This window comes from Loxodonta africana, chromosome 2 (assembly GCF_030014295.1).
Source record: "Loxodonta africana isolate mLoxAfr1 chromosome 2, mLoxAfr1.hap2, whole genome shotgun sequence".
In the NCBI taxonomy this organism is placed as follows: Eukaryota; Metazoa; Chordata; class Mammalia; order Proboscidea; family Elephantidae; genus Loxodonta; species Loxodonta africana.
Window position 1 is genome coordinate 169525512 of NC_087343.1, and position 576716 is coordinate 170102227.

At 43.8% G+C, this 576716-nt stretch overlaps 3 protein-coding genes, 2 long non-coding RNA genes and 1 pseudogene across 8 annotated transcripts; 5 read left to right on the plus strand and 1 right to left on the minus strand.

Moving 5' to 3' along the window:
- The first annotated feature begins 65719 nt into the window (after window positions 1–65719).
- Window positions 65720–335772, plus strand: GALNT10 (polypeptide N-acetylgalactosaminyltransferase 10). The gene is made up of 12 exons (XM_064278619.1): window positions 65720–65893; window positions 186722–186824; window positions 189736–189874; window positions 220878–221044; window positions 284552–284737; window positions 289452–289635; window positions 295622–295739; window positions 313623–313730; window positions 323123–323344; window positions 324937–325053; window positions 330777–330926; window positions 331660–335772. The coding sequence occupies exons 1-12, from the start codon at window positions 65735–65737 to the stop codon at window positions 331816–331818; spliced, it is 1812 nt and encodes a 603-aa protein (XP_064134689.1). The 5' UTR covers window positions 65720–65734; the 3' UTR covers window positions 331819–335772.
- Window positions 66343–146212, plus strand: LOC111751236 (uncharacterized). Of its 3 annotated transcripts, XR_002786333.2 has the most exons (4): window positions 66352–69572; window positions 133997–134099; window positions 134404–134571; window positions 136049–146212. It is a non-coding gene; the product is annotated as an uncharacterized LOC111751236 (long non-coding RNA). The 3 variants fall into 3 exon arrangements; XR_002786335.2 differs by lacking the exon at window positions 134404–134571 and having other exon boundaries at window positions 66343–69572; window positions 135775–146212; XR_002786334.2 differs by lacking the exon at window positions 134404–134571 and having other exon boundaries at window positions 66350–69572.
- LOC135228970 (uncharacterized) lies at window positions 229789–252863 on the plus strand. Its single transcript, XR_010319819.1, has 2 exons — window positions 229789–229884; window positions 230486–252863. It is a non-coding gene; the product is annotated as an uncharacterized LOC135228970 (long non-coding RNA).
- Window positions 335773–367942: 32170 nt separating the features above from the next.
- Window positions 367943–381852, plus strand: SAP30L (SAP30 like). The gene is made up of 4 exons (XM_003404619.4): window positions 367943–368589; window positions 372624–372746; window positions 374954–375052; window positions 376571–381852. Exons 1-4 carry the CDS (start codon window positions 368392–368394, stop codon window positions 376697–376699), a joined length of 549 nt encoding a protein of 182 aa, XP_003404667.1. The 5' UTR covers window positions 367943–368391; the 3' UTR covers window positions 376700–381852.
- Window positions 381853–395291: 13439 nt separating this feature from the next.
- HAND1 (heart and neural crest derivatives expressed 1) lies at window positions 395292–398527 on the minus strand. 2 transcript variants are annotated; one of them, XM_003404621.2, is made up of 2 exons: window positions 397830–398527; window positions 395292–396209 (listed from the first exon to the last, which is right to left on the minus strand). In XM_003404621.2, exons 1-2 carry the CDS (start codon window positions 398382–398384, stop codon window positions 396105–396107), a joined length of 660 nt encoding a protein of 219 aa, XP_003404669.1. In that variant the 5' UTR covers window positions 398385–398527; the 3' UTR covers window positions 395292–396104. The 2 variants fall into 2 exon arrangements, with proteins under 2 accessions (XP_003404669.1, XP_064134703.1); XM_064278633.1 differs by having other exon boundaries at window positions 395292–396212.
- A 70525-nt stretch (window positions 398528–469052) lies between these two features.
- Window positions 469053–470033, plus strand: LOC100672577 (small ribosomal subunit protein eS24-like; annotated as a pseudogene).
- Window positions 470034–576716: the final 106683 nt, after the last annotated feature.

Genomic DNA, 576716 nt, shown 5'->3' on the forward strand with positions numbered 1-576716 from the left:
CTCTCAGGTAATAGCTATCTCAGCTTCCCTAATGACTCTCATTTCACAGGCTCAGTTTTCCTGAGGGGGAGAGATTAGAGCAAAGCAGAGAGATTCCCCAGGTAAGTCATTAGCAGACAGCTGGAATCTCCAGTGAGCGTTTTGATGACTAAATCTGCGCTGTAAGGCCAGACCTCAGCAAGACCTGTCACGAATCTCACCCAGTGTGTGCTGCAGAGCCTGGCCTGGCCTGAAAGGAGGGGACAGGGAGTGAAACCAGAGGAACGCCCCAGCAAGGCAACCCTGGCTCACAATAAAAAAAATGGCTCTTGCAGGAAAGCTCAGTCCAAGCTAGAATGTCATGTCACCATTGATGCTTCTGCAGCCAATCTGGGCTTTTAAGGTCTGACATAGGGCAAAGAATCTTGGCCCACAGAAGACCACTCTTCCAGACCCTGCCGTGCCACTCATGGGCTGTGCGTCCCTGGGAAAGTCACTTTACCTCTCTGGGCTTCCATTTCCCTATCTGTTGAGGAGACATTGGACTAGTTCAGGGATAGCAAATGGGTTTAATTTCCCCTTCCCAACTCTTATCAGTTGTTAGTGACTGCCACGTGCATTATGTTAGGAATGATTCTAAGGCTACATTCAGAAAAGAATTCAGCATCCTATCAGGTTCTCTGGAAGAGGGAGTAGCAGATTATATTAGTTTCCTATTGTTGCTATAAAAAATTATGACAAATTTAGTAGCTTAAAACCACTTAAATTCAGTCCTTTTTAGAGCTGGAGATCAGAGGTTGAAATCATTTTCACTGGGCTAAAGTCATGTCCTTGGTGGAGCTGGTTCCTTCTGGGGGCCCAGAGGGGAGAATGTTTCCTTGTCTTTTTCAGTTTCTAGGGCCACCTGTATTTTCTTGCTTGTGGCCCCTTCCTCCATCTTCAAAGCACGTCATTCTTTTTTTTTTTTTTTTAATTTTTATTTTGCTTTAAGTGAAAGTTTACAAATCAGGTCAGTCTCATACAAAAGTTTACATACATCTTGCTATACACTCCTAATTGATCACCATCTAATGAGATAGCACAGTTCTTCCCTCTACTCTCTCTCCTTTTGTCCATTTGGGTAGCTTCTGGCCCCCTCTGCCTTCTCACCTCCCTCCAGACAGGAGATGCCAACATAGTCTCATGTGTCTACTTGATCCAATAAGCTTGTTCCTCACCAGTATCATTTTCCAATGCCATATTCCAGACCAATCCCTATCTAAAGAGTTGGCTTTGGGAATGGTTCCTGTCTTGGGCTAACAGAAGGTCTGGGGACCATGGCCTCCATGGTCCTAGTACCGGTCTGACCATTAAGTCTGGTCTTTTTACGAGAATTTGAGGCCTGCATCCTTCTGCTCTCCTGCTCCCTCAGGTGTTCTCTGTTGTGTTCCCTGTCAGGGCAGTCATCAGTTGTGGCTGGACACCATCTAGTTCTACGGGTCTCAGGCTGATGTAGTCTCTGATTTATGTGGTCCTTTCTGTCTCCTAGGCTCATAATTACCTTGTGTCCTTGGTGTTCTTCATTCTCCTTTGGTCCAGATGGGTTGAGACCAATTGATGTATCTTAGGTGGCCACTTGCTAGCATTTAAGAACCCAGATGCCACTCTCCAACGTGGGATGCAGAATGTTTTCTTTCTTTTTTTAAATAATTTTTATTGTGCTTTAAGTGAAAGTTTACAAATCAAGTCAGTCTGTCACATATAAACTTTTGTACACCTTACTACATACTCCCATTTACTCTCCCCCTAATGAGTCAGTCCGCTCTCTCCTTCCAGTCTCTCCTTTGGTGACTGTTTTGCCAGTTTCTAACCCTCTCTACCCTCCTATCTCCCCTCCAGACAGGAGATGCCAATACAGTTTCAAGTGTCCACCTGATACAAGTAGCTCACTCTTCATCAGCATCTCTCTCCAACCCATTGTCCAGTCCCTTCCATGTCTGATGAGTTGTCTTCGGGAATGGTTCCTGTCCTGGGCCAACAGAAGGTTTGGGGACCATGACCACCAGGATTCTTCTAGTCTCAGTCAGACCATTAAGTCTGGTCTTTTTATGAGAATTTGGGGTCTGCATCCCACTGATCTCCTGCTCCCTCAGAGGTTCTCTGTTGTGCTCCCTGTCAGGGCAGTCATCGGTTGTGGCCAGGCACCATCTAGTTCTTCTGGTCTCAGGATGATGTAAGTCTCTAGTTCCTGTGGCCCTTTCTGTCTCTTGGGCTCATAATTATCTTGTGAGCTTGGTGTTCTTCATTCTCCTTTGCTCCAGGTGGGTTGAGACCAATTGACGCATCTTAGATGGCCACTTGTTAGCATTTAAGACTCCAGACACCACACTTCAAAGTGGGACGCAGAATGTTTTCTTAATAGAATTTATTTTGCCAATTGACTTAGATGTCCCCTGAAGCCATAGTCCCCAAATCCCCGCCCTTGCTCCGCTGACCTTCGAAGCATTCAGTTTATCCCGGAAACTTCTTTGCTTTTGGTCCAGTCCAGTTGAGCTGACTTTCCGTGTATTGAGTATTATCCTTCCCTTCACCTAAAGTAGTTCTTATCTACTATCTAATCAGTAAATAACCCTCTCCCACCCTCTCTCCCTCCCCCCTCTTGTAACCACAAAAGAATGTGTTCTTCTCAGTTTATACTATTTCTCAAGATCTTATAATAGCGGTCTTATACAATATTTGTCCTTTTGCATCTGACTAATTTCACTCAGCATAATGCCTTCCAGGTTATGAAATGTTTCATGGATTCATCACTGTTCTTTATCGATGCGTAGTATTCCGCTGTGTGAATATACCATAATTTATTTATCCATTCATCTGTTGATGGACACCTTGGTTGCTTCCAGCTTTTTGCTATTGTAAGCAGTGCTGCAATAAACGTGGGTGTGCATATATCTGTTCATGTAAAGGCTCATATTTCTCTAGGATATATTCCGAGGAGTGGGCTTTCTGGGTTGTATGGTAGTTCTATTTCTAACTTTTTAAGGAAACGCCAAATAGATTTCCAAAGCGGTTGTACCATTTTACTTTCCCACCAGCAGTGTATAAGAGTTCCATTCTCTCTGCAGCTTCTCCATCATTTATTATTTTGTGTTTTCTGGATTAATGCCAGCCTTGTTGGAGTGAGATGGAATCTCATCGTAGTTTTAATTTGCATTTCTCTAACAGCTAATGATTGAGAGCATTTTCTCATGTATGTGTTAGCTGCCTGAATATCTTCTTTAGTGAAGTGTGTGTTCATATCCTTTGCCCACTTCTTGATTGGGTTGTTTGTCTTTTTGTGGTTGAGTTTTGACAGAATCATATAGATTTTAGAGATCAGGCCCTGGTCGGAGATGTCATAGCTGAAAATTCTTTCCCAGTCTGTAGGTGGTCTTTTTACTCTTTTGGTGAAGTCTTTAGATGAGCATAGGTGTTTGATTTTTAGGAGCTCCCAGTTATCTGGTTTCTCTTCGTCATTTTTGGTAATGTTTTGTATTCTGTTTATGCCTTGTATTAGGGCTCTTAATGTTGTCCCTATTTTTTCTTCCATGATCTTTATCATTTTAGTCTTTATGTTTAGGTCTTTGATCCACGTGGAGTTAGTTTTTGAAAGCACATCATTCTAATCTCTGCTTCCATCAACATGTAATCTTCTTTTCTGTAGTCAAACCTCCCTCTGCCTCTTATACTCAGGGCCCACCTGAATTATCCAGGATCATCTTCCCATCTCAAAAGCCTTAACTTTGTCACATCTGCAAAGCCCATTTTGCCTTATAAGGTAACATTCACAAGTTCCAAGGATTAGGGCATGGCTACATTTTGGGGGACCATTATCCAGCCTACCGCACCTGACATGTGGCAGTAATTTGCAGTCCCTACAATCAGTCCCTAGAATTCTCCTTTCAAATAAGGATAGCAAGGCTTCATCTCACATACGTTGGACATGTTATCAGGAGGGACCAGTCCCTGGAGAAGGACATCATGCTTGGTAAAGTAGAGAGTCAGCAAAAGAGAGGAAGACCCTCAAAGAGATGGATTGACACAGTGGTTGCAAGCATGGGCATAGCAATGATTGTGAGGATGACACATGACCGGACAGTGTTTTCTTCCTTTGTACATACAATTGCTGTGAGTCAGAACCGATGGCATCTAACAACAACAGCAGAATCAGCCTGGAATTAGAACTGGAGTGGAATAATGGAATAATTCTAAGTTAGTGTCTGAAGCCTGGTGTATGGGAGCTGTAACAGAGAAAAAGATTGCACGTGGCATTTTCTCTGTTTCAAGAACCATGCCAGCCTCATTGAAATTCCACATCCCACTGCCTTCTCCTGACACTGTATCATTTACAATGCTCCCGAGGCTAGTACAGTGACTCATTATTATTAGTTAATGAAGCATCTAAGACCTAAACCCACTGTCAGCAGCAGGCATAAGGAGCAAGGATGAAGCTGGACTGCAGGGAGGGCTGTAACTGGAAGGTAGCCCAAAAGGGAGACAAAGGCCATACTGCCCTCAGGCATTCATTCACAAACATTTACTGAGCACTTAGTATGTGCCAGGAACTACGGGTACAACAGGAATAAGGACCACATGGGTGGTCCTTGCCCCCAAAGAGCTCACAGACAAATGGGAGATACAGACATGAACATGAATATACCAGGACACCCGTGAAAAATGCGCAGAAGGAGGTGGGTGTTGGGGGAGTCATGGAGGATAATCCCTGCCAAAGAGAACTGGGGAAGGGCCTTCCCAGAGGAGGGGAGTCAGACTGGGTCTTGAAGGATGACTGGATGTTCCGAGATCAGAAAAGAGGAGGGAAGGGTATGTTGGCAGAAGGCACAACAGGTGCTAAGAGGAATAGTGAAAAAGCATGTTTTTTCACAGTATCTCTGAGCGAAATGGAGAGATATCCTGACAAGAGGAACAGATAATCTGGAAAGTTTACAGATGGCGGTGGCAAGGCAGTGACATTTGGCTGGGTAACAGGAACATGGGCATACACATCAGAGGAGCCTGGCTATGGGAATAAAGAACCGAACAAAGCCACCCTCTGAGTAGATTTATGGGGCTGCGGGGAGAGGCTGAATGCTGGAGTGGTAAAGACAGACTTGGGTTCAAATCTCAGCTCTACCACTTACTAGTTCTGCAACGCTGATAGTTCCTTAAACGCTCTGGGCCTCAGTTTCCTCATCTGTAAAATGGGAAAAATAGTAACCACCTAGTGAGATGGTTGTGAGGTGAGGGCCTTGTCTGTCTGGTTTTCTGCTGCATACCAGTATCTGGTACATGTTTGTAAACTTGAATGAATAATGCCTGAAAAATCCTGGGCATAATATCTGACAAATTATAAGCTTTTAAGGGATTAATTAATTAATTATAGAAAAAATACTCAATAATCATTTGGCCCAGCCCTCATGTCACATTTGGGTGCTCTGTAATAGTCGTAATAGGTGGTCATCTCCCACGGGGTCATTGCAGCCTAGAATCACGGAAAAGAACCACAAATCTGGTTGAGAGAGGGTGTGGGCTTTGGTTCCAGTCCTGACTAGGTCATTCATTAACTGAGGCTCTGGGGACACACATATTCTGGTCCTTGCCCTGTGGTTTCCTCCAAACCACACCCCAAAGCCCAACTCTGCCTCATTCCCAGGCAGGGTCGCTGAGAGCTGCGAAAGGACACCAGGACATTTGGGCTTCTTGATAAGCTCCATGCCCTTCCCTTCCTTCTCAATCAGTAGCTCAGTTGAACCTCCAGAACCTTCATGAGTTTGCACCATAGAAAGAGCATAGTCTTTGGAGCTATGCTACCACCCACAAACCATGTCACCTTGGGCACATTTAATCTCTCTAGTCTCAGTTTCTTTATAGCATAGTAACTGCCTCGATTTGAATCCTAGTTCCATCACTTTTTAGCTGTGTAACTTCAGGAACTTACTTAGCTTCCCTTAACTTCCTCATCTGAACACTCATATACACGCTTGCATTTATTTTTTCTTACAAGTGAACCCCTCCACTAGTTGTATCTGACCTTGATCCTAAACCAGAATAATATACTGGTTAAGGGTACAGGCTCTAAGTATCACTGCCCAGGGTTGGAATCCCAGCTCTGCTGCTTCCTACCTGGAAAACCTTGGGCAAGGTTCTGAACCCTCTATGAGCTTCAGGTTCCTCATCTGTAAAAGGGAAAAATAATAGTACCTACACGATAAGGTTGTTTCGAGGATGACATGAAACAAGGCTATGTAAATAGAGCACTGAGCATGGTGCCTGCACAGGGAAAATGCTTGTCAAACAGAAAAAAAAAACGTTGCTGTCAAGTCAATTCCTACTCATAGTGACCCTATAGGACAGAGTAGAACTGCCCCCTAGGGTTTCCTAGGAGTGGCTGGTGGATTTGAACTGCTGACCTTATGGTTAAGCCATTATTATTGTTGTCCTTGTAATTAGTATTAGTATTCTTTCCACAAGAAGGTAAGCTCTGTAAAGATAGAGACACCCTGTTCACCACTGTAACCCCATAACCTACAACACTGCCTGGTATATAGTCACTGCTCAGTAAGTATTTGGAAGATCAATTAATGATCATCCTTCTTGAAAGCTGGCTTAACTTTTCCCTCATGTGATCTAAATAGCCCTCCTCTAAGCTCCCATCACACTGGACACAATAATTATGACAAGAATGTCCCATGTTTCAGACACTGAGCTAAAGGCCTTATCCTATATTGATTTTCTTGCCTCTGTTCTTCCCATTCCCAGCCCCCCGATTGTGAATTCCTTGAGAAGAAAGACAGGGGATTGTAACTCAGAGTAAGTGCTCTGCAAATATTTTCTGAAAAAGTGAATAATGGAGCAGCCTCATTATTATCCCCATGGAACACGTGAAGAAAAAGCCCCACGGGGGTTAGCACACTCCTCCAGAGCTGGAAGGGACTCCTTGTCCTGAGAGGACTGGGCCAGTGCTGTTTCTGCCCCACTGTGCTGTCTCTTCCTCACTGATAACTCAGTGCAGTCAGACAGGTCCACCGACACCAGCAGTGAGTTAATTTAGCCAGAGGAGGAGAAAACTGAATCCTCCAATATTAATTCCACAGCCACCTTCCTCATCACGTAAACGTTACCTGTGCCACCATGAAGTGCTTTTCATTAAAACAGGACTCCCTCACAGATAGTCTTTGAAATGTCAGTTTTAATTAAAACCCTAATCCTAATAAAAAACACACATAGATTAAACCCAGCAAGAGCAGCTTTCTTCTGGTTGAACTTCTCACATGCTTCAGTAGACAAAATTGTTTCCAGGGAAAGGGCATGTTTGAAAACATCTAGTCCACCAGGCAGCCTCACTCAGAGAAGGGCCTTGGCCACAGGTCCCAAAGACACAAGCTTCCAAAGACACAACCCAGGGTGGAGGCACAGCCCAGGGTGGAGGGCACAGCCCAGGGTGGAGGGCACAGCCCAGGGTGGAGGGCACAGCCCAGGGTGGAGGGCACAGCCCAGGGTGGAGGGCACAGCCCAGGGTAGAGGGCACAGCCCAGGGTGGAGGGCACAGCCCAGGGTAGAGGCACAGCCCAGGGTGGAGGGCACAGCCCAGGGTGGAGGGCACAGCCCAGGGTAGAGGCACAGCCCAGGGTGGAGGGCACAGCCCAGGGTAGAGGCACAGCCCAGGGTGGAGGGCACAGCCCAGGGTAGAGGCACAGCCCAGGGTGGAGACACAGCCCAGGGTAGAGGCACAGCCCAGGGTGGAGGGCACAGCCCAGGGTGGAGACACAGCCCAGGGTGGAGACTAGTTGCTTAACCATAATGAATCAGAGAATTTTCAGTATTAGAGGGGACTCTGGAGATCATCTGGTCCATGTCATTTTACAGATGGGTAAATTGAGTCCTGGAAACCCTGGTGGTATAGTGGTTAAAACCAAAAGGTGCTCCTTGGAAACTCTATGGTGCAGTTCTACTCTGTCCTATAGGGTCACTATGAGTCGGAATTGACTTGACAGCAATGGGTTTGGTTGTTTTTTGTTTGTTTGTTTTTTTATTGAGTCCTAGAGGCAGAAAGGGACAGAGACTTGTTAGTAGCAGGAAATCCAGGTCTCTTATCTCCTAACCTGGTGCCTTCCCCCACTCAACACCCTGGCTTTGCCAACTACTAGCTGTGTGTCCTTGGGCAAATGTGCTTCATTTCTGAGCTTCAAATTCCTTATCTGTAAAATAGAAGGCGTTGGGCTAAAACAGTGGTTCTCAACCTTGGTCACACGTTAAACCACCTGGGAGGTTTTGATAATCCCAGTGCCTGGGCCCCACCTCAAATAAATCCATCAGCCTCTGGGGTAGGACCAGGATATTAGTGTTTTATAAAGCTCTTCAGATGATTCCAACGTGCATCTGAGACTGAGAACCAGGAGACTAGATAATCACTAAGTCTCTTTGCTGGTCTAACATTTTATAAATTTAGAATTCCTCTGCCTGGAACCCTTTTTCTAGGTCTCCATTCTCCTAAACTCACCTACCCCACAATTGATTTAAGTAATTCCTTCCCGTACTTCAAGTCCCAGCTTAAATATCCCTTGATTAAACTGGGTTAGAAAGCAATTAACTGAGTTCTCTCTCATAGTCTGAATCACACTGCACAGTAGTTTTAGTTTATGCCTGTCAGAGACAGCAAAGGCTGAGTTTAGTGAGCAGACTATAAAACTAAACCCACTGCTGTCGAGTCAGTTCTGACTCATGGCAAACCCATGTGTCACAGAGTAGAATGGAGCACCACATGATTTTCTAGGCTGTAATCTTTATGGAAGTAGTTCACCAGACCTTTCTTCCACAGCACCACTTGGTGGGCTCGAACCACCAATGTTTATGTTAGTAATTGAGTGCAAACCGTTTACACCACCCAGAAACCTTCAGACTATAAGATAGCCCCAGTTATCCCCAACTCCTAGTACTCACACCCTTGTGTAACTCCCACCGCATCTTGAGTGTAGGTGGGACTTGTGACTTGCTTCTAACTTATACAATATGGCAAAGATGACGAGATGTCAGTTCTGAGATTACATTACATATGATCGTAATGTCCGTCTTGCTAGAAGATCCCCTCCCTTTCTGGCTTTGATGAAGCAAGTGGCCATGTAGAGGGAGCCCACATGGCAAGGAACTGAGGGAGGCCTCCAGCCAACAACCAGCTAGGAAGTAGGGCCCTTAGTCCAACAGCCTGCAAGGACCCAATCCTGCCAACAACCACATGAGCTTAGAAGCAGATCCTTCCCCAGCCAAGCCTTCAGATGAGAAGCCAGTCCCGGCTGACACCTTGATTACAGCCTTGTAGAAAATCCAGTTAAGGCATTCCCAGACTCCTGACCCACAGAAACTCTGAGATCACAAATGTGTGTTGTTTCAAGGTGCCAAGTTTGTGGTAATATTATTACACAATAGATAACTAATACACTGAGCCTGTCTTATTCAACTACTACATCCTTAGCATCTAGCATGGGGCATGGTGCATAGTAGGTACTCAAAAATGTTGGATGAATAAATAAATTCACTAATTAATCAGAGTAATGTATTACGTTTTTCTAATCTAATATTTGCCCAGCTATTTTTTCTCCTTCCTCTTAGTGACAAGGTAATAGGTCCAAATCCAATATTGACCCATTAAGTGAGGGCTGTCCTTGAAAACGTTTTACTCTTAGGGGGGAAAGTGGGAAGCATACACTGTTATTACGATGATAACTGTGATCCAGCCTTAATGAAATCAATGTGTGGTTAAATAACAGTGTGCTGAGTGTAAATCGTTATTGTTATTGAGAGACCATTTCCTTTACCAAATAAATGCAGTGCGATGCTCCAGGTGAGGGAGCAATCTTGGCTTTACAGATCTGTAATCATCTCAAAGACACAGAGGATGCCATTACCTGCTGTGGTTTGGCCTTTGGGTGGTACAAGTACAGCCCCACCTGGACTCTTCTACAGAGGCAGCGCTGGCTTTTGGACTCACTTAAGTCAAACCCACTTAAGTCAGTTGCTCAGAGCCATAGTGGTGCTATGGTTAAGAGACTGGCTGCTAACCAAAAAGTCAGCAGTTTGAATCTACCAGCCAGCCGCTCCTTGGAAACCCTATGGGACGCTATGAGTTGGAATTGAAAGGAACGGGTTTTGTTTTGTTTCGGTAAGTCAGTTGCTCAAAGCAAGCTGCCATAGGCAGAGTTCCCTCTGGGCATTTACTATTGCTTTTTGCAGGTTAAACAGTAACAGAAACTTTCAAAAGTAAAGAAGCAGAAAATATCTGCTCTTCCTGCTAAGGCTACTGCCAGACTCGTGCTGCTTTGGCTAGTCTCACAGTGTCTTGATAGGACTCTGCCAGTTCCAGAATGGCCCTAGGAGGTTGTTATCCGATGTTTCAAGGCCATTTAGGGAGTCACCAGTAGAAAGGGAGACAGGATCACAGGGCAAGTCCTCACTGGCTTATACTTGGTTTCAGGACATTTTATCTAAAACACTGCTGACTGGCACTCTGGTAAAATTCAAGTAAATTTAATATTATTAGGTCTTCAGAATTAGCTAAAATACTCAATAGGGCCTGCTGAAAGCATGTTGGAGGCCCATAGGGAAAGAGGTAGAGGCTTCTTCTCTTCCCCTCACCCTGCACCGTTGTCTCTCTCTCTTTTCCTAACTCCCAATTTCCTCATCTTCCCCTGTTACCCTTCAGGTCAGTCATTGCTCCCACCTACCCAAACTCAAACCAAACCAAACCCATTGCTGTCAAGTAGATTTTGACTCATAGTGACCCTACAGGGCAAAGTAGAACTGCCCCATAGGGTTTCCAAAGAATGACTTGTAGATTCGAACTGCCTCCCCAAAGCGCACTGTTAACGGCTCTGGATCCAAGTGTCTCTTGTTCCTTCCTCTCAACAGCTGGGCCTACTGAAGGAGTCCTCTAATGGGGGCAGAAACTACTTACAGCAATAATAATAGCAAACAGGAGTTACCATTTTTTGACCATTTACTGTGTACAATGTGCCAGATTTCTTATGCACGTGATCTCACTTAACACTCATGACACATGCAATAAGATAGGGTTCATTCTCATTTTATAGATGAGGAAATCAAGCCTTTAAGAGGCCTAAAAACTTGCTTCGTGTCACACAAAATGCAGAGTAAGAACACATAAGTCTCTATACACTGACGTCTAACTTAAAACTCATCAGTTCTCCCATTTCTCACCTGAAAATAAGGATGATAATACAGGGTATCAGGATTGACATATTCATTCATTCTTCACACAGGAAATATTTTTATTAAAAACTAGGCACTAGGTGCTGGAGACACAGTGTTGATAAATGCAGACAAGCATCTTCCCTCATACAGCTTACAATGAAATTATTACACAAATATATGTAAAATTTAAACTATAATAAGTATGATGAATGATATGCATATAGTCCTGTGGAAGCATAATAGTAGTAACTGACCAAGAAAGAGAGGTCTGGGATGGATTCCCTGACAATTTATGTTTGAATTGAGGAGTTAAGTAAGTGAAGTAAGAAGGGAAGTATTTTCCAAGTAGATGTAATAGCATGTGCAAAGGCTCTGTTGTGGGCAGGTAGGGAGAGAGCACAAGGGTTAGAAGAAGACCAGTGAGGACAAGAAGCTGAGATTGAGAAGAATATCAGATAAGATGACATTGAAGAGAGGCCTAATCTCTTCAGGGTTCAATCTGGTCGGGGCTAGGAGGTGGGGCCTCACTAGTGAGCAACACAAAGTCTCTACTCTTATGGGACTTATAACCTGTTGTTAATTGTTAAGTACTTTCGAGTCTTTTCCAACTCATAGTGACCCTATGTGCAACAGAATAAAACACTGCCTGGTCCTGTACCATCCTCACAATTGTTGCTATGTTTGAGCCCATTGCTGCAGCCTCTATGTCAATCCATCACATTGAGGGTTTAACTGTTTTTTGGAGACCCTCTACCTTACCAAATATGATGTCCTTCTCCAGGAACTGGTCCTTTCTGATAATATGTCCAAAGTACTTGAGACAAAGTTTCACCATCCTCATTTCCAAGGAGCAATCTGGCTGTACTTCTTCCAAAATAGACTTGTTTGTTCTTCTGGTAGTCCATGGTATATTCAATAATTTTCACCAACACCATAATTCAAAGGCATCAATTCTTCAGTCTTCCTTATTCATAGTTCAGCTTTCGCATTGCTATTGAAAATATCATGACTTGGGTCAGGAACACCTTAGTCCTCAAAGTGATATCTTTGCTTTTCAACACTTTAAAGAGGTATTTTGCAGCAGATTACACAATGTAATATGTCATTTGATTTCTTGACTATTGCCTCTGTGGGCATTGATCATGGATCTAAGTAAAATGAAATCCTTGACAACTTCAATCTTTTCTCCATTTGTTATGATGTTGCTTATTGGTCCAGGGTGAGGATTTTGGTTTTCTTTATGTTAAGGTGTAATCCATACTGAAGGCTGTGGTCTTTGATCTTCATTAGTAAGTGCTTCAAGTCGTCTTCACTTTCAGCAAGCAAGGTTGTGTCATCTGCATATTGCAGGTTGTTAATGAGCCTTCCACAAATCCTGATGCTGTGTTCTTCATATAGCCCAACTTCTCAGATTATTTGCTCAGCATACAGATTGAATAAGCATGGTGAAAGGATACAATCCTGACAAACACCTTTCCTGATTTTGAACCATACAATATCAGCTTGTTCTGTTCAAATGACTGTCTCTTGTTCTATGTACAGGTTCCTCATGAGCACAATTAAGTGTTCTGGAATTCCCATTCTTCACAATGATATCCATAATTTGTTATAATCCACACAATCAAATGCCTTTGCATAGTCAATAAAACACAGGTAAACATCTTTCTGGTATTCTCTCTTTTCAGCCAACATCCATCTACATCAGCAAGGAATCCCTCATTCCATGTCCTCTTCTGAATCTAGCTTGAAATTTTTTCTGACAGTTCCCTGTCAATGTACTACTGCAATCACTTTTGAATGATCTTCAGCAAAATTTTACTTGTGTGTGGTATTAATGATATTGTTCAATAATTTTCATATTCCATTGAACTGTTTTTCTATGGAACGGGCCCAAATATGGATCCCTTCTGGTCAGTTGGCCAGGAAGCTGTCTTCCAAATTTCTTAATGCAGACAAGTGAGCACCTCTAGCACTGTATCCCTTTGTTGAAGCATACCAATTGGTATTCTGTCAATTCCTGGGCCCTTGTTTTTTGGCTTTCCCTTCAGTGCAGCTTGGACTCCTTGCTTCAGTATCATCGATTCTTGATCATACGCTACCTCCTAAAATAGTTGAATGTTAACTAATTCCTTTTGGTAAGTGACTCTGTGTATTCCTTCCAACTTCTTTTGATGCTTCCTGCATCATTCAATATTTTGCCCAATGAATCCTTCAAAATTGCAACTCAAGTCTTGAGTTTTTTCTTCAGGTCTTCCAGTTTGAGAAATGCTAAGCGTGTTCTTCCCTTTTGGTTTTCTAACTCCAGGATTTTGTACATTTTCTTATAATACTTTACTTTGTCTTCTTGAGCCACCCTTTGAAATCTTCCATTCAGCTATTTTACTTCATCATGGGATATACTCAAGGTCATATTTTGGTTCTTGTAGACTTCTTTCAATTTTCTTCAGCTTCAACTTGAAATTGCATATGAGCAAGTGATGGCCTGTTCTGAGTCAGCCACTGACCTTGTTCTGGCTAATGATATTGAGCTTTTCCATCGTCTCTTTCCACAGATGTAGTCGATTTCATTCCTGTGTATTTCATCTGGTAACGTACACGTGTACAGTCACCATTTATGTTTTTGAAAAAAGATATTTGCAATGAATAAGTTGTTGGTCTTACAAAATTCTATCATGTGATATCCAGTGTCATTTGTATCACCAAGGCCATATTTTCCAACTACAGATCTTTCTTCTGTTTCCAACTTTTCCATTCCAATCACCAGTAATTATCAGTGCACCTTGATTGCACTTTCGATCAATTTCAGACTGCGGAAGTTGATAAAAAAAAATCTTCATTTTCCTCATCTTTGGCATTAGTGGTTGGTACGTAAATTTGAACAATAGTCATATTAACTGGTCTTCCTTGTAGGCATATGGATATTATCCTATCACTGACAGCATTGTATGTCAGGATAGATCTTGAAATGTTCACTTTGACAATGACTGTGATGCCATTCCTTTTCCATTTGTCATTTCTGGCATAGTAGACTATATGATTGTCTTATCCAGAATGGCCTATACCATTCCATTTCAGCTCACTAATGCCTAGGTATCAATCTTTACGTGTTCCATTTCATTTTGACGACTTCCAATTTTCCTAGATTCATATTTCGTACATTCCACATTCCAATTACTAATGGATGCTTGCAGTTGTTTGTTCTCATTTTGAGTCATGCCACACCGGCAAATGTAGATCCCAGAAGCTTTACTCCTTCCACTCATTAAGGTCAACTCTGCTGTGAGGAGGCAGCCCCAACCTGAGGGCCTCATCTTATGGCACTATAATGGACAATGTTCCACTGCTCTTCATAAGGTTTTCACTGGCCACATTTTTCAGAAGTAGACTGGCATGTCCTTCTTCCTAGCCTGTCTTAGTCTGGAAGCTCCACTGAAACCTGTCTACCATGAGTGACCCTGCTGGTATTTGAAGTACTGGTGGCATAGCTTTCAGTATCACGGCAACGTGCAAACCACCATAGTACAGCAAACTGACAGAAGTGTGGGGATTTATAACCTAGTGAGACAATAAAAAACACACAAATGAATATACAAGAACATTTTAGATGGCAGTAAAAGCTATAAAGATAGTAAAATGATGTGATATGATACAGTCAGTAATGCCAAACTCCAGACCAAACTCCAGCTGAGAACAATGAGATAATCTGCACAATGTTTTTCTTTTTTAATGTGCTTTAGAGTATCGAAGAGCTAACAAAGGTGGTGAAGGATACTGCACCAAGATCCTGGAGAGGGTAGAAATTCAGAGATGTGCGTTCAGAATTGTTTCCTGGAGGACTTTGGTGATCCAAATGAGGTAACTGAGAGGTTGAGGAAAATGACATATTACTTTCAAAGGAGCAAAAACTAGCCCAACAGCTCACTTCTCAAGGGAAACAATGAAAGACAGGAGATAATGGGATAATGTCTTTTAAAATGGTTAAAAAAAAATCTAAGCCTAGGAAAGTATCCTTCAAAAATGAATATAAAATAAAGGCATTTCATAAAAACTAAATTTTGTCTGAAACAGTTTATCACCATCAGACCTATACTAAAAAAAGGAAATACTAAATGGTGTTTTTTCAAGCAGAAGGAAAATGTCCCATATAGAGCTCATAGAAACCCTATAAAAAAAAAAAAAAAAAAACCCTCTAGAACAGAGTAAAACTGCCCCATAGGGTTTCCTAGGTTGTAATCTTTATGACCGCCAGGTCTTTTCTCCCATAGAGTGGCTGGTGGGTTCAAACCACTGATCTTTAGCTTAGCAGCCAAGTGCTGCCAAGAACTCGGAAAACTTTAGTTCCATGTCTCTTGTTCCAACTTATATGCTATTATTACTCTGTATTTTAATTCTATGTATATTTTCTATGTATCTACAAATAAATACATAGAAATCTATAAATGGAGAAGGACATTATGCTTGGTAAAGTAGGGTCTGCAAAAATGAGGAAGACCCTCGATGAGATAGATTGACACAGTGACTAAAAAATGGGCTCAAACATAGCAACAATTGTGAGGATGGTGCAGGACTGGGCAATGCTTCATTCTGTTGAACATAGGGTAGCTATGAGTTGGAACCAACTCAGTGGCACCTAACAACAATTATAATAAATATATCTGTATTTATAAATATATACTTATATAAATATTGACATTGGAAACACTGGTGGTGTAGTGGTTAAGAGCTATGCCTGCCAGCCAAAAGGTCAGCTGTTCGAATCTACCAGGTGCTCCTTGGAAACTCTATGGGGCAGTTCTACTCTGTCCTATAGGGTCACTATGAGTCAGAATCGACTCGATGGCAATGGGTTTTTTTTTAATATTGACATTATATATAAATGTACTAAATATTCCAATTCAAACAGTGATTGTCAGCATGGATTAAAAAGGCAAGAAAAAAGACATGTAGTTTACAAGAGACACACCTGAAACCTAAGAACACAGAAAGGTCAAAAGTAAAAAGACTAGAAAAAATAAAGATACACCATGTAAGCACTAACAGAAAGAAAGACGGTATGCTATATACTAACAGCAAAGTAGACTGTAAAACAAAAAACACTACAGAGATTAAAGAGGGACTTTTCATAATGATAAAAGGCTCAATTCGTGAGGGAAAAGATAAGAAATTAAAATTCATATCTACTTAATATATATATTATATATATACACACACACACATTTTTTTTTTCTTAAACAAACCTTAATCATAGTGGAAGATTTTAGATCAGTAACTGATTTTTTTAAAAAACAGACAAAGAATCAGCATGACTATAGAAAATTTAGCAATACAATTAGCAATGTATACCTAATGGGAATAAATAAAACATTTCACTGAGCAACTGCAGGATACACATCTTTTCAAGCACACAGAATAGTTACAAAAATTGGCTGTATATTATGCTCCATAAAGCAAGTCTTACCTAATCTCAAAGACTAGAAATCATACAGAGTATATTCTGTGATTATAATTGCAAATAATCTATAAATCAATAACATAAAATATAACTAGAAATCTTCATATATTTGGAAAATTAAAATATATGTCTAACATTCCATAGATTCCAGAAGTAATCACAATGAAAATTAGAAAATATTTTGAACTGAATATTAATGAAAACATGAACTACCAGGACATTGATATACATTTAAAAAGTGCTTAGAGAGAAATAGCCCCAAACACACATATTAGAAGGAATAAAGGGTTAAAATAAATTAGTGAAGTATTTATCGTAAATCAATAGAAAAGGAAAAACAGATTAATTTCAAATAAAGTAGAAATAATAAAAAAGGAAAATAAATTAATGAAATAGAAAACAATCATACAATAGATAGAATCAATGAAGCCAAAAGTTGGTCCCTTAAAAGGACTAATAACATTGGTAAACCCTTGGAATGGCTAATCAAAGAAAAAGGAGAGTAGGGAAAAATGAACAATTGCAATGGGAGATATAACCACGTACTCTACAGAGTTAAAAATATAATGAAATCATAGTATAAACAATTTTAGACTAATAAATTAGGTAAAATGAACACTTTTCTAGTAAAGCACAACTTACCAAAATGAACACAAGAATAAATAGAAAATCTAAACAGGGCTACTCATAATACATAATTAAAACTCTCCTTCAAAAAAAATTCTAGGCTCAGATGGCTACAGAGGCAAATCCTAGCAAATCATATTATACAAACGCTTGCAGAGAACAGAGAAAGAAGTACTTCTCAGCTCACTTTATGAGACCCATTGTAATCTTGATACCAAACGTGGGCAAGGATAATACAAGAAAGGAAAATTACAAACCAATCTCACTCAGGAATGTAAATGCAAAAATCCTAATCAAAATATTGGCAAAATGAATCCAGTAATAATTAGGATATAAATGCTAGCCAAATTGAGTTTATTGCTGATCACAAGTTTAGTTTATTCCTGATCACAAGTTTAGTTTAACATTAAAAAATTAGTTAGTATAACGTACTACCTTAACGGAATAAAAGGGAAAAATCAGATGATTATCTCAATAGGTACAGAAAACATGTTATAAAATTCAATATTCAGTCATGATATAAAACTTTAGAAAACAGGAATAGATGGGAATGCCTTTAATTTGATAAAAGGTACCTGAAAAAAAATCTCAAAGCAAACATTCCACTTGCTGGTGAAATGCTGAGAGCTCTCTCTTTTAGAGCAGAATATAAAGAAGAAGCTGCTATCCCTTTACTAGTCAACATTATATTGAAAGATCTTGGCCAGCGTGGTGAGATAAGAATAAATTAAAGGCAAGAGGACTCAAAAAAAAAGAAAGAAAATTATCATTATTTGCATTTGAAGTGATTGTATACATAAGGATTTCATAAGAATTCACGGATAAACCATCCATACATAAAAATCAGTATCAGATTAAATAACTAAATTTGAAAGGCAAAACAACAGAGCTTCAAAAAGATAATACGGAAGAATTTCCTGTGATTAAAAGATTTCTTTAAAAACAGTACATTAAAAGCACTAATCTCAAAGGGAAAAAAATTTAATTTGACCACATTAAAATTTAGAACCTCTGTTCCGCAGTTGATATGATTAAGAAAGTAAGAAGACAAGCCACAGAGTGGAAGAAGATATTTGCAAAAAGTGTAACTGAACAAGGAGTCATAAGCCAAAGATATAAGGAACAGTAAAAGACAGTTCAGTAGAAATGCAGACAAGAGACTTGAACAAGCAACTCAACGAAACCCACCACCGTGGCATTGATTCCAGCTCATAATAACCGTATAGGACAGAGTGGAACTGCCCCATAGGGCTTCCAAGGTTGTAATCTTTACGGAAGCAGACTGCCACATCTTTGTCCCACAGAGCGGCTGGTGGGTTCAAATAGCTGACCTTTCAGTTAGCAACCCAGCACTTAACCACCGTGCCACCAGGGTTCCTAGGTTATCCAAATGACCGATAAACGTAAGAAAAGTTCATCAGCCTCATTAGTTATCAGGAAACACAATTAAAACCATAATGTGATACCACTACTACTATGTATGTGATACCCCTACATACCTACCAGAATCGCTAATACTAAGAAGACCTACAACAGTAAGAGTTGGTGAGAGTTTGGAGTAACAGGAACTCTCGTATACCACTGATAAGAGTATAAATTTCTGAAACCAATTTGGAAAACTTTTATTTGTATGTCCTATGACCTAGCAATTCGTTTCCTAAATATATGTCCACGTTTGTACCAATAAATACGTACACAAATGTTGATTGTAGTATTTATCAATAATAGTTAAAAACTACTAACAACCCAAATGTCTGTGAACAAGTAGAAGGGATAAATTGTGACCTGTTCACACAATGGAGTATTACACAGCAATGGAAATGGATAAACCACAGCATGGGCAACAAACACCATGTTAAATGAAAGATGCTGAGCACCATTTATGTGAAGTTCAGTATTAGATAAAACCACATTTTAGTGTTTAGGAATGCATCTTTAGATTGTAAAAGTATAAAGAAAAGCAAGAAAATTGTATCATCTAGGGTTTAATCTCAAAACAGAAACTACCACACTAGTTACATTAACAGAGAATTTAATACAAAGAATCATTAATCAGGTAATGAGGAACTGAAAAGGCCAAAGGGTCGACAGCAGTCTTAACTGTAGGAAGCCATTGCTTCCTACTTGTGGGGACAGAGATTGAAAATTACTGAAACTTAGAAGGTTGGGCTGAGACCAAGACCTCTGAGGAGGGGTTGCTGGCCAGCTGGCAGGTGCTGGTGTCTCAGAGGGGGCACAATCAGATTGTTTCTGAGAGTACAAATTGGAATCAACTTCTGCTACTGTAACAAACTGCCTGCTGTCAGATAACAGTAAATAGGAAAGAGTATGTCCCTTCTCCCTCCTGCAGGCTCACAGTCTCCCTCTAGAGCCCCGCTTTTGGTAGACTCTAAGAGCAGGCCAGCTGCTAACTGAAAGGTCAAAAATTTGAGTCTACACAGAGGAAGAAAGGAAGAAAGGCCTGGCAATCTACTTCTGAAAAATAAGCCTATGGAGCTCAGTTCTGCTCTGACACACATGCAGTCACCATGAGCCGGAGTCGACCTGATAGCAACCGGAGCCTAAGCATCACAAAACAGAGGACAGTCTGGTGGGCTTAAAGCCAGAAAACTTCAATAACTAGCACAGAAGTGATTACCAAAAGGACAAGATAATGTTTCCCCACAGGAAAGAGGAAGGGATGTGTCTGGGAAAAGTCATTTAGGTGTGGTGGAGGGTCTTTTTCTAGGGTGCTAGCATGAAAAAAAAAAAAATTTTTTTTTTTTTTTAGCATGATTCTAGTTCTTAACGGAAACACCTTACATGGGTGTTTGTGCAACTATAGTGGATGTACTTTTCTGAATGTCTGTTATTTTTCACAAGTGTTTAAAAATAAAATTTTTAATGGAGTAGCTAGAAATAGAGAGCCTGTTATTGCAGACTGGAGAGTCAGAGAAGATCTCTCTGAGGGGGTGATATTTGAGCCCAGCCCTGAATAATCAGGAAGGGGTGACTGTGCCCAGAGCTGGGCCTGCAGTCTTCTGGGCAAAGAGAGTGGGGTGGGGGACTCCTTACATCTCAGAAATGCAAGCCTAGTGGTGGCAGAGTGTAGGGCGGTGGGGGTGGGGGTGGGGGGTAAGGTATAAGGGGCTTGGGGGATGGGGGAGGTGAGGGGTTAGTGAGAGGGCCCAGAGGCAGGGGGGTAGCAGGAGGCTGCTGAGGTGGAAATTGTGGGGAGCAATAAGAGGTAGGCCTCGCTTCAGGGGTGGTACAGGTGGTCAAGCACAGATAAGATGAAGCACCCAGAGACTACGCAGCCTCTTGCCCATTGGAGGACCAAGAAAATGCACCTTGCTACTTTGTACACAGCCCTCTTCAGTCCCAGCCACCTGGCAAGCGTCACTAAGTGCTGAGAGGTGATTCCAGGTCAGAGGAGCCAGCAGAGGAACTGGCTCCAGAGAGAGTCCCTGAGGTTTCTGAACCAATTCCAGTCTCCGTTCCTGGAGCTGGCAGAAGCTTCTGCAGAGAAGAACATGGACTGGGATCATCCTGTCTCATTCCCATCTCGCCTCTTCCTTCCTAACAACTTCTTTCCCCCGGTCTTCCCTTTCCTACTAGTTCCTTACTCCTTCCTTACTCTTCTTCCCTCCCCCTTCCTTCCTTTCTCCCTCTCTCCCTCTCACATATTCGCAAACCCATAATCAGACATAGCACCCATGTATATAACCATACACACCCACATATGCACCTACCATGCACACATTATTCACATCCTTCTCCACACACACACACACACACACACACACACACACACACACGTGTACACAAGCAGCACACATAGGCTCATTCATACAACTTGGATGTATCCATCTTATATTTGTGGAGCACTCTAAGTTCAGCTTTCAAGTTCATAGCCTCTTTGCAAGTCACAGCAGCCCCATTTTTTTTCTAATATTTCAAAATTATTTTTATTGTAGTAATGTAGGTTTTTTAAAATAATTTTTATTGAGCTTTAAGTGAACGTTTACAAATCAAGTCAGTCTGTCACATATAAGTTTATATACACCTTACTCCATACTCCCACTTACTTTCCGCCTAATGAGTCAGCCTGCTCCCTCCTTCCAGTCTCTCCTTTCCTGACAATTTTGCCAGTTTCTAACCCTCTCTACCCTCCTATCTCCCCTCCAGACAGGAGATGCCAACACAGTCTCAAGTGTCCACCTAATACAAGTAGCTCACTCTTCATCAGCATCTCTCTCCAACCCATTGCCCAGTCCCTTCCATGTCTGATGAGTTGGCTTCGGGAATGGTTCCTGTCCTGGGCCAACAGAAGGTTTGGGGACCATGACCGCCGGGATTCCTCTAGTCTCAGTCAGACCATTAAGTCTGGTCTTTTTATCAGCAGCCCCATTTTACAGGTAAAGAGCTTGAGACTCAGAGATGTTGAGGAACTCCTTCAAGGTCACAGAGCTGGGACGGGACAGAGTGGGGACTAACTCTCTGCTTGACTCTGATTGACTCTCTATTCCCCCGTGTGCAAACACAGAGGCACACAGATGCACACTGCAAACATGCACACATATGTGGTCACACTTACCTCACGTATACTCTCACATTACATTTCTATCCACATAGGCATTTACACACACACACATACACAAATAAACATGAAAAGGAAGTTCATTGACGTGTGGCCAATGGGTCTAAGGGAGGATCTGTCTGAAATTCTGGAAATTTTCTGGTTGTCTTGTAGTCTAGGCTTGTAAATTATGCATACTGGCTCCTCAGAGACACCCAGAGGACTTGAATCAATAGAATTTGCTCTGACAGGTAGAGAAGAGCATTTATGTTGTATTTGAGTTCCACAGCCTTTTCTACCTTACTTCAGATCATAGTTTATTCTCATAATAACCCCCACAAGCAGGCAGTTAAGAACTACCACACCCATTTTGCTGGTTGGGAAACTGGGAGTCAGGGTGTTCAAGGTAATCCAGATGTCCCCAACTCCTTAAACATCAGAGATCTCACTTCCCATCAATGCCCAAATAACAACAGTCCAAGCTCCCCTTTCTGCCTACACCCTGCCCCCCATGTGATGCAATGGGTAAAAAAAAAAAAAAAATTGAAAATGGGTACCCCCTACCTTGAATAGATTCTTTCCTCTGCTAGTCACCTCTGACTTTCTCACAACCTCTACTCCAGGTTTCTGACTTTCTTCTTTCAAAAGCAAGGACATAACCATACCCATTGCCATCAAGTCGATTCCAACTCTTAGTGACCAAGTAGGACAGAGTAGAACTGCCCCGTAGGGTTTCCAAAGCTATAATCTTTAAGGAAGCAGACTGCTGCATCTTTCTCTGGTGGAACAGCTGGTAGGTTCAAACTGCTGACCTTGCAGTTAGTAGCCAAGCTCTTAACCACTGCGCCACTAGGGCTCCTTCTCCAAACACATCTCTTTGAATGGTTTTGGCTACAAGTAACAGAAAACCCAATTCGACTTGGCTTAAACAATTGGAAAGTATTATTTTATCCTATAACCAGAAGTTCCAAACTAGGATAGTTCCAAACCACCCCCCCTCCAAAAAAAAAAAAAAAAAAACCCATAGTCATCGAGTCAATTCAGACTCATTATGACCCTATAGGACAGAGTAGAACTGCTCCATAGGTTTCCAAGGAGCAGCTGGTGGATTCAAACTGTTGACCTTTTGGTTAGCAGAATAACTCCAGGACTGGTTAATTTATTTAGTGGCTCAACAATGTTATCGAGGACCAGGTTCTTTCTACTTCTTCCCTTGCCTTCCTCATAAGTGCAGACTTTGTTCCAAAACTAGCTCTTTTTTCCCCCAGGTCGCAAGATGGCTGACCTTATGCCAAGCATCACTTGTAGAAGCAACACACAGCAAAAGAAGAGTTCTTGTCTTCCTGTGTATCTCTTTGTGAGACCTTTTCCAGAAACCCCCAGCAGACTTACCTCCCGCATTTCACTAAACAGAATTTTGTCATGATGTGATGGATGAATGCAGTGAAAGCTTCACATGTGCACACATGTCACAATTTATCAAATTGTAAGCTTTCACATATGTGCAATTAATTGCATGTCAATCATATCTCAACAGAGCTGTTTCAAAAAATTTACGCAACTAATGAATAGTTATTAAGATATTGGGGCCTTGGTGGCGCACTGGTTAAGTGTTTGGCTGCTAACCAAAAGGTCAGCAGTTCGAATCCACCAACCACTCCTTGAAAACCCTATGGAGCAGCTCTACTCTGTCCTATAGGGTCGTTACGAGTTAGAATTGACTGGGTGGCGATGGGTTTTTTTTTTGTAAAACATTGCTATAAAGCTAACAGAGCCAATTCTGCTATTCCCAGTCCCTTCCAGTTATTAAATTAGTGCGTATCTTTCAAGATCTTTCTATACATTTATAGACATAATTGTACCCATAAAATACATATAGTATTGCCTGTTGTTGTTACAGAAAAGTCACATTTTATGTGTTACACTGCAACTGGCTTTTTCAAATGCAGTATTTCTTGGAGCGGTTTCTAAATCAGTATTTAGAGATCTACCTCATTGTTTTTAACTGCGTAATACTGAAAGGTACAGGTGTGTGGCATAGTTCATTCAGACATTCCTCTCTGATGCATAGTTTGTTCCCAACGTTTCACTATTTCAAATAGCCCTACAACAAGTATCCTTGGACATGCTTCATTGTACAAAGTCCCATGACATGGATCCTAGGGCAATAGGGTTTGTACAATTCTAATTACAACCCAAAAGTAGCAGTACCCACTAGCAGTGGGTGAGAGCACTCATTTCCCCATCCTCTTGCCGACATTTGATATTATCAAACTTTTCTTCATTATCTGATAGATGAAAATGGTGTATCATTGCTTCAATTCGCATTTATTGGGGAGCTTTCTCAAAAGAACAGGTTCCCGGTCTCAGCCATTCTGACCGGAGGCTCAAGAACTTGCATGATTTACAAACTTCCCAGATGATGCACGACCAAATCTGGGAACTAGTGGACTTTGTCCCTTCCAGTTCTGATGCTCTAAGATTCTGGAACTCCTGCCTCCTCCTAGGCCCTGGGCTTGTCCTAGGCCCAAGACCTATACCGTCTTTGCCACTTATAATTCTGTTTTCTTCACAGGGGAAGGTTTTCAAGACAGAGGTAGTTCCAGTGACTGTGGCCACTAAGTGTAGCTCCTGGAGCCATATTTTAGGCATCACACTGAGGAAATCCTAGAAGGAACTAACGTGCTGCGGATCCAATATGTGCTGGGCACCAGGCTGGGCTTGCTGGGCACCAGGCTGGGCTTGCTGGGCACTTGACTTTCACTAGGTGATTTAAACCTTGCAACCACCTTGGGAATATTATTGTCCCCATTTTAAAGATGAGGGAACTAAAGCTCAGAGAGACTTGATAATTTGCCCCAAGTCCCACAGCTACCAAGGAACCCCATTCCCAGGTCTGTCTGGCTTCAAAGCTTGAGCTCTTTTCACTTGTCAACTTCATACAAACTAGGCTTTCTTAGGAGAGGAAGTTCGTAAGTGGCCACAAAGGGTTCTGCTCACTTGGCTTCCAACTTTCACCCCCTTCCTGCCAAAATTACTTATGTCTCCAACTCCTGGGGATCACTGGAACAGCCTATTTTGTTAAAACAGTAATTTTTTTTTTTTTCACTTAGCATGGAGTTACTTATTTGATTCAATCCTGGAGGATTTATTCCTAAAAATATGGACTGGAGGATGGATGGACTGGGGGTATGGGAGAGGATGATTTAGTCCTATCGTCTGATCATCACTACAGCGTCCATCTTTTGGGAGTAATGTAGAGGAAAAGAAGTACAAAAGTGATCTGTCTCACTGAGCTATAATTAATTGTTCAATTTCTTGAGACTTTTGTTTGTTTAATTCTGAGAAATATTAAAAGAACAGCATATGACAAATAACCAAATATCCAAAAACACCAAACCCATTGCCATTGAGTCGATTCCGATTTATAGCAACTCTACAAAACAGAGGAGAACTGCACCACAGGGTTTCTAAGGAGTGGCTGGTGGATTCAAACTGTCAACCTTTTTTGGTTAGCAGCTGAACTCTTAACAACTGCACCACCAGGGCTTCAACCAAGTTTCCACCATCTAAAAATGGCCATTTAAAAATATTTGTCAAATTTCTTCAATTTTTTTAAATCAAAGAAGTGGTGTGCTGTTCACTTAAAGTTGAAATCCCCTCGGTTCCTTTCCTCTTCACCTCATTCCCCAGCAACCTCAGTAGATTATTTCAGTCTAATTCATTGTTATATCTATATCCATTAATGACATGTATCATGAACAAAGAAAAATAAAAATTTTAATTTATATAATGGTGTCATATTGTACCTATTATTCTGCTGCTTGCTATTTTTCTCTTTACACTGTGCCACTGAGCACTCTTTAAAAGTTAAGAATAATGTCTTATTTAATCTCTGCACCCCTAGTGGCCTTGTACCTTCTGAATGCTCAATATATCAGGAAGGAAGGAAGAAAGAAAGAGAAGAAGGAAGGAAGGGGAGGGAGGGAGGAAGGGAGGAAAGTGGGAAAGAAGGGACGGAGAGAGGGAGGGAGGATGACCAATAGAGGCAGTCTTTTGAGTCTAAACTTCTTTTGTGGTTTCCAATTAGAAATGAGGGTAATTGCAAAGGCATTATAGTCCTCCATACCATGGTTTCCCTGACTCTGAGAACTGTGCACGTCCCATTAGAGCAGTACAGACCCTCCATCCTGTGATCTGCTCACCACCCCTGTTCTCTGAGGCAGTCCCAGGCATGACTGCGAAAAGTTCCAGGCTACACAGCCGCCTAATGTGCTTAGCTCAACTGTGGCTCAACTCTCGCTGGTCATAAATCAACCAGCCAAGGCTGAAGCCTGCATTACTCTCTCTCTGAAAACTCCTCAAGGATTTCGGGAATTAGCTGCCAGTTCAAACACTTGTCTTCCCTGCATCTCTTCTCCCACTTCATCTTTGTCTCCATCAGCCAGAGAGTGCCTCTCTCAATGTCTCTCTGTCTCTGCCTCTCTGAGTGTCTTTCTCTCTGAGTATCTGTCTCCCCCCTCTCTGATTCAAAATTATGCCTCTGTCTTCCTTCTTCCCTCTCCTGAGTCTAGCTGCAGCCATGGATCCAGGATCCCAGCTGGGCCATAGATCTCTCTGTTCCTGCTGTTCTCTCCCTCTCACTTTTAAGAATGCTTTTTATGGTGGCTTCTAGCACAAACAGCTGTTGGAGCTTTTTTGAAAAAACCTCCGGGAGCAGATGCTCTCGCAGCCCTTAAGATTCTTCTTGCCCCTGCAATCTGAGATAGATTTGGGAAGAAATTCATTCATTCACCCATTAAACAAATATTATTGAGCATCTATCACTTACCAGTCACTGAGGTGGGTGCTGGAGGGTTATGTTGTTGTGTGCTGTTCAGTCAATTCAACTCATAGTGACCCTACCCAAACCAAAGCCGTTGCCTCGAAGTCATAGCAACCCTATAGGAAGGAGTACAACTGCTCCATAGAGTTTCCAAGGAGTGACTGGTGGATTTGAACCACTGACCTTTTGGTTAGCAGCCGTAGCCCTTAACCACTTGACCACTTGGGCTTCAGTGACCCTATCCAAAAAAACCAAACCTATTGCCATTGAGTCAATTCCAACTCATAGCAACCCTATACAGCAGTGGGTAAAACAGCCTCTATGGAGTTTACAGTCTAGTGGAAGAGGCAGACATAAATCTAATAACCACTCAAATATATAATAACAAATGGTGATAAATACTGTGAAAAAATGATCTGTGGAACTCTAATAATAGTAATAGTTGATATAGTTCATATATGTATAGAATACACCATTCCAATCATTTCACCTTTATCATAACAAAAACTTCCATTATCCTTATTTTATATATGATGAAACTGAAGGATAGAGTGATTAAGCAACTTGCTCATGGGCACACATCTTGTGATTGAGGGAGCCAAGATTTGACTATAAGAGAGGGGTTGGGAAAGTAATAGGAGAAAAACCCTCCCCAAGGCTCAGTTTCCTCTCAAGTATTAATAGAATTTTCTTTTCCAAGATCACATAGGGAATAGGAGGCAGAAGCAGGATTACAATCCAGCCTCCTGATTCCCAAATGAATCCAATTCTAAAGTCAAATAGGCTGACTGTGCTACTAAAACAATTAAGCTTGGTGGGAGTTTCCAGAAAAATAAAGTGGAGTATGGGGGTGGGGCAGAGCCCTGGTGGCACAGTGGTTAAGAGTTGAGCTGTTAACCAAAGAGTCAGCAGTTAGAACCCACCAGCTGCTCCTTGGAAACTTTATGGAGCAGTTCTACTCTGTCTGATAGGGTCACTACGAGTCAAAATTAACTTAATGGCAGTGTGTTGTTTTGTTTATGAGGGTGGGGAGATGGTAGGAATAGATGCTTCCTCCTAAGACGGGCAAGTGCAGCACGGTAAGACCCTAAGGTAAGGACTATGTCCGCCATGTTCTCCATTGTATCCCCGTCACTTAACACAGTGTCTGGAGTGTTGTTACAGCTCTGACTCATGACAACCCCATGTACAAGAGGACAAAACATTGCCCAGTCCTACACCATCTTCATGATCTTTGGTATGCTCCAATCCATTGCTGCAGCTGCTATGCATTTTGAGTGCCTTCCAGGGTAGGAGGCTTACTTCCAGCACTATATCTGATAATATTCTATAGTGATTCATAGGATTTTCATTGGCTAATTTTCAGAAGTAGATCATCAGGCCTTTCTTCCCAGTCTGTCTTAGTCTAGAAGCTCCACTGAAACCTGTCCACCATGGATGACCCTGCTGGTATCTGAAATACCAGTGACATAGCTTCCAGCATCATAGCAACACAAGAGCCACTGCAGTAAGACAAAGTGACAGCTGAGTGGTTGTGGCCTGGCACATAGTAGATGCTTAATTGTTATTGGTTGGAAAATGAATGAATGGGTAAGTTGAATTAAATGTCAGTCAATTCAAAAGGGCCACATATATTAGAGGCTCCATCAGCCTGAGACCAGAAGAACTGGATGGTGACCAGCTACCACTAATGATCACCCCAACAGGGAACACAACAAAGAGTCCCTGACCAGGTGGGAGAAAAGTGTGAAATAGAGCTCAGATTTGTTAATGGCCTGAGACTAAAGGAACCCCTGAAGCTGTGGCCCCCAGGTGCTCTGTTAACCCAGAACTAAAACCATTCCCAAAGACCACTCTTCAAACAAAGATTAAACTGGACTATAAAACATAAAACAATACTCCCGAAGAGTGTGCTTCTTAGTTCAAGCAGATAAACGAGACCAGATGGACAGCTCCTGTCCAGAGGCAGGATGAGAAGGCAAGAAGGGACAGGAGCTGGTTGGATGGACACAGGAAATGGGGGGTGGAAATGGGGAGTGTGCTGTCACTTTATAGGGATTGCAACTAGTGTCACATGACGATATGTGTATAAATTTTTGTATGAGAGATTAACTTGAACTGCAAACTTTCACCTAAAGTACAATCAAAAAAAAAAAAAGAAAGAGAAAGAAAAAAATAAATGTAAGTCAATTTCTTTTTTACTTTCACTAATGCCAGCCAGCAGTGCAGAGATATTCTGGCAGGTATGTGGGTCAGTTCTCTCCTTCCATTTCAATCAGCATATCCAAAGTGTTTTCCTTCTGTTCCACACAACTCCCTTTCTATTTTTTTTTATTTTTCGCTGATTCAGTTAAGAGCTGAGCTTGATCTCGAAACTTTACCTCTTCTTAAAGCCCCCAGAGTACCTATCTCTTTATGAGCTTTGAAACTTACTAAAATGCTAACCATTTCAGGATAACTACATTTGAGCAGGCACATTGTTCCTGGAATCTGTTTCCCAATCTGAGTAAACAGAGTCTGGTTCTTTTTAGATTCAAACTGCCCCATAGTGTTTCCAAGGGAGTAATCTTTTCGGAAGCAGACTGCCCCATCTCTCTCCCTCAGAGGAGCTGGTGGGTTCGAACCGCCAACTCTTTGGTTAACAGCCAAGCACTTAACTACTGTGCCATGAGGGCTCCTCGTGGTGCAGCCGTTAAAGGGCTCAGCTGCTAACCAAAAGGTTGGCGCTCTGAACCCACCAGCCAACTTGCGGGAGAAAGATGTGGCAGTTTGCTTCCATAAACTTCCCATAGCCTTGGAAACCCTACAGGGCAGTTCTACTCTGTCCTATAGAGTCGCTAGGAGTCGAAACTGACTTGACAGCATTGGGTTTGTTTTTTGGGGGGAGTCTTTTTTTATGTTCTTATAATATGCACATTTTCTCCTTCATTTCCCTCTCTCTCTGGAGAGCTGCCTATGAGTTATTTCATCTCTGGGCCAAGAAAGAGGGAAGGAATTGTTTGGGAGAACATCTTTCACAGGAAATTCGGCTAAGAGGGGGACTTTGCCTGGATGCTGACTCTGCTGATTGTGGCATATTCAATGGCTCTCTCTACCCTACAAAGAGGAGGGAAGGCAAGAACTGCTCTGCGACCTCAGAAAAGAGTGAGGAGCCAAACGTACCCACCAACTCAACTCAAGAAGCTTTAGGCTGAAACATTTCATTAAAGCAACGTCTGCCTTTGTATCTGCTTGTAGGTAATGTTTTGAATAAGGACACACTTGGGAATCCAGTCGACTGGGCTCCAGTCTCCAATTTGCCACTTAAATCAGTTATGTGACCTGGGACTTAAGCTCTCTGAGCATCAGTTTTCTCATCGGTGTAATGGGACTAATAATAGTATTTATCTCAAATGCTTGTTACAAGACTAATTAGATAATACCGTTAGAACAGTGTCTGGCATATAGTAGTAAGAGCTTGACAAATTATCATTATTATTATCTGTGACATGCAAACATATTCACACTCATACTTAACATTTGATCATATATTCCTTACTCTCCCAGTAGAGGACTGAATCAGAATCTAGTTCTTCTGACTTTTTCTGACTTGTTCTCTATGATTCCAAAAACAAATGGGTAGAATGTATAGGTAGACAGATTTGGGCTCAGATCAGGGATATTTATTTTTAGTGGTCAGAGGTATTTGGAAATGACCACCTCTAAAGGAATCTGTTTCCTGTCCCTAGGGGCACACAGGCAGAGACTGGCCAGCCTACCTAGTGACAATGTTGTAAAAGGAATAGAGAAGTCAAACTTGGTGGCCTTCTAATTCTGAGATCCTTGTATTAGCAGGAAGTGTCTACTTCTGCCATCCCTCCAACCCATACTCCTTTTTATTTTTCTAGGATATTCCATGGGGCTTAATATTTTTATTAGCATAGCCAGCCTTCACACTCCAGCCTACTTGACTTAAGAACCAGATTGGTTTGAGATTCAGGAGGCTGGACTCCAGTTCTGTTTCTGCCTCCTATTCTCTATGTGGTCTTGGGAAAGAAACTTCTGTAATTTGTCCCTGCCCAGCATCTCCTTCCACTCTTTGGTAATAGCTTCTCCATTTCATTGGAGACAACTTCTCCCCTACTTTCATTCCAAGTGGCTCTAGTGAAAGGGTCTCATCTCTGTGGGTCAGCAAATGACCCAGGTCTGATCAGTCAGGGTGTTCCAGCTCCCTGGTTACAGTGATAGGTTCAAGGACGGGCTTCTGCTTCAAGATGGACCAATCAGAATCCATCCCAAGACTTTTGTTGGAGCTGTTGAGAAAGACATGCTCTTTCCCTAAAGGGTGCCGGGCTGCAATATGCAAGCCTGGATTTTCTGAGGTCTACCGCAAAAAAAAAAAAAAAAAAAAAATTTTTTTTTTTTTTTTTCCACATGGGCAGGAGCCCTGATGGCATAGTGGTTAAGTACTTGGCTGCTAACTGAAAAGTTAATGGTTTGAACCCAACAGCTGCTTCACAGGAGAAAGATGTGGCAGTCTGCTTTTGTAAAGATTACAGCCTTGGAAACACTATGGGGCAGTTCTACCCTGTCCTATAGAGTCACTATGAGTCAGAATGAACTCGAAGGAATGGGTTTTTTTAGCCACATGGGCAGCGCCTACCTGAGAATCAAGCCAACATGAGGGAAAACAGAGCTTAAATCTGTAGAGAGAACAAGTCCTAATGACATCATTTGAACGCCTGAATTTAACAGTACCTGAAGTTAGGCCTACAGCTATGTTTTTTCGCTTAAGCTAACCAATATATCCTGGTTGGGCTCGGTTTTTAAATTTGAGGTTATTGCCTTTTTTTGTTTGGTTTTTTCGCTTAAGTGCATTTGAGTTGGATTCCTGCCCCCTTGCAGTCAAGACTACCACATATCATTCTGCACTGAAATGAGGAAGGAAAACTCCTACAGAAGGTAGGATTGAGCTGCACTCCTGTCTATGCCAGAGCACACCTAATAAAATTCTTGGTAAAGACTGTTAGTGACTTAATGTGTCATTCCGTGCAGAGAACCATTAGGTCTTAACCAGGACCATCAATACCTTAACTATTGTGAGACTGGGACCACTTTAGTTATGGTCATAGTTATCTCTTGCACTCCATATGCCTAACTCCAGATCTTACTATCATTTTTAGGGATTTCTGCCCTTTTCTTTATTTAGTGAATGAACTTATCATTCAGCCACTAAATATTGATAGCTTTTGTGCGTGTGTGTGTGGTTTTATATATATATGTGTGTGTGTGTGTATAACATCAAATTGGTCATTTTAGTCAATATAATGTGGCAGTAATTATATTCAGCGGCTACAATGATGGGCTCAAGCACAGCGATTGTAAGGATGGCACAGGACTGGGCAGTGTTTCATTCTGTTGTACATAGGGTTGCTACAAGTTGGAACTGATTTGATGGCACCTAACAACAACAACAGTTATAATGTTATGCAACCATCACCACTGTTTATTTTCAAAACTTTGTCATCACCTCAAACAGAAACTCCACACTCATTAAGCGGTAACCCCCCCACTCCCTCCTCCCCCAGCCTCTGGAAACCACCGATCTACTTTCTGTCTCTGTGCATTTGGCTATTCTAGATATCCCATATGAGTGAAATCATACAATATTTGTCCCGTTGTGTCTGGCTAATCTTACTCAGCATAATGTTCTCAAGGTCCATCCATATTGTAGCATGTAGCAGTCCTTCATTTCTCTTTATGGATGAAGAATATTCCATTGTATGGATATACCACGTTTTGTTCTGCCATTCATCTGTTAATGGACATTTGGATTGTTTCCACCTTTTGGCCATTGTGAATTATGCTGCAATGAGCATTGATGTACAAGTATCTGTCTGAGTTCCTACTTTTCGATTTTTGGGGGTAAATACCTAGGAGTGGTCTGCTGGCTTTGGTACACATGAGAAGACACCTAGCTAGGTTGAAACGTTTGTGTCAGCCAGAGACTGCTATGGTGTGGGGTCCTCAATGCTGATTGGTGGAAAAATGAGCAGGTAAAAAAGACACCCCTCTCCTTGACTACTTTCTCATATCTTAGCAAATGGCATGTCAATCCTTCCAGTCAGAACAAACGATTGGCCAGCCCCACTTCTAGTGAATACAGTTGGGAACAACTGCACACTCCAGCCCTCCCCCTTGTGCCCCTGCTGAGCAGGTTTGCTGCAGGGGGCATCTGACAACAGAAGACAGCAGGATTTATTCCTGCCCTAAATTATCAGTTTGTTTCCGGCCCAGAGGGTCCTGGAAGGGGGAGTTTCCCAGGACTGCTCTAAAGCATACATGAGTTCTTGACAGAGACACATGGCGGTGATTACACGCAGCGTTAGGCACGGTTACTGCAAGACGTGGCATCTCCAAGGCCTCTCCTGAGCACAGTCTCAAAATGACTCTACAGCCTCTTTTGCTACCAACTCCTTTTATAAATTACACATGGGAGGTTGGGGGAGGAGTAGGTGAAGCAGATGGCAACGAAGTCCTGGAGGGCAGGACTTCTCTTTCACAGAGGCCGAGTTGGGGGTCCCTTCTGTTGCAGCAATTGCATGAGACAGTCTGAAATGATCTTCATCCCCAGCTTCCTGTCCAAGGACACAAAAGCATTTGTTCCATTCTCAAAGGTGAGACTTGAACCAAGAATCTCCCTGGGAAGAGGATCATGGTGATGCAGGTGTAAAGGACTGAGAGAGGATATCCTAACAGGTAAGGGTGGAAGAAAAAGAAGGTGGAATCTCAGAGATCTTCATGAACTCCAACTCCTGAGTTAAGTTTCGAATCCTCTCCTAAAGCATCTCTGTCAGGTATTTATCTGGCATTTGCTTGCACATCTTCAGTGACAAGGAGTTCGCTACTTCTTAAAAGAGATTATTCCACTCTTGGGCAGCTTTGACTCCTCAGAAAGTTATTCTCAATTGAGTGGGAATCTACTTTCCTGTGGCTGACTACTCCTGGTTCTGCCTTTTATTTGGCTTATTGAACCACAGTGTTTCTTCAAGAGTTGCCTCTTGTATAAGAATCATCTTGAGTGTGTATTAAAATGTAGATTCCTGAGCCCAACCCAGACCCGGTGAATCAGACTCTCTGAAGCAGGGCCCATGAATCTGCGTTTACAGATCTATAAGATGAGTGTCCTAGGCCCCTGAAATGAGTTAGAAGAGTGTCCACGACACGGCAGGAACATCCGCAGAGAAAATCAGGAATCAGGAGGACAAACTTCTCCTACTTGTCGATTTCTGGCAAGAGTGAGGACTGACTGGGGGGGAAGCCACATCAGAGAGGGATGAACTAACCAGGACATCACAAATAACAGATACCACCTACCAAGTAGCCACCTGCACAGATACTAAAGGCTTTAGCGTAACCCCTCTGTCTTAGTCATCTAGTGCTGCTGTAACAGAAATACCACAAGTAGATGGCTTTAACCAAGAGAAATTTGTTCTTGCACAGTGCCATAGGCTAGAAGTTTGAAATCAGGGTGCCGGCTCCAGGGGAAGGCTTTCTATCTCTGCCAGCTCTAGAGGAAGGTCCTTGTCATCACTCTTTCCTTGGTCTGGGAGCATGTCAGCACAGGAACCTCAGGTTCAAAGTACCCACTCTGCTCCTCGCTCTGCTTTCTTCGTGTTATGAGATCCCTATGTCTCTCTGCTTACTTCTCTCTTTTATATCTCAAAAGAGATTGGCTTAAGATGTTACCTAATCTTGTAGACCTCATCAATATAACTGCGCTAATCCATCTCATTACCTCATAGTGATAGAATTTACAACATACAGGGAAATCACATCAAAATATAAAATGGTAGACAATCATGCAATCATACAAGGGAATCGTGACCTAGCCAAGCTGACAGATATTTTGGGGGGACACAATTCAATCCACGATACCTTCTTTATGTAGGTACCACAAATATCTCCGTTTAACAAATGAGAAAACTGAGGTTCAGAGAGCTGATGTGACTTGCCCAAAGAAACACTTTTGGTAAATGGCAGTTCTGAGGTCTCTCTGTCCCCATAATCCTGACTACTGCCTGACAACTTAATGGGAACCCCAGATCTAAGCCTCTCTGAAATCCAGGCCTCTTCCTTTATCCAGCAAGCAGGCACAAAGTTGCTGTAATTTAACTGTGGAATCCATGTTTCCATCCTTATCTCCCAGGAGGAGAGAACTCCCTCCAGGCATTCCTGAGGGGTACCAGCCCTGTACCCACGGCAACAGGGTCACCTGGAGTCTCCATATAGTGATTCTTACCCTGGGGTGCAACCCAGACCCTCAGGGAGCAGGTTGGCTTTCCTAGGCTCCTTGCTTCACTGTCAGTCCAGCAGGCAGGTCCACCCCAAATATTTGTGGGGACTGAACAGTAATACATATGGAGGCCCACACACCGCATGTCTAAGTTGTTAAGGGTTATAAATTAAGGAGAAAGACTGTTCAATAATATATGCAGGGACCTATCTATAGTACCTACTGCAATTGGTTTTAAGTTGCTGAAAGATCCCTCACAGTTTAATGATGGAAACTGCAATGGCCAATAGAAACTGCTCCTTAATGCCCTCATCAAGCTGCACCCAGGGTGCATGCCATACCTGCCATACTTTAGTTACACCTCTGATACCTGTTCTGTTTTCCAGCTCAACATATATTACTTCTTCTAGGACTGAAAGGCCAGGCTCAAATTTAGAAATTTCCATGCACCTTCCTGGGACATAGCAGTGCAGGGAGTGCAGGTCCTGGTCCCGGCTCCCAGCAGGCCCCCTTCTTTCTACCCCCAGCTCCACCTCACACCTTGAAGACTCATGCACACCTGTGCAGACACCGCGTCTTGCACATTCCAGCTCCGTCTGCAGGCCCTGCAAATAGCTGCCACCACCCCCCCCATCCCCAGCCACCCTTGGGCAAAGCAGACCCATTTGTGGAGTTCTGCCTTGCCCTGCCTGCAGGGCCATGGCCTCTGTCCTGATATTGCTGCTCCTTAAATCTATCTGGAAACCCTGGTGGTATAGTGGTTAAGAGCTATAGCTTCTAACCAAAAAGTCAGAAGTTCAAATCCACCAGGCGCTTCTTGGATACCCTACGGGGCAGTTCTACTCTGTCCTATAGGGTAGCTATGTGTCGGAATCGACTCCTCTGCAATAGGTTTGTTGCTTTTGTTTTTTGGTGAATGTATTTAATGTAGTCGCTAATCATGGGACCTGAGATGGGAGAGGGCCCAGAACACTGTCGCTCCTCAGGCCACTTGCATTAGTATGCAGAGAAGCCACCTGGGGGCCCCAGTCTCTGCTCCCAGCCTGGCACCAGGCCTGGCAGAGGGGGCTGGCAGGCGGCCCCTCTTACAGCAAGTGAAACACAAGAGAAAAAAAAAACAACAACAAAAAATGAAGTCCTCAGCAGTTGCTCCAACCTGCAAACAAAGGAGAGAGAATCTTGTACTTTAAGCAGGGAAGGATTTCACCTAAATCATGAGATCAGATCTGCTTCACTATCTCAGGGCAGGAGGTTCCAGCAGTACATCAACAGGGAACTGCCAGAAATTCAAGCTGGATTCAGTATATCATTCAGGGGTATCATTGCTGATGTTAGATGGATCTTGGCTGAAAGCAGAGAATACCAGAAAGATGTTTACCTGTGTTTTCTTGACTATGTGAAGGCATTTGACCATATGGATAATAACAAATTATAGATAACATTGAGAAGAATGGGAATTCCAGAACATTTAGTTGTGCTCATGAGATACCTGTACATATACCAAGAGGGAGTTGTTCAAACAGAACAAGGGGATACCGCGTGGTTTAAAATCAGGAAAGGTGTGTGCCAGGATTGTATCTTTTCACCATACTTATTCCATTCGAGAAGTTGGACTATATGAAGAAGAAAGCAGCATCAGGATTTTTGGAAGGCTCATTAACAACCTGTTATATGCAGATGACACAACCTTGCTTTGCTGAAAACAAAGAGGACCTGAAGCACTTACTAATGAAGATCAAAGTCTACAGCCATCAGTATGGATTACACCTCAACATAAGGAAAACAAAAACCCTTACAACAGACCGATAAGAAACCCCATGATAAAAGGGAAAAAAAAAAAAAAAAAACAACGAAATTGTTAAGGAATTCATTTTACTTGGATCCACGATCAACACCCATTGAAGCAGCAGTCAAGAAATCAAATGACGCATTGCATTGGGCAAATCTGCTGCCAAAGACCTCTTTAAAGTGTTGAAAAGCAAAGATGTCACTTTAAGGACTAAGGCACCCCTGACCTAAGCCATGATGTTTTCAGTCACCTCATATGCATGCGAAAACTGGGCAATGAATAAGGAAGGCAGAAGAAGAATTGATGCCTTTGAATTATGGTGTTGATGGAGAATACTGAATATGCCATGGACTGCCAGAAGAACAAACAAATCTGTCTTGAAAGAAGTATAGCCAGAATGCTTCTTAGAAGCAAGGATGGTGAGACTTTGTCTCAAGTACTTTGGACACGTTATCAGGAGGAACCAGTCCCTGGAGAAGGACATCATCCTTGGTAGAGTCAGGGAAAAAGAGGAAGACCCTCAGTGAGATGGATTGACACAGTGGCTGAAACGATGGGCTCAAACATAACGATGATTGTGAGGATGGCACAGGACCAGGCAGTGTTTTGTTCTGTTGTACATAGGAACGCTATGAATTGGAACCAACTTGACAGCACCTAACAACAACAGCAATCTCACCTGAAATTTGCCTATTAAATCTTATCATCTTTGGATTTTAAAGATATTATGATGCATATCATTTGAGGATGACGTCGGCTGCAATCCTGTAGGCCAGCGAATCCCAAAGTGTGGCCCCTGGACCAGTAGCATCAGCGTCAAATGCACTTGTTACAAACGCAGATTCTCACTCCCCACCCCAATGTATTGAATCAGTCACTTTGGGGGTGGGGCCCAGCACTAGCCGTTTAACAAGGCCTTCAGGTGAGCCTGATGCGCAGAAGCCTGAGAACCACTGACGTAGATAATGCAGAGTCATTGTTTCAGAGCAGAGAAGTGGCTCCATGAAAGCCACATTCATCAATATGTTTTTAGTCAACAAGTACTTATTGAGAGTCAAACACTGTGTTAGGCACTGGGGGTTCAAGATATTCAAAGTTCAGTCTCTGCCCTCAAGCTGCTCACAGTCAAGCACAGAGGCTGGGCTTGACTAGCAAACAGACTATGATAGGATGCAACAAATGCTAGCACAGAACAGCGAAGGGCACTGTGGGGTGGAGGAGTGTCAGACAAGACTTCCCAGAGACCTCCATGGAAACTTGGGGAAGAAGGCGTTGTCAGAGGGAGGAGGAACACAGGGAAATGTTCCTGAACAAAGGCAAGAGGCTCAAAGGAAGGAAAGAACTCAACCCGTTCAAGTCCTGAGTGCAGTTCTCATGTTAGTGGTGGAGGGTGAAAGAGGTGGCTGAGGAGCAACCAGGAGATGAGCCTGGAGAGGTAAAAACGGGGCTTTGTGAGGCTTTGGGAGTTTGGGGTTTATCCTGAAAGCAGTGGGGTGCAGAGGAAAGTGTTAAACAAAAGAATGACGTGATCAGGCTTTCATCCTAGAAAGATTGCTCTGGCAGGCTGCTGTGTGGTGGTGAATGGATAGAGGGGCCAAAGCCTGGAGCCCCGAGAGGCCAGGAGACTGTTGTTCCCAAGGGAATGAGGTGGTGGAGAGAATTGGGGTAGCGCAATTACCAGGAGGAGACATCTTCGAGGTCATTTTAGAGATCTGGTCTCAACCCTGGCTGCACATCTGAATCACCCAAGAGCCTGGGACCTCTCAGAACTCCTGAATCAGAAGCTCAAGCATCTGATGTTTTAAAACCTTTCCTGGTCTCCTGGTCGTTCAGCTGCAGCCAGGGTTGAGAATCATGGAGGTGGAAGGCAAAAAGACAGGGCCGTGTGGTGACAGATGGACAGAAGAAGAGGAGAGGGGAGGAGAGAAAGGAGTTTGTGAGGTGGGGGAGTGTTCCCCAGCTGTCTGGCAGAGATTCATCAGTGATGCTATGAGACTGGCCTGGGAGGTTAGAGACTAATAGCTTCAGACCTCCTTTATAGATGCAAAGGAGATGCCATGTTTTGAGGAAGATGGGCCTCACACAGTTGAACAACTTTCCACTTTAATCACGAGTCACTCCTTCATTTCATTCAAGAAATGTTTACCGATACTGAGTGAAATTAGTCAGTTGCAAAAGGACAAATATTGTATGCGACCACTATTACAAGAGCTTGAGAAATAGTTTAAACACAGAAGAAAATATTCTTTGATGGTTACAAGAGTGGGGAGGGAGGGAGGGAGAGGGGTATTCACTAATTAGATAGTAGGCAAGAGCTATTTTAGGTGAAGGGAAAGATAACACACAATACAGGAGAGGTGAGCACAACTGGACTAAACCAAAAGCAAAGAAGTTTCCTGAATAAACTGAACGCTTTGAAGGCCAACATAGCAATGGCGGGGGTTTGGGGACCATGGTTTCAGGGGACATCTAGGTCAATTGGCATAATAAAATCTATTAAGAAAACATTCTGCATCCCACCTTGGAGAGTGGTGTCTGGGGTCTTAAACGCTAGAAAGCGGCCACCTAAGATGCATCAATTGGTCTCAACCCACCTGGAATGAAGACGAATGAAGAACACCAAAGATACAAGGTAATTATGAGCCCAAGAGACAGAAAGGGCCACATAAACCAGAGACTATGTCAGCCTGAGACCAGAAGAACTAGATGGTGCCCAGCTACCAACGATGACTGCCCTGACAGGGAACACAACAGAGAACCCCTGAAGGAGCAGGAGAGCAGTGGGATGCAGACCTCAAATTTTCGTAAAAAGACCAGACTTAAAGCTCTGACTGAGACTAGAAGGACCTCAGAGGTCATGGCCCCCAGACCTTCTGTTAGCCCAAGGCAGGAACCATTCCCAAAGCCAACTCTTCAGACAGGAATTGGACTGGAGTACAGGATAGAAAATGATACTGGTGAGGAGTGAGCTTCTTGGATCAAGTAGACACATGAGACTATGTGGGCAGCTCTTGTCTGGAGGGGAGATGAGAAGGCAGAGGAGGTCAGAAGCTGGCTGAATGGACACGGAAATAGAGTGTGGAGAGAAAGAGTGTGCTGTCTCATTAGGGGGAGAGCAACTAGGAGTATATAGCAAGATGTATATAAATTTTTGCATGAGAAATTGACTTTATTTTTAAACTTTCACTTAAAGCTCAATAAAAAAAAAAAAGGAAAGAAATGTTTACTGAGCACCTGCTATGTGCTGGGTGCTGCACTAGATGCTGGGTGGCATAGTGGTAAGCAACATCAGAGATGGTCCCTACCCACATAGGGGTTCCAGTCTAGTGGGTGAACCCAACTTTAACAAGTAGTGATGCAATAATGTAAAATTACAACAGTGCTAAGTGTAACGAAGGAAAAATATTTCTCAAACGTATCGTAGGGGGAAATGACCTAGCTTGGGGGGAGGGGATTCAGAAGCCTTCCCTGAGGCAATGTCACCTGACTGGAGGTCAAAAGGGTGAGCAAGAATCAATGAGGCTAAAACCTTCCCAGTTGCTACATATGATGCTGAACAGATTTCAGCAGACATTCCAGACTAAGAGGAACTAGGAAGAAAAGTCTGGTGATCTACTTCTGAAAATCCGTCACTGAAAACACTATGGGTCACAACAGTCCAATCCACAACTGATCACAGGGACAGCACAGAGTTGGGCAGCATTTTGTTCTGTTGTGTATGGGGTCACCATGAGTCCAGAGCCAGTTCAATGGCAGCTAACAACAACAAGAAGATAGGAGGATATTACAGTCAGAGAGACAGCACACACAAAAGCCATATGGCAGGTGGCCTTCATCTTAAAATGCTGGGCTCTTCACAGATGTGTGGGTCCAGATTCTCCAGCCTGTGGGAGAAGCCTCTCCAGGTGGCAGCACCTGGCACCTCTTTCTGAAGAGCCTACCTTGGAACCCATGCTAGCAGACGACTCCAAGTTTCCCACGGTGGGCAGAGATGGCCAGAGTCCCGTGTGGGATATCCTGGTGGCCATCTGTCAGGCAGGAGGGGCCGGCCCAGGTATGTGAGCCAAGACAACCTTGCAGAGAGGTCATTCCTCACATCCACGGTCTCCACTGGGGAAAGTGCTTCTTGACAGCTGCTTGAAGCGATTCTCCTTCAATTTCCATTTTATAGCTCCTCATTCCCTCCTCAGCAGGAAGCTGTGTTTCAGAAGGAGTCAGGCTGACATTGCCAGCTGCAATGACTATGCCCTTCGCCCAGCTAAGGCTTCCTGGCCATCTCTCACCTTCGATGCTAAGTGTTTCTGCATTTATTCTATCACGCAGATATTTATCAAGAACCTGCTGCATGCCCACCACAGAGTTGGGCACTAACGTGGGTGGGGATGGATAGGAAAAAAAATTGTAGGGGGTCTTGCCACCACCCAACTCACAAGTGATCCCACACAGCTAACCAACAAACTTTCGTTGGGTAGGAACACGGAATTGAGGTTTAAGTGTTGCTTAAATCCCCAAAGATACTCATTACAGAGCTACATACTGAAATATATGTGTTGAAAATTGGTGGGCAAGAGGCAGGGGGTTAAGTGACCTAAATTCTCACCAATCATACTAAAAAGACAATAAATAATGTCTACAGTTGACCAATCAAGAAGCAGTGGCAATCAAGTTTTGGCTGGAACCACTAGAATGTGATGATTAAGAGCTCTCGGGTGTCCGGAGTCACACCTCCTGTGTTGAAATCCCCTTTCTGCTGCTCACCAGCTGGGTAACCTTGGGCAGATTACCTAATCTTGTTAAGCCTTATTTTTCCCATCTGCAATACGGGCATAATACCTCACGGGGTTAGCACGCAAGGAAACAATGTACATAAAGGGCTTAACACAGGATTTGGCACATGGCAAGCACTCAATAAATGTTTGCCAAGGCTAAAAGCAGAAAGTTGTTTCTTTTTTTTAAATGGTGTTCTCTGGCGCAACAGGACATAAAAGGGGCAGTTACTTTTTATTATAAGCCTCTCTGAATTATTTAATTTTGTAACCATATGTACATATCATGTTGTTAAAAAAAAAAAAAACAAAAAACCTGTTGCCGTGGAGTCAACTCCAACTCATACTGACCCTAGGACAGAGTAGAACTGCCCATAGGGTTTCCAAGGAGTGAGTGGATTCAAACTGCCGACCTTTTAGTCAGCAGCCAAGCTCTTAAACCAATTGTGCCACCACGTCTCAATATATATGTGTGTGTGTGTGTATGTATGCGTGTGTGTATATATATATATGGAAACCCTATGGGGCAGTTCTACTCTGTCGTATAACTTGGCTGCAACAGGTACGGGCCAAATATCAGACACATGTCTGGGGTAGATGGTATTAATTGGGCTTGAAGGCTGTGGCATTTGCCACAAGGCAAGTAATCCCAGGGGTTCTTGGAAAAGTTCACATCCTTCCCCAAGGCCTCCTTGCCCTCTTCAACTAAGTAACACTCACTGCCTGAGGGTCCTGGGATTCAGGGCACTAGGACTCCTCTTGAACTCTGCCTAACCAGGTATTGTGAGCTTGGACAAGTCATTTCCCCTTTCTGAACTTTAACTGCCTGCTCGATAAAATGAAGAAGTTGTTAGTCCTAAAAGACTTCACTTCTAATCCTTTCCCTTTCTTCCCCAGTCTTTGACCCCATGGAAATCTCAAGCTCTTGTCTTCTGGTCTCAGAAATAGCAGTGTGTGTTGTTGTTGTTGTTGTTAGGTGCCGTTGAGTCGGTTCCGACTCATAGCAACCCTATGCAGAACAGAATGAAACACTGCCCAGTCCTGTGCCATCCTTACAATCATTGTTACGCTTGAGCTCGTTGTTGCAGCCACTGTGTCAATCCACCTCGTTGAGGGTCTTCCTCTTTTCTGCTGACCCGGTACTCTGCCAAGCATGATGTCCTTCTCCAGGGACTGATCCCTCCTGAAAACATGTCCAAAGTATGTAAGACGCAGTCTCGCCATCCTTGCCTCTAAGGAGCATTCTGGTTGTACTTCTTCTATGACAGATTTGTTCGTTCTTTTGGCAGTCCCTGGTATATTCAATATTCTTCACCAACACCACAATTCAAAGGCGTCAACTCTTCTTCGGTCTTCCTTATTCATTGTCCAGCTTTCACATGCATATGATGTGATTGAAAATACCATGGCTTGGGTCAGGCGCACCTTAGTCTTCAGGGTGATATCTTTGCTCTTCAACACTTTGAAGAGGTCCTTTGCAGCAGAATTTACCCAGTGCAATGCATCTTTCGATTTCTTGACTGCTGCTTCCATGGCTGTTGATTGTGGATCCAAGTAAAATGAAATCCTTGACACCTTCAATCTTTTCTCTGTTTATCATAATGTTGCTCATTGGTCCAGTTGTGAGGATTTTTGTTTTCTTTATGTTGAGGTGTAATCCATATTGAAGGCTGTGGTCTTTGATCTTCATTAGTAAGTGCTTCAAGTCCTCTTCACTTTCAGCAAGCAAGGTTGTGTCATCTGCATAACGCAGGTTGTTAATGAGTCTTCCTCCAATCTTGATGCCGCGTTCTTCTTCATATAGGCCAGCTTCTCGTATTATTTGCTCAGCATACAGATTGAATAGGTATGGTGAAAGGATACAACCCTGACACACACCTTTCCTGACTTTAAACCACACAGCATCCCCTTGTTCTGTCCGAACAACTGCCTCTTGATCCATGTAAAGGTTCCTCATGAGCACAATTAAGTGTTCTGGAATTCCCATTTTTAGCAGTGTTATCCATAGTTTGTTATGATCCACACAGTCAAATGCCTTTGCATAATCAATAAAACACAGGTAAACATCCTTCTGGTATTCTCTGCTTTCAGCCAGGATCCATCTGACATCAGCAATGATATCCCTGGTTCCATGTCCTCTTCTGAAACCAGCCTGAATTTCTGGCAGTTCCCTGTCGATATACTGCTGCAGCCGTTTTTGAACGATCTTCAGCAAAATTTTGCTTGCGTGTGATATTAATGATATTGTTCTATAATTTCCACATTCGGTTGGATCACCTTTCTTAGGAATAGGCATAAATATGGATCTCTTCCAGTCAGTTGGCCAGGAAGCTGTCTTCCATATTGGCATAGACAAGTGAGCACCTCCAGTGCTGCATCTGTTTGTCGAAACATCTCAATTGATATTCCATCAATTCCTGGAGCCTTTTCACCAATGTCTTCAGAGCAACTTGGACTTCTTCCTTCAGTACCATTGGTTCCTGATCATATGCCACCTCTTGAAATGGTTGAATGTTGACTAATTCTTTTTGGTATAATGACTCTGTGTATTCCTTCCATCTTCTTTTGATGCTTCCTGCATCATTTAATATTTTCCCCATGGAATTCTTCACTATTGCAACTCGAGGCTTGAATTTTTTCTTCGGTTCTTTCAGCTTGAGAAACGCTGAGGGTATTCTTCCCTTTTGGTTTTCCATCTCCAGCTCTTTGCACATGTCATTATAATATTTTATTTTGTCTTCTCAAGAGGCCCTTTGAAATCTTCTGTTCAGTTCTTTTACTTCATGAATTCTTCCTTTTGCTTTAGCTGCTCGACGCTCAAGACCAAGTTTCAGAGTCTTCTCTGACATCCACCTTGGTCTTTTCTTTCTTTCCCGTGTTTTCAGTGACCTCTTGCTTTCTTCATGGATGATGTCCTTGATGTCATTCCACAACTCGTCCAGTCTTCAGTCACTAGTGTTCAATGCATCAAATCTATTCTTGAGACGATCTCTAAATTCAGGTGGGATATACTCAAGGTCATATTTTGGCTCTTGTGGACTTGCTCTGATTTTCTTCAGTTTCAGCTTGAACTTGCATATGAGCAATTGATGGTCTGTTCCACAGTCAACCCCTGGCCTTGTTCTGACTGATGATATTGAGCTTTTCCATCGTCTCTCTCCACAGATGTAGTCAATTTGATTTCTGTGCGTTCCATCTGGCGAGGTCCATGTGTACAGTCGCCGTTTATGTTGGTGAAAGAAGGTATTTGCAATGAAGAAGTCATTGGTCTTGCAAAATTCTATCATTTGATCTCTGGCATTGTTTCTATTACCAAGGCCATATTTTCCAACTACTGATCCTTCTTCGTTTCCTACTTTCACATTCCAATCGCCAGCAATTATCAATGCATCTTGATTGCATGTTCGATCAATTTCAGACTGTAGCAGCTGATAAAAATCTTCTATTTCTTCATCTTTGACCCTAGTGGTTGGTGCATAAATTTGAATAATAGTTGTATTAACTGATCTTCCTTGTAGTTGTATGGATATTATCCTATCACTGACAGCGTTGTACTTCAGGATAGATCTTGAAATGTTTTTTTTGACGATGAATGCAACACCAATCCTCTTCGAGTTGTTATTCCCAGCATAGTAGACTATATGATTGTCCGATTCAAAATAGCCAATACCAGTCCTTTTCAGCTCACTAATGCCTAGGATATCTATGTTTGTGGGTTCCATTTCATTTTTGACGATTTCCAATTTTCCTAGATTCATACTTCGTACACTCCAGGTTCCAATTATTAATGGATGTTTGCAGCTGTTTCTTCTAACTTTGAGTCCTGCCACATCAGCAAATGAAGGTCCAGAAAGCTTTACTCCATCCACATCATTAAGGTCGACTCTACTTTGAGGGGGCTGTTCTTCCCCAGTCATCTCTTGAGTGCCTTCCAACCTGGGGGGTTCATCTTCCAGCACTGTATCAGACAATGTTCCGCTGTTATTCATAAGGTTTTCACTGGCTAATACTTTTCGGAAGTAGACTGCTGGGTCCTTCTTCCTAGCCTGTCTTAGTGTGGAAGCTCAGCTGAAACCTATCCTCCATGGGTGACCCTGCTGGTATCTGAATACTGGTGGCATAGCTTCCAGCATCACAGCAACACACAAGCCTCCACAGTATGACAAACTGACAGACACATGGGGGAGCAGTGTGTATATAGTCCAATTATATAGAGACTCCTCCGCCCTTGGTGAGGCAGATGTACTCTCTGCTTTGGGATCTGGTGGTTTTGCTCTCCCAGCATCCTCTGCCCCTCCTCTGGACATAGGACTCTGATTTTCTTTGGGGCCTGTGGCTCCGCACTCTCTAACCTCTAGGACTGAAATGGTGCTAACTTCTCGCTCTAGGGGTGAGCAAATGACCACGACCTGGCCAGTGAGACTCAGTCCTGGGATTTTTAGTGAAACTATTGGGAAGGAAAAGTCAGTTTACCCTCGCATTAATAATGTAAACCTGCAGCTGCTGGTAGGTACTCTATCATCGGAAGAGGGCAGCAAGTTTGAGTGCAAAGAACATTAAGAGGAAGTAGAGTTGAGAGAGAGTTTTTGTGGCCTAATGAAATAGTTTGAACACCTGGATCTTGCTGTGCCTGAAGGCATACTTCCCTGGACTTTTTAAATAAATAAAGCAGTAAATTTCTTTCCTTCTTTTTTCCCTCCCTCCATTTATTTATTTATTTATTTTAAGGTCTGTTTTCTGTCACTTTCTGGGAAAAAAATGTTGTCCTTGAACATTGTTTATCTTAGAGAAATTCTTTCCCATGTCCCTTGTTTTTCCTAGCAACCCCCTCCACATCCTTCAGGACCCACCAAAAATATCACCTCCACTATGGCCTTTCCCATGTGTCCCTCAGCGGAATTTGAAGTTCCCTCCTCTGGGCTCTCATGGCAGTCTGTATATTCCTCCAATAAAGCACTTATCACATCATATTGAGTGTCTTCATACTTGTCCGTTAAGATGCCTATGTTTAGTGGCTTGTCCATCTTTGCATCCCCTGGTGTCTAGATCAGGGGCTGGCACACAGTTTGTGTTGGGTGAACAAGGGAGTGAATGAAATACGTAACCTGAATACCTTCTGCTGTGGCACAAATCCTCCTTTTGGTTGCTCAGAAGGAATAGAAACCAATTTGTCACTCTGCTGTATACAGATTAGTCACAGTTTAATCAACTACTGGGTGGTATGATGTATTTTTTGAGCTAAGTAAATGCTGAAAAACAATTCCAGTTTTAATGCAGAATTGTCAGTGATTCTACACTTACCCTCCCTCTCTACCCACTCCTTTTGTACTTACTCCGGTATGGTGGACTGGGAGTTAGGAGACCAGGGTTCTAGTCCCTACTCAGCTTCCTGTACGAACTAGTGGAGTCTCTTCCCCCTCAGGCTCCTCATCTTGATAACGAAGGGGCTGGGCCAGATCAGGAGTTGAAACTTCTAATATCCTCTAGGACCGTAGGACCAGTGCCCACTCAGCCCCCAGCTTTTTACAGCCAGGCAGGAAAACAGGTCCAGTGTTGCCAGGTCTTGCAATTTTTTAAGGGACGCTGGAAATTAGATTTCTATACAAAATGCTTACTTTTGAAAGTTATCGTTTGGGCCTAGGCTGTGAAGAATCAGGCCAGTTTTCTACATAGATGATTAAAAAAAAAAAAAGTTGCCACCAGGTAGATTCTGATCCTAACAACCCTATAGGACAGAGTAGAACTGCCCCACAGGGTTTCCAAGGCTGTAAATCTTTACAGAAGCAGACTGCCACATCTTCCTGCAGAGTGGCTGGTAGGTTCGAACTGCCGACTTTTCAGTTAGCAGCCAAGCACTTTAACCACTGTGCCACCAGGGCTCCTTTACATTGATAATAGGAGTACAAAATGATTCATCCCCTCTGATTGGGAATTTGTTGGTGTCTTTAAAAACTACCGACTGATTTACTATTTAACCCAGCAAATCCCACCTGTAGGAATCTCCCTGAAGATTCACCTCTGCAATACAGAACGGCTTGTGAACAAGACTTTTCATTATGCCATTTTTTAATAGCCCAAAATGGAAAACAATTCCAAATGTCCATCTACAGGGTCTAGTTTGAACCTTGATTCACTCACACAGTGGAGTACTACACAACTGGAAAAAAGGATGGGACAATCTTTGAGTATTTTTATGGAGAGATCTTCAAGATCCTTCACATGAGAAAAGTGTGGTGCAGCCCAGTGTATAGAGAAGTGCTCCTCAAACTGGAATCCCCGAGCTGAGGACAGAGGGCATTTGCAAAGCCAGCCACATTGGCTATCTCCTGAACAAGCTCTGAAGCTGGGGCACAGGGCAGTGAAGTTCCTACAAGTAGATGTGTGTGTATGTGCACACATGTACATGTACACACGGGCTTCCCACAATAAGTGGCAGGGACTCGTTTACTGTGAACCTCTTACAGGGGCAGACACAGCCCAGAGGGCACAGACCAAATGACCCACTGGAGGAAAAACAACCTAGGGGAGTCATGCTAGTGTGACTGCAGAAACAGTGGATTGGATTCCAAAAGCACTGGATTCTAATACCAGATCTGCCCCTAGCAGCCAAGAGGACCTTTCTCCTTCCTCCCACCTAATACAATTGTTATTAGTGCAATCATTTTTTTAAAATAATTTTTATTGTGCTTTAAGTGAAAGTTTACAAGTCAAGTCAGTCTGTCACATATAAGCTTATACACACCTTACTACATACTCCCATTTACTCTCCCCCTAATGAGTCAGCCCGCTCCCTCCTTCCAGTCTCTCCTTTCATGACAGTTTTGCCAGTTACTAACCCTCTCTACCCTCCCATCACCCCTCCAGACAGGAGATGCCAACACAGTCTCAAGTGTCCACCTGATACAAGTAGCTCATTCTTCATCAGCATCTCTCTTCATCCCATTGTCCAGTCCCTTCCATGTCTGATGAGTTGTCTTTGGGAATGGTTCCTGTCCTGGGCCAACAGAAGGTTTGGGGACCATGACCACCAGGATTCTTCTAGTCTCAGTCAGACCATTAAGTCTGGTCTTTTTATGAGAATTTGGGGTCTGCATCCCACTGTTCTCCTGCTCCCTCAGGGGTTCTCTGTTGTGCTCCCTGTCAGGGCAGTCATTGGTTGTGGCCGGGCACCATCTAGTTCTTCTGGTCTCAGGATGATGTAAGTCTTTGGTTCACGTGGTCCTTTCTGTCTCTTGGGCTCATAGTTATCGTGTGAGCTTGGTGTTCTTCATTCTCCTTTGATCCAGGTGGGTTGAGACCGATTGATGCATCTTAGATGGCCGCTTGTTAGCATTTAAGATCCCAGACGCCACACTTCAAAGTGGGATGCAGAATGTTTTCATAATAGAATTATTTGCAATCATTTTTATAATGCCTTTTTTCTACCACTAGACTATGAACCCTGTGAAACTACTACTGAGTCCCTAGCACCTGCCATAGTGCCTGGCACGTAACAGGTTCTCAAAAATATATTAAATGAATGGCTGGAATGAACAAATAAATGAGGAAATGTACACAAATAACTTAGCACAGGGCTTGTTGTTGTTGCTGTTAGGTGTCATTGAGTTGGTTCTGACTCATGGTGACCCTATGTACAACAGAACAAAACACTGCTCGGTCCTACTCCATCATCACAATTGTTGCTATGTTTGAGCCTATGGTTGCAGCCACTGTGTCAATCCATCTCTTTGAGGGTCTTTCTCTCTTTCGCTGGCCCTCCACTTTACCAAGCATGATGTCTTTTCTCCAGGGGCTGGTCCCTCCTGATAACATGTTCAAACCAATGAGACTAAGTCTCACCTTCTTCGCTTCTAAGGAGCATTCTGGTTGTACATCTTCCAAAACAGATTTTTTCATTCTTCTGGCAGTCCATGGTATATTCAATATTCCTCACCAACATTATAATTCAAAGGCACCAATTCTTCTTCAGTCTTCCTTATTCATTGCCCAACTTCCACATGCATATGAGGTGATTGAAAATACTGTGACTTGAGTCAGGCACACTTTAGTCCTCAAGCGAAATCTTTGCTTTTGAACACTTTAAGGAGGTATTTTTGCAGCAGATTTGCCCAATGCAATATGTCGTTTGATTTCTTGACTGCTCCTTCCATGGGTGTTGATTGTGGGTCCAAGTAAAATGAAATCCTTGATGACCTCAATTTTTTTCCTTTTATTAGGATGTTGCTTATTGGCCCGGTTGTGACAATTTTTGTTTTCTTTATACTGAAGGCTGTGGTCTTTGATCTTCATCAGTAAGTGCTTCAAAGGTTGTGTTATTTGCATATCATATGTTGTTGATGAGTCTTCCTCCAATCCTGATGCTGTGTTCTTCTTTATATGGTCCAGCTTCTTGGATTATTTGCTCAGCATACAAATTGAACAAGTATGATGAAAGGCTACAACCCTGACACACATCTTTCCTGATTTTAAACCATGCAGTATCCCCTTGTTCTGTTCGAATAACTGCCTATTGATCTGTGTCCAGATTCTGCAGAAGCACAGTTAATTGTTCTGGAATTCCCATTCTTCGCAATGTTATTCATAATTTGTTATGATCCACACAGTAAAAAGCCTTTGCATAGTTCATAAAACACAAGCAAACATCTTTCTGGTATTCTCTGCTTCCAGCTGTGATCCACCTGCCATCAGCAATGATATCCCTTGTTCCATATCCTCTTCTGTATCTGGCTCAGTGCTTAAAAATTAATTGTTCAATTAAAGGCAGTAGTAGTAGTAGTACTTTACCTAGTATTGGGATGATATTAATGATTACTAGTCGTATGACTTTAGACAAGTTAGTGTCACTCTCTGAACTTCAGTTTCCTAGTCTATATTATGAGTGCAATAATATCTAACTCTTCTAGGTGGTGTTGTGATCATTAATGAGACACTATATGCAAATCACTCAGTGTAGGGTTTGGATCATAAAACATAATAAGTGGTTACTACTACTAGAGGGAAATAGTGTAAAATAAATAAACAGAAGAATTAGAGAAATTCTTTGATTGGTGTTGAAGCGTGAAGAGCATTGCATGAAGAAGCTCTCTCTTGCACCTTCCCCTGTCCTCCAATGTAGAGAGACAGCCATTCTTCTGCAAGTGCCTGATGAGCAGATACTATGTGCTGGGCATCTTGCGAGCTGCTGAGAGCTCATGAAAGAAATGAGCAATTGATTTGAATCTGCTCCTTTCTACCTGTGTGTCTTTGAGCAAGTTACTTTACCTCTCTTTGCTTTAGTTCCTCTTTTGAGATGTGGGGCTAATAATACAACCTACCTCATGAGGTTTCAGTGAGGATTGAAGGAGATGATATTTTTAAAGTGCTATCTTAAAACTTGGTATGTAATAAACCAGTTGACATCGAGTCAATTCCAACTCATGGCAACCCCACAATTGGACAGTATAGCTCTGTTCCATAAGGTTTTTTTTTTTATTAACTTTTATTGAGCTTCAAGTGAACGTTTACAAATCAAGTCAGTCTGTCACATATAAGTTAATATACATCTTACTCCTTACTCCCACTTGCTCTCCCCCTAATGAGTCAGCCCTTCCAGTCTCTCCTTTCGTGACAATTTTGCCAGCTTCCTACTCTCTCTATCCTCCCATCCCCCCTCCAGACAGGAGATGCCAACACAGTCTCAAGTGTCCACCTGATATAATTAGCTCACTCTTCATCAGCATCTCTCTCCTACCCACTGTCCAGTCCCTTTCATGTCTGATGAATTGTCTTCGGGGATGGTTCCTGTCCTGGGCCAACAGAAGGTTTGGGGACCATGACTGCCGGGATTCCTCTAGTCACAGTCAGACCATTAAGTATGGTCTTTTTATGAGAATTTGGGGTCTGCATCCCACTGATCTTCTGCTCCCTCAGGGGTTCTCTATTGTGCTCCCTGTCAGGGCAGTCATTGATTGTGGCCGGGCACCAACTAGTTCTTCTGGTCTCAGGATAATGTAGGTCTCTGGTTCATGTGGCCCTTTCTGTCTTTTGGGCTCTTAGTTGTCGTGTGACCTTGGTGTTCTTCATTCTCCTTTGATCCAGGTGGGTTGAGACCAATTGATGCATCTTAGACGGCCGCTTGTTAGCATTTAAGACCCCAGACGCCACATTTCAAAGTGGGATGCAGAATGTTTTCATAATAGAATTATTTTGCCAATTGATTTAGAAGTCCCCTTAAACCATGGTTCCCAAACCCTCGCCTTTGCTCCGCTGACCTTTGAAGTATTCAGTTTATCCCGAAAACTTCTTTGCTTTTGGTCCAGTCCAGTCCAGTTGAGCTGACCTTCCATGTATTGAGTGTTGTCCTTCCCTTCATCTAAAGCAGTTCTTATCTGCTAATTAATCAGTAAAAAACCCTCTCCCTCCCTCCCTCCCTCCCCTCCTCGTAACCACAAAAGTATGTGTTCTTCTCAGTTTATACTATTTCTCAAGATCTTATAATAGTGGTCTTATACAATATTTGTCCTTTTGCCTCTGACTGATTTCGCTCAGCATAATGCCTTCCAGGTTCCTCCACGTTATGAAATGTTTCACAGCTTCGTCACTGTTGTTTATCGATGCTTAGTATTCCATTGTGTGAATATACCACAATTTATTTACCCATTCATCCGTTGATGGACACCTTGGTTGCTTCCAGCTTTTTGCTATTGTAAACAGAGCTGCAATAAACATGGGTGTGCATATATCTGTTTGTGTGAAGGCTCTTGTTTCTCTAGGGTATATTCCGAAGAGTGGGATTTCTGGGTTGTATGGTAGTTCTATTTCTAACTATTTAAGATAACGCCAGATAGATTTCCAAAGTGGTTGTACCATTTTACATTCCCACCAGCAGTGTATAAGAGTTCCAATCTCTCCGCAGCCTCTCCAACAGTTATTATTTTGTGTTTTCTGGATTAATGCCAGCCTTGTTGGAGTGAGATGGAATCTCATCGTAGTTTTAATTTGCATTTCTCTAATGGCTAATGATCGAGAGCATTTTCTCATGTATGTGTTAGCTGCCTGAATATCTTCTTTAGTGAAGTGTGTGTTCATATCCTTTGCCCACTTCTTGATTGGGTTGTTTGTCTTTTTGTGGTTGAGTTTTGACAGAATCATGTAGATTTTAGAGATCAGGCGCTGGTCGGAGATGTCATAGCTGAAAATTCTTTCCCAGTCTGTAGGTGGTCTTTTTACTCTTTTGGTGAAGTCTTTAGATGAGCACAGGTGTTTGATTTTTAGGAGGTCCCAGTTATCTGGTTTCTCTTCGTCATTTTTGGTAATGTTTTGTATTCTGTTTATGCCTTGTATTAGGGCTCCTAGGGTTGTCCCTATTTTTTCTTCCATGATCTTTATCGTTTTAGTCTTTATGTTTAGGTCTTTGATCCACCTGGAGTTAGTTTTTGTGCTTGGTGTGAGGTATGGGTCCTGTTTCATTTTTTTGCAAATGGATATCCAGTTATGCCAGCACCATTTGTTAAAAAGGCTATCTTTTCCCCAATTAACTGACACTGGGCCTTTGTCAAATATCAGCTGCTCATATGTGGATGGATTTATATCTGGGTTCTCAATTCTCTTCCATTGGTCTATGTGTCTGTTGTTGTACCAGTACCAGGCTGTTTTGACTACTGTGGCTATATAATAGCTTCTGAAATCAGGTAGAGTGAGGCCTCCCACTTTCTTCTTCTTTTTCAGTAATGCTTCCATAGGGTTTTCAATGAATAATTTTTCACAAATAGATCACCAGGACTTTCTTCCAAGGAACCTCTGGGTGCACTTGAACTTCCAACTTTTAGGTTGGCGGCTGAGTATATTAACAGTTTGTACCACCCAAAGACATAGTGGGCACTCTATAAATGTTAGCTAATGTCATCATTTCATCTTTATTAAAATATAAATGCTAAAATAGAAATATGTATAAGTAAAATGGGAAAAACAAGGAAGAGGCTCTTAGCCAACTGGGTGAGAGGAAGAAACAGTCAGTGAAGAAGGAGGAGATGCCATCTGAGCTGGGTAAGAATTTATCAATGCAGAAAGATGTAAAGGCTGTATGTGGGAGGGGAAAGAGCAAGAACCAAGGCATGGAGGTGAGAAACGACATGGTTAAGGTAAGAGACTGCTAGTAGTTTTGTGTAAAGTATAAAGCCAACAACTTGAACTTTATTGTGAGAATGGGGAGTCCACCAGCAGGGACCAACATGGCAAGTTTGCATACCAGAATTGTCATTACAGAGAGGAAGATGAATTTAAGGGATGCAATTGCAACAATTCAAGTGAGAAGTGATAAAAGTTTCAACTTGGACTTGAGATTAGGGTATAAAGGTCAGGGCACCTTTGGATATAAGGGACAGAGAATCGCTCATGATTTCAGGGGAGTAGAATATAGCAGGAGACCTCCCAGAAGCCCTAAGGCAAAGGCTTCAGGCCAACCTGGTATCCCAGAAACTAGAACCAGAACTAGAAAGCCAGGAGCCAAGGTGGTTATCTTTCATGGTTTTCTTTCTCAGCACCTCTGTTCCACTGTCCTCTCTTAACTGATGCACTTCTTCTGTGACTCTTGATTTCTACTTTCCCATAACATGTCCTTGTGTGTAGCCCAGGGGTAATCTCAAGTCTGATACTACCTGAAGTTCCACCTTCAGGGATCACCTCCAGCTGCCGTCTTCCCTCCGCATCACTTGGATCCAATTTCTATGACAGAATCTGAATGGCTCAGCTCAGCTCATCTTTTTGGTCCAGGTCAGGCAAGTCAGAGGTCAAGGACCTGCCTATAGATGGGGGATGAGAGAAGGATACACAAGGTAGAGAATTTGGCTGTTTGAGGTAGCACGGTTCTGGGCAGGAATTCTTCTCCTGGTCACCAGAAATTTGTCCAATGTAGTAGGGATAAGGAGGAGGAGATAAATTTCAAATTTATTAGGTTATAAAATCTGGATTATCAGGTAGTCATTTGAATGTGGAAGGTGAGTTGGAGTGGAGGCAAGGATGATGCCAGGGGCTGACTTGGGTAACTGAGGGGTCTCTGAGCTCTACTTTCTGGTATTGGTGCCACGCTCAGGCAACCTCTCAGCTTGCTTAATTCAGTCAGGGTCTCAGCAGGGAGAGATGGCACATCCTCACTGGATAATTTGAAAGGAGTTTAACAAGACAATGGGGCAGGGTACATGGAAGCCAGAGGGGCAGTGCAGTACCCTGGGGCTGGAAACAGCGGTGTGCTGCCCAGCCCCAGGCCTGAAGGCAGAGGGGAGGGGCTGTTACTGGAAGCCAGAGGAGGGCTGTTTCTAAAAGCCTGCCTGACAGGAGTTGGGGCTTTCAGCCATGGACAGTGGCAATGTCCCACTAAGGGAGCTGGGGCAAGAAACACCCTGACTTTGCCCTCCTCCTTCCTTCTGAAATCCTGCCGTGGCTTCCCAATGGCTAATACAGAGGGCTAACCCACAGGAAAACAGAGAGCAAGGAAGTCCATTAATGCACTCTATATAGTTGAGCCTTTCTGGGGCAAGGAGGAGAAGGGTGGAGGGTAAATCTGGAAGGTAAATTTGGAGAAGGGTGAAGGGTGAAACCCCTTTATTTCACAGAGGTGGCCAAATGTAAGATGCTCAGTAATCTCCTCATGGTGACAAGATGGCTGCTGGGGTTATACCCAATCCTTTCAGCTATCCCAGCTCCGAGAGGACACTACTTTCTTGATTGTTGCTAGTTACTCTGATTCGTGGTGACCTTATATATAACAGAGAGCTTGGCTGCTAACCAAAAAGTCAGCAGTTAGAATCCATTAGCCACTCCTTGGAAACCCTGTGGGGCAGTTCTACTGTGTCCTATAGTGTCTGTAAGAGTCGAAATCGACTCTACGGTAACGGGATTGGTTTTTGGTTTAGTGGCATCTTCATGATCGTTGGTATGTTTGGGTCCATTTTTTTGGTTACTGTGTCAGTCCATCTCACTGAGAGTTTCCCTCATTTTAGTTGGCCCTCTACTTTACCAAACATTTTGTCCTTTTCTAGTACTTGTTCTTTCCTGATGACGTGTCCAGAGTAAGCCTCTACAAAAAAGCAGAGTTGAGCCTCCATTGTTCTGATTTGCCTTGCTTAGATCAGCCATCTATACCTGCACCAATCACTGTAGCTGAAGGGGAAAGAGTGCTTTGATTGGCTAAGCCAGCAGCTAAGGGTGGAGTCAGCTTTGACCCAGTCTCCTGGCTAAGATGCGAGAAGATAAATCCTCAAGGAAAATCGGGGTGTTGTTAACTGACCAGATGAAAAGAGCAGTTTCTATTGTTACACTTAACAAGGGCTCCTTGAGGACTTTTGAGGTGGGAGGTTTTGGAACTGGACCAAGTAGGGCCAGAGCGCACTTTAAATAGGTGAGCCCAGCTATGCGGGATGGGGCCACCCCTCTCCATGCCTCAGTTTCCCAGTATGGGCAAATCTTAACATCTTGTCGCTCCAGCACTCACCAGCAAGCTGTTAGCCAACAAGTTCAGTCTTCTCATCAAGAATATAGACCCCTTGCTGCCCATGAAAACCATCAAGCCCTGTTTTCTGAATTTACAATTTGAAGTGAGACCTAGTAGAGACCTTTCTAGACCCAATGAAGTTTGCTGGAAGGTGCCACCTAGTGGAACATCAGATGACCTGCCGCTTAGGCAAAAAGTAACCTTACAAGGGTTTTAGACCCCAAGAGCCACTGAGCAGAGGTTCTCAACCTTGGCTGCATATTGGAATCACCGGGGAATGGCAGATTCCCACCCCCAGAGATTCTAACTTAATTGGTCTGGGATATGGGGTGGGCATCCAGGTTTGTGAAAGATGACTTGTGCACAAGATGATTCTAATGTGTAACCAGGGTTGAGACCACTGAGTTATAGAATGACTTTTTCCTTTGTGCAAAAATGAAAGTAATTAACCAGAAAGCACTCTCATTTCCCAAGCCTTGAAATTTATTTTAGTGGCAGTGCCAGGAGGTGGATTGCTCTCCATACACCTGATATTTGCAGCTGACCCTTCTGGCTAATGCTCTGTTTGAGATGTGCCCATCCCTTGATGTAGTATATTTACTCTTTGTTTGAGATTTCTGGCCTTCTCTGTTTGCTCTTTCATACATATCCTGCTTGAGGCATCTTCCCTGTCTATCGTCTTGCTTCAATAGCATTCCTGTACAGTTGGCTGGATTGGTTTAATTGGCATCTCACTGTGGATATGACAAAGTAGGTTCCAAGAGACAGGCAATTCCCTGTCTAGAGGTCATTTCAAATCGGCATCTGCAAACTCTTTCTTTTTATTCAAACCAGGAGCTGAAATGCCACTAAATGCACACACTGGATTGAACTACCTGAGTGGTGTCATGTTTCTGGTTCCTCCTCCCCCTTTCAATTCTGCAAGATTGAGTCCTAGAATTTTAGAAATGAAAAAGACCTCAAAAAGCATCCGATTCAACTGCTTTATTTAATATATTCATATTTTTTGTTTATTTAGACATCTCAGTTCCTGCTACCACATACACACATGGGTCCATACATGATAAACTTGAGGCCCAGAGAATTTAAGTGATCTGTCTGAAGTCACACAGGAAGTTAGGGGCAAAACCTGGACTGATCCAGGCTGATTAGATCCAAGCGGGGAAATTTCAGCTCCAGGTTTTTTTTTTTTTTTTCTCTTCCTCTGTCTTATAAGTTTGAGTCATGTAAAATGACCAGCCTGGTTGTTAGTTGCTGTTGAGTTGATCTTGACTCATGACGACCCCATGTGTGCAGAGTAGGGTTTTCAAGGCTGTGACCTTTCAGAAACAGATCACCAAGCCTGCCTTCCAAGGCACCTCTGGGTGTGTTCGAACCACCAACTTTTTGGCTAGTAGTCAAGTATTTAATCGTTTGTGCCATCCAGGGACTACTAACCTGGTAGAGATAGCTATTTGGGTCACTGACACCAGTGTTAAGTAGTTTCCTGAATGCAGGTTTTAAAGAGGTGGATGCTTGCTTGATTCATTCATTTATTCCCCACATATTTGTTGAGCACCTATCTTTGCCCAGGTACTGTGCTAGGCATGGGGGATATGCATCAAGAGCAAAAACAAACAAGGTGTCTCTCAGATCAGTGTAGGAGGCATTTCAAACAAATAATCACCCAGTAAATGTAAACAGAATTGTACAACAAGAACGCTCCTTAAAAGCGAGGATGGTGAGACTTCAGTTCACTTACTTTGGATACATCATCAGGGAAGGCCAATCGCTAGAAAAGGACATCATATGTGGTAAAGTAGAGGATTAATGAAAATGAGGGAAACCCTCAGTGAGATGAATTGAAACCATAGCCAAAACAAACATAGCAATGATCATGAAAATGATGCAGGACAGGACAATGATTCATTCTATTCCATTATACATAAAGTCACAATGAGTTTGAGAGGATTGGACACCACAACAAAATGTAAACATTGTACCTGTCAAGGAAAGACACATGTTGCTAAAAGTTCACATGACTGGAGAGATTATTCTGGTCAGGGAGATCAGGCAGGCTTTTCTGAGGATTCATCAGGTGAGTTTAATGACTCCCAAGGAAAAGGGGAGAGCAAGAGGGTTTTAGGTTTGGAGGAGACACACAAGTCTAACTCCTGCAGCTCCTCAGGTTTTGCTCAGGGTCAAACAGACCTCTGTGGCCTGGAAATTATATCATTACCGAGTCACGATTATCCCCATTTTGCTGGTGAGAAAACCAAAGCTCTGAGAAGCTAATGGACTTGGTCAAGGTTAGAGAGGAAGTTAGAGACAGCCCGACATGCAGACCAACACCTTCTGACTCACAGATTCCTTCTGTTTCACACACCACTTCAGCCCACGACTATGCCAGACTAGCCTGCGGATACAGTTCTTGACAAATGGGTTCAGCACCAAGAGACTCTGAGGAAGACAAGGTGAGGACATCTAGTAGGAAAGGTTTTAATACCCTCATCAAGAAGGTTGAAGGCCTGTGCATTTCACTTCTCCTCTGCCTGACCCTTCCTGACAAAGTATATCCTGAAGGAGATACTGAAAGATCTGCCTGCTACTGATGACAAGATGGAAAACTGAAGAAGAGTGACAAGAGAATAAGCACTCATTAAAAAAAAAAAAAAAAAGTGATGAAGATGGGTAGATGAAGAAAGAGAGGAGATGCTCATCCTTCATCAAGCATGTTTTAAGTCCTTGTCTGTGCCAGGCAGATATACTCTAGGATCTGAGGATACATCAGGGAATGAGCAGACAAGGTTTCTGCCCCATATAGTTGACATTCTATTTGGAGGAGCCCAACAATAAACCATTAAAGAAGCAAATACTAAGGCTATAGCAAAGAGGGATATGCACTATCATACAGCAAGGTGTAAAGTACAGAAGAGACTACTTCAGGTAGGATGGTCAGGGAGGACCTCTGTGAGAAGGTGACTTTTTTTTATTGTGGTTCTGTAAAAAAGGCAGTGTGGTGGCATTGTCCAACCTTTACAAGGGAGAGGGAGAATCATCATCAACATCAGCCCAAGGATGATTCTCATGAGGTGGAGGTCAGACATACCTCCTCTCTCCAACTTTTTTCCAATTCTGACACCAGCCGTCTCGCCACAGCACTCTCTACTTCCCTTCTGGGTTCAATAATTCATTGCAATGGCCACACAGAACTCACAGCTTATACTCACAGTTATGGGATTTATTAGGGAAGTAACAATTCAGGATCAGGAATGACTCAGGATAGAGTTCTTTGATCAGGACAGCTTCTTCTCCTGCTGTGCCTGCACAAAGTCCTTTGCCACTAGGCCAGCAGGGCCTGGCCCCTTGCCCTTGGCCTGGGGCAAAGCATTACAAAGCTCTTCAGCTCTGCCGATAAGAGCCCGGAGGCACCCCACTCCACCAGGAAGCCTCCCATCCAAAAGTGCTCAGCTCTCTCACTCACTCTGTGGGTTAGCATGCCCACTGTAGCTGCCTCACTTTGTGAGCCAGGAAGCCCACTGCACTGTCTCGCACCAATCTTCTGGTACTGCTGCTGCCATTTCTCTGCCACTTGTTTTTGCCAGGCTTACTGCTGCTTCTTGCCGTCTCTGGTGTTATAACTCTCTCTTTCTCTGGGGTCTAGGAAGTTCTTTGCACAGGTCCCCCAAGTTCAAAGGACCACTCTGCTCCTGGCTCTTCTTTCTTGATGGTAGTGAGGTCCCTGCTTCCTGCTTCTGGGATGGCTCATTTTAAGCCTAGTGGAATGGCAAAACGACCAGTCCCTTCATTAGGGTTCCAAACATCTTATTTACATGGTCCTACATCTGAAAGGGTTCCACGTACCTTATTTGTATTGTTAGCAAGCTGTCCAAACCCCTTAGTGGGCCACAAGGACCTTATTTACATAGTCCCACCCAATCATTTTGTGGGAGTCACAACACCCTGAATGGCTAAAGCCCGTTGCCATTGGGTCGATTCCGACTCATAGTGACCCTATAGAACAGAGTAGAACTGTTGCATCGAGTTTCCAAGGAGCACTTGGTGGATTCGAGCTGCACTTAACCACAACCCCACCAAGGTTTCCAATGAATGGCTAGAGGGGCCATATTAGTAATTCACTGCACCACAGGTACCAATATACATAACAAAACAAACACCAATGCAACAATTTCTACATGTACAATTCAGTGACATTGATTGTGTTCTTCAAGTTGTGCAACCATTCTTGCTATCATTTTCCAAATCACTTCACCATCATTAACATAAACGCAATGTCCCCAGAGCAAAAACTTCCCTTTACCCCTCCCCTGGTAACCACTAATAATCTCTGGTTTCTATAAAGGAGAAAAAAAAAAAAACCCATTGCTGTCGTGTCGATTCCGACTCATAGAGACCCTACAGGACACAGGGTTTCCAAGAAGCAGCTGGTGGATTTGAACTGCTGACCCTTTGGTTGGTTAGCAGCCGAACGCTTAACCACTAAGTCACCAGGGCTCCTTGGTTTCTATATATTTGCTTATTTCATGTGAGATCATACAGTGATCTTATTTCACTTACCATAATGTTTTCAAGGCTCATCCATATTGTGGTATTCATCACGGCTTCATTTCTCACTATGGCTGAGTAGTATTTCATTGTATGTATGAACCACATTTTATTTATCCATTCTTCTCTGAATGGGCATTTAGGTTGTTTCCAGCTTTTGGCTATTGTGAAAAGTGCTGCAATGAACATTGATGTACAGATTTCTGTTTGTGTTCCTTCCTTCACTTCTTCTGGGTGTATAGCTAGGCTTAGGATTGCTGTGTCATATGGTAGTTCTATATTCAACTTTTTGAGGAACCACCTAAATGTACCATTTTACTTTCCCACCAGCAATGGATGAGGGTTCCAGTTTCTCCACAACCTCGCCAATACCTGTTGTTTTCTGTTTTTGTTTTTTTTTTCATTGCCATTCTGATAGGGATGAGGTGGCAACTCATTGTGGTTTTGATTTGTATCTCTCGAATGGCTAATGATGTTGAGCATCTTCTCATAGGCATGTTGGCCATTTTGATATGCTCTTTGGTTAACTGTCTGTTCAAGTTTTTTGCCCACTTTTTGATTGGGTTGTCTTTTTGTTCTCAAGTTGTAGAAGTTGTAAAATATATTTTGAATATTAGATCTGCAGAATAGATGTTTGAGCTGAGACCTGAAGGATGAGAAGGAGCCATAATGGGGGAAGATCTGAGGGAACAGCGCTCCTGGCAGAAGCATTGGCTAATGCAAAGACCTTGGCGCTGGCATGAGTATAGTGCATTCAAGGACCTGAAAGGAGAATGAGAGATGAGATCAGAGAGGCACAGACCAGAGAAGAGGGGTTTTGCTAGGCAGCTGAAATTCTGTTCATGCCTCCTCAGTCTTCCTGTTGGGCTTTTATTTTGCCCACAGTGACTAAGCACTTACATTAGAACAGGCTCTGCAGTAAACCCTTATACACATTATCTCATTTAATGCCCACAATAGGTCTAACAGGGCTCAGTCTGAAAGTAACACTTCTTGTTCAGTTTCAGTCGATGACCAGATCAGTTTTCTCCCAAAACCAGCCAGAGCGAATGGGCTGCCCATGTGTCTCAAATGGTATTGTCTTAATGAGTAAGATAAAATCCTAGGAGCTCTCCCACCACCCGGGTACATCCAACATTGTAGAAGGTGATCAAAGAATCCTGGCATTAAAGCTGGGTTTGTGGCCTAGAGCCCACTGGGGGCAGACCAGGCCTGTGTGCAGCTTCGATCAAGTGACTCCAGTAAGAAGAGAAAAAGCTCAAACTCAATTTTGCACAGAATCTTCTAGGGAGCTGGAAGTGGGAGTGGAGAGGAGAGAGACACTGAAGGTTTTCCCGAACATGGGCTCAGCTGCTATACTTCACTCAGCCATTAATTCTTGAGTACCTACTGTGTGCCAGGCTGGTAAAGGGACACAGCTTTGCTTCATGTGGTTAAGCAGAAGTATGAACTCACACCCGAGGTATCTTTTTCGAATAAGTCTGCCTCCAAAGGGGACCTTTTTGCAAATTCCTCTGCCTAGAAGGGACACTGGTTTTCTAACTGGCAAAAAGGGGGAAGTATGTGCTAGCAGAGGCCCTGGCAGGGGATACTGTAAAGGGCAAAAAGGTATATATAAACTTCCTGCTTGCTTGAAGCTCACATCTAGACAGGGAGACCAAAAATAATACCTGCTCTGAAGAAAAATCAAGCAAATACAGATAATGAGGGCGGCATTTTATATTTTAGATCAGCTGGTCAAGGGAAGATCTCTCTGAGGCAAGATATTTGACCAGGTCCCTGAGAGAAGGAAGGGGTGGAGCCATGCCAGTGTGTCAAGGAAGAAAGTTCTAGGCCTGGGCACACCCAACAAATTTGCAAAGACCCTAAGGTGATAAGCAACTTGGTGTGTTTGAGTAAGATAGCAAGGAGACTAGTGTAACTGGAAGGGAAGGAGACAGGGGAAAAACTAGAAGTAGGGTCAGATCATGTATGAGTTCATGGGCTGTGGTAAGGATTCTCAGATTATTCTAATGTGAAGGGAAGCCACAGCTGAGTTCTCAGGAGTAGAGTGAGCCTTATGTTTGTAAAAGGATCATGTTTGCTGCTGTGTGTCCAGCTTTGTGCTAGGTGCTGTCAAAACATTAAAGACTTTTGCAACATTGTCTTCCTCTCTAGGAATTTCCACTTTTCTCAAGGGCAGGATGACCATCCAACTTCATAAATACTGTGTATCAACCTCAGTATAAAAGATATATATAAAAAACAGTTTAGGGGCCAGCATCTGACCTCCTCCAACCCCACAAGTGGGATGGAGAAACAAGACCAACAGTGCAAGGCTGACTCCCATGAGGTGGAGGCCAGACAAGCCTCCTCTCTCTGCTGTCTTTACCAATTCTGACACTAGCCGTCCCTTCCACAGCACTGTGTTCGGTAATTCATTGCAATGGCCACGAAGAATTCACAGAACATACTCAGATTATGGGATTTATTAGGGAAGTAACTGTTACAATTCAGGCTCAGGAAGACGTAAGGATACAGTTCTTCCATCAGGACAGCCCCTTCCCGGCTGTGCTCCCAGGCATGCCTCTCCTTGGCCCTTGCCCTCTGACCAAAGGCACTCAGCTTTCTTGCTCCGTGGGCCAGGAAGCCCAACTGTGCTGTGTCCTGTGGGTCTCTCCTTCCTTGACGGTGGTGGGCTCTTCTCTTTCCTGCTTCTGGGGTGGCTCATTCCTAATGGGATGGTAAAGCTGACCAATCCCTTTGGTGGGCCAAAATTACCCTATCACACAGTGCCACTCAATCACCTGGGTGGGAGTTATAAAACCGTGGCTAGAAAGGCGACACAAAAGTAATCAACTGCACTGCAACATAGGGCTAGGATCTAGGGATAGAAGAGTAGGCAGTCTAAACTAAACCTGTTACCATCGAGTTGCTTCTAACTCACAGCAACCCTACAGGACAGAGTAGAACTGCCCCATAGGGTTTCCAAGAAGTGGCTGATAGATTTGAGCTGCTAACCTCTTGGTTAGCAGCCTTAGCTCTTAACCACTGCACCACCAGGGCTCTGTAGGCCGTCTAGGCAGGGGCAAAAGTAAGTGCCAAGGCCCTGAGGCAGGAATGCACCTGGAGTGTTCTGAGGGACAGCAAGGGGCCAATGTGGCTGGAGCACAATGAATGAGGAAAGAATCAAGAATGAGGGCGAATCATATGGCCTTGTAGTTTTTGTAGGAACTCAATGAGATGTGGAAAGCCACTGGGGGTATTTGAGCAGAGGGGTGATGTGATCTGACCTTTGTTAAAAGAGGATCATTCTGGCTACCACATTCCTTAATCTGAGTCTTACTTTTAATTGCAGATAAGAAAAGCACCTACCTCATAGGGTAACCGTAAGCATTAAAAGAGATGATGCATGTTTACCATGGTGCCTGGCACAGAATAAACATTTGCTAAAAGGTAAGGATTACCATGACAGAAATCCAAAGAAAGGCAGCAGCTCCCTGAGGAGGAGTCTTGGAGGACTTCTTGGAGGAGGTGGCAGTTCAGCTGGACATGGAAAGATGAAGATTTCCATCAACAGAGTCGGGGAAGAGGAGAGGGAAACTGTGTGGTCAATAGCACATGAAGGAAAACAGGAAGGCAGCAACTGAGCTGAGTGAAGCACAGGCAAAGGAGGGGGTGAGGAGGAGAAGGTCTGAACAACCCTAGCAGGTCAGCCCCAGGGGTGTGGACTCTAGACTCGAGGTGGCGGAAACCTTGAAGATTTTGTAGCAGATATCAAAATCCGAGCTGCGATTTCAGAAAACTGAACCCCCATGCTTAGCCTAGAGCTGGAAGAATTGGGAGGCAGGAGTTGTAAGCACGTGAGTCTGAGGATGGAGGGTCTATAGGCACAGGCGTCAGTGGCTGGTTCAGAGGCTCAGAGACGAAGGCACTGAAGAGGGCGTCTCGTCTCTCCGAACCAAGAAGAAAGCAGTTACATGAAGAGCAGTGAGTTCCCGGGGGAGGAGCCACAGGCGTCATCATCAGCGTCTGGCCCCTGGCCCCTCGCAGTACCCGAATGATCGACTTCTCCTTCATAGACCTGAACCCGTTCCCTCGTCTAATGGGATTACGTATTTAATGTGTCAACTCCAAAACGTCAGGCCTTAGAGCCTATTTTCCTTCACCCTGGTGCCTGGCACAGTGTCTGGCACACAGTAGGCGTTCGCTAATGGTTTGCCGAATGACTGAATTGGTGCTAGAAATGGACAAGAAGATTTGGGAAAAGGCTTCTTGCGCTGAGCGCCTAGAAGCACACGTGGGACTGGAAGGCGCTGCAACTCCACGGAGGTTGGGCTTGCATGAGAAAAGGTCCTGCAGAGAAGCTCCGGTCACCTCCCTGCGGATTTGCAGGAACAGCAGACAGGTGGCCGGCGGGCACCGTACTTTACAGTTCATTTGCAACGCCAGGGGCCTCGGAGAGGTAGAAAGACTGGGCCCTCCCGCAGAACAGTGCGCGTGGAGAGCAGCTGTGGCCCCATTTCACGGCTGGGAGCACCGAGTTCCCCGGGATCAGCGTTAAATCCTCAGGTCATCGCAGCCGAGTCACAAAGGGGTGAGAAGCGACAGTCCAAGGGGCTGCAGGCGCAGAGTGTGAGGCCGGGCTCCGTCGTATTTGCATATCCCCATGGAGCTCGCAAACACTCGGATGGAGCAGGGAGCAGAGGTTTCCTGGCCAGGCATAGGTCGGCGGGCGCGACCTAGCGCGCGAAGGCGCACCCCGCCCTTCCGTGCTCAGCCCGCACCAGTTTGCGCCGAACTCCCCAACTCCAGGACTTTCGCAAAGCTCCTGCGGGCGGGGGAGCTGCCAAACAGCGGGCCACACCATCGCGGCCCGAAAAGGGGTAGCGCGCCAGTTCCGGACTCTGTCGCGTCCGGGCCGACGAGGACGAGCCGCCAGAAGGCCTAGATCGACGGCCAACCGTGCGCGGTGGCTGCCCTGAAGGAGGGCTGGCCCTGATTCGCGGCGCCGCGGGGCCCGAAGCCAGAGCTGGCGGCGGCGTTGACCCCCCGGCGGCGGCTGCGCGGTGGCGGCGCTCGGCTCCCCGGCCGGCGAGCGGCGGAAGTGCCGCGGAGTTGGAGCGGGGCCGGCGCCGCTGCCGCTTCTCTTCGCTGAGCTGCTGGCGCCGCGGGGCGGACGGGCGGACGCGTGGAGCTGGGGGCGACGCGGCGGGGCCGGAGGGGCGCGGTGGGGCTGACCCGCCCCGATGAGGCGGAAGGAGAAGCGGCTCCTGCAGGCGGTGGCGCTGGTGCTGGCGGCCCTGGTCCTCTTACCCAACGTGGGGCTCTGGGCGCTGTACCGCGAGCGGCAGCCCGACGGCACCCCAGGGGCAGCGGGGGCGGCGGTGGCCCGGGCGGCCGAACAGGTGAGTCCCCAGTTGCCATGGAAACCCGCGGGGATGGTACCAGTTCCCCGAATTTACCTCTCGTCTGCGGTTCCTTTTACCTTCCACTGTCTGCCTCCTTAGAGTCAGCGCCGGACACTCTACTGGCCTTCCCATTTTCCAGATGGGAATATTGAGTTTCAAAGAACAAGATCCCATGCCAGTCAGAGACAGAGTCGGAACTAGAACCCAGAACTCCTGGTGCTCAGTCCGGAGCTCTTTCACTTACTGTACATTGCCATCGTCCTTTCTGCCCCTGTCTGGTATCCACGCATCTCTTCCAACATCTCTCTTTTGGTTGCCCTCTGTAGTCCCTCTGGATAACTCATTCTGCCAATAGGAATGGAGATGGTGTCTAGGTCTTCTCTGCACACTCCCCCCCCCACCCCGCCCCCTCTCCTCCCCCCACCTGCTGATTCGGTGTTCTCTACTCAGGTCAGCCTTTTTTCTGGTTTCCTACCTGCTCAGCGAGACACCTGGGTCCTCTTCTCACCATTTGCTCACTACCCCCCCCCCGCCCCGCCCCAGTCTTATTCCTTCCTAAGAGCCTGCCCATTCACTGGAAGGATGCAAATATCTAGCTCCCCTTGGAGCTTCAGGCTCCCCAGGGGTGGGGAAAGGGGTTGAGCACCTCCTCTTTGAGGAGGTTGCTGCCTTTGATTTTCTAGGAGTTCAGAAGGTGGAGAGACCCCCAGATTTTCCCAGAGGCTGTTAGTGCCCAGTGCCCTGAGGCTGAAACATCACATTCCTTCCCAACCCTTCTCAGAGCACCCATGACCCCTTCTGAACTTGTCCAGTCTGATTAGGTGTGGTGTTTCTGGCAGCCGAAACTGAGATCTTAATTGTTTCTGCCTCCTCTGAACTCACCCGTGTTTGGTTTTTTTGTGTGCATGCATTTAAACTAGCAGCTCCCTGAGAGCAGAAGCTGTGTCAGATCCCTCCCACTCTCTCAGCTTCTCTCTGGGGCCTTGCACCGGGTAGGTGCCAATCAACATATGCATGCTTGAACTGTTTCATACAGTGGGACGTTCCAGGTTTTCTTACGGGATTTCCCTGGTCCCGTGGGAAGTAGATAATTTGTGCATCAGAATCAGACATGACTGATTGTTGGCCGGTCTCAAAGGAAGAGGCTGACTTTTTGAGGCTGATGGTTTTCTTTTCCTCTTCCCAGTCTCAGGCTGCTTGTCTAGGCTGTCTGGCATCTTGAGCATAGAGGACTCTTTGCGACAGAAATGACCAGTTTTGAGGGCAGCTTGTCACTCTGGTAATTGCTGCAGATCATCCAGAGGGCCTTGTAGATGTTTCTGGTAGATTTTACTGTTTGGAAACCGAGGGCTCCACCTTTCCCAAACCCCTGGCTCAAACCCTGATGGCCAGGGTTTCTCTCTCTTAAATTCAGTATCTACATGGGTTTTTTTCCTTCATGAAATCTCCTTCCTCTTTGTTCCTCTGCCCTCATGCTATACCACCATCAGGGGCAGGAGGCCAGGGTTCTAGCAGCTCTACCATTACCTTGCTGTATGTGTCGTTGACTACTTCCCATCTCCCTCTCTGAACCTCCCTTTCTCCATGTGTAAAAGATGGTTATTGGTCTAGCTTCAGCAATCTGTGATACCATCATCGAATCGATGAGGAGTAGAATGGCCACTTTTCTTTCCTGGACAGGTCTCCCTTGTAGCATCCCTAGTTGCGTGGGCTCCATACTGGACACAGCCCCAGGTCAAGGGGGAGCATGCCCTGCCAAATGCATATTCTCCTTTGGAAGAACTGTAGCCAGTTTTAAAATAGCTCCTGACATTCTGCCTCTGCCTAGAGAAAGCCCTCGTATTTCATTTGCTGTGGATCCCAGAGACTTTCTGATTTTCATTTTCTGTAGACCCAGATGTGTAGAAAGAAGGTCAAGGTTAACTGCCAGTTTGGCCTGAGCTTTCAAAGTAAATTACTCACTTATGCAAGAGGGGATTGATGGAGGAAGGCAGCCTTTTGGGCAGACAGGAGAGCAACAGCTGGGCGCTGCTCAGAGCCCCTAACTGAAATGGACAGACAGACTCACCTGGGAAGTTCTAGTTCTTGTTTATTTCTTTTCCTCTGGAATCACTTGATGAGGAGGAACAAGAAGTGGTGAAGGGGTTTGGTGGTGGTAGTGGTGGGGGTTGCCTACGGGTTATCCTTGCTCTAAAGAAAATCTCTTTGCTTCCTGGGAGCAGCAGAATGGAGCTGTTTTCCCAAGGATAAGCTCTTCTAGGTGTTACAGGATTCAGCATTCATCTGCTGCCTTTATTAGCAACACCCTGCCAAATTTCCACACAGCCCCTTTTTGTTTCGCTTTCCTGCAGATGCTGAGCACTGGGCTTGGCCCCCAGTCCCTTGTTTGAATGTCAGCTGGCCTTGAGGGAAGAGGCTGACTTCTCAAAGAGATGGTGTTCCATCCCTCATTCCACTGTACTGGAACGTGCACGCAACACATCGGGTTGCTATCTGGGAAATCTGGCATCTTGAACGCACAGAGCTTCTTTCAACAAGGCTGGCCAGTTCTGAGCTCAGCCTGTCACTCTTATAATTATTGAAAATCATCCCAGAGCACCTCTTTGATCTTTCTGGTAGAAATAACTGCAGAGGCTCTGGGGAAAAGTCTGGCAGGACTTTATCCAAATGAAAAATATATTCCTTGTGGGTTTGAGAGAAGTTTCTTTGAGGGTAAGATACCCACTGTTTGAGCAGTTCTCTAATGCCTTGATTTTTCTATTGGGTTGAAGAATAAGGAGTTTCAAAATAAGAACGTTTACTGTTGCTAGGAAGTCTACATAACTGTCAGGCTAGCTCAGCCTGGGTGTACCTCTGGAGCTCGGAAGGGCAGCTGATTGATAAAGGAAACATAATGCTTCTAGGATTTCAGCATGTATCTGGTCCGATAGCTGACTTCTCGGAAAGCTGCAAAACCAAGCAAGAAAAGCCAGTCTTGAAGCCATCTTCATTTTAATTTGGGGGTCCCTCTCACTTCCAGCTCCAGTGTGCTAACGTCTTGGTTTAATTCCACAGCCCGTTTCATATTTCAGACTTGGGAACTGGTTATTAAAACCCCATGTTATGAAATGTGATTCAGCCTCTTCCCATCTCTGAGCCATAAGCTCTTGTGAGAAATGACTTCATTGGATAATAGCGTCCATGGAATAGAAATTGGTGGGATAATGGAATACAAATGATTTTAATTTTCACGTCTCAGGAGTTTTTCTCATTGTGTCAGAGCTGAACTTTATTCTTAGAGCATCCAGAAATCAATATTTTTTTTCCCTTTTTTTTTTCAGTCTTCCGGGTGCCAGAGCCTTGCCCATTAGAAAGTTAAGTACCACAGAAATGTAGCCTTGGAACGATTTATTTTCTGCAGAGGGGCTGAGAACTTTTAGATTGCTAATCACTTCTCTGTCTGTATGCCCAGGTGAAATCTGATGCCACTGGAGAAGGGTTGTTGATTTACTGGATCAAGTCTGGCTCCCTGTATTCTTCCTCATATCCTGAACTTGCTGTGCCCCAAGGGACCCAGCAGAGAGAAGGCTTAGGAACAGAAGGCCTGGGTTCTGGTCCTCTCTCCAGCTCTAAACCTACTGTGTGACTTCAGGGAAGTGGTTTAACCTCTCTGGACCTTGGATTCCTCATCTGTGAAGTGAGGACTTAGATTCAGAAGGGGAAAGACAAATGTGTTGTTAGGTCAATGCTTCCACTCCCTGGGCCAGGGCAAAAAAAAAAAAAAAAAAAATACTCCAAGCCCCCATTGCTGTCAGATTAATTCTGACTCATAGTGACCCTGTAAGACAGAGTAGAACTGCCCCATTGGGTTTCCAAGACTGAAATCTCTACGAAAACAGACTGCTACATCTTTCTCTGTGGAGCAGCTCGTGGCTTCGAACTGCTGACCTTTTAGTTGGCAGCCGAGTTTAACCATTGCGCCACAGGGCAGATAGTACAAATCAGTGTTTTTCCCACTAAGCCCAGGCTTGGTCTCAGACTTTTTCTCAAAACTGCTGCTCAAGTGGAGCTAATGACATGTTGAAACTAAATTGCGATGTAGGAAATACTTTTTTTTTAGGTCTTTTCCATTCTGGGGTTCTGTGAGTTTCTTAAGCAGGTTTTGGAAGGGTCTGGTTAATGGGAGGAGCCCTGGTGGTGCAGTGGTTAAGAGCTTTGCTGCTAACCAAGGGGTTGGCAGTTGGAATCCGCCAGCCACTCCTTGGAAACCCTGGCAGTTCTCCTCTGTCCTGTTAGGGCCACGACGAGCCGGAATCGACTTGACGCCAACAGGTTTGGTTTTGGTTTTGGATAATAGGAGTGTATTCAAACAGACCTCCTTATTTAACTGATGATGAGGCCACAAATTAGAAACGTATTCATACTCCAAGTCTGTGGTCTAAGGATGTTCTGTGGGCTCCAGTGACACAATAACATATATTGGAATCAGGAATGAAAAAGCAAAGACCTGTTTATAAGATAACCATCTAGCTTGCTAATTGTACCTTGTCCACAGTCAGCTCTTAAACAGAGATGGCGCCACTGTATAAAAAGCACCTCAAGGCAAACTTAGCAGTACGTCCTGTGGCAGCTAAATGCTTCTAACGGTGTTTGCTGTGGGCTCTGTATTTTACATATGGCTGACCCTCTGCGACCCAGGTATTAGGACAGTCAAGGGAAGGATGTTTTAAGAGTCTTGCTTCTCCAAAGAACCACTGTCCTCATGCCTGTTAGAGTGAGGAAAGAAGGTAGTTTACACATGCCTGCCTGATGCCTGAGTTCCTGTGGTCAAGGAGTACCTTGTGCGTACCCTGTCACCCTTGAAATGTCTTGAGGTAGGAACCACATCCTCTTCTAGCATATAGCACAACGCTTGGCACTTACAAGGTGGTCAGGATGTGTTTGCTGAATGATGCGTATATGCCAGAGCAGTAAGGGGGCATCAGAAGTCATCTTGTCCAGCCTCTTAATTTTGTAGGTAGGGAAACTGAGGCCCAGAAGAGGAGAAGTCAGTTAAACAAATTCTTACAGGGAGGATTGCAGACCAGAATGCAGTTCTTCTCCAAGCTCTTACCTGTTTCACCATAAAGATTTTTTCCCCACATACTAATATTTGATCCTTTTCTATCATTCTTTTCTCATGAGCCAAGATTATCATCCCAAGTTTTAGAGACCAGTACTTAGTGAGACCAATTATTTGCTGAAACCTGTGTGGCTTTTTTTGTAGATTCATTTTGGTAAATTTTCGTCCCAAAGTTTCATAGATTTTAAGCAAGAAGATGGGTTAAATTTTCAGGCAGCAAAGGGACCTGGATAGAGAGTAGACGAGTTAAAAGGAGGAGTTATACAGGGATGGCAGATAATAATACCAAACACATGGCACCATTACCGTTGTCCATGGCAGACAACCGATCTGAGCCAATCACCTCAGATTCTCTATCAGTTGCAGGTGACAGAGTGAATTAAACCACATAGGCTGTAATGGAGTGTATTGGCTCCTATAACTGTGATTGGCTTCGGGTATGATATGATCTAGAAGTTCATGGTGTTGTCAGGATTCTGATTCTCTTTTTTTGGATTTTTCGGTTTTGACATTCTCTGTATGTTGGTTTTGTCCTAGGCTGAGCTCCCCATGGTAACAAAATATGGCTGCAGCTCTTCCAGACTTCATATCCACACCCAGATCCTAGAGGAGAGAGTCTGTCTTTTCTGGTACCTTCCAAATGAGAGGGGAAACTTTTTTCCTATAATCTCTATCAAGATCTCCTTAGGTGTTACTGACCCGCTTTGGATCTAATATAGTCCCTGAAGCATTCACAGTTGCCAGGAGTTGAGCTGTGCTGATTGACTTAACCCACCTTGGAGCTAGGGGTGAGGTCAGCCCACCCAAATAACAAGAATAGCAGTTCCACAGAGGAAAATCTGGATGCTCTTGTGGGGAGGAGAGAAATGCAATCTAGGGAAAAGACCAACAAATATTCACTCCAAAATCCCGCTGACAGTGTCCCAGACTACCCCTACCCAGAATCAGTCTTGATCTTTGCAGTAAAACCTCTTTGCCATCCTGGACTCTTAGAAAGAGCACAGGACCAAGAGTCTAGAGGTTTGTGTTCTTGTTCCAGGTCTGCTATCCCTTGGCTGAGATGATGAGCTGTGGGCCTCAGTTTCCTCCTGGGTAAAACTCTGGTGCCAATGCTTGCTGGCATACAGCAGACAGTTGCTAGGAGGAACAACTGAAAGCTGTCTTTATTTCATCTTACTTATGACTTCTGCTACCGCCTTCCTTTCCCCTCAGAGATGCCCTGAGAACTGAGCTGCAGTTCCTCCCCCTGCCCTCCAGTTAAAAGTTAATTCATTGAAAATTTCTCTCAAGCTGAAAAAGAACTTCTGTCTCTTCAGCTTAGACTTTTTTTCTGCCTGGCCCTCTTTAGCTGGAGGAGGCGGAGTGTTCATACTTTCAAAGCTAGAGGAAGCTAAACAATTCCGCTTGCTGCGGTGGGTGGGTGTGTATTTATGAGTGTGTCTCTTTTTCTCCATGTGTCTCTCTTCTCCCTCTCTTATCTTTGAATGGTTCCTGTTTGCTGCCCTCTGCTGAGTGCAGATAGGAGAGGGAAGGAAAAAAAGCAGGCCCATTTTTTCCATCCCTTTGATTTCAGGATATGCGCTTCAGATGCTGAAGTTTTTTCAGCTTTCTCAGGTGAATGATAAGCTTATCAATGATACTGATAAGAATGATGATGATGTGGGTGATAATGACAATGTTAATAATAATGGCAGCTGCCATTTATTTAGCACTTACTCTGTCAGGCATTGGACTAATAAGCCCTTAACACTTAAATCTTGTTAAATACTCACTGTTACAGGCAGGTAGGTGTGAATGAGGTAACTGAGGCTCACAGAGGTGCAGTTACTGCCTGGGGACACACAGACTGCAGTGGTGGAGCAGGGAGTCTCTGACCCAGCGCTTGAGCTTTTAGCCTCTGTACCTCCACCATATGTGAGCTGGGCAAAGGATCTGCCCTCACCCCCGCCCCTCCGCCCGTGCCCCTCCGCCCGTGCCCCTCCGCCCGTGCCCCTCCGCCCCTGCCCCTCCGCCCCTGCCCCTCCGCCCCTGCCCCTCCAAGGCCTTCTGCAAGGCTGCACTGGGAGCCCGGATGTCTGAGCAGAGGAGACAGACCATTGCTCTAAGACTGAACTTCTTCCAACAGTCGAGGAAGAGTCCTTGAGGTCACTCGGTAGTGGTGTGACTTTGAAGAGGAACCTTCACCACCACTGCCCACCTCCCCCTTACTGAGGCCCTGTTGATGAAGCAGTTCCATGTCCCTCTTGGGGCATTGTGTAGGTCTCTAGCTTTGGAGGTCCACTGCCTCATTCAAATCTCTGGCCTTGGTCAAGTCACTTCATCTCTCTGTACCTGGAATTCTAGGTCTATATAACGGGAGTGATGTTAACTGGGTTGGGGGTTCCTTTGAGGGTTGAATGAGTGGGTATAGGTAAAGGCTAAGCACAGCACCTGATGCAGTATAAGTGCCCATTAAATGTGATTGTGCCGCTGCTTGTGGGGGAGTGCTTGCCTTGGAGTAGGGACCAAATTTGTTTTGGTTTCCCTGGATAAGATAGAGAGGGGGTGACATTATGGAGACCTTGTGACCTCACCTTTGAGTTGAGAGAGCAGAGGAGAGACCATAAAATTGGGAACTACCCTGATTTCCGGTCCTAGCTCTGCCACTCTGTAGCTCTGTGTCTGACTTCTGAGACTTCAGGATCCTTATGCTAAAATGCCACTACCTGTCTGTTGGTTGGTCATAGTGTGGTGGCTTGTGTGATGCTATGATGCTGGAAGCTATGCCTCCGATATTTCAAATACCAGCAGGGTCACGTATGGTGAACAGGTTTCAGCAAAGTTTCCAGACTGAGTAGAAAGAAAGACCTGGCAATCTATTTCCGAATATTATTGTTGTTATTATTAGGTGCTGTCGAGTCAGTTCTGACTCCTAGTGACCCTATGTACAACAGAACAAAACACTGCCCAGTCCTGTGTCAACCTCACAATCGTTGCTGTGTTTGAGCCCATTGTTGCAGCTGCTGTGTCAGTCCATCTCATTGAGGGTCTTCCTTTTTTTCTCTGACCCTTTACTTTATCAAGTGTGATGTCGTTTTCCAGGGACTGGCCCCTCCTGGTAACATGTCCAAAGTAAGTGAGACAAAGTCTCGCCATCCTTGCTTCTAAGGAGCATTCTGGCTGTACTTCTTCCAAGACAGTTTTGTTTTCTGGCAGCCCATAGTCTATTCAATATTCTTTGCCAATACCATAATTCAAAGGCATCAGTTCTACTTCTTTTTTATTCATTGTTCAAATATTAGCCAATGTAAACCTTATGGATCACAATAACACATTGTCCGACTTGCTTGCCTTGAACACCTCATCAGGAGGGATTAATCACTAGAGGAAGACATCACGTTTGGTGAAAATAGAGGGCTTGCGAAGGCATGGAAGACCCTCGGTGAGATGGATTGGCACGGTAGCTGCAACTATGGACTCGAACATGCTGGTGATTGTGAGGATGATGCAGGACTGGACAGCATTACATTCTATTGTATGTAAGGCCACCATGAGTTGGAGTCGACGGCAGCTAAGAGCAACAATCCTAAAATGAACACAGCGATCACAACTTCATAGTGTTATGATGATGATTGAATTAAAGATGAGAAAATTGAGATGTAGAGAGGTTGAGTAACTTATCCAGGACCACACAACTAGGAAGTGATGAAAACAGGATTCCAACCCAGATGTCTGACTCCATAGAGCATAGCTGTGATGTTTCCTCTTGCTGCCTGCTCTACCCACTGGCCATATGACGTTGACCGAGACCACTCCCTCCTCTCTGGGATACGAGGAATCTGCAGCCCTCTTTGAGAAATACCGGGAGGTTATGACTGGGGGCCCCAATGAGCCAGGTTCTTGGTTTTGTTGTTGTTGGCTCTGGAGAGCTCTCCTTTTAGCTGACTGCCGGGCAGCAGTACCAGGGCGGGGATTACAACAGGTGTCACGTGCCGTCAGGAGCCTCACTCGGGCAGCCTCCCAAGAGCCCAGTTAGCCAGGGTTGTGTGTGTCTGTTTGGTTCTCCCCTGTGTGTTACAAGTTCAGCCGCCTCTGAGAGGCCACTGTTGAGTGAGGGGGCTGGCAGGGTCTTCTGGTGCAAGGAGTTTTCTTAAAGGGAGTAGGTTGGAAACATCTGGCGGGTGTGTCTGTGAAAATTACTTCCTGGTGCTAAAGCACATTGCATGTTCTCAACTGAAAACTGTTATTTTTGTGTGTTTACTCCTGAGTATTGATCAGAGTCAGCTGCTGATGGTTAAAATGTGTATGTGTGTGCATGTCTATTCGTGAAATAACCAGTTTCTAAATATGGCAGCTAACTTTAGTGAAAAGTTGATGGTTCTGTTCTTGGGGCATCAGTGTCTGTAGTTTGGATTTCTGGATTATTTTATTGATAATAAGCCTCAGTGGCCATTTACTTAAGTGGGCTTGTTTGAATAGCTTATCTGATCTTTATATTATTATTGTTTTTTAAAAATCTTACATGTATACTTTAACAGAGGTAGCAAATTGGTGGCCTGTGGGCCAGATGTAGCCCAGAGATAGTGTTTTGTGGGGTGGACTCAGTGATGACCTATAGACGGTTGAGTGAATTTGTTTTTAAATGTTAGTTTAGGTAAGTTGCCGGTACCTAAACCCTAGGATATTTAACATTAAAAAAAAATTGTCATTTCTGAATAGTGAAAAAATTAGAAGGTCCGGCAGCTGGGCTTGAGTTCCACTATCACAAAAAGTGGTTGGATGGAGTAGCGGCTGCCCGTTCTAGATGGGCCTGAGTTCTCCAGTTGGCCACGGCTCTTGCCACACTGTGTGGTCTCAAACTTGGCTGCTTCGCCCTTTAACAACAAAAAAAAAAAAAAAAAGGGAAAGAGAAGTATGTAAATCATAGGCTCTTGAATAAACTCACTTATTTACAACCAGATGGTTCCACTTTATCTCAGCCCAAGAAACTATTTACCTTGCTTCCTTCTGTGTCTTGATATTCTGAGTTCGAGGTCCACCCTGTCTAGTAGTGTGTTCCTGCTGTGTCAGGGGCTGCTGTAGGTTTGTTAGCAACGATGTAAGCACAGGGACTGCTTTGCTTTCCGCTGAGTGCTTCCTGGCATGCCAGGAGATCACCGAACGTGCATTACCATGGCTAGAGGAGCGTTGGGATTCTGTGAAAGGAGAGGAAAGACGGCTTTTCCAACAGAAACAGCGCATGCCGCCTTCCCTTGTCTGCGGGGCCCTCAAAAACAACCAGACGCATTTCTGAAAAAGAGACTGTGCGAAGGGAGTTTGGGGCCCACCGGAGTTAACTGGGTGAGGCAGTTCACCTGAACACAGCCACCTGTGTTCCAGTACAGAGAGAGCATTCTGCCAGGCAGGGGTGGCTGCAGCTGTACCTGCCATCCAGGAAGCTTCCCTTAGAGCTTCAAGGTGACTCCTTGCTTGACAGTGGGGTATGGGGTGTGGGGTGCACTCAGTTTGGCAGGCAGTCCTGGACTGAGAGTTACTCCTGTCTTGGTGCCCGGATCCACAGTGACAACAATGATTCTTAATTTATTGAGCTGTTAGTGTGTGCCATGCACTGTGCCACATCTCCTTTTGTCAGTGTAGTAACCCCAGGAGATAAGCTCTTATTGTTGTCATTTTATAGATGGGGAAACTGCAGCTCAGAAAGCTTAAGTAACTTCCCAGGCCTGCACAGGAAACGAGAAGTGGGATTCAAACTCAGATCTCTGACTCCCAAACCGGTGTTCTTAGCTACCATGCTGTGCTGACTCCTATGGGCAAGTCATTTAAGCTCTCTTGGCCTCTGTTTCCTCCATTGTAAAGTGGGAATAATCCCATCTCATGTGCAGGTAGCCTGTAGATAAGGGGAAGTTGTCTCTTTTCAGACCCTGAACTCTTCTTGCCACCCCTACCTTTGGGCAGTTATCTGGCACAACCATATGGCATGAATCACCCCTCCCACTGGGACAGAACAATCAGGGGTAGGCTCCTTTGATAGCGGTGGGTGGGTAGGGACAGAGTCAGCCCCTGGGTGGCCAGGGAGCACCGCCCCTTCTCCAGTGTGGCAGTTCCCTCCCCTCCCCAGCCTGGAAGCAGGAGAGGCAGCTGAGGGCTCCCGCACCAAAGCCCTGCCTGGGAACAATGGGGCATGCTAAGAATGCTGCCAGGTGCCAAGTCAGAGGTATTAAAGGGATATTTGATTAGTTTTAGACCTAATTGTCAGGCTTCGGCTTACTCCTTTTTCCTCTGCAGCACTTTAAGTTGGTGGGGGGCGGGGGGAAACCCTGGGTGCATTTCTTCCCTTCGTGCTGTGCTTGGGCTTTCTTTGACTTTGGGTGTGAGTAAGCCTCTTTTCAGCTCCCTCATATTCTCAACTCTCATCTGTCTCTCTGTATCTACTCCCCTTCCCAACTGTCTTCATGCTATGTGTGTGTCTCTCAGCAAATATGATGGGAATGAAACTGAAGAATTCATAAGCCAACCACTGTGGCATCCATGATTTCAAAGGACTTGAGCATCTTTCATCTTGTCTAGTCTCCCTCAACCTCCTCCCTGCCAAATGGTCACCATCTTTGGCTTGAACACCCTAGCTAGAGGAACTTTAGCTCAGCAGAGTCGTAGGTTGTCTGCCATGTCAGGGTGACAGAGGGTTTCTTGGGTGCCCTCTCACCTTCTTTCCAGGTACCTCTCAAATGTTTCCTTTCCTAGGAAGTCTTCCCTGATCTTTCCTGTTAGAATGAATATCTGTCTCTTATATGTACTTAGTACAGTGTAGTTTATACAACATTGATAGCACGAATGTTAGTCTGTGTTTTGCCATTTCCTAGGCAGCAGGAAATAGCGTTTAAGGATCCTTCCCGGTCACTCAGCCCCTTGACGAGACAGTGGGGTTCCAGCAGGAGAGAAGGATCTCAGAGAGCTGCCGAGTGAGCCTAAGCTTCCTCCTGTCTCTAGGAGTTCCATTCCCAAACTTGGCCACTGTGTTTTATATGTTCCCTTAGTTCAGAGAATATTTTAGGCTTTGTAGGCCATATAGTCCCAGTTGCAGCTACTCAGCTCTACTGTTGCGTTATGAAAGCAGCCATAGACAGTATGTAAATGAATGGGTGAGCTGTGTTTCAATAAAACTTTTTTGCAAAAAATAGGTAGTGGGCTGGTTTTGGCCCATGGACTTCAAGTCTGTAATTTGCCAACCCCTGTCCTAGTTCTTCCTGGTGAAAGAGTGCTGGGTTGTGAGGCAGGAGCCTGAGCTGAGATCAGAGCTGCCCTGAGTTGCTGTGTGACCTTGGGCAAGTTCCTGTCCTGGCAGTGCCTCAGTTTCCTCATATGTGAATTGTTTAGTTGAGGGAATGAACGTAAAGGGTCCTTCTAATTCTTGACACTCAGCAAAGCCCTGGGTCTCACACACCATTGGCTCCACCTCTGTAACAGATTCTAAATGCACACAGCAAGCACGTTCCTACCTCAGGGCCTTTTGTACATGCTATTTTCACTACCTGGAATGCTCTTCCTACAGATTGTTGCTCTCCTGGCTTTCCATCTTTTAGCTCTCGGTTCCAGCGTCACCTCCTCAAAAAGGCCTTCCTTGAACATGCCTTCTGAAGTACCTCTTCCCTAGTCACTCTGAAACATGTCTAACTGTTTAATTATCTTCATAGGACTTAGTACTGTCTGGAATCACCTTGCTTATTATTTACTTGTTTTTTTCTCTACCCCACTAGATAATAAGTGCCTTGAGGGCAGAGACTTTGTCTTGTTTACCACTGTATCCACAGTGCTGACCCATAGAATAGGTGCTCAACAAGTATCTGTTGAATGAATGAATACCTGTGTTCCCAAGTCCCCAGCCAGGTAGGACTCTGGCTAATCCAGGCTACTTCTTGCTGTCCCAGTGTGTTTCATTTGAACACCTGTTCTTGATGTTGGGAGGAATAGCATTCTAATAGTGTGTGTGGAAGCCGATCTTCTTCTTTCCAGCTGAGATCCAAACACCCAGAATGTTACTTCCCTAGAGCGACGGCCAAGGGATTATTGGCTAGGGCTTTCAGCAGGAACTTTCTCAGTATTAGTCTTAGAACCAGTATTGGCATTACCGGGGACATGGGGGTAATTTTAATAGTACCAGGAAAACTTTCCCGACCATTCTTCCTTCCACTCCACCCCACCCCACTGCCCATCCCACCGAGAATCCTGTGTGCGTGCACATGTGCGTGTACACTCTCACTCACACAGACACGTATATAGATATGCATATATACACACATACCCTTTTAAGCAAGGAACAAGATGATTTTTAAGTCTTTTTTTTTTTTTACATCAAATAACATGTACAAACAGTACTGCACAAACTTGTAATAAAAACCATCAGTTCCCTGTCAAGTTCCTCTCTCCAGAGCCAGCCAGTCTCACTGTTTTAGCTGTTTCTAATAGTATGCTTATCCAGCTCTTTCTTGATTGATCAGTATTAGACATTATTGCATGACTTTCTTCTAAGGGAGATGAGGGACTTAAATGTCTTATGCTTCTGCTTTTTCCTGCCCACCATCCCTCACACATACCTTTCTTCATTCTGTATCTTCCCAATATGGTTATATTACAGGTTTGGCTTAACTCAATATTCATTGTCTTTATTATTCTGGCTATTTAAATATTGTTCATAGCTGTATAATGATTGAATTTCCTTTCTTATACAACTTTTAGTTTTTCCTGTAGCCTTCCCAGTCAATCAGCCCCTTGACGAGACAGTGGGGTTCCAGCAAGAGAGAAGGATCTTGCCTTGACTTTTCATTTCCTTAGGTTTCTATTTATTCATCACTAATCCTTCCCCCCAAACTCACCAGCAGAACTCAAACTCCTCTAGTACAAATATATCGTATAGCTTATGATTTTCAATTTTTTCCATTCCTGTGGTCACCACCTGGAACATAGCGCCCCCCTCAGATTCAAGGCTGGTTGCCCTGTTGGCCCCCTGCACAGCTCTGGTCCCTTTGCCCTCAGTCCAGGATGCCCCTGTCTCTCTCTTGTGTTGCCTTGTCTCTTTTTGCCATCCTGTGTTGTGGTCTTTTCACTTTACCCCCTCATTTTGGAGAAGCATATCCTCCAGGAGCTTCTCAAGAAAGGATTCATTGGACATACATTTTTTCAGATTGTACCTGTCCGAAAATGTTTTTATGCCACCTGGTATCTGATAGAGTTTAACTGAGTGTAGAATTCTAAGTTTGAAAATTTTCCCTCTGATTTCAAGGCATCATTCTCTTGTCTTTAAGCTCTGGGCATAAATTTTGAGAAGCTGATATCATTTGATTCCAGGACTTTGTATATGACCTGTATTTTGTTTTGTTTGTTTGTTTTCCCCTCTGGAAATTTGTTTTTTTCTTTATGATTGATGTTCTGAAGTTTCACGAAAATGCATGTCTTAGTCACCTAGTTCTGCTATAACAGAAATATCACAACTGGGTGGCTTTAACAAACAGAAGTTTATTTCTTCACAGTAAAGTAGGCTAAAAGTCCAAATTCAGGGTGTCAGCTCCAGGGGAAGGCTTTCTCTCTCTGTGAGCCTTCTCATCAATGTTTCTCTGGCCTAGGAGCTTCTCCATGCAGGGACCCTGGGTCCAAAGGATACGCTCTGCTCCTGGCACTGCTTTCTTGGAGGTATGAAGTCCCCCTGTCTCTTTGCTTGCTTCTCTCTTTTATATCTCAAGGGATTACTTCAAGACACAATCCAATCTTGTAGGTTGAGTCCTACCTCACTAACACAACTGCCACCCATCCTCCCTCATTAACATCATCGAGGCAGGATTTACAACATATAGGAAAATGACACTATACTGGGAATCATGGCCCAGCCAAATTGATACACACATTTTTGGGGGGACATAACTCAGTGCATGACAATGCACTTGGTGTGTGTCTTTTTAAATTTGTTGTGTCAGGTACCTTTTGAGCCCTTTTCAAACTAGAAACTTATGCCCTTTGGTTCTTGAAATTTTTTTGTTTTGTTTTAATAATTTCTTGCTATCTGTTTTCTCTGTTCTTTCTTTATGGACCTCCTGTTAATCAAATACTGACTCTCTTTGATTGATCCTCTGATTTTCTTGCTTTTGTATTTTTCTCCCTCTGAATTTATTATTTTTTTCTGGAAGAATTTCTCAGCTTTGTCTTCTAACCTTCCTTTTGAATTCTAAAAACCTATTATAGTTTTTATTTCCAAGCTTGTTCTCAGATTTTTTTTTTTTTTAAATAGAATGTTCTTATTTAATGGATAAAACATCGTCTCACATTTCTCTGAGGATATCAATACTTATTTTAGCTTTCTTCTTTCCATTTGTGGTCTCTCTCTCTCTGGTTTATTGAATCACTACCATTCATGTTGGAAGCTTTTCTCAGACATCTAGTGATCCGGACTGTCCGTTGTATTTGGAACTAAGCCCTGCCATGCCAGACCTCCCCACTCTACTGCCAGATAGATGCTCCCTACAACTCCCAGATAAACTACTTGCACTTAAAGTCTTGCCTAGTGGTTTGTTTCTGGGGAAACCAGAACTGAGAAAAGTCTCTGGAGAATCATCCTTCCATCTCTTGCCAGGGAGAAGGGTATAAAAACGGCTTGGGAGCAATGTCTGACCTCCTTTAATATCACAAGGGGGCAGGAGAACCAAGATCAGTAGCGCAAGGCTGACTCCCATAAGGTGAAGGCCAGACAAGCCTCCTGTCTCTGCCATCTTTACTAATTCTGACGCCAACTGTCTTTGCACAGCACTCTCTACTTCTCTACTAGATTTGATAATTCATTTCAATGGCCACATAGAACTCATAGACCATACTCATGATTATGGGGTTTACTAGAGAAGTAACAGTTACAATTCAGGCTCAGGAACACTCGGGATACAGTTCCTTCATCAGGACAGCCTCTTCCCAACCATGCTTGCATGCATGCCTCTCCCTGGCCCCAGGCCTCTCCCCAGTGGCACTGAGCTTCCTCTCCTTGGGCCAGGAAGCTCACCACGCCGTCTTCTACTGCCACATCTGTGCTGCCAGGTCTCTCCTGTTACCGCTTCTCACTGTTTTCAGGGTTACAACTCAGTCTCTCTCTGTCCCCTGGTCCCACGAGCCTCCCAGTGCAGGGATCCCAGGTCCAAAGGACATACTGACTCCTGGCTGTTCCTTCTTGGTCGTGGTAGGATCTTCCTCTCTGCTCTGGAATTGGCTCTTTTTTAAGGCAAAATCCACCAGTTCCCTTGGTGGGCCATGATTACGTTATTACACAGTCCTGCCCAGTCACCTGAGTAGGAGTTAGAAGAGCATGGCCAGAAAGGCCACACACAAAAGTAATTAATTGCACCTCGGGGGGTAATAACAGAACCTATTTCACAGGGTAGGGTTCTTCTGAAGATTAAATGACTTAATACATGTAAGGCACTTAGAACAGTGCTCAGTATGTGGTAAATACTCAAAAAGCGTAAAATATTACTGTTGTAAGGTGGGCATAATGACAATACCTCCCTCATAGGATTGTCATGAAAATTAAATGGGTTAATATAATTGAACAGTGCCTGATACATAATAAAACCAGGTGCCGTCAAGTTGATTCCAACTCATGGCGATTCCATGTGTGTCAGAGTAGAACTGTGCTCCATAGGTTTTCAATGGCTGTCACTCATTAGAAGAAAATCATCAGGCCTTTCTTCTGAGGTGCCTCTGGGTGGACTCGAACAGCTAACCCTTTGGTTAGTAGCCAAGCTCTTAACCATTTGTGCCACCCAGGTGGCCTAACACATAAACGTTAAATATAGATTACTTTCCTCTTTCCCCTCCTCCCCCTCCTCTTCATCAGGATCTCAAGGATCCTTCCATCTCTACATATGTGTTAATTTTTTCAGCAAGTATTTTTTGGGTGCCTACTCTGTACCGTTCTGAGTGCCAGGGATACAGTGGTGAGCAAAATAGGCATGGTCCTTGTCTTAATGGTGCTTGTAGTCTCTGAGGGAGAACCAAGGGCAGATGTTAAATAAATAATGAATTACCACAAGGGTAAGTGCCCAGGAGAAGAACAGGGTACTGTGAGAGTGCTGAACAGAGGGAGGGGCCGGGGTATTTCCTCTGGTCTCAGTTCTGCTAAGCTATGGGCGGGCTCTTCCACCAGACACAGGCTCTCTCACTTGCCATTGGTTCCACATGGCTTTGTGAGTGGTGGCTCTGGATGAGAACTCACTTAGTTCTGTCCCTCCAGATCGCTGTGAGAACATGAATTAAGTGACTTCTCTGGGATTTTATTTTTCCCTTGTTTCTTAGGTGTGTGGACCCCTGCTTCCTTCTTTATGGGGGATGGGGTGTTTGCTGGAGATAGAATCGAGTGTCCCTCTAGTCCAGGAGGTCTCCTGTTTTGAGGAGAATTGCTGTTCACGCATGTCCCCAGTCTTTCTCCAAGAGCATGCATGTCTCCTGTTACATCATTAAATGGACCATTTTCCGTTTTCTCATTGGATTGTTGTACATGCACGAGTATGTTTGTGTTTGGGGGAGATGGATAAAACTGGTCTTCACAGAGGCAGGCATAATTGCCTTAATCTCTTCCAGATACTTCCATTTCTTTTTAATTTGTAGAAAAATCCTCTCTTCCTATGGAGGATTAGCATATTACCCAGCACCTATGTATTCTTTAACTCAGGCTACTGTCCTTATTAAGAGATTAGCCACTTTTAAAAAACAACTACCACAACAGAAACTCAGCCATTAACCTTGAATACCAGTGAGTGAACAAATGGCACATACTACCTTTTACTTAACTGTGTTCTCTTTCTTTTTGTTCTGGGTCCCAACCACATTGATTTTGGGGGTTACTAAGAGCTTGGCTGCTAACCAAAAGTTTGGCAATTTGAATCCACCAGCCACTCCTTGGAAACTCTATGGGGCAGTTCTACTCTGTCCTATACGGTTGGTCGCTGTGAGTCAGAATCGACTCCATGGCAGTGGGTTTGGGTTTTTTTTTTTTTTTTTTTGGTATGTGATAGGCACAGAAAAACAGTCCCTGCCTTCAGAGTGCTCCTTGTCTAGAAGGGGGGTGTCTTAGTTATCTAGTGCTGCTATAAGAGAAATATCACAAGTGGATGGCTTCAGCAAAGAGAAACTTATTCTCTCACAGTCTAGTAGACTACAAGCCCAAATTCAGGGCATCAGCTCCAGGGGAAGGCTTTCTCTCTCTGTCAGCTCTGGAGGAAGGTCCTTGTCATCAATCTTCTCTTGGTCTAGGAGCTTTTCTACACAAGAACCCTGGGTCCAAAGGATGTGCTTTGCTCCCAGCACCGCTTTCCTGGTGGTATGAGGTCCCCCACTCTCTGCTTGCTTCCCTCTCCTTTTATCTCTTGTAAGATAGAAGGTGGAAACCCTGGTGGCGTAGTGGTTAAGTGCTACAGCTCCTAACCAAAAGGTCGGCAGTTCAAGTCCACCAGGCGCTCCTTGGAAACTGTATGGGGCAGTTCTACTCTGTCTTATAGGGTCGCTATGAGTCGGAATCGACTCAACAGCAGTGGGTTTGGTTTGGTTTGTTTTAAGATAGAAGGTGGTTCAGGGGATACCCCAGGGAATCTCCCCTTACATTGGATCAGGGATACAACCTGAGCAAGGGTGTTACATCTCACCTTAATCCTCCTTAACATAATTTAATCTTGTTTCATTACCCACAGGCAGAGATTAGGATTTACAACACATAGGAAAATCACGATCACAAAATGGAGGACAGCCACATAATACTGGGAATCATGCCCTAAGCAAGCTGACACATATTTTGGGGGACACAATTGAATCCAAGACAGAGTACATAGACAAGTTCATGGTGATGTAGCACACCTAAACCAAGCCAAACACATTGCCATCGAGTTGATTCTGACTCACAGTAACCCTATAGGACAGAGTCAAACTGCCCCATAGGATTTCCTAGGCTATATATCTTTATGGAAGCAGACTGCCACAACTTTATTCTGCGGTGCGGCCAGTGGGTTTGAACTGCCAAGCTTTTGGTTAGCAGCCGAGCTGCTTAGCCACTGTGCTACCAGGGCTCCCTAATGTAGCACACAGGCAGGGCATAATATTTACCACAGGGGTAGCGGGGAACCAATCAAGTGTATGGGGTGCCAAGAGGAGGAGATCATACTGATTACGATGAAGAAAAGAATAGTAGTGGTTTTTTAGTTGGTCCTGAGGAAGGTTAGGAATTTAGCAAGTGTGTACACTAGTCTTGGGGCCTCTCAGGTGGCAGGAACAGTAAAACATGGTCACTGAAACTTCAGATGTCTGTTAGAGCATAACTGGAGGCCTAGCTGTAAGGGCAGGTGAGAGTGGGATCACATGAGCTAGACTCTACCTGGGGACAGGTAGAAAAGTCATGTAACCAAATTTGCTTCCTAGATGGACCCTGGAGTTCAAAAGTTGAAAGAGACCCAAGAGATTATTTTGTCCATCATGGTCAGATGCTTGCCAGTCCAGAGCTTTTTCCACAGCATGGAAGCTGACACAGAAGGGCTTGGGCTATTGCTTAGCTAGGGTTTGGGTCTGTAGTTCTACTTCATTCGACATGTCATTTATCTAGCAGGTTTTGACTGAATACGGAATGTGCCCCAGGCCAGCTCTCTGCTAAGCACTTGACATTCCAGGAGACAAGGACATGGTCTTTGCCTTTGAGGACTGGCCAAACTGTTAGAGACCTAATTCCAGAGCAGTGGGATGTGTGCAGTTAGTGGAGTGAGCACAGGGCCCCAAGAGCTCAGAAGAGGACACGCAACACCCTTGAAGCCGATTTCCCTGCCACCACCTCTCTCCATGCCCTTTCCCCACCTCGCCCCAGCTCGTCAGGCCACAGGTTTCCATGGGTGTGAATCTCGGCTCTGTGTGACTTTGGGAAAGTCACTTAATCTCTTTGTTTTCTTATTTCCTCTGTTTTAAAATGTTCATGGTTATGGTACCTGCCTCATAGGATGGTTGTCAGCCTTGAGCAAGTTCATATCCACAAAGCATTTAAACTAGTACCTGGCGTATAATAGGTGGAACTTGGATGCTCTTGTTATTACAGACCCAGGATCCCTTAGCCCAGACATTCTGTTTAGGCACATTTTAGGATTTAGAATTAACATTAGTCAGGGTTCAATCAGGACAGAGAAACCACACGGTAAATTGAACAGGGAAGTTTAATATCAAGAATTAACGACTACAGCAGGGGATTGTAGTAACAAGGCACCGGCTAGTAAGAAGTAAAGAGAGCTCTGAAGAATATAGAAATATTCAACATAAGGAGCAGCCACTACCCCTAGGGCTGAGATAGAGCACCCAAGGAAGAGCTCATCCCAAGCTGAAATAGAGGGCCCAAGGAAGAGCTCATTCCAAGCTGAAATAGAGGACCCAAGGAAGAGCTCATCCCAAGCTGAAATAGAGGACCCAAGGAAGAGCTCATCCCAAGCTGAAATAGAGGACCCAAGGAAGAGCTCATCCCAAGCTGAAATAGAGGACCCAAGGAAGAGCTCATCCCAAGCTGAAATAGAGGACCCAAGGAAGAGCTCATCCCAAGCTGAAATAGAGGACCCAAGGAAGAGCTCATCCCAAGCTGAAATAGAGGACCCAAGGAAGAGCTCATCCCAAGCTGAAATAGAGGACCCAAGGAAGAGCTCATTCCAAGCTGAAATAGAGGGCCCAAGGAAGAGCTCATCCCAAGTTGAAATAGAGGACCCAAGGAAGAGCTCATCCCAAGCTGAAATAGAGGACCCAAGGAAGAGCTCATCCCAAGCTGAAATAGAGGGCCCAAGGAAGAACGCTCCTCACTGAAATAGAGCACCCAAGGAAGAACCCCTACAAACTAAAATAGAGCACCCAAGAAAGAGCCCCTACAAACTGAAATAGATCACTCAAGAAAGAGCACCCACAAGCTGAAATAGAATGCCCCTCCTAGGAATGAGATCGGGCCCTCAAGAAGAGCCACACCCAGAATGAGATCTTGGCTTTGTTGGAGAGGGCACGGCTGTGGTTCCTGAATGACAGAGAAGTTGCTGTAGTGCTGTACCAGTGGAATTTGCTGAAAATCCTCCTGTTAGGGTGTCAGGGTGGAGCAGCCCTGGTGGCACAGATGGCTGCTAACCAAAAGATAGGCAGTTCAAATCCACCACCCGCTCCTTGGAAACCCTATGGGGCAGTTCTACTCTGTCCTATAAGGCTGCTATGAGTTGGAATCAGCTTGATGGCAGTGGGCGGCGATGTGGTGGTAGGGTACCAGGGAAAGCTGTTCTCAGTAAGGAGTCTTACTGAAGGCATTCTGCTACAAAGCCACATGGGGTGAGTGCTAGGGGAAGCTGCTGGCCACTGGATGTTGCTGGTTGGGGTATAGCGCAGGCTCCAGGCACTGGAAAAGCCAACTGCACTGCAGGAGCTGGACACTGGAGAAACTGCCATGCTGCCTGCCCAGTGAGTGCACTGGAACCGAAAAAAAACATGTTGCCTTCTAGTCGATCCTGACTCACAATGACCCTATAAGACGGAGTAGAACTGCCCCATAGGGTTTCCAAGGAGCAGCTGGTGGATTCGAGCTGCCAACCTTTTGGTTAGCAGCCAAATTCTTAACCACTGCACCACCAGGGCTCCACACTGGAGCCAGGAAGGAAAAAAACCTTCCTCCTGCAAAATCTCTCTAGCACCTTCTACTGACCACTCTTAATATGTTAGCTGGCAAGGGAAAAATGTGTAATGGCCCTGATGCGTTTTTTGCAGAGCAGGCATGAAGGTAAATTTGGAGCTCAGAGACAATAAGTTGATAACTGGTACAAGAACCTTTGTGATTTAAGAAATAATACAGTACATATGTTTTATCAATGTCATAACCCCAGTGGGTCTATGGTAGCAGCCCAAAGTCAAACACATTGATTTTTCTGTGGCAAAAAGGTAAGAATATTCACGTTAGGTGGATAAATGATGACTACCAATAGCCTCTCCAACAAAGACCCTATAGGGTCGCTATGAGTTGAAATCGACTTGACGGCAATGGGTTTTGGGTTTTGGTATCAATAGCCTCACGTCCATTCAGGTCAGGTTTTCTCACTGAATGAATTACGAAGAAAACTTCCTGTTTTTAGAGCTTTTTGAATTTTAGAATTTTGGTTAAGGGATTGTTGATCTGTGTTATTTTCCTTAGCCTTCTATGAGTCAGAATCGACTCGGCAGCAACGGGTTTGGTTTGGGTTTGGTCTCCACACAGCAGTTGGAATGATTTTTTGGAAATGTAAATTATACCACTGGGTCTCGTTGGAACCCATCAGTGGCTTCCCCTTGTTCTAGGATAAAAACTTCACTCCACTCCAGGCCCCTCACCACCGTGTTCCTTCACCTCTGCCTTCCAGCCGCACCGATCTGGACCAGCCATTAGTCCTCCTGCAGCCTGTGGTTCTCAGTACATGGAATGCTGTTCTATTGCCCGCCCCCCCATCCTTTTTGCTTGGCTAACGCTATCCCTGGATGGAGCAAACAGTTATGCCCTCGACTACTAGTCAAAAGGTTGGCAGTTCAAACCCACCCAGAGGCGCCTCAGAAGACAGGCCTGGCAATCTGCTTTCGAAAGGTCACGGCCTTGAAAACCTTATGAAGAGTTCTACTCTGCACACATGGGGTCACTATGAGTTGAAATTGACTAAACAACAACAAGAACAACACTGCCTAACTGTTAGCTCAGGTATCCCTGCCTCCAGGAAACCTTCCTCTGTGACTCCCCCTGCACTAGCCATTACCTCCCAGTTGAAGTTGGGTTTCTTTTCTTTAAAGCACATGTCGTAGATGGTGATTTTCACACTCATAATTGGTGTGATTATATGATTAATGTGTCTCCCTACTAGACTACAGAGTGCCATGAGGACACAGTGGCTGTTTGTCTCTCACACACACCGCCCCCCACCCAGTGTTTTATTCCCCGCGCTTTATACAATGCCTGGCATGTGACATATTTGTTGAATAAAAAAACGAGTGAACAATCTTGGATTGAATTGTGAGCCAGAAAGAAAAAAATTAGCCATAAAGGGCATTTTTGGAATAATTGGCAAAATTTGGATATAGAGTGTAGGTTAGATAATAGTACCGGATCAGTGTTAAATTTCCTGATTTTCATGTTCTTATTCTTAGGAAATTCACGCTGAAGAATTTAGGGATAAAGGGGCATTGTGTCTATAACTTTAAAATGGCTTAGAAAAAAATTATTTGTACATGGACATACAGATAGGGCAGAGGGGAGAAAGAATGAAAAAATAAATGTGGAAAAAGGTAACAATTGGTGAGTGTGATGAAGGCTGTCTAAGAGTACTTAGTGGTATTCTTGCGTCTTGTTCTTAAGTTTGAAATGTGGCAGTCCTGAGGCTAATCACTTAAGTTATCTCAAAATGCTTATGGCCTCCTTTTGGAGTTACTATTGTTATCGCCATTTTACAGATAAAGAAAATAAAGCTTAGGGAAATTAAGTTGTTGTTGTTAGGTTCCGTTGAGTCGGTTCCAGTTCCGACTCATAGTGACCCTATGCCCAACAGAACGAAACACTGCCCGGTCCCGCACCATCCTTACAATCGTTGTTATGCTTGAGCTCATTGTTGCAGCCACTGTGTCAATCCACCTCGTTGAGGGTCTTCCTCTTTTCCGCTGACCCTGTACTCTGCCAAGCATGATGTCCTTCTCCAGGGACTGATCCCTCCTGAAAACATGTCCAAAGTATGTAAGACGCAGTCTTGCCATCCTTGCCTCTAAGGAGCATTCTGGCCGCACGTCTTCCAAGACAGATTTGTTTGTTCTTTTGGCAGTCCATGGTATATTCAATATTCTTTGCCAACACCACAATTCAAAGGCGTCAACTCTTCTTCGGTCTTCCTTATTCATTGTCCAGCTTTCACATGCATATGATGTGATTGAAAATACCATGGCTTGGGTCAGGTGCACCTTAGTCTTCAGGGTGACATCTTTGCTCTTCAGCACTTTAAAGAGGTCCTTTGCAGCAGATTTACCCAATGCAATGCGCCTTTTGATTTCTTGACTGCTGCTTCCATGGCTGTTGATTGTGGATCCAAGTAAAATGAAATCCTTGACAACTTCGATCTTTTCTCCGTTTATCATGATGTTGCTCATTGGTCCAGTTGTGAGGACTTTTGTTTTCTTTATGTTAAGGTGTAATCCATATTGAAGTCTGTGGTCTTCGATCTTCATTAGTAAGTGCTTCAAGTCCTCTTCACTTTCAGCAAGCAAGGTTGTGTCATCTGCATAACGCAGGTTGTTAATGAGTCTTCCTCCAATCCTGATCCCCCGTTCTTCTTCTTATAGTCCAGCTTCTTGGATTATTTGCTCAGCATAAAGATTAAATAGGTATGGTGAAAGAATACAACCCTGACGCACACCTTTCCTGACTTTAAACCAATCAGTATTCCCTTTTCTGTCCAAACAACTGCCTCTTGATCTATGTAAAGGTTCCTCATGAGCACAATTAAGTGTTCTGGAATTCGCATTTTTCGCAGTGTTATCCATAGTTTGTTATGATCCACACAGTCGAATGCCTTTGCATAGTCAATAAAACACAGGTAAACATCCTTCTGGCATTCTCTGCTTTCAGCCAGGATCCATCTGACATCAGCAATGATACCCCTGGTTCCACGTCTTCTGAATCCAGCCTGAATTTCTGGCAGTTCCCTGTCGATACATTGCTGCAGCCATTTTTGAATGATCTTCAGCAGAATTTTGCTTGCATGCGATATTAATGATATTGTTCTATAATTTCCACATTCAGTTGGATCACTGGGAAATTAAGTAACTTGCCCATAATCACATGGCTAGCAAGTGGCAGGCCATGGAGTCAGATGTCTAGGTTTAAATTCCAGCTTCTTAATAGCATTAGAAACTTGAGCAAGTGACTTTAACCTCTCTTTACCTTGGTTTCCTTATCTGTAATATGTGTATAAAATGGTTTAACATTCTCATCACAGTGCGTGGTATATGGTAAGCATTAGCTACTGTTGTTATTGCTGTGAGCTGAATCAAACTCACAACTCTGCTCTCCTCATGTTTTTTGCATTAGTTTGTTATAAATAGTTGAGGCGAGAGAAGTAAACAGTAACTACAGTCACTCTCTCCTCACGTGTAGGGATTAAGACTTGGAAAGGAGAAAGAGTTTGCCCAGGATGAACGTGCTAGCAGGTCTTAAATGACAAATGCCACCATACTGAGTTTGTCTCTCTTATTTCCATGAGGATGTGAATGCTCCCAGGGATGCCTGCCCCACTCCCTTCTCTGTGTAGGTCAGAACTGAGTTTTAGAAAGCTAAACTTTCTTTAGAAGTGCTTTCCCTGTTGAGGAGCAAGAAGCATTCAGATATAAGTCAGGATATATATGTCTGTGCTGTGTGTCCTTGAGCCAGTTACTAAACCTTTCTGGGCTCCAGGGTCTCCCTTTTCAAGATGGGTTTGGCAGCCTTCCTCTCTAGGATTCACAGCAGTATGATGGGGATATAGAAAGAGGATAGAGAGGGCATTTTTAAAAAAGCATAAAACTCTAGTGCAAGGCATCAGTACTCTTCATTCCCGCCCAACAGTTTGAGAAATTGTAGCTTCTTCAAGCAATTGGAATACAGAAAGCCTGTTTGATGAGATTCGCTCCTCCCTACCCACTGTCACCCACATCTTTGCTGAAACATTTTTGAGAAAAATCAATTTTGATATGAATTCTGAGCATCAAAACAGCCGCCCCACCAAAAAAAAAAAAAAAACCAAGTGGTTTTCCTTTTGAAAATTCAAACCCGATCAACCTGGGACCTTTATCTTTTAGAATTAATCTTTTTTTCTTCCTTAATGAATTGACATTTGTCTTCTGTGCCCGTTCATTGTGGAATTCATCCGAACGTCTTATTCACTGTGATCTTGGAAGCAACACTCACCACTGGTGGGAGTGACAGAGCCTACTTTGAAAAAAAAAAAAAAATCTGGAGCCTATTTTGAAAAAAAATCTTCCTTTCATTTCCTCACTGTAGACTAAAAATTTTTTTTTTTTCAACTTAAAAAAGGGACTCATTTTGTCTTTTTAAAATTGGTTCGGATATGCATGAACCCATTTTTTTTCACAGCTCAGTGTATTCATTGCACACCGGGGTTATGAGTAAGCCTTTCCCGAATCATCTTGTGGCACAAAGTGACGGGAGGGGATCCTGCCAGCTACCTGTGCAGGAGGCTCAGGCTTAGCGCCTCTCCTCCCTTTCCGACTGTTAAATTGTACTTACCAGAAGACAAAGAGGAGAGATGATGAGGGAAGAAGAGGAGGAAGAGAAATGCCAGAGAGAAGCCTAGAGCTGTCAGTGATTTCTCCTTTCCAGCTGTCTGACCCCAGAGCAATTACTTAAACTCGGGGCCCCTGTCTCACCTCTGAAATGGGGACAGTGACAGTAGTAGCTGGGCTGCAGGGCTGTGGCAGTGATTATCTGAGAAAATGCATGTGGGATAAATGCTTTGTCAATACCTTTTTGCGGTTGTTGGTGCTGAGATATGATTGTATAGATGCGTAACTTGTGCGATTTTTAAAAAATAATTTTAAAAAGGTGGTTTTTATTTTTAGACCTAGAGTTTGAGTTGGAAGAGATCCTTGGGAGCCCTGCAGCAGAACGCTTCACCCAGGGGAGGAATTCTTTGTGGAGTAGCCTTCAAGGGAGTCCTCTGGTCTCAGCCTAAATAGCCCTAAAGACACGGAGGTCACCACCATTATCTTTTCTCCTTTGTCCTTACCACTCCAGTCCTTTAATTCTTCTACATATAGGATAAACTAGTGGTTTTTTTCCTCCCTAGGATAGACAGCAAGAGAATAATGCCATAGTTAAACGAGAATAAATGTGCCATGGCACGCATTGTGCATATCGGCCGTCCACGCACCTTGCTGCTGGAGGTATGCTAGCCGGTCTCCAAAGTGTCTGAATTCCTTATTCGGAGAGATCTTGTGTTCTCTGTACCAGAAGCTACTGAATTACTAGGGCTAAGAATTCAGCCTCGGGGCAGGGGGAGGACCTGGCAGGGCACTCTTAGCTCTGTACAGCTGAACAAATACCTTTCTGTTTTTTCAGCTGGTGGTTTTTCTAGCTCTAGGTATGTATGAATTTGTCCAAGGAGGTACATTCTGTGGCAGTAATTGTTACCTTCTCTCCTTCCCCACCCTCTTTCTCCTCTGAAGCAGGTGTGGTGGGTGGGAAGGGGAAGGGAATGGGTTTGGGTGGAAGCCTGTTTGCTTCAGGCCTGCTTCTGCTACTGGGGTTTTCATTTCTTCCTGTTCAAGACATAATGGGGAGGGAGAGAGGAGGCAGACACCAAGAGCTGGAAAACCTCAGAGAGCCTCCAAGCAGCACTTTACAAACTTGTGTAAATTACAACCTTTGTAAATTACCGAACTGCCTGTGGAGGTCCAGTGGCAGCTTCAGGGATTGTGTAAACACTGATTCAGATTTTGTTACTGCTTTTGAAAGCTATAGTAGTAGTAAAAATAAACCACTTTATGTGCTGTATACCACATTTTTACATGTCAAAGGTCACAGATGTATTCTTCCAGCATCTGTTTAATTGAAAAGAATCCTGTGATTATAGGGTAGGGTGTATTTTTTAAAAATGCATCTACTTATTCAGTAAATCAGAAATATTTTCTCAACATGGGACAACTAAAGTAAAATAGATAAGCTGTAGATATAAGGGGAAAGTTGTTATCTCCAACTCCTGAGTTCAAATCATTTGTATTAAAATAACCTCAATGTTCTCATTAGTTATCAATTTGAAAATTAAAAACTTTTGATAATAAAATGCAACTTCCTGGTCTTATTAAATGAAAAACTTTACTCACTGAAAACCTACTGGCCTTTCAGAGAACATAGAACTGGTATCCCTCGTAATAGTTTGGGAGACACTCTCTAGTCCATCATCACTTACTGAATTGTGTCCCAGGTAAACTGTGTAATAGCATATTTGCACAAGAACGCCTCTAGGCAACTACATTTATATTTTCATATTCATGTCCCAGCAGTTGCTTTTTACTTGTGAGTGAACCCTGGCAGATTTTTTCCTTTTAAATTTTATTGGTCTGTGAATGAAAAAATTTCCCTCTCCTCATGAGTGAGAAATTCTCCCCTCTGTCCATCCCCAATTGGCCGTGTATTAGTCATAGGACCACAACCCTTCACCTCCTGTTCAGTTTGTTACCCAGGTGCTCAGAGGCTTGTTAGGCAGTGTGCCCATACAGATCACTCCAGTAGCTATCAAGTGCCTAAGATCATAATTGGATCAACCTCTACCTCTTTTTTCCTCCGCTTACTGGATCTCTTTTCTACACTTGGTCTGTCTGGCTAGATCTCTCTGACCCCACTCCTGTCTCTCCCAGCCCTTTGTAAATTACAGTGGCCCCTACTTAAAGCCCTATTCTCCATCCAGGTGATGCTGATGGAGCCTCAAGACTTGCATGCTCTGTGATCTCTGGCAGGTCAGACCTGTCTGTGGAAAATGGGAATATATACCTCACCCTTCCTGCCTCACAGGGATTATTGTGAGGGACAAAGAAGGCAGTGGGTGGTGGGGGGCACTTGAGCACTACCGGAATTGGAGGTTCTGGTGCCTCTTCCTATGCTGAGTTGTTATCTGAACTCCTTAACCCTTCAGTACCCCAGCCCTGTCTGCTGGTATAACCTTGGGCAGTGGTAAATTTGTTCCTCCTTTCTCATCCCAAGGAATCAAATAGTAGAGGAGCGAGAGCTCCAGCTTGTCTTTCAAATAAAACCCATAAAAGTTCGTACATAAGCAGAGTCAGGCGCTTCCGTCTTCTCCCCTGTCACTGAAACAAATGTGCAGAGGCCCTCAACCATACTCACCTCCACCTTACACACTAAGTCCTCCTCAAGCAGAGCAACAACGGAGCTCAGCAAGAAAGACCTGCGTTGGGATCTTAGCACTGTCGTTTGTAATAGCTGTGTGAACCTGAAGAAGGATGCTTAACCTTTTTTAAACCTCAGTTTTTCCACCTGTAAAAGAGAGAAAATAGTTACCAACTCCATAGGCTTATGCTAAGGGTTAATTGTGAGACTGCATAACAGGGCTTTTGCCTCCACATTGTAAGGGCTCAATAACAGTTATTTTTGTGATAGTGGCTTTTGGAGGCTTTTCGTATCTACAAATAAACTGTACAGTTTAACTTGACCTGATTTGACCCAGATAAAAATGTGGGAGTCGGGGTAGGAGAAAGGGAAGCATTCCGTGAGATTTGTCCCCTGCATTTTTCCTGTCAACTCTTCCCACTCCACTTGACCCCAGGCTTGACACTCCTGTTTGATTGGGGTCAGGATTATTCCCACCTCCCAAGAGCAGAGAAGGGTCTCAGATGCATAGGCTCAGCGCTCTTGGAGGGGGTGTTTTATTTGGCCAGGAATGAACTTCCCTAACAGGCCTGTGGCATTTCCTGCCTGCCCACCTCCTTGGGCCCACCCTCATTCCCAGGACTTCAACATGAAACACTTCCAAACTGGGCAGATCATTTTCGCTGAATTATCTTGCTCGCTGTCTCCAGTGCTGAGGAGACATTTTAATTAATTACATTCCCCATGGGCTCGGGAATCAATAGCAAGAAAGAGCCGGGGAATGAATTCCTAGCCTCTGCTCTGTTGCTAGCTCTCTCTGTGACCTTGTACCAGCCACTCACACCCTCTGGGCCTCAGTTTTCTCCTCTTTAAGATAAATCAAAACCAAACCCACTACCATCGAGTTGACTCCAACTCATAGCGACCCTGTAGGACAGAGTAGAGCTGCCCCAAAGGGTTTCCAAGGCTGTAATCTTTATGGTTGGTTGGGAGCCAGTATGGTAATTGAAAGTACTTTTAAACTGTTGAGTGCAGGCCCACATGTAAGTTATTAAGACATTTAAATATACTACATATATTTCCAAAAAGGAGCCCTGGTGGCACAGTGGTTAAGCGCTGGAACCTACCAGCTGCTCCATAGGAGAAAAATGTGGCAGTTTATTTCCGTAAAGATTACAGCCTTAGAAATCTTATGGTGCAATTCTGATCTGTCTGTAGAGTTGTTATGAAGCAGAATCAACTTGGTGGCAACAGGGATATTCCTAGAAAGGAGCCACGGTGGAGCAGTGGTTAAGCACTCGGCTGCTAATCAAAAGGTTGGTGGTTCAAGCCCACTCAGCTGTTCCGCAGAAGAGACCTGGCGATTTGCTCCCAGAAAGATTACAGCCTAGAAAACTCTATGGGGCACTTCTACTTTGTCACATTGGGTCAGTATGAGTCGAAAATTGACTTGATGGCACCTGACAATAACGACATATTCCCCAAAAGAGGCATTGGTGGTTTAGTGGTAGAATTCTCACCTTCCATATGGGAAACCTGAGTTCCTGTGCAGCTATCACCTGTCTGTCATTGGAGGCTTGTGTGTTGCTGTGATGCTGAGATGTTACTTCCCTGACCACTCTGTGTCCTTGAGTCGGGGTAGGTTCCCCTGGCCCCTTGTGCTTGTTGGTATAATGGGCCTGACCACATCCAGGAGAGTCATCCAGTTCCTTGGCTCCTTCTCTTGCCTACCCCACTGTTGCAGCCCTAGCCTGTAGCGTGCCTCTTGCCATGAAGAGCATACCAAATGATGGAATGGAGGGAGGGACAGAGAATGTTACCAGGAGACTGAGACGTCTTGGGGCATCAGAACCACCTGGGCATGCTTTAAGCATTCAGCTTCCTGGCCCACCCCAACCCTACAGATTCAGGATTCCTGTAGGTGGGCTGGGGAATCTGCTTATTTCGCAAAGTACACAGGTGATTCTGACCCAAATGTAAGGACTGCTCAGTGATCTGGTCCAAGCCTAGCATTTTACAGAACAGGAAACTGAGATCTAGCGACAGACAGTGACTTCTGCCAAGATCTCAATCTCTCTTCCTCTCTCAGACACACACACACACACACACGCACACACACACACACACACACACCCGCTTCCATGAGATGAAATAGAAGCCCAGTGCTTTTTCCAAGAATCGATCTTCAAGAAAGCCACGGGAAGCATGGGAGAGAGTTTTGTCCCTGTTCTACCCTTAGATCTGAATGGGGGAATTTTGGCATATTGTTTATTCCCTTTCCATGAAAAGCACTTAACCTCAGAATACAGGGCTACTTATTTTTAAAATTCTGAACAATTATGGTACTTTCACTCCAAGATGTATGTAATTGTTTAAAGTGTGGGAAATTCCTGATGTTTCATTTTTCTGTTTCGGAAATCATTTATAAAGTGTGCCATGAAGTCTATTTTTATCAAGACTAAAACTGACCAATCATATTTACTGTAGCTTATAGTGCTCGGTGACATTGCTTCTTTTCTGAACCTGACAGAGGAGAGATACCATGCAGGAATGTGTGTTCATAATCAATTCGCCCTGCTACTGGGACAAAATGAGAGGGAAGAACCCACCAGCTCCACATTTGACATAGATAAAGTGGAGCATGTTCAAAGGAAAGCACTTGGGAACCCCAAGGAGTCAGGAAGTTGTGTCTAACAGGAAGGGTTAAAGAAATTGGTCATTTAGAGAGAACTCCCACCACCCATCTGTCAGTTTGTTGTACTGTGGTGACTTGTGTGTTGCTATGATGCTGGAAGCTATGCCACCAGTATTGCCAATACCAACAAGGGTCACCTAGGGTGGACAGATTTCTTTGGAGCTTCCAGACTAAGACAGACTTGAAGAAAAGGCCTGGCAATCTACTTCCTAAAGTTAGCCAAGGAAAATGCTATGGATCACAACAGGAAATTGACCAAATTCGTGCTAGAAGATGAGCCCCCTAAGTTGGATTAAAAAAAAAAAAAAAAATTATTTTTTTTTAAGTTGGAAGGCACTAAAAATACGCAGTGGCTCCAACAATGGACTTGAACATACCAACGATCCTGAAGATGGCACAGGACTGGGCAACGTTTTGTTCCGTTGTACATGGGATCACCATTAGGAGCCAACTCAGCGGCAACTAACAACAACAAAAAAGAACTCAGTGGTCGTAAGTGCCTAAAGGGTTGAGATGGTGGAGAGAGAGGCGTTAAAGGAAAGCAGAACCCTAACCTGCGTGTGGACATTACTGGAAAGGACTTCTTTTGAATATAAAGAACTTTTTAGCAAATGGAATCCTGCCAATGAGATTCTTCCAAAGATAGTGAGTTCCTACATTAAGAGAAAGGCTCGAGGCTGGGACCATGTTATGGGCCTGTCACAGAATGTTTTGGGTGAGGGGCAGTCTGGACTATCATGTCCAGGTACCCTTCTGACTGACCCTAGGGAGGCAAACCCAAACGCCCACAGGGCCAAACCAATGACCTAAGTGAGTCAAGGGTTCTCTGATGGGATTGTTACCAGAACAAGGTTCTTGCCTCTCACTGGTCAAGAATGAGCAGGTAAGGCACGTAGTTTTCTCCACACGAGCAAAGCTTTATTGAAGAGGCTTGCAAGCGAAGACAAGGAGGGCCTAGAGCAACACTTACCCTCATTTCACAGAACAAAAGATGGGCATGAGTTTTTAAAAGTTCTTGGGTGGGAAAAGATTCATGTTTATTCATACGCACAGGTGGGAATATGTTAACTGAGGTATGCACGCAGCAGCTTTCCAAGATGGCTCTAGAGGCCACTGGGATGCATAGCAGGACTTATTATGGGGTGTCGCGCCTGTGCAGTCTCTCGCTCCCTGGGTTCGATTCCCTGGCTGGTGCTATAGCCCCTACTGCCCCTGGTGGAAGGTCACATAGCAGTTACAGGTGGATGTTCTGCACTGTCCCTGGGGCTGGTTTTCTCCAGCTGCTTCTGAAAGGCAACTTTAAAGAAGTTTGTGGGCTAATTTTAGATATCCTGCCCCATTGTTCTGGGAAATGGCTTTGTTTCTGTGCCCTGGCCCATTTCTTGTTACTTTGTTTGCAGATTTGGGGGCCCCTCTGTTCCCTGTCTTACTAAGTCTCTAGGTTCCACACTCAACCCCCTATTACCTCCCTGATAGTATTGTCTGTTTCTCTTTTACTTGCTTCTCCTCTAACCACACCAGTCTCTTCCCTATTCCTCAAACAGGCACCCTCCGATCTCAGGGCCTTAGGATGTGGCCAGGTGAGGGAAAAAAACAAAAAACCCCATTGCCATCAAGTTCATTCTGACTCATGGTGACCCCATGTATTACAGAGTAGAACTTTTTCATAGGGTTTTCTTGGCCATAATCTTTATGGAAGCAGATCACCAGGCCTTTCATCTGTGGTGCTGGCATGTGGATTCAAACTGCCAACCTTTAGGTTAGTAGTTGAGCACAACCATTTGCACCATCCTGGTTCTTTGGCCAAGACTGCTGTGGGTCTATGGATCCAGTGTGGCCAGGTCTTTGGTTTTTTTGAGAAAAATTAGACTTTTGGATTTTTTTAATATAAACTCCTGATTTTTAAATATTGCATGGACCAAATAAAACCATCTGTGCTGATGGGCTCTTGGTCATGGCCTGCCAGTATGACCACTCTGTTCCAGCATTCTCAGGGTTGTGTGTGCCGCAGTCCCTCAGATGGTGAAATGAACATAGTGGGTAGGACAGGGATTGTCTCTCTGTCCAACAGATGGGGAAACCAGGACGCCTAGAGGTTAAGGGGCTTTCAGAGAGACCTATAGCAAGGTAGTAACAGAAGAGGGCTAGAAACAGGGTAAGTTAGGATGAACAGACAAGGTAAGGAATGCAGTTACCTCCTTTCCTGGTTCATTGACATTTACTTTTAAGCCCTTTTTAGGGAGAGAATGGAGCCCTGGTGGCACACTGGCTAAGAACTTGGCTGGTAACCAAAAGATTGGCAGTTCGAATCTACCTGCTGCTCCTTGGAAACCCTATGGGGGCAATTCTACTCTGTCCTATAGGGTCGCTATGAGTACGAATCAAATCATAGGCAACGGGTAATGGTAATGAGGTAGAAACCGGTAGGGCTGGAGCAGGGAATGCTGCCTCCAGGGTGCCATGTGCTCCATGGTGATGTGAATGGCGCCCCCTGGAGTTGTGTGGTGCTCAGCCTACACATCCCTGTCCAGCACTCTTGCCTGAAGCTATTCTACATCTCTGCCACCGCTTTCCCCCATGAATCTGTGTCTTTTGGCCTCCAGCCATGCCTGAAATCTCCCCATTAGAACACTGCTTTTGGGTGAAGTCCTCACAGTCACGCAAGTACCTCTTTCAAAATGCACAGAAGAAGAGAAAAAAAAAAAAAGGCCACAGGAATGCAACCTGACATCTGTCTCAGACTTGAAGTAGTGCATTGTCAGTAACTTGGGCACTGAGTAAATTAGCTTTGCCAAGAAGGAAACCTCACAAAGCCAGTCATATCCAAACCACATTGACATCACTCTCAGCTGTGATTTGAGCCTGTCTGCCTAGCTTCCTGCTTCTTGGCTTTCCTGCCACACTCTATGCTGAAACTGCTTCCAAAAGCAGCTTTCAGACCAATTTTAGGCTTTGCTAAAATTGCCTTCTGTTTTGTTTTTCTTTTAAAGTCTTTTTAAAAAAGTATTAGTTTTATTTTTTTAATATAACTTCATTGAGCTATAATTGAAGTACAGTAAACTGCACATTTAAAAAAGTATGTAACTTGATCCATTTTAACATGTATACCCATGAAAGTATCACCACAATCAAGATAAAGAACATTTCTGTCACTTACAAGGAGTTCCTTGTGCTCCTTTATAATCCATCCCTCTCTTTATCCCCCAAAACTGCCAGCCTGCATTCTGTCACTATAGATTAGTTCACATTTTCTGGAAGTTTATATAAAAGAAATTATACAGTATGTGTTCTTTTTTTGCCTGGCTTTTTTTGCTCTGTGTGATGATTTCGAAACTCATTCATGTACTTGTGTGTATCAATAGTTCATTCTTTATTGCTGAGTAAGTCCACTACATGGATATACTATAATTTGTTTATCCATTCACTTATTGATGGGTATTTGGATTGTTTCTAGTTTTGGGCTTTTACAAATAAAGCTGCTGTAAACATTTTGTGTACGAGTCTTTTTGTGCATATGTATTTTTGCTTTTCTTGGGTAAATACCATTAGTAGTAAAATGGCTAGGTTTTATGGTAAATGGATATTTAACTCTTTAAGAAACTGCCAAAATTATTTTTCAAAGTGGTTGTATTATTTTGCACTCCCACCATCAGTGTATGAGTGTTCCAGTTACTCTTCACCCTTGGCAGCGCTTGATATGGTCAGTCTTTAATCTTAGCCCTTCTAGCGGGTGTAAAGAAATGAAATTTGCATTTCCCTGATGATTAATGATGTTAAGCATTCCTTCATGTGTTTACTGCCCATGCATATATCTTTTGTGAAGTATCTATTCAAATCTTTTGACAGTTTCTTTGGGTTGTTTGTCATCTTCTTGTTGAGTTTTAAGAGTTCTTTATATAGTCTGGATATAAGTCTTTTGTCTTACTGTTTTACAGATATATCCTCCCAGTTTATGGCTTGCCTTTTTGTTTTCCTAATAAGATGTCAGTATCATTTGGTGAAACTTGAACATATGGGGTTCCAGGGATAAGAAAGGACATTGATTATTGAATAAATATACACCTGTAAAAATCCTGTAGAAACTGAATGTGAGACAGATGTGAATGAGAGCATATTTAATATCATATTAACTCTTCCTTTGGAAATCACCTTTCAGAAGTTGAGAAAACACCATGTGGAGCACCATAGCAGGGTGCTAGAGGAGATGGAAAGAAAGGTAAAAACATGACCAGATGTGGACATGGTTCTCAGGGATTCACGTTCTCTGGGGGGACGCGTGCATTCTGATAACAAGAATTTTGCCATATGCTCTATGCTTTACTGGCCTGATCTCATTTAATCCTCAGAACAACCCTCTGGAGTAGGTTTTCCCTGTTTTGTAGGTGAAGAAACTGAGATTTAGAGGAGTTAATTAATTTCTCCACTTCATACAGCTAGGACGTGGAGGTTGTTGCTGTTATTAGGTGCTGTCGAGTCAGTTCTGACTCATAGCGACCCCATGCACAACTGAACAAACACTCCCCGGTCCTGTGCCATCCTCACAGTTGTTGCTAGGCTTGAGCCCATTGTTGCAGCCACTGCATTAATCCATCCTGTTGTAGGTCTTTCTCTTTTTCGCTGACCCTCTACCCAGCATGATGTCCTCCAGGGATTGATCCCTCTTGATGACATGTCCACAGTATGTGAGACATAGTCTTGCCATCCTTGCTTCTTAGGAGAGGACATGCAGGACCTGGATTCATTCCCAAGTCTGTCTGCCTCCAACTTTTGGGCTAAACTGCCACCCAAGTAGAGCACAAAGTAGGGCTTGTTAAGGGCTATAAGAGAGTTATAGACAGCATGTAATGGAATAAAAAGAAATGAAAATTGATTTTTGACTCTGCATCAGAAACCACCACGGAGGAGGTAATATTTGAGAGGGGCCTTGAAGGTTGTATACAACCTCAGTATCAAAGATGGTTGAAGGGAAGAGTATAAGCAAGGACACAGAGGTAGAAATGGTCATGGAATCTATTGGCCAAAGCCTAATATTTCCAGGGGGAATGATGAGAGAAAAGAAGATTAAAATCAGTTCTCAAAGGGCCTTGAAAATTGGGGTAAGACATTTGAATTTTATTCAGACAGCAGTGGTGATCCATTAAAGCATTTGAGCCGGAGGAAGGTGGGTAGTGATACTATGAGGGCTGCATATGTGGGACTCAGCATATTAACTTGGAGGAACTAGAAGAGGGCCAAAAAGCAGCTGGGGACCTTGTGGCCCCTGCTGTGCATATTGAGAGGCCTAGCTAGGGTATTAGCTGTGGAAATGGACAGTAAGGGATGAACACTTAATTCAAAAGTGGAAGCTACCTTCCGTGCATCATTTTTATTCTATCAACTTTTCCATAATCTGGGACTAATTTGGCCTAGTCTCTTGCTGCCCCCTTCTTCCTTGACCATCTGTGCTTTGCTTACTTCATTGCTCCCAGACAGTGGCCAGGGTGAAGAGAGAAACTCAATTTGTCCAGCCTGTAATTTGCTGGCTAATCCTAATAAATGAGGTGGTGCCTGAAGAAGACTTAAAACTTTTGGCAAATGAAGTTTTATATTATTCATACATTGATTTATTCATTCAGCTACCAAATTCATTCATTTACCATCCATTCATCCACATGTTTACTGATTTGTTCAGTAAACACTCAGTCTTTTGGTGTTTTTCAAGTATCTAATATATGCCAGAACAGCGGGCAACAGAACAGAGTTCTCTGTGCAGAAGAATTTCACACTTTAGTGGAGAATTGTTTTTGCCATCTTCTTTTGGTCTCACCTTTTTGGTATTTCTTTTCTTTTTTACCTTCTTTTGGATTTGGATTTTTTTTTCTCTCACTGTACTTTTTTCCTCTCTTCTGCGAAGAAAGTTAAATGCTCTCTTCCTACATTTTCAGTACTTAAGCAGGAAATTTTTAACATGAATTCTTCAGCCTAAAAATCAGTATTTTTATTCTGTTGTTGTTAGGTGCTGTTGAGCTGGTGTTGACTCATAGTGACCCCATGTGACGGAGTAGAACTGCTCATAGGGTGTCCTCAGTTATACTTGATGGAAGCAGACGACCAGGCCTTTCCTCCTGTGGACCTGCTGGGTGGGTTCCAACTACCAGCCTTTCAGTGAGCAGCCCAGCACTTAACTGTTGTGCCACCAGGGCTCCTTTATTTTTACACTAAATCTATTCCCAGGCAATTCAAGAAACTTAGTGAACACTTCAACTTTGATCACCCCTCTAGCATGACTTATATGCTGTGTTGTCTTATATTTGTTATTTTTTTTTAATTCCATAGGACAGTACTGATATTGTTTTATACAAGCCTTCTACGTGGAATCACTTTCCTTCTGCCTGAAGCATATCCTTTTAAATTTCTTTTAGTGAGGGTTTCTTTTCCTTTTTTTTTAGTGAGGGTTTCTTGATAGCAGACTCTCAGTTTTTGCTTGAGAATACATTTCACTCCTGCTTTTTCTGGGTATACAATTCTAGTTTGATGGTTGTTTACTGCCAGTACATTCTATATATTTTTCTGCTGCCCTCTGGATTTCATCATAGTTGTTGAGAAGTCAGGGGTGATATAATTATCATTCTTTTAAATCTGTCTTTTCTCTGGCTACTTTTATGATATTCCCTCTGTTTTTGGTGTTCTGCAGTTTCATTATGATGTAAATTTTTTGAAAATTTTATTGAGATATAGTTGCCATGCAGTAAACTACATATATTTAAAATGTACAACTTGATATACCTTAGAAACCATCCCACCATCAGGGTTATGAATTTATCTATCATCCCCCAAAGTATCCTTGTCTCCTTTTGTAACTCCTTCCTCCCACCTCCCTTCCCACTCCCTCTCAGTCTCCAGGCAACTATTGATCTGCTTTCTGTCACTATAGATTAATTCGTATTTTCTAAAGTTTTATACAAATGGAATCATACAGTATTTACTCTTTTTAAAAATCTGACTTCTTTTACTCAGTGTAATCCATGTGGTAGCATGTATCAGTAGTTCATTCCTTTTTTATTGGTAGGTAGTATTCCTTTGTATGGTTATGCCACAATTTATTTATTCTCCTATTGATGGACATTTGGGTTGTTCCCAGTTTTTGATTATTGGAAAAAAAATGCTGCTATGAATGTTCATGTTCAAGTCTTTGTATGGGCATATGCTTTTATTTCTCTTTGGTAAGTACTTAAGTAGAATGGCCAGATTATATGGTGGGTGTATATTTAACTTTTTAAAAACTGGCCGTTTTCCAAAGTGGTGGCGCCATGTTACCTTTCTGCCAGCGTTCTATGAGAGTTCCTCCACATCCTCACCAGTACTTGGTATGGTCAGGCTTTTTAATTTTGCCCATTCTAATAGGTATGCAGTGCTATCTCATTATGGTTTTAATTTATATTTTTCTAAGGTTTGGAAGGACTAATGTTGAACATCTTTTCATGTGCCTGTATGTCTTCTTTAGGGAAGTGTTCAAATCTTTTGCTCATTTTTAAAAATTGGATTGTTTGATTTGATTTCTAATTATTGAGTTTTGAGAGTTGTTTATATTTCAGATACAAATCCTTTATTAGATATATGCTTTGTCGTATTTTCTCCTAGTCTGTGGCTCATCTTTTATTGTTTTAACAGTGTTTTTTGAAGAGCAGAAGTTTTAAATTTTGATGGAGGTGAATTTGTCAATTTGTTCTTTTTATGTATTGTACTTTTGGTGTTGTATCTAAGAAATCTTTGCCCAGCTGGAAGTCACAATTTTTTATTCATGTGTTTCCCTCAGAGAGTTTAATAACTTAGGTTTACATTTAGATCTATGATTCATTTATATATCTCCAGTTGTTCTATCACCTTTAGTTGAGAAAACTGTCACTTCTCTACTGAATTGCCTTTGTCAAAAAATGAGTTGCCCATATATGTGTGGATCTGTTATCTGAACCCTTTTATTCCGTCGATAATGTATCTGTCTTTATGCTAATACCACACTGTCTTAATTACTATGACTTTATAATATGTCTTGAAATCTTCAATTTTGTTCTTTTTCAAACTTGTTTTGGCCATTACTTTGCATTTCCATATAGGTTTTAGAGTCAGTTTTTCAATTTCTACAAAAAAGTCTGCTGGAATTTTGATTGGTATTACATCAAATCCATAGGTCAGTTTTGGGAGGATTGACATCAATATTGAGTCTTTTGACCCATGGGCACATATATCACTTTATTTAGTTAGTTTTTGTTAATTTATCTCAGCAATGTTTTGTAGTTTCATTCTTGACAGTTTTTGTCAGATTTATCCATAAGGATTTGATTATTTTTAGTGTTATTGCAAGTGGTATTTTTTAAAAATTACAATTTCCAATTGTTCATTGCTAGTATACAGAAATGCACTTGATTTTTTTTGCATATTGATCTTGTCTCCTGTAATCTTGCTGAACTTACTTATTAGTTCTAGTAGTCTTTTGTTGATGCCTTTTATTTCTTTTCTTGGCTTATTCCACTGGCTAGAATTTATAGGACAGTTTTCAGTAGAAGTGATGAGAACGAGCATCCTTGTCTTATTCCTGACATTAGAAGGAAAACATTCATTCCTAATGGTGACATTAAGTATGACGATAGCTGTAGGTTTTTTTTTATGGATGCCCTTCATCAGATTGAGTAAGTTCCCTTCTATTTCTAGTTTGCTAATAGTTTTTATTAGGAATGGATGTTCAATTTTGTCAGAGCTTTTTCTGCATTTATTGAGATCATCATTTGGTATTTATTTTTTAATTGGTTAATGTGGTGGATTATATTAATAGACTTTTGAATGTTAAACTAGCCTTGCATTCCTGACATAAACTTCACTTGGTCATGACATATTATCCTTTTTCAATATTGTTGGATTTTGTTTTCTGATTATTTAGAATTTTTATTATCTGTTCAAGAGGGATATTGGTCTGCAGTTTTAATGTGTTTGTCTGTTTCTTTTAATCAGGGTGTTTTTGTTTTAAGTCTAGTTTGGGGTTAGTCTTCTAGAATATGGATTATTGTCTTTTATTACTTCAGAAGCATTCTCAGCCATTATTTCTTCAAATACTTATCTTGCTCCATTTTTTCTTTCCTTTCCTTCTGGAGCTTTAGATATTTTTTTAGACCTTTGCACTCTATCTTCCGTGTCTTTCAAATCTTCCTTTTTCTCGCAGTGCTGCATTCTGCTCCACAGACTCTAGTTGAAATTTTCACCAGTTTAAGGTACAGTGGGAGTCCTCAAGGCTCAGTGGTTAAGTGTTCGACTGCTGACCACGGTCGGCCATCTGAATCCCGCAGCTGCTCCTTGGAAACCCCGTGGGGCAGTTCTACTCTGCCCTATGCGGTCGCTGTGAGTCGTAATTGACTCTGTGGCAATGGGTTTGGTTTTTGGTTTTGAAAGGTGCAATGACACAGAAGAATGAGGACAGAGTGGTGTCTTTTTCACAAAACTCGGTGTGCTGCTTATCCTGAGTGACTTAGTAAAACATGTCCTTTCATTGATGGTAATAGCAGATGGTAGGTTATTTGTTGTCTTGGTTGGTTCGAATGTACTTAGTGAACAGAAGACAAAGTTGACAATACTATGTTTATTCCCAGTACTTTTTTGGAGGAAAATCTTTGCAAGTCCATCGAATCTATTGAATTCAGAAGTCAGGGAACCACCAAATTAGATGACTTTGGACAATTTCAGTGTTTATGGTGTGTGGATTATGGGGCAAGGAAGCGACAAGTTTTCCTGTCTCCTTATTAGCTGTATTGTAAAGTTCAGTTTTTTTGTAGTAAAAATACATTTAATGATATAAAGAGATTTCATAAGTGACACAGATATATTGAAATTTTAAATATTTGTTAAGTGAAACAAATGTTACAAATTAGTATACACAATTTCATACAATTTTTTTTGTAAAAAAAGTTTACATATGTATTAAAAAAGATTAAAAAAATATAAATCTAAATGTTAACAGTGGTTATCTCTGAATGGTGGCATTCTGTATGTTTTGTTTTTTTTTTTGTACATTTTATTGTAGTTTGGGTGAAAGTTTACAATGCAAATTAGTTTCCCATCAACAACTTATACTTATTTTCTTTCGTGATATTAGTTGCAATCCCCTCAGTGTGACAGCGCTCTACCCATTTCCTCCTTGGGTTTCTCATTTCCATTCTCCCATCTTTCCTGCGTCTTCCTGCCTTCTCAGCTTTGTTTTTAGGCAAATGGTGACATTTTGATCTCGTATAGTTGATTGTTCTGAGGAGCACGTTCCTCACAGATGGTGGTGTTCACTTCATAGGGTTGTCTATTGTTTGGCTTGGCTGAAAGGTATTCTCCAGGAGTGGGTTCTGTACCAGGTTTGAAGGGCGTCTAAGGGCTTTAGTCTCGAAGGTTCCACCAGTCTCTATCAGACCAGTAAGTCTGATCTTTTTTATGAATTTGAATTTTATCTACATTTTTCTCCCACTCTGTCCAGAACATTCTATTGTGATGCCTATCAAAGTGATCAGTAGTGGTAGCCCAGCATCATCTAGTTCTTCTGGTCTCAGGCTAGTGGAGGCTGTGGTTCATGTGGTTCATTAGTCCTTTGGACTAATTGCTTCCTTGAGTCTTTGATTTTCTTCCCTCTTCTTTGCTGTGGATGGGAAGAGACCAATAGTTGTACCTTTAGGTGGCCTCTCACAATCTTTTAAGACCTCAGTCACTAGTGATCAAAGTAGGATGTAGGACATTGGCTTTACAGACTATGTTATGCCAGTTGACCTAGATGTGCCCTGAGACTATGGTCCTAAGCCCTCAAGCCCAGTGACCAAGTCCCTCAAGGTGTTTGGTTATGGCTAAGAAGTTTTCATAACTTTGCCCCCTGTGTGCTCTACTGTATTGTCATTGTTGTTAGGTTCCATTGAGTCTGTTTTAACTCACAGCAACCCTATAGACAACAGAATGAAATACTGCCCGGATCTACACCATCCTCATAATGGTTGTTTTGTTTGAGCCATTGTTGCAGCCATTGTGTCAGTCCATTTTGTTGAGGGTCTTCCTCTTTTTCGCTGACCCTCTACCAAGCATGATATCCTTCTCCAGGGACTGGTCCCTTCTGGTAGCATGTCCAGAGTACTTAAGATGAAGTCTCACCATCCTTGCTTCTAAGGAGCCTTCTGGCTGTACTTATTCCAAGACAGGTTTGTTTGTTCTTCTGGCAGTCCATGGTATATTTACTATTCTTCGCCAGCACCATCCCATCATTCAAATGCATCAATTCTTTTCCATCTTCTGTATTCATTGCCCAGCTTTCACATGCATATGAGCGGTTGAAAATATCATGGCTTGGGTCAGGCACACCTTAGTCCTCAGACTGACATCTTTGCTTTTCAGCACTTGAAAGAAAGAGGTCTTTTGCAGCAGATTTGCTCAATGCAATGTGTCATTTCATTTCTTGACTGCTGTTTCCATGGTTGTTGATTGTGGATCCAGGTCAAATGAAATCCTTGACAACTTCAGTCTTTTCCCATTTATCATGATGTTGCTTATTGGTCCAGTTGTGAGGATTTTTGTTTTCTTTGTGTTGAGGCATAATCCATACTGAAGGCTATAGCTTTGATCTTCATTAATAAGTGCTTCAAGTCCTCTTCATTTTCAGCAAGCAACATTGTGTCATCTGCATATCACAGATTGTTAATGAGTCTTCCTTCAATCCTGATGCCATGTTCTTCTTCATGTACTCCAGCTTCTTGAATTATCGGATTATTTGCTCAGCATACAGATTGAATAAATACGGTGAAAGGATACAACTCTGATGCACAGCTTTTCTGACTTTAAGCTATTTGAACAACTGCCTCTTGGTCTGTGTACAGGTTCTGCATGAGCCCAATAAGTGTTCTGGAATTCCTATTCACAGTGTTATTCATAATTTGTTAGGATCCACACATTTGAATGCCTTTTTGTAGTCAATGAAACACAGGTAAACATCTTTCTGGTATTCTCTGTTTTTAGCCAACATCTGTCTTATATCAGCAATGATATCCCTCATTCCACATCTCCTCTGAATCCAGCTTGAATTTCTGGCGGTTCCCTGTTGATGTACTGCTGCAACCATTTTTGAATTATCTTCAGCAAAATTTTACTTGCATGTGATATTAATGATACGCCATTGCTGTCGAGTCAATTCTGACTCATAGCCACTGTGATGTTTAAGATTGTGTGTCAACTTGGCTGGGCCACGATTCTCAGTGGTTTGGCAGTCGTATGATGTTTTGATTTCTTCTGGGGTGAGATTTGATGTGATCGCTTCCATGATGGCATCTGCTGTGAGTAGCCGATCAGTTGAAAGGGAGTTTCCTTGGGTGTGTGGCCTGCATCATATATAAGTGGACATGCTGGCAGGGCTGTGGGCTTTTGCTCACTCTAAATCCTGCTGCTGGCTCCTGTTCATCTGACCTCTGGTTCTTGGAACCTGAGCTAGCAGCTTACCTGCGTTCTTGCCTGCCGATCCTGGGACTTGTCTATTTTTGCAGCCTATGAGCAGGAGCCCTGCTCTCTGACCTGCCAATCTTGGGTTTGCCAGCCCTTGCGGCTATGTGAATAAGGAGGAGCCTCTATCTTGACTCATGGGCTTGGGATGTTCTAGCCTCTACAGCTGCATGAACTGTTTCCTTGGTATTAATCTCTCTATGTATGTATTTATATGCTTTATTGGTTTTGCTTCTCTAGAGAACCCAGCTGAAGACATTTGGTACCGAGAGTGGTTCTAGAGAAACAAAATATAAGGATGAGTTTTCTAAATTGGTTTTCAAGTCTGGTTAGCCTCAAAGATGTTGATGACTCTGCTTCCGGTTGTAAAGAGGGCACTGTTAATACATGGCATGAGGTGGCAGTACAAATACACAAAATATCACCACCAGTAGATCAGGCATTGGTGAAAGGCGAGGCTCTGGGTATTGCATGTTTGATACCTTTCTATAGTTTTTGTCATAATGAGAAGATTAAGGAAGCTGGTTGGTTGGTCCTACTTTGCTAGACAAACTGGTACAAGAAAAAGATGAGCTTAGGGCTTCAGAGTCAAAGCTCAAGTGCTGCATAAATGACCTCAAAATTTCTACTTGTGTACTAAAAGAAAGCCTTATTTCTTGTAGTAACAAAGCTGATGTTGCTGAAAACCAAACCAGAGTCTTATTGTAAGATTTGCTGAATTACAATGCCATCTCAATTGCCAACCTCAAGAGGTGTCTGAAGTTAAAATAAGGGCATCGATTGGGAAGAAACGGAATCCTGAAACTTGGGATAGGGACATATGGGCAATAATCAGGAAGCTGAAGACACTGAGCCCTAAATTCTGTTGAATCACTCCTGCCAATAGAACTGCTAGCTTTCTCACTCCCATCTGAAGAGATAATGCCATGTTTGTATGCTAAACTACCCTCCCCAGTAAAACCGTTAACCCCTTCACCCCCATCTGATGAGATTAACCCTGCTGCAGCTAAAGAGCCATTGCCTGGGGCATCACCTGAGGCAGATGCTTTATAAGATGTTCTCAGAACAATTCTCCACAGCTGATTTTGGCTTCTAGACCTATAACTAGACTTAAGTGCCATCAAGCCCCAATAGGTAAAATACAAAGTGTGACCCATGTGGAGGTATACTACACTTCAAAAGAACTGCTTGACTTTTTTAATATGTACAAACAGAAACCTGGGAAATATATATGGGAATGGCTATTAAGGGTGTGGGATAATGGTGCGAGGAACAAAGATGGATCAGCCTGAGTTTATTGATATGGACCCACTAAGCAAGATTCTTCATTCAATGTTTCAGCCTTAAGAAGTTAGGAAAGGATCTAATAGTTTATTTGGTTGGTTCACTGAAGCATGGATTATGCGGTGGCCGACACTAAATCAAGTTGAAGTACCAAACCTGACTTGATGTATGCTGTAGAAGAAGATATCCAAAGGCTTAGGGAAATTGGCACGCTAGAGTGGATTTATCAGGTTAGACCCACAAACCCACACATGGAGTGCCCAGAGGACACACCTTTTTCCACAACGTCGAGGAACAGATTTGTGAGGCGCCCCCCAGCATCCTTGAAAACTGCTGTGATTGCTATTTTGTATAAGTCAGATTTGACAGTGGGAACTGCCCTAACTGAATAAAGACACCTAACTACAATGGGGTTGATTGGACCCCCTGGTGGTAGGGGCCAAGTGGCGGCACTCAGTCGACAAAGACAAGTTGGGCATGGTTACCATAATGGACAGTGGAGCCAAAGCAGTAATCAGAACAGTCTGACTCATATGGACTTATGGCGTTGGCTACTTAGTCATGGTGTCCCTAGGAGTAAAATAGGTAGGAAATGTACTAAATATTTACCTGACCTGTGCAAGTGGATGAATTCTAGGACAAGTGAATAGCAGTCTGATTTGAATCACAAGAATAGAGAGTCACGGTCCCTCAGCCAATTCCCACACTTGAGCAAGTTTAAAAACTCACAACCCCTTTAATGAAGAGGAGGCCGGGTCCCAAGGAAGGTCCAGTATACTGCCAAAAACTTACACTGTAAATCTTTCTCCCAGCCTTCCCCAAAGGGACCTGCGGCCTTTTTGAGAGTGACTGTTCATTGGGGAAGAGGAAATAATCAGACTTTTTGGGACTACTGGATACTGGCTCTGAACTTACACTAATTCCAGGAGACCCAAAACGTCACTGTGGCCCACCAGTTAGAGTGGGGGCATGTGGAGGTCAAGTTATTAATGGAGTCTTAGCTCATGTCTGTCTCACGGTAGGTCCGGTGGGTCCCCGAACCCATTCTGTAGTGATTTCCCCAGTTCCAGAATGCATGGTTGGAATAGATAAACTCAGCAACTGGCAGAACCCCCACATTGGATACTTGACAAATGGAATAAAGGGTATTATGGTAGGAAAAGCCAAGTGGAAGCCATTAGAACTGCCCCTACCTAGGATAATAGTAAACCAAAAGCAATACCACACTCCTGGAGGGATTGTAGAGATTACTCCCACCGGCAAGGACTTGAAGGATGCAGGGGCGGTGATTCCCACCATATCCTCATTCAACTCACCTAATTGGCCTGGGCAAAAAACAGATGGATCTTGGAGAATGACAGTGGATTATTGAAAATTTAACCAGGTGGTGATTCCAATTTCAGCTGCTGTTCCAGGTGGGGTTTCATTTTGCTTGAGCAAATTAATGTATCTGCAGGCACCTGGTATGCAGCTATTGATCTGGCTAATGCCTTTTTCTCCATATTTGTTTCAAAGGACCACCAGAAGCAGTTTGCCTTCAGCTGGCAAGGCCAGCAATATACTTTAAGTTCCTATCTCAGTTCTATAGCCCTATGCCATAATTTAGTCTGCAGAGACCTTGATCACCTCTTCCTTCCATAAGATGTCATACTGGTCCATTATATTGATGGCATTATGCTGACTGGACCTAGTAAGGAAGAAGTATCAATGAGTCTGGACTTATTGGTAAAACATTTGCATGCTAGAGGGTGGGAAATTATAATCCTGCAAAAATTCAGGTGCATTCCACCTCAGTGAAATTTCTAGGGGTCCAGTGGTGTGGGGCATGTCAAGATATTCCTTCTAAAGTGAAGGATAAGTTATTGCATCTGGCCCCTCCCACAATTAGAAAGGAGGTACAACACTTAGTGGGCCTCTAGATTTTGGAGGCAGCATATTCTTCATTTGGACTCCAGCCTGTTTATCAAGTGACTTGAAAAGCTGTTAGTTTTGAGGGGGGCCTAGAACAAGAGAAGGCTATGCAACAGGTTCAGGCTGCTGTGAAAGCCACTCTGCCTCTTGGGCCATATTACCCGGCTGATCCAATGGTGCTTCAAGTGCTAGTGGTAGACAGAGATGCTGTTTGGAGTCTTTGGCAGGCCCCTATTGGTGAATCACAGCACCAACCCTTAGGATTTTGGAGTAAAGCCCTGTGATTCTCTGCAGATAACTGCTGTCCTTTTGAGAAACAGCTTTTGGCTTATTACTGGGCCTTAGTAGAGGCTGAACACTTAACCATGGGACACCAAGTCACGATGCAGCCTGAGCTGCCCATCATGAACTGGGCGTTGTCTGACCCACAGAGTCATAAAGTTGGACGTGCACAGCAGCACTCCATCATTAAATGGAAGTGGTATATACAAGATTGAGCCTGAGTAGGACCTGAAGGCACAAGTAAGTTGCATGAGAAAGTGGCCCAAATGCCCATGGTCTCCACTTCGGTCACATTACCTTCCATCTCCCAGTCTGTACCTATGGCCTCATGGGAGTTCTTTATAATCAATTGACTGAGGAAGAGAAAACTGGTGCCTGGTTTGCAGATGGCTCTGCACGACACCATGCACCACTTAAAAGTGAACAGCGGTAGCACTACAGCCTCTTTCTGGGACCTCCCTAAAGGACAGTGAGGAGGGGAAAAACCTCTCAATGGGCAGAGCTTTGAGCAGTGCACTTGGTTGTTCACTTTGCTTGGAAGGGAGAAATGGCCAGATGTGGGATGGTATACTGATTCATGGGCCATGGCCAATGGTTTGGCAGAATGGTCCGGGACTTGGAAGGAACAACTTGACTGGAAAATTGGAGACAAGGAGATATGGGGAAGAGGTGTGTGGATAAACCTCTCTGAATGGATCAAAGAAGTGAAGATATTTGTGTTTCACGTGAATGCTCACTAAAGGGTGACCTCAGCAGAGAAGGATTTTAACAATCAAGTGAATAGAATGATGCGTGCTGTGGAAACCAGTCAGCCTCTGTCCCCAGCTACTCTGTTATTGCTCAGTGGGCTCTTGAACAAAGTGGCTATGGTGGCAGGGATGGAGGTTATGCAAGGGCTCAGCAGCGTGGACTTCCACCCACCAAGGCTGACTTGGCTACAGCTACTGCTGCCCAATATGCCAGCAGTAGAGACTTAACACTGAATCTCTGAAATGGCGCCATACCTCAAGGTGATCAGGCAGCATCCTGGTGGCAAGTTGATTACGTTGGACCACTTCCGTCATGGAAAGGGCAGTATTTTGTTCTTGGAATAGACATTTACTCTGGATATGGATTTGTCTTCTCTGAATGCAGCGCATCTATTGGCTAGAATTTTATTGAGAATTATTGCATCTATATCTATGAGAGATATTGGTCTTTTTTTTTTTCTTTCACGTGGTCTCTTTGCCTGATTTTGGTATTGGGGTTATGCTGGCTTCATAGAATGAATTTGGAAGTATCCCTTCCTTTTCTGTGTTCTGAAATAGTTTGAGTAGTACTGGTGTGATCTCTTCTCTGAATGTTTGGGAGGATTCTCCAGTGAAGCCATCTGGGTCAGGAATTTTTTTGTTGGGAATTTTTTTTTACTTTTCCAACCTCTTCTCTTGTTATGGATCTGTTCAGATTTTCTACCTCAGTTTTTGTTAGTTTTGGTAGGTAATGTGTTTCTAGAAATTTGTCTGTTTACTCTAGGTTTTCAAATTTGTTGGAGTATCGTTTTTCATAATATTCTGTTATGATTCTTTTTATTTCAGTTGGGTCTGCTGTAATGTCCCCCATTTCATTTCTTATAGGGGTTGTTTGCTTCCTCTTGTGTTTTTCTTTTGTCAGTGGCCAGTGGTTTTCTATTTTGTTGGTCCTTTCAAAGAACCAACTTTTGGTTTTGTTGATTCTTTGAATTTTTTTCTAGTCTCTTATTTTTTTCTGCTCTAATCTTTATTATTTCCTTTCTTCTAGTGGCTGTGAGCTTCTTTTGCTGTTCTCTATTTGTTCAAGTTGTATAGGTAACATTTTGATTTTGTCCCTTTCTTCTTTTTTGATGTGTGCATGTATTGCTATAAATTGATCTCTGAGCACTGCCTTTGCTCTGTCCCACAGGTTTTGGTTTGATGTGTTTTCATTCTCATTTGGTTCCGGGAATTTTTTTGAATCCATCTTTGATTTCTTCTATTGCCCAGTGGTTTTTTTTTTTTTTTTTTAGCAAAATGTTATTCAGTTTCCATGTATTTGATTTTTTTTTTCTTTGCTCCTCCTGTTATTAATTTCTGCTTTTTTTGTTTTACCTCAGTGTTTTGGATTTTGTTGAGGGCTGCTTTGTGGCCTAAGATATGGTCTATTCTGCAGAATGTTCCATGTGCATTGGAAAAAAACATATTTTGCTGCTGTTGGGTGGAGTGTTCTATATATGTCTATGAGGTCAGGTTGTTTTATTGTGGCCTTTAGATCTGTGTCTTTGTTGAGTTTCTTTCTAGATGTTCTGTCCTTTGCTGAGAGTGGTGTGTTGAAGTCTCCTACTATTATTGTGGAACTGTTAATTTCTCTTTTCGGTGCTGTTAGAGTTTGATTTATGTATTTTGGAGCCTTGTCAGTGGGTGCATACATATTTATTAATGTTAATGTCTTTTTGGTGGAGTGTCCCTTTAATCATTATATAATGACCTTCCTTGTCTTTTATGGTGGATTTTGTTTTAAAGTCAGTTTTACCTAGATTAGGATTGCCACTCCTGCGCTTTCTTGGTTGTCGTTTGCTTGATATGTTTTTTACCCTCCTTTGGCTTTTAACTTATTTTTATCTTGATGTCTAAGGTCTGTCTCTTTTGGGCAGTATATTGATGGGCTGTGTTTTCTTATCCATTCCGCCACTCTGTTTCTTGACTGGTGCATTTAATCCATTTACATTCAGTGTAATTATCAGTAGGTATGAATTTACTGCTGGCATTTTGTTGTGCTTTTCTCTGTGGTGCTGATGAGTTCTTTGTACTGTATACTTTGCTGAGTTCTTTTTGTTTATGGATTTTCTTTTCATTTCCTCTGTTGCTGTTGATTTTGTGTTTACTGAGTCTTTATGATTTTCTTCTTTTTTATTTTGATGAAAAGATTTATTAGTTTTCTTTGTGGTTATCCTGAAATTTATATTTACCTTCCTAAGTTTAAAACAGTCTGTCCTTTCTTGATATCACCTAGACTTCATCTCTAGATGGAAGTTCTGTAACTATGCCATTTATTCTCTTAAAGTTGAGTTTTAAATTAATATTTAATTGGGGGATTTGTATTTTACCATGGCATATTAGAATAAGAGTGAACTCCCACTCTTACAGAGAGTGAGGCCATTATGGGCAGCATCTTGGTCTGTTGTCTCAAGCTTGTGCACATGTTTTTTAGGTCATGGGTTTGACAGGGGCCTTTCTCTTGGTACATTACTGTCTTTAGATACCTTTCTAGCTCTCTAGGATACAGAGTCACCCCTTGACACTTGCATACCTGCCTGTACTGAATATCCTAGGAATTCAGGTATTTGCGCTCATCAGCTTTTCTGCACTGGATTCTGAGTATGTTGAAGTTATAGATTAGCTTCACCCCAGAAAACAAAACAAAAAAAAACCCCGTTGTCTTTGAGTCAATTCCGACTCATAGCGACCCTATCCTGTTAATTCACATTCCCTTGTAGTATGTTGCCTCAAAGAAATGCTGCAGGCATGGGTGACTCTGCCCTCTGGGAGGGAGAGCCAGAGGGCTCAGCAAACAATGCAGTGACCTGTGAGAATCTTTAAAGCAGCTGCAGGAAGGGAAGGGGGAAACTGATGGAAAGAGACTTTAGGCAGATTTTTATAAAACTTGACAGTATTAGAAAGCTAAGTCATGGGTGGGTTCAAGGCCCAGCTCAGTTTCTCAGTGCTTTGTGGCTTCAGGCAAGCTACTTCACCTCTCTGGCGCTCCTATTTTTATCCTTAATAAAAATAGAAGGCTACTATCTGGCTTCTACCTTTATTTGGTTATTGTAAGGTTATTTGGTCACTATATGTGTTACTTGGTTATTGTAAATGGTACTGTGGACTTTGACAATGGTCAAATGAGAATCAGATTTTTGTATTCATCCAGCACACTTATACTAAGTGCCTGCTATGTGCCAGGCATAGTTCTATGTACTGGGCATATAAGGGTGAGAAAAGTAGACCCAGCCTTCAAGAAGGCCATATCCTAGTGAAAGAAACAGGCAGTAAGCAAGCAAACAAATAAATACGGCAACGATGATGGGTACCTGTGAAGGAAATAAACAGGCTGGTGTAAGAGTCAGGAATGGGGGAGTCCCAGGAGGTCTCTCTGAGGAAATGATGGTCCAGCTGTGACATGAAGGCTGGGGACAAATCAGGAGAAGAGTGTTCAGGGAGGAGGAACAGCAAGTTCAAGTGCCCTGTCTTAGTTATCTAGTACTGCTATAACAGGAATACCACAAGTGGATGAATTTAATAAACAGAAGTTTATTCTCTCACGGTCTAGTAGGCTAGAAGTTCAAATTTAGGGCATCAGTTCCAGGGGAAGCCTCTCTCTCTGTCGGCTCTGGGGGAAGGTCCTTGTCATCAATCTTCCCCTGGACTAGGAGCTTCTCAGTGCAGGGACCCCGGGTCCAAGGAATGCACTCTTCTGGCATTACTTTCTTGGGGGTATCAGGTTCCCCTGTCTCTCTGCTTACTTCTCTATTTTATGTCTCAAAAGAGATGGGTTTAAAACAATCTAATCTTTTATTTTGTGAGTCCTGCCTCATTAATGTAACTGCTGATAATCCCATCTTGTCAACATCCTTGAAGTAGAATTTACAACACATAGGAAAATCACATCAGATGACAAAATGGTGGATAATCACATAGTACTGGGAATCATGGCCTAGCCAAATTGATACACATATTTTTGGGGGACACAGTTCAATCCATAACAGGCCCTGAGGCAGAGCTGACTTGCTTGAAGAATAGAAAGAAAGTAGTATAGCGTGGCTGGAGAACAGTGACATATAACAAACATATAGTTAATTTCACTGAGTTTGTTTATTTATAGTTAATTTCATGTGATGTTGAGTAGCTTCAACTTCCTTTATGCTTTTCTTCCTATTTTTCAAGCTCATTTGTCTTGGGGAGAAAAAGTATTTTACAGATATGTTCTGAATATTAAAATTATTCTTAAAAATATTTTTAGACTGTAGAAAGGAGAATACTGAATAGCATTACAGCATATGGGCTGTAGAGTCAGTTGTACCTGGGTTCACATCACTTAGGAATTCTCTGACCTTGGACAAGTTATTCAGCCTTTATAAGCCTCAGTTTTCTCATCTGTCAAATGGGGATAATAACCCCTGAGCTCCATCTCTCAGAGAATTGCTATAAAAATAAAAAATTTTAAAGGAAATGATAATTATGAAAATACTTTGAGTATTTAAAAGGCATTATTAATGGGGAAGAGAATGTCTGGACTCCAGTTTGGCTCATGGGGCCCCAGGCATATTTGATTGTCAGTAATTGGATAGTCTCAGACAAGATTTTCTGTGGTCGGGTTGAACCCGTATTAGCTTGCAGGTGAGAAGCCTGTTCCAGGGCAGTGTCCTTCAAGTGCAGCTGAAATGGCAAAGAAACAAATGATTAATAAATGAAGGGCTCGGAAGCCTGGCTGCTGCTGTAAGGTTTCTGTGCATAGGAAACTCAGAAAAAAGGAGGTGGTCCCATTGTGCTGTCTCTGCAAGAAGTGATTTTGTGCTGGCAGCACTGTGTTACAAGCCAAGGCTGAGTTCTCTGAAAACAGCCTGTGTGGCACCAAGGGGTGGAGGCCGGGTCTCGGGTTGACCAGCGAGTAAGTGAAGGAGCTGGCATGAGATTGTGGCTCTTGGGGATGCCACCAAGTGCTTTTTGTGTCCCAGCCCTCTGCCCTTTGGCATTCTGAAACAATCGCAGCCACACTGCTTGTTGAGCACCTACCATGTTTCCGATGCTGTGCTAGGCCCTGCCTAGCTGAGAGACAGACTATTAATAAGGGCCGTAATGTCAAGGAAATTCCTGGGTTTTGCAAATGGTTAATACACTTGGCTGCTAACCAAGAGCTTGGCGGTTCAAGCCCACCCAGAGGTACCTCGGAAGAAGGCCTGGAGATCGATCTACTTCCAAAAAATCAGCCAGTGAAAATCCTATGGAGCACAGTTCTGCTGTGACACACATGAGTTCGGCATGAGTTGGAATTGTCTCAGTAGTGGCTTTTTTTTTTTAACTGGTAATGGCAAGAAGGGGTCTGAAGTGCTTTCCTGGGGCAAGTAGAGAATGCAGTGGGAGCATACAGCAGGTACGGAACCCAGTGGCTTTGTTTCATATTTTTTGTTTGTTTTGGTTTTTTTTGTGGAGGGTTAGGAGGGTGTCAGAGAAAGCTTCCTGGAGGAAGTGCAATTTAAGCAAACATCTGAAGGTTGAATAAGCCAGGTTGGAGTCTAGGATGAAGTGGTAGGGTGAGGAGAGGGTTCTAGGCAGAGGATCTGACAGAGTTGTGGCTTCTCTGACTGGGGCTTGGCTTTGAAGGCAAGCAGCGAGGGCTAGGTCCAGAAAGGGTGGCAGGAGGTGTCTTAGAAGAAGTCTTGATCCATGGTAAGGTAGAGTTTGTATTTTATCCCAACAGCAGTGGAAAGCCATTGGAGGGTGTTAAGCAGGGAGTATACGGTCAAGTTTGCGTTCTACAAGGATCACTATGGCCATTGTATGGCTACTGGACTGCAGGGGGCAGGGTGCTGGCAGGGCGGCCAGCAGGGAGGCTGGGAGGCCCAGGCAGGGGACAATGGAGAGAAGTAGACACATGCCACAGACATTTAAGGGTTAAAATCAACAGGACCTGGTGACTGTGACCATCACCTCAGACATTTTGAGCAGTGACAGTGGCCAGCAGCAGAGTTACCATGAAGTTTTGGGGTCTTTCCCTTCCAGGGCTCTGGGAGGAGCCCCAGCAATATGTTCCATGGTCATATGTTCTCTTAAAATTTACAAAAGTGAGGTCATTTAACCGTGGTCAGTTAAGACTGCTGTCTCTCTCTACTCCCCCTCTTGTCAGGTGGCCAACGCTTGACTGCAAGCATTTTTAGGATCCTATGGCCTATGGCTCCATAGGGTTTTCGGTGACTGTCACCTTTCAGAAGTAGATCATTAGGCCTTTCCTCCAAGACACCTTAGGATGGAATCAAACTGTCAACCTTTTGGTTGGTAGCTGAGCACTTAACTGTTTGTGCCACCCAGCGACTCCTTAGAAGGGAGGATGGTGAGACTTTGTCTCACTTTGGGCATGTTATCAAGAGGGTTCAATCCATGGGGAAGAACATCATGCTTGGTAAAGTAGAGGGTCTGTGAAACTGAGGAAGACCCTCAATGAGATGGGTTGACACAGTGGCTTCAACAAGGGGCTCAAACATTGCAACAATTGTGAGAATCGTGCAGGACGGGACAGTGTTTCGTTCTATTGTGCATGGAGTCCTTGTGAGTCAGAACCGACTTGACAGCACATAACGACAGCAACAGCATGGCAGGAAAGTTGAGTTGGGACTACATCTTTTTGTTGTTGTTAGTTGCTGTCAGTCAATTCCTACTCATGATGACCCCATGTAGCAGCATTTAAAATATACATTTTGTATATTCCTTAATTTCATATTTTTTAAAAAAGCCTTCCCACCCCCAAATACATAAACATTGGGCCCCACAAACTGGATCTACCATGGTGGTGACATGATTTTTCCTACCTGTGGCCATCGTGGCTATCAGCAGTAACAGGAGCTAGAACTTTACTCCAGGTAAAGAGAAGGCCGAGCCAGGCTGTAAGAGCTATCCGCAGATATCAAAGCTGCTGGCATGGAGATTACAAAGTGTACTTCATTTCTGTGCCTATAGTATGCATCTCTGACACAAAAATGATAGTGTTTACTCTGTGTCAGGTATATTACATAGTAACTCGTCTAATGCTTAGAAACACATTTATGAAATAGATATTATTACCTCCATTTTATATATAAGGAAAGTAAGGTACAATGAGGTAATTTGCTAGTCCTGGTTAGTAAGTGGGATTCAACGCATGGAATCTGGCATCATCATCAGGCTACACGGATGTTCAACCAGTGTGGCTACACAGGGCCCCCAGCTTAGAAGGGCCCCACACTTGGTTTAATGCTCTGCTGTCACTGTCTTGAAATTCTTAATAGGTTTTTTTTTTTTTTTTAACAAGGGCTCTCAATTTCATTTTGCACTGAGCCCCGTGAATTATATATTCAGTCCTGATCTGGGTCCATACTGTTAACCAACCACTACACTATTCTGACCATGGGTAGAAGGTGGAACAAGCTGCCTGAGGAAGTAGTAAGTTCCTCATCTTTGGAGGTGTTCAAGCAGAGGGTAGACAACTCATTGGCAAGAATACTTTACAGGGGTCTAAGTGCCAGGTGAGAGGAAAGGGTAGGGGTAAGGGGTTGGATTAGACAACCTTTAGCATCTAAGATCCTCTGAGCCCTGAGAGTCTATGATTCTGTAACTGTCCTTTCCACAACTTTTTGGAAGTCAGAAAATAGAGAAAACAAGGCCTTAGGGAATAGTCTGGTGCACAGAATTTTATGAGAAAATGGGGCAGTTCTCAAAGGAAAGAAATCTGTGGAAGGACACGGAACCTGGAGACATTTCCTTAGACAGCTAGCAGTGGTGCTGGGCTGTGGTCCCTTGCAGTCCAGCACTAACCTGTTTCTCTCCCTGCTAGCATCAAAAATGCTCCTGACCAGCTACAAACAAATAAAATGAGATTAAATTGGTGGTGTGGGGAAGCCCTCTTGGTCTGATTAGTGAGCCCACAAGTTTCACCCACGGTCACTGGCCACGGCAGTGGCTATAAACACTGCTTAGAGCAGCGTAGATGAGGCACGTTCTCAGACTGTGAGGTCACTTGTCCTCTGAGGCTGCTGCAGTCTTTGCAGAGTCTCCTACCACCTGACACATGAACACAGACTTGGAGCTTCAGTGCTGGGAAGGGACCTTAGGGGGTGATTACCCAAGGAGTTCCCAAACTGTGTTCCCTGGAACCCTGGGTCTCATGTGGATCCCTTAAATGTTGTGTGTGTGTGTGGTGGACCAAGGGTGGAATTGGGGACAGGGGGAACAAATGACCTTCCAGACCCCCTATCACAGCTGTGCCACTTACTCTCAACCTTGTGACAGTGGGCCAGTTATTTAATCTCTCTGACCTCAGATTCTGCTTCTGTAAAGGGGACGTAAAGGTGGTCTAATCGTAGGATTATGTGAGGATTACCTGAGAGAGTGCATGTTGCCCCTCAACTTGATAACTTTTATCTAAGTGTTTTCATCAATAACACAATTTTACAGTCCTTTGGGGTTTTCAAAGAGCTTTTCACGTACATGACTTCACCAAATTGTCTTAATAGCCAAAGGCGGTATGGCCTTCATTTTATTAATAAAGGAACTGAGGCTAAAAAGATTTAGGAGGTAACGAAGTCTACAAATCCACAATTTCATAATAACAGTGATTCTTCATATTTTTTAAAAGCTTGTCCTTTTGTTCACCGTGCTGATTACAGATTCCTACAACTTGACTTTTGTGTAAATGACAGTGCTCACTGAGTGCACAGTGATGTTTAGCCAAGGTTTGGAGAGCCCTTGATGTGTGCCATCTTAAGTCTGGGTTGACTGGGAAGGGGACTAGCAGGATGAGCCACATCCCCAGTACTGAAGTTAGAATGCTGAGTTGACAGCTCCGACCTGTCCCTCACCAGCTGTGTGACCTGGCGCAAATGACTTAATCCCTTGAAACCTGAATTTTCTCAAGGACAGTCCGTATCTACCACATGGAATTGTCCGAGAATTCAGTGAAGCAATCCATGTAAAATGCTTAACCCACTGCCTGACCCAATACATCTTAGCTGACATCGTTACCGTTTATTATAATTATTAGCACGTTTCAGACTAAATGTATCCATCTTCAAATGGGCCGCTTTCCATATTTGGCCATTACATATTAAACACATTTTTAACAAACTCATCAGCTTGAAATTGTAGGTTCCTCTGGTTTTCTTTTTAGCATCTGCTAGAAGTATTTTTAAATGCTCTTCCTGAATTCACAGGGAGCCCCTGTAAATCCACTTGAAAGCAGATCTCATCACTAAAAACCCACAAAACACCTCAGTAAGAATGGAGGAGTCAGGCTGTAATTTACGGCATCCACTTCTCGCAGCCATTTGGCATTTTGCAAACCGCCATTGCCATTAGCCGTCACTTTTGAGTATTTATGATCTTGCGGTTGGAGCACTTTGATTCTCATAACAGAAACGGGGTCACATTTAGAAAATGTACCCTACACGGAGCTAGAAAATTAGATCCCCTAGGGTGGCTGATGGATGGGGGTGACAGGGGAGTGTGGCCTGCCAGCCCGATTGAGGAGTGCCCTTTCCACACATCCCAGTTGGAAGCTGTCTTTGTGTCTCCAACCTCAGACTACTAGGCCTGAGCTTTCCACTTGGCAGTGGCTGCAGACTGGGGTAGAAAGACATGTATCTCAATACCAAACTGTTCTTCCACATGGATACCGTTTACTGCCACAAGGATGGTAAAGGCAGAGCTAGGATTTGGCAGGAATTCTTCCCTGATCTTATACAGATTCTTTGTGTCCCAGGCAGCAGAGGGAGTTTTGGATATGGCAAGTCAGAAGCGTGACTTAAGCGTGGCACTGACACGCTAAACTGGCAGTAGGAGAGACACCTGAGGACCACTCTTCCAGCCCATTCAATCTCTCAATTCCATGAGGTACTTGGCTGCCAAATTATATGGAATTTTTTTTCTTTTTTGGTCAAGAGAAGTTGGGGGTTTTTAGAGGAAGAAATTGCATTTAAATGGCAATTAAAAAAAAAATCAAAGACATTCACTGTGTGTGAAAAGAAATACCATCTTCTCTGTTCTGCAGTGTATCAGCATGCTTGTAAGAATCTGCGCCCCAGGAGAGTCGAGGGTGAGGACGACAGTCTAGTTCTGCTGTCGCTGGGAGACCTGGGGCAGCTCCCCTCCCCTCTTAAAGCTTCTTCTCCCTCTAGGATATTACATTACATTTAGTCGTCATGTCCCCCTAGGCTTCTCTTGCCTATGACATTTTCTCAGACTTTCCTTGTTTTTCGTGACCGTGACCATTTTGAATGAGTTCCAGTCAAATATTTTGTAGAATGTTCCTCAACTGGGATTTGTCTGAGGTCTTTCTCATAGTTAGACTGGGGTTATGGGCTCTTAGGAGGTTGTCATCACATCATATCAAGGGCACATACCATCAACATGACTTTACCACTGTTGGTGGTGTTGACCTTGCTCACCTGGCTGAGATTTGTTGGGTTTCTCCAGTGTAGCTACTCCTTCCCTCCTTTTCATACTGAACTCTTTGAGTTTGTGCAGCCCTCATCTTTCTCTTTTGACAAGGGCTTTTGGGGTCATTCATTTGTTTCATTAAACATTATCGGGGTCACCCTACATGACTGGCATAGTATTGGGTATTAGGGATATGGAGATCTGTAAGACCTGGCCTCTGCCCTCGAGGAATTCATTTGAGGTCGTGAAGGAGTAAAGACAAATGCCCCAGCAGTCACACCACCATGTGGTAAGTACAGTGATAGGGCTCACAGGAGCACAAAGGGAGTCACCTCACACCAGGCTTTCGTATTTTATGCTTTTGTCCTTTAAGTGAATTTTTCTAATGTTCTCCATTTCCTTCAACCCATAAAATTAAAAAAAAAATTTTTTTTTAAAGAGGCTAGCTTATTTCCTTTCTGTACCTACCCTGTGTCTCCTGAATGTTATTATTTTTAAGTATTTGCATAGCACTTTCCATGTTGAAAGCATTTTAGTCATTAATTAGTAATTCCACATTAATATGCAGATTGAATTAATCTATTTCAGGCACAAGTTTGTCTTGAGGAAACAAAATAGCTTAAGTGTTATTCCTCCCCACCTGCATCTTCTCCTCCCCCTGCACATTACCTCGATCATTATTAGGATTATTGCCGTGATTATTAAATGCTGATTGAGCACCGAGAGTGTTCGGTGCTATGAGGAACTCGGGGGAGGAAGAGTCCCTGCTCTATGGACTCTGAGCTGCACGGAGGCTGCCGTGGGGGATTCATTAGTGCTCGGAAACCGAAATCGGCCTCATAAATAGTCATCCTCAGGAAAGAGTTTCAGCGCTCCTATTTTTATTTTAGCCGCACTAAACTGAATCCCTCCTTAGTTCTGTTATTGTATGAGATTGGCTTTTCCTTTAGAAAAGTGTGTATCCTCCGTAATGTAACTACCATTTGTTGAGCTCTTACTGGGTACCAGGTGCCCTGTGTACCTTGTATTTGATTCACAACAATACCACTGGGAGGCTTTGTTATTTTCCTCATTGTAGAGACAAGGAAGCTGAGCCCAGGGAGGTGAAATCTTAAGTCTGGTAAATGGCAGAGCTGGGATTTGAACCCTTACCTATATGGCTCTATCTCTTTGCCTTTCCTTGGTCCACGATTCAAAGCCTTCCCAGCCTTTTTGCCCACTTTCCCCCTGCATCAGCTTCCCTCCTCATCAGTCTCAGGTAGGTAGAAGCCTTTCCAATGATATTTCATTTCACCCTCATTGCAACTCTGTAGGATAGGAGGTTCAGCCTCCTCCTCCCCACCTACCTGTCCCTCTGTGGGTAGTTCAGAGTTGCCACCTTGGACAGAGGAGATTGCATAAGGTCTCAGTCATCACCAGCAATTTGGTGAACACCACTTATTAGCTAGTGCTGGGCATGCAGATGTAAATGACCCATCCTTGTGCTCACTGAGCTCATAGTCTACTGAGGTGACAGAACCCCTTGAGTTTCAGAGGTATCTTGTCAGGTGTCCCATTCACTGGACACTTCTATTTCTGGCCTTATGGTAATATATGTCTGCGTTTTAATAAGCAGTTACTACATGCCAGGCCTTCCGCTCAGAGAGTGATCTTCATGAATCTTGTTTATTCCTCACGCTTTCCCTAGGAGGTGGGTTTGTTGGTATCCCCAGTAAAACAGGTGAAGAAACTAGCGCTCAGAGAAAACTCCATTGCTTAAGGAGAAACACTTAGGATGTGGCTGAGCTGCTATTCAAACTCAGATCTGTCTGAATGCAGAGGCTCCCTTTTGAGTTATCTTGATGGCTTCTGTTTTAATATTGTCGGGATGAGTGTGTGTTCGTGTGCACGCACACATGTGAGCTGGCATTTACCATGCGTCAGGTGCAGGGCTAGGTCAGTGAGGGACACAGTCCCGAACAGGATGCCACCCCTATCATTATGGACCTGCAGCCTGATGGGAGTGACAGACACAAAGATAACCTTCAAATGCAACTTAGTATGATTAAAAAAAAAAAATTTTTTTTTTTTTTTTGATGATAGATAACCAAAAATCCAAACCCACTGCCCATCGAGTTGATTCCTACTCGTAGGAACCCTATAGTACAGGACAGAGTAGAACTGCCCTGTAGGGTTTCCAAGGACGGGCTGGTGGATTTGAACTGCAAGAGGCAATTTCTGGTTCTGGGTAGCCTTGGGCAAGCATCTTAACCTCTCTCAGGCTGAGTTTCCTAACCTATAAAATGGGAGTGATAAAGCTTATCTCCCAGGGTTGTGATCAGAATGAGAATAGAGGAAGTACATAAAGCACTTGGCATATGACAGGTGCAATAAATGGTAGCACTTACCCGAAGAAGTGTTAGTAAGGGAGATCCTAATCATAGGTTAGCATGAGTGCAGCTTAATGCAATTCCTCTGGGCCTCTCAGTCCGTTGGTCTTATCTCAGCAGTGAGCTGTTTAGATGCTTAAGGACGGTGCCATTTCTTATCATTCTGTGTCCTGGGTTAAGTGTATTAGCTTCCCCAGCAGAACAGAACACACACAAAAACTAATAAAATGTTCACTGATTAACTGACAGCAATTTTGTTTTGTGGCTGGGGACAGAGGTCTGAGAAATTGGGAAAAGTCACAGAGGAGTAGCTGTAAGTGCTTTCTTTATGCATCTCCTAGTCTTCCTGCAGAGCATGGCAGAGTTAGGCCGGAGGTTGAAGTCCCCCCCAGCAACTTCCTAGCTGTGTGACCTGGCAAGATATGGCAGAGCCTCAAGTGCTTGCCCCTATGGTGGGAGAAAAATACCTGCCATACAAGGTATGGAGATAAAATGAGACAATGCACGGAATGCATTTAGCATGGCCCCCCAGGGTTGAGTAAAGCGTAAATGCTCAGTAAGTGGCTAGAGGTGTTGCGTTTTGAGGGGGCTTATTACCAAGACCCTGAGCCCCACCAAATGCTGCTTGATGGTCTATTTCAGACTCTTGTCATTCTCACTTTTGACTAAGGCTCTTTCTAGAAATGCCCATGGAAAAAATGCATTCTTGCCAGTTAGATGAGGCCCCACTGCAGCCATTTCTGAGGTGTGTGGGTTTGGATTTGGCAATGCCTTGGAATGCTGGGCCCGAGCTGGTGAGTGGGGCTGCAGGATTAGTCAGCCCAGTCACTGGGATGTGGAGAGAAACTTTGGAGGGGGGTGTTGGAGGCAGAGGATGCAATTTTCCTCCTTCCCCCGACCCATAGCAATATTTTAGAAAGTTTACAAAATACAGATAAGCACAAACACAAAAAGAAAATCCTAATGATTGTGATCATCAAGAGATAACCAGTTATGCTTTAGTACCTATCTTTTTTTGGGGGGGGGTATGCAATTCATGTATTTTTATCGCAATTCTAGATTATAGAGAGATTTGTGACAAGCTTTTGTCACTTAACACATTGTGAATGGGAATTATTATGTTGATAGAGTTTATTTACCATTTTAAAGTAGTGGATACTATTCCAGTTTGAGATGAACTCTAGTTCCTTTTAGCACTACTCTGTTACTGGATATTTATTTCCAGTTTTTCATTATCATAAACAGTACCCAGTGAGCGTCCTTCTGTACACGTCTCAGCCGACTTGTCCAGTTATTTTCTCAGTATAAATCCTTAGAATTGGGTCAGGCATAAGACTTTTTTCTTTTTCTTTTTTTTCCTGACCCTGCATGTGTCAGAGCAGAGCTGTGCTCCGTGGGGCTTTTGATGGCAGAGTTTTCAGAAGTATATCACCAGGCCTTCCCTCCGAGGTGCTTCTGAGTGGACTTAAGCTTCTAACCTTTCCAACACAGCTAAGCATGTTGACTGTTTGCAGTACTCAGGGACTCCGGGACTTTTTGAATCAACTCTTTTTTTTTTTTTTTTTCCTCCTTGCAACTGTAAGATTTGGAAGTGGTCTCCATAAACAGCTGTCCCCTTTGCCATGAGACCAGAAGAACTGTATGGTGCCTGGCTACCATTACTGAACATTTGATCAAAGAGTCTATAGAAGAATCCTGATGAAAAGGGGGAAAATGCAGAATAGAATTTCAAATTCTTATGGACTCCAGGCTTTCTAGAGCCATGAGGGTTAGATGAACCTCTGAAACTATTGCCCTGAGATAATCTTTAAACCTTAAACCAAAAGTATCCCCTGAAGGCTTCTAAAAACCAAATGATAGTTTAGCTTAACTAGTGAAAAAGGTCTGCCTTGAGCATTATGTTATTTTAAGAACTATCTGTATGGGATCAAACTGAAAATTGCAACTCAAAAGGTTAGCTAGGAACCTTAGGGGCCAGCAAATTTATGTTAATGTAGGAGGAACAACTCAGAAAAGGAGGGTGAAAATGGTTGCACAACTTGAAGAATTTAATCAGTGTTGCTGAATTGTTTATGTAGACACGGTTGAATTGGTGGATGTTTTGTTTTGTATATTCTCAACAACAACAAAATAAAAAAAATTTTTTTTAAGTAAAAAAAAAATAAAGACTACTGGGGATACACACTACTCAGAAGCATTGCCTTACAAAAAGAGAGAGAGAGAGAAGAATGCTGTAGCATGGGAAGGCCCTCTTTATTCTTCATGGTAACACAATATTCAGCTCTTAAAAGTCACCTAGTATTTTCACAGTCATCTCATTTGGCTAGCTCTAAAAGCTCTAGGAAGTGGTCAAATTCCGTTTTACTTGGTTACACAAATCAACACCCATGGAAGCAGCAGTCAAGAAATCAACTGATGTATTGCATTGGGCAAATCTGCTGTAAAAGACCTCTTTGAAGTGTTAAAAAATGAAGATGTCACTTTGAGGACTGAGGTACACCTGACCCCAGTTTGATGGTTAAGGTTGTGTGTCATTTGGCCCGGACAGATTCTCAGTGGCTTGGCAGTTATGTAATGGTGTAGTTTGACAGTTATATAATGATGTAATTTGGAAGTTATATAATGATGTAGTCCTCAATGATGTGATCAGCCAATCAGTTGTAAGAGGAGTTTCCTCAGAGGTGTGGCTTGCATCCGATATATTTATGGACAGCCTGGCAAAGCTCGCTTGCTAAAATTCTTGCTTGCTAAAATTCTCGCTTTTCGTGTATATCTTGAGTCAGTCTCTTTTGAGATATAAAAGAGATTAAAACAACCAAGCTAAGAAGCAGAGACGAGAGAAGCCACATGAGAGATCAACCAGGAGCAAAAGCTTGAAAAAAAGACAAGGACCTTCCTCCAGAACCAATAGAAAAAGAGATCTTTCCCCTAGACCTTGTGCCCTGAATTCGGACTTCTAGCCTCCTAAACTGTGAGGAAGTAAATTTCTGTTCGTTAAAGCCATCCACTTGTGAAGTTTCTGTTATAGAAGCACTAGATAGCTAAGACAGGGCCCTACCTTAGACCTTCTCAATCAGCTTCTCTCTGAGGTAGCCTAGGAAGCTGCATTTTAACAAGCTCCAAGGGTGACTCTTTACCCCACTGAGTTTACAAATCACATTTGAGGCACTTTCTACTACTGGTAGGTGCTCCCATTGTGTCTGTTGGGTCCTATTTCTTCTTCCTGCTTCTACATTACTTGAATAAGTATGCTTCTTGGTACATCTGCCCAGGTGGCTATTTCAAGGTTAATAATCCTGATCCTGTGGAGAGTAAACGATTCTTAGAGGTGGTCCCAACCCAACTAGTTGCCATCAAGTTGATTCTGACTCATAGCGACCCTATAGGACAGAGTCGAACTGCCTCAAGGATTTCCAAGGCTTTAACCTTTATGGAAGCAGACTGCCTCATCTTTCTCCCGCAGAGCCACTGGTGGGTTCAAACCACCAAACTTACGGTTAGCAGCTGAGCGCTTTAACCCTTGTGCCACCAGGGCTCCTCGAGGTAGTCTCAGTGGCTCTTAAATCTCTGTCTCTTCCTGTCTCTCTCCTGAAAGCTCTCCTGTCACTTGTGGGGTTATGACCAGGCCCTCAGAACCCTCCACGGTGTTACCATGCAGTCTGGCTCAGCCTTCCCAACTTTGCCTGGAATGTCTGAGTTTGCCCCAGCCCCTTCCTGCCCCCTAACTCATGCATCAAGGCTCAGCCAAAGCCTCCTTCTCCGTATCTGCCTCCCTGGAGCAGAGTAACCCCCACCTCCTAAAAGTGCTTTGTGCTTTTTTGACCCCTGGTCTTCCCCAGCCTTATAATTTGTTCTATTTCATCCTATTTTTTGATTCTTTAAAACTGGAAGTCTTTTCTCAAGAGTTTAATAAGTCAGTTTTGTTAACAGCACAGACTCTGAAACACAGGCAGATCTGAGTTCACATCCTAGCTCTGCAACTTATTAGCTGTGTCGCCTTGGGTGAGTTACTTTACCTCTGCTGAATGGGACAGCATCAGCACCCACCTATAGTGAGCAATTAAGATAATGAATGAAAGTACTTAGTAGAGTGCGCATTGCAAGGGCTTAAAAATAGCAGCTGTTAACAAGCAGCATTAGCACTATTATTGTTGTTAGGTGCCTCGAGTTGGCCCTGATCCATGCAGAATAGAACAAAAAAGCTGCCGTGTCCAGCACCATCCCCATGATTGGTTGTGAATTGGGCTGTGGTGATCCATGAGGTTTTAATTGGCTGATTTTCAGAAGTAGATTGCCAGGCCCTTCTTCTTAGTCTTAGCCTGGAAGCTCTGCCGAAACCCATTCAGTATCGTGGCAACACACAAGAGTCCACCGACAGCCGCATGAAGTGCACTGACCAGGAATCAAACCAGTTCATTCTGGTTCAAACCCCTGCCAGAATTTGCATTTCCACCTCAGATATACTGAATTTGAATCTACAGTTTAACAAGATCCCCAGGTGATTCTTATGTATAGCAATACAGTTTGAGAACCATTGCTCTACTAGTGGTTCTCAGAATTGGTTCCTAACCAGCAGTGTTAGCGTGGGAACTTGTTAGAAATGCAATTTCTCAGCAGGGCTTCAGACTGGACATTCGAAGCCCTGCTCCCACATGAAAGGCAAGAATTCCACCACTGAACCACCACTGTACTCTCTATAACAGTATCACTGGATACTGTCTAAGAAAAAAAAACCTGTTGCTGTCAAGTCGATTATGACTCATAGTGACCGTATAGGACAGAGTAGAACTGCCCTATACAGTTTCCAAAGAGCGCCTGGTGGATTTGAACTGCTAACTTTTTGGTTAACAGCCATAGCACTTAACCACTACGCCATCAGGGTTTCTATACTATCTATGTGGCTAATCCTTTGAGGGCAAGGACTAGGCATGTGAGAAAAAAATAGCACCTATTGAACAAATGACCCTCCCTGTTTTCATCCACGTGCTCTTTTAAGGTAGGACTTCTTACCAGGAATACCTGGGTGTCCCAAGAGCCTTCAGAGCCTTCCCTCATAAACAGCGTACTTTCTCTTTGGGATTTAACCAAAGGAGGCGATATTGCATAGTAGTTAACAATGCACAGTCCAGAATTAGACTTGTTGTTAGGTGCCGTGGAGTTGATTCTGACTCGTAAAGATCCCAAGTTCAACAGAATGAAACGCAGCCCAGTCCTGTGCCATCCTCACATTCATCACTATGTGTTTGAGCCCATTGTTACAGCCACTGTGTCAATCCATCTTGTTGAAGGTCTTCCTCTTTTTTGATGACCCTCTAGCAAGCATGATATCCTTCTCCAGAGCCTGGTTCCTCCTGGTAACATGTCCAAAGTACGTGAGACACAGTCTCCCTATCTTCACTTCTAAGGAGCATTCTGGCTGTACTTCCAAGACAGACTTGTTTGCTCTTCTAGCAGCCCATGGTATATTCAATATTCTTTGCCAATGCCGTGATTCAAAGGCATCAATTCTTCAATCGTCCTTATTCATTATCCAGCATTCACATGCATATGAGGTGATTGAAAATACCATGGCTTGGGTCAGATACACCTTAGTCCTCAACACTTTGCTTTTCAACACTAGAAAGAGGTTTTTTGCAGGAGATTTGCCCAATGCAATTTGTAGTTTGATTCCTTGACTGTTGCTTCCATAGGCGTTGATTGTGGATCCAAGTAAAATGAAATCCTTGAGAACTTCAGTATTTTCCCCTTTTATCATGATGTTGCTTATTGGTCCAGTTGTGAAGGTATTTGTTTTTCTTTATGTTAAGCTGCAACCCATAGTGAAGGCTGTAGTCTTTGATCTTCATGAGTAAGTACTTCAAGTCCTCTTTGCTTTCAGCAAGGAAGGTTGTGTCATCTGCATATTGCAGGTTGCTAATGAGCCTTCCTACAATCCTGATGCCACATTCTTCTTCATATAATGCAGCTGCTCGGATTATTTGCTCAGCATACAGGTTGAATAAGTATGATTAAAGAACACAACCCTAACACACCTTTCCTGGTTTTAAACCATGCAGTATTCCCTTGTTTTGTTGAACAACTGCCTGTGGGTCTATGTACAGGTTCTGCGTGAGCATAGTTAAGTGTTCTGGAATTCCCATTCTTCACAAGGTTATCCATAATTTGTTATGATCCACACAGTCAAATGCCTTTGCACAGTTAATAAAACACAGGTAAACATTTTTCTGAAAAGTAATATTGCCCTCTAAAGGCATTTCAAGAAGTTGCTGAAGGAAGCTGGTCTTAAGGCTCAGAATTCTTCCTTTCAGCCATTGTTTGTCATATTTCATGAATTGTTCCCCATCTCTTCAGCAAACAGTGAACTAAAGAAGCATTTGAATTCCTGAAATGTTAGAGGTCTAAAGAGTATTTAGAGAGCTTCTAGTTCATAGTCCTTATTTCACAGGGGAGGATGCAGAGGCCCAAGCTGGGAAGGGGCTTGCCAGGTCATGTGGAGAGTGAGCAGCAGAGCCAGGAACCAGCAGCCGAATCTCCCAGCCCAGGCCGTGACAGCAGCTCTTAATTTTCGTTGCTCCGTTCCACATGTGGCAGGGCACGAGGATGCTTGTTTTTCCTAAACGGGAGCTTTGCAAATACAGGGAACTGAATGACTGCCTGGAGCTGGATGGGTTGCATAAATATCATTTGTGTGGTCTGCTTTACTCATTGTGTAATTTAAGCGACATTTATATTGAGAATCATTTCAACTTGCTTTAAAAAGGCGATTGAATTCCAACATCTGAGAGGCTTTTCCGGGGAACACAGGAGTGGGTTTGTTCTGTGAGCCCAGAGGACAGAGTGGGACTGGTGGGATTTGGGGAGGTTAAGGGTCAGCACATTCTGACTCATTGTTCATTCACTGAATAAGTAATTTTGGAATGCCTTCTCTATGGCAGGGAGAGTGCTCAGGATACAGTGATCATTGCAGCAGACAGCAAGGACCCAGATGTGACAACATACAAGCCCAGTAAAGTGGAGCAGGTGCTGGGAGAGAAGCAGGTACAGCAGCCACAGGACACAAAGCAGAGGGCAGCCCTTTCCACCTCAAATAGGGGCTACAAGGAGGCGCCACTGTTGGGCCATCTCTTGACAGATGAATTTGGATGTGTCAGGCAGACAGGGTGGGGCATTCTTGGTAGAGGGAACAGGTTGAGCAAGAGCTCAGAGGTATGAAACATCCACAGTTTTTGTGGTCTCAAAAGTAATTTGGTGTAGAGTATAGGGCTGAGTACGGGGAACCAAGATATAAGGTAAAGATGGGGTGGGGTAGCCAATCACGAGGGGCTCTGTGGATTCCACACAGGAGCTGGAACTTGACCTTAAAGACCATGGAAGCCACTGCAGGGTTTCAGGAAGGGAGTGAGCTGCTCAGCTTTGCAATTGAGAAAGCTCACTGGGCTATCAGCATGGAGATGGGACTGGAGGCCAGGAGACCTGTTTGGAGACTTGTACAGTGATCCAGGGAGGCAAGGTAAGGATCAGGACCATGACAGTGGCAGTGGGATACATGTACAAAGACAAAGATAAGGGAGAGATGTGGGAACAGTCAAAGAGATGGAGTCAACACGACTGGGTCACCAGCTGGCCATGGGGAGGTGAGAGGCAAGGTGATGCTGAAGGTACCAGTGACAGGTGACATGACAACTAGGTGCCAGTCACAGTGCTAAGCACCTGATGTGGATTCTCTCATTTCATCCTCACTTACAGGTTCTAACCCTGTAAACTTGCTAGTCCCAAGTTATAGCTGGGGCAGCTGGCTCAGAGAGGTGACACAGCAAACAAGTCGTGTAACTGGGACTTGAACCCAGGCGGTCTGGTTCCCAAGCTCCTACTTTTAACTGTTCTGCCTCACCGTTCCTTGAGTTCTGGCTTAGGTCACTGGGTGAATATGGACGCTTTGCCCTAATGCTGCCTATATAGGAGGGGCAGAAGATCCCCTGGTCTTATTGTCCCATACTAGGAATGGAAGTGTTTTGGGCTCAGGGCTCCGGGTAAGTTCCTGAGATGTATGCAGAAATACTAGAAACAGCTAAGAATGGTTTTGAACTAGCTCGTAGTAGCTTTGCAGCTTTGCTTCCTTTTCTGATGCTATGGGAAAGGCACTAGATTGGGAGTCAGGCCCAGGTTCTAGTCTAGTCTCTGCCACTTGCCAGCTGTTTGATCTTTGGTAGGTTACTTTAAGTTCCTAGATCTCCCTTTTTTCCCCTACATCTTGAGGTTGTTGGTCTAGTCTTCAAGTACATGAAAATCACCTGGAGCGTTTGTTAAAATACAGGTTTCTGGGCCTCACCCTCAGAGTTTCTGATTCAGTAGGTCTGGGGTGGGGCCTGAGAATTTGCATTTCCAACAAGTTTCCAGGGGGATGCTGATGCTGCTGGTCTGGGGACCACACTTTGAGGACCACTGCCCTAGATGCCCTGCCTGTCCCCTTTGAGCTTCAGGGCCCCATTCCAGGAGGCAGAGATATACCAGGAAAATAGTCACATCAATATTAATATCAGAGGTGGTTTAGTTCAATGCAAAGAGCATTAAACAAGTAAAAGAGGTTACACTTTGAAATGATAAGGTACAGTTCACCTGCCCTTCCATTCTCTTGTATTTTTTATTTTGTCCTCACCATCAGTGACCCCAAGCTTAGACCCCTCTAATAACTTGTTTACCCGTGTGGTTTCAGGATGGATGGGTCAGTGGAGGAACCCAGATATTTCCAGGTCCAGGACCCCCGACCCTGAGCAGTTGATGCACTGAAGATGCCCAGGATGGGTACAAGCCTCCCAAGATCTCAGGAGTGTATCAGCTTGAGAGAGAAAGTTTCTAATAGAGTAGCAGAAGGGCTGGCCTTTCACCTTGATTGCAGCAGGCCTCAGTATCACATCTGGCTAAGGAGAGGAAAAGCTGCCCTCTCTTCTCTCTCTCATGTTACCCATTCTGGTCTCCTTGGCCTCCAGGATCATACAAGGGAATGTTTTTTCCTGACCACACTCCAGGCATGAGCAGTGTCTAGCTTCCATGTCACCTGGTGCCAGAGATGTGATGAAGAAATTCCAGGAGATAAATGGAGATTACATGGAAATCAATCATGTGCAGCTGGTGTTCTCTGCAGGCACGTGTTCAATTTTATTTTCATTTTTCTCCCTGTTCCCTGGGATCAGCTCCTTTAAGAACTTGACACCAGCTAGACTTATGTGATTAAGTGGTAAACATAAGCTGGCTGCTGGAACCCTCTGTGTGTTTCTACAGAACTGAGAGGTTGTTCAGGGTAACTGATGGAGACATGAGTCTTTTGTGCCACAGAGGACATGGGAACTGTTTAAAGGCATTTTACTTCTTGTTTCTTGAAATCCTACCTTTAAAAAGTTGGCTTTTACTGTGTTGGCATCTCCTGTCTGGAGGGGGGATGGGAGGATAGAGAGAGTTGGAAGCTGGCAAAATTGTCACGAAAGGAGAGACTGGAGGGGCTGACTCATTAGGAGGAGAGCAAGTGGGAGTAAGGAGTAAGATGTATATAAACTTATATGTGACAGACTGACTTGATTTGTAAACGTTCACTTGAAGCTCAATAAAAGTTAATAATAAAAAAAAAAAGTTGCCTTTTTTGTTATTTCCCCTTAAAATTCACGTATAATTTTGGCTGCTCTCGGCTACATGTAGTAGAAGACTCGGATATCTGGGAGGAGAATGTGGGAATAATTCAGTGGCTCATCAACATCATCTGAGATCAGTATTCCTGCCATCTTTCTGTCCTGCCATAATCAGCATGTTTTCCTCAGGTTATAGTTCCTCATTGTCTCAAGATGGCTGCTGCAGCTCCAGATATCACATGTAGACACAGAAACCTGCAGGATGGATAACTGGATAAAATCAGTGTTCTATTAGGAAGAAAGGGTTAGAGTAAAAAATAACTGCTGGAGTGGCTTAATCTAGGTATCAATCTTTGTTCAGAAAGATTTGCCCTCTCTCTTCTATATAAGACATTAAGTACAAACATCCTGGCATACTGGGACTTCCACAGAATGCCCTCAACTTACATTTCCTGGTTTTATTGTCTACTGTTCGTTCTTTGCAGGTAGGCATTGGGCAGCCAAACAGGACCACTTACTGTTGCTAGAACTTGCCATACATTTCATTTTTACCCCCTTGCATGTGCTTAGGCTGTGCCCTGTATCTGGAACATAACCTGTCCATGACCCTTCTCTCTCAATGTAAAACATGTCAAGGACAGAGCCTTCCTCTTCTCCTGCGCATCCTCGTCTTTTTAAAACAAGCTTTTTATTACAAAACAAAATATAAAAGACTGAAAACCATACAAAACAGTTGTAAACTTAATGTATTATAAGGTGAACACCCTTGTAGCCACCACCAGGCCAAGAAATAAAATGTTGCCCTTTCCAGTCACAGTTCCCATTCACCCTAGACACTGTAGTTCAGTCTCACCTATTTTAAAGTTTTATGTGTCCTTTAAGTCAGGTTTCTCCTCCATTTCTTTCTTATGATTTGCCTCTCAAAGAACCCAGGCTTGTAGACTTATTTAATGCATACTCATGGTTCAGGTTAACATGTTCCTTGGTTTCCTTTATTTCCTGCAAATTGGCAGCTGGATCCAGAGGTGATCAGACTAGTGGGGATTCTCTGGCAAGACTATATTTGTTGTTATGTTCCTTCATCAGGAGATGCATAATATTTGGGGTTTTGCTCTTTTTTTTTTTTTAATGTTAGCAGCCATTAATTGTTGTAAAATGGTGGTATTCTAATTCTGCCTTTTTTTTCCCTCCGTTTATTCAGTGGGAGTGTTCTTCACATTTCTGCCCTGAGTCCTTGTGGCATGATCCCAGAGGTCTTTCATAGCTTCCTTGGCCTCTAGTGTGTTAAGATGTTGTAAATTCGTTGGCACGTTTTCTTCTCCAGACATGGAATCAGTCACTTCTCCAAGAAGCCCCCTTGATTTCTTTTAGGAGGAAATGGTATTTCAGGACCACAGTATGGGCACTAGGGATGCTCTTTGCTACTGGGTTTGCTACTGGCCTTTTCATGAGACAGCGGTAGAAGATTATAAATATATTTATTCTTACAAATTTGTAAAATACCTCGAGTTCATAAATATATGTTCAATTTACATTCAAGACTCTCTAGTTTTTTCTATTCTCTATTACATCTGTGTATCTCCTTTCTTCACATCAAGAACCCTGGTTTTCGAAGACACGGGATAGTAGAATTAGACTCTTTTGTCTTATCCCACATTATACACACAGCAGTCTCAATAACAATACTAATTCTACTACCAATATAATACTGAAAAGATTAAAAATTACTTTTGCATGTACTTTCTCTGTTCTCTCCCCATTGTGTCTATTGTCCTATATCTGTGTTATACTGTTCTCTTTCCTATTTACTCTTTTTTAGTCTTAGTTCTACAGGTAACTATATATATTTAATGTTCACCATCAGTCTGTGTATTGATGTCTCTGTTGTCAGTTTGGTTATCTGAACCTTGTTCTCTAACACGTTCCTTAGGAAAGACTCATGGGAGCAATATTTCTTGAGTTCTTAAATGCTGATAGCAGATGTGCCCTTTATACTTAAAAGTCAATTTTGCTGGATATAAAACCCTTGGCTCACATTACCTTTCCTTGAATATCTTATATATGCTACTACATTTTCTTCTGACAGAAAGCATTACTGTCACAAAGTTTTATGGTAATCTAATTCTCTTCCCCTTATAATTCACTTGTTTTTTTTTTTTTAATATATAAAGGATGAGTCCACCCATCCTTTTTTCCTTTCTCCCCCCTTCCCTCCATCCTTCTTTTCCTTCCTTTCTTTCCAGTAAGTTTATATACTGGATTATGCCTTAGTGTTGGTCATTCTAAGTTGATATTCTTAGTTATAGAGTGTGCTCTTCAAATATATAGTTTCATTTTTTTCTAATTTCAAAAAAACTTTCTTGAATTATAGTTTTTAGTATTTTTTATTATCTTTTCTTCCTTCAGCAAATCCTTATCTGTATGTCAGATCTTTTTTGCCTATCTTTACTATTTGTCGCTTTCACTTGATTCTTTACTTCTCTCTCTAACCCCCACCTTCATTTCTTCTTTGTTTAAAAAAAAAAAGTCCTCTTTTTCACCTGTTGTGTTTTTTATCTTTTTATTTCTTCTAATTTGGTATTCATTTCTGAAATGTTTTCCTTCTTTATTTCTAATTCCTTTTTTAGTTTGTTTCCTCATTTCTTGAGTCTAATTCTAACTTGTTCTTTCATGTCTTGTAGCATTTTGTTAATATCTTTTAGCTCATTTTGAATAGGTTACAATTTTGATCTGTTTTGTGACCATGTCTTTTGCCTGTGCTCTTTGTCTGTAGAGATGTTATTCTGCTTCTTATCCTTTTTATGGGATTTGAGACTAATACTTTTCTGTTGCTCATTTTTTTGTGAAATTAATTTTCTTGAACTTTTAGGATATGATGAATATCCTAGGCTGGGTTCTCTAGAGAAGCAAAACCAGTGAAGTGTATAAACATATATAGAGATTTATATCAAGGAAATGACTCACAAGGTTGTAGAGGTTGGAATGTCCCAAGTCCTCGATCAGGATAGAAGCTTCTCTTGACTCACGTAGCTATAGGGGCTGGCGAGCCCAAGATTGGCAGGTCAGAGAGCAGGGCTCTTGCTCACAGGCTGTGAAGATCAATGAATCCCAAGATCGTCACGGAAGACCGCAGGTAAGCTGCTAGCTCAAGTCCCAAGCTCCCATGAACAGAAGCCAGCTGTAAGATCCAGCATGAGCAAAAGCCCATGAGCCTTGCCAAAATGTTCACTTATTCAGTACAGGCCACTCACCCAAGGAAACACCCTTTCAACTGAAGGGCTGCTCACAGCAGATCCCATCATGGAGGTGATCACATGATATCAAATCTCATCATGGAAGTGATCACAACAACATATGACTGCTAAACCACTGAGAATCATGGCCCAGCCAAGTTGTAACACAACCTTAACCATCACAGTGAGGTTTGGGGAGGTTTTTCTAACTTCACAGATCCTCCTCTTCTATGTTTTATGGATAATGTTAAAAATTGTGACAGTTTGCTTGCTTAGATTTCCAGGCTGTGTTCCCCTCTCCCATTTTGTCTGAAATTCCTCTTTCCTTTTGTCTCTGTTGTTTGTGGCCTGTTCAATTTTGACTTTACTTTTAGCAGTTTCTCATCAGTGCAGGTCTTGATCTTCTCTGGCCGATGAGCATCAAGAGTTCACAGGGGCTAGATTGCTCCAACCCCTCCAAACCTGCTTACTGTAGACCTCTTGTACCCACCTGTTACTGGATTCGGTAGAAAACGTCCCGATTTTAGCTACTGTTCTCACATTGGCCCACCATGCTTTCCGGTGAATACCTGTTGTTTCTTTTGGTGTTCTGTTCTCAAGACTATTAGCCACTGCTCCCATTGCTTACTTTTTGCTCCTGTGCAGACTCCAATAACACAAAGCCTTGTGACTAATGATGGTTTGTTCTCACCCATTTATATTTTAGGGTTCATTGGGATGCCTTTTTAGTTAATTTGGTTGTAAATGTTGTTCCATGGGCTTCGCTGTGTAATTGTTCAGTGTGCTTACATGGGGATTCAGGGATACTTAAAAACTACCCTGCCTCTGCCTCCTCTGCTATCTTTCTTCATCATTTAATTCCTCCAGTGCCTCTTACATACATTGTGGATGCTCATAAATGTTGACATCACACTGAAGAATTGTTCTTGTGGGCAGAAAAAATATTTACCTGGAAATATTTTGTTTTATGTAGACCATTTGATCCCAGAATTCCTGTGGTTTTTTTTGTTTGTTTTTTTTTTTTTCCTGTCTCCAGGTACCTTTTATTAGTGATGAATGCCTAGAAGGAGTAATACTAAATGAGGAGTTTTGTTTTTTTGTACTGGTGTCAGTGCCTCTTTGAAAAAGTGCACTGCCCCAGAAAAGCAAATACATTTTTATGTCAAGTGGCAATTCTGATGAATTCCTAATGGCTTTTGGAAGCATTATGTTAAGAAGGAGTCTGAAGCCACATCCTATCTCACTGGGTTTATAAATTAGAGGGCTTTGCACCACAAGTAACAGAAAACCCAATTCAAAATGACTGAAACAATAAGAGGATTTAATATACTAAAATAGCAAGAAGTCCAGGGGCAGGGCAGCTTCAGAGCTGGTTAAGTCAGCAGTTGGATAATGTCATCTTTCTTTTCTATCATCCTCAGCATGTCTGCCTTTTCCCCTCAGAGATACAAGATTCCTGCAGAAGCTACAACCCAGATCATAGACAATATTTTTTCCTTGTCACTTTTTAATCAGTGAGAATACCCTTTCCCTGGTCCCTGCCTCTAACGCCAACAGATTCCTCAAGTGATTCTATCCTTCAACCAATCCCTAGTAAGGAAAATGGTACCACCACGATTGGCACAGACTCGCCAAGATATATCACTCAGTTCTGTGAGGAAAATGTGGTAACTATAATAAAATCAAGGCCCTACCTGCCAGCCAGAAAGGGAAAATAACTATTGGATAAACAATTGCAGTGTTTTCCACAATGAGGAGTATCATGATTGATGAACTATGTCTGCTGTGGGCATAGGACAGTGATGTGGTGTCATAGGGCCATGTATTTGTTACACCCGATGTGACCCTTTAGTGTTTAAAAAAATTCTTTCACATCTGTTGTCTCTACTCTTGGTCAAAACTGTCCTTGACCAAGCAGATAGGAATCACTATTCTTACTTTGTAGTAGGGACACTGAGACCCAGAGAGGCAAATAGACTTGTACAAGGTCACGCATCCAGGGAATGACAAAGCAGGGTTTCCTGACTCCAAGTCTGGTACGCCTTCTGCTTTCCCATACTTTCCAACTCTAGTGGTTGGTTGAAACCAGGTTCCTTTTCTAGAGGGGCAGGGAAGGGACACTAAAAGGGAAGCCTGGAGGCTACCAAGGCTGGTCAAGACCTCACCCTACAAGAAGGCTTGCTTTATTTCTTTCCTTCTTTCTTTTCTCTCTCTCTTTGTCCTCCTCCTCTGCTTCCTCCGTCTCCTTTTAATAGCAACTTTATTGAGATATAACTCACATACCATGAAAGGCCAGCTCTTTAAGGTATACATTCCATTGGTTTTTGGTGTATTCACAGAGTTGTGCATCCATCGCCACTAAAGCCTTCCTTTCTCAGTAACCCTTATAACTTTGCAACTAGAGAGGGGAGGTTTGCAGAGGGAGAGCCTGGTGATGGCTCCCTGGGGTTCCAGGTCTGTGCCTTGTCAAGGGTAACAAATGCAGATCCCTACAGGGGTTCAGGCAGGCCAGGTGAATGAGTGACGCCACCTATGTGAGAGAGCAGAACAGGTCCATTAGTTGAATGCACTTGTGTTCTTAAATGTTCAGAGTAAACAGTTACGTGAATGAGAGAGAGTGTGATGAGGTTTATAATCAAATATCTGTTTCACATATTTGTCGTCAAACACTGTAACAATGCTTGCACAAGATGGCTTGATGGTTCCCCCTTGTTCTGTAGTCAGCCACAGATGTTTTGATGTTAACAATTCTACACGGGCTTCAACAGATGGCTCCCCAAACCCTGCTGCTCTGTAAACAACATGTGTACATCATCTCCTCCACCTTATCCTGTACCTCGATAGAGGAAAGAAATGATCCTTTTTGACTGGGCAATGCTCAGCTGTTTTATCCATTATCTCTTTGGTTTTATACCAGCCTTGTGAAGTTTTCACCCCTGTTTTAGAGATGTAGAAACTGAGGCTCAGAGAAGTTAAATAATTGCCCAAGGCCACTTATCTGGCCAGTTGCAGAGTCAGTTTTGAATCTGGATTGCTGACTCAAAACCAATGTATTACTTTTCACTTATTTTTGCTTTCTTGCTTTTATGACTGTGCTTTTACCTGAGTGGGGTTCCTTGGCCCCGGATTTTAAAGTTGAGCTTTGGGGGCTAGAAAAACCCACTTCATCTCTGCCTTCCTAATGCTTTTTCTTTTTAAAAAGACATCTGTATTAGGACCCTTTGGTTGCAAGTGACTGAAACTCATCTTGAATCAGCTTAGATAAAAAGAAGGAATTTATTGATTTAGGAAACTGAAAAGAGCTGGACTGCCTTCACGTATAACTGGATCCAGGGGTTTGGATGTCTTTAGAGACCTCTTCTTGGTGCTGTTTGCTTCCCCTCAGGGTGGCAAGAGGCTTCCAGCAGCTCCAGGCTTTCTTCCACCAGCGTGGCAGAGCCAGCAGAAGGAGAGAGGTGCTTTACCAATACTTGCAGTTAGAGTCACTGTACCAACCTTCGTTACCTGGTTTGGGCCATGCACTTATCTTTAAAGCTTGTGTTGTGGTCAGAGGATACCATACTCTCTGGTCCTATATGGGTTAAGTCTCCACACTTGAAACTGAGGTAGATGCCAGTCCCAAACCTCATGAACTGGCAGTGGAAGGCTGATTCTGCAAGATGTACATGTGCATTCCAGAAAGATGAGGGACTAAATGTTGGGTAGGCAATTGCCTGCTTCTATATTTAGGATTAATATTCATTAAGTATCCCGAGGACCCAAAAAAAGTACCCTCAACAAGGATCCTGGATTACAAAAAAGGGGGGCCAAATACAGAATATTAATACCACTTCAATAACAGGTATCCTTTTATCAACAGTTCAGATATTGGGACATTTGCCAAACTTGTACTTTTAATAATAGAAAAAGAATGGGCAAGATTTATTTTGCCACGTAGAACTCACATAGCTACAATATAGATTTCCTAGGGTCTTAGCACAGCTTCCTAGTATGGTAATGCTTCATCTATCTAACATCATTAGGGAGTGAGGTTTTCTGGGTGAGTGGTTTATGCTTTTAAGATTTAAGTCTGTTAAAAAAAACTTTCGTAAAACACTTCTTTACACTAATAAATTACACTGATAAAATGAACATAAATTAACACTTTCTAAACCATTTTGTAACATGCTTCTAGAAGTTAGGGTGTATACTAGTAGGTGTGAAAAACAGCAGAATAAAAGCGACCTTTATTTTCTGGTCCTGAGTTGTGAGTGGTGGGGGGTGGCGGGGGGAGGTGAGGACATAATTTTTGTATGAAACAAACTTGAGTACATATGGAATGTGCTCTTATATCTTGGTGCTGTTGAGTCAGTTCTGACTCATAGTGACCCTCTGTACAACAGAACACTGCCCAGCCCTGCACCATCCTCACACTGGTTGCTTGAGCCCAATGTTTGAGCCCATTGTTGAAGCCATTGTGTCAGTCCATCTCTTTGAGGGTCTTTCTCTTTTTCACTGACCCTCTACCTTACCAAGCACAGTGTCCTTCTCCAGGGACTGGTCTCTGTTAATAGCATGTCCAGAGTACTCAAGACAAAGTCTCGCCATCCTCCCTTCTAAGGAACATTCTGGCTGTGCTTTTTTCAAGACTGATTTGTTTGTTCTTCTGGCAGTCCGTGGTATATTCAATATTCTTTGCCAACACCATAATTCAGAGGCATCAACTCTTCTTCAGTCTTGCTTATTCATTATCCAGCTTTCACATGCATATGAGGTGACTGAAAATACCATGGCTTGAGTCAGGCACACCTTAGTCCTCAACATGACATCTTTGCTTTTGAACACTTTAAAGGGGTCTGTTGCAGGAGATTTGCCCAAGCAGTATGCTGTTTGATTATTTTATTTTATTGTGTTTTAGGTGAAAGCTTACAGTGCAGAGTAGTTTTTCATTCAAAAATTTTATACACAAATTGTTTTGTGACATTAGGTGCAGTCCCCACAATGTGTCAGCGCTCTCCCCTTTTCCCTTTCCACCCTGGGTGCTCAGTGTCCATCTAATTTTCCTGTCCCTCCCTGCCTTCTCGTCGTTGGTTTTGGGCAGCTGCTGCCCATTTGGTCTCATATACTTGACTGAACTAAGAAGCACCTTACTCAGGTGTGTTATTTGTTTGTTTTACAGGCCTGTCTAATCTTTAGCTGAAAGTTGGACTTAGGGAGTGGCTTCAGTTCTGAGTTAACAGGATGTCCGGGGCTGTAGTCTCAGGGGTTCATGCAGTTACTGTCAGACCAGTAAGTCTGGTCTTTTTTTGTGAATATGAATTTTGTTCTACATTTTTCTCCCATTCTGCCTGGAACTCTCCATTGTGATTTCTGTCAGAGAGGTTAATGGTGGTAGCCGGGCACCATCTAGTTCTTCTGGGCTCGGGTTGTTGGAGGCTATAATTCATGTGCTCCATTAGTCCTTTGGACTAATAGTTTCTCTGGGTTTTCTTCATTCTCCTTTGCTCTGAACACACTGGGACCAATAGATGTATCTTAGACGGCTGCTTGCAAGCTTTTAGAACCCCAGACACTGCTCACCAAAGTAGGATGTAGAATGTTTTTTTTATAAACTATGTCATGCCAGTTGACCTAGATGTCCCTGGAGACCATGGTCCCCAGCCCTCCTCCCCAGTAACTTAGTCCCTCACGGTGTTTGGATGTTTCTCAGAAGCTTCTATGACTTTGCCTTGGTCAACTTGTGCTGACTTCCCCTATATCGTGTGTTGTCTCTCCGTTCACCAAAGTTAATACTTGTCTACTATCTAGTTAATGACTTCCCCTCACCACCCCTCCTCTCCCTTGTAACCATCAAAGATTTTTTTTTTCTGTGTGTAAACCTTTTCTTGAGTTTTTATATTAGCGGTCTCAAAGAATATTTGTCCTTTTGTGATTGACTAGTGTCACTCATTGTAATGCCTTCCAAATTCATCCGTTTGTGGAATTCATCATTGTTCTTTATGATTATGTAGCATTCCAGTATGTGTATGTACCACAATTTATTTATTCATTTATCTGTTGATGGGCTCTTAGGTTGTTTCCATCTTTTTGCTATTGTGAATAATGCTGTAGTGAACATGGGTGTGCATATGTCTATTTGTGTGATGGCTCTTATTTCCCTAGGATATGTTCCTAGGAATAGGATTGCAGGATCTTTCAGTATTTCTTTTTCCAACTTTTTAAGGAGGTGCCATATTGTTTTTCATAGTGGTTTTACCATTTTACATTTTCACAAGCAGTGCATAAGAGTTCCAATCTCCCACAGCCTCTCCAGCATTATTTTCAGGTTTTTTTTTTTTTTTTTTGATTAGTGCCAGTAATGTCGGCATGAAATAGTATCTTATTGGTTTTGATTTGCATTTCTTTAATGGCTAGTGAATACGAGCCTCGTGTGTGTCAGCTGCCTGAATGTCTTCTTTGGTGAAGTGTCTGTTCATACCCTTTGCCCATGTTTTAACTGGGTTATTTGTGTCATTTGATGGCTTGACTACAACTTCCATGGACACTGATTGTGAATCCAAGTAAAATGAAATCCTTGACAACTTCAGTCTTTTCTCTGTTTATCATGGTGTTGCTTATTGGCCCAGTTGTGATGATTTTGGTTTTCTTAATGTCGTGGTGTAATCCATACTGAAGGCTGTAGTCTTTGATCTTCATCAGTAAGTGCTTCAAGTCCTTTCAGCAAGCAAGGTTGTGTCACCTGGATATCATAGGTTGTTAATGTTAATTCCATTAACATATGGAACAGAATGCAAAAATTTTAGGAATATTTTAGATGAAGCCTGAGCTGATTCAGGCTGTTATCCAGATTCCACCTTTCCCTCCTATCCCATTTCTTTTCCCTAGTCATATCCATGTGCCTTTAGGGAAGAGTCGACCTCTAATGCACTTAGGGTATGGAGGCTATTTGCTCCTTTTCCAGGTGTCTCCAGGCTGCAGTGCTTTTTCTTCTTCTTCGATGTGTATTGTTTTGAGCAGTTCTCTATCACTGCTTGGTCTTTAATCTAGGGAATAATTGAGCATTATAGGGGTAACCAGATAGTCAAGCTTTCTAGGTAAAATAACATTAAAATTTACACATATACCTAAATCAGTGGATTTGACAGGACAGAGTTCTATTCTTCTTCTGTAAAAGAAGTTCAAAGGTGTCTTAGGCTGGATTCGCTAGAGAAGCAAAACTAGGAAAGCATACAAACATATATAGAGACGGATTTATATTAAGGAAATGGCTCACACTGTTGTAGAGGCTGGAATGTGCCAAGTCTGTGGGTCTGGATAGAGGCTTCTCCTGATACCCGTAGCCATGGGGGCTGGTGCACCCAAGATCGGCAGGTCAGAGAGTAGGGCTCTTGCTCACAGGCTATGGAGATTGGCAGGCAAGACCACAGGTAAGCTGCTAACTGAAGTCCCAAGAACTGGGGGTCATACGAACAGGAGCCAGCTGCAGGATCCAGTGCAAGCAAAAGACCCTGAGCCTTGCCGCTTATATTCAGTGCAGGCCACACACCCAAGGAAACCCGCTTTCAACTGATTAGCCACTCACAGCAGATCCCATCATGGAAGTGATCACATTATGTCAGATCTCATCATGGAAGTGATCAAAACATCATACAGCTGCCAAACTACAACATAATTGCCAAACCACTGAGAATCATGGCCCAGCCAAGTTGACACCCAGCCTTAACCATCTCAAAAGGCTATGTGACTTGTCCAATGTGGACTCACACTGGAAAGAGATTGGTGAAGCCTTTGAGACTGACCACCAGATAAATGGGACATCCACTGGCCTGGTCACTGATTCCATCCCATGACTCTTGTCACTTAAAGGGATGTAGGTTTCCTATGCTTTCTAGACATTTGTGCAGAATAGTCAGCCTGCTCATCACTGTGAATGATCCTTATTGCTTGTTGTTATGGACTGAATTGTGTCCCCCCAAATATGTGCTGGAATCCTAAATTCTATACTTGCAAAGAATATTGAATATACTATGGACTGTACAGCCAGAATACTCCTTAGAAGCAAAGATGATAAGACTGCATCTCACATACTTTGGACATGTTATCAGGAGGGACCAGTCTCAGAAAAAGGACATCATACTTAGCAAAGGGTCAGCAAAAAAGAGGAAGACCCTTGATGAGATGGATTGACACAGTGGCTGCAATAATGGGCTCAAACATAGCTGTGACAGAAAATGACACAGGACTGGGCAATGTTTTGTTCTGTTGTACATAGGGTTGCTGTGAGTCGAAACCAACTGGAGGACACCTAACAATACCTGTGGATGTGATCTTATATAATGTAATCACTTTCCATAATATGATCTAATGTGATATGATCAATTAGTCATTTGAGACTACACCAGTGTAGGGTGGATTCTAAACCTAATCTCTTCGAGTTATATAAAGAGCAGCATAGACATAGAGACACATGCAGACGCAGGGGGAAGACAGATGCTACCTGATGATGTCTTAGTTTCTTAATGCTGCTATAACAGAAATACTACAAGTGAGTGACTTTAATGAACATAAATTTATTTTCTTACAGTTTAAGAGCTGGAAGTCCGAATTCAGGGTGCCTGCAGCTCTAGGGAAAGGCTTTCTCTCTCCATCTCGAGGGAAAATCCTTGTCTCAGCTTCTGTAGCATTCTTCTTGGCATTCCTTGTAGGTCTCCACATGGCATCTTTTCCCCATTCATGCTTGCTTGTTCCTTTCTATATCTGATTTTGTTAGTTGCTTGCTGTGGAATCAGTTCTGACTCATGGCCACCCACTGTGCTTAATCTGCTCCTTTTATATTTCAAAAGAGATTGGTTTAAGACCCACTGTTCACTGATGTGGGCTCATTAACATAACAAAGAAAACCATGTTCCCAAATGGGATTACCTTCACAGGTATAGGGGTTAGGATTTGCAACACTTATTTTGGGGGGGTTGGGGCACAATTTAATCCATAATAGGCTAAAATGGAGGCAGATGAATTCACAAGCCCCAGAACTCCAAGGATTGCCAGCTGCTAGAAGCTGAAATAGACAAGGAAGGACCTCCTCTTAGAGCCATGTTCTGAATTTAGACTTCTAGCCTCCTGAACTGTGAGAAAATAAATTTCTCTTCTTTAAAACTACCCACTTATGGCATTTCTGTAACAGCAGCACTAAGAAACCAAGGCACCTGCTCTTTGGACTTTTGCCCCAGGCAGGTCCAGGGCATTTTGTCTTGGCTATTCATGATGCAGATAACTCATGGCTTTGATCAGAAGACTGAATTGCCACTGGTACCCAGTGAGGTCTGCCTTTGTCAATATTTGAAGATCAATCTAAGCACAAGTCCGGTTGTATTTCTCTTGGGTTGTGATTTTTCAAAGTGTATTTAGTTGCAGAAGGTCCCTCAGTGGCACAAACAGTGATCAGTTGCTAACCTAATGGTGATTTGAACCTACCCAGCAGCACCCCAGAAGAAAGGCTTGGCAATCTGCTTCCATAAAGATTACAGCCAAGACAAGGAAGAAGTAAAAGTATCTATGTTTCTGACAGGGAACAAAACAGAGAACCCCTGAGGGAGCAGGAGAACAGTGGGATGCAGACCCCAAATTCTCATAAAAAGACCAGACTTAATGGTCTGACTGAGACTAGAAGGACCCTGGCGGTCATGGTCCAAACCTTCTCTTGGCCCAGGACAGGAACCATTCCTGAAGCCAACTCATCAGGCATGGATTGGACTGGACAGTGGGTTGGAGAGGGATGCTGATGAGGAGTGAGCTACTTGCATCAGGTGGACACTTGAGACTATGTTGGCATCCCCTGTCTGGAGAGGAGGTAGGAGGGTAGAGGTGGTTAGAAGCTGGCAAAATGGTCATGAAAAGAGAGACCGGAAGGAGGGAGCAGGCTGTCTCGTTAGAAAAAGGGAGAGTAATTGGGAGTATGTAGTAAGGTATATATAAGTTTGTGTGTGAGAGACTGACTTGATTTGTAAACTTTCACTTAAAGTACAATAAAAATTATTTTAAAAATTATCTGTGTAAGACAGGAAATATTCTAAAGCATAGATGAAAAGCTTGTGGGGCATGGAATTTAAATCAATGGGAGTGAAACAACTGGAATAGAAATAAAGAGAATGTTGATATAATGTGAAGAACATAACTAATGTCACTGATCATTATGTCTAGAAACTGTTGAATGGGAATGGGTTATGCTGTATATATTTTCACCAAAATTAAAATAAAATATTAAAAAAAAAAGGTATCTCTGTTTGCAGACGACATGATCTTATACGCAGAAAATCCTAAGGAATCCTCCAGAAAACTACTGAAACTAATAGAAAAGTTCAGCGGAGTATCGGGATACAAGATAAACATACAAAAATCAGTTGGATTCCTCTACACCAAAACAAAATAAAAAGAACATTGAAGAGGAAATCACCAAATCAATACCATTTACAGTAGCCCCTAAGAAGATAAAATACTCAGGGATAAATCTTATCAGAGATATAAAAGACTTATGCAAAGAAAACTACAAAAAACTTCTGCAAGAAGCCAAAAGAGACTTGCGTAAGTGGAAAAACATACCTTGCTCATGGATAGGAAGACTTAACATTATAAAAATGTCTATTCTGCTGAAAGTGATCTACAGATTTAATGCAATTCCGATCCAAATTCCAACGACATTTTTTAATGAGATGGAGAAACAAATCACCAACTTCATATGGAAGGGAAAGAGGCCCCGGATAAGCATTACTGAAAAAGAACAAAGTAGGAGGCCTTACTCTCCCTGATTTTAGAACCTATTATGCTGCCACAGTAGTCAAAACAGCCTGGTACTGGTACAACAACAGATACATAGACCAATGGAACAGAAGTGAGAATCCAGACATAAATCCATCCACATATAAGCAGTACATATTTGACAAAGGCCCCAAAACAGTTAAATGGGGAAAAGACAGTCTTTTTAACAAATGATGCTGGCATAACTAGATAACCATCTGCCAAAAAATGAAACAAGACCCATACCTCACTCCATGCACAAAAACTAACTCAAAATGGGTCAAAGACCTAAATATAAAATCTAAAATGATAAAGATCGTGGAAGAAAAAATAGGGACAATGTTAGGAGCCCTAATACATGGCATAAACAGGATTCAAAACATTACCATCAATGCAGAAGAAAAACTAGATAAACTGGGAGCTCCTAAAAATCAAACACCTATGCTCATCTAAAGACTTCACCAAAAGAGTAAAAAGACTACCTACAGAATGGGAAAAAGTTTTTAGCTATGACATTTCCGATCAGTGTCTGATCTCTAAAATCTACATGATACTGCAAAAACTCAACTACAAAAAGACAAATAATCCAGTTAGGAAATGGGCAAAAGATATGAACAGACACTTCACTAAAGAAGACATTCAGGTAGCTAACAGATATATGAGGAAATGTTCACGATCACTAGCCGTTAGAGAAATGCAGATCAAAACTACAATGAGATTTCATCTCACCCCAACAACAACAACAAAAAAAAGGCTGGCATTAATCCAAAAAACACAAAATAATAAACGTTGGAGAGGCTGTGGAGAGATTGGAGCACTTATACACTGCTGGTGGGAATGTCAAATGGTACAACCACTTTGGAAGTCGATTTGGTGCTTCCTTAAAAAGCTAGAAATAGAGCTACCATATACGATCCAGCAATCCCACTCCTTGGAATATATCCTAGAGAAATAAGAGCCTTTACATGAACAGATATATGCACACCCATGTTCCTTGCAGCACTGTTTACAATAGCAAAAAGATGGAAGCAACCAAGGTGCCCATCAACAGATAAATGGATAAATAAATTATGGTATATTCACACAATGGAATACTACGAATCAATGAAGAACAGTGAGGAATCTGTGAAACATTTCATACCATGGAGGAATCTGGAAGGCATTATGTTGAGTGAAATTAGTCAGTTGCAAAAGGACAAATATTCTATAAGACCACTATCATAAGAACTCGAGAAATATTTTAAACACAGAAGAAGATATTCTTTGATGGCTATGAGAGCGGGAGGGAGGGAGGGTGGGAGAGGAGCACTCATTAATTAGATAAGACCTACTTTAGGTGAAGGGAAAGACAACACGCAATACTGGAGAGGTCAGCACAACTGGACTAAACCAAAAGCAAACAAGTTTCCTGAATAAACTGAATGCCTTGAAGGCAAGCCTAGCAGTGGCAGGGGTTTGGGGACCATGGTTTCCGGGGACATCTAAGTCAATTGGCGTAATAAAATCTATTAAGAAAACATTCTGCATCCCACTTTGAAGAGTGGCGTCTGGGGTCTTATATGCTAGCAAGCAGCCATCTAAGATGCATCAATGAGTCTCAACCCACCTGGATCAAAGGAGAGTGAAGAACACCAAGGACACAAGGTAATTACGAGCCCAAGAGACAGAAAGGGCCACATAAACCAGAGACTACATTAACCGGAGACCAGAAGAACTAGATGATGCCTGGTTACAACTGATGACTGCCCTGATGAGGAACACAACAGAGAACCCCCGAGGGAGCAGGAGAGCAGTGGGATGCAGACCTGAAATTCTTGTAAAAAGACCAGACTTAATGGTCTGACTGAGACTAGAAGGACCCTGGAGGTCATGGCCCCCAGACCTTCTGTTGGCCCAGGACAGGAACCATTCCCAAAGCCAACTCTTCAGACATGGATTGGACTGGACAACCGGTTGGAAAGGGATGCTGGTGAGGAGTGAACTTCTTGGATCAAGTGGACACTTGAGACTATGTTGGCAACTCCTGTCTGGAGGGAAGATGAGAGGGTAGAGGGGTTAGAAGCTGGCGAAATGGACACGAAAAGAGTGGAGGGAGGGAGCAGGCTGTCTCATTAGGGGGAGAGCGACTGGGAGTATGTGGCAAGGTGTATATAAGTTTTTGTGTGAGAGACTGACTTGATTTGTAAACTTTCACTTAAAGCACACACACATGAAAGATTACAGCCAAGAAAACCCTGTGGAGCACTTCTACTCTGTAACACGTGGGGTCACTTATGAGTCAATTGATTCAACCACAGTGGGTTTGGTTTTTTGTTATGTAGTTGCAGAAACTATTTTTTAACCTTTTATTTTGAAATAATTTTAAATTTACAAAGCAGTTGCGAAAATAATTCTTCATACCTTTTGCCCAGCTTTTCCTAATATAAGGAAACCCTGGTGGCATAGTGGTTAAGTGCTATAGCTGCTAACCAAAGGGTCAGCAGTTCAAATCTGCCAGGCGCTCCTTGGAAACTCTATGGGGCAGTTCTCCTCTGTCCTATAGGGTTGCTATGAGTCAGAATTGACTCGACAGCACTGGGTTTTTGGTTTTTTTCCTAATATAAACATCTTCTGTATCCATAGTATAATTATCTAGACCATGAAGTTAACATTTACACAATATTATTAACTAATTATTATTGTTGATAGGTGTCATCAAGTCGATTTTGATTTATAGTGATCCCATGTGACAGAGTAGAACTGCCCTATAGGGTTTTCTAGGCTGTAATCTTTATGGGAGCAGATCACCAGGTCTTTCTCCTGCAGAGCCACTGGGTGGGATCAAACCACCAACATTTCAGTTTGTGCCACCAGGGCTCCTTAACTAATCTACAGACCTTATTTAAATATCATGAGCTTTTCTCATTAATGTTCTTTTACTGGTCCAGGATCCAATCCAGGTGTCTTAGTCTTTCCTTGTCTTTCATGACTTTGACACTTTTGAAAAGAATCGGCAGTTATTTTGTTGAATGTCACTCAGTTTGGGTTTGTCCAGTGTTTTCTCATGATTAGTTTGGCATTATACATTTGGGCAAGAATAGCACAGAAATGATGCTGGGCCCTTTTCAGTGTATTATATCAGGGGTATATGATGTCTCATTACTGGCGATATTAACTTTGATCACCTGGTTAAGGTGATGTCTGCCAGGTTTCTCCAATGTAAAGTTACAGTTTTTCCCTTTATAATTAATAAACATCTTATGGGGAGATACTTTGAGACTATGTGAATATCCAGGTGTAGGAACTTTTTCTTCCAAGGATATTTTATGTGATGGTCTAATATGAAAAGCAGGTAAAAGTGAGTTGCTTTTGTTGAAATGGGCATGGGATGGGGGCAGGGGCCCATCAGTCTCCTCCTGCCTCCCTCCCTCCCTCCCTAAAGCAATCCCAGGAGCCACCTCTTTTGAGCCCCTAAGCCTTTGTGGAATGCTCTTTGATTCATAGTGATTATGGCTCCAGCTTGTGGCCTCTGTCTTTTGTCTTTTATGATACTTAGGTGTACTATAAGTCCCTGCACTCAAAATATTCTGAAGGGTGGTTTTCTTCCAGATTGAAATTGCAAAGTGAGATTAATTGCTTGAACAACATGAAGAACCAAAGTATAGCTGACACCAGGCAGCAAATATTTACTGAGCACTTTCAGTGTACCAGCCCTTGTGCCAAGTCTAGGGAATATAAGATTCACAAAACACAATCTCTGTCCTATAATTCTGCATGTTTTTCTTCAGACCAGAGAGGACTTTATAATCCAGACCAAAAGAAGAAGAGTGGAAACAAAACTGACTTTTGTTTGGAAAGATATTTGATGATTTTGTCTGTTTTTGGCTGAGTGCAGCGGCCATTTTGGCTTAACTGACCATCGTGACTTTGTCAAAAGCAATTATTTCCCCTCTGAGAAGTATGTGTGCTTGAGGGGAAGGAGGTAAATAGATAGATCGTTCTAACCATTGCCCTCCCCTTCCCAAAAGACCCACCCTTGATCCCTTTAATTCTCCTTCCCGTATTTGAAAAAATCCAAATCCTTTTCCTTCACGGATGAGGTGTTTTAGCTCTCCGTAATTACGTTATTATTCCAGACACTGTCGGAATGCTTCTTGCTGAGGAGGGAGGATTAGGCCGAGGAGGATGGCGAGAGCATGCAGCCAGTCATCTGTCCCGTGCCTGGCAAAGGAGATTATGCCTCTGGAACCGAGGTTTTGGCTAAGCCTTTGTTACTTAATTAGGCTCCTGTCTCGTTTTCCTTTATGACAGTGGCAGAATCCAAGGCACACCCCTTTTTAAATTAATGAAAATGCCTCTAACAAAGTTTTATAATCATTCGTTTTAAACAAATCAAGAAAATTGTCAAAACCACTCTAGTCGCAGGGAGTTGAGGGGCAGGAAGTAACTTTTAAAAGCATATGTTCCTCAAGGGAGTAAAGTAACAAATACCATCTCTTTAAATTCTGTTTAACATGAAGGCTTTATTGACTGCTCATGATGGTTCTGCACAATTTAATGCTCTTTTAAGTGAGTATTATTTAGCTTCTTCACGCGAGTCAGTGCAGCCTCGTGGATCTGTAAATTTAGATGCTGATCACAACCACAAGTCAGTTTATAAAATGGCTACAATTTAATTAACTGGTAATAGAGCTCATGCAGTGCGGGGTTAAAGGGAATGTATAAATATTGCTTTATGAACCAACCTCTGCAGAAAGTATAGACTGCAGCCCGTTCTTGCTTTTCTCTCTCTCATGGGATGAGTTATGGGCCATGGCCCTATTAACTGCAGAGGAGTGTGAGGTTGAGTGGATGGAGGAACCCATTATTAAACAGCTGTGTTCAGCCAATCTGCCTTGAAGAATTTGACTTTGGAGGTCAATAAAGATTCCTGACACTGTTAATTTCATTTTATGAAACGCCATTGAAACTCACCAACTCATCCCTTGTCTTTGTGTTTTGGTGGAGAAAGGAAAAAAGTTCCCAAGGCTGATAGGTAGGTTAGGGCTAAAAAGCAAGCCTTAGTTCAGCCTCTTTACCTGACAGATGGGGAAACTGAGGGAGAGGGATCCAATCTCCTACCATGGGCTCTTGGCACTCTCTAGAGGAATCACATACTGCTGTGGGGCTCAAGAAGCTCAGGGAGGTTACTCAAAGCCCACACCCATTGGGAATCTTGCCCAGGCCTCTTATCTCTTTAGGAGATGAGGCCCTTGAGCACTGGAGTACTCATTCAGCAGCCTTATATTCAGCACCAATCAAAGGGAAAATTTCCATGGCCGTTCTCCCACCGCCAAGTGGGCCCCTGGCAAGAGTTTTATTCCTTCTGTCTGTGGCACAATGGTTAAGACTTGGCTGCTAACCAAACGGTTGGCAGTTGGAACCTACCTAGCAGCTCCTCAGGAGAAAGACCTGGTGATCTGCTTCCTTAAAGATTACAGCCTAGGAAATCCCATGGAGCAGCTCTACTCTGTCACATGGGCTCGCTATGAGTTGAAATTGACTTGATGGCACACACCAACATCTGAGGCATATATGTTTCTCAACCTTGGCAGAATGGGAAGAACCCTAGACTAGCAGTCAGAGGTCTCAGTGCCATGCACTCTGTGAACGACCCTGTGGCAAATCACTAGCCAAGGTTAGGTGTCCCTGCAGGCACTCCGTGCAGTTCTCTTAGTGGTTCTTACATAGTGTTGTTGCTGCTTATTTAACTGTTCTTCTACCCTGCCCAATTGAAAGCTCACGATGGCAGATACCTACCAGTTTAGCTTGCTGTTGTGTCCCCAGGGTCTAGAAGAGCATTTGGCACATGATGAATCCTTCATGGTCACTGTTAATGAGTGAAGGAGTGAACCTCTTATCTTTGAACCTTCATCTGTGAAATGGGGGGTGACGACTTAACCTCAATCTACCATAACACCCCCTGAGTGAGACCAACTATTAACGTACTCAGCTGCTAACTGAAAGGTTGGAGGTTTAAGTCCACCCAAAGGCTTCTCAAAAGGCCTGGCAGTCTGCTTCCGAAAAATCAGCCATTGAAAACCCCATGGAGCAGAGTTCTGCTCTGACACACACGAGGCCAACTCATTGGCAACTTTTTATTTTTTTTAAATCTACCTCATGTGGGGACAAGTAAGATGATGTATATGAAAGACTCATAAGAGCTACATAAGAATAAAGAGATACTTCATGTGAATGAGTTGCTACTGGTATTGTTACTTCATAGGATTTAGTTACATTGCATTTCATTTCTCTTGTAACGTTTTTCCTTTGGCAAGGAATGTGTCTGAGTGAGTTGTCTAATTGGTAACATTAACTGACAATATCCTGCCTAGTATGAGAGACCCCTATAGTTTTTGTTTGTTGGCTTCATATAGTCAATGTTTATTTAAATTTATCCATATATTTATCATTTTCATTACTTGACATTTTTTCTTGCACCTCTGGTGGCAAACGCTTACTTTTATTTGCCTGAACATATCATTTTTGTATTTCCACTTTTATTCTTGCAGGATATTGTTATGTTTTCATTCTTGCTATAGAATTCTAAGTTATTTTCTTTCAACACTTTTAAGATTTTATCCCATTATTTTCTCACTTCTGTGTTGTTGCTGTTGAGAAGACAGCTGTCAGCTGAGGATAATCCATTTTTTTTCTCTGGATGAGAGACCCCTAAAGTTTTAAGAAACTTCACATGTGCCCCTTCTTCCCACACTACAGGTGAGGGAGGGGCCCAGAGAGGTTGATTTACCTGCCTGGTATCACACAGGGACTCAGTGGCTAAGCCAGGACTAGGTCACAGATTCCATAATAATGCCCCCCTCAGCTTAGTGCTTCAAGTCTTCATTTGTGTTGGGGAAGCTGTGGAGCTACAGTTGCAGATGTGATCTATGTCAGAGCTCATTAATGTGCTGGGGGTGGTGGGTATTATTCTCTAGTGCTATACCCTGTTGTAGTTCACCAACCTCAATTAACTCCAACCGTCAAGACAGCCCTGCCGGGCACGTGTTACCGAGGGCCACTTTGAGGCAGGTACCCAGATTGCCCAGTGCCCCTCAGATTGACTCACTCACCTCTGCCTCAGCCTGACCTGCTGCGTGTCCAGTGAGCTCCCTGAGGATGCCAAGCAGAAGCCTTAAGATATTGGGAAACATTTCCCAGTTGCAAGCCATGAGATCATTTTGCCTGATACTGTTTCACTTAGCATAATGTTTTCTATGTCTTCGTCTCTAAGTCTTTCTTTCCGTATAGGGACACTGTCAGATTAGCGCCCACCCTAATTTAGTATGACCCTGTCCTAACTTGATTACATCTACAAAGACCTCATTTCCAAATAAGGTCACATTCACAGGTAGTGGGGGTGAGGACTTCAAAATATCTTTTTAGGGGACACGTTCAGCCCACAACATATACTATGGAATATTATTTAGCTAGAAAAAGGGATGAAATGCCGATTTATGCTACAGCATGGATGAACCTCGAAAACATCATGCTAAGTGAAATAGGCCAGACACAAAGGGCCACATAGTGTATGATTCCACTCATATGAAATGTCCAGAATAGGCAAATCCATAGAGAAAGAATGTAGGTTAGTGGGGACTGACAGCTAATGGGTAAGTTTCTTTTTGTAGTGATAAAAATGATCTAGAATTAGATAGTGGCAGTGATGTTACAGCTTTGGAATATACTAAAGCCCACGGACTTATACACTTCAAAGGGTGAATTTTACATTGTGTGAGTTATATCTCAATTTAAAAATAAAAGTAATTTGGATAGATAGTGCCTGGCTACAACTGATCACTGCCCTGACAGGGAACACAACAGAGAACCCCTGAGGGAGCAGGAGAGCAGTGGGATGCAGACCCCAAATTCTCATAAAAAGACCAGACTTAATGGTCTGACTGAGACTAGAAGGACCCCAGTGGTCATGGCCCTCAGACCTTCTGCTGGCCCAGGACAGGAACCGTTCCTGAAGCCAACTCTTCAGACAGGGATTGAACTGGACAGTGGGTTGGAGAGGGATGCTGGTGAGGAGTGAGCTTCTTGGATCAGGTGGACACTTGAGGCTATGTTGGCATCTCCTGTCTGGAGGGGAGGTAGGAGGGTAGAGGAGGCTAGAAGCTGGTGAAATGGACACGAAAAGAGAGAGTGGAGGGAGAGAATGGGCTGTCTCATTAAGGGGAGAGTAATTGGGAGCATGTAGCAAGGTGTATGTAAGTTTTTGTGTGAGAGACTGACTTGATTTGTAAACTTCCACTTAAGGCACAATAAAAATTATTTTAAAAAAGTAAATACTCATTTGATTTTCATTTAAATGACCGTACTTTAATTGTAAGAATCATGTGACATTTTGACGCTATTTTAATAGCCACTATGTTTTATCTTAAACAGCAAATAAAAGGAAAAAAAAAAAAAAAAGTAATTTGGAGCATAATGGAAGGGACCTTGGAGCTTCCTTGTTTTCCTGATCTGGATAAGGCCTTCCAGAAGAGCCACTGGCTTCACACCTTGCGCCCACCCAGAGGATACAGTCAGGAGCATCTGCAAAGTCCTCTAAACCAGCAACTGCTTTTCCAGTGTGCAGGCTGATTTTTCAGTGTGCAGATTTGCTGTGAATTTATAGAGTGTTTTGGTTCTAAATTCACAATGTACATCTTTAATGGCTCCAAGTTTGGATAATTTCATGCTGTTTATATCCTAGCAGCAATGGTTTATGCATATTTCCCAAATTATTACTCTCCTAGGAGAAGAGTGAACAACCTCCTTTTACAGAAGACAGTCCCATATGTCCTGGTTTAGTGCATCTCTCCTTGAAGCTCATTTTGCATTGAGATGTCAGGAAGGCATGACAGCTGGATGAAGCACCGAGCCCATTTTGCAGGCAGGTGGGTTTTTGGGTTTTCTAGACCCACTTACCTGGCTCCCAGATGGCCTTGCATTTGAAAATCACCAATTAGGCACTTAGCAGTCTCCTAAAGGTTTTCTATTGAGACATTTTTCAGTGTCATTAAAAAAAAAAAAATATGTCCCACTTCCCCTCCAACTCACATCAGGAAAGAAATTTGTCAATATATGATGAGAGCCTTAAAAATGATCCAGGAATTCGCTTTCTGGGAGTCAAGCCTGAGGAGTTCATCAGAAATGTGGGATGTGTATAAGATGTTTATTGAAACATTTTTTAATAATAGAAACTTGGAAGCAATTACACATTGAGCAGTAGGGGATAGGATCTATCCATGGATTAGAATATAGTACGCCTTTTGAAAATACTTTCAAAGAACTTTTAATGACAGGAAAATTCTTGATACAATGATAGGTGAAGAAGGCTGGTTCCAGATCTTCAATTAAGTCTTCAGATTTCAGACACACATTGAAACAAGACAAGAAGGGTAACCATGAAATCATTAACAGTAGTTATTACTGGGTGGTGGGATTATGAGGGGTTTATTTTAATGAATTTTTTTTATTTTGAGATAATTGTAGATTTCACATGTAGTGGTAAGGAAAAATAGAATGAGATCCCTTGTACTCTTTACTGAGTTTCCTATAAGGATTTTAATTTTCTTCTTTGTGTGTGTGTGTAGATTGTCATTAAAAAAAAAAGAAAAGAAAAAACTTATTCATCCTTCTGGAGAACCTCACTCCAAGTTGATCTCCCTTCCCCTGTGCGTACACAGCCCACCGCCTGGCCCCTTGGTGCACTGTGGGTTTTACTGCCTTCTGCTTATGTGATAGTTCATTGGATTCTTGCTGGGCTTTCATACAGTGAGTTCATCTTAGATAAATAGGGTACACCTTCCAAAAGCATCAAGTTTACTCAAACTATTTGGAGAATACAGGAAATAAACACATAATTTTTATAGTAAAATAGAACATACACATCACAGAGTGGAAAGTAAACTTCGCAGGAATATTTAAGATAAGTCAGAGGACTTCCTAGAAGCTTCCTGCCCGGCTTGCCGTGGCCACTTGTGATCAAACTGCTCCCAGATGCTCCTGCTCTGAGCATGTTGTATCCTCTGCTTTTGGGGAAGCTGGAATGGGGGGGAGGGTGGTCTTTGGCAGCAAAGTTTGAGAAGCACTGCTAGTTAATGTCCAAGAAATGCTTCTTGATTTAAATTACATGGTCTGCTTTGTCAGCTAGCTTCTAGTCCCCATCTAACAGGGCGGATGTCAGAAACACACGTAGCGTTAGGGAATTACTGGAGAAGAGAATGACTGGAGTCTTGCTCTCCTCAGCTTTTTTTTTTTTTTTTTTTTTGTGAAAGTATACACAGCCAGAGATACACCATTTCAACACTTTCTGTATATGCAATTCAGTGACAGTTACATTCTTCAAGTGGTGCTACCATTCTCACTATCCTTTTCCACATTATTCTACCACCATTATCTTAAACTCACTGCCCCCTAAACTGCCCATCTAACCTTTTGAGTTACCGTTGTCAGTTTGATCTCATACAGATTAATTCTTTAAAAGAACACAATGCTCAAAGCAGATGTACTTTGCTAATTAAAACAAGCTATTTTTTGGTTCAAAGAAGACTTCAGGGAATAGTTTCGGTTTAAGGTTTAAAATTTAAGGATTCTCTCGGGGCAGTAGTTTCAGGGGGTCATCCAGCCTGAATGGCTCCAGAAAGTCTGGATTTCATTGAGAATTTAAAATTTTGTTCTATATTTTTCCCTCTTTTGATCAGGATACTTCTATAGAATCTTTGATCAAAATATTCAGTATTGGTAGCCGGGCCCCCATCCAGTTCTTCTAGTCTCATGGCAAAGGAGGCAACCAGACACATACTCCATTTTCTCCTCCAATTCCAGCCTCTCCTTCCTCTGTTGCTTCAGGTAAATGGAGACCAATTATTCAAGCTCATGTGGCCACTTGCTAGCTCTTAAGACCTAGTCACTACTCAACGAAATAGAACTCTCCTTAACTTTTTAAACCTTTAGGCGTTCTCTCTCTACCTAGGGCCCACATCTTGCTGGAAAGCACACTACTCAGGGATTCAGGTCCCTGGGTTTGATTCTTGTCTCTGGCTTAACCTCTGTGTGAGCATAGTAGGATGTATGTCTCTGGGCCTCCTTTTCCTCCACCAGCAGAATGAGATTTCCAGATGGGATCATCGCTAACACTAAAATGCTACAGTTCAATGAGCCTGAAGTGCGTAATTTTCTCAGGTTCCCAAACCCATTTTACCTAGTTGAAAGCACACAATGAATTTGCAAGAATTTTAGCATCCATAGAAGTCAGTTTTCAGTAATTCTAGTATTATTTTTTTCCTTCTCTGCCTTCTTGGTGAACCTTGTCATCAATACCTCTTTCATCATAATAAAAGGCTCAAGAGAAAGAAAGTTGTAGAAGCTGATTAACAAGCTACCCCTCTTTTTTCCCCCCCTTCCCTGAAGATTATCTTGGGGATGTCAAAGGCAGTTTTCATAGACAGGTTGGTCTTTTACAAGAGCTATGTTTACAAAGCATGAAATTAACATTTTTGCACAGAACCAAATAATTGCTTATAACATGGTGACTGTAGTCACAAGTGTGCAGCTTGAGCAGTTATTAGCACGGTCAGATGGTACATGTGATAATGCAATTAGTAAGCCCCACCACCAAAGCAGTTAGCCAACCACCTCATGTGGGAGCAGGTCCCTGAGGAACTGGCGTATAAGGTCATTCCAGATGTTAGGAGCAACACAGCCCATTGACATTGCACTCCATTATATACCACAATGCCACCCCCTGATGGATCTTCGGACTGCTATGATCTAAATGCATAAAGTTAGACAGCTAGAAATGCCTGAAGATGCTCAACACACAACATCAGATGCTTTACTCCTTATGGAGGGGTAACTTCATCTTCAGACCCTTACCCAGAGAGTTATGTACCAAACAAAACATCTCATTAGATTTAGGGTATACCAGATGACAGCATCCAGAGGGAGGAGACAGTGAAGCATACAAGTTTGGGCAAACACCTTCCACCTTGCAATAACAATTTAGAACATTCTTAAGTTCATAAAGGCGGCAAGAGAATATGAAATTCCATTCAGTAAACTCTAAGGAGGCATGTTGGTGTGTAATTTTGGACTTGCAGTCTTATTGGTGAAGTTAGCTGGTATAACAGGTCAATGCTGAGATGTCAGTGACGTGACACCACAGAGATTGATTTCTCACTCACATAAAGTCTAAATGGTTATCCTCTCTCAAGAGCACCCCAAAAAGCAGAGGGAAGTCAGGGATAAAAAGTCTGAGGTACCTCAGTTCTATATGGCTCAGATCCAGGTATGTGGACAAAAAAAAATCTCCTTTCCTCTGTGCTCATCCCCACTCAAAAATAAATTTTTTGCTCTAAAATAAAAGAAACAAAGAAATGTTAGCAATTTTTGTCTTCCACTGCCCAACTGGAAATCACGCCTTGCACAGTAGAGTACAAGCATGAGAGTTAGACAAACCTGGGTTCAAATCCTGGCAAATTAACTATTGTAAAATCTTAGTTAGAGTTTATAACTTGGGGGTATAATAATTATAGCCATCTCATATGGTTGTTTTTAGGGTAAGATGTAATAATTCATTGAGCAGGAATAATTCCAGAGACTGGCACCTGGTGTGTACCCATTCATCCATTCATTTAGCTAACATTTACTGAGCACTTATAATTAATTGTCTGGTATTCTTCTAGGTGTTAGCAAGCCAGACATTGGGGTGAGCAAAACGCATGTTGCCCCTGCCTTTCTGGAATGTCTGTTTCAGGCATGGATAGGCATTAAACAAGTAATCATTCTAAATAAAATTCTACTTAGTGCTCTGAAGGATAGGACCATACTGTGTTTGCCAGAAGCCTACGCTAAGATGTCACTGAACACTTCCTGGAGGAAATGACATCTGAGCTGAAATACGAAGTTAGTTTGGTGGAGTGGGAACAGAGTGTGACAAGTATTCTAGGTAGAAGCAATAGCATGTGCAAGGGCCCATGGTAGGAGAGAGTGAGCTGCGTTTGAGGAACTTAGAAATCTGACCGGTGCACTGAGACCAAGGGGAGCGTGGTGTAGGATGGGCTGGAGATGGAGGCAGAGGCCGGGCCTTGTAGAACCTTAAAGGCTTGTGAAGGAGTTTGGTTTCATCTTAGGAGCAATGAGAAGCCATTAAACGTTTTTAAGCAGGGGCTTAAAAATTTTTAAGCTCAATAAACGTTAGTTATTATTGTTCCTTTCTGGGAAATTTTCTACTATATCCCACCATTATTGGCTCTTTTATTGGAATCTGTGAATACATAATTTTTTTTTTTTTTTTCAGAAAACAATCTGATTGATCCATTTGGCACTCTGAGAGCAGTATCTGTAATATGTTAGAGCCACTTGGTCTATAATGATGTGCCTCCTCCTGTACGTAGTATTAGAGGGACAGTAAAAGCAACCTGGATCTAGGGCAGAAAAGTAAGACTATTAGATCTGGGCAGGACCAAGCTGGAGGTGGTCTGAACTTGTAGGCTCGGCAGGTCTGCTCGACCAGATAGGCTTCCACAGCCCAAATGAGGCCATCTCCAGGCCTCTGACTATGAGTGGATGTGTGGCTGGTAGGAGGAGAGTCACATTAGGGGAGGGAGATCCAGGCAGCCAGCCATCAGCACGGGAGAGTCTGGGACATGCCTGGGGAGTGAGCTGAGAGCTGAACTGGCAGAGGGCAAGAGGCATTGGACCACCAGGGGCCCACAGTGACACCAAGATGAAAAGTGGGGCCTTGGTCTGAAGGAAGAAGAAAGAGAGTCTGGGCACTGAAGCTAATCTGAAAAGTCCAGATCAGATCAGTGACCCAAAAGAAGATGTTAAGCCCCAAAACTTAGGCTCCAGGGATCCTAGTCTTTCTCCTACCAGACTCATCCCAAAGCCAAGTGGCTCAGCCAAGGCTCCTAGTGGGGATCAAGTGGTCTTAACTTTCAGGACATATTTGAGTTATCATATGTGATTACACTTGATAAATCCGTGTCATCCATCTAGCTCAAAACTGAAGCCCCTAGAAACTTTACTGCCTAACCAAAGCCTATATTTCACATCTTTTAGCCTTTACCTATTCTTCTATGTGTTTCACCTGATGAGTGCTGACATTGGAACAGGATAGTATATACACCTCATACTAGACTTCTGTCTAGCTCCATTGTATTTGTGTGTCTGAATAACCAGTTAACTAACCTTACCTTTATTCTGCATAAGAACAAGGGCAAGGCCAAGGCTGGAGATGGCCTGAACCTGCAGACTGGACTGGCTTTTTACAGAGCAAAAATGGATGGGCGGAGTGTCTTTCCGGATTCCCAGTTGAACAACTTGAGACCACTGGTTTCATAAGTGACCAAGTTTAGGTGATGATGATGACCATTTCCATGTGTGTGGCCCTTCATAGTCACCGAACACTTTCCTATACATGTTCTCTTTTTGATCCTCTGAACCACTGGATGGAGTAGCCTGGACAGCTTTTATCCTCCCCCTTCTTCAGATGAAGAAAACAAGGCCTGGTTGTTAAGTGCCATGTCGCTTGGAGTAGCTTTTGTTGCTTACTCTTTATGCCTTTAAAAAAAAAAAAAGGATGTGAACTAATGACGTGCTTGAAGAAACATCCTGGACAAATATTTAAATCTGGTAAATGAGGGTGGGGCTGTATGTAGAGCAGGCAGTGCTTAGTATACCCAAAAAACCAAACCTACTGCCGCCTAGTCGATTTTGACTCAAAGCAACCCTGTACGTATAGTGTTTAACGATAGAGTCCTAGAGCCATCACCTTCTTTAGATGATTTTGCTGCATTTAAGCATTCCAAGTCCAAAGGGTGTATGCATCTGTTTTGTCTTTCTCTTATATGTTCATTTCTATCTGGCAAGGAAGCTGATGTTAATAAAATGTTGTGTCCTTTGAGTTCTGACGTATTCCAGACAACGACCCAGCAAGTGCCACGTGTCCAATCACCTGTGAAACAAAAACACACACCCAGAGAGGAAAGGGGGAAAGCCAGGAATGCAGGCGGCATCCATGCTTGGATTCAGGTCACTAAAAGATTGTGTTTCTTAGAAAAATAAGCCCTTTGCAGTGTGAAGACTGAGAGGCTTCCCCCTCCCCTGCCTCTTGTCTGTGTAATTTTTAAATGCCTGAAAAATAAAATGGGGCCCTTCAGATATGAGACAGCTATTTTCTCAGGTCTCACGCTTTCCTTTTGAAAGACCCGAATAATACAACTTAATATTAGGCCCTGGATGACAGGGTATTTTTGCCTTCTGAGTGATAGTTAAAATTTCTTGGCAAGTGAATGCTGTTTACAATGAGCCTCTCGTTTCCTACCCTGGTTCCAGGTGGCCCTTCTGTGGTGGTCTTCCTTCACCCACACAGGCCTCCAGGGCTGCCTCCCTGCAGTACTTAAGTCCTTTCACCATAAGTGCTTCCCAACTTCCCTGCTTATCCCCGGTGGCATGGGGAGGGCCAAGCACCCCTCCAGAGGAAGCCACACCAATCTGATTAATTAAGGTAAATAGGGGTGTGATCTGCAGTGGCTTAAACTCCCAGCTCAGGTAACCTAGGCAACGGCAGGGAGTCTGCGCCACTGCTGACAAGTAATGTGGGATTAATTTCTTCAAAGATGTACGCCCTTCTCTTGTGCTTAGAGTCCACTTCAAGAGCCTTGAAAAGGAGCTGGGCCATTGGGTAAAAGGGGGAAGAGAATTGGTAAAAGTCTGCCAGGGTTGTCCTGGGTGTTTGTCATCTTCAGGAACACGATGTGGGCAGTGTTGTGGGCAGATGTTGAGGTCAAAGGCCTTGGGGTCAGGAGCAGATTACCAGCTTTAGGAATGTGAAGCCCCTCCTGAGCAGACTGGAGAGAAGACTGGGTCTTGGGTCAGCCAGACCCGTGTCCCTATTCCAGCTACCACTTCCTAGTCAGTTTCCTCATCTGTAAAATAAAACCAAACCCGTTGCCATCAAGTCGATTTCAATTCATGGCCACCCCACGTATTGCAGAGTAGAACTGTGCTGCACAGGGTTTTCAAGGCTGTCACTTTTCAGAAGCAGATCACCAGACCTTTCTTCTGAGGTGCCTCTGTGTGGGTTTGAACTGCCAACCTTTTGGTTAGTAGTTGAGTACTTAACCATTTGCTCCACCCAGGGACTATCTATAAAATAAGGACAATAATAATGGTGCTACCTTCTAGGCTTGTTGTAAAGATAGTGCTGTAAATTGCCTAGCAGAGCCTGGCACGTGGTAAACCCAATAAATGTTAGCCTGCCAGGTCTTTCCTAGGGGAGAAAGCAGCTCTGGGCTCTCTGTCATCTTAAGTACTCTTTACTACTAGGCAGGAAAAAGGCTTGGAGATGGATCTAGAGTAAAGGCTGGTAGGAAAGGGAGCTGCATAAGGAGAATGCAAGGTGAACGAATGAGGCACAGGAAGCATGCAGGGTGGTTGGGAATTGGGAGTAGAGGACCTGGGGGCCAGGAGACCAGTGGAGAGGCCGGCACCGCACACAGAGGAACCAAAGCTGTCAGAGGAGGATCTGCTGAGGACATGGAGGTATCTGTCCCTTCCAGGACTTTGGTCCAAGCCTCAGTTCCTATCCCCTGGCCCAGACCACTTGCTGAGCTTGCAGTTTTGCAGCTGCTACTTTAGCTTGAACACTGGCCAGTTGAGAACGTGATTCTGGTTGTTTCTCCACCATGTGAAACAAGTCCGTTGGGAAATGTGGTCACATGAACAAGACATGAAGTCTTCCTGTTAAGTGAGTGAGGCCAGCAGATGCACAGATGTGTGGTTTCTGAAGCAGCAAGTACGTTTTGGGGAAAACATTTGCAGTCAGTGGAAACATTTGAGACTTTCGCAAGTTATAAAGGGAGAGAGATGCTAAGAGCGTAACCTGCAATAAAGAGCCTTAGAATAATCTCAGACGTGCCAACTTCTGGGGCTCAGTTTCTTTGTGTTAAAATGGAGCTGGAGTAGAGAATCTGAGCAACTTTCTGCCCTGACATTCTGTGGATCTAAGATCTTTTTAGCAATCATAGTCCTTCCTCGTACATATGGAGCATTTCATTTAATCCAAAAGTCAGACGAGGCAGGCAGGGAAGGGAAAGGATTGTTAGGCCCATTTCTGGGTGAGGAAGTGGAGGCCCAGGTTAATTGACTTGCCCACGTTATGAAGTTAATTAGTATCAGGTGCTGATCTCCTGTCTCACTCCAGCATACCATGCTCTCTAACCATCCAAGAGAGGCTCCTTGTGATCCTGAAGAAATAAGAGCACAGAGGGAAAAGAGGCAGGAAGGGGAGGGGGCAGACCCTGCATGCTTGATCACCTCTGCTCCCTCACTACCACCATGTTCTTCTACCTCTAGTCTCAGACTGAGATAGACCCCGAGGCCCCAGGCGATGGGTCATATTCTTGTCTCACTTTGCACCATCGTTGATTATCCAAGTGCCAGGAATCAGCATAGAGAGTTTCTGGACAGCCTCTTGGCTGGTGTGCTAAACAGAATAATGGCCTTCAAAGATACCCATGCCCTACTCCCTGAAACCTGTGAATGATACCTTACATGGCAACAAGGGACCTTGCAGATGTGATAAATTAATTATCTGGAGATGGAGAGATTATCTGGGACTATCAGAGTGAGCCATGTGTAATCACAAAGGTCCTTAAAAGATGGAGGCAGGAGGGCCACGAGGAAGGAGATGTGATGACAGAAGCAGGGGTTGTAGCCAGAGAAAGATTTTTGAAGATGCCACACTGCTGGCTTGAAAATGGAGAAAGGGGCCACAAGCCAAGGAATGCAGGTGACCTCTGGAAAACAGAAAAGGCATGGAAACTCCGTCCTCCAGCCTACAGAAGGAACACAGCCCTGCTGACTTCCTTGATTTTATTTCAGTGAAATTTATTTCAGACTTCTGACCTCTAGAAATATAAAAGGATAAATTTGTGTTGTTTTAAGCCACTAAGCTTGGAATAATTTGTTGTAACAGCAACAAGAAACTAATACAGCTGGTATTAGATGGAAATAGTTGCTCATCAGAGCCGTTGCTGGAGGTAAGAAGGAGAGTACAGAAGGGTGAGAACCAACTGGTTTGATGAAAGCCCAGGATGCAGGAGGAGAACTTTGCTAAGATCTGCAGTGTGATCTTAGATCTTAGGGCAAGTCAATTCTCCTCTCTGAGCCCCAGTTTTAACTCATCTGGAAATTCAGGGGGTTGACTGTGAGTAGTTAGGAAGTGGCAAGGAGAAGGGAAAGAGAAGGAAAATTTGGAAGAAATACACAAGAACCTGTTTAACAATGGCTGTCTCTGGGGAGTTTGATTAGGGGTTGGGAGTTGGGAGAGAGATTTTTATTTTTCATTGTATACGCTGTTGACTATTTGACTCTTTCACCACTATGCTTTTATTATTTTTATAACTACAAGTCAAATTATAGGGTTCGTCTTTTTTAAAAATGCAGTGAAAGGGTAGGATTAGATCTTTATTTTCAGGCTTTTTTTTTTTTAACAGTAGAACACTTTTTACATAATCTTATGTGTATATAATATATGATGAAGAGGAAATTGGAGCTTGTTTTGCTGGGACTCCCCTTCCCCCAACTTCCAGTTGTGGCATCTCCAAGGGATCCACTGAACATAGTTTGAAAGTAACATAGTTTAAATGATTATTCTCAGGCCCCTACACCTTCCCAATGCTGTGTGTCCCTTCTGTTTAGCAAGGAAAGGTGAGGTGTTCTTGCCTTGGGGCACAAGCTGCTGCTTCTGCTGTAGTAGCTGTAGACTTGCCCTGGCCCTTTGGAGAGTCAGCAGTTGGAGAAGGATGATATGAGCTGTGCCCAGGCTGAGTGTCACTCAGATACTGGAGACAGGGAAGAAGTTACCCCTGGATTGCATTTCTGGGGTGCAACGATAGAGAAATGTTAAAAGACAGATTTTACAACCATTCCAGGTAAAACTAACCTAGGGCTTTGATAGGCAGGGTATTATCCAGAAAAACCAGTTGTGATTCTGACTCGTGGCGACCCCATGTGTGTCAGAGTAGAACTGTGCTCCATGGGGTTTTCAATGGCTGATTCTTGGAAATGGATTGCCAGGCCTTTCTTCTGAGGCGCTTCTGGGTGAACTTGAACCTCCAATCTTTGGTTACCAGCCAGGCGAATTAACTATTTGCACCACCCGTGGACTCCTAAATGGGGAATGAAGTGATATGAGGTGGTAGAACACCCATTCACCTTGTAAAAATGTGATTATGAGCACAGACCTGCTATTTACTTACACTATGATCTTGGCAAGTTAGCTTCTCTGAGTCTCTTTCTGAATCGTAAAAAGAGAAATAGTGGTACTTACTTCCTTTCATTGAAGGGATTAAATGAGATTGTAGGCCTAAATGCTTGGTACATAGTAGATGCTCAATAAATGTTGGTAATGCTAGTCATTATCATCATCAAATGCCTGGACAAGTCTGAAAATGGCTTTACTACCTCTTCCTGTATATTCTTGGTTAAATTTGTAATCTCTCAGGACCTCAGTTTCCTTACCTGTAAATCTGAGGTGCTAAACTAGCTCAGAAATTGCAAATTGGTGGCCTGCCAGATAAAATCTAGCCTCAAAACGTGTTTGTTTATCCTGTATAGTATTTAAAAAAAAAAAGTCACTAGAAATTGAAATCTTCAGCTTCTGTTTAACAACTGAACATCTAGGTATACTGGCTCTCACTTGGTGACAGTGAGCTGGAGCTGGGGTGGCAGCTCCCCTCAGAATGGGGCATGCATATACTTACCTTTTTGCCAGCCTCTGCCTTCCACATTGTCTTACACCTGGCTAACCCTCTTTCACACTTAGGCTGTTCAGTTTGCAAAGCCTGGACTCAAAGGTTTCAGGAATTCTGTGCTGTTATCATGACTCTGCCGTTAGCCCATTCCAAGACCACTTTACCTCTCTGGATTTCCACATTGCCATCTATAAAATGAGTTGAGCTTCCAGCTTGGCTTTCTTTGGATCTACTATTCATTCCAAAAACATTTACTGAATCCCTTCTATCTCCAGCAATTCGAACAGGCACTTGGGAGCATGCAGAGATGAATAAGAATGGGCCAGGCCCAGAGATATTTTATAGAAGTGCCACTCAGTGTGTAGGCTGAGGACAGGCACCAGTTCTGGATGAGATAAATACAGAAGTTGACAGTAAGCATTTAGAAACTTTTATGACAATTTGGTATTACCATGGCAGTCAAGTGCATGCTCAGTGGACTCACTGAATAGATCTTTATCAGTCCCCATATTGTTGAATTCACATGGTCACTTGTGTGTGGTGCAAACTACCCATTTTCTGTTGTAGCTTAACAAACTGCTCCAAAACTTAGTAGCTGAAAGCACACAAATGTGCAATTTGGATTTGTCTCAGCTCTACACACTCCCAAGATGGCTCATTCACATGGCTGGCCTTTCCATGTTGTCATCTTCACAGAGGAGCTTCCTCATAGCATGGTGGGTGGATTCCAAGTGCAGTGTCAGGTGGAAATGCATGACATCTTTGTGACCTAGCTTCAGAAAAGTTACATTGCATCTCTTCTGCCAAACTTCATTGGTTGAGGCAGTCACAATGATCTGTCCACGTTCAAAGGGAAGGGACATAGATTCCGTCTCTTGATGGAGTTGTGGAAAGATTCTAAAAGAGTGCTTGGGGCAGAAGATTTTGTTGCAGCCAGCTTTGGAAAATAAAATCTGCCATACTATTAAAATGGTGCATAAGTTTTCTATCACTGTGTAACAAATTACCACAAACTTAGTGGCTTAAAAGAACACACACTTATTAGCTCAAAGTTCTGTAAATCATGAGTCCAAGCAGACTAAGCTGGGTTCTCTGTTTAGGGTGTCAGAGGTTAGGGGGGAAGAGCAGAATCCACTTCTAGGCTCATTTAGATTGTTGACAGAATTCAGTTCCTTGGAGCTGTGGGATTAAGGTGCCTGTTCCCTTGTCCACTACTTCTAGAGGTCACCCACACATATGGCCCCTTCTGTCTTCAAAGTCAGCAATGCCACGTTGAGTTCTTCTTACTCTTTGAATCTCTTTGACTTCCTCTTCTACCACCAGATGAGTTGTTTGTCTTTTTGTCATTGAGTTATAAGAGGTCTTTGTATGTTCTGAATATTAAATCTTTATCAGGTATGTGATTTCCAAATATTTTCTTTCATTCTGTGTTTTTTCACTTTCTTAGTAATGTGCTTTGATGCACAGAAGTTTTTAATTTTTATGACATCTAATCTATTTTTTCTTTTGTTGCTAGTGCTTTTGGTATCAAATCTAAGAATCCACTGCCAAATCCAAGGTCATGAAGATTTACTCCTATTTTCTTCTATTTTGTAGTTTAAGCTCTTATATTTAGGTCATTAATTCATTTCAAGTCAGTTTTTGTTCATGGAGTGAGCTAGGGGTCCAACTTCATTTTTTTGCATGTGGAAAACCTGTTGTCCCAGCACCGTTTGTTATAGAAACTATTCTTTCCTATTGCATGTTCTTGGCACCCTTGTCAAAAATCAGTTGGTCATATATGTTGTTGTTGTTGTTAGGTGCCGTTGAGTCGGTTCCGACTCATAGCGACCCTTTGTACAACAGAATGAAACACTGCCCAGTCCTGCGCCATCCTTACAATCGTTGTTATGCGTGAGCCCATTGTTGCAGCCACTGTGTCAGTCTACCTCGTTGATGGTCTTCCTCTTTTCCCCTGACCCTGTACTTTGCCAAGCATGATATCCTTCTCCAGAGACTGATCCCTCCCGACAACATGTCCAAAGTATGCAAGACGCAGTCTCACCATCCTTGCTTCTAAGGACCATTCTGGTTGTACTTCTTCCAAGACAGATTTGTTCGTTCTTCTGGCAGTCCGTGGTATATTCAGTATTCTTTGCCAATGCTACAATTCAAAGGCATCAATTCTTCTTCGGTCTTCCTTATTCACTGTCCAGCTTTCACATGCATATGATGCGATTGAAAATACCACGGCTTGGGTCAGGCGCACCTTAGTCTTCAAGGTGACACCTTTGCTCTTCAACACTTTAAAGAGGTATTTTGCAGCAGATTTACCCAATGGTCATATATGTTTGCATTTATTTTGTGTTCTCAGTCCTGTTCCATTGCTCCATATGTCTCTCCTTATGACACTATTCCTGTTTTGATTACTGTAGCTTTGTAGTAAGGACAGTTTTTTCTTTTCTTTTTTTAAGATCATTGACGGTTTTTGATCTGCTTTCAAAAAATCAGCCATTAAAAGCCCTACGGAGTACATTTCTGCTCTGATACACGTGGGGTCTCCATGAGTTGGAATTGACTCAACGGCAGCTGATTTAATTGACTGTATTACACTTTTATAACATTTTCTGTAATATTTAATAGAAACCTTATATAATGAGTTTCTGGGCGGCTCAAATGGTTAACACACTAAGCTGCTAACCAAAAGGCTGGAGGTTCAAGTCTACCCAGTGACACCTCAGAAGAAAGGCGTGGTAATATAATTCTGAAAAATAAGCTATCAGAAACTCTATGGAGCACAGTTCTACTCTGACACACACGGGGTCTCAATAAGTCAGAACTGATTTTATGGCAAATGGTTTATATACATAACATAACCACTACAGAATTTATATAGGTTCAAAGCAGATATTATTTTGATCTCCATTTTATAGTCAAAGAAACAGAGACCGAGAAAGACAAGGGGACCTACCTAATGTCCCACTCTTAGTGAACGCAGATCAGGGAGTCTGAAATCTGGGTCTCCTGGATCCTACTTCAGGGTTCTCTCCACCACACCAAGCTGCTTCTCAGTTTTTCAAGCCTCAAGAGAAGAAACTTGTATCAGTCAAGATTAGATTTGAGTGGCTTAAATGAAGTAGGAGTTTATTTTTCTCTTACTTAAGGTTTGGAGGTCTACAGTCCAGGGTTATGAGAGTTCTACTCCGGAAAGCCCTCAGGAACTAGGCTCCTTCCTGCTAATGGCTTTACCACCCTAGGGTTGGACCTTCACCTCATGGCCCATAAGATGGCATTTGAATTCTAGGCAGTAAGATAGAGGAAGAGATGAAGAAAAGGGGCAAGGTGCATATCAGTAGCTTCTTCAGGTTGGTTTCTCGAGGCTGCTACACAACACCTCCACTCATGTCTCATTGGACAGAAGCTGTTAATTCGGCCACATTTAGCTGCAAAGATGTCTGAGAAATAGTATCATCCCTATTCTGGGCCATCGTATTCCCAGCTACAATTTCTATTATGTGAAAAAAAAGGAGAGCAGCTCTTGGGGGACATGGCAGCAATTTCTGCCACAAGCCTTAAGGTTAGGAGCACGGAAAGGGAGCTGTTTGAAATGAAATAAGGAAGAAAGTAAAAAAGTTCAAAGTCTGTTACATCTTTTAGAGATCATTTAGGATCAGGTGAGCCAGCTCTGTTTAGAGTTTATATATAGCCCATTAAGTTGATATGAAGACATTTAGTCATAAGATAAAGTTAATCCTCAGAGCCCCTTTATGGTGTTAAATCCTTGTGACTATATTAGACATGTCTAATCCCTGGATGACTTTTCCTACAGTTTAGAAAAGATAAAAGGTGTCTCTGCTCATTCATTCATTGAACAAGAATTGATATTTCCTAGGGTTTCTGGGTACCCTTATAGAGCTCACAATTTGGGGATAGACAGATATAGAGCTCACAGTTTGGGGGTAGACAGATAATCAAATAATCATCCAAGGGAATGTGAATCACAAGGATGTTCCAAGGGCATATGGGATATGACCTATCAGGGAGGTTAGGGAAGGCTTCCCTAAGAAGTTAGACTAATTCTTCCAAGAGTGTCCACTTTCATAGCAGAGTCAAATATTCCGGGAAAACTATCCCAGGTCCGTGTGTGGTTACGCCTCACATCTAAGAGATCATTATATAAGAACAAGAATGCCAGAGTGAAAGTAAGGTAGGGAGAGGAGGTTCAAGGCCATTTGTGGCCCCTACCCTAAGGGAAACAGAGAAGAGAAGGAGTTCAGCGATTCCAAGATGGCAGATGCAGGAGGCCAGGATCAGCCATAGCCCAGTCAGAGCCCTTCCTCATGGGGCAGGAAGGAGCCCAAGGAGCTTAGTACAAGGAGGAATTTCTAATAGCTTTAGCTATCTGTATGGAGGTAGGGAGCTTCCCATTGCCCTAAGTGCCCAAGCTTCATATCCTTGACCATCCATATGTTGTGGTAAAGAAAGGGTTACTGGATGCAGCAGACCATCAGAGGAGACAGCATCTCAATTCCCACCAGCAGCTTGATTCTGTGGTTCTGTGAAGTATGGCACTAGGGAAGGCTCCAGCAGTTACAGGTGATGGGAGGGCAGTACCAGAAGGAGGGAACCACCAGAAGTCACATTCTGTTCCCCACCCCCTTTTGGGGGACCTTTGCAACAGTGAGCTGCTAGGCAGCCTGAAGATTTAAGATTGCAGAACTCAGCCAGTGGATCGTGATCTACCAGGTGAACTTAGGAATTCACTCTTCCACTTAAGGCAGGTATGGCAGGTAGGCCCTCTCCTCTGGCCAATGCTCATGGACAGGTAAGGGCTGCTTGGAGTGCAGTGTTGAGGAAGATTCTGAGTCTGAGCTCCACAGGAAGGATTAGGGTAGGTTGGTGATGTCTGCCTTCATTCTTAGTGTGATTGTAATGAAGAAATGGGATAATTTATGTAAAAATGCTTTGTAAATTACAAAGCACTATGCAAATAATAACTAATGATGATACGTACCACTTTTAGTGCTTTCTAAATACCAGATACTGCTAAGAGCTTTACTTGCTGTATATCATTTAATCCTCAGAATAACCTTTGTGGCAGATACTCTTAATATTCTCCACTTTATAGTTGAGGAACAAAGGCTTAAAAAAGTCTTGTAATTTGCCTAAGGTCTCACAGCTAGTAAGAAGCAGAACTGTGACTCAAGCCTACATCTTTACTTCAAAGCAAGTGCTGTATGACTTTCTTTCTTTCTTTTTTGCTATCTTCAGAATGGAGGGGATTATATTCGTAATTATTACTGTTAATGGAGCAACTACTATATTGTTTGGTGGCTCAATCCTAACTCCCCAACGAGGAGACTATCAGGATGTGTTTGCAGTCATTTTTAGGACCCTGAAAGGCATGGAACTTGCCTTCTATTCAGCTCTCCAGTCTTGCCTGCCTTTTTCTTTACCCATCCACATCTGGTGTACAGAACCATAGCAATATAATGACCCTCTGTTATGCATAACGCATCGAGCCTCTGAGAACACTTTTCAAAGGGTTTCCTGTGATCGATCACGTATCACCTGGACCGAGATTTTCAAGACCCCTTGTGAGCTTGCCCTTCTTGGCACAGAAGTATGATTCACTTGAACAAGTTTTCCTTTCTTGAGAACTGTGTAACTAGCGTCATTCTAGGCCCTGAGACATGGGAAGGCGAGGACAGCTGTCTGCAATAGGTACAGTTCGCTGTGATCATTAAACTCATGTGGTGCTTGGCAGTTTGCAAAGTTCTTTCATATTGGTTTTTTCCTCCAAGCCTCAGTTTTGTCATATACAAAATGGATATAATGACAATAATAATAAAGTCTCATGAAAGAGGTTATAAACTCACCACTTAAGGTGAAAAAAACATAAAATTAGAATCACCCATGATGGGATGTAAAGACTAACCACCTTTCAAATGTCCAGTTTAATGGTTGAAATGGCAAATGTTTTGTTGTATATATTTTACCACAATTTCTAAGGTGAGGGAAATACTTATCTTCAAAGAGCAGGCTGCTCAGCACCAAAGTGCTGACACTACCAGGGGCCAGAGAGAGCGAGGGCCTCTGGGGCCACCCTCCAGGGCGCAGCCTCACTGGGCTCAAAGATGGGAGGCTTGCCAATCTCCCCTGTTAAAATTTCTTTTTCTTTTGACCATGTGTCATTGAGTTCCTGAAGGTTAAATATACGTACAATACAATTTTACTGGGACTGATTTCCTTAAACAGAGAGCATCTCTTGGCTTTCTACTGAGAGGATCAAAACTTGAAAATAACAGGTGATACAATAGGCACCAGGTTGGATGAGGGGGAGATCTGGGCTCAGGCCTCACCTGCATCCCTGTGACCGTGAGGACAGGGACCTCAAAGATGGCCAAGTTCTCAGGTTGCATTTCTTGACTGCAAACCCGCAGTACCCTCATGACCCTATTTAAAAAAAAAAAATCTGTGTACACCCATTACCCACTCCTGCCTTCCAAGCCCAGGCTAGCATCATCTCTGCTTACACCACTGTGATAGTCTTCTCCCTGGACTCTACACTTCTTCTCTGTTGACTAATCGCTTCTTCACTTTGGGGCAAGAAAGCTTTCCAAATGCAACCTGATCCTGCCACCTCCTTGCATAAAACACTTGGAATTCCAATTACTCCTGGAGGAAAGACAGGATCGTAAGGATTCTCTTACCCCCGCCAGACTTGCCCTTCTGTGTGCACCACACATACTGTTCTTTGTTCATCCCCTCCTGGGTTTCCCACCTGCCCAGCCATGGGGCCTTCGCATGTCATCCCTGCTTTTCTCTCTGTCTGAGATGCTCTGTACTCCTCTTTGCTGAGTTCATTCCTAATCATACCCCATCTATTCCTTCAGCGAAGCCTTTTCTGACTTTGCTGACTGGATCAGATCCCTCTGTAGGGATATCCCTTGCATCATGTGCTTCTCTTGTACACATGCACCAGTATTGCTGTTTTAATTGATTTGTGATTCTGGAGTAAAGTCTATATTTTCCCCTACCACACACACTACTATAAGCTCTAGGAAAGCAGGGTCCTGATCTGTCTTTCTCACCCATATATCCTCAGCACCTAGCACAGAGCCTGTTTGTACTCTAAACATTTAAGTAGATGGGTGGGTGAGTGGATGGATGGATCGATGGATCGATGGATGCATGTGATCAATGGGTGGATGGATGGATGGTTGATGGGTGGGTGGATGGATGGATGGATGGGTGGGTGGGTGGGTGGATGGCCTACATGAACATTACTAATCAGGGTTTTTTTGTTGTTGTTTGCTTTGCCAATGATAAAACGTTTGGGAACTTCATCTGAAGAAAATGCTATAAATTGCGATTGTTCTTTTAGAGTGGAATGGAAAGTTATTAAAGGTTCTATTTGCCCTTTAGATAACAGACATTCCAAAAAAATCTTGGTGTTTTTTTTTTCTTTTCTTTACTATTTAAAAAGTCTTTTAATGCGCTTTCAACAGCCTAAGTAGCAAATGATCTTTTCTAGAGTCATCTATAGAAAACAGAGGGTGGATTGGGTGGATGGTAGGGTTCTGCTCTTGGAAGCCCAGGATCAGCCTTTTTAAACAAAGGCTCCTGTGGTGACTGACCTTGCCCTCTTAGAGACTGGGGCCCTGTTGAGATTTCAGATTCCAGCATCCTGGTATTGAGGCAATGGAGTTAATAGAGCAGGGAAAATTGGCGTGACCTGATTGCTGGGTGGAATAGTAGGACAGGCCTGACATCGGCCCAGCAGACTCTGACTCTTGTGTCTGCAGGGTTGTAGTGTCCCCTTCCATTCGTAAACGGTACCTTTTAGGTTTGATTGTTTTTCTCATACAGCTTGGTCCTGATTTTAGGGAAAGATAGGTTTTCTCAAAACAGCAGCCTACTGGATGGGGCTCGGGTCTAGTGAGCCTTGTTAAGTCCGACGTGTGGGCTGGCCAGTTACTTCCCTCTTGCATGTAGTTAAGAATGATCCTCAGCCTACAAGTGGGAAACATTTCCTCTGAATGAAAACAAAATTGTCTTTCTCCCTGCGTCTCTCACAGGAAGAGGAGGATTCTGATATTAACTGAAAGTGGATAGGTAATAAGATATTTTATTTCTGGAGCTCTGCTTCACCCCCTTACTTGCTCAAAGACTTTCTGTGGCTCCCAACTGCCAAACAGCTCAAATGCTAGGCCCTCCGATTCTGGTTCATACACCCTTCCAGTTCTCATTGCTCTTGACTATCTTTTGGACCCAGTCACTCCAGCCAAACCAGACTGCTTGCCATTTAGTAAATACCAAAAAAACCCGTTGCTGAGGAGTCGATTCCAACTCATAGCAACCCTGTAGGACAGAGTAGAACTGCCCCATAGAGTTTCCAAGTAGCGCCTGGTGGATTTAAACTGCCAACCTTTTGGTTAGCAGCCACAGCACTTAACCAGTATGCCACCAGGGTTTAAGGCCCTCCATTTCTTTGTATGTGCTTTCCTTCCAGCTCAAGCCCCCCTCTGACCCCCTACACAGTGCTACCAGTCAAAATCCTACTCACCCTTTCAGGCTTCTCTCAAAGATTTTGCTTCTGCAGGAAGCCTTCCCTGATTATTCCAGGGAGAATTTAGTCTTTGGCTCTTGTAAATGGCTATAGAATTTATTTGTACAACTTTCAAGAGTTAGCCTTTTTCAACAATGGCTCCTGCCTGTGGCTTCAATGCCTTTATGTTACAGTGATGTGTATTTTGTTTTCCTTTTCTACTTGTCTGAGATCCATGCTATTTGTTGAGGCCAGGAACTATTAATCTTTGTCTCCTTCACAGTTTTTTGGATGTAGTGGGCCCTCAATAATCCTTTGTTGAATAAATAAATACAAGCCAGCTACGTCTCCAAAACTCATATACTCAAAGTCCATTTAACCGACTGTTTTAAGGGTGTAACCTTGACAGTAGTTTTGAAGAGGATGCCTTAGACTGCGTGTATGTGTGTGTTTGAAGGCTATTAAAATAACCTACTTACCAGGTAAACAAATGTTTGGAATTATATAGAGTCATTTAAACCTCAAAACAGAATCATTCTAGCACTTTTATAGTTGCTAGTTTGGTGGAGGAGTGGGAGCCATCCTAAAACTTGCTGCAGAATCTGGTCTGTAATTCATCCTCAGACCAGGGATGAAGCAGATAACCTACTCAGCTTTCCCTCCAGCTTTTCCGTTTTAGAGCACACAGCCCTTCTCCCGTTCTTTTGAAGGCACTGGCCAGTTCACCCAGAGATGCAAGGGTCCTCTCTGAGCTGGCTTTGCAGAGTCTGCAATCTTGGGATTAGAGGATGCACTTTTACAAATCTTTCTTTGGCAGGATACAGTTGGCTTGCTTCACCGCCGTTCTTCCCTCCCTCCAAAGGGCGCCAGGCAAGCTAAATAGTGATTAAACAAAACATTAAAATTCCATTTGTGTGTGCGAGTGTGTGACTGTTTGAACACTAATCGATTCCTTTAGTGGGATGTTAAGTAAAAGCACACAGATACCAGAAGCAGTTATTTAGAGCAGCCAGTCAAAATCCATTTCCAATTTATTGTTTAATGTGATTTCACATTAATTCTGCCAGCCTCCTCCGCAAACTCTCTGTTACTTCTCTTGCCATGCTCCTTCCCAACCCCTTTGTTTTCTGTAGCAGGAGGACATGTGGAAATCAAGGGGAAGAAAAGTAGTGAGAGGTGAATGCTGACGGAACAGAACCACAGCTTTTATGGACAGATCTTTGAGTCTGTAGAATCAAACTTAAAATTACCTCTGGATTGAAACCTAGATATGCTTTTCTACATAATATGAAGCAATTGTTATTGCATAAGAATTGCTCTCTCTTGAAAAGCACCATTTGGACCTTTCTTGCTGTTAAAAGTCTTAAGACATTTGTTTCTGTTGTCGAATGCCACTGTAGCTAAGAACTTTTTCCTGAAGAACACTCAATTTCCACACAGGCATGTGACCTCCCATTAATTAGGAAACTCTCTAAATCCTGTTATCAGCAACAGCCAGTTGAATTGGATCAGGTGTTAAATAGGTTGCCTCTGCAGGGCCCAGTTTTATTATGAGATTCCCATGCCCTTCCCCATCCCCCAAACATGGCCATCACCAACACCGGGGTGTACCTCGTTTTTATAACTTTCTCTAGAAATAGTGTATTAATAGTATTCCTACTTCACTGAGAGGACTACCTTTGTGCCAGGTGCTGGCTAAATGCTTTGTATAGATTAGCAGATTCATGCCTCCCAACAGTGCCCAGGAGTAGATACTGTTATTCTGTTATTTTCCCTATTTGTCAGTCGAGGAAACTGGGCTGGGATCCACCTACCCAGTAAGTGGAACCTAGATTTGTCCAACTGTGGAACCAGAATTCTCTGAGTCATTAAGCTACACTACCTGCCCCACTGATGAGTAATCATTCATTTGTTTACTCAGTTGATATTTATTGAGGGCCTAAGATGAGCCAGCCAGGTATTGACCTAGAAATGCGATGATGAGCCGGAACAGACATGCCCCTGCCTTCAGGAAGCTCATTGATTATGTATACCAGGGAGAGAGCAGCCAGCTCTGGTATGGTCTCTGGGGCTAACAAGCTATGGAATTTCCACAGGCAAGTCCCTTTCCATAGGCAAGTCCCTTCTACAAATGTAAGCCCAGAGTCCATATTTTTTAAATGAGGCAACTGGATTTAGACAAGTGATTTTATTGTAAATCAGAATCACATGGGGGAATTGGTTAAAAAAACATGTCTTCCCAGATTCTTTAATTTACTAGGCTCGGGGTGGGGTCCAGGAATTTGCATCTGTAGTGAGGGGCCAGTTCTCCCATACACCATCCTTTGAGAGAGACTGATGTGCGTATGAACCCCATTATTAGTGTCAGCACAGGGTCTGTCTTAACACATCTGTATCCCTCTGCCTAGCACAGTGCCTGGCACAGAATGGATGTCAATAAACATTTGTTGGTTGTTTGGATGGTCTGGGGTTTCTTAATCTGCACTGCCTCTGTGGACTCCGTGGATGGCCCTTAGAGGCTCCTGAACCACCTGAAATTGACCACAATTTTTGTTTAGGTTTGTGGATAGGATTCTGAGGGCCCTTTGGGCCCTGAATACTCTGATTTTAGGGTTGAAACCAATTTTGTCTTTTCCTATCTCCTATTTTGGGATACCTTTTTAATGCATGTAGTAAAATTTAAGCCCTGTATCAAGGTGATTTGGTGAGAAGATGCCAGTTTATAGTGGGAGTCAAAGGACTTGGCTGTTATCCTCTTGCCTGCCTATGTGACCTTGGTTGGGGAGCTTGACCTCTTTAGGCCTCAGTTTCCCCACCTGTAAGATGAGTGAACTAATTGTCTCTGAGCTGCTGTTCCATGTCCCAGGACCCTCTATCAGCTGCGTGTTTAGATGTTCAAAACTCCCTGTGTCAGCAAGCTCCAAAGTCCTTGTGATTTAAGGAAGATGTAAGGACTAATAAGACCACCTAACACAGCATAGGTCATCTCTGCAGATCCTGGGAGGGAGGGGAGGAAGGAAGTATGCTCATCATCAAGGCAGAGGCAGTATAGAAGATAGAAGCTATAGGTGTGAAACTCTCAGAATTTTGAAACCTTTGTTCTCAACCCTGTCAGTTCAGCAATTTACTATTTCATTTTGAGAACATGATTCAAAGAGCTTACTTCTATGAGGTCATGACTGCGAGATTCAACCCCGTTCCCAGGAGTACAGGAAGACTTTCACAAGCATATGGAGGAAACAGTGCCTTTCAGGCTCGAAATGCCCTTTAAAGGTTGCCTAACTCTGCTACAGAGTGCCTGGATGGTGCAAGTGGTTAACACACTTGGCTGCTGACTGTAAGGTTGCAGGTTCCAGTCTGCCCAGAGGCACCTCTGAAGAAAGGCCTGGTGATCTACTTAAGAATTACCCACCGAAAACCCTGTGGAGCACAGTTCTACTCTGATACACATGGGGTCGCTATGAGTTGGAATCCACTTGATGGCATTTGGTTCTTTAACCTTTGCCCCACAATATATCCCTTGTAGCACCCGGGAGCTTGGAATCTCAGCACCCCCCCCCCCCCCGGCCCCGCAACCTACTGTGTCAGAATCTGCATTTAACAGGATCTTCAGGTGAGTCTAATACACATTAAAGTTTAAGAAGCTCTAGGTCTATCCCAACACTTATTCCCCTCCTTTACATCTGAAGAACAGCCAGCATCCTATTGCAGGCGCCCCCCCAGTTCAAACAAATTACTATCTTTGCAGTCATCCTGTTTCATTCTAAAACCGATCCAGCTTTTGGAATTTCTTCTCCCACAATCATTCCATAACTTCTGTCATTGGCACTCCCTCTAGCCTCAGGGCCGCATAGAACAAGATAACTCTTCCTGTGTTCCCCCAAGGCTCCTAGTCCTCATCTAGGACTGAAAAACCCATTGCCACCGAGTGGATTCTGACTCATAGTGACCCTGTAGGACAGAATAGAACTGTCCCATAGGGTTCCAAAGGAGTGGCTGGTAGATTTGAACTGCCAACCTTTTGGTTAGCAGCCAAGCTCTTAACCACTGCACCACCAGTGCTCCCATCTAGGATTAAAAAACAAAACAAAACACAAACCCATTGCCATCGAGTCGATTCTGACTCATAGTGACCCTATGAGACAGAGGAGAACTGCTCCATAGTGTTTCCAAGGAGCGGCTGGTGGATTCAAACTCCCGACCTTTTGGTTAGCAGCCAAACGCGTAACTACTGCGCTACTATCTAGGATTAGGAGTTCTCATTTCCTAGCCCTCACACAACAGTTCCTAATCTTCCCCATCCATGATACATCCCTTTATATCCAGTGTGTTGCAGACTCTCCAGGGCCAGGCAGGCAGCACAGATGAGAGATGAGAGCCCGGTGAAAGGCACCAGGGAATGGTGGGAACTGCGGCAAACTAGAGAGACATGCCCCTTCCAAATAGGGCAGCGGTTACTCAGTGCCAGCTGGGGGACTGATAGAATTCAGCCCACTATTGCCAGATCTTTTAGGTTTTCAAAAGAAGCCAAAAATCATGATCATTTAATGTGAAATCTCACTGTTTTTTCACACTGGCAGTTAAAACAAAACAAAACCTAGAAAGCTACCAGATAGGTGACCATAGGCCTCAGGTTTTGGTGACCTTTGATGATAAATATCTGCTCAAGTGTGTCACACCATATTGGATGCAGTAGCCTAGATTTGATCTGACCAGCGCAGAGCAGGAATGATTATCACCTCCTTTGTTCTAAACCAGTAGCCCTCAAACTTGTGTATATCAGAATCATTTGAAAGACTTGTTAAAACACGGATCTCTGGGCTCACCCCCGGAGTTTCTGCTTCGTGAGGTCTGGGACTCCCAAAAATCGCGTTTTTAACAAGTTCCCAGTTATTGCTGAGAACCACGGCTTTAGATTCGAGACTTCCATTAAGGCAGCCTGAGTTTGCGGAGCCCCTTTGGTGCCACCAGTCTCTGACAGTAATCAGCTGAAATTCCCCATGTTTGGGGAGGAAACAGGAGAAAGGAATTTGGAGGCAGAGCTGGAGAAAGAGGAGCTGAGCAGTCCTTGACTGCTCAAAGCATTGTAGAGACAGAATATTATCTTGGGTGGGTCCCTGACGCTCCCTGGGGCTTGGCTTTCCTGTATTTTTATTTGTTTGGGAGTTTCAATTATTTGTTGGTTTTTAGCAGAGGAATTTTTTTCAAATGAAATCCTACATGGATCCCCAGTATATAAAATGGGCAGAGGCTTTGCTGCACTAAAGAGGCTTGGGGAAGGCAAGGCCCTTTTCTCAGCCTCCCTGTCCTCAAGGCAGCACCTGAGGTGTTTCCTGCAGAACTGTAGTCCTACACAATTGAAACCTCAAACTGATTAAAAAATAGTTACCTGTTGAGTTGATTCCAGCTTATGGCAGCTCCACGTGTGTCAGAGTAGAACTGTGCTCCATAGGGTTTTCAATGGCTAATTTTTTCAGGGCTTTGAATCAGTTCAACCCAGTTTGACTCCCTGCTGAGAATTTGCCTTACCACCCCCAGATGTACTGAATCAGAATCTACATTTTTAACAAGATCCCCAGGTGATTCTTATGTATATACTTGGGGCTCTTGTTAAACTGTAGATGTATACATAAGAATCACCTAGGGGTCTTGTTAAGATTTAGATTCTGATTCAGTATATGGCAGATGGAAAAGCAAATTCTCAGCAGGGGGTTGAACTGGAAGGAACTGGTTCAAAGCCCTGGACTTTTTAGAAGTAGATTTCTAGGCCTTTCTTCTGAGGCATCTTTGGGTGGACTCAAACCTCCAATCTTTATGTTATTGAGCATGTTAACCGTTTGTACCACCCAGGGACTCCCCTACACTGGTTAGATGGTCCCTTAAGGACCTTCCAGCTCAGCCTCTGCGATTCCTAAGAACCCAGTGCACTGTTTGCAGGCACATGGCCTATGTCTCTGCTGTTTTCTTTCCTCCTCTGACCTAGACATCTAGCACACCAACTTTCAGAATTTTCTTCTTGCAACACAGAGCAGTCTGGAGGAGAGAGAATGCAAAAGATTGTTATTACCATTAGAGCTGTTGTAAGGACATTGAGCCGTTGTGGAAAATCTGCTAACACAAAGATCAGCCAGAGACTTAATAAACAGAGGTGGGGATGATTTTATTCAGGTGGTTTCTTGTTAGCACTAATGCTCCAGCGCGTCACACATTCAGGGCCTTCATAGTTGATTATACAGGCAATGGGACTATTGGACTCTGCATGCCACAGTGTCAAGAACAAGTCTGCAGGATTTTTAATGAGCAAGGTGATCTAAAAAACTGCTGTTGTTTAGGTGAGCATGAGAGATATTTAAACAGCATTCAGGAATAGTGTTACCTTGGGAAGCCTCTAACTGAGCCTGGGTCCTGAAAGTCGGGGGAGGCAGGTCTACAGACTTGCACCTTCAGAAGACCCCAGATACTAGAATGCTGTCCCTTTAATTAGGGAAATCAATTCCTAATGGGTTCACTGGGAGGGCTCACCTCCTCCAAACAGTAAACCCTTCAGAGCTCAGCCTCTGTGTCCTGCTTCCCTTGTGGCTGCTGCATATTCCTTTTCTCATTCAGTCATTCAGTTGCTTACTTTGTACATTAAGCGTCCATTTGCCAAATGTCTACCCTATTTGGGCCCAGGCCCTCAGGACTGCACAGGTGACCAGGACCCAACTTTCTACCTTGCACTCAGTGCCCCTTCTCTTCAGACTAAGACCTGCTCTGCCTGTCTCACTCTCCACTGCACCAATATGCCTTTGCCCAGGCTGGTTGCCCTGCCTGTCGCCCATTTCCACTTGTCTGAGACCCAACCATACCGCACTCATCTCCTTGAAACTTTCTTCATTTCTCCAGGTGGAAGGAACTCTCATGGCTCTTTCTCTGGGCCTCTCATGGAAGAGCCACTTACCCTGTTCTGCCCAACACGATCCGGCATATTGCCGCTAGCCACATGTGCTAGTCTGAATTGAGATGTACCATCGCAAGTGTGCGATACACACTGGTTTCCAACACTGGTTACCAGAAAACCTTGATAATTTTTTATATTGATTACATATTGAAATGATACTATTTTAGACGGAGTATATCGAGCTAAATATATTATTAAAACTAACTTCACCTGTTTCTTTTCATATTTTTAATATGGATACTAGAAAATTTTAAGCTATGCACGTAGCTTGCATTTGTGGCTTGCTTTATGTTTCTTTTGACAGCGCTATACTCACCACTTTTTCCTTTGGGTAAAAGATGTGTGTCCATCTTTTTTCCCCCCTGCTGGTCGTGAGTTCCAGCAAGGTGGGCACTGTACACCCATCATCTTTCTGACCTTCACAGCCCCTAGCTGGCACGTGGTAGCACTAACCAAGGTCTGTGGAGTACACTGAGTCAATAAATGAGCAAATATATTCAATTAATACAAGAGGCTCCTTTAGGTAGTGCGATTTTTAGGACTGTGTTATTAAGATTTATTTCTCCTTCCCTCTTTTTTTTTTTTTCTGGAGCCCTGGTGGTGCAGTGGTTAAAAGCTACAGCTGCTAACCAAAAGGTCAACCGTTCGAATCCACCAGCTGCTCCTTGGAAACCGTGTGGGGCAGTTCTCCTCTGTCCTATAGGGTCGCTGTGAGTCAGAATCAATTAGATGGGAACGGATTTTTTTTCCCCTCTTTTTTCATAAGCTATATCTTTTTTTTTTTTTTTTAAGGGCTCATACAGTCGGCAGAAGAAGAAACTTTCCTTGAGCCATGGACAGAAGCTGAAGGACTGGCATGACAAGGAGGCTATCAGGAGGGATGCTCGACGCGTAGGTACGGAGGGCAGAACCTTCCATGGCATGTCCTGTGGAGCTTGTACGTATGTGTGTGTGGTTTGTGTTTGTGCTTAGCAGGGGTGTTTGGGCCTCCCGTTGATGCCCTCTCTATCTGGCACCATGACTTCCCCTGATTCCCAGCACCTCCATCCTTCCCTGGTAGTTGACCCCTTTCTCCACTCATATCACCAGATCCGCTGTCTACAGGAATTTTCCCTGCCACCTTAATTAAAAAAAAAAAAAAATACCCGTTGCTGTCAAGTTGATTCAGACTCGTAGCAACCTTATAGGACAGAGTAGAACTTCCTCACAGAGTTTTCAAGGAGCTCCTGGTGGATTCAAACTGCTGACCTTTTGGTTAACTGCTGTATCACTTAACAGCTACACCACCAGGGTTTCCCGCCACCTTTATTAGGTAATAGAAAATGTCTCCCCTTAATGCCATATTTTACCACTAAAAATGAACGATAGTCGTAAAAAGAGCCAACGTGAGCAAGGTCCATGCTTTATACTTTACTCATTTTCTCAATGAAGCCCCTCATCAACCTTCATGGCCCATTTGACAGAAAAGAGACCTGTAGCTCAGAAAGGTGTGGTAACCTGCCCATAGACACACAGTGAGACTTTTGACTCTGCTTACCTGCCATCATTAGATATGTTCCATACTCCCTGAGCCTCAGTTTCTCCATTTGTCAGTGGGGCTCATGCTTCTTGCTCTGACAACCTCAGGGTGTTGTTGTGAAGGTGACCACGTAAAGTGATGGACATGAAGTAGCTTTCCAAAACAGGAAAACATGTAGCAATGCAAGGAGTTGGTATTTTATTCATTTTTATCTCACTTAAAGGTACCCAACGCTATCGTTTTTTTCTTTTTAATTACATTTTGACAAAATCAGATTAAAACAAAGTTCTGAATAAAGTTGATATAATAACTTAACTGATGGCCAAGGAGGCCTAAAGACGTGGCATGCATTTTGCCTGTGTGTTAGTGATTTAAAATGAAGAGGGAGGGGCCTGCATAAATTAAGGCAAAGAAACATTTGTAAAGAGCTGATTTGCCAGTTACACCAAAATTATTAAAACATTGGGCTAAAAAATTATTAAAACCACAGAGGCATTATTAAGACTAATAATAACCAGCATTTGTTGCACACTATTTTTTATGTGCCAGGCGTCTTGTCCTGCATTACCTCCTTAGCCGTCACATGGAACCTTCTAATCTCACTTAATGTAAGTGGCAAAACCCAAGACTTGGAAAGGGTAAAGGCATGCCCAAGATGACGTAGCTGGGAATCCAAGGGAATCCAGGGCTGGGCTTCAAACTCTGCTCTGCCCAGCCCCAGAGCCTGAACTCTGAATCATTCCCCTGGACTGCCCTCTTCAGCCTTCCCTTCTGCTCTTTTTCTGCTGGCTGCATTTGTGACTCTCCCAGAATCCGTACCAGGCGCTAGCCAGCAGTGTGTTGTCATGGAGCATTCCAAGTTACAGACACTCTGGCCCTCTCCCTCATGGGCCTGAATTGGGGAAGCCACAGCCCTTGGGGTCCACCTCTCAGCTTGCACTTTCCTGCCAAACTGATGTTGTCAGCATTTACTTTTCAGAGAAAATGGGGCTGTTTCTCAGACCACAGGCTCTAGAGGACGCAATTTTTTTTTTAATCATGGTAAAAATATGTATGAGAAAACATTTGCCAATTCAACATTTTTTACGCGTAGCGTTCAGTGACGTCGATCACGTTCATCATGTTGTGCACCCATCACCATTATTCATTTTTAGATTTTTCTATCACCATTAGCAGAAGGTCTGTGCCCCTTAAGCAGTGACTCCCCTTCTCTCCCCGACCTGCCCCTGGTAACCTCTGATAGACTTTATTCTCTCTGCATTTGTCTGTTCTAGATATTTCATGTAAGTAGGATCATACAATATTTGTCCTTTTGGACTGACTTATTTTACTCAGCGTGGTATCTTCAAGGTTCATCTGTCTTGTAGCATGTATGAGGACTTCATTTCTCTTTATGCCTGAGTCATATTCAAAGATGCAGTTTTTAATCAGGTGATTTTATTGCCATTTCTTCAAGACCTTGGTGAATGGCAGGAGTTAGTATGAATGTTGCCACTCACCATATGCACCAGGGACTCTTTCCTGGATGGACTGTGCAGAGAGAGGAAAGTGAGCACATGAGGCAGCCATGTCCATGACTCAAGGCAACGCCTTTCAGGCAAACCTGTCCTTAGGTAGGCAGATCCCAATTTGTTTGCTTGAATTAAAAAAACCAAAAGCATCTTTTATCATTTGTGGCAATTTTGATTGAAATATAAATTATTCCTTACATAGAGAGTGATCATAATATTTCCTCCCATTTATCTAGTGTTTCATAATTTACAAAAAGCTTTCACACACAACCTCTTACTTGACTCTCCCAAACATGCTGTGGGTACCAGAGGGGAAGAAGCTGCAGCTCCATGCAGTGGCTGACTTGCCCAGGGTTGACCAGCTCATCTGCATTAGACCAGGCCTCCTATCCAGGTGATCAGACTCCATGGTCAGGGCTGTTCTGTCTGGGACCCCTGACAGACTAGAGAGAGCATGGCTCTGGAACCCACAGACCTGGTTTCATAACCTTTCCGAGTCTCAGTTTATCCATCTGTAGAATGGGAGCTCTAATGTCCACCGTATAGGGTTGCTGTGGTGATTACATGAGAATAAGTCTATACCGTGCCCGATACAACAGCATCTCAATAGATGTTAGTCCTTCACCCTGCAAAATTTGGAATTACGCTCTATATCCAAATATAAAGTGTTATCTTGCAGTGAAATCATATGTTTCACCCTTTTTTCCTCACCCTGTGCACAGTACTCCCATATCTGCTAGGACATTAGCAACATGGAATTTGCTCTTTGCCTCTAGGACATGGAGAACAAGGGAGACCTTATCCCATGACCGATGCTGAGAGAGTGGACCAGGCATACCGAGAAAATGGATTTAACATCTACATCAGTGATAAAATCTCCCTGAATCGTTCTCTTCCTGACATCCGGCACCCAAAGTAGGTGTAATGTCTCTCATCTTCTAGGATTTAAGGCTTTTGCCCCTGGCTTTTGTTGAGAATTAAAGAAATGGGTCCGTGAAGCCCTGCTGGAGAAGAGAGATTCTCTCCGGTTATGCAGGGACTTTATGCTAAAGGCCCATGTGGTCAGGTTCTCCTAGAATTCAGAGCTGGTGTATGGGGGCATGATGTTGTCTCCTTTCAAGAGCTGGTCATTTTCTCTTCGCCAGCGGTGAGAACCATAGAACCTCTGCATTTCCCCATTTTGCTCTGACCCACAAGAAAGTTCAGACCTAAATTTGGAGGACAGTTACAGTGAGTTTCAACCTTCATTCTCTCCACTTTTCTGTGTATGATATTTTTATTTTTTTAATCTTTATTGTAGTTATCCTGAGTGGCTACATATTTAAGTCCTTGTTATAAGCTATCTCAATTCATTTTGAGAGAAGACATGTCATAATGATTATAGAAATGATAACAACAGCAGCTAACATTCTTTGAACATAGAGTATGTGCCCAGCACGTCGTATGCATCATCTCAGTTAAGTCTCTCAAGGTTCCTGTAAGGTAGGTTCTATGCTAATGCCCACTTTACAGATGAGAAAGCTGAGGCTTAGAGGAGTTTTGTAACTTGCTTAAGGTCACACAGTGAATAAGAAGCTGAGTCAGGTCTTAGACTTAAGTTGAACCAAAAACTAAACTCTGGACCTTTAGCTGTCCTGCCGCCATGTCCATATGAAATCAGGGCTGTAGTGGTAGTGATGGTGATTTTCTAGAAGAACAATAATTCGTAAACTTGACATGCATTAGAATCACCTGGAGAACTGTTAAAACATGGAGCATTGGGCCTCACTCCCATAGTTCCTGATTCAGTGAGTCTGGGATGAGCACTGAAAACTTGCATTTTGACCAAACTCCTAGGTGATGCTTGTGCTGCTGATTTTTAAGAAAGGCTGCAGTAGGAGATTTCAAAATTGTTTCTACATGAAGGCAGTGCTGAGTAGCCCTGGTGGGTGAAGTGTTTTGCACATGGACTAAGAAAGTAGAGCCCAGAAAAAAATATAATGGCTAACACTTATTTGGTACTTATTGTATGCTGGCCATTGTTTTAAGCCAGTGATACTTAAAATATGGTTTCAAGACCAGCAACATCACTTGAAACTTGTTAGTATAAAAAAATGGCGCCAACTGTAAAATGGCATGGAGGCACTGTCTGACCTCCTCTAACTTCACAAAGGGGAAGGAGAATCAAGATCAACAGCCCAAGGCTGATTCCTGTGAAGTGGAGGTCAGACATGCCTCCACCTTCCAACCCTTTTTACCGATCCTAACACCAACTGTCCCTCTCACAGCACTCTCTACTTCTCCGCTGGGTTCAATAATTTGTTGCAGTGGCCACACAGATCTCACAGACCATACTTATATTTACGAGGTTTATTAGGGAAGTAACAGGTTGTAATTCAGCTTCAGGAACACTCAGGATACAGTTCTTCCATCAGGACAGCCTCTTCTCAGATGTACCTGCAGGCATGCCTCTCTCTGGCCCTCAGCAGCTTGCCTTGGCCTCTGCCCTGCTTGGGCGAATGTTATAAAGCTCTGTTAGCTCTGCCAATAAGTGCCCAGAGGCACCCCATTCCACCAGTAAGGCTTGACTCAGAGGCACTCAGCTCTAGCTCCATGGGTCAGCCAAAGTAGCTCCACCAAATGCCTGAGGCACCCTACTCTGCCAGCAAGCCTTCTGCCCAAAGGCACTCAGCTCTCTCTCTCTGTGTTGGCAAGCCTACTGTAACCACCTTGCTGCATGGGCCGGGAAGCCCACCGTGCCATCTTGTGTTGGTTTCCTGGTTCTACTGCCGCCGTTTCTGTGCTGCTACTTCTCGTTGTCCCCCGCCATCTCCAGTGTTACAGCTTTCTCTCTCTCCCTGTCTCCTGAGTTTAGGAGGTTCTCAGTGCAAGGATCCCAGGTCAAAGGACATGCTCCACTCCTAGCTCTTCTTCTTGGTGATAGTGAGGTCCCCCCTCTGCTCTGGGATTGGCTCTGTTTTAAGCCTACCAGGTGGCAAAACTAACCAATCCCCTCATTAGAGTTCCATACATCTTATTTGCATGGTCCTACCCCCACAAGAGTGCCATGCACTTTATTTGCATTATTATCAAGTTGTCCAGTTCCCTTGGTGGGCCACAGGCACCTTCTTTGCATAGTCCCACCCAGTCATTTGCTGGAAGTTACAAGACCATGGCTGGAAAGGCCATATAAAAACCATCCATCTCACCACAGTTAGAAATGAAGATTCTCAGGTCCCAGCCCAGATCTGCTGACTCAGAAACCCTGAGGGTGGAGCCCAGAAACCAGTGTTTTACAAGCCCTCTGGGTGATTCTGATGCATGCTCAAGTTTTAGAGGTACTGTTCTAGGCACGTACATTAGCATTAGCTCAGCCGAACCTCTTAAACACCCTGAGACAGGCACCATTATTATCACCATTTTACAGGTGAAGATTTGAGGCACAAAAAGGTTGCATAATTTACATAAGATGACACCCCTTGTAAGAGGCAAAGCGAGAATTTGAATGCAGGGAGTCTGGCTCTTGCATCCATGTTCTTAACCACTGAGCCATAAAGGCCTTAACACCTGTAAGAACTGAATCAGTAAAATGCAATAATAATTAATCTTGGGAGCATATTTGGCAACTTACAAATACGTAAGCTCTATTACCTGCTTTAGTTCCTGCAACAATACTCTGAGGTTGGTGTGATTACTATCATCTCCACTTTGTAGATAAAGAAGCCAAGATCCAGGAGCTTGAGGAAGACTTGCCTATCATCACCCAGCTGGGAATTCTCCCCAAAGGGTGTGCTGCTCACCAGGATTGGGCCTTTTTCTCAACAGTTTCTTGCCATGAGGGAAGGGGGTAGGGGGTCTCTGTGTGCTTGCCTGTGGGGTGTGCAGTTTGCTTTATGGTCTTCACCGTCAAGCTCAAATTTTTCCATCTGAGAGCATAGTTCAGCTATTACTGATGTTGCTGGAGTCAGAACTGTGAGCTGATTCTGAGGGTCAGAAACTCAATTTATTTGTTTAGCCCCTTGAAAAGCTCAGAATTTTGCACTAATTTCATCTTTCTGGGCCTGGGAAAGAAGTTCATTTGGGAGCATTATAATCTAACCTCAGCCACCGTTCTTGTGGTGCTGTGGGTTCTCAACCTTGGCTGCTCCGGGCCCCACTCCAGACAACTGAAATCTGAATTTCTGGGGGTGGGGCTCAGGTCTCAGTATTTTTCAAAACCTCCCAAAGCAAGTCTCATTTTAACCAGGCTTGAGAACTACTGGTATGAAATACAGTATTTTTATAATAAGAGAGAAAGAGGCTGGGTGTGGCTTTCATCCATCCATTCATTTGTATATCAGTGGTCTTCTATGTGCCAAGCCCTGTGCTGGACGCCAGGAATGCAGTGATGAATGGGACATCATTGCTGTCTCAAAGGAACTCAAAATCTGGGGCAGGGGATGGGAGGGCAGACAGAGTAAACAAGTCATTAAATCACGGTTGAGAAGATCAGTAATACAAGTAGTCACAGGGTACTTAGAGACCACAAAAGACACTCCTCACCCCATGCTAGCCATTGCAGAGCAAGAAGAGCCTTCCAGAGGAGATGCCTTCTACTGCATCTTAAAAAGCCAATGAGGACTGGCCAGGTGCTGGAGGGAGGGAAGGGCAGTCCAGGCAGAGAGAACTGCCTGGGCAAAGGCTTGTGGGCAAGACAGTGGGACTAAGGACCTAAACAGATGAGTCCCCCACTGCCTAGTAGTGGAGCTAGAGTAGGGATCCAGCCTCTCTGCCTCCCTCCCAGTGCAGTGCTCTTGCCCAAAGGGCAAGAAAAGAAAGGTGTTCTTAATTTGGGGCCTGTCCTGAGTTCCACAGACGAGTCCACAGACAGGTCCACAGATAGAATTCAGGGGGATCGCAAATGTGGATGAGAAAAACATTGCATTTTTGTTATTCTTAGCCTCTAACAGAAAGTAGTGTTCCCCTCAGTTAGAGTGTAGGCAACCAACCACCTGTGACATTGTCACCAAAAGAAATCATTTACTTTCACATTGCTTTACAGATATCTTCAAAATATCACGTACACTCATCACTACTTTGAAATTAAGGTACTTTTCTAAACTACCACTAGATCTTGCTTAGTGTGTTAATAAAAAATACATTGTTACTATATTTTAATTTTTTAATTATTTCGATAATTACATTTCAGCCTAATTGTTTTTCTTCCCAGTCTCCTATTTTACGTATTAGAAGGATTGCACTCAGAAAGGGTCTATAGGCTTCACCAGCCAGGCAAAGGGATCTGTGCCACGAATAAGGTATAGAACACTCATTCCAGTGGGATGTGAATTGAGTCCAGGAATGCCTCAGGCACACCTAGTACAACCCCACCCTGCCAGCACCCAAGTTACAGCAAAAAATCTTGCCAAATGTAGTGTTCATGACATCCCTCTTTTTTAGAATCCCCAATTGTGAAAGCTGACTTTTCAGAAATGAGTTAACAGATGGCTTGAAGAGCTTTTCCTTTTTTCTAGGGGGGAATCTTTCCTGCAGCTTGACAGCAGGAATGGGTGTGTAAATTAGAGCAGTTAGCCACTCATTCCCTTTGCTTTCTTTTAGCTTTAACAACTTCTCAAGCAGGAGCTGAGATTTCTGTTTGCCTTTTATTCCTTCAAACTGAATTTTGGCAATAGTGTATCAAGAGCAGGATGGAGGGGCTGTTTGCTTGTGCCAGCTGCCTTTGCTTCTACCCGGAGCAGACTAGGGAACGTGCAGCCACGGAGAACGGAAAGTAGGCAGTGTTTGCTGGGCTTGCATGTGGGAAGCAGCCAGCTGGCTCAAGTAGGCCTACCCTCTGCGCCTCCCACCCAGAGCGTGAAGAGAGCCTGGCTGGTGGGCTGGCCCACTTTTCCAACTGCTGGGGGATCCCAGCCAGGCTTCTTGGCAGCAGCACATCAGACCCCCTCCCAGGGCACAGGACTGATGGCTGAAGGGAGCCCCACTGCTAAAGTGGCTGGGCCTGCAGGTTCCTGGGAAAACCCGTCTGTGGAGTGGTCAGTTTCTCTCATGCAAAGATTCTCCATAGCAGGAATGAAAGCAGTCTGCAGTCGAGACTTGCTTTTTCCATTCCGTGGGTTTCACTTCCAATAATGAATGAACCTGCATAGAGCCCTTGTTGCAGTAAAAGGCCCAAGTCTCCCAGATTCCTGGTCCATGCTCCTTTTTATCTTCCCCTCTTCGTTAACTTTACATGGTTAGTTTATGGTATGTGTTGAGTTTCCTCAAAGGAACTTATAAGCTCATATTATTAAAATAGGACAGTGTTCTATTGAGCACCTTTCTATCCCCAACAGGTTACAGAGTAAAAGCAATAAGGGAGAGAGTTATAGACTATAACACTTGAAAAACATTTATTGAATATGAAAATACTAAATATGAAAAATGTCTGGAAAAAAAAATAACTTGCCTGTGCAGGAAGTTTAATTCAGCCCATATTTGTTGTAATAACAATAATAATAAGGCCCCAGTATGAATATACACAGAGACATAAAAAATCTTGTTTGGGGATCAAGATGGAGCCACAGGGATCAGATTTACCGTCCTACCTGAAACAAGCCAAAAAAACAAAACAAAAAAAAACTAGACAAAATATATGAAGCAATAGCTTTCAAGACACTGGACATCAGGCAATGAAGGACAGTGATCCCTAGGAAATGGGAAACAAACAAGGTGAGCTCTACAAATGCCCCAGCTTGTTGCCTTGAGAGAGTTTCCAGGCCCCAGTGCAAGAAGTAGGAACCCAGGCAGAGCCTGGAGAACTCCCTGATTTAAGGAGATGGAGCTGAGAGTCCAGGGAGACCCAAGAGGCTAGATAGAGTTCCTGAGACAAAGGTCAGGAGACTAGAGAACTGTACAGAGAGAGAAGCATGGAGATCTTCAGAGGGTCCCTCGAGTTGTCACCTGAGTACTGGTCAGTGCCTCCCCGAATGGTAGTGAGGAAGCTACCTGAGGCTGAGAAGGAACCACACTCAAGAATTAAAGGGAACTGACTTGCCCAGCTCTCACACAGTACTAAGAATTGTACCTCTTCCTACCACCAGATTGGAAAACTTCATAATTCATGGAGAATTGAGTATTCGAAAGAGTCTTGCCTCAATGGGGACTAATTATCCCTAAACTGAGCAGTGCTCTGGACCTGCCAAAAAATCATAAATTAAGACCCAAAAGGATCAAACTGTTTCCAAGTAACTTAACTACATTCCAGAACAAAGCTAGAGAATGTTTATAGGGATACAAGTATATTCAGCACCCAAGAAGGTAAAATCCAATCCAAGATTACCAGGCAAGCAAAGAAGGAAAAAAACACTACCCAAAATGAGGAAAGTGAGTAATCAAAACCAACACAAAACTGACACAGATGATAGAATTAGCAGAGAAGGACATTTCAACAGCTAAGTAACAATTACATATATTTAAAAAATAAAATACAGACATGGAATATATATAAAGACCAAAATTAAACTTCTGGAAATGAAACCTATAATGTCTGAGATGAAAAATATACTGTTGTTGTTGTTAGATGCCATTGAGTCAATTCCCACCCATAGTGACCCTGTGTACAGCAGAAGGACATGTCGTCCGGTCCTGCATCGTCTTCACAATCGTCACAATGTTTGAGCCCATTGTTGAAGCCGTTGTGTCAGTCCATCTCATTGAGGGTCTTCCTGTTTTTCCCTGACCCTCTACTTTGCCAAGCATAATGTTCTTTTCCATGGACTGGTCCCTTCTGATAACATGTCCAAAGCATGTGAGACAGAGTCTCTTCCTGTCCTACCTTCTAAGGAGCATTCTGACAATACTCCTTCCAAGGCAGATTTGTTCATTCTTATGGCAGTCCGTGGTATATTCAATGTTCTTTGCCAACACCATAATTCAAACACATCAATTCTTCAGTCTTCCTTATTCATTGTCTAGCTTTCACATGCATATGAGGTGAATGAAAATACTATGGCTTGGGTCAGGCGCACTTCAGTCCTCAAAGGGACATCTTTGTTTTTAACACTATAAAGAGGTTTTGGCAGCAGATATGCCCAATGCATCGTTTGATTTCTTGACTGCTGATTCCATGGGCATTGATTGTGCATCCAAGTAAATTAAATCCTTGACCCCTTCAGTATTTTCTGTCATGATGTTACTTATTGGTCCACTTGTGAGGATTTTTGTTTTCTTTATGTTGAGGTGTAATCCACAATGAAGGCTGTTGTCTGTGATCTTCATAAATAAGTGCTTCAAGTCCTCTTCACTTTCAGCAAGCAAGGTTATATCATCTGCATATTACAGGTTGTTAATAAGTCTTACTCCAATCCTGATGCTGTGTTCTTCTTCATATACTCCAGCATCTCAGATTATTTACTCACCATACAGATGCAGATTGAATAAGAGCCCTGGTGGCACAGTGGTTAAGAGCTCAGCTACTAACCAAAAGGTCAGCAGTTCAAATCCACCAGCCACTCCTTGGAAACCCTATGGGGCAGTTCTACTCTGTCCTGGGGTCACTATGAGACAAAAGTGGCTCTATGGCTTTGGGCTTTGTTTTGTTTTTACAGATCAAACAAGTATGGTGAAAGGATACAGCCTTGACACACACCTTTTCTGATTTTAAACCACGAAGTATCCCCTCGTTCTGTTGAAACCACTGGCTCTTTGTCTATGTACACGTTCAGCATTAGCACCCTTTAGTGTTCTGGAATTCCCATTCTTTGCAGTGTTACCCATAATTTATGATCTACACAGTTGAATGCCTTTGTGTAGTCAATAAAACACAGGTAAACATCTTTCTGGTATTCCCTGTTTTCAGCCCAGGTCCATCTGTTATCAGCAATGATGTCCCTCAGTCCGTGTCCTCTTCTGAATCTGGCTTTATTTTTCTGACAGTTCCCTGCTGATACACTGCTGCAGCTGCTTTTGAATGACCTTCAGCAAAATTTTACTGGCGTATGATATTGTTCAATAATTTCCACATTCTGTTGGATCATCTTTCTTTGGAATGGGCCCGTATATGGATCTCTTCCATTTGGTTGGCCAGGTAGCTGTCTTCTAAATTTCTTGGCATAGAAAAGAGAGCACTTCCAGCATTGCATCCATTTGTTGAAAAATCTCGATTGGTATTCCATCAATTCCTGGAGCCTTGTTTTTTGCCAGTGCTTTCAGTGCAGCTTGGACTTCTTCAGTACCATCTGTTCTTGGTCAATGCTACCTTTTAAAATGGTTGAATGTTACCAGTTCTTTTTGGTACAGTAACTGTGTGTTCCTTCCATCTTCTTTTGATGCTTCATGTCATTCAATATCTTGCCCATAAAATTCTTCAGTATTGCAACTCAAGGCTTGAATTTTTCTTTGATTCTTTCAGCTTGAGGAATGCTGAGCATGTTCTTCCCTTTTGGTTTTCTAACTCAACGTCTTTGCACATTTCATTACAATACTTTGTCCTCTTGTGCTGCCCCATGAAATCTTCCGTTCAGCTCTTTTACTTCATCATTTCTTTCTTTTGCTTTAGCTGCTCTACATTCAAGGGCAAATTTCAGAGTCTCTTCTGACGTCCATTTTCATCTTTTCTTTCTTTTTAATGACATTTTGCTTTCTTTACGTGTGATATCATTGGTATCGTCCCACAAATTGTCTGGTCTTCGGTCACTAGTGTTCAATGCATCAAATCTGTTCTTCAGAGGGTCTCTAAATTCAGGTGGGATATACTCAAGGCTGTACTTTGGCACTCATGGACTTGTTCTAATTTTCTTCAGCTTCGACTTGAACTTGCATGTGAGCAATTAATGGTCAGTCCAGCAGTCAGCCCCTGGCCTTATTCTGAATGATATCGATCTCCTCTTTCCACAGATTAAAAAAAAAACCTAAAAAAAACCACTGCTGTCGAGTCGATTCCGACTCATAGCAACCCTATGGGTCAGGGTAGAACTGCCTCATAGAGTTTCCAAGGAGCGCCTGGCGGATTCAAACTGCCGACCTTATGGTTAGCAGCCATAGCTCTTAACCACTACACCTCCAGGGTTTCCTAGATTTAGTTGATTTGGTTTCTGTGTGTTCCATCTGGTAAGGTCCATGTGTAGGGTTGCCCTTTAAAAAAAAAAAAAAATTCTGCCCTTTAGGTTGTTGAAAAAAGGTATTTCCAATGTGAAAAGGTCATTGGTCTTGCAAAATCCTATCATGCGATTTCCGGCATGAAATACCTAGGCCGTATTTTCCAATTACTGATCCTTCTTATTTGTTTCCAGCTTTATCATTCCAGTCACCAGTAATTATCAGTGCATCTTGATTGCATGTTTTTCAGACTGCAGAAGTTGGTAAAAATCTTCAATTTCTTCATCTTCAGCATTAGTGGCTGTTGTTTAATTGAATAATAGTAGTATTAACTGGTCGTCTTTGTAGACATATGGATATTATCCTGTCACTGACAGCATGGTACTTCAGGATAGGTCTTGAAGTGTTCTTTCTGACAATGAATGTGACGCCCTTCCTCTTCAATTTGTCCTTATGGGCATAGTAGACCATATAAATGTCTGATTCAAAATGGCAATACCAGTCCATTTCAGCTCACTAATGCCTAGGATAACTTCCAGTTTTCCTAGATTCATACTTCATACATTCCATGTTACAATTACGAATGGATGTTTGCAGCTGTTTCTTCTCATTTTGAGTTGTGCCATATCAGCAAATGAAGGTCCTAAAAGCTTGATTCCATCCACACCATTAAGGTTGACTCTACCTTGAAGAGACAGCTCTTCCCTAAATTGTATTTTGATTACCTTCCAGCCTGAGGGGCTCATCTGTTGGCATTATGTCAGACAAAGTTCTGCTATTCAGAAGTTTTTACTACCAGTTTTTTCAGATGTAGACTACCATGTTAGTCTGTCTTAGTCTGGAAGCTCTGCTGAAACCTGTCCACCACAGGTGACCCTGTTGGCATTTGAAATACCAGTGGCATTGATTACAACATCACAGCAACATGCAAGCCACCACAGTTTGGCGAATTGACAGACAGGTGGTGGGAAAAAATATACTAAAAAATACTAGATGAGATTAATGACAAATTAGATACTGCAGGAAAAAAAAATTGATGAACTTGAAGACATAGTAAAAGAAACTACCCCAAATAGAGCACAGAGAAATAAAAGCATTAAAAAGTGAAAAAAGCATCAATGAACTGTAGGAGAACTTTAAGCAGTCTAATAGTCATGTAATTAAATTATAAAGGAGAAGAAGGAAATAATCATCAAAATTTTTCCAAAAAGCTCAACAAAAGAAGAGACATGAAGTTGAAGAAACATGAAGAAAATGACCCCAAGGCATATCATAATCAAAATGCTAAATAGCAGTGATGAAGAAAGAGAACATTTTAAAGCAGCCGGAGAAATAAGGCATCTTATATACAGAGAAACCAAGATAAGGATGACAGAAGAATTCTCGTTGAAGACAATACAAGCGGGAAGACAGTGTGCAACATCTTTAGAATATGAAAGGAAAAAAGACTCTCAATTTAGAATTATACCTAGTGAAAATATCTATCAAAAAGTAAGGCAAAAATACTTTTCAGACATAAAAAACCTGAAAGAATTCATCATCAGTAGTCAAGAAACGTTAAAGGAAGTCTTTTAGACAGATGGAAAGTGGTACCAAATCTTCACAAGATGTGGTCAGTCATAATTATGGTAACTATGTGGGTTATTACGTACAATTTCAATTTTCTTATTATTTAGATCTCTTTAAGAGATAAGTGACTGTGTCACTAAAAATAATAAATATTTTGAGTTTAAAACACGGGAAAGTAAAATGCCAACATAAAGGTTGGAGGGAAGAGATTGGAATATGCTATTATAAGGTTCTTATACCACATGTGAAGTATAATATCATATGAAGGTACACTATGTTGTGATGTTAAAGGTGTATATTATAAACCCTAAAGTAAGCATCTAAAATAACAGAACAGAGTTATAGCTAATAAACCAACTCGTTTTTGTAGCTGCTCTCAGTCAGCTCTGACTCGTGGCAGCCTTATGTATAACAGAACAAAACATTGCCCGGTCTTATGCCATCTTCATGAATGTTGGTATGTTTGAGCACCTTCCAACCTAGGGGCCCATCTTCCAATGCTATATTGGGCAATATTCTGTTGTGATCCATAGGGTTTTCACTGGCTAATTTTCAGAAGTAGATCACCAGGGCTTTTTTTCCTAGTCTGTCTTAGTCTTGAAGCTCTGCTAAAACCTGTCCACCATGGGTGACTCTCCTGGTATTTGAAATACTGGTTGTATAGCTTCAGCATCATAGCAACACACAAACTGACAGACAGGTGGTGGAATAAGCCAACAAAGGAGAGAAAATGGAATAATGAAAAACGCTCACTTAATTCAAAAGAAGGTAGAAAAAGAAGAAAAGCAGAACAAAAATCAGAAATGACAAAGAGAAGGGAGATACCAAGATGATAGACTTTAACCTAACCATATCAATAATTGCATTAAATGTGACTGCTTTAATCATCCCAAAAGGCAGATTGTCACGTTGGATAAAAAGCAAGACCCAACTATATGCTGCTGGCAAGAAACAAACTTTAAATATAAAGACATAAATAAGTTAAAAGTAAGAGATAGAAAAGATATACCATGATAACACTAGTCAAAAGAAAACTGGAGTAGTTATATCGGTCAAAGTAGATTTCAAAGCAAAGAATATTACCAGAGATAAAGACAGTTATTTTATAATGATAAAGTGGTTATTTCCCTCTTCTCCTTCAGAGGACATAGCAATCCTAAATGTTTTTGCACCTAATAACAGTGCTTCAAAATACATGAAGCAAAAACTGATAGAAACACAGGGAGGGAATAGCCATGGCCACAATTACAATATGAGATCTCAGCATCCCTCTCTCAATAATTGATAAAACAAGTAGACAGAAAATCAGCAAGGTTATTGTCTTCGTCATCTAATGCGCTATAACAGAAATACCACAAGTGGATGGCTTTAACAAACAGTTTTCTCACAGTTTAGGAGGCTAGAAGTCTAAATTCAGAGCACCGGCTCGAAAGGAAGGCTTTTTCTCTCTCTGTCATCTCTGGAGGAAGATGTTTGTCTCCTTTCAACACCTGTGGGACCAATGTTCCTTGAACATCTCTATGTGTCTTGGCATCAGTCTTCTCATGGGTCCAGGAAGTTCTCAGCACAGGGACCCTGGGTCCAAAAGGACTCGCTCTATTCCAAGTACTTCTTTCTTGGTGGTAGTGAGAGGTCCCTCTCACTCTGCTCACCTCTGCCTCCTTTTATCTCTTGGAAGACCAAAGATGTGATTCAAGCAAGGCTGTAACTGGAGTCAGGGCATGACTTGAATAAGGCAGTGACTTAAGTAAAGGTGTAACCTGAGTAGGGTGGTGTGACTCAAGATCCACCCCACACTAATCCCACCTAATAGAGATTTTAGGATTTACAACACATAAAATAGAGGCTAGTTACGTAACAAAATGGAGGATAATCACATCAGATAACAAAATGGAGAATAATTACATACTGCTCAGAATCATGGCCTAGCCAAACTGACTTATATTCAATCCATGACAGGTAATAGTAGATCTGAATAACGCTATTAGCCAGTGTGACCTAATTGACCTTTATAGAACTCACCACCCAAAAGCAACAAAATATACATTATTTTTAAGTGCATATGGAATATTTACCAAGAGAGACCATATTTGGGGCCAGAGAACAAGTCTCTATAAATTTAAAATGATTCAAATTATGGATAACATTGCAAAGAATGGGAAATACAGAACACTTAATTGTGCTTATGAGCAACCTGTACTTAGATCAAGAGGCAGTTGTTCAAACAGAACAACGGTTTAAAGTCAGGAAAGGTGTGCATCAGGGTTGTATTCTTTCACCATATTTATTCAGTATGTGTGCTGAGCATATAATCCGAGGCATCGGGGGCATCAGGATTGGAGAAAGACATTAACAACCTGCGTGATGCAGATGACACAGCCTTGCTTGCTGAAAGTGAAGAGGACTTGAAGCACTTACTGATGAAGATTAAAGACCATGGCCTTCAGTATGGATTACACCTCAACATAAAGAAAACAAAAATCCTCACAACTGGACCAGTAAGCAACATCATGATAAACAGAGAAAAGACTGAAGTTCTCCAGGATTTCATTTTACTTGAATCCACAATCACACACATAGAAGCAGCAGTCAAGAAATCAAACAATGTATTGCATTGGGCAAATCTGCTGCAAAAGACCTCTTTCAAGTGTTGAAAAGCAAAGATGGCGGTTTGAGGACTAAAGTGCGCCTGACCCAACCCATGGTGTTTTCAATCACCTCACATGCATCCGAAAGCTGAACTATGAATAAGGAAGACCGAAGAAAAATTGACGGCTTTGAGTTGTGTTTGTGAAGAATATTGAATATACATGGACTGCCAAAAGAACGAACAACACTGTCTTGGAATAAGTACTGTCAGAATGCTCCTCAGAAGTGAGAATGAGGAGACTTGGTCTCACATACTTTGGACATGTTATCAGGAGGGACCAGTCCCTGGAGAAGGGTATCATGCTTGGTAAAGTAGAAGGTCAGTGAAAAAGAGGAAGACCCTCAACAAGATGGATTGACACAGTGGCTGCAACAATGGGCTCAAGCATGACAACGATCATGAGGATGGCACAAGACTGGGCATTGTTTCCTTCTGTTCTCCATGGAGTGGCTATGAGTCGGAACTGACTCAATGGCACCTAACAACAAGAGTGATACCAAGTATGTTCTCTGATCACAAAGGGATTCAATTAGAAATCAATAGCAGAAAGATCTCTTAAAAATTTCTAAATATTTGGAAACTATATAACTCACTTTTGAATAACAGATGAATCAAAGGAGAAATCAAAAGGGAAATTAGAAAATATTTTTAGTTGAATGGTACTGAAAACAAAACACACCAGAATTTGTGGGGTGCCACTAAAGCAGTGCTTGGGGGAAGATTTATAGCATTTGCAGGCCTGTGTTAGAAGGAATTAAGGTCTCAAATTGACAACATCAACTTCCACCTTAAGAAATTAGAAAGAGAAGTGCAAATTAATCCAAGTAAGCAGGAGAAAGGAAATTTTAGAAGATCAAAACAGAGACCAGTGAAATAGAAAACTGAAAAACAATAGAGAAAACCAGTGAAACCAAAAGCTGATTCTTTGAAACAATCAGCTATTGATTAGCTTCTAGCCAAACCGATTAGGAGAAAAAAAGGACACAAATCGCCAATATCATAAATCAGAGAGGTGACATAACTGTAGATTCTATTGAGAATAATAACGGAATATTCTGAATACCTTTATGCCTATAGATTGAACAACTTAGAAGAAATGACATTCCTTGAGAGACAAATTACCAAAGCTCACTAAAGAAGAAATAAGTAACCCTATATCTATTAAAGAAGTTGACATTGTAGTTCAGAACCTTCTCACAAAGAAAACTCTAGGCCCAGGTTGGTTCACTGGTGACTTCTACCAAACATTTAAGTAATAATTCCAATTCTACACAAACTCTTCTAAAAAACTGAAGAAGATGAAGTACTTTCCAGTTCATTCTGTGAAGCCAGCATTACTCTGATACCAAAACCAGCAGAAACCTGACAAGAAAAGAATATTTCAGATCAGTAGCCCTCATGAATAGACTAGGCAGGTGCTGTTATCGTCATCATTATTCACTTTTCCCATATCAGCAAGTAGAAGAATCAAAGGAGTGAAGAGGTGTACCGGAGTCACATAGGTACACGCAGAGCAAAATTGTATCTAGAGTCCAGTTGGAAATGGATTCGTTACCATGGTTTGTGAACTATTACATTACCCAGATAAAAGGATGTAGAGTCAGGAAGAGGTGGTGAACTGTGGAGAAATGACTTCTTGGGCCTGTCTTGATATGCTGGCAGCTGAAGTCCTTTTCCTTTTCAGGACGTCCCTTCCCTGCCCCCATAATAATGTGGCCTTGGTGATGCTGAGTTTTCCTTGAAAACCAGGAAAGTCCAGTGTTTATAAACATTCCCATAAACCGAGGGGGGTTCTCCTCAAATGGTGATGTATGCCTGAGCAAGAAAGGGCAGGTTTATAAGAAGAATTGAGCTTTCCTGACCCAGAAGGTGTTGCTGCTCTGACTCCGTGTTTGGGACATTGGGAAGCTGTTGGGATAGCTGCTGCCTGTCTGTGCTCTTGTGCTTTTGCCCTGCATGGCCATCTTACTGCTATATATCTAGAGTTAATTAAACCAAGAACTTAATCTAAGAGAAAAGAGTATGTTAGAGTATCTTTTTTCACCCCCAATCCACAGCCTACCTGAAATGCAGCTAACCCCTACTTTTGTTTATTATACTAAAGTGATCAGGAGACAGTCCCTGCTCTGAAGACATTTCAGTCCTAATAGTCACCCATTTGAAACTGTCTGTGTAAGTCATATAGCCAGTCAGTCAGCAAAGTTTTATTGAGTGCCTCCTATATGTGCCTAGGGGGTAGTGGTGGGTCAGTGGTAGAATTCTCACCCTTCCGTACAGGAGACCCAGGTTTGATTCTAGGCCATGTGCAGTCACCACTTATCTCTCAGTGGAGGCTTGCATGTTGCTATTATGCTGAACAGGTTTCAGTGGAGTTTCCAAACTAAGATGGACTAGGAAGAAAGGCCTGGAGATCTACTTCCAAAAAAATCTGTCAGTGAAAACACTGTCAATGGCAGTAGTCTGATCCCATTGTACATGAGGTTGCCATGAGTGAGGAGCCAACAAAATAGCAGTTACCAATAACACAACATTATATGTGCTTACTGTGTGGTCTAGGCCCACATATAGACGAAATTTCCTTCTGTCCTGGAGCATACATCCATTGGGAGAAGCGGGGATATACTATAAATAAATGAATAAAAATATTAATTTTCCAGGTGATGATAAGTGATGTAAGAAAAAAGGAAGCAGGTAAGGGATAGAGAAAGAGATGGGAATGAGGCACAACTTTATTTCAGTGGTCAGGGACAGCCTCTCTGATAAGATGACATATGAACAGAGACATGAAAAGTGAGGGACTGAGCAGGACAGTTAACTGGGGAAGAAACAGCAGATGCAAAGCCCGAGGTCACTGGGCTTGGCTGATGGAGGCCCATGTGACTGGAGCCCAGTGAGCCAGAAGAGTAATGAGAAGAGGCTGGACAGGTGTGTGAGTGGTGGCTAGAGATTGTGGTAAAGACTTTGGCTTTCACTGTAAGATGGGAAGCCATTGGAGGGTTTTGAGAAGAGAGTGACTTATGATCTGGTTTTCATTTTTAAAGGATCACTTCCAGTGACATGTTAAAAATAGACTGTATTACCACCTAGTTTGTTGTGTAGTGCCTGGAGTCTTAAAAGCTTTAAAATGACCATCCAAGGTATAACAGTTGGTCTCTATTCACCTGAAGCAACAGAAAAAGAGAGCCAGGAACAGGAGAAGGAAATGGAGTGTGTGGCCAATTGCCTCCATGAACAAACTGCCTTTTTTGCCATGAGAACGGAAGAACTGGGTGGTGCCTGCTACCATTACTGAATAATAAGATCAAAGATTCTATGGAAAAATCCTGATCAAAAGGTGGAAATGCAGAACAGAATTTCAAATTCTCATGGAATCCATATTTTCTGGAGGCTTAACCCCTAAAACTATTGCCTTAAGATAACCTTTAAAACTTAAAAAATAATCCCCTGAAATCTTAAAATCAAATGATAGTTTAGCTTAACTAGTAAAGAATGTCTGCCTTGAGCATTGGTCTCATTCAAGATCTGTCTGTGTGAGTTCGAATTGACAACAGCAATTCAAAAGATTAGATAGGAAACTTAGAAAGCAGTGAGTTTATGTTAATGGGGAGGAACAACATGGAAAAGGGGGGTGAGAATCGTTACATAACTCAGTGTAATCGATGCCACTGAATTATACATGTAGAAATTGTGGAATTGATATATATTCTGTTGTGTATATTCTCAACAACAACAATTAAAAAAAAAAAAAAGATAGACTATAGGTGACCAAGGGTGGAAGCAGGAATACTTTGTTGTCGTTAGGTACTGTCAATCGGTTCCAACTCATACCAACCCTACGTACAACAGAAAGAAATGCTGCTTGGTACTGTGCCATTCTCACCGTCATAGCTGTTTGAGCCTATTGCAGCCACTGTGTCAGCCCACTGAATGTCCTCTTTTTTCACTGACCCTCTTCTTTACCAAACATGATGTCCTTCCCCAGGGACAGGTCCTTCTTGATAACATGTCCAAAGTACGTGAGATGAAGTCTTGCCATCCTTGCTTGTAAGGAGCACTCTGAATGTACTTCTCCCAAAACAGATTTGCAGGAATACTAGTTAGGAATATATTGCAGCAACACAGAGGTGCATGATAGTGGCTTGGACCATGGTGATAATGGCAGAGGAAATAGATAGTGCCCGCATTCTAGATATACGTTGAAGAAAGAGACAACAGGCTTTGCTTATAGACAATATGGATGTGAAAGAAGGAGCAGCGTCAAGGATCACAAGAAGGTTTTTGGCCACAGTGACTGGGGAGATGGAGAAGACTTTGAGACGAGCAGGTTTAGGAGCCAGTCGGGATTTTCACTTTGGACACTTTTGAGGTATTATTAAACATCCAAATGTTGATGTTAAGTAGGGAGTTGGATAAGTGATGCCATTCATGTTGTGACAAATGGAAGTGGTGACAGGATCCTTTCTTGAGTTGCTGTGTGTTTATTGTTGTTTTAATTTACTCACTTTCCTCGAATAGCAAAAAATGCCTGAGGCATAATAGGCAGTAAAGCTAAAAATGACCCAACACCAGTTATGTCTGTGGTTTTCGGGGCGATGGAATTTGTGTTCCATGTTGAGGTCACAGTGAGAGCGGTGCACACCACACCCATCTCCCGCGATGGAAGTGAGTGGCGGGGTCTGCCCTCCGCCCGTGGTGCACAATAGTTCGTCAGACCTTCCGAAGAACAGTGGCAGGCTCAGAAGACATATTTAGTACTTATTAGCAGTTTTTACCCTTTTTATCATGATTCATGTAGTGGAGTAAGCTCGCTTGACGCTTTTATAATGGAGTGCTTCACTGTAAGATTAGCACCCAGAGGTATTCAGGATATGAGAGTGGTGCAGACTCCTGGTTTGGCAGGTTGTTAGTGAAACAGTAGGGTAGGGGGAGGCTGGATGATTTGTGAGGTGGGAAAGGAAAAACTCCAGGTTTCTTTGGATTGCCAGTGATTTTTTCAGGAGACTTCAATCAGCTCTGCTCTGAAATTAAATGACTCCCTTCTGAATAACGGTGTTTCTTTCAAGGTTACAGTTACTGATCCATTGGACCTTACGTTGGAATTTAAAGATGCTCATAGGCCTTAAAATAAAATGGCAGCCAATAAGATTTCTCAAAATGACTTATTTTCTATAATTTTTAAAACAGATTTCAGTGAATTCAGCCCCTGAGTTGAAATTACGGAGATAAATAGCTTACAAGCAAAAATGACTCTTAACTTAAAATCAAATGGGCATACAGCCTCTACAATTTATGCCAGGTAAACCTGCCCGACCTCCACTTGAGCTGTTGTGTGATTTGATTTCATTTATCATTTCGACTAACAGATGCAATTTCTAAATTCTCTAGAAATGGGTGCTGTGCTCACTGTTTCACCATTAATAACAGCAACATCTCCCATTTATCAAGGGCTGGCTATGTGCCAGGCATTGTGGCAGGCAGTTTAGCAGCCTTACTTGTTCCCACTTTCAGTTTTTGTGTGATGATAATTTTATTACTTCTGCTTTACAAAAGCACTATCACAACTATTTTGTGATTCAGGCCTCTCTGAAATGGTATCCTACTGGATCACTAGCTCCATTTTACAGATACACAAACTGAGCCTCAGAGAAGACACACAGCTGGAGAAGACTCAAGCCTGGGTCCAAGTATATGTTCCTTCCCCTCCATCAGGTACAAGCTGAGGCCCATTTCTCATGAGAAGAAAGGGGCATTTTAAAATTTTTAATCCTCCTGTTCTTGGACCATGCATAGCAAGCCGTATTTGCTAAGATAAATGGGCACAACCAGCAGGCGACTCAGGTTGCGTTTCACTCACATGCTGAATGTAATATATGCTTGTCTAGGAGCAGATATATATCACTCAGTAAAATTGGTTACAGAGATGAGTTTGATTTCCAAGTGGTATTGGCCTTAAAAGGCTTAAGGAAAAAGAAAATAATGACTGGAAGAAAAATGGCATCATGAGCGGCGTGATGATAAGATAGGCGGAGAAGTTTCATTTAGGATCATTCTTATGTGGAATGGAACACAATTCCCCTGACTGTAAGCCTCTTCTCCATACTCCTTTTTGGAGGAAGAAATCAGTAGTCTCCCCTCCGCCCCATTCCAATCCTAAATCTGCTGAGTTAGTGAATGGTAACAGTTTAGTGTACAGCTTTCGGTAGTTCCCCGCCCCTTTCTTTGCTTATGCAGCATATGAAGAGGTTTGGGGACCTTATTTTGTTTTACGAAATATATACATGTATATGTATGGAGCCCTGGTGGCATAGTGGTTAAGTGGTCAGCTGCTAACCAGAAAAAGTCAGCAGTTCAAATCCAACATCTACTCCTGGGAAACCCCACAGGGCAGTTCTACTGTGTCCTGTAATGTCACTATGAGTCAGAATTGACTTGACGGCAATGAGTTTGGTTTATATATATATATACACACACACATATTTACACTTTTTAAAAAATTTTGTAGTAGCCTTTTTCACTTAATATATTATGGTCACATTTCATATGTGTATATATATATACACACACACACGTATACAGTGGTTAGGTGCTCGACTGCTAACTGAAAGGTCGGTGGTTTGAACGCACCAGTTGCTCTGCAGGAAAAAGATGTGGCAGTCAGCTTATGAAAGATTACAGCCTAGGGAACCCAATGGGGCAGTTCAACTCAGACCTATAGGATTGTTGTGTCAGAATTCAACTTGACGGCAGTGGGTTTGGTTTGGGTTTTGGTTTCTTTTTAATAGCTGTGTAATATTCATTATGAATATCATAATCTATTCAACCATTCCTCTGTTGACAGGCAATATAGGTTATTCCCAGTTCTTTGCTCCTGGAAGCCATGTGGCAAAAACATCGTTGAATCTATATTTTCACATCTTTATTACTTATCTTCTGCTGTTTCATGAGTCACCAAGAAGGCAGATATTCAAGTCAGTATCCTCCTAACGACTGTTTACCTGGCAGCTGGCATCCAAGTGGGATCTGAGGTGTGGTCCTGTGCATGTTAGTTCTTGCTAGTAATTCCGGTTACCTTGATCTCATGTTCCATGTTCACTAACCAGAGTTCTTCCTTCCTGCTGCCAACTTCATTTAAAGTGTGAGACTTGCATGTCTTACGTCTAGGAGGACCGACCATTTTATCATGTGGGAGAGCAGTTTGATTTTGTTGTTCTTTATAACTTTTAAAACTGAATATAATCTGAATGAATGGGTTTCCAAACTGTAAGTTCAAAAATAGAGGAGAAAAGTGGCACAAACCAAGATTTTTTTAAATACTTCTTGTATCTGAACTCTCTGGTGCAAGTCAGGGAGCAAAACTAATGAACTGGTGCAGAGGTTCATAATTCATGACAATAGTAAATCTGTGTGTTGGTCTCAGCTCTCTATTAAGAGGAGGAATAGCAGGTGGGGTCCAGCTGGCTCTCAGCCTACTCTCCCCTGAATGGAAAAGGACCTTCCTAAAGATATCAGCTGTGGCCCATGCTGTCACACTTATCTTCCTGCTCCTCTGATTTTAGGCAAACTTGTTAAAGAGAAAACCAGCTGGCTTGTCCTAAGAGAGGAATAGAGAAGGGTTAGGGAGCCAAGCTTACTGTTGGTGTATAACAGGAGAGGGCCTTTAATTTGCGCCCTGAGGGGAAGAGGGGACTAAAGGTGGAAGGGACTTTCACAGGTAAGACCCACTAAGATTCAGTCCCTTCCTTTTGTTCCAGAGCCCAGAACCGTTCATAACTTCTACTTAGCTTCTTATTGGTTCTAGAGCCCAGTGGGCATAGTCTTTCTGAGAATGTTGTACTGTAGGAACTGCTCGTTATGCAGGTCCCTGGGTGGCACAAGCAGTTTGTGCTCGACTGCTAACCTAAAAGTTGGTGGTTCAAACCCATCCAAAAGTGCTGCAGAAGAAAGCCCTGCCATTCTGCTTCCAAAAAGATTACAGCAAAGGAAACTCTGTGAAAAGGTTCTGCTCTGTAATACTTGGGGTTGCCTTGAATTGAAATCGACTTGACACTACAGGTTTGGTTTTGGTTCTTTACGGAACACAGAGAGAGGAAGATCCCAGAATTTTGAACTTATAGCATTTCTGGAAAATGATCTACACTGTGGGCTCTGTGAAAGAAACTCACATTTTTATGCCAAATACTATACCAGGTGCTTTCACATATAGTATCCCTTCCATTACTTGTGACATCTTCAATAGGACAGAGTTATATCCCCATCCAACCTGGGTGGAAACTAGGGCTCAGGGAGGTTGTGACTTTACCAAGGTGATCCAGCTGCTAAGTAACAGAGGTGGGATTTGAACCCAGGTCTGAGTGTCTCCTCAGCCCATGCTCCTTCCCTCAACCGCACCTGCAGCTGCATCCCTGAAAGCACCCTTCCTAGAATTCTTACTCTGAGACCTGAGAGCCAGGATTTGAAATGCAGATGTGCTATTTCACTGTGTGACACTGCGAAGTTCCCTCCCCATTCGGGGCCTCAGTTCCCCCATCTATAAAATAAGGAACCCAGACAAGAAGAGATTCGGGCCCTTCCAGATTTAATCTCAGTGGTTCTCTGCTTCTCAGGTTGAAGCTGGGAACAGTAGTTAGCCAACCCAACCCAAGAAGATCCTGGTTTCTGCCACCCCTAGAACACACGAGCCAATCTCCAACAGGCCCTATCTAGACAGTGGAAAATCCAAAATTGCTCTCTGCTTGGTGGAGGAGGGTATGTAGGATTTGGTTCTCATGAGAATTTCCAGAAGAAGATTGTTTATCTGGAAGTCTAAATACTGAGAGCTTCCAAACAACAAATTTACTCCAGAAAGATTTTTTAAATGATAATTTCCCCTAAAAACAACAACTTGTCCTATAATCACTGAAGAATGATTTGCTCTCATGTGCAGAACACAGTGGTGATGAAGTGCTGTGAGCTGCAAGTAACTGCTCATGATGTCACGGTGGCCCAGTTGGCACAGTATCACCGGGGTGTTGCTAACCGTGTCAGACAATAACAGTGTGTCCCAGCAGTCCCAGTGTCCATGACTTGCGAGTCCAGATTTTCATATCTATGATAGTTCTGAAGTTTAGAAATCTCAATTTTAAAAAATCCCAATAATTGTCAAAACACTAATAAAAAAAAAATATATACTTGATCTAACTCCAGGACAACTTTTGGATGCCTGTGTGGATCTTTCTTTCCAGGGAATGGATTTAAGAACAGGATGGGCTTCCTTGGCTCCAGGAGTCCCCTGCAAAGAGGAAGGGACAGTGCAGGGAAATAGGAATGTAGGCTAGTGGCCATGTCCTATGGGAATGTGGGAAAAGCCAAACAGCCATGCTTCCCGAAAGGAGGAGAAGCCATGGAACAGCCAGGCCTCCCAGTGCCTAGAATAGGAAGATCTTTCCAGGTCTGGCCTCCAGGTTTTCTTATGACCCCTTTAATAGCAGGAATTCCTAGATCACATTATTAGCAGGTCTCACTTAGTTCCTCTCTGTGTACCTCTGTGTCTGCTTTTCTCATTAACTCTGTGACCCCGCCCCCCTGCCCCGCTTTCTGTACATCAAGGTCAGGTCCCGAAGAAAAAGAATTTGATTGGCCTTGTTAACCCCATTTGGGCACAGATTTCTTGCCAGGCCATTGGCTACTGGTAAGTCAATGGATTAGCTGCCCTTGGGTAGGAGGTGGCCAAAGAAGGGGAGGCATGGGCATGGCAGGTGCCATGACTGACCTGACCAGCACAGTTGTTTCTTTTGGACCAAAATGGAACTGATACACCCTCATGTTTACAGAACACCATCATGTTCCTTTCTCAGTCTCTTCTCAGCTCAAGCCTACAAGGTAAACATGCCCATTTCATAAAGGAGGAAACTGAGGCTTGCAGAGGTTCAGTAACTTACTCAAATGATACTCCAAGTGCATACCAAACTGCTTCTCATAAATGATAAAAAACACTCAATGGACATTAGTCAGCATATTGAAAGTACCCACACTTCCACTAGCAGGTATTTTAGTTGGTGAAGTTCATCTAAACCCACCTGAATATCCCACTTCTCTAGGCTGTGTGGCTCAGCCCCCACAGACCTGCCAAGATCAGAAGCAGCACTTGGAACATGACAGCAGACCCGGATCTGTGAAACGATGTGTGATTTAGATTTGTTATTTATATCCGACAGCAGTTCAGCCCCGCAACCACTCATCACCTACTTGCTATTGGCAAGGCACAGGTGGCGGGGGGTGGGGGGGGTGCCGGGGGGGGTGCGTGAGGGTGCATACCACTCCTAACGCCTCCATCCTTTGTCTTTCTAGACAGTTTTCATTCCCTTCGCACCTCACAGCCATATGCAAGAAGGCAGGAAAAAAAATTATCATACTTTATTATGCTTGTATTCTTTGTCTTCCTCCATTAGACTCTGTATAAGGACGGTGACTTGTTCTTCACCATTGTAACACTAGGGTTTAACACAGTGTCTGTCACATAGCAGGTGTCCTGTAAACATTTCCTGAATACATGAATGACTGTGGGAGTAAGTGAATGAGAAAGTTTTGAGTCACAAGCTGACTAAAGCATGAGATACCAAGGGTGGAATTCACATCCACAAGAGCAGGACTGTCATTTCAGCCTTATCAAAGCTACATGCCTTTTCCTGGGATGGGCATTCCCAAATTCTGAAAGAATTGGATTCAGGAGCATTCCCTGTGCTGTGAGTTGACCTCCATATTTACCCATCTGCAAGGACAGAGCTAGCTCTCTTCCTCTACATGACTGTATTTGTGTGTGCTTTGCCCATGCTAGCTGTTTTACGTGTTCTGTCTTACCAAGTTCTCATGACATTTTCATGTTGCTACCATCCTATTTTATTCATAGGAAACTGAGGCTCGGCAAGGGGTAGAAACTTTCCCTGGGTCTTACAGCAGCAGAGTGGCAGAGTCAGGATTGGAACCTAGGTCCAGAGCCTTCTTGATCCCTCAGGCACATACAGTATGGGGTTTGTTCAACTGACTTGCATTGCAGTTTGGCATGTGGATGGTGCTCCATGCTAGGGAATTAAATGCTCCTTCTAGCTCCCTTTTAAATGAGTGTTGTTCCTGTTAGCTGCTGTTGAGTCAATTCCGACTCATCGCAACCCTATATACTACAGAATGAAACCTGGCCCAGTTCTGTGCCATCCTTAAACAATCATTGCTATGTTTCAGTCATTTGTTGCAGCCACAGCGTCAGTCCATCTTGTTGAGGGTCTTACTCTTTTTTGCTTACCCTCTGCCCTCTATTTTACCAAACATGATGTCCTTCTCCAGGGACTGGTCCCTTCTGATAACATGTCCAAAGTATATGAGACAAAGTCTTGCCATCCTCACTTCTAAGGATCATTTTGACTGTACTTCTTCCAAGACAGATTTGTTTGTTCTTCTGGAAGTTCATGGCATATTCAGTATTCTTCACCAGTACCATAATTCAAAGGTATCAATCCTCCTTAGGTCTTCCCTATTCATTACCGGTCTTGGTCCACTGTGGTGGACCAAAGCCAAACCCAGCCTCTTTGCATTAGGAGCAGTGCCCTAGTCTCCCCAGTTCTGTGGCTATTATCTGAAAGCATCAGGCAAAAAGATGGGCTCCTTGTTTATCATACACGAACGAACTGGACACACTCCACCATCCGGTGTAGAGATCTCAAGACACAACGTGCAGATAGGCCTTAACTGGGGCTGCTAAGATGCTGCCACTGGGTTCTGTGATGGCTTTTTACCTTCCTCCCTGTCACCTCCAGGCATTTGTCTGTTGTGCTGTGAGGCCTAATAGGGGAAACCAGGCTATTCATGAGCTCCCCACATGAAAGTGGCCTGTGGGCAGGTCTGTGGAACTGTTTTCCTCCCAGGCTCCCTATTGGATACTAGAGAGAGATTAATTTGAGCATGTCACACAATTTTTGTATTTAAACAAAAAGCCTCTACTAAGCCTGGACCAATCTAATGCCTGGTGCTCATATGGGCCAAAAGTTGAAGTGCAGTGTGTGTTTATTTAATGAATGAATGGATGAATGTGGATGGAGGGAGGGAAAGAGAGTAGAACAAAAAAATTAAAAAGGCAGAAGAAGTTCAGGGCTGCGATCCAAGCTGAGCCTTTTATTTAAGTTCTGAATAATCTTTAATTCCACAATGGAATTAAATTAGAAGTGAATTTTATTCTATTGTGGCATTGCCTACTTCCCTTAGTACATGATGGTGTTTGTGTTTCTGCTGGCAGGCTGTGGGGCCCGCTCTGGGGTGTGAGAGAGGCTCTCCGCTGGGTAATAGGTATATTGTATTTCCCTGCATTGACTCCAGGCAATTTATTACAGCTCACCACCCACCTCCCACCCCTAACCCTCCTTCAATGGAATGAACCTCCTGTGAAATTGGATGGAAAGCAGTAACTTTTGCAGAAAACTAGATACCACCTGCCTTTCTTGGCTACAAAGGACTCGACTGAGTTAAGGAAAAGGGATGTTTTTTCTTCTAAATTTTATTTTCTTGTTGTTGAGAATATACACAGCAAAGCATACACCAATTCAGCAGTTTCTACATGTACCATTTAGTGACATTGATTACATTCTTCAAGTTGTTCAACCATTCTCACCCTCCTTTTCTGAGTTGTTCCTCCCTCATTAACCTAAACTTACTGTCCCCTAAGGTTCCTATCTAATCCTTCAAGTTGTTGTTGTCAATTTGATCCCATATGAATAGTTCTTAAAAGAGCATAATGCTCAAGGCAGATTTTTTTTCACTAGTTAGGCTAAACTATGGTTTTCCAGAAGACTTAAGGGGATATTTTTGGTTTAAGGTTTAAAGATTATCTCAGGGCAACAGTTTTAGGGATTTATCCACCCTCCGTGGCTCCAGAAAGTCTGGAGTCCATGAGAACTTGAAATTCTGTTCTCTATTTTCCCCCCTTTTGATCAGAATTCTTCTATGGGATCTTCTATCAATATGTTCAGTAATGGTAGCCAGGCACCATCCAGTTCTTCTGGTCTTATGGCAAAGGAGATAGTTGTTCATGGAGGTATTTAGCCATATATTCCATGTCTTCCTCCTATTCCTGACACTTCTTCCTCTGTTGCTCCAGGTGAATAGAGACCAATTGTTGTGCCTCAGATGGCCACTTGGAAGCTTTTAAGACCTCAGGCACTACGCGGTGAAGTAGGAGGCAGAATCAGAAGCACTAAATGTGTTATTAGGCCAGTTAACTGGAATGTCCCATGGAACCAGGACCCTAAACCTCCAAACCCAAGGAACCGAATCCCATGAGGTATTTGGTTGTACATAAGCAGCCTCAGCGGCTACTCTTTTTTTCTTTTGTAAATGTATCTATTACTTGCCAATTCAACTTTTTACAAGTGTACAATTTATTGACAACAATTACAGTAGTTGGCTATGCAATTATACCCTTAATCAATACAATTTTTCCATCACTGTTAACTCCCTTTTTCGCCTTCCTTCTTTTCCCTGGTAACCACTAATAAACTTCAGTCTCTATGCATTTGCCTTTTTCTGTCTTTTTATATAAGTGAGGTCATACAATATTTGCCCTTATGTTGTTGGCACCTTTTGGCTGTTGTGAATAGTGCTGCCTTGAACATTGGTGTATAAATCTCTTCTTGAGTTCCTGCTTTCAAGTATATACCTAGAAGTAGACTTGCTGGGTCATAGAGTAGTTCTATTTTTAGTTTTTTGAGGAACCACCACACTGTTTTCCACAATGGCTATACCATTTTGTATTCCCACCAGCAATGGATAAGGGTTCCAATTTCCCCACATCCTCGCCAGTATTTGTTATTTTCAGTTTTTTTTTTTTTTATCTTAGCCATCCTAGTGGAAGTGAAATGATATCTCATTGTGGTTTTGATTTGCATCTTACTAATGGTTAATGACACTGAGTATCTTTTCATGTGTTTGGTGTCCATTTGAATGTCCTCTTTGGTGAAATGTCTATTCAAGCCTTCTGCCCATTTTATGATTGGGTTATTTGGGAAAGGAATATTTTAGGAAGTGCTTTCATTTATTTGTGAAGGCCAATATAATGAAGTTGGAGAAGGTTCCCAGAGAAGGCTGATTGAAATGATCAAAGGGGTTAGAGAGGTGGGGACAGAGAGCAGAGGATGGCTGTGTGGGAACTGAATAGAAATAGTCCAGCAAGATAGAAGTGCAAGAGGGGACATGAAAGAAGTCCATAAGGTCCCAAGGGAGAGAGAGAGAGAAAGAGACTGGCTTGTTAACACTCCCCTACATCTGCAAGGCAGAAGAGAAACGAACATGGAATGTGGTTTAAGAAGAATGTGGTTGAACTCTGGGATCACTCATTCACTCAGCAAATATTTATTGGTCACAGACTATGTGCCTAACACTATGCTAGGCCAAACATAAAAATTCCTGTCAACATGGAGCTTACGTTCTAGAGGGAGAGACAAGTAAAAGATGTAATTATAAAGTGTGCCAAGTTCAATGAAGAAAAGGATAGGTAGGGTGTTATGAGATAAAATAGGGGTCGGCCAGTTTTTTCTGAAAATTGCCAGATAGTAATTATTTTAGGCGTTTTGGGTCCATAGGGTCATCTGTTGCATATTCTTTTTTATTTTCATTTTGTTTTGTTATAACAAATCTTTAAAAATGTAGAAGTCATTTTAGCTTTTACTCAAAAACATGCTGCCAGAATTGGCCTGCAGGCCATAGTTTTGGCTGAGATAAAATTTCTACTTTAGATTGAGGGAGAGAGGCTCAGGAAAGACTTCTCTGAGGAGTCAACACTTAAGCTGGGCTGTGGAGGTATGGGAGCAGTGGTTAAGAGCTTGGCTTCTAACCAAAAGGCTGGCAGTTTGAATCCACCAGCTGCTCCTTGGAAACGCTATGGGGCAGCTCTGTGCAGTCCTATAAGGTCGCTATGAGTCGGAATCAACTCAACAGCCATGGGTTTGGGTTTCAGTGGTGCAGGTATGAGAAGAAGCCTTCCAGGTAGTCAGGTGAAGTATGTGTGTGCTGGGCAGAGAACTTGTTAGAAATGCAAATTCTCAGCAGGGGTTCAAACCCAACCGAACGGGTTGGAAGCCCTGGTTCCAGGGAATCAAATCCCAATCATTCATGAATGTGAACGTTTTAGGGCATACCTGAGTGGGCATAAGAGTCACCTGGAGGACTTGTTAAACCACAAATTGCTGAGTCCCTCCGTGAGAGCTTCAGATGCAGGAGGTCTGGGGTAAAGCAGAGAATTTGCGTGTCCAGTAAGCTCCCAAGTGGTGCTGACGCTGCTAGTCTATGACCACACTTTTAGAATCACTGTTTTAGAAGCTCAATAAGGGCATCCCTCTTCTCCACTTGAGTTTGTAACCAAGAAAGAGGCTTTATTTCTGCAAAATGGTTTAGGTGCCATCAAATGGGCTTGCTTACTCTCCCCTGAACTGAACTTACCCTCTCCTTGACAAAACTATAGATCTTTTATAGAGTGATCTCCAGAACATAATGTTATGAGAAAAAAACAAGGTAAGACAGTGTATATAGCATGCTACCACTTATTCAAGAAAACAGGAATAAGTATACATAGTTGCTTATACAGTATAACCTGCAAAAGCCAGAACCTGGGTAAGGTGGAAACCCATCAGAGAAGGAAAACTAAAATATTTTCCACCGATAGAGACCAATAGAAAAGTGATAAGACTGCACCCTGTCAAAGGTGGAAAACTTTTGAGACCTGGAAAAACAAGGCAGTCTCATCAAGTTCCACTTCTCACAGGTTTCACTGTACTAGAAAAAGAAAGGAAGAAAGCAATGGAAGGATAATTCATAAAATAAAATGGGTTCCTAGAGGGAAGAAAGGACTAGTGTGGAGGGGACAAGGTTAAAAGCCATAATTCTCTAAGGTATCTTGTTTTGTAGATTTGACCTTAGAACCATGTAAATACATAATTATAAAATAAGATTAAATCAGAATTCAAAAGTAAAAAGCAAACCTTAAAAAGCTAAATGAAATAAATGAGCCCAGCTGTGTATTGAGTTGATGGTATAACAATGCAGAGAGGAATTATTTCAAGTGGGTTTAAAACATAAAAATGTAACTATAGACTCCTAACAACAGCACCCCTAATAAAATATACACTAAGGACAAAAAGAAATGAAGGATGAAAAAAACCATCTTAAACTGTTTTCTATAATCATATTGTTAGTAATAAATGGTATTGTTTTTCTGAAGCTATTATATATTGTTGTTTACCATCAAGTCGGTTGTGACTTGCAGTTTTTGTAGGATAAAGCAATTAATGTTAAGAACCAAGATTTTTAGTAAAAGAGATATATAAAACCAAACAAAAACATCACGAGAAAACTACAGACCAATATTCCTCATGAATATAAATACAGAAATCCACAACAAAAATACTAGTAAACCAAATCCAGCAACATATAAAAAGGATTCTGTTACCATTGCAAGGAATGGAAGGTTGGTTCAACATATGAACATCAATTAATATAATACACCATATTAATATATTCAAGGACAAAATCCACACGATGGTTTCAGACACAGAAAAAACATTTGACAAAAATCCAGTGCCTTTTCACAATAAAAACACTAAACACACAAGGAATTGAAGGGAACTTTCTCAACCTGACAAAAGCCATCTATGAAAAATCTACAACTAAACACAACTAAAAAGACCAAAAAGACAAGGGTACACTCTCTTACCACTTCTGTTCAACATTGTCCTAGAGGTTTTAGCCAGGGCAATTAGGTAAGTAAAAAAGAAGGGGGAAAAAAAGGTATCCACATTGAAAAGGAAAAAGTAAACTATCTCTATGACACACACACAAGAAAAAAATCCATTAGAACTAATAAATAAGTTCAACAAGATTACAGAATACAAGGTTAACATATAAAAATCAATTCTATTTCTATACACCAGCAATGAACAATCCCAAAAAGAGATGTTTAATAGACATGTCTCCATAGAAGATATATAAGTGACCAATGAGAACATAAAAAGACACTCACCATCATTACTCACTAGGAAAATGCAAATCAGACCATAATGAGATACCACTTCATCCCCATAGGGTGGGTAGTCAAAATAGGGCAATATCAAGTGTTGGTAAGGATGTGGAAAAATTGGAACCCTCGTACACTGCTGGCGGGAATGTAAAATGGTACAGCCGCTTTGGAAAATAGTTTGGCAGTTTCCAAAATTCATCAACTAATGGCCATTTGGGTAATTTCCACTTCTTGGTTATTACGAATAATGCTGCGAAGAATATTTGTGTACAAGTTTTTGCATGGACATATGTTTTCAGTTTTCTTGGGTATACACCTAGATGGGGAATGATTAGGTCATAAGGTAAGTCTATGTTACTACGTACAATGTGGGGTAGGGGGCGGTGGGTCTTTTATACACAGCCCTGTGCACTGTGTGTATGGGGCCGGAGGCAGGATTCCAGGGTGCCAAGTAGAAGAAAGTGTCCTGAAGTGACCGAGCTGTCCCCAGCTTTTGCTTTTCCCCTGAAGGTGGGAGAGGAAGTGGGATTTGCCATTAGTCGAACCGCATGCCAGAGTTCTCTTGGCAAGAGGGGAGCTGAACCTGTCCTCCCCCTCTCTCCTGTGTCTCCCTCTAGCTGCAACAGCAAACGCTACCTGGAGATGCTCCCCAACACAAGCATCATCATCCCCTTCCACAATGAGGGCTGGTCCTCCCTGCTCCGCACTGTGCACAGCGTGCTGAACCGCTCTCCGCCTGAGCTGATCGCTGAGATCGTGCTGGTGGACGACTTCAGTGATCGAGGTAGGACCCACCCCGAGGTAGCTTCCTGCCCCCACACACTCTGTTCAATGACTCTCCAAAGAGCTGCCAGGTTTTCGGTTCTCCTCCTCCCCTTTCCTCTCCACCATCAACTTAGGGGCCATGTGTTTGCTGAATACTTGCTGAGTGCCAGGCCACGGACCTTGCAGTGTACACACGGACCTTGCAGTGTACACACTGACCTTGCAGTGTACACAGATAACTTAATCCCCACAACCTATGAAGTAGGTTCCATTTTTATCCCATTTGCATCAATTTAGAAATACACTAAATTGTGAACTACGGAAAATTTGATAAGAGGAGCTCAAACAAATAAGGAATTTATTTGATGTCTTTTATATAACAAGAGGTCCAGTACGAGAAGACTGTCGTCAAAGAACCAAGCTTCTCTCTTCTTCCTCCTCCATCTTCATGGCCACAAAATGGTTACAGTACCTCTGGAAAGCCTACCTTTCAGACAGGAAAAAGGGGAAGAGCAGAAGGCACAAAGCCTCGCCCATCAAAGTTTTGCCTTCTTATTCAGAAAAGACTCCCCAGAGAATTGTGGCCAGAGCTCTAACATCTGGCCACCCCTGCCTACAGGTGGGGCTGGGAATGTGAGTGTTTTGCTTTTTGGTCTCTTTAGTAGAGGTAGAAAAAGGAGATGTGGATTAGAGCCTGTGTCATGAGCCCACCTACAGCACCTGTCGTGCCATATTACAGATGAGGAAACTGAGACTCAGAGAGGTTAAATGCCTTTGACCTGGTCTCACAGTTCTTTAGTGGTAGCACAATGACCAAACCATGTCTGTCTGGTCCCAAGCATGTGATCTTAACCACTGGAGTACACGGAAGAGTCTCTTAGCTGTGAGTTTTGCCCTATGGAAAAAAATCTCAGTCTTGGGTTTAAAAGACATAGAGCAGGGGCCAAAAAAGGTATCTAAAAATTGTGCTTCAGCCAATGGTCTCAAGCATATTCTTTGCACCAAAGCTTTCACCGGTTGAAGCAAAATCAAGAGAAGTCCTTTCCTCTGCTTACCTTCTTTCACAGGCACTAAGAAGCAGCAAAGAGAGGGAGTCTGTGTGCACTCCAGAATAATTAAAGCTGACAGTTTTAGCAGCAACCCACCTGCCTGTTGCCCTGTTTTAATAGTACATTCTTAATTACATGCCCTCAGTACAGAGGTCTCAGTGTGTGTGTGTGTGTGTACACGTACTTATACATACATACACATTTAACTCAGTTCTTGCTACCTCTATGAAGTCTTCCCTGACCCTTGATATACATACATACTCCAGCACCCTTTACTTTTCCTTCCTAATGCTTAGCACAGATGAAATTAAAATACTTACTTGTGTAAATACTGGTTCATTGTGTGTGTCTCCTCTACTAGACTGTGAGTTCCAAGAGCAGAGACTACATCTGTCTTATTAACCACTGATTCCCAGCTCCTCCTTCTCCTTCCAGGTGCCATCAAGTCACCTGTGACTCATAGTGACCCCATGTGTGTCAGGATAGAATTTTCAATGGTGCATTTTTTGGAAGTATATCACCAGGGCCTTTCTTCCGAGGTACTTCTGGGTAGACTCCAACCTCCAGCTTTTCGGTTAGCAGCCGAATGGTTTAACTGTTTCCTTTTGCACCACTCAAGAGCTCCTTTAGGCAGATAGTAGGTGCTAGTATGACATGTCTGTCTGTCTGCACTGCACATGCAGACAGGCTGTGCCTCAAACTTTCAGGCAGCCATAAGACTGCTAGGAATGAGGCAGGTACATCCACTGGCATCAACCATTCCGTGGATCCTATGTTCATCTGTGATAGAGCCAGACACACAGAACATTTGCACAGTCTTGGCAAAGCGAAAGCCGTTATTATTATTTATAGCAAACAGTAAACGGTAACAACAGATTCTCAAAGGAGAACTGCTTACCTTTCCCCAGTTTACCCATGCTCATTCTTATATCACTGGGCAGGCACTCTGTGGTTCAGGTCAGGTGCTGTCTTCATGTCACCACTGCCTCTGGCTGCAGTCTCACAACCCAGGCCTGCACATCCCGAGGGCCCATGTGGCTCCTGCCCTCTGCCCAGGGGTTGCAGGGAGGCATGCAGCCCCTGAACAGGGTACGCCAGACTTCTGCCCTGCTTGGACAAGTGTTACAGTTCTTTCAGCTCTGCTAGGCTTGCCCAGAGGCACCCAGTTCTGCCAGCAAGCCTCCTGCCTAAAGGTGCTCAACCCTCTTTCTTTGGGCCAGCAAGCCCACCACAGCCATCTCTCTCCATCTTCAGTATAATAACTCTCTCTTCTGGGTTTAGGAGGTTCTCAGTACAGGGACCCCAGGTCCAAAGGATGCACTCTACTCCAGACTCTTTTTTTTTTTAATATATTTTTTTTATTGTGCTTTAAGTGAAAGTTTACAAATCAAGTCAGTCCCTCACACACAAAGATTTATATACGCCTTGCTATATACACCTAGTTGCTCTCCCCCTACTGAGACAGCACACTCCTTCTCTCCATCCTGTATTCCTGTGTCCATTCAGCCAGATTCTGTCCCCCTCTGCTTTCTCATCTCCCCTCCAGACAGGAGCAGCCCACACAATCTCATGTGTCTACTTGAGCCATAAGCTTACTCCTCACCAGTATCATTTTCTATCTTATAGTCCAGTCCAATCTCTGTCTGAAGAGTTGTCTTTGGGAATGGTTCCAGTCTTGGGCTAACAGAAGGTCTGGGGACCATGACCTCTGGGGTCATTCTAGTCTCAGTCAGACCATTAAGTCTGGTCTTTTTACAAGAATTTGAGGTCTGCATCCCACTGCTCTCCTGCTCCATCAGGGATTCTCTGTTGTATTCCCTGTAATGGCAGTCATTGGTTGTAGCTGGGCACCATCTAGTTCTTCTGGTCTCAGGCTGATGTCGTCTCTGATTTATGTGGCTTTTTCTGTCTCTTGGGCTCATAATTACCTTGTGTCTTTGGTGTTCTTCGTTCTCCTTTGCTCTAGGTGGGTTGAGACCAATTGATGCATCTTAGATGACCACTTGCTAGCGTTTAAGATCCCAGACACCACTCACCAAAGTGGGATACAGAATGTTTTCTTAATAAATTTTATCATGCCAGTTGAGCTAGATGTCCCCTGAAACCATGGTCCCCAGACCCCTGCCCCTGCTACTCTGGCATTTGAAGTGTTCGGTTTATTCAGGAAACTTCTTTGCTTTTGTTTTAGTCCAGTTGTGCTGACCTCTCCTGTATTGTGTGTTGTCTTTCCCTTCACCTAAAATAGTCTTTGTTTACTATCTAATTAGTGAATACCCCTCTCCCTCCCTCCCCACTCTTGTAACCATCAAAGAATATATTCTCTGTTTAAATTATTTCTTGGGTTCTTATAATAGTGGTCGCATACAGTATTTGTCCTTTCACAAATGTCTAATTTCACTCAGCGTGATGCCTTCCAGGTTTCTCCATGTTATTATGAAATGTTTCACAGAGTCATCATTGTTCTTTATTGATGGGTACTATTCCACTGTGTGAGTATACCATAATTTATTTGTCCATTCATCTGTTGATGGGCTCCTTGGATGCTTCCATCTTTTTGCTATTGTAAACAGTGCTGCAGTGAACATGGGTGTGCATATATCTGTTCGTATAAAGGCTCTTATTTCTCTAGGATATATTCCAAGGAGTGGGATTGCTGGGTCATATGGTACTTCTAACTTTTTAAGGAAGTGTCAAATCAATTTCCAGTGGTTGTACTGTTTTACATTCCCACCAGCAGTGTATAAGTGTTGTAGTCTCTCCACAACCTCTCCAACATTTATTATTTTGTGTCTTTTGGATTAATGCCAGCCTTGTTGGAGCGAGACGGAATTTCATTGTAGTTTTGATTTGCGTTTTTCTAATGGCTAATGATCATGAGCATTTCCTCATGTATCTGTTAGCGACCTGAATGTCTTCTTTAATGAAGTGCCTGTTCATATCCTTTGCCCATTTTTAGTTGGGTTATTTGTCTTTTTGTTGTTGAGTTTTTGCAATATCATGTAGATTTTAGAGATCAGACGCAGATTGGAAGTGTCATAGCTAAAAACTTTTTCCCAGTGTATAGGTAATCTTTTACTCTTTTGCTGAAGTCTCTGGATGAGTCCAGACTCTTCTTCATGGCAGTGAGATGTTTGTGGGATTGGCCTTTATATAAGCCTAGCAGGATGGCAAAACCAACCAATCCCCTAGCTGGGCCACAAGGGGCTCAATCCTACTGGGTGGATTTCCAAGCCACTATGGCACTGGGTCGGTCATTTGCATAGTAAATCGACCAATCTCTTGCAAGATTGTGGCCCATCCAATCATTTTGTGGGAGTTACAAGACCATGGTTAGAAAAGCCATATAAAAGTGTTTCCTTGCACCATAGTGCGTAATACATGCTTGATAAATGAACCAATCAGAGCTCATTTCCTCTGCTCCCTTAGTACTCTGGCCATGGTTACAGTAGCATCTGACACATTATATTAGTTTATGTCCATGAAGTGAGGTGTGACCCCACTGATGGCAGGAGTTGTCTCTGTAGCATGGTGCTAGTTATGTATTTGATCCTTACCCTAGTAAGCTGGTCACATACTAGCTCTGTGACTTTGAGCCAGTCACTTAATTTGTCTGTGCTTCAGTTCCCTCATTTGTAAAGTGGAATTACAGTAGCACCTACCGCTGAGGTGGCTGTGACTATTAAATGAGTGAACATATGTAGAGTATGTAGAGTGCTCAAGACCATAACTGGCATATAATAAACATTATAAATATTTAAACTGTTGTATATTGGGGGGGCATCAATGTTTGTTTATGCCTGGTTTGCAGGAAGAGGGAGGCAGGGATGAATGTACAGCCTTGGGGGTACAGGTGCAGTCTCCGCCTTTCTGTGGGTGGGAGGGCTTTGCAGATGGTGAAGCACTAAACAAATGTGCTCTTGTCTCATCCTCAGCCTAAATGATCTCTTCATCCCTTCACCCTTCCCTTTTAGCTGCCACCATTTAGGGAAGAATTTCAATGTGCCAGGCCCATCATTTATCCTTGACAACAACCTCTGAGGGAGGCCATACAGTCCCTAAATCTCAGACGAGGAGCCTGGGGCTAAGGGATTTGTCCTGGGTCACATAGCCAGTGAGTGACATGTTGAAAGCCACTTACCATCTGTAACTTACAAAAGCCAAGGATCCGTCTCTGCCACTGCCCGTTTCTCCCTTTCTCTGCTTTCCTTCCCCAGTCTCCTCTCCAACCTCAACCTTCTCCCAGTTAGGACCTGTCACCCACATCCAAGGGCTTCCAGCCAGGCAATAGAAATGAAAAAAATGAGATTATCCAAGTGACAAATTGATTTCTATGTGCTATGCTGCAGCATAAGCAGCCTCTGCTCTGTAGGGGCACCCTCCCAAGTCCTCCCTTGGTATGGGCTACCTACTCTGAGCAGGTTCCCTGCTGTGTTCTTTCTTCGGGGCCTCAGAATTGAAGACTACTTACTCTCTCCCTCTTCCTCTATGTACCAGCTACAGCAGGCTCTTCTTTCTTTGTCCTTGAACACACCAAACACCTGCCACTGGGTCTTCACCATGGGGTCTTCATGTGCTGTTCCGTCTCCCTGAACATCCTCTTCCCAGCTCTTCACATGGCTGGCTCCTCTCGTATCATCTTCACTTAGGTCCCCCACCACTGCCACTATTCACTATTCTCTGTGGAGTTTACATGGCTATTTGGTGACCTATTCATTGTCAGTTTTCAACACTAGACCATTTCTGGTCTAAATCTAGGTGCCTAATAAATGTGGAATTGGTGAATGAATGAATGATAGAGAGAAAGAAGGAGAGAGCAAGGAAATATATGGCAGCTACATTCACATATACACAAAACCATCACTAGCAACAGGGTCACCTTCAGCTGGTGAGCTAGATGTGACCGTGGAAGACACACAGCAGTTCCTGCCATGACAGGGACTAGCCTCCATCTTTGTGTTTCAGGCTCAGGTTCCCTGTAACCTGTGTTTCTGAAGCATCAGCTGCCTAGGGGTCCCTTAGCAGGATCCTTCTCTGAACATCACAGGACATTAGTCCTTCAGAGGTAGAATAAACCAAGCATCTGTCAGATTAGAAACAAGTATTTCTCCTTGTTCAGTTAGAAGAGAATTTCGAGATCTTCTAGGCCAGTGGTTTGGAGCACCAGCACCCCCAGGGCGAGCCTCAGGGAGCTCTGTGAGGGGTGGGGAGAACCTCATAGGCAGGCTTGGCGTCTCTCCGATCATGGTCTATATTTGGTTTCTGAAATGTTGTTTACTAGAATGAGCACCACTGCTTAGAACTGTGTGCCAACGACAGGTGTGACTCAGCCTGCTCGTTCTATAGATAGGAAGCCTGAGACCTGGACACATAGCAAGCTCGTTTGCAGAGGAGGGACAGGACCCCGTCACTGGGTTTCCATTGCACGTGTGTTCCTCCACACCTCAGCTGCCGAGAGCAGCATCCGCAGCGTGCATCTCTCCTTTCTGTTCCCAAGGGTGCCTCTCAATAAATTACCATTGTATTTAAGAGCAAACTTCTTATTAAAAAGAGCTCATTATCAAACATACCCAGGCCTGTACTTCAAATGCTTTGTACCTCTTATATCCCAGTTTCTTTAATGTTGTGTTCAGTGACAAAGATAAAAACATGACCCCAAAAGAAAAAAAAGAGTACAACAATCTCAACAAAGAACAGGATCAGTTTTACGAGACTGGCATTCTCCAACTGCATCCATTTCTCCAGAGAGCAAAACTATTAATCCAATGTATTGACATCCCCAAGCCCTAATGAGATAGAGAAGAGAACAAATACTGTCCCATTTCACAGAAGAGAATGAGAACTAAGACCCCAAGGATTGCTGCCCCTTTTTTTTTCACTAATCAAGCATGGAGCCCAGATAACTCTTACCTCACGCCCCTCAGCCTTGCAACTTAGCTGTCAGATTTTTGCAAAATGGGTTTTTTTCAGAAAGGCAGTCATTATTCTTGTTTCAAGAAGAAATTCTCAAGGCAGCTCTGAAAGAAAACTTACTCAGCAGTGATTGTTTTAAAAATGAGATTTGGGAAAAACAATTTCAGGATTATGGAGAGGCCTGTCTAAAGTATGGCAAATATGGGCCATGGTAAAAGATGGATTTCTCTGGGTCATGTTAGTGGAGGCAGTTCTCAGAGTTGAAATTCATAAATGCTAACTACAGGCTAGATTGGTACTGCTTAGCAGAAGGCATTTTCCTCTGAAATGAGCCCCCTCCAGCATCCTCAGGGCAACTAATTGTAATTCAGCTAAGGCTCGAGACCTGGATAGGAGACAAAATTGGAGCATATGAATTCTTGAAATAAGATCCAGAGCTTTGTGCAGGCAGCACCGGGAACTAGAGTGGAGGCAGGTGCTGACACCGGAATAATCCCGGCCCTGCTTACGAATTAAACACGGTGGAGTTTTCCAGGAGTCTCCAAAAGCTCTTTAAATGTGTGAGCTTTGCTTGAGGATTAGGAGGACGTAGAGTTGCTTTGTCACTTGTGGGATAGGCAGATGGGGCACAGGCTGGCTGCCCTGCCTCCAGGTCGCACTGCCTAGATGCAATATTTTTAATAGAAAAAACAGAAGAGTTCTTTGTTCATTTATTTCTTCCCATCCCCTTCCCCATTTTCAAACAGTGTTGGTTTTCTAGAAAACCAGCATATTAGGAAGGGTTATTGTCTTTGGATGGCCCATGGACTGCCTGGAATGATGAGATACAGAACTGAAAGGCTTTGGTGTGATTTCATTGACAGCACTTTCCCCAACTCAAAACAGGGAATTGCTCCCAACAGGAAGTTCTTAAACAGGTGTTCACAGAGCCGTTGATAAGTTGTTAGCAGTGATTGGTGCTTGGAGGAGCATGGGCATTGCTGGGCCCCTTAACTCACATGGTAGAGACCTTTTCGAGTGAGGCCAGGGTCAGAGCTTCTCTCCATTGACCTGTACTCTCACACCGCCAGTCCTAGTGATGACTGACACCAAGGAAACCCATTTTGCCCTGTACCGCTTTGCATTCCAACAGACCACTCTTGACACTGCCCAGTAAGCGTGTACTCCTTTCTGCTACCACCTGTCTATCAGTTTATCATACTGTGGTGGCTTGCATGTTGCTCTGGTGCTAGAAGCTATGCCACCAGCACTTCAAACACCAGCAGGGTCACCCATGGTTTCAGCTGAACTTTCAGACTAAGATAGACTAAAGAGAAAATTAGCCACTGGAAACCTATGAACCACAAGGGAACAGTGTCCAACTTGCTGGCTTTGGACATGTCATCAGGAGGGATCAGTCGCTGGAGGAGGACACACACTTGGAGAAGTAGAGGCCTAGCGGGGGAGTCTCTTGGTGAGATGGGTTAGTGCAATAGCTGCAACAATAGATAACGAACATGCCAGCAATCATAAGGATGATGCAGGACTGGGCAACATTTCACTCTGTTGTGCATAAGATCGCCATGAGTCAGAGCTGACTCGACAGCAGTTATCTGTTTATTTATCTATGCTCCTTTCTTGTCTTCTCTCCTGCACCATTAGTTTGCCTCCAACACCACCACAACTGTTGAAGGAACCATTCCCCACTTTGATTTATTTCTTGGGTTCTTTCACCTTTTTGGGTTTTGTGCTGCCTTTTTTTCCCCCTGTATGTTTGTCCTGATTTATCAGAGTAATTCATATTCATTTACTCAGCAATATTCACGAAATAACTCTGCTGGATGCTGCACTATATACTGGGGATATATGAAGAGTAAAACAGACTTCCTGGGAAGCTCACATCCAGCGCGGGGACAGACAGGTGAGGCACCATTCTAAGACCATAGAATACGGGCTACCCGGTGGAGGCCCAAGTGCTGTGGAGCACAGGGGAAGCAGGGAAGACTTCCTGGAGAAAATTCCAGCAAAGCTCAGTCCTAAGGGATAAGTAGATGTTCTTCCTTAGGTTGTGGGAGGGGAAGAATATTCCAGGCAGAGGGAACAGCATGAGCGCAGGTCGGGTGTCGAGGAAAAGACATGAAAAGTGCTACCCATAGTCTCATCATACCGAGGCAATCACTGCTAACATTTTGGCTTATTTCTTTCTTTCAATGCTATTTTATTTCCTTTTTTATACCTCCCCAATTCCCTTCCAATTCCATCTTCACTGAGGTAACTAATGTTAACACCCTGGTATGTATCATTCCAGGTCATTCTGCATAATCATACAAACATGTAGTAACAAAACCTCCATGAGGTCAACAAAACACGCCAATTGAGACTGGGAACCAGTCAAGGTTGCCCTTTATCACCACTCTTATTCAACGCTGTGCTGGAAGTCCTAGCCAGAGCAGTTAGGCTAGATAAAGAAATAAAGGGCATCCAGATTGGCAAGGAAGAAGTAAAAGTATCTCTATTTGCAGATGACATGATCTTATACACAGAAAATCCTAAGGAATCCTCCAGAAAACTACTGAAACTAATAGAAGAGTTCAGCAGAGCATCAGGATACAAGATAAACATACAAAAATCAGTTCGCTTCCTCTACAGCAACAAAAAGAGCATCGAAGAGGAAATCACCAAATCAATGCCATTTACAGTAGCCCCCAAGAAGATAAAATACTTAGGAATAAATCTTCCCAGAGATGTAAAAGACTTATACAAAGAAAATTACAGTACACTTCTGCAAGAAACCAAAAGAGACTTACATAAGTGGAAGAACATACCTTGCTCATGGATAAGAACACTTAACATTATAAAAATGTCTATTCTACCAAAAGTGATCTGTACATTTAATGCAAAAAAAAAAAAAAATGCAATTCTGATCCAAATCCCAACGACATTCTTTAATGAGATGGAGAAACAAATCACCAACTTCATATGGAAGGGAAAGAGGCCCCAGATAAATAAGGCATTACTGAAAAAGAAGAACAAAGTAGGAGGCTTTACTTTACCTGATTTTAGAGCCTATTATACCATCACAGTAGTCAAAGCAGCCTGGTACTGGTACAACAACAGATACATGGACCAATGGAACAGAAGTGAGAATCCAGACATAAATCCATCCACATATAAGCAGTACATATTTGACCAAGGCCCCAAAACCGTTAAATGGGGAAAAGACAGCCTTTTTAACAAATGGTGCTGGCATAACTGGATAACCATCTGCAAAAAAATGAAACAAGACCCATACCTCACTCCGTGCACAAAAACTAACTCAAAATGGATCAAAGACCTAAATATAAAATCTAAAACGATAAAGATCATGGAGGAAAAAATAGGGACAACGTCAGGAGCCCTAATACATGGCATAAACGGTATAGAAAACATTATAAAGAATGTAGAATAAAAACTAGATAACTGGGAGCTCCTAAAAATCAAACACCTATGCTCATCCAAAGACTTGACCTAAAGAGTAAAAAGACTACCTGCAGACTGGGAAAAAGTTTTTAGCTATGACATTTCCAATCAGCACCTGATCTCTAAAATCTACATGATACTGCAAAAACTCAACTGCAAAAAGACAAATAACCCGATTAAAAAATGGGCAAAAGATATGAATACACACTTCACTAAAGAAGACATTCAGATAGCTAACAGATATATGAGGAAATGTTCACGATCACTAGCCATTAGAGAAATGCAGATCAAAACTACAATGAGATTCCATCTCACTCCAACAAGGCTGGCATTAATCAAAAAAACACAAAATAATAAATATTGGAGAGGTTGTGGTGAGATTGGAACACTTACACACTGCTGGTGGGAATGTCAAATAGTACAACCACTTTGGAAATCGATTTGGTGCTTCCTTAAAAAGCTAGAAATAGAACTGTCATACGATCCAGCAATCCCACTCCTTGGAGTATATCCTAGAGAAATAAGAGCCTTTACACAAACAGATATATGCACACCCATGTTTATTGCAGCACTGTTTACAATAGCAAAAACATGGAAGCAACCAAGATGCCCATCAACGGATGAATGGATAAATAAATTATGGTATATTCACACAATGGAATACTACACATGGATAAAGACCAGTGAGGAATCTGTGAAACATTTCATAACATGGAGGAACCTGGAAGGCATTATGCTGAGTGAAATTAGTCAGTTATAAAAGGACAAATATTGTATAAGACCACTATTATAAGAACTTGAGAAGTAGTTTAAACTGAGAAGAAAACATTCTTTTGTGGTTTCGAGAAGGGGGAGAAGGGAGGGTGGGAAAGGAGCATTCACTAATTAGATAGTAGATAAGAACTACTTTAGGTGAAGGAAGAGGCAGCACACAATACAGTGGAGGTCAGCACAATTGGACTAAACCAAAAGCAAAGAAGTTTCCTGAATAAACTGAATGCTTTCAAGGCCAGCGTAGCAGGGGCAGGGGTCTGGGGACCATGGTTTCAGGGGACATCTAAGTCAATTGGCATAATAAAATCTATTAAGTAAACATTCTGCATCCCACTTTGAAGAGTGGTGTCTGGGGTCTTAAACGCTAGCAAGCAGCCATCTAAGATGCATCAATTGGTCTCAACCCACCGGGATTAAAGGAGAATGAAGAACACCAAGGCACAAGGCAATTACAAGCCCAAGAGGCAGAAAGGGCCACATGAACCAGAGACTACCTCATCCTGAGACCAGAAGAACTAGATGGTGCCCGGCTACAACCGATGACAGGGAACACAACAGAGAACCCCTTAGGGAGCAGGAGAGCAGTGGGATGCAGACCCCAAATTCTCATAAGACCAGTCTTAATGGTCTGACTGAGACTAGAAGGACCCCGGTGGTCACGGCCCCCAGACCTTCTGTTGGCCCAGGACAGGAACCATTCCCGAAGCCAACTCTTCAGACATGGATTGGACTGGACAATGGGTTGGAGAAGATGCTGGTGAGGAGTGAGCTTCTTGGATCAGGTGGACTCTTGATATTATGTTGGCGTCTCCTGCCTGGAGGGGAGATGAGAGGGTGGAGGGGGTTAGAAGCTGGCAAAATGGACACGAAAAGAGAGAGTGGAGGGAGAGAGCAGGCTGTGTCATTAGGGGGAGAGTAATTGGGAGTGTGTAGGAAGGTATATATGTTTGTTTTTTTTTCTGAGAGATTGACTCAATTTGTAAACTTTCACTTAAAAAAAGCACAATAAAAATTATTAAAAAAAAAATTGCCAAAATTAAACAGCTAGTTAGTGGTGAAACAAGGAGGCCAGGTGGTACAATGGTTAAGCACTCGGCTGCTAACTAAAAGGTTGACCGCTCAAACCCACCCAGTGGCTCCAAGGGAGAAAGACCTGGTGATCTGCTTCCATAAAGACATAGCCAAGAAAACCCTATGGGGCGGTTCTACTCTGTCACATGGGGTCACTACGAGTTGAAATCGATTTTACAGCACCCAACAGCAGCAGCAGTATTTCTTGAGCATTTGCTATGTGCCAACTGTACTCGCTCATCCGTCAGCAAACACTGTCATAGGTTCAGATGTGCACAATATGAAAACTACTGGACTTGTCCTCAAACCTCTTTTTTCTACTTTTAAAACATAATATGTTTATCCCGATTTTACAGATGAAAAAACCGAGACACAGAGAAGCCAAGCCGCCCATATGTTCTCAGCTCAAAGACATAGAGCTTTGATTTAAAATCATCTTTACTCCTAATCTTTACCTTTTTTTTCTTTTTAATGAGATCATACTTATACATTATAACTTTTTTTTCCCAGTTAATGTATCACAGACATCTTTCAGGTCAGTGCAGAGCTAACTCATTTCTTTCTTAATAGCTAGTTAATATTCCGTAATGGAAATCTACATTTAGTCTCTTCATTTCACTTTATTCTTTATGTGGTGGACATCCAATCATATGTAACTTTATATCCTGGGTTTTTTTTCCACTTCACTTTCTCCAGTCATTTCCCCTCACAATAACTAGCATGTCTCTCCTCTGAGTTAGTCATGACATAGGGACAGGAATCAAAGGAGACCAGAATATCAGCTGTATTGTTGGTGAGGCCTATCCAGAGAACACAACATGGATCTCTTTCTCCCACATTCCTCCTGAACTGACTGACCCAGGCTTCAGCTTAGGGGCCAAGGGCAGAGCTGTGCTGATGAGCATCCACAGGGAGGAGAAGATAGTGACTGTTATTAGAGCCTGCCCAGCTCTCCTCCCCAGAAGTGAAATATTATCTCCTCTGTGGAAGTAAGGAGCCTTGGTGGCACAGTGGTTAAAGTGCTCAGCTACTAACCAGAAGGTTGGCCGTTCAAACCCACCAGCTGCTCCACAGGAGAAAGGTGTGGCACTCTGCTTCTGTAAAGATTACAGCCTTGGAAACCCTATAGGGCAGTTCTACTCTGTCCTATAGGATTGCTATAAGTCAGAATTGATTCAGTGGCAGCTGGTTTGTTTTTTATTTTTCCTTTGGTGGCACAAGGGTTAAGTGAGCGGCAGCTTACCAAAAGGTTGGCAGTTCGAACCCACCCAGCGACTCTGAGGAAGAAAGACCTGGCGATCTACTTCCATAAAAATCACAGCCACGAAAACCCTATGTGGCAGTTCTACTCTGTCACCTGGGGTCTCTATGAGTCGGTGTCTTAGTCATCTAGTGCTGCCATAACAGAAATACCACAAGTGGATGTCTCTAACAAAGAGAAATTTATTTTCTCACAGTCTAGTAGGTTACGAGTCCAAATTCAGGGCGTTGGCTCCAGGGGAAGCCTTTCTCTCTCTGTCGGCTCTGGAGGAAAGTCCTTGTCCTCAATCTTCCCATGGTCGAGGAGCTTCTCAGGGGCAGGGACCCCAGGTCGAAAGGACATGCTCTGCTCCTGGTGCTGCTTTCTTGTTGGTATAAGGTCCCCAACTCTCTGCTTGCTTCTCTTTCCTTTTATATCTCAAGAGATAAAAGGTGGTGCAGGCCACAGCCCAGGGAAACTCCCTTTACCTTGGATCAGGGAGGTGACCAGAGTAAGGGTAGTGTTACAATCCCACCCTAATCCTCTTAACATAAAATTACAATCACAAAATGAAGGACAACCACACAAAACTGGGAATCCTGGCCTAACTAAGTGGATAACATATTTTTGAGGGGACGTAATTCAATCCATGACAGTCGGAATCAACTCAGTGGCACCTAACAACAAAAGCAACATGGAAATGTGAAGCAGAAGTGGTTCTGTCTGAGAGACGACAAAACTGAGGCTCTGAGAGATGGGTGGTCAGTGGCCTAAACTGCTTGCCTGCCCTTAGAATAGCCAGCCCCTGGCTGATAATCACATCTGACAGGAGGGGTTGGTCATCCCTACAATGAGTGCTGTAACCTGAAGAACTCTGGATCTTAAGTGTCAGTCTCCAGGGTGTCTTACCACTAAGAAAATCCTCAGGCTTTCTTGGTTCTCTTCTCCTTTAATATCTTTAACATCCTAAACACTTCTCTCTCAGACTCCAAAAGGGAGAACTGCTAGAAGATTAAAGCTGTTACAGAATATCAATTAGTTTATAATGAGGGAAATCTATAAACCTTTTGGTGGATATCTGGCAGGAACACAGGATGTAGGAGTCGATAAATTTATGGAATATTTTGTGCATCTGTAGAAAAAAAAGGGATTTTGTGAATCAAACACTATAAATGATTTACCAGGATAGCAAAAGAAAAAAAAAAAAAAGTCAAATAAATCGCTCAGATTGCATCTGAAGCATCAAGAGCTCCAGTGTTTGGGAAAGAATCGTTTCTGTAGTAGAAAATAGCTGCATTATATTTCCAGAAAGGTGATGCTTCTATTGAGATGGGTGAGCCTTCTACATTTTAAAAACTTGGCACAGCAAGACTGTGCTGAATTGCTGATGTTCTCCTGTTTTTCTTGTGAGGATTAAAGTCTAACCTTTTCTACTGCTTTAGTGTTTCTTTAAAAACATAATGGGGGAAAGCAAAACCCAATGGTGCATGTTATTGAAGGTCCTTGGAAAGGCCCCCAAGGAGAGTACCACAGAACTGCCCCCCTCTGTCATAGTCTGTCTTTAGAAAGCTCCTGGGCCCTTCTGCTGGCTTAGTCTAACATGAGTTGCTATTTACTCAGAGTCTAGAGGGAGATGAGATTTGAAGCTGAAATACAAGTAAGAGGTTCCTTAGGTACCTAACCTGGTAGAGCGCAAACCAGCCAAGTCCTAGTCACATCATTCTCATTTAGCTCAATAATTGGGGAACTGTGAAAGGGCAGGTTCTGCCTGCATTTTGGACAGGAATAGGCAATAATAGCAGTAATAATAATGCTTAAAACCAAACCCATTGCCATCAAGTCAGCTCTGACTCCTAGAAAACCTAAAAGGACAGAGTGGGACTGCCTCATAGGGTTTCCAAGGAGCACCTGGTGGATTTGAACTGCCAACCTTTTGGTTAGCAGCTGTAGCTCTTAACCAGTACGCCACCAGGCTTTCCATAATAATGCTAAGTAGCATCTATATAGCACTTATTATATGCCAGATACAGTTGTAAGTAATGTAAATATATCTACATCTGTGGAAAGAGACGATGGAAAAGCTCAATATCATCAGTCAGAACAAGGCCAGGGGCCGACTGTGGAACAGACCATCAATTGCTCATATGCAAGTTCAAGCTGAAACTGAAGAAAATCAGAGCAAGTCCACGAGAGCCAAAATATGACCTTGAGTATATCCCACCTGAATTTAGAGACCATCTCAAGAATAGATTTGATGCATTGAACACTAATGACCGAAAACCAGACGAGTTGTGGAATGACATCAAGGACATCATCCGTGAAGAAAGCAAGAGGCCACTGAAAAGACAGGAGAGAAAGAAAAGATGGATGTCAGAGGAGACTCTGAAACTTGCTCTTGAGCATCGAGCAGCTAAAGCAAAAGGAAGAATTGATGAAGTAAAAGAACTGAACAGATTTCAAAGGGCCTCTGGAGAAGACAAAGTAAAGTATTATAATGACATGTGCTAAAGAGCTGGAGATGGAAAACCAAAAGGGAAGAACACGCTAGGCGTTTCTCAAGCAGAAAGAACTGAAGAAAAAATTCAAGCTTCGAGTTGCAATAGTGAAGAATTCCATGGGGAAAATATTAAACGACGCAGGAAGCATCAAAAGAAGATGGAAGGAATACACAGAGTCATTATACCAAAAAGAATTAGTCGATATTCAAGCATTTCAAGAGGTGGCATATGATCAGGAACCGATGATACTGAAGGAAGAAGTCCAAGCTGCTCTGAAGGCATTGGCGAAAAACAAGGTTCTAGGAATTGATGGAATATCAGTTGAGATGTTTCAACAAACAGATGCAGCTCTGGAGGTGCTCACTCGTCTATGCCAAGAAATATGGAAGACAGCTTCCTGGCCAACTGACTGGAAGAGATCCATATTTATGCCTATTCCTAAGAAAGGTGATCCAACCGAATGTGGAAATTATAGAACAATATCATTAATATGACACGCAAGCAAAATTTTGCTGAAGATCATTCAAAAACGTCTGCAGCAGTGTATCGACAGGGAACTGCCAGAAATTCAGGCTGGATTCAGAAGAGGACATGGAACCAGGGATATCATTGCTGATGTCAGATGGATCCTGGCTGAAAGCAGAGAATACCAGAAGGATGTTTACCTGTGTTTTTTGACTATGCAAAAGCATTTGACTGTGTGGATCATAACAAACTATGGATAATGCTGCGAAGAATGGGAATTCCAGAACACTTAATTGTGCTCTTGAGGAACCTTTACATAGATCAAGAGGCAGTTGTTCGGCCAGAACAAGGGGATGCTGATTGGTTTAAAGTCAGGAAAGGTGTGTGTCAGGGTTGTATTCATTCACCATACCTATTTAATCTTTATGCTGAGCAAATAATCCAAGAAGCTGGACTATATAAAGAAGACCAGTGTATCAGGATTGGAAGAAGACTCATTAACAACCTGCGTTATGCAGATGACACAACCTTGCTTGCTGAAAGTGAAGAGGACTTGAAACACTTGCTAATGAAGATCAAAGACCACAGCCTTCAGTATGGATTACACCTCAACATAAAGAAAACAAAAATCCTCACAACTGGACCAATGAGCAACATCATGATAAACAGAGAAAAGATTGAAGTTGTCAAGGATTTCATTTTACTTGGATCCACAATCAACAGCCATGGAAGCAGCAGTCAAGAAATCAAAAGACGCGTTGCATTGGGCAAATCTGCTGCAAAGGACCTCTTCAAAGTGTTGAAGAGCAAAGATGTGACCCTGAAGACCAAGGTGTGCCTGACCCAAGCCATGGTATTTTCAATCACATCATATGCATGTGAAAGCTGGACAATGAATAAGGGAGACCGAAGAAGAGTTGACACCTTTGAATTGTGGTGTTGGCGAAGAATATTGAATATACCATGGACTGCCAAAAGAACGGACAAACCTGTCTTGGAAGAAGTGCGGTCAGAATGCTCTTTAGAGGCAAGGATGGCGAGACTGCGGCTTACATTACATACTTTGGACGTGTTGTCAGGAGGGATCAGTCCCTGGAGAAGGACATCATGCTTGGCAGAGTACACGGTCAGCGGAAAAGAGGAAGACCCTCAACAAGGTGGATTGACACAGTGGCTGCAACAATGAGCTCAAGCATAATGATTGTAAGGATGGCACAGGACCAGGCAGTGTTTCGATCTGTTGTGCATAGGGTCGCTATGAGTCAGAACTGACTCAACGGCACCTAACAACAACAACAACAATTTTATAGGAAGCTTCTTCTTAGTAGCCAACTTTTACCTAAAGGAAAATTTCACATATAGTAGAGGTTCAAGCCAAAGTATAAGAAATTCACCTCCCCTCCAAACCCCCACCTTCTAAGTAAAACAAGAACAAAAAAAAATTTTTAGGGAAAGACATGAAATATGCAGTTGTGACACTTAGTACATGTCCATACAAATGAAAGTTTAATTTGGTAATTTCTCAAATAGAGAAATGTCATGGTAACGTAATTATGGAATAAAGAAGTAGATTCATGTCCAGGACATGGTAACATCCTTTCCTCTTGTGTGACTTAGTGACATTGGTTCCTGTAAAGTGTTAGCAGGTGTGGGCTGCCTTTTCGAACCTTTGGGGATCCCCACATTGGCTCAGTTCCTTCTCCTGAAAGACCAAAATGCTCATTCCTTCTAGAACGATTTAAAGAATGTTTAGTTTATTTTTTGCTTTATAAATGCAGAGCTCCTCACAGATGCACGAATTATTTATAAGCAACCAGGAACCTCAGAATAACCAATAACTTTCCACTGTCAACTGTCCTCCACTGCTGGGCCTGTTAATGAATAGGTGTTTTGGGGCATTGCTAATAATCTGCAGTGAGGGTGAAAACAGGTGGGATTATAAGGCTGAAGGGCTATGCTTTCTGCCCAGTCTTTTCAGAAACTGGTTTTTCTGTGTTCTGTCACAATTTTTGGTCCAGAATGTTCTAAATAATAACTGCACTCCAGTGTCTGTTAATGGAAAACTCTTAACAATTACCTTCCTGGAGCCTCCAGAAAAGCCAGCAGATTTGTTTTAACGAGGCAGGAGGGAAGACCAGCCCTGACCTTCCCCAGCAAACATTGTCCTGCTGCCATAAGGCAGAAGGTACTTTAACTCCAAAGTGAATGAAAGTGACCTATAAGTAGGCCTTCTTCCTGAGCAGAGCAGACTCTCTGTAGTAAACATGTACCTAGTCTCCCTCCCGCTTCAGGCTGAGAGAAGATGGGAAGCACAGTTTGGTGCACTGCACCTCACCTGCCGCCCATTCCTTGTGATTCTAGAGTGACTGCCAGTCAGTAATCTCACCTGGCCGTCAGGGCAGCACCAGCTGGTAGCCCATCAGCCTGTGATGCCAGCTGCACTCATCCAAAAGCCTGTCCTTTCTCCATCCCATGAGCCAGTGCGTTCCCTTCTTGTTTAAATCGGTTTGAGTTCAGTTTCCCAAAAACCCTAACTACTATCCTTCCTTTTATGGTTTGGGTGATTAAATGAGATAATGCACTGTGGTAGGGCCTGGTACATGGTAAGCATTGTGTCACCTGTCATTGTTATGATACTGTTGTTAGGGTGGTGGTTATTATTACCGTTCACTGAAACACAGGATGATGAGAGCTGAGCCACCCCGTCAACCTTAAGGTCACGTTATAGGGATTAGATGACATTAGAAATGTGAATGTGTTTAATAAACTAAAAAGTGCAACAAGGACTTAGAAAAGGATGCTGATTTCCAAGAAAAAAAGAACCCTTGGGAGAACCCTCCAGTCTGGTGGCTGAGGAGAAAATTACCTCAAAGGCAGACAGCCCAAACCTGGAGCGTGTCCCTGTGGTCTCTGGTTCCAGTTGGGTTCAAGCAGTGGTCCTTAACCTTCATCCATAATTCAGCATTTCCTGAGGAGCCTGTTAAAATGCAGGGTGCCAGGGCTCACCCACAGAGATTCTGGTTCAATGGTTCTAGGTGGGCCTTGGTAATCTGCATTCTTAACAGGCACCTCAGGTTATCCTGATAGAGTTGAAATGATCACCAGACTTTTGGAAAACACGGGATTACAGGAATGGCTTGCCACTAGGTGTGCTTCATGATATGTTTGGATTGTGATTCTTTGAATGTAAACTCTAGAAGCAAAAATGCGTGACCTTTATGGGAGGAGATAAGTTAAGATGCCTTCAGCCTCAGCCAGACCTGTGTTTGTCAGGACGCCTTGTCACAGATCATTGGCCTGCACGGATTTATGGGCTCACATTTAATTTCAACTGCTATTCATTAATCCTGATGATCTCACTTAAATTATTAAACAGTCATATTCCAATTTCGAGGGCACTAATTATATCCTTGAGAGGCTGTTATTATCTGGATGATCACATACACTCAGCCAACACTAGAATGTTTTCTCCTCACCCATCAGAATTTTAAACTTCTTCAGGACTTTTTTTTCAGTTGCTGAGCATGTGCGTTTCATATGTCAAAATCTCAGAGCCGAGGAGTTACATGAAATACTAGGGCAAGGGTTCTCAAATTTTGGTGCACGTAAGAATCACCTGGGAAGGATGTTTAAAATGCACGTTCCCAGGCCCCAACTGTTCAGGAGTCTAAGTATGTGGTCTGGGTAGAGCCCAGGAATCTGCACATAACCAGTTCTCTGGGAACTCTAATGCAGGGGGTCCGAGGACCTCCAGCTGAGAAATTCTGCCTTCAGATGAGAGCACTGGAAGGAGCTCTCGAGGAGTATTTAGTGATGAGTACAGTGCCCTCATTTTTTGAAGCCCAGAGAGGGGAAAGCTTTCACAGCCCCATGGCAGAGCCCCAGTCGTCACAGCTGGCATGTTGTGAGGATCAAATGAGATAATAGATGGGAAAGTGCTTTGGAAAGTATTCAACATGCTATAAATATAAGGCAGCACTAATATTTTCAAACTGGAATGGGCTAGGAACAGAAGTAGCTTGGTCCTTTCTAAATTACCATAATCACCTGGCTTGAGGCCCCAACTAAACCATAACTCTAAATTCACCAAGCATGGTATAAATTCCTCCTGAAATGTCCAATAAAATTTTTTCTTTTTCTGTAAGAATGTGCTTGGAGCCCTGCCTGGTCCTCAGTCAGAAGCTCCCTGCTTGGTCCCGTGTATTCTGAGGTTGATCGTATCTCCTCCAACCTCAGGGCACCTGGTTTAAAGGTCCTGCCTTCCAGCACATGGATTTCTGCCCTTTCCTGGGACGTTTAAAACTCATCCATGAGTATTTTTCCCCTCAAAGAGTTCCCTCTGTATGAGCCTACTTCTGACTGCCTTCATGGCTTCAGAAATAGAAGAGCTCAAGTCAAGGCATCCCAGGTCTTGGTTCTCTTAGCTTGCTTAGGTTTGCTCCAAGTGAACCTTGAGGCAAAGTTTCTTATCCTGAGGCCACCTCAGTGTGTCTATGCTGCTTGTCCTGCTGTCACAATTAACTAGACAGCTCTTAGGAAAGTGTTTCCTCCTACTGGTCAGGATCATGCTCCCTGTAATGTCCCTCAGCGAGGCCTACTTCTGCCCTGAGTTTCCCAGGACTCTTTCCAGGTTTTGGAAGGCCCTGTTTGTAATCCCCCTAAGTTCCTCAACTGCAAAATAAATTTCTAAAAAATATAATGGTGGAATCAGTTCAGAAACAGACACTCTGGTTCTATTCACATTTCAACCTTTATTTTTAAATATTTCTTCCACACTCCCACGGATTCCATCTTTTAGCAAGCTCTCCACATGCAAAACCTTGAGTTCAGGCATTTGCAAGTTACCCACTTGCAAAGTCTATTCTTAAATCTGGAGGAAATCAGGGCTTCCCTCTGATGATGCCTAGGGCTGCCAGGATCTGGAGGAAATCAAGGCTTCCCTCTGACGATGCCTAGGACTGCCAGGATCTGGAGGAAATCAAGGCTTCCCTCTGATGAGGCCTAGGACTGCCAGGCACATGGCCTCGGGGTTCAGACAGCGTCAGCACTGCTGTCAGGGATCTTCACCCTCCCTGCAAGTTTTAGAAGTGAGAAATGGGCACACAGGGCAAAGGACTTATCTGATGTCCTCTGGCTGGTTAATGACAGAGTCACACTCATTCAAGGAGCACTGGTTTCTGGCTGGGGCTGACCCTCACAAGCTGTCAGCACCCCCCCCCCCAGAAGTTAAGCGCACAGTCACACCCCCAGTCCAGGCTGTCCCCAGTGGTTAGGGTGCTGCTAGCAGGACCAGTAGTGCACAAGAGAGAGGCCTGCCAGCAACAGGTGTGGACACCCAGGATCTGACCTTCCCCCACCTGCCTTTGTGGACTTAATATTTGGCTTTAACCTGACTCATCCTTGAATAGATCTCTTGACTATTGTAGTCAAGTATCAACCCCATTAAACATTTTAGCCAATTGCAGCAGTACTGAGCAACATTCTAGTTATTTAACAAAGGGATTTTCCCTGACAGCTTCTTTGGGCCGTCCCCAGTGTGTGCCTATAACTTAATTATGCAAACCCACCTCAGCAGTACTGGGAACCACCAGTGACCACCAGCTCCCCTATAGATAGTACTGCTCTTATCACATTGTAAAACTATACTTTTGCAAATTATTTTTTTAATTAAATGTCTATTTCGGCTAAATTTTATTTGCATTCGTATTTGTTATCTTAGCCTTTTATCCCAAGGAACCCCTCTGTAAAAACCGTACATGGTTTGGGCTTTGGATCAGGACTCCTGGGTCTTACGGGCCCAAGTTCTAGTGTTAGAGGATAGGGTGACCTTAAGCTGGTTCTTAATCTCTCCGTGCCTCAATGAGTAAAACAAGGCAGCTTCTTCAAAGGGTTGTGCAGATTGATTGAGATATTGCATGTAGAGGGCTTAGGACAGTGCCTGGCTCAAAGCAAGCACCCCATAATGGTTCTTATTATTTGCCTGTGCTAGGTCACCTTGGGCAAATCCTAATCCTCTCTGGGTCTGTTTACCCATCTGGCAAATGAGGATTAGATCTTGATGCTTTGAGGTCCTCCCCGTAATATCCCCTAATACAAAACTCTTTATGTCCATCTGTTCTTTCTCCTTCTTTGATTCCCCTTTCTAGCTATACCTTGAGGACCCCAAAACTTAGACCTTCATTAATAATAATAATAATAATTTGTGAAAATAACTATAGTTAGTGCCACCCTTTGTGAATTGCTTAAAAGGTCCCTAGATGGTGCAAATGGTTTGCGCTTGCCTGCTACTAAAGGTTGGCGGTTTGAACCCTCCCAGCAATATCACAATAGAAGAGACCTGGCAATCTGCTTCCATTAAGATGACAGCCAAGAAAACCTTATGGAGCAGTTCTACCCTGCAACACATGGGGTGGCCATGAGTTGGAATCAACTTGACTGCAACTAACAACAACAACAATGAATTGCTTGGTATGTGTCAGGAACAGCTAATTCATGGTCTCATTGGATCCTCTGAGATTGGTAGTATTATCCTGATATTACAGATGAAGAGACTGGAAATTAGAAAGGTCCAGTTCACACAGCAAGCTAATGGCAGAGTCAGAATCCAAACTCAAGTTTATTTCCATCCAGAGTGATACACTGTTGTGTATTACCTCCCCTGAGTGATAGGAATACTTAGAAAGATTTAGTGCCTTATAATTCCTTCATTTATTTGTCATAGATCCACTCCCTCTTGGCTCTTTGACTTTGAAAAACAGGGGCCAGGTTAAGCTGGGACACAATGTCTACCTATCAGGAAAAAGAATGAAAACCTGGACATTTTTCTGCCAGAATTCTCACCTTTGATTTGCTGAGAATTTTTCCTCCTCTAATGCAGAGTCTGATTTTCTTTCCCTTCAACTTTCGTGCCACTGGAAAATTTTAAATTATTCAAGACATTGAAGGTTTATTATCTGCTGAAAGGCTATAATGTAATTGCGGGGTATCATTTAAAGAGCTGTCTGTCTGTGTGAACCACCTTGTCCTGAATATCTGCTCCTGCATAGAGTGGGAAGATGTATATTTATTTATCAGTGGTGCTTTATAACTGCCTTAGATCAATCCTATTATTCTTCTCCCACGGCCCAAGCCCCAAAATAAATGGCTGGTGATGCACAGAGCATTGAAATCATTTATGTAACATCAGCCATTTATTTCTGTTCTGTCATTTGCATTTTGATGGACAGCCATGTGTTTGTGAAATGCCTTTTTTTTTTTTTTTTTAAAACAGCCTTTGCTCACATTGCCCACGTGTAATACCAACTTGGATATTAATCACCCCAATTAGAAGATATCCTTTCAAATATTACATCACCCTCAAGTCGTGATATTCACACCATGTTTGTCGTAAAGATATAAATGCTAACTCCTATTTCATTCTTCCTTTTGTTTCTATATAGAAAGATATGTTTTCCCAGTGTTTATCACTAGTGACAAGAGAAAATATCTTTGTGGAAAGGAGCAGGGGGAGATGCATTATTTTTCCCTCTGTAAATGCCTCATCAATTCAGTGGCATTGTGAGATAAAAGTTCACCTGGTGACTTTTCCAGGTGTTGATGTGAGGGCAAGTAGACCAGGTCTGGCTCTAGCCCTGCCAGTAAATAGCTCTGTGACCTTGAGCAAATTACATCACCTTTTGTGCTTCGGTGTCTGCAGCTATAAAGTATAGATGACTTGTAAAATTCCATCAAGCTTTAAATTCTAGAACTCTAAGGTGACTTTCCTGACTTCTGCCCAGAGTTTCAAGTTATAACTTGATGCCGTATAGTTGTCTTAATGAATATAAGCTGTTTAATACAGCACTGCCCCCCAAAACTATTGAGTTCTGGAAAAGTTATTTGCCCCCACACACTAAATGACCTAGTGCACTTGGTTTCAAAAGCCCAAATTTGGTATTTATGTATTTTTTCTAAATCTTCTCCCTCACTGCATAACTCTTAGATGATGTTTACTTCATGTCACTGCAGTGTGTCTGTCCCTGAGAGCTTTTTCCTTCTAATTTGCTATTTCAGATCAGCTTTGGAACAAGAAATCTACTTATCAAACTTATTAGAATTTCATCTAAAATTCTAGATAAAAAATTCTGAAATTCACTCAGGGTGACTCAAGGCTCTCTCACCAATGATTAAACTTCATGAGCCAAGTTTAGTGGCCAGTTGGCCACGTAGAGAATGAAGCTTTTAATTCTAAGTGGGAATAATCAGGGAAGACTTCCTAGAGGAGGTGTCACTGGCTAGGGAAGGAGGTTCCCTGGGCTGAGGGAACAGCTTAAGCAAAACACAGAGGCAGAGTGGTCGATCAGCTATCTCAGATAGTGATTGTTGGGGTATGTGTTATGGCCTCATGAGTGACCGACCTTTGTGTCTACGTACTGAGTGGGGAGCTCAGTATTTCCCAGCCCCCAAGGAGATACATAATCTAGCAGAGGATTGCAGGTAGGAAACCCAGCCTGGGAGATGTGATTTAAATTCTGAACTATTAGAATTTCCAGACGTTTAAGAAGTTCTAGAATTTCATTGTGGGAACATAATGTTTTGACCAGAACTGATGCATGTAATGCAGGATCTCTGTTCACCATGGTTTTCAGTTATTGAAGAGCCTTAAGCCATGGTCCCTCTAGAGTCTCTAGAAATGTGCCATCCAGCCCAGTAGCCACTAGCCACATGTGGCTGTTTAAGTTAGTTAAAATTTAATAAAATTAAAAATTCAGTTCCTCAGTCACCGAAGACACATTTCACATGCTCAGTAGCTTCCATATTCAACACATAGAATGACACAGAAAGTTCTGTTGGACTGCACTGCTCTAAACAGACAAGTGTAAAACTCATGTAGCAGGAGTTAACGTTTAGTCCCCCCCAGAGCCAAAGATGCTTGAGCCAAGGGTCTTGCTCTGTTTTCATCACTGTTGAGGCCTGGTGAGCAATCCTGGGTCCACAGCCCATAGCTCAAAGTCCATTGCACCATGCTGGTGGGAATGTTAAGTTGACAATTTTTCTGAAAGCCAATTTGACAATATGTATCAAAGTTCCTTAAAAATGAGCTCATCCTTTCCTCTAGCAATTGTATGTCTAGGAACTTTCATAAGGAAACAATCAAAGATGAATAAATAGGTGGATGTTCGTGGATGTTCATTACAGTATTGTTTATAATAGCAGAAACCAATGGAAATAGCCAGTAATGGGAGGGGTGAGGAGCTCTGTTTTGTAGCATTTGCTAATTCCTGTGGTGTAAAACTCCCATCCTGGCTGATTGCAAGCTACCAACATTATGTATGGTCGGGAAGAGATGTTCACAATCAGCTCTCCCCAGCCTGTACGAGCCAGCTCCAGCACATCACTAGCAAATAGCCTAAAGGTCTAAGAAGAGGAAACTGATTAAATAAATTATGGTAGAAAATGTTGTGAAATCATTAAAAATGTGCTGTAGGCCAGTGGTTCCAAACCTTAGCACACATCAGAACCACCTAAAAAAAGGCTTGTTAAAATCCAGTTTCCTGGTTCTTACCCTTTGAGTTTCTGATTCAATAGGTCAGGTAGCTCCCAAGAGAGAATTTGCATTCTTAACAGGTTCCCAGAGGATGTTGATGCTGCTGGTCCTGGTTCCATGCTTTCAGAGCCGCTGCTGTAGAAGAAAATTTGATGGCATGATTTTTACCGTATACACACACAGAAAAATCCCATATTTGTAAATATAAAGTTATGTATAAATAATAATAATAGCACCAGCTACAGTTATTGAGTTCTAATGTGACAGAGAGGAGCCCTGATGGCGCAGTGGTTAAGTGCTCAGCTGCTATCCAAGAAAGGTTGGCAATCTGAACCCACCCAGTGGCTCTGTGGGAGAAAGACCTGGCAATTTGCTACCGTAAAGATTATAGCCTGGAAAACCCTATGGGGCAATTCTACTCTGCACATGGGTTCACTGAGTTGGAGTCCACTCAAGGGCACCTAACAACAGCAACAACAATGTGACAGACACTATGCTGAGTTTTTCACATGCATTATCTTATTTAATAACAACTGTTCTGTGAAGAATGTAATATTATTACCCCCATTTTATGTACAAGGAAACTGAGGCTTAGAAAAGTAAGGAATCTTTTCCAGGGTCACACATCTGATAGAGTTGGGACTAGAGTTTGAACTTGACCATTCCAACATGTGCTTACCTGTGTCAGCACTCACCTGTGATAGTGCTCACATGTGTCAGCACAACACTGAAACACAACCCAATACCCACAGTTATTTCAATTGATGGGGTCACAGGAGATTTACATGTTTTTCTGTCTACTTTTATGTGTTTTCCAAGTTTTCTACAATGCAATGTTTTTGTAATAAAAAATCTAACATAGTGAACAGTATAAATAAGAAAAGCCATTGTACTGTTCGTTCCCCATCTGCACACCTTGCCCTTGGCATCCTTGGTTTGGAAGGCTCCCCTACCTCTGTACCCAGCAGTCCAGTTTGGCTCAACTCTTGGCCCTCAGCCACTTGAGAGTTTACAAAGCTTTCACTTTTGGTAACTTGCCTGATCCTCACAACGATCATATGGATTAGTTATCTGACTGCTTCCATTTTATAGGTGAGGCGACTAAGGCTAAATAAGGTAAAATGACCTGCCTGCGGTTACACGGCTAAGCAGAGTGGTTTTCCCTTTAGGCATTCACTCATTGACTCATTTATTTTCTGGCTCTTGCTTCTAGTTAACAGTGTAATTCAGTAGTTGCCATTTATTGAACGCTTACTTTACACTAGGTATTCTGCTTACATTGCTGCATTTTAACTTCGCAGAAACCCTGAAAGGAAGATATTGTTACCACCGTTGTAGAGATGAAAACAAGACGAAGAGGGGGCTAAGTGCCATATGTAAGGATACACAGCCAGTATTAAAATTCCAAAGCACACCGTTCATTCTGGACACACATCTGAATTTCTGACATCAGCCACCTGGGCCTGATTCTGCAACCAGCAGGGCTCACCATGAGAAGCCTGGCTCTTTCACCCTGGCTCAGACCAGTGTTAGACACCCTGAACTTAACACATCCCACTCTGACCGGGGTAACTCTGCACGTCCTGACAGCCCCTCCACAGGTGGACATGAAGCTCATCTGTTTCATGTGGGTTTTCACCCCAGGTGCCTGGCCTTTGAGTGAGTGCTTACTGGGTGCCAGGCACAGTGCTAAGTGGTTTACTCTCATTTCTCATGCAATTCTTCACAGAACCCTATGAGTTGTGGATAGTGTTGACTTCGTTTTGCATATGGAGAAGTTAAGTGACTGTCTGCAATCACACAAAGGGGACATTGGTGGTTCAGTGGTAGAATTCTCATCTTCCATAATGAAGGCCTGAGTTCCACTGTGACCAGTGCACCTCAAACGTAGCCACCACCCATCAGTGGAGGCTTGGGTGTTGATATAATGCTGAACAGGTTTCAGGGGAGCTTCCAGACTAAGATAGACTAGGAAGAAAAGCCTAACAATCTACTTCCAAAAATCAGCCAATGAAAACCGTATGGATCACAGCAGTCCTGTCCAAAACCAATCATGGGAATGGTACGGGACCAGGAAGCATTTTGTTCTGTTGAGTATGGGGTCACCATGAATTGGGGGCCAACTCTGTGGCCACTAACAACAACAGGATCATGCAGGTAGTAAGTGGCAGGGCTGGGCACTTCCCTGGAATGGGGAGCCCCAAGGCTATGGCTTTAAATAACACTTTATATCATTTCACAGCTTGCCTCAGAGGCTTTGCCCATCAGAAGGAGGAAGGGAATTGGCCTTGGACCAGTCACTGTCACGTGCCATTTTTTTCACACCTGTTTGTAAAGAGGCCTGTTTAATGGCAATTAATGCTATGAAGGCTTTTAAATTGTTAACATTAATTGGGTAAAGCCTATGTTGAGTGGCAAAGATGCCAGCAGGTGTGTGAATGGTGTCCCCGATAGCCAGAACGATGCCAGACCCATAAGTGGCATCATTAAATGTGTGTTGAATTAACAGATACAAGAGCACCTTTGAGAACTTGAATCCATCAAACCCACCAATGCGCTCTCCTTCATCTCTTCATATTCTAATCTGTCCTTCTCTACTATGGCATCAAGACATTATGGGTTAGGATATGTTATAAGGTGTGTCACAAGTAATTTTGTTACTGCCAGTTCTTAAAGTACCAGTGTTTGTGAATGTTGAGCAAATGTATGGCTGTCCTTTGTCTTACTTAGCCCATATCCTCCAGGAAACAGCCTAAGTAATGATTAAGGCGATGACGCTTTATTTGGGAGGTGCCAGCCCAAGACAGTGAGGGAGAGGGTAAAAAGGAAAAGTGAGGCAAAAAACATGAGGCAAGCTCCAACACTCAGCAGGTGGGGCTTCTCCCAAAAGTTGAAAGGAGGAGCAGCACCCGGGAGCAGAGGCATAACTAGGGTATGGCAGGTATTGCACCACCCCTCATGGTGCCACTGAGCAGTTTTTATTAACCCAGTATGGCCAGCAGTATATCTAAGGAAAATAGCACCTATGGCAAGCACTGAAATTGTGCCCTGTCCAACCATGCTACACCCCTCTTTTAGATAACTTTACCATAATATCTCAAAAATACAAGTCAAGCTCGTTAATCTTTTACTTAACACATTACCGTGCTTGAGGAAGAATGTTGGGCCATACCAGGTTAATAGAAACCGCTCAGCGGAGCCAGGTGCCCAGGGCCAGTGCAATACCCTAGATATGCCACTGTCTGGACATACTCCATGGAAGCGAGAAAGGAGGGGAAATGTTTCTACCTGGCTCTCTCGCATCTCCTGTTTCCCGTTGATCAAAGTTCAAATTAACTTCCCCACTTCCCAGTTGTGTCATCTAGCCCTTTGGGGGCCACTCAGAAAACCCAGTCCCAGGGCCTGCACTGTGATGTTTCATCTGTACCCCAGTGTGACCTGATGCAGGTCGGGTCCTGAGAAAGACAAGGACATCTGAGAAGGCACAGGGTTTGTGTCTAATGTATTTTTATAATAATGACACACATTTGCTGTGCCCGGGTAGGAGAAAAAGCGAGAGCATTACAGCTGTTAAAGTCCAGGGCATGGGAATTGTACATGACCCTGGGTATACCCACATGATCCCGGCATTTCACGGCCATCATTAGACATGTGTATTATCATCCCAACTCTAGGTCCAGCTGACACATTTGGGTATTGTTTTGCTTGACTGATTCTCATCTCCCTGACCAGATTTTCCAGATATTGTGGTACTCTTTTTTTTTTTTTTTTAGTGACTTGTGCCAGTGTTTTGCATTCAGTCATTAGTAAGTCAGTCCAGCATGTGGCTTTTACTGGTAGAGTTGAATTGTGACCCTTGGCATCATAGATGTAGGATACACCACTGAAATTTCCTGAGCGTGTACTGTATATCTTGGATTCTGTAGGGCTGGGATGGAACAGATGTGGATGCTGCTACAGGTTGGGGTCAAGTGTCTGCCTCAAGGGCAAGACTTGACGTGGCCGTGAGACCCAGGCACAGAGCCCAGTCTGCCCGTCCAACCTCACCCCTAGCCCCAAGTCACCCTTGTTTCTCATCACACCTGCCTTTTCAGCCATATGCCTTTCAGTTCTTCTGCCCCCTCACCTTCCTTTCCACTTTTGAGGACCAGGTTGATCAGGTCCTTCCTCCTCCAAGAAGCCTTCTCTGATGCTTCAGCCCATGCTGGTCTCCTCTTCTCTGAAGGTGCTGAAATTTGAGTGCTGAGCTTACATGCCTGGCATCCTACCTCCTTGGCTGGAAAGTGAGTAGGTCAAGGGCAAGTGGCCCGGCACAGTGGAAGTGGGCTGCCTTAAAAGTTTATCAGCTATTGAACGCTTGCTAAATGATGTGTTTGAGGCAGCAACTCCTATTGTGTGTCAAAGAAAGAAGGGACTTTGTTTATATCCTAACTTCCTTTTTCAGTGAGAATCTCTGATTCCCTTATGCTTCTCCCAGCATTAATAAATTGGTTTACTCCCATTTTGCAGATGAGGTAACTGAAGTGCAGAGAGTAAGTCACAAAACATATCAGGCTTTTAGGGGACATCTAGGTCAATTGGCATAATAAAATCTATTAAGAAAACATTCTGCATCCCACTTTGGAGAGTGGCATCTGGAGACTTAAACGCTAGCAGGCAGCCATCTAAGACGCATCAACTGATCTCAACCCACCTGGAGCAAAGGAGAATGAAGAACACGAATGACACAAGATAATTATGAGACCAAGAGACAGAAAGGGCCACATAAACCAGAGACTACATCAGCCTGAGACCAGAAGAACCAGATGGCGCCCAGCTACAACTGATGACTGCCCTGACAGGGTACACAACAGACAACCCCTGAGGGAGCAGGAGAACAGCGGGATGCACACCTCAAATTCTTGTAAAAAGACCAGATTTAATGGTCTGACTGAGACTAGAAGGACCCCAGAGGTCATGGTCCCCAGACTTTTTGTTAGCCCAAAGAGGAACCATTCCCAAAGCCAACTCTTCAGACAGGGATTGGATTGGGCTATGGGATAGGAAATGATACTGATGAGGAGTGAGCTTCTTGGATCAAGTAGACACATGAGACTATGTAGGTAGCTCCTGTCTAGGGGATGGGAGATGAAGAGGGCAGAGGGGGTCAGAAGCCAGCTGAGTGGACATGAAAATAGAGTGGAGGGAAGGAGTGTGCTGTCTCATTAGGGGGAGAGCAACTAGGAGTATATAGCAAGGTGTGTATAAATTTTTGTATGAGAGACTGCCTTGATTTATAATCTTTCAGTTAAAGAACAATAAAAAATTTTTTTAAAAATGAGACTTAAGAGGCACACCAGCCCAGGAACAAGGACCAGAAGGCAGGAGGGGACAGGAAAGCTGGTAGTAGGGAACCCGAGGTTTAGAAGGAGAGTCTTGCCATGTCGTGGGGTTGTTAACCAATGTCATAAAAAAAATCTGTACTGTTTAATGAGAAGCTAGTTTGTTCTGTAAATCTTCATCTAAAGTACAACAAAAAATAAGAAAAAAATGAGCATGCAAAATAAAAGGTAGTGTAGTGTACCAAAAAAAAACACATCAGGCAGACTACAGACACCATCCCTCTTTCCCTTTCTCGCTACAGTGTGGTGAAGTCAGCTATATAAAAAACATTTTAAAACCTAATGCCATGGAGTCAATTCCAACTCACACCGACCCTGTAGGACAGAGTAGAACTGCGCCGTAGGGTTTTCAAGGCTGTAATCTTCATGGAAGCAGACTGCCATATTTTTTTCCCACAGAGAGGCTGGTGGGTTCTAACCGCCAAACTTTTGGTTAGCAGCCAAATGCTTAACCAGTGCACCACCAGGGCTCTTGGCTACATTTTAGAGATGAGGAAATTGAGACTCAGAAAGGATAAGTGATTTATTTACCTAACGTCACACAGCAAGTTTGACGCACACTCAGGCCTAGAACCGGGTCTCCTGACTTCCCGCCCAGATGTTTCTGATACACCAAAGACCACTCCCACCTCACAGGCCCTCCCTTCTCCCACTCACAGACCCAGGGCCTGGGCGCCTGCCATTTGATATTTGACTCCGGGACTTAGGGTACCTTCATTTCCTAAAAACCTCTTTCTGGTCTTTAGAACGGAAATGGATTTTAAAGTTGAATTCATTTAATCTTTCAATGGAATCATAAAGGTTTAGTCACTAAGAAGATTATGCATGCATTTATATACCACCAACTGCATCAACCTCTCCTGCCCTTGTATATGCTAGACCTTCAGGGCGTGCCATCTTTGTGAAGATGTCAGCGTTCAGTTTGGAGACTTACGTACTTCTGACAGAGCACTTTTTCAGTTTTTTTAGTCTTCCCATCTACTTATCTGCATGTGAGAGGAAATTTGTCGGGAACCCTTGAAAACTGAAAAAGCTAATGTTTTAGTGCTTAATTCGGGGAGAGGAAGGGGGCAAGTGGACAGGGAGATTGTGGTTGGGGGGGAATTCTGGGAAAGATTCCAAGGCAGGGGAACTAAGGGAGGGAGCCCCAGCCAGTTGGGAAACCTGAGCCCTCAAGCCCATCTACCATAGACTTGATGGAGACCCAACAAGCCCCTACCCCTCTCAGCACCCTAATTTCACCATTTGATATGAGGAAAATGGCCTGTGGCAGGGGGGTTCCAACTTCTTTAATTTTTCAATAGTGAAAACTTTTTTCAAAAGAAGTCTTACCCAAGAGCTTGATGTAGAAAAGAAATTAAAGGATAATTGCTCCTACTTAAAGTAGGAGACAGAGACCCTGGGAGAACTTTACTAAACTCCAGTCCGCACTGGTGGAAACCACTGACCTCAGTGGATTCTCAGGCTTCCCCTGGGGCTAGAACTCTGACTAAAGTGAGCAAAGCCCTGGGGTCTTAGGAAGGATATGCCAGCAGGGGTGGTCCCAGATAACAAGGAGCATCAGAGCCTGAACTAACAAGGACCTTGGGTTCCCAGGGACCTGTTACTGTACCTTAGACCAGCATTTCTCAAACTGGGGTTCAGTGGGTCCAAGAGTTAGCCAGGAATTTTTTTAATTTTATCTTTTCCTTTTGATTTTTAACCTTTCTAAAAAAATTACTTTGCCAATTATAAAGAGACTTCTCTTTGCAGTGAAAATTCACAACGGAATGGCAGAAACCATGGTTTCTTTGTTTAATATTTCTTAAATAAATCTCTGGGTATGCTTTTGCAAGAAGTCACATTAACTTCTTTCTCTTAAAGGGGACTGTTCACTACTTTAATTTGAAAAACACTGGCTTAGTCCATCCCAGTGAAACCGCTGAGGGAGTACGTGCTGATAGGGAGGAGGGGTGGTGTGAGAGAACTACCCTAAAATGACAGATCTCAGTGTGCAAAGATGATCCCAGAAGTGCAGGAGAACAAGGCGCAGATTGCTGTGTACACCTCAGCCTGTTCCTTTAAATCTGAAAATCAAGCAAAACATCTTAACTGTACACACACACACATATATTTAATTTTCTTTTTAAATGCCTGGAAGTACATACATCACTCTATTAATAGTGGTTGAAACAGTGGAATCACAGGCGGTTTTTATTGTCTTTTTTTTCCGGCCCATTAAATTCTTTTGGTCTTAGAGAACTCCAATTAGTGAAATACTCCTTTGCTCTAGGTCATAAACTTCTGGCTTTGAAGAGCTTAAGTTCCTTTCAAGGTGCTGAATACTGCCTCATATATCTGCTTGTTTGGCCTTCAAAATATTTCTTTAAATCTGATTGAATTGCCAATGTCTAGAAGTTGGAAGAATTCCCTGAAGAATCTGGTTCTCTGGGTTCCCAGTATCTCTGGAACCCCATTCCCATGGTGCCCAGTGGGGTTTGCTGGGTTTCCATCCACCCCATTTCACTCAAACCCCTCAGGTGAGGATTCCCACCTGGGGACCCTTTAAGCATCCCATACGGGCTGCTTCCCTGTGAGCTGTAGTAGGGATTTGACTTACCAACAACATGCAACCAGTCTCAGCATGCTCCACAATTTCTTCCTGGGAAGGGTTTAGGGGCAACAAATAGATTGGAAGAAAAAACTTTGAGACTGTTTGCATAGCACTTTACAGAAGATGGGTAGAAAAAACAAACAGAGCCTCTTTATGGAGCCTCCTATGACTACGTTCTCATTAATTAGTATTACCCGCCCCCGCTGCCGCCAAGTCGGTTCCGACTCATAGCAACCCTATGGTGCGGTGGTTAAGTGCTATGGCTGCTAACCAAAAGGTCAGCAGTTCGAATCCGCTAGGCGCTCTTTGGGAACTCTGTGGGGCAGTTCTACTCTGTCCTGTAGGGTCGCTATAAGTTGATAATTAGTATTAGACAAATAAAAATCATTGGTACCTCTTCCTAGCAGTTCACATTTCTGAAAAGGTCAAATGAAAAACAGTCTTTACCATTTTTATCCCTAAATGAAACTCATGGAACGCTGAGAGAGAGAGTGTGTTTAGGGCAGTTGGGGTCCTCTAGCCTTAATTAAGAAGAAATGAGATCGGAGGTGTTCTGTATGGGGGGCAAGTGTCTTTAGTAAATATAAATTGGGGTGGCCTTGGAGACTTCAAGGTTGATACCATTGTCCCTAGCATGGCAGAACAACTACAGTAACAACAGCTGCAGCTGACACGTATTGATGCTCAGTTGTATGTCAGACACTGGCTTTGCAGGGCACTCTTCATTAGTAGTGTCTCAGAATAGTAGACCCTGAGTAAGGGGCTCTACTGTTATCCCTGTTTTTAGATGAGGAGACCGAAACTCAACCAAATTGAAATAATTCAAAAGAGCCGGGCTACAGAAAAGCTAGGCATTCATTTGACCTAAGCCAACCTGATTTTGGAGACTCGTTCTTAACCACTCTGCTCTATTCCCAGCCCTCTTTAATTTTTACTCCTGCTAATAATGATAATGTTCCTAACTCTCTGCATCTTTAAACATCCTTCCAGGTAAGCAGGAAAGGGATTACTGTCCCCGTTTAACAGACAAGAAACTGAGGCCCAAAGAGGGAAAGTGCCTTTTATGGGGTCACCTAGCTAGTCCTAATCCTAATTCCTCAGAGTATCCCCAGGACAATTCGCCCAATTGATCATGGCCTCACTCTCCCCATCACAGTCCTTCACAACTTTTCTCAAACCTCTGCCTCTTTGAATGTGCACTAGTCAGAGGGTTTTTTTTTTTTTCCTGTTTTCCGCCTGCGTGTGTATGAGCCTTGCCACAAGAGCCTTATTAATCACTTGGAGTTGAAGGTTACCAAGAAAAATATGCCAGAATGTGACAGGCCATTAGTATTTGTGTTATAAGGAAACCAGTAATCATCTTAATTGGTGCACACTTTGGAGCGGAGTAGGGCTGTGTGCTGAAGGGTTGTCTCCTCTTTCATATACCATTAACACGTTAAAAGCTATGCTAAATGCGCCTTGCTAACCACCACTTCCCACAGAGGCAGCTTGTACCACTAGAACACATGCCCCGGACATTCTGGGCCATCCAGGTTAGGCAGGCCCCCTTCTCTTAGACCAGGTGGGCAGGAGTGTGTGACCCAGGGGAGACGAGTGAGATCTATGGAGCACTCCTGTCTCTGGCCCTGGGGAATTCATGCTCAGCCCCATGGTTCTGATGGTGACCAGACTTGTCTCCTAAAACACAGGTGACCCCAAATGGGCCAGGAGCAAGCCTGAGTAAGGAGAGTGAAGTCTGCCCACCCAGCCCACTCCTTCTAGCCCTTACTCAATGACCCTCACACGAATACCCACCAAGCTTCTGTCAGTTTGTCGTACTGTGGTAGCTTGCATGTTGCTGTGATACTGGAAGCTTTGTCACCAGTATTTCAAACCAGCAGGGTCACCCTTGGTGGACAGGTGTCAGCGGAGCTTCCAGACTAAGACTAGGAAGAAGGACCTGGCAATCTACTTCTGAAAAAAAGGCCAGTAAAAACCTTATGAATAGCAGTGGAAAACTGTCTGATATGGTGCCAGAAAATGAGCCCCTCAGGTTGGAAGGCACTTGAAATGTGACCGGGGAAGAGCTGCCTCTTCTAAGTAGAGTTGACCTTAATGACATGGATGGAGTCAAGCTTTTGGAACCTTCATTTGCTGATGTGACACAACTCAAAATAAGAATAAACAGCTGCAAACATCCATTAATAATCGGAACGTGTAATGTATGAAGTATGAATTTAGGAAAAATTGCAAGTCCTCAAAAATGAAATGAATGGAACCCATAAACATCGATATCCTAGGCATTAGTGAGCTGAAATGGACTGGTATTGGCCATTTTGAATCGACAATCATATGGTCTACTATGCTGGGAATAACAAGCCGAAGAGGAATGGCATCACGTTCATCATCAAAAAAAGCATTTCAAGATCTATCTTGAAGTACAGTGCTGTTGGTGATAGGATAATATCCATATGCCTACTAGGAAGACTAGTTAATAAATGAATATTATCCAAATTTACACACCAACCGCCAACACCAAAGAGAGGAAATTCAAGATTTTTACCAACTTCTGCAGTCTGAAATTGATCAAACATGAAATTGAGATGCATTGATAACTACTGGCAATTGGAATGCAAAAGTTGGACATGAAGAAGAAGGATCGGTAGTTGGGAAATATGGCCTTGGTGATAGAAACGACGTCGGAGATCACATGACAGAATTTTGCAAGACCAACGACTTCTTAATTGCAAATACCTTTCTTCAACAACATAAACAGTGACTATACACGTGGACCTTTTCAGATGGAAAACGCAGGAATCAAATCAACTACCTCTGTGGAAAGAGACAATAAAAAAGCTCAATATCATCATTCAGAACAAAGCCAGGGGCTGACTGCAAAACAGATGATTAATTGCTCATATGCAAGTTCAAGTTGAAGCCGAAGAAAATTAAAACAAGTCCACAAGAGCTAAATACAACTGTGAGTATATCCCACCTGAATTTGATGATCATCTCAAGAACAGATTTGATACACTGAACACTAATGACTGAAGACCAGACGAGATGTGGGAGGACATCATACATAAAGAAAGCAAAAGGTCATTTAAAAGACAGGAAAGAAAGAAAAGACCAAAATGGATGTCAGAGGAACTTGCTCTTGAACATAGAGTAGCTAAAGCAGAAGAAGAAATGATGAAGTCAAAGAGCTGAATGGAAGATTTTAAAGGGTGGATTGAGGACACAAAATAAAATATTATAATGAAATGTGCAAAGACTTGGAGATAGAAAACCAAAAAGGAAGAACATGCTCAGCATTTCTCAAGCTGAAAGAATTGAAGAAGCTTGAGCCTTGAGTTGCAATTTTGAAGGATCCTATGGGCAAAATATTGAATGACACAAGAAGCGTCAAAAGCAGATGGACCCTAAGGGACAGAATTACTGGGCTGAGGACTAGGACCATGGTCTCAGGGGACATCTAGCTCAATTGGCATAACATAGTTTATAAAGAAAATGTTCTACATCCTACTTTGGTGAATAGCATCTGGCGTCTTAAAAGCTTGGTAGCAGCCATCTAAGATACTTCACTGGTCTCACCCCATCTGGAGCAAGGGAGAATGAAGACAGCCAAAGACACAAGGGAAAGATTAGTCCAAAGGACTAATGGACTACAACTACCATGGCCTCCACCAGACTGAGTCCAGTAGAACTAGATGGTGCCCAGCTACTACCACCAATTGCTCTGACAGGGATCACAATAGAGGGTCCCTGATGGAGCTGGAGAAAAATGTATAACAAAATCACAAAAAAAAGACTAGACTTACTGGTCTGACAGAGACTGGAGAAACCCCGAGAGTATGGCTCCTGAACACCCTTTTAACCAAGTACTAAAGCCACTCTTAAGAGTCACCTTCAGCCAAAGATTAGACAGGCCCATAAAACAAAATGAGACTGAACGGGCACACCAACCCAGGGACAAGGACGAGAAGGCAAGAGGGGACAGGAAAGCTGGTAATGGGGAACTCAGGGTCAAGAAGGAGAGAGTGTTGACACATCGTGGGGTTGGAACCAATGTCATAAAACAATATGTGTATTAATTGTTTAATGAAAAACTAATTTGCTCTATAAACCTTCATCCAAAGAACAATTAAAAAAAAAAGGCAAAAAACAAAAACAGATGGAAGGAATACACAGAGTCACTGTACCAAAAAGAACGGGTCTTGACATTTAGCCATTTCAGGAGATACCATGGGATCAAGAACCAATGATATTAAAGGAAAAAGTCCAAGCTGCACTGAAGGCATTGGTGAAAACAAGGCTCCAGGAATTGACAGAACAGCAATTGATATGTTTTAGCAAATGAGTGCAGCACTGGAGATGCTCACTCATCTATGCCAAGAAATTTGGAACATAGCTGCCTGGCCAGTCAACTTGAAGAGATCTATACCTGTGCCAAGAAAGGTGATCCAACAGAATGCGGAAATTATGAACAATATCATTAATATCACACACAAGTAAAATTTTGCTGAAGATAATTTAAAAGGCATTGTAGCAGTACATCAACAGGGAACTGCCAGAGATTCAAGCCAGATTCAGAAGAAGACAGAATGAGGGATATCACTGCTCGTATCAGATAGATCTTGGCTGAAAGCAGAGAATACCAGAAAGATGTTTACCTGTGTTTTATTGCCTGTGCAAAGGCATTCGACTGTGTGAATCTTAACAAATTATGGATAACATTGCGAAGAATGGGAATTCCAGAACACTTAATTGTGCTCATGTGGAACCTGTACATAGACCAAGAGGCGGTCTTTCAAACAGAACAAGGTGATGCTACATGGTTTAAAATCAAGAAACGTGTGTGTCAGGGTTGCATCCTTTCACCATACTTATCCAGTCTGTATGCTGAGCACATAATCCGAGAAGCTGGACTGTATGAGAAAGAATTTGGCATCAGGATTGGAGGAAGACTCATTAACCACCTGCAGATGACACAACCTTGCTTGCAGAAAGCGAGGAGGACTTGAAGCACTTACTGGTGAAGATCAAAGGCCATAGCCTTCAGTATGCATTACACCTCAACGTAAAGAAAACAATACTCCTCACAACTGCACCAGTAGGCAACATCACGATAAAGGGAAAAAAGACTGAAGGTTGACATTGTCAAGGATTTCATTTTAATTGGATCCACATGGAAGCATCAGTCAGGAAATCAAACAATGTATTGCACTGGGCAAATCTGCTGCAAAAGACCTCTTTCAAGTGTTTAAAAGCAAAGATGTCACTTTGAGAACTAAGGTGTGCCTAACCCAAGCCATGATATTTTCAATCGCCTCGTATGCATACAAAAGCCGGACGATGAATGAGGAAGACTGAAGAAGAATTGGTGCCTTTGAATTATGGCATTGGTGAAGAATAATGAATACGCCATGGACTGCCAGAAGAATGAAAAGTCTGTCTTGGAAGAAATACAGCCAGGGTGCTCCTCGGAAGCAAGGTTGCCAAGACTTTATCTCGCGTACTTTGGACGTGTTATCAGTAGGGACTAGTCTTTGGAGAAGGACATCATGTTTGGTGAAATAGAGGGTCAGTGAAAAAGAGGAAGACCCTCAATGAGATGGACTGACACCGTGGCAGCAACAATGGGCTTAAATATAACAGTGATTGTTAGGATGGCACAGGACTGGGCAGTGTTTTGTTATGTTGTACATAGGATGGCTCTGAGTCGGAACTCACTCAACAGCACCTAACAACAGCACAGAAATCCTAACACGGCTGTTTCTTTTCCTTTTCTTTCTTTCTTTTTTTTTTTTACCACTTCTTTTTAAAAAAACTTGCAAGTCCCATCTTTTCTGCACCGCCTGCCAGAGATTCTTGGAGGATAGGACATTGTCCCCTCTTTGAGATCCTAATCTTTTTGTAACACTCCAAGCCAAAATTTTGTTCTACTTTACTTTATCTGCTTTGCAGTATAAAATAGTACATTGTTTTGTTTTCTAAATCAGAAATTACTTTATAATATCGAATATGCTGTTTAAAATATACCCTCTTATACCATCCCACCTTCCTTCCCAAGATTCTTGCCATTCTAAACCAAAATTAGGACAGCCCCTTTAGAAGGCAATTTGGAATTATCACCAAAAAATTTAATACTATAATCGTATGTCCAGAAATTGCACTTCTCAGTTTCTGTCCTGCAGAAATATTTACCAATCTATAGCACAAGGTACATATAAGGATGCTCACTGTAGCATTATTTGTAATGATACAAAATCAACCAAAAAACCAGTTACTGTTGAGTTGATTTCCAACTCCTGGTGACCTGTTGTATATCAGAGTAGAACTGTGCTCCGTATGGTTTTTCAGTGGCTAATTTTTGGTACCTTTCTTCTGAGGCATACCCTGGTGGAGCAGTTGTTGAGTGCTATGGCTGCTAACCAAGAGGTCGGCAGTTTGAATCCGTCAGGCACTTCTTGGAAACTCTATGATGTAGTTCTGCTCTGTCCTATAGAGTCGCTATGAGTCGGAATCGACTCGACGGCAGTGGCTTTGGTTTGGTTTTTGGTTCTTCTGAGGCACCTTTGGGTGGACTTATAATCTTTGGTTAGCAGCTGAGTGTGTTAACCGTTTGCACCATCCAAAGACAATACAAAATTAGAAAACAACCTAAATGTCCATCATTAGAGGAGTAGAGAAGAAACTATGACGTATTCCTAATGTGGAATATGATGCAGTTATTAAAGAGAAAGCCCTGGAACTAAATGACATAAAGAGACCTCTAATATACATTTTAAAGTGGGGAAAAAAAGCAAGTTGCAAAACTATTAATGTATACATACACACAAAAAAAGCCAATACTTTACACTTTCAATGTATATGTACATGTGTATGGAGACATAGAAAAAGGCATAGAAAGATACATGCTAAACACTAACAGTTACTTTATGAAACAGGAGAGGGAATCAGGATCAAGGATCATGGCCAAGAGAAACTTCACCCACTCTTGTATTTGTAGTGTTTTAAATTTTTTTACAAGGAGAATATGTTCATGTATTTCTACTTTAATTAAAAAATAATACAAAACAGATTTCAAATTCTCATGGCCTCCAGACTTTATGGAGCCAAGAGGGGCTGAATGAACCCCTAAAACTATTGCCCTGAGATAATCTTTAAAACTGAAACCAAAAATATCTCTTGAAAAGACAAACAATCCAATTAAAAAATGGGCAAGAGACATGAACATTTAACCAAATAGGACATTCAGGCAGCTAACAAACACATGAAGAGATGATCATTAGCCATTTAAAAAAAAAAACCAAACCCATTGCCACCGAGTCATTTCCCAACCTATAGGACAGAGTAGTTGTGCAACTCAAAGAATGTAATCAGTGTCACTGAATTGTGCATGTAGAAATGGTTGAATAGGTGTGTTTTGCTGTGTATATTCTCAACAACAACAAAATAAAATTTAAAAAATGATAATACTCTCTTGAAGAAAAAGTGGTCTAGCAAAAACTGCAGGGTTTTAGAGATTTAATGTGGTACCTCCTCCCAGGGGGAGTTTGTGTCTTAATCCCTTACAGAGTAAATTTTTGTTTGATAGCAAAGTCTGTATTTGATAATCATATGTATTTAGAAATCTCCCTTTGAATTAAAAAAAACAAATCCTGAATAACTTCTCCATTGTTTATTAAGAAGATTTATCATTAGCAGGAGACCCTAGACTATGTCTAGTTTTCTGTACACTCGGCTATTTTAAGGCTCTGCGTTTTTGTGTGAGCTGGCCCTTCTGCTTCGAATCTTCTCCCCCACCTTAACCCCTTGATAAATTCCACTGAAACTTTGCTTATGAGACCTCCAGTGCCCTTGGTCTTGTCCTCAAAGTTACTCCATTCCTAGGGTGCAGCCACTAATCATTTCATATGATTCCACTATTAAAGGAAAGCACAGTGGTCAGGAGCACATACTCTGGAGTATAACCAATTTAAGCTCCTGCTCTGCTGCTTATTAGCAGCAGATAAGATCCTTCAACTCTCCAAGCCTCAGTTTTCTCATCTCTGAAATGGGAATGACAGTCCCACCTTGTAGGATCACTGTGGACGTTAAATAAGAGCATGCAGGTTGCTTAGCACTTGTCTGGCACAAAGCGCCGCTCAGTATGTGTCAGCTGCGCATGTTATTCTTGTAACAGAAATGTCTTCCTCAGTCCTGGGGCCTGAGCTTGGTTGTCTTGCCTTCTGATCAGCTCGCACAGTCCCTGGCAAATACCAGTGGCTCAGTTAAAGGTATTTTACACTGAACTGTGCAATCAGGAATAAGGAAGGCTGGCCTTCTGGGCCATGAAGGTTTTCTCCTGGAGGAATATGGAAGTTTTAAAAGGGGCTACCCAGATAGTGGGTTAATTGGTGATATTTAATTTATTTTTGCATATCTGTTTTTCAACAATTGCCAAAATGAGCATGTAATACTGTTGTAATAAAAATAAATAAAAGTTAGTTCGCCAGAGGGGCAGTGCTAACCCACAGGGATGATGCCACCAATGGTGGAAAGTCAGGCACTGTGACAGATCTTAACGGAAATGTTACTGAGGAGCCAGAGGCATTGCTGGTGTGCCTCAGATCACATCACCTGGGTGATGCTGGTCATCTATGGGTCCCCAACCCAGATGACCATTGGGGTGCCTACATGGGAACAAGGTACCTCTCCAGGGCTGAGACCCTCGCCACAGCCCGCCAGGTCAGTGCTCCTGGTTTGGTTTTGGGCTTATTACCCCAGCCACAAGCAGCTCCTTCTGCTCTTGTAGAGTGCCCAGCAGGAGGCAGAAGGCCCACACCCTCCACCAAGGAACATTAACAAATCAGACTACATGGGCATCCGGTGGCTCAGGCACAGCTAGAAAAAAGGACAGGAAAAATCTTCCATCCAGCACAGCTCTGGGCTCAGAACGCACAAACTCCCAACCCACATTGGTTCACACACCCACGTGTGGCGTTCCCGTGAAGGCAGCATTCCATGAGTTCCCTGGCCCTTGACAAATAAAACAAATACAACATTGAAAAGTAAGAGTCGCTCGCAGCTGGGGCAGGGAGAAAATTACAGGGATGGATAAAATAGGCTACAGCTTAGGAAAAGGAAACCACATTGTCTCCATGGTAATTACTAAATGCATCTCAAGAGGAGCTATCGGGTTAAAGGAGTAAGTCCTCAGAGCTGGGTTTTCACCATTCTTAGAGTTAGTTGTATGGATGCGGCCCATAACCTTGGAACCACAGAATCCCAGAATCCCAGTGCTGGAGAGGGCCTTTGAGGCCGCATGGTCTAGCCATTTCTCCAACATTTAAGTCTTTCTATGGTTTCCCTGGTTGAGTTCTTCTAGTAATGGCAGCTCACTGTCTTATGAGATGCCCCATTCCTTTGCCAGGCAGCTCTTATTATTAAAAAGTTCTTTATTAATATTGTACTGAACTATGTTATTATTATTAGCTGCAGTCTAGTCGACCCCTGACTCGTGGCAACCCCATGGACATCGGAACAAAATGCTGCCAGGTCCTGCACCATCCGTGATCACTTGCAGATCAGACCGTTGTGATCTATAGGGTTTTCACTGGCTAATCTTTGGAAGTAGATTGCCAGGCCTTTCTTCCTAGTTTGTCTTAGTTGGAAGCTCCACTGAAACCTGTTCAGCATCATAGCAACACACAAGCCTCCACTGATAGACAGGTGGTAGCTGCACTTGAGATGCATCGGCCAGGAATTGAACCCAGGTCTCCCGCGTGGAAAGCAAGAATTCTACCGCTGAACCACCAATGCCTCTCTTCCCAGCTGCCCCTGAGCTGAACTATAGCTGCAAATTTTGTCTTCTGAAGGCATGCAGTGTCAGGGACAGGGTGCGAACTGCAGGGTCAGAGAGCCCAGTCTTCTACTCCTCAAAGTCGGTGGCCTTGGCAAAGAGTTCCCTTCCACCTCTCCCAATCTCAGTCTCCTTGTCCCAGATGGGAAGGTCGAGTGAGACAGTGAGAAAAGGACATGCTAGATCTTCATGTACGAGTTCAGAAAGATGACTGGCATATTATTAAGTGGGAGAAAGCAGGTTTCAGAAGAAGTAAATAAATAATCACAAAAACATTGGAAAGTTGAGTGAGAAATACACCAAATTATTAAGAGTGGCCATCTCTGGTAGGTGGGACTGGAGTGGCCTATCACTTCCATGTTACGCGGTTCTATGATACATATATTTTTTAATTTTTTAAACAAATGTGCCACATTTAGAATCACAAAAAAAATAGTAAGGACATTATCATTTTAGAAAGAAAAAGATGAAACATCCAGGATACTTTACATCCAAAAATGGAGACCACCTGTGTCATTGTGTCAGTGGTGGTATTTCATTTCCCTACAGATGTCTTAATCTTTGAGGCATGTCGTAACAGGATTTTGGCCCAATGTCCACCAAGAAGAAATGGCCTTAAACATCTAACAACAACAGCAACAAATCAGTGACTGCTTTAGGTCCTCCCTGGTCTGCCTCAGGGCCTTTGCCTTTGCCGTCCCTTCTGCAGAAAAGTGTAATCTATTTGTGTTATACTGCTGGATGGTCACATTTGGCACACTTGTCTCACATCTGGATGTGATGGGCAGGGATATGCCCTTTTATTAAGTGGGGAGTAATATCTGAGGGGGAACACCATAAGCAGTCAGTTCATTGATGAATATACTGCCAGGAAGATGACTTTGGCTTCCTGACGCAACCTTCTGTGTCTAGAGACTCACGTAGCCCATACCCGATGACAAAGACCCTGAACACACTTTACATCTTCCCTGGGGGTGAAACACCAAGTCCCCTGGAAGCTCATTGTGTATGCATATTTAAAAAAAAAAAAAAACATAAGCAGCAAATGATGAGCAAAACATATCAAGTCAGGATCATTCACCAGACATCTGTCAGCACCTGCTGTATGCCAGGTGCTGCAAGGGACGAGGAGATAAATCACCCTCTGGTCTGCCCTTCTGAAGCTTGCTGCCAGAAGTCCCAAACCAGACCTATGGTCGACAGGAGAGCCTCATCCATGCAGATGAGGATTCAGGAGCGCTTTGAGCCGATCCTAGAGGAAGAATAGAATTCCCTAGCACAGGAAAACAGAGAAGGTCGTTCAGAGCTGAGACAGTTGCAAGAATAAAGGAACAAAGGCAAGAAAACACATTGAGTGGTGTCTGCAGAGAGTGGATCAGATGCAGGGTGGACATGGGAGATGGGTGTGGAAAGGTAGACCCTAGCCTTTGCTGAGACCTGAAATGTCACCAGGAGATCTATGTTGTGGTAACAGTGTGGATGGATGAGAAGTAAGGGATTAGAGTCCAGGAGACCTGTGTCCACAGACTAATTCCTGGTCTGGCAGTTTCTATACACCGCTAATGACACCACAGTTCCAGCTCTGCCGTTAACCAGTGAGGAAGCAGAAGGGGAAGCAGCCTCAGTGGGAAATCCGCAGGACCACTCCAGGACCACCCCCCCCACCCCCGCCCCACACACACACACAGCAGAGGTTTCCAGTATTCAGTGTTGAATTAGATTGGGTTTTGGCAGGGGGAAGAGGAGGGTGGAAGCAGTGATTGGAGGGGTGGTAAAGAAAGCTCTGACATATATCCAGCTTCTCTCTTCCTGTGCATTCAGCAGGAAAATTTCCCCCAGGAGAACACTTTTGCCCTTTAACAAATATGAAACTGACAGGCCAACACACTGTTGCTGAAGTGGAACAGTTTTTTTTTTTTTCTTTTTTAATAACACCTTAAACAGTAGGCATGGAAGCTGGCACCCTAAATGAAACACATGTAGCTCTCTGACACCTGACACCCTGACATAACTTAAGAGCAGCTACCAAGAGCCCACAACAGGGGATTGCCCATGAATCTGCTCACCTGGTTGGGCTCTAGCTGGGAGAAAAAGTGGAGAGGGCCGAGTCCAAGGGACCCACCCTTCTGTCCTCATTTGTAGCCGATTGGTGGGAGCCGCTCTCAGAAAATAGGGGAGAGTGTAATTAACTTGATAGTGGAGATTTCTGTAATGTTTTTATTCATCGTCTGATTATTAAACAGATTTATGGCCCTGCCCACCCACTGAAAAGGGACCAAGGCATTTAGATGAAATTAAAAGTGCAGACAACACTGCCTGTTTAGATAATAGCATCTCTTTTTTAATAGATTACTCGTCTTCGCCAAAATAGAGGAGAGGAGTTAATTTGTGTGACAAAGTGCTTTCTGTTTCTGGGATCTGGCTGGTGGATGTGGTTGCTTGAGGAAGGAGCATAATTCATTCTTAAAATCACTAAAGGCATGTTCGGGCCCAGTACCGGTGACCTGAGGAGTCGGGTAATTTGTAGCATGATGCCAAAGAACAGAGGGGCTTGTGACTTCAAAGCAAATGTTTGGGGAAGGTGTACAGTTTGTCTTTAGGTTGGAAGTCAAATTCACATTTCTTCTCAGAAAAATGCCAGAGAAGTAAAGTTTGCATGTTAACTTAAGCCATCAACCATGAGTCCACTGATTGCAGGGGATTGGGTGAAAGACCGTGCGCTTGTAAGTGACAGGCCTGGGCTTGGATTCTGGAGGAACACACCCTAGCTGTGTGACCTCGGACAGTGACTGGCCCTTTACGAGTCTCAGTTTCCCCATTTGTAAAGCAAGGCTAACCCTCGTAGAGCTGGGATGAAGATTGTTGTGTGGGATGGCGTCTGCAAAGTGCCTAGGATGGTGCCTGGTGCCCAGCAGGTGCAAGTCAGAGTCAGCCAGCTCCTTGTCCTCTGGCTTCTGCCTTAGAACGAACTGTATCTTCACCCTGGATGGAGAACTTAGCAACTCTTAGACATCCCTGAAAGAATCCATGAGCACAGAAGGGCTGAGGAGAAAACTAAACTTTACCAAGTACTTCATGGAAGAGGCAGAGGAGGGGCTTTCTATCACACGCTCCTCAGCAAACCACTTAAAATTCCCACTAGGCCTCACCACTGGAGAGTCAGTCCCTGGGTGGTACAAACAGTTAATATGCTTGGCTGCTAACCAAAAGGTTGGAGGTTCACTCAGAGGTGCTTTGGAGGAAAGGCCTGGTGATCTACTTCTGAAAAATCAGCCATTGAAAACTTGCAGCACAGTTCTACTCTGGTACACATGGAGTCACCATGAGTTGGAATCAACTCCACACAACTAGTTTTCATACCACCAGCCCTTCCCTCCACACAACTCCCAGCCTTACAGGTTCCTCTCTCCTCCCCCCCTAAACTTCCCCCTAGATGTATGGAATCAGAATCTCTGAGACTGCCTAGTTATCTGCCATGAAAACCAGTTTCCCAAGGGATTCTTAGGGACTACAGTTTGAGAACCTCTGCTGTGAGCCCTATCAAGGATGCATTTGTTTATCAGATCTTTTCTCACCTGAAGGTGACAGGAGGGATGGAGAGGGGATAAAGGGGAGCCAGGCCAGGTGGGGACCACTGTGAGTCTGAGAGGACAGACGGCCCCTGAGCCAACCTGCATTCTCCTCACAGATTTGCCAGGGTCAACTAATAGTCTTGAATTCTTTGGAGAACTCCAATTTTTCCTATTAGCATGAGACACAGCATTCTGTTTTGAGAGCTCGGCTGCTAGCCACAAGGCTGCAGTTGGAATCCACCAGCCACTCCTTGGGAACCCAATGGGGCAGTTCTATTCCGTCCTGTAGGGTCACTATGAGTCAGAATCAACTCGATGGCAGTGGGGCTTGGTTTGGTTTAATATGATTAGGATGGCCCAGGTTTATTTCTCTGAGCTCACCTTCTGCATTGTTAAATCAATAGTTCACAGACTTCAGTGAGCATCAGAATCACCTAGAGGGCTTGTTAAAACACAGGTACGTTTCTGACTCAGTAGGTCTAAGGTGAGGCCTGAGAATTGCACTTCTAGCAAGTTCCCAGACGTTGCCGATGCTGCTGGTTCAGGGATCACACTCTGAAAACCACCATGTTAGATCAGCAGAAAGAAATGTACCCAAAATAGTTCCTGACACATAATAGGAGCTCAGTAAATGCCATCTCGATTAAACTGACAGAATTCTCCCCAGAAGAGATGTCTTCACTAGGGAGTAGTTGGTTCACTATTCTCAGCGATGCAAGACATGACTGGTTGGCATTGAATTATACCCTTTAAATGACTGAGTTGTATGGTATATGAATTGTATCTCACCAAAGCTGTTATTTAAAAAGAAGGAGAAGAAGAAAAAAGAAATGGCTGGTTGAAGGTCCTGTCTCTTCAGAAAAATCACATGTAAAAAGCAGGGCTTTGAAATGGTCAGTTCTGGTGTGACCTCCTGCTGAGAACTTGCCTTTTCTAACAAGTTCCCAGGTGTTACTAAAGCTGCTGGTTAGGAACCCGTTCTGAGAGCCACTAGTAGAGCAATGGGTTTCCAAAATTATACATAAGAATCACCTGGGGATCTTGTTAAACTGTAAATTCTGATTCAGTATGTCTAGGGCAGAAAAGCAAATTCTCAGCAGAGGTTCGAACTGGACTGGACCAGTCTGAAGTCCTGCTAGGCACACAGTAAGCATTTAACAGAAATCATGATGGATGATGACACTCACAGTAAGGTAAGGATCCATCTCATCTTAAAATTATTCCTTTGCTAGAAATACCCAAGAATGAAACAGGAGAATGAGGATGCTTTTGACTGCCTTGTCCCATCCTCTCTCCCCAGATGAGTTGGCAGCGCCTTAAAATACACAAAGATGTACAAGTAAATAAATCTATCCCAGGTAACATATGAGCCATCATGTTTTAATAGCCAGAAGCCCAGGGGAGCTGAGACATGACGAGACCTAGAACATGCACAGCTCCCAGAAGCCAGCCCAAATGTGCCGAGGGGGGCCCCTCCTGCTGTGGTCTCTGCTTTGTAAATGATGCCCCTGGAGGCCACAGAAACACCAGTGGCTCTGGGGACAGTGCTCAGATTTATCTGGTTTGTGACTTGCTCTTCTGGGTCTCCTCTTCCCCCTCCCCTTCCCCTTCCTCTCCTCTGTATGGGCCTATCCCTAGGGCCCTTTCTCAGCACTCTGTGGGTTCAGCCAGAGTTGGGACACACAGAGATCCTTTATTTTTGCTACTTACCAGCAGGTGTCTGTAGGGCTCAGCATCAGAGACTGAAACTCTGATTGTCTACCTGAGGATTAATTGCATTATACACAGCAGTAGAGCAAAGATTCCTGACCAAACCAAACTCCCTGGCTATATGACCTTGGACAAGAAACAACTTTTTCTGAACCTGACTTCCTTCGTCTTGAGATGAGGTTGATAAACTGTGACCTGCTTCCCTCACCAGGTGGCCGTAGGAATCAAATGCAGTAATGGAGGGGAAAGGTGTGTGGGTTCAGCAGGGATATATAGAGGGCCCATGGCTCTAAGCCAGGCTCGAGGGGTACATCGGTGGGCAGAGCATCCACATAATGTGCTCTTAGAGTTTAGTGAGGCACACAGAGCAAGCAGTTGCACGAATATGTAATGATGACCCGAGCTAAGCGCGTGAAGGACAAGTTCCAGGGCTTGGTGATGGTCCTGCTCCGTGGAGTCTGCTCTGGTCTAGAAGGTCAAGAAAGGCTGTGGTGAGGAGTTATCGTTTAGCAGAGGTCTGATGGATGAGCAGGAGTCGACCAGGGGCAAGAGGGGAAAGGGGATGGCTTAGAATTCAGGTAGTCCAGGCAAAAGAACCAGCATGGGCAGTGACCGTGAGGCAGAAGGACACAGGGAGCCTTTGAACACCTGAAAGAAGATTGAGGAGGGAGGGGAGGGGGATGGGCAAGATAAATCTGGAGAGGGGACAGGGATCAACTATGCATAGCCTTGTCCTCCCTGGTTCTAAGAGCCATGGGAAGCCATTAAGGGCTTTAAACAGGAAAGTGGAAGGGTGAGATGCAACTTCTCTTTTTAGAGACCACCGAACTGCCACAAGCATGCTAGACTGAATTGAGGCAGGGTGGGAGCAAGGAGAGCCGTCGTGGCTACTGCAGCATTCCAGACAAAGGATGGCAGTGGCCTGGACTGTGGCCATACTCCTGTGGTGTTGCTGTCACACTGTCAGTGTGTGTGTGACTCTCACAGCTGCTCTGAGTGCGACTTCTTCTGTGCCACAACCTGCCACGTGGGACCATCCACAGAGTTCTAAGTGCCCTTCAGACCAGAAAGGAGAGAAAAGCTCCACTTCAACACAAGGACCAAGAGGCCTGCAGGCCCCAGGGAAGCCCAGTGTGTGTGTGTGTGTTCAGAGCAGCATGTACGGAGAGGACCCTAACAAACCTGGGCACTGCTTCTGGTCCTCACTCTGGCCTCACCAGCTGAGAGACATGTGGCAAGGTCTCCAGCAACACCAGCATTGATGATACCTGCCCCACCCTCTTTGTAGTAGCTTTGAGGGGGATTTCAATGGGATAGTCAGCAAATGTTCCCTGAGAAACTACTGTGTGCTCAGCATTGAGATGACTTATTGGTCTGAGCCTGCTCTTTTACAGACAGTTATGTTTTAGACCTTGGCTTCAACGCTTATGAATGTGTTCCTTGTGCCCGTTAAAACAGCCTCTATGAGCCTTGGTATCTTCTTCTATGAAATGGGGCCGTAATACCCTCTTCATAGTATTGTTGTAGGTGTCAGAGATAATGTATATGAAGCGGAGAGCTGTGTGTCAGCAGGGGCTCAGTGATTGTTTTCTAGAATTGTCATTATCATAACTGTGACCATCATCTAACATCCAGCTCTAAAATCTTATGACTTTATGGAGTGTCCTCATCCAAGAAGATAGTGGTGTAATAAAATGAGGCAACAGTCCTGATTTTGTGTAAATACACTTTTACACAAATGAGAAGGAGCATAATTGGTCCGACTTCCCCACAAGCTGTCAAAAGGCCTTAATTGGTCAATCTGTAATGACCGCGGCCATCTGCATCCAGCATGATTTAGCGATGGGGCTCTGCCTGAGCAGGGCCCTCATGATTAGAACCAGACGGGGTGATATTTCTCCCTCTGATGGGAGTAGTGATGTGTAGTATAGGAGATTATCTCATTCTCATTTTAATGATCTACCCGTTGAAACCAGCCAAGAAGAAGCAGTGGTCACAATGACTATGGATTTTTTTTTTCTTCTTTTTTTAAGATAGTTCTCAGGCTCGAACAGCAGCATGTCTAGAGAGTGATCATGCCTCTTACTATCTTGTCTTGTTGCCCAAGAAAGTCTCATTTGGAAAGATTTAGTCCCTCAATTAGGGCAAATTGATATCTGCTTTCTACAAAGTCACTGTTCCACAGAGAAGTGCGAAAGGATGAGGGAAGCCATTATTAAACCTTGCACGCAAGCAAGGAGACCTGGAGTATTTCGTAGCCTCCTAGCAACTGTATGTATCCAGCATATGTAATTTTCTCTCTGTGCATATTTTAATTGCTCCGACCTACAAGATGGCATGCAACACAACACAAAACACACTTCATCTCATAGAAGTTTCTGGAGACTTTTAAAAATCAAAGCGACTGGAGCAGTGTTTCCCTAAGTGGGCAAGTACAAAAACCTGATTTTAAGTGGTACCTAAGATGATTTTAGATGGCTCATAGACTCTGCATTAAATAACACTGGATCATATGGAGAGAAAGTTTTCTCTTTTCAATTCTCTTTCATTTCTTCTGATTACCTCAAATGGAAAGTCTCAGTTGGTTGCCCATATCTCCCTGCTTGACAAAGAGAGAGTAGACTTTAAACTTACAGACATGGGGAGGGAAGAGTATCTGGCTAAAATCTAATAACATTGCTTTATTTTATTTTTGTTGAGTCCTTTCTTTCTTCCTTTTTTTTTTTTTAACTTGCTAAGTATTTTTTTTTTAATTAAATTGTGGTAAATCTGTGTATAACAAAACTTTTTTTTTTAATTTAGTAGCTCTTTATTATAAATGATACCTGTTTTCCATTTATGATGTTTAAAATTTCTTTTTAAAATTAATTAAATTTTTTTAAATGTTAATTAAATGAGGAGAAAAAAGTGAGTTGATTTAAAGAAAACAACTAAGTGAATTGTGGAAAATCAAAAAACCAAACCCACTGCCATCAGGTCGATTCCGACTCATAGCAACCCTGTAGGACAGAGTAGAACTGCCCCATAGGGTTTCCAAGGAGTGGCTGGTGTATTTGAACTGCTAACCTTTTTGTTGGCAGCCAAGCTTTTAACCACTGCATTACCAGGGCTCCGGTAAGGCCGGTAGATGTTGCAAAAATCATGACTGTAGTATATGATTAAGGAGCCCTGGTGGGACAGTGGGTAAGCACTCGGCTGCTAACTGAAGGGTCAGTGGTTCGAACTTACCAGCTGCTCCACAGAAGAAAGATGAAGGTATAGCAGTCTTCTTCTGTAAAAATTACAGCCTTGGAAACCCTATGGGACAGTTCTACTCTATCCTGTAGAGTCACTATGAATCAGAATCATCCACGGCAATGGGTTTGGTTTAGTATATAGATGTCAGAGGTTGGGAAACACTAGAATGGAAAAAGCATCGTGTTCTGCAGGGAACCCAACAATTTACTGGCTATATGACCTCAGGCAAATTTCTTAGCTTCTCTGAGCATCAGTTTTTCTCGTCTGTGAAAGTGGGAAAAACCATAGTGCAACATATGTTTTTATGAACCAAAGGAGAGAAAATATGTGAAGCTTCCTTGCCAGTCATAATGTGTTTTGCCAGTGAAAGTGAATGATTTTTATGTGAAGTTAGAAAAACAAAAGGCTGAATGGATGCTGGACCAGGTGGCCAGGGGATTCTGGCTTGAAATACAGCTCTTCTATGTGCCAGAGGTAGGGTCCTTCCCTTCTTTGGGCCTCAGTTTCCTGTCTATAAAATGAAAAAATTGATGCTGCCCAGTGATTTCCAGGCCTAGCCATGCATCACTCTCACCTGTGGGTCAAGTAAAAAATAAAAATACCAGATGCTACCCCCGATCTACTGAGTCAAAACCACCAGAGATGATGCCCAATTTCAGCAGGTGATTCAGATGCATGCCCTGATTTAGGAGGGCCCTTCCAGTTCTGAGCTTCTCTGACTCAGTGAGTTCAGAGCAGGATTTAGGGTTTGAGTTAGGGAGGGTGACCACCCCAGGGGCTGGCAAGAGAGAGAGCCCAGCCGGCTATAGTCCCCTGCTACCTGGACTTCTGCAACAACTGGGCCCAGAGCCCTTGAAGACCTTTCTGTTCCAAAACCCTGATTCAAAGACAAACTGAGGCCCAGGGGAGATAAACAATGGGCTTACTGTGCTGGAGCTGGGATCATAGCCCCAGTTCTCCTGATTCCTAGTCAGTGATATTCCTACTACACTGCATATTTCCCAGCTCAGAAACACTGCCTGTGAGTTTTAACTAGTTTTTTTAATTGAGGTAAAGTTTCAAACAATGAAATGCACAGAGATTTTACATATACAATTCCATGAACTTTGACAAATGTGTACACCTGGGAAACCAACATCTCAGTCAAGACATAGAACATTTCCTCACCCCAGAAAGTTCCCTCATGTCCTTTTCTAGTCAGTTCTCACACCCCAAAGGCAAACACCCTTCTTAATTCTGTCGTCATAGATTAGTCTGGCTGTTGCCAAACTTCAAATGAATGCAATTATCTGCTATGTTTTTATTTGTGTCTGACTTCTTTGGTCAAACATAATGATTTTGAAATAAATCTATGTGGTTGGTTGTATCAGTAGTTTGTCCTTTTTTGTTGCTGAATAGTATTCCATGATATGATCATACTACTATTTGTTTATTCATTCACCTGTTAATGGACGTTTCTGGTTTTGAGCTACTATGACTGAAACTATGAAATATTCTTGTTCTTCTTATGGGTATATGTTTGTATTTCTCTTTGGGAATATCTAGGAGTGGAATTGCTGGGTCACAGGACTATTGTATGTTTACCATTATAAGAAGCAATCAAAGAGCTTTCCAAAGTGCTTGTTCCACTTTATGCTCCTTCCAGCAGTGTATAAAAGTCTTTCCCAATACCTGATATTGTTCTTGTTTTTAATTGTAATCATTCTGGTGAGTGTGTAGTGAGTGGAATCTCACGCATTTATATTTCCCTGATGAGAAGTGATGTTGAACACCTTTTCATATGCTTATTGGCCATTTGTATATCAGTTCTTTTGTGAAGTGCCTTTTCAAGTTTTTTGCCCATTTTTTAATAAGCTGTCTTTTTTATTACTGATTTTGTGGGAGTTCTTTATGTATTCTTTATGTATGTACTATGGATACAAGGCCTCTGTCAGATACATGTGTTGAGAGTATTTTCTCCTAGACTGTAGCCTACCTTGTAATTTTCTTAATGGTGTCTTTCGATGGGCAAGTTTTTGAAGGGCAGATTTTCAATTTTGATGAAGTTCAGTTTATCAGTTTTTGTTTTTGCTTTATGGTTAGTGATGTTTATGTCCTGTCTAAGAAATCTTTTTCTACCCCAAGGTCACAAAGATACTCTCCTATGTTTTCTTCAAGACACTTTAGAGCTTTAGCTATTTGTTATGTTTAGGTCTATGATCCAAATTGTCTTAGGCTGGGTTCTCTAGAGAATCAAACCAGGAAAGCATATAAATATATGCAGAGAGAGATTTATATCACGGAAATGGCTCATACAGTTGTAGAGGCTGAAAAATCCCAAGTCTGTGGGTCAGGCTGAAGGCTTCTCCTGAGTCACGTAGCCTTGGGGGCTGGGAAACCTAAGATAGACAAGTCAGACAGTAGGGCTTTGGTCACAGGTGTGAAGATCAATGAATCCCAAAATCAGAAGGCAAGACAGCGGGTAAGCTGCTAACTCAAGTCCCAAGAACCAGAGGTCAGACGGAACAAGAGCCAGAGCAAGCAAAAGCCAGCGACCCTTGCCAGAAAGTCCACCTATATTGGATGCAGGCCATACCGCCAAGGAAACTCCCTTTCAAATGATTGGCTACCCGTAGCAGATCCCGTCATGGTGGTGATCACATTTTATCAGACCTCATCATGAAGGCGATTGCATCATTACATAACTGCCAACTACATCGTAACCGCCAAACCACTGGGAATCATGGCCCAGCTAAGTTGATACAATCTTAACCATCACACAACTAAAATTACTTTTTGCATATGGTATGAAGTAGGGATTGAGATTCATCTTTTTTCATATGTCTACCTAGTTGTTCTAGCACCAGTCATTGAAAGTCTTTTATTTCTTTATTGAATTGCTTTGGTGCTTTTCTCAAAAATCAGTTGATCATATGTGTTGGTCTATTTCTGACCGCTCTATTTTGTTCTATTATGCTCTTTGTTTATTCTTTGCCAATGCCACACAGTACTGATTATTTTAGCTTTAGTGAAGTTGTCTTTTAAATATTAAAGTTTTTTTTTTTTTTGCTTTATCTTATTGTTCTTGTTAAGAATACACCAATTCAACCATTTCTACGTGTACAATTCAGTGACATTAATCACATTCTTCAAGTTGTGCAGCCATTCTCACCTTCCTTTTCTGAGTTGTTCCTCCCCCATTTATATAAACTTACTGCTTCCTATGGTTCCTATCTAATCTTTCCAGTTGCTGTTGTCACTTTGATCCCATATAGATAGTTCTGAAAAGAGCATAATGCTCAAGGCAGACGTTCTTTACTAGTTAAGCTAAACTATTGTTTGGTTTTCAGAAGACTTCAGGGAATATTTCTGGTTTAAGTTTTAAAGATTATCTCAAGGCAGTAGTTTTAGGGGTTCATCCAGTCCCCTTGGCTCCAGAAAGTCTAGAGTCCGTGAGAATTTAAAATTCTGTTCTGCATTTTCCCCCTTTTCATCAGGATTCTTCTATGGAATCTTTGACCAAAATATTCAGTAATGATAGCCGTCGGGCGCTACGCTGTTTTTCTGGTCTCATGCAAAGGAAGCAGTTGTTCACGGAGGCAGTTAGCCACATATTCCATTCCCTCCTCCTATTCGCGTTTCTTCTTCTTCCTCTGATGCTCCAGGCAGATGGAGACCAATTGTTGTGCCTTGGATGGCTGCTTATAAGCTTTTAAGATACCAGGCACTAGTTAATAAGACCCAAAGCTGGCTCTTTGAAAAAATTAACAAAATTGATACACCATTGGCCAAATGGGCAAAAGAAAAACAGAAGAGGAAGCAAATAACCCAAATATGAGATGAGATGGGTGATATCACAACAGACCCAGCTGAAATTAAAAGAACCATATCAGATTACTATGAAAAATTGTACTCTAACAAATTTGAAAACCTAGAAGAAATGGACAAATTTCTAGAAACACACTACCTACCTAAACTGACACAAACAGAGGCAGAGCAACTAAATAAGCCTGTAACAAAAGAAGAGATGGAAAAGGTAATTAAAAACTCCCAACAAAAAAAGCCCTAGCCCTGACAGCTTCACTGGAGAGTTCTACCAAACTTTCAGAGAAGAATTAACACCACTACTATGGAAAATATTTCAGAGCAGAGACAAGGACAGAATACTCCCAAACTCATTCTGTGAAGCCACCATATCCCTGATACCAAAACTGGGTAAAGACACCACAAAAAAAGAAAATTACAGACCTATATCCCTCATGAACTTAAATGCAAAAATCCTCAACAAAATTCTAGCCAATAGAATTCAACAACATATCAAAAAAATAATTCACCATGACCAAGTAGGATTCATACCAGGTATGCAGGGATGGTTCAACATTAGAAAAACAATCAATGTAATCCCTCGTATAAATAAAACAAAAGACAGGAACCACATGATCTTATCAGTTGATTCAGAAAAGGCATTTGACAAAGTCCAACACCCCCATTCATGATAGAAACTCTGAGCAAAATAGGAATAGAAGGGGAATTCCTCAGTATAATAAAGGTCATTTATACAAAGCCAACAGCCAACAGCATCCTAAATGGAAAGAGTCTGAACACATTCTCCTTGAGAACAGGAACTAGACAAGGATGCCCTTTATCATCACTCTTACTCAACATTGTGCTGGAGGTCCTAGCCAAAGCAATTAGGCTAGATAAAGAAATAAAGAGCACCCAGATTGGTAAGGAAGAAGTAAAAGTATGTCTGTTTGCAGATGACGTGATCTTATACGCAGAAAACCCTAAAGAATCCCCGAGAAAAGTACTGAAACTAATAGAAGAGTTCAGCAGAGTATCAGGATACAAGGTAAACATCCAAAACTCAGTTGGATTCCTCTACACTAACAAAAAGAAATTCGAAGAGGAAATCAACAAATGAATACCATTTACAGTAGCCCCCAAGAAGATAAAATACTTAGGAATATATCTTACCAGAAATGTAAAAGACCTATACAAAGAAAACTACAAGACACTGTTGCAAGAAACCAAAAGAGACTTACATGAGTGGAAAAACATACCTTGCTCATGGATAGGAAGGCTCAACATTGTAGAAATATTGATTCTACCAAAAGCAATCTGTAGATACAATGCAATTCCAATCCAAATTCCAACAACATTTTTTAATGAGATGGAGAAACAAGTCACCAATTTCATATGGATGGGAAAGAGGCCCTGGATAAGTACAGCATTACTGAAAAAGAAGAACAATGTGGGAGGCTTCAAACTACCTGATTTTAGAACATATTATACCGCTATAGTAGTCAAAACAGCCTGGTCCTGGTACAACAACAGATACATAGACCAATGGAACAGAATTGAGACTCCAGACATAAATCCATCCACCTATGAGCAGCTGATACTTGACAAAGGCCCCAAAACAGTTAAATGGGGAAAAGACAGTCTCTTTAACAAATGTTCCTGGCATAACTGGATATCCATCTGCAAAAAAATGAAACAAGACCCATACTTCACACCATGCATAAAAACTAACTCAAAATGGATCAAAGACCTAAAAATAAAATCTAAAACGATAAAGATCATAGAAAAAAAAAATCGGGGCAATGCTAGGAGCCCTCATACATGGCATAAACAGTATACAGAACATTACTAACAGTGTACAAACACCAGAAGAGAAACTAGATAACTGGGAGCTTCTAAAAATCAAACACCTATGCTCATTCAAAGACTTTACCAAAAGAGTAAAAAGATTACTTACAGACTAGGAAAACGTTTTTAGCTATGACATTTCTGATCAGTGCCTGATCTCTAAAATCTACATGATACTGCAAAAACTGAACAACAAAAAGACAACCCAATTGAAAAATGGGCAAAGGATATGAACAGGCACTTCACCAAAGAAGACATTCAGGCAGCTAACAGATACATGAGGAAATGTTCACAATCATTAGCACTTAGAGAAATGCAAATTAAAACTGCAATGAGATACCATCTCAACAAGGCTGGCATTAATCCAAAAAACACAAAATAAATGCTGGAGAGGTTGTGGAGAGACTGGAACACTTATACACTGCTGGTGGGAATGTCAAATGGTACAACCGCTTTGGAAATTGATTTGGCACTTTCTTAAAAACCTAGAACTATCATACGATCCAGCAATCCCACTCCTTGGAATATATCCTAGAGAAATAAGAACCTTTACAGAAACATATATGCACACCCATGTTTATTCCAGGACTGTTTACAATAGCAAAAAGATGAAAGCAACCAAGGTGCCCATCAACAGGTGAATGGATAAATAAATTATGGTATATTCATATTCACACAATGGAATACTATGCATCGATAAAGAACAATGATGAACCTGTGAAACATTGAAACATTTCGTAACATGGAGGAATCCGGAAGGCATTATGCAGAGTGAAATTAGTTGCAAAAGGACAAATATTTTATGAAATCACTATTATAAGAACTCAAGAAATAGTTTAAACACAGAAGAAAATATTCTTTGATGGTTGTGAGGGTGGGGAGGGAGGGAGGGAGAGGGGTATTCACTAATTAGATAGTAAACAAGAACTGTTTTAGGTGAAGGGAAAGACAACACACAATACAGGAGAAGTCAGCACAACTGGACTAAGCCAAAAGCAAAGAAGTTTCCTGAATAAACTGAACATTTCAAAGGCCATCAGAGCAGGGGCGGGGGCCTGGGGACCATGGATTCAGGGGACATCTAAGTCAATTGGCATAACTAAGTTTATCAAGAAAACCTTCTGTGTCCCACTTTGGAGAGTGGCGTCTGGGGTCTTAAATGCTAGCAAGCAGCCATCTAAGATGCATCAATTGGTCTCAACCCACCTGGAACAAAGGAGAATGAAGACCACCAAAGACTCAAGGTACTTATGAACCCAAGAGACAGAAAGAGCCACATAAACCAGAGGCTACATCAGCCTGAGACCAGAAGAACTAGATGGTGCCCAGCTACAACCGATGACTGCCCTGACAGGGAACACAACAGAGAACCCCTGAGGGAGCAGGAGAGCAGTGGGATGCAGACTTCAAATTCTCATAAAAAGACCAGACTTAGTGGTCTGACTGAGACTGGAAGGACCCCAGAGATTGTGGTCCCCAGACTTTCTGTTAGCCCAAGACAGGAATCATTCCCAAAGCCAACTCTTCAGACAGGGATTGGACTGGACTATGGGATAGAAAATGATACTGGTGAGGAGTGAGCTTCTTGGATCAAGTAAACACATGAGACTAAGCAGCTCCTGTCTGGAGGGGAGATGAGAGGGCAGAGGGTGTCAGAAACTGGCTGAATGGACATGGAAATACAGGGCAGAGAGAAGGAGTGTGCTATCTCATTGGCGGGAGAGCAACTAGGAGTATATAGCAAGGTGTATATAAATTTTTGTATGAGAGACTGACTTGATTTGTAAATTTTCACTTAAAGCACACAAAAAAGAGAGAGATACAAGGCACTACTTACTTATGCACTGAACTAGGAAGCAGAACAGAAGCATTTAACACATAATTAGGCCAGTTAACTGGGAAGTTCATGAAACCATGACCCTAAAACTCCCAAATCAGGGAACAAAATCCCATGAGGTTTTTGTTTATATGTAAGCAGCCTCAGCAGCTACTCTTTTTTTTGTCATCATTGTAAATGTATCTATCACACATCTTTTCCCTGCTCAACTTTTTACAGATGTACAACTTATTGACAGCAATTAAAATAATCGGCTGAACAACCCCACCCTCAATCGATTTGATTTTTCCATCACCGTTGACTCCCCTTTCCCCCTCCCTCCTGCCCCTCGTAACCACTCATAAACTTTGGTCTCGGTACATTTGCCTTTTCTTATCTTTTTATGTAAGTGAGGTCATACAATATTTGTCCTTTTGTGACTACTTATTTCACTCAACGTAACGTATTCAATAGAGCTGCTATGAGTCGGAATGGACAGCGACAGGTTTGGTTTTTTGTTTTTGGGTGTTTTAATGTCTTCAAGCTCCATCCATATTGTAGCGTGTATTAAGACTTCATTTCTTCTCCTGGCTGAGTAGTATTCCATTGTATGTATGTATCACATTTAGTTTATCTGTTAATGGGACATTTAGGTTGTTTCCACCTTTTGGCTTCCTTACAGTAAGTTTTAAAATCAATTTGAGTCCTCCAAATTTGTTCGTCTTTTTCAAGATTATTTTGATTTGTCTAGGTCCTTTGTGTTTCTATATAAATTTTAGAACCAAGTTGCCGGTTTCTTTACCAAAAAAAAAAAAAATTCTACTGGGATTTTATTGGGATTGTATTGAATCTATAGATCAATTTGAGAAGTGACATCTTAATAATATGGAGTCTTCTCATCTATAAGTATGATTTATCTGTCTATTTACTTGAATCTTTATATATGTGAGGCTATTACAAATACCCTTTTCACTGCACTTCCCAATGGGTGTTTGCTAATACATAGAAACACAGTTGTTTTTTTAAAGAATATAATAGCTTTATTGAGGTATAATTAATTTACCTACCCTAAAAAATTACCATTTTTAAAAAAATAAACGGTTCACTGAGCTCTTTAAATAAACTTAAAACACAGTTGTGAAACTATCACCACAATCCAAAAGTTCCCTTGTGCCTGTTTGCAGTCAGTTCCCACTCCTAACCCAGATCCAGGTAACTACTGATTTCCTTTCTGTCTCTGTAGTTTTGCCTTTCTAGAAATTTCATATACATGAAATCATATAATCTCTAGTCTTTTGTGCCTGGCTTCCTTCACCTAGCATAATATTTTGTGAGGCTTACCCATGTCATTGTAGCAACTCACCCCTTATTTACTAATGAGTAGTATCCCGTTGTGTGAATATACCACGTTTTGTTCATCTGCTCATCAGTCAATAGACATTTTGATAGCTCCAGATTTGGGGCTATTATTACTATTCCTGCTGTGATCATTCATGTACAAGACTTTGTGTGGACATTTGCTGTTATTTCTCTTAAATAGATACCTAGGAATAGAATTACTGGGCTGTATAAAAAAAAAAAAAATTTTATGGTAAGTATATTTTTAACTTTTTAAGAAACTGCCAGATTATTTTCCAGTGTCTGTTCATTCAGATCCTTTGTCCATATTTAAATTGGATGTTTGTCTTCTTGTTAGCAGCGAGTTTTAATAGCTCTTTATGTATTTCCTTACCAAATATATGACTTACAAATTTTTCTCCCATTGTATGGATTGTCTTTTTATTTTCTTGGTAGTGTCTCTTGAAGCCCAAAAGCTTTTCATTTTGATGATGTCCAGTTTATTTTCTTGTCATTGTTACTTTGTGCTTTTGGTGTTACATTTAAGAAATCATTGCTTAATCCACAGCCATGAACATGTATGTCTAACCTTTCTTTTAAAAGTTTTATAATTTTAGCTCTTTTATTTTAGATCTGTTTTTGGTATGAGGTAGGAGTCCAACTTCATTCTTTTGCATATGGATATCCTGTTGTCCCAACATCATTTGTTGAAAGGACTGTTCTTTCCCCATCGAGTTGTCTTGGCCCCCTTGTCAAAAATCAGTTGACCATAAATGTGAGTGTTTAATTCTGGCAGGGCTTCGAACTGTTTTCTCCTGATTCAAACCCCTGCTGAGAATTTGGATTTCTACCACAGGTATACTGAATCAGAATCTACAGTAACAAGACCCCCAGGTGATTCTTGTATATCCCTAAGAATCCTAAGGAGATCTCACCAAAATGTAGATTCTAATTCAGTATATCTGGTATCTGGACTCTCAATTCTGTTTTCTTGATCTGTACGTCTATTTTTATGCCGATGTCACATGTTTCAATTACTGTTGCTTTGTATGAAGTTTTGAAGTTGGGAAATGTGAATTCTCCAACTTTGTTACTCTTTTTCAAGGTTATTTGACTATTTCAAATGTCTTAGTTATCTTTCTTTTTTTTTCTTCTTGCCATTGAGTCAATTCTGACTCATAGCAACCCTATAGGACAGTGTAGAACTGCCCCGTAGGGTTTCCAAGGAGTGGCTGGTGGATTCAAACTGCTGACCTTTTGGTTGGCAGCCATAGCTCTTAACTACTGCATCACCAGGGCCCCCTTATTTATCTAGTGCTCGTATAACAATAATACCACAAATGGATGGCTTTTACAAACAAATTTTTTCTCTCGCTGTCTGAGAGGCTAGAAATCTGAATTCAGAATGCCAGATCCAGGGGAATGCTTTCTCTCTCTGGGGAAGGTTCTTATCATCAATCTTCCCCTGGTCTAGGAACTTCTCAGTGCAGGGATCCCAGGTCCAAAGGACATGCTCTTCTCCCAGCACTTCTTTCTTAGTGGCAGGAGGTCCCTCTTCTCTCTGCTTGATTCTCTCTTTTATATCTCAAAAGAAATTGACTGGACTCAAGATACAACCTAATCCTGTAGATTGAGTCCTGTCTTATTAACATAACTGCCTCTAATCCTACCTCATTGACATCATAGAGGTTAAGATTTATAATACAGAAGATAATCGTATTAGATCACAAAATGGTGGACAACCACACAATACTGGCAATCATGGCCTAGCCAAGCTGACACACATTTTGGGGGGATACAATTCAATCCATAATACCCTGCCACTTTCCATCCCCTCATTTTGCTAAAAATGGTCGCCAGCAGCTCCAGACTTACAGCCAACCAACTTTGCAACTCTAACAAAAGGAAGGGACCTCATTTCCAGTGGTTCTGAAAAAATCCTCAAGGCCCACTCTTTTTGGACCAAATCAGGTCACATGGCCATCCCTGAACCAATCACTGTGGCCAAGAAAATGAAATGGTCTGATTGGCCAAGCTTGAGTTATGTGCCCCTTTCCCTTGGAACCAGGGGGTGGGGTCAGCCCTACCCAAGCTTAATGGATAAGAAGGGGAGGGGCAGTTTCCCAAAGGAAAATCAGGATATTATTACCAGAAATACAGGGAATGGGTCCCAGCCAGAAACCGTAGATGCCCACATACTGGTACAGAAGATCTGTCAGTAAACCAGGCCTAGCACTGTCATTTGAACTCTTTGAACCATAGTTTCCCCATTTGTAGCATACAGTTGATGATCTCTGTCCGTTTTAACCCTATCTGAAAGGTCCAGTGAAGTGGTTAACCAGAAAGCTGTGTGTAAACTGTAAAGTACAGTGCACATGTAATCAAGAATGATTACTAAGAATGATTCTTATCCATCTATCCATCTGTCCTCTAATATCTCCTTCACAGAGCACCTGAAGAAGCCACTTGAAGACTACATGGCCCTTTTCCCCAGCGTGAGGATTCTCCGTACCAAGAAACGGGAAGGTCTAATAAGAACCCGGATGCTGGGGGCCTCCGCGGCAATTGGGGATGTCATCACGTTTTTAGACTCGCACTGTGAAGCCAACGTCAACTGGCTGCCCCCCTTGCTCGGTGAGGGAGCCCTTCCCAAGAGGAGGTAGGTGGCCTGGACTGAGCCAGCCGCCCTGGTCCAGGCCACCCAGCCTTCTTCCGGGAGTCGTCCACGAGGGTTCCCCTGGCTGCTTGAGATGCACCCAGCACAATGCCAGGTGCCATGAGGGAAGGGTGCTCAAAGGGACCTTAAAGTCCATTCAGTCATGCCCCTCCATTTTACAGAGAAGGAAAAAGGCTCAGCAAGTGGAAGTGACTTGCCTGAAGTATCACACAGCATGTCTAATGACATGATTACTTCCCTGAGATTAACTCAAATTTTGTCAGAAAGCAAGCCAAGGTCTCTACTGTTAAGAGCCAAATTATAGGATAACATCATCATATTGAACCCCTGGTGGCACAGTGGTTAATAGCTTGGCTGCTAATCAAAGGTCGGCAGATCGAATCTACCAGCCGCTCCTTGGAAACCCTGTAGGGCAGTTCTCCTCTGTCCTGTAGGGTTGCTATGCGTTGGAATTAACTCTATAGCAATGGGTTTTGGCTCTTTTCATATCAACTTAGAATAAAAACGATTTATTGCACCGCTACTGTGAACCAGGCAGGCTATAAGCATTATCTCTAATTCTCACAAAACCATGCAAGGTAGAAAGCATCCCCTTTTTATAGCAGCAGAAACTGAAGTTCAGAGAAGTTGAGTGACTCGCTAATCCTCTTGGGCCATAAGTGTCAAAGACACCATCTTCTGGCTCCAAAGTCTGTGCTCTTCTGCAGTTCTACACTGCCTCCCTAAATTCACTTCCTTTAAGGAAAGAGTTTCCAACAGATATCAGGGGAGAACTATAGACAAGGCAGCTTGACCCAGGAGTCACACACTGCTCTCTAGTCGATTCCTACTCATAGCAACCCTATACGACAGAGTAGAACTGCCCCATAGAGTTTCCAAGGAGTAGGTGGTGGATTCGAACTGCCGACCTTTTGGTTAGCAGCCGAGCTCTTAAGCACTGCACCTCCAGGACACCTACCCACCATAGCTTATGAACAAAATGGAGACATGAGTATTGGATAATGGGCAGTGAGGTAGCCTCGTAGCTGGTCGAAGAAGCAGACCTGAATCCTGAGGAGTCCTGCTTTGATGAAGGCAGTGAACTGGTATTGGCTGGCAGACGGAGGAAATGTCCCCCATGAGACTGGGAGTCAGGTGAGGGACAGGAGTGGAGACAGATTGGGAAACAGGTCATCAGTCTAGAGAGAAAATAACTCTTCAAGAATAGATGGGTAAGCACTCACAAACAGCAGAAAGTTTAGGGAGCAAAACGGACTGAAGTTTAGGGAAAACTTAAGCATGCAACAGACCACCTGGAAGAGTTGTTACCAGGGCTTAGAATCAGTTTGATCCCCATCCTGGGAGTCTTGTTAAAATGTAGATTCTGATTCAGTATATCTGGAATGGAAATGCAAATTCTCAGCAGGCATTTGAACCAGAACCAATCAGTTTGAAGTTCTGGTTAAAACAGAGTGCTATATCCCACCCCCAGAGTTTCTGACCCAGAAGGTCTGGCTGAGGCCTGAGAATCTGCATGTCTAACAAGCTCCCATGTGATGCCAATGCCGCTGGTCCAGGAATCACACCTGAATAGCACTGGTTAGAGAATACTGTCATTAAGGGCGAGAACAGAAAGCAAAACCCACACAGTTAAATGGGATAATCCAACAAATTTGTTTTTTAACACAGATCAGCATAGAGCTTCGTTATTAGATTATGAGCTTCTAACTGCAAGGGTTCAGGGTCTCACTGGGTTAGGAAAAGGTTATAGCCCAGAATTTCTGGTAAACTGTATTTAATTAAACCAAATGATCTTCTGCATCTGCCTCTTATTACCCAAAGGGGAAGAAAAGGAAAAAAGAAAAAACCCCACCATAAAGTGCCTAATTTACAGTTCTGAGGAAATGACCCATCTGTACGGTCATTCAATGACTCATGAAGAGAATGAAGTGGCAGGGCACGAAGCTGAGCTGGTAGCCTAGATAGCCCTTAACTCTGTTTCTATGGAAATGTATGAGGGTAATTTTCCTAATCTGCAGACACATGGAAGAAACATTTCCCCCTTTCTTTTTTATTTTTTTTCTCTTTTTCCAATAGAAGTGTGAAGCAGTGGTGTAGATTTAAAAGTCTGCTCCTGCTTATATCAGCAGCTGACAGAAAGCATCATGGCTTTTGTCTATGAAACCATTAACACTGCCATGCATGGCTCACTCTGCCTGTTTTGGAGAGTAGGCACTTCTGAGCCTGAAAAGATTCTGCCCCCCAAAGGAAAGTCATCGTTGATCATCATTTCCTTCATCATCATCATCGTCATGACTGTAATAGTCTCTTAGCTCTTTAGGCCTCTCACGCATTTGAATTTGACATTTACACGGTGAAGCAGGCAGGCCAAGCATTATTATCCACATTTTGCAATTGAGAAAACTGAGGGGCAAAGAGAATGAGGGAGATGCTCAACCTTTCAACTTCTGCTCCTGTGCTTCTCTCAGTAGTCCTGGTCCCAGAGAATGTTGGCTGGGTGCCGATCATGTGCTAGAGGCTAAGCTCAGCTTCTTGGCTGCATTGTCTCAGTCCTCACAGAGAGCCCATGAGACAGGTGCTGTCTCACCTCCATTCTACAGGCAAGGAACCTGAGGCCCCACGGTGTAAGAGGTCCTCATCCAAGGTTGTACTGCTAGTAGGTGACAAAACCAGGGCTTGAACCTGGGTAGTCTGTCCCCTAGCAAGCACAACACCGTGGGATGCTGCCCATCTGATGCTACCCCTTGGCCTCATGCCTCCCAGTCAGCATCCAGCAGAGTACTGTGTCCTAAGCCCAAACCTTGTTGGAAGTGAAATCCCTCAAATGGCCGTGAATAATTAGGAATGAAGGCTCTTCTCCAGGGCTGCAGATGGGTTTGTTCTGGTTCAGGCCCCTGTTGAGAATTTTTATTTCCATCCTAAATATACTGAATCAGAATCTACACTTTAACAAGATCCCTGGGTGATTCTCATAGATACCCTTATATATAAATAAGAATCACCCAGGGATCTTGTTAAAACATAGATTCTGATTCTGTATATCTGGAGTAAAAATACAAATTATCAGCAGGGGTTCAAATCAGAACAAACCAGTTCAGTGCCCTACTCTTCTCTAGCTCTTTGCCCAGAGACGGTTCTTAAGCTTCTTTAAAAATTCCAGGAAGCTTGTCCACCAGGCAGATACAAGCTGACCCCCAGAGACTGATTCGTTGGGCTTGGGACAGAGGCTGGCACGGGTGATTTTTTGCTTCTTGTTTTGCATGTGTATTTTTTACACACATCCCAGATGCACTGGCACTGGTGGCTCCCAGTCTACACTTGGGGATACACTCCCCGTAGGTAGCATTTCTCAAGCCTTCTTGGCCATGCCCCACGGTTAGAAATACGCTGGACATCTCAATCCAATAGACAAATGCACACACCATGCAGTGTGACTAAAACACGTTTCCTGAAACAGTACTTTGCCTTATCGCCTGGAATGCACCTTGATACTCTGTATTACTCTTTGTTTCATTACAACACACATGCATACAACAAAATGAATCTCACAACCCACTTATGAATTGTGACTTGGCAGTTTAGAAAAAGGCAAAGGCGCTGCTCTGTCTCCTGCAAGAAAAACGTGCCGTAACTTGATGAAAATTGGGCCCTAGACAGGTGTCAGCCTGCTCTGGCCCTGCCAGGCTCCCCGTTTCAAGTCCTGAACTTGACTCCTGGCCCAAAGCAGCCAGTCAGCCAGCCCAGCCCACTTGGTGCCCCTCAAGGCAGATTGTCTGCCTCTAACAGCTCACTCCCGCCCCCTGGCTGCAGTCAGGGCTTCCTGGCAGGAGGAACATTGAAAGAGCAAACTAACTTGAATTCTGTCTAGCAGAATTTGAATTTGAAGGCCGAGCAGAAAGTGAATTCCATAGAATCAGCTTCTGCCAGGCTTGAAAGGGACTGGAAAGACATCTGGAAAGGTCCGGGCTGCCTTTCCCATGTTTGAATCACCTAGCCTGTAGCACTCCCGCAGGGCGGTAGTTGCATACCTCCAGTCAGGGAAAGCCGTTACTCCCTAGGACAGTCCATTCCCTTTTCCATTGTTCTGACTGTTGGAAAAATTGAACAGAACACTCTTGGGAGGAGGGTCATCTGTTAATTGACTGAAGCCAGAGGGCACCGGTGAGCCGTCAGGGGCAGGGAGCCTACCATGAGGGGCAAGTGGGCTAGGCTGACAGGAGTCAACTTCAGGACTTGGACTGGGGAGGCTGCAGGGCCTGAGGAGGGGCGCTTCTAGAGGAAATGAATCTCTCTTTGTCATAAGCATGGTGACCACTAACAGTCACCTACACTAAGCACTTTTCAAATATTATTGTATCCAATCCTCATAACCAATGAGGCAGAGCTGCTTCTTGTCACCACTTCATAGAGGAAAACACTGGGGCTTGGAGACCTTATTTATTTAAGTAGCTGTCCCAGGGCCCCATTATGGGTGGTGGGACTAGGTCGGGAGTCCTGATCCATCTTGCTTAAACCTGCGCTCTACTTTCCTCCCACGGATTTTCAAACTGGAATGTTCAGAGAAATCACCCAAGAAACGTGTTAAAATGCGAGTAAGATGTAGAACAGGGCCGTGCACTTAGCTTCTCCACTATCCTCCCTTATCTGATGGCCATCTCTTGGCACCTTCAGACCGCATTGCTCGGAACCGCAAGACCATCGTATGCCCGATGATTGATGTGATTGACCACGACGACTTCCGGTATGAGACGCAGGCGGGGGATGCCATGCGGGGTGCGTTTGACTGGGAGATGTACTACAAACGGATCCCAATCCCTCCAGAGCTGCAGAAAGCTGACCCCAGCGACCCATTTGAGTAAGTATGTGACCCAGGCTCATCTCAGTGGCTGAATCTGTGACACTCCCCCCCCCCCTGCACACACAGCTCAGGATCACCACCTCCCAGAAAGTCCAGTGCCGAAGGTCCAGCTTCCAGACCCCACACAGCAACTAGTGTCAGGTATCCTGACCAGAAGCACAGCCCCTCCCAGCTTATCACAGAGCTTTAGCTCAGAGACACCAACTGCTCACCTCCTCCTTGCCCACCTCTGCAGTTTCTCAGGGTTGCCAGTTGGGACTGAATAGGGTCACTCATATTCTCTGCTCAGCACCACCCTCCCCCTCAAACCAGACTGCTGCTTGTCAGTTGCTGTCAAGTCAGTTCCAACTCACGGCAACCCCATATGTGCAGAGTAGAGCTGCTTCACAGGGTTTTCTGGGACCTTTCAGAAGTTTTTTTTTTTTTTTTTTCAGAAGTAGATCGCCAGGCCTATCTTCCAAGGTACCTCTAGGTGGATTTGAACTGCCAGCGTTTCAGCTTGTAGTTGAGCACTTAACCTTTTGCACCACCCAGGGACTTCTTCAAGCCTGGCACCCAGCTGTGATCATCATCCTCACTCTTTACTGAACACTTACTTTCTAAGTACCAGGAGCAGTGCTGAGAACATTATACTTCCAACAACCGTATGCGCTAAAAATTATTATCCATGTTTTCCAAATGGGGAAACCAAGGTTCTAAGAAGCTAAGTAACTGGTTCAGGTCACACGGCTATTAAGTGGCAAAGGTCAAATTCAAATGAAGGTCTGTCTACCTCCAGAATCAATTTTCCCATCATTCTGTTATACTCCTTTAGAAGTGTTCGGGAATTGGCAGCTCATCCTACAGCACACGTTTGGGGTTGTATGGCCCAGGCTAAAAGCTTCGTAAACTGTGAAAGTTGGAAGGAAACCTACAAATAATGGATTCCAACCCCCTTTCAAATGAGGAGACTGAGGCCTCAGGAGAGGGAGGGGTTGCCCTGCGTCACACAATGAGTTTGTGGCTAAGCCAGAAATAGAGCCCAATCTCTTCTCTAGTGTCCCACCCCCGCAGCTGTCGCATGAGCCTTCTATTCCACCTACCAGGGGTGCGGAAAAGACCTCTGGGTACAAAGCCAAAGTCTAGGCTTTCCTGCTGTATTAGTTTCATATCACTGCTGTAACGAATTACCACACACTTAGTGGCTTGAAACAACACAAATTTATTGTCTTCCTTTTTTGGAGGTCAGAAGTCCAGGATAGGTCTTACTGGGCTAAAATTGGAAACCCTGGTGGCGTAGTGATTAAGTGCTACAGCTGCTAGCCCAAAAGGTCAGCAGTTCCAATCCACCAGGTGCTCTTTGGAAACTCTATGGGCAGTTCTGCTCTGTCCTATAGGGTCACTGTGAGTCAGAATGGACTCAATGGCAACGGGTTTGGGTTTTTTTGGGGGGGGGTCTAAAATCAAAGGGTTGGTAGATTTTGGGGGAGAATCTATTTCCTTGCCTTTTCCGCCTTCTAGAGGTTGCTTGCATTTCTTGATTTATGGCCCCTTCCTTCATCTTCAAAGCCAGCAGCATCTTCAAATCTCTCTCTCTCTCTCCATCTCTCTCTCTCTGGCCTTCTGCTTCTGTCATCATCTCCGTCTCTGACTCCGATCTCCTGCCTGTCTTATAAGGATCCTTATGATTACGTTGGGCCCACCCAGCTAATCTTTCCATCTCAAAATTCTTAACTTAATCACATCTGCAGAGTACCTTTTATCATGTAACATTCACAGGTTCCAGGGATTAGGACATGGACATCTTTGTGGGGGGTCATTATTCTGTCTACCACACCTGCCTAACCACATTTTGGCCCCGAGCAAACCCCAACTTCTCTGTCCTTTGCCCTCTCCACCTGAAAAAGGGGGCTGTTGGTGGCTCAGCCATCTTCATGGGCACAGTGCACACCCAGAGTTCCTGAGTCAAGTCCCTAATGCTGTGGGCCCCAGAGAAGTCTCAGAGGTAGAAAGAGCTGGGTTTATCTGAGGAAATAAAAGGCAGCTGGGCACAGGAAGGCATGAGCCAAGAGTAGGGGGCATGAGTTGAGTCCACGTGCATCTTGAACAGGTCAGAAAGTTGTTTTCTTGTCCTGACTTCCTCTATCCTTCTAAACACGGTCAAAGGCTACTATTAGAAATTAGATCCCATTCTAGTCCAAAGATATCATTTATACAAAACCATGCCCTTCACTCAGCTCCCGCATATACCTCAAAGTCAACTCCCAGTCTGCCTGAATTCTTGGAGAATAATACCAGTAACAGGAATAACTAACATTTGGCCTGAGCTGGCAATTTCAACTGCCATTATTGCACATGATCCCCGTAGGAGAGTCCTCAGCTGTAGGTAGAATTAGCCCCGCTTAACTGATGTGGACTCCACAGTTCAGAGGGAGCAAGATTTGCCCAGGGTGCCCCAGTAGCAGAGGTTGAGGTCAGAGATGGCTGCTCCAGAAAACAAAATTTTCAGAGTAACTGAGGTGCAGTCAGACCCCCTTTATTGTTTGATCTCTTGCCACGAGCAGACCCATGGGTCCTAGATTTGAAAGGTACTTTGGCCTGTTGGTCCTCCTCATTGTGCTGTGAAGAATAGGGAAGTACAAGTCATGCCACTAGTTAGGAGCAAAGGCCCAACTTGTTTCCTCATCTGAGTATTGAAGAGGCTGCTTTAGCCACAGAGCAGTGGTACTCCACCCTGGCTGCACACTGACACGTGGGAAGCTTATACAAACACCCAGAATGCACCCTAGGCCAATTACACCAGAGTCTCAGGGTGGGGTCTAGGCATCAGTGTTTTTTAAAGCTCCATAGGTGATTCTGATGTACAGCCAAAGTCAAGAGCCAGCCTCCTTTCCCCCTTTGCCTGGGTGCTTTCTGAGGGACTCTCCATCCTTTGCCTTCTCTAATTCTTTACGGAATTCTCTCTACGGTGTTACACGTGGACAAAACCCCGAGGAGTGGCCCCTAGGGAAAGCCCGGTCCTTCTCCGCACACCTTCCAGGGCCCCGGCGGGTGGGCAGACTACAGGCACAGCGTTTGGTAATGCTGTTTGAAAGCTACCAGCTTTGGCGGCAGACCCTGGTTTGAATCGCAGCTCATCCACCTGCTAACATACATGCCGTTGAGCAGATTATGTAGCATTTCTGAATTTCAAATTCTTCTCTCTGAAAAAGGCCTAGTAATAGAGCTTGTGAGAGCTGGAGATAATGTTAGTAAAGTGAGTGGCACATACTAGACCCTCAGAATTGTTGTTGTTATTATGGCTGAACATAGCAGAAAATGGGGCAGCCTAGGAAGAGAGGCCTCCCTCTGGAGGCAAAGCATGGAGCATCCAAAATGCCTTCAGGCTGATATCCTACCAGTTCCCCAGCTCCTTGCCCCCCTGCCACAGGCTTCATCCCAGACTGGTTTTCGTGTGCAAGAGTCTTGGGTCTGATTTCCCATGAGGTGCCAAGTCAGAAATACCCTCTGCCCCTCCAAACAGCAGATTTACAGCCCACAACCTTCAGAAGATAAGGGGAATTAATACTAATACACTTTATTTTCTGATAGTACTGGGTACTTTTAGAAACATGGCAGCAACGTAAGACAGGCAGTGTAGCTCCACGTCCATCGTGCGGATGGGGAAAAGACTCAGAGAGGTGAAGTCAGTGCCGCTGCCCAGTAGCAATATAATGCAGACCACATAAGGAATTTTTTTAATTTTCTAGTAACCACGTAAAAAATGCAAAAAGAAACAGGTAGAATTTGTTTTAACAATAGATTTTTTTATCTAAATAAAGTATCATTTACCATGTAGTCAATATTACAAAATTACTAATGGTGATGTTTCATATTCTTCGTACTAAATCTTCAAAATCCAATATGTAGTTTACCCAGGGCTTCAAACCAGTTCATTCCGGTTTGAACCCCTGCTGAGAATTTGCATTTCCATCCCCAGATACACAGAATCAGTCTACATTTTAACAGGATCCCTGGGTCGTTCTTATTGTGTACATGATCTGGGGATCTTGTTAAAGATGTATGATGTATACATAAGGATCATCAGGGGAATCTTGTGAAAATGTAGATTCTGATTCAGTACATCTGGAGTGAAAATTCAAATTCTCAACTGGAACCGGTTCAAAGCCCTAGATTTTATACTCAACGGCACATCTCACCTCAGACTAGACACATTTCAAGTGCTCTGTAGTCACATGCGGCCAGTGGCTGCCATATTAGACAGCAATGTCCACCTTCCTAACTACTGCAATATCCTACCTCCTGTCAGGAAAGAACAATGGAGAAGCAGAGAAACAGTGAAAAGGGCAGGGGATCAGAAGCTGGGAAACGCTCACTTCAATTTCAGCTCTGTGCTTCTGATCCCTGCCCTTTTCACTGTTTCTCTGCTTCTCCATTGTTCTTTCCTGACAGGAGGTAGGATATTGCAGTAGTTAGGAAGGTGGACTGTGGCATAGATTGTAGATTCAAATCCCAGCAGTGCTGCTTCATAGCTGGGAAAAACCTTGAGTAAGTTACTCACCTGTCTATATCTTGGTTTCTACATCTGTAAAATGGGGGTGATAATAATGGGGCCTACCTCATAAGGACATCGTGAAGAGTAAATTAGTTTAATTAATAAATTAGTTTAATACAGCACCTAAAATATTCAAGCCCTCTTTAAATATTCAAAGGGATTCCCTTTTAAAAGGGTCCCCTCCTGTGCTATCAAGGCTCATCTGGGAGGCCAGTGGGTTAAATAAGGTCTTTTTACCTAAGTCAGGTCCCCGTAAGCTTGCTGAATTCCCAAGGACAGGAGAGAGAGAGGAGGTTGCTGCTGGAATGTTTTGTCTCGGTGTTTGGAGTTTTCTAGGGTAGCATAGCCAGGTGAGGACACAGCAGACATTGTAGGGATCAGGTACTGGCCCTGTGTGTGGCCCCATGGGGGATTTGGGCAGGTAACAGCATGGTGTCCGCCTCTGGCCTAGCTGACTTCCTGTTCTCTGTGAGCACGTCACGATTTATCATCTCTAGGCCCTTGCTGTTATCTCTTCCTGGGTGCCTTCCTCTCTCCCCATTTTCCCCGTGTCCAAACCCACCCAGGGGCTACCTCCTCTGGGCTTCCTTCCTTGACTCTTGCCACAGCCTCCCTCCTTGCCCCCCACAAGTGGAAGCAGACACTCCTTTTACATTCCTCTAGTAGTCTACCTCCCAGAGGCCCTTACTATACCCAGCCTGAGCTTCTGGACCCTTCCACCCTGAGAGGGCTGCCCCACTGTCCTGGCACTCCCTGAATACCCAGTCCAACTCTGATTTACCTCAGCATTTTCCCAGCACCTGCTTCACAGCTGCCACTCAACTAAACTAATGAGAGAATGAATGGAGTTAATCCTGTCTTCCAATCTGACCAAAACAGCAGAGATTGTGGCTTCCACAGTAGACACCACAGCAGAACATGTGTCCATGCTGAACAGAGTAAGAATCCTCAAAGGAACATTTAGAAAATAGAGATTCCTAGGCTCCATCTTCCAGAGGCTCTGCCTCAGTAGGTCCAGGGTAGGGCCCAGCAAGCTGCATTTTTTTTTTTTAACCCCTGTAAGAGATTCTACAGCATAGACAGGCTTGGAAAGACCTGATTCAGGCTATTTAACCAATGGGAGGACTAGAGAGTGGGATGGTGATGCAACTGCAAAGCCAAAGCGGGTGGGGAGGATGTGATTTCATGTCACAAATAATCTCAGGTGTAGACCGTGGAAAGGCACCTTGAATCAGTTTGACTCAAGTGCAGGGTTTATGAAGGGAAGTCGTAGGCAAGAAAGCAAGCCTTGGGCCTAACCCAGAGGGCCTTACATTCCCTGCCAGGCCCTAGGCTGCGTGGATGAAGCAGCCCGGAGCACCACCATCAGGGAGGTGACATTATCAGGCCACACAAAGAGCCCTCAGCCAGGATGTCACATCTTCACAGCACATTTTTCTTCCCTGACAGGTCTCCTGTGATGGCCGGTGGACTGTTCGCTGTGGATCGGAAGTGGTTCTGGGAGCTGGGCGGGTACGACCCCGGCTTAGAGATCTGGGGAGGGGAGCAGTATGAAATCTCGTTCAAGGTGAGCCAGCTCTCTGGGAGCCCCCTCTCTGTGGCATAGCCTCCTTGGCACACGTTCCGGCAGGCTGCTTGCCTAGCGTTCATCTGAGCTGGGAAACAATCTGGAGGCATCGGGGTTCAGCAACCCCTCTGCTCCTCAGGTCATGCAGACAGGAGCCAGCAGGCCTTTCTCTGTTGAGGTGAGGGGTCCCTCAGGCTGCCAGAGGCTGGTCTTCACAGCAGCTGGGACTGGTGTTTGCCTTACGTCTCTTACGATACCAGAGTTGGAATAAGACAGATCTCCCTTCCAATAAAGATGGTGTGTATCTGGGTGGTGCAAATGGTTAATGGGCTTGGCTGCTAACCAAAAGGGTGGAAGTTCAGGTCCACCCAGAGTTGCTTCAGAGGAAAGGCCTGGCAATCTACTTCTGAAAAATCAGTCATTGAAAGCCCTAGGGAGTACAGTTCTATTCTGACACACGTAGGGTCACTCAACAGCAGCCAGTGCTCTTTTTGAGATGCCCAACAAATCAGCGTGGTGAAGAGAAACTAAGAAAGTCAGACAAGACGTGTAGGCTTAGAAGAATGCTCCGCTCTGAGAATGGCCACCGGGCGTCACAGATTCCGAGTTGGCTTCTGTTTCCTGGTCACCCCTCTCAAGTTTTCCCTTTTGTATCTGTCCCTGATGGAGTTTGATATAGAGACAAGTGAATAAGAACCTGAGTTGTGGAGTCAGGAAGGCCTGGATTCAAGTCCCAGCTCCACCACTCAGTAGCTGTGTGACTTTGGGAAAGTTATATTGCCTCTCTGAGCTCTCTTTCTTCATCTGAAATAAGGGAATAATATTAGCTGCCTTACAGAGCTATTGTGAAGATTAAATGAAATAATTCTAAAAAGTGGTTAGCACGCACAACCTGGGAACATGGCCAGCAATTAATAATTGGTAAAAATTGTTAAAGATTCAGGTAATAAATATCTACAATAAACTGACTGGAAGGCGCCTTGGTGGTGTAGTGGTTAAGCACTTGGTGCTAACCAAAAGGTCAGCAGTTCGAACCCACTAGCTGCTCTGCAGAAGGATGTATCAATCTTCCTCCATAAAAATTACAGCCTCAGAAACCCTAAGGGGCAGTTCTACTCTGTCCTATAGGGTCACTATGTTTCAGAATCTATTCGTCAACAATGGAATAACTGATTTGACTAGCCTGTGTGCTATAGAAGCTTTCTGACAATGGTAGTAAAAGAGATGGTGGTTACTAGTTAACCACCCCAACTTCTGAGGCCACATTCTCCTCTTTGATTGTGGAGTTCTGTCTTGTTCTCAGGTGAAGAACAGAGGCTCAGTCCCTCTGAGTGGAGGGCTAGCTTGTCTATGCCCTTGTGGTCTGCCAGAGCCCAGTTCTAACACCCCTGAGCCAACGCCATGAACATACAACCCTGATGCCCTCTGAGTCAGACATCAACTACTTATGCAGTGATTAAGACTTTGGTGCTAGGTCCAGATTACCTATGTCAGATCCTATTTCTGTCACTTCCTACCAGCTGTGTGATCTTGGACAAGGAATCTTCACTTCACTGAGCCTTCGTTTCTACTTCTGTAAAATGGGTTTAATGATACTTTATCCTCACAGGTTCGTTAGGAGGATTAAATGAAATCATACTTGTAAGGTGCTTCCTAATAAATATCCTAAACATTATTATTATTATCAATGTCATTATTGTTATTATCTACACCACTGGTCTAGCAGTTCAGAATTACTAAACCAAAAACCAAACCCCTTGTCAACGAGTCATTTCCGACTCATAGCAACCCTATAGGACAGGGTAGAACTGTTCCATAGGATTTCCAAGGCTGTAATCTTTATGGAAGCAGACTGCCACATCTTTCTCCTGTGGAGCAAGCAGCTGGTGGGTTCGAACCACTGACCTTTCAATTAGCAGCTGAACACTTAACCACTGTGCCACCAGGGTTCCTTTTTTAGTTCAGCATTAAAAAATAAGTTCAGCATTAGGGAACATAAATTCTTGATTAACAAGAAAACAAGAGCCTAGAATTCTACTGAAACATTATTTTGGTTTAAATACCAGTCTGTATCTATTTTAACCTCCAGAGTTTTGAAGCTGTCTCCCATGAGAGGTCCAGACCCCTAAATAAATAATATCCGGGAGTAATGGTCACAGTATTTAAAAACTATTAGGGTGCAAGCACCAACCAGTCAGAATGGGTGCCAGCTGTGAACAATTGTGCATCCACTGTTATGTGTAATGATTGAATTTCAGTCCTGACCGGAGCTAATGTTAAGTGCTTACTGTATACAGGACCATGCCCTGGTGGTGTAGTGGTTAAAAGCTTGGCTGCCAAATAAAAGGTCAGCAGTTCAAATCCACCAGCCACTCCTTGGAAACCCTATGGGACAGTTCTACTCTGTCCTGTAGGGTTGCAATGAGTCTGAGTCAACTCAATGGCAACATGTTTGATTGGTATACAGGACACTGCAAGGCCCTTCACACATGTTGGCTAACTTAATCCTCACACCAATCCTGGGAGGGTGGTGTCATTATTATACAGGGCAGACAAGTTGGGCTCGGACCAAGGCCCCACACAATTGGAAGTAACAGAACTAGGGCCTGAATACCGGTCTGCCTGACTTCAAAGCTGTACTTTGACCTGCTATGTTGTATAGACCTCTATAGGGACATCAGAGAAGAGCATTCGGAAAACCAGCCCAAGAAGGTGGCTGCAATCTCTTACTTTTTCCTTCTTGGTGTTTGCCTTCTCCTGGAGTTAGTGCTAATTTACTTGGATATTCCACAGCCTCTCAGCAAAGTGAATTAATAACAAAATGGATTAATAATTAATTAATATGCTAAGTCAGAAATAGCAAATAGGTTACCTCTTCAGCCAACTCAGATTCATTGCTAGGGGCTGCCCCACTTATGTGTTGATACGTGTTCTCAGGCTACATCCAAGCATATCAGAAAAAACAGGGCAGCGATTGATTAGTAATGTCTTCCACGGGTATAGGTGTGGAGAGTGATGGCACATATGTCATGTATTTAGTCACCCTAGCACATGCAATCTAGTTTTCCAAATGTTACACCCTGAAGCATGCAATAAAATCACACACAGGAATCAGAAGGGTTTTTATTTCACAGTTCCCCAATCAGTCAATTAAACAAACTTGATTATAAGGTTTTCTACCAAGTTTGTGCCGAGAAATGGACGCACCTGTGTTGAGTTCTCACTGGAATGTAAACTTCAGTGGGCAGAGACCTTTGTGTCTTAGTGCTCTAGTGCTGCTGTAATAGAAATACCACAAGTGGGTGGCTTTAACAAAGAGAAATGTATTCTCTCACAGTCTAGTAGGCTACAGCTCCAAATTCCATACAATACTGGGAATCACGACTAGCCAAGTTGACAGATATTTTGGGGGGACACAATTCAATCCATAACACTGTGTATCTTTTATTCACTGCCCTGGTGGTGCAGTGGTTAAGAGCTTGGCTGCTAACCAAAAGGTCGGCAGTTCAAATCCACCAGCCACTCCTTGGAAACTCTATGGGGGCAGTTCTACTCTGTCCTATAGGGTCACTATGAGTCAGAATTGACTCGACAGCAATGAACTTGGTTTTTTGTTTTTATATCCCAAGTACCTAAAGGATTGTCTGGCACAGAGTAGGCACTTAGAAAGTATTTGTTGATTGAATACTCAGAGCAGGTGTGTCCCTGGCCAGTGTTACCCTCCAAGCTCTGAACTGGATCCTTGGTCAAGAAGTCTCCCTTCAAAAACTCCCTCTATGGAGAATAGTGAATGGAGAAGGATTTGCACAAAGAAATTTCGAAACCCAAAATGATTTCATTCTGTGTGTTTCAAAGACCCATCTAATGATGCTCATCAGGCAATTACAGCAGAACAAATGGCATTTTTCTCCACACAGTTTATTTATAAAATGCTTGGTAATGAAGCCATATTGGAAGCCTCTCATCCGGGTAGGGGGAGGAGGCTGGCTCATGTTTCCATTTGATCCAATTATGCCCTTCTCTCTCGAGGGGAAATGAGACGGTGTAATGAGGAGACGTGAGGTCTAGGAGAGAGGCTTTTCTCCCTTGGCTTTCTCTCTCCTCGTTTTGAGAATTCAAGTTCCCAGAGCTGCTGACAGCCCATATGTCCATGCTTTGTCTTCCAGGTCCCCGTGGAAGGCCTGCCCACAGCACAGGGGACAGGCGAGCCCATTCATCTGCTGGCAATTCTACTCGGAAATGCCAGGAGTTCTGTTTCAGCCAGAGCAGGGTGCTTATGCAGGGCCAAATTCCCTCTGATTAATCTCTGCCAAGATCCCTTTTCTTCTTGGTGACAGAGAGAAGAGATTGGTTTGAAAGGTGTGAGTGTATTTTCAGTAATTAAGATAAATTGATACATGCTATCAGGGCTGATGGATTCAGAATTTGGCTCTAATTCCAGACCAGGCCATTGGTCCTGATGGGAAAAACCAAGAAAAGATATTCCAAAGGTTCTGAAATGTCTGGAAAAGTTCTTGGGTTTTTTTCCCCCTCTCTCTTAGCTAATAGAGCTTTTATTTCCAAAAGACATAGTCACACTGTCAAAGTTCTCCCGCTTAGGAGTTAGAGTCTGTCCAGTTCTAGAGGTTGGATAAATCTTCAACTCCACAGCGTGGCCTTCAGGAGCTGGCCCCTGCTTGTCGCCCCACCCTTCCCCTTGTCCTCTTACCCCAGTGCATTAGTCTGGACTCTTGATTACAAGTGATCAAAACCCTAGTCGATCTGATTTAAACAAAAATCCAGAATTGATTGGCCCACGTGACTGAAATCCCAGCTCGATCCTGCAGACCTGGCTGGATCCAGGGACTGCACCATCTCACCTGGGCTCAGGCTTTCTCACTCCCTTGCCTCTCACCTGGGTTCGTTTCCCTCTCAGGCAGGCTTTCCAGTGGAAATCCCCAGCAGCTGTGGACTTCGAGCCCAGTGGAAGTAGTTTCTTTCTCATCATTCCTTAGAAGTCCCCAAACTGGATCCCATTGGCCTGCTGGTCCCTTGCCTACCCCTGAGCAATGTTCTCATTCTTCAGGTCACAGTCACATGCCAGTTCTGGAGGAGCCAGGAGAGTAGGGGCACCTGGCTCCCCAAAGGAAAGTCCAGGCACTGTGCCCAGAAGGGAGGACAGATGTGGGGCAGGGAAAACCACAGATCTCCACCTGGCCCAGCCACCCAGGACTCCTTGCAAGCCCAGCCCTGTTCCAGGCCCTCTTTGGACGCACACTGTTCATTCTTCCTGAAACACCTTTCCTTAGTCTCAGCAACCCAAGTTCATCCTTTCACTTTTAGCTCATGTAGGTGGCCTCTCTCTACCTTACTCGAGCTACCTGTGCTGATGAGGGACCAGCCCAACGTTGCACTCCCTATATTACAATGCCTTCATGGCTCTTGACACCTATGTGGCATGGCCCAGGGATCTGCCTGTCTTTTCCAGGGGACTCTGAGCTCCCTGGAAGTAGGGTCTTGTCAACCTCCATGCCCCCAGTGGCTGGCACATAACCTATCCCAACCCGCAGCTGTAGAGTAGGTTCTGACTCATAGCAACCCTATGGGACAGAGTAGAACTGCCCCATGGGGTTTCCAAGGCTGTAAATCTTTACAGAAGCAGACTGCCACATCTTTCTCCCGCAGAGAGGCTAGTGGGTTCAAACTGCCGACCTTGTAGTTAGCAGCTGAGTGCTTAACCACTGTGCCACCAAGGCTCCTGCCTGACACTTAAGAGGTGTTTTAAATAACTGTTAGTGGTATCAATGCCCACCTGGTCAAACTTCCTCTGCCCTGTCTCGTCCTTCCCAGTTTGGCTGATGGGGTGTGCTGGGAAAGGACCTCAGTGAGAAGTCAGGGCCCTGGGTTCTCATCTCTGCTCTCCATCCATTTGGGGACTTGGTACCAATCGCTTGACCTCGCTGGCCTTCATTTCGAGGGGGTACTGATATAGTTTTCCTTCCTACCTCACGAGAGAGGATCAAATAATGTGTTGTGGGGAAAACCCTCTGACTTACACAGATATGAGGGGCTGTTTGAATTAGAGGCAGTAGTGGCAAGATGAGCAGAAACAGTACTACCCAGGAGGCCATGGTTAGAAAAGCTGCCGCTGAGACACGTGAAAGTGGAAGAGTCCGAGCAGACCTTGGAGAAAAAGATGAGGGCTTTGGGAAATGTAAAAGTATATATCTTTCGTGAGTAGCAATTTGGCAAAACCTGCTGCATCTTAAAGCAAGCGTACTCTGACCCTGAAATCCCACGCGCAGGAGTTTATCCAAGAGAGACAACTGTAAATGAGCAAAGATGTAGGTAGAAGCTATTGGCTGAAGCATTATTTATAATAGGGGAAAACTGAAAATGACCCTGATTACATCTTCAAGGGTTAAATAAATTAGGGCACATATAAACGATGAGATAATTATATAAAAGAAGTACCCACCAAAACCAAACCCACCGCCATCAAGTTGATTCCGACTCACAGTGACCCTACAGAACAGAGTAGAACTGCCCCATAGAGTTTCCAAGGAGCACCTGGCCGATTCGAACTGCCAAACCCTTGGTTAGCAGCCGTAGCACTGAACCACTATGCCGCCAGGGTTCCCGTAAAAGAAATGAGGTGCCTCTAAAATAAAGTAAAAAGTAAGCGCAGGATTACCAGGCACTAGTTGCAGCTGAGCCAGCCCTGACTCATGGCGACCCCAGGTGTGTCAGGGTAGAACTGTGCTCCACAGAGTTTTCAGTGGCTGATTTTTTGGAAGTAGATTGCTAGGTCTTCCTTCCCAGCTGTCTCTAGATGGACTCAAACCTCCAACCTTTAGCAGCTGAGTATGTTAACCGTTTGTACTACCCAAGGACTCCTAAAGTGCAGAAGAGTATATATCTAATATGATTTCATTTTTAACTTTTACAAATATGACAAATGCAAAGAGAAAGTGTAGGCTATACTTATACCAGCTGCCCTTCATCAAGTGCTCACACTCATCATGTGTGGGGCCCGGGGCTCGGCACTGTCACTTAATCCACATGGCAACGCTCTCATCCCCATTTCATAGATGAAGAGAATGAGGCTTAGGTTAAATCACTTCTGCAAAGTCACACTGCTGGAATGGGGGTTCAACCCTGCTGTCTTCCTCCCAAGCCTGTGCTCTGACCCCCAAGGCCCAGAAGTCTTCCTGTCAGTGGTGACCGCCACAGGGAGAGGGCTAGAGTATAGCTGCCACCTTCTGCCCCGTGTGTTTCGGTAACACTGAATTGGTTCATAATAAGTCTGTGTTACTTTTATAATCAGAGTCTCTGAGTAGTGCAAATGGTTAACATGTTTGGCTATTAACCAAAAAGTTGGAAGTTTGAGCCCACCCAGAAGTGCCTCAGAAGAAAGGCCTGGCAGTCTACTTCCAAATAATCAGCCGTTGAAAACCCTACAGAGCACAGTTCTACTCTGACACACACGGGGTCACCATGAGTCACAATCAACTAGACAACAGTTGGTACTGGTATTTTTATAATCGGGGGAAAAAAATTAAGATTTTTGTTTAAATAAGAAGAGAAAAAAGTTGGTTTTTAAGCACTCTCAGCCCCCTCCCCAGCACTGTGTTTAGGTCATTTGCAAGTTCAGGATGAAATTCCCCACAAATAAGGCCTAAAGAGGAGAGGGTCTGATAAACAGTCTCATGGGGGAACTGTGCCCCTCCTGCCCCTGGAGAGATGGCAGGCCTCTCGGGAGCAAGGGGTGACGGAGAACCATGTGATGGGCAGGGAAAGGAGGCCCTTCCCTGCAGAAGTCAGGAAGGTCACCCTAATGTGGTTGGCTGAGAGTCTGGCACAGTTCTCCAGTGCCCAGGGTAACACTGCCCAGGGTAGGCTAAGAAAAACTACCAGATTTTCCTTCCATAAAACTCACAGCATTGTCAGGAGGATTAAGTAAAATTGTGTGTGAACAGTAGGCAGATGTACCCCAGAAACTGGCCAAGGGTAATGTGACCTGTTGCCCAGAAAGGGTAGGTGATTGGCCAGGGCCCCTCAACTAGAAGGTGTCTGTGCCTGGGCTAAATGCCAGATGTCCTGACTCCAAGCCCAGTGCTCATCTCGGTCCACCTGATGAGGGGTGGAGCAGGAGCATACCAAGTTTAGAGAAAGGCCATTGTTACAGGAAGGGCCCAGAAGTCAGAACGAGCCCGAGGAGGGGGTTAGATGCCAAATAGAAGGTGACAGTGATTTTCAAGGCCAGCCCAAATGGCAGAGGGTGATTGGGGTCACCACCAAGGCCCGGCATGGCAGTGCATTTCCTCATCTTTCTCACAGCCCCCTCCCAGCCCCCTGGGTCTCAGGCTAGCAGCAGAGTAGCCACCATGAACCCAGGGCTAGCTCTCCCTTCCTGGGTTATCCAAGGACCCTAGGAACATGTTCTGCTGCAACCAGCATTTTCCTCCTGGGCCAAAGAGGCCCAGCCTTTCCAAGAGTGTCTGCCAGGAACAGGGACGGCTTTCTGCTGTGACTTTCAGCAAGCCATTTGAAATTCTGTGAGTGTCTCCGGCAAGGAGCCAGCCTCGGAGCAAGAGCCTGCCTCTCCCATTTTCCCTCCAGGAAAACAACTCAGAGACCCCAGGATCATCTGTCCACATGTCACTCCCTGACCGGCACACACCTGTCTCTTTACGCCTTGGTTCTTTCATTGGTAAACATGGGTATAATAATAACTTCTTCAAAGGTTAGAGTAAGAACTAAATGGGATAATATGTTCATTTGGCCCAGAGTCAGATGAAAAGGAGGTACCCAGAAAACATAGCTATTGCAATCATAGGCTTCATGTTAGATAAGGGGGCAGGGCTGCACAGGGGTTAAGTACACGGGCTTCAGAATCAAACTGCCCACGTTCTAGTACAAGCTCTATCAGCTAGTAGCTGTGTCACCTTGAAAAAGTGACTTACCGCTCCGGCCTGAGCTCCTTCATCTGTATAATGACGGTAGACTAATCCTTCATTGTGTGCTTATGTACACATTAGTTAAAATATGTTACAAGCTTAGCTCAGTGCCTGGGACGTAGTAAATGGTCAATAAACGGTAGCTATTATTAATGCCAGAGTCCTGGTGGTTGGTTGTTGTGATCAGGCTGTGGTTGCAGGAAGACAGGAGTGGAAAAAGCATAAGACGGAGGCCAGAGACCTTGGCTGTAGGCCCAGCTCCGGAACCAACTCTCAGTGGGACTTTGGACAGCTTACCTGCCCTTTCTGCTGAGTCTTCATATCTTCATCTAGAATGGGGCACTAATAATCACAAACTCAAGAGACTCAGTGTGCCCGGGCAGGCACCATTCACCTGAGCATGGTTGGCACTGTTCCAGCATGCACTGGCCCTGAACGTGTGGTCCTGGACCAGCACCTTCAGCATCCTCTGGGAACTTTTTAGACATACACATCCTCAGATCCCACGCACACCTACTGAGCCAGACACTGGGGGTAGGGCCCAGCAGACTGTTTTAACGAGGCACCCAGATGATTCTGATGCTTGCTCAAGTTTGAAAGTCACTGCTGTAGTGAATAGTTGGGGTCTTGTAAAGAAAGAGTGCTCAGGCTTGTTTGGGGAAGGACAGAGGGAACGGGCAGGTTGGTTGGCAGGTTGGTTGACCAGTGGGTTCCCACACCTTCACCCAGCAGCTTTCCAGGCTCAATATCATTGGGGTCCACCCTGGCAGCCAGCTTCTCCCAACAGGGTTTTAGAGCAAGTGATTGACAATGACCAGCCCATGTATGAATGAATGAATAAATGAGTTAGGTCATGTTTTTATGTAGTGGGCAGCAACATTCATGAAAAGAAAGGCAGATGTGTCCTTCAGGGCAGACGAGTAAGTGCCTCATAGCTGGTTCCCAGCAGCACCCACACATGGAGTCAGGGGTGTGGAGAGAGTAGGAGGCTGTAGGAACAGGTGGCAGAGAGCCTTGATTGCAAGCCACAGGTGACCCCTTTCTTTGAGGAATGGCTCGAGGGGGTTAGGACCAGGCTTTAGAGATTAAACAAGGAAGGCCTAGTCTCCCTGAAGGCCTCAGACCTGCTTGGTTCTGGGGAACCCAACCCTGGGTTCTATTCTGAGCTCTGCTACTTATGAGCTGGGGGATCCTGGAGGTACTTGATTTCACTAAGCCTCGGTTTCCTCGCAGGCAAAGGGATTGATAGCACCTGCCTCACTGGGCTGTCATGACCAAACCCAAAACCAAACCCAGTGCTGTTGAGTCGATTCCAACTCATAGCAACCCTGTAGAACAGAGTAGAACTGCCCCATAGAGTTTCCAAGGAGCACCTGGCAGATTCGAACTGCTGACCCTTTGGTTAGCAGCCATAGCACTTAACAACTATGCCACCAGGGTTTCCAGGGCTGTCATGAGATAGCTCTTATTTCCCAAACACAAGTCAAACCTACCCACAGGGTAACCATGCACCCATTTTTTTGCCAACTTGACTATAAACACATAGGGATATTGTTGAAATAGTCAAAGATTTAATTTATTAAGTTAGACATGTGCTTAAAACCATGTTATATTAAAAAATAATAATTTAGAATTTTTTTTTTCTATTCTATTTACCTGCTATATCCAGTAACCATGATAAGCATTCAAATCTAGCATGACTGAGGTCATAATATGCTGGTGAGACTTCCTGAAACAGCCTCTTGTTCAAAACAAGCTAATTGAGAGATACCCCATAATACGAACTTTTGGAAGACTCCAGTCCTTCTTTTCTGAGGGGAATTCCATGGCACACGAGCAGTGCCCACCACCAGCAGCAACAGTGCCCACATCCTGGGAATTCTGCATGCGGGATTGCTCGCTGTATCCACCACGATCCAGCTTTATTACCTCATTTTAGCCTCACAACAACCCAATGGGGTCAGCACAATAATCTTTCCCATATTTCCGATGAGGAAACTGAGGCTTTCAGACTTACAAAACTTGCTTAAGAGCCTGGATTACAACTCAGTTCTATCTAACTCCAGAACTACCACCCCTTTTGCCTCTCTGGCACGGCACACAGCTGATGCTGAGGAATTGGTGGCAACAGTTACTACATTGGAAACCCTGGTGGCATAGTGGTTAAGAGCTATGGCTGCTAACCAAAAGGTCAGCAGTTCAAATCCACCAGGCGCTCCTTGGAAACTCTATGGGGCAGTTCTACTCTGTCCTATAGGGTCGCTATGAGTCTAAATGGACTTGACAGCAAAGGGTTTATTGCTGCATTATTTCACCCAAATGCAACTGAATAGGGCTTGAACTCCATAGGGGTCCTCAGTAGAAATGCCAGCAGCAAAAGAGTAGGCTGGCTGTCAGTCTGTCCCTGTCTGTCCTGAGTGGACGGGTGGCCACCCCACTCCTGGAAGGTTTCTGGCAGCATTTCCCTGGCAGGAGAGGCTGCTCCGCTCTCCCAACTGCCGTGTCTCCCTACCACAGATGGGCCCTCCTGCTCTCTCCCCGGGCCCCATTGTGTTTTTCTGAGGCACATCACCACACGTTTCTTTCCTCCTCAGTTTAGGAGATAAGAGCAAGTAATTGTCTTTTACAGACACTGTAATGAAGCCTGTCATCACACGAAAGAAGTTTGCTAATAAAATAAATCAAAGCAGCAACGAAAATGAATGGGGAGCAGGCTTTTACAATTAGATTTGTACTTGTCTACTGGCATGATGCTTCTAGTGAGAAGTCTCTTCCGCAGAGAAAAAAGAAAGGCACCACAAAACGAGCTGGCAGGACATGTTCAGAAACTGCTTGTAGAGCAGACGAGGGCACACACACACACACCTGGGAGCAAGGACAGAAAGTTGAACAGATAGCTCCTGCCACAAGGAGAGGTACTGCAGAAATGTCCTCTCAGTGGTCTGTACTTGTTCCCGTTCCAAATAGGACGGGTTCCATCCAGGCCAAACATGATTCTGGCTGCTGCCAGCACTGCAGCCGTCTTCTCTGCACCACAGGAACCCTTCCAGGTGTATCACTTGAGTGAGGGAAGAATGCCCTCACTCAAACAGCGCCCTGCCCTGCCTCACCCAGCCCTGTCATTCTCCTGGCCACTTACAGGTTTTGCCAAGTCAGTTGAGGAAAACAAAAAATGCAGAGGGGTTGGCAAAAGAGCAGAACGCTGTATAATTTCAACCTGTTGCCGTCAAGTCGATTCTGACTCATGGCGACCCCATGTGTTACAGAGTAGAACTGCTCCATAGGGTTTTCTTGGCTGTAATGTTTTAGGGAAGCAGATCACCAGGCCTATCTTTCGAAGTGCCACTGGATGGGTTTGAACTGCCACTCTTTAGATTAGTAGCCAAGCACAAACAGTTTATACCACCCAGGGACCTTTGTATAATTTCAAGGTGGCACTATTCCTTATACTCTCACAAGTAGAAATGACTAACATTAGTCAGGTTTACCATGAGCCAGGCATCAGGCTAAATGCCTTTTCCAGGTTGTCTCATGCCATCTCAACCATCTGCGGGATGGCAATTGTTATCATCACCATTTCACAGATGAGGTGACTTAGGCCCCCAGGGTGAATAACTTGCACAAGGTCACATGGCTGGTGGTGGCATGGGCTTGGAATGCAGGGAGTCAAACTACCCCTGTGCTGTGGTTGTTGTGGGTCTTGAATGGCTGCTGCCTCAGCTGTGAAATAAAGGAGGGGTTACAGATACAAAGATAAGTGACCTGGGTTGTAAGCCAGAACTACAGGACCTGGGATCTATGACCAGTTCTGCCCAGCTCCCCACCCCAAGGCGAGTCCCCACACCATCCTATGCCTCGGGCTTTTATCTGGTCGCATGAATCTGTGAATCAGCTGACTGCATGTCCCCGGAAGGAAAGTCCCTTCCAATCTTGGGATCCTGTGTCTTCAATAGCCAATTTGAGAGCTGCTTGTCACAGGAGGAGGGTGACTAAGTGGTGACCACAATGGTGACATTGTCTTCTGGCCTTACACGTCTGTCCGTTTCTCCCAGACAAATGCAGCCACGATCAAGCCCAGAAAGCTCAGCCAGAAAGACAGAGATGGGACCTTTTGCCCAAGAAAGAGTAAAACCTCCCGCCTCTCCCCATTACTTATATTCTTGCTAAAATTACTAGAGGCAAAACAGCAGACAGTGGTTTCCTTCTGGAAACTAAAGAATTGATGACAACAATGAGATCCATCCTTTCTCTAATCAAATTCCTATTCCTGAGACTTTGTATCAGTCTTGGTTTTTTATTCCTTCATGTATTTGATGGGCAAAGCACTATGCTAGTCATGGCATTTGTGGGGGGGTGGGGGTGGATCTAATGGCAAATACAACAGATGTGACCCTGCCACACAGAATGCAAGTTTAATGAGGTGCAGGGGGCTTAGTAAGGATGCTTACATTTGAAAATGACAGCCATCTTAAACTGGCTGTAGCCAAGAAGTAGGGGGCAGAGGGGAGCCCAAGGATGGGCTCTCTGCAGCACTACCGGATCCAGGTGCTCTCTTCGCTCCTCTCCTGGCCCTTCCCTTCTCTCTGCCGGCTGCACCCTCAGGCTGGCCCTGTTCGTGTAGTGGCTGAGATAGCTACTGAGAGCTCCACTGTCCTTTTTGCTCTCTGTCCCAAAGAAAAGCATGGCCTTTTACATACCAAGCACCAGCACGACCCTGCCTCATACCAGCCTCAGAGACCAGGAGGCTGGAGCTCCAGCTGGCCACCCTAGGTCACAGGCCCTAGGTGGGAGAGGTTGAGGGGACAATCCCCAAAAGAGAGAAGGTGCACAGATGCCCAGTGCAGAGGACTAGATCTGAAACCAACAACCACATGGATAATGAACTACACTCTGATAAAACAATGCAGGAAAAGTGCATGGTGCCTTCTGTACACATCAAAGGGTGATGAAGCCTAGTTACAGGGGTCAGAGCATCCTCCTGAGGAGGTGCCAGTTGAGTGGGACCAGAAATATCAGTGGGAGGTGCAGGCATCAGGGTGGGAGAAGAGCGTCTGGCAGAGGGAAAACCTGTGGGAGGGCCCAGCTGTCAGAAGAAGAGGGTGTCCTAGTGTCTTAGTGCTGCTGTAACAGAAATACCACTATCGGGTGGCTTTAAAGAACAAATTTATTTTCACAGTTCTGGAGGATAAGTCCAAATGAGGTCTCAGCCATGTTGATTCCTTGTGGATAGTTCAGGGCATTCCTTGGCTTGGAGACGATCCTCCCATGACATTGGTCTTCCCCCCATGTCTGCGCACCTATGTCTAATCTGCTCTTTTGATAACTTAGAAGCAATTAGATTTAGAACCCTCCTGAATCAAGTAAGATCTAATTCATATAACAAAGAAACCCCCATTTCCAAACAGGATTACACCCACAGGTGTAGGGATTAGGATCCCAGCACATATTTTGGGGGAACACAATTCAATTCATGGCAGAGGGTATGGTGAGAAAGGGCATGATGGGGTGAGGTGACAGATGCGTGGGTGGGTCCTGAGGACCTCAACTGTGGCAGGTAACCTGACCACAGAGATGCCGAAGGAGCCATGTGTGACTCACTGCACGGATGTGCTGTGGTGGCCAGAGGACACTTTGAAGAATTGGGGGTGACAGCACTGGGCTCTCTCAAGGCTGCCCAGGGGCTCCCAGAGGACTCAGGAGTTGACAGCAGCCTGGGCTGAACAGGTGTGCTGTCTCTGAAAGTAGCTCCATGCGCCAGCAAATCCTGTCCTGGGCAGGGAGGGAAGCTATTGATTAAACCCGCTGTCCAAAGCCAGGACTCCCGTGGGGCTGCAGACAGCCTGGAAGTCTGAGACAGATCAGGGTCACCCTTGTCCCTCGGGAGCCTTCAGGCTGATGGCCAGTGTGGCCAGGGGCAAGGAAACCAGAGGTCACAGGAAGGAGAAGGATGTGGGGATCGATCATCCATCTGCTGAAAGGAAGGCTCCCCCGCCAGGCAGAGCTGGGGACGCAGCCTTGTTAGCTAATGCGAGTTTAATGTGCAGTCGAGGGAGTTGGATGCCGGCTTAGCCAGCCTCCCGGGAGACACCCAGAAATAGAGCAGGGCAAGGTGCCCCCAACATGCCCAGCGCCGCTCTGCAACTGAAAGGCAGGGGGCAGCCCAGCAGCAACCTAGGTAACGTCTACCCCCAAAAAGCATCCCTTCCACATCAGTCACTTTGTATAAAGGAAAAGGAGTTGTTGTTACGGGATGCTGGCGCCTGATGCTTTGAAAATAAACTTCTTGGCTTTGCCTTGACATTCATCTACCATCCGGAGCCCATTATCTAGAGACCAATGTTCTGTTCTATTGACTTGCTTGATTTTTTTCTCCCCCCAGATCAGAATATAATTGCTTTTCTCTAGGCAGCACTTCCACTAACTGTAACCCCGTACGTATCCCCTCTCGGGAAGTGGGGGCAGCATCATCGGGGGTGGGCTGGGGGCAGCAGTCAGTGAGAGGTCACCAGGGATCGAGAGCCCATCAGGTGCCAGGTGGAAGGGTGCCCCTTGTAGAGCCCCTGAACTAATCAAGATGTGAAGCCCAGTCCCCAGTAACTCACTGCACAGTTCACACTGGAAGGGGCACTTTCCCACAGAATCAGGGTTGTAGATGTTCCCCTTCCCACCCCTCACTCCACAGCGAGGGTCTAGGATGAGATTCAGTCCAGCTATGTACCACCATTGCCACAGCCACTTCTTCGCATAAAGCCTTCACGTATCCTGCAGGGACCTCCCAGGCTGTGCCTCCCTAAACTGGGTCCTACAGGTCATTCCCTACTTCATAGTCAGAGTCACCTGTGTAAAATGTAAACTGGATTTTGATGTCTCCTTCACTGAAGACTTTCCATGGCCAACACCTCACTCTGCCCTTTGAGACCCTCACGAGCTGGTTCCACCCCCTCTCTTCCCTTCCCTCCCATCACTGCTCCCTCTGCTCCAGGCCTCTGGTTTTCTTCATGCAGTGATTATGCCAAGCTTGCCTCTACCCCAGGGCCTTTGCACTTGCTATTCTCTACCTGTTCTCTGCTTCCCCCCACTACCCATCTTTATGTTACTTTTGCTTTCTCTTCCTTTAAGTCTTCCCTCAAATAGTCCCTTCTCAATGTGGCTTTCCTTGACCACTGTGTGTAAAGTAGCACCCCATACAATGAGTCTGTCCGATTACATTGCTTTGTCTTCCTCATAGTACACATCTCCGTCTGAAACTGTCTCTCTTTGTATTATAGTTATCTATCCCCACAGGAAAAAAATTACCCCAAAACATAGCATCTTAAAACAACAACCAGCAGTTATTTTCTAGAAGTTTCTGTGGGTCAGGGATTTTGGAGCAGCAGCTTAGTGGTTCCTGCTTGGGGTCTCTCACGAAGTCACATTCAAGATGTCGGTCGGGGCTGCAGTCATCTGAAGGCTTGAGTGGGGCCGGAGGATCTGTTTCTGAAGACGACTCACATGGCTGGCGCGATACTGCTGGCTCTTGGCAGGAGGCCTCAGCACCTCACCACATGGACCTCTCCATGGGCTGCTTGACTGACCTCACACCATGGCAGCTGACTTTCTCAAAGCAAGCAATCCCAGAAAGAGCAAGGTAGAAGCCACAATATCTTTTATGACTGTCATTTTTGTAATATTGGTTACACAAGCCAACCCTGCTCAGTATGGGAGGGGACCACACAAGGGTGCTAATACCAGGAGGCAAGGATCATTGGGGCCATCTTGGCAGGTGGGTACCACACCCCCTCCATGAGAGCATTGGCTGACTTATTCATTGCTGTATGTCCCAGCACAATGTTTGGCATGTAACAGGTACCCTATAAGTGTTACAGGTATGAATTAATAATAGTAGCCATTAATACTACTTAGAGTGTGTGCCATGTCTCATGCTAAGCACTCCACATGGAGTATCTTATTTAGTCCCCCAGTCCCACCTCATTTGATCCTTTACATGTGAGGTAACTGAATCACAGAGAAGTGAAGTCCATGAGCAAGGTCATAAAGCTGGTAAGTGGCTAAGCTAGGATTTGGACCCAGGTCTGCTGAGGAGGGGCAACCCAGGCTGGTCCCATCAGTGGGTGTGAGTCAGCGTTGATTGTACTTGGTAAGGACTCCCAGCGTGTCGTCAGACCAGTGTGGAGGGAAACCCAGGAGCTGTGTGTGACAGCCAGATTTTACCATGTGGGGATGGGGTACAGGGAGGAATGTCATAGCCCACACTCAGTCCCCACACTGCAGCCATATCCAGCTGCACAGCTTAGCACGCTGGACCGCAGGGAGAAGTTAGGCCAGGGAGACTGATGGGCCCGCTCATTATAACCCAGCAAGAGGCTTAAAGGTCTAGGAGGAAACTCCAGAGTCTAATGCCAGAATGAGTAAACATCTAGAGCCAGTGTACCCCCTAGGCTCCTCTCGTTCGTGTGGCAGACATCACTAAGTGATCACCAGAGTTTTTCCCACCAAGCCGTGATGGTGCATGAGAATTCTTCTCAACATAGCACTCCAGGCATCCACAGTGGTTTACAGCTCAGACTCTGGAGTCAGCTGCAACTGGACTTACATCCTGGCTCTACCGCTTACTAACCTCTGCATCCTTAGACAAGTTTCTCAGCTTCTCTGCTGGAGCTATGTTACTACCTACCTTATAGGTTTTCTAATGAGGCTTAAATGTGGTTATGCACGGGGAGCTTTTAGCACAGTACTTGGCAATAAGTAAGCACTCAATGCTGTCGACTATTTGTTACTGCTGCTGTTACTACTGTCGTTCTCTTCCCTTGTTAGCTCTGTGAACCCAGGACTTCAGCAGACCATCCAGGCCGATGCTTTCGCTGAGCACACCAAGGAACATGGGCCTTTGAGGAACAATGAATTGAGACAGAAACGTCATCTTCTCTCCCTTCACTCTCTGCAGGTGTGGATGTGTGGGGGCCGCATGGAGGACATCCCCTGCTCCAGGGTGGGCCACATCTACCGGAAGTACGTACCCTACAAGGTCCCTGCTGGAGTCAGCCTGGCCCGGGTAAGGTGGCGGGGGGAGGAGTCAGCTTAGACCCTCAAGCAGACCAGAGGCAACCTGAGGTGCCTGAAAACTTAAAGCCCTTCTTCACCACTTACTAGCTGTGTGACCTTGGGAGGGTTGCTTAACTCCTCTGAGCCTGTGTTTCCTCCTTTGTTTAAAGAGAGTTAATTCTTTCCAACTCTTAGCATTGCCAGGGGAATTAAGGAGATGATGCAGTTTTCCAAAATGTGACAGACGGAGATGATTTTAAGTGGTAGACATGAGAACATTTTAATTTTCATGTGTTTATGTTAATGTGGATTAGAAATGAATCTGTATTAGTGTAGCAAACTTGTGATTTCACAGATATTTTAATTAGGGTGCAGAGTTAGACCTTGGGTGATTTAAAAGAAAAATCCTTGCCATCAGATCGATTCCAGCTCACAACAACCCTACAGTACAGAGTAGAACTGCCCCATACAGTTCCCAAGGCTATAATCTTTTGGGGAGCAAACTGCCACATCTTCCTCTCACGGAGTGGCTGGTGAGTTTGAACCGTGGACCTTTTGGTTAGCAGCCGAGCACTTAACCACTGAGCTACCAGGTCTCCTTATTTAAAGAAATACATTAGATAATATTAATACAGGTGGTGTGGTGTATTTGGGAAAACCTGAGACCAGGTACTTAAAAGTTCCTGCCACCAGGATGCTTAATAAATGTCAGTGTCATGTTGTCTGGTTGTTAACCAGTGTCATAGAACAATGTGTGTACTGTTTGATAAGAAACTAGTTGTTCTGTAAACCTTCATCTACCAAGTACAATAAAAAAAAAATTTTTTTTAATTGTATTGCCATGCTAAAAACACTGTTGAGCCAAGACAACAACTAAGAAACATGATTTTTACAAAAATCTATTCATTTATATCAATAATACAACACATTTTGTAAACATTAAAAATAAAAAATAAATGTCAGTGCCTGCCCCCCCCCCCCCCCGCCCCATTTATTTCATTGCCTTAAAATGATTTGTGTCAGTGCTTGGGTTAAATTGGCCACAGGCTTCAAATGGAAATTTGTAAGCCAGGGTGTTTTTGTTTTTTGCTTTTTTTTTTACAATATGTCACTAAACCCTAATAATAAATTTCAAAGTTCGTCTTAAAAAAAAAAAAGTCAAGGGGACCACAAAGGAAAATGAAGACGTGGAGGGTCCCCAAAGGAAGGCTTTTGGCAAAAGCTGGAAAGGACACTGCCGTTTTGCTCAGTAGAGACCCCCACACCTCCCACGCCAAGACCTGGGGCAAGCCTCGGCCTGTTAGGTCTAGGTCCACAGCTTCCTGTTGCTCTGCCCGCTGCCTCCCCTCCCTCGTCGCTTGACAATTTTGACTTGCGCAATGCTAGCGCCTGCGACTTGGAAGCGCTGTTGTCCTGCGATTTACAAAAAAATCTGAGAGGCTCAAAGAGCTCTCCCCAAGCTCCATCCGTGGGCGGGGAGCTGAGCTCCGGAAGGCGGCAGGGGCTGCTTTCAGGGACAGCGTTAAGGGAAAAGACAGCCGGCAATGCCCTCTAGTGGTGAATCGTTCTAACGACAGCCGCACCAGCCATCTGCGCTGTTTTGGACAGGGCATCTGACTCGGGATTGAATTCTAGATTCAGCAGGAGAGGCAGAAATCACGTGTCATCAGGGACGCCATTGGCAGCCCCTGAGGAAGGCATCAGGCAGGAAAACAGTCACTCAGTAAGTCCGAGATGGCGACTCTTCCAGATACAAGGGATGAAGGAACCACGGGGAGACCTCTGACCCCCCAAATAGCCTTTTCCGGTCCAGAGTTCTTGTCATCTTTAAGGGCTACTGGATAAAACACCACCACTATCTGCTTATTAAACCATAGATCAATACAATGGGTAATAGCTAGCTGTGTAACTCAGGTCGACTGTTGGAAACCACCAGCAGCTCCAAGGGAAAAAGATGCGGCAGCCTGCTTCCATAGAGATTTACAGTCTTGGAAACCCTATGGGGACCTCCTGTGAGTGGGAATCAACTCCATGGCAGTGGGGTTTTTTTTTTGCTGTAACTCTTGAAGCCCGTGGTGGTGCAGTGGTTAAGAGCTTGGCTGCTAACCAGAAAGCTCGGTAGTCCTAATTCACCAGCTGCTCCTTGGAAACCCTACGGGGCAGTTCTACTCTGTCCTGTAGGGTTGCTATGAGTTGGAATCAACTTGTCAACAGGTTTGGGGTTTTTTTTGTTTGTTCATTTTTGGGGTTTTTTGGTTTCATAAAGCTTATAAAAAGTTCCTGTGAGACAGGCATCACGCAAAACATCTTACATGCTTATCTCAGTTCTCACTTGTTTTTATCTTCATTTTAGAGATGAGGAAGTGAAGCAGAGATGTTAAGTAACTGGTCCCAGGTGATTAGCTGATAAGCAGTAGAGCCATAATTCAGACCTGTTTAGGCCTGACAGGTATCTGGCACCTTACAGCTGCTCCTTAAATAGGTACTGCTGCTGTTCGTGTCGGTGTGAGTATCCGCATCAGCGTTAAGATCAGGCAGCTTATTTCGGTGTTCTGTATGAATTCCGTATTTAGGCATTTTAACTTCCTTTGGAGCTCTCTGCGCTGAGTCAGCACCCTGCGTTTGACTTTAAACCAGTTTACAATCTAGGTGGCGCCCCACGTCTCCTTCTCCCCCATGACCCGTCAGGTCCGATAATATGTAGGTTCACAGGACCACAAAGGTGCCTGAATCAAGCGCATGTGGCCTTTTGTTGCAATATCCAACAAATCTCATTTAATTGCAGATCAGATTTAAAATGTTTGCTAAGTGTTTTAACACCCAAATCCTAAACCCTGTAGAACATCATCTGCTAGAACATCATGTCGCTAGAGCTGTGGGGAGGCATGCTGATAGCCTTAAGGCAGCCAGGAAAAGGTCTTACTGAAGTCACACAGACTCCAGAAGGACAAACAGCTGACAACATGCTGTAACAGCAATTCAGGAAGGATAAGCTCACCGCCAGCCTTTGCCTGCCGCAAGAACAAGTAGCTAGTCTTACTTTGTTTACTAAATTAACTAAAAATCTTTCTTGTTTCTGCCTCTGGGAAGGGTGTTTTAGGAAAGGCAGTAACAGGGACCCACTCACACTTGGTGAAACAAAAGTAGAGACTTATTCCGGGATCCAGGCAAATCTGTAAGTACAAGAAGTGCATTCGGGCCTTAGGTGGGACTAGAACCCAGAACTTGGAGGATGTTGAGAGTAGGGACATGAGGAGCATGCGGTTCACTAACATCTCAAAGGCCTTTTCATGATTCTAACGAGGTGAGGCATCATAGAATAAAATGTAAAGGTCCCTGGGTGGCGCAAACAGTTTGTGCTTGGCTGGTAACCAAGAGGTTGGCAGTTTGAATCCACCTAGCAGCACCACAGAAGAAACAGGCCTGGCAATCTGCTTCCAAAAATATTACAGGCAAGAAAACCCTATTGAGCAGTTATACTCTGTAACACATGAGGTCTCCTAAGCCACAAATGAACAGGAAAAAACAAAATCAACAACAGAAATAAATGTAGTTTACTTCAGTCAAAACAGTCAGTTGTACAAGTTCAAGATCTGGGATAATTGGTTTGTTGAATCATGTCAGAAAATACATTCATGCATTATAAACTAAAATCTTAATTAATAAAATTAAAATTCATTCAGTAAGATATCAAGTGATTTGATCCTTTAAGAATAACATTGGTGAATTTCAGGACCTGCAGATGGTCAGAGAGAAAACCGCAGTGGTTCCTCATCACCGCTGTGGCTTGATCAGGTCAGATGGTGAGCCTGAGGACCTGGGTGACAGACTGGGGAAAGGGGAGGAGATGCTGTGTTTTAGAGTGCTCACGTCTACAGACTTTGTTAGGGCTTCAGCTTCCTCAGGGCACAGTTTTAAATTAAACACAGCCTCTGTCAGTGCAGCAACCTGGTAGGCATGACGCGGTTTGCCAGCCCACCATTGACCTCCTAAGCACTCAGGCAGAACAAGGTAGCAGCAAGGAAATTCGGTTGTTTACTGGTCTCAAGCTCAGAGGCAGCAAAATTGAGGAGTTGGTAGATTTTATCTTCAGTGCCAGGGCCTCCCTCATATTGCCTTCCTTCCTCCATACTCAGGAGTCCACAAACTACAGCCCATAGGCCAAATTCAGCCCACCACCTGTTTTTGTATGGCCTGTGAACTAAGAATGATTCTTACATTTCAAATTGTTGTTATTAGATGTCATCAAGTCATTTCCGACTCATAGCAGCCCTGTGTACCACAAAACGAAACACTGCCCAGTCCTGCACCATACTCACAATCATTTTCGTGCTTGAGCCCATTTTTGCAGCCACTGTGTCAATCCATCTTGTTGAGGGTCTTCCTCTTTTTTGCTGACTGTCTACTTTACCAAGCATGATGTCCTTCTCCAGGGACTGACCCTTCCTTGACAACATGTCCAAACTATGTAAGATGCAGTGTTGCCATCCTTTCTTCTAAGGAGCATTCTGGTTGTACTTCTTCCAAGACAGATTTGTTCATCCTTTTGGCAGTCCATGGTATATTCAGTATTCTTCGCCAGCACCTCGACTCAAAAGGCGTCGATTCTTCTTTGGTCTTCCTTATTCATTGTCCAGCTTTCATGTCCATATGATGCGATTGAAAATACCATGGCTCGGGTCAGGCGCACCTTAGTCTTCAAGGTGATGTCTTTGCTTTTCAACACTTTAAAGAGGTCCTTTGCAGCAGATTTACCCAATGCAATGCATCTTTTAATTTTTTGACTACTGCTTCCATGGGTGTTTATTGTGGATTCAAGTAAAATGAAATCCTTGACAACTTTAGTCTTTTCCCTGCTTATCATGATGTTGCTTATTGGTCCAGTTGTGAGGATTTTTCTTTTTAATGTAGAGATGTAATCCATACTGAAGGCTATGGTCTTTGGTCTTCATCAGTAAGTGCTTCAAGTCCTCTTCACTTTCAGCAAGCAGTGTTGTATATCTGCATAACCTAGGTTGTTAATGAGTCTTCCTCTAATCCTGATACCCCATTCTTCTTCATATAGTCCAGTTTCTCAGATTATTTGCTCAGCATACAGATTAAATAGGAATGGTGAAAGGATACAACCCTGACACACGCCTTTGCTGACTTTGAACCATGTGATATCTCTTTGTTATGTCCAAACAACTGCCTCTTGATCTATGTACAGGTTCCTTATGAGCACACTTAAGTGTTCTGGAATTCACATTTTTTGCAATGTTATCCATAATTTGTTATGATCCACACAGTCGAATGCCTTTGCATAGTCAATAAAACACAGGTAAACATCCTTCTGGTGTTCTCTGCTTTCAGCCAGAATCCATCTGACATCAGCAATGATACCCTAGTTCCACGTCCTCTTCTGAATCTGGCCTGAATTTCTGGCAGTTCCCTGTCAATATACTGCTGCAGCCGTTTTTGAATGATCATTAGCAAAATTTTACTGGCATGTGATATTAATGATATTGTTTGATAATTTCTACTTTCCGTTGGATCACCTTTCTTGGGAATAGGCATAAATATGGATCTCTTGCAGTCAGCTGGCCAGGTAGCTGTCTTCCAAATTTCTTGGCATAGACGAGTGAGCACTTCCAGCTTTGCATCCTTTTGTTGAAACATCTCAGTTGATATCCGTCAATTCCTGGAGCCTTATTTTTCACCAATACCTTCAGTGCAGCATGGACTTCTTCCTTCAGTACCATCGGTTCCTGATCATATGCTACCTCTTGAAATAGTTGAATGTCAACCAATTCTTTATGATATAATGACTCTGTGTATTCCTTCCATCTTCTTTTGATGCTTCCTGCATCGTTTAATATTTTCCCCATAGAATCCTTCACTATTGCAACTCTAGCCTTGAATTTTTTCTTCAGTTCTTTCAGCTTGAGAAATGCAGAGCATGTTCTTCCTTTTTTGTTTTCTATCTCCAGCTCTTTGCACATGTCACGATAATACATGTCTTTGTCTTCTTGAGCCGCCCTTTGAAATCTCCTGTTCATCTCTTTTACTTCATTTCTTCCTGAGCTGCTCGATGTTCAAGAACAAGTTTCAAAGTCTTCTGCCATCCATTTTGGTCTTTTCTTTCTTTTCTGTCTTTTTAATGACCTCTTGCCTTCTTGTGTGTGCTGTCCTTGATGTCATTCTACAACTCGTCTGATCTTCAGTCATTAGTGTTCAACGCATCAAATCTATTCTTGAGATGGTCTCTAAATTCAGGTGGGATATTACTCAGGTTGTACTTTAGCTCTCCTGGACTTTTTCTAATTTTCTTCAGTTTCAGCTTGAAATCACATATGAGCAATTGATGGTCCATTCCACAGTTGGCCCCTGGCTTTGTTCTAACTGATGATACTGAGCTTTTCTATCATCTCTTTCCACAGACGTAGTTGATTTCGTTCCTGTGTACTCTATCTGGCAGATCCATGTGTATAGTCACCATTTACGTTGGTGAAGAAAGGTATCTGCAATGAAGAAGTCATTGGTCTTGCAAAATTCTATTATGTGATCTCTGGCATTGTTTCTATCACCAAGGCCATATTTTCCAACTACCAATCCTTCTTTGTTTCCAACTTTCACATTCCAGTCACCGGTAATTATCAGTGCATCCTAATTGCATGTTTGATCAATTTCAGACTGCAGAAGCTGGTAAAAATGTTCAATTTCTTCATCTTTGGCCTTAGTGGTTAGTGCATAAATTTGAATAATAGTCATATTAACTGGTCTTCCTTGTAGGCATATGGATATCATCCTATCACTGCAGCTTTGTACTTCAGGATAGATCTTGAAATGTTCTTTTTGACAGTGAATGCAACGCCATTCATCTTCAAGTTGTCATTCCCAGCATAGTAGACCATATGATTGTCCAATTCAGAATGACCAGTACCAGTCCATTTCAGCTCACTAATGCCTAGGATATCGATGTTTATGCATTTCATTTCATTTTTGATGATTTCCAATTTTCCTAGATTCATAATTCATACATTCCAGGTTCTGATTCTTAATGGATGTTTACAGCTGTTTCTTCTCATTTTGAGTCATGCCACATCAGCAAATGAAGGTCCCGACAGCTTTACTCCATCCACATCATTAAGGTCAACTCTACTTTGAAAAGGCAGCTCTTCCCCAGTCATCTTCTGAGTGCCTTCCAACCTGGGGGGCTCATCTTCCAGCACTATAACAGACAGTGTTCCGCTGCTATTCATAAGGTTTTCACTGGCTAATTCCTTTCAGAAGTAGACTGCAGGGTCCTTCTTCCTAGTCTGTCTTAGTCTGGAAGCTCAGCTGAAACTTGTCCTCCATGGGTGACTCAGCTGGTATATGAATACTGGTGGCATAGCTTCCAGCATCACAGCAACTCACAAGCCCCCACAGTACAACAAACTGACAGACACATGGGGGACATTTTAAATAGTTGGGGAAAATTTTTTTAAAAAGAAGACTATGACACATTAAAGTCAAATTTCATTGCCCATAGAGTTGTATTAGAACCCAGCCTTTTTTTTTTTTTTTTCACCTATTCATTTATACATTGTTAGGAACACTTTAGAGCTATGTCAGAGTTGAGTATCTAACAGAGAGACCATATGGTCTGCAAAATGTTTCCAGATTACCTGGCCCTTTGCAAACTACCTGGCCCTTTACAGAAAGCCAGGGCTTTGAACTAGTCCAGTCCTGCTCAAACCCTTGCTGAGAATTTGCATTTCTAACACATTCCCAGAGGATGCTAATGCTGCTGGTTAGGGACCAATTCTGGGAATGACTAGTAGAGCAGTGGTTCTCAAATTTTATCATACATAAGAATCATGTGGGGATCTTGTTAAAATGTAGATTCTGATTCAGTATATCTGGGGTGGAAATGCAAATTATCAGCAGGGGTTTGAACCAGAACTAACAGGTTGGAAGCCCTGCAGAAAACATTTGCTGACTCCTGCCTTACCTTCTCCCAGAGCAGCCATTTGTACTTAGGTGTAAATGACTGATACCAGCCTAAAGGGCTAACTCTGCTTTATGTTTTAGAGAGTACTTTGAATTGCAAAAGAAAAAAAACTATGATAGAGGTAGATCCTGGAGAATTAAGTATGGGGGGATTTCTAGCAATAGGTAGGGGTTGGAGGACTCTGTTTTGGAGCAGGAAGTTTCCCCCTAAAGTTCCAACTGTCAAAGGTTCTTAATGGGCAGTATCCATGCTGCAGATGGAATGAGGAATTTTCATCGGTAATTTACTCCTCTATCCCCAAGTTGGCTCACAAACAGGATGTTTCCTCGCCTGCTGCCTCTGCTTGCCAATAATATGGTTGACATATTCTTTTTTAACCAATTATCCTTGGGCTTCATGATAAAAGTAAAAGCAGCCTTCTTACCTAAAAGGACTATTACATATCCCAGTTGCTGGTGGAATTATACCTTTTAGTTGCAAATTACAATTTGTTTTCACTGTATGACTTGATTAGAGCTTATTTAGATGAAAATGACAGAAACCCAACTGAAGTTGGCTTATGCAAAAAGAATTAACTGGCTCATGTAATTAGAAAGTCTTGAGGTAGACTGGGCCCAAAGGAGGAATATGCACCTCTAGCCCTTGGCTCTGCTTCATTCAGGTGGACTTCATCTTTGAACAGGCTTTTATCATGTGGTGGCTCTGGCTGGCATCTTAGCCAGCAATCCCAGCAGAAATAGAGCAGTTCTTCCCATAGTTTCAGCAAAAATTTCAGGGCCAATGCCCATTGGTCCTGACTGGCTTGGCTTGAGTCAAATGTCCACTGCCGACCCCTTCCTGCGGTCAGGGGTCTCTATAGTCACACTGGCCAGGCCAGGCCATAAGGCTCTACCTCAAACCACAGGAACCGAGAATGGGACAGGGGTGTTTCCCCAGAGGAAAATTTGAGGACTGTCACTAGACTGCAAAAGGGGGAGATGGAAGATGGACAAGCAAAAGTAATAGTGGTCCGTTACTCAACTGTATATTGTAATATCCTTAAAACTTACATAAATAATAATATGTTGTTGTTAGGTAACATTGAGTTGATTTTTGAGTCATAGTGACCCCTCGTGACAGACTAAAACTTCCCCATAGGGGTTTCCTAGGCTGTAATCTTTATGGGAGCACATCGCCAGGTCTTTCTCCCGCAGAGCCACTGGGTGGGTTCCAACTGCCGACCTTTCAATTCACAGCTGAGTGTTTAACCATTGTGCCACGAGGGCTCCCTAAAAACACACAGATGGCCTCAGAAACCGTGAGATTTTTATTTCTGTATCAATGCAACATAAAATATGAAAGTCTGGCCTCCACCTGCCAGGACTCTGCACCTATCCGGCCTTGGTTCCTCAGGGGGCCTGACCTTCCACCTGCCTCTTGTCTTCCAGAACCTTAAGCGAGTGGCTGAAGTGTGGATGGACGAGTATGCCGAGTATATTTACCAGCGCCGGCCTGAGTACCGCCACCTCTCCGCTGGGGACGTAGCCGCCCAGAAGAAGCTCCGCAGCTCCCTGAACTGCAAGAGTTTCAAGTGGTTTATGACCAAGATCGCCTGGGACCTGCCCAAGTTCTACCCGCCCGTGGAGCCTCCAGCAGCGGCCTGGGGGGAGGTGAGTCCGCAGGAGAGGGCCGGCGCATCGTTTACGGGGCCCAGTGCAAAATGAACACACAGGCTTCTTGTTCGTAAATAGGAAAAAGGTGCCGTTAAAGGCATGAAATATAAAACTTTTTCCTTTCTTCCATGTTCTCTCTCTCTCGCCACGATGTTTTTTATTTGCTATTTAACGTTCTGAGTTATGAAGTTTAAATTTTACCGTTCATCTTTACGTTATGCAGTGCCAGTTTTCAGTACAAATATGAGTGTTTCACACGTGCAGAATCACTGAAATTACATGATCTGTGTTTCACGCCTCATCTATGCATATGGGAGCCCTGGTCGGCAGTTTGAATTCACCAGCTACTCCTTGGAAGGTCTATGGGGCAGCTCCACTCTGTTCTATGGGGTCACTATGAGTCAGAATGGACTTGATGGCAACAGGTTCTAGGCATACATATTTCAGTCTTACCCGAATAGTAGAAACACTGCACAAAACTAACTCAACTGGTTTTATTTTACTTCTTGAGAATGCGCACGTTCTCCCAGTACTCTCTACCTTCAGCTTACTGATGAGTGAGGAAGGATGCAATGAAAAGGAACTGTGGGTGGTCCTGCTTTCCTGTCCTCGTATGTCATCATTTGCTGTGTAGCGATGGGCTTATACAGGGAAGTAAGACAGGATATGAAAGGGTTCCTTGGTTGTTCTTGTTTCTCAGAATGCTACTGCCTCCTTTGTGTGTTCAAAGCAAGCTCTGGTTTGAACAGAAAGCATGACCTCTCGGACCTGTCAGTGCCCCCAGTTACTCAGTCATAGACAGGGTGGTTTTTCAGGGCACAGCCCCTGGACCACCTGTACCTGGGTTACCTGGAATGGGGGCTGTCTTAGTTTCCCAGTGCTGCTATAACAGATTCCACAAGTGGGTGGCTTTATGAATAGGAACTTATTTTTCCTCATACTTCTGGAGGCTAAAAGTCCAAATCAGGGTCTCAGCCCTGTTGATTGCTTCCTTGCCAGTAGACAGAGCATTCCTTGGTCCCTCAGCTTGTAAACAATTGTCACATGGCATCTGTCTTCCCCCTGTGTGCGTGTCTACTCTGGTCTTTCTATACCTCAGGAGTAATTAGGTTTAGGACCCACCCTGCAGTGGTAGGACCTCATTAACATAACTAAAGAGAACCGCTGTTTCTCAACAGGATCACATCCACAGGTACAAGGGCCAGGAATTCAATACATATTTTGGGGGACACAATTCAATCCTTAACAGGGGCAAAATTTGATTCCTGGGCCTACCGAATCAAATTCTCTGGAAGCAGGGTCAGGGAGTCTACATTTCAACAACCTGTCACCTCCAGTACCACCACCCCTACAGTGACTGAGTGCTCAGAACAGACCAGTGTTCTGAGGAGCTGCTCTGTGTTGACTGAGTACTCCTTTACTGAGAGTCTCCAGGCACTTCCAACAACCCAGGGCAAGCTTTATGAAGACAACTCAGAGTTCACCCCATCTAACGTCTCTGCCCTGGCTCCCTCCTCCCACCTCAGCAGGGGCCTATGTGGGTGCCTTGAGGTGCCTCACTGGTCCTTTCCTCCCCTCCTCCCTTCTAGATCCGCAGTGTGGGCACCGGACTGTGTGCAGACACGAAGCACGGGGCCTTGGGTTCCCCACTGAGGCTAGAGAGCTGTGTACGGGGTCGCGGGGAGGCTGCCTGGAACAACATGCAGGTAAGGGCTGTTCCCCGAGGATGGCAGCTGGATGCTCCATCCTGTCTGCAGCCTGGAGTGCTCACATGGTCAGGGCTGGAGGGAGAGGCCATGGGTCAGCAATGAAGAACAAAGAGTGTCAGGAGATAACTTTATAAGAGCACCATGGAAGAGGAGGCCTTCACTCTGCAATAAAACCGTCAATCTAGACTGCTTTGGTTACAAATGACTAGCACCCAGCCCAAATGGCCTTCAGCAAAAAGAGGGATTTATTGGCTCATGTCACTGAAGTCTAGACATGTCTTTTGGATCTCTACAGGGTCTCAATTTCACTTGCCTCTCTGCTGCTTCATTCTTAGCCTAGCCCTTCCCAGGTGGGGTTGACAGCTGAGGCTTCTCATCTCCCAGTGGAGAGGCGTGTCTCTTCAGGAGCTAAGGAAGAGCCCTGGGCGCTCACGCTTTGGCTCCTCTCAGCCAATTACTGTTGGCAAGGTGGTACAGTCCTCGTATTGCCAAGCCTGGGTAATATGCCCACTCCCAGGGGCATGGTCAGCCTCACCTGAATGATAGTAGAGTGGGAGGGGCTTCTTAAGGGGTTACTCCCCAAGGGATATTACCAAAAGAATGAGGAGGGTAAGCCAGCCTTGTAGGAAAAGCCGCCACCTTCTTTGAGAAACTGCGTTTAGTTTTCTGTGATCCCTTCCTCAGAGCAGTTAATCAAATGTTAAGAAACCCAGAATCCACTGAATCTGGGTTCTTGGATACATTCTTACAGTCTCCTTGTAATTATAGCTGTTGCTGGCATTTTGGAAGCATACACTGATAAGCATAGTAATGTGGGTCCTCTGTAGACAAAGAATGTAGAAGCTAGGGGTGCACGGACACATGTTGAGAATGGGCAGCACCACTTCTCGGCCTGGCACAGACCCCAGACTCACTGTGTCTGTCCCTCCTCTGAAATGCTTCTCACTCTGCCTCATCCTTTCTTGATAACAATTCTTATTACACTGTGGCTCTCCCTGACTAATTCTGAGTTCTGCAAGATAGTATGTGGTTGCTCCCCACTGCCACTCACCCCCAGAGCCCCAATGAGACCAGGAAGAGCACAGGGCCTGGATAGAGGGTACGCAGGGAGCTAGTCCTCAGACAGCCTAGAGTGTGGCAGGCAGTCCACACTAATGCCCACTGAAACAAGCAACAACACAGTACTGGGTTTATGGCTAGGCCAGTGTCTGCCTTCTGAGAAGGGAAAAATGGCAAACTAGCCGAGTGGAACGTATTCCCCCTGGAACCTCAGCCATCCTGAGCAGAGAGTTTCTATGAACCTGTGAAGGGAGAAATGTGAGTCTAAAACACATCAGGGTACTGAAACATGATATGATGTACCGTTGTCTCAATAATTAATAGGAGAAAATAAGGATATAGTAGATATCAGGAACATGGCCAGATCAACAATTCTAGAACATTCCATCAAACCGCAGCAAAATACACATTCTTCTCAAGTGCACAGGGAACAATTGCCAAGCAGACCCTATTCTGGGACGTAAAACAAGATTCAACAAATTTAAAAGGATTCAAGTCATATAAAATATGTTCCCTTGCCATAGTGGAATTAGAAACCAATAAAAGAAAGATTTCTTAAAATCCCCAAATATTTGGAAACTAAATAACACACTTCTAAATAACCCATGGATTAAACAAGAAATCAAAGGGGAAATTAGAAAGGATTTTGAACTGGATGAAAATGAAAACACAACATGTCAGAATTTGTAGGATGCTGTTAAAGCAGTACATAGGGGAAAATTTACAGCACTAAATGCCTACATTAGGAAAGATCTCAAATAAATGACTTGAGAAACTAGAAAAAGGAAAGCAAATAGAACCAAAGTAACGAGAAGGAAAGAAGTTCTAAAGATCAGAGTGGAAATAAGTGAACAACAAAACAGAAAAACAATAGGGAAAGATCAATGAAACCTAAAGCAAGCTCTTTGAGACAGCCAATAAAATTGATAAACCTTGGTCACAGGGAACTTCTAGGTCAATTGGCATAACATAGTTCATAAAGAAAATCTTCTACATCCCACTTTGGTGAGTAGCATCTGGGGTCTTAAAAGCTTGTAAGTGACCATCTAAAATGTATCTACTGGTCTCATCCTATCCAGAGCAAAGGAGAATAAAGAAAACCAAAGACACAAGGGAAGTATTAGCCCAAAGGACTAATGGACCACAAGTACCACAGCTTCTACCAGACTGAGCCCAAAACAACTAGATGGTGCCCAGCTACCACCAACCACTCTGACAGGGATCACAATAGAGGGTCCTGGACAGAGCAGGAGAAAAATGTACAACAAAATTTAAATTCACACACACAAAAAAGACCAGACTTACTGGTCTGACAGAGACTGGAGGAACCCCCGAGACTATGGCCCTTGGACACCCTTTTAACTCAGAACTGAAGCCACTCCCAAAGTTCATCCTTCAGCCAAAGATAGGTCTACAAAACAAACAATAACAGACGTGAGGAATGTGCTTTTTAGTTCAATCAGGTATACTAGAATAAATGGGCAACACCTGCCCAAAAGCCATGAGGAGAAGGCAGGAAGGGACAGGAAACATGAATAGATGGATGGAAACAGGGAACCTAGGGTCGGGAAGGGGAGAATGTTGACACATTGCAGGGATTGCAACCAATGTCACAAAATAATTTGTATATAAATTGTTGAATGAGAAACTAATTTGCTCTGTAAACTTTCACCTAAAGCACAATTTAAAAAAGAAAAAAAAAAATTGATAAACCTCTAGCCAGAATGGTCAGGAAAAAAAGAAAGAAGATACAAAGTCTAATATCAGCAATGAGACATATGACATAACTATAAAGATTCTATAAGTATTAAAAGGGTGATAAGAGAATATTAAGAACAATTTTATGTCAATAAATCTGACAACTTAGGAGAAATAGACAAATTTACTTAAAGACACAAACTGCTAAAGCTGACTCATGAAGAAATAGATAACCTGAATAACCCTATTAAAGAAATTGACATTGAAATTAAAAGCCTCCTACAAAAACAAAAAATCCAGGCTGTGTAGCTTCAGTGATGAATTGTATCAAATATGTAAACAAGAAATGTTACCAGTTCTATGAAAATTCTTCCAGAATATTGTAAAGGAGAGAATACATTCTAATTCATTCTGTGAGGCCAGCATTATCCTGATACTAAACCCAGACAACAACATTACAAAAAAACCACAGACCAATATATTTCATGAACATAGATGCAAAAATTTATACAAAATTTTGGAAAATCATACCCAACAATATATAAAAAGGATAATACATCATGACCAAATATGATTTATCCTAGGAATGCATGGTGGCGTAGTGGTTAAGTGCTACGGCTGTGCACCAAAGTGTCAGCAGTTCGAATCTGCCAGGCGCTCCTTGGAAACTCTATGGGGCAGTTCTACTCTGTCCTATAGGGTCACTATGAGTCGGAATCAACTCAACGACACTGGGTTTGGTTTTTTGATTTTTTGTAGGAATGCATGATTGTTGTAACATTAGAAAATCAATCAATGTGATTCACCACGTTGTTGTTGTTAGATGCAGTTGAGTCAGTTTCGACTCATAGTGTGACCCTTTGTATAACAGAACGAAACACTGCCCAATCCTGCACCATCCTCAAAATTGTTGTTAAGCTTGAGCCCATTGTTGCAGCCACCGTGTCAATTCATCTCATCAAGGGTGTTCCTTTTTTCACTGACCCTCTACCTTACCAAGCATGATGTCCTTTTCCAGGGACTTGTCCCTCCTGATAACATGTCCAAAGTATGTGAGATGTAGTCTCGCCATCTTTGCTTCTAAGGAACATTCTGGCTATACTTCTTCCAAGACAGATCTTGAAATGTTCTTTTTGACAGTGACTACAACGCCAGTCCTCTTCAATTTGTTATTCCTGGCATAGTATACTGTATGATTGTCCAATTAAGAATGGCCAATACCAGTCCATTTCAGCTCACTAATACCTAGGATATTGATGTTGATGTGTTCCATTTCATTTTTGATGACTTCCAGTGTTCCTAGAGTCATACTTCATACATTCCATGTTCTGATTATTAATGGATGTTTGCAGCTGTTTCTTCTCGTTTTGAGTCGTGCCACATCAGCAAATGAAGGTCCCGAAAGCTTGTCTCTGTGCACGTCATTAAGGTCAGCTCTACTTTGAGGAGGCAGCTCTTCCTCAGTCGTATTTTGAGTGCGTTCTAACCTGAGGCACTCATCTTCCAGCACTGTGTCAGTCAGTATTCTGCTGCTATTTATAAGGTTTTCATTGGCTAATTTTTTCAGAAGTAGACCACCAGGTCCTTCTTCCTAGTCTATATTAGTCTGGAAGCTCAGCTAAAACCTATCCACCATCAGTGACCCTAGCGGTATTTGAAATACCAGTAGCGTGTTAACTTCCATCATTGCAGCAACACATAAGCCACCACAGTATGACAGACTGACAGACACATGGGTTGGGCATATATAGACTTATCTATATTGCAGGTGTATATATGTGTAAGTGTATGTATCCGTATATATTCTTATATACGATAAAGCACATAGGGGTCACAAACATGGATACTTCTTAGACTTAACCAAACACCTCACAGGATTGGTTTACAGGGTCTGAAGGCTTAGGGCCATAGTCTTGTGAGACAACTCAGTCAATTGGCACAATATGGAATGTAAAGGTTATGTTCTATGTGCTAGCTTAGCAAGTAGCATCTGGGGTCTTAAAAGCTTGCGAGCAGCTATGTAAGATATAACTATTGGTCTCTACACAGCCAAAGTGAAAGAGAAAAAAGGAAACCAAAGACTCAGAGAAGAAACTAGTCCACAGGACTATTACAAACCACAACCTCATCTATCCTGCGACCAGAAGAACTAGATGGTACCTAGCTACCACTACGAACCATTCTGATGAGGAACACGATAAATAGACCCTGACAGAATAGAAGAAAAATATGGAACAGAACTCAAATTCCCAAAATGTCCAGACTTACTGGACCAGTTGAGACTAGAGGACTCCCCAAGACTATCGACCTGAGATACTCTTCAAACCTTTAACAAAAATTATTCCCTGAGGTCATCTTTTAGCTAAATAGCAGATTGGCTCAAAAAATAAACAATATCATCTGTGAGTACTGTGCTTCTTTAAAAAATCATCTCTGTGAGACCAAATGGTCAACATTTACTCAAAAGCAAAGATGAGACGTCAAGGGGGCAGGGAAACTGGATACTTGAAACAGAACAATCAGAATTGAAACGAGAAAGTTGACACACTGTGAAAAAATGTAACTGAACTAATTGTGTATGAATTGTTTAAGTGGGAACCTAATTTGCCATATAAACGTTCACTGAAAATACAATAAAATATTCTAATTGAAAAGAAATTATTGATAACTTTTCATAGTTATGTGGTACTTACTGAAGTACTTACACCTGACATGACGTGATCATATCTAGAATTTGCTTCAAAATAATGTGGAGTGAGGGGTATTTGTGAGGATATAGCTGTAACAAGGGTGTCTGTGAATTGTTGAAGCTGGATGATTGGGATGGGAGGTATGGTCAATATACTCTTCTCTGGACCTCTGTGTTTAAAATGTTCCACGATCAAAGAAATGGGGGGTAGGGCGGGGGCGAGAAATGAAAGTGTCCCTGGCTTTGATGTCCCATGACATCCCTGTGTGCACAGGTGTTCACCTTCACCTGGAGAGAGGACATCCGGCCTGGAGACCCCCAGCATACCAAGAAGTTCTGCTTTGACGCCATCTCCCACAACAGCCCAGTCACCCTGTATGACTGTCACAGCATGAAAGGCAACCAGCTATGGAAATACCGGGAGGTAAGTCAGGAATATGTGCGGGAGAGCAGGGCAGCCAGCATGATTTTTAAAAAGCAGTACAGGAGAGTGCCTGGTTGGTGCAAACGGTTAAGAACTTGACCACTAACCAAAAGGTTGGAGGTTTGAACCCACCGTAAGGTGCCTCAGAAGCAAGGCCAGGTGATCTGCTTCTGCAAGGTCACAGCCTTAAAAACCTTATGAGGCAGTTCTGCTCTGCACACATGGGGTCGCCATGGGTCAGAATTGATTTGACAGCAACTAACAACAAAGAACTGAATCAAGGTTAACACTGTGTTTAAAAAAAAAAAGAAATGTAGGACCTCCCAGTAGCGCTCACTCACTCATTCTACAAATATACCATGCCCAATTTTCTGGTTGTTCCAGAGAAGCCAGAAATCCAGAGTTTTTTGTGACATTCCTAGAATCTTAAATGCTGGCTACTCGAGTCCATTAAAAATAAAAATAAAAGCCATCGTGAGGACCACTGAAATTTCACTGGAGACGGGCAGCTTTCGGGCCCAGGCGTGGAAGTGGTATGCACCACTTCTGCCCACATCCCTGTGGCCAGAACTCAACCACATGGTGGCGCCAACTGCCAGGGAGGCTCAGGAGGAAAACCAAATGAGTGGTGAGCAGCTAGCCAGCCACTTCCTCACTCCTTACTGCTGTTATCGTTGCTGTTGTTTGTTCCTGTCCCCAGCGCTGCCCGCCTGACAGCCTCCCTGTTTTGTAGGACAAGACCCTCTACCACCCCATCAGTGGCAGCTGCATGGACTGCAGTGAAAGTGACCACAGGATCTTCATGAATACCTGCAACCCCTCCTCTCTCACCCAGCAATGGCTGTTTGAACACACCAACGCGACAGTCTTGGAAAAATTCAATCGAAACTGAACCCTGGCATCCCCTTGGCCGGCCTGGCAGGGTCCCCACCCTCACTGCAGCCTTCCTTTCCTGGGGGAGGCGAGGGCTCCCTGGGCTCCCCGATGTAACAGGTGCTGGCCATGCAGTTCAGGGCAAAGGGGGCTCTTGCAGCCACGCCGCCCAGGCCTCCCAGAGCCACAGCACGGTGTCTTCTTGGTCCTTCAGCCCTTGTGTCTTGGAGGCGTGGTGGGAAACAGACCCCACAAGAGGCCCCAGGAGAGAGCTGAGCCTGTTTTAACCCCTGCTGGCACCACAGGAACACTGGAGGGCCTGTTCAACTTTGTCACCACGTCCCCAGAGCATCCCACTGGAGATATGCCGGGGCAGTCCTAGAATGCCCAGAAATGAGTCTGCAAGGTTGTCCAGCCCTCAGGTGGCTACCATACCTAACGGTCCTTTAGAAAATCAGGCGAAATTTGCCTGTTTGGGGTAGATTTTAACAGCACCAATGCCACCCATCCACAGAAGAAGGGAAAAGCCCCTCCTCTGGGCCACTGGTTTTTGCCTTTACTTTCTGCAGGGCAGTGCCTGCCCAGCTTCTGTTCTGTCACAGCCCCAGGTGATTCACTCAGAGGCCACACCCTGGCCCTCAGAGCATTTGATGCTGAGCACTGGCCAGCTGCCAGGCATGGGGTCAGAAGAGGAATCTCAGACAGTCTTTTGCAGCCATGGACATACAGGATGTCTCCCCTGGTCTCTATGTATGTGAGTTGTCTGTTCCAGAGCTCTCCTAGCACAAAGACAGCTCCCCCAACGGCTCCTCACGGCCGTGTTTCAGATGCCTTCGGGCCCATGGAAAAGACCTAGGAGGAGACCTCCAGATGGGGAATGCTGGCTGACTTCCCAATCCATGCTTCCATTTCTCTCTCTCTCCCTGGCAATTACTTGCCTTAAGAGAGGAACAGAGGTGCTCACTGGACAAAGTCTGGAGACCTGGGGTTGGACCATGGGTAAGACACCTCACCTCTGACCTCATCATGGTTCTGGTTCTCAGTAGAATTCTAGAATCCGTTAGAGAATTGTGTCATCCGATCACACACTCTAGGATTCAACACAGGATTCTGGTATTCTAGCATCCAGTATGTATTTCTAGAATGCTGTGATTAAAGCAGCCAGCCAGGGCAGCCCCCAGCCAAGAGATAAGCTGTGAAATCCAAGGTTGGTGTTTGGGGCAGGGAGACATCGGGGGCCTGTGTGTCCATCAGCTCATACTAGAGGTCTGCTCTGCCTTGGTGCTCTGCGGAGGCAGAAGTCCTGGAGCCTCCCCACCACCATCCCAGCTGCAGTCTCATTTGCCACGGGGAAAGAACCCAGTGTCCTGAGGCCAGGTGTGCATGCAGCTCCATGCCAGTACTTCAGGTTTACCTTTTGCTTTGATGGTCACCTCCCAGGGGGCTCCCAAACCAATAGAAACCATCTCTGCAACCAACCTGCATTCCACAACCTACTGGCCTCCACCAGCTAGCCTAGCAAGTGCTTGAAGTCAGTATTCCAATTAGAATTGGTTGTGCGAATTGCAAGTTAAATAACTGAGACATAAATTTGGGAACAGAGCCACGAATCTACCTTTGAGATGCTGGCAGATCTCAAGGCCATAAATTATCTGCGGTGGCGGGGGGGCAGGGTGCAGTAAAGACTCCAGCCAGACCACCACCCCAATTAAACGCATAGCTGGCAAAGGAGCCCTTCGACATAGCCCCAGCACAACTCTGCTAGGGCCCCCTGGGGCAGGAGAGGCAGCCCCTGTGTTTGTGAAGCTTCTTGGTCCCTAGCGTCCTATTCCATTCGAGTGCTACACCTTTAGGAGTGGTGCTGTGTAGAAGGGAGTCAAAAGATGAGCCCCTTCTAGACTCTTAAGAAGCATGTGGCCATTTGGAAGGTTGAGTCAGGAGTCCTCATAGGAGAGCAATGCAGCATCATTAAAATAAAACTGTGCCTTTTAAGAAGAAAAAAATGCAAATGTATAGTAAATCCCAAAACTTGAACCATTTCCTAGTGCCTTGCTAGACAAACATAATAGGGCAGTGTTGGGGGGGTGGGGTTGGTGGTATATGCAGTTCCTCTTGGGTGAGTGTGTCTGTCTAATTTCCTAATGTCCAATTTCAAGCAGGAGATGTTGGGGCCAGAGTGGGATTGAAACTGAGGGGCCCCAAAGGCCAGAGGCAAGAGTGGTTTCAGTTTGTGGGAGCAAAACCACAAATTAACAAAGCAGCTGGACCCTTCACTCAGTCCCTGGCCTGGAAGGGCCTCAGCAGCCCCTGGGAGAGGGCCCTGCATTACCTCACTGGGCCCTGTTTGAAGCCATGCCTGCAGCCCCCATGCCAGCCCCATACAGTGTGTGTCCTTCCCTCACCATTGAGGGGGTGGGGGAAGCACTGACTAGATTGCCAAAGGGTCCCACTCCCACTGGACAGCAGAGTTCTCAGTGCAGCCAGGATTCCCGTGGAAAGCAGGAGCACTAAGCAAGTAGTCTTCAGCCCTCCCCTTTCCCATCCTTTGGTTCTCTGTTCGAGCCTGGGTTTATACCCACAATGGGGCTGGACAGGTCCCCTGAGCACTCTGGCATTTGTAGCTGCTGAGCCCACATAACATCACTAGGTCCTGGGACTTGACCTTAACAAAATGAGTAATAGGGGAGGGAGGGAAGGAGAGGAGTTCATTGACTGACCAACTAACTGGTTGAAAATATGAAACCACTCTTGTTTTAGCCTCCTTTTTGAAAGCCACCAGTCTCAATTCAGATGCCTGCTCACACCCCCAGCTGGTGTTCAGGAAAGCTCAGGCAGGAACCCGTGGAGGTGCGGTCAGCTAGGTGGCCAGTGGGTAAGAATGGGACCCCATTCCTCTAAAGCTGTTATTCTGCAGATGAAGTTACAAAACAGGCTATAGCTAGAAAGTATCTGACAGTGTAACCCACAAAAAGCCTTTCCAAAAGGGGGACTCCAGAAACATTTCTGAATGCAGACAGCATCTTTGAAGTAACGACAAGGCCTTTAAGGTGACTCCATTTATAGGCACATTTGTGAAAAGCCACTCCACCTCATGCTTCCAATGGAGCTTGTGCTGTGTGGTCCTTTTCAACTTTGAAAATGGTTCAGGAACTGTCGATTCTCCCCTTTAGGAGGAAATAGCTCAGAGGTAGAGGTGGGTACCTCCTCAGAAGAGATCTGACGGGACTTCATGTTAGATCCAGGGGAGAAAGAGCAGCCTTCGCTGAAGATGTAGCATGCAGATCCCCAAAGTGCACATTACGTTCACTTTTTTTAGTTGAGTTGTTTTTTCCACTTAAGAAACAGGTGGTCTAAATGGCTCCATGTTTCTTTCTGGGCATCTGTATTTCTGTAGTCTCTAGAGTCTCAAAGCTAGTGTGGCAAAGCACTTTATACTCGTAACTAATAAATGGATTCCTTGCTTCAACGAGACCTAGTTTGTATAGTTGGGTAATCTTTTGTAATTCCTAGGAGGCCATGCATTTTCAACATTTCCTGAAGATTTCCAAGTGTGAGAGAAGGGCAGGGAGTGCGCTTCTGCCCTGGAACTCCTCTGCTTTCAACTGATGCTCTTTGTGAAAACTGAAGTAATATTTTAGTTGAAACTTGATCTGGAGCCAAGGCCTCTGCCACCTCTGGGGCAAGGATTGGACTTACATTCCAAGGGATAAGGTCCTCTTGATCTCTGCTCCCAAAATGGCTTTAATTCACCTGCTCCAGACAGCAGAATTGGGCTCCTGCCCTGTTATAGTCTTGAAGACAGGAATCCCAAAAGGTTGCAGGCAGGGAATATTTGGGAAGCCAGACTAGGATTCCAGAGAGAAAACTCAAGGCCACCAACATCTCCTGCCTGGAAAGGTGAGCCTTTGTGAAGGATTGACTTACAATGTACAATTGTGATTTTTGTTGAGTAAACCTCTGGACTTTCTCTAAAGCGGTCTCTGGCTTTTTCCTTGTCATGCGCCAGTCTCCTTTCTGTCATTTCTCCAAATATTTATCAAGTACCTACTCAGTGCCAGGTACTCTGTTGGTACTGAACAAGACAGGCTAATTTAAGAGTAATCATTCTCAAGGGGGAGGCAGATCTAAAACAACCAAGCTGAGTTCAGATGGTAACAAGGCTGTAAAGAATATAAAGCAAGTGATACTGTAGAGACTGGGCTGAGGTCAACTTTAGGTAGGATGGTCAAAAGGCATGACAGAGTGAGACAAGAGGTGATCTGGGGTAAGAGTGTTCCAGGCAGAAGGAACAGCTATTATTGGAGGACTAGTGTTGGAGGAACCAAAGGAGATGAGCTCAAAGAGGTAGGCAGGGCAGCTCATGAAGGGACTTACACTCTGTACTCAAGAATGGAGGGTTTATAGAGGGCAGTAACAATATGAAATAAGCTTAACTCATTCCTGATATTCACCCCATCAGCCACAAGTCCTTGCTTACCAAAAAATTTTGATGCTGTTGGGTATTAGGTTTGGCTAATACTATGCGGTGGGAACAGCACTGGTTGGCCCAACAACACAGGAAGCATCAAAAGCTGATGGGAGAAATACACAGAGTCACTGTACCAAACATAAGTGGTCAACCTTCAGCCATTTCAAGAGGTAGCATATAATCAAGGACCTATGGTACTGAAGGAAGAAGTCCAAACTGCACTGAAGGCAATGGCAAAAAACAAGGCTCCAGGAATTAGTGGGGTACCAGTTGAGATGTTTCAACAAATGGATGCAACACTGGAAGCGCTCACTCATCTATGCCAAGAAATTTGGAAGAGAGCTGCCAGGCCAAATGACTGGAAGAGATCCATGTTTGTATCCATCCAAAGAAAGGTGATCCAACAGAATGCAGAAATTATCAAACAATACCATTAATACCACATGCAAGAAAAATTTTGCTGAAGATCATTCAAAAACCATTGCAGTAGTGCATCAACAGGGAACTGCCAGAAATTCAAGCGAGATTCAGAAGAGGATGTGGAATGAGGGATATCATTGCTGATGTCAGATGGATCCTGGCTGAAAGCAGAGAATACCAGAAAGATGTTTACCTGTGTTTTATTGATTATGCAAAGGCATTTGACTGTGTGTATCATAACTAATTATGGGTAACATTGCAAAGAATGGGAATTCCAGAATACTTAATTGTGCTCATGAGGAACCTGTACATAGACCAAGAGGCAGTCGTTTGAACAGAACAAGGGAATCCTGCATGGTTTAAAATCAGGAAGGGTGTGCATCGGGGTTGTATCCTTTCACCATACTTTTCAGTCTGTATGCTGAGCAAATAATCTGAGAAGCTGGACTATATGAAAAAGAATGGGGCATCAGGATTGGAGGAAGACTCATTAACAACCTGCAATATGCAGATGACACAGCCTTGCTTGCTGAAAGTAAAGAGGACTTGAAGCACTTACTGATGAAGATTAAAGACCATGGCCTTCAGTATGGATTACACCTCACTGAACATAAAACAAAAATCCTCACAACTGGACCAATAAGCGACATCATGATAAAGAGAGAAAATATCAAAGTTGTCAAGGATTTTGTTTTACTTGGATCTACCGACACCCATAGAAACAGCAGTCAAGAAATCAAACAACATATTGAATTGGGCTAATCTGCTGCAAAAGATCTCTTTAAAGTGTTCAAAAGCAAAGGTATCACTTTGAGGACTAAGGTGCGGCTGACCCAAGCCATGATATTTTCAGCCACCTCATATACGTGCAAAAGCTGGACAATTAACGAAGACCGAAGAAGAATTGATACATTTGAATTATGGTGTTGGTGAGGAATGTTGAATATGCCATGAACTGCTGGAAGAACAAATAAATCTGTCTTAGAAGAAGCACAGCCAGAATGCTTCTTAGAAGCAAGGATGGTGAGAGTTGGTCTCACATACTTTGGAGGCATTATCAGGAGGAACCAGTCCCTGCAGAAGAACATCACGCTTGGTAAAGTAGAGGGTCAGCAAAAAAGGGGAAGACTTTCTACGAGATGGATCGACACAGTGGCTGCAACAGTGGGCTCAAACAGCAAGGATTGTGAGGGTGGCACAGAACCAGGCAGTGTTTTGTTCTATTGTACACAGGGTCGCTGTGAGTTGGATCCAGCTCCATGGCACCTGACAACAACATAAACACCATGTGGTGGAAACAGCACTGGTTGGCCCAGCTCTGCAACAAATTCAGAGCAACATATGCGAGTCCTGCCCCATCCCCGCCCCACCTCACCCTCCCACACACACACCAGGCCTCAGTTTCTGCAGTAAAATGACAAGATTTTGAATGGTGCTTCCAGTGCCACCCTCTGGGGTTTGGGTCTTGGTATGGGGCTGCAGGCCACCAAGATGAGCAGAGCAGCTCGCTGGTGCTGCCACCCAGGGTCCACCAGAGGGCGCTGTGGACCATGGCTTGAAGAAGGACGATTAACTGAAAAGGGGAATCTTCACTGGCTTCTGCAACAGGTGTGGGCTCTGGAATTCTGTCTTCTTAATTGTCCTTGGGGCCTCAGAATACTATCCCAAATTCTTCATTTTGCACATAAGAAAACTAAGGTCCAGAGAAGTTCCTGATCCAACGTGACATAGTGGTGGGTGGCCAAGCCAAGGTTTTCAGTATCCCCACTTCCATGTTCTCTTCACAAAATACCACTCTGTGGCTTTGTACACCTGTGGAAAGATTCTGTTCTTAAACCTTTTCTACCTGTTGTCCCCTCAGACTTTCAGAAGAATTGGGTGAGACAAAATATTAGCTATTCACTAAAAATGTTTCAAGTGCCTACTACATGTCAGGCACCCTGCTAGGTTCCCAAGATGCATGGATGAGCCAAAACACGTATTTCCTGCCCTCATGGAGGTTACAGTCTAGTTGATAAAATATGTTAACCAAATGACTTGAAATTAGTAGACAGTTAGAATTTTGGTAAGTCCTACGAAGGAGAGGATCACGTGAGAGTATGTTATGGGAACTTGACTATAGCAGGGAGGTCATAAAACAGGTTGAATCAGTCAAGGTCCTGGCAAGAAATAGCCCACTCATGCGGTAACAGAAAAGAGTCAACTAAAGGACTATTTAAGAAGTGTGGACAGAGTTAAGGAAACAGGGATAGCAAAGCACCTAGGGACTAGAAAAATGGGAAGTTGTTAGCACTCCTAAGTCTGAAGAGGCAACAGCAGGCAGTTGTGTTACTGGAACCCAGAGAGCTGTAGGCATGGGAGAGGGGCTTCCCAACAGGGGCTGCAGCTGTAGGTTAAAAAAAATGCAGCCACTGCCAAAAAAGGAAGGGTATGCAATAAATAAATACCCCATCTTCTCTCTCCTTCCACCTTCTAATATCCTGCCATTCACTGCCTCCCATTAACTGAACCAAGCCAAAATCAGATGGCAAGGGAGCCTAGGTGATGCAGTCCGTGGATGTCAACCTCCTGGGGCACAGAGCTGGGCAGAGAATAGAATAAAACAAATGGAGAATAGCCAGCATGTTTGCTTGTGGAAGTAGCAACAGGACTGAGAACTAACAAAAGGGCAGCAGCTTCATAAGGGAAGAAAGAGGTGATTTCAGCAAAAGTGGTGGAATGAGAACTTCTGAAAATTTTCTCCTCCACAAAAGCAATGAGAAAACTGGCAAAAATTATTAGAATCAACTTTTTCAGAACTCCAGAAATTAACCAAAAGCTTGCAACAATCTGGGGAGCATTTATTCAAAAAGAAAAAGAAAGGTGAATCTCTGTAAGAACAGCCAACGCTTATGGAGCTGGCTTAACTTGCCCTATTCCCATCACCCTCTCCAGCTCCACAATACCCTTGAAAACCAACAACCAACAATCATGGTGAAAACCAGCAGCCTGAGAGCCACCTGATAGGGCAGAATGAGATTGGAGCTCCTTCAAAGTCTCATTTCCAGAGAAGACTCAAATTACTAAAATCAGGCCTGAAAGGTGGGACACTATTACCAATCTTACAGAAATAAAAAAGAATTATGGGGGATGTCTTAGGCTAGGTTCTCTAGAGAAGAAAACCAGTGAAGCATATACATATATATATATATATATACCAAAAAAAAAAAAAAAAAAACCATTGCTGTTGAGTCGATTCCGACTCACAGGACCCTACAGAACAGAGTAGGATGCCCCATAGGGTTTCCAAGGAACGGCTGGTGGATTCGAACTGTCAACCTTTTGGTTAGCAGCCGATCTCCTAACCGCTGTGCCACCATAGCCCCCATATATATAGAGAGAGAGAAATTTATATCAAGAAAATGGCTCACACAATTGTAGAAGCTGGAAACTCCCAAGTCCATCAGGCCAGCGTCAGGCTGGAGGCTTCTCCTTATGCAGTTGCAGGGGTTAGTGAACCCAAATCACAGGTCAGACAGCAGGCTGCTGACTCACAGTCTGTGGAGGCTGATGAATTCAAGATGCACAGGTAAGATGACAGGCTGCTGGCCCCAGTCCCAAGAAACAGAGTTCAGATGATGACAAGCCAAATGCAGGATCCAGAGCAGAGCAAAAGCCAACGAGTTTTGCCAGGAAGTCCATGTATATTGATGCAGGCCACACCCCCAAGGAAATTCCCTTTCAACTGAATGGCTGCTCATAGCAGATCTCATCATGGAGGAGGTTATATTATATCAGATCAGATCTCATCATGGAGGTGATTACATCATTGCATAACTGTCAAACTACACCATAACTGCCAAACCACTGAGAATCATGGCCTAGCCAAGTTAACACACAACCTTAACCATCACAAGGGACTACTATCAACTGTATGCCAACAAATTAGATAACCTAGATGAAATGGACAAAATCCTAGAAAGACACAAATTACCAAAACTGATAAAAGAAGAAATAGAAAATCTGAGTAGACCTATAAAAAGAGATTGAGTTAGTAATTAAAAAAAGAAAAAAAGAAGTCCAACAATGATGAGAAGCCCAGGTGCAGATGGCTTCACTGGTGAAGCCTGCCAAAAGTTTAAAGAAGAATTAATAACAATCAATCCTTTACAAATGCTTCCAAAAAATAGAAGGGGGAACGTTTCATAACTCATTCTATGAGGCCGTTAGTACTATGATACCAAAACCGGGTAAAGATACCACACACACACACAAATTAAAGACCAATATCTCTTAAGAATATGGACACAAAAATCTTCAACAAAATAATATCAAACCAAATCCAAAATCACATAAAAAGAATTATACACCATGAGCAAGTGAGATGTATCCCAGAAATGTAAAGTTGGTTCAACTTACAAAAATCAATCAATGTAATACACGTTATTAATATAATCAAGGACAAAGACTACATCTCAATAGATGCAGAAAAGAAAAACATTTGAAAAGCTCCAACACCCTTTCATGATTAAAACACTCAACAAACAGGAAATAGAAGCGAACTTACTCAACCTGATTAACAGCATCAAAGAAAAAACCCACAGCATAGCATTATACTTAATGGTGAGAGATTGAAAGCTTTCCTCCTAATCTAAGGTCAGGAACAAGACAAGGATATACAGGCTCTCACTATTTCTGTTCAACATTGTACTGGAGATTCTAACCAGAGCAATTAGGCAAGAAGAATAAATAAAAGCATCCAAATTGGAAAGGCAGAAGTAAAACTATTTCAATTTGCAGATGACATGATCTCAAACATAGAAAATCCTAAGGAAGCCACACACACACAACTATTAGCACTAATAAATGTGTTCAGCAAGGTTGCAGGATACAAGACTAACATACGAAAAACAGTTGTATTTGTTTCTATACGCTGACAGGGCACAATCCAAAAATAAAATAAAGAAAACAATTCCATTCACCATAACCTCAAAAAGAATAAAATATCAAGGAATAAATTTAGTGAAATAAGTATAAGACTTGTACACAAAACTACAAACCATTGTTGAAAGAAATTAAACAACTAAACAAATGAAAGTCAGTCCCTGTTCATGGAATGGAAGACGATGTTGTTAAGATGGCACTACTCACCAAATTGATCTACAGATTCAGCGCAATCCCTATCAAAATTCCAGGTGTCTTTTTTTGTAGAAATCTACAAGCTGATTCATATAGAAATGTAAGGGACCCAGAACAGTGAAAACAATCTTGAAAAAGAATGAAGTTGGAGGATTCACACTTCCCATTTTCAAATTTTAATACCTAGTAACACTAACCAAAGCTAGACATATAGATCATGGAAGAGAATTGACTGTCCAGTAGTAAACCCATATATCCATGGTCAATTGCTTTTTGACAAGGCTGCCAAGACCATTCAATAGGGAAGGAATAGTCTTTCCAACAAATAGTGCTGGGACAACTGGCTATCCACATGCAAAAGAGTGAATTTTGACCCCTACCTTATATCACATACAAAAATTAAAAGGGATTAAAGAGCTAAATATAAGAGCTAAAATTATAAAGCTCATGGAAGAAAACATAGAGGTAAATCTTTGTGACCTTCGATTAGGCAACAGTTTCTTAGGTATGACACCAAAAACACAAGCAACCAAAGGAAAAAATAGCTAAGTTAGAACTTCATCGAAAACTTTTAAGCAGCAAAGGACACTATCAAGAAAGTGAGAAGACAACTCAGAGAATGAAAAAAAAATTTGCAAATCATATATCTGACAAGCACCTAGCATCCAGAATACATAAAGAACTCTTACAACACAACAATAAAAAGACAAATGACCCAATTAAAATTAAGCAAGGGATTTGAATAGCTATTTCTCCAAAAAAGATAGATATACAAATGGCCAATAACTGCATGCAAAGATGCTAAATATCATTAGCCATCAGGGAAAAGCAAATCAAAAGCACAATGAGATACCACTTCACACTCACTAGGATGGCTATAATAAAAAAAAAAAAAAAAGGAAATAATAAGTGTTGTCAAGGGTGTGGAGAAATTGGAACCCTCATACACTGTTGATGTTGTTGTTGTTAGGTGCCATCGAGTCAGTTCCGACTTAGCAACCCTATGTACAACAGAAGGGAACACTGGCTGGTCCTGCACTATCCTCACAATCATTGCTATTTGAACCCATTATTGCAGCCACTGTGTCAATCCATCTCATTGAGGGTATTCCTCCTTTTCGCTGACCCTCTACTTTACCAACCATGATGTCTTCCTCGAGCGACTGGTCCCTCCCGATAACATGTCCAAAGTATGTAAGGTGAAGTCTCGCCATCCTCGCTTCCAAGGAGCACTTTGGCTATATTTCTTCCAAGACAGACTTGTTTGTTCTTCTGGCAGTCCATGGTGTATTCATTATTCTTCGCCAACACTATAATTCAAAGGCATCAATTCTACTTCTGTCTTATTCATTGTCCAGCTTTTGCATGCAGATGAGGTGACTGAAAATATCATAAATAGTGACTATACACGTGGACTTCATCAGATAGAAAACACAAGAATCAGATCGACTACATCTGTGGAAAGAGATGATAGAAAGCTCAATATCATTAGTCAGAACAAGGCTGGGGCTGACCTTGAAACAGATCATCAATTGCTCACATGCAAGTCCAAGCTGACGCTGAAGAAAATTAAAACAAGTCCATGAGAAACAAAGTACCACCTTGAGTATATCCCACCTGAATTTGGTGATCATCTCAAGAATAGATTTGGCACGTTGAACACTAATGAACGAAGACCAGGCAAGTTGTGGGATGACATCAAGGACCTCACACATAAAGAAAACAAACGGTCATTAAAAAGACAGGAAAGAAAGAAAAGACCAAAATGGGTATCCGAAGAGACTCTGAAACTTGCTCTTGAACATAGAGCAGCTAAAGCGAAGGGGAAAAACTCATTACCCATTGCCACAGAGTCAATTCCAACTCATAGCAAGCCTATAGGACAAAGTAGAGATGACCCATAGGGTTCTCAAGGGGACAGCTGGTGGATTCCAACTGCCGACCTTTTTGTTAGCACCTGAGCTCTTAACCACTGCACCACCAGGGCCCACAAAGAGTAGCGAAGAAATGATAAAGTAAAAGAGATGAACGGAAGATTTCAGAGGGCAGCTCGAGAAGACAAAGTCAAGTATTATAATGAAATGTGCCAAGACCTAGAGTTAGAAAACTAGAGTGGAAGAACACACTTGGCATTTCTCAAGCTGAAAGGACTGAAGAAAAAATTCAAGCCTCGAGTTACAATTCTGAAGGATTCCTTGGGCAAAATATTGGATGCAGGAAGCATCAAAAGAAGATGGAAGGAATGTACAGAGTCACCGTACTAAAAAGAATGGGTCGAAGTTCAAATATTTCAGGAGGTAGCATATGATCAACAACCAATGGTATTGAAGGAAGAGGTCCAAGCACATTGTTGATAGGATAGTAAAATAGTGCAGCCACCATGGAAAACAGTTTGGTGGTTCCTCAAAAAGTTAAACGGGGAACTACCATATGACCAGCAATTCCTCTCCTAGTATATATTACCCACTGCTGTTGAGTTAATTCCAACTCACAGCAACCCTAAAGGAGACAGTAGAACTACCCATAGGATTTCCACGGCTGAAATCTTTTTATTTATTTTTCACTACTGGAAAAAAAATTATTAATTTTTTAAATCATACTTTAGATGAAGGTTTACAGAGCAAACTAGCTTCTCATTAAACAATTAATACACATATTGTTTTGGGCATTGATTGCCCAACTCAGGCTAAGTCAACACTCTCCCTTTTCCACCTTAGGTTCCCCATCACCAGCTTTCCTGTCCCCTCCTGCCTTCTCATCCTTGTCCCTGGGCTGGTGTGCTCATTTAGTCTCGTTTTGTTTTATAGTCTTATCTAATCTTTGGCTGAAGGGTGAACCTCAGGAGTAACTTTATTACTGAGCTAAAACGGTGCTGGCAGACCATACTCTCAGGGTTTCTCTAGTCTCTTTCAGACCAGTAAGTCTAGTCTTTTTTGTTGTTGTTGTTAGAATTTTGTTCTACATTTTTCTCCAGCTCTGTCCCCAAGGCTAAAATCTTTACAGAAGCTGACTGGCGCATCTTTCTCCCTCAGAGTGTGGTGGGTGAGTTCAAACGTAGGTATATAACCAAGAAAATTGAAAGCATATGTTCACACCAAAACTCGTACCTGAATGTTTATAGCGTCATTATTCAGAATAGACAAAAAGTGGAAAAGTTAACCAAATGTGATATATCTGTACAATGGAATATTATTCAGCCACAAAAGGGAATGAAGTATTGATACATGCTGCAACATGGATGAACCCTGCAAATATTATGCTAAATGAAAGAAGCTAGACACAAAAGGCCACATATTGTATGATTCCATTTATATGAAATGTGCAGAGTAGGTAAATCCATAGAGACAGAAAGTAGATTAGTGTTTGCCAGGGGCTGGGAGTGAGGCGGGGAATGGGAGTGACTTCTCATAGCTATGGGGTTTCTTTCTGGGGCACTGAAAATGTTCTAAATTGGATTCTGGTGATGACTGCACAATTCCGCAAATACATTAAAAGCCATTGAAACGTATACTTTAAATTGGTGAGTTTTATCATGTATAGATTACACCTCAATAAAGTTGTTTAAAAAAAAAAATCCAACTCTAGCAAATTCCAGAGTCACGTAATGTTGGATTAAAGACTTCCTAGCTTCTAGTCTCAGTTTTCACCTCTGCAAAATGGGCTGAGGGGGAGGGACTGCTAAAGGTCTGGGATTTCTTTTTGGAGTGATAAAATGTTCTGGAATTAGTGGTGATGGCTGCACTGAATTGTACACTTTAAAATAATGAGTTTTATGGTACATAAACTACGTATCAATTTTTTTTGTTTATTATTATGACCCAGAGCTGAAGAGCTAAGGTAGTCCTGAGACAAGATGGCATAGTCGACCTGCTGTCCCTGCCACGTAAAAAAAGAGTGCTCCTGGTATTCACAGCTAATTCTGTCTGAGAATAGCCTTTGATGATTTTTTTTTTTTAGTCCCTTTATTATCAATATACAGGAATATCTTATTACTTATAGATGTTAAGGCTTTGTCTTACATTTGCATTTTTTGCTCAGTTTATTTGGACACAAATTTTGAGGCCAAATGCATCGATATTTTCTTTTATGACTTCCACTGTTTTTTTGTTTGAAAAATCTTCTACCACCCATCAATAACTTTTCATCTAAAATGTTTGATAATTTTCTTTAAAAGATTAAACAAAAGAAGAAAGAGGAGGGAAGAACTTTCCAGTTGAAGGAGGCAGGATGTGCAAAGACCTTGTGGAGGGAGCGTGACAGGTGTGAAGATCAGTGAGGAAGGGGCAGAGAGTGAAGAGAAGGATGAAAAGGAGGGGGTAGGTGCAGAAGCCAGACCCTTTAGGGCTTTGTGGGCCATGTTAAGAAGTCTCTGGTCTTTATTTTAAGAGCAATAAGCCATTCCAAAAAACAAAACCATTGCCATCAAGTTGATTCTGACTCACAGCGACCCTATAGGACAGAGTAGAACTGCCCCATAAGTTTTCCAAGGAATGGCTGGTGGATTCGAACTGTTGACCTTTTGGTTAGCAGCCAAATGCTTAAACCACTGTACCACCTGGGCCCTAAGGAGCCATTAAAGGGTTTTAAATTGGGTAGAGTAAGAGGATCATATTTGTCCTTGACTGAGGTCCATAGCCAGGAAGTGGCTTGTTCAAAATGCTGGGACCACAGGGCCTACAGAATGAGAAGCCAGCCAAGGACAGCTTGACTATGGTGCCTCCCCAAAGCCACGGACAGCTAAGAGGAAAGGCTCTTCCTCTCCGAAGCTGGTAGGGGAATGGGGGGAGAATTACATTTCTCGCCCATTTTGGCCCCCACTCCTCCCAAGCCTCCAAGTAAGAGTAGACTCCAGTGCGATTAGCAGGGCAGATGGGAGCTCTGTTGTTGTTGATGTTGTTGGTGAACTTACTGTGAAATAGACTCAGAGAAGTTGGCAACTTGCTCAGAGTTTGAGGTTCTTCTTTTCTCTCTACTTGTCTGAGATTGTGGCTTAAGGGTTCCTGGCACTTAGTAGGGGCTCAATAAGCATTTGATGAATGGATAAATGAATGAACTACACTTTAGGCCTTCTTTCTCTTCTCACAGCCCCTGGACCTTCTTCTGGTTGAGAGCGCTCCCACATTTGTTACGTGCTATGTGCCCTTGAGAAAGTCCCTTCCTCTTCCCTGGCCTAAGATTCCCTATCTGAGAATGGAGAGAGGGGAGGCAAATTATGATGGTCAGCATGGACTCATAGTCCTACAAACCTTCAATATAGTATTTTGCTCTGGCCCTGACCTTGTCAAGGACTTATTTTCCAAGCTCGCCTGGTTAGGGGGAGGGGGGCAGGCACCCTTCCAGGTCTGTGGGTATCTTCCACCACAGGGCTCTGGGCTTTGTGCTGTGGGTGGATCAGGGATTCAGCGTCCAGGGCAACCTCCCTGCACCTGCCCACAACTCTGCCCGCCTCTGGCTTGGGCAGTTCGCTTGTCTTTTGTTCATCTACCCTCAAGGCCTGGGGTCCATGAAGGCGCCCCAGGGCAGCCTGCAGCCCTCCCCTTGAAGTCTGGCTCGATTCAGGGCTGGCAGGGTGACAGCCCTGGGTGCATGCACACTCATGCCACACCATGGAAACAAAAGAGCACATGGTGAACCCCCAGAAAAGCAGGTTTCTTAGCAACTTTACAGCCTTTGTTCACGAGCCACTTGGAATTGGAGTGGTGTCTGATCTCCTGCCAACTCCCGCCTGGGGATGGGGGACGCGGTAGTAGGCCTGCCTTTGCTCAGCTCCTCCCACCATTGGCCTGTCACAGCCTCGGAAGCAAAGGCCTGTATTCTGGGTTTGTTCAGGTTCTGGGAAAAGTCTCTGCTACAGTTTCTTCACAGCTGCAGCCACAGAGTTTCAGGCTCAGTCATTCAGTCAACAAATGTGCCCTGAGACATGGACTGCGGACCCACGGTAGACCCGGCTCCATCCTAGGCCCTGGAAATACTGAGGTGATCAAGGCCCAGTCTGCGACCTATGGGAGCTCATACCTAGTAAGAATAGACAAGTACCCAGATGGGTAAAAAGACAGTGACTTGGTTACTACTGCCCTGCTAGTAACTTTACTCTGGACCTTTAGAATAAAACCCAAACTCCTTAGCCTGACCCACGTGGCCCCTCGGAGCTGACACCTGCCAACTTCTTCACCACCCCCTGCAACAGAGCTTGAGTTCCTCATGCAGGCCAAGGCTTTCTCCCAACAGCGTGGAACGCTCTTGCCCTGCTCTGCAGCCCTTTTCATCCTGTGGGGCTCAGCTTAACTGTCACCTCCCTCAAGAAGCCTCCTTCAACACCCTGTTAAAAATAACCCCCCGCCCCAAGCCACACGCACACACCATTCTCTATCTCAGCACTTTCTTAGCTTCCTTCATGACACTGATCAAGATACATGATGATTTTATTCATTCGTTTACCTGTTTAATGTTAATTAAAAAGGTTCACATGAATTTTATGTGTCAGTTGGCTAGGCTATGTTGCCCAGTGGTTTGACCAAACACTAAAACCAAAAATCAAACCCATCGTCATTGAGTTGATTCTGACTCATAGCGACCCTATAGGACAGCGTTAGAAATGCCCCATACGGTTTTCAAGGAGCAGCTGGTAGATTCGACTCCTGACCCTTCAGTTAGCAGCCGAGGTCTTAACCTCTGCACCACCAGGGCTCTTGACCAAACCCTAGACTAGTTGTAATCTGATGTAATGATCTTCCATAATGTAATTTAATATAACATAATCAATCAATCGGTTGAAAGGGGAGTTTTCTCAGGGCATGGTCTGCCTCCAGTCTATAAATAAATACTTCGATAGAATTCACTTTCTCTCTCCACTCTGCGCTCTTCCCCTCACCTGACCTATGAATCTTGGGTCGTAAGTGTGCAGAAGTCTCCAACCTGCTGTCTGACCTAAGGGTTTTAGATTTGCTGGTCCCCATGCTATTGTGTGGAGCCCTCGTGGGGCAGTGGTTAAGTGCTTGGCTGCTAACCAAAAGATCAGCAGTTTGAATCTACCAGCCACCCCTTGGGAACCCTATGGGGCAGTTCTACTTTGTGCTATAAGTTGGAATCAGCTCAACCGCAGTGGGTTTGGTTTTTGGTTTTTTTGTTTGTTTGTTTGTTTCACTTCCCACCCAAATCTCATGGGAAATTTCTCTGTGGCCAGCCCTAACCCATTGTTGTTGTTAAGTGCCATCGAGTTGATTTTTGACTCATAGTGCCCCATGTGACAGAGTAGAGCTGCCCTATAGGATTTTCTAGGCTGCAGTCTTTATGGGAGCAGATCACCAGGTCCTCCTCTCATGGAGCTGATGGGTGGGTTTGAACCACCGACCTTTCAGTTAACAGTTGAGTTCTTCACCGTTGTGCCACCGGGGTTCCTTACTCTACAGAAAGGGGCATTTTGGGAAATGCAGTTCCGGCTTCACTAAGTGGACCCAGTACAAGGCGCCGCTGGTAGACTTGCATTTTGAGCTGTGGAGGATGCAGAGATGGAGGAACCAAGGCTTCAACTCAGATCAAGTTGCACGACCAGACGAGCACCTCTGATATCTTTTGGGCAATGCAATGAGCACTTTACATACATCAACTAATTCAGACCTCAGAACAGCCCTTTGAGGTAATGCTACTGTGTTCTAACTGAAGCTCAGAGAGAAGTAACTTTTCAAGGTCATAGGCTAGTAAGTGGCAGAGCCAGGACTTGAACCCAGGTATTCCTGCCCCTAAATTCCAAAAAACCAAACCCACTGCTATTGAGTCAGTTCTGACTCATAGCAACCCTATAGGACAGAGTAGAACTGCCCATAGGGTTTCCAAGGAGCAGCTGGTGGATTCAAACTGCTGACCTCTTGATTAGCAACCATAGCTCTTAACCACTGTACCAACAGGGCTCTGCTCCTAAATTGGGTGCTATTAACCACTGTGCACTTGGCTGCCAACAAAAATGTTGGTGGTTCTAATCTAGCACCACGGAGAGAAGACCTGGTAGTTTACTTCCGTAAGATCACAGCCATTGAAAATTCTATTGTGCAGTTCTACTCTGAAGCACATGGGGTCACCAGGAGTCAGAATCCACTCAACAGCAACGAGTTTGGTTTTTAGTAACCATTGTGAGACTGACGCTGTTGGTTGCTACCCAACGGCAGTTCCCTCCCCACTCTTCTTTTCTCTGTTGACAGAGCCCACCTCCCACTATAGAAACTAAAAATGTCAAATATTTGTTCTCCCAGACTTCTTTGCAATCAGGATTGATTATGAGACCTAATCCTGGCCAAGGAGAAGGAAAAAACCACATGAGGCTCTTGTAGGGAAAAAAAAAAAATCATCTCTAATGAGAGGGAGACCCATAATGAAATAAATTCTTAGGCCATTCCTCTTGCCTTTGAATGTGGCTAAGTAAGGATATGATGCTCAGAGCCACAGCAGCCATCTAGCTATCACCAAAGGAAGGCCAGGAGAATGACAGAGATGCTGTTTGGGGAGCTACTGATGAACCAACCACCGACCTCAGGAATGTTAGATTTATTAATAACCCCTATGATTTATGCCACTATTAGTTGCAAATTTAATTATAGCCAAAGTAAAATTGTTTTCCAGGAGTCAAAAGTACTGACTAAACTCATAAGAGACTGATGTATAAATCAGAAATTATTCACTTTATTAGAATTTTCCAGTGACTCAGATAATTACGTGCAGTCTCCCAGGATCAGCTAAACTACTCATTAGAAGAACTTTGCTTGGTGAGCTGATGTTAAAGAAATGGGAAGTGAAGAAGGCTAAGAAATCTTTCGCCTTCCCTGTGACACAATACATACAATCCCCTACTTCTATACCTAATTCATTTCTGAAAATGTGACTCATGTTGAAAGTACAAAAGTCAACCATCAAAGTTATTCTGTAATCCAGGGCACATCTGTTCCAGGGAAGCAAAAAATGATGTAACATTTCCAATTATACCTGCCTTTTTAGACACAATCTTTGATGATATATTTCCAGTCTTTCCTAATATACCTTCAGTTTAATTATTTTCCTTCACGAATCAAAAAATCAGCAGCAGGCTTAAGAACATCCAGTGGAGATAAAGATTCAACCCATTCAGCCATCTTTATATTAATTATAAAGAGTTAATGACAGGCTACCTTTTAACTGAATAACACTGCAGCTCATAAAATAAAGAATACCACCTGTGAGTGCTGCGCTCCTTTAAAAAATCATCTGTATAAGACCAAATGGTCAACAATTACTCTAAAGCAAAGATGAGAAGGTTAGGGAGCAGGGAAACTAGAGTGCTGGAAACAGAACAACCTGAATGGAATTAATGAGATGCTGACACATTGTGAAAAATGTAACCAATGTCACTGAATAATTTGTGTAGAGATTGTTAAATGGGCACCTAATTTTCTGTGTAGACTCTCACCGAAAACACAATAAAATATTATTTTAAAAAATAAATAAATTAAAGTGTACAGTTCATTTTTAGTATATTCACAAGATTGTGCAACTATCACCAATATTTAATTCTGGTATATTTTTGTCCCCCAAAAGAAATCCAGCATCCCTAACCCACAGTCTTCCATCTCTCCCAGCCTTCATCTACTTTCTCCCTCTACAGAATTGCCAATTCTAGACATCTTATATAAATGGGATCGTACAGTATGCGGTCCTTTGTGACTGGCTTCTTTCACTTAGAGTAATGTTTTCAAGGTTCATCCATGTCATAGTATGTATCAGTACTTCATTCCTTTTTATGGCTGAATAATATTCCATCGTATAGATACACTACATGATGTTTATCCATTCATCAGCTCATGGACATTTGGGATGTTTCTACTTTTGTTTATTCTGAATAATGCTGCTAAGAACATTTGTGTACAAGTTTTTGCATGGATGTATGTTTTCATTTCTCTTGTGTAGATACTTAGGAGTCGAATTGCTGGATCATGTGCTAACTATGTTTAACATTTTGACGAACTGCTCTTTTCCAAAGTGACTTCACCATTTTACGCTTTCGCCAATAATGCATGAGGGTTTCAATTTTCCACATCCTCACTAACACTTGTTATTGTCTGACTCAATGTTATAGCCATCCTAGTTGGTATGAAGCTGTATCTCACTGTGGTTTTGATTTGCATTTTCCTGATGACTAATGATGTTGAGCATCTTTTCATTGCTTATTGGCCATTCATATAGCTTCTTTGGAGAATGTCTATTCAAAGCCTTTGCCCACTATTTAATTGGGTTATATGAGTTGTAAGAGTTCCTTATATATTCTAGATAAAAGCCCCTTATCAGATAGGTGATTTGCAAATATTTTCTCCCAGTCTGTGAGCTGTCTTTTCACTTTCATAAGATACACATATTTCTTATCACGACTAGAGTAACTTTATTATTCCATTCACACATTTTTATAAAATGAGGACAAGAGGCACCAAAGTAGTCAAGTACCCTCCCCATCACTCCTGTGCAAATGGATATGGGGACTGACACTGAGAAAACTGAACAACTGGCAGATAATCAATACTACCTTGTATCTTGCAATATGGTGTCTCCTTCCCTAACATGCAAAAATCTGAGCTCAGGGAGAAATGGGAAATTCAGAAAAATCAGCATGTAATGTATGAAATAAATTACCTACCGTTTACTGATCACTTCCTCTATGCAGGAAGGAGCCCCGATGGCTCAGTGATTAAGTGCTGGGCTGCTAGCCGAAGTGTCAGCGGTTCAAACCCACCACAGCCACTCCGCAAGAGAAAGGTGTGGCAGTCTGCTCCCAGGAAGATTACAGCCTTGAGAACCCTATGGGGCGGTTCTACCCTGTCCTATAGGGGCGCTGTGAGTGGGAATTGACTTGGTGGCAACAGGTTTGGTTTTGGTTTTACTACATGCAAGACTGTGCTAAATGCTTTACATGCGTTACTGCATTTGAGCCTCACAACAGCCCTATATGAGAAATACTGTTCTCATTCCATTTTATAAATGAAGAAAACTGAGGCTCAGGGTGCTTCAGGAACTTGTCAGTGGTCCTACAGCTAGTAAGTGCCAGAGCTGGGATTCAAACCCAGTGCTTCTGAGCCCTTGCTCTTACCCATGATGCCAGTGGTTAAGATGTTTGTCAAGTGCCAGCCTGCAGAGCAGCCAGAGCCAGAGGAAGCTTTCCCATGTACCCCATAGGATGAGGAAGACAGGACAACATTGTGGGTTTTTCATAAAGCTAAATGTGTTGTTTAAATGATTGTCCTTTACTCTGAAGTTATCTTTCTACCTTTTGGAATTACATATTCCCTTTTTAAACTAACAGAATTAGGAGATAGTATTTTTTCTATTATTGTTATAAAAGAAATATACATATACCACTAGTTGCCTTTGAGTTGATTATGACTCACAGAGACCCCATGTGTGTCAGTAGAATTGTGCTGTATAGGGCTTTCAATGGCTGAAGCACATAGTAAAAAATCCAAATGGTAAAATGTGGTATAAAATTAAAATTATGCCTACCTTTCCTCCCTCAGGAAAACCTGGTGGGTAGTGCTAAGAGCAACGGCTGCTAACCAACAGGTTGGCAGTTCAAATCCACCAGGCACTCCTTGGAAACCCTATGGCAGAGTTCTACTCTGTCTTATAGGGTCACTATGAGTCGGAATCGACTTGATGGAATGGGTCGTTTTTTTTTTCCCCCTCCCTCAACCCACAGTCCCTAACCCACAGGCAACCACAATTACTGGTTTCTTGTATAACCTTAAAAGTATATATATAAAATAAACATACAAAAATCACTTGGATTCCTCTACATCAACAAAAAGAACACTGAAGAGGAAATAACCAAATCAATACCATTCACAGTAACCCCCAAGAAGATAAAATACTTAGGAATAAATCTTACCAAGGATGTAAAAGACCTATACGAAGAAAACTATAAAACTCTGCTACAAGAAATTCAAAAGGACATACTTAAGTGGAAAAACATACCCTGCTCATGGATAGGAAGACTTAACATAGTAAAAATGTCTATTCTACCAAAAGCCATTTATACATATAACGCACTTCCAATCCAAATACCAACGTCATACTTTAAGGGGATAGAGAAACAAATCACTAATTTCATATGGAAAGGAAAGAACCCCCGGATAAGCAAAACATTACTGAAAAAGAAGAAGAAAGTGGGAGGCCTCACTCTACCTGATTTCAGAAACTATTATATAACTACAGTAGTCAAAACAGCCTGGTACTGGTACAACAACAGGCACATAGACCAATGGAACAGAATTGAGAATCCAGATATAAATCCATCCACGTATGAGCAGCTGATATTTGACAAAGGACCAGTGTCAGTCAATTGGGGAAATAATAGTCTTTTTAACAAATGGTGCTGGCATACCTGGATATCCATTTGCAAAAAAATGAAACAGGACCCATACCTCACACCATGCACAAAAACTAACTCCAAGTGGATCAAAGACCTAAACATAAGGACTAAAACGATAAAAATCATGGAAGAAAAAATAGGATCTACCCTAGGAGCCCTAATACAGGGCATAAACAGAATACAAAACATTACCAAAAATGATGAAGAGAAACCCGATAACTGGGAGCTCCTAAAAATCAAACACCTATGCTCATCTAAAGACTTCACCAAAAGAGTAAAAAGACCACCTACAGACTGGGACAGAATATTCAGCTATGACATCTCAGACCAGCGCCTGATCTCTAAAATCTACATGATTCTGTCAAAACTCAACCACAAAAAGACAAACAACCCAATCAAGAAGTGGGCAAAGGATATGAACACACATTTCACTAAGGAAGATATTCAGGCAGCCAACAGATACATGAGAAAATGCTCTCGATCATTAGCCATTAGAGAAATGCAAATTAAAACTACGATGAGATTCCATCTCACACCAACTAGACTGGCATTAATCCAAAAAACACAAAATAATAAATATTGGAGAGGCTGCGGAGAGATTGGAACTCTCATACACTGCTGGTGGGATTGTAAAATGGTACAACCACTTTGGAAATCCATCTGGTGTTATCTTAAACAGTTAGAAATAGAACTATCATACAACCCAGAAATTCCACTCCTCGGAATATACCCTAAAGATACAAGAGCCTTCACACAAACAGATATATGCACACCCATGTTTATTGCAGCTCTGTTTACAATAGCAAAAATCTGGAAGCAACCAAGATGTCCATCAATGGACAAATGGGTAAATAAATTGTGGTATATTCACACAATGGAATACTACGCATCGATAAAGAACAGTGACGAATCTCTGAAACATTTCATAACATGGAGGAATCTGGAAGGCATTATGCTGAGCGAAATGAGTCAGTTGCAAAAGGACAAACATTGTATAAGACCACTATTATAAGATCTTGAGAAATAGAAAAAACGGAGAAGAACACATATTTATGTGGTTACAAAGGGGGGAGGGAGGGAGGGAGGGAGAGGGCTTTTTATTGATCAATCTGTAGATAAGAACTGCTTTGGGTGAAGGGAAAGACAACACTCAAAACAAGGAAGGTCAGCCTAATTGGACTGGATTAAAAGTAAAGAGGTTTCCGGGATAAAATGAAAGCTTCAAAGGTCAGCGAAGCAGGGGCTGGGGTCTGGGGAACTTGGTTTGAGGGGACTTCCAAGTCAATGGGCAAAACAATTCTATTATGAAAACACTCTGGATCCCACTTTGAATTGTGGCGCCTGGGGTCCTAAATGCCAACAAGCGGCCATCTAAAAGACATTAATTGGTCTCAACCCACCTGGAGCAAAGGCAAAGGAAGAACACCAAGGTCACATGACAACTAAGAACCCAAGAGACAGAAAGGGCCACATGAACCAGAGACCTACATTATCCTGAGACCAGAAGAACTAGTTGGTGCCCGGCCACAATTGATGTCTGTCCTGTCAGGGAGCACAACAGACAACTCCTGAGGGAGCAGGAGACCAATGGGATACAGACCCCAAATTCTCACTAAAAGACCACACCTAATGGTATGATTGCGACTAGAGGAATCCCAGAGACAATGCTCCCCAGAACTTCTAATGGCACAGGACAGGAACCATCCCCGAAGACAAATCATCAGGCATCAAAAGGACTGGTCAGTTGGGGGGAGAGAGATGCTGATGAAGAGTGAGCTAATTAAATCAGGTGGACGTGGGAGAGTGTGTAGGCAACTCTTGACTGGAGGGGGGATGGGAAGATAGAGAGAGAGGGAAGATGGCAAAATTGGCACGAAACGAGAGACTGTAAGGGCAGACTCAATAGGGGGAGAGCAAGTGGGAGAAGGGAGTAAGATGTATGTAAACCTACATGTGACAGACTGATTGGAATGGTAAATGTTCACTTGAAGCTTAATAAAAATTAAAAAAAAAAAACTATATATATATATACTATATATATATAATCACAAGTGGAATTATATTCTACATACTGTCTTGTATCTTACTTTTTTTTTTTTAACTTAATAAATACCTTGGTATAGTTAGAAAATATTTATTTATTTATTTGAACAACTGCTTATTGAGTCCCTACTTTGTTGGTCATCAGAATTGGAGAATGAGTGTCCTATGCAATGTAAATACAGCAACAAACAAGACAGACATGGTTGCTGCCTTCATGGAGCTTCCATTCTAACGGGAGACACAGCCGCTGAACAACAAAACAAACTAATAGAATAACTGCATATTGTGATGAACGTTAATAAGAAAAGACACTGCATAGAGATTAGTGGAGTGGGGGAGACCAACTCCATATAATCAGGGAAGGCTTTCTGGGGAAGTGACATTTACATTAAGACCTGAAAGATGGGAAGGACTGAGCCATAGAAGAAGCAAGGGAAACCGCATTCCAGTCAGAGGGAACTGCAAATGCAAAGGCCCTGAAGTGGGAAGGAGCTTGGCTTATTTAAGGAGCTTAAGGAAGAACAACAGAGCTGGAGCATGGTGAATAGGGGAAAGAGATGGCAGGGAGCACCTTCAGAACACTTTGGGAAGCCAGTGAGGGGTTTTAAGGAGGGAGTGTGCATTGTGATACGTTGCTTTTATACAGCCTTTCTAGCCATGGTCTTGTAACTCCCACCAAAAAATTAGGTGGGGCTATGCAAATAAGCGAAGGACTGGGCAGTGTTTCGTTCTGTCATGCATAGGGTTGCTATGAGTCAGAGCTGACTCCAGGGCACCTAACAACAACAGCAACATGCAAATAAGGTGTTGAGGCCCACCAAGGGGATTGGACAGCTTGCTAATAATACAAATAAAGTGTATGAGACACTTGTAGGGGTGAGACTGTACAAATGAGGTGTATGGAACCCTAATGAGAGGCAGCAGAACCAGGAGATTGGTGTAAGATTGTACAGAGAGTTTCCCAGCCCAAAGAGCAAGAAAGCTCAGTGCCTTCGGGCAAGAGGGTTGGTGGCAGAGTGGGGTGTCTCCAGGCACTTGGCGGAGCTAGGCCCACCGACCCACAGAACAAGAGAGCTGAGTGTCTTCATGCTGAGGCCTACTGCTGGAGTGGGACGCGAAAGAGCTTTGTAACACTTGCCTGAGCAGGGCAGAGGCCAGGCTGGCCCAAGATGCCCAAAATGCCAAAAGGCCCAAGGGCCTGAGGGACAAGAGACCAAGGACCAGGGAGAGGCCTGCCTGTGGGCACAGCTGAGAAGCTGCCTGACCAAAGAATTGTATCCTGAATCTGTCCTGAGCCTGAAATGTAACCTGTTGTTAATAAATCCCATAATTGTGAGCATTATCTGTGAGTTCTGTGTGGCCGTTGCAACAAATTATCGAATCCAGCAGAGAAGCAGAGAATGCCGTGGGAGGGACAGCTGGTGTCAGAGTTGGTAAGTAGATTGGAGAGCTGAGAGATGTCTGACCTCCACTTCATAGGAATCAGCCTTGAGCTGATACTGTTGGTGATTCTTTCTCCCCCTCCTCCTAAAGTTAGAGGAGGCCAAATGCTTCTGCCATGCCATTTTTACGGTGTGGCATGATCTGGTTAGTGTAGGCGCTCACGTTGGCCTTTCGGTAAAGAGTGGTTTAGGGATTGTCCTTCAAAGTTATCCCTCTACTTTTCTTTTTATTCTGCTTTAGATGAAGGTTTATGGAACAAACTAGTTTCTTATTAAACAGTTAGTACACATAATGTTTTATGACATTGGTTAACAATCCCACAACATGTCAACACTCTCCCTTCTTGACACTCTGGGAGCCAGCCAGTGTGGGCGGGGTGAATCCAAGCGGCAAGGGGCCAAAGCCAGTGCCTCCCAGCCAAGAGACTGTGGCTGGCAGGAAGCAGAAAAGGCTGAGCAGCAGGGGGGAGAAGGATGTGGGGGTGGGAAAGCGTATATCACTGGTTACCGGGTGCTCTGTCTCCTGCTGGGAGCTCCTTGAAGCTGCTTTCCCATACTCCCTGTGTGCTGATCTCCATGTGGGTGGGGCAAATCCAAGCAGCACAGACCCTGCACTTCCCAGCTGGCTGAGCAACTGCAGCCAACTGTGAAGTGGGGGAGGTTGAGTGGGCAGGGGGGGAGGGGAGAAGGATGAGGGGTGAGAAAGTGTGTATCTCTGGTTACTGGGTGTTCCGTCTCCTGCTGGGAGGTCCATGAAGCTGCTTTCCCATACTCCCTGTCCACCAACCTCCGACAGGGGCCCAAGATGGTAAATCCATGCTGCGTTAGCTGATAGGGGACTTCTGCACATATCCTCGCTCTCTGTTTTCTGTCAGTTTCTTATTCTTTATCTCTTCATTTGACATTTAGGGTTCTGGGATTGATGTGTGCCTCTGTTTTACTAAGTTTTTTGGGTCTTTGCTATGGAGGGATGGTGTGGTGCTTCCATCCATAGCGCCATGTTGGTCTGAAGTCCCTCTTTGTCTTTCAATTTTTGGTATTAAAAATTCTCTTTTTAAATGAACAGTATTAGGAAATGGTATTTTTTTCTATCATTGTTATAAAACAAATATACATATAACAACAGTTGCCTTCAAGTTGATTATGAATCATGGAGACCCCATGTGTATCAGTAGAACTCTGCTCCATAAGCGAAAGATGGCGGTGACCTGGGCTCGGCTCCTGGCCATGGAAAATGAAGGAAAGGGAACAGATTCTAACATCTATTGGAGGCAGAAGAGAAATGTGGCCTTGATCGTGGATCAGCTCGGAGCAGGTGAGAGGAATGGAGAGTCAAGGGTGGCTCAGGTGGCCCAGTTTACTGGGCATCGATAAATTGTGCCAGTGAAGGTGCCAGTGAAGGTTTGGACTCGACATCTTGGTCTGCGATGCCTGTGGAACATCCCGAGCAGCAAGCTGAATGCTACTGTCTGAAACTCCCAGGACAGACCTCAGCTAGAACTACAAAGTTGGGAGTTATCCTGAGATACAACTATTGGTCTCTACTCACCCAGAGCTAAAAAAAAAGAAGGAAACCAAAGATTCAAAGAAGAAACTAGTCTACAGGACTGATAGTCTACATGAATCACAGCCTCATTTACCCTGAGACCAGAAGAATTAGATGGTGCCCAGCTGCCACTACCAACTATTCTAATCAGTGCCCTAAGGTCACCTTGTAGCTAAATAGCAGATTGGTTCACAAAACAATGAGTATCACCTGTAAGTACTGTGCTCCTTTAAAAAATCACCTATATGGAGACCAAATGGTCATCAATTACATTAAAACAAAGATGAGAACGTAAAGGGTCAGGGAAACTAGATTAACAGAAATGGAACAACCAGAACAGAAATGAGAATGTTCACGCATTGTAAAGAATGTAACCAATGTCAATGAAGAATTTGTGTGGAACTTGTTGAATGGGAGCCTAAACTGCTGTGTAAACCTTCACTGAAAACACAACACAGCAATTTTAAATATCTAGGGGTAGGTTTGCTTATGTAAAAGAATGTTACTGGTACTGACTCAAATTGCCGTGTTAAAACTTAGTTTTTCTTAAGGCCTTGAAGTTCAACTTATAAATTATTCCATTACAAATCCAGTCATTTTCCATATAAAGATAAGAATAATCACTTTCACTTGTTCTTTGGTTACTGTTAAATTAGTTATTAAGTTTCGTAGATTCAATCCTCCTCATTTAATAGACTTACCACTGTAATTAATCAAATTTCCTTAGACATTTCAAACTACCCAATTACAAACTTATTGTACCCAATTTTCTTTAAAAACACTTTAAATGCCCAATAGGGCAGGCTTACAAATCTAAAAAGCAAAATCTTTCTAAACTCTTAATAAATTGTTTTAATTACCTAAACTTATAAATGTAGTAAAACAGATGATTTTGACCATTTCAAAAATCTTAAATCCTACACGAAGCAGAACCAGGATCACAGAAGTTTCTATCATGTATTCATGTCTTCATCATCTGAATATTTGTCTTTCCAAGGTTAAGATTTACTCTCCAAACAAAGGTATCCGTATATTTTTCCAACATTGCTAATGGCAACAGATCTATTTCATGTTTCAATCTTTTTGCCCACATGTTTTCAGATATTTATTGGCAGGAGACATTAGCATATGATGGTCCTGAGGATGAATGATATCTAGGGAGAGGGTATAGAGAGAAGTGTGCCCAGGACTGTGTCAAGGCCAGCAGCTTGATTTAATGTACAGAATGTGAGCCAGCAAAGGAGACTGCCTTAACTTAGCCAAATAAAATGTGTGTAACCTGTTGTCAAGGAGCCCTGGTGGCACTATAGTTAACTGCTTAGCTGCTAACTGAAAGGTTGGTGGTTCAAACCTACCAAGTGGCTCCACAGGAGAAAGATCTGTTAATCTGCTCCGGTAAAGATCACAGCCTAGAAAACCCTATGGGGCAGTTCTACTCAGTCACCTGGGGTCGCTATGAGTCAATATTGACTTGATGGCACCTAACAACATAACAACAACCCTTTGTTAATCTCTTAATTTTCCTTGGAATTTTACAGATAATCCCAGCAAACGCTGCCTCCATACACCTCTCCAGTCAGCCACTGTACACTGTGTGTGCTTAGACTTGGTGCTTAACCTTGCTGAGCTTAGATTCCACAGGTTGAAATAAAGAGGCTGGACTCCTAAGACTCTTTATAAGCCTAACATTCGATGAGTTTCAGTCAGAGGGCTTTGTAAGCAAAAGGGTAGCTATGAGAAAATATAAGCTGTGTTTGGAAGAAAGTAGATCAGTTAGACTAGCAGAGATCATTGCCCCCTGCTTCTAATGAAGATTTATTATACATTTTAACCTTTAAAACAGGGTGTCTCAAACTTAGAGTGCATAAGAATCATCTGAAATAATTGTTTAAAAAAGTAAATTCCTGAGTTACATCTTCTTCCACAAAGATTTTCTTTAGCGGGTCTGGGATGAGGACTTGAAATTTGTAATTTTCCCCCTAGATGATTGTGATATAAAGCTAGGTTTGACCATAAAACCAGTACTAGTTACCATCGAGTCGATTCTGACCTGTGACAACCCCATGTGTGGCAAAGCAGAATTTGCTCAGTAGGGTTTTCAGTGGTTGATTTTTTGAAAGGAGATCACCAGGCCTTTCTTCCAAGGTGTTTCTGGGTGGACTCAAACTTCTAACCTTTTGGTTGCCAGCCGAGTACACTAACTGTACCTCCTAGCTTCTCCAGGTTTGACCATAGGAACCTGGAAACCTCTACTTTGAAGACCTGGAGGATGCACGCTCTGTTGGAGACAGTGGCAGTGCCTGCAAAGAAAATTGTTAAGATTCAGAAACTTGAAAAGTGGCAAAATACTGAAGTGGTCCCCAGGTCAAAAACTGCAGGTCTTTGCAGAATTTAGGAGATAGGGAAATTTTAAAGGGAGGTGTGGCACAGATGTCTGGTTGTGTCCCAAATACACAATCCTTCCTTTTACTGAAGTAACAGAACCATCTGTTTTTATCTAAGCATACAGCCACCAGGATAAGGACAACATTTCCCAGCCACCCCCCCTTGCAGTATGGCCAAATTCTGGCCAAAAAGATGTGTCTTAGTCATCTAGTGCTATTATAACAGAAATACCACAAGTGGATGGCTTTAACAAAGAGAAATTTATTTTCTCACAGTAAAGTAGGCTTAAAGTCCAAATTCAGGGCGTCAGCTCCAGGGGAAGACTTTCTCTGTCAGCCGGCTCTGGAGGAAGGTCTTTCTCGTCAATCTTCCCCTGGGCTAGGAACTTCTCAGGCACAGGGACCCTGGGTCCAAAGGGCGTGGGCTCTGCTCCTGCTGCTGCTTTCTTGGTGGTAGGAGGTCTCCAACTCTCTGCTTCCTTCCCTCTCCTTTTTATCTCTTGAAAGAGAAAATGTGGTGCAGCCCACACTCCAGGGAAACTCCCTTTATATTGGATCAGGAATGTGACCTGGGTAAGGGTGTTACAATCCCACTGTAATGATCTTTAACATAAAATTACAATCACAAAACGGAGGACAATCACACAATACTGGAAATCATGACCCAGCCAACTTGATACACACTTTTTGGGTGGGAGGGGGGAAATAATTCAATCCATGACAGGACGTAAATGAGAAGTGTCCTTAAAGAGCAGGGTAAGCCCTCTCTCTCCCCTCCCTCCATCTGGCCACAACGCACCAAAGAGATGGAGTTCCAGTAGCCATCTCGGGCCATGAGGTAATGGACGGAAGCCGCACATGGCAGTTCAGTAAGAGAGAAGCAGCTTTGGTCCATGAGGCTAAGGGACCATCCCAGGACTGATCACCTCTAGAAATCTTAAAGGTGAGAGAAAATTTAAGCTTATTTTAGGGTTTTCTGTTCCTTGCCAAATCTAATTGTAACTGATTTAGCCAATAGTAATAATACTACCAACAACAACTAATGCTTACTGAGCACCTAATATGTGACAGGCATGGTTATAAGTGGCTTATATCTATTTACTCAGGTACTCTTCACAATAACCCTGAGAAGTAGGTTACTATTATTACCATCATCCCCATTTGGCAGATAAGGAAACTGACGTATAAAAAAGGCTTCATAAGTTTCCCAAGGTCCCCAGGCTAGTAAGTGGTAGAGCCAGGATTCCAGTCCAGGCAGACTAGATCTAGAGTCAGTGCTTCCCACCATTATGTTGTACTGCCGTAATGGTCAAGTCAACCATCCGTCCATGTACTCATCCATCCATTCATTTATTCGCTGAACAAATATTAACTAAGTTCCTAGGTGCTGGAAATTTTCTGTTAAACCTCCCTGTCCTCACAGAGCTTCCAGTCTCCAAACAAGCAAGATATCTATGAGTATCTCACAGGACAAGCTCCCCCTACCAGATCCAGGGGAGGACAGAGGGCAGGTAACATCAGAAGTGTGTGTCTACACCCACCACTCCCAGTATCCCCCTCTCAGTTCCAATTGACACATTCTCTGGGGAGAAACTGACCAATGCCATATGCTTAACCCACCAACCAGCATGGGATCCATCCCTAAGTGTCCACCTGTTGCCAAAGAAGAGCAATTATTGGAAATCACGCCCAGAGAAATCTACTGAAGACCCCAAATAAGGAAAGGGCAGAGCACAGGGGAGGGAAGAGCTTATCTAGGGCTGTGATGGCCTGGTATAGGTGTCTAGCCCTGATCCTTTAAGGACTGGTCGGGGATTCTTCTAAACTGGTGCCTAATTGGATGGAGTGATTTGGTGGGCACCAAAAAGCCTGGGGTGAGAAGGGGAGAAGATCAGGGAGCTTAGTTAAGAGACCATGGTATATACATTGAGAGTCATGAAAATGTTAGTCTTTGACCACAACTCCACTTCTGGGAGTCTGCTAAGGTAATGATATTAAATTTTTTAAATATTATGTTGAAAAATATTTATTGTTGTTATTATTAATAACAGGTAAAAATGAAAACACAAAAATATTCAATGATTGGGGGAAGTGTAAGTAAACTATGGTAATAAAACAACAGTTAACATTAATCACTTATGATGTTCCAGGCACTGTGTTAAACATTTATTTCTCACCACGCATTTCATCAACCTTAGAGAAGTGAATTTCTCTCATACAAGTAAGGGTAAACACAGGTGAATTACTCATAGCAAGTAAAGGGTGGAGCCCAGACTGACCCCAGTTCTGAAGCAAAGTCCATCGTCTTAAGCACAGTAGTATAATGTACTACAGCACTTGGGAGTATTATGCAGCCATTAAAAAGAGCGGTTGTGAGAACTACGTAACAAGCACTGGGAAAGCTCCTGATAAAGCATTCCTTGAAGAAAGCAGACTACAAAATCATATGTAAAGGACAGGCAAAATCATGCCCTTCTCCTCAAAAAGAAAATACATAGAAAGGTTGGTTATATCAGTCTGAGTCCAATAATCAGGAAAGAGAAACCATACAATAATTTGAACAGGGAATGTTTAATATAATTATTAATTTAACAGGCAACTGTAGGAAGGACAGATTGACTAAAATGAAGTACAGAGAACTCTAAAGCGTACAGAAATTCAGACCCTGTTGGAGAAGCCATAGCCATGGTTCACAGAATGGCAGAGAAGTCCTGTTAATGAAGCTTGCCAGAAATCCACCCTCTGAAATTTACTGGTGTGATGGTTAAGCCCTCAGCTGCTAACCAAAAGGTTGGCAGTTTGAACCCAACAGAAGCTCCAAGGGAGAAAATACCTGGCGATCTGCTCCTGTAAAGATTATAGCCTGGGAAACCCTGTGGGGTAGTTCTACTCTGTCACATGGGGTTGATATGAATTGAAAATCAACTTGACAACACCTAACGTAAGAAAATGGAGCCCTGGTGCCACAATGGTTAAGTGCTCAGCTACTAACCAAAAGGTCGGTGGTTCAAACCCACCTGCCGCACCTTGGGAGAAAAGACCTGGCATTCTGCCACTGTAAAGTTTTCAGCCTTGGAAGCCATAGGGGTCAGTTCTACTCTGTCCTATAGTGTCACTATGAGTAGGAATCAACTCGATGGCACATAACTATAACAACCTAACAAAAGTATGTTGGAAAAGCTGTTAACTAGGTTTCAGTATGGATTTCACCTCAACATAAAGAAAACAAAAATCCTCACAACTGGGCCAATGAGCAACATCATGATAAACAGAAAAGATTGAAGTTGTCAAGGATTTCATTTTACTTGGATCCACAATCAACAGCCATGGAAGCAGCAGTCAAGAAATCAAAAGATGCATTGCATTGGGTAAATCTGCTGCAAAGGACCTCTTCAAAGTGTTGAAGAGCAAAGATGTCACCCTGAAGACTAAGGTGCACCTGACCCAAGAAAAAAGAAAAGCCATGGTATTTTCATCACATCATATGCACGTGAAAGCTGGACAATGAATAAGGAAGACTGAAGAAGAATTGATGCCTTTGAATTGTGGTGTTGGCAAAGTATATTGAATACACCATGGACTGCCAAAAGAACGAACAAATCTGTCTTAGAAGAAGTACAACCAGAATACTCCTTAAAAGCAAGGATGGCAAGACTGCCTCTTACATACTTTGGACACGTTGTCAGGAGGGATCAGTCCCTGGAGAAGGACATCATGCTTGGCAAAGTACAGGGTCAGCGGAAAAGAGGAAGACCCTCAACAAGGTGGATTGACACAGTGGCTACAACAATGAGCTCAAGCATAACAATTGTAAGCATGGCGCAGGACCAGGCAGTGTTTCATTCTGTTGTGCATAGGGTCTCTATGAGTCGGAACTGACTTGAAGGCACCTAACAACAACAACAGGTTTATCACTACAGTGTTTCAATACAAAACTGATACAAAATCTCCCAACAGACCTGGGGATTCTAGGGGAAGCTGGTGCTGAAGAAGCTATGTGCACTGCAGGAGTCTGGCTCAGGATAGAAATGCTATTTTGAAAAATATCTAAGTGTGAAATATGTGTGGAAAGTGTAGAGCTCTTATCCCTACCAATCACCTTGAACCAACATCACACACTGCCTTATTCAGGTATATGTTTTCTGTGTAAATGTCTGAGCTCCCCAGTGAGGCAACAGTCTGTTTTAGGGCAAGGGTTATGTTTTATTCTCTTCCTGTAGCCAACCCTGCACCAGGCAGACACAATGTACTCAATAATTTCTTTTGAAGATATGAACTCTGAGAGGAATTCTATTAAACTTAGCCTTTATTCCATTAAGTTTTTATTCTATATTTTTTCTACTATATAAACAATAAATGCTTATTAGGGAAAATGCAGAGAAGTAGAACAAAGGGAGAAAAATACCAACCATATACCCACTACCCAGAAATAATCACTGTTAGCACTTTGGTATATTTCCTATGCACAAATAGTTGCTTTTCTTTTTTTTAAACATAGATGTTAACACATCATATCCCATAAACAATTTTATATCCTGCCTTTTTAACATTGTTTTTTAAAAAGCATTTCTCAACTTTGTTGAAGAGTTGATGCTGAATTGTTACATATACAGAATGTTTACATAAATGTTGAAACCACCTTAAATGTTGAAAAGATCATAAATCACTGCAAAATACCTCATTCTAAAGATGTTAGGAAATTTACTTAACCACTTCGTGAAACTTTTAGGTTTGATTTTTCCCTATTATAATCTCATAATTATCACCCTTGTGCTTAATTTTTTCTCTGGTAGGCCTGTTTCAGAAGATGGATGTCCCAGGTGTGAAATTACTAGGTTAGAGGGTACAAACACGTTTAAGGCCACTGAGACAAATTTAAGATCACACAGCATCCGCTTTTGAACACGGTAACTGGTAGCTTTCCCTTTCATAACGGAATACAAATCCGAAGCTCTTTCTGGCCATCTAGTACTCTCTAAATAGGAAAACGTGCTCACGTCCCCCTCCCTGCAAGTAAACTTTCTACCTAGCCCTAAACGACTGCGTGACCCTGGACAAGTCCCTTCGGCCCTTTGGACATCATTTTCCCTAAGCTGTTTACTAGGGGTGGCCTACCCTAGAGGATCTCCTGTCCAGGTGTGTGTGCCGCCCAGGGCGCCGAATCCCAAGCGTGGGGGCTTGGCAGGGTGCGATGGCCTCGCCTTTAGACAGTAGGTCTTGGAGCTATAGAAGCTGCAGTTTATGAGCTCCTGGGAGAGCCCCATATACTGCAAGCCCTTCCCCAGCCCGAGATTGGCCCTTGCTCCCTCCCTCCGCCCCATCCAGCCTTTTCTCCACCTCCTCCGCAGCCGCCCCTCCTTCCCGCGGTTCACTTCGCCCACCCTTCAGACCTTGTCCGGACTTTGGATTCTTCCCAACGGAGGGACCACTCAAGACCCTGGGGGTCACCCCCCCACACACACTTCAGCGCCTCCCAAGCCAGTCCCATGTCTACAGTCTGGGGTCTCCCCCACACCCAACCGTCCTACTACCTTGACCCTGCGCCTACCGCTCTGCTTCTCCTCCCTATCAGACCCCTATCATTTCTCCCGCATCTCTTTCCACGTGCCCATACCGGGACTGTCCCTCTGTTTTTCCTGACATGGCTGGCTTTCTGTCCTGTTTCAGACACCCCACCTCCCATCGATCTGCGGCTCCTCTGGTCCCGTCTCTTTCGTTTTACCCAGTCTGTCCCTTTCATGACAGTACTTGTAAACCCTTTAGGTCCTCCTTCATATGCCCCTACCCCCATGTTTGTCCCTCTGCGCCCTCGCCCCGTCTGTACTTATGTCGGCCCCCGGATGTCGTCCCTCGGTTCCCAGAGACTGTCCCTCCGTCCAGCCAGGACCCAGCTGACCATCCCTCCCCACCGCCAGGGAGTCTGCGGCCCGGCCCTCCTCCCTCGGCCGGCAACTCTTGCCTCTTCCACTTTCTCTACTTTGAACCCATCCCAGCAGAGTCCAGGAAGTAGCCAGGCGCCGGGAACTGGCGGCGGTAACGTCCAATGGGACGCGCCAGCGGCGGCGGCGGCCCCGCCCAGAGAACGAGCGAGGCCAATGGGCGCAAGGAGGCGGGACTTCCGCTGTCCCGCGGAGGGCGGGGGGTGGCGGGGGGAGAGAACTGTTGTGGTGCGGAGCGTTGGGCGGGCGGCGGCCGGGCGGCCCAGGGGCTGCCGCGGGACTCGGGGCGCAGCAGAGCGGCTGCAGGGGTGGGGCGGGCCGGACGCGCCGCGGGGCCCGGGCGCCGCGGGTTCGAGGCCGGGCCCCGCGCGGGGAGGCCGCGCCACCCCGGGAGAGCTGCCCAGCAGCGAGTTTGCCCTGCAGCCGAAAGAAGGCGGGAGCCGGCGGGGGCCCTCGAACCCCCCTGGCAAGCCGGGCTGGGAGTGCCTGGAGAGCGGCCGCTTCCTGGGGCACCCTCTCGGACGTCCCTGTCGGAGGGCGACCGTTCTGGGCCCCCGGCGGGAGACGCTCCGGGTGACCCCCGGCGGGGCCCTGCGAGCCGCGGGAGGCGGCCCCGGGGCCTCGAGAGGGGAGACAGGGGGTTTCCGGAGAAGCGGGCCAGGGGGCTGAAGGAGCCGGAGCGCGGCGGAGCGGGGCCGGGCCTCCCGGGCGCGGGGCAGGGCAGCGCCTCATCCGGAGACCGAGTCTGGGACCCTCGGGGACGGGGGTCTCAGCGACCTGCCCCGCAGGGAGCGCGGCCGCGGAGTGGCCTACCAGGGACCCTCCCCTCGCGGGGCCGGCCCGGGCCGGGGAGATGAACGGGTTCAGCACCGAGGAGGACAGCCGCGAAGGGCCCCCCGCCGCCCCCGCCGCCGCCCCGGGCTACGGCCAGAGCTGCTGCCTCATCGAGGACGGCGAGCGCTGCGTCCGGCCCGCGGGCAACGCCTCCTTCAGCAAGAGGGTCCAGAAGAGCATCTCGCAGAAGAAACTCAAGCTGGACATCGACAAGAGCGTGAGTCCGCCCCTCCGGGTCAGGGTCCCTGCGCCCAGCGGCTCCGGCCACTGCCCGGGCTGCCGTCCCGACTCCCGGGCCCTCCTCGCTCCCGGCCTCGCCGCCCTTTATCTCCCAAGCCGACGAGTTGGACTCGGAATTTCAAAGGCCGCTCCAGCGCTGACATGCCATGACTGTGATTGTGCCCAAATCCGGGGGGCGGGGAGGTTCCGAGGACTCTTCCTGCCTGGGAAGGTTGGACACCAGTTTTTGTCTTCTTTTATTGGTTTAGATACTAGAGCAGTGAGAGGTGACTTAATCTTGTTGGCCCACAAAGGAACAGGTATTGGGGAGGGGGTGATGAAGGGACCCGGCTCTTCTCCTGCTTACCCCCCAGCGTCCGGCAGCCTTGTTAGTCCTTCAGAAAAGGCAAGGTGACAGTTCGACCCTGGCCGCCGCGGCCTCAGTCTGTGCGGTGGGTCCCTGAGCTCGCTGCTTCAGAGGCAGCTGTGGGGAAATGGGTTCTTCAAGGATGTGGCAGAAAATAGTCAAGGCCAAGTCTTCGGTGTCAGTGTAACTGAAAGGAAAAAAAAAATCAATTTCCTTAGTGGTTGCCGCTTTAGAAATGCGGGGTTCTTTGTTGGGGGGGGGTGGAAAATTGATTTAAATTGGAATAGGATTGCCTCGTGTTTTGTGCCTAATTATAGGAAACTTTTCCTGTGTGATTTACCATTTCTAGTTAACAATTCTAAAGATGTGCCTATTGTCAACCAATTAAGAACTTTTTAGTTTGACATCTGTTGCAGCAATCCTTAAGTGGCTTCTTCATGATTAGGAATTAGAAATGAGTTAAGGGGGTATTTAATATTCTGGTTGACTGGCTTAGAGCTTAGATGGTTAACATCCATTCGCTTTTAGAATCAAAATTTTTCCACAGTTAGGGAAAATCAGAGAATCCTCATTGCTTTTTAAACTGAAAGGGAGACTATTTTTCACTTCTGATGTTGTAGTTGAGACACTGAAGGCCGGAGATAGAAAGGGGCATTGCTCAAAGTCACAGGGCACCTTAGAGGCTGGTACAGTTCTTAAACCCGTTGTCTAATTTACTGCCAAGTCCCATGCATAATCCTTGATTAAGTCTTTTATAAGTAAAACCTCTTCCCTGCTCTTTCGTCCAAGCTCTCCCACTCCCAGTTTTTGTTCTTTGTTTTTTGTTTGTTTGTTCCTTCAATTTAAGGATTATAATATATTTGCAGTTCTTGAAAGGAAAGGTGCCATTTTAAAATGGTTGGGGGTGAGCTAATGCCTTTTTTTTTTTTTTTAACTACAAATCTCTGAATGAATGAATGAATAGAATTCATCTGAGAGCAAACAACTGTCTAGACACCAGGGAGGTCCCTAATTGGCAACAAGGTGTTGAAGTAAAATACTTCTTTCTAGAACAGCAATGAATTCATCCACTTGGAATCTGCCTTCTGTGTAGGTTGTTGGGAGCCTTTACTTGAGCAGATTATAACAATAATATTTTCCAGTCCTTAAAAAAAAAAAGAGTAGTTTTCAGTCCCTTTAAACCTTTGAATGCCCTTACATCTGAACGATTTTGCTGCTGCGACTGGGGCTCCATTTACCCAGTGACTCCAGTGGAGAGCCTGTGTTGAGCTATGTTGATAATTTCACACGCACTGCCTAGAAGAGAAGCAGCTGAACCTAGCTCTAGCATTCCCCAAAGGTAATGCTCCTGGAACAGTAGGTTTTTGAGGTGGAATCACTCACAATTTGTTTCAAGGTGGTGTTGTATAGTCATTATTTCTGAAAGGAATTCTATTTCATTCTCACAGGCTTGGGCAGGCATTCAATTCTAAGTAAATGCTGTGTTACAAGAATTTTTAGCTGTTGCAGAAATTGAGACGGGAAAAAGATACTACAGCCTTTGCTGCCACTACCGCCCCCTCTAAAAGGCCACTGATCTCTGGAATTTCTCAAAACCAGTATGTTGGTTTGGTTATGGAGAAATAATGCTTCTTTACATTAAAAAAGGGTCTAACAGAGAAACTTCTTAAACAACAGCACCAAAAATCAGATTCAAGTGATTTGACTTTTTATATGTAGACATTGGCGGTGTTTTGTGCTTTATTAAAAGATATAACATGCTTTCAAACATCCTCTAATTGATGCATTTCTGTTTTTTTGTTTTTGTTTTTTTTCCTGGAGAAAAGTGGAAGTTGAGAATAGTATAAAGCAAAATGTTGGGGTAGGAAAGGACATATGCTAGGGGTCAGAAGGCCTGCATGACCTTGGCCAGGTCATTTCTCTGCTCTGGGTAGCTCAGTGTACCCCTGTAGAAAATGAGATTGGGACAGGTGATTGCTAAGTTCTCTAGCTAGAATTCTATTGTTCTGGTGTCCTGACCTGAAATCTTCTAGTCAGAGCTTTAGGAGATCACCCATCTTGCCCTTCTACCAAGTTTATCACCCTGTGAACTTGAAGAGCAGCTTAGTTTCTCAGTGTGTGCATGTGGGCTAGCTAACAAGGGTCAGCTTCCCCTCAGGGATATGCAGTATGCCATGGGTATGCTTTCTTCCCTGAAAAAAACATGTCCGGTAATATCTACATCAACCAGGTGGGATTCTTTGAGACAGTGGCATGTACTATATCTGAGAGCCCTTTGACAGAGTTGAATCTGGCAAAGATATGCCCATTTGTAACCATATCTAAACGGTGGTTTTACTGGCTAAAGCTGCTCCTAGATGTAGGGGACTGCCTGTATTTTGACGTAGCAAGTCTTTATTAAGGACCCACTGTCTGCAAGACACCATCACAGTATAAACTTAAGGCTACTCCTGACTCATTAACCCAACCACATGAAAGTAATTATTCATCTGAATAGTTTTCAATATTTTCTCCATGAAAAGCCTTGAATTAATTGATGCTGATTTCCTGTCTGCTTACTTTTATCTTTAAGAATTTAAGGAATAAACTCAAATTCAGAAGTCTCTCCAAAACATTTGTGCAACATCTGTTTCAATGTCAACAATCCCACATCATTTACACAGGCATTCTGGTTCTGTAAGATTTTTCTATTGTTTCCTCAGCCAACTGTGGTACTCCCATTCTTAAATAAAAGCATATTCCTCACATCTTAGCTGCTGTTGCCCCCTTCACTTGCTATTATGCCCCCAGCCTGTATTAGAAAATCAGCAATAGTATCCAGCTCCTTTTATGGGGCTCCACCTTGTGAGAATTTCTGCATCTCTTTCCATTTCTCTTTGTGGATCAGATGTAAAGTTATGCAAAAGTTATAAATTGATACATGGAAATAAAAGTTTTTTAGAGAGTTCTTATCCTACAATAGTAACTATCGCCAATGTAAAAATAGGATGTCCCATATACTGTTACCACCATCCCTTCTTTTCTGCTTTCTTTTTTTTTTTTTTTCTCAGGGTGATGCATTCCAGCCCACTGTAAGTTTATAATTCTTACAAGTCTTCTAAAAATATCACATCACTCCCTACATCAAAAGCCCTGGGGGACTCTGCCTTGTCTGAAGGAAAGTCCAAGCTACTCTCACCCCCCTCCCCACCTCCGAGTCTCTCATCACTCTCCAACATGGGCAGTCACCCCCACCCAGTTGACACCGTCAGCCCTGGGCCTCCTCACTCACCCCTTCTGTCATCCTCATTTGATACATCCAAGTCTTGGCTCTCCTTCCCATCTGGAATGCTTCCTGTCTGCCTGACAAATCTCCCTTCTCATCGGGGGCGGCCACTCTGACCATCTTAGCCGCAGGGATCTTTCCCTTTGCTGAACCTGTACCATTTATTGTCTTCTGCATTCAGTGGGGACTTGGTGTATAATACACAGCGCAATGTGGTGTTAGCTTTCTCTGTGTGTTTCTTGTTCAGCAACTCAGTAGTCAGCTTCTTGAAATTATGGCCTGCATCTTGTTCCTTCCACTTCTCCGATGCTTTGCAAAAGAGAGGGGCCCATAATTTGACAGATATCTGTTGATGTTTCCGTAGAATTGGCAACTCTGATTTTGCTTTGCTTCCCATCAGGTAAGGCACCTATATATCTGCGATTTCCACAAAAATTTCATCCAGAGCGTACGAAATAAAAGGAAGAGGAAGACAAGTGACGATGGTGGAGATTCTCCTGAGCATGACACTGATATACCTGAGGTAAACGTTGGAATAACCAACCCGAGAAAGCTGGAAGAATGGATTCTAATCTGATCCTTACCTCTGGCCTGGTCTCATTTTTGTGCTGAGCAGTCATTTTAGTCCCCTTTGCTTTGCTGTAGTTTATTTGAAGAGCAAATCGTAGTAATATTGAATCTGAGAGCTGAAAGCTGAGAAATCCTCTGGTCTAACTGCCCCATCGTTTTACAGACAGGCGTTGAGACCCAAAGTTACACGTATAGTCTGGAGGCTCTGGTCAGTGCCCCTGCCAGTAAACAGGCCACACTGTCTTTCTCCAAGAAGCCCCTGACAGATGCTTTAATCAACTACAGTGTCAAATTTTTTTAAACTTTGTTTTTGCCATTAAACTTGGAGACTGTATATGCTTTGGGGAAGTCACTTCCTCTGTTTCCTGGTCTGTAAAATGAGGGTGTGAGTTCTGAGCTCTTGCCAGCTCTGATTTTCTGTCACTCTCTGACTCTGTGATTCCTGGTGTAGACTTGTTCTCACAGATCCATACCATAGTCAGTTGTACTAGACCAGGGTTTCTTAGTCTGCGCACTGTTGACAATGAGGCCAGATAATTCTTTGTTGTGGGTGCTGTCCAGTGAATTGTAGGATGTTTAGCAACAGCACTGGCAAGTGGGTACTAGATGCCAGTTGTACCAACCCATGGGTCATGACAATCCAAAAAAAAAATGTCTGCAGACATTGGTATGTGTCCCCTGCGGGGCAAAATATCCCCCATTGAGAACCACTGCTTTAGACGATGAGATCAAGGCTTCTCAAACCAGAAGGCTGCCTTTCCTTCAAGCTGCCAGTGTCTATTAAGCAAGGCTCCAGGAAGGAATATTAGATTTTCTGTCTAAATTGTTTTCACTTAAGACCCAGCAAAAGAAAAACGGTTTATCGCGTACATTGAATATTTGATGCATGAATATTTCATAAGGCAACTGCCTGTTAGCACTCACAGTGAAAATGACTGTGTAGGAATAGAAAGAGTAGGCGGGCCATTGTCTGCAGATGTGGAGGAGATCTTTTAAAACACGGCCCTTTTGCTCTACCCTTCCCCGTGTCCCCTTTTCCAGCATTGGTTTACAGTATCTTTCTGTTGCCTTTAGCAGTGTTATTATTATTTTATAGAGAAATGAATGTATTCAATTTTTAAATGCTTTTCACACACATAAAAAAAAAAGTTTTGAGGAATGTTTTGAAAAGAATGAAGGACTTTGGCCCCTCCTATTTATCGTTCATTTTGTTTTAAAGTGCTGTCCACCTGCCTGAAGCAAGAACATCTCTTTTAGAGGCAGGTAAAGGCAGCCCAGCTTTCTGGGCCTTCAATATCTCATGACTGTGCAGCTTTCCTCTCTTCTGTGTTAGAACAAAAGGGGCCCCTTTCCTCTGTTATCCAGTCATCTGTGGAGACCCTGACCATAACCTGCTGATTTGTACATTCACTACAGTATCTTTTGAGCTTTCTCTGGAGGGCTGTTAAGAATTCAAGTGCCTGAAGGATGAGTCTAGAAAAGAACTATTTTGAGAATAGCAGCTCTTCCAGTTGCCATCCTTCGTGCCCATCTCTCCAGTCTGCTGCCAAGTGCTGGTATATATTCCTTCAGGACGCCTCTCTGGTTTTGCCTTTCCTCTTCATCCTTGATGCCCCTCCCCATCACCACCCCCGCAAAACTCAACTTCATCCTCTCATTTCTGGACCATTGCTATAGCATCTCCATCCACCCCCTATCAGTCTTCCCAGCAACCCCCACCAGATCCATCTTCCCGAAGCATTACCCTCCACCACCTCTGATGGCTCCTTCTGCTTTGCAAGACATGCCGCCAGTCTCACCTTTCAAATCCACCCAGATTGCCTGTGACCCCCTAGCCTGTCTGTCCATCTCCTGTCTTTCAGCGGTCATGATCTCCCTCATTCCCTCCTGTCCTAATGCCTTCTAAACCCTGCCTCTCCCAAGCTTAAGCCTCACCCCCTCCAGTTGCCTTCTGGGGCCACCCTATCCCACCAGAATTCCTTTTTACTGTTAGTTTTGTCCTCCCAGGGAGATACTAGTCCTCAAAGGGTTATTTCTAAGACTTCTTTTGTAGCCCTCCCACTCCCACCTCCACCTAGTGTAGTGCTAGGCACACAGTGGGCTGCTGGTGAGACCTGGCTGGCTGGTTGATGGATAATATGTTTCTCCTCTTCTCTCTAGGTCGATCTATTCCAGCTGCAGGTGAACACTCTCCGACGTTATAAACGACACTACAAATTGCAGACCAGACCAGGCTTCAATAAGGCCCAGCTAGCAGAAGTAGGTAGACAAAATTGCCTTCTAAAAGGAGAGTCAGCACTGTGCTTCTGATGGTGGGCCTTGACTCTCCGCTGTTGCTCTGTGTGTGTGTGTGTGTGTGTGTGTGTGTGTGTGTGTGTGTGTGTTAGTCCTAATCCCTTCAGCTCTGGCGTGACTCCCCATTCTCCGTTGCACAGTTTAGAATCCCATAGCCTTTAGATTTGGGAGGGCCCATTTCCAGAAAAGAAACCATGGCACAGAGAGAAGAAATGACTTGCCTAAAAACACACAGCAAGTTGGTGGCAGAATCAGGCCTAGAATCTCAGGATTCCAAGTCCTGAGTTTTTCTTTGCTTGAAACTTGTTATGCGTAATTCCTTATAGATATGTCCTTTGTATATATCAGATGCATCGGGTTAGTCACCTCAAAACTTGCGCTAACATCCTGCAGGATTATTTTTCTTTCGTTTCTTTTTTTTCTTGATATCTTTTATACAGATGTTGGTAATGGAAGTACACTTGGTATAATGAATAGAGTCCAAGAAAGCTTTCTCCTACCCTGAGTCCTTAACATGGTTTGCAGGTGGGAAAAAAGTACATGTTCCACTGGCCATTTTTTTAATATGTTGACAGCCTCGCTTGATACTTCTGCCCTGTTGGCATGTTTGTGGACACTCTCTCATCCCTTTTTTATTTGTGTGTTTTTCTGTCTATTGTAGAAAAGTTGAAAAATGGAGAAAAGAAAAATACAGTCTTACCACTGAGATTAGAGATAACCACTCTATTTCAAGTTTTCTCTCTCTCTCTCATCTGTCCCAGCCACCTCAAGCCATTCATTCCAAGATTCCCCTAAAGGCTTATAGCCGGGATTGTTTTGGTCTTCCCAGTGAGGTTTCTTACTAATCTGTCATTTTTCTTAAAACTCTCCTTCACCAATGACTGGATAAAACATAGGTGCACACAAACCTTTTCTACTTTAAGATAACATGGCCATTTGCCAGTGTTCACCCCTGGTGGATGGGACAGAATGAGGTGAGGCAAGAAACTTGTACTCTCAGGACTTGGAATATTTTTTTCAAGGACAGGAATATATAATAAATGATGAGTTTCCCTTCAAACCTGATATGTCTCATAAGAGGCAGTTGTGTACTGTTTAGAGGAATTCTTGGACTGAAACGCTCTTATCTGTTAGATTGTCTGTTCATTTGACACAACTAAAAAAGATAAGTTTCTGCCCAGTTCCAGGGCTTGAGAGGGTATGATAGCAGCTTGCCAACCAGAGCAGTCCCGGTCTTTGCCTCCATGGGGACAGCTGGCACTCATGGAAATAGAACTGCACCTTGGGAGTGTTGTGGGTTAAATTGCCTCTTTTGGAAGCCTGGAAACCACCTAAACCCCTGGGAGAGAAGGACATTCTGGGATCTTGGCAGTACTTCCTGCTCATTTGTTGGGATTTAGCTGTAGTTGGGAAGCACCATTAGCACAATTTGTGGACCTAGTATTACCTGGTTGATGGGACTCTGTTTTTGCCCCCATGTAGACTGTCAGCCGACACTTCAGAAACATACCTGTGAATGAAAAAGAGACCCTCGCCTACTTCATCTACATGGTGAAGAGTAACAAGAGTAGACTGGATCAGAAATCGGAGGGAGGCAAACAGCTCGAGTGAAGGTGAAGTGCATCCTAAAGGCATGAAATATGCTTAATGCACAGGTGATATCAGCTACCGTTAAGCCCATAAAGACTGTTAAAATTTTATTGTAAATAAAAAAGTTTGATGAGTACTGTAAATCTTTTTGGTCAGGAGAATTACGTTCTCATGATTCAGCATGTGTATAGAAAGAATTTCTTTTAAAAAAAATTGGATCATAAAAAGATTGAAAGAATACGTATTGCAGCATTTAACAAAGCATTAAGTCAGTTCTACTGGAAATGTGGGATAAAACATATTTTGGTCGTCACGTTGTAGTAGCAGGCCACCATGTGTGAGACATAGCCCGGGAATAGCAGTGAGGTACAGCTGAAGGTGGAGGTGCATGAGCAGACCCAGATCTGGACTTGCACGCTGCCAACTGGGGATATAGATGTTCCCCTTTGTTGCAAGCTTTGTAGTTTATCAGCAAATCAGTTGGACACTGGTCCCCTCATCGCCCTGTGCCTTGTACACAGTAGGCACCCAGCCAGTATTTGGCGGTTAATTGAGCTGTCACTAACAGTGCCAGCCTTGTAACAGCTGCTTCACACCTCTACTTACTGAGACTCTGCCATTTCTGTTGCTTGCCATTTAACTGCTAGAGTGTGGAGGGAGCCCTGACACCCAACAGGGAGATTTCACATCAAAGGAGGACTTCAGGGCAGTTGCATGTGCAAAGCTGTATTTGTCAAGGTTCCAGAAACACTGATATAAAGACCATCACAGGAAATGCAGTCCTTTGCACGCCCCTGTCTGCTTCAGTCTGGGGTGAAATTGCATATTACAACTTCAGCCATTCTCCTGGGCAGTAAATGCTTTGACAAACGGAGATGTTCAGTGACTTGGGGCTAATATCTCAGAAGTACTAATGCTCAGTTCACAACCACCAAGAAAGCTGCCAAGGACCAAGTAGGAGAAGTTGAGCTCTGGGAGTGGAAGTGTGGCTGGCCTTGACCCCCGGGCTCTGAGGTCAGCAGCAAATCATGGGTTTAAGCAACAAAGGCCAGTGCTATCTGATGCTCATATTTGTGAGTAATTTGTCTCCCCATTAGGGGGAAAGATTGCTAAAATTATTTTTTAAAAAAAGGATTAATAATTAACTGATTTTTTTTTATGTTCAAAAAGTCAGATTCCTCTATCTAATTATATCAGAGCCAAAGTATCCTGTAAAAACAAAGCTTTATACCCAAAAGTATACTTTTGCAAAATTCTGTAATCAGGGTGTTGAGGGGCAGAGGGTATTGGTAGGGGAGTGGGAGAAAAAGAAAAGGATTTGGATTCGAATTTCTGACCATCTGGATGTATATTATGGTCAAAAGTGTCATTTTCCAACTCAGTTTCAATTCTGAGTTCTTTCTTAAGCCTTAAATAATAAAAGGAGCAGCGGACAGCCGGGCCTGGCAGAGAGTTTTAATGTCTCGTAGATGGCTTAATCTCAGCACCAACATACAGAAGTCAGGACTAAAATCCCAGGGAAGCAGGGTGGCAGAGTGTCTGGAGGCCTCAGTTCCCTGGAGCAGAGTGCGTGCCCTCTGTGGATGGGCACAGGGCACCACGAACTAAAATGCAGTGTATCCCATTGCAGCCAAGCTTTTACCAGTGTTCAGCATGCATGCTTAGCAGATCGCTGCCTTTTTAAATATGTGTAAATGAATGTACATAGAATATACTCTGGACTGTGTGGGGATCTTATTTTGATATGCCTCCTGGCTCTAGAGGGCAGGTTAGGGTGCTCTCAATCAAGGTGTTTTCAATCATTCAGATTCAGTGTGTATTTTGAGGTCTTCTCACTACTTATAGCTCAAGTATGCTGATGCAGGCATCCCAAAGGGTCAAAGATATGTAGCTTATTTGGGCTTTTCCCTGACAGGCTGAGTTAGAAAGGCTCTGAAGGAGTCAAACACCAAGGCCACTTTGCCAGGACAGAGTGTTTTCTCTGGAAATGTCCATGTCTTACAGAAGAAAACAGTGTATCTTTCTAATGTTTAAACCAAAAATGTCAGACAGGGCAGACATGTCACTGCTTCTTTAACAGCAAATCTGTTTTCCCAGTTGAGGCAGCAATACATTTCTTTGCAGGAAGACATGGTGTTAGGATCAATCTGTTCAAGTGTGTCTGTAAGAATACTTCCGTTCTAAAGTGAAGCCTGGGGAAACTTTTCACCTTCAGCCAGATGCCGTGCACACTCAAGTCCCATACCGTCTTTCCTCTAAAGGAAGGTGCTTTTGGAAAGTGGAGGTTGTGGGTATCTTTTCATTCTTTGAAAACAGATCAGGAGAGAGAAAAGACAGCTGTCTGAACTTAAGTTTTTTCCATGTGCAGAAATTTGTTCTCTCATCAAACCACTTGCCTTAGTCTCTCCTGCAGTTACTGATGACTTGATCTGTGGCCACAAGACTTCTGCCTGTGAGAAATGGCCAGACCTCCAGAGCAACAGGGTCTGGCTTCAGGGAGTAGTGGGGTTTTGGGAAAGCAATGTTCATCTCGGTTGCCTGCATTTTTATACCACCTGTCAAGGACTCTTCCACTTTCTCCACGTGTAACGTTGCAGCATTGCCTTTTCTCCTCTTGGTGCTCCTGGGCAAAACTGGAATTTGAAATTTAGAACTGGCATTGTTGTCTCTTTAAAGAGTACAGTTCCTGCCTCCGTTCCAGCCTGGTATGGTTCTTTCATATGCCTGAAGGTTGTCCCATGCAAACGCCAGTATCCTGCCATTCACGTTTCTTCGTTTTAAGGTTTTTAAAAAACAAATGGACAACTGTTCATTTCGGTGAACAAACTCTTAGTTTGGCAACCGCATGTGAAAAAGATCATAGCTGAATCCCATGAAATATTGAAAACCAAAGGATTCGAGACTGGTGTTGTAAAATAAAGAATTTCACTTATGTGTTACAGCCGCCAAGCTGTTAGATGTTCCTATAATAGCTAAAGAGTCACTGCTAGTCTTTCAGAGAAAAGATATTAATAATTGTTTGCAACTGTAATGTTATGTCTAACCTTGGCATTTTGGCTGTTTATTTTGTGGGAACTTTTTTGTTAATATCTTGCAGAACAACAGCCTGGTAGAAGGGAGAAGGTAGGAGAGAGAGGGAACTTACTCTGGGGGTCTTGCCTTTTGAAATAGGCTGCCCTGGGTACAGATCCCGGAGTGGTTGCATTATGGAAACTATCTGAAGGCTCTCAATCATTACAATGGCAAGATCCAAGTGGGGAAGGGCCTTTAAGTCATCTAGTCCAGTCTCCCCATAGGTGCTTACATTCTGCTTACAACCGTCCCACCATGGGGTTGAGCAGTCTGGGCTTAAACACCTCTGAGGACAAAGAACTCACTACCTCTTGGGGAAGCCTGTTCTATCTTTGTAAACCTCTGGCTTTTTTCTGTGTTCTCTGTAAATTTCCATCTTAGTCTCCACCTCATCAGGCCACATGAAACAAGTTGTTCATCTTGGCCAATGACCTAACTGCTGGCACTATCCCAGGGCCTAGTGTTTGTCATTTGGAAAGGAGCAGCTAGAAAATAGGCACACTTTGTCTTGTATCTGACACAAGACTGTTCTTCCCCTGAGTATTGGTCCGTTTAGTTCCTTGTTGGAAAATGTTGAAGGACCCCCATCAGCCTTCTTGTACTTACTTGTTCTTGCTGAAGCTGGTAGACTGGGATGGGGGAAGGGTGTTAAGCACCTGCTAAAAAAAATAACCTAAAACAGGACTTAGTTCTGTGCCGCCCCACAAAAATTGATGTTGACAGCCTCACTTAGGAAAAACTTCAGCTAGATTTTTAAATATTACCATTGCTCCATGTGGAATTTAAAGGCTCCATGGCTGCCAAGGGCTGGCACCTTAATACAGTTCCTACAAGGACTTCACACCATTTTTATTGAGAAAACAAAGCTTAGGAACTTGAGGAAACCACATCTCAGGCTCTGAGAAAAGCCCATATTTTCAGGCTGGAAACTCTGTTAAGGGTGCTGGGGTCCAATCATCCATTTTTAGAGATGGGGAAACTAGAATTGAAAAAGCCCTGCCTGAAGTCCCAAACAACTGGACTGACCTCTAAGTTCTCCTGCTTGTCCAGCTCTCTCATCACTGTCGGGCTTGCAGGCTGATTTTCAGTCCAGCCTGAAGTCAGCTGCCCTCAGACTCTTGAGACCTTGCAGCTGAGCAGTTTGCCAAGGCTAACCTGGCTCTCAAGGACTGTGAACCAACCTGCAGAACTCAAGGTTGGGTGAAATGATTAGGAAAGCCCCCAGTTGGGTTTTGCGAAACGAATGGTAGGGGAGAACAGATCTAGCCTAAGATCAGGATGCAGGAGCCCTGGTGGGAGATGAAGGGTTGTCCCAGAATCCAAATTCTCATGGAATGGGGTTGGTCTGGGATTTTTTGGTCAGACTTTGGCTTTTCAGGCAGTCCTTTGAGGTTGTGTAATTCAGTTGGCCCTGACTTGGACAGACCCCGTTCCGTGTGCCTGCAATTTGCAGCCTCGCAGACCCTGTTCCTGAGCTAGGCAGTTAACTGAAGGACACCAGAGCTCAGGGTCATGCCCTGGGAAGCATGGTGCCTTAGGGGGTGCCTTTTTATTTCCTTTCATTTTATTACAGACTGTTTCCACGCTTATGGTGAGGAAGGGTTTTGAGGTAGACCCTGGGGCAAGGTGGGACCCATTCTTAAGGTAAAAATGTCTACTATCAGTTCTTTCGTCTAGCCTGCATCTTTACACAGAATCCATTTGCTTGCCTCACTTAATGAACACATCTGCCAGTGACAGAGGGTTGTACAGGATCCCTTATTTTACATTTCTATTGTCCATTATGCCCATCGGAGTGCATTTTGGGGAGTTTGTTTTTGGGTTTGTTTGCTTTTTTTTTTTTTCTTTTTCTTTCATTTTTTAACTGCCTTATTGAAAAGCAAGTGCCCTTCCATTCCAGGCTTCCTCTTGTTGTACTTGTTTCCTACCAAATTTGGGAGATCATTTGTATTTTGATTTTTGTAACCTATGGCTCTGTACTGTTGAAAGGCTCTCAATTCTGTGGGGTCTCCTTAGTATGTATGTGACTTTTCATGTTGTAATATCACACAGATGGGACGGCCCAACTTTTGCTCTTAATAAACAATCTGAATGAATAACAAGAGACATGCTCTGTTTTTCCCTTTGAATGTCCTTGCCATTTGGTCCCTGGCTGTATAATACAGTGATTGGTGGCAGTAGTCTTTCTTCCCCGGCAACAAGTACTAGCACCTCTACCCCCCTCCAATTCCCTTCACTCCAAGTGAGTGTAGAATCACAGGAGGGTGGCCCCAGGTTCTAGGCCTGCTCTCCCATCCCTCCCCATGGAAGGAGACCTGCTGGAGTTGGTCTCCTGAGTCTGGGGTCCAACGGCCACATGGTGTACCTGACAATGCTGTGCAGGTAGCTTTGCTCTCTGGGTCCTTGGTTCTCCATCTGTAAAGTCAGAATACTAAGTAAGCTGCAATGCTGCTGCCCATGTGCCCAGCTCTTGTGATTTGACAAGGGGATCTGGAAATCCAGACCTTTATGTAAATATCCCAATGTTTAAATGTCTCAAAAACTGGCTGTTTTTCACCCATAGTAGATCCTTGCTGGAAACCCTGGTGGCGTAGTGGTTAAGTGCTTCAGCTGCTAACCAAAGGGTAGGCAGTTTGAATCCGCCAGGCACTCCTTGGAAACTCTATGGGGCAGTTCTACTCTGTCCTATAGGGTCGCTATGAGTCAGAATCGACTTGACAGCACTGGGTTTGGGGTTTTTTGGGGGGGGGAGGTTTAGAGCCTTTCTATTTAAAGTTGGGCCATCACCTGAACACTTGTTTGAAATACAGAATCTCGGCCCCACTCTCTTACACCTCATCTATGGAATCAGAATCTGCATTTTAACAAGGTCCCCATGGGCACACTGCTTTTCGAGAGCTGTATGACAGAGTTATATTGATGGAGATCCCTCAGGCCTAGAGCCGTGAAGCCCCTACCCGGCCTCACACTGCTCGACAAGGAGCAGAAGACGCCTCAGACTCAGGTCTTCGTGTCATATGTGTCACTACTGCCACTTTGCCACACCTCTTGCTCAGCCAAATGAAAGGGAAGAAATGCAGTGAATATTTTCCTTCATTGGATTAGTTAAATAGGAGTAGTAATACATGCCAACTCTAAAACTGTAAATAGCACAGAAGTTTAAAAAGTGCAGGCCCTCTCCCTACCTCCATCCTCATCTTCTCATTCCACTCCCCTGTAAACAGTGTGGACGGTGGCTTTTCGTGAGGCATTGGGGGTGGGGGGGACACTGGATCTCACCAGGAGCCCCAGGATTATAGCTGAAGGACACCATCTGAACTTGAGCTCCTCACTTAAAGGCTGCCTGGGTTGATTTCCTTTAGAAAGCAAGGGAAGTTCCAACTTTCATACATGTTCTCTTCATTTGAGCTACAACATAGTTATTTCCACTCCTCTGGCACTGGGTTTGGTGTTGTTTTTTTGTTTTTTTTTTTTTTTTTGGTTTATCACATTCTTTTATATCTAACCACTGAAGGTGTCCCAGCCATCCTTTGACCCCTCATACACTGAACCCCAAAGAGGTGCTTTATCCCCAAGCTTCCCCCAAACTGACTGACCCTTGCTGCAGTAGACATTCCTTGAGGATCCACAGACATTGGTTTTGGTGGAAGGATGAACCCACATCTTAATGTAGCTTTAGAGCAGAAGATTCAGCAGGAACCAGACTCCTTTTTTTTTTTTTTTCAACATAGGCCTTTAGACTATCAAATATCAGATCATCTGAGGTCCAGTGTTTTTCAAAGTGTGGTACTTGCCACCCACTCCCATAGAACCTCATAAGAACCCCATTAACAACGCCATTGCCTGGGCTCCCTCTTAGACTCTCAGAATGAGAATCTCCCAGGGTGAATCCCAAGAATATGAACTTTAACTTTGAATTCTTCCAGATGAGATTTAAGCTCACTAAGATTTGAGAAGCACTAAACTGACCCAGGGGGTTCCAAGTCCCAGTCCAGAAATGAGCAGCTTCAGCCTCATCCGAAATACCTACTAAAAGTTCCCCGTGTGAGCTCCTAAATAAGACTCTTTCCTCCAGCGGGGCCCAGGAAGCTGCATCTTGACAAAAGCCCCAGGTAATTTTATGCACATCTGTGTTTTTTTTTCTGTGTTTAGGAATCTCTGAGTCTAACATCCTAAAAGCCAGGGAGGAAAAGTAGCCGTGTTCAAGGTCAGATATGCCAGAGCCTGAGCAATTCAGTGGCATACACAGCCACAAAGACATTATACAGATCAATCATTCCATGAATGATTTTATGTCCAGGTAAAACCAGTGTGAAAATAATCTGCAGTTTCTAGCATGGTGCCTGGCATGTAGGAGGACGCTATAAATGCCTGGAATTGAATCTTTTCCATTTACCTAGCAGTTGTTTTCAGTTTGTGAGTATCTCCTACTTCCAGAAATAATAATAGCTATCAAGCGCAAAGTTCATGCCAGACAACATGCTAATAGTTTTAGATGCATTAATTCATCTAATCTCACTATAATCATATAAAGTAGGAACTGTTATTAACTTCAATTTATAGAGGTGTAAATGCAGACTCAGAGAGGCAAAAAACTTGCCCAAGTAACAAGGAGAGCTAGCAGCACACCTGGGATTGGATCCAAGGTTCGTCTGGCCCTAGGCATGCTGTTGTCAACCCCACCGTCGACTCAGAAATGCCTGGCTTTGAAGCAGGGCTTACCCTTGTCCTGGTCAACTAGATTTACTAAGCTTCAATGGGGGATTCCTAAATCACTAAGATTCTAATTAGGAAACATAATAGGGTTTAATGGAGGTTAGAAGGAGCCCTAGTGGTGCCATGGTTAAAGCATTCGGCTGCTAACTGAAAGGTCGGTGGTTCAAACCCACCAGCCGCTTCACAGGAGAAAGATGTGGCAGTCCACTCCCATAAAGACTACAACCTAGGAGATCCTATGCGGCAGTTCTACTCTGTCCTATAGGGTTGCTATGAGTCGGAATCGACTCAACGGCGGCGGGGTGTTTTGGTTAATGGAGGTTAACAAGGTACATCTAACCTTCTAAAAAAACCTTCTAGCCAGGTTTAAACTTACCAGAGCTGAACAGAGATTAACAACCCCAGGAGGTGTAAAGGCACCTGCGTGATTTAATGGGGTTAATGAAAATGTCAGAGAATGGCCAAGAGGGACAAAACTGGAGCATGCCACTGTTAACAAGCCTATCCAGTGGAGGTTAACAGACATTTATTAAACAGATCAAGTCTGCCCTGCCCTGCCCTGCTCTGGCACCACAGGGGTGTCAAGTAAAAAGGCCTCCATCATGATGCCAACTGTGATTACCCGTGGTTGGTGGGATTTGGATTGAATTCTGCTTTCTCCTTTGTGCAGTTTTGGAATTATCTCAACTGTTTACAGTGGGCATGAATCATTTTCACCAAAACTGTAAAAGAGCAAAGCAATCTTTGAAGTGCCCTCACAGTACTTATTTTCTGCTTGCCTATTTTAAGTGACATATGCCTGGAAACTGTAGAGAAACGAGAGAGAGAGAGAGAAGTAAAAGCAACAATGATGTTGTTTTTGTTGTTAGCTGCCATCATTTCGGCCTCCGACCCATGGCAAGCCCATACACAATGGGATCAGACCATTGTGGTCCATAGGGTTTTCATTGGCTGATGTTTCTGAAAGAGATCACTAGGGTTTAGTCTGAAGCTCTGCTGAAGCCTGTTCAGCATCATAGCAACATGCAAGCCTCCACTGACAGACGGGTGGTGGCTGGATCTACATGAGGTTCCTTGGCTGGGAATCAAACTTAGGTCTCCCGCCTGGAAGATGAAAATTCTACCACTGGCCCTCAACAGCAATATGCAATCTTAAATTTGGGCAACACTTAACTGTTGGAAACGGCTGTCACCCTTTGTCTCCATGGGTCCTTGTCACGCACTGCAAACAGCAATATCACAAGGTCACACACTGGTCAGTGGGGAAGCCAAAGCAAATCTTCATCTGCCATCTTCCAGATCCATACATTTTTTTCCCTGAGCACTTACTGTGTGACAGTCCCAATGTTAAGCATTTTATATGCCTTAACGACCCTATGAGATGGGTACTAGTATTATTCTTACTTTATCAGTGAGGAAACAAAAGTTTAGAAAGGTGAAATGACTTGTCCAAAGTCATGAGGAAGTGGTGGGGATGAGAGTCAAACACAGCTCTATCTGACCTGAGTCCACTGTTGAGAACCATGAAGAGCTGTGAACAATCTGTGTCAAATAATAAGAGACTGGTTTTAAAAGTGTTACACATATGTCATAATTGTAAAATAACATTTAATGGCATAGAAAGATGTTCATGGTATAAGCTTAGAAATGCTATATATGTATATTTACACACATACACACTCATACCTGTATCTGTGACTATGGTCATACCTACAGACATAGCAAAACCTCAATTTAGCTATCCTCCATATATATCCACACTGTATCTGTATATATATGATTCAGAGTAAGGAGGAAATAGTCACGAACGAAAGGCTTTCTGAAAATCAAGGGGACTTCCTGGAAGAAGAGGCTCCTGGAAGAAATGGACGGTTTAATAGGAGATGAGGGTGAGGAGAAGTGCAGGTGGTGGAAGAACACTGAGATGATGGCGAATGAAGAACAGAAAGCCTCAGATACCAGAATGAGGAGCTTAGACTTTGGAGTCATCAAACCTGCTTCAAACAAAGCAATGAAATGTAATCAAGAAACTGTGTGTCTGCTATATGCCAAGTGGCTTGGTGAATCGAGAAATGAACTCTGTCCTCCAGGAGCTCGGAATTTTAGAGGAGTTAAGACTCAGATGGAGTATATAGTAGTCATTGCTGACTAACATCCTAGGATGTGTGAAGACTGCTCAGGGCCCAGTGCCAACTCACTTCTGACGAAGGAGCAGTGCATACTGGGTTCTTGAAGTCTTAGAGAAGCCAATGAGGCTTAGCAAATGCAATGAGTTCAATTAAGCTAGGGCAGCTAATGAGACTTCCTGAGGGCTCATGGCCACCAGCGACATTGGACTCTGCTAAGTGAGCAGTGGGAGGGCACCTGTGCCCACCCAGACCCTCTGAGGAGTCCGCTTGAACGATGGGATGCAGGAATGGACCAGGCCTCAGGGAGAGCATTCCAGTCAGCTGGGCTGGGAGGGGTCAGCAGGGGTCAGGAACTACCAGAAGACAGAATTGTATCTAATAAAGCATATCGAAGCTCCAAGCATGAGGACCGAGGGAAGAAATTACTGACAAGACCCCAGCCTGCTACTGAGGTTTATCTAAACTAGATGAAGTTGAACTTGGCTGAGTCCATTTAAAGAGTTCCAAAGAGGTGCCACCATCTTCAACTAAGGGTGTTTTATTTCTGGTTGCTAATGTCATCATTTTCAAGGACTATTATTCATATTTCTATAGAAAACCTCACTGTTTCCAAAGCTAAATGTGAAAAGGTGGTCAGGAATGGCACATCTACAGAAATAATAGCTATCATTTGTGAGGCACCTACTAGGTGCAAGGCACTATGTTAGGAGATTTATATATATGGTCATAGTCCTCTTACAAGCCTGTAAAGAAGGTATTATATCCCTAATGCTCAGATGGAGAAACTGAGTCTTGGAGAAGTTAGGTGGCTTACCTAGGGTCTCATGGTGAGCCAGGATTTGGACACATGTCAGTCTGACTCCTTAGTGCACCATGGACCTTCTACCACAGAGAGAAGTGAGGCCTTGGCAGTGTAGGGGAGATGAAAGCATAGTGGAAGCTGTTAGAGGAGCTCAGGATCCCAGCAGTCCGGGGTATTTAGTGCAGGGGAAAACAGCCCTCTGCATTCCATTAAACCAGTTGCCATGGAGTCAATTCTAACTCCTGGAAACCCCATGTGTTTCAGAGGAGTAGGGTTTTTCAATGGCTGATTTTCTGGAAATAGGTCACCAGGCCTTTCTTCTGAGGCACCTGTGGATAGACTCAAACCTCCAACCTTTTGATTAGCAGCTGAACACTTCAACTGTTTTCACTACCCAGGAACTCCTTTAGCCCAGTGCAATAGTGGTAGGATTTTGAATTACCAAGATACGATTATGTTTTGTTCAGTAGTGCCTATTCAAAGAAACAGGAAAAAAAAAAAAGTGTGATGCATTTTAGACTTCATGACCAAAATAGCTTGGAGGAAAAAAAGTGTGAATGTTTGCAGGAAGGAACCTTTCACTATCCAGATTACATAATTCCGCATCACTGAGGCTCTTCATGGTAGGAACACACAGACCCCTGCCCTCAAGGTGGCTTTAGGGAAGAAGGCTTCAGAGATCTTGGATTACAAAATCTCAGCTTCCCTCGGGAGTTAGCCTCCCTCCCAGGATACCTGGCTCCATGAACTTGCTGGGTCTCCTCTCTGCTCCCAGGCACTGCCTCCCTTTGGGGATCATGCTCCCATCCTTGGCCAAGAGAAAGGGAGCCCTGGGGCCCTGGGCTCAGCCTGCAGAGAGAGGTAAGCCTGGGTCCTCGCTGCTCCCTCTGCAGATGAGGGCAGAGGAGGCAGTGTGTCCACCAGGTGGCACCCTCCCCCCAGTTGGTGGCAGCCCCTGGCTGAGGTAATTTCTGCCTCCCTCAGAGATGCTGAGTTGGGTGAATGCTTTGATTCATACACTGTAAAAGTCCTAGATGGTCAAAGATCTCTGGTCTTACCTTCTCATTTTACAGATGACACTAAGGTCCAGTGGGAACAAGGAAGTGTCCAAGGTCACACAGCAGGCTGAACCCCTCCTCTTGACCACCATACTCCGACATACACTCCCACGGACCCACTGTCAAACTGCCAAAATACTACCCTAAGCCAAGAGCCGTGTCAGGGACTGCCCTGCCATTCCTTGTTGCTTCTGAGTCAGGCCTAGCAGCCCAACCCCAACAAGCAGCCCACCCCCATCACTAACAACTACAGTAATAATAGCTCTCATTTACCACCTGCCTATCAGGCGCTGTGCTAAGAGCTTTCCAATCATTATTGAATGTTTATTCAATCCTCACAACATCTCTATGAGCTATTTCTTTTCCCTTTTACAGAAGAGGGCTCCAGGGGTTCAGAGAGATTAAGAAATCTACCCAATGCTACACAGCTCACCTAACCTTGTTGTGGGTACAGTGGTGCTAACTCAGGCCTGGAGGTCTGTCCTGAAGTCTCTCTAGACTTCAGCCAGGTCTCTTGTGCTATTCAAAACATTTTTAAAAACCTTTTTCTGTTTCAGCATAATCAGAATTCTCTGGAGGTGAAGAAAGGTATTGTTAGCCCATTTTAGAGTTTAAAACACTGGGGCCAAAAGGGATTGTTGGTCCAAGGTCACATGACTCATAATAGACTTGGATCTAGAACCTCCCACCCAGTCTGAGACCCCCTCTGAGACACTCCACGTCTCACTGCCCAACTGCAGCCCCGCTGATGTCTCTGGGAGTCATGGGACTCAAAAAATCCATTGCTGTCAAGTAGATTCTGATTCATAGTGACCCTATACGAAAAAGTAGAGCAGCCCCATAGGGTTTCCAAGGAGCGGCTGGTGGATTCCAACTGCCGACCTTTTGGTTAGCAGTCATGCTCTTAACCCCCCCTGTGCCACCAGGGCTCCTTCATGGAACTCAGTAGCTAAAATTGTAGGTTCAGGAGTCAGAGGGGTGTGGGCTGGCATTTCAGCCCTGGCACTTAATAGTTATGTGACCATAGATCCATGACTTGCCCTCTATGGCTGTTAAACCCAAAAAACCAAACCCAGTACCGTCGAGTCAACTCCGACTCATAGCGACCCTATAGGACAGAGTAGAACTGTACCATAGAGTTTCCAAGGAGCGCCTGGCAGATTTGAACTGCCGACCCTTTGGTTAGCAGCAGTAGCACTTAACCACTATGCCACCACGGTTTCCCTATGGCTGTTAGCAGGAGTAAATGAGCCTATGCATGGTGAACTTTGCCGTTTGGTACCCCGCAAGTGCTCAGTGAGTGGTGCTTCTCATTATTTATTGATATGATTAACTGAAGTCTTGTGTTTAACATTCCTGCTACGTGAACTTTTTAGACGGGCGTTGACCAATGTAGTAGCCACTACCCCTGTGTGGCAATTGAATGAATACTGTAGAGGAAATGTGCTCCAATATGAGACGTGCTGTAAGCATAAAATGCATCCCAAATTTTGGAAACTTAATATGAAAAAATAATGTAAAATACATTATTAATAATTTTCTATTCATTACATATTGACATCATATTTGGGCTATAGTATGCCATCAAGTCGATTTTGGCTCACAGTAACCTTATAGGACAGAGTAGAAGTGCCCCATACAGTTTCCTAGGCTGTAATCTTTACAGGTTGCTATAAGTCAGAATCAACTCAATGGCGATGGGTTTAATCTTCGAACGCCAAGTCTTTTCTCCCACAAAGCTGCTGGTGGGTTCGAACCACCCTCGGTTAGCAGCCGAGCAATTTAACCATTGTACCACCAGGGCTCCTTTGGCTATATTGGGTTAAATAAAATATATAATTAAAACTAGCCTCGCTTGATTCTTGATTCATTTTTAATGTGGCTACAAGAAAATGTTTAATTACACACATGGTTCACATTTGTGGCTTACTTTATATGCTTCCTGGACAGAACTGCCTTAGATAGTTTCAAAAATTCAACTGCTGCACCTTGCCTACCCCTGGGTTTACCTTAACAATGTGGAATGGAAGGTCTTTGAACTAGCAATCCACTCACTGGGGGATTGTGTGTGTGTGCCTTGGGGAAGTCACTGAAAATTTTCCGTTTCAGAAGTATGTCCTCCTTTTCCAAAACAAGCCAACAAACATACCAAGATAAATCCCTGATGCCTCACAAGGCTGTTGTGAGGATTAAATAAAAAAATAAAAATAGCTCTACCACAGACAACATGCCAAGTGGTTTTTATCTTATTTGACCCTCACAAACCCCAGGAAGTTGAGGCAATGACCTCTCCCATTTTGTAGATGAGGAAACTGAGGCTCTGATATGTTCAGTAACTTGCCCAGGGTCTCCTAGCAAATGTATTGTTCTATCCCCTGTTCTAGATGTACTGTAGTAGGTGTTCAGTCATACCATGTGACCTTGGGTAAGTCCCTCTCTCCTGTGGGACTCAGTTTCCCCTTCTACAAAATGAGGGAAATATTTGGATGGTGAGTAAGGGTCACTGAGGTCTCAGTGTTACGGGATTCTTTGAACATTTCAGTGAACATCGGCCCCAATGCCTTCCGTTGTCCATTCTTTGGGGATAAATGTGTATTTCTGTTTGTTTTAATAACATTTGTAGGAGCTTTATGTAGTGTCTATGTCTGCTTACATTAGACGCTATGTATTATAGTTAAGAGTCTTTCACCATTTCCCATATAAACCTTGTTTTTTATGGGTGTGAGAGAGCTCAGCTGTAAAAACTCTCGCAGCTGAAAAAAATTTTTTTTTTCTTCAAACCAGTTGGGTTTAAATCAGGAGGCTGGTTTCAGACAGTTTAGAGCGTGCATATTTTTTTCTTCACAGTCACTTTTCATTTTAAAATGAGACTGGCTGATTCCTTGGTTTCGTTTCTTTTATGAAGATTTAGCGAGACCATAGCTTAACTGTTGGCTGCCTAGAAAGGAGGGATCCAGAGCCTTTTCCAGGAGAGCCCAAGACCTGAAACCTGCAGACTTGCCTTCTAATCCCAGCTTGACCTCCCACCAGCTGTGTGACCCTGAGCTGGTCACTTCACCTCTCTGGTCCTTCATTTCCTCATCTGTCCATGGGGAGCATAATGCTTGCCCTGACTTCCTTCCAGTTTGTGGAGAGAGAAATGTGGGTACAGAAGTGAAAGCTCAAAGAAAAGGTGAATGCGTTATGCAAACACCAGAGGCTGCTGCAAAGAATAACACGCTGAGTGCTTCTGCGGAAAGTAGGTTGTAGAATCAGAGTATTACAGTCAGGGAAGAATCTTCCTCTTTTTATAGATGGGATCCACCCCGAGCCAGTTTTTAGGGAAGAGAATTCCAAGAGAAGTCTGGACTAAAAATCTCGGATCTTTTCGCAAAATCTCTTCCTTCTCTACATTCCCTTGGGGATCAAGGAAGACCAAACCATGACAGGCTGTACTTGGGCACGTACGCACACGTGCACGCACACAAATGCACACACATACCTTGGAGGTGCTCCGAAATGTAGGGGAAAGCCTGGTCTCTGGAGTCAGACCAACTCGCCCTTTACTATCTCTGCGACCTTGGACAAAACCCTTTAACTCTCTGAGCCTCGGCAGGCTCAGTACTGACCTCACAGAATACTTGGGAGGCTTAAATGAAATACTGCATGTTAAGGATTTCAGAAGTTTCCTGAATAAACTTTACCTGTTGCTGTTATTATGATTATTTCATGCAACTACAGGTTTTAAAAGTAAAAAGTTTATATTTGCTGTGTGGGGGGAATAAAAAACTTTTCGAGGCAAACATGTACTGTTGTATATTAATTGACGACCCTTCTTAAGACTCTTTCTGAGCAATTATATTTGTATCCACAGTGCCTAGCACATGGGGGGCACCCAATAAGTGTATGTTGAATAAATGGTATACTGAAAGTACACTGGCAGCAGGAGAAATTAGAAGGAAGTTGCAGCTTAATTTTAGTTGCAGAAGTAATACTTGTTTTTAAATTTTTACAAAAAATACAGGTAAGCAAAAGGAAAAGTTAAAATGATCCTTATTTCTACAAGTCAGAGGTAGAGTGTAAATGTTTTGATATATATTCTTCTACTTTTTCATAATGAATGATTTTTATTTTTATGGTTTTTGTTTTGTCTTTACATAAAGTGGGTCACAATGGACAGTGTTTAGTTACCTGGGATCCCTGCTCCCCCCTCCCACCCCACCCCTCCCACACACTTAATAGATCTTGAACAATTTTCAGGTCAATCTCTACATTTTTGTCCTAGTGGCTGCAGAGTAATCCACTATACTAATGAATTTATGTAGCCGGTCCTGTTCATTATAGGACATCTGAGTCCTTTTCTATTTTTCACTCTTCAGTAAAATAGCCCTGTAAGTTTAAATCTTTGTAACATCAGTATTTCCTTACAGATAAATTTCTGAATTCACTTCTGTTGAAGTCTTTGACCATTCCATTTTTCCCCTAGATTAAAATATATATATATATATATATGCCTTTAATTTCAAAAAAGAGTAAAAATGACACTGTTTCTGCCACAGCTGGGTTGAAGTTTCTGACAAACCGCGTTGAAACTTTCCTAGAAAATAAGAAAACAAACGCCTGACTCTAAAGATATTTTCAAAGGCAGGAGGGGACCTTGATATTTTCAAAGAAGGACGTGCTTTTGAGACCCCACAGGCATTGGGAAGAGCACTGGACCTGGAGTCTGGAGATCCTGGGCCACAAATTCGCTGTGAAACCTGGGGGAACTCGGCCCCTCTCGTGGGCGCTAGGCATTTTCGTTTGTGGAGTGAGGGATGGAAGTGTAGCTGCGGTGTTCACTGCCGTTGACCTGGGGAAGGTGGAAGGATATCCAGGGGAACCCCAAACAGGCACCTGCCCGCAGCCTCAGCTCCAGGTTCGGGAGTCTGAGACTGGAACTGAACAGGACTGGGACTGATAGTGTGGCCCCACCCTTTTCTTTCCAAAGAGTGCTTAGGCCCGGCCGGCCGATGGGGTTTTATGAAGAGGCCTAGTTGTGCCAGACTTCGTTCTGGCTGCCGAGGGCGGTACCCCCACCCCTTTCACTGGTCAGGGCTATAAGGAAGCAGGACCTGGGTGCGCATTCTTCCCGTGCCTAAAATACTTCACTGTGCTAAAAATAGTCGCAGGATCTGCGCCTTGTGGTAGTCGGTGGCTTGTCTGTGAACAAAGCTTGAGTCCTGGATGCGAATCTAGATATGATTCCCTAAGCGCTTTGGGACCTCGATCAACTGGCTTAATTCCCGTGAGTCTCAGTTTCCCCGTGCGGGCCAGGATTTCTACCTGGTTTCCCAGGTCTTGGAAGGAGAAGCGGGGGGCGGGGGGGGGGGAAGCAAACTCGATTTTTTTTCCGTTCCTCCCTGGGGGTCTTGGGGCCTTGGGCCGGGAACCAAGGCCGGGGAGGGGTGCACTGGAACCGCTCATTACCGCGAGGTGTTGCCCTAGTTAAATCGCCGGCCTGTTTGATCTGGCAGCGGGTGGTGAAAGGAAAAAAAGAAGAAAGTAGGGGGGTGGGAGTAGAAAGAAGCTCACACTTCCCCCACCATTTCTCTGTGCCCATAAAACACCTTTTATTAACTCTTTCACCTCTGGAAAGGCCCGCGTGCCTGCTCAGCCCCTGCCACGGTGTTTACAGCCCAGACTAATGGAGCCACATATTCACCCCGATACCGGGACAGGGCGGGTGCGGCACGCCTGGTTCCCCGCAAGGCCCTGCCCCGAAGCTACCCGGGGTGTCCATTCTCTGCCCAGACTGAGGGCTCAGGTTCCTGAGGCGCGGAACTCGAAAAGGGCCAAGGGACCAGCGCGCGAGCCTTCCCGCCTCCCTCGTAGTGAGCGCGGGAGACCAATACAAGCCCTGCAAAATGTACGTGCTCTCGGGCAATCGCCGGAGCCGTTCAGACACATAAAAGCGCTTAGCATAGTGCCTAGCGCACAATTGCGCACAAATCTAGTTGTCTGTATAGTATTATTCAGGGACACTTAAAAGCCTGCTTTTGCCCACTTCGGTTTAGTCCAGCAAGCACCGCGCGCCTCAGCAAATGCACCCGAATCTGTACACCCCCATCCATATGTGCGCACGTGAGGGCACGGGGACTGGCGCTCCTGCACAAGTGCCCAAATTATCCCGCGCACCTACCCACCCCCAACCTTTGCACAAATCCATACGTTCTCACAAATATTTGTTGAAAGTTCTGTTGCTGGAGAGAAATCTAAATGCCTCAATTTGACCATACATTCTCATGAACTTATTTTACTCATGTCTAAAATAATAATAGTTCCAACGATGTATCGAATCCCCCCACGCTGCCATGTTTGAGCTCCAGCACTGTTACTCGTACACCTATTCGTACTGGCATATGTTCAGAATTTCACATACGTGAACCTATTCCTGAGCAAATCTCTCTTTCCCAGCTACACGGTCCTCGGGATGAGGTTCTTCTGTGCCCCTTTCCCTTCCCAATAACCCCACCAAACCATTATCAGCAGAAGCCAGGGCGCATACTAACTTCCGCACAAACGCGCATAGAAACCCACGAAAACCCTCCGCCCGTCTTCTGTGCGTCTAACGCGTTTCCAGTTTTCATTTCTCTGGGTTCACTCGAGTTACCCTGTGTCGTCGTTTTATACAAAGGATAACTTTGCTTTTCCTTCCAGGAATATGTCCTTTATCCATCTCCTTCCCTTTACTCGGTTTGCAGTTTGATTTGCTGCTTATCACAAAAGGAGAAGCAGGAATACTAGGCTCTCCACCTGGCGGAGACCATGCAGTGGGGCAAGAGCCCAGCAGGAGACATGATACAGGCTTCCTCCGATTTCAGAAAACATTTTATTAGTCAAGAGCATAGATGCTGCTTTGATCAAGGGAGGGGCAGTGAGTGGTCATACAGATTTGAGGTAGAAAAAGGGTAGGGACGGGGCGATAAACAAACACCTGAGCGCAGCAGGCACGATAGGTAGTTTAAATACATAAAAACTTTCCAACAAGGGGGAAAGTTTTTATTTACAAAAGAAAAAAGAAAAAAAAAGCGTTTCCCTTGGAACTAAGTAGGAAGTGCAGAGACAAAAACAAAATAAAAACACCAGTTTGAGGGAGAACAACAACAAAAAAAAAGGCGGCCTCCCCCCTTCTTGCGTTTGATTCTCTTTCCAGGGCAGAAACTATTGATTCCTCTTATTGCCTTTTAATAAGGGAAGAAGGGGCCCGAGAGTTTTGAGGCAAAGCAGAGAGGGAGACGAGAGAGAAAGAGAGCCAAACAGCGGGGTGCGGCTGGCCTTGAGGATTTTAAATTCGCCCCACATGGGTCAGAGGGATGCATCTTCGCGTGCTTCGGTCTCGCCATCCCTCCCTCCTGCATGGTGCCTTCAAGGGTGGCCCTCTTGGTTAGGGAAGCGGGTATATATATATTTCTCTTTCTCTTTATGTATTAAAAACGATTTCAAATGACATTGCACGTGCGATCCAAGTATGTAGTTGCAGCCAGCGACGTGCCAGCGCAGCAGAGGCTCAGCGGGTTGCGTCCCCACAAGCCGCTGGGACCCAGAGTCTGGCAGTCGCCGCTACCTTCCTTTCCTCCCCGGCTCCGGGGTCGACCAGCCGTGGCCGGGTCCTTGGCGCGGGCCTCGGCTCACTGGTTTAACTCCAGCGCCCACACTTGCTGCGGCCAGCCGGTGCGCCCTTTAATCCTCTTCTCGCCTGGGCCCAGAGCAGGAGGAAAGCCTTCGTGCTGCTGCTGCTGCCAGGGAACATACACAAGAAAAGAGGCGAGAGAGACAGGTTTAAAATTTTCCGCTCCGATCACCCAGGCGTGAAGTTGGGTGAGGGGTGGGGGGAGGTGCTGGGAGCAGTAACTGGGCGCCTTTAAATAAGTGACGGATTTCTGTTTGCAAAATATGCAAACAGACTCATAAATTTGCCCTTATGCGCCAAATTCCCAGGACCCGGGATGGGCAGGACAGCAGCGGGAAGTTTGGTAAGGAGAATTCTCCGCGCCTAGTAAAACTAACTCTCAAAGATTTGGCTTTAAGGCACTGGAGAGCGACCTGGGGTGGCTGCTGGAGTGGGGACAGGGCTGGGTGGAATCACTAGTTTTCTGTCAGGCAGATCTGCTCCATCACGCACTTCCCACTGACTTTCCAACCTAGTTTAGCGCCTGAGCCTTGGAGACAGGTTTGGGCCCCCTCCAGCCGGCGGTGGGGGGCCTCACACCGCTAGGCGAAAGTCGGATGGAGTAGGCCAGGCCCAGCATCCTCCTCCCCCGCTCTCCTAGCAGGAACCTGGCTATTGCTCTTAGGAGGCGGCGACTTGCGGGAGGTCGGGATCGCCCAGTAATTACTTCTACCGAGACGCCAACCGGGCCCGCACCTCTGCTAGCCCAGGGCGGCGGTTTAAAGACTCGATGCCCATCTGTCCTTCCCGGCCTCTCTGGGTGAGCTTTCCCTAGCTTACCTCCGCCCCCGCGAGGCAGATAAAACCCGACGGCCTTTCTAGCCCGCTCCACCGCTGTGCGGGCCTGAGCGCATTCACCGATCTCGTGGAGGGTAAACCACCTTCCGCAGAGGTTTGTAGCCCTGGGCCAGCCGAACTGAGGGCCAGAAAGTACTACCCTCGCAGTAGAGAATCGAAAAAGGCCAAGTGGGGCTAGCGATCCGCAAAGCCAAAAGAAGAGGGCGAGTCTTGTGGCTCTTGCCTTTGGCGTTTACACACAATGCCACCGACGTCGCCCTTGGAATCAGCCCGCCGCGGTGGAGCGGTGGAACGCTCTTTGGACTGGAAGTAAAAAACCTGACTAGTTTTATCCCAGCTCCTCAGTTAGGCAGTCTTCACGTCCTGTCCCACTCTGGGCCTCATTTTCCCTGTCTGTATAATGATGGAGGAGGAATAGCCTCCTTAGCAGAGGCCCTTTGAAAACAGTAACTGAGCGCATACGCATAAATCCACACCCAGGCAAATTAATGAACCCCTACAGCCGTTCTTAACCTAGCTTCCAGCCCAGCCCAGGGAAGGATCCAGACCCGACACACCCACCCTCAACAATTGCAAATGAAACTGTGCTATGTTCATTTTCTCAGGATCCGGAGTTTCCAAGGATTCTTACAGAGGGCTCTATGATTCCTTCCAAAAAGATTAAGATTCCATCTGCACTTGATCTTACAAACACTATACCCAATTACAAGTAAATTTAATGGTGAATCTACCTGCCCCCACGCACACAATCCCACACTGCGACCATCTCAGAATTCCCCGAAGTCTCTCAAAATCGCACACACAACAGTCTTCCACTCCTTGCACCGCCTTCCGGTGCTCTCTGCGCCAGCACCCTTGTCTGGAGCGCACAGGGCCCGAAACTCACCAGCTCTCTTTTCCTCTTGCTCTCGCGGCCGCCGTCGGCCTTCTTGAGTTCAGCCTTGAAGGCCTCGGGGTCGCCGGCCTGAGCGTCCTTGGCCAGCACGTCCATCAGATAGGCGATGTAGCTGGTGGCCAGGCGCAGAGTCTTGATCTTGGAAAGCTTGGTGTCTGCCGGCACGTTGGGGATGCACTCGCGCAGCTCAGCAAAGGCGCTGTTGATGCTCTCTGTACGTCTCCGCTCCTTCTTGGGTCCCGAGCCTTTCCGTCGACCCAGGCGGCCGCCGAGCGCCTCTAGCCGCCCGGGGCTCTGGCCGGGCCTGGCGTCTGGGCCGTAGGCGGTGGCAGCTGCTGCGGCTGTGGGCGGTGGCCCCCCAGCGGGGAAGTCCGGGGCAGCGTCAGCTGGGCTCAGCAGCCAGCTCTGAAAGTAAGGCCGCTCCTGGTGACAGCGCGAGGCCGGGCCGAAGAGGAAGGGCTCGTGCAGCATGGGGTGCGCGGGGTGCGGGTGGTGATGGTGATGATGATGATGGTGATGATGTGCGTAGCTGCCCACGAGGTTCATGTTGGAGCGGCCCCTGGCCTGCGCCGCCAGAACGATTAGCGCCGCCCCATGCGCCCCAGGGACTGCCGGGGCTACCCGCAGGCTCGGAAACTGCGCTCTCGAGGGCGCCGGCTTTGGGGGAGTCCTGGGACTTGCAGCCTGCCGCCTTCTTGCCTCCTTGTTTCGTGGGCGAGGAAGCCGATGCCCAGAGACCTGTTTAACCCTTCTGCAGCCTCTCCACCGGGGTCTGGCTTATATAAGGCCGCGGCTTTGATGTCAACTTCTCCCTGGAGCCAATGGCAGGGGGCGGAGAGGAGGAAAGGGGGGTGGCCGTCCCTGGTCTTACGCTGGGCTATCGCCACTCGACTCTAGGCCGCCAGAGGGGACACGAAGATGGCCCCGCCTCCTTTCCTCAAACCCCCACCCTCCGTTCCCGGCTTTAGGGGAGGTGGGGGCTAAGTAATAGAGGCACAGACCTGCCGACTCCCTGGACCGTGCTGCCATCCCCTCCCCGCGACCCAAGGAAAGAAATTTAGAATTATCGAGCGAAAAGGAGACTTTCACCTAGAGCCCACCCTTGATTTTACAAATAGGAAAACTGAGGCTCAGAGAAAAAAAGGCTCTTGTTTCTAGACTCACTAGAATTCGAAATAGGAATTCTGGCGGTTCCTAATCCCGAGCTCCTTCTGCTCTCTCAGCGTCAGAGCCGGGAGCTGGGAGAGAGCTGCTGAAGGCAGAATAGGCCCCTGCGTTCTTTCCTGACCCTCCTCTTCTCTCCCCACCACCCCCACCCACCCCCCCCCCAGCCCCAGGTCATCTGCCCCTTCCGGAGGGACGGGAGCCTTTCCCGCGCGGGGTCGTCGCCTGCTGGTCAACTCTGGCTAAGTCTCCAATGCTGCCAGCAAGCGGTGATTGACCATCAGAGAAGTTTTTCCAAGCGGGGCGGGGGGGCCGGGGGGTGGGGCGAGATCCAAGCCCAGGGGCATTTACCAGTTTGTTCCAGCTTGAGGACTAGAGACCCGCTCTTCTCGCCTCCTGGGCGCCTGATCAGTCCAAAGGGCGGCCGAGCTGACGCCGACACACCTCCTGCGTAAGACTTGGCCCCGAGGGGCCTAGCCGAGAGGACTCCCCTCCTCTCTACGTAGGACTCGAACAGAAGGCCGGGAGCATGATATATTCGGTCACTCCACCCAAGTCATAACCATTTTAGAATGCCTGATTATTTAGAATGATTTTCTACAGATGTGGGCGCCGAAACTCACAGCGGGAAAACTCGGCCTTTGGATGTAAACGCATGCAGCCAAGACCACCACCCATACCAACCACGAAGGTGGCACAGCCCGAGAAACTTGATGCCCCGCACGCCTCTCACTCCCACAGGTGGAGGGGCATCGTCCCCTCTGCACAGCCACGGGCTATTTCCTTTCTCCGCCAGACCCATTCCCGGCCTGTCCGATTCTCTCACAGGCGGCTGCCGGATCCCCACCCCACCCCCAGCTCGCGGTGGAACCTGGGGATCCCAGGGTGGTGAGGCTTCAGGCTGGGGACTCTTCCTCTTAGGTCCCTTTGCTGTAGCTTCCAGTTGACGTCCAGGTACCTGGACCCTCCATCTTTACCAATCCTTTCCAGCTCAGCCCCTCCCCCGTCCCAATTCCTTAGGTAGTGTAGAGGCAGTGGGCCTTTCTTCCAAGAGCAATAACCAGGTGGGAGTGAAACCTTTGTGAATGCTTTTAAGAGGGCGAATTAGGAGGGTGAGAATGGTTGCACAACTCGAAGAATGTAATCAGTGTCACTGAATTGTACCTGCAGAAAGTGTTGAATTGGTGTGTTCTGCTGTGTATATTTTCAACAACAGCATAATTTTTTTAAAGGCAACTTCATTCCTTTACCCATTCATTCAACAATTATTTATTGACCGCCCACTATGTGCCTGGCACTGTTATTAGTCCAAAGGCATAGATAAAATTATTAGTCCAAAGGCATAGATAAAATTATTAGTCCAAAGGCATAGATAGAAAAGCCAATTCTCATTGTACATATAGGGAATGTGAGGCCAGAGAGAATGAACGATTTTCCTGGGGGTCCTGAGGCAAGTGGATAGGTGGTATTACACCCCTGTACAAGGCAGTGAACCAAAACAAAATCCCAAACCCATTGCCATCTAGTAGATTCCTACTCCTAGCGACCCTGTAGTACAGAGTAGAACTGCCCCATAGGGTTTCCAAGGCAGTAATTTATACGGGGGGGGGGGGGGCCGCGGGGGCTGGTGGCGCAGCGGTTAAGAGCTCAGCTGCTAACTAAAAGGTCGACAGTTGGAATTCAACAGTTCCTCCACCAGCTGCTCCTTGGAAACCCGACAGGGTGGTTCTACTCTGTCCTACAGTGTCGCTATGACTCAGAATGGACTCGACCGTACCGGGTTCGGTTTTGTGGAATCTTCACGAAAGCGGAGCGGCTGGTGGGTTCGAACTGCCGTGGACCTTTCAGTTAGTAGGCGAGTGCTTAACCACTGCGCCACCAGGGCTCCCCAACAAGGGAGTGAACAGAAAGAAAAAAACCCGATAGGACAGAAAAGGGATAAACGCTTTGTGACTCTCCGGTTTAGCCCTGAGCTGGCCAGTTCCACCTGCGGGAGATCGCTAGGTCTGTGGGGTGCGTGGGGGGAGGGAGGGTTCTGGTTTTCTGCCCGAGGCGGGCAGGAAACCCGCCGCTCTCCCGGGCGCCTGGCGCCAGCAGCGCTGGGGTTGGGCCGAGCGCATAGCCGGAGGCTCACTGGGAGGGAGCGCCCGGCGCCCACTTCGGCGGCGGCTCCGCGGGGTCCTGCGCCTCCAGGGGCTGAAGGCCGAGCTTCCGGGCTGGGAGGCGTCCTTGAACGAGCGTAAGCGGGTAGAGAGAGTAATTACTCTGTGGAGAAGGGCCTCAATCATCAACACACCCAGGCTTTATCCTGATCCCGGCACAGTCTTTCCCCCCACAGCCTTTGCAGTGGCAAATCCGGCCCCGAGATTAGGCATGAACATATGCACCGGGGCCCACACAGCCTTAAGGACACACACAGGGACAAGCTCACAAAAGTCCATATGTTCAAACAGACACCAGAAAGTATGTGTAACACACAATTACACCCACAGGACACACAGCATTTCATAGATGCATGCATTCCTAGGATTTTACACATTGTGTCTGTCACCCACAGGGCAGGCACCATGTTTCAGATGTGTTACAGCTACAAACCACTCAGGACAACACCACACCATACCACCCAAAAAATCATTGCTGTTAAGTCGAGTTTCAGCTCATACAATGAAAGCAAACCAGTTGCCAATGAGCCAATTGCCACTCATTAGGACCCTAGAGGACAAAGTAAAACTGCCCGATAGGGTTTCCAAGGAGTGGCTCTTGTATTTGAACTGCTGATGTTCTGGTTAACAGCTGAGCTCTTAAATTCTAAATACCACACAATCACAGGATTTTACACATATTGTTACAGTTATATACAGGTATGACCAATCTGTATGTGCCTACAATCCCCCCACAGTTGTATTCACAGCACAAACTTCCAAAAACATTATAGGTTTGATATATTCTCAGCGTTATAACAAAGCCACGATTACTCCTGTATATATAGACAGGTGCTCACAGACATGCACAGGCATTTCCAGGTTACTCACATAGGCCTTCAGATTTTGAACATTAAACAATTTGACACATATTCTCAACCTTACCTACATAAATCGTCACACTTACAGCCCTTGAAATAAAGTTGTATAATCTTATGCAAAAGGAGCCTTGGTGGTACATTGGTTAAAGCGCTCTGCTGCCAACCAAATGTCGGTGGTTGGAATCCACCAGTGATTCCACAGGAGGAAAGACCTGGCGATCTGCTCCCGTGAAGATTAAGCCAAAAACCAAACCAAACCCAGTGCTGGAGTGTATTCCGATTCATAGCGACCCTATAGGACAGAGTAGAGCTGCCCCCATAGAGTCTCCAAGGAGTGCCCCATAGAGTTTCCAAGGAGCTGCTGGCGGATTCGAACTGCTGACCCTTTGGTTAGCAGCCTTAACACTTCACCACTAGGCCACCAGAGTTTCCCCATGAAGATTACAGCCTAGGAAACCCTATGGAGCATTTCTACTCTGTCCTAGGGTCGCCATAAGTCGGAATGGACTGAATGATACACAACAATAACAAATGCACATGATCAAGGCACCCACAAGACGAACACAGTTGCTAGTGTCTAGTCCATTCCAACTCAAGGTGATCCCATATGTGCAGAGTAGAACTGCTCCATAGGGTTTTCAAGGCCGTGACCTTTCAGAAGCAGATGCCAGGCCTGTCTTCCCAGGTGCCTCTGGGTGGGTTCCAAGCGCCAAACTTCCAGATAGTAGTGGATGGCTTAACCATTTGTGCCACCCAGCAGGCCTAAGCATTCACGGAGGCACACAAAATTACCTACTTACTCACAAATGCCCAGCTCATGTTCCCACCCGCATGTGTTCCAGTCACTTTCTCCACGTCATGCAGATCACTCAGGGCCATAATATGCCCCCTACATATCCGGCCTGGTTAGTGCGGCGGGGAATGCGTTATCAGTACTGGGTGACACGTCCCAGTCCCATGAGACCCGTCTCGAGGGTCCTGAAAACGCCCGGCAGTCCTCGATGGTTGGTTAAAGAGCAGGGTGCCCCTAGCTGCCGGTGCCGCCGGGAGCGTAGCTCGCCAACCCCCACGAAAGATTCGAAGTCGTCGGGTAAGCGGCGCCACCGCTGGGAGCACAGCCCTAGGGGACCCGCTGGGGAGCGGGGCTGGGCGGGCTCCCAGCTGGGTGGACTCTGGAGAGATCCGCCCGAGCAGACTACCAGGCGCCCAGGCTCCAGACCCCGCCTTCCCGGAGCCCCAAAGCTCTTCTAACTCCAACCCGCTCAGGTGCGTTGGGAGTGTGGCAGAATCAGACCACGGTGGGGCCTGGCAAGGGTGTTCTGTCCCTCTGCCCCAGGCTATGTGGTGGCGGAGAGGTCTGGGACACAGGTGTTTGGCCGAAATCGCCTTAAGCTTAGAGGCAAGAGAAGTGGGTTTGAGCTCCGCTGAGCTTCAGTTTCTCCTTTTGCCGAAGGGGGTAGAATTGATAGTCCGCAGTACAGTTATTTCCAGCTCCCGCGGTTGCACTGAACCCGCCCTGGGTCCTCTCTCCAGGCACACTGAGTTAGCACTCGGCTCAAGGATCCCAAGGAGCAAAACACCACTCTTCCCCGGCCCACCTCTACAAACCAAGGCCCAGAAGCCAGGTACTCTGGGGAGCCCGTACACTCCCGGGTCCCGCCTCATGCCTTGTAACCTCCGTGTTTATCGCCGTAGCGCCTTCAGGAGATCTTGGCGCCCTGAGTATTTTCAAATGCACTCTTCTCACTGTTCAAGTGAGGCCGCGAACAGGCCTTGTTACCCCATTTTACAGAGTAGGGAGTTTAAGCACATAGAGATTAAAAAACTGTATTAGAGCCTAGCAGTGGAATCGCACCCACCCAGGTTAAAAACGGACACTACTGCACCTCACTTTGTGAGCCCTCCGAGCCTCAGCTTCCGGCTCTGTAAACTGGGGGCAATAATACCCGCCGCCAAGGGGTGGCATAAGATTAAGAGAAATAATGTAAGGCTCTAAGCACGACAACAGTAAACCTGGATAAATAGTGGCTCAGTATTTAGGAACATTGGTTTCACAGGGGGAGAAATGGATTTACATGCGGCCACGCGACTAGATAACCCTGGACAGAGACGGGAGGCCACGCCACCGGACTCCCCTTGCAGTGCTCTGATCTGACCTGACAGACCGGGTTTCTGACGGCGTTTCAGTCCCGGCGGTTTCCCCAGCGACCCTACCGGACCCAGAAGTTCTGAGGCTAACTAACCGTGGAGAGACCAAGAAGTATCGCCAGATGTGGGGATTACGTTGCCAGAGACCAGAATTCTAGTTCCAGATACTCCCATTTCACTTTTTTAAATGACTTTGGGCGAGTCCCTGCCCCATTCAGGGCACAGTTTCTCCATCTGTACAGTGGGCGGCTGTACCCAGCGATTCCAAGGTCCTTCAAGCCACAGATTTCTGGGAGGGACGGCGGCTTCGGCCTCGAGGGTCTCTTTTCTGCCTTCTCCCGGCTCCTCCCTCCACCCTCACCCCTACCCCCCAGATTGGCAGGCCTCGGAGAGTCCTCACCGCGGCGCCTACCGCAAAACCTTCTCCCGCCGCGTCCCGTGACCTTGACGCCACCGGCAATCCCCGCACCGGACCCCTTATCTAAATAGGGCTGTAAATCAAGGACCTGTCAGGGCCCGGGTAATTACAGGAACTCCATAAAAAGGACCCGGCCGGCCGCCTGTTTATATTAGCGCGGTGTAAAATATTCTCGCTGTCTTGGGGAATCGCGTCCCACAGTAACGCGCCATAAATCAGCCCGCGGGCCATTTACCCCGCAGCTTGAGCGCGCAAATCCCTTAAACATTTCTCTGCCGCATCTAAGGAGTGTCTAGGATTTTGCAATCTGGGCCAGCTTGCTCCCCCGGACTGGGGAACTGTCGAGGCAGTGAAGACATAGGAGGGGAATCGATTTCTCCTGGAAGCTCATAGGGCAAGAAGCCTCCTTGCCTTCGCCGGTATGGGAGTGACAAATCTACTGAGGGATCGCGTTGGAACCACTTCCGCAAAGAGAAGGGAAACTGAGGCCTAGAGAGGGGAAGAGTCTTTCCTAAGGTCACACAGCCAGTGAGTGTCAGAGACAGGGCTAGAGCCCACATCGCTAAGAAGAACCTTGGTTCGATGGCAGCTCTGTATCCCCTTTCCTGGGATGAGGAGTGAAGTCCCGCCTGAAAGTGTCCAAACCGGAAGCGATGCTCTTTACCTGACGCCTTGGGGGCGGGGGTGTCTCCTACCATTGTGCGCAGAATTATGCGTGAATGTACTGGTGTGTAACGGAAGCCTCTAATTCCTAGTCCAGTCCTCCTGTTTTACAGGTGTTGAAACCACCCCAGAGGATAGGAAGGGACTTGCCCAAGGTCACACAGCTAAAAATCTTATACCTACCGCTGCTAAAGTCATCCACACTGGTATATCTCTACCCCTCCCCAAACACACACTCTTTTCTAAAGAAAAACTAAGAGTGTGCGTGTGTCAACCCTGCCTATTCTTGCATTTGTAACAGCCTCAAAAACACAAAATCTATTTAAGGTAAACCTGCTGTGGCCTATTGTCTAATGAGCAACATAAATCAAACTATGGAAAAAGAATATTAAATGTTCCATGTCTTCCCCCGGGGCTGGAACCTACGGATTCAAGGGAGAATTAAACATGTATGTGTTTTTTCCTCCTTTTTCTGTCTTCCTCCTCCCCCCCCGCAACCATTCTCTTTCTCTTCCGAAGTCCGTAAATGACAACGTGTTTACACAAGTTTTTATGTCGTCTGAGCTTCGTCCCGGCTCCGTTTCCTCCTCTGTGTATTTTCCGCGTAGAGAGATGTCTGTTTCGGGACGCGTTCAACTTAAACAGAACCCTGTCTGATTGGAAAATGTATTTATTTGAAAAATCGTAACTCACGGTTTTGGTGAAAACGGTCACCAAATTTATGGGATCGCTTGGGGCGCGGCGGTCGTAAATCAAAATGCACTGGACACTCTTCCCCCTGCCCCCATCCCCAGCCCGGCAACAGCTCTAGTCAGGCTCTCTGGAGCACCAGGAGACAAACCTGCACTCCAGTCTACCCTTCCGCCCTCTGCCGCCCCCTCCCCAAACCCTGCAGTGCTTAGGGGCTAACAAGCAGGTGGATTTTACCCTGGTTCGGTTCACCTAGTTCAACTGCTTTCTGGCCAGTTTCGTTCTGGTCATCGTCACGGCAATCGGTTGCAGGTGGTCAGTTAACTGATGTTCTGTCATATGCCAGCCTGTTCTAGGCATATCGGGAGGTCTGAATTCCACACTGGTCAGTTTCACCACTCTGCGTGGCTCTGCTGGTCTCTTGTAGTTGGTCCCGTACTGGCTGACCAAGTGCATGCTGAGCTGTTTTATGCCAAGACGTTTATCTCTGGTCAATGTCATGATGGGCACTTTCACCTCTTGACCCTTGCTTTCTGTCCTGAGTCAGGGGAAATTCTCCCTTCTCAGTCCAATTTGAATTTCGGGGCAGGAACCAAATCAACTCACTGCACTCATCCCTGGACCCTGATGTCATCGATCCCTGCGGAGGTCTAGGAAAATGCGAATGTGCCACCAAGGGCAGACGCCACCAGCAGTAGTCAGAAGGGATAACCTACCGGGGCTGGAAAGGCTTCAGAACGCCCTTCACAGGGTGGGAAGTCCTGGCCAGCGACCAGCAATCCCGGCAGAGCTGGACGCACGCGGCTCCACCTGCAATCATGGAGTCTGCCTTCTCCCAGAGATAATAGGGCCGCGCCATCTGAGGGGGCTAAATTTCTTTCTTACTGGACATGGATCTTGCACTTTGCACTCACACCGGGAGCAGGGCACTCTAGGTCCACTCTAGGCTTGACGGTCTGAGCGGTTTTTTCTCAGGGAGAAGGCTTGGGGATTCGCTCAAAACTTTGGGGCTCCTTTTCCAGAGTAGGCAAAGGAGCGCGCGGGGGGAGACGCAGTTCTGCGCGAGGTCGGCTGCACCGTAGTGCGGGAACACAAAGTAGAGAGGAGACATCCCAACCTGCCAGCTCCGCCCGCGGCCGCCTGTCTCGCGAGCCCATCAGCTCGAAGGAGCCTTCAGACACTACCTGCCAGGAGTGATATACACGTGGTAGCATTTGGTTCAAAGAAATGCAATAAATTTCGCTAGAGAAAACGCAGTCGCATCAACCTAGTTCATTCGGATAGAATGGGCCAGAAATGGTGAGGGAACAGAGCGCTCCCCTTCCACTATCCCGTTGAAACTTGGGGCTGGAGATAGAGGAAGGCCTTAGTTCTCCCAACTGAAATGTCCTTGCTCTAATGTGGCGTGGGATCCACACATTCCGAGGCGCTGCTGACAAGCCCGGATCGAGATATGGTCTTTTAAAATTGGTTGAAAACTGCCCTTATCTGACGGAGAAGTTCGAAGGTTCCTAAGCGTCTTTGGCAGCGGTTTCGGGGAGTAGAGCAACGGCTAGCTGCATTTACTGGAGAATATTCTGGGCTCCTAAATACCTTTTTCTCCTGCATGCTGGCTTTCAGAAAGAGTCTGCGGGCAAAGAAAAAAAAAGGGGGGCGGGGCGAGTATCATTATTAGTCTTTATTATTTTAAACAGGGCCAGGCCAGATCCGTCATCTTTCGCATAATGGTCAATTGTAAACACACTTTAAAAGAGAAAAACAAAAAAGGGATTTAATGTTGACACTGGGAAAATGCTTAGCCCTGGCCTTGCTGGGGGAGTTGGCAGGCTCTCCTGTCCTTTGGGAGAGATGTTAAGTGCTCAGCGTTTTTGCTTTTTCCATTGAATTTCTAACCTCCTCAGGAGTCTTCTCTGTCTCTTTCGTTTTAGAAGTCCTTTGTTAAAAAGTCAGGAGTGGATAAGAGGGTCTTAGCTTTGAGGAGGAGAAGAGAGGGGAGCAGGAACCTGCAAACTCCCCAAACTGAGAATTAGTTGATCATTTTAATTGTCAAGGTCAACCTTTCTACCAGCACCTTTTCAGTTTCCACCCTTTCTTCCCTACGATTCCACTTGTTAGCTGCAGCAAAATTTTGTTTTGGAGAGGGGAGATGAGAAGATAAGCAAATGATGGAAAAAGCAGAACTCAAAAAAGAAAGGCGAGAGGCATGAATGGTGACTGCAGAACAGGGAAGTATGTGTTGGTGTTACTTCATTATCAAACAGCAGAGTGAGTTCCCTTCCAGAAAGCCTGGGTTTGACAACCTCTTCCTGGTGTGAACAGTGCTCCCTAGCCACCTAGACACCTCCCATCACCTCATCCACACACACCAGAGGACACAAGATTGTCCTCATTAGCGTCCTAAAACCTACCCAGATCATGAAGCAAAGACCAAGAAGTCACAGTGGACCAAGCCCCTAAACTCAAACCAACTCCTGGCGGTTATTAAATTCATTTTCATCCATGCAAGCAAAGCCCCCCAAAAGTGTCTATTAAAAGGAACAACAAAGATGGCAGGAAAAGAGAGAACAGAAAGGAAAGCCCCAGAAACCAGAGCAGAAATTAATTTAATTACCTCTTCTCCCCTGCCATAAATTCCGCAAAGGAAATCAAATCTTTCTGTGCATGTGTATAAAAACCAATCAGTCTACTGAGCTCGCCAAAACCCATTATGTCTCAAACTGGGTATCCTAATTGAATGAATCTGAATATACCAGGCAACCAGGCATCAACTGAGCCAGGTTTTTCCAAGGGCGTTTGCCACGGAGCCAGAGAGGATAAACATCGGTTGGAACCGTACACTAATCAGCTTGCTCACGGAGAAGGGGAACCTTGCAGAGCCTGGGGGAGAACTGTGGAGTCTGGGTGCTGGCAGATGCATCCTAACATTTTGCGTCAGATTGTAATGGAATATTTCTCATAAACAGCCAAGTGTCTCTCCCAGCCACTCACCTGACATGTTTCTTGTTGTTTAACTTCAGATCTGACAGATGATGATAACCTGGAAAGGAGAGAGGTTACAAATGCTGAAGGCTGTGAGGCTGCGCAGTGTAAAGGGCGCCTGCTGGAGAGTTAGGACAGGGCTGTGATTTGTAGGGCTCGGAAAAGGCTGTTATGCAACCCCCCGGCAGGCAAGCAGTGTGGCGGAGGGGACTGGCGTGCGCGCGGGAGGGGAGAACAGCTCAGACACAGGGCTTGGGCTGCTTGCTTCAAGAAAACTTGCCACTCATTTTGTATTTTATTTTGTGAGCTAGAGAATGTCCCTGCCCTCTCTGGTCTCTCTCCCCTCTCCATAGCGCACCCTTCTCCCACAGGCACACTGATTTATAGCACCTGTTAAAAACACATAATGGATGCAATTAGCTGTGGCACTAGAGCAAAAAAGGCATGGGCTGAATGTATTCCACTAGAAGATAAAAGTGTTTTTTAACTAAGTTCGTTAATCTACATTTCTAGGGCCAAAATTTTTTAATCGTTACTGATATCTTTGCCACATGGCAATTATCTTAATAGGTATGTGTTAGTTCTCAATGTTTAGTGGGTGTCACGGTCCGCTGGGGAACACGTTTCAGATGCAGGTTCATGGCTCCTACCGGAGATCCATGTAGGTAAGGGGTGGGGCATGGAGTCTGCATTTTCAATACAGCTTCTTAGCAGATTCAAATGGAATACTTGCGAGGACGATGCTTTGAGAATAAGGTTCATATGTATATAGTATGTACTCAAGAATAACCTATATACCAATGAAAATTATTTTCTTATTTGCTATGTAACTATGTGGAGCCCTGGTAGTGAAGTGATTAAGAGCTTGGCTGCTAACTAAAAAGCTTGGTAGTTCTAATCCACCAGCTGCTCCTTGGAAACCCTACAGAGCAGTTCTACTGTCTCCTATAGGGTCGCTATGAATCGGAATCGACTCGATGGCAATGGGTTTTGTTTTTGTGTGACTGTAGCTAAGTTTACATACATACACACAGCTAAATGTGATACATTCATTATGGGAATGATATTGTGGGAAATTTGGAAAATGCAGAAAAATATAAGGAAGAAAATAAAAAGTTTCCTTGACTCTAACAAGCTATTTGAGCTTCCTGGGCTGTAGTTTTGTCAGCTGAAACCTCTAGACTCCTAGCAGGAGCAGCTCTTATCTTCACCTCTCCTGCACCCAGCACTCATCTGGCATGTAGTAAGGCCTCCAAAAGGCATTGGATGAAGGAAGGAAGGATTTCGTTAAATGAAGTCCTGGGATTAGACGATCTGATGATTTGTTAGGTCATGTTAACCTTAACATTCCATTTTTCATTCTCTGTTTTAGGAAAAAAAATGTAATTCTGTAAACTTAAATATGTTTGTCACTTGGACTCTTGGCAACAAAACACGTGTATGGTTTTTTTCCCATGTCTTATCACTCAGTCTAAGAGGTTTCTGCTTGCTCTACGTATTAGTTTAGGGTTGCTCTTACCTGAGACAGACCTGCCATCAGCATGGACTGGAACTGAGTGGGGCAGTCCCCATCTTGTACCAAACAGAACTGTGGGGTAGGTTTTGGATGATTCCAGCAGAGTTGCACAGACAGCACCAGAAACAGGTTAGTGTTTGCAGTTCACAAATGTGCAATTCTTTCCTGTGTGAAGAAGGGCCCTTCCACCATAGCGCGCTAACAACCATGGTTACCTTAAGCTCTTACTATGTGCCATGCCCTTTACGTACATCTCTCGTCTAATCCTTGCAGTAACACGATCAACCTCATTTACAGATATGGAGTTAATGCCCAAGGTCACTCAGTTAAGATATCGGAGAATTAAGATTCAAACCCAGCTCTCCCTGACTCCAAGTCCTTGCTTTTAACCAGTATAATTAATGCATGTTGGGGGTAGGTGGTTAAAATGCTAAAAATATTTTTATTTCTCCAACAATGTTATATCAACAATAACTTAGTCTCATTAAAGAAGAGTCTTTATGAACCTGCCACCCGAACAATGTAACTCCACTTCATCCTCCCCTCCCCTAAGAAACATTAAATCCTAAAAATCCTTTGTCACAAAAAGTTCGTTTTGTTAGTTTTAATAGTAGCATCAGTTGCTCATTGGGTTGATCCATTTGGCTCATCATAATGAGGCTATAAACCCCATATCTTTGCCACATGGCAATTATCCTAATAGGTATGTGTTAGTTCTCAATGTTTAGTGGGGCCACAGTCCCCGGGGAACACATTCCACATGCAGGTTCCTGGCTCCTACCAGGGACCTGTGTAGGTGAGGGGTAGGGCATGGAGTTTGCATTTTCAATTCATCTCCTTAGTAGATTCTGAGGAAAGATACTCAAGGACCATTTGTCCTAAACTAAGTCTATTTAGTTCAGAGAGGAACTAAATCTGTCCTCTTCACCAATGTACCTAGCATAACACCTGCACATAAAAATTGTTCAATAAATATTTGTAGTATGGATGAATGGTAGTTTGTTTAACACAGACAATTCTGAGGAGATGCCAGCTATGATATGATCATCCTGGAGTCAATCATACAATAGAGCCCAGTAACAATACAGTAGAGCCCAGTCACAATACAGTAGAGCCCAGTCACATGGTGGGTGCTCAGGAAGATGCGGTTGAAGGAACAATCTTTTAGAAGCAGAGAAAAAAAAGAAAAACCAAAACTGTTGCCTTTGAGCCAATCCCAACTCATGATGGCCCCATGTGGTACAGAGTAGAACTGCTCCATAGGGTTTTCTTGATTATAATATTTATGGAAGCAAATCGTCAGGCCTTTCTTCCATGGTGCACCTGAGTGGATTCGAACTGACAACCTTTAGGTTAGTAGTTGTATGCAAACCATTTGTGCCACCCAGGGACCTTTAGGAGGAGAGCTGGCACATAAAAGATGCTCAATACACGTACCCATGATTGGGATAATTGTAAATACATATTTTTAGAACAGCTTTTTTGGGACATAATTCACATTAAATGCATACATTTTAAATAAGCTTTTACTTTGCAATAATATCACATTTACAGAAATGTTGCAAAGATAATACAGAGTTCCCATACACCCTTCACCTTGTTTCCCCTAATGTTACCATCTTACTTAAGTATGGTACATTTGTCAAAACTAAGATATTAACATTGGTACTTTCATATTAAACTAAACTCCAGGCTTTAGTCGATGTCACCAGTTTTTTCCTTTATGTCGTTTTTCTGTTCCAGGATTCAAACCAGAGGTTGCATTGCATTTAGCACAATGGTTTTTGTCAAATTCTTTCTACCACAATTTACCCTTGACCAGCTGTTTTTTTTTTAATCTGCTCAGGGATTTTTAAAATAAAATTTCACTCAAATTACTAAGGCAGAACTAAAACAGATTCCAAACAGCTTTGTCAAAATATACATAGAAGAGAAGACACCCAACCAAACATTGTTAGATTAGGATGGTAGGATCATGAGTGATCTTTTTGTTTTTCCTTTCCTCGATTTTCCAAACGTATTGCAATACTGTACATTGCTTTTTGTAATTATAATTTTATAATTAAAAGATAAATTCATATTCACAGACTAAATAAACCAAAAAGCCAAAACCAAACCTGTTGTCATTGAGTTGTTTCCAATTCATAGTGACCCTATAGGACAGAGTAGACCTGCCCTCAGGGTTTCCAAGGAGCGGCTGGTTGATTCAAACTGCCCACCTTTTGGTTAGCAGCCACAGCTCTTAACCACTGCACCACTGGGGCTCCACAAATTCAGGAGACAACCTAAAATACAACTCCTATGAGAGAAGACAGTCAATAAGGAAAAGTGCCCAGAATAAGGCAACTTTGGCAATAACAACAAGAACAACATTTATTTGGCACTCATCATATGATAGGCAATGTATTAAGTATTTTAGGTGGATAATATCATTCAGCCCTCAAAAGTACTTCATCAGAAATGTGGTTATTACCCTCACTTTGCAGGTAAAGAAACAAGCACAGAGATTTAAGTAACTTGCCCAAGATTCCCCAGCTGGTAAGGGAAAAAGCTGTGATTTGAACCCATTGTTTGATTGTCTATACATATTTATGGAAGGATGGAAAAAAGAGAGAGGGAGGGAGGATGGACAGACAAGAAAAAAAAAAGTCCCGTTTGGTAAGAATAGATTGAGACACCTGTTGTCTAACCCACCGTCGGAATCACTGAGGGGCTAGATAGAAACGTAGAATCTGGGACCCATCTCCCACCTACTGAATTAGAATCTGCATTTTAAAAATATTCCCTGGTGATATGCCTGCACGTTAAAGTTTGAGAGGAGCAGTAATAAATAAAAAATAGTTAATATGGAATCCATTTGTATTTTCTGGACTGGTTCAACTACGACTTTGCCCAGAAATAGGGGCATGGCTGCATTAATCAACATTTGTCAAAGAGTTAAGTGAAGTGATGCCCTTTCATGGATTGTGAAGACAGTTTCATGAGTTGCAATCACATGAAGAAAGTGTAAGTGTTGTTGCATGAAACTTTCTCTCTCTCTGAGTATGTGTGTGTACTGAGTCTTGAGGTAAAATGTCTGTCTCATGTACTCACAGTGAAAAAAGTTTTAGCAAGTGGCCTTTACACCGAGGCCTGAAGCAGCCATGAGATTCTGGGCTGACATTTAGAGGTGTGGTAGATCTGCTTCCTATTTCTGACAAATTTAGGAACTCTTAACCAAGGCAGAGTTGGGTGGGTGGGAGAGGGGGATGGGGGCCTCAAAATTTGTCTAGCCCAGCCCCCTCCCTGTTCAAAGGTAGAAACACAGGCCCAGAGATGGGAGGGACTTGCCCAAGGTCACACAGCAAAGCTGGGACTTACACCTTTGGAAAGAAGAGCATGTCAACTCAGGTATTTCATTCTCTTCCTGTCTCAATCTTGAGAGACTTGGGCAGCTGGGAAGGGGGCTGGCCTGGAGGCCGGCCGCCTGGGGACATGACTCTGGAATGTGTTGGGGAAACAAGACGCTTTCTCTTCCAGGCCCAACAAGCCAACAGGCCTACGTGTGGCAAGAAAGGGCTCTGATTATCTGCCGCCCGCCTCTGTTTCGTTTGGTCTGTCGACTCCAGCAGCAAAGTGCCCCAGAGGTGTGAGGTTTGATAAAGGTGGGAAGGTGAGAGGGAGGAGGTGGCAGAACATCAGGGACCAGAGCTTGAGAGATGGCTGTTACGGATTGAACTGTGTCGGCCAAAAAATATGTGTTGTAAATTCTAACTTTCATGCCTGTGGTTATTACCCCACTTGGGAATGGGTTGTCTTATGCTAATGAGGCAGGATTAGTGTAGGGTGTAGAGCATATTAGGACAAGAAAGAAGCAGAGATGGGAAGAGAAATGCCAAGCTACATGAAGACAGCCTGGGAGCAGAAGCTTAGAAGAGACAAGGACCTTCCTCCAGAGCCAAGAGAGACAGAAAGCCTTCCCTTAGAGCTGGCACTCTGAAATATAGCCTCCTAAACTGTGAGAAAATAAATCTCTGTTTGTTAAATACCCACTTGTGGTATTTCTGTTATAGCAGCACTAGATAACTAAGACGATGTCCCATGAGTTCTGCTTCTTCTTTAACTCTCAAGACCCTGGGAAAGCCAGCATGTCTCTTCTATCTGCCTTCACAGCCTCCCCTCCCTGGGTGATAGTGACAGAGACCACTAACTTCTCTGGATGGCTGCGTCTTCTCCATCTTATGATGGAACAGGATAAACTCTTGAAACCTGGATCTGAATCAGAGGGCTTCAACTTTGAAAAATAAGTTTACCACGTCATTCTTTTTGTATTTTTTTAATTCAGAAGGTAATACAGAGACCCTGGAAAAGAGAAGAAAACACCTATAACCCTACAATCTCCAAATAACTGTTACTACAAAGATGTGTATATTTTTCAAAATAGAGGTATAGTGTGTATCCTGTCTCACTCCTCTCACTTAGCTGTGGATTATGCATGGTATCATGAATATTATTCTGTTTACGTTACCTGGACAGTTGATAATAACAAGGAATTATTCCTTGTTTAGTTGCTTTTTTTTTTTTGGGTGTGATAAAATTTTTCTTTTTAATAACATAATGCCTATGCTGTAAAAAAAAAAAGAAAAAAAAAGACATTTTAGAGATACATTCTGAGCTGTTTCTGGGTAAAATGATGTCTGGGGTTCCATTCAAAATAATACAAGAGTGGAGATCTGAGTGGGAGTAGAGATAAAACAAGGCTGGCCATGACTTGGTGATTGTTAATACTCTTTTGTCTACCTTTCTAGAACAAAGTTTTTTTTACCTGATACTTTTCTATGCAGTAGTTTTTAGCCTATTTTGGTCACAGATCCCTTTGAGAATCGTATCCAAACTATGGATCCACGTTCTAGAAAAATCCACATTCCCATAACATCAGACACAATTTTAGGAGGTTCACGACTCCTTGAAACTCATTCGTATATCCCAGCTTAAGGACTCCTGACCTACTTTTTTGGTAAAGTTTGCATAGTATATTCTTCAAATAGGTATATCGTAATTCACTTTGGAAACTCTGGTGGCATAGTGGTTAAGTGCTACGGCTGCTAACCAAAGGATCGGCATTTCGAATCCACCAGGCGCTCCTTGGAAACTCTATAGGGCAGTTCTACTCTGTCCCGTAGGATCGCTATGAGTCGGAATCGACTCGACGGCACTGGGTTTGGTTTTTGGTTTTTTAATTCATTTTACCAATCCCCCTATTTTGGCAATTATTATTATTAGTAAAACATCGTATTATACATGTCAGAAGCCCTGGTAGTGCAATGGTTAAAGCACTCGGCTCCTAACTGAAAGGTGGGAGGTCTGAACTCACCAGTGGGCCTGTGGGAGAAAGGTGTGGCTGTCTGCCACATAGAAAGATTATACTCTAGAAACACCATGAGACAGTTCTACTCTGTTCTATCGGGTTGCTATGAATTGGAATCGACAGGCACACAAGAACATTATATACGTTAGTGTGAGTATTCTTTAGGACAAATGCTTAAAAGTATCAAAGGAGATGCCCATTTTAAAGGCTTTCCATGCAGAATATCATGTTGTCCCCAGAAAATTATTGTTAACATATTTCATTCTACTTTTTTTCTGTGAACTTTTTTTTTATTGGTTTACAGAACAAACTAGTTTCTCATTAAACAGCTAGTACACACATTGTTGTATGCCATTGGTTAACAACCCCATGACATGGCAACACTCTCCCTTCTTAGCCCTGGGTTCCCTATTACCAGCTTTCCTGTTCCCTCCTACTTTCCAGTCCCCGCCCCAGTGCTGGTGCGCCTCTTTAGTCTTGTTTTGTTCCATGGGCCTGTTCAATCTTTGGCTGAAGGGTGAACCTCAGGAGTGGCCTCATTACTGAGCTGAAAGTGTGTCCAAGGGTCCATATTCTCAGGGTTTCTCCAGTCTCTGTCACGCCAGCAAGTCTGGGCTTTCTTTTTGAGATAGAATTTTGTTCTACATTTTTCTCCAACTCTGTCTAGGACCCTCTATTGTGATCCCTGTCAGAGCAGTCAGTGGTGGTAGCTGGGTACCATCTTGTTGTACTGGACTCAGTCTGGTGAAGGCCTTGGTAGATGTGGTCCATTAGTCCTTGGACTAATCTTTCCCTTGTGTCTTTAGTTTTCTTCATTCTTCCTTGCTCCCGAAGGGGTGAGACTAGTGCAGTGTCCTAGATGGCCACTCACAGGCTTTTCAGACCCCAAACACTACTCACCAAAGTAGAATGTAGAACATTTCTTTATAGACTCTGTTATGCCAATTGAGCTGGATGTTCCTTGAGAACATGGTCACCACAGCCCTCAGCCCAACAATTCGGTCCCTCAGGGAGTTTGGGTATGTCTGTGGAGCTACCATGGCCCTGCCTTGTACAGGTTTCCCCAGTATTGTGTACTGTCTCACCCTTCACCAAAGTTACCGCTTATCTATTGTCTATTAAGTGTTTTTCCATCCCCACCCCTCCCCTTCGTCGTAACCATAAACTATTGTTTCTTTTTGTATGTAAACCTTTTCATGAGTTTTTACAGTAGTGGTCTCATACAATATTTGTCCTTTTGAGGTTGACTTATTTCATTCAGCATAATGTCCGCCAGATGCATCCATGTTATGTGATGCTTCATAGATTCATCGTTGTTCTTTAGAGTTGCATAATACTCCATTTTGTGTATGTACCACAGTTTGTTTATCCATTCATCTGTTGATGGGCATCTAGATTGTTTCCATCTTTTTGCTATTGTGAACAATGCTGCAGTGAACATGGGTGTACATATATCTATTCATGTGACAACTCTTATTTCTCTAGGATATATTCCTAGGAGTGGGATTGCTGGATCATACGGTATTTCTATTCGTAGCTTTCTAATGAAGTGTCATATCGTTTTCCAAAATGGTTGTATCATTTTGCATTCCCACCAGCAGTGCATAAGAGTTCCAATCTCCCTGCAGCCTCTCCAACATTTGTTATTTTCTGTTTTATTGATTCATGCCAGTAATGCCAGGGTGAGATGGTATCTCATTGTGCTTTTGGTTTGCATTTTTCTGATGGCTAGAGATCGTGAGCATTTCCTTATGTGTTTGTTGGCCACTTGAATGTCTTCTTTGGTGAAGTGTCTGTTCATATTTTTGCCCTTTTTTTAAAAAATAATTTTTATTGTGCTTAAGTGAAAGTTTACAAATCGAGTCAGTCTGTCACATATAAGCTTATATACACCTTACTACACACCCCCGTCTACTCTCCCCCTAATGAGTCAGCCCGCTCCCTCCTTCCAGTCTCTCCTTTCGTGACTGTTTTGCCAGTTTCTAACCCTCTCTACCCTCCCATCTCCCCTCCAGGCAGGAGATGCCAACACAGTCTCAAGTGTCCACCTGATACAAGTAGCTCACTCTTCATTGGCATCTCTCTCCAGCCCATTGTCCGGTCCCTTCCATGTCTGATGAGTTGGCTTTGGGAATGGTTCCTGTCCTGGGCCAACAGAAGGTTTGGGGACCGTGACCGCCGGGATTCTTCTAGTCTCAGTCAGACCATTAAGTCTGGTCTTTTTATGAGAATTTGGGGTCTGCACCTTTTGCCCATTTTTTAATTGAATTATTTGTCTTTTCCTTGTAGAGGTGTTGGATTTTCTTGTAGATTTTAGAGATTAGAGCCTTGCCTGATCTGTAATAGCCAAAAATTTTTTCCTAGTCTGTAGATTCTCTTTTTACTCTTTTGGTGAAGTCTTTTGATGAGCGTAAGTGTTTAATTTTTAGAAGATCTCAGCTATCTAGCTTATCCTCTGGAGCTTGTGTACTGTTGGTTGTGATTTGTATCATTAATGCTGGGTATTAGGGCCTCTAGTGTTGATCCTATTTTTTCTTCTATGAACTTCAAAGTTTTTGGCTTTATATTAAGGTCTTTGATCCGTTTTGAGTTAGTTTTTGTATATGTTGTGAGGTATGGGTCCTGTTTCATTTTTTTTGCAGATGGACATCCAGTTTTGCCAGCACCATTTGTTAAAAAGACAGTCTTTTTCCCATTTGATGGACTTTGGGCCTTTCTTGAAGATCAGGCAACCATAGGTGGATGGATTTACATCTGGGTCCTCAATTCTGTTTCACTGGTCAATGTATCTGTCATTGTACCTTTGACTACTGTCTGTATAGTAGGTTCTAAGGTCAGGTAGTGCAAGTCCTCCTACTTTATTCTTCAGTAGTGCTTTACTTACCCAGGGCCTCTTCCTTTTCCATATAAAGTTAATGATGAGTCGTTTCATCTCTTTAACAAATGTTGTTTGTACTTGGATCAGTATTGCATTGTATTTGTAAATGGCTTTGGGTAGTATTGTCATTTTCACAATGCTGAGTCTACCTATCCATGAGCATGGTATGTTTTTCCATTTATGTAGATCTCTTTTGGTTTCTTGCAGTAGTACTTTGTAGTTTTTTCTTTTTTTGTATAGGTCTTTTACATCCCTGGTTAGATATTTTCCCAAGTATTTTATTTTTTTAGGGACTATTATAAATGGTATTGTTTTCCTGATTTCCTTTTCATCGTTCTCTTTATTGGTATATAGGAATCGAACTGATTTTTATATGGTGGTCTTGTATCCTGCTACTCTGCTGAATCTTCTATTAGTTCCAGTAGTTTTCTGGTGGAGTGTTTTGGATTTTCTTAGTATCATATCATCTGCATAGGGAGAGTTTAACTTCTTCATTACCAATGTGGATGCCCTTTATTTCTATTTCTTGCCTTATTGCTCTAGCTAAGATTTCCAACACAGTGTTAAGTAGGGGTGGCACTAAAGGGCATCTTGTCTTGTTCCTGTTCTCAAGAGGAATGTTTTCAGCCTCTCTACATTGAGAACGATGTTGGCCATTGGTTTTGCATAGATGCCCTTTGTGATGTTGAGAAATTTTCCTTCTATACCTATTTTATTGAGAGTTTTTATCAGGAATGGGTGTTGGACTTTGTCAAATGCCTTTTCTGCACCAATTGAGATGATTGTGTGATTCTTTTTTTTTCCTTTTATTTATGTAGTGGATTACATTAATTGATTTTCTAATTCTGAACCATCCTTGCATACCTGGTATGAATCCTACTTGGTCATAGTGTATTTTTTTTTAATATGACACTGAATTCTATTGGCTAAAATTTTGTTGAAAATTTTTGCATCTATATTCATGAGAGATATTGGTCTGTAATTTTCTTTTTTTGTGGTGTCTTTGCCTGGTTTTGGTATCAGGGTTATGATGGCTTCTTAGAATGAATTTGGCAGTATTGCTTCCTTTTCTACATTCTGAAATAGTTTGAGTAGTACTGGTGCAAGCTCTTCTCCGAATATTTGGTAGAATTCTCCAGTGAAGCCCTCTGGGCCAGAGCTTCTATTGCTTGGGGGTTTTTTATTACCTTTTCAATCTCTTCTCTTGTTACGGGTCTGTTCAGATTTTCAACATCATTTTGTGTTGGTTTTGGTAGGTAGTGTGTCTCTAGAAATTTGTTCATTTCCCCTAGGTTTTCAAATTTGTTGGAATATAGTTTTTCATAATACTCTGTTATGATCCTTTTTATTTCATTTGGAACTCTCGTAATGTCCCCCACTTCATTTCTTACTTGGATTATTTGCGTTCTTTCCTGTTTTTCTTTTGTCGATTTGGCCAGTGGTTTGTCAATCTTGTAGATCCTTTCAAAGGACCAACTTTTGGTTTTGTTGATCCTTTCTATTGTTTTTCTATTCTCTATTTCATTTATTTCTGCTCTGATCTTTATTATTTCCTTTCTTCTGGTGACTGTGGGCTTCTTTTGCTGTTCTCTTTTTACTTGTTCAAGTTGTGTAACTAATGTTTTGATTTTGTCCCTTCTTTTTTCAATGTGTGCATCTAGTGCTATAAATTGATCTTTGAGGACTGCCTTTGCTGTGTCCCAAAGGTTTCGGCATGATGTGTTTTCATTCTTATTTGATTTAGGAATTTTTCATTCCATCTTTGACTTCTTCTATTACCCAGTGGTTTTTAAGCAGGGTGCTATTCAGCTTCCATGTAATTGACTTTTTTTCCTTACTCTTCCTGTTGTTAATTTCTACTTTGATGGCATTGTGGTCAGAGAAGATACTTTGTATTATCTCAGTGTTTTGGATTTTGTCGAGGGTTCCTCTGTGGCATTAGATGTGGTCTATTCTGGAGAACATTCCATGTGCATTGGAAAAGAATGTGTACTTTGCAGCTGTTGGGTGGAGTGTTCTATATATGTCTATGAGGTCAAGTTGGCTGACTATGCACTTTAGCTCTTCTGTATCTTTGTTGAGTTTCTTTCTAGATGTTCTGTCCTTTACTGGTAGTAAAGCCTCCTACTATTATTGTGAAACTGTCAATTTCTGTTTTCAGTGCTGTTAGAGTTTGTTTTATGTATTTTGGAGCCTTGACATTGGGTGGGTAGATGTTTATTATGGTTATGCCTTCATGATAGTTCGTCCCTTTAATCATTATATAGTGCCCTTCTTTGTCTTTTATGGTGGATTTTGTTTTAAAGTCTATTTTAATATTGCCACTCCTGCTCTTTTTTGGTAGTTATTTACTTGATATATTTTTTCCATCCTTTGATTTTTAATAAATTTATGTTTTTGTTTCTAAGATGTGTCTCTTGTAGACAGCATATTGATGGATCCTTTTTTTTAACCCATTCTGTCACTCTGTGTCTCTTTATGGGTGGATTTAGGCCATTTACATTCAGTGTAATTATTAATAGGTGTGAATTTATTGCTGTCATTTTGTAGTGCTTTTTTTGTTGTGCTAATGTTTTCTTTGTTCCTCTTACTCTCCTCTGCTGAGTTCCTTTTGTTTATGGATTTCTTTTGTTTTTGTAGATTTTGTTTTTATTGCGACATTTAATTTTTTTTTCTTTATTTTGATGAGTAGGTTTGTTAGCTTTCTTTGTGGTTACCTTGAAATTTACCCTTATCTTCCTAAGTTTGAACCAGTCTCTTATTACTTGGTATCGCCTTACCTTCCTCTCCATTACAAAATTCTATACCTATAACATTTATTCCCTCTTTTATTGTCCTAACGTTGTTGTCATTTACAGACTAACCTCTTTGGTTCCCTGTTGCAATTGTTTTGGTTTTGGATAGTTCTTGAGAGTTCATTTCTTAGGTTGGTATCTGGCTGGTACAATCTTTCCTCCTAGATTCAGGTTGTGGTCTGCTGTTGTTTGTTCTCAGACCAAAGGACTCCCTTTAATAATTCTTGTAAGTTTGGTTTGGTTTTTACATATTCCCTTAATGTCTGCTTATCTGGAAATGTCCTAATTTCACCATAATATTTGAATGAAAGTTTTGCAGGATATATTATTCTCAGTTGACAATTTTTTTCTTTCAAGGTTTTATGTATGTCATCCCATTGCCTTCTTGTGTGCATGCTTTCTGCTGAATAATCAGAGCTTAATCTTATTGTTTCTCATCTGTATGTGACTTTTTGTTTTTCTCGAGCTGCTCACAGGATTTTTTCTTTGTCTTTGGTTTTAATGAGTGTGATTATGATATGCCTTGGTGTTTTTCTTTTGGGGTCTATCCTATATGGGGTTTGTTGAGCTTCTTGGGTGATCAGCTTTTCATCATTCATGATATTAGGGAAGTTTTCTGTTAGCAACTCTTCAGTGATCTTCTCTGTGTTTTCCATTTTCTCTTCCTGTTCTGAAACTCCGATTACTTGCAGATTTTTGCTTTTGATTGTATCCTACATAATTCTCAGGGTTTCGTCATTGTTCTTTTTTCTGATTTTTCGTCAGTGTTGTATACAAGTGTTTGTCTTCAATTTCACGGATTCTGTCTTCCACATTTCAAACCTGCTCCTCAGCCCTTCCATGACACTGTGCATTTCTGAAATCTTGTTGTTTTTCTTTCGGATTTCTAATTGTTCGTTCTTTTTGTGTGATTTCTAGTTGTGAGTTTATTTTGGCATTTTGTTCCTGTGGTACTTTCCTGAATTATTCTATTTTTTGTCTGTATTTTCTATGAATTTGTCTGCCTTTTCCATGAATTTGCTGTTTTTTCCTCATTTTTGTCTGCTATTTGCTTCAACTCTTTGATTGCTCTGAATGTTAGAGATTTGAATTCCTTGTCAGGTAGTTCTAGTGCATTTTCTTGTACTGGAAAGTCATCTGGTGTTTTATTTTGGATGCCTACCAGAACCAACTTGTTCTGTTTTTTTTTTTTTTTTTTTATATGTTTTGATGTTGTCTGCTGCCTTTGGGACATTCAGTAGTTATTTTCTTCATTTCTTGATTGTAGATTTGTTTCATCCTGCTTCTCTGTTTTATTTGGTTATGTCTGAGCAGGTGGGCTGTGCATTCTTTGTTGTTTGCTCATCTGTAGTCACAATATTTTTCACCCCTTTGTCCAATGGGCAGGGCCAGTCAATCGGCTATGGTGCAGCAGAGCAGGTCCAGCTGAAGGGGAGGGGCTGGGATGGGTTGTTTGTGGCACTACTAGGGCCAACAGGGTGGGCCAGGAATCAGTGCTGTGTGGTTCCACTAGGCTGTGCTTGTGCTGCTCGTGGGTATGATGTTCAGTGCATGGTGCAGGTAGACAGGAAAGAGGGGGAAGGTTGTGATGTGTGGAGCTAGTACGGGTATGGGAAAAAGAAGAGAGTAACAGGAGCTAAAAACAGACAAGCAAAGAAAGGAAGAAAAAGAGTGCTAAGAGAGCTTGCCATTGGAGTAGAGAGAAAAGAAACCAGGAAATGGAGAAAAGCAAAAAGAAAAAGGGAAAAAGAAAGAAAAAAATCATTCGATAAAAATTTGGGAAAGAAAAGCTCCCAAGAGTCCCGGGGTCCCACCTGTGGGGCTGCTAAGACCAGGAAAGTGGCTCCCAGGGTGCACAGTATAGCCTGGCTAGAGGGGGTATAGATGTCACACAGCACCAGGTGTTCAGGAGACAGGAAGAGAAGTGTAGAGAGACAATTACTGAGAAATGAGGAAAGACAGAAAGGGAAAAAGAGAGAGTAGAAAAAAGAAAGAAATAATGGCTCCAGGTATCCCACCTATGAGGCTGCACAGATTGGGAGAGCGGCTCCTAAGCCGTGTAGTACAGCCCAGCTAGAAAGGGCTCCCAAGCTGTAAAAAAGAAAAACAAACATACAGAACAGAAAAAAGCAAAACAAGGCAAAAAAACAAACAAACAAACAAAACGCCCAGGGACTCCACCAGCGTGGTGTCACAGGCCAGGGGAGTGTTTCCTTGGTGGAGCGTGGCTTCACAGCCCTTCAAGAAGAAGCAAAGATGGCACACGGAGCCAGGTGTTCCAGAAAAAGGAGGGGGGGGAGGTGGTAGGAGGCACAGAAGAAACCAAAAGAAACAGAACCAACACCAGCTCAGAAGCCCAGCCAGTGTGGGCAGGGTGAATCCAAGCAACCTGAAGCCAAAGCAGTTACCTCCCGGCTAATAGATTGCAGTTGGCGGGAAGCAGAGGAGGCCGAAGGGGGCAGGAAGAAGGGGAGATTAGGAAAACATATATTGCTTGTTACCGGGTGCTCTGCTCCTGCTGGTAACTTCATGAAGCTGCTTTCCTGTACTCCCTGTTCGCCAATGTCTGACATGGTTGGGGCGAATCCAAGTGGCACAGATGCTGCACTTTCCAGCCGGCAAAGCCACTGAAGCCAGCCAGCAAGCTCAGAGGTAGAGCAGTGGGGAGAGAATCGGGGGTGGGAAAACGTGTATCGCTGGTTACCGGGTGGTCTGTCTCCTGCTGGGAGTTCCATGAAGCTGCTTTCTCATGATCCTTGTCTGCCAGTCCCTGACAGGACCCCAAGATGGCGGATCCATGCTGCATTAAGCAGTGGGGCCCTCCGCACGTATCTCTCCTTGCTCTCTGTCCTCTGTCAGTTTCTTATTCCATTCTGTGCTTGGCTGAGTTCTTTATCTCTTCATTTGACACTTCATTTGACATTCCAGGAATGATGTTTGTCTTGTTTTACTTAGTTTTTTGGGTCTTTGCTGTAGGGAGACGGTGTGGTGCTTCTGTCTATGGCACCATGTTGGCCAGAAGTCCTATGTTAACATATTTTAAAAACACCTCCCATCACTAAAGTCATGCATCTAGATTCAAGCCTGACTTACACAGCAGCAGATTCTGGTGGCACAATGGTTAAGAGCTCAACTGGTAACCAAAAGGTCAGCAGTTCAAATCCACCAGCCACTCCTTGGAAACCCTATAGAGCAGTTCTACTCTGTTCTATAGGGTCGCTATGAGTTGGAATCAACACAACAGCAGGTAACAAAAACAACGTGTCATTGGACAACTCGCTTTGCCTATCTGACCCTCAGCCTCCCTACCTGTGATAATGAGGAAGTTAAATAGCCGACCTCTAGGATCTCCAGTCTGTTATTATCCTTCAATTCTTCTGACGCAGGAAATCTGGCAAGTTCTGTGTGGTCCTTATTGGCTCTAGTTACGTCTTTGCTCATTGTCTTAGTGCTGCTATAACAGAAATACCAGAAGTAGGTTGCTGTAATGAACAGAAATTTATTTTCTCACAGTTTAGGAGGCTGGAAGTCCAAATTCAAGGCACCTGCTCTAGAGGAAGGCTTTCGCTCTCTGCTGACTCAGGGAGTAGGTCTCTTCTCAGCTTCGGTTCCTAGATTCCACGGCAATCTTTATGTGGCATGCATTTTCCCCTCCATCTGTGCTTCCTTTCCTCTGTTCCTAAACTTCTCCTTTTATATCTCAAAAGCGACTGGTTTAAGACACGTCTGACACTGGTATGGCCTCATTAACATAACAAAGAAAGCCCTATTCCCAGATGGGATTATATCCAAGGGTATACAAAAAAAAAAAAAAAACCCATTGCCGTGGAGTCGATTCTGGCTCATAGCCACCCTATAGGACAAAGTAGAACTGCCCCAAAGGGTTTCCAAGGAACACCTGGTGGATTTGAACAGCCGACCTTTTGTTTGGCAACGGTAGCTCTTAACCGCTGCACCACCAGGGTTTCCATCCACGTCTATAGGGGTTAAGGTTTACAATGCATATTTTGGGGGGACACAATTCAATCCATAACACTCGTGAAGGAGATTCCACAAGCTTCTAAGTGTTCTCCCTGCCCTAGACCTTTACCCCAATCCTTGCCACCAGGGTGTTCTTTCTAAGACATTAGCAGTCAGTGAGGCAGAGTTTAGTGCTTGGGCTTTGGAGTCAGACTTTTTGGATTGGAATCCAAAGTGTCACCTCATGCAGGTGATTTAACCTCTCTGTGCCTTCTAAAACTCGTTGCTGTCCAGTAGATTCCGACTCATAGCGACTGTGCCTTAGTCATCTATTAAATGAGTGTTTAATATCAGCGCCTACCTCACTGGGTCGAGTGAGGGTTAATTGAGATAATACATGTTAAAGTGCTTTTTACTGTGTGGTTTAAAATCAGGAAAGGTGTATGTCAGGGTTGTATCCTTTCACCATACTTATTTAATCCATGTGCTGAGCAAATAATCTGAGAAGCCGGACTACATGAAGAAGAAAGGGGCATCAGGATTGGAGGAAGACTCAATAACAACCTGCGATATGCAGATGACACAATCTTGCTTGCTGAAATCGAAGAAGACTTGAAGCACTTGCTAATAAAGATCAAAGACTACAGCCTTAAGTATAGATTACACCTCAACATAAAGAAAACAAAAATTCTCACAACTGGACCAATAAGCAACATCATGATAAATGATTGAAGTTGTCAAGGATTTCATTTTACTTGGATCCACATTCAACACCTGGAAGCAGCAGTCAAGAAATCAAATGACGCATTGCATTGGGCAAATCTGCTTGAAAGACCTCTTTCAAGTGTTCAAAAGCACAGATGTCACTTTGAGTACTAAGGTGCACCTGACCCAAGCCATAGTATTCTTAATCAGCTCTTACACATGTGAAAGGTGAACAATGAATAAAGAAGACAAAAGAAGAATTGCTACCTTTGAATTACGGTGTTGGCAAAGAATATTGAATACACCGTGGAGAGCCAGAAGAAAAACAAATCTGTTTTGGAAGAAGTACAGCCAGAGTGCTCCTTAGAAGCGAGGACGGAAAGACTTCACCTCATGTACTTCGGACATGTTATCAGGAGGGACCAGTCCCTGAGAAGGACATCATGCTTGGCAAGGTGGAGGGTCATCGAAAGAGAGGAAGACCCTCAACAACATGGATTGACACAGTGGCTGCAACTGTAGGCTTAAGCATAACAATGATTGTGATAATGGCACAGGAGAGGGCAGTGTTTTGTTCTGTTGTACCTAGGATCACTATGAGTCAGAACAACTCCATAGCACCTAACAACAACAACAAAGTTCTTAGAACAGTGGCTGGCATATAGCAAACACTTATCAAACACTTGTTATTACTATTACATCTCTTGCCCACCCAGCCACCTCTGAGGACTTTTCTTAGCGTGAAGGGACTTTCCATCACCCATCTCCTTTTCACACTCCCAGCTGTTGCTAAAGCAAAAGGGAACAGCTCTTATTCTCCCCTTTGCCCTGAACTTTCCTTCTGTGCCTTGGCTCAAGGTTCTCTACCTGCCCCAAATGGCACTCCTAGGCTCACTTCCAGAAGAAAGGCCAGACCTGAAATCTACTCAAACTTGAGTCTAGACTGAGCCACTTGAAGTCCATGTGTGAGAATCAGTTTCCCTCTCTGTAAAATGCAATGGGGACACTGACGGTTTCTGTATTAGTTTCCTGGGATTGCCATAACCAAGTACCACAAACTGGGTGGCTTAAAATAATGTTAATTTATTCTCTCACAGTTTTGGGGGCCAGAAGTTTGAAATCAAGATGTCAGCAGGCATCTAAGATGCCTTAATTGTCTCCAACCCACTTAGAGCAAAAGAGAATGAAGAACACCAAAGACACAAAGAAAATATTAGCCCAAGAGACTGAAAGAGCCACATAAACCAAAGACTTCACCAGCCTGAGACCAGAAGAACTAGATGGTGCCCAGCTACCACCAATGACTGCTTTGACAGGGAACACAACAGAGTCTCTGGTGGAGCAGGAGAAAAGAGTGGTGCAGAACTTAAATTCTAGTAAAAAGACCAGTCTTAATGGTCTGACTGAGACTGGAGGAAACCTGGAAGACATGGCCCCTGGACTCTCTGTTAACCCAGAACTAAAACCGTTCCTGAAGCCAACTCTTCAGACAAAGATTAGACTGGACTATAAGACATAAAATGATACTCATAAAGAGTATGCTTCTTAGTTCAAGTAGATACATGAGACTAAAGGGGCAGCTCCTGTCCAGAGGCGAGATGAGAAGGCAGAAAGGGACAGAAGCTGGTTGAATGCACGGGGGAAATCTAGGGTGGAAAGGAGGAGTGTGCTGACACATTGTAGAGAGAGCAACTAGGGTCACATAACAATATGTGTATAAATTTTTGTATGAGAAACTAACTTGAGCTGTAAACTTTCATTTAAAGCACAATTTAAAAAAAGAAAAAAAGATGTCAGCAAGGCCATGATCTCTCTGAAGGCTCTAGGGAAGAATTGCTTACATCACCTAGCTTCTGGTGCATGTAGCAATCCTTGGCGCTCCTTCGCTTGTAGACACATCACTCTAGTCTCTGCCCCTATCATTACACAGCTTTTCCTGTGTTTCTGCATTTCTTCTCTTTTCTTGTAAGGACACCAGTTAGTTGGCTTAAGGCTCACCCTGCTCCAGTGTGACCTTTTCTTAACTTATCTAATGACATCTGCAAAGACCCTATTTCCAATAAGTTCACATTCACAGAACCATGAGTTAGGATCTAAGCTTATCTTTTGGGGGGACACAATTTGACCCACAACAGTTTTTAAGGTCCTTTCTAGCTCTAATGATCCTCTGGTTCCAAAATATGAGCTGGAAGGTCATTTCCTTGGTGTCTCACTTCATTTTCCCCGCTCTGTGTCCATCTACGGGAAGTCTTTTGTGTCACCCCCAGGTTTCCCTCCAATCTGTCATAAACCCACAGACCTAATTCATAGACTATTCTGTCAGAGCAATGCCACTGAAAGCCATCATGTCATGGCCGAGAATAAGAGAATCTGATTCAGGAGGTTAGGGAGCCAGAAACCTCTCCTACCCAGCCTGGACACCTTGGCTACATCATTTTCCCTCTAGAGACCTTCCCTTCTCTCACCTGAGGTGTGTGACATGTGTCAGAAGTGCTAAATTCTTCCCAGATGGCATTATATAGATTTGGGGCTGTTCAGCCTAAGTTGGAACCTAAGTGTCATGACACAGTGTGACCTTGGACTCAGACTCACCAAACCCCAAAACAATAGAGCCTAGTTTTCCTAAGGGACCTTCAGGCTTGACATTCAGGACCCAATCCCCCAAGGTCACATATTTGACAAGTAGTCTCCAGTGCCTTTCCTCATATGAATACACAGGACTTACAAGCTTTAATGTGTTTAATGTGAGAGGAACTTGGATTTTGCCTCCTTCTGTCCCTTTTTGCTTATTCTGTGGGCCATTTATCCTGCCCCTATATGAAAACATGGGCAGAACCACAAGTTTTTTGGTCACTGTGGTTACATGTTACTGTGATGCTGGAAGCTATGCTACCAGTATTTCAAATACTAGCAGGATCACCCATGTGGACAGATTTCCTCAGAGCTTCCAAACTCAGACTAGAAGGAAAGGCCTCGTGATCCAATCCTGAAAATTAGCCAGTGAAAGCCCTATGGATCACAACAAAATATTGCCCTGTGTAGTGCTGGAAGATGAGCCCCCTGGGTTGGAAGGCACTCAAAATACACAGGAGCCATAACAGTAGACTCGAGCATACCAACAATCATGAAGCCGGTACAGGACCAGGCAACGTCTCATTCTGTTGTACATGGGGTCGTCATGAGTCGAAGCTGACTCAATGGCAATTAATACCAACAATCATGAAGCCGGTACAGGACCAGGCAACGTCTCATTCTGTTGTACATGGGGTCGTCATGAGTCGAAGCTGACTCAATGGCAATTAATAACAACTAGGTAATAAAAAGTCCTTCAAGTCACTAGCTATTAGTCTTAGTTCAGTAAACAACATCCTCAGTGTCCTCAGATAGTCAAATCTTCAAACTTGACTTAAGGTTAAGCCTTCTCCTTGGTTTGCCTCCCAGCCCCCAGCAAGGCTATGTTGTTGTAGTTAGGTGCCGTTGAGCCAGTTCCAAGTCATAGCGACCCTGTGTACAATAGTACAAAACACTGCATGGTCTGTGCCACCCTCATGATCATTATTATGCTTGAGTCCATTGTTACAGCCACTGTGTCAGTCCATCTCATTGAGGGTCTTCTTCATTTTCACTGACCCTATCCTGTACCAAACATAATGTCCTTCTCCAGGGACTGATCCCTCCTGATAACATGCCCAAAGTATGTGAGACGTAGTCTCCCCATTCTTGCTTCCAAGGAGCACTCTGGCTGTACTACTTCCAAAACAGATTTGTTCATTCTTTTGACAGTCCATGGTATAGTCAATATCCTTCACCAATACCATAATTCAAAAGCGTCAATTCTTTTCCTGTCTTCTTTACTCATTGCCCAGCTTTCACACCCACATGAGGCGATTGAAAACACCATGGCTTGGGTCAGGGTGTGCCTTAGTCTTCAAAGTGACATCTTTGCTTTGTAATACTTTAAAGAGGTCTTTTGCAGCAGATTTCTCCAATCCAATGCATTGTTTGATTTCCTGACTGTTGCTTCCATGGGCATTGATTGTGGATCCAAGTAAAATGAAATCCTTGACAACTTCAATCTTTTCTCCGTTTATCATGATGTTGCTTACTGGTCCAGTTGTGAGAGTTTTTGTTTTCTTTATGTTGACGTGTAATCTGTACTGAAGGCTGTGTAGTCTTTGATCTTCATCAGTAAGTGCTTGAAGTCCTCTTCGCTTTCAGCAAGCAAGGCTGTGTCATCTGCATATCTCAGGTTGTTAATCAGTCTTCCTCCAATCCTGATGCCCTGTTCTTCTTCATACAGTACAACTTCTCAAATTATTTGCTCAGCATATAGATTAAATAAATATGATGAAAGCATACAGCCCTGACGCACACCTTTCCTGACTTTAAACCACACAGTATCCCCTTGTTCAGTTTGAACGACTGTCTCTTGATCTATGTACAGGTTCCTCATGAGCACAATTAAGTGTTCTGGGATTCCCATTCTTCGCAGCGTAAGCCTGAAGTGGGGAAAGCGTTATACTTGACTTTTTTTTTTTCTCTTTGTCCCTTGTCTTGAGCATCTCCTCCTCCCTGCAGAATTTGCCGACCTTAATTTCTGACTCTCCAGGATTGGAGTGAGACAAGAGCTTAGTGGAGCGAGAGAGTTCTTATTTGACTGGTACTATTGAGGTTGCCTAGTGTTTGTGCTCTCTGGACTTGTATTTAAGATACTGTTTCTCATGGGGCATTTCCATGGATCTTTGAATGCCTACTCTGCCCTCCCCTATCCCTGAAACTCCTCCCTGCAGGTCCTTTGCAAGGCGAGTATATCTCTGTTCGGCTGATGGTTTACTCTGTCCTACCCAATGTCCCCTTTATGTTAGGTTAATATGTAAAATGAGCAGATTGTCACTGCTCCCAGAGGCAATGCGGTGTGGCTGGTTCAGTACTTGGACTTCGGAGCTAAGTTGGAATCCAGGCTCTACCACTTGCTAAGGATGTGAACTTGTGCAAGGAACTTAAGCTCCCTGAGCCTCAGTTTCTTCATCAATTCAATGGAGATAATAATGTCTAGATAGGATTGTTGAGACTCTGAGACTTTCGCTTGAGCACAGAGTAGCTAAAACAAATTGAAGATTCGATGAAGTAAGAGAGCTGAGCAGGGGATTTCAAAGGGTGGCTCAATAAGGTAAAGTATTATAATGAAATGTGCAAAGACCTGGAGTTAGAAAACCAAAAGGTATGAACACACTAAGCATTTCTCATGCTGAAAGAAGTGAAGAAAATATTCAAGGCTTGAGTTGCAATACTGAAGGATTCTATGGGCAAAAACTTGAATGGTGCATAAAGCACAAAAAGAAGATGGAAGGAATATAGAGTCACTGTACCAAAAAGAATTGGTCGATATTCACCTATTTCGGGAGGTAGTACATGATCAATAATCGATGGTACTGAAGAAGGAAACCCAAGCTGCACTGAAGGCAGTGGTGAAAAACAAGGCTCCAGGAATTGATGGAACATCAATGGGGATGTTTCAATAAATGGGTACAGTGCCTGAAGCACTCACTTGTCTACGCCAAGAAATTTGGAAGACAGCTACCTGGCCAACTGACTGGACGAAATCTATATCTGTGCCCATTTGAAAGAAAGGTGATTCAACAGAATGTGGAAATTATCAAACAATATCATTAATATCACATGCAAGCAAGATTTTGCTGAAGATAAGATAGGAATAGTTGCAGCACCATTGACAGGGAACTGCCAGAAATTTAAGCCAGAGTTAGAAGAGGACGTGGAATGAATGACATCATTGTTGATGTCAGATGGACCTTGGCTGAAAGCAGAGAATACCAGAAAGATGTTTACCGGTGCTTTATTGACGACTGTGCAAAGGCATTTGGCTGTGTGAGTCATAACAAATTATGGGTAATATTGCGAAGAATGAGAATTCCAGAATAGTTAATTGTGCTCATGTGGAACCTGTACATAGACCAAGAGGCTAATGGTGTCACTAGGGGAATTCAGGGGGTGTGGACAGCACTGGCTGACACTGCCAGAGGGGATGACACCAAAATGACTGTCTATAAAGTTTTTGTGCGGTGTTTCAGCAGAAATTTATTGTTTTTTATAAAAATACCCTTGTAGTTAGTTATAACAACAAAAATATTTTTTGTAAGCTCAGCTTACATGTATTAGTATACCTACAAGGTTAAAACTCCATGCTAATTTACCGTTTGAACCTTCTCCTGTGCTCCTGTCAGAACTGTCATTATTACCTAATTACAACAACACTTCTGTGTTTGTTGCTGCCAGTGTTTTTACAGTTGCTGATTCTGTTAAATTTTCTGGTGTTTAGCTACATTATTGCTGTAATTAATATTCATGAACCTATGTAAATAACTTTTTTGAGAATGAAGTAGTAATTAAAGGAAAAGAAGGAGTGATAATACGGGAATTATGATTTACAAGTAACATTAGTACTAAAAACATTACTACTCTGGTGCAGGAGGAGGTCCACAGGAGGGGGGGTGACACCATGAGTTACAGCTCTGGGTGACACCAACCCTAGTGACGCCGCTGCAAGAGGCAGTCATTCGAACAGAACAAGGAAGTACTGCGTGGTTTAAAATCAGAAATGGTGTGCATCAGGGTTGTAGCCTTTCACCATACTTATTTAATCTGTATAAAAAAAAAAAAATTTAATCTGTATGCTGAGCAAATAATACAAGAAGCTGGACTTAAGAAAAAGAACACAGCATCAGGACTGGAGGAAGGCTCATTAACAACCTGCAATATGTAGATAACACAACCTTGCTTGCCAAATGTGAAGACAACTTGAAACACTTACTGATGAAGATCAAAGACTGCACAGCCTTTAGTACAGGTTACACTTGAACATAAACAAAACAAAAATCCTCACAACTGGACCAATAAGCAACATCATGATAAACGGAGAAAAGATTGAAGTTGTCAAGGATTTCATTTTACTTGGATCCACAATCAATGCCCATGGAAGCAGCAGTCAGGAGATCAAACAATGCATTGGATTGGAGAAATCTGCTGCAAGAGACCTCTTTAAAGTGATTTAAAAAGCAAAGATGTCACTTTGAGAACTAAGGTGAGCCTGACCTAAGCCATTGTATTTTCAATAGCCCTTTATGCATTTGAAACCCCGGCAATGAAAAGGGGAGAACAAAGAAGAATTGGCACCTTTGAATTGTAATGTTGGTGAAGAATATTGAATACACCATGGACTTCCACAAGAATGAACAAATCTGTCTTGGAGGAAGTGCACCAGAATGCTCCTTAGAAGGGAGGATGGTGAGACTTCATCTCACTTACTTTGGACACATTATCAGGAGGGACCAGTCCCTGAAAAAGGACATCATGCTTGGTAAAGTAGAGGGTCAGCAAAAAACAGAAAGACCCTCAATGAGATGGATTGACACAGTGGCTGCAATAATGGGCTCCAACCTAACAACCATTATGAGAATGGTGCAGGACCCGGCAGTGTTTCGTTCTGTTATACATGAGATCACTGTGAGTCGGAGCCAACTTGCCAGCACCTAACAACAGTAGGATTGTTGGGAGAATTAAAAGAGGTCCTGAAAGTAAATCACTTAGCCTGGTACCTAGCACGTAGTAAGCACCCAAAAAATTGTAGCTGTTATTAATTATTGTTGTCTTGTTACTTCCCCTCACACAGGAGTGGCTTGGAAAGTATTTAAGGCAATGAAGGGGCCAAAGGGGGCCCATGGCAAAGCCTGTTTCCTGGGCTCTGAGTGTTATCCCCAGGCCTTCTGTCCTTTCCCCAAGTGGACCCGTGAAGGAGTTGTCCCCTAATTGTGGGATTCAGGGGGATTTCCTCATTGTGAGGAGCAGGCCTACTGGGGTCCAGCAGGTAACATAATTGACTGGAGGAAGCCAGGTGGGGGTTGTGCCAAGCTGGAGGGCACGTGCCCTGTCCAAAGGGGCAGTGTGCTGCTCAACCCTGGCTGGTTATGGCTATTTGGAAATTTGGGGCCAAGAGCTCTGGGCCCCAAGAGGTGATTTTTCAGGAATCCAGTGATTTTTCAGGAATCCAGTGATTTTTCAGGAAAAGCCAGGAATCTGGGTTATTACATTAAAGCTTCCAGTTTTTAACTGTTTTAGTTTAAAACACATTTTTAATGCTGATTGGACCAAACTAAACCCATCTGTGGCTGGATAGGGCCTCAGTTTGCAACTCTGGGTTAGAGGCTTTGGTCAAAGTAGATGTTGTGTGGAGGCAAACACTCCTCCTGCCTCATCCCACTCCCACTCACATAACCCATCTCCAGAGCCTGAAAACAGGGGTGGTTCTGGGGGCTACTTCTGCCTCTGGTTGCTCAGGGTTTTAGATGCTCGTTTAGAAAGCGGGGTCTGAGCTCATATTGAGCCGAACCCTGTGCTGCCAGGAGGGTCTACAGGTGACTAAGACCCACTGCCTGCTCTTGACGGAGGTACGGTTTCGTGGTTTGAGATTTTGTGTTCACCAACAACGCAAGGAGAGGAAAGAAGATAGTGTCTGTTTCTGTGCATGTGTGTGCGTGAACGTGCATGTATGGACACATACGTGCATGTGTGCACGCTGTGCATGCATGTGAGTGTGTGTGCGCACGTGCATGCTGGAAGGGGAATGAGTATGGAGTAGTCTAGCTATTCCAAGTTGGAACCCTCAAGTTATGGAGTAGCTTTTATTTTCATTTATTTCCATTCATAGAGGCAAGAAAGAAAAATTAAATATTTATTGAGCAGCTAGCTCTAAAAAAGACATGAGAGTTAGATTTCTTTCCTAGAGATGTTCATGATGTATTACCAAGAGAGAAAAGCAAGTTGCAGGGTCGTTTTACAAGATGATTTGATTTCAGTAAAAACAATAAAAACCAAATAGACGAGACACCAGGGTGTCTGTCTCTGCGTATGAGCAAGAGAACTGGTGTGAAATTATTCCCATTGGGCTGTTAACATTGGTTACGTCAGGAGTAGGGAGTGGCGGTGGGCAGCTACCAACTTTTTATGTGTGCACATTTGTATTCTATTGTTTTACTTGTTGCAGTAAGCCTGAAAGACTGTTGTAATCTGAAAGTCATACAATTAAGAATGTAAATCTATATATTATCTGAGCACCTACTAAGAAGGCTGACTATAAATCCAAGACTATAGAGTCATCTCATTTTTCCCCATGATTATTTTTGTCACTTACGTTGCTACACATATTCACGGTAGAAAAAATTAGCAAAGGCTGATCGGTAAAAAGGAAAACATTAAAATCACCAGAATTGTACCACTGTTATCGTTTTGGTGTGTATCCCTTTGACTTGTACCTCTAACAGACCACTGACACCTCCTCAGACCCTGTGCTGAGCAGCTGAGAAAAAAATAAAACAAAAAGTTGCCATCTAGTCAATCCTGACTCACGGAGGGCCCACACGTGTCAGAGCAGAATTGTGCTCCGTCGGATTTTCAATGGTTGATATTCCAGAAGTGGATTGTCAGGCCTTTCTTCCCAGGCACCTCTGGGTGGACTTGAACCTCCAACCTTTTGATTAGCAGCCCAGCTCGCTAATTGTTTGCAACACCCAGGGACTCCCAGGGTGTTTGAGTAGCAAGGCACTAATTCTCACCCCATGATACAGGTCCTACCAAGTCATGCTCAGGGCAGGCAGCAGATTCACAGACCTCTTCCCCCCAGAGATTCTGGGTCAGTGGATCTGGACAAAGCCTGGGAATCTGCATTTCACAAGCTCCCTGGGAAATTCTGATGTAGGTGGACCTCTTTGGGTCACATTTCGAGAAAAGCGGCCCTGGGTTAGGCAGTTACAATCCAACCCGCTCATTGCCAGAGGGTGAGCCTGAGGCCCAGGGAGAAAGGACTTGTCCAGGGTCTCAAAGCCAGCGTGATGGAGCCCAGTGCTCAGACTCTCCCCAAGCCCTCACAGAGAGCTTTCCGTCTGTACTTCTGTAGCTCTCCTGCAGACAGATGTTATTGTTTTCTTATGCCTCCAATTAAACAAAAAATCCTGTCAACAGGCGACAGGCCTAATGTACGGAGGCATTAACCAGACCAGCAACCTGAGCTGGGTCTGCTCCTGTGGGTAAAGCACATTCCCTCCATAGGGGGCTGCGGTGGGCTCTCCCCGACAAAGGGCCCACTGAGGCACTGTCAACCCTCCTAGTTGGTACTGCGACCTCCAGCCCCTGCTGAGGCCTCCGGGAGCAGGAGCTGGTCAGCGGTTACCACAGCGACCCTGATGCAGCCTCTAGACCCACTGAGATAGCCATTCCTAGACACTGGGGAGGCTAGAGCTGGGGAAACTGAGGCCCAGGGAGGTGAAGAGCCTGCCTGAGGTACACAGTAACTTCCTCTCAGCTTTGGCTGCCAAAGGAAACAGAAGAGGACTGGCAGTCCTGGGGAAGAGTCCCCAGGAACAGGGCCTGCAGGAAATGGGGCCATTACTAACATTAAGGATGAAGCCCTTCCTGCATCCCTGCTTCCTCTCCCAGGGGCCTAGAAGCATGTGGGCATGGAGGGAGGTGAGTGCGCTGTGAACACCCCAGTCCTCCTGTTTTCCTTCTTCCCCATGTTGGGAGGCATAGATGCACATACTTCGGGCCTGGGAGACCCATAGGAGGCAAGTTCCAAACCCTTCATTTTCAAGTGGGGGAAACTGAGGTGCAGAGAGGACAAGGAATCCACTCAAGGTCACACAGACTCAAGCCCTGGCTCTTGAGCCCCTGGCAAGTGCTCCTTTCACAAAGAAACCAGCTGCACCGGCACTCAGACTCCAGCTCAGAAAGATATTTCCCCCACAATGCTCAGCCAGTCCCAGGGCAGACCCTGTCTCCAAGCTCGGAGGTGAGCACAAAGAAGTCTCCATTCTGACTGTAAATCCCCCTGACCCCTAGCTAGACACATGAACTCTTGGACGACATGTGACATGCACTTTTTTGAGCATCCTCTACTGTCTCCCAACCTGTCCCTCAGCCTATCAGGATTTAGCACCTTCCCTCTCTGCACCCATAGCCTCTGAGGCTGTGGGAAGTCACATTGTTTCCCTCAAGTTGCTGGCTGTGTGGAGACAGAACATGCCTGGACCCTATTCTTTCTTTGTGTGTGTGTGCTTTAGGTGAAAGTTTATAACTCAAGTTAGTTTCTCATTCAACAATTTATACACATACTATTCTGTGACATTGGTTGTAATCCCCATAATGTGACAGCACACTCTCCCTTTCCACCCCAGGTTCCCTGTGTCCATTTATCCAGTTCCTGTCCCTTCCTGCCTTCTCATTTTGCTTTCGGACAAAAGTTGCCCATTTGGTCTTGTATATTTGACTGAACAAGAAGCACATCCCTCACACATAGGCCTGTGTAATTTTTGTCTGAAAAGTAGGCTTCAGTAATGGTTTCAGTTCAGAGTTAGCAGGCCATCTAGAGGCCATAGTCTCAGGAGTTCTTCCTGTTTCTGTCAGACCAGTAAGACTGGTCTTTTTCATTAATTCGAATTCTATGTTTTTCTCCCTTTCTGTCTGGGTCTCTTTGTTGTGACCCCTGTCAGAGAGCTTGGTGGTGGTAGCTGGGCACCATCTAGTTCTTCTGGGCTCAGGATGGTGGAGTCTCTGGTTCGTATGGTCCTTTAGTCCTTCAGGCTAATATTTTCCTTGTGTCTTTGGTTTTCTTCATTCTCTTTTGCTCCAGATGGGATGCGGCCGATAGCTGTATCTTAGATGGCTGCTTACAAGCTTTTAAAACCCCAGATGCTGCTCTCCAAAGTAGGACGTAGAACATTTTCTTTATGAACTATGTTATGCCAATTGACCTAGATGCCCCCTGAGAACACAGTTCATAAAGAACCCCAGCTACTCGGTCCCTGAAAGTGTTTGGATGTGTCTAGGAAGCTTTTTTGCTTTTGCTTTGGTCCAGTTGTGCTGACTTCCCCAATATTGTGTATTGTCTTTCCCTTCATCAAAATTGACATTTATCTAATATCTGGTTAGCGATTTTCCCTCTGCCTCCCTCCCCACCCTTGTAACCATCAAAGAATGTTTTTTTCTGTGTGTAAACCTTTCCTTGAGTTCTGATAATAGTGGTCTCATACAATATTTGTCCTTTTGTGACTGACTTATTTCACTCAGCAAAACACCTGGACCCAATTCTTAAGGGCCCACCTAAGTGGGACACTCAGGTATTATTACCCTTGTGCTTATGGGAGGCAGAAAGAACAGAGCTGCATTTCTGCTACGGTCCTCAGGGACAGCTTCCCAGAGGAGGTGGGGACTTGATCTTCACCTGGCCGATTGGGAAGGCTTGGGAAGCAGGGAAAAAAGGAAGGAGAGACTGACTGCAGGCATGAATGGCATGAGCGAAGACTTGGAAGAGGGGATACATTCTTTCATTCATTCATCCATTTGTTGATTGGATGAATGTTTAATGAGCACCTAATATGTGCAAAAAGAGCCCTGGTGATGCAATGGTTAATCACCCAGCTGCTAACTGAAAGGTTGGTGACTCAAGCCCACCAGCCACTTCGCAGGAGATAAGATCTGGCGATTTGCTTCCATAAAGATTACAGCTTAGGAAACTCTAATGGGCAGTTTCACTCTGTCACATGGGGTCACTATGAGTTGAAATTGACTCGGCAGCACCTAACAACAATAATAAGATATGCCAGGTTCTGTCTGGGCACTGTGCTGAACAAGACCCCTTCCCAAAAGGAGCATTAAGCTTAGTGAAGAAAGACAAGTAAGCAGACAAACACAATAGGGAAAGAGAAACAGGGACACACAGGGCCCCCGGAGTGTGACTAACAGAGTCTATTAGGGGTCAGAGAAAGGTTCCTGAGGAAGCAAACCTTAAGCTTAGCCCTGAAAGCAAAGAGGGGAGAGGCAAGAGTTCCAGGCAGAAGGAACAGAGTGTGCAGAGATCAGTGGCAAGAGTTCAAAGACTGAAAAGGCGTTCACTGTGGCTGGAGCTCAGTAAACAAGTAGCACGTGGGAGATAAGGGTGGCAGTAGCCAAGTCACAAAGGCACAGATTGAAGCTTAGCCTTCATCTTGAGAGTGGTAGGAAGTCACCAAGGACTTTAAACAAAGGACTGTGTGGCTCAAAGTTGCATTTGCAGAAAGACCACCATCTGCTGTGTGGAGGGAGGAGATGCTAAGTGTAGAGGCAAGAGGGAGATGGGTTAGGTTGGATTTCGCAGTAGTCAAGGTGAGAGACAGAGACACTGTGGACAGGTGCAGAAATGGGAGGAAGGTGCAAAGTCTCAGGAGAGATCTTCTTTTGTGGGATTAGGTGGGATGGGGTGGGTGGAGAGAAATGGGAGGGAGGTAGGCAGATGAATTACTAAGGGAAAGCTTCTTTAAAATTTTGGTTCAGCAGTGTTTAAAACACATCATTTCTTGGGGACCTCCCATTTGGGATACAACTGATGGGGAACCTCAATAAATGATTGGGAAATGAGTTCAATAAACAACTGTTGATTACTGCTAAAAGTCACTTGTCTGTCAGTTTGTTGTACTGTGGTTTCTTGTGTGTTGCTGTGATGCTGGAAGCTGTGCCACTGGCATTTCAAATGCCAGCAAGGTCACCAAAGGTAGACAGGTTTCAGCAGAGCTTCCAGAAAGACAAACTGGGAAGAAGGACCTGGTGATCTACTGCTAAAAGTTTGGCCAGTGAAACCCTTATGAATAGCAGTGGAACATTGTCGGATATAGTGCTGGAAGATGAATCCTTCAGATTGGAAGGTACTCAAAGTATGACTGGGGAAGAGCTGCCTCTTCAAAGAAGAGCTGACCTTAATGACATGGATGGAGTCAAGCTTTTGGGACCTTCATTAGCTGATGTGGCACAATTCAAAATAATAAGAAACAGCTGTGAACATCCATTAGTAACTGAAACGTGGAATGTACAAAGTATGAATCTAAGAAAAATGGAAGTCATCAAAAATGAAATGAAATGCTTGAAGATCAATATCCTAGGCATTAAAAAAAAAATTAGTAAGCTGAAATGGACTGGTATTGGCCATTTTGAATTTCCAGAAATTGAAGAGGAATAGCATCCCATTCATTGTCAAAAAGAACAGTTCAAGACCTGTCCTGAAGTACAACACTGTTAGTGATGGGATGATATCTATACACCTACAAGGAAGACCAGTTAATATAACTGCTATTCAAATTTATGAGCAAACCACTAATGCCAAAAAAAAAAAAAAAATGCCAAAGATGAAGAAATTGAAGATTTTTACCAACTTCTGCAATCTGAAATTGATAAAACATGCAGTCAAGATGTACTGATAATTACTGGTGATTGGAATGCAGAAGTTGGAAACAAAGAAGAAGGATCTATTATAGTTGGGAAATATGACCTTGGTGATAGAAACAATACCAGAGATTTGCATGACAGAATTTGCAAGACCAATGACCTATTCATTGGAAATACTTTTTTTTTTTAACAACATAAATGGTGGCTATATATGTGGACCTCACCTGATGGAATACACAGGAATCAAATCAACTACATCTGTGGAAAGAGACAATGAAGAAGCTCAATATCATCAGTCAGAACAAAGCCAGCGGCTGATTGCAGAACAGACTATCAATTGCTCATATGCAAGTTCAAGTTGAAGCTGAAGAAAATTAAAACAAGCCCATAAGAGCCAAAGTACAAGTTTGAATATATCCCACTTGAATTTAGAGACCACCTCAAGAATGGATTTGATGCTTTGAACACTAATGACCGAAGACCAGACGAGTTGTGGAATGACATTAAGGAAAGCGAATGGTCATTTAACAGACAAGAAAAAAAGACCAAAATAGATGTCAGAAGATACTCTGAAACTTGTTCTTGAACATAGAGTAGCTAAAGTGAACAGAAGAAATTATAAAGTAGAAGAGCTGAACAGAAGATTTCAAAGAGCAGCTCGTCCTTTACGAACAGATATATGCATACCCGTGTTCACTGCAGCACTGTTTACAATACCAAAGAGATAGTAGCAACCAAGGTGCCCATCAATGGATGCATGGATAAATAAATTATGGTATATTCACACAATGGAATACTATGCATCGATAAAGAACAACGATGAATCTGTGAAACATTTCATAACATGGAGGAATCTGGAAGGCATTATGCTGAGTAAAATTAGTCAGTTGCGAAAGAACAAATACTGTATGAGACCACTATTATAAGAGCTCAAGAAATAGTTTAAACGGAGAAGAAAATATTCTTTGATGGTTACGAGAGCAGGGAGGGAGGAAGGGAGAGGAGTATCCACTAATTAGGTAGTAGACAAGAACTATTTTAGGTGAAGGAAAAGACAACACACAATACAGGAGAGGTCAGCACAACTGGACTAAACCAAAAACAAAGAAGTTTCCTGAATAAACTGAATGCTTTGAAGACCAGAGTAGCAGGGGTAGGGGTTTGGGGACCATGGTTTCAGGGGACATCTAGGTCAATTGGCACAATAAAATCTGTTAAAAAACATTCTATGCCCCACTTTGGAGAATGGTGCCTGGGGTCTTAAACGCTAGCAAGCGGCCATCTAAGATGCATCAGTTGGTCTCAACTCACCTGGAGCAAAGGAAAATGAAGAACACCAAAGACACAATTAGGAGCCCAAGAGACAGAAGGGGCCACATAAATCAGAGACTACATCAGCCTGAGCCAGAAGAATTAGATGGTGCCCAGCTATAACCAATAACTGCCCTGACAGGGAACACAACAGAGAGTCCCTGATGGAGCAGGAGAGCAGTGGGATGCAGACCTCAAATTCTCATAAAAAGACCAGACTTAATGGTCTGACTGAAACTAGAAGGACCCCAGAGGTCATGATCCACAGACCTTCTGTTAGGCCAAGACTGGAACCATCCCCAAAGCCAACTCTTCAGACAGAGATTGGTCTGGCTATAAAGATAGAAAATGATACTGGTGAGGAGTGAGCTTCTTGGCTCAAGTAGACACATGAGACTATGTGGCCACCTCCTGTCTGGAGGGGAGATGGGAAGGCAGAGGGGGACAGAAGCTGGCTGAATGGACCTGGAAATACAAGGCAGAGAGAAGGAGTGTGCTGTCTCATTTGGGGGAGGGCAACTAGGAGTACATAGCAAGGTGTATATAAATTTTTTGTGTGAGAGACTGACTTGATTTGTAAACTTTTACTCAAAGCACAATAAAAATTAAAAAAAAAAAAAAAGAGCACCTCGAGAAGACAAAGTATTATAATGACATGTGCAAAGACCTGGAGTTAGAAAACCAAAAGGGAAGAACATGCTTGGTATTTCTCAAGCTGAAAGAACTGAAGAAAAAAGTTCAAGCCTCAAGTTGCAATATTGAAGTATTCTATGGGTAAAAATTTGAACGGTGCACAAAACATCAGAAGAAGATTGAAGGAACTCATAAAGCCACCGAACCAAAAAGAATTGGTCAACGTTCAACCATTTCAGGAGGTAGCATATGATCAAAAGCCAGTGGTATTGAAAGAAGTCCAAGCTGCACTGAAGGCATTGGCAAAAAACAAGGCTCCAAGAATACTAACTGAAGCGTTTCAACAAATGGACGCAACACGGAAAGCGCTTACTCGTCTATGCCAAGAAATTTGGAAGATAGCTACCTGGCCAACCACCAGGAAGAGATCCATAATCATGCCCATTCCAAAGAAAGGTGATCGAACAGAATGCAGAAATTATTGAACAGTATCATTAATATCACTCCCAGGTAAAATTTTGCTAAAGATCATTCAAAAAATGTTTGCAGCAGTACATCAACAGGGAACAGCTAGACATTCAAGGCAGATTTAGAAGAGGACATAGGATGTGGGCTAGCATTACTGAGGTCAGATGGATTTTGGTTAAAAACAGAGAATACCAGAAAGATATTTACCTGTGTTTAATTGATTATGGAAAGGCATTTGACTATATGGATCATAAAAACCAATTATGGATAACATTGCAAAGAATGTGCTCTTATGTGCTCATGTGGAACCTGTACTTATATGAAGAGGCAGTCCTTTGAACAGGACAAGGGGATACTGCTTGGTTTAAAGTTAGGAAAGGTGTGCGTCAAGGTTGTATCCTTTCACCATAGTCATTTAATCTGTATGCTGAGCAAATAATCCCAGAAGCTGGACTATATGAAGAGGAATGTGGCATCAGGATTGGAGGAAGACTCATTAAAAAGTTTGCAATCAGCAAATGACACAACCTTGTTTGTTGAAAGTGAAGAGGACTCAAGCACTTAACTGATGAAGGTCAAAGAATATAACCAACAGTATGGATTACACCTCAGCATAAAGAAAACAAAACTCCTCACAACAGACCAAAAGCAACATCATGATAAATGAAGAAAAGATTGAAGTTGACAAGCATATCCTTTTACTTGGATCCTAATCAATGACTGTGGAAGAAGCAAAAAAGAAATCAAACAATGCGCATTGGGCATATCTGCTACAAAAGACCTCTTTGAAGTGTTCAAAAGCAAAGATGTCACTTTGAGGACTAAGGTGTGCCTGATTCAAGCCATGGTATTTTCAATCACCTCTTAAATATGCGAAAGCTGAGCAATGAGTAAGGAAGACCAAAGAAGAATTGACACCTTTGGATTATGGTGTTGGCCAAGAATATTGAACATATCGTGGACTGCCAGAGGAACAAACAAACCTGTATTGGAAGAAGTACAGCCAGAATGCTCCTAGGAATCAAGGATGGTAAGAGTTCGTCTCACATACTTTGGACATGTTATCAGGAAGGATCAGGCCCTGGAGAAGGACATCGTGCCTGGTAAAGGAGAGGGTCAGCGAAAGAGAGGAAGACCCTCAATGAGATGGATTAACACAGTGGCTGCAACAACGGGTTCAAACATAGCAACGATTGTGAGGATGGTGCAGGACCAGGCACTGTCTCTTTCTGTTGTACATAGGGTCTCTATGAGTAGAGATGGACTCCACGGCACCTAACAACAACAACAAGTCAAGCTTTGTTCTAGGTCCTGGGGACAGTGGTGAGCAAGACAGAAAATGTCCTGGCCTCCGCAGAGCTTATATTCTAGTGTAGGAATGAGACAATAAACAAAAACCTACATACATAATAAATGGGATAGAGAACAATAGAGCACAATGAGCATATGTGTGAAGTGCATGGAGGAGTTGCAATTTCACATAGGGTGGTCAGGGAAAGCCTCATTAATAAGTCCACTTTAACATTTTCTTTTCTTTTTTTTTTTAAATAGTTTTATTGAGATACAGTTCACATTCCATTCAATCCATCCTTTTAAGGTACACAATTCAGTGATGTTTATTATATTCATGGAATTGTACAGCCATCACCATTACCGGATTCCAGAACATTTTTATCTTCCCCCAAAAGAAACCCCATACCCATTAACAGTGATTTCCTATAACCAGCACTCCCGGCTCCTGGCAACCGTGGATCTACTTTCTATCTCTATGGATTTGCCTATTCTGGACATTTCAAATAAGCAGAATAAGGCATAATAGGTTCACAATAAGGTAGCCTTTGAGCAGAGACCTGTAGGAGGAGAGCAAACCAGCTATGTAGACATTGGGGGATGGCACTTGTGGCAGAGAGGACAAGGTCAGTGAACCCCAAACTGAATGGCCGTAGAAAGTGAAGCCCTTGCTTCAAGCTGAGCCTGACCTGGGGTCCTCGTGGAGAAGGCAGCTCGCCTTGGCAGGCAGTGAGGAAGGGCAAGTTTGGTCAGCTGGGGTTGGGGGACCTAGAAAGTCTGCTTTGTAGCCTGGATAAGAGGATCCTAGAGATGGCCTCTGGCACCCCAAGGGAAGGCTTCTTGGGTCCTCAATATCCTCATCTATAAAACCAAGGTGTTATTTGCCCCTGCCAGTCTCATGGAGCTGGAATGAGGTTCCAGAGGACATGAGCCTGTGTGGATCAAAAGAGCAGGGCAGGTGGGAGCAGCTAATGTTGCTGTGATTGTCTGGGCCCAGGTGGGGCTCTGGGAGCACAGGGAGGTGGTGATCGAGGGGGACACAGGTGAGGCTAGGATTAAAGACCCGCTCTTCCTCACCATCTCTTTACCTGGCATTGAGGGTGTCTTGAGTCTCCCATCTGGCCCTCAGGGATCAGGATGGGTCCTTTGGTGGAACTTTTACAAAGCCCAAGACTGAAGATTTGATCTTTGTGTTCATGGGCAATGCTGGATTTTTCTAGGCTGGGTCAGGAGTCGGGTATGGAGATGCTTCGAGACAGTTGTGTGGAGGAAAGGAAAGCAGAGACACCAGGAGTCCTGGGTACAAATCTAGGCTCACCAAGTTTAGGTGATCTTTGGCAAGTCCCTTTGCCTCTATGGTCCACAGACTCCCCAAATTAGGACACTAGACAGTATAGTCTAGAGTGTGTCCCCCAACTTTGACACTGCAGAACTCGGGATCCTAGAATCAGAATCACTGCAGGAGAAAAGGTAAGTGCCTTGGGGACACCGAGACCTTAGTGAGCTCAAGATAGGGCACATAGTTTGACAAATGGCCTGACAACAGGTCACATTTTTTCCCTTAAAATGTATTAATTTTTTTCATTTGCAAAATATTTTAGTATATTTCCAAAATGTAGGGACTCTTTTTTTTTTTTTTTTAACATAAGTATAATACCATTATCATACCTGTACTGGGCAACTATTGCCACAATAATGCTGAGTAAGAACCTACCCCAAAACTCAATGGCTTACAACAAGTGTTTGGTTCTCTCACACATGTCTGCGGGTCAGCTGGGTTTGGCTGTTACAGGTGAGGCTTGGCCCCAGATTGCTGTTGGGGTCAAGTCTGCACCATGTGTCTCTTATTCCTCTGAGGCCAGGGCAGGAGCTCAAGAATAAGTCCAACCCTGGCCAGTTCATTCCAAGCCTCTGTTGGGTCATGGTCACAATTACCCATTGGCTGAAACAAATCACATGGCTAAGCCCAGGTTCAAGAGGTGGGGAAATAGACTGCGTCTCCTACTGTGAGGGAAACCCTGGGCGTAGTGGTTAAGTGCTATGGCTGCCAACCAAAAGGTCAGCACTTTGAATCCACCAGGCATTCCTTGGAAACTCTATGGAGCAGTTCTACTTTGTCCTATAGGGGTCGCTATGAGTTGGAATAGACTGGGCAGCAATGGGTTTGGTTTTTTGGTTTACTAACGGGAGGAGCTGCAAAATTACATTACAAAGGGCATGGATATAGGGAGGAGTGGATAATTGGGTCCATTTTTGTAATTGGCCATACCCGGCATCCTCCAGAGATGTCCAACAAAGTTCGTATATATATATACATATGTGTGTGTGTGTATTTTAGTTTCTTTATGAATTCTGGATTCTTTGCAGTTATGTATCCTTATTAATATTCAGTTTTCTCTCCTGTCTTCAGCCAGTGGGAGTCTCTTCAATTTAGCTCCCCAAATCTTTTGACATGACCCCAGTAGTCTCTGAGAGCTTCCTTGCTCTCATGGTGCAATGGTTAAAGCTCTTGGTTGCTAACCGAAAGGTTGGCCGTTGGAACCCACAAGCTGCTCCACAGGAGAAAAGACTGGTGATTTGCTCTTGTAAAGATTTCAGCCTAGGAAACCCTATGGGGCAGTTCTATTCTGTCACATAGGGTTGCTATGAGTTGGAATTGACTCCACAACACACAACGACAAGGCTCAACTCGTACATCTACTGCTTTAGGTTTGCAATCAGGCTACTAGTCATTTTTTCAAAGACAGTACATTTGTACGGTTTAAAAGTCAAGCAATTTTTTCTGAAGCATAAAATGTAATCTCTCTACCCCCAGTACCCCAAGCTCCTCATTCCCCTCCCTAGAGGCAACCACTGTTACAATGTTTCATGAAACTTTCCAGAAATATTCTATGCCTGATTAAGTACATGGAAACCCTGGTGCATAGTGGTTAAGAGCTACCGCTGCTAACCAAAAGATTGGCAGTTTGAATCCACCAGGTGCTCCTTGGAAATTGTATGGGGCAATTCTACTCTATCCTATAGGGTCACTATGAGTCGAAATCAACTCAACAGCAGTGGTTTTTTGTTGTTGTTGTTGTTTTTGTTTTAATTGAGTATATACAATATGTATCTTATACTTTTACACACATGCTTTTTTCCATTTGGCAGTGTATAATAATAATAATAACAGCTATGGAGCAGTTCTACTCTGCACACACGGGGTCACCATGAGTCGGAATCGACTTGATGGCAACTAACAACAATGACATTTATGTAAGGAAATCCTGGTGGCGTAGTGGTTAAGCGCTATGGCTGCTAACCAAAAGGAAGGCAGTTCAAATCCACCAGGCCTCGTTGGAGACTCTATGGGGCAGTTCTACTCTGTCCTATAAGGTCACTATGAGTCAGAATTGTCTTGACGGCAATGGGTTTGGTGTTTTTGGTTTTGGAGTGTTGTAAACAGTTAAGTGCTGGGCTGCTAGCTGAAAGGTTAATAAAACCCACTGAAAATCTTATAGGGCATAGTTCTACTCTGAGACAAGTGGGGTCCCCACGAGCGGGAATCCTCTTGATGACAACAGGTTTGTTTTTTTTTAATGCAGCATATACTGTGGGTTGAACAGAGCTAAAGTCCATTCAAACGGAGATCTGCCTAAATTCAAAGTCCAGTCTTTGACCTCACCGTGCACTGCCTTCTCCTAGGGCAACCGGACACACCCTGTTATACAATGAGCCTGTTTGCCTAGGTCAACATTTCCCCAAGTGGGCTATACTGATGGTACACTAGATGACCTTACATGGTACAGTATTTTTTGTTACTTTACGATGTTATTTGTTATTTCAATAGTTATGAATATATTTTAACATAGAAGAGAAAAAATAAAGCTAGGATAGCAAGGACACCTGAAACATCCCGTAATTACCAAGCTGCTTTCATTACTGAAGCTGAATTTGTTTGAAGCCAGCTCAGAGCTGTCTCTGAGCAGGAGGTAACTGGGAACTCTAGTTTCTAATCCCGTCTCCACTGCTGTCTTTCCTGGTAGCTATGAACAAATCCCTCTATCTGTCTACATCTTGGCTCCCTCCTCTGCCATCAAGACTCAGCCTTCAGGGGAAAGTTTGAAACTTTGATTAGAATCAAGACATCCCAGAGAATCTGAGCATTATGGACTTTTAGGCGCCATCAATTCCAACCCTCTCCTTGTACAGACAGGGACATCGAGGTCCAGAGAGGGGAAGGGCTTGCCTAAGGCCACACAACGCGTTACACAGTCCAGCGATCTTTACACCACACCAAACTGTGGGAAAAGGCAGCCACATGGCTCTGATATGTTTAGAAAAAGGGAGAATGCCTTCCTTCTAAACTCAGTCAGGGTTAAGGGATTAGGGCAGCCCCAGGAAGAAAATTAATGAAAATACACATACAAACAGTACAAAAGAGTAAAAAAGAAGTCTCCAGAAGTAGATCTTCCTCCCACCCCTTCCTTCTGGCCTCCTCCCTAGAGACAACGACTGCTAGTTTCTTGAGTATCTTTACAGAGATGTTCTCTGTATACAGAAGTATAGAAGCCCATGAGCTGGGCAGAGATGAAGTCAAATAGAGATGGTAGTGACACAGAGGGACACCTTCTCAAGGACCCCCCACAGACTTTCCCTTCTCAGTCCTACCTAGGCAGCTGAAGTGCTTGCTTCCTCAGATAGTGTGTGTGCCCTTAACAAATAATGTACCTGCTAATATTTTCCTTTCTTGTTTTCAATTAACCACTCATTCAGGAGATCAGTCTATCATCTCCACTTGAAGTAGCTGTCCTGGGTCATCCAGGTTAAGTGCGGAACTGTGTTCCCCAGAGCTTCCTTTACTGCAGGTTCCCAATTACAGTTGGCTGAAAGAGAAATTTGTGAAGAGGTGGAAGGCGAGAGCAAAACAGTGGCCATTCATCTGTCAAGGTCAAGGTCATCGTGGTCAGCTGCGGTGATGGGCAGACACAGAGGTGCTGGTGGGTTCCATCCTCTCCTCACTCTCTTCTCTTCATAATCAGCTCCTCTTCCCATCTCACTGCTCAGCTGACTGTCACGGGCCCCAGATCACCATCACCAGACGCTTGATGGCAGACCCGTAGAGGCAGTGAAGACATGAAGGTACAGTCCCCATAGACCCCCTAGAGGGTCCTCTTTGAAGTCCCCCAGGGCCATCGAACTTGCCTCCTTCCTCAGTCTGACTGGGCTCCTCTAATGTTTCAATGCCCCTTCTGAATGTTCATGTTCCCATTTATGTAAGGGTGTGATAGTGGGTTTATTTCCCTGATGGAACCCTGATGATAGCACCCTATATTCTGCTCCATTCTTTTTTAATAATTTTTATTATGGTGAAATATAGATAACAAAGCATCTGCCATTTCAACCATTTTTACATGTTCAATCCAGTGTCATTAGTTACATTCACCATGTTGCACAACCATCATCACTATCCACTCCCAAATTTTTTCATCACCCATAACAGAAACTCAGTACCCCTTAAGCAATAACTCCCCATTTCACCCTCCCTCCCGCCCCTGGTAACCACTAATAACCTTTGGTCTCTATGCCTTTGCCTGTTTCATGTAAGTGAGAACATACAATATTTGTCCTTTTGTGACTGACTTATTTCACTCAGCATCATGTTTTCAAGGTTCATCCACGTCATAGCCTGTGTCAGGGCTTCCTTTCTCTTTATGGCTAATAATATTCCATTGCATGTATACACCACATTTTGTTTATCCATTCATCTCTTGATAGACATTTGGGTTGTTTCCACCTTTTAGTCATTGTGAATAATGCTGCAGTGAACATTGGTGTACAAGTATGTTTGAGTCCCTGCTTTCAAGTCTTTTGGGTAGGAGCGGAATTGCTGGGTCATTGCCCCATTCTTTTTAAAGGCTGCGTGGTATTCCCCTGGAGTGGAGTGTTGTAGTTAGGAGCACAGGCTTTGGAGTCAGAGGCACCCAGAGGCTTCCACCTGCTGACACATTGTGGGGCCTTGGGCAAATAAATAGTAAGTGTTCAATAAAGGACTGAGAGAGGGTCTCATCTCAAAACCATAGTCCACCCACTGGGTCATCCTACTCTCAGCAGCTTTCCGGGTGCCCCACCATCTTCTTAGCTTGGTGCTGTAGGGTTCCCCCAATCTGTCTCAGTGCCAGTCTGCCTTCCCAGCCTGCATGCACTGGTGCTGCTTCCACCCTGGCCCTCAGCTCCTGCCCAGTTTCTCTTCTCTGCCTGTATGTTGTAGTCACTTTTCTCAGGAACAATCCACCTGTCATTTAAAGCATCGGGCTAGGCAGCACCTCTGCTCTTCAGCCCTGGGACCTTCAGCAGCAAAAGCCGGAAAGCCCTCTCAGGGCAGTGTTCTCTCATTGCTTTTTCACATTCCAGGGTTCAGAGCACTGCACTGGGAGCCAGCATCCCCAGGCTTTCATCTCACCCTGCCCTAGCCCATTCTGTGAATCAGATAAGCTCATCTCTCTGTGGACCTCCACTTCCTCTTCTGTAAAGTGCAGAAACAGCTTGGACGATCTCAAAATGCTCCTCCAGAATGCCCAGGTTTGATTTTCATCTGGCACCTTCAGTTACTGTTCATTCAATCGTTTATCCTTCCACCCATCCACCTACTTACCACACAGTGATTTTCTTGGGTTTTTTTTCTTGTCCTAATTGGTGTTTCTTCTGATTTCAATGAGTCATGCCTGCACGTGGAAAAATTTTCAGCGTAGGGCGTAGAAAGTGAACGTCCCTCTTAATTATGTCCTCTAGATCAGAGGTTTTCAACCAGGGATATTTTGACTCCCAGGGGGCATTTGGCAATGCCTGGAGACATTTTTGGTTGATGGTGCTGCCGGCATCCAGTGGGTAGAGGGTAGGGAAGCTGCCCCCCTGCACCCCAACACACACAACAAAGAATTACCTGGCCTAAAACGTTGATAGTGGCGAAGTTGAAAAACCCTGCCCTAGAGATAAATGCTGTTAATATTTGAGTGTAAGTTTTTCGAAAAATGTCTATGATATACAATCATAAATGTGTTTTTTAAAAACAGAAATAAGCTCCAATTGCAGCTATCTTGGTTCCTTTAAAAAATTTGGCAGTGACATTTCAAGCAGTTAAAAGCCCCACACTAGAATCAGATTGCCTAAATTTAATCCTGGCCTCACCACCGACTAGCTGTTTGGTCTAAACTCTCTGCGCCTCAGTTTCTTCATCTGTAAAGGGAGAAGGATGATAATAGTACCCACCTCACAGCCGTAGCACGCTGTTAGCTGTTTATTATTATTTGTATTCCTTTGTATTTGTGAGGAAGGCAAGAAAGTCATCACTATATCCAGAGGAGGAAACTGAGACTCCGACTCAGCAGTGACTTGCTGCCTGGCTGCCCAGTAGGTCAGTGGCAGGGCTAGACTGGGACCCAGTGGTAGGCCAGGGTTTTCTCCAGATTAAGCAACACTTCTGTTAAAAGTATACGTTTTTGTTTACTTGTTTGCTTTGTTTTGGTGGGGTTCGGGATATCTCCAGAAGAGAGGAGGTAACAGCCCTGTGTCATGGGGGAGCAGAAAGTTTTTGTGCCTGGAGTGCAGTCCTTTCTGCCCCAGATGCCCTGAGTCTCCCACTGCCCCATCACGGCTCAGGCCGGTTCTCCAATAGCTCCACACGCTGTGAGCAGACCCTGCCTTATCTCCAGACGCCTGTTATCTGCAAGCCCATCTGTGGACAAATGGCCAGCCTGGCCCGGCTGGCTCCTGGTCACCCCCGCCTGGAGGGGGCCCCCTCTCAGGCCTGTGTCTGGCAATTTGGGCTGGAGCCCGAGGTGGGGGGTCTTATGCTGGAGGAGGCCCAGCTCAGCCCCACCCCTGGGGCTTTAACCCCCAGAATGACGCTGCTTGGACCTTCCATTCACAGGACAGGAATCTGGGCCAGGAAAACCAGCCTGCCCCACCACCCCTTCACTAACTTGGTTTCACAGTAATCCTTAAAAGATGAGTAAGGGCAGGGTTGTGGTTCCCATTTAGCAGATGGGGAAACTGAGGCTCAGAGACGGGATGTGATTTGCCACACACAAGGCGGTGGCATTTCTAGGAATAGAACCGTAGCCTCCTAGTTTCTAGCCTTAACCTGGCTACCAAAAATGACCCCGCACTCCAGGCCCTACTCTGTCTTGGAAGCCAGGTGGCTGGGCACAGGCCCTTCCCTTCTTTGGGCCTTGATTTCTTCACCTCTCAAACAGAGATAGAAGTGAGAGGAATGAGCCTGCTCTTAGCACCTGGGAGCAGTGTATAGCATGCAGAGGGCATGGGCTCTGGGCTCACACTGCCTGGGTTCAGATCCCACCACCCCACTGACTCTCAATGTGACTTGGGCAATTACTGGACCTCTCTCTGTGCCTTGGTTTGCCCATGTGAAAAACAGGGAAGATAAGAGCCCTCATCTCACAGCGTTATTGCGAGGCTTAAACAGATTCATCTGCATAAAGCACTTAGAACAGTGCTCAGCACAACATGAGCACTCACAGTGGGGAGTTGTTATTGTTATCAGTAGTAGTAGTATCTGGGGGAACAACCTGACTTTGATGGGTGATATGGGCAAGTAACTCAATGTTTCTGAGTCTCTGTTTTCTCATCTGTAAAATGGGGGCAATGAGGGGTAGTGTGTGTTTGAGGCCATGTCATGTGGGGCTTGCACAGAAAGTGGCCCCTGTGCCAGGGCTGCCTGCTGCCTGCAGTGGGGAGTGTGCATGGAGGACGGAGACAGTGAAGGCCTTTGTTTATAGAGGCCATCTCTGTTCTGATGGATTTGGCCGGCACAAGTCTGTTTGCAAGTTTCTTCTGGAAACATGAATCAAGTTCTGTTTGTAGAACACGTGCGTTTCTCTGTCAAACATTCCACAGTGCTGGAGCTACAGGGCCCGGGGAGCCCAGAGCAGTGGGTGTCCCAGATTGTCCCCAGCGACAGAGGGTTGGCAAGGAGACTGAGCACTTCTGGACAGCCCAGGACAGGAGGCCTGGGCTCTGTGACATCCTGAGACAGACGCCCTCCCTGGCCTCAAGAAGCTCTCTAGAAACACGATACGGCCTGGCCTCGACCAGAAAGCAGGGAGGGGGAGATAAGGACCCATCTGCTTCCACTCTTGTCCCCTCTGATCCTCCACGGCAGCACCAGAGTGGTCTTTTAAAAATGTAAATCTCCTAGGCTCGCTCCTGCTCACACGCACCCTCTCCCGTGGCTTCCTTTGCAGCGGAATAAAGATCAGATTCCTTAAAATGGCCTCCAAGGCCCCAAGGGATCTGGCCCCTGCCCACTGCTCAGACTGCAGCCCCTGCTATCTCCCACCCTCTTCTTCGAGCTCCTCAAGCCTCATGCCTTTCCCAGCTCTTCCCACAAGGGTTCCTTTTGCCATGATGCTCTTCTCCCTGTCCTGGCATGGTGTCCCCGCTCATGCTCAGCCTTGCTGTCTGCTCCTCAGAGACTCCCACCTCCCACCTCCCACCTGTCACAGCACCTTGTCTCGTCCTTGGTGGCACTGATTAATATGTGTATTTGTTGTTTACTCATTCGGCCTTTGTTTCTGCCACTCAATTGTAAGCTCCATGTGAGGAGTGGGGCGAGGGGCGGAGGGAAGCATCCATTTTGTTCATCAATACATCCCCAGTCCTTGGCATGATACTTGCCATCCAGAAGGCTCTGGATATGATTGATTGGCTGTGAGAAGGAATGATCTAATGCTTGAGAGGTCAGAAGATGGAGAGTCGTATCCAGGAAGGGATCAGAAAAGACTTCTTAGGGAAATGGCGTTAGAGCTGGGTCTGGTTGAGTGGGAAGATTGTGACTGGCAGGGAGGAGGAAAGGAGAAGTTGATTCTTAAGCTGTGGGCAGGTACTGAGCTGAGGGCAGCTTGAGGGAGGGCAGCGCAGGACAGTAGTGAGACCACAGGCTGCAAATTTAGCTACCTTGGGCAAATCCCTTCAACCCTCTGACCTCAGGTTCTCCATCTGAAAAATGGGGATGGTGATACTTACTTCACAGAGCATGTGAGGAGGAAATGGGGTGATGTATGTATGTGAAGCATTTAGTGAGGGCTCAGTAAATGGTAAGTATCATGATTACATGGGGGCAGTGGTGGTTCAGTGGTAGGATTCTTGACTTCCATGCAGGAGACCTGGGCTCAATTCCCAGCCAATGCACCTCAAGTGTGGCCACCAGCCATCTGTCAGTGGAGGCCTGTGTGTTGCTATGATGTTGAACAGATTTCAGCAGAGCTTCCAGACTAAAGACAGACTAGGAAGAAAAGCCTGGTGATCTACTGCCAAAAGTCAGCTCATGAAAACCCTGTGGATCATAATACATAGCGCAATCTGCAACAAATCATGGGGATGGTGCAGGATTGGGCTCCATTTCGTTCCGTTGTGGGTGGGGTCGCCACAAGTCAAGGTCTCCATAAGTCAGGGGCCAACTCAATGGCAGCTAATGACAATGATATCATGATTATATTTTCATTTCACCTCCATTCTAATCAGGAGAAAGAGGTAGTGATATCTGCATTTTTTGGTAATAAATTTATTGTTAAGGCTACATATTTTTTAAAATGTTGAAAAGAATCTCACATTTATAGAAAAAGAAAAGTTGTAAGTACAATACAAGGAAGTTTTTTCCCTGAACCATATGGGTATAAGTTGCTGATATGATGTTTCGTATCTTTGGTGTATATTTCCAACAGTCAAAGACAGCCTCTGATATAACCATAACACAGCCATCACCATCAGGAAATTCATATGATGAATTACGACCATAAAATCCTCAGACCTCATTCAAGATGCTAAACTGGGTTAGAATCAATGTTGCATTTAGTTGTCATGTCTCTTTGGTCTTCCTCAGTCTGGAAGAATTCCTCAGACTTTCTTTGACTCCCATGGTCTTGCCTCATATGAAGATTTAAAAAAAAATTGTCATCAGGTTGATTCTGACTCACGGTGACCTCATGTGTGTCAGGGTGGTTCTGGGCTCCACGGGATTTTCAGTTGCTGATTTCTCAAAAGTAGATTACCAGACCTTTCTTCTGAGGCTCCGCTGGGTGGGCTCAAACCTCCAACCTTTCAGTTAGCAGTCAAATTTGAAGATTACAGGCTGGCTGTCTTGTAGACTGTCCCTCAGTTAGGTTTTTGTCTGATGTTTCCTTATAATTAGATCTGCATCTTCGGCAGGGAAACCACAGAAGCGATGCTGTTTCTTCTATCTGCATTTTTTTAATGGTAAGAGAACCAAGGAGGTGGGAAGGAGGAAAGGAAAGCTCTTAAAAATGGTGTCTGAGTAGGACATATGAAGGTGGAAAAGCATGTAGCATATTCTGCCTTAAATCTTTTCTGCTGAAAAAATGTCCTCATTCACTAGGTGTTTATTTAAGCTGATCCTGCTGGAACCCTCCCTGCCATCAGGTAAGAGGCTGAAAGGGGGTAGGGGCCATTTAGAAGTGGTGGGGTCAGGACCTCTCCCCTTGTCACTTTCCCTGTGGGACTGAGGGTGCTAGGCTCCCAGTTTCCTCTAGGTGGCACACAATTCTCTGGGGAAAGGTGGGAATCCCAGGTAAATGGATTACAAGGGAAGGAAGGATGATTTTAGAGGGGCTATGGATTTTATGGGGGAGTCATCTCCCCATCCACCTGGTTCCCCTAGAAGGAGGATCAACAATCATTCATTCATTCATCCATTCATTCAATAAGTCCTTTTCAGTGCACCCTGCCTGCAGGTAGCTAAGACTCTTGCTGTTTCAAGGTCACAGCACAAAGCAGACAAAGGCAAGTTGGTCAGGCTTGGAGCTCAAGTGACCTGGGCTCAGATCCCAGTTTGGCCCCTGACTTGCTAGCTTTGAGCAAACATTGTACCTCTCTGGGTCTCAGTTTTTCCTAACAGTTTAAAACTGCAAAGGTGTAAGCCTGGCTAGTTTAACCAGTAACTAGTCGCTGTTAAGTCAGCTCCAACTCATAGCACGAGGTTCTGACTCTTGAGTGTCAGAGCGGAACTGTGCTCCACAGGGTTTTCAGTGGTTGACTTTTCAGAAGTAGATCACCCGACCTTTCTTCTGAGGTGCCTCTTGATGGATTTGAACCTCTAAACTTTTGGTTAGCAACGAGCGTGTGTTTAACTTTTCACCACCCAGGAACTAGTTTAAGGCCCTGTTTTATCTCCCAACACCGTTTATCTCCTTCCTATCCTTCAATCAGGCTGCCTAGTTCTCAGCTCCAGACTCCTCTCTCACAGGAGAGTGACCTCAGTGTGAGATTAATGTTTCGCAAGCAGGTAAGAAGGAAGGTTGAAAGGACCTGGGGCATTCGAATGGTGGAGGAGGGGCTGGTACCTCAGAGAAATCTGAGATCCAGGAAAGGGATGGTAGGAAGGAGGGAGGGAGCAGGAAGGCTTAGTGGGGACTATCTGCCCCACCTCAACCCCAGAACAAAATGGTGCCTTAGCCCCCTCTTCAAGTGCTACCCTGTGACCTGGACGCCAGGAGTGTCTGGCTTACCTGTAAACTACAGCACAGTGATATACAGAGACCTGATGTCTCTTCTCGGGTTCCGCCCTCATTCACAAACTATGCCTCAGTTTCTTCATCTGTCACATGGGGGCCAACCACATTTTTCTTGTAGGGAGGTGGTAGCCATAACTGCTGACTAAAATGCTTCCACATGCTTCTCCTAAGTGCAGGACAGATGTAAGGGAGGCCTGGAGAGACTCAGTTCCTTGACTCAGAGGGAGATGGTGTGAGGGGAGAGGATCAGCAGGGTAATCATCACGGATAAGGGGCCCTTTGGTGCTTTCTACATCACGTACCCTAGTAATTCTTCAGTCATAGCATCTTGCAATGTCCAAAGCACTTCTATATCCATGACCTTATGTGGCCTTCCCTTGGACCCTGATCATTAGGGGAAGGCTTGGGAAAGGAGACTTGACTAGCCCAAGTCACACATCCAGCTAGCCACTGCATCAAGTTGTAGAGTGCAATGATTAAGAGGAGGGAATCCGGCCTGTCCACGGTGTGTGACTTTAGGCAAATCACTTCACCTTTCTGAGCCTCGGTTTCTTCCTTTATCCAATGGGAATAGCTCAAAATTATTTTGAAGGTTAAATAAGATAGAGTGCGATACTGGCTGCCATCCTAGTTTGGGGGTAAGAAGATGCCTTTCTTGGTTCTAAGTGACCATCTTTCCAGAGTAGGAGTTTTTCTTTTTCTCATCCTGCTTCTCATGTCTCACTGACGTGTTTTCCCTGGCTCCCTCTCCCGCCCCCACCATCAGTCTATTCCCTCATCTTCTTCCTATGAGTCAGGGCCTGGGTGTGTCTTGCTCACCACTGTCAGCCCAGCACGTAGCACAGTGCCTCACCCTGAGAACCAGGGTTAGCATTTCAGTGCTCACTGGGGGCCTGTCCTGCACTAAGCGCTTCTGCTGCCTCTTCTTGTTTAATTCTCACAACCGTCTGAGCAGGAGCTGATATTCTCATCCTAATCGCCCTGATGAGGGTACTGGTATTTAGAGCAGGCAAGAAATCTGTGGCAAGCAGGGCACCTGAGGTGCAAAATGTATGGAGATGCTCAGTCTCTGGGTCAGGCTTCCCTAAATTAGGCCACACAATTAGCAACTGGTGAAGCTGGGATTTGAACACAGGTCTGTGTGACTCCAGCACTCTTAACCACACAGTGAGCTCAGCAACGATGAGTGGTTTATAAAGCACACTGTCCCCGGGGCATCAGCTGTACTGAGTCCATGGTGGCTATTACACGGTGTCATAGTCCCCTTCTGATTCTCAGTCTCCCCTTTCAACATACAACTGTATGTTGCCCCTACCCATGACCCATCAACGTTTAGCCCTTTAGGGCTTCCCCCAGCTAGGCGGGGTGCACCTGTGCTAATGTTTTTCAAGCTCTGTTGCTCAACTTTTGTCTATACCATCAATGATCAACTCCTCTGGGCTGGAGGAAATGGCTCCCACCTGCGTTTATTTCAGCCCTGCTTAGTCTATTTGGAAACCCCAATGGCGTAGTGGTTAAGGGCTACATCTGCTAACCAAAAGCAGTTCGAATTTACCAGGCTGTCCTTAAAAACTCTGGGGCAGTTCTATTCTGTCCTATAGGGTTGCTGTGAGTCAGAATTGACTCAATGGCAACAGTTTTGTTTTTGTTTTTGTTTTTGTTTTTTGTCTATTTATAGGAAGCCAGGTTGTCTTCACATTGTTTCTGTTAATAGGGCAGGCATCTCAGCCAACTGCACATAAAAGTGGCAGAAGCTTTCAGTCCTGCGTGAGAAGGTCAGAGATATGTCTCAGTCTCCAGAGGTTTCTGAGAAAGCAAACTGCTTCAAGGGGAATTATGAGTGTAAGCCTGCCCCCTCCCCCTGCTCTCCACTCCGGCCCCCTCATCTGGACAATAACAACCCCTGTCTCTGAGAGACCATTCCTGAAGGTTCCAGCTGAGCAGCAGGATTATACTTCAGGGTGGCAATTAGCCCGATAAGGTGATGACCTCACCCTTCTGCCTCTGGCCAGAGCAGAGAAAGACCAGCTAGCTGGAGCCTGCCCTGCAGGACCCCCTCCCCAAGGCCTCTCCTCCCTGGACTTAGAATAAAAGACCCTCGTTCAAGGCCTTGGGCAAGTCTTCTCCCCTTTCTGGGCCTCTGGTCGTCCATCTGTGAAATAGAGCATGTTCTGACCTTCAGGTCTTGTGGGAAAGCTCCAGTAAAATAATAAGTGAGAAATTGCTTTGAAAAGCATTTGTGGCAATAGTGCATTGCTGACCACAGAAAACCATAGAGCCGGGCTTTTTCCAGAATATTCCTGAAGAAACAAAAACGCAGGGAGTCAGACAGACCTGGGGGTCTGAGTCTTGGCTCCTATGTTCACTAGCTCTGTGTTCCCAGGCAAGTTGCCTCTGTTTCCTCCTCTGTAAATGAAGAAATGCCTGTGCCTTGCCAGGAGATCCTGGTGATTAAAATCACAGACTTCACAGCCAGATGGATCTGGGTTCAAGTCCTGCCTTGGTTCCATAGTAGCTGTGTGCCCTTGGGTAAGTTACAGTGTTATGAATTGAAATGTGTCCCCCTCAAAATATGTACTGGAATCCTAACCCCTATACCTATAGATGTAATCCCATTTCGCTATGAGTCGGAATCGACTCGACAGCACTGGGTGGGTTTTATACCTATAGATGTAATCCCATTTGGGAATACGGTTTTCATTGTTATGTGAATGAGGCAATATCAACCTAGGGTCTGTCTTAAATCTACTCACTTTTGAGATATAAAAGAAGCAGATTGGGCACAAAGAAGCACAGAGTGGAAAATATATACCACGTGGAGATCATCAAGGAATCAAAGAATGCCGAGTCTAGAGAAAATGAGAGAGATTTTCCCCATGAGATGACAGAGACACAGAGCCTTCCTCTAAAGCCAGTGCCCTGCTGACTCGACGGTGATAGGTTTAGTTTTTGGTTTAAACTGTGAGAAAATAAATGTCTGTTCTTTAAAGCCATCCACTTGTGGTATTTCTGTTACAGCAGCCCTAAGAAACTAAGACATTCTCTGAGCCTCTGTTGTTCCGTCCATAAAATGTTCTTCCCTTACAGGCTTGTTGTGAGGATTACATTAGATAAAGCAGGTAAAATATTCAAGCCCAGTGCCTGGAAAATGTGTGTGATCTTGAGCAAGAAACTCTACCTCCTTGGGGTTGTTCTCCTCATCTGCGAAGTGACCCCAAGATAGGACAGGCAAAACTGAGAGCAGCACCTTAGGCTTCAAGAACATGTATAGCTCCAGCAATTCTCTGCTGGCAGACAGATGAAGAAAGGTGTCTTTCTATCCCCAGGCCACTATCCCTTCTCTGCTTAATGTAGGGGTGAAGACAGTTGGTCATGAAGTCAACTTACCAGCTGTTTGACCCTGATCAAGTTACTTAACCAGTCTGTGCTTCATTTTCCTCATCTGCTTGATAATAGTATCTACTGCATAGGGTTGTTTGAGAACTAAGTATGTTAATGTATTTAAAGTGTTTAAACAGTGACTGAGTAGAGTTAGTGCTTAGTGCACATTAGCTTCTTTTTTCTTTTTAACGATTACTTTTCTTTAAGATAATGTTTTTTTGTGTTTTTGGTGAAGGTTTACATAGCAGTTTAGGTTCCCATTCAACAATTTCTACACGAATTGTTCATGACATTGGTTACATTCTTTACCTGCATAAACGTTCTCATTATTTCCATTCTGGTTGTTCTGTTTCCATTAATCTAGTTTCCCTGCCACCTTACATTCTCACCTTTGTTTTAAAGCAATTTTTGATCATTTGGTCTTATATAGATGGTTTTTATAGAAGCACAATATTCACAGGTGATATTCTTTATTTTGTGAGCCAATCTGTTATTTAGCTAACAGGTCACCTCAGGGGCTAGTTTTGGTTCAAGGTTTAAAGAGTATCTCATGGCAATAGTCTCAGGGAGCCCTCCAGTATCAACCAGTCCAGTAAGTCTGTTCTGTTTTTAGGCATTCAAGGTTCTGTTCCACATTTTTCTCCCATTCTATCAGGGTCCATCTATTGTGGCCCTAGTTAGAACGGTTGGTAGTGGTAGCTGGGCACCATCTAGTTCTTCTGGTCTCAGGGTAGATAAGGCTGTGGTTCGTGTAGACTATTAGTCCTGTAGGCTAGTTTCTTCTTTGAGTCTTTCTTCTTTCTCTTTGGTATTGACCAATGGTAGAGACCAAGAGTTGTATCATGGATGGATCCTCACAAGCTTTTAAGACCCTAGACACTACTCACCGAACTAGGATATAGAACATAAACTCTATGAACAGTATCATGCCAGTTCACCAAGATGTTCCATGAGACTGTGGTCCTAATCATTCAACAGCGAGAAACTAATCCTGTAACTCTGTCCCTACGAGTGCACACTAGCTTCTATTTTTATTATTTTGAAGTACTTGTTTTCTGCTCATCCTAAATTGTCTTTGTAACAAATGATGCTGGCCTGATTCCCCAAAGTGCATGGAGAAGCTGCAGAGGAGTTGATGAGAATCTGGGATCTGGCCTTGCCACTTACATGTTTAGTGTCTCTGGCAATTCCTCTCCCTATTGAGGGCCTCAGTTTCCCCATTGGTTGGATGAGAGTATGAGACCAGGAACATTTCAGAAGTCTATGTCCCAGGGCATCTTAGTCCCCAGCCCTAGTCTCCTGGGAGGCCCCTTTGCTCACTGGCCTCCAGGAGATCTGGCCGGTGAGGTGCCCACCTTTGTGGCCTCCCTTGTCTCTCTCGCTCCGCAGCTTGGCCATGAAGGAAAGCAGACCCCTGCCCGGGCTGTCACATGGGCTGGGCCTGGGCTGGGAAGGAAGGGCTGCGGTGGAAACCCAGGGAACAGGGTCCCATGCCGGCGCATGCACATGGTCACATAAAGTCTCACATGGGCAGCTGCATGGACTCCAAGACACCCCAACATCACCATGAGACAGCCCAGGCTGGGCACCTCCCACCTTGCCTTTGTGTGGAAGGACCCGGCACAGTGCTGCGCACACAGTGAGCCCTAAGAAAGTATTTGTGGGTTGAAGGAAAGCAAGCTTCCTGAAGCAGGGCTGGACCTGGACCAGCCCCAGGACAGTGTTTCCCAAAGCAGAGAACTTTAGTCAGGGAGGTAGGGGAGGGTTTTAGATGGCTCCCAGATGAACCATTCTAATTCTAATAGATGCATATCTATTTAAATGTGTCTTAGATAAAATGCAGTTAATGGTTACAAAGGAATGACAGCCAACAAAAATTTGCCTTATTTTTAGAAGTTTCTTTTCAAAACAATAAATTTAAAAATAAAGGTAATTAAGTTTTTTTTTAGGTCCTTAACATAAAAAATTTAAGTAAATAATAAACAGGTAGAACTTGGATATGTCAAAAATTTGAATGCCTGAGGCTTATAAAGCACTGCTGACATCATCCAGATCAAATGCTTCTTTACCATTTTTACAGATGGGGAAACTGAAGCTTAGCTCAGGAAAATGTTTTTCTGGAACTAAACACTGAATTGAGGGCCCAGAGAGTCGGGCTCTCAGCTTGCCTCTGACTGTGTGATCTTGGATGAGTTTATTTCATCTTGGACCTCTTCAGGGGAAAATTATCCCATCCTACTTGCCTGGTGGCACAACAGCTAAGCACTCTGCCTCTAACCAGAAAGTTGATGGATCAAACCCACACAGCCACTCCGTGGGAGAAAGACCTGGTGATCTTCTTCCATAAAGATTGTTGTTCTGTGCTGTCGAGTTGATTTCGGCTCATAGTCACCCTGTATGACAGAGGAGAACTGCCTCGTGGGGTTTTCTAGGCTGTAATCATTGTAGTCACATGAAGAGTGTCACATGAGATCACTAGGAGTTGGAACCAACTCAAGGGTACTTAACAACAACAATGTTTGCTTTCCAGAGTGGTTGTGAAGATCACAGGAGGCAAGAAATGGGAAAGTGCTTTGCAAATGGATTTAGGGCATTGCCTCAGTTGGAGGCAGAGCTGAATCTAGAACTTGGGTGTCCTAGCCAGGGCTCTCTCTAGGGCAGCACACAGCATGATGAAGAGGAGAGCATGGGCTTGGGAGCCAGCCAGATAGGCGCCTGAATTAGGTCTCTACCTGTTTATTCACTCCTTCGGTAGTTTTTGAACCAACTATAGGTGGCGTAGTGGTTAAGTGCTATGGCTGCTAATCAAAAGGAAGAGCACTGCAGGTAGAGAAAATAGCCAGTGCAAAGGCCCTGGGGCAGGAGGGAGCAGGAGCACTTGAGTGACTTTGGTGTGGCTGAGCTGAAGTACAGAGTCCCAGTGTCTTAGGCTGGGTTCTCTAGAGATCCAAAACCAGTGAAGAGTCTATATATATATACATTCATACATAGAGAGAGAGAGAAAGGCATATATCAAGGAAATGGCTCATGCAGTTGTAGAGGCTGGAAATTCCCAAATCCATCCATGGGTCAGGCTTGAGGCTTCTTCTGACTCACATAGCTGCAGGGGCTAGTGAACCCAAGATCCAGACCGTGGAGACAGATGTATCCCAAGATCGGCAGGTAAGCTGCTAGCTCAAGTCCCAAGAGCCGGAGGTCAGATGAACAGGAGCCAGCTATAGAATCCAAAGCAAGCAAAACCAACGAGTCTTGCCAGAAAGTCCACCTATATTGGATGCAAGCCACACCCCTAAGGAAACTCTATTTCAACTGACTGGCTACTCACAGCAGATCCCATCATGGAGGTGGGTGATCACATTATATCAGATCTCATCATGGAGGTGATTACATCATTATATGACTGCCAAACTACCTCATAACTGCCAAACCACTGAGAATCATGGCCCAACCAAGTTGACACACAGCCTTAACCCTCCCACCTGGGTAAGATATCCTGCTAAGCAAGGGTGGAGAGCTAGGCAGGGCTTAGCATGTCAGGCTCAAGGGCCAGTTAGCATTTGGGCCGTAATCATAAGAGCAGTGGGAATCCATTAAAAGCTTTTAAGCAGGAGAGTGATGTCCATTTTGATAAGCTCACTGGCTACAAGTCAAATGTGAAAGAAAAGAACATGAGGGGAGACTTCCTTTACAGAAACCAGAACATACAATAAAGTCACTCAAATCAAATCATTGTGATATTAGTAAAGGAATAGACAAATAGATCTATGAAACATGATAAATAATCCAGAATAGATCCCAGGATATAGAAGTTAATATCTGACAAAAAAAAAAAGGTACTTCATCTCAGTGGAGAAAGGAGAGTTTTTTCACAAGTAGTGCTGGCTCAGTACTGTAGCTACCAAGAATAAATAAAAATGAACCCACATCTTTAACCATAAAATACTAAATTTCAAATGGATTGAAAATTTAAATGTCAGAATTAAACCAATATAAAATATTGTAAGAAATTCTGAGAGATTACAGGTATGATCTAGAACAGGGGTCATCAAACTGCTGCCCATGGGCCAAATCCAGAGGCTGCCTGTTTTTGTTTCTTTTTTTTAGTAGCAGCTTTGTTGAAATATAATTTAGATACCATACAATTCACCCATTTAAAGTGTACAGCTTCAGCTTCCTAGCTTTTAGTAACTTCACAGATATGTGGAACCATCACGACAGTCAATTTTAGAACACTTTAATCACCTCAGAAAGAAACTCCCTGCCCGTTAAATATCAAATCCCTATCCCTTTATCCTTTCACCACCCTCCCCCCAGCCCTAAGCAACCATGTATTTACTTTCTATTCTAGACATTCGTTCAAATCGAATGAATCGTACACTCTGTGGACTTTTTTGACTGACTTACTTACTCAGCGTAATATTTCAAGGTCCATTCATATAGTAGCGTATATCAGAACTTCATTCCTTTTTGTAGCTTCATAATATTCCACCATATAAATATACCACATTTAGTTTATCCATTCATCAGCTGATGGGCATTTGGGTTGTTTCCACATTTTGGCTCTTGTGAATAGTGCTGTTATGAACAATCATGTACATATTTTTGTGTGGACATGTGTTTTAATTTCTCTTGGCATCTTAGGCTAGGTTCTCTAACAAGCAAAACCAGTAAAGCACATAAATATATATAGAAAGAGAGAAGTTTGTATAAAGAAATGGCTCATGCAGTTGTAGAGGCTGAAATGTCCCAAGTCCATGGGTCAGGATAGGGGCTTCTCTTGATTCACACAGCTGCGGGGGCTGGCGAACCCAAGATCAACAGGTCAGAAAGCACGGCTTTTGCTGACAGGCTGTGAAGATCAACAAATCCCAAGATTGGCAAGCAAGACCACAGATAAGCTGCTAGTTCAAGTTCCAAGAACTAGAGACCAGACGAATAGGAGCCAGCTGCAGAACCAGAGCAAGCAAAAGCCACCAGACTTGTCAGAATGTCCGCTTGTATTCAATGCAGGCTGCACACCCAAGGAAACTCCCTTTCAACTGGTTGGCTACTCAGCAGATTCCATCATAGAGGTGATCACATTATGTCAAATCTCATCATGGCAATGATACATCGTACCAATGCCAAACCACTGCGAATCATGGCCCAGCCAAGTTGACACACAACCTTAACTATCACACTTGGATAGATACCTAAGAGTGGAATTTCTGCTACCTGTTTTGGCACAGTGATTAAGCACTCAGCTGCTAACGAAGGGTTGGCAGTTCGAACCCACCAGCCGCTCCACAGGAAAAAGATGTGGCAATCTGCTTTCATAAAGATTACAGCCTTGGAAGCCCTATGGGGCAGCTCTACTCTGTCCTATAGGATCACTACAAGTTGGAATCAGCTTGACAGCAATGGGTTTAATGGGTATTCATAAATTAAGTTTTATTGGGACACAGCCATGCTCCTTTGTTGACATATTGTCTTTGGGTGTTTTCATGCTACAACAGCAGAGTCCAGTAGTTGAGACAGAGACCATATGGATCTGCAAAGCCTAGAATACTTACTGTCTGGCTGTTTATGGAGAAAATTTGCCAACTCTTCATCTAGAGGCAGGGAGTCCTTACAATTCAAGGCTGAAACCCAAGAAGATATAAAAGAAAATGAACTTAATTAAAAATTAAATTTGACTATATAAAAAATTAGGATTACTTAACATGACAGCAAAAGATACTAAAAACCAAGTCACCATGCAAAAAAAATAGAGCTCGAAAGAAGTTAACTGTAGCACTGCTCACGGGAGAAGGACTCCTCTCCTGAATCAGTCAGGATCTTGGCAGGGGCAGCTGGCACACCCAAGCTGGGTAGTTAAAAAAAAAAAACAAATTGCCATCGAAATATTTCCAACTCATAGTGACCCTACAGGACAGAGTAGAACTGCCCCAGGGAGGGTTTCCAGAGAGTGGCTGGTGGATTAAAACTGCTGACCTTTGGTTAGCAGCTGTAGCTCTTAACTACTGCACCACTAGGGCTCCAACCTGGTAGTTTAAGAGTATAAACAATGGATTCAGACATAGCAATGATCATGAAGATGGTACAGGACTGGGGAACATTTCATTCTGTTATATATAAGGTCTCCACAAATTGGAGCCAACTCCACAACACCTAACGACAACAACAACATAAAGGGGCAGTATAGAGGGACTGTTTTCAAAGGCGTGGGCTGGGTTTAGGAAATGCACCCAGGAAGCTGCACTATCCCAGGGTGGTTTCAGAAGGGAATTGTCTCCACCCCTTGGCCTGAGGGTCACAGAGGAGTGACCAGAGACAGTTGCTGTGGCTTTCAGCAGAGGGACACGGCTGATCCATGGGGCCCAGCAAATAGAGAGTCATGAGAATAAGTACTCCACCCTCTTTTTTCCCCCTGCCCAACAGTGTCCAACTGTGCCACCCGTTGGCCAAACCTAACCAGAAGCTGAGGACGAGGAGCTCCTTACAGTCCATATGGTGTAACAGACACAGAGCAGGCGGGGAAAGGCAGAATGTGAATCTGGAGGGGCAGATGGAAGATATCCAGCATGTGGCTTGAAAGAAGAGAACAGCCAATAGAGAAATGGGGAAGGCTATGATTAGACAGTTAACAGCTATTATGGATTGAACTATGTCCCCCAAAATATGTTGGAATCCTAACCCCTATAATTGTGGATGTAATTACATTTGGAAAAGGGTTTTCTTTATGTTAATTAACTCATACCCAAATAAATTGGATTCTAAATCTAATCACTTCTGTGATATAAAAAGAGCAGATTAGATAGAGACTCCCGTGCACAAAGGGGGAAGACAGATGCCATGTGAGGATCATCTATAAGCCAAGGAATGAAGAAACATCTGGAACTACCCACAAGGAAGGAATTGACAAGGCCAAGACCCTGACTTCGATTTTTAGCCTCTAGAACTGTGAGAAAATAAATTTCTGTTCTTTAAAACCACCCACTTGTGGTATTTCTGATACAGCAGCACCAGGAAACTAAGACAACAACTGAGTGTATTGAATGGTCAACAAGCTTATGGAAAGATACTCACATGTATGTTAAACCAAAACCAAACTATTGCCGTGGAGTCAATTCTGACTCATAGTGACCCTATGGGACACCTTAGAACTGCCCCACAGGGCTTCCAAGGAGTAGCTAGTGGAATTGAGCTGCCGACCTTTTGATTAGCAGCTGAACACTTAACCACTGCATCCCTAGGGCTTAGCCTAGCCATGTGATAGTTTTACATCTATCAGACTGACAAGAAACAAAATAAAAAGACTCTAACACCAATTGCTGGTGGGGAAGAGGTGGGGAAAAAGTTACTCCTACGTACTGCTGGTGAAAACATGAAGTATTACAGATGTTTTAGAAAACGGCAGTTCAACTAGTGGAAACGTAGCCCACAGAAATAAAGGAAGGGCGTTACAGTAGATGCTATGGTATTCTATGAAGCTGCCCATCATCTTTTGAATAGCTTTTCTCTATATTTGGGGAAATCCCTGCATTGAAGCCCCACCTTCCAATTTAGGAATCACAACTTAAAATCTCAGCTTCCTTTGCAGCTAGGAAGTGGCCCTCCCATCAGGGCTCCTCCAATCAGATGCACCCTATAAGACTTCTTCCATTCTGTGCTGGTGTAAGGGTAGAAAGGAAGTCCATTGTTGGTGGAATTCCAGGTGTATACATGGCATGGGGCAGGGCAGGGGCGGGGAGCTCGATGAGACAGCAGCTGGTGAGCTCATCAGGCTATTTTGTGGTATAGTTCAGGGCTTTGATCTCAGAAACTGAGCTTGCAGCTTAATCAAACAGGTTTGGCTTCTGTTACTTAAAATGAAGAGGCCTATGTAGTCCAGTTACTTAGTGCAGCATTGTTCCCAGTAGTAAAAAATTAGAAATAGATAATGACCATCAATGAGGTGGTGATTGAATAAACGGAGACAACCATACTGTGGAGTATTATGCAGCAATTAAAGAGAATGAATGCAGGCTGTACTAGATGACTTGGCAAGACTTCCATGAAATGATGTTGGGTAAAGAAGGCAAGGTACAGAAAACTATACTATAGTCCCACTAAAAAAAAAGAAAGAATGATAAAAAAAAAAAAAAAGCTCTGCATGTGTGACTGTGAATACAAACATATGCATATATGCCTACTTAGGATTGAGTGAGTACAGACAAAAATATGGAAGATGTTTAAACAAACACTTGTTCACAAATATTCATAGCAGCACTTCTCATAACAGCAAAAAAGAGGAAACGGGCTTAATGTCCATCAACTGATGAGTGGACAAACAAAATGTGGTATACCCGTGTGTGTACCTATGGGGCTGGGTTCCCTGGAGAAGCAAATTCATAAAGCACACAAATATATATAGAGAGATTTATATCAAGGAAATGGTTCATGCAGTTTAGAGGCTGGAATGTCCCAACTCTGTGGGTCAGGATACAGGCTTCTCCTAATTCACATAGCCACAGGGGCTGATGAACTCAAAATCGACAGGTCAAAGAGAAGGGCTCTTGCTGCAAAGATCGGTGAATCCCAAGACTGGTAGGCAAAACCTCAGGTAAGCTGTTAGCTCAAGCCCCAAGAATCGGAGGTCACACGAACAGGAGACAGCTACAGACTGACTATCTATTTATATTCAATGCAGGCCACATGCCCAAGGAAACTCCCTTTCCACTGATTGGCTACTCACAGCAGATCCTGTCATGGAGGGGATCACATAATATCAAATCTCATCATGGAAGTGATCACAACATCACACGACTGCCAAACCACTGAGAATCATGGCCCAGCCAAACTGACATACAACCTTAACCATCACACAATGCAATGGAATTAAATATGTTAATTAGATCAGCCATAAAAAGAATAAAGTGCTGATACGTACTATGACATGGATGAACCTTGAAGCACTATGCTAAGTGAGAGAAGCCAGACACAAAAGACCACATGTTGTATGAACCAACCACGTAACACCAGAGCCTGCCTGATGTTGGCTCTTTATAACCCCAAAGGCCACGTTTTGTGGGTTCACCCAGGTGACGCTGCGAGCCTGCAAGGCAGATCATCAGGGCAGGGTGGGGTTACGGAGAGGGTTACGGAGAGGGTCCGGGGTGGATGGGTGGCCTGGAGCAGCACCTTATTTGTTATCAGAGAGCTGGACCCTCCCCTCCAGAGGAGCCTATGCCTATAGCATTGATCACAGGGACCCAGTCTGTCTCAGTGCCCTGCCCTGGTGGCTAGAACCACACCTTTCCATTCTGTTCAGTTCAGTTATTGAGTACTTACTGTGTGCAAAAAAGATCCTCAGGGAGTTTTCTTGAAAAACCCCCAGCTCTGTTCCTCCCTGACTGCCTGAAGTTCAATTGCCATCATGAACGACTCAGTAACTATCCAGACCACGAAGTTCATGGCCAACCAATTACTTCAGTGAAAACAAATGCCCATCGATGTCCTTCACCCTAGGAACACAACAGCACCTATGACAGAAATTTAGGGAAAACTATCCAAAATGTACAAAACCACACCAGATGTCATCTTTGTGTTTGGACTCAGAGCCCATTTTGGCGGTAGGAAGACAACTGCCTTCTACATAATTTACCATTCCTTGATTGTGCAAAGAAAGATAAATCCAAACACAGGCTTGCAAGACATGACACATAGGAGAAGAAAAAGACCTGAAGAACACAGTGAAAGGAACACAAGAACAGAACGAAGAGTCAGGGGAACTGCCAAGGCCAGTGCTGGTGCCAGTAAAAAAAAAGCAGAGATTCTACAGTGACTTGATTTGCAGTGATGGTGTGGCTTTTTCACCAAAGGATTAATAAATTATAAAAACTTAGAAAAAAAGAAGCTCCAGGTGAGGAAAGGAGCAGAAGAATACATAAATACCAAAGAGCAGATACTGAGGGCCACGTGAGTTGGGCAGATAAAGGACTCTGTGATTTCAAAAGCGAAGCGAAGGGACACGTCTGCTTAAGAATGCTCCCGGAAGGCTTTTGGGAGGAAGTGACTTTTGAAGGATATGGGTGAAGTTTGGACATATAGCCATGGTCAGATTTTCTTTTTTCTTTTTTTTTCCTCCAAAGGAAATTCTTCCCATTCTTAAAGGATCAACTCAAAGGCTGAAACTCTTCCTGCTTACTGGATCGGGCTGGTTGGAATTACTCATGTTTTCCTGAGCACCCTCATAACACTTGTGGGTATTCATTAACAGTGCTGGCTTGTGCTGCTTGCCTTAGACTTGGTCCTTTTTGGGTTGTCCCCCCTCTAGGTTATAGGCTTCAAGCACCTTGAGGGCTGGCATAGTGTCTTTATTCTTATTGCCCTAGAGCAAGCAGATGTCTTCTCTTAGTTGATCCTAGTCTTAGTTTCCTGGTGTTGCTGTAACAAAAATACCATGAGTGGGTGGCTTTAAAGAACCGAAATTTATTTTCTCACAGTTCTGGAGACTGAAAGTCCCGATTGTGGTTTCGGCCATATTGGTTGCTTCCTTGTCAGTAGGCTTGGGTTTTCCTTGGTTTCTTGGTGATCTTCACATAGCATCTGTCTTCTTCTGTGTATGCATATCTCTGTTAATAATGCAGAAGTGATCAGATTTAGAAGCCAGCCTACTGAGGTATGAGCAAATTAGCATAACAAAGAAAAGCTTATTTCCAAACAGGATTACACCCTCAAGTATGAGGGTTAGAATTCCAATGAGTATTTTGGGGGGATACAATTTAATCCATAACGGTTCTCAAAATAAATGTGTGTTGAATGAGGGAAGTGCAACTGATATTGCTGCTATTTATATGACAGTTCAAGTTTTTAATGAAATTTGCATTTTTATTTTTCAACGTTCCAGAACCCAGAAAGTATTTCCCAGTATTTTTATTTCCTGAGGGAACCCTGGTGGTGTGGTGGTTAAGAGGTATGGCTGCTAACCAAAAGGTCAGCAATTTGAATCCACCAGGCGCTCCTTGGAAACCCTATGGGGCAGTTCTACTTTGTCCAATAGGGTGGCTATGAGTTGCAATCAACACAAGGGTAATGATTTTTTTTTTTTTCTTCCTGAATGTTAGGCCATGGAAACGTATTTCTCAGAAACAAGGAATAATACCTTGTATATTAAGCCCTTACCATATGCCAGGCACTGAACTACATACTTGACATAAAACCTCAGAAACAGTTTTTTAAGAAGAATTGACTATGCCCATTTCACAACTGGAAAAAATGAAGTTTACCAAAGTTAGCAATTTTGGTGGCAAGACAAGTGTCTTCAGCATGATTTATGATTCCTTCGATTGTGCAGAGAAAGATAAACTGAAACCAATACAGACTTGCAAACCATGGCTTGTAGGAGAAGAAAAAGTCTTCAGAAAAACACGGAAAGGAACTCAAGAACAGGCTGAGGAAATGGCAGAGTAAGATCACAACACCACAATGTGGCCCTTCCCATCCATACAGGGCTCTGTGTGTACTCACACATGCATGCAGAGTTCCCAAATCTGTAAGATTAGACGTTGATCTCGATGACCTTGGACAGCACCTGGAGCCCCAACTAGCTAAGGACTCAATTCCATGAACGTAAAGATGTGGAAGCTTCTGGTAGGTATATTTAAATGGGGGGCCCACGTAATCCCCATTGGGAAGTTGAGAAATGGGCTTAGTAAGCTATGTGACTGGCAAAGAACATGGGGCTTGTTTGTGGCTGAGCTAGTTGAAGGACATCCGAGCCTGAGCGTCCCATGGTCCAGTCACCCTGACATCTGGTCTATGTGGCTGCAAGCTTGATGACCTCGATGCAGATCTGCTATTGGAGCCTGGGAGAGTTGGGGCCATTGCTCACCGTCCCTGCCATAAGATCGCTTTCCTTTTATGAGGATATCGATCACCAGTCCCAGGCATTGTGCTAAGCACTTCACATGCAGAAACAGTTTGGCAATTCCTCAAAAAGTTAAACATAGAGCTATCATAAGACCCAGCAATTCCACTCCTAAGTAGTATATACCCAAAAAGCTTGAAAGCAGGGACTCAGATACTTGTATATCAATGTGCAAGGCAGGATTATTCACAATATCCAAAAGCTGGAAACAACCCAGGTGTTCATCAGCAGATGAATGAATAAACAAAATGTGGTATAACCATACGATGCGATATTATTCAGCCATAAAAAAGAAATGAAATGCTGATACATGCTATGACATGGACGAACCTTGAAAACAATATGCTGAGTAAAAGAAGCTAGTCACAAAACGCCACATATTGTATGATTCCATTTATATTAAGTGTCCAGAATAGGCAAATCCATACGGACAGGTAGTGGTTGCCAAGGGCTGGGGGGAGTGAAGAATTTGGAGTGATTGCTTAATGATACGGGGTTTGCTTCTGCGGTGATGAAAAAGTCCTGGAACTAGATAGCGGTGATGGTTACAAAATGTCATTTATGTACCAAATGCCACTGAATTGTACACTTTTAAATGATCAAAATAGTGCATTTCATGTTATATGCTTTTTACCACAATAAGAAAAAAAAAACTAATCCTATGAGGCAGGTACTAACATTATTCCCATTTGATACATGGGATACTGAAGCTCGGAGACACTTGCCTAATTTACTTCACTATGGAACAAAGGAGCTGGCATTGGATCTTAGGTCTGGCTAGTCCAAAGCCCGCCTTTCCCAAACATAAGCATCCATAGCCACAGCTCTGCAAAGGCCTCTGCCGGGGATATGTGTGGTGAAGGGCTTCGTTTTGTAAAATCACACTGGGACCTTGAAAGTCAAACATATATTCCTAAGACCAAAGGCTGTGGAGGTGAGACAGTTTTTTTATGGCAATGCTAGGCTATGGTGAGGATTTTACGGGGCAAGGATACTGAGTGAATTTAATATGGGTGAGCAGAGAAGGATACAGCAATAGATATAAAAGCTGCTAGCACTTAATAAATACTCCATTCCTTCCTTTCTTTCTCCCCTCCCTCTTTCCCTTGGATGATTAACAGCCCAGACTTTGAAGTCAGGCAGATCTGGGTTAAAACCCTGGTTCAGCCACTTACAGCTGTGTGACTTTGGACAAGCCACTTAACCTCTCTGGGCTTCTGTTCTGCCATCTGCAAATTGGGACAGGGACAGACATTATCTCATAAAGTTGTTACGTGAATTAAGAAATATGCATAAAGGGCTTAGCTCAGTACTGAGTGCATAGTAAATGCTTAATAAATAGCCATTTTTATTAGCCCCTCCTGCTTCCAGTTCAGCCCCCTAAATACCTGTGTGACCTTGGGCAAATTCCTTCCTCTATGGGCTTCAGTTTCTCAGTTTGTACAATGAATGTACTTGACTAGGTTCGTGTTTCCTGAAGTGTGGAACACTGGGAGTAAGGTAAATGATATTATGTGGTACAAAGTAAGATTTTGCTATTTGAATAGCTATGAATATATTTTAATGTATAAGAGAAAAAATAAAACTAATATGGCAAGCACTTGATTTCACTAACATTGTTTAGAATGATGCTAAGTAAAAAGTAAAAAAAATCCCATTGCCATTGAGTCGATTCCAACTCATAGCGACCCTATAGGACAGGGTAGAGCTGCCCCATAGGGTTTCCAAGGAGTAGCTGGTGGGTTCAAACTGCTGACCGTTTGGTTAGCAGCCAATTAAAATAAAAATATTAAGTAAATAATAGATCAGGTGGTACGAAGACATGACAGAAATTGAGAAAGTGGTCCTTGAACAGCCTGAGTTTGGGGAACTCTGGTCTAGATAATCTGGGTTTGATTATATAGCTGCCCAGAGAAACTCAGGCTTATGAGTGACTTGTCAGAGGACCCCTTGTTCTCCCCATTTTTTTAAGTGGCCAAGCCTCTGTAAGCCCCATTGCCAGGACTTTTGGCTAATGCCCTTTCAGTACATCTTGCAAAAATAATATAAATAACTCATCCTAGGACTTCAAACATGCCACCTCAGATGTATGGAAGGAGATTACAGGTTTCCAAGACGCAGCTCCTCCATCATTCCCGTGGCTTAGAGGCTTGCAGGAGAGCCGAGATCAATGCTTTGGTTTTATGGGCAGCCTGGCCACGTGACCAGGCCCCAAATCCTTTGCTTTATGGGTTGTTTACACATTCCTGGTGAGAAACGGTTTACATTCTGGGTCCTGAGCATGCTCCTAAATCAGCTGCTGGGCTCTTGCAGTTGGAAGTGAAAGAGATCTGTGTGTCGGTGGGCACCAGGAGGCGAGGGGAAGAACGGAGACGGGCGGGTTGGAGGAGGGCTGGGGAGGGGCCCTTTGGTTTCCTGTCTGTGGCACCTGGAACCCGTTTCTGAATTGGTGGGGCGGGGGGCGCTGAAGTGGGAGGAACCTAAGGGGTTGCATATACATGTCTATACAGGTTTGCTGGGCTCTTGTTCTATGCTGACAGGGTATACATTAACCCACTGGGTTCTCACAACAACACTGGGCATCAGGATTATTCTCATTTTCAGATAAGGACAGAGGCTCAGAGAAGTGAAGTGATTTACTCCCTATTACACAGCTGGGGAGTAGGGTCAAACCCTCCTCTGACTGGCACAAAAGCTATGGTTTCATCATCACGCTTTCTTGTCACTGGAACTCCATGGAAGCCATTTGGGCTGTGTCAGGGTTCTCTAGAGAAACAGAACCAGTGAGACATGTATATCAAGAGAAAAAGAGATTTACTTCAAGGAACTGGCTCACACAATTGTGGTGTCAGGAAAGGCTAAAATTGATAGATCCAGTGACAGGCTGGAAACTCCTGCTGGCCCTTGGGATTGTGGGGCCCTGGAAATTACAAAATCTGTAGGTCAGGTAACAGGCTGCAGACTTTTGCAAGCTTGCGTCCCAAGAACAGTTGGTCAAGCAACAGAAAGAGTGCAGAGTCGAGAGAGAGAGAGAGAGCAAATTTTGCCAAAATATTTATTTATAGTCTGGAGGCAGGCCACACCCTAAGGAACTCCTCTTTCAGCTGATTGATTGATTATATTGCATTAGATTACATTATGGAACAGCAGCTAGTCTAGTGTTTAGCAAAACCACTGGGAACCATAGCTAAGCCAAGTTGCCACATAAATTTAACCATCACATGCTAGAATTTAGGGAGTGTTTTCTGGCACAGAGACAGAGAATCAGGGGAAGGTGATTCTTGCCTAGGTTTTGCCCCTGACTTGGCTAAGTCACTGTATGAGAATTCCCACATCACAGAGTTGGCTTTATGGATCTGATGGACAAGGTCCCCTGGGAGTCATCTGGGCACCCCAGGGGTACTCAGTGGGCCCCTCTCCCTCTCCCCTGTGCTTCCACCCTCTCCTTAATCCCCCCTCCTTCTTCACTCTCCCAGCTCCACTTCCCCTCTTATGCCACCACCTCCCCCCATCCACAACCAGTGTCCTCACAGTTCTTTTGCTTTTCTTGTATCTTTCTCCTTGTGGTTTCCACCACTGGCCCCAGCTCTGCTCTCTGCGACTGTGTGGACTTCTCCCTTGGAAGCTGCTCATGGGTTGGGGCAGCCCTCAGCCCTCTGAATCTTCTCCAAGCCACCCAACCCCAGTGCCTTCAGCAGATCCCTCTCCTCGTCCAGGCTGCTGCCTTCTGAAGCTGGGCGGGAGATGGTCCAGAGCTGGAGAGGGGCCTTAGCGAGCAGCCTAGGTTAGGGAACATTCTTCTCTGTCTGGACTGAGAGGCAGACAGAGGTTTTGGAAAGTGTACGGGCTTTGGGGTGAGGTGGACAGAGGTTCAAGACATGTTCCTGCACTGATCGCCTCTCTCAAGGCACTTAACCTCTCTGAGCCTCAGTTTTCTCCTCTGTGAAATAGGAATAACAATTGTAGCAGACACCTTAGCTTTTTGTTGCCTAGCACCCTTTCACCTTCTGCCTGAAAAAATAGTACCCCCAGTTTCCTGTGGAAGACGGAGTAGTTCCTCTTTCACTCTAAGCCCATGTAGTTTAGGGGGTAATTCCATCTGGGGCTCAGGGACCAAGCTAGTTACTGCTTCCTTTCCCTACCCCTACCTCGTGATTGCCTCAGGGGTGAACATGTGATCCAATCCAGCAATGAGAACCAGGCCTAGGACTTTTGTCCAGCTGTGACAGACAGATGCCATCTTTTTTCAGTAAATGTAAAGCTGTGAGCTTGTGTTACATGGAGTCACTTTTGTTTTTTGCTACTGTAAAGATAAAGCATGTCTAGGATCCCTGGGTGAAGTGGTTAAGACCTCAGGTTGCTAACCAAAAGGTCGGCAACTGGAATCCACCAGCCACTCCTTGGAAACCCTGTGGAGCAGTTCTACTCTGTCCTATAGGGTCTCTACGAGTTGGAATCGACTCAACGGCACAAAACGACGACAACAAGAATGGAACAACCCACAGAGCACAGTCAAGCCAGGAGATGGTGACATTATTTGAGTGCCTGCATTAAGCTGTGCCTGAAGCCAGCTTCTTTGGACTTTGAGATACCCAAACCAGTGAATTGCCTGTGGAAGATTAATTCAAAAGTGGCCACAATTCTCCACCCTTTCCTGTATCCATACTCTTACAATATGGCTTGGAACCTACCATGGTCTCGGGGAACATCTAGCTCAATTGGCATAACATAGTTTTAAAGAAAATGTTCTACATTCTACTTTGGTAAGTAGTGTCTGGAGTCTTAAAAGCCTGTGAGCAGCCATCTAAGGTACTCCACTGGTCTCATCCCTTCGGGAGCAAGGGAGAATGAAGAAAAATAAAGACACAAAGGAAAGATTAGTCTAAAGGACTAAGGGACCACAACTACCACAGCCTCTACCAGACTGAGTCCAGTACAACTAGATGGTGCCCGGCTACTGCCCACTGACTGCTCTGACAGGGATCACAACAGAGGGTCCTGGACAGACCTGGAGAAGAATGTAGAACAAAATTCTAACTCACAAAAAAGGACCAGGCTTACCGGTCTAACAGAGACTGGAGAAACCCCAAGAGTATGGCCCCAGACACTCTTTTAGCTCAGTAATGGAGTCACTCTGAGGTTCACACTTTATTCAAAGATTAGACAGCCCCATAAAACGAAATGAGACTACAGGGGCACGCCAGCCCAAGGGCAAGGACTAGAAGGCAGGAGGGGACAGGAAAGCTGGTAATAGGGAACCCATGGTCAAGAAGGGAGAGTGTTGACATGTCCTGGGGTTGTTAGTCAATGTCATAAAACAATATATGTACTAATTGTTTAATGAGAAACTAGTTCGCTCTGTAAACCTTCATCTAAAGTACAATAAAAATTAAAAAAAAGGAGATGGAATCTATTTCCTCACTGCCTGAATCTGGATTGTTTTTGTGATTTGCTTTGTGCAATAGAAAGTGGAAGAAGTGGTGGTGGGCCATTTTTGAAGCTAGGCCTCAAGAGGCCTTGCACGCTTACACTCACTCTCTTGGACCTGAGCTGAGTCCAGCGAGATCAGAAGTACCACCCAGCTGGCCTGTAGACTCATCAGCAATAATAAATGCTCACTGTTTTAACCACTGCATTTTGGAGTGGTTTATTTTGCCTCCCTAAACTCCAGCTTCCTCCTTTGTAAAATAGGGACTCAAAAATAGTAACCATGAAGACAGCCTGGTAGTTTCTTACAAAGCTAAATAAACAGACTTACCACATGATCCAGCAACAGCTCTCCTTTACCAAAATGAGTTGTAAACATACACCTACCTAAAACCGTGCATACAAATGTTTATAGCAGCGTTCTTCATGGTTGCCAAAAGTTGGAAGCAACAAAGATGTCCTTCAATAGATTAATGGGTAAACAAACTGTGGTACGTTCACGCATTGGAGTATTATTCATCAATAAACGAAATGAGCTATCAAAAGCCACAAAAAGACATGGGAGAAGCCTTAAATGGACATTGCTAAGTCAAAGAAGCCAGTCTGAAAAAGCTACATACTGTATGATTCCAACTTATGACATTCTGGAAAAGTCAAAATTATGAAGACAGAGAAAAGATCAGTGGTTGCCAGGAGTTCAGGGGGAGGGGGCAGGGATGAATAGGTAGAGCACAAGGCTTTTATAGGGCAATGAAACTGTTCTGTATGACACTGTGATGGTGGACACATGACATTATGCATTTGTCAGAATCGATAGGACTGTACAACACAAAGCATGAACCCTAATATAAAGTATGGACTTGAGTTAATAATAATATCAGTTCATCAGTTACAGTAAAACCTGTGTAAGGCGGAAAGTTGTCAGAGAAGGAAAACTCAAATATTTTCCACTGAAATGAGCGATAGAAAAGTGGTAAGACTGCACCCTGTCAAAAGCAGAAAACTTGTGAGTCCCAGAAAAAGAGGGCAGTCCTGTCAAGTTCCGGCTCTCACAGGTTTCACTGTTTAAGAAATGCACCACAAGAATGCAAGATGTTAATAATAAGAGAAACAGTGTGAGGTGAGAATATGGGAACACTCTGTACTTTCTGCACAATTTTTCTGTAAACCTAAAACTGCTCAAAAAATATATCTATATCTGTATCTATCTATATATCTATCTATCTATATACAGTGAAACCTGTGAGAGCTGGAAGTCAGCTAGACTGCCTTGTTTTTCTGGGTCTCCCAAGTTTCCCACCTTTGACAGGATGCTGTCTTACCACCGTTTATTGCTTGTTTTAGTGGAAAATATGTAAGTTTTCCTTCTCTGATAGCTTTTGGCCTTACAAGGGTTCCAGCTTTGGCAGGTTTTACTGTATATAGTAACCACTGCAGAGGGTATGGTGAAGATGAAATGGAATAGCTCGTGTAGAGCATTACATGGGTCCTGGCACAGAGCAAAAGCACAGAAAATGTTAGCCATCAGTAGTAGTATATTGTTCATTTTAGTTTATTTTTGGTTTGTTCAGCAACAAGTTTTTTATGATTACAAAAATCATGCACATTACTATTTAAAATTCTAGAAAATACAGAAAAGTACAAAGAAATTCCTTTCCACCTCTATATACCTCTACATATGTATTAAAAAAAAAAATATGTCCATACCATGCATACCGTCCCCTGACTTCCTTCCTTCCTCCAGCAGTAGATGGAAAACAGTCCCAAAGGATTGTTATTCTTAAATGCCCATTACCGTCCTGCTTTGCTGGGAAGAGGGAAAGGAAAAACTAAATTGGGTTTCAGAGAGACTGGCTTGCTTCCTTTGGGGAAGCTTTGGGCCTCCCTCCCTCATTATGGGGCGCCGGCCTCTCACATCCCTTCCTGGAGATATTAGCTAGAAGGGAATCTCTCTCCTTACCACTCCCCAGCTGGTGGGTGCCCAACCTCTTCTCTTCCCTTCATGCTCCCCCTCCCCCCATCTTGCCCTGCCCCTCCCAGGTGTTAAATGGGGGGAGGGGGAAATTTCAGTCTGGAGTGAATGTTTACAGCTTACTTGAAACCCTTAAAAATAAAAATTCATCATAAACTGACAGATCCTTAAATTTAACTGTGCAAACAGTGCCTCTATAATATTTAAAGCTCCGCTTGAATGGGCATTCTATCAAAACCACATGGGCTCCACCTGGGCTCCCTTGATGCTGGATTTGAAGAAATGCTGGCAGGGGTGTTTATTTGGGCTGAAGGTATAGGCCTGCTTGCTGTGGGTTGCCTTTTTTCAGGGGCCTTTGTAAAAAAAAAAAAATTTTTTTTTTTTTCCATGTTGCTTGGTCGGCAGTCCTGGGCCTCAGGCTGCAAGGCTCTGGGCTTCTTCCTCTTTGTAAGTACAGAGGAAGCAAAACCATAAAGAGCAGTTAAGAGGGTGAGCTTGGGCTTCAGATTTGCTGAGTTTGAATCTTGGTTCTACAAGTGACTAGTTGTGTGACCTTCAGAACATCACCTGACCTCTCTATGCCTCAGTTTCCTCATCTGTAAAATGGGAGTGATGACAATAGTTCTTTCTTACTATGAAGGCTAAATGGGTTACTTTATGTAACACACAACTGTACCTGGAATACAGTATGTCCTCAATAATTGTGTGTGTATGTGTGTGCATGTCCTCAGGTATAGAGTGTTGGGTTAATTTAACTCTTCAGTTTATGCACATTGCTACCACTGGTGACAATTTACTCATTGCTTCCACCTTTATCCTCAGTCCTCATTCTCTGCCCACTTTAGGCAACCATTTTAGTCTATTTAGGGTATCCTTTTTTTATATGTATTCTTGATAAAATGTATTGTTGTTTTGATTTTCATATATTTCTTATTGACCTAAAAGTGTACTGCAGGTTTCATTCCTTCTGTTTGTTTTTTACTCAGAATTATGTTTTTATTCAGAATTATTACCAATTTCTAGAAAAGGACATCATGTTGGGTAAAGTAGAAGGTCAGAAAAAATGAGGGAACCCTTCAATGAGATGGATTGACACAACAACCACATCGATGGGCTCAGATAGATCAAAAAGACCATGAAGATGGTGCACGAACAGGCAACATGTCGTTTTGTCATACACAAGGTTGCCATGAGTCTGAGTCAATTCGATGGCAACTAACACGTTTTTAAGATCCATCTGTATTGCTGTGTGTATAGCTACTCCCTTTCTTTTAACAGCTGCAGAGTACTACATGATATGCGTTCAGTACAGTTGATTATCGGCTCCTAAATGACAGGCTCTAGATTGCCTCCAACTCTGCCCCCAAAACAAAGTGAACATAATCAAATATTCTTTTATGGACCTGAGTGAAAATTTCTTTGGAACATATGGCTAGGAGAGTTTTAACCACATGATACGTATGCATACATCTGCTTTGACTAAGAAGTGATGATATGCTTGCCCCAGCCTACACACCCACCATTGGTACACTAAAACCCCAAAACCTATTGCTGTTGAGTCGGTTCCAACTCATAGTGACCCTATAGGACAGAGTAGAACTGCCCCAAAAGGTTTCCAAGGAGCGCCTGGTGGGTTTGAACTGCCAACCTTTTGGTTAGCAGCTATAGCTCTTAACCACTAGGCCACCAGTGTTTCCATTGGCACACTAGGGTTCCTCTATTTCCACATTCCAGCAACAGTTTATTTGGTCCAGTTTTCAATCTTTGTTCTTCTGACAGGGGTAAAACCAATCGAAACCCATTGCTGTCGAGCCCATACTGACTCATATCAACCCTATAGGACAGAGTAGAGCTGCCCCATAGAGTTTCCAAGGAGCACCCGTTGGATTCGAACTGCAGACCTTTTGGTTAGCAGGTGTAGCACTTAACCACTACGCCACCAGGGCTTCCAACAGGGGCAAAGGGACATCTATTTGTTGTTTTACTTATAGTTCTCTAATTACAATGAGTTTGAGATTCTCTTTATTGCTTGTTAGGCCTTTGGGTTTCCTCTTCTCATATCATTGACCACTTCTCTATTAAGGCTTATTTTCTAGATAATTTTCAATTGTTCCTTTCTACTCTTGTTAGTTTTTGACAGTGCAGATTATCTCCCTCCAAACTGCCACATGTTTATTATATCTATGTTATGCTTCATTGGAAAAACCCTTAATTTTGATATACTCACACTCTCTTTTCTTATGTTGGGTGTGTTTTGCTTTGTAGAATTCCTACTGAGTTATAATTTACATACAAAAAAGCACAGAGTTTAAATGTACAGCTGGGTGAGCTTCCACAAATGTGTGTACTTATGCAACCATTACCACAATAAAGATATAAAACATTCCCACCCCACCCCTAAAATCTCCTTCTTGCCTCTTTCCAACCAATACCCCTACAAAATTAAAAAAATGTTCTAATTTTCATCGCCATAGGTTAGTTTTTTCTGTTCTAAAACTTCATATAAATGGAATCATACATGTGCTTTTGTGGTTGGCTTCTTTCATTAAATATGTTTTTCAAATTCATTCATGTTCTTGCATGCATCGTTAGTTTGTTCTTTTTTATGCCTGAATAGCATATCATTGTTTACCCATTTACCTAATTACATACATTGGGGCTGTTTCCAGCTTTGGACTATTATGAATAAAGTTGTTATAAACATTTATGTACAATGAGTATATATTCTCATTTTTCTCAAGTAAATTCCTAGGGATGGATTTGCTGGGTCTTGTTGTTGTTAGGTGCCATCGAGTCTGTTCCAACTTATAGCGACCCTACGCACAACAGAACGAAACACTGCCTGGTCCTGTGCCATCCTCACAATTGCTGCTAATGCTTGAGCCCATTGTTGCAGCCACTATGTCAGTCCACCTTGTTGAGGGTCTTCCTCTTTTCCGCTGACCCTGTACTTTGCCAAGCATGATGTCCTTCTCCAGGGACTGATCCCTCCTGACAACATGTCCACAGTATGTGAGATGTACTCGTCATCGTTGCTTCTAAGGAGCATTCTGATTGTCCTTCCAAGACAGATTTATTTGTTCTTTTGGCATTCCGTGGTATCTTCAATATTCTTTGCCAATGCCACAATTCAAAGATGCCAATTCTTCTTCGGTCTTCCTTGTTCATTGTCCAGCTTTCATATGTACATGAGGCAATTGAAAATACCATAGCTCAAAGCAGCCATCTAAGACGCATCGATTGGTCTCAACCCACCTGGAACAAAGGAGAATGAAGAACACCAAAGACGTACGGTAAACGTACGGTAAAGATGAATCCAAGAGACAGAAAGGGCCACATTAACCAGAGACTCCAACAGCCTGAGAGTGGAAGGACTAAATGGTGCCCGACTACCACTGATCACTGCCCTGACAGGGAAAATAACAGAGAATCCCTGATTGAGCAGAACAGTGGGAAGCAGATCTCAAATTCTCATAAAAAGACCAGGCTTAATGATCTGATTGAGACTAGAGGGACCCTGGACATCATGGTCCCCAGACCTTTTGTTAACCCAAGGTTGAAACCATTCCCAAAGCTAACTCTGCAAATAGGGATTGGACTGGACTATAAGATAGATAATGATACTGGTGAGGAGTGAGCTTCTTGGCTCAAGTAGACACATAAGACTATGTGGGCAGCTCCTATCTGGAGGTGAGATGAAAAGGAAGAGGGTGACAGCAGTGGGTTCAATGGACACAAGGAATACAGGGTGGAGAGGAGGAATGTGCTGTCTCAATAGGGGAGAGCAGCTAGGAGTACATAGCAAGGTGTGTGGAAGTTTTTGTATGAGAGACAGACTTGATTTGTAAACTTTCACTTAAAGCACAATTAATAAATAAAAAAGAAAAGAAAATACCGTGGCTTGGATCAGGTCAGGCTCACCTTAGTCCTCAGGGTGACATCTTTGCTTTTCAACTCTTTAAAGAGGTCTTTTGCAGCCAATTTGCCCGACGAAATGTGTCTTTTGATTCTTGACTGCTGCTTCAATGGGTGTTGATTGTGGATCCAAGTAAAATGAAATCCTTGACAACTCCAATCTTTTCTCCATTTATCATGATGCTGCTTATTTGTCCAGTTGTGAGGATATTTGTTTTCTTTATATTGACATGTGATCCATACTGAAGGCTATGGTCTTTGATCTTCATCAGTAGGTGCTTCAAGTCCTCTTCACCTTCAGCAAGCAAAGTTGTGTTATCCGCAAAACGCAGGTTGTTAATGAGTCTTCCTCCAACCCTGATTCCCCATTCTTCTTCATATAGTCCAGCTTCCTGGATTTTTTGCTCAGCATACAGATTGAATAGTTATGGTGAAAGGATACAGCCCTGACGCATACCTTTCTGACTTTAAATCATGCAGTTTCCTCTTGCTCTGTTCTAACGACTGCCTGTTGATCCATGTACAGATTCCTCAGGTGCATAATTATTCTGGAATTCCCATTCTCGGCAATGTTATCCATAACTTGTTATGATCCACATCGTCCAATGCCTTAATATAGTCAGTAAAACACAAGTAAACATCTTTCTGGTATTCTCTGCTTTCAACCAGTATCCATCTGACATAAGCAATGATATCCTGGTTCCGTGTCTTCTTCTAAATCCGGTCTGAATTTCTGGCAGTTCCCTGTGGATATACTGCTGTAGCCGCTTTTGAAAGATCGTCAGAAAAATTTTGCTTCTATGTGATATTAATGATATTGTTCGATAATTTCCACATTTGGTTGAATTACCTTTCTTGGGAATAGGCATAAATATGGATCTCTTCCATTTGGATGGCCAGGTAGCTGTCTTTCAAATTTTTGGCCTAGATGAGTGTGCACTTCCATCGCTGCAACCATTTGTTGAAACATCTCAAATGGTATTCTATCAACTTCCAGAGTCTTGTTTTTCACTGGTGCCTTCAGAGCGGCTTGGACTTCTTCCTTCCATACCATCGGTTCCTGATCATATGTTACCCCCTGAAATGGTTGAATGTTGACCAATTCTTTTTGGTATAGCTGGGCCATAGGGTAGGTGTACTTTACCTTAAAAAACTTCCAAAGATTTTTGCAAAGTGGTTGTACCATTTTATACTCCAACCAGAAATATATGAGAGTTCCAGGAGCTCCACATCCCCACCAACACTTAATATTGTCCATGTTTTTAATTTTAGCTATTCTGGTGCATAGTGAGTATCTCATACTGAATTTAATTTGCTTTCCCTGGTATCTAATGACGTTGAATAGTTTTTCATGCTTATTGGCAATTTTTATATCTCTTTTGCAGAATGTCTCTTTAAGTCTTTGCTCTTCTAGTTTTAAGTTGAATATTTTTTATTTATTTTAAATTTTTTACTGTTGTTGAGAATACACACTGCAGAACATACACCAATTCAACAATTTCTACATGTACAATTCAGTGGCATTGATAATATTCTTCAAGCTGTGGGACTATTCTCACCTGGGTTGTCTTTTTGTTGTTGAGTTGTAGGAGATTTTTATATATCTTAGATGCAATTCTTTTGCTAGATGGGTGTATCGCAAATATTTTCTCCCATTTTGTGGCTTGTCTTCATTTTTAATAATGTCTTTTGATAAGCAGAAGTTTATATTTTTTATGAAATCTAATTTACCAAATTTTATATTTTATAGTTTGTGCCTATTGACATGGCTCCAAGAAATAATTGCCTGCCCCAAGGTCATGAAAATATTCTTCCGTGTTTTTGTTTCTAGAATCTTTATAGTTTTAATTTTTATGTTTAGATCTATTATCCACCTTGAATTAATTTTTAGGTATAGTGCGGAGGAGGTTGAGATTCATTTTTTTCCGTATAGATATCTAATTTTTCTAGCATTTGTTAAAAAGTCTTTCCTCTTCCATTGAATTACCTTGGAAACTTTCTTGGAAATCATTTGGCCATATATATGTGTGGGCCTATTTCTGGAACACTCTTCTGTTTCTTCGATCTATATATCTATCTTTAGGCCAATAAAATACTATCTTAATTATTGTGGCTTTATAGTAAGTCTTGAGTTCAGGTAGGTTAAGTCCTCCAACTTTGTTCTTCTTCAAGATTGATTTGAATATTCTAGGTTATTTACATTTTCATTTAAATTTTAGAATCAATTTGTCAATTTCTTCAAGAAAGACTGTTATAATTTTAACTGAGATGGTACTGAATTCATAGATGATTTTGGAGAGAATTAACATCTTAACAATACTGAGTCTTCCAGTTTATAAACATGGTATATCTTTCCATTTGTTTAGATCTTCCTTACTTTCTCTTATCAGTATTTTGTAGTTTTTAGAGTAGAGGTCTTACACACCTTTTGATAAATTTATTCCTAAGAATTTCGTCTTTGTAGTTATTGTAAATGGTATTATTTTTAAATTTTTATTTTCTAAATGTTTGTGCTACCACATAGATAAATAGATTTTTTAATATTAACCGTGCATCCTGACTTTGGTAGTTTCCTCTGTAGGTTTTTTAAGAAATTACCATATTTTACAAAAATAATTCACACCCTTTACGTTTGTTTGCCTACCACTTCCTCAACCTCTCCCCTAAAAGGTATTTTCGTAAGTGCGCTATGCTAATTTTTTTCATAGCACACTTATAAAAATACCTCATGGGGAGAGGGCTGAGGTTGGCAAACAAACGTAAACAGCATGGGTTATTTGCATAAAAATATGGTATGTAATCTGTGAATAAAGACAATTTTACTTCTTTTCCAGTCTTTATGCCTTTTACTTATTTTATTAACTTATTGCACTACCTAGACTACCCACTTTAATATTGAATAAAACCAAAAAACCAAACCCAGTGCCATCGAGTCGATTCTGACTCACAGCGACGCTATAGGACAGGGTAGAACTGCCCCATAGTGTTTCCAAGGAGCACCTAGCAGATTTGAACTGCTGACCCTTTGGTTAGCAGCTGTAGGACTTAACCACTACGCCACCAGGGTTTCCTTAATATTGAATAGAACTGGTGAAAGAGGAAGGACATCTTGGCTTTTTATTCTTAATCTTTGGGGGAACAACGTTGTATTTTTCAATATTTACTATGATAGTATCTCTAAGATTTTCATAGATACCGCCATGGGTTGAATTGTGGCCACGAAAAATATGTGCCAACTTGGTTAGGCCATGATTCTCAGCATTGTATGGTTGTTCTCCATTTTGTGATTGATGTGATTTTCCTATGTGTTGTAAATCCTCATCTCTGCCTGTGGTTAGTGAGGCAAGAGTAGATTATGTTAAAGAGAATCAGGGTGAGATGTAACACCGTTACTTAGGTCACATCCCTGATCCAATGTAAAGGGAGTTTCCCTGGAGTGTGGCCTGCATCACCTTTTATCTTACAAGAGATAAAAGCAGAGAGTTGGGGACCTCATACCAACAAGAAAGCAGCAATTGGAGCAGAGTGTGTCCTTGAGACCTGGGGTCCTTGTACCTGAGGAGTTCCTAGACCAAGGGAAGATTGATGACAAGGACCTTCCTCCAGAACCGACAGAGATAGTCTTCCCCTGGAGCTGATGCCCTGAATTTGGACTTCTAGTATCCCAGATTGTGAGAGAATAAACTTCTGTTTCTTGAAGCCATCCACTTGTGGTGTTTCTATTATAGCAGCACTGGATAACTAGGACAGATTCCCTTACCGTATTAAGGAAGTTTCCTTCTATTCCTTTTTTTTTTTTTTTGTATGCTACTGTTATCACCTTGACCCTGTGGAGGCTTGGTTTTAGCTTTTGTTAAGGCAAGTCTATTGGTTTTTCCATTTGTTCTGGGGTGTAGCATTTATTCCTGGGACATAGTATTAACTCCTAACGCATAGACTTTTGGACTGTCAACGGAAAGCCAGGAGTGCACCTCAAGTCCCTCTAACTTGGCACAACTTAACCTCCAAACTCCTTATTTTCAGTCTTGATCATCTGCTGAAATTTTTGTTCAGCTCTTTCAGCTCTCCAGCTCTTGGTTTCCCCATGAGCTCTTTGGACTCTCACCCCACATATGAGCAGTTCAGGAACTGGCCAAGGATTTGTGAGGAACTCGTTTACAGGTTTGGGGGCTCCCTCCTCTGTGACTCATTCCATTATATGATTTCCCCCCTCAATTTCCAGTTGCTTTGGCAACACTGAACCCTTACCTCTGTCTCTTCCAACCCAACAAGACTGTAGATTTTGCTTGCGCTCTATTCCATATTCCATGCAACTGGCAAATGTCCTCAGGGAAACTGCCAGATAAAAGTGGATCAAACACAGTGTGATTTTCTCCTTTCAAAGATTATGTCCCCTCCAGCTTCTGCCTGCTTTTAACCACTCTCCAGTATCTTCAAACAGTTTATGTATATATTTTCACCAGAGTTTATAATTTTATTGACAGAAAATCCGTCCAATACAAGCTACTCTGCCATTCTCAAGGCTAGAAATCTCTGATGTGTGCTTTTGAAGTTTAAGAACTTGTATCCTAGATCCTGAAGTTATTTTCCTACATTTTCTTCTATTAATTTTGTAGTTTTATCTTTTACATTTAGGGTTTTAATCTATCAGAAATTTACTTTTGAATGTAGTTTTAAATGGATACCCAGCTTCTTTTTCTTAACATCGGAGCCAGTTTTTCCAACAGAATTTACTACTATACAATTGCCCATCCTTTTCCAATGATTCAGAGTACCAGCTTTATGTATACATGTGTTAAGTTCCCACATGGAACCAACTGTGAACTCTTTATTCTCTTCCATTGATCTATTTATCTGATCTTGTGCCAATACTACTACTACCATGGCTTTGCCTTAGCATCTGGTGAGCCAAGTCCCTCTGTTTCCCTTTACGCTTACTTGTAGACCTTTATTCATTCACATAAATTTTATAATAAGTTTACCAGGTTCTTAGAAATAACAATTGGAATTTTGATTAAGATTAAATTGAATTTAAAGATTAATTTCGAGAAAATAAAATCTTTATAATATTGTCGTGTCAACTAAGAGTATATAGTGTTTCTCCCTTTTTTTGATCATTTTCTGTGTCTTTTATTAGATTGTTACAAGTTTTTTCATAGAATTCTCTTGTGTCTTCAGTTAATTAATTCCAAAATACCTTTTAGTTTTGTTGCCATTTATGTATGGTATTTTATTTCTTATTTTAGTTGGTTATTGCTGGTGTAGAGAAGTGTTATTGATTTTTCTAGGTTAATCCTGATTTTTCTAAGTTAATGAACACAAAACCAGAAAAACCAAATCCATTGCCATCAAGTCAATTCTGACTCCTAGTTACCCTATAGGACAGGGTAGAAATGCCTCATAGGGTTTCCACGGCTGTAAATTCTTATGGAAGCAGACCACCACATCTTTCTTCCACAGAGGAGCTGGTGGGTCCAAACTGTCAATCTTTTGGTTAGTAACAAAGCGCCCTAGTGGTGGCAGTTTGAATCCACCAGCTGCTTCATGGGAGAAAGACATAGCAGTCTGCTTCTGTGAAGATTACAGCCTTGAAAACCCTATGGGACAGTTGTACCCTGTCCTATAATGTCACCATGAGTTGGAATTGACTTGGCAGCAATGGGTTTCAATGAAAATATCTGCTGTAATGGTGATAGTTTCATCTTTTCCCTTTTAATCCTTACATCTTTTATTCCTTTTTCTTCTCTTATAGTTTTAGCTAATTCCTCCAGTAGTTTGTAAAACTCAGCATTACCAAATTACACTTTCCAATTTACAAACCCTCCTCCTATCTGTGACCTCATCTTGTCATTTCAGCAACTTTGTGAGGTTGAGAAAACCTGAAGCTGTCTTTTTATCTCCATTTCAAAAATGAGGACACCAAAGTATAGGGAAGTCAGGTGACTTTTTGTTTTTAATGAACACCTCTATTAATTTAATTATTTGAAACTGCAGTATATAAACCAACTTCAGAATATAGAAAGTTCATCTAGAGAAATTATTCACTGGGAAATACAATGTGCAAAGCTGTTCAACATCAACAAATTCTTTTTTATTGTGATTTAGGTAAAAGTTTATAAGGCAAATTAGTTTCTCATTAAACAATTAATATACAAATTGTTTCATGACATTAGTTGCCAATTCGATGATGTGTCAACACTGCCCTTCTGCACCCCAGGTTCTCCATTTCCATTTGTTCAATTTTCCGGTCCTTTATTGCCTCCTTGTCTTTGCTTTTGGGCTAGTGTGCCCATTTAGTCTGTATACATGATTGAACTAAGAAGCAGGTTCCTCACATGTGTGACTGTTTGTTTTATAAACCAAAACCAGACCTGTTCCCATTGAGCCTATTCTGACTCATAGCAACCCTATAGAAGACAGTAGAACTGCTTCATCGGGTTTCCAAGGAGTGGCTGGTGGATTCAAACTGCTGAACTTTTGGTTAGCAGCGAAGCTCTTAACCACTGCACCACTGGGGCTGTTTTATAGACGTGTCTAATCTTTCGCTGAAGGGTGAACTTCAGGAGCGACTTCAGTACTGAATTAAAAGGGTGTCGGGGGGCCATATTCTCAGAGTTTCTCCAGCCTCTGACAGACCAATAAGTCCAGTCTTTTTTTTTTTTTTAATTTTGTTCTACATTTTTCTCCTGCTTTGTCCGGGACCCTATATTGTAGTCCCTGTCAGAGCAGTAGGTAGCTGGGCACCATCTACTTGTTCTGGGTTCAGCCTGGTAGAGGCTGTGGTAGTTGTATTCCATTAGTCCTTTGGATTAATCTTTCCCTTGTGTCTTTGGCTTTCTTCATTCTCCCTTGCTCCAGATACGGTGGAATTAGCAGACTATCTTAGATGGCCACTCGCAGTCTTTTAAGACCCCAGATGCTACTCACCACAGTTGGATGTAGAACATTTTCTTCATAAACTATCAACATTAACAAAATTTAAGCATTCAAACTAAGAATAAAGTATAAAAGGATTCAAATATTTCTATCAAAGTTTAATTTTATATTTTGATTAAACTGAAGAATGAGAAGTCAGGTGATTTTGCCAACAGCTCATAAATAGCTGTTTTTTTTTTTTTTTAATATGAACTTAGATGCTGAGTGAAATAAGTCAGACAAAAAAAGGCAACTATTGTACGATCTCACTTACATGAAATATCTAAACAGGAAAATGCATAGACACCAATGTTTATTAGTGGTTACCAGGGGTGGGGAGTAGAGGGGTAGGAAGTTATTATTTAAGGGGCACTAAGCTCCTGTTAGGAAACCCTGGTGGTGTAGTGGTTAAGTGCTATGGCTGCTGACCAAAAGATCGGCAGTTCACATCCACCAGGCATTCCTTGGAAACTCCATGGGGCAGTTCTACTCTGTCCTATAGGGTCGCTATGAGTTGCAATTGACTCAATGGCAATGGGTTCGGTTTGGTAAGCTTCTGTTAAGGGTATTAGAAAAATTTGGAAACAAATAGTGGCGATGGTTATACAACATGGTGACCGTAATTAATGTCACTGAATTGTACATGTAAAAATGGCTGAAATGACAAATACTTTGTTATATATATATTTTATCATGATAAAATTAAAAAATAAATTGTTTTAAAAATAAATAATCCAAAGGGAGAAAAATGTAGAACAAAACTCCAGTTCCTAAAAAGGGCCAGACTTATTGAACCAATAGAGACTAGAGAAACTCCCAGGACTATTGCCCTATTGAGCTTGGAACTGAAGCCACTCCTGGTGGCCACCTTTCATCCAAATAATAGATTGGCTTATAAAATAAACAACATCACCCATGAATACTGTGTTTCCTTAAATGGTCAACAGTTTGAGACCAAATGGTCAACATTTACCCAGGAACAAAGATGAGATGCGAAGGACGGGCAGGGAAGCTAGATTAACAGAACCAGAACAAACAGAATGGAAATAATGAAAATGGTGACACATTGTGAAAAATGTAACCAACATCATGGAAAAATTTGTATAAAAGTTTACCTGATGTTCTGTGTAAACGTTCACCTAAAACACAATAAAATATTAAAAATAAATAAATAATCCAAGTTCATTGAAGGAAATGCAGGAGATAAAGACCAAAAAACTCAAGGGGCATCTAGCTCAATTGGTATAACATAGTTCATAAAGAAAATGTTCTATATCCTACTTTGGTGAGTAGCATCTGGGGTCTTAGAGCTTGTGAGCAGCCCTCTAAGATACATCTACTGGTCCTACCTCATCTGGAGCAAAGGAGAATGAAGAAAATCAAAAACACAAGGGAAAGATTAGTCCAAAGAACTAATGAACCACAACTACCACAGCCTCCACCAGTTTGAGTTCAGCACAACTAGATGGTGCCCGGCTACTACCACTGACTACTCTGACAGGAATCATAAAAGTGGGTCCTGGAGAGAGCAGGAGAAAAATGTAGAACAAAATTCAAATTAAAAAAAAAGAAGACCAGACGTACTGGTCTGACAGAGACGGGAGAAAACCCGAGAGTGTGGCCCCTGGACACCCTTTAAATTCAGTACTGAAGTTCACCCTTCAGCCAAAGATTAGACAGGCCCATAAAACAAACAATAAAACACATAATTCAACCATGTATGAGACTAAATGAGAACACTGGCCCAAAAGTAAAGACAAGAAGGCAGGAAGGGACAGGAAAAATGGATAAATGGAAATGGGGAACCCAAGGCGGAGAAGAGTGTTGACACATAGCAGGGTTGGCAACCAATGTCACAAAACAATATGTGTACTGTTTAATGAGAAACTAATGCTCTGTAAACTTTCACCTAAAGTGCAATAAAAAAAAAAGAAAATCCCTGTATAGTGCCCAATCGAATTTTTTTAAATGCTTATATATAATAAAAACAGAATTATAATAATGTTTTTATAATCTGCTTTTCTCATTAAGTAATATATCATAAATACCCTTTCAAGTCAATACATTTAACGGTTACATAGAATTCCATCTTATGCCTGGTCCTTTGTTGAATTAACTATTCAGCTATTGATAGACATCTGGTTTGGTTTACATTTTTCACTATTATAAAAAACACTGTGAAGAATTTTATTGTGTCTAGATTTGTACAAAAATCTATAACAATCTTTAGTATAAATTCTTGAAAGTGAAATTGCTGGATCAATTAACCAAACCCATTGCCATTGACTCAATTCTGACTCAAAGGGACCCTATCGGACAGTAGAACTTCCCCATAGCATTTGCAAGGAGTGGATGGTGGATTCTAACTGCCAACCTTTTGATTGGCAGCCGAGTTCTTAACCACTGTGCAACCAGGGCTCAATGGTGTTGTTATGTGCTGTCTAGTCAATTCTGACTTATAGCGACCCTGTGTACAACAGAATGAAATACTGCCTGGCTCTGGGCAATCCTCACAATCATTATGCCTGAGCCCCTTGTTACAGCCGCTGTGCCGATCCATCTCTTTGAGAGTTTTCCTCTTTTTCGCTGACCCTCTACTTTACCTAGCATGATGTCCCTTCTCCAGGGACTGATTTCTTCTAAAAACATGTTCAAAGTATGTGAGATGTAATCTTGCCATCCTTGCTTCTAACGAGCATTCTGGTTGTACTTCTTTCAAGACAGATTTGTTCGTTCTTTTGGCAGTCCGTGAATGTTAAGGCCTTTAATGCCTACTGGTAAGACACTGCTTTTAACAAGTATAAATGATCAATAAATCCATGTTGATTGATTGAGTTCTCATTCCACTCATATAGGATCCACTAAATCTTCTTTCTAGGATCCCTGGTGGCACAGTGGTTAAAGCACTCGGCTACTAACCAAAAGGTTGGCAGTTCGAACTCACCAGCCACTCTGTGGGAGAAAGATACGGTAGTCTACTTCTGTAAAGATTTTGGCCTTGGAAAACCTATGGGGCAGTTCTACTCTGTCCTCTAGGGTCACTATGAGCCCAAATTAACTCACTGGCAATGGGTTTGGTTTTGGTATGGGTTAATCTTCTCCCTGAGTGGTCCTGGCACAAAAGATTAAGTGCATGACTACTAACTGAAAGGTTGGTAGTTCAAATCCACCAGAGGCACCTCAAAAGAATGGCCTGGTGATCTACTTCCAAAAGATCACAGCCATTGAAAACCCTATGCACTGCTGTTATACTTTGACACATGCAGGGTCACCATGAGTTGGAGTGAATTTTATGGCAACTGGTTACTGGCTAATCTCACCGACTCTATCCATCCTCTACCTTTCCTAATGGGGAAATCCCAAACCCAATCCCAAAACCCTGTTTGATTCATTGGACAACATTCAATAATTATTTACTGAACACCTACTATTTTCTAGATTCTGGAAATATATTGATGAACAAAACAGACCCCTACCCTCATAAGCTTGCATTCTAGTGGGAACAGACAATAAATATAATAAATAAGCAAATTGCATGGCATGATAAAAGGTGACAAGTGCTATGAGGAAAGGACAACTAGAGCAGAGTTATGGGGTCATGAGTGTGGGGAGAGAGGTGGGGAAGACAGTTTGCAATTTTACAAAGGGTGGTCAAGGCAGGTCTCACTGAGCAAGAGACACTTGAGTAAAGAGGAGACATTTGACAGATGTGAAGGAGGGAGGGAATAGAGCTTTCCAGGCAGAGGGATCAGCAAAACCCTAAAGCAGGAGCTTTCATGATATATTCAAAGAAGAGCAAGGAGGCCAGTGTGGCTGCAGCAGAGTGAGGAATGGAGTAAAATAGTGGGATATGAGGTCAAGAAGTGATGAGGGAAAATGGCAGATCATGCAGGGCCTTTGGAGTTTGTAAGGACTTTGGCTTTCACTCTTATTTGAGGGTTTTGAGTGGAGGAGTGACATAATCTGATTTACAAGAATCACTCCAACTGGTAAGTTAAGAGCAGACCGTAGAAGCTGGAAGACCGACTAGGCAGCTATTGCAGTAACCCAGCCTGAGGGGTGATGGTGGCTCACCAAGAACTATAGCAGAAGTGGTAGAAGTGCTCTAAAGGAATGCCATCGTTTACTGATGGAATGCATGGTCATCTTCTCTTGGCTCCTCTGGATCCACTCTTCAGTCCTCCCCACCTTGCTCTGTGACTGGGAAGCTGAATGAACTACAGCAACAGTCTCTTTTGCTGTCTCCTACTGGGCTCAGTCAAAAAGAGTAATGGCAAGGAATGTGAGGTAAGGAGAAACATGAGGTTGGAGTATATACTTGCTCAACTCCCTCTCTGCTGGCTTGGCTGACCCCTTCTACCAAAGGCCACAGCTCAAATCAGGCAGCCCATTCCAGAAAGCTGTTCCTCTGGATTGAATAATGATTCCCTCCCCTTACTTTGGAGTCCCTGGGTGGTACAGACGGTTAACACACTTGACAGCTAACCAAAAGATCGGTGGTTCGAGTCTACCCAGACACTCCTTGGAAGAAAAACTTGGTGATCTACTTCCAGAAAATTAGCCATTGAAAACCCCATGAAGTACAGTTCTACTTCGACACATATGGGGTCAACATGAGTTAGAATCAATTTGACAGCAACTTGTTTGGTTTTGGGGGGTTTTCCCCTACTCCTCAGATCTAGGGTGGTAACAGCTCCCTGATCTTGCCAGCCCTGGGGTATTGCATTATAACTTGTTGCTTTTCCCAAGCCCTGCCCGCAGATTTGTGAATAGTCCCTTTATTAAACTCGCCTCAAATAGTCCAATTTGGCCGTGGCACTGCAGGGACCCTGGAGAACAGAGATGGGATGTGGGTTGTGAATCAAAGTGGAGCTAAGAATAGGTTCTTAGGCTACAAGACCCATGGTTCACCAGGTTTTCACCTTCTGTACAACTATGTCTTAGTCATCTAGTGCTGCTATAACAGAAATACCACAAGTGAATGGCTTTAACAAAGAGAAGTCTATTCTCTTAAGTTCAGTAGGCTAGAAGTCCGAATTCAGGGTTCCAGCTCCAGGGGAAGACATTCCCTCTCTGCCGGTTCTGGAGGAAGGTTCTTGTCATCAGTCTTCCCTTGGTCTGGGAGAATCTCAGCACAGGAACTTCAGGTCCAAAGGATGCACTCTGCTCCTGGGGCTACTCTCTTGGTGGTATGAGGTTTTCATGTCTCTCTGCTCACTTCTCTCTCTTATATCTCTAAAGAGATTGGCTCAAGACACTATCTAATCTTGTAGACCTCATCAGTATAATTGCCGCTAATCTATCTTATTAATTCATAGTGATGGGATTTACAACACATAGGGAAATCACATCAGATGATAAAATGGTAGACAATCATACAAGGGAATCATGAACCAGCCAAGTTGACAGATATTTTTGGGAGACACAATTCAATCCATGACAAACTCTGTGCCCCAAAACTGGCCAAAGCAACTTGTGGGAGCTTCATTCCCATCGGAAACAAGAAAATGCCATAGAGTTTCAGAAGGAAGATAGTAGTAAACATGGCCATATTTCCCAACCCCCAAATGTTCCAGACAAGGCCTGGTAGGGGTATAGAAAGAGCACGAGACAAGGAGTCAGATGGCTCTCTGGGCTGGCTCCTACTCAGCTTCCTGAACAGCTTAGCAAGTCTCTTGACTGCTCTGAGCCTCAGTTTCCTCGCCTGTAAAATGAAAATAATAACACTTCGATATGGAATTTAAATAAAATGATGATGTGCCTGGCAAGTGTTTCGTAAGTGTTAGAGAGTGAATATTAAATTATTTCTTTCTTCCCTTTTGTGAAATAAGGGAATTAACTCTATTAATATATAACTTTCTTTGCCGGCACTGAGTATAAGGTCTTTCAAAAAATTTTTGACGTGTTTTTTCAAAATTATACAAAAATATATATGTAATAAAACAAATTACCATCTACTCACCACCGGATTAAGAAATAAGACATTACCAGGGTAGTGAAGGAGCCCTGGTGGCACAGTTGTTAAAGCAATCAACTGCTAACCAAAAGGTCAGTAGTTCAAAACTACTAGCAGCTCCACAGGAGAAGGATGTGGCAGTTGGCTTCAGCAGAGATTTACAACCTTGGAAACCCTATGGGGTTCCTATGAGTCAGAATCAGCTCGATGGCAGTGGGTTTGGTTTTTTTAGGGTAGTTGAAGCCATCTGGGTACCTACCCCCAATTGCATCTGTCACTGTCCTACTCTTTGTCCTATCAACATGTGTCTCTAAACAATATATATAGTAAAATGTCCTGCATCTTAAAATTTAATATAATTGATGTCATATTATGAATTTATCTGCAATTTTTTTTTCCTTCATCATTGTTTGTGAGACTCGTCCATTTTGATATGTGTTATCGTTGTTGTTAGTTGATGTCTAGTCGATTTCAACTCATGGCGACCCCGTGTGTGCAGAGTAGAGCTGCTCCATAGGGTTTTCAAGGCTGTGACCTTTCAGAAGCAGATCGCCAGGCCTGTCTTCTGAGGTGCCTCTGGGGGGGTTCGAACTGCCAACCTCTCAGCTAGTAGTTGAACGCTTAACCGTTTGCACGACCCAGGGACTACTTGATATGTGTAGATCTTGCTTATTAGTTTTCACTGCTGTGTGGTATTGCGTTATATGAATTAGCCACAATTTATTTATGCACTGTCTGGTGGGTGAACATTTAAATTGTTCCCAACTTTGTGGGGATTACAGACAGTGCTGCTCTGAACACCCTGATAAACTGTCTTCTTGGGTCCGTGTACACGAGTTTCCAAGCCTTGATGGAGTTTTTTTTCAGCCACACCAGATGCTGGCATGAGTTCCAGTAGAAATGGGGGAGGGGACAGAGATTGGTTTGGGGGAAGGGATGGGGGAGCTGAATCTTATTTAACAGGTTCTGAAGGCTTTGTAAGTAACAGCTCTTAAAACACAATATTTTGAAGATTTAAGTGTAAATGAATCAGAGCCATATGGATTACATTTGCCTTAAATTACACAGGATTTAGAGGGGGCACAGTGCCCCAGGGCCCGAAGGTGCAGGCGTTTCATGGGCCGCCTGCTTTGCTTGCCAAGGTCCTGCACTCCCCCCACCCCGATCAGGCTGCTGCAGAGCAGAAACGCTAGCTGTCCTTCCCACAGCCCTTCCCACAGCCCTTCCCACAGCCCTTCCCACAGCCCTTCCCACAGCCCATAGGGAAGAGAGACCAGCGTCTTCAAGCCACAAGGGCAGCCTTGGCCTGCCTGAAGGGGGCACTGAGGAGTCTCAAAGCCTGGGCCTCATATGCCGGAGTCCTAGTTCCTGCAAAGAGGGTGTTAAGGATTAAATTAATGTCCCCCAAAAATGTGTGTCAACTTAGCTAGACCATGATTCCCAGTATTGTATGATTGTCCATCATTTTGTCATCTGATGTGATTTTCCTATGTGTTGTAAATCCTATCTCTATGATACTAATGAAGCAGGATTAGAGGCAGTTATGTCAATAAGGCAGACCCAATCTACAAGATTAGGTTGTATTCTGAGTCAATCTCTTTTGAGATATAAAAGAGAAAAAGCAGGCAGAGAGTCAGGGTGACCTCATGCCACCAAGAAAGTAGTGCCAGGAGCAGATCGCATCCTTGGACCCGGGGTCCCTGCCTTAGACCAGAGGAAAACTGATGACAAGGGTCTTCTTCCAGAGCTGAAAGAGAAAGCCTTCGCCTGGAGCTGGTGTCCTGAATTCAGATTTCTAGCCTACTAGACTGTAAGAAACTAAACTTCTGTTTGTTGAAGCCATCCACTTCTGGTGATTCTGTTACAGGGGCACTAGATAACTAAGACAGAGGGCAATGGTTGTTCTGTGGTAGAATTTTCGCCTTCTACGTGGGAGACCGGTTGGTTCTTGGCCGATGCACAGCCACCACCCATCTGACACTGGAGGCTTGTATGTTGTTATGGTGCTAGACAAGTTTCAGTGGAGCTTTCAAGCTAAGACAGATTAGGAAGAAAGACCTGTCAATCACCTTCTGAAAATCAGCCAATTAAAACTGATGGATCACAAATCTGGGAGATGGTGCAGGGCTAGGCAGTATTTGGTACAGTTGTACATGGAGTTGCTTTGAGTTGGGGGTGGCTTGAAGGCAGCTAACAACAACAAGAAGTTAGTTCACAGAATGGGAAAGCCTGCCCAAGGATAAAACCAAAAAGCAAAATGTGCCTAAAACCACGTATACATATGAGCTTTTTATTGGGTGGGCCCATTAAGTCCCCTTTTCCACCTAATCGTGTTGACTTGAATCTTCGTCTCATTTCTGAAACACTCTGATCAACCCAAGAGGGTTCCAAAGGCTTTTTGCTCCAATCGTTTGGGGTCAGGAAGAGGGAGAAGCTCCTCTCTTTGAGCCTCTGTCACCTCCTTTTATCAACCACTGTCCTCTCTGTTGGCCACCCGCTCTTCCTCTTCCTGCTCTTCCCATCTTCCAGGCCCAGGGCACCAGAGCAGAGCTAGGGGAGAAACCAGGTCTCTTCAGGCTCCTTCCTTTGCCACAGGTGCCCTTGCCAAATTTCTTGGGCAGTGAGTGGGTAGGGAACGTAACTAGGGGTCAAATCAACACACACACACACACACACCCCACCAGCCATACACATAGGAGGCAGGTGGTGATTGTTTGCAAAGGAATTTCCCTGGTTTGCCAGCCCAGGTTGCCAGTTCCTGTGTTCCACTTACCAATGATGGACCCAGGGAAGTGATTTTCTTCCCAGAGCCTCATCTTCCTCCTCTGTAAAACCTAGTGTTGTTGAGTCAATTCCAACCCATGGTGACCCCATGTGTTACAGAGTAGAACTGTTCTTTAGGGTTTTCTTGACTGTAATCTTTAAGGAAACAGATCGCCAGGGCTTTCTTCCAAGGTACCAGTGGGTGGGTCTGAGTCGCCAATCTTTAGGTTACAAGATGAACACAAATTGTTTGCACCACCCAGGGACCTTTCCTTTGTAAAATGGGACAAATAATAACACATCCCTCTTGGGTTGCTATGAAAATTAAGTGAGATAACTCATACGGAGTCCTTAGCACAGCGCCAGGCCAGAAAACCAAACCCGTTGCCACTGAGTCGATTCTGACTCATAGAGACCGTGTATGTTGAAGTAGAACTGCCCCACAGGGTTTCCAAGGAGCAGCTAGTGGATTTGAACTGCTGAGCCCCTGGTTGGCAGCCAAGCTCTTAACGGTTGCACCACCAGGGCTCCGCCTGGCCCATATCAGGCTCTATATACATGTTGGCTATTATTTATTACTGTCGTCGTTGTTACCATTATGATGATGGAATGCTGAAGGAGCCCTGGACTTGTAGTTTTTTGGGCTCAATTCATCCTGGATCCACACAAATCGCTTAACCTTTCTTAACCTCAGTTTCCTCATTTATAAAATGGAAAGGAGAGAACGCGTCCTCGTTATGAAGAATGCGTGAGAAGATGAGTGATACTGTTAGACACATACTAGGCAATCAAAGTGTATCGATCATCATCATTATCGTTACAAAAGAACATGGATTTAAAAGACTTGAAAGCAGAGACTCAAATAGACATCGTACACCCAACTGTCCATTAACAGTTGAATAGATAAACAAAACACGGTATATCCATAAAATGGGGTGTTATTCAGTCATAAAAACTGAAGTCCTGATACATGCTACAACATGGATGAACCTTGAAAACATTACGCTGAGTGAAATCAGTTAGACACAAAAGGACAAATATTACGTGATCCTATGTACGTGAAATATCTAGAATAGACAAAGGCATAGAGACAGAAAGTAGATTAGAGGTTACCAAGGGCTGGGGGTAGGGGGAGATGGGAAATTATTGCTTAAGGGGCTCTGTACTGAGTTTCTGTTTGGAGTGATGGAAAACTTTTGAAATTAGATAGTGGTGATGGTTGCCCAACACGGTGAACGTAATTAAGAATTTTTAAATTTCACCTTTTTTTTTTTTTTAACCCATAAAGTACTTTTAATGAAAGCATTGAATATACAAAAGGAAGGAGTCAAGCTGCCTCAGTCATTTGGATAGACTTTACTTGTATATTCTTTCATCCATCCCCAGCTGTCAAGTCATTAAATATTTTGTGCCAGCATTTTAATTTCATTTTTTCTTTTATTACTCAACAGTCTCTCAGTAAAGTATTATTCAGTTTTCATGTATTTAATCTTTTTTCTGGCTCTGTCTGTTATTGATTTTTACTTTTATAGTGTTATTGTCATAGAAGATGCTTTGTATGCTCTGAATGTTTTTTAATTTATCAAGGCTTGCTTTGTAGCAAGCCTCACTCTTCTCTGGAGAGTGATACTTGTGTGTTGGAAAAGAATGTGTTCTGTGCTGCTGTTGGGTGGTGTATTTGGTATCTGTCTATGAGGTCGAGTTGGTCAATTACATCATTTAGATGATTGCGTTATTTAGATTTTCTGTATCTTTCATGAGTTTCTAGGGTTTTTTTTTTGTCCATCATCAAAAGTGGTGTGTTAAAGTCTCCTACTATTGTTGTAGAACTATTTTCAATTCTGTTAGTGTTTGTATTATGTATTTTGTTCTATGTATTTTAGAGCTCTGTCATTGGGTGCATAAATATTTATTATTGTTATGTATTCTTGGTGTATTGACCCTTTAATCATTATATAATGCTCTTCTTTGTCTCTTATAATGGATTTTGATTTAAAGTCTATTTTACCACCTATTATTGCCACTCCTGCTCTCTTTAGGTTACTGTTTACTTGATATATTTTTTTCCATCCTTTGATTTTTAACCTACTTGTGTCTTTGTATCTAAGTTCCTCTTGTAGGCCACATATTGATGGGTCATTTTTATTTTTTAATCCATTCTGCCACTCTCTGCCTCTTGACTGGTACATTTAATCCATTTATATTCAGTGTAATTATTAATAGGTATAAATTCACTGCTGCCATTTTGTTACTTTTTTTGTGTGTGTGGTGTTAATGTTTTCTTCTTTCCTCTTAATTCTCTGTGCTGAGTCCTTTTTGCATGTGAGTTTTCTTTTCCTATCACTCATTGTTGTTATTTTTATGTTTACTGAGTCTTTTTGATTTTCTTCTTTATTTTGGTGAGTAGATTTATTAATTTTATTTGTGGTCACTCTGAAGTTTACCTTTATCTTTCTAAGTTTAAAACAGTCCGTTATACCTTGAAATCATCTTGACTTTCTTTCCATATGGAAATTCTATAACTATGCCATTTACTCCCGCTTTTTGTTTTGAAGTTGTTGTCATTTACAGTTTAATATCTCTCGTTCCCTGTAATCAGTTTTGCCACTTTATTTTACTTTTGTGAAGTCTTTATCTGGGTAGGTGTCTTGGTCATCTAGTGCTGCTACAACAAATGAATGGCTTTAACAAAGATTTATTCTCTCAGTCTAGTAGGCTAGCAGTCAGAATTTAGGGAGTTAGATCTAGGGGAAGGCTTTCTCTCTCTGTTGGCTCTGGAGAAAGATCCTTGTCATCAATCTTCCCCTGGTCTAGGAGCTTCTCCAAGCAGGAATCCTAGGTCCAAAGGATGTGCTCTGCTCCCAGCACTGCTTCCTTGGTGGTATGAGGTCCCTCTGTCTCTCTGCTCAATTCTCTCTTTTATATCTCAAAGAAGATTGGCTTTAGACAAAATTTAATCTTGTAGATTGAGTCCTGCCTCATCAACAAATGGTTAAGGTTGTGTGTCAACTTGGGTGGGCCATGATCCTCAGAGATTTGATAGTCCTAAGATGGTGTAATCACTTCCATGGTGAGATTTGATATTATGTGATCACCTCCATGATGGGATCTGCTGTAAGTATCCAATCAGTTGAAAAGCAGTTTCCTTGGGCATGTGGCCTGCATTGAATATAAGTGGATATTCTGGCAAGGCTTGGGGCTTTTGCTTGTTCTGGATCCTGCAGCTGGCTCCTGTTCATCTGATCTCCAGTTCTTGGGATTTTGGCAGGAGCTTACCTGCAGTCTTGCATGCCACTTTCTGGGATTCGTTGATCTTCACAGCCTGTGATTAAGAGCCCTGCTCTCTGACCAGCTCATCATGAGTTTGCCAGCCCCTGTGGCTATGTGCATCAGGAGAAGCCTGACCCACAGACTTGGGACATTCCAGCCTCTACAGCCGCATGAGCCATTTCCTTGATATAAATCTCTCTCTATATATATTTTTATATAAACAAAAAAAAAAAACCAAACCCAGTGCCATCGAGTCGATTCCAACTCATAGCAACCCTGCAGGACAGAGTAGAACTACCCCATAGAGTTTCCAAGGAGCGCCTGGTGGATTGGAACTGCCGACCCGTCAGTTAGCAGCCGTAGCACTTAACCACTATGGCACCAGGGTTTCCGTGTATACTTTACTAATTTTGCTTCTCTAGAGAACTAGGCCTAAGACAACACACCTGCCGCTAATTTCACCTCATTAAAATCATTGAGGCAGGATTTACAACACATAGGGAAATCACATCAGATGACAAAATGGTGGCTATCACATAAAACTAGAAATTATGGCATAGCTGAGTTGACGGATATTTTGGGGGGGACACGATTCAATTCATGACAGTTGGTATCTGGGTGATGCTTTTGTGTGTCTTTATCTCAGGTTGTTTTCTGATGTCATTAGTTCTCTGTCCAAAGACTCTGTTTAACATTTCTTGTAAGGGTGGTCTGGTTTTTACAAATTCCCTTAATTTCTATTTATCTGGGAATATCCTAGTTTCGCCATTGTTTCTGAAAGACAGTTTTGCTGGATATATGATTCTTGGTTGACAATTCTTTTCTTTCAAGATTTTATGTCATCTTATTGTCTTCTTGCTTGCATGGTTTCTGATGAAAAATCAATATTTAGTCTTATTGGTGCCCCTTTATAAGTGATATTTCATTTTTCATGAGCTGCTCTCAGAATTCTTTCTTTGTCTTTGGTTTTGGAAAATTTGATTATGATATGTCTTGGTGAATTTCCTTTGGGGTCTATCCTATATGGGGTTCATTGAGCTGCTTAGATGGAAACTTTCTTGTCTTTCATGATATTAGGGAACTTTTCTGCCAATATATCTTTAAAAAATTCTCTCTGCTGCCTCCAAGGCATTCAGATGTTAATTTATTTATTTATTTATGTTTTTCATTATTGATTGTATGTTTGTTTGTTTTGTCCTAATTTTTTGTTTTGTTTTGATATGTCAGGAGCTTTGTTTTTTCTTTCTCTTTAGAATGGCTCTCTTTGTATTATTTTAATTGTTGCTGTTTTGTGGTACTGGTCTATCATGTGACTTTGGTGGTGTCCCTTGACTGGGTGTGATTTCAGCTCAGTGATGGGTATGGTGGGTCATACCCACACATGAGTGCTCTGTGGTTAGGCTCACATGTCTTCCCTTACAGGACTGAGTGCAAGTAGGAGAGTAGGTTCTTTCCCTGATGTTGGATGACAAGTGCTGGGGAGTCAGGGTCCCTTCACAGCCCTTGTGGGACCATGAGTCCCCTCCAGGTTGGTACTAGTGGTTAGTGCATCCTCTGGAGGTCAGGGCAGGATGTCTCCATAGCTGCTGTGAGGAAGTGCTTCGCAAATGGATGGGGTAGGCCCTATGTGCACGCACAAATTGGTATTTCCGTAGTTGGTGGTGGGGTCGAGGGGTTTCAGTGCACGTGCAGTCGGCTTGCAGGAATTGTCTGGGTGTGTGATGTGTGAAATTGCTGCTGGGCAGACATTAGATGATGACACTAGGATCTCCTGCTCATCCGTGGGCAGAGGTGCAGATGGCACTTTGCTTCACTCCAGGTTTGTCTCCACAGTATCTCTGTCTCCTAATGGGAATTCCCTGAAGTTGCCTTCCTGTGCTCCTCACCTGGGAAGGCTACTCGCTTTGTCTCAAGATGGACACACTGCGTCAGGCTGGCTGGCAGGGTGCCTATGATCCGTAAATTTCATTCTTTGCTGTTTTCATTCAGTTTTTCCTTCCATTTGGTGTTCAATCTAATTTTTCATCCTTCCATTTGATGCTCAGAATTCCAAGATTATCATCTGTATCTGTTTCACTTGGTTTCTCAGGTCATTCTGTAGGGGGATGGCATGGTGTGTGTAAGCTGTCATCTTGAGCTATCTGCCAGTGAATTTAACTTGTACACTTAAAAATGTTTAAAATGGCAAATGTTTTATTATATATAATTTACAACAATAAAATTATTTTAAAACAAGGCAAAAAAAAAAAAAAAACCATGAATTTATATCAGCCTCTCACACCAGCAGTTCTCTCTCCATTGAGAGCCAGAAAAAGTGGAGAATGGGGAGGGAGGTAAACAGGGGGAAGGTTAAAGCCTCCATGAAGGAACTCAGCTGTAGTTGGAACGTCAAGAAGGCAGTAGGGCCCACTATCGACCATCATCTCCTGCCGTTTTTGAAGACTATGGAGCAAATTCATCTCCGCATGGCCTCTCTTGCTCCAATCCCTGGACAGGTGCCGTCAAATTCTATAGGGGGTGGAGGTGGAAGAACCTGGAGTCAAGATTAGAAGGTCTGAACTGACAAGATTTTAAGAGGTCAACCAGGCCTCTCTCCCCACTTAGTAAAATTTAAAACTCTTTAGTTTCTGTTGTGAATATAATAATCCTCTTGGTAGCAAAAATTAGAAAATACAGGTAAGTACGGGAAGATGCCTATATTGCCACCAGCCAGAAATAACCAGTAGTGACACTTTCATGTCTATGGTTCCATACCTTTTTCTATGTGCATACACACATGTATGCTTGCAAAATGGGTCATTCTGTGTTATGATCTGCCTTTTTCGCTCTCACTGTATCACAAATATCTTTCCACACCATTAATATCCACCTACAATATTTTCGTATCTGAACACGAGCACAGCAAACTAACTTTTACCAAGTGCTTACTGTGCACCAGGAGTGGTTTAAGTGTTTCCCATGCATGTCCTCATTTAATCTTCAAAGCAAGAAAATGAGCTTGGTATTATTATCATACTAATTTTACAGTTGAGGAAACCAAGGCTTAGAGAGGCTAGGTAACTTGCTTAAAATATCACTGATGTCCAGATCTGCTGACTCTGCTCTTCAGAAGAAAATTCTGGTGATCAGCTTCTATAAAGATTACAGCCAGGAAAACTCTATGGATCAGTTCCATTCTGTAACACATGAGGTCACCAGGATTCAGAATTGGGTCGATGGCAACTAACAACAACAGGTTACTTACTACCTAGCCCACTACAGTATACTAAAGCACTATTCTTTTTTTTTTTTTTTTTTTCCAATTGTGCTTTAGGGGAAAGTTTACAAATCAAGTCGGTCTCTCATACAAAAACTTATACCTACCTTGCTATATACTCCTAGCTGCTCTCCCCCAATGAGACAGTGCACTGTTCCTCTCCACCCTGTATTCTCTGTGTCCATTCAACCAGCTTCTGTCCCCCTCTGCCTTCTCATCTTCCTTCTAGACAGGAGCTGCCCACATAGTCTCATGTGTCTACTTGAGCTAAGAAGCTCACTCCTCACCAGTATCATTTTCTGTCTTATAGTCCAGTCCAATCCCTGTCTGAAGAGTTGGCTTTGGGAATGGTTCCAGTCTTGGGCTAGCAGAAGGTCTAGGGACCATGACCTCTGGGGTCACTCTAGCCTCAGTCAGACCATTAAGTCTGATCTTTTTACAAGAATTTGAGATCTGCGTTCCACTGTTCTCCTACTCCAACAGGGATTCTCTGTTCCCTGTCAGTCAGTCATCAGTTGTAGCTGGGCACCATCTAGTTCTCCAGGTCTCAGGCTGATGTAGTCTTTGGTTTATGTGGCCCTTTCAGTTTCTTGGGCTCACATTTACCTTGCGTCTGTGGCATTCTTCATTCTCTTTTGCTCCAGGTGGTTGGAGATCAATTCAAGTATCTTAGATGGCCACTTGCTAGTGTTTAAGACCCCAGATGCCACTCACCAAAGTGGAATGCAGCAAGTTTTCTTAACACATTTTGTTATGCCAATTGACCTAGATGCCCCCTGAAACCATGGTCCCCAGACCCCCATCCTTGCTACTCGTCCCTTGAAGTATTTTGTTGTATTCAAGAAACTTCTTTGCTTTTGGTTTAGTCCAGTTGTGCTGACCTCCCCTGTATTGTGTATTGTCTTTTCCTTCACCAAAAATAGTTCTTGTTTACTATTTGATTAGGGAATACCCACATCCCTCCCTCCCCACCCTCATAACCATCAAAGAATATTTTCTTTTGTGTTTAAACTTTTTCTAGAGTTCTTATAATAGTGGTCTCATATAATATTTGTCCTTTTGCAACTGACTAATTTCGCTCAGCATAATGCCTTCCAGATTCCTCCACGTTATGTTTCATGGATTCATCATTGTTCTTAATTGTTGTATAGTATTCCATTATGTGGATATACCATAAGTTATTTATCCATTCATCCATTGATGGGCACCTTGGTTGCTTCCATCTTTTTGCTGTTGTAAACAGTGTTGCAATGAACATCGACGTGTATATATCTGCACATGTGAGGGCTCTTATTTCTCTAGAATATATTCCCAGTAGTCGAATTGCTGGATCACGGCACTGGGTTGGGTTATGGTACTTCTATTTCTAGCTGCTTAAGGAAGTACCAAATCAATTTCCAAAGTGGTTGTATCATTTTACATTCCCACTAGCAGTGTATAAGTGTTCCAGTCTCTCCACAACCTCTCCAACATTTATTATTTTGTGCTTTTTGGATTAATGCTAGCCTTGTTGGGGTGAGATGGTATCTCATTGTAGTTTTGATTTGCATTTCTCTAATTAAAGTCCCTATTCTCGCACATCAGATTATTTTCTGGTTTCTTAACTATTATCAACAGTGTGTTCTTCTAAGAAGATCTTTACCTTCATTATGACCACTTCTTGGAGATGGTGAGAAACAGAGGATCCTCAGCGATAGGAGGCTGGATATAGAGGGAGAAACGGGCAGCCATGTAAGGGCAGGACTCTGCTGGAAAGCCAGGGTGTCTGGCTAATTCCACAAACCCTGCTTCAGTTTATCCAGGGATTGGTTTTCCGTGCCCCCTCAGGCTCGTCCTGAAGCCCTTAGGAATCCAATTTATTTCCATCCTCGTTTTGCTGACTTGGCTGCCGTTCCTGCTCAGTGGATCAGCTGCAGAACGGCCACGTTCACAATCACAATCACATACATGTGCACACACACATGCACACTCATACTCTCGGACTGTGGAGAAGCTGGGCTGGACCCAGTGAGGAGGCACAGTGGGCACCTGCCACCAGGAATCAGGCGGGAGGGACACACTCATTGGGAAGAGGCTGAAAGAACCCATGGAACGTGGGGACCCTGCTCTACACAGGAAAAAAAAAAACTCCTTGGAAAAAAGTCTTGACCAGACTTATACACATCATTTCCTCTCATAACTGGGCTGGGGCTGTTCATTATTTTTGTAACAGTTTTGTTGTTTTTGAAAAAAAAGATTTATATGTTCGCTGTTTTTAAAAACTTCTCCAAAATATGTTAAAACATTTGAAGATGTAAAAGCTTTTTGAAATTCTCATTTCAGGCTGGGTGGTGTAAAGCAATGTTTTTCAAACTGGAATGTGCACACAGATCATCTGGGCATCTTGTTAAAATGCAGATTCTGATTCAGAAGGTCAGGGGTGGTTTCTGAGAGTCTGTATCCTAACATGGTCCCAGATGGGGCTGATACTGCTGGTCCACAGACCAGTCTGCAAGAAGTAAAGCACAAGGTATATTAGGTAAAGCGGGGATTCTTCTCTAATGGGCTTGCTAGTCTCTTTTTACTGGTCAAAATGTTCTTAATTCAAAGCTACAAAGGATCTTAGAAATCATTTGGTCTGAGCCTCTGTCGACAAATGGGGAAACTGAGGCCCAGTGAGGGGAAGGGACAGACCAAAGCCCAGGCACTCAAACCCAGAGTGTGACTGGGAGGGTCCAGTTTCTTTTCCTCCCCACCACACACTGGAGCTTAGTTGGTTTTGACTCTGGGAGCAGTGAAGGTTCTGAGAATGGCCGAGGGGAGCCATGGCCCCTAAGGACAACAAAACCACCAGGCCCTCAGTGTGGGCCCCATGTCAAGTCCACCTGACCTTTTATATGCATGCATTCTCTCACAAGGTCCTCACTGTAACCTCGTGCATTAGCATCATCCACTCCACTGTACACTGAGAAGCCGAGCCTCAGTGAGCAAAGCTATCTGCCGGACGTCACACATCAAGTAAGTGGCAGCGCTGGCATTCGATCCTGAGTCTAAGAGTTTCCCATCACCGTCTCCCAAATACCTGTAATTGTACTTGAACACAAATGGTTCACTTTCCATAAATGAAAACCAATATCATTTGAAAGAGACTATAGAAAATAAATACAATGAAAACAAAACAGTTTTTTTTCTTTTTTTTTTTTTTAGCTAGATAGGATCACCCTGCAGCACCCTAGACCTGCTCTCTGTTAAAAGCGAAGATTATTAGCAAGTATTAGAGACACATGAGCACCACACTGAGATTTTCCTGTTGATGCAATCCAAAGGACTGAAAGGAAATTGCAGGGAGAATGCATCTCCAGAATGTGAGCCTGCCTTTTGCAATGTTGTGTGTGAATTCCACCTCTTATCCGTATCCTGGGCAAGGCATCTCACACTGCACAACGCTACCTGAGCCAGGTGCTATGAGTCAGGACTGGCTCCCTGGAAGAAGCACCTGAACCAAGTTTCACGTCATGGGAGGCCTAAGCATGTGGTGTCTTTAAAGTTCCTTACCCTCCCAGGAAAGGAGCCTTGGTGGCTCAACAGTTAAGCACTAGGCTGCTAACTGAAAGGTTGTCGGTTCAAACCCACCCAGTGCCTCTGCTGGAGAAAGACCTGGAGATCCGTTCCTGTAAGGATTATAGCCTAGGAAACCCTGTGGGAAAGTTCTACTCTGTCACACGCATCACTATGAGTTGAAATTAACTTGACATCACCCAACAACAACAACAGCCCTCCCAGGGACACCATCCACCCTCCCCACAGGGGTCTGGGAGTCAGTCAGTGGGCTGCCTGGAGCCAAGGCATGCTCTCTCTGAAAAGGATGACCCACATGTCTGTTTGCCTAATGTGACCACTTTGGAAAAATTGTTTGTTCTCATCCTGCTAAAAACAGCATCAAAGTGACTCCCGTCTAGACTGTGCCAGGATCGATTATCAGATCCCTGACCTGATCGAAGCCACAGGGGGTCATAGTCATTTGCTTTAATGAAATTAAAGCAAAATATAATAATGTATCCAGGCCAGGGACATGGGGAAGGATCCCTGGAAGGCGGGAGGAGAGACCAGCTCTGGATAATTTCTTCTCAGCTCTGAGGGAGCAAGTTTAGACTTTCCCTGCCTTTGCCGCCTAAGCAGCCTCAGGCCCTGGACTGTCCCTTGCTCTGCTGAGGACCAGTCTAGTGAGGGTGGCCTGGGAGGATGAGGATTCTTGGGGTGGGATGTGGGAGACTTTGGGGACTTACAGAGCACAGCCCAGGAAGAGGGAAGGCAAAGAAAGAAGATGGGAAGGAAGAGTAAAGAGATCCCAGAGAGGAGGAAAAGGACAAGTCTTCCAGCCCAGGGAGGCCAGGTGGAGCCTGGCAGTTCTGCCCAGAGGATGGCAGCTGACCTCCAGCAGCAGGTGAGGTTAATCCAGGTGCACTTACATGAGAAGGCATCAGGAAAATGGATTTTCATCTCTCAGAGGACCACAGTGAGGCAATAGGTCGGTCTAAAGGTGTTCACACGAAGGGCCTTTTCTGTCCCATGGCCACTGGTCCCTGTGACACTCCTGGGTCCCAGGGCTCTGGAAAGGAGTCAGATGACTCCTCACACCATTCCCCTGCCTCACCAGGGCAGGCAGGGATGAGTTTGTCTTTAGGAAATTCCTCAGCACTTCCTATCCACACTGTCCATGGGGAAGGCCATCTCTGCTGCCTTTTAGGGTGTGAGAGAGGAGAGCAGGCTTTGGAGATCCCCAGCTCTCCTGAGCCCTGTGAACTTGGGCAAACTGCTTCACCTTCAGGAGCCTTGGTTTGCTTATCTGTGAAATGGAAATGGTAATACCAACCCTTCTGAGTGGAGAAGAGGTGCAATAGCTCCAAGTTTCCTCCTGTTTTATATTTATGTGCATATCAGAGCTGAGAAGCATCCTTGGAAATCCTGTGTGCTCTCTCTCACAAAAGGGTAGGTTCCCTGCGACCTGAGAACTCCTTTTCACCTCATAGAAAACAGCTCTGGTAACCTTTCCCTTCCTCCTCCTCTTCCTGCTTCTCCTCCTCCTTCTTAATTTCTGATTATTTTATCGCCTGTTGTTATTGTCTCCATAGGGTTTTCAATGGTTGATTTTTCCAGAAGTAGATCACCAGGCCTTTCTCCCAAGGCACCTCTTGCTGGACCTGAACCTCCAACGTTTCGGTTAACAGCTGAGTGTGTTAACCATTTGCACCACCCAGGGACTCCTGTTATTTGGCCACCCTTTATTGAAGACTTAATTATGCCAGGCAGTATGCCAAGTGCTTTGTAATCTTTATCTCATTTTGTCTTCACAATAGCACTACAGGATTTAAAAAAAAAAAAACTAAACCTATTGACGTTGAGTTGATTCCAACTCCTAGCATCCCTATAGGACAGAGTAGAATTTCCCCATAGGGTTTTCAAAGCCGTAAATCTTTAAAGAAGCAGATCGCTACATCTTTCTCCCACAGAGTGGCTGGTGGGTTTGAACTGCTGACTTTTCTTTAACCCTACAGGATAAAGAAAAAAAAAATTTTTTTTTTTTTCTTTACAGGTTAGGCACTATTAATACCCCCATTTTGTAGCTGAATAGGCTGAAGCTCAAAGAGTTTGAGTAAGGGCCAGAGGACAGAGCTAGGAGATCAATACAGGGAATTTGCCAGAAGTCAGGCCCAGTTCTGCGGAAGAAATCCTCCCTCATGGACTGCCTGGGGAGGGGGTGAGGCCCCACCCTGGAGATGTGAAAGCAGAAATTGGACAACCAGGGGTGTTAAACGGTGCTCCTGCATGTGGTAGGGGGAGGCATCACACTTGGCAAACTTCTGAGATCCATTCACCCCAAGACTCTAAGAGGCCCAGGATTCTCATTCTCGACCTCTAGGCCTCAGCTGAATCCTTGTGTGGTGCAAACCATCGATTGACTAGATTGACTACTAGCCAAAAGGTTGGCAATCCAAGCCCACCCAGAGGCACCTCGGAAGAAGGTCCTGGTGATCTGCTTCCGGAAGGTTACAGTCTTGAAAATCCTGTGAGCTCGTTCACTCTGCACACTCGAGGTCACCATGAGTCAGAATCACCTTGACAGCAGCTAGCAACAACAGCAGACCTCGGCTGAGGCGAGATTTAGGGGGGGAGGGGGCGAGGGAGGAGGAGGAAGGGACTCCTGCAAACCCTCCCAGACCAACAACTGCCCAGAACATAACAGCAATTCAACAAATATTTAATAAATGCATCGGTCGACCATGATTACAAACATATCCCCCTTTGTTGGGAGATGACCATCTGCCAGGCTTGGGCTACAGTAGCTTGTTTCATTTCAGAGGGGTCGATGCTATTATTATCCCCATTTTACAGCTAAGAAAGCTGAGACCCTGGCAGGTTTAGTAACTTCCCCAGATCTCCCTGACTCCAATGCTCTTAACTACCATGTGAGCAGACCTCAAACCCTGCCAGTGAAGGGGGCCTATGCATTTAACAATTCAACAGCCTTGTGCCCCCAGATAGCACCAGCACACAGCGAGTGCTTAATTAATACTTAGTCAATTAATAAATTGATCCATACATCAAACCTAGATCACTGGGGTAGACATAGCAACCTAACAGCAAAATCCCCGGGTCCATAAGAGCCCACTGCAGGCCCAGCACCTGGCACACAATAGGTGCTCAATAAATAGCTGTGGGGTGATGGGCCCTCTGGCCCCAAATGTGCGCTCCTCTGCACATAAATTTCAGCTCCAGGCACTTTGAAGTTCCCCCAGGGGACAGCTGCTTTTCTTCTTATCAATCCCCGCCCCCCAGCCCCCAGCCCCAGCCCCTCCTGGCCCCCTGGGCCCATCCAGGCCAGGGACCTGGGGCCGCCAGAGCCAGGAGATAAGGATGATGGATGGCCAGTCGCATGGCTCCACTGAAGCCTGGAGTTTCCTGGGAGCAGGAGACAGTCTAGTGATTCCAAAGCCCCTTGGAATTCGAGTGCTGAGATCTCGAGGAAGGGGTGGGGGCAGAGTCCTAAGCGTCCCTATCGCCTCAGAGATGCTGGACCTGACAGCAGGTTTCAGCACCCCCCCGGCCGCCTTGATCTCCTTCCATGTTGACAAGGCTTCCTTTCAGCATGTGCTGGACAGCAGGACTCATCATTGGGGCTTCCAGTGGGAGGATGGGGTCCCCCCCACCCCCAGGACCTGGAGGCAGGGCTGGCTGGCTGGCTTCCTGGTTTGTAATTTGGCTTCTGCCATTAACTGAGTCCTTGGCAAGTGTTATGGATTGGGTTCTGTCCCCCCAAAACAGGCCTTGGAGTCCTAACCCCTATACCTGTGGATATAACACCATTTAGGAATATGGTTCTTTGTTATGCTGCCGAGACTGTGTCACTTTAGGGTGTGTTCTAAACCAAGTGCTCAGCCTAGACAAAGAGACAAGGAAGCACAAAGGAGGGAATATGAATACCACGTGAAGATGGCCAAGGGACAGCGGGACAGAAGCTAAAAGAGACAAGGATCTCCCCCCCCCGCCGACCCTCTACATCAGACAGAGAGCATTCCTTTAGAGCCAATGCCCTGAATTTGGACTTCTATCCTCCTAACCTGTGAGAATAATTTTGTTGATTAAAGCTACCCACTTGTGGTATTTCTATTAGACCAGCACTAAGAATCTAAGACAATGAGAAATCATAATGTCCTGACCTCAGTTTCCCCATACGTAAAATAAATCTTGGGCTCTGTGTCCCTCTCAGCACCTCTGAAACAGGATTCTAAGTGGCTGACGGGGAACCATCTGGAGATGGACCCAGTGGACCAGCCTAGATGGTGGGGCCAGGCTTGTCCTAGAAATCAGGTGTTTGATCAATTTAAAATCTCTGATCCCCAAGCCCAGCTGCTTCCTAGCTTTGGGTAGCTTGTAGAGGCTGAGTATGATAGACGGACTTCAATATGTCAATATGTCAAAATCTGTACATTTACTTATTTATTTATTTATTTTTAATTTCGTTGTGCTTTAGGTGAAAGTTTGGAGCCCATTTGGTCACTTATACTTGACGGAACCAAGAAGCACGTTTTATAGGCCTGTCTAATCTTTGGCTGAAAAGTAGACTTAGAGAGTGGCTTCAGTTCTGAGTTAGCCGGGTGTCCAGGAGCCATAGTCTCAGAGGTTCTTCCAGTCTCCATCGGACCAATAAGTCTGGTCTTTTTTTTGTGAATTTGAATTTTGTTCTGCATTTTTCTCCTGCTCTATCCAGGATCCTCTATTGTGAGTCCCATCAGAGCAGAGCAGTTGATGGTGGCAGCTGGGCACCACCTAGTTCTCCCGGGCTCAGGCTGGTGGAGGCTGTGGTTCATGTGGTCATTTAGTCCTTTGGACTAATATTTTTCTTGCGTCTTTGATTTTTTTCATTCTCCTTTGCTGTGGATAGAATGGGACCAGGAGATGTATCTTAGATGGCCACTCGCAAGCTTTTAAGACCCCAGACATTACTCACCAAAGTAAGATGTAGAACATTTTTTTACCAACTATGTTATGTCAATTGACCTAAATGTCACCCGAGACCATGGTCTCCAGAAACCTGTACATTAATGTTTGTCCTTCCCTCCTCTCTTGAATTCTGTTTATTTAGAGTTAAAAAAATACATATGTTTGTATTCAAAACAGTACTTAAATACGCCTTCTTTATTAAAAAAACAAACATAGATAAAATTCCCCAGACAATATACCCCCAAACTTAGACTACTCCCTCCTATTTTCAGAAGCAATACCACCAGTTGGAGGATGCATTGCCCCAAACCCTCCTCATACATCTGTCCAGCCACAGACAGACATACCGACCTGTCTTGTGGGGGTAGAGATTTTATATAAAAGGAGTCATCTCACACTGGGCTTTTACACTGCTTCCCCAATTCAGCCCAGGACCCTGAAGACCTGTGCATGCTGGGATGTATAGCTCCATCTCATCTCCAAATGGGGACCTGCCTTCCAGGTAAGCACCTACAGTGTGGATCTGTTTTGTTCACCTCTGATTCCCAGTGTCTAAAACAGGGCCTGGTGGTAGTCACTCAAGAACTATTTGATGAATGAATAAAAAAACCCGTTGCTATTGAGTCTGTTCTGACTCATGGTGACCCCATGTGTTATAGAGTAGAACTGCTCCCTAGGGTTTTCTTGTCTGCCGTCTTTATGGAAAGGAGCCCTGGTGGCGCAGTGGTTAAGCAGAATGTCGGCGGTTTTAACCCACCAGCTGTTCTTTGGGAGAAAGATGTGACACTCTGCTTCCGTAAAGATTTACAGCCCTGGAAACCCTGTGGGGCAGTCCTACTCTGTCCTATAGGGTCACTGTGAGTTGTAATAGACTCGATGGCAATGGATTTTTTTAATCTTTATGGAAGTAGGTTGCCAGATCTTTCTTCCGTAGCACCACTGAGTGGGTTTGAACTGCCAACCTTTAGGTTAATAGATGAGTGCAAATCATTTGTGCCACCCATGGACCTTGATGAGTGAACGAAGAGAGGAGTAAATGAGTGATCTGATGCATTTAATCTACCTGCACAGGTGGACATGTCGACTGCTTCCAACTTTTCACTAATATAAACAGTGGTGCAATGGCTGACTGTGAACATGCCTCCCTGTGTTCGTGTTTGAGGACCAGTAAGTCTTGGGCGGTTCCCTAGATCCCCAAGGTGCACTGGTTAAAAGCCTCCGGTTAAGCTAAAGCCCTCACTTCCGAGCACAGGGAGCCTAGGGGGCACAGACATCTCTCCCCAAGATCACCTGGCACATTAGCGATTAATTAGAACCTAGGGGACAGTTTGCATTTCCGTTCCTTCATTAACTCTCTAAGCACTTACACTCTTTCTGTCCCTTTCACCCGAACCCGGGTACCCCAGGAACAGGTCTGACTCATCCAGCATAGAGAAGGGAGACCTTCCAGAATCGGAGTCTGGGTTTTTGTTCCAGTACTAAGTTGTTGAAGGATCTGGGTAAATCAGTTTTCCTCCCTGAGCCTCAGTTTCTCGAATCTATAAAATTGGCCTAAAAAGTTTGTAAAGTAAACAAGACAGATATGAATCTAAGTGAAACCTAAAACCAAAAAACAAGCAAATCCCTTACCACAGAATTAATTTTGACTTGAGGTGACCCCATGTGTTACAGAGTGGAACTGTTCTATAGGCTTTTCTTGTCTGTAATCTTTATGCAAGCAGATCATCAGGTCTTTCCTTTGTGGCATTGCTCGGTCCATTTGAACAGCCAACCTTTAGGTTTGTAGTTGAACGCAAAACGTTTGTGCCACTCGAGGATCAAGCCAGTTTTTTTTTTGTTTGTTTTTTGCGCTTTAAGTGAAAGTTTACAAATCAAGTCGGTCTCTCATGCAAAAATTTGTATACACCTTGCTATGTACTCCTTGTTGCTCTCCCCCTAATGAGACCACATACTCCTCCTCTCCACCCTGTATTCCCATATCCATTCAGCCAGCTCCTATCTCCCTCTGCCTTCTCATCTCCCCTCCAGACAGGAGCTGCCCACATAGTCTCATGTGTCCAATTGAGCCAAGAAGCTCACTCCTCATCTTATCATCTTCTGTCCTATAGTCCAGTCCAATCCCTGCCTGAAGAGTTGGCTTTGGGAATGGTTCCAGTCTAGGGCTAACAGAAGGTCTGGGGAAGCCAGTTTAGTTTAAAATGTAGGCTTTTTTGATAACAAAGTATAGGATAAAAGATATAGTGTGTTTTCACTTTTACATATAAAGGAAAAAGAAAATACATATATATGAATAAAGTTTTATTAAAAAAAAAAACCCAGTCGAGTCAATTCCGACTCATAGCGACCTTATAGGTCAGAGTAGAACTGCCCCATAGAGTTTCCAAGGAGTGCCTGGTGGATTCAAACGGCCGGCCCTTTGGTTAGCAGCCGCAGCACTTAACCACTACGCCACCAGGGTTTCCAAAGTTTGTATAAATACAGAAAAAGTGAGGTCATTTACCAAGCAAATGTTAATTATCAGTGGTTTTCTCGGGAGAACAGAATTGCTTAGGAAGGAAGGGAGAACTATTAACATTTTCTTGCTACACTGTTTGATTTGGTAAAAGCTTGACAAAACAGAAACCCTGTTTACATATTAGTTACATAACCTTAAGAAATCGAAAGTAAAATGACAAGTCTTACAATAAAAAAAAAAAAAGGAAAAAATAAAAGCAAAGGACGTGAACCGTCCATTTATAAAAGTAGAAATACACAGGACACCCTGCTAACTCAGAACTGAAGCCACTCCCGAAGTTCAACTTTCAGCCAAAGATTAGATAGGCCTGTAAAACAAACAGTAACACATGTGAGGAACGTGCTTCTTAGCTCAATCAAGTATATAAGAACAAATGGGCAACACCTACCCAAAAGCAAGATGGGACAAGAAAACTGCAGGAAAGGACATGGGGAAGCCGCAGTGGAAAGGAGGGAGTGCCGATACATTGCAGGGATTGCCACCAATGTCACAAAATAATTTGTGTACAAATTTTTAAACGAGAAACTCATTTGCACTGTAAACTTTCACCTAAAGCACAATAAAATTTTTCAGAGTAGAAATACAAATAGCTAATCCAGAAAAAAAGTTCCACCTTAGAGGCATCAAATAGATACGAATGAAAATAACAACAAATTCCTTTTTTTTTTTTGCCTATCAAATAGCAAAAAAAAAAAAAGATATTAGATAAGGCCAAAAGGTTTTTGTTCTTGCCCTGGAGGGAGGGTAATCGTGAGGGGATCAGGAGGGAGGTGGGGACACCGCGCCCCTCATGGTGATGACGTGTCCGTCCTGTCCTGGTCCCCAGTACTCTGATAGAGCCATCTCGAGACCGAGGAGAGATGACAGGACAGTCTCTACTCCCTCGGGCTTCCACCTCCTCCCCATCATGGAGACCAACCAGGGCGTCCTCTGGGCCACAGCTCCCAGCCAGAAGCACTCTAACCTCATCAGACCTAAATCCCCCTTCTTCTGATAAAAGAGTCCTGGACCCTGAGACAAAACCAGAAATGACCATCCCCCACTCCAAAGGAATTGCTAAATTCAGAACAGAGAATTCCCATAGTGAGGTCAGAGGTCACCTCAGTTAAGTCCTTGTCTCTAGACAGAACTGCCCCAAAGACTTAATTTTAGTGGGCTTTCAGGAGAATACAATGCCATACTAGGAAAAGCCATTAGTAATTATTTGGTCCAACAGCCCCATTTTATATAAGGTAAATTGTGGTGTTGGTGAAGAATATTGAATATACCATGGACTGCCAAAAGAATGAACCAATCTGTCTTGGAAGAAATACCACCAGAACGTTCCTTAAAAGCAAGGATGGTGAGATTACTTCTCTCATACTTTGGACGTGTTATCGGGAGGGACCAGTCCCTGGAAGAGGACATCATGCATGGTAAAGTAGAGGGTCAGCGAAAAAGGAAGACCCTTGAAATGGATTGACACAGTGGCTGTAACAATGGGCTCAAGCATAGCAACAATGGTGAGGATGGCACAGGACCGGGCAGTGTTTCGTTCTGTTGTACATAGGGTCACTATGAGTGGGAACTGACTGGATGACACCTAACAACAACATGTCACAGAAGGGCTTATGAGAAGCCCAAATTATACAACTGATTAGATAGAGCTCTGTCTAGAACAAGGTCTCTTGACTCCTAGATCAGTGCTCTTTCTGCTCAGATTTGTTGTAGCCATATCTTTTTTTTTTTTTTGTGGACTAGATCTTGTTCCTTTAATCCTTGTATATCAAAATCTATTCTCTCCTTGGTTAGGACTAGAAATCACATGTCCACTTGGAGAAGGAAGTGGTCCTGAAGTAGTATACATTCACACTGTAAATCGCATATTTAAAGGGGGAGAAGATACGGTTCTGATACAGTAATAATACCAAAACCAAACCAAACCCATTGCTATCGAGTTGATTTCGACTCATAGTAACCCTATAAGACCGAGTAGAACTGTCCCATAGGGTTTCCAAGGCTGTAATCTTTATGGAGGAAACCCTGGTGGCGTAGTGGTTAAGTGCTACAGCTGCTAACCAAGAGGTCGGCAGCTCAAACCCACCAGGCACTCCTTGGAAACTCTATGGGGCAGTTCTACTTGGTCCTATAGGGTCACTATGAGTTGGAATCAACTCAATGGCAGTGGGTGGGAATCTTTACGAAAACAGACTTCATATCTTTCTCCCACGGAATTGCTGGTGGGTTCAAACTGCTTACCTTTAGGTTAGCAGTCAAGCTCTTAACCACTGTGCCACCAGGGCTCCTTCGCAGTAGTAATAAATAGCATTAATAATAAATACCAAAAAAACCATTGCTTTCATGTCCATTCCAACTCATAGCAACTCTATAGGACAAAATAGAACTGCCCCATAGGGTTTCCAAGGAGCAGCTGGTAGATTCAAACTAGCGACCTTTTGATTTGCAGCTGAGCTCTTAACCACTTTGCCACCAGGACTCCTAATAATAAATAGTGAGTATCAATCAATAACAATAAAATCCGATCATTTTAAATAATAAAAATTTTAAAATAAAACAGTGCAAGTTCCCTGAGTTTGTCACAGTATACAAATGGAAAACAAATGCTAAAATGTGATTGGAACAACATCTTTGTCTTTATTTTCCTGGGCACATTTCTCTTGACCAAGAAGATCTGCTCAGGGAGAGATGGGGGAATAGTGAAGAACAAGCAGATGCAATTGAGTCTCTGTCCTAGAATTCACTCCAGGTTTTTTTACTTACCTATCTCCTGCCTAAAAACATGTCTTGGTGTTCAGCAGATTCACTTTTAAATTTCTCAAGGAAAGGCTATAAAACGGTGGCTAAGAGCAAGGGTCAGCAAAATTTTTTGCCAAAAAGATAATAAATATCTTAAGCTTTGCAAGTCATATAGTCTCTGTTTGCAATGATTCATTCAACTGTCATAGCTCAAAACAGCCCTTGAGAATACATTAGCAAAAGAATGTAACTGTGTTCCAATAGGACTTCATTTACAAAAACAGGCAGTGGGCAGGATTTGGTCCCCTGACTAGTTTGCCAACTCCTGGTTAAGAACATGAACTTGGGAGTCAGACTTGGAGTCCCAACTCTGTTGCTTCTTCATTTGTGAGACGTGCAACAAGTGACATAACTTCTCTGAGCCCCTGTATAGAGTGAGAAGAATAATTGTACCTGGTCATAGAGTAGCTGTTCAGTGTGACTTCACTCAGCCCAGAAATGTTGGCACCTAAACATCTATGACACAGCCCGCTGTGATGGAAGAGACCCAGGTTCCGATTCTAAATCGACCGCTGCTACCAGTCAGTTAACCTTGGCCAGATATGTCACTGAACAGCTCCAAAACTCTGTTCCTTCCTGTAAAATCAGAAGATTGTGCATTGCTGGTGGGGATGTAAAATGGTGCAGCTCCTGTGGGAAACAAATGGGCAGTTCCTCAAAAAGTTAAACATAGAATTAGTGTGTGATCCGGACCTTCTATTCCTAGGTATACACACACGTACACATGTACACCGATGTTCATCGCAGCGCTTTTAACAAGAGCCAAGAGGTGGAAACAACCGACATGTCCATCAACAGATAAATGGATAAACAAAACATGGTATGCCCATACAATGGAGTATTTCTCAGCCATAAAAAGAAATGAAGTTCTCAACATGAATGAACCTTGAGAACATTATGCTGAGTGAAATAAGTCAGTCACAAAAGGACAAATACTGTATGAGTCCACTTATATGAAATATCTAGAACAGACAAATGTACAGAGACCAAAGTTTATTAGTGGTTACCAGGGGCTGGAGGGAGGAGGGAATACCGAGTTATTGCTTAAGAGATACTGGGTTTTTGTCTGGAGTGTTGAAAAACTCCTGGAGATAGATAGTGGTGGTGGTTGTACAATGTTATGAGTGTAATAACAAACAATTGATTGTATGCTTTAAAATGGCAAAAACCGTGAATTTTATGTTATGTAAATTTTATCTCAATTTAAAAAAAATTAAAATGGAAGAGAAAATTATTATTGCTAGGAGCTAAACATGTATTATCTTACTAAACCCTCACATATCCCTTGTAATCATTACTGTCTTCATTTTGCAAAAGAGGAAACTGAGTCACAAAGAGGTTAAAGGCCATCTAGCATGTGAGTAGTAGAAACTGGAATTAAACAAGGACTGTCTGAATTCAGGAGTCTGTAGGTGGCACAAATAGTTAAGCGCTAGGCTATTAACAGAAAAGTTGGTGGCAGTTCAAGTCCACACAGAGGCACCTTGGAAGAAAGGCCTGGCAGTCTACTTCCAAAAGATCACAACCATTGAAAACTCTATGGAGTACAGTTCTACCCTGAAACACATTAAATCATCATGAGTCAGAGTCAAATTCAACAACAACTGTTTGGTTTTTTTGGGTTTGTTTCATTTGGTTTGGTCTGCATCCAAAGGAATGCCTAGGTAGTGCAATGATTAAGTACTCAACTACTAACTAAAACGTTGGTGCCATAAGTGCCTCAAAGAAAGTCCTGGCTATCTTCTTCCGAAAGGTCACAGCCAAGAAAACCCTATGGAACACGGTTCTACTCTGCAGCATATGGGCCTCCATGAGTCAGAATCAACTGAAAGACAGCCGGTTTGGTTTTTGGTTTGGTCTGAATCCAAAGCCTGTGATATTTCTTTCCATTAAATAATGCTGCCTCCTTAAAAAACGAGAAGAGGAAGGAGAAGTGTAGGGCTTCATAAAGTGATCCCAATCCATATAACCATAAATGCCTGGATTCCCCTTCTGGTGCTTGAATCTCTTCCCAGCATTCCTGCCCACACTGCTTCCACAGTACAGATGAGGGCAGCTCACTACTGCCCCAAACAACCCATTTCCTCCTTGGCCAGCACTGACTGTGATAAAGTCTGGGATTGAATGGACCTCCAGCCCCCTGTTGCATCTGCCCAAGAGACCAAATGCTCTCTTCAAGGACCCCCAAACCTTTAGTATCCTTCTCCTACAGAATGCCTCTCCCCAAGACTCAATGATAGCTTTTACGTCTCCTGACTCCACAGCCCTGTTTCTGCAAATACCCCTCCTTTCCAGGGACGTGGTTTGAGGCCCCTCGCCTTCCTGCTGCCCCACCCTGCGACTGCCCCACCTGGGACTGGTCCGGTGTGTCTCTACCCCTGGGGGACAGTGGGGCCCAAAACTGCGTTCCTGCCCAGCGGGCTAAGATGTCACGAGGGTGAGTCAGCTCATGCCCGTGATAACATCTCACACCAGCCTAGGAGGCAGGTGCTTCTTGCACAGGAGGGATGGGTTTGGGACACAGAGGAGCCCATTCTGTCCAAGCTGAGCCTTCCCCTGGGGCGGGGAGTGGGGGCTGGGTGACGCCAAGGAGAACTGGCCCCCCAGCTCCCTGGGAACGACCTTTTGAGGAAGGAATATCTTGCTTGGTCTTGCTCTTAAAGAAAGTGGGTCTTCAGGAAAGGGATTTGCAGGAGCCTGAACAGAGAGGTGGGGTCGGAAGCACTGCCCAGGAAGGGGCCACAGCCATTGTGGAAAGGAGCTTTGTGCTTTGTGAAGCTGAGAGGATAAGGAAGGTCTGACGATGCCAATGGGATAATTCAGAAGGCACCGGGTCTTCGGGCAGAGCCACTGGGCTGGAGCCAGGATGCCAGAATTCTAGTCCCCATTCTGTGGGAAAACTCCAGTGAAGGTGGACCAATAGTGTCTCCACTCTGGGCCTCAGTTTTCCCATCAGCTGGGTAACAGGGTGAGCCTCTTAGAGAGTGAGGATGGTTCAGGAGTCAGAGCTCAGAGGGCCATACAGACTCGCGTGTGAATCCCAGCCCTGCCCCTTCCTAGCTGTTTGACTTTAGGCAAGCTACTTAACCCCCTGAATCTTGGTTTTCTCATCTGTAAAATGGGATAACGATGAAGCTCTCCCTGTGCCTGGCACTAGTTAGTGCCTAATAAAGAGTGGTTGTCGTGGATGTTACCTCAGGGCTCATCCAACTCCAACATCCTGAGGCTCTACACTTGGGAGTGGAAGAGATGGGGTACATGAGTGAGGTAGGGCTCCTGCTAAGAGGCATAGCTTTGACCCTGAATGACTCCCAAGTACAGCTTTGAGGGACATCTAGAACTCTGGTCCCCTTTGCGACCTATGTCCTGAGTGTTTCTTCCTTCAGACCTTTGCTCTCTCTGGGTCTTTCCGGAATGCCTTATATTCTCATTATCTCAGTCCTGCTCCCCCTCAAGGGCTCTGCTGCCGGCCCATCTCCTTCTGGAAGTCTTCCCTGGCTTCTTCCTCCTCCAACAGCTTACAGCCTCTGGTTTTTGAAACACATGCTTGGCAGCCCCTGCTTTCTATTATGCATTACCTTGTGGGTAAAGGTGAGCTGCAGACAGGGCTGACTTATCCCCTAAGCACACTGCCAAGTGCCCATGACACATTTAGGGGCCCAGGAACATGTTTTCATTGTAATGTCTTTTAAAACCAGAAGAAAAAAAAAAATGAATATAATGGTAGTGAATATAAAACAATGAATTCAGCCAGAATTACATTTGCCTTTACACCAATGCAGTCACAAATATTTAAATATATATGTATCTGTATAGATAGATAAGGAGCCCTGGTGGCAAAAGATTAAGTGCTCAGGTGGTAACTGAAAGGTTGGCGGTTCAAACCCACCCAGAGGGAGAGAGACCCGGCAATGTGCTCCTGTAAAGATTAAAGCCAAGAAAACTCTATAGGGCAGTTTCTACTCTGTCACATGGGGTCTCTATGAGTCAGAATCCACTCGATGGCACCCAACAACATATAGATAAATAGGTGGAATCCCTGAGTGGGACAAATGGTTAAGTCGCTTGGCTGTTAACCGAAAGGATGGTAGGTCAAGTCTACCCAGAGGTGCCTCAGAAGATGATCTACTTCGAAAAGACGAGCCACTGAAAACCCTATGGAGCACAGTTCTACTCTGACACACAAAGCATACCATGAGTCAGAATCCACTTGATGGCAGCTGGTTTGGTTTTGGTTTAGATAGATAGAAAGAAAGAGAGAAGGGAGGCAGGCAGGCAGGCAGATAGGTAGGTAGGTAGTTTTTTGTTTTTTAATTGAAGAAGGGGCACAAGAAAGCAGAAATGCCTAGGATCCATGAAAGTCATAAAGTGACCCTGACCTCAGGGCTGTGTCTGTGCTGCTCTGTATGCCCAGGTCTGGTACAACTCACTGCCCAGGACTGCTAGACTGTACGCTCCATGAGGGCAGGCGCTATACCCCCAGAGCCTGGCACATAGTAGGTGCTTGATAAACATATCAAATGAGTAGTGATCAGAAAGCACGAGTGTGCCTGCCTCTAACATTCAGGCAAGGCTCTTTCCTGAGTAACTTTGTTCCTGACTGCAAAACGTGCCTTAGCAGAATCAAACCAGGGTGTTTACATCGTAGACTCATAGAAAGTGAGAATTGGAAGGGAGCGTTCATTCATTCCACAAATATTTATTAGGCACCTACCGTGTGCAGCACTGTGTGAGGGACCCTAGAGAACATCTACAAGGGACTCTTAACTGCTGTAGGTCAGAGGCACAACTTTGACCCTGAATGACCCCGAAGCACAATTTTGAGGGACATCAGGAACTCTGGTCCCCTCGGCCACCTACATATGCCCTCTGTGTTTCTTCTTCCAGACCTTTGCTCTGTCTGGGTCTCTCCCCAGTCCAGAATGCCTTTTCTTCTCCATCACTTCAGTCCTGCTGAATCAGAGGGTCCACTGATGGGTTTTGGGGGGTATACAATGCCCTGAACGTGTAAGCAAAACTTGGAATCTGCACATGTAAAATACACTTTCTAGAAAAACATTCCACCATCAGATTGCCAAAAGGCCCATGTCCCCAAAAGGTTAAGGACCACTGGTCTGGGCCCACCATCCAACATGTTCTTGTCATGGTTGGGGAAACTGTGGCCTGGAACAGAGAAACTACTTGCTCAAGCTCACAAAACTGGTCAAGGACAGAAGCAGCCACCCCAACCCTGTACATCGCCAAGATGCTCTGTGTGCTTTAGTAGAAGTGAACTGGAGTGAGGCCAGCAAACAAGCTGATTCTGTGGGTTTCTGGAATCCAAAGAGCCCTTCCCGAAATCCCTACACCTCCCTGCCCTCCCCCTACCCCACACAAACACGCAGCCTTCTTTCGCAACAGCCCCAGGTTCTCCCATCCGAGGCCTGGCTTTAGGCCTGCCTCAAGTCACTCGGAGATAACCTCTCCGGGATGTGTAAACATCCAGTGCGCGTCCAGGGCAGAGGAATGTGCAAATGGATTCTTTTCCCCCTGAGCACTGGACATCTCCTGCCTCAGCTCCCTTGAGTCTGTGTGTGCCCAGGTTGTCTTCTCACTGCAGATGGCATCTCCGACCTCAACAAAGACGATTCTCAGACACAGGATTCCAATCTCTCCGCACACGCCTTTTCCCGAGCCCCATACCTTCCATGGTTTGCAGCCTACAAGCCAGTGTTGCAAGCTGTGGGCTGGCCCTTGGTTCGGAAGGGTGATCACAGCGGTACCGACAGGCAATTTCATGTGGAGACAAGTGGTTTGAATTTAAGCAGAGGACACAGGGGAGCTAATTAGGAAGCCTAGTTGTAGTGAATAGATATTTGGTTTATTCTACATTTTAAAGAGCCGAGTCTTAGAAAAATAGCGCTGAGCTTGAAATTAAGCAACACCTTTTTTTTTCCCCTGTCAGCTACAATTCTTTTCCAGATTTAAAAAAAAAAAAAAATCTCTTTTCTTAAAAGTTTGTTCAAAAGAATTAAGCAGAAATGCACTCTAGCTCTATCCAAACCTACCAGTACCGGTTGCCATCGAGTTGACTCTGGCTTACGGAGACCCCGTGTGTGTCAGAGTAGAACTGTGCTCCACAGGGTTTTCAATGGCTGACTTTTCAGAAACAGATCACCAGGCCATTCTTCCGAGGTGTCTCCGGTGGACTCAAATTGCCAGACTTTTCGTTAGCAGCCAAGCACATAACCGTTTGCACCTCCCCAGGACTCCTACCCAAACCTAGGGACCAGAAAATGCAGCAACTGGTCCTTCCTGGCATCTCCTGGGGTTGTGGGTTTATCTGTCTGTCCTATATGGTCTTAGCTGTGAGTTGACAGAAGGGAAACAACCACAAGGATGGCAGTGGGAGGTCCATAGACCTCTGTTGTCTTCCCAGCACGCAAAGTATTGTAAGCTGTTGCTCATGTTTGGAAAGAGAAAAAAAAAAGAGAGAGAGAGAGAGAGAGACTCCCACCCACCATCTTTATTCAATTCCTCTCATTGCTATTTGCCAGTTGTACTTAATCAAGGAGAAATTCAAGGATGATTTCTGGGTGTATTTGGAGTGGCCTGGAATCCATTTTTGGAAATGAGGCTATGTCATTAAATTACATGCTACTCCTTGCATGACGAGTACGCGTGTGTATGTGTGTGTATGTTCTGTGTGTGTGTGTGTGACAGAGTGAGTGAGTGGGTGTGCACACCCACACATGGCTCTGCTCTGATGCCACCTTCTGCAAACAGCCTTCTCATCAGCCCTCTACCCATTCTTCTCTTCTAATTTCACAGGACTTGGAAGGTTCCTCTCTTCTGGAACTTATTATGGTCAACCACACATCAGAATTATTTGTGCAAATAAAATCTCCTCCAATCATCAGGAGAGAATCCAGAGGGCCCTTTGAATTTGCTTGGCTATCTCCAAACAACATGGAATAATAGACTCAAAGTTTCTAAGAGTCAGGGACATTAATAGGACCTTCTAGAACATAGGGCTGTTGTGAAGATTACATGCCCATAGCTTGGCCTGGAATATAGTGAGAGCTCTGTAAATATTTGATGAATGCATGATAATAGGAAGGAAATGCTTGAGGCTGTCTCTTTCAGCCAATACTCCTTCTCCTTGCAACGAATTATGAGCCCTCAAATCTGTATGCCCAACAGCATGTTTTTTGGGAGACAACCAAGCAACTTAGAACCACAGAAAATGGGAATTGGAAGGAATAATTGATTCACTTAGAAATTGAACTAATATGTATTAGTTATTGTTACGTTATTAATTTTATCATTGGATGCTGAGTCATAAACCTGTGGAGTCATTGATCCAAGTTAGAAAATATCTCAGAAGTTCATCTTCCTACCTTTCCCAGACACGTTCCTAATGGGTGGCCAGTCAGCAACTTGAATACCTCCAGCAATGAGGCACTCACTATCTCCTGAGGCATCTGAGTCCACTGTTGACACAATGAGGAGTCAGAAAGCGCATTCTGGTATCGGGCTGAGATCTGCCTTCCTGAAATGTCCACCCACTGGTGACCCACACCCTTCAGGACTTCTCCAGTCTCCTGCTATCCTTTCCCCAGGGAGCCTTTGCATTATGTCAAAATAGCTCTCCTGACTTGCTCCTCCCTCCCCATTTCCCAACCCAAATTCTTATCAGACCAAAAGTGGGAAATTTTGGAAAACTGTTGTTGCAGTTGAAATGCACTCCTGGGCTTGTGTGAATCTGATGTTTATAACTGGCAAGGGTGGTGTGAGCTGTCCCACCCCTGAGTCCATGGACTCCTGTGGCACACGGCCCAACGCACGTGGGAAGCCAGACTCTCCACATTAGTTCCACCTTCCTCTCAAGGCCATGTCCAGATGAGAAAAGTTTCCATCTCAAAGAAGGAAGAAGGAAAGAATCCTAATGAGGTCAGGAGAACTGGATTCCTCCATGGACAAGTTGTGGCATCGGGGGAGCCTGCTTCCCTCTCTGTGACTTGGTTTCCCCATTTTTGTAATGGACTGCCTGATCCCTGGGGGCATTTCTGGAAGTAAAGTTAAAACAAAGAAAAGGAGTATGATGTCTCTGGGTGGAGGTGCCTGATACAACCTGGCCTAGTTTCCATAACAACCACTTTCTCCATCTCCAAAGTTCTCCTACATCTCCTTCTTCTGCCAGGAACGATCTTCTGCCTGCTTTACACAAGGCTGACCCCTCTCATCCTTAAGGCTTCTTCTTACACATCACCTTACCTGAAAGTCTTTCCTGGCCACCTCCCTGCACCCCATTTCATTCCTCCCAACACTGGTCACCAGGGGAGGTTATTTATCATTTGATTTGTTTGATTCCTGTGTAACATGTGTCTCCACTGGCCGGTGTCAGCTCCATGAGGCAGGGACCCTGTCTGTCTTGTTCACTGCCGCATCCTGACTCCCCAGGCCACGATCTGACACATAGTAGGCATTCAACACATGTTGGATGAATGAGTGAATGAACAAATGAATGAGTAAATGAACTCGGTTGGTGGTGCCCTGTGGGCCACACCCCACAGGTGAGCTTCTTCCTTCTCTTCCCTCCTTCTCTGCCTCCCTCTACCTTCCTTGCCTCCTGCTTCTCCCCTTGCTTTGTCCTCATCTGCCATGTTAATTCTAGCTGCCAGATGTTTTACTCCTTTCATCTCTCTTCCTTTCTACCTGTCCTCTTCACATGCTTCCTGCAAGGCCAGTGTGTGCCCCACTACCACTGCCTCAATGAAGCCCACCAGGATAGGTTCAGCCCACAAAGCTCTCTACCCCTCCAAACATCTAAACCTCTTACTCTAGTGCCCTACCATCCCCCGCAGGCTTTCCTGGACAGCAGGCACACGTAAAAACAAAATGCACTACACACAAGGCATGCAGTGGTATTAGGCCCATTTTTCTAATCAAAGTCTTCAATAAAAATAAAAAAACTTTTACTCTGTCTAAATAGACTGATGGAGCAGGCACAAAACAGTCCTCACCCCAGGCTCTGCAATCTGTGAACTCTAGCCCTAGCAGTCCACTGTTTTAATTTTTTGTTATGAAATTTTCAAACATAGGGGTTGGTTTGATGGGTAGACCAAAAAGAACAGTACAATAGACATCCATATGGCCATTTGGTGGACTGGGTATTTTACTTCATTACCTCTTGTTCAGTTCTCCAGGATGGATTTGTGTGTTTCTTATTCCTCAAGTTAGAAAGGTTGAGTTAACCACCCTACTGTTCATGGCATACTACCACCCTTGGTCTGATTGTACATATATATATATATATTTTTAATTCCCTTTCATCTTCATTCCCCTTCTCCCTGCCCCACCACACGCACACAAAAGCAAATATTCTTTCAGGTTTAACGTGCACCTTTTAAAAATGAAATATGCATCAGTGTTTTATATGCGTGTATTTTTAAGTTACGTGATTGGCACTGTGTCATTGTTCTACCTATTTTCATTCTACTTTTAAGGTCCATCCATGCTGCTATGTCACATTTAGTCTGTCATGTCTAACTTCTGCAGAGTCCTCCATGGCAACCCAGCCTCTGCCCCCAGTGAAGGTCCCAGTTTCCTTTCAATTCCCTGTGACCACAGTAACACTGCAACACATTCCTTGGGCAGGCCTCTCTTCTGTGATACATCCCTAGTCCAGTTACTCATTCAACAATGGTTACAGTTATAATTAGCTAACACTTAGGGACCTCTTACTAGGTGTCTGCTGCTATGAAAGCATTTTATATGCCTTCTGGATTATTACAATACCAACTCTGAGACAAATGTACTGATGCTATCATCGTTTAACACATGGGACAACTAAGGCTCAGAGAGTCACACAAGGACGAAGCATCTGAGCCAGAATATATGGGCAGCCTGGCTCAGTGCCTTTGTGCTGTCTCACTGCACTCTAGAGCCTGTCCCCACTGGGGACATCAGAACCCGGCTACAATTCCTTTAGCTTCCCCATGTGTGCTGACTGCATGCCAACTGCTCAACGAACACCTAGTGTTGGGAGCTGGAACCCAGCGAGGGAAAAAGACCAGCCCAACACCACACAGCAGCCACTGAAGGAGCAGAGTAGGGCCAGGAACCCAGGGCACATGACCCCTGCCCATTAGGATGCTCGGGGAGGCAGTCAGGAGGAGAAGGGTCATGCTGTGTGCATCTCCCGTGGTGAAAGGCCCTTTTGGCAGCCCATAAATCCAGCTGGGTCCTGCTTATCCTGTTTACTGGATTAGCGGACCGGGCGGCTCCGTATAAATCACCCAGGGTGATTTACTGGGAGGCCCTGGAAGGTCTGAAGGTGCAGGCTGACGTGGCCCCTGGGGAGAGGCAGATAAGCGCCATCACAGTGAGGGGTGAAGACCAATGACGGGGACCCTCCTCTCCTTCTCTACCTGCCTCCACCAGGCGGTTCACTCTGCTGTTGTTAGCTGCTGTCGAGTTGATTTTGACACGTAGTGATCCAGTGCGACAGAGTAGAACTGCCCACAGGGTTTTGGCTGTGATCCTTTTGAGAGCGAATCACCAGAGCCACTAGATGGGTTTGAACCACCAACCTTTTGGTTAGCAGCCAAATGCTTAATCATTGCGTCAGTAGGGTCCTCTTCTTGCAGGCTCCTGTCATATTTTAAAGGCTCTGAAGGCAAAGGTTCTGGCAGTTTTAGAAACGGTTTCTACCAGACAGTGTAAAGAAGAATGATAAAATGGTAGGCAAATTATAAAAGAATAAAGAGGCCAAATTGTGAGGGAACTGAGGTTGAAAGCTTTACTAAATAACACTAATAAAAATTTAAAAAATAGCTAACTTTTATTGGCTGTTTACCATGTGCCATCACGGTTGATAAAGTACAGGGTCAGCGAAAACGAGGAAAATCCTCAACGAGATGAATTGGCATGATAGCTAAAACAATGGACTCAAATGTACCAACAATCATGAAGATGGCGTAGGACCAGGCAATGTTTTGTTCTGTTGTACATAAGGTCACCATGAGTAGCAGCCAACTTGATGGCAACTAACAACAACAACCACTTGCCAGGTACCAATCTATGTTCTTTACATGAATTGTCATTTAACTTCACAATAAACGTATGAGATAGGTACTGCCATTGTTCCCATTTCACAGACCAGCTCGCTGAAACACAAAGACGTTCATTGACTTGACCCAGGCCAAGATCAATCACAACACTTGAATCCTGGTGGTGAAAGTGGAATTCAAACCCAGGTAGTCAGCCCCTAGAGCCATGAACTTAACCTCTACAGTGGACAGCACTCTTCCTTCTGTTTATTCAGTGCACTTGTTGATAGTAATACAAGGGATATTGTTCTTGTTGTTAGTTGCTGACTCACAGTGATCCCATGTGTGCTGACTGGAACTATTTCATAGGGTTTTCAAGGCTGTGACCTTTCAGAAGCAGATCACCAGGCCTTGCTTGCACCCAGCTGAGGCTCCTCCAGGTGGATTTGAACCGCCAACCTTTTGGTTAATAGTCCAGTACTTAACCATTTGTGCCATTCGGGGACTCCTGATTCAAAGGATAGAAGATGACTAAGGCAATAAATGGTGTGGTGTTTAAGAGATGGACTTTGCAGTTGGAATGGCCCGGATTTAGATCCCAGTTCTGCCACTTACTAGCTTGTGACATAGTCAGTCACTTTGATTCTCTGCGCCTCAGCTCCCTTATTTGTAAAGCAGGGATAGTAGTAGTACCACCTTCATTAGAGGACAGGTCCCCTTCTGTATAAGTATATATGAGTAGTAAATAATATAAAAAAAATAATAATGTAATGTATTAAAAATATGCTTAGCACAATGTGCTATCCCATTGCCGAGTCGATTCTGACTCATAGTGACCCTAGAGGACAGAGTAGAACTGCCCCATAGGGTTTCCAAGGAGCAGCTGGTGCATTTGAACTGCTGACCTTTTGGTTAGCAGCTAACCTCTTAACCACTGCAGCACCAGGGCTCCAATGGTAGCCTAGTAGTATTATATTTATCTTTACCCTGATATTAAGGAACTGATGAGCCATTAGTTGAGATTCATATTTATACAAGGTATTCCAAACACGGTGGAAAATAATAATGCACAATGGAGGTCACCTAGAAGGGGCAGTAAATTCTAAGAGGAAGAACCAAAAAGGCTTCATGGATAAGGTGGCTGAGACCTGAGCTGTGAAACCTGAGCAAGATTTCTGAAAGCAGGGAAACACTGAGAGAGCATCCTTAGCACAAGCACATGGTGAATGATGGAGCACAGACTATCAACTGCCACCCTAGACCCTGTTTGTGCCTGTCTCCCTCCTTTGGCTGGAATAGTCTATCAGTAGGGGTGATGTCTAATTCTTCACAACGTCTCCCCGACATCTGTCCATGGCTGACTCATAACAGATCCCAGGATATGTTGAATGGAAGGATTAATGAGTGGGTGGAAGGACAGATGAGTAGTTGGTTGGATACAAATGAGGGAGTAGGTAGATAGATGGGTAAACAGGTGAGTAGATTGGGTGGGTGGATGGATAGATGAGTGGATGAATGGACATATGGGTGGATGGATGGATAGATCGGTAGTTGTGTAGATGGATAGATGAGTGAGTGGGTAGTTGAATGAATAAGTGGACAGGTGAATGAATAGGTGGGTGGGTGGATGAATGGAGAGATGAATGGATGGATGGACATATGGGTGCGTAGGTGGATGGACGGATGGATGGACAGATGGACAGATGGACAGATGGATGGATGGATGGATGATAGGTGAGTAAATGGATGGATGAGTGTATTGTGGATGGGTAGATGGTTAGTTTGGTGAGTAAATGGGTGGGTGGACAGGTGAATAGGTGAATAGGAGGATGCATATTTGTTGGATGTATGTATAGGTGAGTGGATGGATGGCTGCATGCATGGATGAGAGTGTGGCTGAAGGACAGATACATGAAAGTAACTGCCTAGTGAATTCCCACCTCACAGCATTTGTCCTCAGAGTTCTCTCTGCCTGAATTGTTCCTCTTGAAAATATTCCCTTGACTTAGCTCCCTTATTTCATTTAAGACCCTGGTTAAATGCTGTTTCATCAAGGAACGTTCCCTGACCATCCAATCTCAAATAGAATCCACTTTGACTCTTACCTTCCTTTATTCTTCATAGTGTATATTACTTCCTAGCATATAGATATCAAATGTAAGCTCCATGGTGTCGGATGCTTTGTTTCACTTACTTCTGTATCTCCAGCACCTAGTACAGGGGCTGGCACAATGTAGTCCTTCAATAAATATTTACTGAATGAGTTGAAGGCTGTGGAAAGCAGTTAGGAAGGAAGGATGAGATCCTATAGTAGAAATCTCTGAAGTCTCTTAGCCGAAATTGAAAAAGTGCTCTACAAATGATAATGCTAATATTTTCTCTAATTTGTTTCACGATTTACACAGCACAAAGGGCTTTCTCGTCCATTATTCCATTGCACACACTTAAGGTTGGCAGGAAAGACAGTTGGTTAATTTTTTTTCTTACAATAGAAATATTTTTATTGTTTGTATTGATCAAAAGTATTGCCAAAATAAAAATAAAAGTGTTGCAAAATTTCTATTTGACACTGAAGGGTAAAAATTAGAAGGTGAAATTCTCCCTATAAGCATCCACCCTGAGATATTTACTGGTGGAGAGGGTTGTGCTGGGGTTAAAATTTCCACTTTAATGGATGGAGAAACCAAAGCCCAGAGAAGCTAAGAGACTTGTCCAGAGTCACACAGTTACTCAACACCAGAGTCAGATTTTTTTGTCCATTCCCTTAAATATGGTGGATGGAGGGACAGATAAATGAGTGGATGGATAGAGAGGTGAGTGGATGGATGGATGGACGGACAGACAGGTGGACGGGTGGACGGGCGGGTGGATGGGTAGATGGGTAGGTGTTCATTCCAACTCTATGGCCCTTAGAGATTATTTCTTGGAGCTGTAGTTCCCCTTATACCAGGTCGAGCCCAGGCTGGATCAAGTGGTGTAGACCTGAGAGGGACTGAATAGGCTCTGTGCACAACCAGCAGAGATGCTTTTCTTGCCAATTCCCAGCCCTAGTTAAGCCCCTTCAACCCTACATGGTTCCTGAGATGGGGAAGGCTGCCAATCTGGGCTGTCTGGAATGTTCTCAACACCTCATCCAGGCTCTCTCAGATGCCCAAACATCCCGATTGTCCTCTCCTGTTGACCCAGCTACCTTCTGTGTGCCAGGCACTTTTGATGCAATGTCTTACCTAATGCTCACAACAAACTCATGATCTATTATTATTCCCATCTAATGGGTGTATTGGTTTCCTGGGGCTGCTGTAACAAAGTATTACAAACTGGGTGGCTTAAAACAACAGAAATTTATCTTCTCACTGTTCTGGAGGCTACAAGTCCAAAATCAAGGTGTCGGCAGGGCCATGCTTTCTCTGAAGGCTCTTGGGAAGAATCCTTCCTTGTCTCTTTTAGCTTCTGATAGCCCCAGGCCTTCTTTGCTGTAGCAGCATCACTCCAATCTCTGTTCTGTCTGCATATGGCCGTCTTCTCTCTGTGTCTCTGTCCTCTTCTTATAAGGACACCAGTCCAACCAGATTACAGCCCACCCTACTCCAGTGTGACCTCATGTGAACTTAACTAAATTACATCTGCAAAGACACTATCTCCAAGCAGGGTCACATTCACAAGTATGCGGGTTAGGACTTGAGCATATCTTTTGCGGGGGGGACACAAATCAATCTATAACCATGAAGGATGAAACTGAGGCCCAGAAGCTTAAGTGGCATGCCCAAGCCTACAATGGCTAAGCAGTAAGAGCTGGGACTTGAAGCCTGAGACTGCATCTCTCTGACTCTGGGGCCCAGGCCCCTTCCCTGTGTCCTCCTGCACCGCATCCTAATAGTCCTCAACCCTGCCCCGGTCTTGCCCATACTTTGTGCTAGGGCCTTGGGCTCCTGCCTGACAGAGGAGAGACCTTGACCCTGTGCTGCCCCCACCTCTTTTCAGAACTTCTCTACTTTCCACATGCTGCCATCTTCCTTTCGGTCACGCCCCCTCACCCATTCCACCCTGTACCTTCTCCCTCTGTGGACTTCTTTCCCATAGTCCACAAACATTCTCAAGTCTTCCCCTTTTCAAAAGAAGATCCTCCTTCATTCTTTTTCTCCTCCAAGCAACCACTTCCTCTTTCTCCTTTATTTCACCACCAAACTTCTTGGGGCAAAAAGGATTCTATGTGTCTTTTCCAGTAGGTGCACCCAACCAACGACTTGGGCATCAGACAGGCCTGAATTTCAGTCCTGACTCTGCCACTCTGACTCACTTTGAGTGAGTCAGAGGGACTCTCTGAGCCTCAGTTCCCTCATCTGTAACATGGGGATATTGATATCCTTCCATCATGGCTCATTGTGATTATGAGATAAAGTATATGAAGGGCTTAGTACTCTAACTGGCAGATGGCAGTGGTAGTTACTTTGTCATTCATTGCTGTCTCCCTGTCTTAGTCATCTAGTGCTGCCATGATAGAAATACTTTAACAAAGAGAAATTTATTTTCTCATAGTCTAGTAGGTTACAAGTCCAAATTCATGGCATCAGCTCCAGGGGAAGGCTTTCTTTCTCTTATGGCTCCAGAGGAAGGTCATCGTCCTCAATCTTCCCATGGATGAGGAGCTTCTCAGGCACAGGGACCCGGGGTCCAAAGGAGGCACTCTATTCCTAGTGCTGCTTCTTGGTGGTATGAGGTCCCCAACTCTCTGCTTGCTTCCCTTTCATCCCTTGAGAGATAAAAGGTGGTGCGGGCCATACCCCAGGGAAACTCCCTTTACCTTGGATCAGGGAGATGATTTGAGTGAGGGTGGTGTTACAATCACACCCTAATCCTCTCAACATTAAATTACAATCACAAAATGGAGGACAACCATACAATAATGAGAATCATGGCCTAACCAAGATGATATACACATTTTGGGGGGACATAATTCAATCCATGACACTCTCCAACCTCTAGCACAGTCTTAGCATGTGCAGGCTTAACATAAAATATCTTGTGGGTGAGAAATTGAGTGAGTGAACTTCACAAGGTGCCGTGCCTCTCCAACATCCTTTCCTGCTCAGGCCCTTCCTGGACCTCCTCCTTCCACATCGAACTTATTCCCATCTCCTCCATCAAGCAAGATATCACCCCCTCCAGGAAGCTTCCAGAGTGTTCTTCTTGTGCCTCTTGTGCCACAATTGTCATATGTGCCCTTGGAGGAGTTTAGTTCTTGCCAGCAGGGACCGTTTTTGCTCCTTGTTTCAAACATTCATTTGACTCCGCCTTCTCTCAGTGGGTGCTGGGGTAGCTGGGCTTTGCGGTGTATACAGTGGTTGTGGAATTTGGTCGATTAGTTGAGTGGCATCCCCACACCAGAAATTGACTCAAGGGAGAACCACAGGTATGTGTGTGTTAAGTCCCACACCCTTCTCCCCACGCCCTGTTCATGGACTACCCCACTCTCAACTGAGAGCCAGAAAAAGTTTTTGGGGCTACCTGGATTAAAGAGATCCTTTTCCCTCCCAGACTTTACCAGGCAACTACATGGAGCATCCAGCTATCTCAATTTCTCCACTTTGTCCCTAAGGAGCCCTGAGTTCCCCAAGCAAAGTCCCAGGGATGTGCTGAGAATTCTGGTCAGACCTCAGATCCAACAGCAGGATGCCCAGGACAACTCTCTGGCTTCCAGATGCATGAGAGAGGCTGTGACAAGGATGGGGAGGCCTGAGCTGCACCTCAGGAGGCAGCACTGGAAGCTGATGGGGGACTAGGTTTGGAGTAGGTCTGCTTTTAAATCCCAGCTCTACCATTTACCAGTCATGTCACTTCTGGCAAGCCTCCTTTCTTAGTTATCTAATGCTGCTGTAACAGAAATACCACAAGTGGGTGGCTTTAACAAACAGAAATTTATTTTCTCACAGTTTAGGAGGCTAGAAGTCCAAATTCAGGGCACCAGCTCTAGGGGAAGGCTTTCTCTCTCTCTCAGCTCTTTCCAGCTTCTATTCCTTGGCAATCATCTTCGTGTGGTATGGCACCTATCTTCCTCCACCTCTGCTTGATTTTTTTTTTTTTTTCTTGGTTGCTTGCTCAATCTGCTCTTTTAGATCACAAAAGAGATTGGCTTAAAAACACACCCCAGGCTAACACTGCTACATTAACATAACAAAGAAACCCCATTCCCAAACGGGATTTACAGCACAGAGTTTTGGGGACACAATTCAATTCACAACACCATCTAACATCTCCTAGACTACTTTCTCATCTCTAAAATAGGAATAATAATGCTTACTTCATAAAGCACCTGGAGGATACAGTGAAGTAACCTACAAAGCACCTGGCACATAGCAATCACTCTGTAAATGGCTGGTCTTGTTATCATTAATGCTATTTTTGTTATTAGCTGTGTGACTCTGAGCTTAACCTCTCTGTGCCCTCCCCCCCTTTCTGATCTCTAAAGAAATGGGGGTGAAAATAATAAATAATAATAAATGCCTCACAGAGTGACTAGGGGCATTAAATAAGATAAAGCATATAAGGTGCCCTGGACATAGTAATCTCTCAATACAAGAGCTATTATTAGTAATCAGCATCTATTATGATCATTATTATTATTTGGGCTGGTCAGCTGAGGAAGTGCCTTGACCCTTCCAGCCCTGACGAGCCATCTGAGGCTCCGGGTGGAGGAAAATCCCCACTCCGAGGCCCCGCCCCACCCCTGCCCCCGCCCCTCAGACCCCTTTGAAGTCCCCAGGGGCCCGGCCCATGATAAATGTCCCAGCCCTATAGGTTATGACTTGCTGCCAGATTTGACGTTAACCATCATGCCCTGGCTGGGTGTTTGAAGAAAGTGGCTAAATGCTGCTGGGGCTGATGGGGGAGATAGGAGGCGAGGCCAGTCTTTGAAAGCCCCGGCCGCCCTGGCGAGAGGGAGCGAGGAGGCCAGCTCCGCTCCAGCTGTTTAGTCTACCAATCACGGTGGTGACAAGGAGTCTGTGCTGGCACAGGGCGGGGGCTCTGCCGGCGCTGGGCGGGGAGGGGGCCGCCCGGCAGCCACTGAGGGGATTTCCTGTGCTTGCTTGCTTTTTCTGGGGGAAGTGGGGTGTGCGCGCGCGCGCAGGAGCGTGCTCATATGCGCTTTTCACACCTTTTGGGATAAGCAATGATTCTAAAGGAGAGAAAGAGCACTGGACTGGGAGTCCAGCTGCCTAGATTCTGCCTCTGTCTTCCCTGCCCTCTTTTTCCACTGGAAAGAGAAGCACGTCTTTTGAAGAAGGTATTATCCCAGGCTGCAGAGTCAAAGAGGCCAGATTCCCCACCCCGCCAACACCACCTCTTCTTTGGTGAGTCCTTGGGAAAGACCCTTGACTTCCCTAAGCCTAGGTTTCCTCACCTGTAAAATGGGAATGAACAACAGCACCTCCCTCATAAAAAAAAAACGGTTAAATAACCTGATACACTTGCATGAGGTGCCTTACTCAGAACCTGGCACACAGTAGGGACTCGATAGATGGAAGCTGGCCACTAATAACAGTTGGGGACACTGGAAGAAGGAATCAAGTTTACTTCTTGACACCTGGCTCCCAGTGCACCCCCAGATGCCTAACCCCAGCTTCCAGTTCGCTCCACCTTTTTCTATTAATTTGTTCTTTTAAATAACTTATGTCAGAGGCAAAGGAACATCATAATAAAAATAACAGCTACCATTATTGAATACTTACTATGTGCCAGGCACTGTGCAAAACACTTCATATGTGACAGCCAGCCTGGTAAGTAGGCATTCTTATTAAACCATGTGACACTCTGGAAACAGGGTCAGAGAGAAGTGATTTGCATAGTGAGTGGCAAGAAAAACCCCTGGCCTGCTTGTCTCCTGGGCCTATAACACGTGGTGCTTCAGGTAGGGTGCTGGAGGTTAGAGGCTCAGGTTCCTTGGGACCGTTGCTAACCGGAAGTGTTCCTCATCTATAAAATGGGAATAATAATACCTGACCTACGTGGCTGTTGGAAGTATTACATAACAAGGAACAGTACCTAGCACTCAGCAAGGGCTTAATAAATAGATTACTGAGTACCTACTGTGTGCCAGCTGTGCTGGGAACTAAAGGCCCAAAGCTCGGTCAGAGAAGGTTTGGTTCTGCCTTCAAAGCATCTGTGTTCATTGGTGCCTTAGTTACCTGTCATTGGTGTTAGTTGCTGTCGAGTCAATTCTGACTCATGGCGACCCCATGTGTACAGAGTAGAACTGCTCCATAGGGTTTTCAAGGTTGTGATCTTTCAGAAACAGATGGCCAGGCGTGTCTTCTGAGGCAACTCTAGATGGGTTCCAACTGCCAACCTTTCCGCTAGTAGTCGAGTACTTAACCGTTTACACCACCCAGGGATCCTTAGTTACCTAGAGCTACAGTAACAAAAAATGCCACAAGTGGATGGCTTTAAAGAGCAGCAATTTATTTTCTCACAGTTCCGGAGGCTAGAAGACAGGGTCTTACCTGTGTCAGTTCCTTCTGTGGGCCTCTCTGCTAGTTTCTAGTGTTCCTTTTCTTATAGATGAGTCCTCATATGGCACCTACCTTCCCTCTTTGTGTTTCTCTCTCTCTCTCTCCGTTTTTTTCTCCGTTATCCCTATAAGAAACCACTTGGAAAGGATAAGGTTTAGAACCTACCCTACTTTGGTATGACCTCATTACCATAATAAAAGAAGACCTTTCTTTCTGAACAGGGTCGCATTCAAAACTACAGGCATTAAGATTGCAACATATTGTTTTAAGGAACACAATTCAATCGGTAACAGTCAGAACAAGCCAGTTTATGGTGCAGTTTTGCATAACAAAGGTGTGTTTCTCAATTGTGCTACAAGTCTGACACAGGTCAGCAGGGGTCTCTGTTCACCCAGTCCTTCAGGGTCAGAGGCTGATGGCCTCCCACCTTACTATCCTTTTCCAAGATCCCTGTGGCAAGGTGAGGTGACAAGAACTGGTGAGTCCCACACTAGCTCCTAAAGCTTCTACCGTTAACACTTCATTGGCTAAAGTAAACCACAAGGAGCACTGGTAGCACAATGGTCAAGTGCTTGGCTGCTAATGGAAAGGTTGGTAGTTGGAACCCACCAGCCACTCTGGGAGAAGAGACCTGGTGATGTGCTCCCGTAAAGATTACTGCCTATAAAATCCTATGGGGCAGTTCTACTGTCATTGTGGGGTCACTGTGAATCGGAATTGACTCAAGGGCCCACAACAACAACAAAAGTAAGCTACATGATTATACTTCAGCTCAGAGGAGCAGGAAAGTATAGTCCTACCATGTGCTGGGAAAAAAAAAAAATTTTTTTTTTTTTTTTGTGATGGGAAGGAGGGGGAAAATGCTGCATCCCCCACAGTCCAGAAGGGAGGAAAATACGGAAACTGATAGAGTTATGTGTAAGATGTGGGGCACGGGGAAGAGGCAACCTTCCTCAGGATATCTGGGCCAAGGCCTAGCATTTAGACAGGAGCTCTTCCTTTTTGTTTATTTTGTTTTTTAAATAATTTGTTTTATTTTTTATTGTTGTTGACAATATACACAGCAGAACATCACCAATTCAATTTCTACATGTACAATTCAGTGACATTGATTACATTCTTCAAGTTGTTCAACCATTCTTATCTTCCTTTTCTGCATTGTTCCTCCCCAATTATCATAAACTTACTGCCTCCTAAGTTTTCTGTCTACTCTTTTGAGTTGCTTTTGTCAGTTTGATCCCATATAAAAAAAAAAAAAACCAAACCCTGTGCCGTCGAGTCAATTTTGACTCATAGCGACCCTATAGGACAGAGTAGAACTGCCCCATAGAGTTTCCAAGGAGCGCCTAGCAGATTCGAACTGCTGACCCTTTGGTTAGCAACCGTAGCACTTAACCACTATGCCACCAGGGTTTCCTTGATCCCATATAGATAGATCTTAAAAGAGCACAATGCTCAAGGCAGACATTCTTTACTAATTAAGCTAAATTATTCTTTGATTTAAAGATGACTTCAGGAATATTTTTGGTTTACTGTTTAAGTAGACCAGGAGTCCTTAAGCAGGGTTCCAGGGATCTGTGTTGGGCTTCAAGGATCCAGGAACCCCCCAAAACTCTATGCAAACTCTTGTGTGTAGGTGGGTTTGTGCATTTTTCTGAGAAGAAAGTCCTAATTTTCATCATTTAATACTTGGGCCCCCGGATGGTTTCTATATCCTCCTCATTTTTGTCCTTCTGGAGCCATGGTGGCATAGTGGTTAAGAGTTCGGCTGCTATCCAAAAGGTCAGCAGTTCGAGTCCACCAGGCGCTCCTTGGAAACCCTACAGGGAAGTTCTTCTCTGTCCTACAGTTTGCCATGAGTCAAAATCAACTTGACAGCACTGGGTGAGCCCTTCTATTGCGGCGTACCTGCAGCAGACAGCCTGGGCAGTTGTCAAAAATGCACGATCCCAGGCCCAGCCCCGACCAACTGAATCCGAATCTCTGGGTGTGGGGCCGGGAAATCTGCATTTTAACAAGTTCCCAGGTAACCCTGTTACTTCCCGAGCTTTGAGGCCTTCTCTGCCAGAGACAGACCTCCCCATTCACATCTAGGCTGCAAATGAAAACTCAGTGAGGGCTGTGTGGCTGACAGGAACCTCCCATGGCCAGAGAGCACTTTGCAGCATCCAGGGGCCTGCCATGCACTGCGCTTCATTAACCCTCACAGCAAAAGGGTGGAGAGGAAGGACCAGGCTCTCGGACTGGCACCTAGGAGGCAGTCAATGAATATTGCTGAGCGAAGGAAAGACAGGAAATGAAAAAGGGGCGGGAAAGGACAGAATGGCTTTTAAAAATACACTCTGGAATCAGACAGCCCTGGGTTCAAATGCCAGTCTTGCCACTTGCTAGCTGAGTGATCTTAAACAAGTTACTTAACCTCTCAGGACCCCAACTTCCTCATCTGTCATCAGGAATGATAATCTTATCATAGTACTGGGTTGGCACACAGTACAGGTCTCTTAAGGGTCGTCAGACGGACAGTATTCTTTTAATAATCCCTTGTAGTGGGTCTTATTAACCCCATTCTAGAGCTGAGATAGAGAGCCTGAGATGGTTCCACTGCAAGTTCTAGAGGCAGGATTCAATCCCAAAGTCCATCCTGACCAAGCCCTGGACCTTCCTTCTTGCCAGAGTGATTCTGGCCACAGCTGAAACTGCCCGGCTATAAATACAGGCAATCCAGCCTCCTCTTGTGCCCATCTCCTAGAAGCACACACACACACACACACACACTCCCCCCATCAGGAAAGAGGGACACCTTTGTCCCTGATAACTCCCATGAGGCCCCACCCTGAGGCAGGTAGACAGAACCCCCAGGACTCAGGGCTGCTGGTTAAATCAGTCATCCCCAGCCCTGGCTGTGCTGAGGAAGAGCCCAGCAAGTGTGTTCAGAGACAGATCCTGGCCCCACCCCTGGCAATTCTGATTGTGTAGGTCTGAATTGGAGCCCCAGGAACTACATTTTAATGAGTTCCCTTGAATCTGATCCTCAGCCAGACCCTTGAACCCCTGCCCTGAACTCCAGTTTGTTTAGAATGTGCCCGTTTGGAGGGCTTGGTAGGCATGTGGGGGTTCCTGGGTGTATCTAAAGTATGGCAGGTAGGGAGCGTGCCCTGGGCGCCGCTTGGGGAGAGGAAGGGAGAGGCACCAATGAGCAGTTTCAAATGACCATTGCAGTTTCCATTGCCAGCTCTGAGAGATCATTCAGCAATTTAAAACTAATTGCCATAGTTGCCATTTTCCCTAGATATGCAGCTATCTGGAACACATAGGATCCTGTCCCAAACAGGGATGCTTCCCTAAGACAAGCTCTTTCCCGCCTCGGGATGCCCCTTACCACCTTCTCCACGCTGCCTGGCAGCCTGAGGAGAAGGAGCAGCAGTGTTTTCAGACGGGTTGGAGTGGTACAAAGAACACTGGACTGGGAGTCAGAAAACTGCAACGGAGACTTCTCACTGTGTAACTTTGAGTTCTCAGGGCCTCGGGCACTGACGGCACTTACCATGGAGCTCATGAAGCTTAAGCCTCACAGCCTTTCACCTAATTTTGTTTTCTCTTCCTTAAAAACTCGTTGCCATCAAGTGGGTTTCGACTCATAGTGACCCTATAGGACAGAGTAGAATTGCCCCATAGGGTTTCCAAGGCTGTAATCTTTACAGCTGGTGGGTTCAAACTGCCAACCTTTCAGTTACAGCCGACCACTCAACCACTGTGCCACCAAACTAAACCCCTTGCTGTTGAGTTGATTCCTATTTACAGCGACCCTATTGGACAGAGTAGAACTGCCCCAAAGGGTTTCAAAGGTGGGGCTTCTGCCTTTTGGTTAGCAGACGAAGCTCTTAAGCACTGCACTACCAGGGCTCTGAACTCTCTAATATGGCCCATGGAGTCAGGACCGGGTCCTGATGGAAAAAAATGGCTATGAAGTGTCAAATGAGGGATAAAGTGGGCCCTCTCTCTTAGGAACCTCTCTTCCCCGTAGAAATGGGGAGAAACAAGAGAGATAAGCCCTCCCGTAGTGCTCCCCAGCTCCTCCTCCTGCTTTGATTCTCCACCATCCTCCCAGACTGAATCCAGCCCCTTCCTGCCAGGGAGTTTATCAGTGGGCAGTGGCAGGGCCTGCTAATCAGAGGCCGCTCACCACCCAGGAGATTAACCCTGTGGACCTTGGGCTCGGGTCAGCTGTCCTGGCTACCAGCTCTGCCTCAGGGGCCTCGGCTGCCTGTCAGATTCCTGGGAAGGGGGGAATCCCTCAGGGAGGGGGACCCTCAGAGATCTTCCATATAGAACCACCAGCAGCCAGGGACATGAAAGCTGTATTGGAGCACTTCACTTTCCTGCTTAAAACCCTCCAGGGGCTTCCTTGGCATCTAGAATGAAATCCAAACCCTTGCCTGGCCCACAGGCCCTGCCTTTTCTCTGAACTCAGCCAGCATGCAGGGAGGCTCCAGTCACACTGGCCTTCTTTCCCGTCCACACCCCTCCCCACAAATTGTTCTCTCCCCAGACACCCTTCCTAGATCTCCACACATCTCATTTCACAAACAAGGAAGAGTTTCCCTTGCTACCTTTCTCAGGTACACCCTCCCCAGCCAACCAGTACCTTATCATAACTCCCTGTTTTATTTTTTCATCAGAGGCCGAAATTCGTATCTGTTTATGGGAGCTAAGATTCTCTCCCCAGTACTTAGAGCAGTGCCCAGCACATAGAGGGGCTCAGTAACCATTTGTCGAATGGATGCATGAGGGCCGGGACAGGTTATCCAATAGGCAAGGTAAGCACAGTGCTTACCTTGCTTACCAGATCATCTGTAGTGAACAATTTCACATTTCTTTTCATCACATCAAAGATTCTGCTTCTACACCCAATAAACTGAGTAAACTAGTTGTTGTCGAGTCGATTCTGACTCATGAGGCTTCATATGTGTTAGAGCAGACCCGCACTTTATACGGCATTCAGTAGCAGATTTTTCTGGATGTAGATTGCCAGACCTTTCTTTTAAGGCACCTTTGGGTAGACTCTAACCTTTCAGTTAGCAGCCAAGTGCCTTAACTGTTTACACCACCCAGAAATTCCAATAAACTGAGTAGCCTACATCATAAAAAATCTTTGGGACAAGACTGAATGCACATAATATTCAATTGAAACGTCATGAATTCAAAACAAAAACATTTTTAAAAACTAAAACAACCCAGAAAACTGAGGAACTCCTAACTGCAAAGGGCGAAGAGCCAAACTATTCAATTTGCCGTTCTTAACGCGGACACATCTTCTGGATGGTTTTTATGGAATAAAAGATGCCATTTATTAGAAACATTGCTGTTGAACTTACCAATAAATAATTGTCTTAGATTAAAATAAAACCAGTATTTTTCAATTAAAAAAAAAAGATTCTGCTTCCAGGTATGAGTGGTATCTGTCTTGCAACCCCATAGCAACTTCCTACAGAATAAAGCCTCTTTTCAAATTTATAACTCCTGACAGGGATGGATTACCAAGTAAGCAAGGTAAGCACAGGCTTATTGTGCTTACTTACTAATCTCTGGTGAACAATTTCCCATGGGTTTCACCACGTCGAAGATCATTCACTACAGTTTAGTAAGTGAGCACAAGTAAGCTGGTGCTTACCTTGCTTACTGGGTAACATGACCCTGCATGAGGGCTCTGGACCAGTCAAGCCAGAACCCTAGGCTCTGGGTTGGGGTTGGGTGGGGGGTAGAGGGTGACTAAACCAGGGTCCCTGACCTGAGGTACCCAGGTCCTTCCCATTGTGGGAGAGTAGACTGGACGGGTATATTAAGAAAGACAAGCAGCACTCTGCTGGTTTCCGGTCCAGCCCAGAGCTGGCTTGGAGAAGGTGGTTCTGGACCTGGCTGTGTGTCGGAATTCCTGGGAGATCATAGCTTGTTACAAACATGGTTACCAGAACCTCCCTTGGGCCACCCCCCCATCCCCCGGTCGAGATCTCTAGAGAGGGCTCCAGGGATCATGTGGGAGTTGAGGAATTCTTGGGCCCCATCAGTCAGGGAAGGCTTCCCAGAAGAGCTGTATTGGGACACCTGTGGACAGGTAACCTGTGGGGGAGGGAGAAGAAGAGGGTCACAGAGAAGCCTAGTCTATCTGTGGAAGGCCAGGAGCATCAGGGCACTTCCCTTGCCCCCAAGTCCTAGACCCCAAGGTGACATGTGGTAAGGGCCCAGGCAGGCCCCTGAGATAGGAAGCTGGGCCTGGCTTCAGACCCGTCCCCCGGGATCCCACAGCTTCCAGGCATCCTTGACAGATGCAGTTCTGCCCCTCAGCTCACATCACCTGGCATCAGACACCAGCCTGTAGCCTTCCTCCAACCCATTTCCAGCAAGGTCCAGGGCAGCTCTGAACTCCTGCTTTCCCTTGTATAGTTGTAATGAGGGCACTGCTTTGCCCTCTGACTGAGCTTAAGCCATGGTCTCACTACACACAAGCTGGGTGACCTTAGAAAAGTTATTTAAAAATAATCTCTGAGCCTCGGTTTCCTTATCTATAAAATGGGATAATACGCAAGATAATTGGAAGGTTGAACAAGCTAATGTGTGAAGGGTGAGAGCGCAGCGTTTGCATACAGCAAGCGCACTGTAACTGCAATGGCTATTTTCCCAGCTCTTCCTCAGAGCCCAAGGCTCCCAATCCCACGGGCTGCCTGCCTATCCCTGTTCTTTAGTGCCACCTACTGGCCACAATGCAGAATGACTCACACTGCATGCCAGGGTGTGGTGAGAGGGTGACTGGGGCTGTGGCACTGGGGCAGGCCAGGATTAAGGCATGTGAGAGCCCTGAACACTGATAATCTGTGGTGTCCCCTCCTCTGCTTGCATGCAAATGGAATATGTGAGTTTTATATACACATGCGCGTATATATGTATATGTCTTAGTTTTTTTATCCGTGATGTGAGTTCTTTTTAAATGTGACTATAATATTATATACAATATACATTACAATATTATGTATCTATGTGTATATGTATATACACATACATATATATTACATTATATATAGTATTTTTATATTATATATAATATTATGGATAACATTGTGAAGAATGAGAATTCCAGAACACTTAATTGTGCTCATGAGGAACCTGTACATAGACCAAGAGGGAGTTTCGAACAGAACAAAGGGATATCATGTGGTTTAAAGTCAGGAAAGGTGTGTGTTAAGGTTGTTATCTTGTAACTTTTCACTATACTTATTAAACCTGTATGCTAAGCAAATAATCCAAGAAGCTGGACCATATGAAGAAGAAGGTGGCACCAGGATTGGAAGAAGACTCATTAACAACCTGTGATATGCAGATGACACAATCTTGCTTGCTGAAAGTGAAGAGGACCTGAAGCACTTACTGATGAAGATCAAAGACCACAGCCTTCAGTATGGATTATACCTCAACATAAAGAAAACAAAAGTCCTCACAACTGGACCAATAAGCAACATCCTGATAAACGAAGAAAATACTGGAGTTGTCAAGGATCTCATTTTACTTGAATACACCATCAACACCCATAGAAGCAACAGTCAAGAAATTAAACAACATATGGCATTGAGCAAATCTGCTGCAAAAGACCTCTTTTTAAATTGTTAAAAAAGCAAAGATGTCACTTTGAGAACTAAGGTGTGCCTGACCCAAGCCCTGGTATTTTCACTTGACTCATATGCATGCAAAAGCTGGACAATGAATAAGGAAAACCAAAGAAGAATTAATGCCTTTGGATTATGGTATTGACTAAGAATACTGAATATACCATGGACTGCAGAAGAATGAACAAATCTGTCTTGGAAGAAGTACAGCCAGAGTGCTCCTTAGAAGCAAGGATGGCAAGACTTCATCCCATGTACTTTGGACGTGTTATCAGGAGGCACCAATCCCTGGAGAAGGACATCTTGTTTGGTAAAGTGGGGGGTCGGAGAAAAAGAGGAACGCCTTTAACGAAATGGGTTGACAGAGTGGCTTCAACAATGTCGTCAAATATAGCAACAATTGTGAGGATGGGAGATGATATCTGCAAATCACATAACTGATAAATAACTTGTATCCAGCATATACAAAGAACTAGCAAAACTCGGTAAGAAACAACCCAATTTAAAAATGGACAGAAATGTTGAAAAGACATTTCACCAAAAAAAAAAAAATGGACAGTAAAGAAGCACATGAAAACTGCTCATCATTACTCATTAGGGGAATGCAAATTAAAACCGCAAGGAGGTATGACTACGCACCTACTAGAATGGCTAAAACTGACAATACCAAGTGCTGACAGGACAGGGAGTGACTGGGACTCTCATACATTACTGATAGGAATGCAAAATGGTACAGCTACTTTGGAATCATAGTTTCACAATTTCTGATAAAATTAAACATATACTTAATGATAAAACCCCGCAACCCCATCGCTAAGTATTTACCCAAGTGAAAGGAAAATTTATGTTCATATGGAAATCTGTACACAAATGTTTATAGTAGCTTTATTTACAATCATTAAAAATAACCCAAATGCTTTTCAACCTGTGAATGTATGAACAAACCGCAGTACATTCATATAATGGAGTACTAGTCAGTAATAAAAAGGATAAGTATTAAATATGTAGTACTAAGTGAAAGAAGCCAGCCTCAAGCTCCTACATACAGCTCCTAAGGCTACTCATGCTCACCCACATGTCTCGTGGGATTTGGTTCCTTGGTTAAAGGTTTAGGGTCATGGTTTCATGGGATATCCCAGTTAATTGGCCTAATAATGTGTTTAGTGATTCTGTTCTACCTCCTAGTTTCATAGTGCCTAGGGTCTTAAAAGCTTGCAAGTGGCCATCCAAGGCACAGTTGGTCTCTATTCACCTGGAACAATAGAGAAGGAGAGTCAAGAGAAGGATGTAGAATGTGTGGCTAATTTGTCTCTATGAACAACTGCCTCCTTTGCCATGAGACCAGAAGAACTGGTTGGTGCCTGGCTACCATTACTCAACATTTTGATCAAAGATTCCTCAGAAGAATCTTGATCAAAAGAGGGAAAATGCAGAACGGAATTTCAAATTCTCATGAACTCCAGACTTCCTGAAGCCAGGAAGGGTGGATGAACCCCTGAAGCTATTGCCCTGAGATAATCTTTACACCTAAACCAAAAGTATCCCCTGAAGGCTTCTTAAAACCGAGCAATAGTCAAGCGAGGACACTGAGAGGAACACAGGAATAAATGGCAACTATGTCGTTATTGGCAATGGGTTTGGTTTTGGTTTTTATGGTAAGTACAATAGCATATACAGTCCTACAATAATAGTATTAACGAATGATAATTTACGAATGGATACATAAATATGTCAAGGGGTGTAGGAGGGTGTAAGGGAGCATACCCACAACAGATACAGGTTGGGTGTGGATATTTCTAGATACGTGAATATAGGTGCTTCTCAGATATTTATATAGACAATAGAGCACACAAGGGGCACAGTCAGGGAAACCTCTCAGACATAACCAAACACCTAACGAGATGAAGTTCCTAGGCTCTAAGGCAAAGGACCATAGACTTGGGGGACATCTATGTCAATTAGCACAACATAGTTCATAAAGACAATGTTCTACATCCTACTTTGGTAAGTAGAGTCTGAGATCCTAAAAGCTTGCAAGCAGCCACCTAAGATACAGCTATTGGTCTCTTCCAGTCTGGAGCAAAGGAGAGTAAAAAAACCGAAGACTCAAGGGAGAATTTAGTTCAAAGGACTAACGGACCACATGAACCACAGCCTACATGACCCCAAGACCAAAAGAACTAGTTGATGCCCAGCTACCACTACCTACCCGCTCTGACTGGGATCACAATAGAGGGTCCCACACAGAGTCGGGGGGGGGATGTTAAACAAAAAATCAAATTCATAAAAAAAAGGCCAGACTTACTGATCTGACAGAGATAGCAGGAACCCCGAGACTATGGCCCTAAGGCACCCTTCTAATCTGGAACTGAAGCCATTCCTGGAGACCACCTTCCACGGAAACAAAAGACAAGCCCATGAAATGAACAATAACACCTGAGAGGACATTGCTCCTTAGAACAATCAATTATATGAGACCAACAGGACAATATTTGCCCAAAAACAAAAACAAGAAGGCAGGACAGGGTAGAAAATCAGCATTAAAGGAAACAGGGAACCCAGGGTGGGAATGGGGAGAGTGCTGACACATTGTGGGGAATGAAACCAAGGCCATGAAACACTTTATGTACCAACTATCAAACGGGAATCTAATTTGCCCTATGAACTTTCACCTAATTCACACACACACACAAAAGAACCTTTGGGAAGAATTTCACAGAGGTGACATACGCTTCTTATCACATCATGTCAGGGGTACACGATACCCCCATGACATCAGTGGTGACATTAACCTTGATCACTTGGTTAAAGTGGTATCTGCTAGGTTTCTCCACTGTAAAACTATTATTTTTCCCCTTTCATACTCTGTTCTTTGGAAGTGAGCCACTAAGTCTCTTGTCTTTTAAATTTATTTTAATCTATAGACTCACCTTCTATCTTTTTTTTTTTTCCACCTTCAGATGTGTTTGTTGGAGAATCCAGGTCATTTGTCTTGTGTTGTTTCCTGAAGTCTGGTGTCATTTCACATGCTTCTTTGCTCTCTGTATTTCCTACAAACTGGTGGTTGGATCTAGAGTCCTGATCAGATTATTTCATGTTTGATTTTTTTTCCAGCTCGACCACTTCAGGGGTAGGGTTGCGGACTTCTGTCAGGAGGCACCCACTCTCTGGTTGTCTCTTCAGTGTGAAGTTAACAGCTACAGGTGTTGAATATTTTGCCTCAATTCTAATAACATCTTTAGGTTCCCTAAAGACTTACCTTATCAAGGTACTTTCCTAATGGAACTCAGTCCATTTTCCACTCTCATTACACATGCTGTATTTCAGTAAATCGAAGCTACTATCTATGGTAAGAAGCACATTATTTACCACTAAGAAAGAAAACACATTGTGAGTTCATCTATGACACAGTGCTTTCTTCTCCCTTAGAATGCCTACATTGCTGATGTATTTTTGAGGCAAGCGGAAGAATACGAAGTTCAAGTCTGCATTTTCCTTTTTAATTAAACTCAGAGTTTTGTGTTTTCCTGAAGGAAATTGGCTTTTGCTAGAAGTTTAAGTCAATGATGTCGGTGGGAAGCTGGTCACGGATGTTTGAGGTGTCGATGGCAGTCCTGTGCAGCTTGTGCAATGACCACACCAGCTTTCCTTCATTATCCCAGTGGATTTAGCAGTTTTCTCTGCCTTCCCTGGTGTTGCTTGGTGTGCGGTCGGCTCTCCTCTCCCACGTCGCTCGGTGACAAAACACAGCTTATTCTAACGCTCTCTCTTCTAGTTTCTTCCTTATAACCCATAAGTGCTTGGTTCTAGCTTTGCAAGAATATACAGAATTGTGGTCATTCCCTTGATAGCAAATATTTGCTATCTTACCATTAAATATATGCCCCACTGCCCTATTTCCATGCCTTTCTGCACCCACACCAATTTTTTTTCCATACTGAACCATATTGTAATTTTTAATGAAATTTTAAATGGTAATTAAACAGTATGTGTGTAGAAAAAAACAGTGGTTTAGCTTAACTAGTAAAAAAAGGTCTGCCTTGAGCATTGTGCTCTTTTAAGAACTAACAATCTGTATGGGACCAAACTGACATCAGCAACACAAAAAATTAGATAGGAACCTAGGGGGCAGTGAGCTGAGGTTAATGGAGGAAGAAAAACTCAGAAAAGGAGGGTGAGAATGGTTGCACGACTCGAAGAATGATATCAGTGTCACTGAATCATACATGTAGAAACTATTGAACTGGTGTATGTTTTGCTGTGTATATTCTCAAAAACAGCAACAAAATAAAATAATTTTTTAAAAAAGGCTTCATCTTCTATGATTTTACTTTTATGACACCTGGAAAAGGCAAAACTATAGGGAATGAAGGGAGTGGGAGAAGAGTTGACTACAATAGGGTGCAGAGGAGTTTTAGGGGTGTTATATTAAGTATTATAATGAAATGTGCAAAGACCCGGGGTTAGAAAACCAGCTGGACAGAACATCCTCCACATTTCTCAAACCAAAAGAACTGAAGAAAAAATTCAAGCCTCGAGTTGCAATATTGAAGGATTCTGTGGGCAACATGTTGAATGACACAGGAAGCACCGAAAGATGGAAAGGATACCCAGAGTCACTGTACCAAAAAGAACCGATCAACATTCAGCCATTTCAGGAGGTAGCATATGATCAAAATCCAATGGCACCGAAGGAGAAAATTCAAGCTGCACTGAAGGCATTGGTGAAAAACAAGGAATTGATGGAACACCAATTGAGATGTCTCAACTAATGGTTGCAGCACTGGAGGTGCTCACTCATCTATGCAGAGAGATTTGGAAGACAGTTATCTGGGCAACTGACTGGAACAGGTCCATATTTGTGCCCATTCCAAAGAAAGGTGATGCAACAGAATGCAGAAATTATTGAATGATATCACTAACATTCCACACAAGTAAAATTTTGCTGAAGATAATTAAAAAACCCTTGCAGCAGGACATTGATAAGAAACTACCAAAAATTCAAGCCAGATTCAGAGGAGGACCCGAAACAAGGGATACTGCAACGTCAGAGGGATCTTGGCTGAAAACAGAGAATACCAGGAAGATGTTTGCCTGTGTATTGATTATGCAAAGGCGTTCAATTGTGTGGATCATAACAAATTATGTATAATGTTAAGAAGAAAGGCAATTCCAGAACACTTAATTGTGCTTATGAGGAACCCGTACATAGACTGAAAAAAAGGCAGTGTTCAAAAAAAACGAGGGGATACTGTGTGGTTTAAAATCAGGAAAGGTGTGTTTCAGTGTTGTATCCTTTCACCAAATTTATTCAATCTGTATGCTGAGCAAATAATCCAAGAAGCTGGACTATATAAAGAAAATGGTGGCATCAGGAGTGGAGGAAGACTCATCAGCAACCCCTGTTATGCAGATGACACAACTTTACTTGCTGAAAGTGAAGAGGACTTGAAGCACTTGTCAAGGCCTTCAGTATGGACTACACCTCAACATAAAGAAAACAGAAGTCCCCACAACTGGACTAATGAGCAACATCATGATAAATGGAGAAAATACTGAAGTTGTCAAGGATTTCATTTTATTTGGATCCACCATCAACACCCACGGAAGCAGCAGTCAAGAAATAAACAACATATCGCGTTGCGCAAATCTGCTGCAAAAGACCTCTTTAAAGTGTTTTAAAAAGCAAAGATGTCACTTTGAGGACTAAGGTACGCCTGACCCAAGCCATGGTATTTTCATTTGACTCATATGCATGTGAAAGCTGGACAACGAATTAAGAAAACTGAAGAAGAGCTGATGCTTCTGAGTTGTGGTGTTGGCGAAGAACGTTGAATATATCACGGACTGCCAGAAGAACAAACAAATCTGTCTTGGAAAAAGTACAGCCAGACCAAAGCAGGGTGTAGAACATTTTCTTTATAAACTATGTTATGCCAATTGACCTAGATGTTCCCCGAGACCATGGTCCCCAGGCTTCAGCCCAGGACTCAGTCGCTCAGGAATTTTGGATGCATCTCTGGAGCTTCTATGACTTTGTCTTTGTCAAGTTGTGCTGAATTCCTCTGTATTGTGTACTGTCTTTCCCTTCATCGTAGTTACCACTTATCTACTACCTAAGTAGTGTTTTTCCCTCCTCACCCTTTCCCTCCCTCATAACCATCAAAGATGTTTTCTTTTTGCGTGTAAACCTTTCCTTGAGTTTTTATAGTAGTGGTCTCATATAGTATTTGTCCTTCTGTGATTAAGTTATTTCACTTAGCCTAATGCCCTCCAGATTCATCCATGTTGTGAGCTGTTTCGTGGATTCATCATTGTTCTTTATTGTTACCTAGTTCCGTTGTGTGTATGTACCATAATTTGTTTATGCATTCATCTGTTGGTGGGCACTCAGGTTATTTCCATCTTTTTGCTGTTGTGAATAATGCTGCGATGAACATGGGTGTAACAGCTTTTATTTCTCTCTAGGATATGTTCCTAGGAGTGGGATAGCTGGATCGTATGGTATTACTATTTCTAGCTTTTTAAGGAAGTGCCATATCATTTTCCAAAGTGGTTGAACCATTTTACACTCCTATCAGCAGTGCATAAGAGTTCCAATCTTCCCACGACTTCTAAATTATTCTTTGTCTTGATTGTAGTGGTTACATACTCTATAAAAACGCTAAAACTCAAGAAACTGGGCACTGAAAAGGGTGAATTTTGCTGTATGTAAATTAGATTGTTGTTGTCAGGTGCCCTTGATTTATTTCTACTCATAAAAAAAAAAATAGTGACCCCATATTACAGAGTGGAATGGTCCCCATAGGGTTTTCGTGGCTGTAATTTTTACAGGACCAGATCGCCAAGTCTTTCTCTCACAGAGCCACTGGGTGGGTTCAAACTGCCAGCTTATCAGTTAGCAACCAATTGCTTAATCATTTCACCACCAGGGAACAGAAAATTTCATGTCTCCAGACTCCCAGCCCAGCACACTTCCCACTACACCCTCACCAGTCACACTGTGCTGTGTGGTCTGGGGACCAGCATTGGAGACACCTGGCGGCTTGTGAGAAATGCAGAATTCCAAGCCCATCCCAGACCTTCTGACTAAGGTGTTAATTTCAATTAGATACCCCGGTGAACCATGTAGTAACAGGCTGTGAAGCACTGGTCCACACCACACTGCTCCTGTCCCTCCAAGGGAAAGAGAAGCAACCATCCAGGTTGTGGAGGGCACAAAGAGCCCTGTACTGCAAGTCAAGCCTGAGATCTGGTTCAAGTGTGGCTCAACCCTATGTGACCATCAGTAAATCTCTCTTTCCTCTGGGCCTCAGTTTCCCCATCTATACCCCTGATATTGTGAAGAACCCTGGGAGCCCTTCAGCTAAAGCCCTCTAACAGTCTTACTTTTCCATTTCTATTCCAGTGGTACTTACCTCCACTTACCTAACACAAACACAGGTCACCCCTTAACGTCTAAGTATTAAATAGAATTGGATGTGGCCAGCGCCCCCTGGTGGAAACAGTGTGCAGAACTTGGAAATGTTTTAAGCAAAATCAGTGTTTTAAAAAAAAAAAAAAACATAAAATTATACAAGGCTTATCCTCAAAACAATGCTTAGGGGTTCCATAAGAGTCACCTGGGAGTTGGCTAAAAACACAGATTTGAGGGTGACTTCTAGGGTGAGACACAAGAATTTGTTGTTTTTTTCCCCAACTTTTTTTTTTTCTTGTGAAGTATAATACACATGCTGAAAAGTGCACAAAAACTAAGTCTACAGCTCAGGTAGTTTCCATAAGGTGAAACTATGAGTCCAGCACCTAGGTCAAGAAACAGAAAATTAGCCACACCCCAGGAGCTTGATTATCAACCCTTTACAATCACACCACCATCCTTCCTCCCGAAAAGTACCACTATGCTGACTTCTTTTGTTGTTGTTAGGTGCCATCGAGTTCATTCCAGCACATAGCGACCCCATGTGACAGAGTAGAACTGTCCCATAGGGTTTCCTAGATGGTAAATCTCTACGGAAGCCAACTGCCACATCTGTCTCTCACAAAGCCACTGGTAGTTTCGAACCACCGACCTTTCTGTTGGGACCTTTCAGCTGGCAGTTGATCATTTTAACCACTGTGCCACCAGGGCTCCCTAATACCAAAAAACCAAACCCATTGCTGTGGAGTCGGTTACCATTCATAACGACCCTATAGGACAGAGTAGAACTGCCCCATAGGGTTTCCAAGGAGTGGCTGGTAGATTTAAACTGCTGACCTTTTGGTTAGCAGCTGAGCTCTTAACCACTGTGCTTCCAGGGTTCCAAAACTGGGGACCAGAAACACCAAACCCGTTGCCATCAAGTGGATTCTGATTCAAAGAGATGGAAGAAACAAGCGTTGCAAAATATTGATGGTTGCTGAAGCCGGGTAGTGGGTATGTACATGGATGTTGGTTGCACTCTCTATCTTTGCATATATTTGGAAATAAAATTAAAAAAAAAAAAAAGTGAAAATCAAAGAAATGATTCAAGTTGACTTTGAGCTGTCCGAGAGAAAGTGAGTTGCTTTCCCCAGTCCAGGAGTTGGCAACCGCTAAGCCTAGCGTTTTCTGGGATGAGGAGGAACACAGGACCAGGAGTGCTCAGCCACAGTGCCCCGTGGGGGCAAGAGTTTCCTGGTAGTCCATGTTTTCTGATCAGCAAGGCACACAGGCTGACAGATGACCCTGCAAATCTCTCCCCACCCACTTTGACAGGCACAAAACCAGCCCAAGGACTAGTGGAAAACCAGGGATGATTTTGATGCGACCCCTAATTAGAAGAGGCCTAGTTTTGATTAGGAGCCCTGGTGGCACAGTGGTTAAGACCTTGGCGGCTAACGCAAAGGTCAGCAGTTGGAACCCACTAGCCCTCTTCTAAAGAGAAAGATGTGGCAGCCTTGTTCCGTAAAGATTTACAGCCTTGGAAAGCCTATGGGGCAGTTGTACTGTCCTATAGAGTTGCTATGAGTTGGAATCCACTCAAAGGCAGTGGGTTTGGTTTGGTTTTAGTTGTGATGACATATCTCAAGTAAATTATTGATTCAGGCTAGAGGCTCATTTCAAACTGGCTGTTTATGATGGTGTCCAGAATTTGTGGTCAGGTCAGAAGTGCCCGATGTTTGAGAAATTTGCCACAGACACCTGGTGACTCCATGTGGCTCACTGGGGTACCTGACCTGCCCCTGGAGAGCTCCTGGCTTAGATAAGGTGAAAGAAACATCTGGGGCTGGAAGGAGCACTGGGTGGGGAGCCCTGAGTTCCAGACCTGGCTATGCACCTTCTTGTGGTAGATCTTGGGCAAGGCACTTAGCACAGAAGGAGGGCCTCTGGGGTCCCACAGGCCGGGAACAGACGGAGTGCTAATCATTGGTGAACAAGTGAGTGGTGTTCAGGCTCCTCCGCTCACTGGCTGGGTGACCTTTGGTAACCTACTCTTCCTGTCTGAGCCTCAGTTTCCTCTTCTACCAAACGGGGATCTTCTGAGGTGCCATTGAATGCCACCTCACTGATCTCCACTGGTCACACTGGTTCACTATTCCTGCCTCAGTACTTTGTCCAGTTTGCAATCTATTTATTTGTTCCCTGTGTCTCCCTACCACAGCCCCCAACTCTAAGCTCCAGGTATTTGGGCTGTTTCATTTGCAATTCTATTCCCAGTACCCAGCCAAGTGCCTGACATACTAAAAAAAAAAAAAAAACTTGGTGTCAAGCTGATTCAGACTCACCATAACCCCATGTATATCAGAGTAGAACTGTCCTCCCTAGTTTTTCAGTGGCTGATTTGTTGGAAGATCACCAAGCCTTTCTTCCCAAGTGGTAAATATTTACTGGATGAATGCACGTAAAGGTCTTGGCCCTTTGCCCGATACATAGTAAGTACTCAATAAATTTAGCTATTATAATTCCTATTATTACTATGAAAATTTCTGAGCTTCTTGGGGCAGGGACTGGAAGGTAGGAGGGAACAGGACAGCTGGTAATAGGGAACCCCGGGTTGAGAAGGGAGAGTGTTGACATGTCGTGGAGTTGTTAAACAATGTCATACAACAATGTGTGTACTGTTTGATGAGAAACTAGTTTGCTCTGTAAACCTTCATCTAAAGTTAATTAAAAAAATAATAAAAATTAAAAAATAGACTAAAATTTCTGAGCTTCAGTTTCATTTCAGCAACATGAAGACATTCTTACACCCCCAGAAGCGTTCTAAGAATTGACAGGATAAACACGAAGGGCTTTGACCAACCAACAGTAATACGGAGAATCGCTGGGACACACATCCTCTGGGATGTCAAACAGATGCCACTGACCCTCCAGCCTCAGGGGAGCATGGCTAAGATGGCTGCTGGGCCACAGATAACCTGGGTACAGCAGGGCACTATCTCCGTAAGATGGTGGGGTGATCTGTCCTTGCTTTTCTTTTCATTCTTGGTGCAAATGTTATGACTTCGACAATGTTGTGGAGCAATTAAAAGTGATTTATATTTCACAATTTTAAAGAACGTGTCTGACAGTCGTGGTAGTCCCCTCTTGGACATGACATGGAGATGCTCAGGAAGAGCATGGAATTGACAGGGAGGCCTCAGCTAAACTTATGGGGACACCTGTCCACTGCCAAGCAGGTTATACGAGACCAGGTGTTCACAAGCCTGTGGAAGGTGAAGGTTATTGGGGATGGTGGAACAAACTGCTAGTGTCTTACTTCTCTTATCCAAGAGCCATTCTCCCCTTCTTCCTTAGTGTCATGGTTTGAATTGTGTCCCCTAAAAATATGTGTATCAATTTGGCTAGTCCATGGTTTCCAGTATTGTGTGATTGTCCACCATTTTGTCATCTGTTGTGATTTTCCTGTGTATTGCAAATCCTACCTCTGTGATGTTCATGAGGTAGAATAGGTGGCACTTATGCTAATGAGGCAGGACTCAATCTACAAGATTGGATTGTGTCTTGAATCAATCTCTTTTGAGATATAAAAGAGAGAAGGGAGCAGAGAGACAGGGGGACCTCACACCACCAAGAAAGCAGCACCAGGAGCAGAGTGCATCCTTTGGATCCAGAGTTCCTGTGCAGAGAAGCTCCTAGTTTAGAGGAAGCTTGCAGACAACGACCTTCCTCCAGAGCTGACAGAAAAAGCCTTCCTCTGGAGCTGACGCTTTGAATTTGGACTTCTAGCCTACTACACTGTGAGAGAATAAACTTCTATTTGTTCAAGCCATCCACTTGTGGTATTTCTGTTACAGCAGCACTAGATGCCTAAGACACTTAGTAACAGAACTGCAACTTTCGTCAATGTGCTCAGTTGAAAAAGTGAATTTCCCAGCCTCCTTTGCAAATAGAGGACCCAATAAGATCTAAGCAAAAGTCATTGTGTGGGACTTCTGAGAAAGCTCATGAAATGCAACTGGCAAGGATGAGAGGTATGCCTTTTATCTTTCTCCTTCTTCTTGTGTAAATCTCTAGTACTAGATGTCATAGCTGGAGCTCCCACAACCATCTTGAACCATAAGGTGACCTCAAGGATTGAAACCATGCACTAAAGATGGGAGAGCAGAAGAAGCCTACGTTTTTGATGACATGATAGAGCTGCTGTCCCAGTCATGGATTGTCTACCTCTAGGCATCTCATGGTATAAGAAATTAAAAACTCTAATTTGTTTGAGCAACTTTAGTTAGACTTTTGTTACTAGAAACTAAACACAATTCATTACATAAATGATGGTGGAAAGAATTTAGCACAGCACCCAACAGTAGTTGAATAAATGGATGAAATAATTAATTGGTGAGTAAGCTGGAAGGGAAGGGGTGGAAAGGAGGAATGAAGAAGGAAGGGAGGGAGGGAAAAACGGAGGGGAAGGGAGAGGGGGAGGAAATAAGGAAGGGAGGGAGGAAGGGAAAAGAAGGGAATAAAGAAGGGAGAAGGAAGGAAAAGGGAGGAAGCAAGGAAAGAAGGGAGATGTTTTAGTCATCTAGTGCTGCTGTAACAAGAATACCACAAGTGGATGGCTTTAACAAAGGGAAGTTTATTGTCTCACAGTTCAGTAGTCCAGAAGTCCGAATTCAAGGAGATGGCTCCAGGCAAAGGCTTTCTCTCTCTCTCTCTATTGGCTCTGGAGGAAGGTCCTTATCATCAGTCTTCCCTTGGTCAAGGAGCTTCTCAGGTGCAGGGACCCCAGGTCCAAAGAATGCGCTGTACTGCCAATGCTGCTTTCTTGGTGGTTTGAGGTCCCCGACTCTCTGCTTGCTTCCCTTATCTTTAATCTCTTATAAAAGGTGGTACAGGCCACACCCCAGTGAAACTCCCTTTACATTGGATCAGGGATATGGCCTGGTAAGGGTATTACAATCCCACCCTAATCCTCTTTAACATAAAATTACCATCACAGAATGGAGGACAACCACACAATACTGGGAATCATGGCCTAACCAAGTTGATACACACATATTTTGAGGGACATAATTCAATCCATGACAGGAGAGAGGGAAGAAAAGGAAGGGAGGGAGGGAGGGAGGAAAAGGAAGGGAGAAAGGGAAGAAGAGGTCATCTATGATGGTTCAAGAGTCTCTCTCTGGAAGTGAAGTGAGGGAATGAAACGAGGAATCTATTTAACAAACTCAAGCACAAACACACACACCCTCTTCAGCCTCCTCTCTTAGATCACACAGATATGGGGTTGTATCCTGGTGGGGCCAGGGAAAGAGCACCCTCATGGAAGAAGCCAGTGGTACCATTTTGTCAATGCCTCCACCCCGGATTCTGGGGACTGACTCTCAGTCTCAAGTGAGCCTGGAGCGAGCCCCAGACCAGCAAAGGGCTAGCCCCCAAACTCATGTCCACCAGAAGAGTGATGCAGGGCAAGTCTCCTTCCCCACGTGGGCTAGTTTCTCTACCTGGACAGTAAAGCAGAGGGACTTGATGGTCCAGAAGGATCTTTCCAGTCATGACTCATCCTTTAAGATGTTTTCAGATATACCCCAGCGATGGCCTTTCCTATGTCAGTGTAATCTGTATGGACCAAGCAGGCACATTTTTTCCCCTTTATTCTCAGGACAGCCCGGAAAGGTGGATATTATAATAAGAGGCATAGTAACTGATGCTCAGAAATGGGTCATGTCTTTCCAGGGCCACACAGCCGAGGGGTGCCAGTACAGTTTTTGAACCCTTGTCCATCAGACACCAAAGCAGTGGTTTTAGTCTCTGCATTTCACCCACCCCCTTCAGACTTTTCTCCTCACCCCTCCCTGAGTTGAGAACCCCACAACAGAAGAAAGCTGGATGGGAGTTGGGGACAAGTGGAAGGTCCTCCATACCTTGTCGCACTTCCTGCCCCTGTCCCTAGATGCTTCCCATTTGAAGGCTGAATGCAGAAGCAGCTCTGGGCCACTGGGCCCAACCCAGGCGCCTCTACACAGAGGCGCAGAGGCTAACTAAGGCATGGCAGGAAGGGCGCGTGCCCTGGGCGCCGCCGCTTGAGGAGGGGCGCTAATGAGCAGTTTCTATTGGCCATCTCAGCTTCCTTAATCAGCTGTGAGAGATCATTCAGCAATTTTAAACTAATTGCCGTAGGCACTATTTTCTGTAGGTAGGCCTCTGCCTCTGAGTGAAAACAAATAAAAATAAAACATTAATAAACTCCAGCCGATGTGGGTGCGTGGGCAACAGCTTTAGCCAATTAACATTCCTTCGGGGTTTGGGTTGGCCCCCTTCAGTGGCACCTCATAAATGTCAGAAGGGGCTTGGGAGCGGGTGGGGTTTCTCTGTGACCTGGCTGAGGCTGGCATCCCTGAGCCGGGCCTGCCCAAGCCGGCTTCTCTGGGAAGGGAGAGAAACACAGCCTGCCGGGGGGCTAGAAGGAAACAAGAGTGAATGCCCTGACTGTGAGAGCTAATCAGCGTCAAGTGGGCCTGGGGAAATATTTATGGCCTCACGCTAACTAGAGGCCCAAGAACCTTCCTAATCACAGCCAAGAGTGTGTTGGGCCTTTCTGTTTTGTTGAGGAGGAGGCAAGATGCAAAGTCTGCCCCTCTCCAGGTTGATTCACTTCCCTCGTGAATAAGACATAATAAAGCCTTGTCCAATTTCCTTGGCTTGCCCAAAAGCGCCCATTTCACAGATGTGGAGAGTGAGGCCCAGAGGCTGAGCACAACTAGCTCAAACTGCCCCAAAGCCAGTATAAACAACAAGGAATAAACCATGCCCTATGCCCTGTTTTCCTTTCCTACGAATGTCCTATCTGCACACCTCAGCTTATGGAGGGGTCTCTCCCTGGTTCCTTCTTCCTCCTCCCACTGAACTCATGTTCCCTGATACCCAGGCAGGATCTGGACCTCCCTAGTTCCCTCTCATATCTCTCCTGATTTTTCTTTCATAGCATGTCTTGGATTACATATTGATCACTTTCAGTCTCCCCAACTAGACTACAAGGGCAGAGTCAGTTTTGCTCACGTTGACTGCCTAACACAGCGCCTTGTGAATAAGTGAATAAGCAAGTGAACAAATATTCCACCTCTGCCTGAAGGCTCCCCGATGCCCAGTAGGATAGGAAGTTTTCTGAGGCTCCTGTTTAGTCCCTTTAGGGTAGGCCACAGGTTCCCAAGCCTGCTAGTGCACAGAATCTCCCCTGGCTGCTTGTGAAAATGCAGGTTCCCAGGCTTCGGGGCCAGAGATCCTGCCTGAAGCAGCAGGGCTGGGTTAGGGCTGAGAAGCTGCATTTTAGCAAGCTCCTTGGGAGATTCCCCTGCAGAAGAGCAATGATTCCTGGAGGGAAGGGCCAGGATGCTTCTCTGCGTTCTTCCACCCACCCACAGTGCCTAGCCTCACGACCTGCCTGGCAGAATTTCCCCCACCCAACTCCCGCCAAAAAACCAAACTAAACCCGGTGCCATCGAGTTGATTACGACTCATAGGGACCCTATAGCAGTTGTGTGCAAAATGGATAGGAATTGAACGGAGGCTTCTTTTTTTTTCTGAACTGACCACAGGGAGAGAGGCAAGTGGAAAGGACAGGACCTAAAGCCACACAGGTCTGAGTTCCAACTGCAGCTCTTCCCCGTAAGGAGCTGCATGACCTCTGGCAAATTGCTTCATATTTCTAAGCTTCAGTTTCCCCATTCGTTAAATGGGATAAATAATATTTATTTCAAAGGATTGTTGATGGGAATAAGGGACATAAGGAATAAGGAATACAGGGCTACAGAGTCAGACCAAAAACCCATTGCCATTGAGTTGATTCCTGTCGCCTGGGGTGGAGTAGGGTAGGAGGTTCCTTGGGCCCAAGGAACAACTCTGGGCCCGACTCTGCCCTCCCACCAGAAGGAACACTGAGCCCAAGGAGGGCCAGAGCTGCTTGCAGAAGAGGTCATCTGGGTGGAAGGTGACTTGGGAATGTGAACGCTTGAGGGATTCTCAAGGCCCTGGAACCTCTTGTTTCATCAACCAGAAGACAGAGGTCCAGAAAGGGGCTGCAGGGTCACACAGCAAGGAACTGCCAACCTGTGGCCAGAACCCAGCCCCGTGAGCTCCCCGTAGTGCTCTCTCCTCTTTCCCAGGAAACCTCACAGAGGTGTTTTTGGCTTGCGGCAGCTCTCCATTCACATCCTGAGGGATGACCGGACTAGGGTCAGCCACGCCTCCGATCAGAGTGCATTGAAGCTCACGCTGCTGACACCTGCTCCGCGGCTGCACAAAGCAGATGTGCTAGCATGGGGGGTGCTGGGCAGAGGTGGATAATCATAAATCGCTGCTGAGGACCTGAAGTCTCAAGAGAACAGTCGGATCTGGTCTTATTTTGTGCTCCTTTTCTGCAACGTACATACACAGAACTCAGCACGGAGCTGGGCACGTGGGAAATGTGGAAATTAAACGCGTATTGACTGAAAAACTTGAGTGCAGGACCCTTCGCCGAACTCCGCCTGGCGGAGTCCATTCTTGGTAGTGAAGTTCGCTCTCTCCCCTCTTCCCGCACATCAACTTAGGGGAATCCAGGAAAATGGAGGGATTTCTCCTATCCGGTGTGTTTGGGAAGCAAACATCACCATGACCACACTGGCTCGTGCGGGTTAGTAGCACTTTGGCACCAGCTCCGTGCGCAGGCCAAGGTGAGTCGGGCGCACTGAAAAACCCCGTCAGGACGCGATGCCGAGTGACGCGGAGGTTTGAGGTCACGGATGCTTGAGGTTTGTCTCGTGTTTGGGCGCCTGACACACGCCACGAGCGGACCTTGGGTCACCGTCTGGTAACTGTCCTTCAGAGCTTCGGGCGCCCTTGGGAGGTTGCGCGTATGTGGGAGAACCGGGTCAGTGCCCCACGAAAGCTTGTAATCCTGAGTCCTGGGGAAGCGATGGCGCGTTTGCAAAGCTGGAGAAGGAGGGTTAGAATGTACACGTTGACGCTTCTGATCCATGTTTCTTTGCCTCCACCTAGTGGGCATCAGGGGAATTTTAAAACCTTTTTAACTCGACGGCACTGGGTTTTTTTTAACAAGGAAAATTTGTTAGGTTCCTTGGAGTCGATTTCAACTCATAGCGACGCCATGTGACAGAGTAAAATTCCTCCACTGAGTTTTCTAGGTGGTAGTCTTTACGAGAGCAGATCGCCAGGCCTTTCTCCAGCGAAGTCTCTGAGTGGGTTCAACAGTCAACCTCGCAGTTAGCAGCCGAGCACTTAACCGTTGCACCACCAGGGCTCCTTAACAAGGAAGATAATATTCATTTTTTTTTAATTTTCCTTTTTGTCCCTCCTTTCCTTCCTTCCTTACACTTCCTATATATATATATTTTTTATTATTTATTAAACGACCATCAATAAGAAAGTGGAGAACAAGACAGCAAATAAAACACTAAAGTATCTCTGGTCCCAAGTCATACTATTAACTTAGAAAAGCAAGTTATGGAATAACATATACATATAACTCCATATGTGTACATGGACATATACATGGATATAAAATAAACTCAAGCCTATTATCATCGAGTCAATTCTGACTCATAGTGACCCTATAGAACAGAGTAGAATGCCCCATAGGATTTCCAAAGCTGTGAATCTTTACAGAGGCAGACTGCCACATCCTTCTCCCACATAGTGGCTGGTGGGTTCCAACCGCTGACCTTTCGGTTAGCAGCCAAGCTCTTTAACCACTGCGCCACCAGGGTGCTTCATATATGGATGTAAGTGGTCTGAAAAGTTCCAGGAAAGGTCTTAAAGGATGCACATCCAAAGTGATAACCTCTGAGAAGGGGAAGGCAAAGAGATTTTAGCTTTATTATTTGCATTTGTAGATGAGAAAGCACTACATGAAATTAAAAAAATAAATAGAAATCAAAATAATTACGGTGTTTAGTATGAAACCAATTTATGCTTCTTGCAAAAACTTGCAGTATCCAATATACAGATAAATGAAAGTGCTGGTTACAAATTGATGTATCACATATGATTCCACTTTTTAAAGTAACATGTGTTTGTCCCTGTGGAGAAAAAAGACGAGAAGAATATAAACTAAATTTGAGCCAGTAGTTAACCACATGCAAGTAAAATTTCACTGAAGATCATTCCAAAGCGACTGCAGCGGTGCATTGGGGATCTTTCAGACATCCAAGCCAGATTCAGAAGAGGTCATGGAACCAGGCACATCATTGCTGCCGTCAGACAAATCCTGGCTGAACGCAGAGAATACTAGAAAGATGTTTACCTGTGTAAACATCTGGAGGGGTAACTACTGGGTCACGTTGAATTTTGGTATGTATTACCAAACTGCTGCCCAGGAACGTTTCACTCATTTCTCACTTCCCTGCCTCATCCCCAGCAATGTAGAGAATATCTGTGTTATCCTCCAACCCTGAGAATTGCCATCATTCTTAATTTTTGCCAGTCTGATAGGTCTTTCATGACCGATGTGATGCAGCAGGAAATTAGGTTCTCCTTAATACCTTGCCCTTTCTAAGTATGCATTCCTGGGACAATACTCTCTGAATTATTTGTAACAAGCCTTTATACTAAATTTTGCTTTTTGGTAATAAAACAAGTCTCCCTTCTAGGTCTTCCAACTTCATGAATTTCTTGACTGTTCTTCACTCTTCCATGCCTTGATGGAGTTTTGACTGGGCTTGTTTTTGTACTTATAGATTAAACTGGGAAGAATTGATATCTTTTGCTCATGATCATGCTATATTCTGTCATAATTTGGAACTTTTTTTTTTTTTAACACCCTTCAGCAATTGCCTTCATAAAGGTCTTGCATGTTTTTTGGTTTGATTGTTTCTATATGGGTATAGTTCTGTTTTGGGTTTTTGTTGTTGTTGTTCCGTTTTATTTTTGTTTTTGTGAAGTGGTTTCTTCCATATTACATACTTAAGGATTTCAACAAGGCTATTGATTTTCCATGTTGATCTCAAATCCCACCACTTGCTGAAATCTTTTATTGGCTTTAAAGGTTTGTGAGTTGATTCTCTTGGATTTTTAAGATGCCTGATTCAATCATGAACAAATAGTGAATTTGTTTTCTCTTTTCCTTTCAATGATTTATACTTTTCTTTTTTCTTGTTTTATTGCATTAACTAAGATCTCTACGACAATGTAGGAGAGAAACAGTAACAGTAGAAGTTCTTTTCTTTTTCCTGACATCAGTGGGCATGCTTCTAATGTTGCTCCGTGAAATACATTTGCCATTACTTTATTCCTGATTTTATCTTTGCCTTTAAAGACCAATTTTCAGTATTCTGAAAACTACCTTTTTATTTGATCCAGTCATTCTGTCCTGATATCAATTTACGCAGGGAATAACGGAAACAGTGCTAAATTCTAGAGCTCTGCTGTCCAATAGACTTTTCTGCAAGAATGGGAATGTTCTGTATCTACACTCTCCAATATAGTAGCCACTAACCCGCTGCTGTTGCATCAATTCCAACTCATAGCAACCATACAGGACAGAGTAGAACTGCCCCATATGGCTTCCAAGGAGCGCCTGATGGATTTGAACCATCGACCTTTTGGTTACCACCCATAGTTCTTAACCACTACACCACCAGGGTTTCCACAGTAGCCACTAGTCGTGCGTAACTATTGAGTACTTAAATGTGGCTAGTGCAAATGAAGAACTGAATTTTAGATTTTATTTAATTTTAACTAATTTAAATCCTAAAAGTTATCACTGATTCAGTCATTGGAAAACTTTTAAGTATGTTTGAAACAACTTGGGTATCTGAATCTATTTTTGAACTGTAAGTTTTATACAATCTAAATGCCAATCAAGTATTCCCAAGGAAAAGTTAGTGTCCAAATTGACATGTGCTGTAAATACAAAATACAAACCAGATTTTGAAGATTTCGTTCAGAAAAAGAATGTAAAAAATGTCATCAATAATTTTATGTTGATTACATGTTGGGATGATATTTTAAATGTCATGGGTTACATAAAATATCTTATTAAAATTACTTTCACCTGTTTCTTTTTACTTTTCTTAACATGACCTGGAAACCCTGGTGGCATAGTGGTTAAGTGCTATGGCTGCTAACCAAAGGGTCGGCAGTTCAAACCCACCAGGGGCTCCCTGGAAGCTCTTTGGGGCAGTTCTACTCTGTCCTTTAGGGTCGCTATGAGTCGGAATTGACTCGATGGCACTGGTTTTGGTTTTGGTTTGGTAACGTGACATGGAGACTAGAACATTTAAAATTACATTTGGAGCTTACTTTGTATTTCCTTTGGACAGAGCTTTCTAGAGAATGGAGTGGGAGGAGCCAGTGAGCCTGGCCTTAGTTCATGGCCCTGTGACCTTGAATCAGCCCCTTAGCTTATTGTCTGTGTCGTGTGAAAAAATAGGAATAGTAATTCCTGCTCTGCACACCCTCTCAAATAAAACAATGCAAACTGAAGTGTCTTGCAAGAATAATTAACAGCAACAATAATTTTTTTTTTTCTTATTCTTCTTATATGTTAGTCTTGCTAGGATCCAGACTCTGTGATAAGTGCATTACATACATCATCTCATGCATGTCCCACAACAGCCCTATAAGGTAGGTGCCATTGCTAGGGCCATTTTCAGGTGAGGAAACAGAGCCTGAAAGAGGCTGAGTAAACCACCCAGGGCCCCAGAGCTAAAATCTGGCACCACCAGGGTCCCAACCCAGGTGGTCTGAGTCTAGAGTCCACGTCCTCAACCTATAGCATATGGCAAAGGTGACCAAAAAAAAAAACCCACCTACATACTGTGATTTGAAAAACAAGACCCCAACTTCCAACAGGTCTAATAACTGGACTATCTTTGCACTGTTTTGTAGTAGGTGGGGTGTTCTGTTGAAGAGAGCCGGCTCCAACCACACTCCCCCTGACAAGATGACATCGGCCACTTAACCTCACTAAGCTTTAGTTTCCTGAAATGGAAACTAAAATGGGGTTAATGATAGTGCCCAGGCTGTGCTGCTGATTAAATGAGGTAATGTCTATGAAAGTGTTAGCACAATGCCTTGCATGTCAAGAAACGACAGCAATAACTATGTTAAAATGTGGCCTTTCCACCTTCCTACTATGGCACCAAACACTAGCTGTGTGGTTTAGGCACTTTGCTCAACCTTTTGGTTCCTTGGTTTAAAGGCAACGGCAGTAGCTTCTACCTCAGGATTTTGTATAGGGCTGCACTGAGAGTGGATAGGCCTGGGATACAGTAAGTGCTGGACAAATGGTGGCCTGGGTCATTCCAGCATGTCACTGGTCAAGTTCTCTGCTGGGGCTGGGGAGTGCAGAGAGACGTCCTGCTGGGGTCAGTCCTCAGGAAGGGAAGACAGAGGTAAACAACTCAATAAGCAGTTCAAAGACCCAAGCACAGAAGCGCCAGCCTTCCCAGCAGGGGGCTCCGGGGGCGGGGGCTGAGGAGAGAAGCGGAGTTTCTTGACAGCTTGCTCTCAGCTCTCGGTTCTCTCGCTGCCTTCGCCTTGGGGCTATCTGGCTCAAGTTTACTTTGCCTCCCGCCTGCTGCAGAGTCACCTCTGGCCCCTCTTTGGAAAAAGGACAGCTGGCAGCCCTCTGCCGGGCAGCAAGGACGCAAGCATCAGAATTGCCGGCCTGGTGGACTCCCGGCTGGGTGACTGGCCACGTGCCCCAGGCAAGCCCCTCTTCTAAACTGGTCTCGGTCTCCTAGGTGTAAAGATTAAAACCAGGGCTGTACACTCTGATGAGCCGGGCGTTCCAACCCTGCATAGGCCTCATACCAGCCGGGTGACCTGGGCAGGGCCCCCACGCTGCACTCAGGTCCCCCACGTGTAATCCAGGACAGACGCAAAGACAGCAGCTGGGACGGACACGACCCGAGCCCCGCCCTCTCGGGAGAACTCAGACTATCTTCCTCCGCCGCCCTGAGCATAGTAACTGCTTTCTGCTTTTATTGTGAACCTTCCTGGGCCACCTCCGGGGCCACTTCCCCACAGCCACCTGAATCACTCTGAGCAGGTTGCTTAATCTCTCTGGACTTGTTTGCTCATCGCTAAAATGAGAAATGGCAACCCTCCTCCTACGGCTTGGGGCTGTTAAAGAGAGTATCAGTTTAGCTAATGGATGTAGAAAGCAATTTGTGGTGAATAAAAAAAGCACTATGCAAATATTAATCTCCTTTCTAGCCTTGAAACTTTATATGTGTCCCTTAACCTTATAGGGCCAGGTTTCCTTGTCTGGAAGTTGGGGATAAATGTGACATATTCACATGGGGGGGTGCTGGGCACTGTGTGGAGTCCCTGGTTGGTGCAAATGGTTACTGCAATTGGCTGCTAACCAAAAGGTTGGAGGTTCATGTCCACCCAGAGGTGCCTCAGAAGAAAAGCCTGGTGGTCTGCCTCTGAACTATCAGCCATTTGAAAACCTCAGGGAGTGCAGTTCTACCCTGACACACACGGCGGGGCCAGAGCTGGAGTCGTCTTTATGGCAACTGGTTTTGGGGCATTGTGCAGGCCCAGCCCTCGCTGGTTGGGGTCTGTTCCTCCTCTCTTTGCTTCCCCCTGGCTCACAGAGCTACATTTATTTATTTATTTATTTAGTCTGTGAAATCCAAAATTCAGGTCCCGGAGGTGGTAAAACAGCTCCAGACAACTCCTTTTCAGATACGCATGGGAGGTGTATCTTAAAGGTATGAGGAGGCCCAGGACGGACCTGGAATCCGATCGCAACCCTTCCACTTGCTAGCTGAGTGGCCTCGGACCAGCTGCTTTTACTTCTCTGAGCCTCAAGTTCCTCATTCATGAAATAGGTATAGCACTGCATCCCTAAATGAAATAATGCATTTAAATATCAGTAATTACCATTTCTGGAACATTCTTTCGTGTTAGGGCAAGTGTTAAACATTTCACATATATTATCGCGTTTTATCCTCACAACCTTACGTGGTAGGTTCAGTTATTACCCCTATTCTTGAGGTGAGAAAGCTGAGGCTCACAGAGGCTTGGGACTGGGCCGAAGCCTGCCAGACTCCAACTCAAAGGCAGACCCTGCGGGTGCCGACACGCTCTAAAAAAAAAAAAAAACACGTTTTAGGCCCTAATAAATTGTGCATAAAGCTAGGGAGAAGGCAAGCGTTGAGACATGTGCTTTCTCACTTTTAACCACTAGGTGTCAGCAAAGCATCACCAACTTAAAACCAAAAACCAAACCCGTTGCCATAGAGCAAATTTTGATTCACAGAGACCCTACAGAACAGGGTAGTTTCCAAGGAGTGGCTGGTGGATTTGAACTGCCAACTTCTGGGTTAGTAGCTAAGCTCTTAACCAATATGCCACCAGGACTCCATCAGCAACATAAAGATTAGAGACTGTGACTTCCATTTTGCTAGCAGATGCTCTCTCTTGCTTTCTCAGCTTCTTAGCTTGCGTGTTTTCACGAAGCCAACTGCCACATTGGAGAGGCTGACTGGCAAATCATGTATTCCTGAGTTATTTTGCCAAGTATTTATGGAATGCATCTTATGTGACAAATGATTTACAAGGGTTCATTGTATTAAAAGTCGTCACAACCCTATGAAGTTTATTACCAACTTACAAAGGAGGAAATAGGCTCAGAGTTTAAGCACTTTCCAAAGCCTTGCAGCTAGAAAATGGCACAAACTAAGGTGTCAATCCTTCTAGAATTTTACCATGCCAATGTACCTAAGTATATATATAAAGCGAGAGAGAAATAAGGGGGGGAGGGAAGTGTTTTGTGCGTTGTATGCATTTTCAAGAATTCTGATCACACATATTTTTCTTTGACTTGCTTTTTTTTTTTTTGCTTATGATGAACCTTGGAAACCTTTCCAAGTTCCAAGTGAGTCTGTGCCTTTTGGTAGCTGTATAGTAAGTATTCCAGAACACTTAATTGGGCTCGTGAGGAACCTGTACAAAGACCAAGAGACAGTTGTTTGGACAGAACAAGGGGACACTGCACGGTTTAAAGTCAGGAAAGGTGTGCGTCAGGGTTGTATCCTTTCACCATACCTATTCGATCTGTATGCTGAGCAAATAATCTGAAAAGCTGGGCTATATGAAGAAGAGTGGGCATCAGGATTGGGGGAAGACTCACTAACAACCTGCATTATGCAGATGACACAACCTTCCTTGCTGAAAGTGAAGAAGACTTGAAGCACTTACTGATGAAGATCAAAAACCACAGCCGTTAGTATGGATCGCACCTCAACATAAACAAAACAAAAATCCTCACAACTGGACCAATAAGCAACATCATGACAAACAGAGAACAGATTTAAGTTGTCAAGGATGTCATTTTACTTGGATCCACGATCAACACCCATGGAAGAAGCAGTCAAGAAATCAAAAGACGTATAGCATTGGGCAAATTTGCTGCAAAAGACTTCTTTAAAGTTTTGAAAAGCAAAGGTGTCACCTTGAAGACTCAGGTGCACCTCACCCAAGCCATGGTATTTTTGATCACATCATATGCATGCGAAAGCTGGAAAATGAATAAAGAAGACAGAAGAAGAATTAATGCCTTTGAATTGTGGTGTTGGCGAAGAATATTGAATATACCATGGACTGCCAGAAGGACTTATAAATCTGTCTTGGAAGAAGTACAACCAGAATGCTTCTTAGAAGCAAGGATGGCGAGACTACGTCTTACATACTTTGGACATGTTGTCAGGAGGGATCAGTCCCTGGAGAAGGACATCATGCTTGGTAAAGTTCAGGGTCAACAAAAAAGAGAAAGACCCTCAACGAGATGGATTGGCATAGTGGCTACAACAATGGGCTCAACCATAAGAACGACTGCGGGCATGGCACAGGCCCAGGCATGTTTCGTTCTGTTGTACACAGGGTCTCTATGAGTCGGAACCTACTCAACATCACCTAACAACAATAGTGTTCCACAGTGTGGTTGGATTATACAATGTCTAGCTGATGAAACCTCTATAGATAGACATTTATTTGACCCACTTCCAATTTCATGCTTTTACAAAAAAAAAAAAAAAAAATGCTTCCATGGACATCCTTGATCAGATACTTCTGTGCTAACATTTCTCTCCAGAAGATTCCCAGGAGCTGTGGAATACCTGCACTCTGAGAGTTGATGGAGCTGCCAGTCATCACCCAGGTGGGTTATGCCGATTTCCATCCTCATCCACAGTGACTTTGCCAACCTTGGAAGTTATCAGTGTTTACACTTTTTGCCAGTTTAATATAAATAAATTGCTGGTAAATATTTACCTTAAAATGAAATGAGCTCCCCCAACTCTCACAAGTGAGTAGACAGAGCATGACCAAGAGTGTTCCGAGGGGAGAGATGAAAGAAGAAAATGTCTAAGGTCCCTCTTAGGCTGATTCCAGCCAAGTGTATCCCCCTCTGTGTATGCACAGGGTACATACACGTTGAGAACATGCCGCTTTTTCAAGTCTTAGTGTGCACGTCCCATCATCACAAATAGCTTAGAAACCCCGAGGTTATGTTTGGGGCAGTGGTGGCTCAGTGGTAGAATTCTCACCTTCCATGCAGGAGACCTGGGTTCAATTCCCGGCCAAAGCACCTCATGCCCAGCCACCACCCCTTTGTCGGTGGGGGTTTGTGTGTTGCTATGGCACTGAACAGGTGTCTTAGTCTGGAGCTTCCAGACTAAGATAGACTAGGAACAAAGGCCTGGCAATCTACTTCCAAAAAATCAGCCAATTAAAACCCTCTGGATCACAATGATCTGATCCTCAATCTATCGTGGGGAGGGTGCAGGACTGGGCAGTATTTCTTTCTGTTGAGCGTGGGGTTGCCATGAATCAGCTGACTCCACAGCAGCTGACAACAACACAACAGGTTGTGTTTGTGTTTCCATTGACATGGGAAGTATGTGGTGCCATGTAGGTGGGGAGGCAGTGACCCACTATGGGGGAGAAGAGGTAAGACTTGAAAACAGTTGGGAAATGCTGCAGGGGAGAAGGCTAAAGGGAACAGATGGGACTTCTAAGCTTAACCTGTGACTTCGAGACATTGTCAAATGGGAGTTCTCTAAGTCTCCTTCCAGTGGGAGTGGGATCCAGAAGACAGTTCTCCCTGAAAATGGAGACCAGAAGCTTTGTGACACACCTTCCACTCGCCTGAGATCGTGCTACCCCTTAGCTCATTCATTCCTCACAGCACTCCCTTCAGGTAGTTGCTATCATTTTTCCCACTTTACAGACGAGGAAACTGAGGCACAGAGAGGAAAAGCACCCAATGGCATAAAGGAAGTAGTCAGCAGTAAAGAGCAGGGATAGGCTCAGGAAACTGAGCTAACTGGCCTTGTGGGATCTTTCCTCCCTCGAGGGCACTCCTAGACCTACAGAGGAGTACAAACACCCAGGAACCCAGAGGCACCGTGTAAAACCCCAAGTTGCAGAGCTGCAGAGGTTCTACTAGGGAAGGCCACCCAGTGCCATTCTCTCCCCACCCTCTCCTGGGCCTGCCCCTGGTCCCAGGGCATGCATTGTTAACTGCATCCTGGGACACAGCTGCAGACTCTCACCAGCTGAGGCCCTCCCTAGCTGCTCGCGCCTGACCTTTGGACATGTAAACAAGCCTTGGCCTGACCTGGAGTGGCTCGGCTTGTCCTTGGGCCTGCAGACCTACCTGTGCATGCCCAAGTGGGCTGTGTGCCTGTGTCCAGGGCCCTGAAATCGCATTTGGGTCTCCACACATCCACTTCAGGGTTGGTCCTAGGAATGGGGAGGGGGGCACATTTCGTCCATCATGCTCATATACTGGGGGACTCCCAGGGACCTCAGTTGCTGGTTAGTTCCTGAAAGAGGACCAGGCTAGAACTAAGGAATCCCAGGGGTCATCTAAACAGCGCATTTATCTTACAGATGGGAACCTGAGGATCAGAGAGGGAATGATGTGTCCTCAGGTCCGCACAGCAAACAGAGCCTGGTCCACAAGTATAAGCCAGGCAGGTCAGACCTTCTTGGGGACTCAGCGGCCTCATCTGCCCGGTGAGGAGAGTTCTATTGAAGTCCCACTCACCACCCCATCTCCTGGGACCAGGAGAAGAAGCTCACTTCTCCCTGCTGCTGCAGACCCTGGCCCCCCTGGTCCTTGCAGCCTCCTGCACACCACTGCAGCTCCTGTTATCTCTGGGAAGACGGGGGTGGACAGGGTTTGTCCTCCCTGGGGAGACCAGATGGATGGGACTGCAGGGCTGCAGGGGCCTGATATGGGCTGTAGGCCTGGGCCTTTATCAGTGGGGCTTGAGGCTCCCAGGCTGGGCTTGGAGCAGGCATGTGCCCCCCGCCTTCCCATCTGTGGGGAGAGGGTGCCTAGGTCCTGAGCAGATGAGATACAGGACAGGGACAGTTTTTTTAGTTTTTCTTTTTTTTCAATTCTCTATTCCTTTCTCTGAATACAGAGATAATTCAGGCAGGTTACAAGAAATTCAAATATGACAGAAATACACAATATTGAAAGTGAAAAAAAAAAGTGCCTATAAATCCATCCCCACCAGACATAATCCCTAGATCCAGTTTGGGGTCATCTTTCTGGATTTTTTCTGCACATGGACTAACGTTGCCGATTATTTACTGAATTGGAATCGAGTAACAGCGCCCGGAGGGCTGGCTCCTACGTGTCCCAAGTCCCAGCTGTGACTCCTTGGCTTCATACCCGGGAAAGTTACTTAATTTCTCTGAGCCTCAATTTTCTCATCTGTAAAACCTCACAGGGATAGTGTCTAGATTAAGTAAAATAACACCTGTGAGGCTTATAGCCCAGGACCCGCCCACAGTGAGGCTTCATCAGCGTCACTACACAACTTGCTTTCTCTGTTTCTCATTTAACAACGTAACGTGGCCACCTTTCCGTATCAGCATGTAGACATGTAGCCCATTCCTTTTGACAACTTCAGGTTTTTTTTTGTATAGATAAATCTTTTGTTTTGTTTTTTAACCAACTTTATTATAGTATCATTTAAAAACAATAAAATGCACCCATTTTCAGAGTGCAGTTCAATCAACTTTGGAAAATTATACAGTCATGTAACCACCACCACAATCAAGATCTAGAACATTTCTATCACACCAGATAGTTCCCTCCTGCCCTTTTGCAGCCATTCCCCTACTAGCACAGCCAAACCCCAGGCAACCTCTGTTTTCTGTCCCTGAAGTTTAGTTTTCCCGTTTCTAGAATTTCATAAATGGAATCATACTGTAGGTACCCTTTAGGATAAGGCTTCTGTCAGTCAGCATTTTTTTTGAGAGTTAACACAACTGCACAACGTGCGAGCGCCTTCGCCTGTCCATAGACATTTGGATTGTTTGCAGTTTAGGGCTGACTTAGTCATCCAGTGCTGCTATAACAGGAATAACCACAAGTGGATGGCTTTAACAAAGAGAAATTCATTCTTTCACAGTCTAGTAGGTTACAAATCCAAATTCAGGGCGTCGGCTCCAGAGGAAGGCTTTCCCTCTCTGTCGGTTCTGGTGGAAGGTCCTTGTCATCCATCTTCCCTTAGTCTGGGAGCATCTCAGCAAAGGAGCCTCAGGTCCAAAGGATGCGCTCTGCTCACGGAGCTGCTTTCTTGGTGGTATGAGGTCCCCCTGTCCCTCTGCTCACTTCTTTCTTTTATGTCTCCAGAGATTGCCTCAAGACACCATCCAATCTTGTAGATTGAGTCCTGCCTCACTAACACAACTGCCACCCATCCTCCCTCGTTAACATCATAGAGGCAGGATTTACAACCTATAGGAAAATCACACAATACCAGGAATCATGGCCCAGCCAAACTGAATCACAATTTTTGGGGGGGGATATAATTCAATCTATGACAAGGCTATTAATCCTTTGTTTTAAAACCCCAATGAGAATTTTCTCCAAGGTTGTCAAGTCCATTCAGTAGGGAGAGAATGGTTTTTTGAACAAATGGTGTTAGGCCAAGTGGATAGCCACGTGCAAAAGAATGAATTTGGAGCCTTACCTCCTACCATATACAAAAATTAACTCAAAATGGATCAAAGACCTAAATGTAAGAACTAAAATTATAAAACTCTTAGAAGAAAACATAAGGATAAATCTTTATGATCTCAGATTTGGCAAAGGATTCTTAGATATGACACTAAAAACACAAGCAACAAAAGAAAAAAGAAATTTGAACTTCCTCGAAATTAAAAATGTTTGTGCTTCAAAGGAAATCACCAAGACAGTGAAAAGTAACCCATAAAATGGGAGGAAATATTTGCAAGTGATATATCTGATAAGGGACTTGTATCTAGAAGGTATAAAGAACTCTTGCAACGTAATAATGACAAGACAAATAACCCATTTTCTCCCTCACCTGACCCCTGCCTTCTGAATCTGTGTGTGGGCACCTCCTACCTCTCTCCAGCTTCAGGGAAACTACCTCCATGGCCCTGTTCTTAAAAATATACAAAATTAAAGATATATGCTATATACAAAATATATTGAGCGCTGTGGTAACTTATATAAATTAACATCTAATCCTCCTAAGGACCTTATGGAAACCTTGGAGGTACAGTGGTTAAGAGCTACAGCTGCTAACCAAAAGGTCAGCAGTTCGAATCTGCCAGTTGCTCCTTGGAAATCCTATCGGGGCAGCTCTACCCTGTCCTATAAGGCTGCTATGAGTAGGAATCAATTTGACAGCAGGGTTTGGTTTTGGGGTTTAAGAATCTTATGATGTATCATAATTATCCCACTTTACAGATGGGATAGCTGAGGCTCAGGGAGGTTCAGTGCTTTGCTGTAGGTCACACAGCTTGTGCAAGACAGAACCAGGATATGGATCCAGGCAGTCTACTCCAAAGCCTATGCTCTTAACTACCACAGTACATTTGCCTCTTCTCTTAGGGTACTCCGGAAGCTCTGACTCCTTCCTCATTCTGTCTCTCCTACAGCTACTATCCATCCATCAGCCAGGGGCTGGAGTACGGTGTTGCCCTTACAAGCACAGACCCCAATGTCAACAATCTTCAATTCAAATCCCGACCCTGCTGCTCACTGGCTGTAGGTCTTTGAGCAAACCTCATGACCTCTCTGAGTTTTGCTTTGCTCATCCATAATATGGGAATGAGAGCGAGACCCACCCCACAGAGTTGTTGTGAAAATTAAATCAATAGTGTGGTGCAACAGTCCTCAAAGTATGGTCTGGGGACCCCTGGGGATCCCCAAGACCCTTTCAGGGGTCCACAAGGTCATTATTTTCGTAATAAGACTAAGATGTTATTTCCCTTTTTCATTTTCATTCTCTCATCAGCATACAGTGGCATTTTCCAGGGTTATATGCTGCAATAACACAGCAGATGGAATGCAGAAGCAGATATGAGAATCCAGCTGCCTGCTATTGAGCCAGCCATAAAAGAGATTTGCAAAAAAACGTAAAACAGTGCAGTTCTTTCCACTAATTTATTTTTTGTTTTGAAAAATTATGCTACTTTTCATAAGATATATTGTTTGTGTTAACATAGAATGAGTTTTTATTGGCTTTTACTTTAATAACTTTTTTTAAATTTCTTGGTTGTAATTTCTAACACAGAAAATCTCTCTTTTCTAGTATAAATAGATATAACCTGCATAAACAATTGCTCTTTGGAGTCCTCGATCATTTAGTTTTTGTTTACTTATTTTTATTTTTTTTGGCGAAAATATGTACAACAGTACATACACCCCTTCAACAATTTCTACATGCATAATTCAGTGAGATTGGTTACCTTCTTCAAGTTGTGCCGCCTTTCTTGACAACCATTTCCAAACTATTTCACCGTCTTTAACAGAAACTCACTACGCCCCTAAGCTTCTCATCTATCCTTTCGAGTTGTTGTTGCCAATTTGATCATGTGTAGATAATTCTTTAAAAGAGTATAATGCTTAATGCAGACATTTTTTTCTAATTAGCTAAACTATCATCTGGTTCAAAGATGACT

Bases quoted from the DNA above. Each gene is read 5' to 3' on its own strand.
- SAP30L (XM_003404619.4), top strand. From the start codon at position 368,392: ATGAACGGGTTCAGCACCGAGGAGGACAGCCGCGAAGGGCCCCCCGCC. The intron at 368,590-372,623 runs GTGAGTCCGCCC...GCTTCCCATCAG, and splicing joins AGCTGGACATCGACAAGAGC to GTAAGGCACCTATATATCTG. The intron at 372,747-374,953 runs GTAAACGTTGGA...TCTTCTCTCTAG, and splicing joins ATGACACTGATATACCTGAG to GTCGATCTATTCCAGCTGCA.
- HAND1 (XM_064278633.1), bottom strand. From the start codon at position 398,384: ATGAACCTCGTGGGCAGCTACGCACATCATCACCATCATCATCATCAC. The intron at 396,213-397,829 runs GTGAGTTTCGGG...GTTCCCTGGCAG, and splicing joins GCAAGAGGAAAAGAGAGCTG to CAGCAGCAGCACGAAGGCTT.
- GALNT10 (XM_064278619.1), top strand. From the start codon at position 65,735: ATGAGGCGGAAGGAGAAGCGGCTCCTGCAGGCGGTGGCGCTGGTGCTG. The intron at 221,045-284,551 runs GTAGGACCCACC...TCTCCTTCACAG, and splicing joins GGACGACTTCAGTGATCGAG to AGCACCTGAAGAAGCCACTT. The intron at 325,054-330,776 runs GTAAGGGCTGTT...CTGTGTGCACAG, and splicing joins CTGCCTGGAACAACATGCAG to GTGTTCACCTTCACCTGGAG.